Source organism: Coffea arabica, chromosome 11c (genome assembly GCF_036785885.1).
Source record: "Coffea arabica cultivar ET-39 chromosome 11c, Coffea Arabica ET-39 HiFi, whole genome shotgun sequence".
NCBI classification, from domain to species: Eukaryota; Viridiplantae; Streptophyta; class Magnoliopsida; order Gentianales; family Rubiaceae; genus Coffea; species Coffea arabica.
In genome coordinates this window covers 43,878,628-44,413,071 of record NC_092330.1, presented here as the reverse complement: position 1 = coordinate 44,413,071, position 534,444 = coordinate 43,878,628, and the positions used below count along the sequence as shown (strand labels likewise).

The following is a 534,444-nucleotide window of genomic DNA, read 5'->3' as shown; positions in this document are numbered from 1 at the left end:
GAAAAAGAAGCAGAGTTTTTGTTAATTGTTGAGCTCCAATATTTGACCTGTTAACCAAGATTAAAGACACAAACAGTAGTAGTTTATTCTATACGACATTTATGTACTTTTGTAGTTGAAGTTTTGACAAGATGCAGTAAATGTGGTAAAATGTATGTGTGGCATCATTCTAAAATATTTTGTATTCAAGGATACACAACATGCTTACAAGGACAGACAGACAAGTAACTTTGGTAAACTTATTTAACTCAATTGTCATTTCAAGACAGATAAACCTTCTTGGTCACTTCTGATTATGTTATCTAATTAGTAAAGAGTAAATTTTATATACAGTGGCACAGTGTATATGCTATTAACGTTGGATGAATGACAACTATGTAAAATTTGAATTTGAGCGACGGTGTATACACTATCAACGTTGGATATTTGAATTTCATACACTATCAACGTAAAATTTAAATTTTACGTAGTTATCATTCATATAACGTTGATAGTGTATACACTGTGTTACTATAAAAAAAAAAAATTCATTAGTAAATAAAGTTTGTTCAACGCGTGCTTTATTTATTTAAGCTGTTTAAATGCAACGATATTATAAACAAAAGTTAAAGACTAGAGGGTCGTTCCCAAAACCACCTCCAAGAAATGCTTCCAAGTAGTCGATCTCATTCTATTCTAATAGTATAACTTTTAGCTTTAATAAGTAAGAATCAGTCAACTATTAGTCATAAATAACCTACTAGAAAATTGAAGCAGACATGTCAAAGAATAGGTGTTCTCAATCTCAATCTTTCAACCATCTTGTAAATGCGCAACGACAGCATCACGCTACGAGTTTTAATTAGCTAACGGGTGCTCTAAGACGCTCGTTAGTTAATAAATGCACAGAAGCTTTTCTTTTTAATCTTTTCCATGGGCGGCGCTACTGATATACTAGCGCCACTCAAGCCCATCAAATTCTTCTTCCATTGCAAGGATTGGACCAGTAATCCCATCCAATCGCTCCCACTCTTCATCTTTATCTTTCCTTGTTTCAAGCGATCGATCTCTTGCATCCTTCTCTTTTTCCTTTGCATCTTTCATTCACTATTGTCAACGATAGCTTCGTCGTGCCCCTCTCATACGCCTGTACTAAGATTCCATTTTCCATTCATGTCCTGAATATTACCGTTGATGTGCTGAACGTCTGATTCTTCGTTGTGCACTACTATTTCAGGCAATACCCGCGAATTTTATCGCAGTACACTTGACTCGTAAGTCCCAGTTGGTTATTAATGGTCTCATCAAATAAAGCATTTTTCTTTTTTTAAAAAAAAGGGAGGGACAGATAAACTCTTCCAAAATGAAAGGCCTATAACGTAGCACCTGAAAGTTATGCAGCATGTAGCGTTCTTTCCTGGAAAATATTCAGAAGGGCAGAGGAAAAGCAAGAAAGAAAGAAAAGAGAGAAGCCCAGGCCGGCCAGCCAGCCAGCCAGCAGCAGCATGCTAGCTAGGGTTCAGACAGACATCTTCAGAGGGAGGGTTATATAGTATAGTATAAAAGCAAGCAAATGCAAATGAATGTCCGGTGGGTCAATGGATGTTCTGCATATGGAGAAGTGATTCATTGGGAAGGCTCGGTTATTCACGTTTGTGAAACTCGCCTAGGATTAGATAATGCTGAGGTGGCTTACCAAAAAAAATCCCCGAAGTTTGCCATGTCTGGATTATCATTTTTTTTTTAAAAAAAAATTTTAAACCTTTTTTATGAACTTATTTTATAGTTATTTTTTTTTATTTTATATATATCAAATTAAACTATTATCATATATTTTTATCAAAATTTCAAAAAATAGAAATTTAAATATTTTTTTATCTTATATACATCAAATTGTTACAACATATTATTTATAAAAATTCTAAAAGTTAACAATTCAAATGGGTTCTTAATTAACAAATCTCTTGATGCGTGTATCCCTTATTTCATTAGTTGTTAGTTTGCAATGCTTGAAAATTTAAAGATTCGCGAAATTATCTAAAAAATATAAGCAAAAATACTTAAAATATGAAAATGAAAAGATAATACAATGATAGATTAAAAAAAGTTACGGCATTGAAGCCTCATGTACAATTACGACATTGACCCACTCGAGACTGTCCCAAGCGAGGAAACAGCTTTCACTGACGACCTTAACAGTCGCATGCCAACAGCACAGCAAGGCACTTCCGGTCCCGATCGCGAAACCCATTTTAATTTAATTTAATTTAATTTACTTTGAATGCTCCTCCCTTCCCTCCCGTTGCTTCTCTAGCCTGCAGCTCCTCTTTCCCTGTCATCCTGTACCCTTTGTCCTTTTTACTTATCTGCTGATGTTCTGGGGCTTTGACACGTGGACCCCCGATGTCCGTCAAAAATTCAGCGCTTTTCTTTTGATCCGTCTCGTAATGGACCCGGATAAATTGAGCTTATTCAAATTAAGACCCCCCAAAAAAAAAAAAAAAACCAAAAAACTTTAGGCCGGTTTGGATTACTACTAGTTTTGAAGCTTTTTTATAAAAATAAATATACTGTAGCAATTTGATATATTCGAGATCAATAGGTGATTAAAAAATATATTTATAAAAAAACTTTTTGAAGAAAAATGACAATCCAAACAATGCCTTATGTTACTTCTTGTCCGGCTGGCATTTAGCATTCTTGATGATCATTTTATAATTTATATATAAATTATTAACATTTATGGTGTAATATGTATAATTATAAATTGTACATATTATTGGACTCCTTCTATCCTATTTTATATGTTATGATCAACTTTGTAAACAGTTTAAGAAAAATAAATTTTGACTAAGATGCATAAGCTAATAAAAAAAAATGTCTTTCTATTATTGTCCTTCGATTAAGCTTTAAAATTTTGTGAGTTGAGTTTGGAATTTAAAAAACGGCACAACTACCTAAAAACAAAAAATACTTTTGTAACGTGATTTATTAAGAGAATATGACTTAAACGCTTTTTGTTTGGGACTTGTATTAAGGATATAATAGAAATGTTGGATTCCATTTATTTCTATTTTAAATCATAACAAGTATTTTGGGACAAATTAAAATAGAAATCATAACATATAAAATGGTACGGACGAAGTGTATATATATATATATAATTATACTAATACGCGTGCCAAACTTGAATAGAGTATGAGTCTAGTGTGGCTCAAGATCTACCCGGTCCAATTAAGGTTTAGGATCGGTAAGTTTTTATCTGCCCAAATGGGCTAATTTCGGGTTGACTCGACACAATTGACCGTTCTATCTATAATGGAGCAAGTTCTACTAATTGCTGCATACAATGGGAGTTTCTAAAGACCTTTAGAGGCGATTGTTTAGGCCGTTAGTTAGAAGGTCCAATTTGTTTGGGACCACGAATTGATTTTTTTCCGTAGTCAATTTGGATTGAAAAATTTTCAAGATTTTTTAGAAAACATAATGATATATATATATATATATATATGAGATAGAAAAATAATTGAAAATATTTTTAAAAATTTTCTGTATAAACTAGCAATTCAAACAAGCTATTTTTTTATTTTTTAAAAAAGAAATACACGAGTTTCATCCAATAATATGTCCAATTCACGCCCCGTGTATCTATCTTTAAGGCACAACTCGTACTTTTTAGATTTTATTCGCGAATCGTTTGGACGGACCTATAATTACTTCTGCCCTTTGTCCACCGCTACTTTCGTATCCTCAAGAACAAGTTTTATTATTGTTTTCCTTTTTCTTTTTCATTGTATAGTTCAACTTTTTCCAACATGGTTGGTCTCATCAACGTCAAGGTTTTCAGAAAAGTAATCCGTGAATTCTCAAAACACTAGCGCTTGAAAACGTAGGCGACGACATTGCCTGCTCATTTCTGGCGCACAAGACAGATTTCCAAACTTGGAGGGGGTACAGTGTTATCATAGTGGGAATTCAGAAATTGGAATAGCTGCTAGCTACAGATAATGATGAGAATTTTGGGCTTTGCTTGTAGATTTGGAGTTAGAGATTGAGCAGCGAGCCTCAGCCGCACAGAACAAAATGAGGGTCACGAAGCATCATCATCATCATCATGGCCTCCCCTGTTAACACTTCTTTGCCATTTATCGACTAGACACTTTGACGGCGATATGCCCATTTGGTTGCTGCAGCCACTACTACCAAATGTATTCTTTTCCTACAAGAAAAAGATCACGCCCCCTTCTTCTTTCTGCATGCAGCTTCCTACGTTAATTTCCTGTCATTTTTCTCTCTTCCCCAAGCCCCCAACCAACTTCTCCTCCTTAAAACAAGGCTGCTGCTGAACTACAACTATTACTTGGAGAAAGTGAGGGCAGTGCCTATCACTATTGACTGAACATTGCAGGAATGTAAGAAAGCTTATTCATAATGACATGCAATGCAAGTAAACGCCTATCTAGACGCATCCACCTAATTTCCTGTTTCGAAACAGCAGGCTACGTTGGTACTCATAACTACTTCAGCTGGAACATCCTCCTCCTGTTCATTTTATTGAATGCAAAACTCTTCACTGATCGAGCGAGGAATTATGAAGAGAGTGGTGGCATCATATTATTATGATTTGACTTGATTATTGTCTAGAGATGTACTTCGCTGGTGGTTGCGGTTTTCTTACTATAAACCAACCCTTGGGAGGAGTTGGCATTAATTACTATATATATATATATATGACGATTATTCACTAATGATCTCATAGTTATACTACTAGTGTTGGATCTTGAATCCGGGAAGGAGAGCAGACTCTTTTAAGTGCTCGCTGCAGAGGTTGGTAAATGAGGTTAGCTCCATCAATGAAAGAAAAAACACTACTATAATTGTTCTGGTTGTTTGTTTTGGGGCCAGAGCCGCAAAACAAACAGAATAAAAAGATGATGTCCCTTATAAAAATAGAAGAAAGGCAACAAAAAAGGACCATAAATCGGGGGTTAAAGCACCAAAAAACCCGACAAATAAGTGGGATTACAAGTCAATTAAAAACAGTGGTGTAGTCCCACCCACTTTGTTACAGTCACCTGAAAAGTGTAAACCCCGACCCTTTTCTGTAAAGCCCATCATGGTCAACTTTTACAAGAACTGGATTCTTTTGTCTTTTCCCAAGTGGGGCGTTGAAAACTTCGAGGACGTTGTTTTTTTTTTTGTTTTAATCTTTTTAAAATCTAATAATAATAATAATAATTGATGCGTCTTTAGATTTTTTTACTACTGGTATATGTACTATGGGATTATGGGGAATTTGTCTTGTTATTGTACATATATTATATTATGCAATGCAGTGAGAAGCTTTTTGCTGGCTAGTGGGGTTTTGACCGGAACAGGGTAAAAACCGGCATGGGTCAAAGAGATTTTAGCAGAGGCAAAAGGGGGAGAGAGAGGAACAGAGTGTCCACCACCATTAAACTTGCGTTGTACTTGCACAAATAAAACTCTCGCCTTTTTCTGGCTGCCTAAATCCAAGGCGTGCGTGCCCGCCCTTTTTGAGTTGATCAAGACCACACGGTTGGCCACCGGTTCCCCGCCCTCAACGCTCTCTAATCCTTATCCGGACTCATCTACCCCTACTACTAAGTAATCTTTCATTAATTTGTGGTAATAACCATTTTACTAGTAGTTAAACTCGTAGTGTACACACCACGCTATGGCAGACATGCATATAAAATGTTAGTCATTGTAGTATTAAATATTTATCCTTTGTAACCTTCTCATGGCATGCGAGCTATTATTAATATGTTTTGAATTAATCTTATATACACTATCATTATTATACATCTGTTACATATGTTAAATTTTAAAATTCAAAATTTACTCGTGTCATCCATTCAATCATAACAGTATATACACTGATAGTGTATATAAAATTTACTCATATGTTTTTTTTTTTCCCAAAATAAGGTTGCCACCAACCATAGCAGTTACGTCAACTAAAATTTGTCCTTTTTTAACGCATTTACCTCGTTTGGACTCGTGTATATGTATATGTTACTGATAGTGTATATAAAATTAATCTTAAATATGTATTGTATGTTTGTTTATTAGAAGTACTAAAAATACAAATTTAATCCTAAATACTCATTGTTTTATTTGTTTGCTTGCTTATTGGAAGTGCTAAAAAGATAATAATCTTATTAAAGGCTTGCTTTGGGGCACTTAGGGATGGCAACGGAGCGGGGTTGGGGCGGGGGACGGCCCCCGCCCCGCCTTGTCCCGCTTCCCCCGCGGGGTTAATAAAATTTTATTATAATTAAATTTTAATAAATAATCAAGTACTAAAATATCAACACATCACCAAATTATTATTCATTGTAATTTTATAATTGAAACTCATAAAAACAATCAAACATAAATTATTTGAATACAATCCAATATGATGAAATAAATATAACTAAAATAGTCAAATTTTCACTTTTTGTACAAATGCAATCACTAATTCATCATTGTGTTTGTGTTTTTTTTTGAGAAAAAAGTGTTATTCTATTAAGTGTAATTAGAAATTTAGTATAAATGTATTAGTAAATTTAGTATAACTAATTAATAAATTCTATCAGTAGACATGTATAATTATTCATATAATTGATAATATCAATTATATTACATAAACTAATATACATTATATAATACATCTAACTAATAATATCATTATCATAAGTTTATAACTAATTAACTTACATATAATATATAGTCATTTATATATATATATATATATTTATTTTTGTTTTGCGGGTGGCGGGGCGGGGCCGTTTCTAAGCGGGGAGAAAAAATTCCCCCCCGCCCCCGCCCCAACCCCCGCCCCGTGAGTCCCCCGCGGGGCGGGTGCCCCATCCCTAGGGGCACTCATGCTTTGTATGGCTTCTTGTCTTGTTTCATCCTTTGATGTTATCCGCTGGATGGGTTCTTCCGGGGCTTTGTAACGTGCAGCAGACTGGGCCTTGGTTTTGGGTTTCTAAGGCGAAGAATCTTAATGTTCTCTAAATTAAACATCTAGGCTCGTAATGTTGTCTTCAGCCAACTCCTATTACTGAGCCCACTTTCATCCTGAAGGTTCAACTTTGAACAAGACAACAGATGCGGTCTTCATTTTTTAATAATTTTTTTGTGGGTTTCAACTGCAGGTCCTCTGTTCCTTTTTTTTTTTTTTTGGTATGGATATCTTAAACTCCGTGGAATGTAAAACTGAGTAATGTCGAGTACGGGAAAAAAAAATAAAAATGTCAACTAAAAGATAATGGCCCAAGAGATTAATCTCTTTTATTAGGGCCTTCTCAATTCAATTTTGAGGCCCAACTAGTAATTGCTACGCACAAGGCAGTAGCGAGCAGACGCCATGCGGTCGGCAGCCCATAAAATCCTGCTAGTTGGAGTGATAAATTGCAAAGACTTGATCATTGGAATCAAGAGCAGCAAACACCACCATTATTAGTACTACTTATTATTTATTCAAACCATCACAGGAGCAGGATTACATAAATCTATGCCTAGAGATGATCTAAGTCTTCAGAAGCGCGTAGTCTGTAACTAAAATTCAATGAATCTACTGAAATATATATATATATATATATATATGTATATATATAAGAGGATCAATCTAGAGGTCGTCCTTAGGTGGGGATGGTTTTGGATTGTGGGAGGACAATTTAAGTGGATAGGAGGCCTCCATTGCTATCCCACAAACTCCGCCTTCAGCAGCATCAACACCACGTTGCATCCTGATATAGCCCTGTTCTCCCCATCCTGTTCCCCATGAGTTCTTCACTATCCAGTATTTAGTACCGTCAAGAGCAGTTCCATAGCCGACGACCGCCACGCCATGATCAAGCTCATTGCCACACGAGTCTCCAGTGTATACACCCTGCAATTAATTGCAGATCCCATTGTTCATCAATAGGCTCTCAACTGCTACAAGCTGAAATGGCCTAGTCTGTTAGTTAGTAGCTTAGGCCAATGTTTTGACCGTTCCTGTTACTATTTTAGTGTTCATAGCAGCACCACTAACTAACAGCTTCTAAGGAAACCAAATAAGGGAAAGTATATGTTGTGCTGTTGCCTTGCATAAACGGTACCTCTGAATAAAATTGCATGTCAGAGCCAGACGCATCTATAGCTACTGATACAGGCTGGTTAGCAACAGCTTTCATCAAGGCATTCTCATCGTTTGCGGGTACCATTTCATGCCCATCAATAGTCACAGCAGGGGCATTCATCTGTCAAAGTTCATTCATCAAAAGGGCACAGCAAAGATGAGTGTATTAATTTAATAACATAGTATCAGAAGTTTATTCTTCATGACGCTAAAAGTATCACGAAAAATTCAACCTTTGATGAATCACAGCTGCCATCTCTTGCCTTGTAGGGATATAGCCTCTCAGTTGTTATTCCCCCACTTTTCTTAATAAACTCGTATGCATTTTCCATGAGTCCTCCGTTGCATCCTTCATTGTCCGTTTCACAGTCAACAAGTTCTTGCTCGGACAGAGAAACTAATTGGCCTGTTTTGATTTTGTTGATTCCCTCGACTCCAACCACAGTTGAAAATGCCCAACAGCTACCTGTGTAAGTGTGACGAATAAATCAACCACAAAAAAAAAAAAAAAAGAGTGTTCCAATCACATTCAAACATCATAAAACAAGATGATATTTTTCCAAGGCCTAATTGCACCTAGAAAAGAATACTTACCACATTTGCCTTGATTCTTGACGCCAGTCACGGCTCCTTGCTTTCTCCAATCAACGGAGGCTGGCAAACTTTCAGTCTTCCCATGCATAAATCCAGTATTAGCACGACTGCCGTGGAGCATCCGGTAATGTTTCACCTTAGAACTGTAGAATTCCCTGAACTCGTGGTTGGTCATATCAGCGAAACTGTTGAGTTTCAGCTTGTAAGGCTTGTCCTTCTGGTTCACCTTGTGAATGTGATGGACATTTGCCTTGAAAACATTAAAGCGCTTTCGTTTCTCAGAAAGGTCTCGAGAAACAGTATGATGGCTCCTCCATCTTTCGTACAAGTCCCACAAGCTTTCCTCAGAAGCCAAATCTCTTTCTGTGATCTCCATGCTCATAGCCGCCACTAAGATCACAGCCAATACAACAGCAAAAAGGAAAGCCTTCCCCATTTTCATAATCGAAGTATGTCTACCAAATGTTAGTGAGCGACTGAAGATTGAACTTCACGAAAGGCGAATCTATAAAAATCAGGATTTAAGATGTAAGAGACCGCTTGATTTTGGCTAGTGTGCAACTATGTTCGGTTTATATAGCCGCTTTCTAGGTTCTCTTTGCATAACACGAAAACTGTGTCATGGCCGAGACTTTCTTGACGTAATCTTTATCAGAAATTAAGGAGAAAGGCTGCTACTTTTCAAAGCTTATTCTGCTATTATTAGATGGGGGGTTTTGTACCCTTTACAGTGGGTGGTATACTTCGTTTATGTGTGCTAGTCGCGTTTCTAGCTAGTTTGTTAGCAGAAAGGGACGAAGAAGCTCATATCAGAGGAGGCTCTAGGACACGATTTCTTTGCGGGTATGGGATAAAGTGATCATAAGTCAGAACTCTTTCCCTCCTCTTTTTGTACTAAGTGTTGAAACTTTTAAACCGATTGCTCGAGTTGGATAGATTAGGTCCGCCCCCTTCCTTCGTTGCAGATGGTAATAACTTTTCGCCTTTCACACCTGTCCAACCATGTTGGATGTGGAAATGAATGATGGAAACTTTGCGTGTTCTTGACGTATAGTCAGTTAATATTTAGAGTATGTTAGCTAATATATAATACCTGAATCCGCATCTCCCTTCGTTTATCAAAATTGCCATGGATTTCTGCAGAATACCTCGGATTATCCCAGTTATCCGATATGGGCTGTAAGGGAAGTGCTGCGTCTTGAAGAAAACTCGAAACTAGATTATACAGCAAGATTTCTCGAGACAAACGGAAAGGAATTGATGCTTCATTTTTGCATATTTAGAACTTTCAAAAATGTTTATATTTTTTGAGCCTCCATCTGCAATTGAACCCTCTGTTACTGCTACGCGTCAGAATGGAAAGTGTATCAAGGGGACCATATTTAGCTTAATCCATCTCTTTTAACCATTTTTTTTTCCTTTTTCTGGTATGCTTGGCGTGAAATATGCTCAACTTCTATTTGGTAAAGGAAGGAACACCAGAACCCAGTAGCATCTGCTAACATGCTATTGAGAAGAACACCATCCTACAATTTCCAGTGAGAAGTCAAACTAGTATACCAGGGCCGGCTACAAACTTACAGCTACGAAAAGCATTTGCCATGACAAGTTCAATCATCAATGGAGACAGCTTCCCAAGTTGTAATATCTAACTGCTCTCTCTCTCTCTCTTGGGGGGGTTTGGTGCGGGGTGTAGGAATCTTACTCTCTTATTTGACCATGCTCAATAGATGAAATTGAAACTTCTAAAACTTAAACGACTCCATACAAAATAAAATCTTAATCCTTAATGCCACTCTAAAAGTTAAGGTAATCCGCTTCACTCTTTGCTACGCCGGAACTCCAAAAATTTACAGTTCTACAAACTTTGACATTGCTCTCAAGCTAGATGCACTTCATATGAACTTACTATGCTCGATTCTTAGAGTACTCCTATACTATGCTGACTTTTTCAAATGCAATGAACTTTTTTTTTCTTCATCTTCAATACAGCAGGTTCAGCAACATTTCCAAAATAATCACTCACAAAATCATTCATGGTGGTTAGTTCGACATGATTTATGTGAACAAAGTTGAATGTTGACAATGCATATGCAGCTACATGGTTTTCTCTACATTGATGGAGAAAAGTCATCAGCATGCACATCCGCCTGTTTTATAAGCTAACAAAAACATCCCAAGAAGGCACAGGAAGCATCTGACTCTGACCAAGCACAACAACAAGAATTGCAGAAAGACAACAACTCACTAGAAGCTACACTCAAACTTCTAACTATCTTGTTAGTCTCAAGGGCCTCATTAACACTGATCACAATGCAACGGTAGGCTGCTTATCTAATACACAAGTTTCTTTTTTCACTCTTTAGTCTCTTGAGGCAAACTTCTCAAGTTTACACTTGTAAACTAGAGCAGTTAGATATGATCATCATTAACAACTCTCATAACCTATTAGCATCAATGCAAAACCAAGTTCTTCGGTAACTCAAATGACATCACTTCCAAATCGCTGTACAAAGCTGAACACAAAGGAAAAAACCGATGCATGCAGTAAGAGATGAACCCGGCTATAGAGCTCAACAAGTGAATACCACTATGAACAACTTATTCAACATGGAAAATGCTAAAGCATCAAGGATTCAGAGTAACTGCAATCAAACTTCCAGAAAAACAAAAAAAACAACATACACAGCCAATTGTTGAGAGAGAAGCAAAGCAGACTTCATGGCTGATTCTAGTAAACAATTTAACAGAAAAGTCCTCAGTTTATGATCAATCTGCAAAAGGTAAACTGGATGATCTGAAGCTGAACCAGGAAAAGGAAAGGTACAGCAGGGAATCAATTTGGCATTTAATCTGATGCCTCCAAAATCAAACTACTGAGGACATCAGAGAAGAGTATCACCCCTTTCTCTGTTCTGTCGCAACAGCTCCTCTCTCATCTTCTTGATCTCAGCTTCCTTTGCCATCCTCTCTTGCTGCATGAAGCAGACAACTTTTCAGAAAGAGAAATTTCAAAGAATAGCAAACTACAAAGTGATGCTAAAACAACCAGAAAATGCATGTTAATGATCAGTTTCCAAAACTCAACATTCCTAGAACTTAAGGAACCAGCACCATAAAATTAACAAGCACAATTACTAGCAAGAATCCATCTGAATGGAGCTTTGAATCGTAATGTTCAGGGCCAAAACTTGTACCCAATTGAAAATTAACTCACAATAACACTAATAACCAACTTTTCCCCATAATTCCAATATTTATCGACGAAATCCCAATTCTGGAGGTGCACATTAGCTACAGCAAGCAATTTTTCCCCCAACATAAACCCAATTAGATAGATAACAACTTAAACACTAAGCCGCTAAAATCTCAAAAACTAGAGATAAAAAATATTCAAATGGTTCTCCAAAAACTTTGTGAATAATAGCAGATCGACTACGAAATGAGGATTCCGAGATCAATGTACTGAAAAAAGTAGAAATATTTAAGGATTTCAAACTCACGATTCTTTCTTTCTTCAGCTATGGATGGGAAAACCGGGAGGCAGTAATACCCCAAAAGGAAGCAAGAAAACCCAGAAATTTGCCGTTGAAAAGTGAAAAAAATTGGAGATTAGCAAGCAAAATTAGTAATACCTTTTCGTCTTGGTGGAGGGCAATCCAGACGTGGACTTTGTCCATAGTTTGCCAGAAGATGAAGGCCCCGAATGCCATCCCGAAGAACGACGCTACTCTTACCATCTTCTTCTTACCCGAGATAATTAAGACTTCCAATTTTAGACTCTGCTGAATTTCTTCTGGCAGGAAATAGGGGATTTTCTTGATTCTTCAGCCCTCCAAATAAAAATGGTTTCAGGGTCCGGGTGAGTTTCAGACCCATGTATACCATACCATATGCTGAGCCTGGGGTGGGAAACGACGTCGTTACAGATGCCATTAACTAACCGAAGCAAAATCACTAATTTACTCGGATCAAATATAAGGTTACAAAATTTGACCCAAAAAAATAAATAAAAAAGAAAAAAATGTCTCTTTTTTTTTTTTTTTTTTTCAGCAATTGGAAAAAAAGAAAAGAATATCTCCGTAGAACATATCCTGAAATTCTATTACTGCAAAAGAAGCATAATGATGCAATTATATATGCAAGGTATGATTTACAAGTTCTCTTTATTGACTTTTTTTTCGCCCTCCCATAATACACATTTTACATGTTTATATGAAACTTTTTCTCAGCGGAAGGATGAATAGTCGTCGATTAAGCTGTTGGTTTTTTCATGGAGTTTCATGCTTTTGTATAGGTAAAGGCATTTGAAATTTGACTAGAAAATAAAATGAGTTCATAAGCTAATAATAACATGGCAAGCCAACACTACTATTTTAAGGATTGTCAAATCCACAGGTAGATTTTCTTGATCAGTAATAGGAGAACCAGGAAATGGGGCAGGAACGGACCGTTCCTGAAGGTTCACGGTCACGATGTGGTCTCAAAAATTTGTGCGGCTCAAATTACAGCATGTAACTCGATTTTCACGCCATGTGTGGACTCACAAAAAAGTGTTGTAAAATTACGTCGTGTGTAAAGTAAGTTACATCGTGTGCAATGGAAGTTACGTGCAGTGAAAAATAAATACAACCCTGCAACCGTTTGTGCCCCTTGTGCATGAGAACCAAGTCTAAAGTCAGCCACTGTCAATCTATTAACTTCTTCAGAATTGGCTAGGCCAAAATGCTTCCAATCATACCAGGAAATAACTGATCTTAGCATTTTCCCTGTAATTATACACCATATTGTAATTCAAAAAAAAAAAAAAAAAAAAAGAAAAGAAAAGGATAGTCATTCAAGAGTCGCACGAAATAAAAGAAGGTCACATTTCAGAAATTATAGCCTCTTAGAAAGGAGGACAAAGAACTACGAGAATAGAATATCTTAAAGTATGATATGTTCCCAACATTCCCAACACTCAATAAAACAAAGAAAAGCTGAAAGCCGGACTTAATTGTTGGAGGCTTGGAGCTATTCAAACCAACATATTACAATGTTGCCAAGGATCCCCACAATGATTGCCGGCCATCTAATCTCATCTAGTGTTGCTTTAATACTAGTTGTATTTAACATGAGGATCGAAGCAAATGATGCTGACTCCATCAACGGGCTCTAATTTTGGTGTGCGACAAATGTATATCTAGAATCCAAGTCCTCATTAGCAGGTAAATACAGCATTCTGTCAGCCTTTCGCTGTGCATATGCTTCTAGTGAAATGGGAAGCAAAGGAGGAGGTGGTGGCGGTCTTTTCCGGTATGCTGATCGCCTGGACAGGTTACTTATGTTCTTTGGTGCACTTGGAAGCATAGGAGATGGGATAATGACTCCACTTGTCTTGTGGGTTCTTAGCGGGCTGATCAGTGAGTATGGAGGTGGTGATGTTTCCTTCTCCAATAAAGTCGTGGACAAGGTATCCATCTTTTCTAAATGTTGGTACATTTACATGGCTTATTGGGAAAAATCTCAGAATAACATGCATTTGTTCAATAATAATCCGAATCATTACTTCAACAACAACTTTTCTACTATTACATAAAGTCAAACTAGTAGCTGAGTGACTATGTGATGTACAGTTTTCGCTCAGGCTGCTCTACGTTGGTATTGGAGTTGGAATTGCAGCTTTTATTGGTATGTCATACAATTGCCTAAAGATCTCTTTCACATGTATGGGAGGGCAGGGTTTGGCTGCTTTGAGATTGCTGTTTCTCTTTTGAAATAAACTTCAAAAGCATAATGTCAAATTTCTCATCGCGGAGAAAATTAAAGAATATTAATAGCTTTCAACTCAATGATCTACGAGACATAAACCTTTACTGGTGAAGGGGTTTAGTGGAGTTTGTAACTTCAGTAGTCAGTACTGGTAGTTGTAATAGTTTTTTATTATCATTGACTTGCCCTTGGCTTCCATTTTACAGAAGGTTTTTGTTGGACAAGAACTGCAGAGAGACAGACATCTACAATTCGCACAGAGTTCTTGAAATCAGTCCTCAGGCAAGAAGTTGGTTTCTTTGACAACCAAGATGCTTCATCCACCACCTTTCAGGTTATCTCATCCATATCTACTGATGCCCTTTCAATACAAGATGTCATCGCTGAAAAGGTGCGTTTCAACTTTAAAGTACTTCTCAGTTCCAACATGTCACAGTTAGTTTTCTGATTAACTCCAGGCTTTCTGATTCATATGTTACTCACCTGATCAACAATACTAATGAAATCCTTTTTCCCCCTATTCTGCTGCAGATACCAAACTGCTTGGCTCGCTTTTCAGAGTTCATAGCTGGCTCCTTAATTGGCTTCCTTCTTTCATGGCGACTCACACTGGCTTCTATCCCATTTATTATTGGATTTGTCCTTCCATCTGTGGAATTTGGGAAGGTACTTATGGACCTCCAGATGAAAATCAAGGATGCTTATGCGATTGCAGGTAATATTGCAGAACAGGCAATGTCATCCATCCGAACTGTTTATTCCTATGTGGGGGAACACCATACACTTGATAGGTTCAGGCAAGCGCTTCAGGAAAGTACGAAGCTCGGAATCAAGCTAGGTATCATCAAGGGTTTGATGATAGGAAGCATCGGAACAATGTTTGCTTCATGGTCATTTCTTGCATGGGTAGGGAGTATTCTTGTTATCAACAAAGGAGAAAGCGGTCCGCGTGTTTTCATGGCAATTTGCTGTGTTACCCTCGCTGGCCTGTAAGTCCTATTCCCATACAATATTATTTCATTTCATCTATTGTGTAAAGAAACGAAAACTTGAGAAAGGCACGTACATAAGAATGCACATAAACATTTGCAAGGGCACTTTTTAAGGGAATTAGAAGTGTGAAATGCAAAACTAACTAACTATAGGGGTACTTATATTCTATGCTACGAGTTTTACGTATGTAATGGAGTCCACCTTGTGGTTCCAGCGGCTGTATGGGTGCTCTTCCTAATCTATCATTCATCTCAGAAGGAACTGCGGCAGCTGCACGAATTTTCAATATGATTGACCGTATTCCTGAGATAGACACTCAAAATGTTAGAGGCAAAGTTGTCGCTTATGTAAAAGGACATATTGAGTTTAAAGAGGTTGATTTTCGATATCCATCTAGGCCAAACACCCCTGTTCTTCGGGGATTAAGCTTCAAAGTAAAAGCAGGCAAAACTGTTGGCCTTGTAGGAGGCAGTGGTTCTGGAAAATCCACAATCATATCTTTGCTTGAAAGATTTTATGACCCAATCAAAGGAGATATTTTACTAGATGGATACAAAATAAAGAGACTTCAGCTAAATTGGTTGAGATCTCAGATAGGATTAGTGAATCAGGAGCCAATTCTGTTTGCAACATCAATTAAAGAAAACATCCTGTTTGGAAAGGAGGGAGCTGCAATGGAAATGGTGATAAATGCTTCTAAGGCAGCAAATGCTCATGACTTCATTTCCAAATTGCCAAATGGATATGAAACTCAAGTAAGCCATATTCTCGTACTTCTTATTAATGCCTCTTGTTAGTTTTTAGTTAAGAGCTCTAGTTGGGGATATTTTTTCAGGTTGGGCAGTCTGGGGTCCTGCTTTCTGGAGGGCAAAAGCAAAGAATCGCTATTGCAAGGGCTTTACTGAAAGATCCGAAAATCCTGTTGCTTGATGAAGCAACCAGTGCTTTAGATGCAGAGTCTGAAAGAATAGTTCAGGAGGCCCTTGACGAAGCTTCATTAGGAAGGACAACAATCATTATTGCTCATCGACTTGCCACAATTCGTAAAGCTGATAAGATAGTGGTTCTCCAATCAGGCAGAGTTGTTGAATCAGGTTCACATGCAGAACTAATGCAAAATGACCACGAAGAAGGTGGGGTTTACTTCAAAATGGTGCAAATGCAGCAGTCAATAAAATCAGATGAAAATATCAGCAGCCCTTATCGTGCAACAGAGAGATGGAACAATAGAAGAGCTACTTATGCCTTGACTCCCAAATCTCCTTACACTGCAAGATCAAGCAGGCAAAACAGCCCCGCCTCTCCTTTCAGTCCAGCATTACCAACGAGTCCGACGCCCTCAATTCAAATGTACTCCTACAATGCAAGTGATAATGAGGGTGGTGATTATCCTGCTTATCCTAGTCCTCTGCAGTGGCGATTGTTTAAACTGAATACTCCAGAGTGGAAAAGAGCTTTGCTTGGCTGCATAGGAGCTGCAGGATTTGGTGCAGTTCATCCCATTCATGCCTATTGCTTGGGGTCAATTGTTTCAGTGTACTTTCTGGACGACAGGTCAAGATTAAAGTCGGAGACCAGATTTTACTGCATCATATTTCTGATCCTTGGCATTGTCACTTTCTTCGCGAATTTACTTCAACATTATAATTTTGCAATTATGGGAGAACGCGTAATAAAAAGGGTGCGAGAGGAAATCCTCCGAGCTATGCTTACATTTGAAATTGGTTGGTTTGATCAAGATGAGAACACTAGTGCAGCAATTTGTGCACGGCTAGCCACTGAGGCCAACATGGTTAGATCCCTTGTTGGGGATCGGATAGCATTACTGGTTCAGGTTTTTGCAGGGGCTTCACTTGCCTTTGCCCTCGGATTGATCCTCACTTGGAGAGTTGCATTAGTGATGATAGCAATGCAGCCCTTAATTATTGCAAGCTTCTATTCAAGGAGTGTTTTGATGAAAAATATGTCTGAAAGTGGTCAGAAAGCACAAAATGAAGGAAGCCAACTTGCGAGTGAGGCTGTGGTCAACCACAAGACCATCACAGCCTTCTCTTCTCAAGATAGAATTCTGAGCCTATTTATAGCCACACTAAAAGGCCCCAGAAAAGAGAACATAAAACAATCGTGGGTTTCTGCTGTAGCCTTATTCATCTCCCAATTTTTATCTGTAGCTACCATGGCCATGACATATTGGTATGGAGGCAGGCTTATGAACCAAGGCCTGGTCACCTCAAAGCATCTATTTCAAGCATTCTTCATCTTAATGAGCACAGGTAAGAGTATTGCAGATGCCGGAAGCATGACTTCAGATATAGCAAGGGGTGGCAATGCAATCAGACGTGTCTTTGCAATTTTAGACAGAAAAAGTGAGATTGAGCCAGAAGATCCTCAAGGGGTCAAGGCCGGAGGAACACTGAATGGCAAAATAGAGCTAAAACATGTTTCCTTCTCCTACCCATCCAGACCTGAGCAAATGATTTTTCAAAACCTGTGCCTCAAAATTGAACCTGGAAAGACGGTAGCACTAGTTGGACAAAGTGGTTCAGGCAAATCCACGATCATTGGGCTAATAGAAAGATTCTACGATCCAATAAAAGGATCGGTGCTAATAGATGATCGTGATATCAAAACTTATCACTTACGAAGCCTGAGATCACACATTGCACTAGTGAGTCAGGAACCCACCTTATTTGCTGCAACCATCCGCGAAAACATTGTTTATGGCAAGGAGGATGCAACGGAAGCTGAGATCAGGAGAGCTGCAATGCTGGCTAATGCTGATGAATTTGTCAGGTACTAAAGAACTCACCCCCACTATTTATAAAGGTGGAAATTAGTTATTAAAACATCTTCAACAGCGATTCATTGAATGAAAGACGTTTTTCGCAATGCAGCTCTATGAAAGATGGGTACGAGACATACTGTGGAGAAAGAGGGGTTCAGGTGTCGGGAGGACAAAAGCAGAGGATAGCACTGGCTCGAGCAATTCTGAAAAATCCAGCAATCCTGCTCCTGGATGAGGCAAGCAGTGCACTGGACAGTGTGTCAGAGAGTTTAGTCCAAGAAGCATTGGAGAAAATGATGGTTGGTAGAACCTGTGTAATCGTAGCCCATCGGCTATCCACAATACAGAAGTCGGATTTCATAGCTGTGATAAAGAATGGAGAAGTGGTGGAGCAAGGATCACATTTTGATTTACTTGCTGTTGGACACCGGGGGGCTTATCATTCCCTGATCAAGTTACAACAGGGCCAATCTCCTTACAGGCAGTGATCCTGGGGAAGATCATGCACAAGACCTGCTACTGTCTCGGAATTTACATTAACATCGTCCAAGATTTTCTCTTGGATTTCAAGTTACTACTATATGTTTCAAAACAAAACATCTCAGACAGTACCAATAATAATGTTATGTACTACTAAAATAAATCTGATTACCCGGAGGCCATCTTGTGGTTATGAAATACTACTGCTGCTGCTGCTTACTTTTTTTTCACCGTTACCACTTGCAAACTTTCATGTTGGTCATTATCCAGCCATCAAGCTAGAGAGTGTAGGCCTTTTACACTGTTGATTGTTGTCAGTATTTATTTTAATCTGGGTTCTCAAACGAATTCTCAGAAAGCCAAAAAAGAACAGAAAACAAAAAAGATCATTTTTTCTTTTTAATTCAAGGCTAATACAGTATTAAACAACAGCCCTTTACCCACCCCACCAAAAAAAAAAAAAAAAAAAAAAAACTTGCACTGTCTCCACCAACAAAAGGAAAAAAAGAAAAGAAAAGAAAATGACTTCGACATTTTTGGGGATTTATCCAACAAATGTGTCAATTTGATGTCGTAGCTGTTGCAATCACGAGCAGTTAAAACTAGACAATAGCCTTTCTCTCCAGTTTTTCCTTAATTTCTTGCATTTTATTACTATGTGAAATGCAATCATAGTCAATAATGAACACACAAACAACAAGTTGCTTTTTTTTTAAAAAAAAAAAAAAAAAAGCAAATTAGAAGTCACCTGTCAACAAATATGAACTCCATAATCAATTTGTGTTAAGATCTGCTAAATATCTGGTGATGGTGAGATTATGCTTATTCTTGCCGTGGACGATTGATGTTTGCATATGCCACCTTTTGTTTTTACTTATTCACCAGGGCGTTGGCTTTAATTTGTGTGTGTGTTTTTTTTATTATATATATATATACATAAGACGGACTCTGCTTTGATCAGCTTTGATGTGCCCCATTTCACTTGAAAACAAAGGTTAAACTTTCGAACAGACGAAAAGTGGCACATAATTAATTAGTCCAATGACAAGAAGGTTAGTTCCATTTCACACACTAAGAACTAATTTAAAATGCTTTAAGTGGACAATTTAAAGCAAAGCAAAGCAGGCTTTGGATTTGGTCGTCCCAAGCCCCAAACCATATTGAGTTCCATCCATGCCGCATCTGACTTTTGGTCAAAATTTGCTCCCAAGAAAAAACAAGCAAAGCAAAGAAAAGAAAAAACTTTGAAGGCTTTACTAAATCCAGATAAACCAAACGACAAGGAATCAAAAGCACTCTGCCCAATTTCCCAATCAAATGAATAGAGAATTAGAGCCAGACCCAAGACGACAATCCAAACACACTTTACTTTTTTTTTTTTTATATAGGCAAATAGCATGGTCCTATAGACCAAAATTTTTTTTTTTGGAAAATATTATAGACCAAATTGACATTAATTACGAAAGGAAAGAGATGCCTTTTGATACCAAATCATTTTGATGGATGAGCACAATTTTATGAATCTTGATTCTTTCTTGGTTGCCGCCAGTGGGCATTGTTTATTGTCAGGGGCCGATATTTACCAGAAGCCGCCTTGCAACTTATATTCCTCCGTCACCATTCATCCTCAAAAAAAAAAAAAAAAAAAAAAGAATAAAATCAAAACCGAGTTACAAAATTCTTCTCTACTAACATTTTGGTTTGGTCCGTGCTATGCACAGATTCACACATTGAAAGTAAACTAATAATAATATTATTATTATTTTATAAAAATAATTTATAGGAAAAGAAAATTTTAAAATGAATAAAAGACTTTCGTATTCGCATAAATTTCTATCAGAATATCTTATGTTAAAAATTCAAAATGGGTTGAAAGAAAGATCCTCAAAAATGTACAAAAGTAACTTAAAAAATACCCAAAGTTAAGGCATACTAAACAAATATATATATAATCACCATCTCTTTTCACCACTTTCCCCCAACCATGAAATGATACTCTTTCCAATCGCCTCCGGCAGCTCCACCTTCCTTATGGTAACTCCTTTCTTCTCGCGGGTCCTACGTTTCTTGTTCTTGATTGACTGAGATAGATTTCTCTCCCATCTAACCTATTCATCTCTTATTCTACTATTCTTTCCTTCGATTATTTTCCTACTCTTCCTACTATCCTTAATTAAAATTTCGCCTCAACCACAATTGCCCTTTCTTAACCCTATGGCCTCGCGTTTCGACTTTTTCGCTATTCACGATTCGTTTAAGTACAATTAAAGAATTTAAAAAAAAAAATCTCTATCTAGATAACATGTTTGAGAATAGATCCAGTTTATCGAATTGTTTAGTATTGTGCATAATAAATTTGGAGTAATCTTATAGTATATTAAAAATAAAAATGCCTTTGCATCTTATAAAGATTCAGTTAAATTAGTGATTGTATTTGTACGAAAAGTGAAAACTTAACTATTTTATTTGTATTTATTTCATCATGTTGGATTGTATTCAAATAACTTTTATTTGATTGTTTTTATGAGTTTCAATTATAAAATTACAATGAATAATAACTTGATGATGTGTTGATATTTTAGTATTTGATTATTTATTAAAATTTAACTATAATAAAATTTTATTAACCCCGCAAGAAAAGTTTTATAAACCCGCGGGGGAAGCGACCCCCGCCCCGTTGCCATCCCTACTCCTCCACCATCCTTCCTTTGTCCTTTGGACAAGATATATATGCATAAAGCACCTAAATTAACCCCACAGGAATACCAAAAAGCAATTGCGGCTTTTAGCATCCCCTATGGAACTTAAGTACTAGACACAGGCACACTCAACTAGGGATTTTAGCATCCCCTATGGAACTTAAGTACTAGACACAGGCACACTCAACTAGGGATGTACGCGAATCGAGTCGTAATCGAATAGCTCGCGAGTAGCTCAGTCAACGGCTTGGCTTGAACTCGGGTTGACCGAGTTCGAGCCGAGTCTCGAGCTACTCGATTGTCATTCGAGTCGAGTTTCGAGCCAATATTTTGAGGCTCGAGACTTGTCGAACTACTCGTCGAACCGGGGGCATTTAAATAATATATTTATAATTTAAATAATATATATGTATTATAATTATAAAATGACCATTATGGGTATAAGTTTTACGGAATTTACATTCGAGTCGAGTCAAAAAACTTGATTAGAGTCGATTTGATAAAGTTTGACTAAAGGTCGAGCCTTATCGAGTCGAATCTTGAGTTTTAAACGAGTTTCTCGAGTCAAGTTTCGAGTATCGATTTTTTGTACTCGATCAAGCTCGAGCCTAAGTATATATGAGTTGAGTCGAGCTCGAGTATAGCAATACTCGAGTTTAACTTGGATCGATTACATCCCTACGGTCAACAAATGACGTGGAACTCGGGAGGGGGAATACGGAAGACTCCAATCAAGTTTTTTACCTCGCCACTGGTACAATTATGGTAACCCTTTCCTTCTCGTGGGTCCTACGTTTCTTGTTCTTGACAGACTAATAATAGTAGTCTTCTCTCCCATATATCCCTGTAACCTATTCATCTCTTATTCTACTATTCTTTCCTTATTCTACTAGTCTTCCTACTATCCTTAATTAAAATTTCGCCTCGACCACAATTTGCCCTTTCTTAACCCTATGGTCTCATGTTTCAACTTTGTCACTATTCACGTTTCGTTTAAGTACAATTAAAGAATAAAAAAAAAAATCATGTTTGAGAATAGATTCAGTTTTATCGAATTGTGCATAATAAATTTGGAGTAATCTTATAGTATATTAAAAATAAAAATGCCTTTGCATCTTATAAAGATTCAGTTATCCTAATTTCTTTACCATTGTCAATAGGCAAAGTGCATAGGAAAGTTGTGGTGAATTCAAATTGTAAAACCAAAACATGCAATGCCAATCCGCTGAAAATGTTGAGGTCTACAAAATTTGGTGTGCTATACTGTGGAAGCTTTTGAAGTAATTAAAAATTTGAAATGAAATGTTTTTAAAAAATTTTGAAATCAAATGCTTTTGAATGGAATAAATAGATTTTGTGAATTTAAATAAATTAAAAATTTACAAAAAAGAATGGTGAATTTGGAGACCTTCATACTAAAAACTCTTCTCAAATTTACATAGAAATAGCAGATTCTCATTTTCTTTGTTACACACAAAAGTATTGAAATATTAACGTTTCACAATCACGAATCACCTCACTCCGTTTTCTTTTCCTCTCTAATCAAATTGATTGATTGGTGCCCTTCCCTTTTTCTTTGTCTATTTGACCATGCATCATAAAATTATAATACTTGCATTGGCTACCTAAACTCAAAATATGCATATATAGACGCCTGCATACACCAACTATTCCATTCAGGATCCAAAGAAAACACCCTCCTCTTCCCTTTCTCCCCTCCCCATCCACCCCCACTCCAAAAAAAAAAAAATCCACCACCACCTTCCTCCTTGTTCCTCCCGCACACTTGAAGTCTCTATTTGAACAAAAACCAAAAGAAAAAAAATTTTAAAAACAAACCTTTTCCTGTATTCTCTTGTAACATCTCTAGGCCTCTCTCTGCAATGAAGGTGAGATCATGGCTAAGGTCAACATGCTCCTCCTCAACCTGCATCTCCACCGCCAAAGACGCCATCGTCCCTCCACCGACGCCAAACCAACTTGTCATTTCTGATTCAAGCAGCTGCTCAGACGCTCAAGCAAGTAGTAGTGCATCATCCTTAACTTCTCAAGATTCCACCTATACTACTCGGAGTCATACCAGCCTCGAAAGCAACCTCTCCATCTCAACTCTCCCATCCGTCCCCTCTCTCCAAAAACTCTCCCCCGAAGCCTTAAACCTCTCCATCACAACCCTTTGCATCACCTCCCTTAAACCCCAACAACCCGCCCACGTCAACTTCCTCGCACTAAACAATAATCTCCTCTACGCCGTCTCAGGCGGCCAAGTCAACGTTTTCAACACCACTAACTTCACGCTTTTCGATTCCTTCCACGTCAATAATGATTCCTCCTCATCCGGCTCCATCAAATCCTTAGCCTTTTGTGACGGAAAGATTTTCACGGCTCACCAAGATTGCAGAATCCGAGTTTGGAAATTAACGTCATCCTCGGTTGGACAACATAAGCTCATCGCCACACTTCCCACGGTCGAGGATCGGTTGAGAAACTTCATATTACCCAAAAACTACGTCAAAGTTCGACGTCACAGGAAGAAACTATGGGTCGAACATTATGATGCAGTATCAAGTCTAGCCGCGGCAGAAAATTTGTTACACTCGGTCTCGTGGGATAAATATCTAAAGATTTGGCGGGCCAAGGATTTTCGATGCACAGAATCAATCAAAGCCCATGATGATGCGATTAACGCGGTAGCAGCATCACCAGGCGGTCTCATTTACACGGGCTCGGCTGATAAGCGGATCAGAGTCTGGGGAAGAGCATTCGGTGAGAAGAAACACGTTTTAGTGGCTACTCTTGAGAAGCATAAATCAGCCGTTAATGCATTGGCATTGAACTTTGATGGCTCGGTTTTGTTTTCCGGAGCCTGTGACCGGTCGATATTGGTGTGGGAGAGGGAGGAGAGTGCTAATCATATGGTGGTGACGGGAGCGTTGAGGGGCCATTCGAAGGCTATATTGTGTTTGATTAACGTGTGCGATTTGTTGTTGAGCGGGTCGGCTGATAGGACGGTGAGGATTTGGCATCGGGGCCATGATGGACGGTACTGTTGTTTGACGGTCTTGGACGGACATGCTAAGCCGGTGAGGTCGCTGGTGGCGGTGGCGGAGGAGGATTCTGGTGGTGCCGTTAAGGTGTTCAGTGGAAGTTTTGACGGTGAGATTAAGGTTTGGAAGGTTATGATTTCCTCGAGTAGTGTTAAGACTCCCATCCCCATGTCCTCCTTCCAACGTGGATCAAGTAGTCTATTCACTTAATTAATCAGAAACAAGGAACTTAAATAATGGAACATTAAGGCAAAACCAGCATTAATCTTCCAGCAATTTTATGACAGAAGATCATGACGCGCGGTGTCTATCCAGCAACTCCATCCGGGCGGATTATTATTATTCTTTTGCAGTGAAATTCCAACGTACGATCTGCAACAATTCTGACTCGACTTCAATGCTAACTCTCTTCTTCATCATGCAGTATCTAAAACCAACGTACGTACTGCTGATATCCATTAATGCATGCCATGAATGAACTTAAAAATTATTACTAGCTAGCTACTCACTCGCATTTTTTGTTTATCTAGCTACTAAGCAGTCAAGCAAAAATATTATTATCTCAATACTTCTCGCTCAGACCCACCCTATTGTATTGGTCATGGAAATTCACAAACAACAACAACAATCAATGTTGATAAAAACTTTCAAACTACACACACACACATTCATACTATATAATAATGATAAAACTTTCAAACAACAATAATGTTGAATTGGAAGGTGGAACAACTCGCCAGCCGGCCTCCTGCGGTTCGGTTGCATGAGACAGCTTGAAGCGATAAAAACTAGTTCCGAGTACTTAAATGAGAAAGATGACAAATTGTAGTAAAAAAACCTGGGATGGGATGGATGCATGGCCGATCAAAGTGCAGCTCCAACTAATCAACGGTATTAGATTAAGTAGTTAGCTAATGATTATGCTAAAATCAAGAACCAAATCTACGGTCATCATAACGCTTTGGTTTAGTATGATGTTAATTAGTTTCGCTCCGCTGAATTCCTCCGCGCATATAACGTGTTCGGACCGGGTTGGGGTACCGAGTCCGGATCGCAGGGGATTAGTTGGACCATGTAAAAATTGATCCGGACATTCCTGTGTCGACAAAATATATATATAAACTATTATTGCATTGCTCAGACAACAATTTTAGTAACGTGCGACGATTAAGGATTAGTAGAAGAAAATTTTCCCAAAAACCTTCACGATCGAGTGTTGGTAGTGTATCTCTAAAGGTAGTGCTAAAGGCGTTGAGACAAATAGTTCCCCAAAAATTCCCACGCCGCCTTCCCATTTAAGCAGCAATGAACCTGCCCAAAAAAACAACAAAATCTCTCGGGTGTGTTTGTGGTGTACAGCGATTTGCAAAGTGCCGTACAGATCACCAAAGAAAACTGCAGGTCCGAAATCCAAATGCTTTTTTTTTTTTTTGGGTGAAAAAGAAAATCCAAATGCTTGGATGAGAAACGACGAGAGCTTTGAACTTTTTGAGCCAATATGGCTATATCTTCATATTGAGAAGTACACACTTGATTTGATCCATATCCATCCATTTGGCATGTAAAGAAATGAAAAGCTGATTGCTTTATTGCACTTTGATAACATTTATAAGCCTCACAACTAACTTCGCCTGCTTCTTTTTTGCCAATCAAATGACTACTTGATTTTTGTCTGTGTTAACGTACTTACACATTGCAACGGAAGAAGGTCGGTATGGTATGGTACGGCGAGATCTCAGATTTGCTATACAACAAGCACTTCAGATAAAGCTCTTCTTCTTCTGACGGCAAAAAGAAAAGTAAACAAGATTTTTTTTCTTCTTTTGAATTATAAAAGAAGGAGAGGGTGTTCTGTTGTGTGGGTGGAGAGGAGAAGAAAAGTTATCCGTTTTGGATAATAATATGCAACTTGGCAAGTTGCAAAATGCGGGAAATCGAAGCAGAAATATTATATTATCATTAATAGTGATGGTGAATTACTCGAGCCTCGAGGTGGTTTGGAGCGTGAAGGGTGACGCAGAAGAATTTCTGAATATTTTTCAGAGGGAGTTGTTGGACGCTCGCAAGATGCGTCGAAAAATTCAAACATCCACCTGACCTCACTCTTGTTTTAAAATGGATCATCAAGAAAAATCGTTGATGCCCTGTCGCAAGTTGATGTAGAAAATTCTGCATGATTACCAGACCCTGAGTTTTGCAACAATTTCATACACTAATTTACGTGGCAATACTAAATTTGAGTGATGGGCAGGGCAGGGCAGTGCCCCAAACATATGATGGTAACATTATAGTAATATATAAAAAAAATAGTGCATCCAATGGATGTATTGTTGCTGACAAAAAAAAAAAAAAAAAAATTATTGATCATGCATGCCAAATCAAGATTCAAAAAAAAAAAAAAAGTTTCAGCCCCTTAAAAAAAAAAAAATTGCTTTGTTTTGCAGCTGCACGCTTCCAAGTTGCCAACTTGCTCTTGCACAACTTGCTGCCTAGAATTGTTTTCTTGACTGGGAACAAGAGGACAATCATAACAGCCACAAAAGTGCACAAGCCTTTTAAAAGTTTCTAATTGCTAAGACTATACTCTTGTGGGGGAGGGGGAGGGGGAGGGGGAGGGGAGAAGCACTTACTTCACTACTCGTCTGAGGCTCCTCATCCCAATTCTGAAAGCAGCCACCTGGATAAGGAAGCACGGTTAGGCCAGAAGATATTTATGAAGAAAAAGCATTCACCAGAAAGAGAGAGAGAGAGAGAGAGAGAGAAATATGAAAGAAAGAAGAGAATGCTATCTAGCTTTTTATGTTATACTCGTAATCCTTTTTTTGGTCCCAGGGTTCTTTTAAGTTGCTATGACTGTTCAGCTAATTGATCTAGAAACAGGACTAAAATGAGGAAAAAACCAGTAAGGGTGTTGTGTCATCCTGAACCGGGAGGGGTGGAGGTTCGAGTCAATCAGACGCGACATAATCAAATGGTACACCATTCATTCTTACCCATCTCAATAACGGCAGAATATTTGTTCTTGTCTGTTGAATAATCTTGCTCAACAAGAATCTGAATTAAAAAGGAACTCAGGCTAAGTACCTAACTCCGACGAATCTGAGCTGAAGTAAGTCCTCTACAATGCCCACTTTGCAATAATGCCTAGTATATAAAATACTGCAATAGGGTTGCATGCTATTTTGGTAAGACAACAAAGTATCACATAGTCGAAAAATATGAACCAACAAAAATTTATGCCACTGCCTAGCATCACATGTCAACAATGTGGCACCAATTCCAAAATAGTCCCCCAGTATTTCATTTACAGAAGCACATAGCAGTTTCCCTCCTTTCCGGCTAACAAATGCATATTCAACTGTCCGGTGTAACTGACAAGGTTCAGAATATTCATATACGAGTTTAATGTATCCTTCCCAAGTTCTTGAAATAGACAAAGGCTGCCCAGCGGAAAGAAAAAAAATCAAGTGATCTAAATATTTCTTCAACTCAACAGACAGAAAATACTGGTCAAAGTTCAATTAATAAACATGAACTTGTTTGCAAGTCCACAAAATTTTCACTTAAAGTGCATGTCCGCAATGTACAAGAGAAAATTGTAGTAAAAATCAAACATGGGATTCATGTAAGTATCCCTGTAAAAATTTCCTTTCCCTCAACGAAACTTCTAATCTTTTCTTTCAAATTGTCTTGCTCTCAGTTCTGTATATACATTTTTGCCACTATTTGTTTGAAGATTTTTTTTATTTTTTTAAAAAAGAAAGAAGTGAAAAGAAAGTCTTCCCCATGTGATATGTATAACATGCTTCTTCATTTGTGTGCTTCCTATTATCAAGTTCATTGTGTTGAACATTGTTTCTTTGTAATTGTAGTCAACTAGCATCATGAAATGGCACTTTATGATTACCGCCGTGGATGATGCACATGCAAAAAAAAAAAGCATATCCTCTACATGGTGTCAGAAATCACCTAAGACAATTAGATCAAAACTATAATCTACAACTAAATGCGGAGACAAGAAGAGAAACAAGTTAAACCTGATGGATTCCACTAATATGCAGGCAAACCCATTAGTTTTTGAGTGCTGCACGGTATGTTGTAACTTCATTTGTCATTGATTCCAGTCGACCAAGTAAATCCCCACACTTCCAAAAGAAAAGAATGACTAAAAGAGTTATACGCTTATAACTTCTGGATTGTTTTGACTTCAATCTATTCTCACAAAAATTATGAAACAGCTGAAAATTCTAATTAATCTGATTTATCTTACTTCTGCAATTAGAATTAAAATTCTTTCTGTACTCAATCATAGACATTTAAATAATGAAGTTCAATGTTCAAAAGAAGATAATCAAACACTGAGTGCAAAACTTACAAGTCAAATTTCATCAATCGTGTAACCCTCTTTTCAGTAAGTAGTCATGAGCTGTAACGATGCTCATAACTTTTTCATTTTTCCTCTTCTCTTAGCAAGAAATTCAATTTTATTTAGATTGAACTACTGACTTTCTTCACTCGTGGCAATTACAAGATTAAGATTACAGGATATTGGTTCTGAGCAGACAAGGTTTTAAAACTAGCTAAAGTACATCTGACCATGGTCTAGCAGATAAGACATGGAGTTAGTAGTGACAGTAGCAGTCAATGATACATAGTTGATAAGAACCTTCACATCTCTTTGGAATACATTAACTCCAAAGCCTCAAAGTATTACGACGCTGATGAGACTCCAAAGAGAAATTACTAAACACCACATATATTTAACCTGAATCTTGTCAATCTGATTTACAGTTTATCCATGAGAAAGCAACAATAGTTCGTAGATACCGTATCATAGACAGGTCATAGGTATAAAATTTGGTATCCGATGTTTTCAAATTCAATCGTTTTACCTTATTGCAAAAAAGGAAGTTAAGCATTTATGACCATAAGATTTCTAGATAAAGAATTTCAACAATTTTCCAAACACCAAACCTCAAACTAATGAGCTCATATTCGATTTCCTACTCATAAGGGAATTCTGAGTCATTTTAAACAACTATTTGCTGTAACCAATAATAGAATCTGATATTCCACCTTAATACCTCACGGGATAACAGACCTAAGTGGCCATTTAGTAGCTTAAGGGCTTAAATGCTCCAACTAGGCTGTGAAACAAATACGATCAAAATTAATGGTTAAGAGATACTAGTGTTGTTATCTGAAGTCTAGCAACAAAGCTAAAAGCAAGGAAGGAAAAATAATTCCAGACAAAATGCACAGCAGTAGGAGATGATAATTTGCCACCATTTCTGGAATTGATCTAAGTACAGCTTCACCTAGAAAGGTTCCTAATTCTGCTCTCGGTACTTATTCAAGTTCAACTATAGCAAAGCAAGCATATTTTTTCACGTTATCTGTTTAAATTAGTTCTATATTCTCTTTTAAGAGCTTACTACAAGCATAAATCATTCAGTTGTGCTTACTAGGGCAGATAAACACAACCCTAACACCGGTATTAAATGCTACCACCTAAAACGTATACATTTTTGCTAAAACTAATGAAGCCAGAGAACTTTCAAGAATTATAATCCACCGATATTATTAAGAGAAAATAAACCATATTCCAAGATCAAAATTCAGTAATACCTAGACTATAATGCCCTCAATTTTTTTTAAATAAAACGTAGAGAAATTGTATCATAAAAATGGGGAAACAAAAAGATTGAATCTTTATCGAGTGGACCTTGTTCATGAATGGCCTCGAAGGCGTTTGCGAAGTTTCCTCAACTTATGCTTGTTCATCTTCCTCTTTCTCTTCTTCTTGACACTGTCAGCCCACATGAGTCTTGACTCATCCAAGTCCAAATTTTTTGCTTCAAGTGATTGAGACTGATCTAACTTTAGCCCAGATGAGAAGATTGGATTCAAAAAATACCCAAATGAAAAACTGGGATAAATATGAAAGTCATTTTTGTGGGCAAATTTCTCCACGGTTGAACAATTTGAACTGGGATTTTGTACGAAAGAATGAGGGTCGAGTAAGGTTCGCTGGATAGTTGTTGGAAACAAAGGAGTTAACGGCTTTTGATGGTTGAGACATGTGATGATTCTTTGATCTGGTAGCTTCTGAAGCAGCTTCTTCACGACTCCGGCCATAATGAAAAATTGCGGTCTGCGGGACAAAAGAGGTTGATTTGTGAACTGATAAACTCGAGGGCTACCGAAAGGGAACTGAAAAAAAAGAATGTAGGCGGCAAAAATGATGAGTGCCCCCACGCAGGATCGAACTACGGACCTTCAGTTTACAAGACTGACGCTCTACCACTGAGCTATAGGGGCTTGTTTGCCCTTTGGACTAATTATGCCAAATATAGAACGATACATTTCGCTGAGTTTAACATGACATTGAGTATATTCCTTCTGTTACCCTTTAGTTTTGACTTATTAACCTCTTCCTTTGGTAGGATTCATAAGAAATTTGGAACTTCAATATATTGTATAAAATTACAATGGAGATTTTAATGTGCACCCTAATACGTACGAGCGAGGGGGAATTTTATGTAACATCATGTCAAATATATTGTGTAACAATATAATGGAGATTGTGCGTGTATTCATCTATTTCAATATTTCTATAGTAATCATATTATATGATATTTAGCAGGTATAAGACATGAAGTAGAACAAAATTTGGGGGGGGGGGAGAAGGGGTAAAGATGATTAGAAACTAAGAATTTTTGTGGCAACTTTATTTGAGATCTTTATTCACCATAAGGTTTGTATGGTGAATTATGAATGACATGCTAAACATACAATATGTAACTCAAAGGGAAATCTATAATTTATGAATTGAGAGTCTATGCTCAATTATTTTTGGTACAACAAATTGTATGAAAAATTAAAATTTTAAACTTGAGATTTGGATCTCTAAAATTCTAGAAAGAAAGCCAATGATATAGTGCTAGAAAATGAAACAAGAATAAATAAGCTACAATAGTGCATTTATAAGGAATGCGTACAATCATTTATTATTTTGCATGGAAATATAGCAATACATCATGCTTTCATATTAAAGGGAAACATGTCGTTCAAGCCATTAGTACTATTAGATGTACTAGCTAGTTTGCCTTTTAGATACCACCATACTCTAATTTATACTTACTTAGTGAGGAGGAGATTTTCTCTCATATGTATTCAAAAAATCAAAAAATCAATAGAGGAAAAGCAAAGATCTCAAAATACAGGGGAAGAAAGTGTAATTTAAGCATCTTATTATCCTCTCCGTGGCAAATATATGGGAGGCCCCGTCGTTTATAAATTGAAAGTTGAAACTTGAAACCCTCCACTACGCACAAGTGCCTAGCTGAACCCTTCCGCCGCTCGGCAGCCCCTGGGATTTATGATGGCCGCCAGATTCTTGCTCCGGCAAATCGGAAACTGCAGAACGACAACTTCCTTTTTATTTATTTATTTTTTTGTTTTTGTTAAAAAAAATTTCTGTAGAGTTTGTATGTTTGATTTTTATTCCCTGGATAATCACTTCTACATGCATCTCTCACCCTCAAAATCATTTTAGGGGTTTTGCTTCAGTGAGGCGTTGCGTTCGTTGGCTCACAACGGACGCGTCAACGGAAGCATAAATCAATACTCAAAAATGCAATCCGACCATTATATATACCTTGAAAGCCACTAGTTCTCACGTTGTTCAATTAAGTCGGATTGTCACATATTATTATTCTTATTATCAGTAGTAATTACTACTTGCGCATATGCTTGCTTGGTATGGTTTATTTCCTTGAATTTTTTTTTTCTTTTTTGGTAAATAAACGAAAGTTAAGTTGCTTCTCAATGGTGAACTCTCTCTGGAAAAGTTGCTTTCCAAAGTGAGGGAGTTCAAGTTTCCCGAAGCATAAATCAATTTCGTCAGTATTAAACAGCGCGGTGTAAATCTCTCTGTTGCATCGTGCTACCTGTCTCCTGCTACACTTTTTTGAGTAAGAAGAATCCAGGAAAATACCAAAGAACAATCTTCTTTTGATATGGTAAAAAAAGAAGAGGAAGTTAAAGATGAAGAATGAATTACTCCAAAAACGAATGAGTTCTAATGAAAACAGTTTAACTGTCTTCTTCTCAACCATACTTGCATGGATCATGCCCAGAAAAGACCAGCTTTGCCTCCCTCAGACGTCATTGATTGAACTTGGTAGTAGAATGCAGAGGGAAGCATCGAGTAATCATAAGGAGTTAAAAAGTTGCATATATTGGTAATCAATCATCACGTGGAAGCTTAATTTCTTCCCGGTAGTAAACAACTACTAGTACTAGTTCTGCATTCTGCAAAAGGTATAAATCAACAGGCATATGAAAATGCGGAGGCAGAAAAACAAACCCAAAAAAAATAATGAAAGGAAGATGAGACAATGAGAAGGTTAAGAGAAAAGTTTCGTTTATTCACGACTGGGAATATTTTACAGCACGCAGCACTATTAGTGCCATCGTAGGAGGCAGAAAAGCCATGGAAGCAAAAAGTACAGCAGCTTTATTCTTACGCGGAATAATAGCAAACTCTTTGAATATATGGTGGTAGTAGTAGTTTAGTTTGGACCTTGGAGAAGCAGAGCTGCTTGCTTGTTATTGTAATTATTATTCAATGTTGGTTCTCCAAAGCTAACGTGACCTGGGTTCAGCTCAAATGCTGAATTTAATCGATGCAGCAACGGTACATGATGAACCTCTCCATGGGACGGCCGCATTCAGCACAAACCACCCTCTCAGGAATATGCCCAGTAGGTCCGGGCAATATCAGGCGGTTGCAATGATGGGGGGTGTGGAGCTCACGAAGATGGTCATTCATCGCAATCACAAAGCCATCGGGGTAAACAACTTTGTCCTTCCACCGATCAAACTGGCTCATGCATTCATAAATTGTTTCGGCTTTTCCTTTAGCCATCTCATGCGAACCTCTGCAGAATACAGCCCATCCCTGGTCACTTCCGTCAAAGCTAAGCATGGTCACAATCTCTTGCATTATCGGATCATTCTCCACTGTCATGCCATGTTGATTCTTGGAGTGCCACATGCTCTCCAGCCTCACCCAGAAAAACCAGATCAGAGTCAGGTCAGTCAAAATGTGGCTTAGGTTCTCAGCCTGGATGATGGAATTGTTTCTCCTCACCCTTTCCTTGGGGTTGCTTTTCCCTACATAGAGCATCTCCAGTCGGATACCTGCAGCATTTGCAGCACCCCGCACAGTGTTTGTGAATTTCCTGATCCATTCGATGTCCTCTCCACCATACAAGCATATGTATCTGTTTTCATTTACCTGTGAAACATGAAACATGTTCAGTACTAGCTTATATACTTGGTATCAAGATGCACTATAAAACCACTCCGCATAATTTCAAGTTTGGCTTTTTTTACTATTTCTTGACCCAAATTAGCAAGCAATTGATTCCTGAGATGAGATAAGACGTCGATACCCAATGGAAAAGGTTTGGATCAATGGAGTCAGCCAACAATTCAATCCTCCAGGTTTCTTCCCTCCATAGTGCTTCTTCTTTTGCTTTAGTGAAAGGGAAAGCTAAACTACCCCAAATCCACATCATGTGCAAAGCATTGCGATTTGAGTCTTTTCCCTGTGGATCCAGGACAACAAGCTGAGGTTTCTTGTTAAAGCCCCAGTTCTCCTTGATGAATCTGATGACAGCAGGGTCAAGCATCATTGGGTGAGCCACTGAGTACCATGGCATTGAGTTTTGGACAAACTGAAACTGCTTATCAGTTGCATCATGCCACGGTAATAATCTGTCAATAACTGGAAGCCAAACAACCTCGTACTGACTCTCTGGCCTAGTTGGCTGTTGCCTTGATTCAGTATACATCTGATGGAGGACTGAGAGCTCTTCATGGGACATGTCAAGGTCTGAAATGAGTAGCAATACATGTTTCCTCCTCAATACATCCAGGCTAGCCTGCCATCATTCAAAAGATAAAAAGACGTCACGTACATGATAGTCAATATGCAAAAGGAGGCAAGCTAGGTTGTGGTGAAATCTGAGAACAAACTCTTCTCTTGTGAGTTCCATCAAAGAGGGGCAGCTGGTCCTCCTTGGCATATATCAAAGCCCTAAGAATCTTCATGTTGTCGACGTGGGTTGTCTCAAAGAGTCGAACAAGTGCTAGATATGCGTCGTTTTCTCTCCTCTCCTCTGCAACATGGGAAGACTTGTGTCATTAAATGGTGAAGTAGGATGCGTAATTCTGATTTACCTATTTTCTGAAGTAGTAAGTATATTACATAACTGTTCTGAACAAGTTCAATATGCAGGTAATTACCTATTCTCCGGTTTATAACATCCATTTGCCTTTCCAGGTGCTCTTTTATGCTGGCAAGCTTATGAGCCAAGCTATTCAATTCCCACGCCTCTGCAGCTGAGGCGACAAACCTGTTAAAAAGACAAAAATTATAATTCAGCAATCACAATAATAAGTTGTAAACCAACTATTCAATTCCCACGCCTCTGCAGCTGAGGCGACATACCTGTTAAAAATATAAAAATTATAATGCAGCAATCACAATAATAAGTTTGCAACTGTCGGTCTAAGTGCTTAGTCATACCCTCATTACAGTGATTAAAATTGCAAATAGCTAGGCAAGCGTAACCTTCTGGTGGAGTACTGCTAAAAACATTGTAAGAAATAGTGCAGATGGTATCTTCTTGTTGCACACGCTAGCATGTTTAGCTACTACGAGTGTAGGACATTTTCTATCATTAAACCAAGTAGTCAGAGAAACCAAGAATACGGCTTGACAAGAAGTGAAAATTGGAAACATACTCGTGTCCAAGGGCTATAAGGTTCAGCAGTATAAACGAACAAGCAACAATGCTACGAACGGTCCAGTAAACAGCTGTGGGGATATGGGCAGCAGCAGATATCATTTCAGGTGATTCAGGGTTAATATACTGTGTAGGGAGCTCCTTGAACTTAACAATGCAATGAGTCACATTCAGCATTGCGTTAATGAGGTTATTAACTGCCTCAAACTTTTGCTTCAACGCTTCAGCATGCTCCATTATTTCTGGAAGTTCCTTAAGAACTGCAACTGACTTGGCTAGTGGATTTGTGGTGTAAAGCTGAGCAACCAGCCAGAACTCACCATAACTCACAGCAAAAGCCGCAAAGGCTATTGCCACCTTGGCCTCCCAAGTATAGCTTGACAGTGTCTGGAAGAGTGCCATAGTTATTGAATGTGCATCTCCTCCCGAACTGCACTTGCAGATTAGCTGCCATATATCACGTTTACAACATTTAGTAACAATGTCAGTATAGCATAATATATTCTTTCGGGTGGAGATCTGTCTCTGCAATGTCCTCTTTTTCTGCTTGTGTGCGTCTTAGGTGCAACATCTTTTTTTTTTTTTTTTTTTTTTAAATTTCAAACATGGTTGAATTCACTGAAATTGTATATAGTGACAGTGCTTCATGAATGCCCTACGTCCACTGGAGCTTTGATAGGCATATATACGGAATGCATACCTCAGAATTTGTTTTGTTGATGGGATATGCCAAAAGTTCTAGCATGTCAGTGTAACCGCCGTGAATAGCCCTATCCTCCCACGTATCAGCAGGAGCTTGACTTTGTGCTCCCTAAAATGATCAAAAGAGATACAATTTTATGTTAGAATATGTGATACGACTAAATAATAAATTCATGGACGAGGACATATACTCCATTATGTACATATCCTGAAACGAGGGCGATAAATAAGAGACAATAACATACTTCGCCAAGAAATGTAGCACGGCGCATGATATCCTCAACGATGAAGACGAGAGTTTTTACATCAAATTCACGGCCATCTGGAGCATGTGCGGCTAGAATTTGCTTCATCATGGCATTATCATCTGAACTTGAGAACAGATGACGTTCCCTCATCAAATGGCCGCTCCTGCCGGCAGGTGGTTGATTCTTCAAAATACCAGGCACATTTGTGGGGGGTTGACCCCTAACAGCAGGCACTTCAGCAAGGTGAGCCTGCGCTTCGCCAAGGTGAGCCTGCCCTTCTCCAAGGTGAGCCTGCCCTTCACCAAAGTGGGGGCGTGATTCACCGAGGTAAGGGCGAGCTGTAGTCGATGGCTGACCCCTGGTACTGGGCGCTATTTCGTGGGTTGCTTGAGTCATTGGGTGGCCCCTAGTGGTGGGTACATTTTCAGTCATTGGGCGAGACACAGGCTGAATTGGCTGTATGGGCTGCAATTGCAGGCCCCTTGTAGTTGGCACCAATTCACTAGCCATTGCGGGAATAGGTTGAGGTCTTTGATGAGAGATGTGGTGGAGGAAGAATGGCTTAGCTTGGTTTGTTCTGCTTTCTCAAGGGGCCTTATATAGCTTCTTGTCATGGAATAAAGGCAGAATGAATCATGTTCCTTGCTTCGACTATGGTTTTAACCAATGAAGTTTGTGAAAGGTCGGAAATTCCCATCGCCTGATGAAGTAATAATCTAAGGATTTCGCCTTCAGTGTATTTTCACAACGTCTGTCGGTACTGTCAAATACTCAAATGTCGAGAGTTCTCGGACCGAGTTATGTACGATATTTCAAAGTGATCTGTACCTGAGCTGATCAGGCTTGCACAAGCAGCTAAATTGTAATGCTTTTATTAGGTTTGCATATCTCGTTAAATCTCTCTACATATGGTCTGAATCTGGTTGAATCATGTAAATGGTCTGAATAAGTTAGGGAACTCAATTATCATTTCCTACCTGATTAATGACAACATGTTAACCAAAAATTTCTTCTGTCGCTCTTGTTCCAAGCATGGTGGAGCCATGGTCGTCATGCACCATTCTTGGCGTGAGCAGAGGTGAATTAGTTGCAGCAGATGACTTGGCTACTTTAGCAATGGAGGGATACTTCTCTTTTTCTTTGCTTGATACTTGGGTCTATTATAGTACAAGAAGCCTAAAAGGAAAGAAGTCCAGGAAAGGCAGGAAAGCACATTTCCACGCACTGCAAGTCCACAATAGACGGTGTGACTTTAATTCTTTCTTTCACAGTAAAGCTTGCTCACTTTGATACAGGATCTTATATTTGTGTAAAAATTTGCATTGCGAGAATGGAGGACAAAAACACCTATCGCATTATGCACTGCAGCGTCATCAATAAGGAGGACCCTTTTGCTGGAGTAAGTTATGTAATTAACGTAATTGGTTGGTAAATGTAGATTCTATCATGCTAGCCAAATGCAGGTAAGTTGTAAATCTATCGCGTAAAGAAAAGTGTCAAAGGGGACTTTAAATCTCTCTGAAAATATTGGAATCTTGATTTTGGGGACCCAACAGACGAGGCCTTGCCCTTAAGGAATTCCAAGTAGCCAATCACAAGCATAAGTAACTGAATAAAGCAAAGTTTGAGAAGGAATAAGAAAAAGCTATGAATAATGGAATGTCTTGAGAATGCCAGCAGACAGAATCAAGTCCAACCTTTTCCAAGCTCTGTTCTGTCCTTTTGCCGGTTTGCTGCCTATTTCTTGTTTTTTTTTTTTGCTTTTCATTTTTATAGTGTTGAGCTTTCATCCTTGCATTTGATTGCCGCCTACTCATGGAATTTCATACCATAACGCAGTTGGAAGTAATCAATTGAGAAAAGTTTTGTCGAGAGAAAGGTGAAAGAGAAGGTAAATATTTACTCGGGAAGATATTAACATGAAAATCCCCTTGTGATTTGGTGATCATAACATGTCTGATTTCTACGTATAGAAGAACATTGCTGTTATCGAACTGGTCCAAGCTCAATACGATTTATTCGAAACTGTAAGTACTATTTCTTGTAAAAAAATGGAATTGCTGGTGTAGACAGTGAATGTGTTCTTTCCTGCCAATGGAGGCTCCGTTACAACCCAATGTCTTGCAGACGGTATTCTGAGCGCTTGGATTGTTTTTTTTTTTTTTTTTTTTCTCTCCTCTCTGTTAGAAAGAGACCACAAGTCTTGAAGACAATTATGATGATGTCTTCCTGTGTTGCTTAGAAGCACATTTCGATAAATGAACTTTTTTGTCTTTCGCGTCTTTTATAAATTCAAGTTAATATCTAATTTAAATTTTCGTCCACCTTTTATCTAAATACATTATTATGTGGTTCATACGGGATCATTTATTAGGGGTAAAAATTAGATACAACTTGTAGTTAAACAAATAACCCGATACATTTTCTTTTTTGCATCTAAAAAAAATAGAATCAGACTTGAATTATATTCATTTTTTCTTCTAAAAAAAAGTAAGATATAACCCGATTCACATTCATTTTTACCCCTAAACAAGTGGAATCTAAACTTTTTTATACCTAAAAAATGATCACATGTGAGTTGCTTAATGATTTTAGACTAAAAAATGGCTAGCAACTTAGGTTAGGATCAAATTTTGCTGACTTTGAATTTGTAAAGAACATAAAATTAACTTTTTAAGAGGGAAGGACGAAAACGAGATAAAATTGGAACTACTATGAATAAATTTGTACTCCTGTCTGTCTATTCACTTGAGTAAATTCCTTTTTCAGGTAATGCTATAGGAAGATTGGATGATTGTTAGCAGCCTGAAACATCCGACTACAATATGGTACAGGTAAGAAAATAGGTTTACTTCCTTCTTATTCTTCCATTTTTTTTTTTTTCCGTTTTATTGTTGTCTGTTATCGTGTATCTGTCTGCGCAGCAGAAGCAGTCTTCCCGAAAAATCTGAATGTGGTTTTACCAGAAAAGCAAGGATATAGACCATAATAAGGATAAGTTATTAGTAGTAATATTAGCATGGACAGTTCATTTTCTTTGGTTGCTACTTGCTTATCCACCTGACATGCTGATCATCCTATTATATATGGTTAAATGACTGGAAATTTTGCAACTTTCTATCCAGTTGCATCACATTTGTAGAGTACATACTTCTCCTTCAGGCGTTTACATACTGCACAGAACACAGGCCCCTTTAACAATCCCTCATTGAATGCAAGAATTTCAGCATGATCGCAAGGTCCTGTGGAAAGGGTAGGCTCAAGGGCACTTTTAATAGCACCCACTATTCCCATAGTCCCTAAATTTTCAGCCCAGACGGGGAAAAGATCAAAGAATTCTGTAACTTTCTGTCCTTGAAGCTTTATCAGGCCTGGCAAAGATCCTGTCCCAATGAGCACCCATCCATCATCACTGTCGTCAACTTCCAACAATCCCAATATCTCTTTCGACATATCATCATCATCATTGTTTTCTTGGCGACTAGTCAAACTTTTCATACTCTCCAATCGCAGCCAAAAGAAACGAATCTTTGTGAATGTGAGATATGTACACAAGTTTTCTTGTTCGATAATACGTAAAATGCTTTGTAATTTTTCAGTTGGACTCCTCCAGCCAACATAAATCACCTCCAGCTGAAGTTCTGTGTTACTAACTTCCTTGATTTTGGAACTGAAATTTCTGATCCAATCTGCGTTCCCACTTCCAAAAATGCAGAAATTTTTACCTTCCTCGATCTGCTATTAGAAAGAAATTGTGAGCTGAAGCATAAAGGTCCTTTTTTTTCTTGGGAACATAAATATCTTCAAAATTTTGAGCTACCTATGAGTAGGAATTCTTACCCATTTGGTCAATAAAGGATCAATACCATCAATCATGAGCTGTAGTGTCCACTTCTCCACTTCCCAGAGCTCTTTCTCTCTAGAAATTGAAAATGGAAATGCTTTGGCACCCCAGATCCATATCATGTCCATTGCATTTGAATTTGTGATCATGCCATTAGTATCCAATACAACCATCGTGGCCTCCTCTTTGAAGTTCCATTCTTGTATGATGAAGTTGACAACTGCTGAATTTAGTAACCCTGGCTGCTTTAATGACCAAAATGGCAAGGAACCTGATAGAAATTGAAAACTGATTTTATCTGCGTGACTCCAACCATGTGAAGATGAGAGTGGAACCCATAAAACAACATAGCTCCCTCCAATTTTCTCCTGGTGGGGATGATCGTATGTCTGATGCACCAGCAGGAAGATTTTCTCAATAGGGAGGAGCTCAGGCTTTGATATTAGAAGGATGACCACCTTATTTTTCAGTTCAGAGATGCTATGCTGTTGAACATGAGATCAGTAGTGAGGAGTCTCGCAGGTTTCAAGAATGCCATGGTTAGATAAACTTCTCAGAAGTCCAGAGATCAATATGCCAGCAGGAAGAGAAAATCAATCAAGTAAAATTTACTACAAATAATCTGATCAGCAATATTTATCCCCATGTGTGTATCCCCAGATAACGAATTGGCAAAAGAAAATACCTTTTCTTTTGATAAACAATCCATCAATGGGAAGTTATCCCCAGAAGCAATTAGCATCTTCAGCTTTTCTTGGTTATCGACATGAATCTGATTGAATAGATTTGGTAGTTTCTCATACAACCTTGAATCTGCAAATCGTGCGAGGAGACAACTTAATAAAAAGTGACTTTGCACAGTGAAAGCTTCAATTAAAGCTTGACAAAGAGACCAACCTATTTGCTGATGGCACATTTTGACCTGCTCTCTCAAGTCGCAGCACAATGCGCTCAATTTGCAGACTAAATTGCGCATAGTCCATGCTGCAATTGTTATAGAATTTGAATTCCTGAAGAAAGAATCCGCAACTTACTTGCATACTTGTAAGAGACTTAGAGATGCTGGCAATGGTTATACATGACGCAAGTAACATGCGAAGTGTATACTATTACCATATAATCATTAACATGGGGAAAAGAACAATAAAAAAGAGGTAATTGAAGGGAAAGAACATGCACTTGGTCCTGCTTTCTGGTTCTCAAGTCTGCAATGAGAGAAAAACATGCCAATGAACTCCTAAAAATCCAGTAGCTGCCCAAGTAGATTTTTGACTTCGCAGCAGATATGACCTTGTACTCCAAAAGTTCTTGTTGCAATGGCAGGCTTTCAAATTCAATGATAACTTCTGTCAACTCCATGACGGTCTTTACTAACAGGGTAAATGCCTTAAATTGCGCCCTGAACCCACTCAAGTCTGATGGCACTTGTCTAAGTAATGCAACTAGCGCTGCCAAGGGATTACGGGATTGAAGCTGCACTTGGAGCTGCAACACACCGTAATTTGTGAAGAATGCTGCAACAACTAGAACTACTTTTGCATCCCATCTAAATTTCCCTAACATGTCAAATAAGGACATTGTCTTTGTGTGTATATCCCCTCCCTCAAAGCATCTGCTCAGTACCTGTAAGTAGAGCTATTATATGTTAGGTAGACTAAAGGATAGCAAGACTGGAAGTTGAATCAAGAAACATATAGTTATGACCTCATGTGAGATTTTAAAGATGGTGTATCCCAGCGAATCATGTAATCCAATTGCATCAGCATCCCATACGGCCACATTTTCTGGATGACAATCCTGAATCAAGAACTTTCAAATTCTAGCAATGCAGTATCTCGTATATATGAATCAAGATATAATAATCTTTATCTGCTGATGTCGACGTAGCAAATACGGAATGTTATTCCATGAATTCTGATGGATCTCTTGGCAATTAATTTTTCAGACCATCATTAAGGTATCAAGATCAATTGACTCCCACTGCAAAGCATGACAGTTTGCTGGCAATTGGAGCGTATTTGAACTAGAACACTGAATTTCATTGTCAAAATTTACCAAAAACGAAATTTCCATGCCTCCAAATTAGTCAAAACTCCCAACACGTCTGATATGCTAGACTTCAAGAGAAGGCCAGGACGATAAAATCATTGTTACGGGGATTCGCTTCATCTTTTTTAACTCCGAGATTTTCGAATTACAGTCCATGATTAAGAAATTCTAACATACGACATCAAATTCTAGAGGGCCACTGAAACAGGCACAATATATGTGAAGAAAGGACAAGATTTATGGGGGAATGTATACATACAGCTTCTGATACAGGACTAGCACGATGGATAATATTCTTCACAGCATGAAGCAATTGCTGAGCATCCAGCTGACGACCATCAGGGTCATGGGTCATAAGGATCTTTCTTATTAGAAAATCTTCTTCGGTAGACACTGGTAAATGTATATAGCGCCTTTCAAACCCGGTTAAGCTCATGGCAAAAGTGAAGGGGGAGCCTGATCAGGTGCCTTTCTGAATTGAGAAACAAAAGAAAATTGGCATCTGAAGACGATGTATCCGAAATGCTGATGATCCCTGAAACGACTGCTCTTTTATACTTGTGAGCAGACAAGAAAAGTAAGACAAACAGCATTACTTGCTCCTTCTGGTATACTAATGTGCTTTAGTGCAAGTGTGTGAGCAAAGTTCTTATTGAGAGTTGAGAAGTTGAAATATCGAAACTTTTCCAACAGAGGTGAGAAATACTTAAAATAGCCTTAGGTTGCGTACTGATAGCCATAGGGTAATTTTTTATGCACCATTGCTGAGACATCCCTTTAGGTACCTTTTCTCCGTATCAATAAAGAAAAGATTGTTTACCACTTCACTACAATTTTGCACTAATAACTCGGTGATCAAGAAAAGTGCATCAATTTAATGCTTTTCAAGGTCAGTGTAAAGCACTGAAACACTAAAGCTAGCAAATCTTCACTAATAAAGCTTTAAATATTCCTTCTCATTCTTCTGGCCCTTCGCACCTTCTACTTTTCGACTTATTGGGAAAAAAAGTAAGGAAAAGCAAAAGACAAGCTGAGTATGCAGAGTCCACCACCTTCTAAGCGTTAGCGTCGAAGAAGATAAAACACCAAAGTTAACAGAGTATTGACAGAAACGGCTTATAAACTACCGGTGAAGAGACGGGTGGGTAAAGCTAAACTCGATTGGCAAGAAATTCAAGATTCACATACCATATGAAAAGCACGGAAATGTCCCTGTTGATGACTATGCTTAATATGGCCAAGTTCCTTAAAAGTACTGCAAAGCTTCTGGAGGAGAAAAAGAATCAAAGAACGTTTTTTTTTTTTTTTTTTATCATGGTTAACGCTCCAACTACTTGTATCAGTATGTAATTAAAATTTGAAAGAGCAGCGAAAATCTGGTTCACTGACATGAAAAGCGCAATGGGATTTACTTTCAGAAGTAAAGATGCGAGTTTTGGCCAAAAAATTGCGTTCAAATATTTTCTTTTCCCCTTCGAAAAATTAGTGCCCTGTAACAAATAACCCAAAAAAAAAAAGAAAAGAAAAGCGAAAAAAGAAATAGAGAAGAAAACTTTGATTTAGCAAAGAAACTAGTTATAAAATGAAAATCAGAACCATTGCATCGGTTCACTGGTTCATACATCATTTCAGCAAGCTGAGCATAGCAGAAACATAGTTTGTAATTTGACAATGTATTAAAGAATCACTTATTAAGAGTTAATCTCCGAGTCACAAGCCATGGGGAATATGACCTGCATGTGTGATTAGTGATTACCTCAAATTGAATTGGTCCAATATTTTCCATTTTCAGTTGAAAAAACCACTCTGCAAGTATTCAAACTCATCTCCCAATGAATTCCAAAGCTCCGTCCCTTCGCTTCAATCTTGAACGCAATAATTTCGTGTATAACTGTGCATTGGCGCACAAAACACTACTCTAATATTCGATGCAGGTCCCCTGCTTGAGATGTGCAGACTTAATGAAAATAGAATCTCAAAGAAACTCCATTTCCCTTCTGGGGATTAACAATAATGATTCCTAAAGTGCAACTAATAAGCATCCCAGTTTGATTTGGCTGTGACAAAGCTCACCCTATTTAACTGAAGTGTAGGATTCTTAGGATCACAGAAAGATGATTACTACTATATGGATATGTTCGTGGGAGGCTTTCTTCTTTAATGGAATAGTTACGTGCATATTTTTGGTTTTCTGACATGGCCATGACACTTGTTGGGCTATTTCTCATTACTTCACTGCCTGAGAGACTCACCAACAAGGGTCCCATGCTATGGCCGGTAATGGGGATAGTACCATCTCTTATTCTCCGTACCAGTGACGTCTATGACTGGATTACAGAAGCCTTGATCAAATCTGGTTGCACATTTCACTTCAGAGGAATGTGGAGAGGACCGTTAGGTATCATAACAGCTGATCCTTCTAAGATCGAATACATGCTGAAATCAAAAGAACTTCCCAGAAGGAAGCTACTACAGAGAAAGACTTCTGACTTGCTTGGTGAAGGAATTTTCAATGCTGATGATGGATATGTGGAAGCAACAAAGGAGAGCAGCAATTTCAGAGCTGCATTCTGGTCACTTCGTTGCATACTCGAGGCAGACTGTGGAAGACTTGGTGCCATGGTTCAAAGTCGCGGTCGCGGTCGCGGCCTGGAACGTTCCACATCGGTCTCGGCATATCGGTCACGGTCTCGGTGAGACGCAAATATTAAAGCATTTAATTTTCTAAAAACTGTTAATAATATAAAAAAAAAAGTATGCTAAACAAAAATAATAAAAAAAAATAAAAGAAAATTTGTAAAACGTACTATTTTTATACATATTACACACAATAAGTACTTTTAATTATTTAAAACAATGGCATCACAAATAAAATCAAAATAACATAGACCACAGTTTTAAAACTAATAATTGCAAAAGTAATATCAATCATTATACAAACTAAAGATTTATTTATAGCATAAAGTTGGAATATTTTGATCAATCTCTTGCCAAAAATAAAAAGAAATCATATTAGATAAAGGTAAATATGTAAAAAGATATACTAGTACTTTATATTTTCGTACCTGTTAATACCAAGTAGAATGACGATGTGGTTCAAAATCATCCTGATTGGTCGATGAATGGTAAAACAGATGTGGAAGTGGCATAGGACCTTGAGTAGGTAGTGTAAACGAGTTATCTGGTGTATTTACTGGATGTGAGGATTGACTAGATGTTCCATAATCATTGGACGGAAGAACTTCTGGATTGGAGATGATTTGTTGATGGTAGTATCCAAACCCTCGATAGTTAACACTATCGCTGGTACCATATGATGCAGTAGAATCATGACCATAAAATTCAATGTTATTGGAATCAAAAGAAGAACCATCATGAGACTTATCTATTTCTTTTTCATAGTATCCACTACCATGAATGCTAGTAGACCTTTCAACCTGTCCAGGTCTGTCAAATGGCCGATATCCACTGTAATAGTCAGGAGTGATTCCATATGATTGGTCATAGCCATATCCCAATTGACTAGTACTACGGCTTTGATTAGATTCATGCTCATAAGTTGAGTATATACCCAAATTTTGCATCTGATCATTGACTCCTCTATATCTTTGTGACCCTGAATGGTGAGAGAAAGTATCCTCACTTGAAAATTGAGTTAAATCATTGAGGAATTGACGTTGTGCTTCTATACCAGGACGATAGCCATGATCAGTATCTTGAGTGGCATAATAATTATCTTGTCCTTGAGCCCATGACATACCTCCTGCTTGTTGGCTATCTCGATTGTAACCACTATGCCTGGAAGAATTGTTCCCTCCATCTCCATTGTCACCATTGTCATCATCATCATTACTGTTGTCACTTTTATTTGAAGATGACGAAACAGTCTGCTTACTGGTTTGTTTAGTCTTACTTTTTTGTTTCCTACTTGAGGATGCAGCAAGACCTTTCTTATTTCTTTTGGTAATATATTGGGACAATGTATCACCAAAACCATCGTTGTCATGTTCTTGATATTCACTACTTTCTGATTCAGTTTGATGAATGCCCTTATCCAACCAATCCAGATTATCTTCAGGCAATGTGGGTTGTTCATTTTCTCTTATCCAATCATCCAATATATCATCTTGGTGAAAAATGTGATTCAAGTCAATTGGGTTGTAGAAATCATCAGTATCTCTTTGATGCATCAAATTTTTCACCTTCAATCGCATATTGTAATGCACAAAAACTAATTTATGCAATTTTTTAACTGCCAAACGGTTGCGTAGTTTTGTATGAATTAATGACCATGTACTCCAATTTCGCTCACAACCAGAGGATGTGCAAGTTTGACTCAATATTTTCACTGCAATATTCCTTAAATTTGGCGCATCTTCACCGTAGTTAAGCCACCATTCAGCTAAACAAACAAAGTAATAATAACATTCATTTATTATTATTATTATTTTAATATTATAAAAATATTAACTTCATTTATATGATTTGGATGTTTATGTAAGTATGAATTAAGTTGAAACCTGGTAAAGATTTTGGTAATGCTCTTGCTGCAATAGCACTTCCAAAGCTTCCCTTTTTGTCTGCAAAAATTTTGATCTACAAAAATAATGTATACACAAGTGTTAAAATTTTAAAATTTGTTGATTAATATAAATAAATAAAATAATCAAAAGAATACCTCATTTATTGAATCAACTTGTGAATCTAAATTTGGCTCCAACTTTGCAATGACGTTCTTTAACCCTCTTCGAACTTCATCCAGATTAAACTCACAAGTTCCAGAATATTGAAGGATCGGGTTCAAAAAATATGCTAAATACAATAAAATAACAAAAATTAGAAAATAAATAAATAAATATTACATATTTAAATTGGATGTAATATTTTAAATTACCTGCCGCATGTAAATCCCGATGAAGTTGATTGTACCATCTATTATCAATCACTTCCCAAATTGTTTTCCAAGATTTCACCGACTTTTGAATAGCCATTTTTGCTCTATCCATTGCCTCATAAATAATTGGCAATGTTGGCTTATTATCTTGATCAATAGTTTTTAAAACTTTGACCAGAGGCTCCATTATTGCACACACATTTCTAACTTTTTTCCAAAACTTCTCTGACAATATCAACTCAACTACTTTAATAGCTTCTGCTTTTCTCTTGGTAGTGTTATTAAACTCTGCCCATTCATCTGAGGTGCACATTCTTTTCAGTTCTGTACAATGCCGAAGAAGACTTTCCATAGAAATGAATTCAGTTGCAAATCTAATGATACCTGGACGTAGCAGTTCCCTTCTTTTTGTATATGTCTTCATCAGATTCACTACTTTGTCACTGTTATATATGAAACTTGTTATCTTCTTTCCCTGAGCAATAGTTTCTTTTACATTATCCATTTTGCCAATATCCTCCAACATCAAATCTATACAATGCGCAGCGCAAGGTGATCAGAAAAGATTTTTTCTTTTTTTCATCAACAGTTGTCCAGCAGCTTTCATACTAGATTCACTATCTGTCACAACTTGCACAACATTTTTTTCCCCCACAACCTCTACTACCTCATCCATTAACTTGAAAATATATTCAGCAGTTTTCTTAATATTGGTACAATCAACTGAACTATGGTATATCATGTGCCTATCACAGTATACCATAAAATTTATTATTGGATGTTTTGTACGAGTGCTCCACCCATCACACATAAGTGTACAACCAAAAGTTGAAAATTTATCATAAATATCTCCAAGATATTTCTCAAGCTCTTCAAATTCTTCATCTAAATATTCATTTCCAATTTGATAAGCTGAAGGGCCTTTAATACCAGAACCAGCTTTGGCAATTTCATCAATCATCGATTGATAATAAAGATTGTCAGCTGCATGAAATGGTATAGCATTGAAATGAAAAAACTTTGAAACTGCCTTACCAACTCTTTTTATATTTTCCTTCGCAAACATTGATTTGACTGATTTTTGTTTCGAAGGAAACATATGTGAGTCAATTCCTCTGCTTGTCATTTCATCTGCTTGTCTGACACTGAAATTACGTGACAATCCTCTTTTATTTTCAGAAGTCGTTGGGTTTGAAGTGCCAACATCCATATTCCCTAAAATTCACAATATTTAACAAATAAAAAATGAATGACTAAATTGCAAATTTATGTAATTATATTTAATAAAATAGTATCAAATTTGTTATAATATTTTAGTTTACAAATCATACCTGACATAAACATAGAAGGTCGATGATAGAGCCGTTATTTGGCACGTTTTGCATTGTCATCTTGTCCTAATTTTGGCCATTCATGGTGCTAAGAAAGGGGATTTCACTCATATTTGACATTTGTGTGAATTGTAGGTGGTTAGCATTAAAATGATATCGCGGGGAAAAATTTCCAGAAGACTTTTCATTTCAGAGCGTGACCACGCCTTGGAAGGTGGACGAAACCGAAAGACGGACCGTGGTCCATGTGGACCAGGCGCATGGGATCAAAACTCAAAGGGGAGAATGGCTTTTGCAGGTTGATTTGCACCAGACGTTTCTTGGCTTTTGGACTCCTTGGAATTGCGGCGGCTATAAGGAGAAAAAGGACAAAGCAAGAAAAATCATCAACTTTTAGGCTTAGCTTGAATTTTTCCTTTTCTACCCCTTGTCAGCCGCCACTTTCTCTTGGGGGCTTTTATTTTTCTTTCTCATTCGGCAACAGGGACGACAGAAAGGAAGTAGCTAGAGTTTTCTTTTGCTTTCTGCGGCTCTGGTGCCAGACGCTTTCTCCGGTTCTTTTTCTTTTTACTTTTGTTCGCCTGCGGCTAGCGGCCAGGCATTGAATATTCTCGCGGATTGCATCTGGGCTCCGTAGAACGGAGACCCTTTTTTTACTTTTTGCCTTTGACTCTTCAAAATTCTGTGAGATTACTCTTGTGCTTTTCCAATTCTTCGGCAATTAATTGAATGAATTCAATTAAATCACGTGGGATTGACACGATGAGGAGCGGCTAATTTTCTCCTCTACCCAAAGGTTGACGCGAAGGCGCGGTCCATAATATCTGTGAGATCTAATCGAATCTTCATTATTTCGCCCAATTTATTGTTATTCGTGCATTTCCTGAATTAATTGTTCATGGGTATTTGATTAATTGAATATCAACGGCCGGGTATTTGATTTAATTTAATAGCCTACTGCCACGTTAATTAAATAGAATCCGTAATTGTTCATTTAATTGACACCCCGTGGCAACCACCATAATTTGCTTTATGATGGGAAAACGCATGATCTAATTTAAATAAACTCTCTTAGCGTGTTTATTGGTTAGGGTTGGGTTCTTCTAGCTTTAATGCAATTGGGTAATTAAATTCCTATGGTCGTACCTAGGGTTGTTATCTGGTTAGGGAAGCAGTTAATGGTCGTACCTTGACTGTCGAAAAGGTAAGGAAGAACTGGTTGTCAGAGCTTATTGATAACTATAACCAACCTAGTGATGAATGGGTGAAATATCTTTGTATCGATGAACATTTACTTGGACCGTGCCTGAGCAGTTGATCCTTTGGGTAGAACTTTTGTTAATTGCTATTTTTAGTGAATTGTGCTTTGTGAGTTAGTTTTGAATTTAGTTCGCTTTGTTTTTATTTTACTTTTATTTTATTTATTTCTCTCCCATTGAAAATCCCCCAATTTTGTTCTGCTGATTTGGAAAGAAATAATTTCCTACCTGCTCCCTGTGGAATCGACCCTACTTGCCATTGTACGCAAAATTAGTATTTTTATAAACAAACCCGGTATATCGGATCAAGCAAACTCTTCGGGAACAGGGTGAATCAAGTAACCCATTGCACACCTAGGGTCCCTGCTCCAGTACTTGGATTTGTTCTATAATTATTTAATTGAGGTGGTAACTAGGACTTTTTAGTAATTATTATTGCACAGGTTCGGCACCTGTCAATTTTTGGCGCCGTTGCCGGGGAGTTGGTGTTTGGATTATTTGTTTCTTTTCAAATTCAGTTCTTATTTTATTTTTATTTTTATTTTATTTTTATTTTTCTTGGTACTTTTGCTAGTTTATGCCCCGTTCTTCTCGCACAGGTGAATTGATATACGACGCGGAGGTTGAGAAGGCAGCGCGTAAGCGGAGGCAAGAGACCAAGAGACGAAAACAAGGGCACTTATTTGCTGCAAACGAGTCAGCGGAAGACGAAGTAAGCATGGCCAACAACCAAACCTTGAGGGAGCTGGCTGCTCCGGAGCTGACTCACCAGCCCTTATGCATCACATTCCCCACTTTGGCTGAGAACACTGCTTTCGAATTGAAGTCGGGATTGATTCACCTCCTACCTTCTTTCCATGGCCTCTCTGGCGAAGAACCCCACAAGCACGTCAAGGAATTCGAGGTAGTTTGCTCTAGCATGAAACCTCCCGGGGTCACAGAGGAGCAGATAAGACTTAGAGCCTTCCCGTTTTCTCTCAAAGATGCAGCTAAAGATTGGCTGTACTACCTACCAGCAGGTAGTATTACCACATGGGCTCAGTTAAAAAAGAAATTTTTGGAGAAATTCTTCCCTGCATCCCGGGCTGCGAGTTTGAGGAAGGAGATTTGCGGCATTAAACAATATCCCGGTGAATCCCTGTATGAATACTAGGAAAGGTTTAACAAGTTGTGCACTAGATGCCCGCAGCATCAAATTAGTGAGCAACTGTTAATCCAATACTTCTATGAAGGGCTCCAACCAACTGATAGGAGTATCATTGACGCTGCCAGTGGGGGAGCGCTTGCAAACAAGACACCGAGGGAAGCGTGGGAGCTCATCGAAGCCATGGCAGAAAACTCCCAGCAATTTGGCTTCCGTGAGAGTAACCCTCCTCGAAAAGTCAACGAGGTAGAGACTTCATCCATACAGCAGCAACTGTCAGAATTGACATCAGTTGTTAGGCAATTGGCCATGAGAGACACGCCGCGAGCAAAAGTATGTGGAATCTGCACTAGCATGGACCATTGCACAGACTCGTGCCCCATTTTGCAAGAGGACGGGGCAGAACAGGTAAACATGGCCGGAGGCGTGCCCGCGCCCCGCAGGCAGCACGACCCATACTCCAATACGTACAATCCGGGCTGGAGGGACCATCCCAATCTTAGTTATGGGAACAGGCAGCAAAATTCATTTCCAAATCGTCCACCAGGATTCAGCCAGCCATGGCAACCAAAATCTCAACCCTCGTCCTCCAATTCAGGGAGCTCCCTGGAGGATCTAGTCAAAAACCTGGCCACGACTACTACTAACCTGGCCACGACTACTACCCAACTTCAACAGGAGATCAGATCCTTGGCCGCGAATACCGCGCAGCTCCAGCAGGACACCAAAGCGGACAAGAAGGACCAAGACGGTCGAATAAGTCAACTGGCAACTGCCATCAACCGCTTGGAGTCCCACGTTTATGGGAAACTACCATCGCAACCCGAGGTGAATCCCAGGAATGTAAGTGCCATGACGCTGAGGAGTGGCAAGGAACTGGAAGGGCCTAAAGTGGAAAGTTCAAAAAGCAAAAATGAAGAGGAGATAGAGAAGGAAATTGAAGAGGAATGGCGTATTCGCAAGAATCCTAAGGTAACCTTCACTTCTCCGCCCACTATTAAATCTAACTTACCTCCTTTTCCTTGTAGACTGGAGAAGACAAAGAAGGTAGAGAAGGAAAAAGAGCTTTTGGAGGTGTTCAAAAAAGTGGAGATCAACATCCCCTTGTTGGAGGCAATTAAACAGGTACCGAAGTACGCGAAATTTCTCAAGGATCTATGTACCCATAAGAGGAAACTGAGAGGGGACGAGAGAGTAGCGGTGGGAGAGAATGTGTCAGCAATGCTCCAAAGGAAGCTTCCCCCCAAGTGTGGAGATCCAGGTATGTTCACGATCCCCTGTAAGATAGGGAATACACCGATTAGGAAAGCAATGTTAGATTTAGGGGCGTCAATCAATGTGATGCCCAAGACTATTTTTGCTTCTCTAAATCTTGGGCCACTTAAAGAAACAGCCATCATAATCCAACTAGCTGACCGCACAAATGCATATCCAGAGGGGCTAGTTGAGGATGTCTTGGTTCAGGTAAATGAATTGGTTTTTCCTGCAGATTTTTATATCTTGGACATGGGAGATGAGAAATCATTAAGCCCATCACCTATCTTGTTAGGTAGACCATTTCTTAGCACTGCCAGGACTAAGATAGATGTGAATGAGGGTACTTTGTCAATGGAATTTGATGGTGAAACTGTGAATTTCAATATTTTTGAGGCGATGAAGTACCCAAAAGAATCTAACTCGGTCTTTGCTTTGAGTGTTATTGAGCCTTTTGTGCAGAAAATTTTCGAATTAGATGGCGAAGACGCTTTGGAAGTGGCTCTGGCCAAGCACTTGGAGTTGGGTGTAACTCATGATGTGGACCTAAGGGGAGATTTGCTCCATGCTGTGGAAGCCTTACACTCACTTCCACCCGTATCCCCAAGGTATGAGCTTACTTCTCTTTTTGTGCCAGAGACTCAAACGAAACTGCTTCCTTCAGTTGTGCAGGCACCAGATTTAGAATTAAAACCTCTGCCAAAGCATCTTAAGTACGCATTCCTAGGAGACCGGGAGACACTGCCGGTGATCATCTCTGCGCACCTGTCTCCAAGTCAAGAAGACAAACTAGTGCGAGTCCTGAGGGAGCATAAGGAGGCAATTGGGTGGAGTATAGCAGATATCAAGGGAATAAGTCCATCCTTATGTATGCACCGAATTCGACTCGAGGAAGATGCGAAACCGGTAAGACAGGCTCAAAGGAGGTTGAACCCCCTGATGATGGAAGTTGTGAAAAAGGAGATACTAAAGCTTCTAGAGATGGGGATCATTTTTGCTATCTCGGACAGCCCATGGGTGAGTCCTGTCCAGGTAGTCCCGAAAAACGTGGGATTGACACGATGAGGAGCGGCTAATTTTCTCCTCTACCCAAAGGTTAACGCGAAGGCGCGGTCCATAATATCTGTGAGATCTAATCGAATCTTCATTATTTCGCCCAATTTATTGTTATTCGTGCATTTCCTGAATTAATTGTTCATGGGTATTTGATTAATTGAATATCAACGGCCGGGTATTTGATTTAATTTAATAGCCTACTGCCACGTTAATTAAATAGAATCCGTAATTGTTCATTTAATTGACACCCCGTGACAACCACCATAATTTGCTTTATGATGGGGAAACGCATGATCTAATTTAAATAAACCCTCTTAGCGTGTTTATTGGTTAGGGTTGGGTTCTTCTAGCTTTAATGCAATTGGGTAATTAAATTCCTATGGTCGTACCTAGGGTTGTTATCTGGTTAGGGAAGCAGTTAATGGTCGTACCTTGACTGTCGAAAAGGTAAGGAAGAACTGGTTGTCAGAGCTTATTGATAACTATAACCAACCTAGTGATGAATGGGTGAAATATCTTTGTATCGATGAACATTTACTTGGACCGTGCCTGAGCAGTTGATCCTTTGGGTAGAACTTTTGTTAATTGCTATTTTTAGTGAATTGTGCTTTGTGAGTTAGTTTTGAATTTAGTTCGCTTTGTTTTTATTTTACTTTTATTTTATTTATTTCTCTCCCATTGAAAATCCCCCAATTTTGTTCTGCTGATTTGGAAAGAAATAATTTCCTACCTGCTCCCTGTGGAATCGACCCTACTTGCCATTGTACGCAAAATTAGTATTTTTATAAACAAACCCGGTATATCGGATCAAGCAAACTCTTCGGGAACAGGGTGAATCAAGTAACCCATTGCACACCTAGGGTCCCTGCTCCAGTACTTGGATTTGTTCTATAATTATTTAATTGAGGTGGTAACTAGGACTTTTTAGTAATTATTATTGCACAGGTTCGGCACCTGTCAATTTTTGGCGCCGTTGCCGGGGAACCAAAAAAAAAAAAAAAAAAAACGGGAGTGACCGTTGAGGAGAACCAGGAGGGTGATATGGTCCCGGTCAGGAAAGCAACTGGCTGGCGCCAGTGCATCGACTACAGGAAGCTAAATGCCGTGACTAAAAAGGACCATTTCCCCCTCCCCTTTATTGATCAGATGGTAGAACGATTGGCAGGTCGTGTTTACTATTGTTTCTTGGATGGTTTTTCAGCTTACTTTCAGATCGCGATTGCACCAGAAGACCAGGAGAAGACCACCTTCACATGCCCATTTGGCACGTTTGCCTACCGCCGGATGCCTTTCGGACTCTGCAATGCTCCAGCGATCTTTCAAATGTGCATGGTAAGTATTTTCTCCGAGTATGTAGAGAAAATAATTGAGGTATTCATGGATGATTTCAGTGTGTACGGGGACAGTTTTGATGAATGCTTGGAAAATCTGGCTTTAATTCTGAAAAGATGTATAGAGACGAATTTGGTACTTAATTGGGAAAAGTGTCACTTTATGGTAGATCATGGCATTGTCTTAGGACACGTTGTGTCGGCTAAGGGCATAGAGGTAGATAAAGCTAAGATAGACCTTATTTCTGCTCTACCTTACCCCATATGTGTACGGGAAGTGCGTTCGTTTTTGGGCCATGCAGGTTTTTACAGGAGATTTATCAAAGACTTTTCGAAGATCGGAGCACCCCTGTTCAAACTACTGCAGAAAGACGTGCCGTTTGATTTCACAAGTGAATGTAAGGTGGCGTTAGATAAATTGAAGGAGTCACTGACATCGCCGCCTGTCATTCAACCGCCAGATTGGAGCCTGCCGTTTGAAATCATGTGCGACGCGAGTGACTATGCCGTGGAGGCCGTGTTGGGACAAAGAATTGGAAGAGCGCCACACGTTATCTACTACGCATCGAGAGCCTTAAGTGGAGCCCAACTTAATTACTCCACTACGGAGAAGGAATTACTAGCTGTTGTTTTTGCACTGGAGAAATTTAGGTCATATTTATTGGGTGCAAAAGTAATTGTTTTTTCTGACCATGCAGCCTTGAGGTACCTGTTGGCGAAAAAGGACGCCAAACCGCGGCTCATTAGATGGATCCTGCTCCTGCAGGAGTTCGACTTAGAAATTAAGGATAAGAGTGGAGCCGAGAATTTGGTGGCTGACCATTTGAGCCGGTTGCTCATGAATCAAGAAGATCTACCGTTGAGGGAGTCATTCCCTGAGGAGCAACTTCTGGCCATTGATTCGTCGGCACTATGGTATGCCGATATTGTAAATTTCTTGGTAGCAAGTCAATTACCTACAGGTTGGTCAAAAGCTAGAAAGGATAAGCTAAAGAGTGATGCCAAACATTACCTTTGGGATGACCCATACCTATGGAGGCAATGTTCAGACCAGGTGATAAGAAGGTGTGTAAGTGCAGGTGAGTTTCACTCTATTTTAGCTTTCTGTCATTCATTTGCATGTGGTGGGCATTTTGGTCCAAAGCGGACGGCTCGTAAAGTGTTTGAAAGTGGTTTTTATTGGCCTACTCTGTTTAAGGATGCTTATCTGTTTTGCAAATCTTGTGATAAGTGTCAAAGGGTGGGGAATATTTCTCGAAGAGACCAAATGAGTCAAACCCCCATATTATTTGTTGAGATTTTTGATGTTTGGGGTATAGATTTCATGGGTCCATTCCCCTCGTCCTTTGGTTTCTTGTACATTATACTTGCTGTTGACTATGTTTCCAAATGGGTGGAGGCAAAAGCCACCCGGACTAATGATTCTAGAGTGGTTGCAGATTTTATAAGATCTAACATTTTCGTCCGTTTTGGAATGCCAAGAGCTATAGTGAGTGACAGGGGCACCCATTTCTGTAATAAGACGATCACTGCTTTGTTTCGTAAGTATGGTGTGCTCCACAAAATTTCCACTCCCTACCATCCCCAAACGAATGGTCAAGCCGAAGTATCAAACAGGGAAGTTAAGTCGATCCTGGAGAAGATGGTGAGGCCTGATCGAAAGGATTGGAGTGTGAAATTGGAAGATGCTCTCTGGGCCTACCGCACTGCGTATAAGACGCCGATTGGGATGTCCCCATACAGGTTAGTTTTTGGTAAGCCTTGCCACCTCCCGGTGGAATATGAACACAAAGCATTTTGGGCACTTAAGCGGTGTAACATGGATCTCATGGAGGCTGGAGGACACAGAAAGCTCCAATTACAAGAGTTGGAGGAGCTAAGGAATGAAGCCTATGAGAATTCCGCAATTTATAAGGAGAAAAGCAAAGTTTTCCATGATCAACAAGTTTCGAGAAAGTCGTTTGTCGTAGGGCAAAAAGTCTTACTTTATCATTCAAGACTTAAGCTTTTTCCTGGTAAGTTGCGCTCCCGTTGGATTGGTCCATTTATTGTTACTAATATTTCCCATTATGGTGCAGTGGAAATACAAAGTCTTAAGACGGAGAAGAGATTCGTAGTCAATGGTCACCGTCTAAAACCTTATTACGAAGGGTTCAATAATGAGCAAATGGAGGTTTTATTCCTTAATGATCCAAGAGGAGAGATTTAAACAATTGAAGGCCATGTCTAGCCAAAGACGTTAAACAAAGGCGCTGCTTGGGAGGCAACCCAAGGATTACAATATTATTAGTGATTATTTTTACTTATTCTGAAATTTTTCAGTTTTATCTTAGTGTTTTGACTGTTTTTGTGGTGTTGGACAGAGGAGTAGAGGGTACAGGGCGTGCCCACGCCTTGATGGAATTTCGTTTGGAAATCATCTGGATGCTCTGGTCAGAGGACCATGTCCTCCAGGGCGTGCCCACGCCTTCCAACCACTTCGATAGCAAAAAAAAAAAAAAAAAAAAAAAAAGGGGGGGCCTTTGACCAGGACCCGACCTTTTCACCTTTTCACTTGTCTTTGCTTTTTCTGGTCTTGTCCCTGTCCGTGACTTGAGCATTTGTCGTCCAATTTCTCAAAAATCTTGATTTCACTTGTGAAGCTCAGCGCCGCCGCCGCCGACGCCGCTCCAGAATTACCGTCGGCCATAGCCGCCGCCACCGTTACAGTCCTCTGCGCGCCGCCGCCCAAGCGGCCCAGCAGCACCGGACCACAGCGCGCGCAGACTTCCAGCCGCGCGCCCCAGCGAAGACCGGATCTGTGCGCGACGACCAGCCCGCACGTGCCAGCCCCTGCCTTTCCTGCTGTGCGACCACCAGCTCTGCAGCAGGCCACCTAGCGCCCAGCAACCAGCCCAGCAGCGCACGAACCTCCTCCCACACGCTAGCCCGTGCGCCTGCTCCTCCTGGCAGCCTGCGCACGACCCATTAACAGATCGGCAACAGCGCGCACCAGCCCGCGCGCCAGACCAGCGCGTCAGCCCCTGCGCACAGCAGCCGGCGCGCAGCAGTCCAGTAGCGCGCGACGCCATCACGCGCGCCCACGCCAGCAGCCGCAGCCTCCTTCCTCTGCCCAAGCGCGCAGCAACCCAGCACCAGCCAGCGCGCGCGCGCCTGCAGCGCGCGGCCCCCCTCGAAGCCGTGCGACACCAGCTCTCCTTCTCCGCCAATTTCTCCTTCAGCCGGGACAAAGGAAAAAGTGGTACCCCTATTCTTCTTGTTGAACTGGTGACTTCGATTGGGAGTTTTAATTGCCAATTTTTGCCTCCTTTTGGGTTGCTATATTTGTTGGTATTGTCGGGGGACCAGTGGTTTGATTATCTGAAGGGAGAGACCTTATATCTGCTTCCCTGTGAATATATATTTGAGATATCTGTGGGCTCTAGTGAATTTATTATTTGGAACACGTGGTTGGTAGCCCTCTGATTGTTGCCTTTGATTAACCAATATTTTGATTTGAAGGGTGTTTGTTCGGTTTTCTTTATTGTTGTCGGCTAATTGGCGACAGTGGGGGAGATTGGTTGGTGTGTGTTGTCTGGTCGTTGTTTGGTGGGGTAATTGTGTCCTTTTGTTGCTAAGCTGCTGGAATATTCGATAATTCTTGTGGTTTGTGGTCCCCGATCTGCTTTTGATGGTTCTTTGGCTATTTCTGAGCTGATATACTTTGTTGGTGGTCCCTGAATGCCTCCTAAAAAGGCAACTACGGCTGGGCCATCTGGGCCCCAACCGCGGAAGAGACGAGCCCCGGTCCAACCCCCCATTCGGTCCCGTTTGGGCCTGAATAAGAGTACCATGTCCCCTGGGGAATGGGGGGAACCGATCACTAATCTTACAAGGGCCCAACAGGACCGGTTTAACACTTTGGTGAATCGACCTGTTGCCCCTTGTAAGTGCTTCCATGCCCCAACCCTGGACCATCTGCGAATTGCTCGAGAGGTTGAACAGTTGTTCTCGGCAATAGGCTGGGGGCAGTATCTCACCATTAACTACCCCACGTTTGAGGAGCTTTGTTGTGAATTCTACTGCTCTTTTGAGTTTATCAGGAATCAGCACCTCACTTTGGATGAGCCGGAGATTATTCGGTTTAGATTAAAAGGCAAACATTATGGTTTTTCAATCAATGATTTTAATCTGACTCTCGGGTTTGTCAGTGAGGAAACCATTGCCTCCGGAGAGTATATTAATAGTGCTATTGACTACACCAGACCGTTCAGAACTGAATATATTGATATTTGGAGGGAGTGGTCTACGGATCGGCTAGTTTATAATCCGAGTCAGTCCAAAGCCTCTGAACTGAAAGATCCGGTCTTAAAGGTCATCCACAGGTTTTTGGCTTACAATTTCTCGGGGCGGAAGGATTCCTCCGGCACCCTTACCAAAGCAGAATTCTACTTCCTTTGGTGCATGCGCAACAATGTTAAAGTTAATTTTGGGTGTTGGATAGCCACTCAAATGGAGTCAGTCAACCATAAGAACAATAAACCGATTATCCTAGGCTCGCTCATTACCCACTTGGCCATCCGATTGGGAGTGCTAGACCTCGACAGGGAGCACAACTTCGCCCTAGCTCGAGAGATTGAACCACTGGATTTGCGCAGTTTAGAGCGAATGGGGGTTATTCGCAAGGTGGGCGATGTCTACCAGTTTACGCTCCCTGGTGAGGACGGGCCGCAGCCTCGGAGACCTCCCACTACACCCACCACTGACTTGCCACCCCATCCAGATCCGGCGGGTCCGTCGTCCTCTCACCCCCCTCCTGCTAGAGACCCCCGCTACCCAGACATCCAGGAGGGTGTCCATGAGCTCAACACCCAGCTATCACAGATAGATGGCCGTCTTATGGCGCTCCAGATCTTCGCCCGCATTCAGGCAGAAAATCAGACGGCCTTCTACGCTCACATTGGATTCACGCCGCCTCATCCCCCTCCTCCTTAGTGTCTCGCTTTCTCTCCCCGGTGGTCAGGGAAGTTTCTTTTCTTTTCCCCTAATACTTCATTTGTCTTTTCTACATTGAGGACAATGTAGGTTTTAGGTGTGGGGGGGAGTGGCTTCCATTAGTTCTTTTTCATTAGTTACTCGAAAAAAGAAAAAAAAAATGAAAAATCTAAAAAAATCATTATAGTTAGTCGGCTTTTTGGTTATTTCTATGCTTGTTAGTGTTGGGGCATGTTGCTGTGATGAATGACATAATCAAAGTGAGTGGGTATGTGGTCGAATATGCTAGCTGTGCATTTTGCTTCCCTTGGCAATGTCATTGAATGTTGAGTATGCTGGAATTCACCCCTTTTTGAAACTTTTGGGAGCTTTTAAGCCTTGCTTGAGCATATTATTCTTATTTGCTCTATTTTGTTTGATTGAGTGGGTATCACACATGGTATTGGCATTCTAGAACTTGCTAGTTTATACATGTCAAGGCCACATTTTTGTTGAATTGGATGCATTTGAAATGATAAGGGCATTTAGGATTTAACCCTCTTCAGCTATCTAAAAAAAAAAAAAAAAATCAAGCCCTCATCTTATCTCCCAATAATGAACCAATTTGAGCTTTTGTCCTTCGTTTCTGGTTGATATCCGTGTTTGTTGACCCAAGACCTCTTTAAACTTTCTTGTTTACCCCTGTGTTGTCAAGGGATGCCTGAATTCCATCATTTGTGCAAAGCAACCAAAATTGGGGATGCGAGTCCTGATAGATTAGGAGCTATTTGATGCTATCCTTGTGTAAAGGATGGGAAATTGGAAAAAGGCCATTGACCAGAGAACTTTGGCTTACAAGGCGTGCCCACGCCTTACAGGACTCTCCCTTGTAAAAAAAAAAAAAAAAAAAAAAAAAAAAAAAACTGAATAGACCTCGTGACCAGAGGACTATGGGCTACAAGGCGTGCCCACGCCTTGTGAGCAGTTTAAAAAAAAAAAAAAAAAAATTTGGGGCACTTGTATAAGGTGTACAGCAAATGGAAACTGCCTTGTTAGTGAAACCCCTCTGGTAAAGCACTATGGTTATTGGGGAGTTTCGGACATTCTCTTGACACTTTACCCCCTATCTATACCTTCTTAACCCGCCTTTCACCTGAGCCCCATTACAACCCTATTAAAGTCCCTTTGATTTATGTGTTCGATTCACTCTTAAGTGGTGGAGATGTGATAAATGTGCAAGCCTATGGTAATGGCATTCCGTGATGTTGAATTGAGCGTTCCTAGTATTCATATATATTCTTCGAATTACAACATGTCCGGTGTGTTCTACCTTTTGTGATATTGTCAGGGACCCTAGATGCTTGTGTTAGTATAGACAACTGCATAACCTCTGCTCTCTTGGTTGTATTTCTGAGCTCCGAAATGCTTGAGGGCAAGCATTGTTTAGGTGTGGGGGGATTTGATAGAGCCGTTATTTGGCACGTTTTGCATTGTCATCTTGTCCTAATTTTGGCCATTCATGGTGCTAAAAAAGGGGATTTCACTCATATTTGACATTTGTGTGAATTGTAGGTGGTTAGCATTAAAATGATATCGCGGGGAAAAATTTCCAGAAGACTTTTCATTTCAGAGCGTGACCACGCCTTGGAAGGTGGACGAAACCGAAAGACGGACCGTGGTCCATGTGGACCAGGCGCATGGGATCAAAACTCAAAGGGGAGAATGGCTTTTGCAGGTTGATTTGCACCAGACGTTTCTTGGCTTTTGGACTCCTTGGAATTGCGGCGGCTATAAGGAGAAAAAGGACAAAGCAAGAAAAATCATCAACTTTTAGGCTTAGCTTGAATTTTTCCTTTTCTACCCCTTGTCAGCCGCCACTTTCTCTTGGGGGCTTTTATTTTTCTTTCTCATTCGGCAACAGGGACGACAGAAAGGAAGTAGCTAGAGTTTTCTTTTGCTTTCTGCGGCTCTGGTGCCAGACGCTTTCTCCGGTTCTTTTTCTTTTTACTTTTGTTCGCCTGCGGCTAGCGGCCAGGCATTGAATATTCTCGCGGATTGCATCTGGGCTCCGTAGAACGGAGACCCTTTTTTTACTTTTTGCCTTTGACTCTTCAAAATTCTGTGAGATTACTCTTGTGCTTTTCCAATTCTTCGGCAATTAATTGAATGAATTCAATTAAATCACGTGGGATTGACACGATGAGGAGCGGCTAATTTTCTCCTCTACCCAAAGGTTGACGCGAAGGCGCGGTCCATAATATCTGTGAGATCTAATCGAATCTTCATTATTTCGCCCAATTTATTGTTATTCGTGCATTTCCTGAATTAATTGTTCATGGGTATTTGATTAATTGAATATCAACGGCCGGGTATTTGATTTAATTTAATAGCCTACTGCCACGTTAATTAAATAGAATCCGTAATTGTTCATTTAATTGACACCCCGTGGCAACCACCATAATTTGCTTTATGATGGGGAAACGCATGATCTAATTTAAATAAACCCTCTTAGCGTGTTTATTGGTTAGGGTTGGGTTCTTCTAGCTTTAATGCAATTGGGTAATTAAATTCCTATGGTCGTACCTAGGGTTGTTATCTGGTTAGGGAAGCAGTTAATGGTCGAACCTTGACTGTCGAAAAGGTAAGGAAGAACTGGTTGTCAGAGCTTATTGATAACTATAACCAACCTAGTGATGAATGGGTGAAATATCTTTGTATCGATGAACATTTACTTGGACCGTGCCTGAGCAGTTGATCCTTTGGGTAGAACTTTTGTTAATTGCTATTTTTAGTGAATTGTGCTTTGTGAGTTAGTTTTGAATTTAGTTCGCTTTGTTTTTATTTTACTTTTATTTTATTTATTTCTCTCCCATTGAAAATCCCCCAATTTTGTTCTGCTGATTTGGAAAGAAATAATTTCCTACCTGCTCCCTGTGGAATCGACCCTACTTGCCATTGTACGCAAAATTAGTATTTTTATAAACAAACCCGGTATATCGGATCAAGCAAACTCTTCGGGAACAGGGTGAATCAAGTAACCCATTGCACACCTAGGGTCCCTGCTCCAGTACTTGGATTTGTTCTATAATTATTTAATTGAGGTGGTAACTAGGACTTTTTAGTAATTATTATTGCACAGGTTCGGCACCTGTCAGTCGACTCCCAGATACCGAATGCCTTCGTTGTTCGTCTAAAAATTGCAAGTATTGGCTCTCTCTAATTGCTTGCTTCATTTGTTTTTTTTCCAACGCCATCCGACTTTCTTCATCAATTTCAAAAAAGACTTCGTCCTCCTCGTCGCCAACCATGTTGAAATTACCATGCATACTTTCTTGTTGGAAAGAGTTCAATATTTCTTCTTTTTTCTGTTTTATTGTAGCTCTTTGAATCTTACCAATCTTTAGATGCATTTTCATTAAATCTCTAACTTCACTTGAGGCCCTTGGACAAGGCTCAACTTGTCCTATGACATGAGCGACATGTTCTTTCAACCTTGTAATGCCACCATGCATTATTTTTTCACAATAATTGCATCTCACAATTTTTCTATTCCCTCCCACGGGTTTACCATGTTCCCAACCAATATCCTTGCTCGTCATTGTAACTATTACACATATCAATATAAATGGTTAATACATCACAAAATAATTAAAGATATATGAAAAAAAAACAACAAGCAGTTTCTAACATTTTGTAATTATAATAATTTATTTCTATTATATTAGTAAGTTAAACATCTAATCTATAATGTAAACCTGCAACAATGATCATTTTGTCATTTATTATAAGAACTTCGGCATTTTGTTTGTTGATGGGTGATTAACTTAAACATATAATTTAGCTCTCCATCTTCCTATAATTTTTAGTTCATGATCATGATCACCAGGATGATTATGTATTATAATAAGTTGGAAGATAATACTAAATGTCTCTCTCTATTAGCACAAAAATATACACGTACAGTGGAAGCAATTCTCATATCTCTCCAATTTCTTTGTTAACCATCGTCATATATATATATAACTAGACATGATTTTTCACTCACTTTGCTACCTAGTCGTCCAAGAATTACAAAAGTTTTTGTTTTATACATAAGGATTACTAAATTTATAGAGGAAAAATTATTCTTGGAAAAAAGAATAATTTAGTAAGCATCGCAATGAATTAGTAAGCAAAGTACAAATCCAACCTCCAAGATTGCTAACCATTAAAAAGCCGGTAAAAAGACAAGAAATTTACTCACGCTTTGGAGTCACTTGTGAATGCAGATTGCTAATTTCCACCTGGGGATACCTATCAGCAGGAGGGAATAGCAGGACTCAAACTAGCTCAAACTCCAATTAGCTGATGCGTCCACACAGCTATTGCTCACCAAAAATGACCAATCTCACAAATTATTAGGACAAAATTGAGTGCCCTGAACCCAACATGATGCTTGGAGGGAGGATGCTGAAAAAGCAATAGGAACAGTAGTGCATGGAGCAATGGAATTTTAGAATGAGCTAAGAAGCATGCTCATTTGCTCCCCCTCGTGAGATTTTACATGGACACCAGCATGCTACGTTCTGCGTAAAGCCTCAAAATGCTTAACAATGTGGAAAGATTAGGCAAGTTCATGGGTCAAACTAAAGGATAAAATCCACAATCAATCTTGGAAAAAACAAACAAGATAGATTGGTAAAAAAAAATGAAGAATCTATACTGCAAAGGTCACTGGATGATTGAGCAGCCCAGCTCTAAATTTAACTTAATAGTCCTAACAAATGAAGGAATAAAGTAACAACTCGGCAGCAGTAAACTGTAATCAACAATGAAAATTATCCAATCTGAATGTTAACTTAATAGTCCTAATAAATGAAGGAAAAAAGCAACAACTTAGTGGCATTAAATTGTAATCAACAATGAAATGCATCCTATCTGAACGTGAAATTACATTAACAACCCCAAAATTCTACTAGCACTCATACAGATACACTTAATGGAGCATTCCAAAATGGATACTCTATCCTAAACCAATCTGTATATTCATATCAAAACTTTTCCGACTGTCTGGGAAAGCTACAGTTTGCCCTTATAATGGATCAGTTTCTTTTAATAACTCTAATGTCTTACAGCACCTTACAAGTAGAATATCTGAAGGTACAATAAGAAAATCAATTACCTGCTGAAGCTTGACAAGGCAAGGGAGAACAAGGCAAAAAGGACATGAATCACAACCATCTGGGTTATCTCTGTGAAGGTATGGCCAAATGACTCCATTGGGCACTATCTTTTTGCAACATTCTACTTTGTTTCAGAGGGCTGAATTCCAAAGCTCGGCAAGAAGACAGAGTTAAGTTACCATGAAGAAGAATTGAAGGAAACGGAAAGGATTACTACGTTCTGCAACACTACTAGTCCAATAATTTAGTAAAGTGAACGTGGACCCTTCAAAGTAAAGTGAAGGTACTACCTTCACTTTAACGTGGAAAAGAAAACGCATCTTTTCACGTGATAGTACTGTGTCCCTTTTGCTTTTTTTCTATAGATTTTTTGTTAAATTCACCTTGATTCGGGATGACTCGGGGTGACTCGACGGTGACAACCCGTCGCGGTGACGTCTCGGCCGATTTCTCGGCGAGACGAATATCTCGGTCTCGAATCGTCGCGGTATCGTCTCGGCCTAGGCCGAGACGGTTACGACTCGGCCGAGACGTCTCGGTCTCGGCCGAGTCTTCGAACCATGCTTGGTGCACCAGCAGCTGTTGAAAAATAATGGAAAAGGTAAAAGGTGGCAATCTCTAAAGAATCCGTTAAGCAACACCAGTGTAATCATCGTAGAAACTAAAGGAGTATGCCTGCCTAACGCATTGAATTAAAATGCTAACCAAATTGAGTGAGTGCACGTTTTGAAAATTTTCCAAGAATCCTGCAGGAATGTTTCGGTGGATATTTAGTTCCCAGAATCCCATTCAAGGCACTGTTTGTTCTATGGAAATAGCAGGGAAAGAAATGGAAAGAAAATGAAGAGACAAGACGGTTTTTGATGTTTGGATTGATCTTTGAGGATAGGGAGAAAAAGGGAGGGATGAATTCCAATATTGTTTGTCAATCTACTAAAGTGAGCAGAAAACGTGGGAAAGGAAACCCAAACTAATAAAAATTTTGAAGTGTTTTTTTATGCTCCTGCATTGGCATTTTTATTTATGAACTTGTGGTCGAGTTCTTTTGAAGTTGAGGAATTTGATGCAAGACATCCACTCACGATTTGGAGAGTTAAAAGATACCTGTCTCGAAGTCAAGGGATCATGGGAGAGGGAAGACGGAAAAAAGAACCGAACCACGTAGCTCTATTTTTTCATAGATGTAGTGTGTTTGTATTTGAATAGGAGATTATTTGTGATAATATTTTAATAAACCCTATAGCAGTATATGTTTAAGGTAAAAAAATGATTGAAAAGATAAAAAAAAAGTGATGGTAAAACATGTCGTAATCAAAAAAAAATTTGCAAACAAAGCTCTATCCTTGGGATGTTTGGGATACTATCTCATCTGAGCTTATATTTAGGAATTGGGATAGTCTCTCATTTTTTTTATTTGCAAATTGGGATACTCTCTCATTTTTGTCCCCTCCTCCTCCTCATGAAAGTGTATTTTTTTTTTTTTTTAAATATAAGTGAGAGGCCTTTAATCAAATCAAAGCTTTCATTTGTGCTTTTTTCTTCTGTGCCACCCAAGACAAAACTTTTCTATACAATTCCCCTCTGAACTATTTTACCTTTCTCTAGGCCCCAACAATTAACATAATTATGAAAAGGCCCGTCAGAGTCTTTTCCTTTTCTTATTCCCCAAGCTTTCCCAAAGAAAAAAAATACTTATTAACTCCTTCCAAACACACTGGTCTGTTGCTCTCTCTCTCTCTCTCTCTAAAATCATACGTTTAGAGATCTCCATAGATCTTTCTGTCATAGCCGGAATTTTCAGTTTCAATTCTGGTAAGTATAGAACTGAGTTACGTTACATAAGTACATGTGTGTAGGATGATATCAAAGTACATATTACCATAATATAAACCCTAAATTGACGTTTTATGATAGTAAATCAGCTTGGTTCACGGGATTAAACTTCGGGTCTGGTAAACTTCCTCTATTTTTATACTTGAATTAGGTTAATTTGAAGCTTAGCAGTCAAAGATGTCGAAGGCAGCAATTGAGGGCCCTCCAAAAGGCGGGTTCAGCTTCGATTTGTGCAGAAGGAATGAGATGCTGCTGCAAAAGGGTCTAAATGCCCCTTCTTTTCTCAAGACTGGAACAACAATTGTGGGCTTAGTTTTTCAGGTATCTGTGCAATTTTTTTTTAATGAATTCATCTTTCTATGTTCTTTATAGTTTTTTTTTTTGGGCTAATTAGATTTTCGTGGGTTTCATATGAACACCTATCACCGAACACTTGTAATTTTTTAGTTTTGGCTATAGGATGAGTGTTATTGTTTGATTGTGGATGATTGAAGAAAGCTCCTTGTTTTTATATGTGATTATGTATCTACTTACAAATGAATGCCTGGATGTACTCGGTTTTTGAATTAGTAACGAAATAATAAAGCATTGTCTGTTATAAGTTGTTTTAATGCTAAAAAATGTTGATACTGGAGTATAGTGTTAATCGATTCCAACTTCTTGGCAGATTAAGGCAACTGTATGTTGGCTTAGAGGAGTTTCGAAATAGGAAGATAGCTAAGAGAACTGCCTTTTGTGATTATAGTCATTAGATTTTCTGTCTGGTCACTGCCTTCCAATTTGATGAATCGCCTAGTTGATGTTTTAAGTGGGTTCTGCCTGAAAACTGTTTCTATAGCTATATGTAATATAATGTTAGTCAGTGGATTGATGGATATGTTGTGCATGTGTGCCATAATGACTAATTTTCCCCTCCCACCCCTGCTTCCAAACCTTTTAAAAAAAAAATATTTCTTGCTTGGTGTTGTTCTATACTTAAGTGGTGTTTAATACGGTGAACCAGACTTCTTAAGTGTCAAAAGACTGATTTTTGGTACCTTTGGTAGATGAGCCAGTTCAAAAACTTGCTGTTCTTCTTTCTACCTTCTATTTGGAATCTAGAATCTTGTATCATTGAGAAACAGTTAGATACAGATAACTTAGGCAAAAGGCATTGGTCGATGTGCTATGCTTATTTGCACTAATATTTTGGGACTATTTTGCGACATCTTACTTGGTCATGAAATCTCATTGTTTGGTGTGAGAAACCGGAGAACCTATGGGAGAAAAATGTTTCATGATGAGATGTAGAGATAAGTGCAGTTTGAGCCTTTTAAATGTTGATAGCTTTGTGCTCGTAGTTGGTTTAGTTGTAGTCTTTCATGACTATTGATAGATGCTTCCTGTTCCATTTAAAATTGCTGGATTACGCAAGAAATGCTTTACTTTCTGGTACTTTTAACTGTTATTTTGTTTCTTCAGGATGGTGTTATTCTTGGGGCAGATACTAGAGCAACAGAGGGACCCATTGTTGCTGATAAGAACTGTGAGAAAATCCATTATATTGCCCCTAATATTTATTGTTGTGGAGCTGGTACTGCTGCTGATACAGAGGCAGTGACAGGTAATTTAAGATCATTCTTCTGCAAAAAGTGGACAAAGCAGTCATTATGGTATTGATGAGGTAGAAATAGGCTTGTCTTCAATTCTGTGGCAGCCAACTTTTAGGATGTTAGAGAATCTGTTGTGGCTAACTTATATTGTAAGATCATCTGGTCTCCACCCTTCCCCCAACCCTCCCCCACCCTTCCCCCCCCCCCCTTTTCTTTTTTTCTCTTTTTGGGATAGGCTGGCATTATCTTTTCATGACTTAATGTCAGTGTTTACTTCTGCTTATCTGTGTTGCTATAAAATTCTGAAAATCTATTTATTTCTGATATTTACATTTCTGCTTTTGTTGTCTAGACATGGTGAGTTCACAGCTAACACTACACCGCCATCATACTGGTCGCGAGTCCAGGGTTGTCACTGCTCTTACACTTTTGAAGTCTCATCTTTTTAGGTGAGTTTCATTTTATAGTAGCTGCTATAAGCATGATTTGTAATTTCTCTTTCTAAGCAGATTTAATTTTTCTTGTGATAATGCAGCTACCAAGGTTATGTGTCAGCGGCATTAGTCCTTGGCGGGGTAGATTTTACAGGCCCACACCTCCACACGGTGTGTTAATTTGGCTTGTTAAATTCAATTCAAATTCCGCCGCTATATTTGAATGTAACAGTTATTATATTTATATTGTGCCACAGATTTATCCACATGGATCAACGGACACACTTCCCTTTGCAACCATGGGTTCTGGTTCCCTTGCTGCCATGGCTGTCTTCGAGTCTAAATACCGTGAAGGTCTAACTGTAAGTTTGTATGCTGTTTTGTTTGAGCATTGAATTTGTTAATTGCTTGGAGACTAGAAATTGGTTAATATTGGTGTATTATAGAGAGATGAAGGGGTTCAACTAGTTGCAGAAGCCATCAGCTCTGGCATTTTCAACGACTTGGGGAGTGGTAGCAATGTTGATATCTGTGTTTTGACAAAGGTGCATATTTAATCTTTTTGTCATTTATCAAACCAATAATAAGAAATGAATTGTAAGCTATTGAATGGCTTGATAACTCTGGTGTCTGGTGGAAACTTTGCAGGGCCACAAGGAGTACCTGAGAAACCATCTTCAGCCTAATCCTCGGACCTATATCAGTGAGAAGGGTTACTCCTTCTCGAAGAAGACTGGTAAGTAGTTGCATAGAATTTTCTTATTTGGAGATGGCTAGAACCACAAGTATGTTTTATTCTGAATGCTTTTGCTTCATTTTGGAGTGTCCCCTTGTTTATTCGTGTATTCATTCCGCTTGCAGAAGTTCTGCTGACAAAGATCACGCCATTAAGGGACTCCATACACATTATTGAAGGAGGAGATGAAATGGAGGAGTAGGCCTTTTCGGATTTGTCTGATAACTGAATTTTAAGCTTGAATTGGAATTTCTTTAAAAGGATTTGCTGCATTTTCTTCTTAATAGAAAAGTCGACTGCTATTCATATTGCGTATTAACATGAAATTTTTTGGGACTAAAGTACTACTCTTCTAATGCCTTCTTACATAATGTTCTCTCACCCTCCCTCCCCCCCCCCCTCCCCCCCCCCCCCTCCTCCTCCAACACCCAGACCACAAAAAAATATTTTATCATTCCTGAGAGCTGGACGGGCTCCATATCTTAGTAGTACTCCTAACCTTCCAGGCGACCTTTTTACATAGCTATGTTCTCCTACTGCACAGTGCTTAACTTGCTTCTTGTCAACTGCCATTTTAGCCCTCGCACCTGTAGTGTCACTATGCGCCTGTTACTCTTTGCTATTTAAGCCTAACTAAGTCGGCAATCTACGTCCGCTGTAGCCATCTACCCTAAACCAAACTGTGGACAGTCGTCCATCAAATCTTGGTGACCATTTTGGGCCCTCATCGCAAACCAAGTCGTCATTGTTCAACTTCAACAAAACCATCTCACAGTCCAGCGCCTGGACTGAACCCCCCCCCCCCCCCCCCCCCCCCCCCCGAAATTCTCGACTCTCAGCCACTTGTAGAAAGTATAAGTGTGAGATTTTGAATTTAAAATTTTTTATTTATTCAAAAAAAATAATAAACAATGGGAGGTGGTTTTTTTTGGCTGATACTGTGGAAAAATTATTTTTCCACAAAAACTATTAAGGTAAAAAAAAAAAAAAAAGAATCAGTTTTCAAAAGACTTGAATGCTAAAAATAGTTCGGCATATGATGCTACTTGTTTAGGAGCCTCACAAAAACAGCAATCTGCCAATCCTAGCTCTTTCCCCAACTAATAGCATTCACTCTCTACCGCCATCTCGCTTTAATTATTTTTTTTTTTTTATCTAGCTTCCGGCGATTCATCAGATGACCTATTACACAATTTGCCTTTCTTGTGATCAATGATGGGAAAATTCAGAACAGAAAATTAGAAATCCAATCAAGCGGAAATTGGCGTGCTTTGTACATGGAAGCATGTATATTTGCATTGCGTTATACTGTTCATGTAAGTTTGTTCACAATTTTGTGTAAATTTGCAATGGCATAAGCAGAGGCTCAAAAGGCCCTTTTTTGTCGTCCACATTACCAACTTCTCAGGCTTTCAGCCAGTGTCTTTGCAAGATTAAAGAGGATTGAGTCATCCATCCGGGAAAAGGATTTTGTGGAGCTGGTTCCATGCCTGCTACTGTCAACCAGTTTGAACCACTGGCTCCCAGGGTCGCAGGAACTGTCTCCACTCAAACACTTGCAGTTGTTCGTGACAACAACGTTGTTGGAGTCTACGTCCAAGCAAACTTCACTTCCATCGCAAAGCTTGGAAGATAAGTGCATCTTGGAGTCTGAGATGGCTTCCCATTTTGAACTTTTATCAGTGCAAATTATACCAAGTTTTGCTGGCTGCCCCAGCGCATCTGCCTGCAGGCAATAGTACGTTCCTTTTATAGTTAGTGTTTTCTGAGGGCTATAGCCCCATGCCTCCGCCTCAGAGCAGGGTCCTAGCTCCAATGGTTTTAACAACAGTGATTTTCTTTGCACACAAAGCCCCGTCGCCGGATGGAATATTATTTTGTGTGGACGGCTTTCCGAGACACCCGGTCCTGCATTGCATAGAAAGTCCTCTCTCATTTTCCAGATCATTCGTTTCGAGATACGAAGAAAGATAGGAATACATACCTCGGAAAGGGGATTGAAGGGCAGAAATCCTTTGAATAAAGCTTGAATTCCTGGTCTCGCACCAATTCCAATTGTAAATCCCATAGCTCTCGTCCTTTCCAGCCACCCATTCTCGCAAGTAATAGCTTCCAACGAGTGTCCAAAGTGCCCAGTCCAAGTCCAGTTCAGCGGCCCAGCCCAAGAAGCAATTCAGGAACCTGTTATCATTCACATTAGTTCCCCTCAGATCCACGCCAAATTCGCTGACGAACAGCGGGTACCCTTGATCCAACAAGAAACCCGATTTCCTCATCATGTCGTTCACCAATCGTCCACAAACTTCGTTCGGGTTGCCCGTTTCCCAAGCCTTTCCGTCTGAGAAACCATACCAGTGCACCTCGTACACCAGCTTGCCGGAGAACGTTAAGTTGACCGGCTTTTGGAGGAGGAAAGAGAAATCTTTATCGTAGTTCAGACCAGAGAGAATTATCAGAACATCTGGGTTTGCTGCGTGCACTGCCTCTGCTCCTTTCTGCATGTACCTGTTCCATTTCACGAACATTTGTTTGTGGATCATGAGACCTTTCATATGAGATCAACCTTAATTAATTAATTCCATGAAATTAAATTTTTATTTTTATTTTTATTTTTAAAAAAAATGAGTAGTATAAGAGATGGATCGATTATTGTTGCTGTTGTAATTTTATTGTTCCGCTAGCTACAAGAAATATTATGTTAATTCAATTGCAATGGCTTTTGAGTTGGAATTGTAACTGTTAATTAGTGGGAAAAGCACATCGTATGAGCATGCATGCAAATAACGAAAAACATTAAGTTATTTTTACTAAAACTTGATTAATTCGTGCGAGTTATTAGAAGTTTTGTTATTTTTGTTGCAAAAACACAAAAGAAGGAGCTATGATTTTGTTCCTTCTAGTCGTTAACTGATTAATTTCTAGTGCCTAATTATTAGTATTGAGCATGATGTTATGTTACGTTTTGTACCTGTACCAATCGTCTACATTTTGTTTGGGTCCTCGGAGTTCATTTCTCAAGCTGATGCCAACCACGTTGTTGATTCCACAGAACATGGCGGCAACCTCAGTCAGGCCTTTGATCCACAGGTCAGGGTTGAAGTACCGATCGCCAAAGAAGCCATTGCCGTCGAAGTTGCTACAGCACCAGCCTGGTTTGCTTATATGATTATCCAGGATGATCATCACATTGTTGCTTGCAAGACTAGCCACCACTGCCTGTAATTACGCAAATTTCATCATCATCTCATAAGAAACAGGATTTTGATTTTATTCTTTCCTCTGCAAATCAAAGACGTGGGTCGTTTTTTATAATTAAGTCGCAGATATATATATATATATATATATATATGTATATATGATAGTTGGTACATGTTGTGGCATCATGTGTAAAGTAAAGTTCGATTATTAATTATCATTATACGATACCATGCCACTAAGAAAAAAGCCGACAACAGATGATAACTCCTGTTTCATTGTCATCCAAGTCACTCTCAACTGTTGTTTTTGAAGTCAATACAACGGTACGTATGCGTGTGTGCGCTTATCAGAAAGGAAAAGTCTTGCAGATAAGGTTTTGGATGGTGCAAATAAATTGTAGCTAACAATTTGACTTGAATGCTGTTGTGTCACTATAACATATTCATTACCTACGCTACAAATTGGATGAGATCATCGTATATACTTAGATACATCTGAAATTAATTTAGGTCGCTTAATTAGCATCTGAAATTAATCTAGCAATTTTTGTTCATACCAGCTTTATATTATCTTGTACTCCTACTATTTAGCATACACACGTCACTGCGGATTTGTGTGGCAAATATTTCTTTCCAACTTTTCTAACCGACACTAGTGCCTTCAGTCTCCATAAGCTAATAGGACCTGTAATATTGATATCTTCATCTCCCAAATTCTTTTGTTTGAATTGTGAATCATTAGAGATATTTTTACCGTAGCACTTTTTATGATGTGATGTATGTGAGATAAAAAGGTGTGTTAAAAATTATAATGATGATGTAAGCAAATATATTTTGACAAATAAACAGCAATCCAAACAAACCAGTATACAACTCATGCAGAATTACAAACTTCATTAGTAAAACCTGCACCCTTAACTCCGGCCTTCGTTTTTGATAGTTGGACATATGAAGTCCTCACTCCTCAGTCAAACTAAGAATTTTTAAATCATTTATATACCTGATAAGCATTGATGAGGCTAAGATCAATTATGGAGGGGTTGTTGGCTTGAAATCCAGCAATGGACTCGGTCAGTCCAAGCTTCTGAAAAGACTGCCTGACGGAGAGGGAAGCCAAGGTATCATTGGTGAACAGGAAAAGTGGCCAAGTTAGCCTGACACAGTTGAATCCCATATCTACAATACTCCTGGAAATTACATCCACCGGCTGCTTGCTCAGGCCTTCAGCCACAACAACTTCAAGGTGTGTTACCCAGTTCACACAAGCCAGTTTGACTCGTTGCCCTGATCCGTTAACAATCCACCGGGAATTGGTGTAAAGCGGTTGCCCCATCACCGCTTTCTGCGAAAAGATACCCAGACTGGGGAAGAAAAGAAAAACTAAAAAGGTGAAAGAAAGAGCATGTTGCCAAAAACTGAACCCTTTCATGGTTTTCATCCTTTTCAGGACTTGGTTGGTTTATTATGGCAAAGCATACATGAAAAGGAATAGAATGAGATCTGTGCTTTATATGCTATGGTCCAGAAACAACAAGGGCAAGTTACAAAGATGGTTTGGTCAAGAAGCGATGTGGAGATTGAATACTTATTAGATTTGTTTCTATATATGATGATTGCGATTTATGTTTCTTCTTTGTTCACGTTTCTGTTTCGTGGAAGTAAAATCTGTGAGAACAGCAGTTTAACGTGGAGTTTAGAATAAGGCAAACTTGGCGTTGGCTCTTCTATCTCCAAAGGTCAAAGACTCCAGCCTTTTAAGTCTCAATTAGCTAGATTACAAAAAGGAATAGAGAATAAAAAAGGACAAATAATATTCCTATATATATATATATATATATATATATATATATATATGATTTTAATCATTTAATGTTGTGAGCAAGCACGAATTAATACTTTTAGGGTGCGTTTGATTCGCAGAAAGTGGATTACGGATTGTTTGGATAGCCATTTTCCATCGAAAAATGGTCTTATTTTTCGTGAACACATTTCTCTATCACCTTTTTACCTCACATGCATCAAATCGTTACAATAATTTTTCAACGAAAAATCCATGAAAAATGCAATCCAAACACACTATTACTTATTTTCAAATTATTCATCGTCAAGTAAATCTGGCCTGTTAAAAGTGTTTGGAAAACTACAACTGCATAGTTTTGAAACTTTTTCTCTACCATGTGCTAAAAGTTTAAAGATCGATCATTTAATAAAGGAGTCCGAGATACATTCTTGTCACTTCAAAGAGCAGTGTGAACAATAAACTTGTGCATTATATAAGACACAGTAAAAAAACTTTTGTAATTGATTTAATTAATTTTTTTAATCACACCATCATGAGTAGTATCTTGATTTGAAATGGCTGTTAGATCTTTTGGGGTTTAAGTTAAGTGAATTTTGGATGTAATTTTATTAAGAATTCATTTAACAAGTGCCAGCTCGTTAAAATGTAATCTATATGTTATTTTTTTTTTTTAAAGTAAAATTAATTAAAAAATATAAATATAATAGAGAATAATAATTGTTCATATATACATTTGCATGATTATATGTTATTTAGGTGTGGCAACGGATGACCTCGACATCCTCTAAAAAAAACCCTATAATTAAATGCTTACCTCTACATGTAAAAGATTTAGTGTAAGAAGGATCTATACCGAAATGCTTATGGTCGCTTGTCAAGATAAAATAGAATTTGTCTGGACGTTAAAGTACTTTTTCCCGACCAAGTAGTAAAAACTAGAAATCATTATGCCGGGAAATAAGCCTTCATGCAGCGTTCTTATCCATTTAATGCTAATTATGGCAGGCCAGAACTTCAATAAATTCCTCGCACTGTTTTGTGTCTAGGAATTGGTGTTGGAATTGGCAGAGTCTTTAAGCATTAAGAAATGGAGAGGCGTCGAAGGTCACGCATGGCTAGCCGCCATAGCCGGTAAAGGTGAGGTCCAGAAAATTAATAAACACAAAATAATTTGTTAATGCTTTCGGGACAAGTTTTTAGATTTGGAATTTTTACAAGCCAATCCTTTTTTTTTTTTTTATATGTTTACAACGATACATCTGTGTAACCTACTCTATTCTAATCTAGTCGAGAAAGAAGGAGGAGTCTAAGGAGGTTGTGATAGGAGACTAGTAGATATACATATCTAACTAGATCAGAAAATGTTCCTACAGTCTAATGAGGGATTTAAGCCCCTCCCTGATAATGGGCAAGTGGTTTCTTTCCAGCCACTCCATGCAAGTGCTCTTGCTTTCATGGTTTCTTTAAAGACGGAAAAACTACTCTTTAACAGCCCTGAATCATCTCCTACGATAAAATAGTACTAGTAATTATTATATACAGGACCATTTCCTTTTCTAATTGAATATCTCAAAGAAGCTAATTATACAAAGGGCAATTATATATAGGAGAGTTCCACATCGAGTGTTGGAGGGGTTTGGGATTAGTATTTAAGTCTCCTCAGGAACCTCAAAAGTTACCGACTTTTGTGATTTCCTGTAGATTAAGGGTTGAGTTATAACTTACAAAAGTCTTTGGACTTGGCAAAAAAATTATATATAGGAGAGTTGAACGGTAAACAAATCAACATTAATGTCTTTGAGGAAGGTTGGTTTTTACACTTTGGAATCAACTCTTGCTTAATTTGGAATCTACCTACCTGATATTGTAGGAATAGTGTATGTACCATGATATTAAATTAATTGCAACAATGTTTTGGAATCCTTATATCATATAAGATTGAGTTTTTGTCGAAGAGGAGGGAGTTGAATTTCAACCGCATGGGTAGGGCCATTTTGGGAATTTAAAAAATGTGTTGCTTTTTTTCAAGTTTTTGATACAACTAATTGCAGCATATGTTTGGGTGTTTTTAGATTAAAACCCCCATGTTTGTACATTTAAAGTTTGTATTTATAGACACATTTGGATATTTGTGAAATATGGGCTTATTTGGCAATCATTTATGCATTTGCCCCAATTCATATAAGCATGTGTTTTTGTGCAATTATTGAAATGGGATTATTATGTAATTAAAATAGAGCCACGTTGTATCAACCCTTGCTTTCCTTGTCTGAATCTCAACCTTTAAAATAGCTTCTCTATCAACAATAAAACACTATTTACATCCTAATTAAACGGCCAATAATGTGGGTATACTATTAAGTTATTGTCTGAGCATTAGTTATGGCTCTTTCAATTCTTCCTCCTTCACATCTTTGGTTTTCTCCTTTTGGCTTCCGGGACTGCGTTATTTTTTCAGCTTTTACACTCAGCATTTCATAATAATTTTTAGCAAAAGCTATATTTCCTTAATTTTACTTAATATGCACTGTTATCTTATTTTTATCTTCATTTATTTGCTAACCATATGCACCTAAAAATTCCTCTTTAACCACATGTGTCAAATACCCGCGCATTTCCCCTAGTTTAGGTATATAATAATGAGGTAACATCTTTAAAAATAACTTGCATTATATGTTTCTTGAGAAGTAAGAGCTAAATTCATTAACAGATGAAAGGTAATTTCATAAATGTATTTAAAAAAAATGAGTGGTGAAAAGTTTTTAAAAGTGGTGGAATTAAAAAATATTTACGGTTAATAGGGTATCGCTATTAAGCTGTTGATTTTACTCTCCCCTGAAAATTATATATAATTCTTACTCCAAACAAAAAATATCAAATTTTCAGGATAATAAAAAATTATAAGAGGTTCGAAGGCTTGTATTGTAATAAATTTTAGAAAACCTTATATATATTGATGGTGTACACCATCACGGCCGGAGGTACGACATGTATATAAAATTTAAATTTTATATTTAAATTTAAATTATATGTCATGCATTTAACAGTGAAACTTTATTTACTATTACTATATAAAAGATTAATTTGAAAAAAAGACAGAAAAGATTGGGGTCTTGGGCATCGGGCGCCAAAAGGCGCGACACCTAGAGGCTAGAACCAGAGAATCCTGTACGCCCATTCAATGACACGCCTTCAAAACCCCAACCTAAAAGCGGTAGGAGGAATTTATTACGTAGTTGTACATAAAATCCACGTCTCCAGCCATAATCAGACCAGTCAGCTGCAAGTGCTTCTCCGTTTCGCTGCAAAAGAGAGGGCTGCTGTCAAATTCACATCAAAATACGTTCCCAATTCCCCGCCCCCTGAGTTCATCAGCTCCGTGCCGCTGCCCTTGCCGTCGCCCGGCAATCCGTTCTTTCCAATTGGATGCAGGTCAGCATATCTTGAGTTTCCCCGTTCCCAAAATTCTTTTTTTGTCCCGAATTTTGAGCTAGGGTTTGCCATTTCCTTTTTGCAATTGAACTGAAAAGACAAAGAAAAACTAAATCTTTGCGTAGATACGAAATCCAAGCATCTAGTAGAAGTTATCCACCTCTGAGAATTAGGAGGCAGCATTTCGTAACGGTGCACTTCTCTTCCCAGCTTTGGCCTCGACTGAGACAATGTAAGGGGTTTTTTTTTTTTGGTTTGGTGTTCAACTCAATATTAATTTTTTTTTAAAATCTTTTTCTTTTTCCTAGAGTTTTGGGGAAACGAATCAGATTGCACTGATCTTTTATGGTTCTGTTTGGAACAGGAAAGACTTTACTTTAGAAGTCCGGTATCGGAAAAATGCAGATGGAATTGCAGCGGATCCACAGCCTGATTGGAGTTTTGATGCTATTCTTTTCGACCTCAACTCACTCGAAAAGAGGCTCAAAGTCTCTTTGCAAATTTCTTCTCCTCCTAGCAAGACTGATGCTCCGTACGCTTTTCGCCTTACTTACCTTATAAGCTGCATGACCATTACAATTTAGCATGTCTGTGTGTGTTGTGATTGTATACAGAGATATTTACATTTAGAGTCTTTGTGTGCTTAAAATCATTAGCACCTTGTTATTTCGTCCAGAGTTTTAAAGTGGAAGGCTAAGAATGAAAGTCCAGGGCCATTTGTGATGCAAGTGCTGGATGATGAATTCGGTGTTGAAACGGATAATGTTGAGGAGGGTCATCATAACCATCGAGCCATGGTTGCAGGCAGGAGATTTGGTTGTGATGAACTCTCTATAAGGTGCGCTTATGTATTATGATTATTTTCTCTGAATATTATGTGGTAAAATTTTCTGACCAAAAAAAAGTGTAAAGAGGGAGTTTGGTTGGGCCAAGTTACCTAATGTTAAGTGACGAAACTAGTTCCATTTGTCTAAGGCGACGAAATAGAACAGGTCCTATTGTTTTGTATACTTAGTTTTGACTCTCAACCTTCACCAATCACTTCCTATTCTTCAACTCAATCTTCAGTCTAGTAATCAGCTGGTCAACCACTACTTTACCATAACATACTTGGTCTTCCATAGAGCAGTATTCAGGTCTTTACCATCTTCCTGTCTCCTTGAACTTTTATCACCACTTGAAGGTTCAATATAATTTTCCTTACCATTGCTCAATTTGATTGTCTTGAGTTCTCAAATTGTTATGTTTATAGGGGATCATCAAATGCCTCCACAAATGACAGTCAAAATTCTGCTCTGCAATGTACTCTTTAGTACTAGAAATGTAGATACTAACACAGAAAGTGCATGAACTTAAACAACCAGATAAAAACAACTTTTGATATGCAACTTCCAAAATTATGTGAGAAGTTGTTGTTTTTACACTGTTGTGTTGATATAAATTTCTTATGCTAGTTTGTACGTTGCACAGTAACATGTGGCTGACAATTGTTGAGGCTCCTCACCCTCCTTATAGGCGTGTTGTTACTGCAGTGACGGTGAAGATTCTGAGGATGAATCCGTTTTTGGAATGCAAGGAAATTTGATGCCTCATGTTGGTTTTGCTGAAGGCACACTTTCTGAGCTAACTAATGAACACCAACTTGGAGTAATGGTATATTATTTTGCAAGTTAACAACTTTTTTGTTGTTTAGTTATTTGACTGTGTAGGAAGCATGAACATCACACATTACCAGCTGTTCTTTAATTTTTAAAGGAATGTGAAAGTTGATTTGGAACAAATGCTGCTATGATACTAGTGTTGATAATTTCAATTTCCCCTTTTACCCATGGTAGCACAATTTTCTCTTCTCATTTGATTGCTTTTTCTACTTGTTACATGAGATACTTTTGATGCTCTGTGAATCATGTGGTGTTATAATATTCTCTTTGAATGTTTAATGTAGAGCAATTTTGGTTTCTGGCATTGTCATTGAAGCTTGAACTCTTGTCAAACTTTTTAAAAGGGGAAAGTATCACCTTTTCTCAAGTAACTGTTTAGCACAATCCACTTTTAGGCTTCAAATGTACTATGTCGTTGCCTCATATCCTTCCTCGACTCTTCAAATAGAAGTGTCTACTATCTGAGTTAAGTTCTTCCCATCTTTTTATTAGCCGTTATAATGAGTCATATAACATTGTTGTTCTGATTAACAGGAAGTAGTTAGAAACCAAATAACAGAATTGGAAACTTGCCTCATTGATGAAAATGAGAAGTTTGCCTCTACAGTTGCTCGTGTGGAGAATTACACAAAAACAAGGCAGGAATTGGACAGAAAATTCGATATGCAGTACCAACGCAGAATGTAAGTTATTTGATTGTAGCTTCCAGGGAGTTATTAAAAGTGGTTTAATTTGCAGCATATAAAAGTTTAATGATGATGCTTAGTTAATTTTATTTCAGAAACTTTCTAAAACGTTCATGTGATTTGCTTGTATTCTGAATTTCTGATCATGGTGATTACATGATTTGTGAGAGAAGTCATATGATTTATTTGCTACTTTCTTGGTTTTTGCCAATGCCCATTATATTGTTAAAGAATGTTAATTGAAAATCATGTTTTGGTATAGAGAGACGGTCTCTTGACATTTGAATTTTGTGCTGTAGCGCAGAAGCATTGGATAATCACCTGACAGCTGTACAGAGGGATCATGAACACAAGTCTCAAATAGAAGAAAGGAGAATAAGAGATGATGCAGTTCGTGAAGAAGCCCAAAGAAGGGAAAGAGCTCTTCATGAAGAAAAAGTGCGGCAGGAAAAGATTAAAGCTGAAGCTGAGGTTTGCCTTAACGTTTGTCTTAATGATTGAATTTAATCGCATTTTACTTGCTGATACTATGTTATGCTTGCAATTGGTTGCTGCTTGAAAAAGAAATTTAGCTTGATGTCTTCCTCCAGTTCCCAGCATTTACCTATTTTTGAATCTGAAGTTTGAGTATTAAACTTTTATTCAGTGAATGGTAATTTTCTTCGTACTGATGGTTTTGGTTTCTCTAAATAAGTTGGGAAGAGGGTTGCAAGAGAAGGTGTGTGGCATTGGAATGGTTTTTATGGCTTGTAAAGAATAAGTAGAGCTGATTATTAAAGTAGGAAGGCGGAGTAGCTGTTTGTTTGCTTTCTACATTTGGCACTCTATTTTTGGGTTTCCCTTTTGCCCATTTTGCCTCCACTATTCCTTATTGTTTACCCTTTAGTCTTGCACATATTGCCAATTTGTTCGGAGGTATTAAACTTTCTCTATGTAAATCCTTCATTAGGACTTCATAAAAAGTATCTGATAAATCTTAGCTTGTATAACTGGTAAATTGTCACTTACCAGATGCAGGCTAGACTAGAAGCTGAGAGAGTTGAAGCAGCAAAAACAGCAGCGTTGGAAGCTGAAAAAAGAGCAGCAGAAGAAGCAGCACAGAAGAAGAAATCTGCCGATACAAAAAGTTCTGCAGCTGGGGTTTCTATCAATGCTACTGAAGCTAATGGATCCCAGGGTTCTGTACTTCATGTCACAAAAAGTGCACAGCCACAAGGTATTTGTGCTCTCTTGTAGATACCCTTCTAAAGTTTTGTTGCACTGCACACTGCCTAGGGTAGGCAATGGATTCTTTGGTTCCTTTGCCTTTTCCTTTTGCCACTTTCTTTTTTTTCTCTAAGAAACTGATACTCTAGGCTAAGAACTTAAAGTTTGAATTTTTCTTATTAATTGTCAGCTCAAAATCAAAGTCAATGTTAGCTCTGTACACATTATGTCTTTGACTTCTGTTTTCTGGGGCTTTAATGTATGCACAGAGTAAGCTGGTTTGTTGCTTTAGGATATGTCCATTTTTTGATGTTCACTGAGTCTTGGTTCCACTTTTGTACTGTTCAGTCACTTGTATTTTCCGACTTGGTCACAAAAGCGTCTAGAATAATTACTTACTGCTAGTTTTACACATTCAGTATCAGAACTATTAGGATATTTTCTTTCTTCTACTTGTATTGCAAGTAGAATGAATGTTGATTTGAGTTTTACCTTGCTGGTATGGTTCCAGGCACCGTAATCAGAAGTGCAGAAAATGCTTTAAAATTGGAAGAAAGGAGATTGCAGATTTATAATGAAGTAGCTGCTGAAATGCAAATGAATCCTAAGATGGTAGGAACAGAAAGACCTAATGCAGTTTTAACTCTTATTTAGATGTATTTCTATGATACATGTTTCTTCCTTCATAAATTGTGAGTAGAAATGAAGCCTGGCCACATCTCTCTTTTAGCCACACCAACCTCAGGGAGAATGCCAATCAGGATTTCAACCATTTGCTTTTTTTAATTATTCATTTCTGTGGATTTGTCGGAAACAAAATTTAATCATTGTTAAGAAAGAGCTGTTTAATTTGTATTTTGCTGCTGGAATATGTTGCAAATGGTCTAAGCCATGAAGTGTGTCGCATGGTATCATTTCATATACTGGATTGCTTGTTTTGTGGCACTAACAAGCTGTCTCTCTGTGTTTTCAGGACTATCGTAAACATGAGCAGAAAATAGCAAGAACTATCCGCCAGATCTCAGGGTCAGAAGAGAATGTGAGGTCAGATGTCTATTACTTTGGTCCAATTAACAGTTTTGGCTACATAAAATCTTGAAGCATTGCATTCTTCCTGTTTCCTGCAGTCCTAGATTCTCAAAGGGTAGCTTTTGTCACAGATTTTTGAATGTTTCCTCTTGAATCCTGATTGGTATAATCTGGATTTATGCATGAAAGAGTAGTTTGATGCATCTTTTATTTCCTTTTATTGTTTCTTATTGCAGTGCTAAAGCCTCGGAGTTGTTTTATCTTATTAAGGATCCTTCTTGTCCCCAATCCATCAGCATCACAGCGTTTGCGAAGAAGGTGATCTCTTTAGTTCCAGAAGATGAACAATTTCTGTAGTTTTTTGCTGCAATCATATTCTTCTGAGATGTGATGTTTTATCTACGTGCACATCCTCCAAAGTTAAGCTTGGAATTAAGGAAAATGAGATTAGTTTCTATTTTCATGTCTTTGATTTTGCAGTTTGTCTCTGTGTGTGAAAATCCTACTGGAAGCTTTCATAGATCTGTTTATGCATATGCTCGTGTCATTGTTCTCGTCACATCAAAGGTAATGTACTTTGTTCTTCCTTATTGTTGCATGGCTACTTCAAGTGATTTGAGATCTTTTGTCATCAGAAGTGTCCCTAGCAACAATGGAGAGTAGACTCTTCCTTACTAATGCATTGGACAATCATTATTTTCCTGAGAAAGTAATTATCATGAAGCATCTTAGCTCAATTCTTTGTGTTTGATTATGTTCTATTTTAATTGATATAACTATCTCGGTAGTGGAGGAAAAAAGTCACTAACATAGTCTTGACTCTCTCTCTCTCTCTCTCTCTCTCTCTCTCTCTGTTGGAATCGAGGCTAGTAGAATATGTATGTATTCTGGCTAAGTATTGCTGCCACACACATGAGGTGGCTCATCCATGTTGAACTGTCTCAAATTTTATTAGCTAGTATATCTGAAATTGCTAGACTTTTTTCTTTTTATTATAAGATTTGACCTCCATTATGTGTTAGAAAATAATAGAGATGAACCAGAATAAGTATACAAGAATTTCTTACAATTTTCAGTGTTTGTTCAATTTTGAGCACAGGTGCCACGTGCCATGGATGTACTGATTTCTATGTTGAACCAAGCTTGCATTTATACTGTACCCAAACACATCATTTACTCAAAGGTATATACGTATATTACTATATTTTCATTATCTGTGGTGGTTCTGTAGAAACCCTAATTATGTCCAAGTTCCCCACTTTCTCTGTGAAAATTGTGCCTTTAGAGCGAATGATTGCAATCTCTCTCTCTCTGTCTCTTTCTCTTCGCTACTTGATTTTCCTGGTGTAAAATAGCCTGTCTTTTCTACTTAATTTTCCTGGTGCAAAATAGCCAGCAAGTTTGAAGATCGGGAAGGTTCTGATTTATTAAATTGTTAATTTTGTTGGTTCTTTTCTGTTTTTTTAATTCGTTTCTTGGTTAGTACATTGTTCTCAGAGCATGACTTTTCCTGTTGCAGCTGCTAGCTGCTGTTGGCCAACAGATTTTAAACTATTTCTTTGTTTACAGTCAGCATTTCAGACTAAAGAAGCATACTACAAAGCCATTGGTTACAGAGAAGAAGATGGGGATATTGAAAGTACAGATAGATATGTTTCACGCTTGAGTTTGTGTGTGAAACTTTATGCAGCTATAGTCCAGGTTTGTCTATCTTGTACTCACTATATTACGATTCCATTAGTGCATATTGACAGTACTGATTAAATTGCATATTTTGCAGACTGAACTTGAGGGTATCCAAAACTTGCATGGCCTTGCAGAAGGTTGGGCATGGCTTGCCAGGTTCCTCAATGGTCTCCCACCGAATCTTTATACAGTTGTTGCTCTCGAGTCATTTCTTCAAGTAAGTTAATTCAAAAACTTTCCTAACACATCTGTTGTTAAGTTCGCCTAAAATTTTCTGGGTCCTAAGAAATTTTCCATGACCAGATGGCTGGATTTGCAATGTACAGGAGATATGGAGTACAGTTCAAGAAGATACTACGTCTTATGGCTCGTAACTTCTTAAGTGCATTAGGAGAGCAGGAAAACACAAAGTTGAACATGGCAATTATTAACATTCGTAACTACCTGGAGTCTAACCAGTTTCTCCAAAAGCCAACAGGATGGGAGCTGGAGAGCCATATCGAATCCCATAATATGGCTCCTTAGCAAGATTTGATTTATTCATTCATTTGCCCTGTATCTCAAACAAAATGCACGGGCCAAAGTCGCACCTGACTAAAAGCTACACAAGCTTAGGCAGGATAAGGGAGGCACACAGAACCATTTTACAATCAGAAATCAATGATAGTGTAGTTATAATGCGGTCTTTTGCATCATTTGTTGTCTCAGCGCTTTGCTTTTCTTAATCTTTTAGTACCAGTGCCGAAATATGTTGCCGAAAACAAGCGTTAGGAGCCGGCCACAAGCTGTGGACAGACATCGAAGACATTTATTGGAATTCCAAGTGCATCACAAAAACATTTCTTAGACCACATCTGGATACCCACTCAGGAGTATTATCAAGATTTGTTGGACTCATCTCCCTCGCCCTCTACACTTCGAACAGCTGTATAATCAGACAAAATTAAATCCCATCCTCCCAAAAAAAAAATTACATGATCTAAAAGCATGACCTTAGAGAATCAAGCCGGATTACATGATGCACTGAGCCACGGTATGGTCTTCGAGCAGCGCCACCATCCAATCGTTCGTTTCTACCAAGATTAATCAATAATATTCTTAACCAACTAGTGTCTGGTGCGTCAGCAAGGAGAGGAATCAACCCAGAGACGAACAGAAAGTTCCACGGAAATCTTGATTAAATTAGCATTTCACTTGGGATATCTTTATTGGCCTTTGCCAATCAGGCGCTCTTGCTCCAATAAAAAGTGGCCTGATCATATCAATCAGAGAAGCCCCGTCTTCCAGGTTCCTGGAAAATGAAAATCTTGTGATTACCGTCAAAGCACACTGAGGAATGATACTACAGAAACAACTCCACTAACAGAGATCAATAAGCGAAAAAGTTTATTTGTCCATGCAGAAAGACCATGAAATCTGTGAGCAGCATGTGCTGAACACAGCACGATGGAATGAAGAACGTCGGATCCCCGCATACAGCTAAGAATAGAGCTTTATTTTGATTGTTATTGGCATCTGGCATATTGGGCATGACTGAAGATCTATTCCACAGTTATAGCAAGCCTGTCCGATGATGTTCTTTTTGTTAGATTAAAGATAGTTAAAAAAGAAAGGATTCATTGAGTAACAAATTGTCACATTATATCTCGTATACCTGATGCCCACATTCAAATGCCAGGCCCTTAGTACTGCCTAGACAATTGGTGCAGACCTGTCAAGAATAATAGGATTAGAAGAGATGAAAGTTTGAACTAGGGGGCGGTTGGCAGGGAAATGAATTACAAGGTGCGGGTTATGGTCTGGCTTGTCAGGATTTATTCCGCCAACATTTGAGGCTCCAGAAGGTTTCAACTAGTTCATAATCATACATTTTATCGTATCAAACTAGGTTCCGATTAGTTTAGACTGATTCATGTAGATAATAATCTTTCATGTAATACATGTCCAGTTTGCTTGCAACATGCCCAGAACAAGTTACTAGAAACCAGAGAATTCAGTGTGGAGATTGGGGATTGTCTTAATGACTCTTGCACAGCAATGGTTTGAAGACACTTGCGCGGTACAACAAAATTAATCTGCGACTGTGATAGTTACTCGAATTGAACACAGTTTTGTTCACGAATAAAACATTACAGCAGTTATTCAGGATCACTGGAAAACTCCTGCAACGAATATATCTTTGTTTACCTTGTTATCCAGAAGAGAGCTTGATGATGGAGCCTTCTGAGCAGCAATCTCAGGGAAAGGATAAGGATAAGATTGAGCACTACGCTGGAAACTGTTCGGACGACATGATTTCAAGCTGCTGCCATAAATAGGAGGAGGAAGAGGTCTCCTGCCTGGAGCCTTCTTTGTTTCGCATCTGATGATGTTACTGGATCAGAGACCGTATATAAAAACCAATATATGATAGTCTGCAAGCGAAAGTTTTCAAATTTGTACCCCAACATGCCGAGTTCAATCGTAGCTTTGTACTGAGAAGGTATTTCCATCAAGGCAGCAAGAGCAAATTCTGCTTGTTTTCTCGATGGATCCACGTCCTTTGACATAATCTCCGTAAAATTGACAAACTGGACAGAGAAAAGTTTAGAACACACAAGTTTATGGCTTCCTAGTGATACATTTAGGATCAGGCAAGTCACATGAGAAGTCAATGCTGTCATTAGTTTCAGTAACTGAATGGCCAAGTTACTGCTGACCTGAAAATTATCAAATGCTCTTGCAGGGATGTTATCATCAAACTCCCTCATCATGTCCCAAGGACCATCTCCAACCCCAACTAGAACTATTGATAATGGATAGTCACTGCAATTGCAGATGCATTAGAAGATGAATGTTGGTAAACTACGCTATAGCTTTTCTCGAGCTCAGTATGCCACTCTACCTTGCTCTGACAATGGCATCAACTGTCTTCTGCTCCTGTTGACTAAGTTGGCCACGGGGAGTCTCAGTACTTCTTGTCACCTAGAGAGTAGGTGTAAGTAACGAAAGATGTCATTATTGGTTAACATTTCCATTCAGAAAAAGCCTGAGGCACAAAAAATTGTCGCAAAGCCATAGGTGAAATTCAGAGAACATTATTCCCCCCCCCCCCCCTCCCCAACAACCATGAAGATGACGGGAAGTAACCATGAAGATAGAAGCTGAGATGCCCCATTCCCATCCAACTACGATAACTGAGAAATAAGGGGATTAAGCAAAAGTGGAAGTGTGAAGCAAATGAATTTCACAGTTAAGAAACGGTAGAGTAAAACATTACTTGTCCATCAGCAATTATTAGCAAAACATGATATTGGCCAACACTGTCCTCTACGATTCTCATAGCCATTTCAATGATAGGTGCAAAAGATGTTGGTCCTGCAACAATGAAGGAAGAAACTTCGAGTGTAAAATAGATGGAAGTCTGAGGTACACCTAACAGTTGACCCAAAGCGAAAACGCACCTGAAAGTCTTAGACGGGGAACTAATTCCCTGTATCTTCTAAGCACTTCTTCAAATCCATTACAAGATCTAGCATCTGGATAGAAACTAAATACATCTTGATCATGTGTTGAGGCTGCATGCAGAAATAAACACCTTTACGCAAGGTATATACAGATCAAAACCTGAACATCTTGTATGTAGATAAACTCATATTGCGTACCATCTCCAAATCCGAAACACGGAATCAAGTTGTCCTCATCAAAGGCAGATAAGGTTTTCCCAATGATGGAAATTGCCTGCTCATAGGGATTCTGAACATTTCCCATATGATGTAAGCTTTTGTGCTTGAATGACCTTGCACCTAGTTTTAGCTGAAACCATTAGCTTACTGGATGAAGCCATTAAATAGCAAAGCGCAGAAGGGAATATCAATACCTGTCCACTCATTGCTCTTTGTGACATCAATACCAACTATAAGGTTAGATGACTCTAATCCTGCCTCGGACAGTGCAGCTGTTACCTAAGGTAGAGATTCACTAACAGCAGTTGATGACGTTTGGACATAATTTGGAGAGCAAAACAGAACACAAATCTTCAAATGGCCTTACCTGGTCTAAGGTTTCATAGTTATCGGCTATCCTCGAATATCTGCTATCTGACTTCTGATATGGCTGAGGAGTCCGGGCACCATAGTTGAAGGAAGCAGGTGCATGGTGAGGCTGAGGGGTGTAATACGGAGGCTGTTGAGGGTATGGTGATCTCTGGTAACCAGCATAGCTAGAAGAAGATGAGCTGAAGGACGAAATGTTTCTCCTACTCGAACTTGCACTTCCCATCAGTCGCACTACAAAGCCTTCAAAAAGAAACTTTAAAATCTCCTGCAACAGCAATCTAAAGCCCACAAAAACCTTCAAAAACACGAACCAAGATTGATTCGAGAACTCACAATGAAAACAAAACTTCTGGCTAGAGGAGACCTTGGAGCAAGGTTGATATCTAGAGACGGAGAGTTGACCAAGTATGGAAAAGCAGGAACAGGAAATTACAGACCAAATGCATCATTTGGCGGGTCGAAGTCATAATTATGGGATTTGGAGCACTCAGAAAAGGAAAGCAAACAAAAGCATTTACCTTTATGATATTTCTTCATTTGAGAAACCTCCTAGAAAATGTGTAATAGTACATAACCTAATTGAGGAGAAAATGATAGGTGGGTTCGGAGAAATAGAGCACGGACGAGAAAAATTGCATTCGGAGAATGAGTCATCAAGAACAGTCAACTTTATGCTTGTGCCGATAGCATGACTTTGAGTCTTGGGACCAAACGCATGGCTTATACAACGGAAGAGCAAGTAACACTACTGCTAGCTTCATCACTTTGCTGAAGCTTCTTAGAAGAAGCAAGAGCTAGTCTTTAATCCTGAGTCGCCTCTAGAGCGAATTAACTAAAGTTAAACTGTAAGAAACACTTGTCATCCTCCCACGGGAGCAGGGTAGAGTGAAAACCAACTAGAACCAGCCAAATCTAATGGCGTCAAAAGCACCACCTAATTGTGTTATGGAGAACTGCTAAGGCAATTATACCACGTCTGTCTGTCTGTCCATCTTCCTTGATTCGTTGGCTTGAGAAGTCAGATGAACATTTCTCGTTTTTCTATCTTTTTCCCAGTTTTGCATGAAGGGACTATTAATTAGTCAACAATAATGCTTCACTTGTTGATTTATTCTGTCTAATTCAGCACAGCTCAGTTGTTGTAATGATTTTTAATGTAAGTTCTTATAATTTTAATGTAATTCTAAATTAGTTATAGTATAAGTTAATAAAATTCAGTTCACATCGAAGTTATAGTAACATTTTAAAAGTTGAATTGGAAATTCCCTGATCCATTTATTATTGTGCAAGTTCTTGGGAAACTTGATTGAATGAGAGGTTATAACTTATAATAAGAAGGATCCTGGGAACAAATATACTGTAAATTCGATATCATCAAATAGGTCAGGTCCCACTCACTGGCACTTGGGCGCATTTTTGACATAGCCGTGCACCCGCCAAGCCAACAGCGGGAAGCTTCCTTCTCCGCTCCGTCATCTGCTGGTCAGTCTCCGTCACCGTGACTCTGACTCACCAGAAAAGAAAGAAAACCAATAACTCCAAAAACTTCTCTTTAATTCCCAATCCAGCCGTCCAAACCCCCCACGCGTCACCATCACAATAATCAATAAGCCAAAAGCCAAAATGCATCGAGTAAAGAATAAACCCGATTAACCGAACCCAGACTGGTAGTTGGTCTCGGTTTAGCTGTCTCTGGATCCTCTGCATCTCCAGCTCGGCTCTCAAGTTTCACTCGCATTTTCAGAACCTGAAAATCGTCGTTCTTTAATATCTGATTTAAGTTATCGATTCCCCGTTTGTTTTTTTGGACAATTATTGACGTTAGCAAGACTTCGGAAGCCGCCGGTTGTAGCGAAGTGATTTGTCAGTGGAAAATTAGGTTTTTTTTTTCTTTTTTGCTTTTTTTTTGGGGTTCAGTAATTAATGGCGGGGGCCGGTGATGAAGAGCAGGATGCTGTATTAAGCGACGTGGAGGAGGACGATCCGGTGTCGATTGATGTAAAATCGACGGCGCCGGAGGAGATTTCCGTCGAGAAATTTAAAGAGCTCCTGGTGGAGCTTGATCGGGAGAGGCAAGCGCGGGAGGCGGCGGAGAATTCAAAATCGGAATTGCAGGTATCGTTCAATCGGCTTAAAGTTCTGGCTCACGAAGCTATACGAAAGCGTGATGAGAGCTCAAAACAGCGGGACGAAGCGTTGCGGGAGAAAGAGGAAGCGTTGAAGACAGTTGGGGAAGTGACGTCGGAATTGGTGGAAGCCAATAAGGGTAAAGATGAGGTTTTTAAGCAATTGGAGGACGTCTCGAAAGCAAAAGATTCGTCGAGGTCGGAGATTGAGACTGCTGCATCAATGTTGGTGAGTGGGATTGAGAAAATATCAGGAAAGGTGAGCAATTTCAAGAATTTCACAGCTGGTGGATTGCCCAAGTCGCACAAGTACTCTGGATTGCCCGCAGTGGCTTACGGAGTAATTAAGAGGACTAATGAGATTGTTGAAGAGCTTTTGAGACAGATTGAATTGACTACAAAGTCGCGGAATGAGACTCGAGAGCAGATGGAGCAGAGGAATTACGAGATCGCTATTGAGGTTTCGCAGCTTGAGGCCACCATAAGTCGGTTGAGAGAGGAGGTTTTGAGGAAGAGCTCGGAAGTTGAGAGTTTGGAGAGATCAGTGGTTGAGAAGGATGACAAATTGGTTGAAATGCAAAGGGAATGGGCCGAGAAGCATAGTGTGATGGAGAGGGAAGAGTTGGGATTGAGGAACTTGGTGACTGAGTACGATGACAAGTTGAGAAGCATGGAATCGAAAATGGGGTTGCAGAGGTCGTTACTGATCGAACAGTTGAATTATGTTACCAAAATACATGAAGAGATATCAAATGTTGTGAAAATAGTGGATGCGAACAAGTACTCTGAGTTATCGGAATCTTTGTTTCTTGCAAAAGAAACGGATTTGGAGGAGAACATTAAGGCATCTTTGGCAGGAATGGAGTCTATATATGAACTTAGTAGATTTGTTGTGGAAAGAACGAGAGATTTGATACAGGAGAAGAATGGGGAGGTCAAAAGTCGAGATGAAATGGTTTCTCAGTTGGTGAGGGAGAAAGAACAGATCGGATCATTGTTGAGAAGTACTTTGTCGAGGAGAACGTCTGTGGATTTGTCTTCAAGGACAAATGAAATGTTCAAAGTTGCAGAAAATGGGCTAAAAGCAGCTGGCATAGATTACAAGTTCAGCAATCACCTTGGGGAGGGCAAAGTTCCAGCTCCTAGTGATGGAGTTATTCCTGTGGATGCAGAGGAAGATGAAGTGTATGCCTTGGTAAGTACGTTCTTTTTGGTTGCCTTGATTATTCTGGAATGAATTTTTGAATTTTCATTTCTTCTTTACTGACTATTCTTATATGTCATCAATGAAGGCTGGTGCTTTGGAGAATATCATTAAACAGTCTCAGGTTGAGATCATTGAGCTAAAGCATTCTATGGATGATCTAAGGTACCTTCTGTTAGCCCTACTGCCCTTATCTACAATTGGCATTGCCTTGTTGATAAATGAGATAGACAATAAAAGTCACCTTGACTTTTATGCATCTTCAGAAGTTCCTTAAGATTGAAATTACATGACACAGAATGCTGTTATTAAATTTTCCCATTCCAGTTAAGAAATAGCCAAACTAGCTTACTCATAGACATGGTAACAAGTTTTTGGTTTGTTTTCTAATAATCACATATCAGAGAAGATTTCGTTAGTGAATGATGAGGATATTGTGGTCTTTATGGAAAGAAACCTTGATCAAGGCTTTTCCAGCATCTATAGTAAATTGTATGTCTTGTAGAGTTAATTTATTTTGAGCCCCCCCCCCTCCCCCCTCCTTCCTCTTCCGGTGCATGTAGATTCTTTGAAATTCAGGATACTGCCAGCAAATTTCTGTGCTAACAATCAGTCATTCTCTTTCTCTCTCTCTCTCTGTGACATATTTCTTTGCTGAATTAAGGGCAGAGTCAAATTTATTGAAGGAGCAAGTGGAATCTCAAACAAAAGAGCTCAATCATTGGAAGCAGCGTGTGGATGAGCTTGAAGAGAAGGAGCGAGTTGCAAACTCTAATGTTAGTATATCTGCTGTTCTTTTCAATATGCTATTTTACCATTATGTAGTTTCATATTCCAGAGATTGACTGGCATTTGGCCCTTATTTTTGTTGTAGTCTTTTTCATTGGTACATCTGAAATAACTCTAAATTGATATTCTTAATTGAATCTAGGTTGAAGGCCTTATGCTTGACATTTCTGCTGCTGAAGAAGAAATCACAAGGTGGAAGGTGGCTGCACAACAAGAAGCAGATGCAGGTAAAGCTGTTGAACAAGAGTACACGTCACAGGTAATTTTTGTTCTGATTCTAACTTTGGACCTTTACACTGTATGCCTTTACCACATCTTTTCACTTGGGATCTTCATACTTTACTGAGCATGCAGTGTAATTTGAGCGCAGGGTTGCTAAAGATTTCCACTTATATGATAACTACCTTCACCCCAGGAGTAGTATTACATGATTTATATGTGTTGCCTGCAGTTTCTTCTTCTATTTCAATCTTACTTGTAGTAGTGCTTATGCATGAAGAATAAATGATGGTGAATTCTGAATTTCTTTGTTCCCCTTTTTTTGATGGAAGAGGTGTACAACAATAACATTTATAGTTATTTGCTCTGAGGAGTTGGGTGTTTTTTGTTTTTAATGCTTTCAGGTAATGAGTAAAATGTTTGCACAGTTCAGTGACCAAACTGTGCCATTTTAGATAATTTAGTGATCATTTTTGCCATTTACTGGTGATAGAATAGTAGGACATTTGGCCAAGCATGATGGAAATGAATGCCAACCTAAAAGAAGGAACACTTGTGCTTGAGAGAAGCTCAGTAGTGATAATAATATTTATTGTACCATTTTGATATGTATAAAAGCAAGGCTGAATTGATGATGCAGCACGAAGACTTGGTAGGCACAACAGCTTTGTAGAAAAGCTCAGATGTGGAATTTCACTCGAATTTAAAATAGCGACTTGGAATAGACTGAGAAAATATGCTTTAACAAGATGAAAATCTGATTAGCAATTCTACGAATCACTCCTAGGAATCTTTAGGCGTCACATCTAAAGTAGGATGTATCACACAATCCTAAGAAAGACATTGAGCCGGGAGGAAAATTTTATTAATGATAAAATCTGACTTCCCTTTGTGGAGAAGTCATTATTTCTAGGTACTAGAACAAAGCCAACTCCAATCCTAATTAGGACTCCTACCTAGAATAAATTTCTAGTAGAAAGCTAAGTTTTCTTATTCCCCCATGACAACTAAAATACTAATTACCAAAAATAATTACTAAACAGAAAATTACCATAAACATAAAAATCCTGCAGCTAACCAAATTACTAAAATACCCCTGCTGGTGAAAATCAAGAAACAAACTCGATAGGATTCAAATCAACTCCCAAGTTGGTTCCTTGTCATCAAAAGCATGCCAAATCTATGCATGGGCATTCGATACATCTTTCCCACACCTCCTATAAACCTTAGTAGATTTTTGCCACTTATCTCTATGAATTGATCTAAGTACGACGAATTAATTGTAGTTGTTTAAGATACAGAAATATGATTTGCCCTCTCTGGTTTGTCAAGAGATCTTTTTAGTTGTTCTATCTTTTTTCTTGATTCAAGAAAAATGAATCTCTATGTTGTACTTTGATCATTGGGTGGAATGCTTGGTAGAGATACATATTACTGTTGTTCATCTTTGTTAGTTTGGATGCTTAAAATAAAATTCCCTGTACTTTTAGCACCCCTTTCCCTTGCGTCTCCGTAGTCTGCATGTCCATTTTCCCCCGGCCAAAACAATTAGACCATCACATGAATGAGAAAGTAAAAGTTTACTGCAAGAGAGGGACTTCTGTTCTTCTATCATGTAACCTGTCAGGCTCCCATTCTGGGAGACTGATGCGTTTTCTTCCAGAAATATCTCGTTTGAATGAATGTGAGGACGTGACGGTATAGTCTCTTTCCCAAACAAAAACAGAAAAAAAAAAAGGCTAGTATAGTCCAGCAATACTACTGTATGGCTCAAAGTTGAAAATGATCCATTGTCGTGATTGGGTCCTATAGATTGCTAGTTTTCTCCTTTATAAAATATGGGACTACAATTATTGGGTACTTTTTGCACATTTGTTGAAAATTATTAACAAAGTTTAGAATTGCAAATTTAAAAATGAGGTTTTGGGATATTCATGCAAGTTTGAGAATACTTGGTCCATGACTGCTCTACGTCCCTTTTTTTTGGGCACAATGGAAAGCTCTGTTCTCTGCATCATAAAAGTTGTTCATATAAGTTGTGATATATGCTTCTAGGAAAGACCATGTCAACAATAATACTTTGCTGACATTGTTCTGAATATCGTTGCAGTTGTTAGCCATACGCCAGGAACTTGAAGAGGCCAAGCAAGCTGTCATTGAGGCCGAGAAAAAGCTGAAGTTCAAAGAAGAAACGGCAGCTGCTGCCATGGCTGCTAGGGACGCGGCTGAGAAATCTTTGAAATTGGCTGATATAAGGGCAACTAGGTTGAGGGATAGAGTGGAAGAACTGACTCGTCAGCTTGAAGAGCTGGATACTAGGGAAACATCGAGATCAGGCCTATCCAGGCCTAGATATATGTGCTGGCCATGGGAATGGCTTGGGTTAGATTTTGTAGGCTTCCACCGAGCTGAAATACAGCAGGAAAATACCAACGAAATGGAGCTTTCTGAACCTTTACTCTAGTAATTCCTTTTCTTTTATTAATTTCTACTTTACGATTCTCTCTCATACAGTATTTTGTTTTCTCCCCAGATGTATGCATTGTAATCTTCCAAGATCTGAGCTGTTAGACAACAGCGGTGTATAGTAGATTCATTCTTTAGGACCTTGGTCAGGTGAAGGATGAAGCCATCTTGTTAACCTGCACACACTAGACACGAACTCTTAAACATCAAGCGAACTTTTTGTTCAGGAGACAGGAATCTCCATCATTTACAATTGTTTTGAGCATCAGTTTGTCCCCATGATGTTTATCCTCGCTAATTCTTCAAGATGGCTCACATTTTGCCTTGATTGTATGAACTTGTATCTCTGATCTATGGCTAGTGTTGACATGTCATCATAAAGTGAAGATGCATCATTAGGTCTGGTCTAAAACTTACACCTTTAGAGCAGAATGAATAACATAATTCAGGGAATCGCTCTTAAGAGAGTTTGTTTAGGTTCAAGGTTCGAATTGTCAATTGGTGGTGGAACGGGTGCAAGAAGGATCTTTAATTGAGGGTGGGTGAAAAGGATGTAAGAAGATTAATATATATATATATATATATATATATATATATATATATATATATATTCACGTAGTTACCTAGTTACTAATAGTGTTTCAAGCTTTAGGTTCAAGTAGAAAATTCTGTTCACACAATTTTTCCTTTACCAATATCCATAGAATTTCGATTTGGGAAAATTATTGTAAAATCATCGTCTATGCTTTGAAATTTGAAGCAATCCTCAAAACCTTTGCATAAAATTTTGTTGATTACATCTTCTCAAACGGTCAATTAACATTACAACTCTTTATCACCTTAATAATCTTATAGTTTAGTTCCTGTTTGCAGAAGTTCTAATCTAGTGAAACGAACGGACATAACTAAAATTGTAAAACAAATTGATCAGATTAAAATTTCAATCCGGTGAAATTCTATCATTGGTGCTCTTGTCCTTAGGACATGGGTTCACAAATCACAAGCGAGGAGATTAACATTTGGAGCATTCCCAGACAAAGAAAATTGAAAGAACAAGATGGCATCAATAGGGAGGATGAATAATTTCAGTGGTCATGTAGAATATCCAAAACAAAAGGGTCGCCAGAACAAATTAAGCAAATACAGAGATGGATAAAATTAACTCAACCACAGTTGACAAACCCAACCAACATTTAACCAAACATTAACCATGGCTTAATGGACGGCTTGGATTGATCCTCCAGTCAATCCTACGTCCGAATAAATCTCAACGGTCTGGAGCTCCAGGAACTCTGATACACCTCAATCACATCAGGGAGCCTTTGGCCCTTAATCTAGGGTTAGGGTTTCAAACCCCCATTCTCTGATTCTATGCTCGAGCTAAAATTGATCTATGGAAATGCAGTTCATGTCGGATTATCCACATTCTCATATGGATCGGAGACCAAATAAGCGTCCCAGATTAGCTTGGGACCCATCTCATACCCCGAAGGTGAAATTCTTCCCCCACTTCCTTTTATTGATTTATTTTTTAGTTTAATTTTCTGAGCCATTTTAGCAGGGGTGTCAATAAATTTGGCAACTTTTTTACTCAATTATGGTTTTTCTAGAATTTGTAGCTTGATTAACTAACTAATATCAAGAAATGAAAAATCGAGAATATGACAAAAAGAAGGAAGTACAAGTTTTGCATATCGGATGTTTCATTTGTAGATTGACTGGGAATGCAACTTTGATATCATAAACATGTTTTCATTGATTTTTTATGGAAGCCTTATAATTTTGCAGTTGACTATCTTTGTGCTCTTTTGTGTGTGTGTGTGTGTGTGTATGGTGATTACTTTGGTCCCTCTTTTGCGTCACTCTGAAATTCAACGATATATATTGTTGATCTCTTTCTTGAGATGATATATATCAGGTCTAGTTGAGATAAAAATCTTGGCTTTTGAATTTTAAGAAGGCTAAGTTGGACTTAATGAAGATCAGAATTCTTTTTTAAGCGAGCATTAGCAGGAAACCTGTTAAAAATTCTTTCTTGTCTGAAAAAAAATGTTTATTTAACTTTTTTCTTTTTATTATGTTGTTTCAGTGTTGTTATTTAGGCCCCGTTTGGGGTTGCGGTGCTTTTGGTAAAAAAAAAGTACTTTTAAGTGCTAAAAGTACTTTTAAAGTGTTTGGTAAATATCATCCTATAAAATTAAGAGTAGAGCTTTTAGCGTTAAAAGCACTTTTAGCAAAAGCTTAAATTTGGTGCTTTTAGAGTAGATTTTGTGATTTAAAAAATAAAACATCAAATTTAATCATCTTATCCTATATTATGAACCAAATAAGAGATAAACACTTTTAAAAATTTTCAAATTACACATTATCGAATACAATAAGTACTTATTGAATTATATCTCCAAACAATATATTTAAAAGCACTTAAGGAGTTGATAAGTACTTTTATTAAAAGCTCTACTAGAAAAGTACTTTTCAATAAGCCACCGCAACCCCAAACGAGCCCTTAATAAGATTGGCTCATGAGCTCTGAAAACTTTATGATTGATAATTACTTTGGTAATTTCTTGTCCATGTTGCTTTTGAGGGAGATCAAAAGTAATTTGATTTGAAATGTAATCAGTAGCTGAGGGAGAAGCTTTTATTTGATATTTACTTGGCAAAATATGAATGAATGGCTGTGTGTAGGCCCAATCAGGAATATATTATGGGCAAGAGGTTGGCAATGTGTCAAGCTTTGGGCATTCAAGGGTACCTCAAGACCATGGTAATCTATATGTAAAGGGAGTGGCTCAAAGAGGATCTCCCCCGTGGCGAGATGATGATAAAGATGGACATTACATGTTTGAGCTTGGAGAGAATTTAACTACTCGCTGTAATTACAGTTTATTTTCTTGTTCAAATTTAGGCATCTGTACATCTATGTGATGATTCTGTTTCTGCATGCTTCTCGATACATTTTTCTTCTGTCAACTTTCTAAGTATTTTTGAAGAGAGGAAAATGAAGAGGGAAGAAAGAACTAACTAAAAGACGATTAAGCTCCCCCCCCCCCCCCCCCCAAACAAAAAAAAAAGGTTGGTAAGAATGATCAATACAGGAAAATTGAAACGTAATGGAGACATTATACAACTTCAAAATATAATTTTAAAATCTGCATTGCGATTGGTAACTTTTGGAATTTTATTAGGTAGAAGAGAAAATTGAGGAACCCTTATTTCATTTGGTTTACTTGGTGCTCCTTGCTATAGTACCGGAGTGTGATGACCAAATAAATGATGTCTTGCTTTGTGATTGGGATAGTGCTGTCCAATCAAATGATCCTTTGGTCAACCCCGTCCTCACCTTAGGGCTTCTCCTAGAAGAGTGCATCTAAAAACTATTGTATTGTTATGTTAACAGAGTTCTCTTTGAAAATATGCTTTTGATGTTGTTAATGTCTGTTTTGTTGTCTGGTTGAAATTGTTAGTTTCCTTACCCTGTTTTTGTGCTTGCAGATAAGATTCTAAGAAAGATAGGAGAAGGTAAGTCTTGACACTTCTATAGAAGATCCTTTTAAACACCTATAACTAGGGCTGCAAACGAGTCGAGCCGAGTCGAGTTTTGGCCTTATCGAGTTGAGCCTTGACTTAATTTCATCGAGCTCGAGCTCGACGAGCTGGTAATTTTCAACCTTGAGCTCGAGCCGAGCTCGAGCTCGAAAAAAATTAAAAATAATTATTTTATTTTTTAAAAAATAAATAAAATAATATTTTTTTTTAATAAATAATAAAATATTAAGGATATTTATGTAATTTTACTATTAAAAATAAAAATACAAAAAATAAATATATATATACTCGAGCTCGCGAGCTAACGAGCTTAATGTTTTGAGCAGCTCAAGCTCGATATTGATCGAGCTCGAGTCGAGCTAGCGGCTCGATTCGTTTGCACCCCTACCTATAACTATTATGGTCTATTCGCATAATTTCTCCTCTTATGGAGAGTATGCTCCTTTAATGTGACAGGTACATTTGGTCAAGTGCTAGAATGTTGGGATAGGGAAGCCAGGGAGATGGTTGCAATTAAAATCGTTCGAAGCATCAAGAAATATCGTGAAGCAGCGATGATAGAAATTGATGTGCTCCAGTTGCTTGGGCGGTATGACAGGAGTGGCGGCCGGTAAGCTCACCTCTACACTGTTTTCCACAGTATGTTTAATTGACTTTTTCTTCACGCAATTGTGAATTTCTGGGTGGTTAAGTGAGTTTATTCCTTGCAGTTGTGTCCAATTACGGAACTGGTTTGACTATCGTAACCATGTTTGTTTAGTAAGTATACCAATATGATTTTCTAACTTTATAAATCTTCTGGGGGGTTTTGGCTTGTGAATGTATTTAAATGGTCTCCACAGGTGTTTGAGAAGCTTGGGCCAAGCTTATTCGATTTTCTACGCAAAAACCATTACCGCTCTTTCCCGGTTGACCTAGTCCGTGAGATTGGCAGACAACTATTGGAATGTGTAGCATGTGTGTCTCAAAACTGTCACTTACTCTCTAGTAGGATATATGAAGCTGTTTGCTTTGGTAGCCTACGTGTTTGTAGCTTCCATCTCATTCTCTTTTCCATTCTGATTTTCTGGTGTTATATCTGAACTTGTTATTTTCATGCTGCATGTTTTTGCTTTGCTGAGTTTTGTAATGTCACGAGCTTTGTTTTTATGAGATTGTGATGCTATGAGTGTTTATGTTGATTTTTGCTGCAGTTATGCATGATATGCGTCTCATTCATACTGACTTGAAGCCGGAGAACATTCTCTTTGTCTCTCCTGAATACATCAAAGTACCTGACTACAAGGTACATTAAGCTTCTAAATTCCAACAATAGTTGTAGTTCCTTGCTTTCTTAATGGTCTCTGTGCGTTTTGCATCTCTGGGTATTGTATATTCCATCTTCAGTATATTCTGTTTCTTTTTTTCCCTTTTGCTTTCCCCTTCAATCTGCTGTTAAAAGTTCTATTGGCGGTCAGTATTTGCAGGTTGCACCATGGTCATCAAGAGATGGGTCGGTCTATAAGAGGTTGCCGAAGTCAAGTGCTATTAAGGTCATTGACTTTGGTAGCACTGCATATGAGCGCCAGGATCATAACTATATTGTCTCTACTAGACACTATCGTGCACCTGAGGTTATTCTTGGTATGGTGATGTCCTTTTGCTCCAGTGATGATGGACCTACATATTTTGAAAGTGACTCAGTGGTGATTTTTCTGTTTGTTTCAGGTCTAGGTTGGAGTTATCCTTGTGACATTTGGAGTGCTGGTTGTATCTTGGTGGAGTTATGCTCGGTATTTTGACTGACTGAGTAGTTAATTTACCAGTTGGTTAAATAGCTGCATACTGTTGCTCAAGAGAGTTTATGCAGGAAATGCTCTATATTTATCATACAAGTCTCTGTTCATTCGGCAGGGTGAAGCTTTGTTTCAAACACACGAGAATTTGGAGCACCTGGCCATGATGGAGAGAGTACTTGGGCCTTTACCACAAAACATGTTGAAAAGAGTGGAGTGAGTGGCCTGTTTGTGTTTGATGCTGAAGTTCATATCTTTGTTATGGTTGGCTCTCCTTAGGCTAAAATTTTACTTGATTGATGTAGCCGACATGCTGAGAAATTTGTACGAAGAGGTAGACTTGACTGGCCTGAAGGTGCAACCTCCAGGGAAAGTATCAAGGCTGTCATGAAGCTGCCACGCCTTCAGGTGGGTTGTCATGTTTTGTCTTTCTTATATTTTTCATTTTCATTTTATGGTCTTTGAGGATCCTACTTTTTGTTCTTCTCGCTTCTACTTATAGTTTATTAGCATTGCAGAATTTAGTGATGCAGCATGTGGATCATTCAGCTGGGGATCTCATTGACCTCCTGCAAGGGCTCCTCAAGTATGAGCCTTCACAAAGGATGACGGCTCATGAAGCTCTGAGGCATCCCTTCTTTACTAGAGATCAATTCCGAAGATCTTAAAAGTGGAAGAGACCATTCAAATTGTGAGCAATTTGTACTTGGAATATGGATTCGATTTGCGACTGAATCCGTGATATAGTAAATAATCCGTTGCAATATATTGAGATCTTTGCTCGTACTATGATATTCATATTGGATATTCTTCATCTTGTAAAATGTTCTTGGTCAATTTTTTGTCAGTACACAAAAGAGAAACCTTCAGAGAATTGAAGTGGTAATTATGGAGATTTTAATGGTTTTGGGTTTCGCAAAATAAGAGGCAAAAATAATACAATCAGATTGCCGTTTCTGATCTACTTTGATAACCAGATCTACCATAGCTGTGCTCGTGTACGATGTGTTCTACTTGGTGAATTATTCGCTGTTATAATTAAGAAGTAAGGAGGAGGAAATAACCCTCGCGTCGTTGTATGCTAGTGTCTAGTAGTGCGTCAACTATTAGCAGACGAAACAGACTAGGAAGAGTACGAGCTGAATGGAAAGAAGAAACCTTGCATGGAATATCAAACTCGCAGACGCATTCAGTATTTGCTCCTGTTGGAATGCCTGATCTCAATTACTTTTTTGGGTTATTGCAGGCAGCTGGAAAAGACGATAATCTTCCAGGAAGGAAGCCCCTTCTGACATGCTTTTCCGGTAGATATCAACTTGTTTCAAATCTTATTCAAACAAAGGACTAGATGACAAATTAAATCCAAGTCGTCTTAAAGACAGAATATGACATCCATGTCAACCAAGAAAATGACAAACTGCAGATCAGCCGTTTCTAAAACTAGACTCTCCCACAAAATAGATTCTTCAGCTCACCAATTTTCACCTCTTTGTCAAGTTTCCTTCTAACGCTTTGTTGTGCATTTTTTGCTTATCAATACACCCGAGGGAGGACCAGTTAGCGTTATAATGCAATGGGTGTACAGCCAATAAGAATACCTCAACGCTCCACCCAAGTTCGACCTTGCTCTGAACAGACCCTTCACGTCAAACTTCACTCCTCCACTGTTCATTTGCCTCGCCAGACCTTGGCTTGGGGCAATGGGAAGCCTAACTTGACTAGTAACCATGTGAATATCTTCAAATATGGATTGACCCCTATGTGCCGTAAAGGGCTCAACATATCTCGTAGCTATTAAGTTTGATTCATAATAAAGATCCATTATCACATAACTGAAGTCCACATTCACTTTCTTGTTTGGATTGGTGAAGTTTGCTAGTATGGTAAGATCAGCTTCGAGAAGATACCCCGTGTCAAGATAGGCTGCATTCAGAGTTGCCGTTGAGATGTCGAATTTTGGAAGCCTTGGGCGATAGACTAGATAGATGATCAGTACTGCTAGACCTGCCACTATGACTATGATCCAAAACAGAGTACAAAATGCAGCAATTATCCAGGCTACAGGTCTAGCCTTACGTGTAGTATTCACTGGAAGAGGAGATGGCCGCTGTTGGCCCTGCCCTTGTTGCGACCTTGGGTCCTGCTCTGGGTCATCACCATGTTGGCCGAAATGATGTCCTCCCTGATGAAGCTGCGGTAGGGGCATTTCGCCTCCGTGTTTACGATGAGTCGTGGTTTTGGGTGGAATAACTGGTTGCGGCAGGTGATGTCTGGATGGACGTGGCTGGAGGGGTGGTTGGAAATGAGGGTGATGGGTATCATGTGGCCGTGGTGAAGGCTGAGTAAAATGGCCATCAGGATGTCTAGGGCCTTGTGGCGGCAGCCTTGGCCTCTGTTCTTGGAGCTGTGGATATGGTGGTTGTGGAAGAAAATGGGGGTTGGTCTCATGCTGAGGATACATGGGTGGTTGTGGAGGTTAAAGCTGGGACGTCCAAGATGATGAAGAGAAATGCTTTGTTCTGGATTGATCCCACGTGAAGAGATAGCTTCAAGGAAGAGTTAAGAGTTCGTCGAATTGGATGGAATCATGAAAAGGCAAAGAATCAGAGATTAGTTAAGCATGGAAGGCAAGTAAAATCTTATTCTTATTGATGCCTTCTTCCTTTTAAATTTGGAGTATTCCATCTCTTGCTATGCTGATACAGTCGTAGAATTTTAGCCTGGAAGCAGTGTGGAGAATACAGAATCGGCAAGCATGTCAAGCAAGTCGGATTCCACTCAGGAGAGTAAAATGTTTAAAAAAAAGGAATTCTCATCTTTGCTGCAATCATTAACTAGTCAAACGTTAATGATGAACTTTTCATCCAAATTTGATGAAATGACTTTAATGCTCGTACATAATGGTTACAGAATGATGCTACTCGTTTAGTCGAAAAACGTATTATCAGAAAAAAAAACACGGAGTCATATGATACCCCCAAAAAAAAAAAAAAAAAGAAAGAAGAAAGGGCAAAACACCAAAGTGTCACGAGGAGCATAGTATAATTTTGTTTGTGAACAAAATCACGAGAAGTCATATAATCATTGCGGAATCATTTGTTTGGATTGCATATTTATGAAAAATAACAAACTATAACACTTCCGACAAACATAGCCCGCACGTGTCCGTCTCGCGACCAGCGAGACATGCACTACTATCAAAAGAGAATTCTGTGAAAAACCGGGACTGACAGTAGAAATGGAGTAAGCTAAAGGAAGGCCAGAGAGAATTTTGTGGGCTACGAGACCAGTAAAACGGAATAACGTCAAGTTACCGAATGCGACCTTTTCTGGACAGGCTTCACAAGCTAGATAAGAGTAGTAATACTTCAAGAAACTTGCTACGTAGTTGACATGAGATATTACTCTAGAAAAGTTCAAAATAATCAAAGGAGGGCCACCCCCAACGTCCGCAAATGCAAGTCATGGAAGTTGGTAAGATTAATATATAATGGTTTTGATTCGCGTGTTGCTTGCTCCATCATATTATCTGTATCGCTTCTCTTAACAATAATATCATCAGTCCTTACAAATTGAGAGAATAAATTGACAAATATCATGCAAGCTTGAATGCTGCAACATTACGGGATGAATTTTTGGTATAGCAAACTATTTCTAATGTTCCTTTCGTGCCGAGTTTTACTTTTTTACTTGTGAGGAACTTCCTCTCCAATCTGCGGTGCAGGGGGAAGTTTAAAATGAACCTACTGCTCAAGTGAGAAGAGCATCAGGCGTTGGATCTTTAGCCTGAAAGGATACTTGGCTGGAGTAATGTGGAATATCAGAGTATATGTATGAGACCCTAGCATACAATATACACTTGGTTTTTTGATATGTCTAATATATACACTTGGTTTCGACACGTAATTAGCCACTCTTTGCTTCCCTCTTATAATTTCCTCTCATTTCAATAATTGCAATGCACGTGAAGCTGGTTCTCACTTCCCACATCCACTACTCATTGGAAGCTCTGAAATCAGAGACCCCAGCATATCGAACGATGTCAAGTCGTCAAAGAGCAGAGGACTTTTCTCTTCTCTACTAGACTATTTGATTTTTACTGAGGAATGGTGAGATTGGAAGCTTGTTGTAACAGAATGAAAATATTCGTAAGAAAGAGGAGCTTAGTCAAATTCAATATCACTAAGGAGAGCCCGGTGGAAGACAGCCATCTACTTCTTGTCTCATGGACCTGAAAACGCAATTAAAGCTTCGATTAAAGAAAAATCATACGAGGAATCATCAACTACCCTTTACAACTTCCAACGCCCCAAATAACCATGAACCAAAAGGTCCAACACTTCAAAGGTTTCTAATTCTGTTCCAACTACCAGCTTTAACACGAGAGATTGCTATGTAAGACATGATAAAGATCCATACATGCAAGTCACTAATCTTAGGACTGGTATACATCTTTTTTCTTTTGGGCAGAAGCATACATGCTTTAAAATGTCGTGCTTCCCCACTTCTCAAGAGTCTTGCATCTTGTCCTCCTCCTTTTCTTTCCAAATGTTCATATCCATCAGTGCCCTGAGCTCTTTCAAAGAATCTCTAATAAACATTAAGGGTCATTGACACACTCGGACTTAAAAAGATCTTGACCCATATTGGCATTATATGTGGCAGTACTTTGTTAGGAAATAGATCAGAAATCAAACATCCAAGATGATCAAATCCCGCCCTTTAATGCTATCTTGTAGCCATTTGCACCGTTAGAGTCTACTTAATCTTTTTGCACCTTCCGCTATCATTTCATGCCAAGGGCATATAAGTCGTACATGCCTCCTTTTCAAACGCTTTGTAGTCCAAACCTATTCAAGAATCGAGATTATGTCCAACAAATCACCTGCATAAAATTGATACCTTTTATGATCAGTACAACCTTGAAAGGTTCCCTGTAAAGAAGAGGAGCTATGTCAGCAATTCACTTTCTGATTCAAGCTCGCTCCTGAGCATAATTTGCAACCTGGAAAATGTTGCCTTTTCCATTTCTCTTGTAGCCATTAGCTCCGTTAGAGTCTACATAAATATATCTGCACCTGCAAGAGAAAGACTGGTTGAGAAAGTTGCACATTGATGATGAAGGGATTATATCTGCACATAGGATGCTAAGGATTTCAACCTCTTCTCATGCATAAGGTCTGTCCAGGATCCTACTTTACTGGAACTAATACGAAATACTGAATTTTGGCGTAATACCAAGACACGTTCAGGAAACAATGCAACTGGAAACCATAGCCAGCCGCCTGAAGTGGTAACCTTTACCATCCAGGCATTCGTTTACCAAAGTAAGAAGTTGGGGCACCTGAGGTTCCACCTCTATGTGCATCATTAAATCTTGCAGTACGCAGTCTTTGGTGCTTTAATTTGAGAAAGCATGTCTAAAAGGGGAAAAATAAAAACTGGATCAGTGAATTGTGAAACATGCAACAAAACCATTATTTTCCTAGGCTATTGTTTGCAGAAAGGAAAAAGAAACAATAGAATGGCACTCTTTTTAATGGCGGAACAGCTATAAATCTTTATGTATTCCTAATTGCAGAACTAAATTAAGTGACTAAGGAAGACAACATTGCTGAAAATGCAACCAAGTCCTAACCGTTCAGCTCTTTCCGCAGTGTGCAAGGAAGATCATTTGGCTTCGCAGACTGACATACAATGGTGCTCCCTTAACAGCTCTCACAGGATCTTATAACAACTCAACCTGAAACATTGACACAAGAAAATCAACTCTCAGTGCACAAAAATATTGATCCTCATGAAAATCATCTCACATATGATGTATCTAAGAGGAAAAACTAAAGCTCTGCTGAGCTATGCGCTAAGATAAAAACCTTTTCTCTTGGTCCACTTTTACAAGTGTAATTGTTATCTGAAATTACCTTTTTCATTTAAAATTAAATGACATTAAAAATTTTGTCAAATTTAAGATTCCTAGATTTCACAAGCAACACATATATGCAGAAACAAGCAAAAGAATAAGTCATCAAAAACAAACTCGGTACAAACCATGTCTGATATTCATATAGGACGCGTCCTTCGAATGCATGGCATTGATAAGGGTATTGGACAATTTGTGGTCAAGAGTAAAACCCTTCTCCATCATGCAATCCCATACTGCAGAAGCCAATGAAATCTTTTTTTCCTGTAGGAGACCTCCAATGATCAATCCGAAAGTCACCCCATTTGGATGCAAACCTCTAGTTTTCATGTCCTCGTATAAATGCATGGCTTCATCAACTCTAGAAGCTCTGCAGAAACCTCTGATGAGAGCATTGTAACAAACCACATCAGGGGCAAGACCCTGTGCAATCATATCCCGGAAAATACTCTGAGCCCTTTCTACACTATCACTTTGGCACAGATGATTAATTATTACAGTATACAACACTCGATCTGGTATGATGCCCATCTCAGTCATCTGGTCAAGAAGCTTTTTAGCTATGCTAGAATTACCTTCTCTCAGAGAAGCTTCTATAAGAATTGTAAAAGTTATAACATCAGGTATTACTCCCTTTTGCCCCATCTCGTCTAGTAGCGCGTAAGCCCTCCTACTGCGGCCAACCTTGCACAATGATCTAATGATAGTGTTAAAAGTCACAACGTCAACCATGCCTCTGGCCTCCATCTTATTCAACATCAACTTGTAAGCCTTATCAACTCTATTGGCCTTGCAGAGTCCCTTAAGAAGCTGATTATAGCTATAACTATCAGGCTCCATTCCGCCCTTCTCCATATTTTCAATTAATTTCTCCGCTTCCGCCAACATAACCTCATCACAACAGAAATTCAGAAGCACATTGTAAGTAACTGTATCTGGCTCACAACCATTTCTCTTCATAAACCTTTTTATTGCTTGTGCTTTATCAATCCTACCAGCTCTACAAAACCCATGAATAAGTGCATTGTAAATCTCTGTCGAAAACTTAACTTTGTCTTTCATTTGTCCTAATGTAAGCTCATATGCCAAATCAACCTTCCCATTTTGGCACAATCCTAAAACAAGTGCTCTACAAGCCTTATTATCCAAACTAAGGCCTTTCTTAATCATAATATGCCACAATTCAACTGCATCGTCAAACCTCCCAACCCCACATGACCCATTAATTGCTATAGTATAGCTTACCCGATCAGGCTCCCTCCCCTTCTCTCCCATTGCTTTCAAAACCTTTAAAGCAAAATCCACTAAACTCTCACTACATAAAAGATTCAAATATATATTACACGCCCAAATATCCGGTACGACACCGAGCCTATCCATGTCAACTAAAAGCCTATCAATCAGCTCAAAGTTCTTAACTTTACACAAACCAGAAATGAACCTCGAATATGTAAATGAATTCAAGGAGAAACCTTTCGGCTGCATTTCAGTATAATAATGTTCAGCTAAGTTAAAACGTGAATGGGCAATCAAGACGCCGATAAACCTATTGTAGTCAATGCTGAAAACTCTGCAATCTGATTGAGTCATTTCGTCGAACGCCTTGATCGCCTGATCAACTAAGCCAGTTTTAACGTAGTATGCTACGTGAGCCCGGTAGATGAGCCGATTTCGACCCAGAGCTCTGTACATATTACAAGTTCCCTTCTCAAAAATGAATGCATAGCATCGATTTTTGGGCTGTTTACCTCAATGGGACTTCAAAAAAAAATACTCTTTTATATTGAATTTTAGACTTGAATAGGGAGCCCCAGTACCATAAAACAAGCTTATGAATATATCTATTATACAAATGGTAAAATGTAATGCAAATATAAATATAGGTTGTCTATGTATAGGTATGGAGAAAGATGAAACCTGGGCGCTGCAATGGAGAAGACGGCGATGGAGAGAGAGCAGACGAATGAGACTTGGGGCGCTGGCCCAAAACCAAGTCCGCACTCAAAAGATAGGGGGCTAGAGGGTGATGGACCTAGAAGTCAGTGGACGGGTTTCTACAACGGGCTACTGAAAATGTAGATTGGGCCCATTGTCTTCTGTTCAGGATAGGGTGGATGCTTCTTCAAAATCCGGGTGAGCAGCAATAAGGCGTTTGGGTATTCGGGAATTGGAATCATTACCGGATTACATACACCGCAGTGTGTACATACACCGCATTGTTTTTCAGATTTGTCTCGAATTTATCAACGTTAAAACAAAATTAAGCTGAAGTCAGTTAATCATTGAAACTAAGTTTAAATAAAGTAAATCAACCTTGTTCGCAAATTCTTTTGGACATGTCTTATTAACTATAATTACGGTAACTATGCATTTTCTTTACTTCAGACACTTGCTCTTTCAGGTTTGCAGCTGTATTTTATGTTTGTCATTTCCTGATAAAAGCCGGACGGCAACTTTCTTCAAACAAGACATCTTCTTGATAATCTGCCAATTCCAAATCAAGACCTGCTATGAATTTCACATTTTCGAACTCTTCATTGAAATTTGCTCATGATGGTCATCTGCATCCAACTCTTCTTTTATATATATATATATATATATATAATATATATATATAAAACGTGGCATCTAAACGCAACCTAGTTGATAAAATGTTTCGCATCCGTCCTCAAACTTTCTACATCTGAACACAGTCCTACCCATCCATCATAAAGGTGATGCTTCAGCTTTTGGCTTACATGCTTCAACCCATTGCATGGCACAGTCCTACCCATCCTACGAGTGACTTTTCTTTTGTTTTAGAGTTACTCTGCAATCCAATATCTTGCCTTATGGATTGATTAATTTCAAAAAAAAAAAGAAAAAAAAGAATCTATCATTGCATGGCATGGTTTGTGTACATCATCAACTTGATAATCGGTCCCATTCGAAACTCATATCTCCTCCTCATCTAGAAATCTCTCAAACTATTAAATGATTGCGACTAAGATATCTGCAAGAATGAAGGAACCTATACTCAAATTCTTCTTTTTGTCTTGTATGGATCAATATATTCTCCCAAATCAATGTATAAATACTGCTTCGAAAACAAGTGACCGCATTTCCTCATTAATTAATGATCCAAGGGACACAATATTTTGACATCGGCCAGTATATTTCTCGTCATGCCTAGGTACGTACGTTTTACCTTCTGCATCTTTCCTGTCACGCAAGTAGCCTTGCGGAGCTTCAGTTTTGATTCCAAACAACATGCTATACTAATTGATTCCCAATTTTTCATGAAAGAATGTGGTTTGTACATTATTAGCGCATCTAGCCTGTGTGGTGTATGTGACAGAAGGAAAAGAAACTATTTAGTGGGTTTGTCATGATGTTGCTCGTAGGGTGAGAGGAAGGGTCAAAAAGAGACGTATTGGTCCGACTACCCTGCAACATATCCTCAACATCCATGGATGCAATAGTAGGCAAGGACTTGATCAGCATATGTAAATTCTGTGAATATCAACTCCTGGATTACCAATTTCACTGGTCCAATCACTGATCAGGCTAATATATCCACTGCGTACAGTCAGCTCAAACAAATGGTTAAAGAAGCTACATGTATATATTCTCGTTTCCGACTTCCCAAGTATTATAGCATGAATGGGCTGCGGTGCAAATTGAGACGGCAGAAAAATTGGCTTTCCTTCGGCTCCGCCCACCTTCCTTGACTTGAATACTCTGACTGGGAAATTCATGTTGTGGACCGCGGACTGAGATTGCGATATGTCCGCCCCCACTTGAATCAGTCTTGCGTGTGTATGTGTCCGTAGTGTATCTATAACACATGTTGATGTATATGTAATTTTGGATGCATACTTATGTTAACGTATAAAGGCGTTCGTAATTTACGAAAGATAGAAACAATACGATGTACATCCGAAGATGCAAATTTACAAGAGATAATTGCAGTTTTGATCCGAAATATTTGGAAAGCCGAGCGTTTCAAATCCTTAAAATTTGCAGAAAAGAAAATGTAATCCTAAATGTTTCGATTTCTAAACACATTTAGTCCTATCGATTGATCTTTTGCCAATTGCTACCCGAATCTAATCAAGTGCTATTACGTGCCGGTAATTAATTTTTTTTAAAAATTAAAAAAATGAAAACTATTATTAGCCATAATTTGTAGTAAATGAGGACTAATGACTCACATGTCGATCGTTTGAGCAATTAGTATTTAATCTAGAAATATAAAAATTTGATTGATAAAAAAAATTAGGTTAAATACTATTTATTCATGTGATTAGCATGTGAGTAATTAGCCATATTTTATTACAGATTATGGCTAGGAGTGTTTTATCAATTTTTAAAAATTTTTTTTAAAAAAAAAATTAGTTTCTGGCATATAACCTGATTTCGATAGTCATTGGAAAAAATCAATTGCTAGGACTAAATGTACAATTTGATACTACATTTATTTTCATCTATATTTGAGAGTTAAAAGCGCTCGTGCCCCAGACATTTGAAACAAAAAGTGCAATTCTCTCGATTTATAGTCCTAAGATGGAGGTGTAACTTCGACAATTGAAGGTGTAAATTAGCAAGAGCGTCACATGTGAGCAGCAATAGTGCATGGTTGTAACTAATGTGTTTACTTTTTTTTTTTTTTTTTTTCGACACAGGGTGTTCGGGTCAATCCTTACGGGCCCGATTAATTCCCTGCGGTCCGGGCCCGACGCCCCAACCCGACTCAAGCACGTTAAGTGCGCGGAAGAATCCAGCGGAGCAGAGACTCGATCTCGGGACCTATTGGTCACCAGTGAAAAATACTACCGCTGGACCATTCACGCTAGGAGTAACTAATGTGTTTACCATGCAGCATCAAATACTACATCCCTTTTCATCCCTACTCTGCAAATTCAGCTTGGTCTCAAGCTGCAGTAGTTCCAGTTTCCCGGCTATTCAATCAAGTGGTGGAGGTGGTGGTCAAAATACAACCGCAGTCTACTAGTAGCAATGGGAATGGGCTAGTAGCAGAACTTTGAAGTTTGAACAATGCCAGCAGTTTAGTTGACCACACTAACTCCATTGCCAGGGGATGATGCTCAAACTATACAACTAGAAAATTGGAAGGTTATTGGAAATTAAGCTCGAGTGATGTACTTTGAATAGAAAGATTACACAATTCAGAGGACCATAATCCTTAATCTACTAGGCAAGGCACGCTCGGTATGTTCTAGATTACGAGAAATTTGGGATTTTGGTCGGCGAGTTTAGTTTGACTGTTGACTGCAAAGTTACAACGTTGCATGCTTTTTCCTTCGGCTGGGCTGCAATGTAGGTTTTATTTTAATTGTGTATAAGGAGAGCACAATTGAAAATCTGCAAATTTGGAAGCTATATATCTAAACCAATTTAAAAGAGTGTTCCATACGAATTTCAATCTTACAAGTACTTCATAATTAAAGTCTGTTTGGATCAAATTTTTTTTTTTGGGAAATTTTGTAGAAAAAATAGTACGTGTAAATATGTGTACATGTGGAGTAAAAAAAGAACGAAAAATCCGTCAAAAAATATTTCAAAAATTTCCCCTACGAGCTCACGATCCAATACGAGTGACTGCGTTCGAGTATTGCTCTTGCTCTTTCTAATTAAAAGACCATTTATTCGTGACCTTAAATCATTTTCTAAATAAGAGAACAAAGAATCTCGACGCATTTTAAAGTCAAACATCACAAACTCAATCCAAATCAATGGGTAAAATATAAAAAATCTCCCTATGGTTTGCTAAAATGTTCAATTTTAACTTTCTCTAATTTGAAAGCTGACACTATAGCTCAATGTGATTCCGACTAAGTTGAAAATTAAATGGAAGCATCCAACCTAACGATTGTATGTGAAATGTCAATATTATCCCTACTGTACGTTAAATGCTTTTCATTCAATTTTTAATTTTATTGAAATCACAGGGAATTATAATATAATTCGGTAATAGTGTAATTCGGTAAATCATAGGGAGTTCATTTATATATGGATAATATTGGATATTTCACATACAACTGTTAGATTTGATACTTTCCGTCCAATTTTCAATTTAGTTGAAATCACAAAAAAATATAATGTAAGTTTTCAAATCAAAGGGAATTAAATAGAACATTTGGTAAACTACGGGGATTTTTTTTTTTAAACCAGCGCGAATAAGAAGTTTAAGGCTAAAAGCTAAATAGAGCGCTAGAATCATGATACAACTAGAGGTGCAATCAACTCAAGCCGCTTGTGAGTAGCTTGCGAGCGGCTTGGTCAAAAATTTGGCTCGAGCTCGAGCTCGAGTTTGAGCTACTCGTTTCATTCAACGAGTCGAGTTCGAGTTCCAAAAATAAATACTCGAGTGCTCGACGAGCTTAATCGAGTTTTCATATTATATTTATATTATATATTTTGAGAATATATTTATAAGTTTAGTTCAAAACTCGAGCTCGAATAGATCGGACTTGATATTTACTCGAACTCAAACGAGTCGAGCTCAAGTCCAAATTTATATACTCGTTCGAGTTCGAGCTCGAGTAATACTGATTGTGATCGAGTTTGAACTCGAGTATGGTGCTATTCGAGTTCGACTCGACTCGATAGCATGCCTAGATACAACCACTTTTATGCTGATTTTGCAATTGCAGTAAATTAAAAGAAAGTTTCTTTCGGCTTATTGAAAGCCACTTTTGAATCAAATACAAATCCTTGAAGTTAGAATTGTTTGGGTTGTATTTTTTAAAGAGTTTTTAGGATATAAACATTTTTGAAAATGTGATGTATTTGAGGGATTAAAGGGTAATTAGAAAAAATATATATATAAATAAATTAAAGAAGGACGGCAATCCAATCAAAGCCAAATCTCCCAAATTTCTTGTCGATCCCTCGAATCCATCAGACATGGGAGAGTTGCTAAAATCAATAATCTACGTCAAAAATTCTCACACGGAATTCAAATATTTGACTTTATTCCTTTTATTAATTGGACAAGATTATCCTATAGGCTATAGCATACCAAGATCCTTCGTTCTTTGACCGTCAAAATCTATTTATTTTTTTTTTCGAGATGACAACAATTGTATAAACTAATTTATTTTATACTAAGGGAGAGGGGGCAGATCTAAGGAGGTTCAAGGATAACTCGGAGGGAACTGAATCACCACCGGATCAAATGAGTACACAACACATCCGTCTGAATTTTTTTTGAAACAAATCATTTAAATATGGCATTTCGGTGGGAGGCAATCACACCAAGCTAGCTGGTGGTTGTCAAAATCTATTTGGTTTCCTCGAATTCAATGTGCTCAGTTGCTAAATCCAGTGTCCAGCTCGCAAAATTAATTGCAACATGACACAAGTTTTGTGTAAGTAGTACAAGCAACCCCCAAATAAGGAGATTTATCTCTCGTTTGGATTCTTACTTTTCAAGAAATTTTTTAAAATATATTTTCTTGACACATTTTATATTTGTCATTTTATTTTGCTGTCTGTCTAATTTTTAAAAATATAAATTAATTTGAAAAGTAAATAAATATAAGGAAGGGTATGCAAAATTAAATAGTAAAAAGTATATAAATGTAAGAAATAATAATAATTATTAGTATGTGTATATATACGATAAATTAGGTAAATAGTAAGCTTGTGTTGGATTACAATTTTCCAAAGAATATTATAATGTTTTCCGTAAACATATTTTCTAATCACTTTTTTACTTCATATATATCAAATCGCTACAGCAAATTTTTTACAAAAAATCCAAAAAAATAAAATCCAAACAAAAATATGTTATTGAGTACTCTAAAAGCACCCGATAGATATAATTCTTTATTTTATATACGTCACAGTGCTACTATATATTTTTATACAACCCCCCCCCCCCCAAACTCCAATTTTAATAAACAATTTATGGCTGATGCTCTATACCTAAAATTGTCACTCTTTCATTCAACGCTCCCTTCGTTTGGACCAAAAACATAAGACGTAAGAAAATAAAAAATAAAAAGGGAAAATTATGTTCAAAAGGGTGGAATTTGAATGCAAGCAATCAAACTACATCCCTACCATAGAAATTTTGTCCTTTAATACAAGCCCCATTTGGCAAGTGATTTTTTTTTAGTATTTGTCTAAAATTTTACTGTAGTTTATTGTGCAAGTTATAGAAATTTTTTTTTTGAAATGTGTAAATTTTTTGATATTTTGAAGTATATAGTTTAAAAATTTTAAGAAATTTTTTGAAATTATTGTATTTAAAGTTGTTAAAAAATTTATAGTAGATAAATTTGACCAAAAAGTTGCCTACCAAACAAGGCCACAATTTTCATTTTATTGCATCCACTGTCAAGTCTATGGTTCCACGTGATTAGGGCTGCAAACGAATCGAACCGCTCGCGAGCGGCTCGAGTCAAGCTCGAGTCGAGCTCGATGTTAATTGAACTCGAGTCGAGCTCGAGCTCGAGCTCAGAATATTAAGCTCGTTAGCTCGCGAGCCGGCTTGCGAGTTTGGGTATATATATATATATTTTTTTATTTTTATATTTATTTAATAATAAAATTACGTATATTATATATATTTTTTTATTTTTTATTTTCATAGTAAAATTACGTATATGTCCTTAATATTTTATTATTTATTAAGAAAAAAATATTATTTTATTTATTTATTTTTAAATAAAATATTTATTTTTTATTTTTTTTTGAGCTCGAGCTCAGCTTGACTTGATTCGAGTCGAGCTCGAGCTCGAAATTTGTCGGCTCGTCGAGCTCGAGTTCGAGCTTGGTAAAATTTAGTCGAGACTCGGTTCGATTAGCTCAAAGCTCGACTCGGCTCGGCTCGGCTCGTTTGCAGCCCTACACGTGATATAATGGAAGAGAATACTATAAAATTACTTAAACTGCTAAATGATGAATATGCCAATATCATATGTAATCAACCGAATCAAGTTACTTACGCTTTTTACGTATACAATCCCAATTCCCGTATTCTGTAAAACAAGGAAACAAGTATTATGTTATCAAAGTTATACTAATCGCGTAAAGGCGAAGAAAGCAAGACAAATCAAAATATCTCAGTACATTGGTAAATATGAGGACCAAATTTCAAGTAGATTAATCAAGTAATTAATGAATTTCCATAACATACAAAATTCCACCCAAAAAAAAAAAAGACTAAACAAAATACAAAATAATTAATGAACAAGTCTCCATCCGATGATGACATGGCAGTTTGACCAATTCTGTTCCAGTCAATTAACTGCCACCCTGTCCCTTTCAATTGTGTTTTTTGTTGGCTTACATGCCACTACTCCTCCTCCCTCTTCATGCTCTTCTTTCTCTCTCTTTTTGAATACAATTACACAACTTGCCAAAACTCTACTCTTGTTTCTTGATTTCTTCTTCTTCCTTTAATCTGTAATTATCGTCACTCAATAATTCCAAGTTTAAGTTTAGGTACTTTTCTGGGCTTCTACAAAGATCAAATGTCTGCTGCAATTACTCTGAGACCAACCCACTCTCTCAAGTAAGTCATATTCATGTAGTACTACTATGATTTTGGTTGTTTCTTTTTTTTTTCTTTCTTTAAATTGAATTTGAGTGGAATTCTTTATGCACCCCCCTTCTCTTTCTCTTTTATTTTTATTTTTGCGGGCTGTTTACCGTGGATTGATAGTTAATATGGTGGCTTTCTTTAGGCGTTTTACTCGGTCATCTTTGTGATTAATTTCTTCTTTTCTCTCTCTTTCTAATATGTAGAAAGTGACTTGGTCAAGGGTTTTAGGTGAGGGAAGAACGGAAACTTTGAATGGTGGTTAAATGTTTGAATTCCCAATTATGTCATAGACCCTTGACTTTGAAGATTCCTCATGTGGTTGTTTTTTTCTTTCTTTTTGGGTTGTTTGAAAAATTCAAGTTAAAAATTTGATCTTTTTGCGTCAAGACTCAATTTTTATATGTTCCCTTCTAAATTTTTGAATTTATTTTATTGAATTTCGGAATTTTAAGCAGAGTTTGTTGTGTTTGAATAGTCAAAGACTCATAGTTGGTGTTTTGTAATGGGATTTCCAGGAACAATCCCCCAATCTTTCTGATTGGAGTTGTAGAAGTGTAGTTTGTTGCTTTCAAATGTTAGGGGAAGGGGGAAAAGATTGGTCATCGGTTGGGAACCGGAAAACTTTTTCGCGGTCAGTATCCTGGACTGGCCGGTCACCCTCACATTCTAGTTCCAAATCACAATGGAACAGCAAGGCTCGAGCTTGTTTGCCTCCCCTTCAGCCTCTCTCTATTTCTAGACCGAACGTTGAGGAGTGGCCAAAGCCTGGTTCAGATGATCTTGGCATATGGAATAGTCCTCCTACTCCTGGTGTTAGACCTGGATCAATCACTCCCCGCGAAAACTCATATTCGGGGCAGCCTCCAAAAGAATTTGAGTTCAAGAAAGACAAGCTTGCATATTTCAACAAGGAGTGTTCAAGGATTGTAGATTATGTATATCTAGGAAGCGACACGGTGGCAAAGGATCGTGAAGTTCTCCGTCAGAATGGGATTACTCATGTGCTGAATTGTGTTGGATTTCTTTGCCCAGAGTATTTCAAAAATGATCTGGTATACAAGACATTATGGCTACAGGACAGCCCATCTGAGGATATAACAAGTATCCTTTATGATGTATTTGATTACTTTGAAGATGTTCGAGAACAAGGTGGCCGAGTCTTTGTCCATTGTTGCCAGGGGGTTTCCCGATCTACCTCTTTGGTCATTGCTTATCTTATGTGGAAAGAGGGGCACAGTTTTGAAGAAGCATTCCAGCATGTTAAGGCTGCGCGAGGAGTTACAAACCCCAATATGGGATTTGCTTGCCAACTTTTGCAATGCCAAAAAAGGGTACATGCTATGCCTGCAAGCCCAAGTTCATTGCTAAGGATGTACCGGATGGCGCCTCACTCACCATATGATCCCCTTCATCTGGTAGCCAAATTGTTAAGTGAGCCAGGAGCAAAAGGGCTTGATTCTCGTGGAGCATTCATTGTTCATGTCCCTTTAGCTTTATATGTATGGATTGGAAAGCACTGTGTGTTGGTGATGTCTGATGCAGCCAGGGCAGCTGCCGATCAGGTTATCCATTATGAAAGAGCAAGGGGTCCAATTTTAATTATCAAAGAAGATGAGGAGCCATCTGAATTCTGGGATGCTCTTGGGAAGGAGAGAGAAGCTGAAACTGTGGAAGCCTTGTCCGACGGGAACTCCATTTTTGTGGCTCCAATTCGTCCACATATTACTGGGCGCGCTGTTCAAGAATATAATTTAGATTTTGAAATTTTTCACAAAGCACTTGCTGGTGGAGTGGTGCCTGCTTTTCCTTTGTCAGGGAATGGATCTGAGACCCATCTTCCTGCTCGTGTAAACGGCTGGAGCAGATTGAGAAAGAAATTTGCCAGTGGATTTATGAAAGAACTTATCACATCATCCAAATTAAATGGTGACCGCGCCCAAACAAACCAAGGATGTGGTGATGTTGAGACTTTGGAAGAAGTTGAACACGTCCTCTCACCTACAGATCCTTCGTCTCCTTCAAGTTATCAATGTGATTCACCAGATTCTTTTGCTTCTTATGCAACAAACAGCCCAAGTTGGATAAAGGATTCTTGTACAGAAGTGAATTACGCAACTCCTCTAACTGATCCTTCACTATCTCGAACCCCTTCCTTCAGTTCCTTGGATTCTTTTCCTAGTCCTCATGTTAGTCGACCAAAGTCCGATACTACATCACCCTTGCTCTCACCTTCAACTTCTGACTACTCCAGTTCTTTTACCTTCTCACCCTCATCTTCTAACTGGTCTGATCTGTCCTATCTGTCTACTCAGCCATCACCTTCAGTATCGGAATCCAAAGATTTAAATTCTGGTAAAAATGCACACTTGGAGGAAGGTGCACCTCTACTCTGTGAAGGAACTTCTCCACCAGAAGATAATTCTTCTTCTGCTCATGCTTGGCAGATGGCGAACACTTGTTCTCCATGTAGAGGGAGGTCCCTTTCTTTAGCAGAGCGAAGAGGCAACAATCCTCCTCCTCGGATGATGTTACCTTCCGTCGATGAAACATCCCAAGTTCCAGTCAACTTGATGAGATCGTGGTCATTTGCTCTTCCTGACCTTGAAGATGAAATGATGAATGATGTCGATTTTAACAAACACTCTCAAGAAAGTTCTTTGGAAATGAATACTGAAGAGTTAGTATTGGACAGTGATACTTTCATGACAGACAATGAAATTTCTGATGCAGTCAAAGATGAACATTTTGTGACTTGTCGTCTTCCACCTGATGCTGTACAAGATACTGCTACTGAAGTAACTAACTTAGTTCTTTATCAGTGGCCTTCTATGCATGAAGTGGAAATGCATTATGGCATCCTTGATTCGAGATCTGTGTATATCATGTTTGTTCAAGACACGAATTTGGGCACCCAAGATGATTATGTTTTGTACGTGTGGGTAGGGCGTGAAGCATCACAGAAGGGAGGGAAAACTAGGAAGAATAGCACATTTGAGGATGGATGCATCAAGTGGGAGACAATTGGGCGTGATTTTCTTATTCAGAAGGGTTTAGCTACAAGCTCTGTTGTTCAGGTATCCATTCCACCTTTGTGCTTCAACTGACATGTCTGTGAGAATCATTTTTAATCTTTTCCAAATATACTGACTTAACTATGAAGTGCAGTAGCTTGTATAAATAGGGTTGTATTGCTAAAGTACACAGTGATTGTTAAATTGACATATCTGTGAAAAATTCAATGACCTTCTATATGGTATTCATTCTTTCTAGAAAAGATTCCCATTAGGGTAACTTTGTGTTTGGCTTTTCATGAGTGGATATAGATGAGAATGCAAACGAGAAGTTCCACCATATTACCAGCCCAGTTTCCTGTGGAAGCAACTATTACTTATTAGTTTATCAAGTCTAGTAATTTAGCGTGTATTCTGATAATCCAAAAGTTGTATCCTGATGTAACCTTTGGGAAAAATTACAGAAATCATAGGATGCTAAAAGAAGTATATTCTTTTTATATGGTTGCTTCTTAAATGATAGAAAATTAATTGCTTTAATTTGGTGAGCATAGCTGGATCAACTGATTTTGAATCTATATTCATTTTATCGTCCTTTCTACATTCAGAGGCAGAAAATTGGCAATTTTAGTTGGTGGAGACCATTGCTTTTTAATCTATCATTTTTTTTTTGGGTTTGCAAGGAGGGTGCAAATTGTTATCTACCTGGAACTTGATTTGATTTTTAGTTGGAAATTGTAGTGCTTTCATGGAATTTGGAGGACTCTTTACACTTGTTTTCAAGTTTAGTTGGAAATTTGGATTTAATTTGCCAGTCGTAGCTTAGTCATTGACAATCATCTGTTCAGCTTCTTTGTTCTATCTTGTTGTTACTATCTTGAATGGATGAACTAATTGAAGTTCTACTGATTGCAGATAGTCAAAGAAGGTGAGGAACCAGAGCTGCTTTTGAAGCATTTTCCCTGTTTCTCATTCCAGAACACATTGGATGATGGAATTAAGTAGGAGAAAGGAGCCAACAGTCTTTCTAAGTCTAGTTCCTGAATTTCAGCATCCGCCATATTGCCAGGGACCTGCAACTTAATACAGGTCTCGTAAGTTAATTGGGATCCCAGGCAGTAGAGTTCTCTTTCCGCTTGTGCGATGTAAGGTGCGGAACATTCCTGGGATCATGTACAGGGGACCAGTTGCGATAAAAACCAGAAGTATGTAAGTTTCTTTGGAATAAGTAAAAAACTAGAGTCATTTTCTTTAGCAGCTTCGTCCAGCTATAATTGGTTACATCCAACCTCAAAAGGTGTTGGTCTTTGGCATGAATATGAAGATGATCTTTGCTGACTTGCACAAGTTTCGCCGGCTTTGAATTTGATGCTGGGGAAACTCTGCTTGCGGAGATTTAGGTCATGCAGCAAGGCAAAATCAAGTGATTCTCTTTCCTTCTTATACAAGCTATACTCCTGTAATTTTTGTATAAAACATAATGAAAAGAATCTTATAGAAACACTCTGCAGGTTTGGATGTTATCCATGCTGTCTGTCATTTCGAAGAATTGTCACTTTAATTTCATTTCAGGGGATCATTTACTATATACTGAAACATGTATGGGGAACTATCATGGGAAATGTATACAACACTAATCTTACTACGTTTTGGTTTCAGTAACAAGTTGGAGTATCATGATGTATCAATCATCAGACAATGCAGCTAAGGGCCAACATTCCTCCCGCAAAAAAAAAAAAAAAAAGGGCCAACACATGATTTTGAAAATGATTTCCAACACTCTCGTAGCACATTCGCACAATCCTCGTAAGTTGGTCCATCACGTTTATTCATTGTAACGAAATTAAAAGCGGAGCTGGAGGTCAAGGAGTATTAAAGCGCTTATTACCGAAGCGTGCAATTGCTTTTATTTTCACGGCAAGATAAGCAAGCTCTTTGGCTTCATGTTTGGGTACTAACACCGCAATGACAATCAGAACTGGAACTTCCTACCATCATTTTTGCTGAGGTGTTACAATGGTATAATTGGCTGTTCTGACCCCAAAAAGACGGGATCATTGGCAACGATTACAGGTGATCTTACCTAAATGGGAATACAGGGCAATATATTTCCACCCATCCAACAATTCTGCCAGCTCCCGGGCGTAAAGAGCATCCTCAGAATTTAAATACGACTTTTTCCAGAATGCAAATGACCTCAAAAGTGATGTTAATTAGCACCAGGTACACATTATCAAGGAAAGCAGTGATCCAATAAGCAAGGTTCGCATAGATGAAGAAAGCGGGGAATTTCTAATGCGATATTCACAGTAGGCTTCAGCTTGGTAAGCACAACCGAATATATGCAGGTTCAGAAGTTACAAAGGCTAAATGTCACAAGCCAGACTTAACAAAAATAGTTGGGGAAAAGCAACGCCATAGCAAAATTTATCCCCAACTTGCCTTCTCTTCATCTCATAACTTGTTTTTAGATCTCAACAGAGCCATTGTTGGGCCGAGGGCACTACCTTTTAAGGCTCTATAGGACCACGAGCTTTTCCCTGAACTGGCCTTATCCCAAGAGTTTCCTTGGGAGAGTTCTTCCTTCTTGGCATTCAAAGCCTCACTCAATTGCTCCCATATGTTTCCTCCATTTTCTATTATATAACGAGTAAGAAATTCAAAACCCAAAATGGTATAGAAAAAATCACATACTCAAGCAGCAGTCAGTTTCAGGAACCAGTAAGGTCTTGTAAGTACCTGAGCCTGAGGCACTTTTTTGTTTCCCACAATTTGCTTCTCCACTCCCTGCATATAGTCAACAAAAGATAAACTTATTACTTACTTTCAAATCCCAAACATCCTGATCTTAGCTAAAAGTATCTAGAAGGAGAAAGGAAAACTATCCAAAATGTGAAAAAACCATTAGCTTCAACCATTTGCTTGCACCAGAATACCAATACCTTTTGTTTCTAACTTTTCTATGTAGCTCCGACAAATATCGTTAACCAATAATTTCTAGAGCAACAAAAATGACCTAAAGTAACCTCCCTGAATTTGCCACATTTCTTCCGCAATTTTGCAGCATTAGGCTTCCATGTTTTACCAAGCGAAGTTGAGAGTTTAAAAAAAATCTTGAACTGACATTGAAACTGTGCATTTTCTACAACTTCTTGATGACACATTTTTTAAACTAGCAGCTGTAATTTTCCCAACACAAATGATTATCAATAATTTTTCTGACATAACCAACCATGCATACCGGGGGCAGGGGCATCTATTTGTGTCTCATTATTGGCAGGTGGATCAGAAACTGTAGCATTCTCAGTAGCTGCAGGACCTCCATTTGCCTCACCAGTTACTGCTTCAGTTGAACCTTCATGGCCATCTTTGACAACACGAACATCAATAAGAGTTGCAAAACCTATCTGCAGGTTTATGCATACAGTTATTAGTATAATAAAAGCAACAGGAGCTTTAAACTGTGGTCCTTCCTGATCCACAAAAAGTTGTCATAATTAACATTTCGCACGGGAGAAAGATAACATAGGCAACTAGTAAAATGACAGGTGGTGAACAGCTTTAAAGTACCTCCAAAGATCCATCTTCTTTGTAAAGGGAGTCATCTGGCTGCTTATCAGGTTCTTCATCCGCATTCTTTGTAGTAACTGGATACCCAGGGACTGGCATCAGAATGAGTTTATCAGATTTTGAACTACACCATGAGACATACCCAACCTGCAGCATAAGTTCAAGCCAAAAACCTGTAATCATGGTGGTATATTAAGAATCAAGAGTTTTTCAAAGTGGTGTTAGAATTCCATCATACTCGAAAGGGAGAAATTTCAGGAGTCCAGGTTGACGACAACTCAAGTAAGCGATACGCGATCACATCACCTACCTGAAAAAACAATAAGACACCTTAGAAAGTAACCAGGAGGTAATTAGTGCTCTAAAATTATATGCATATGACATCTCAGGTCGGAGGTCAAACTTGTTCACAATTTCAGCATGGACTTTTACTTCGTCAACACAATCCCCCACCCATCCCCCTCCCTCCAGGCCCGAAAGACTCCCCCCACCCCAAAACTAAAGGAAAGGAGGAGGAGGAGGGGAAACAATAAAATTTATTTTGAAAAAGAGGATGATTGTGTTTGGATAGGAGATTATTTGGAATAATTTTTTGGAAAAAAACTGTAGCACTTTTTTGTGATGTCATGTATGTGAGATAAAAAGGGGGTTGGAAAACGTGTTTTTGAATGCAACAAAAAAATCTTTTGCAAATAACAAGCTTTCCAAATAATCTGTTCAAGATAAAACACAAACAGCATGTCAAAATTCTTAATCACTTTTCTGGCATAAACTTTTACTTGAAAATGCCAGGTACCACAGAAAGTGCCAAAGAAACTACATAACCAGAGAATTTCAACAAATAAAAGTCTCATTCCAAAGCCATAAATATGCACAATATGACACTGAAATATACACCAACCTTTGGCATATAGGAAAGGAGAGGAAGCTTTTCAAAATCAATTGGTCCATTCAAATGTACATCTTTCGGGGCACTTAATGTCACAGGACGGTCTCTGTTGGCATTATTATAATCATTTCTCCTGGAAAATGAATTTTTCTCAGTTCCCCACTTTTGGCCCTTTCTTTTGCTGGTGATTCCATTCCACTGGAAAGATTCCTGAGATGCAAGAAATTTCACTCTAGTATCTCATATATATATATATATATATATATAGACACATACACACATATATATAAAATTTGAATGACAAAGATGATTTTGAGATGTTTCCATCCTTCAAAAGCACAAAATGAATGAAAGCATACAACTCATGTCAGAATAAACAAGAGTTTTGCAGTAACCTATATCAGATGAAAAAGAAAAGGACTGACCAAATACTGGGTAAAACTTTACTTACGGCCATCAACTCTCATAATCGACATGAGAAAAATTTCGGTCTATAGTTTTAACACTTAGCATACACTTTGAGATATCAAAATCACCATGACACAGTTGTACAGTTGTAGCATAAAACCCTCAGCAGAAAAATTGAAGAAAATAGTAACAGAGTTTGTTATAAATAGCAAGAATTAAACCAAAAGGACAAGAAAAGGCTGTATGACAAATAACATACCTCTGAGACTTGATTTTGTGCCTCAGCTTGATCTGCATTCAAAACCAAATTTACAGATATTAGGACTCTAAATTAATAGCGTCAGTAATCTACACTCTCCAACAAGTCACCAATTTATATTACTTCACTCTATCAGAAAGTTGAAAAAGGTGTAATATGAGGTTGTAATAAGCTTATATTTAGTAGACATTGAAAATCAAAATGTCATTTCATTGACAGTAGAGAACAACTGCACAACTTAATAGTTCATCTAGTAACAGTACCATCTTCAGGAAATCGATTGCTTTGGGCTGGAAGCTGTGAACAAAAGCTGTTCAAATTTCTCTTAACAAAATCGTTCAAAAAGGGTGGCCTTTTAGCAAAAAAGAAATGAGCACGTCATTGGAACAAAGGAAGTGGCTGTATTAAGCAAACAGTTTCGTATGCTGGTAGACCATTTACCACTGGTGGGAATTTGCTCCCAAACTTGTTTACCACTGGTGGGAATTTGACACAATTTTAATAAATCGATTGCTTCAAGTTGGAAGCTGGTGGACAAAAGAAATATTCTCATAACAAAATCATTCAGATAGGGTGGCCTTTTTTGGGGGAAAAAATGAGCACGTTCTAGGAGCAACGGAAGTGGTTGTACCAAGCAAACGATTTCCCACCAGTGGTAAGTGTGTTCTTTGGAAAGAGGATATATTGATAGATGCATGATACAAAGTCAGAACAAAATCAAGGTAAGGACGCATCAATTATCTTGTGCTCTTGATGTCGAAAGATTGGACTTCTATCAGAGAAAAAGCATGCAACTTCAACTTCATAGCTATCTAATGCATGCAACTAAATTGAACAGATAGATTTTATGCAACTAAATGTCAAGCAACTCCAGCAAACACAAGAGTGGGCATGCTGCAAATGCTAAAACAGGCTATTATATTCCTTGTTAACGTCCTCTAGTAAGCCATAGATTTTACAATAAAAAAGCAAACTTAAGAATGGTATTCCCACGTGAAGACATACATTGCAACTTATTTGCATGGTTTCGCCATACAGCCAAAAGAAAGAGAATAAAAGTAACATCAATTCAAAGAAATATAAAAACAGAAGCATGCGTCCAACCATTCTCTAGAGGCTCAAAGCGGATGTGCCCAGGCCTAATTACAATCGGAACAACTTCATCATCCAAGCTTTTCTTCTGATTTGATTGCTCAGATGCACTGCCATTTTGAGTTGCCTCTCCATGTTTTCTCTTATCAGTATTTGTATCTTTTCCAGACCACTGCTTCCAGTATAGCTACATATCAGAAATTGCATCAGAAAAAGAATTCATGTTTTGAGCAACAAAGAGGATATGAATCTTTAATCACTCACCAGTCCCTTTGGTTGGCCATCATCTTCTTTTACATCAGGTTTGGCTGGTCTCTGTTTCCAGTTGTTGTACTTCTTCACTTCAGCTCTAACTGGTTTCTTTTTCCAATTTTGCTGCAAAATTCAGCAAGTGGTTCTTTACAACCAATTCTGGAAGTCAGAGAGGCACAATAATGTACATGTCTGACCACTCACAATTTCCTTAGGTTGAGAAATGGTATCTTTCTTCTGAATTTTGGCCATTTCACGTATCCACCGCCTCTTAGCTTTTTTGCGCCTTGCACTTCTGCTAGGGAGCTGCAAAACAAATTTTATGAAATCTAAGGCAATATTGAAGACAAAGCAAGCAAAAGCTCTGCAAGCAGCGTAAAGTTTAGAGCAGTATAATGCTGTGTCCTTGCAGCACTTTACTTCAATCATCTCAGATAATAATTCAGATGTCTCACTTCCAGTACAGGTTGTAGATGTTTACTGTCTTTTCTACCTTTTTTTTACTTTCTTTTTTTTTTTTTTACCTCTGTTTAAAAGTCCATTTCTACAGATTAAATCATCAGAGAAATCAGTGATAGCCATAATTCATTCAGTCACAATTCTAAAAAGCTGTCCACCACAGGCATCCTTCAGTTTGAATTTTGAAGTACAAATACTGGCAGGAGACAATGCATGTAATTCAGGCAGACAACAATACATCAAGTGTTCAAATTTCAGTAACAAGCAATGATTGCAAACCTTCTTTGTTCCCCCAGATACTTTTTCAGTCTCCTCTCCATTTTTTTGAGTCGGGTCACTGCTGCAAAATCAGATTAAATTATTGTCAGCAAGATACCATCTAGATGTTTGAGTACTTCAAGAAATGTAGTATATAATACGGATGTATCACTGAAAGAGTTAGAAAGGAGGACAGAGAACAATATGCCTCTCCCTAGGAGGCCATAACGAGAACGAGACTTCTCCAAGTCTAAGTTGCCTACTAGAAGAAAAGGTTCTATCTTCCTGCTAAAATAGGCTTGTGCAGCGAAGTACTGCCTCAAAATATTGATTATGATAAGAACTCCAAAATTTAACATACACACAGCTCTCAGGAAAGGCTAGATAAATATGACCAAGATGTTTATGAGTGTCCCCCCAAAAAAAAAATACAACTCAGTCAATTCAGCTTAGCTCATTTGAGATACCACTGCAAAAACATAAAAAACAATGGTCTTAAAGAAATTGATTAATGAAACTAATATGGAATCAAAACATCAAAAACAATGGTCTTATGTCATATATACCTCTTCATATTTGGTGAAGCCACAATACTTCCATCACCTTGTTCAGCATTATCACTTTCATTTTTCTTCTTGATCTCAGGTACCTTTTTCTGTTTGTGAGTACTCTCCTTTGCTGCATGGACACCATCTTGCTGACAATTTTCAATTTGCTCTGCTGGACCAGCATTGTCAACCCTACACTGACGCTCTGCACGTAGTTTCTTCTTTCTGGAATTTATGTAGGATAAGAAAGAAAAGGGTTGGTGACCATTTTAGTTAGAGATTGAAGCGACCATTTCAGTTAGAGATTGAAGCTTGACTCCAAGCATAAGTTATCCAAATACAGCATAAAGAAGCAACAACGTACTTTGACCCCTGCAGTTTTTCCGGAGCTTTCCTTTTCTTCGAAGTTGCATTTTCTTGCGATGGATTATGTAAAGAATTTTCCAACTGCTCTTCCCTGACCTCATCCTCAGCCTCTTCAGTTACATCTCTAGCATCCTCTTTATCATCCCCCTCCGCACGTTCGGATTCATCTTCAGGCTCATCACTCTGATAACCTCCAGTTTCCTTCTCGAATTCCTCATTTGCTAAAAGCAGTGCTCCAGTATTTACAGGTTGCTGCTCCACAGCTTCCATTTCCGCAACTAAATTGATTGGATTGGTTCCCCGAATAGCCAAGGTGAGTCCTTTCTTCATTACACTATTAACAACAGATCAAATACAGAAAACATCTGTCATCCTTTCATCTACTAACTTGTTAACTTATTTATGGGTAACATAAATTCAACCTTGAAATTAATAAGGATTAAGAGTAAGAGTGAATGCTTAGCCCTAACCTGATTACATCTTTATCCTTCAAAATGGTAGTCGATTCAAAACCTGGTAACACGTAGCCACCCATCTACAAGCAAGGAAAACAAATACAGCATCAATCCAGCAACGAATACACAGTAGGCACAATTACAACTAAACAAAGTACCACAAATTCGAGAGAAGGTTATGATCTTTATTATTGCCAAACTTTAAAAAATCTATCAACTTAAAAAGAACAATTCATACCCTAAATCCAGTGAAGTTGGGTTCATCAGGTCTCTTACACTCCATAAAAAAAAAATTCAAAAACAGAGTCGGAAACAGAAAACCAATTTAACTGCTTTGCTGAATCGTCAGAAAAAGGAGACAAACCCTTTGATCGCGTTGACAATTCCAAACCACTAGGCCACATACACGTTAGCAAAGATTCCATTTTTTCTTTAACAAAGGGATATATTTACACACTAACATTGCAGTTTTTATTGCAAAGATAGGGCAAGAATTAGATACATACGTAGAGGAGGAGGCCATGAGGGCAAGAGGGTTGAAGTTGAAAAGCGTGAAGAATGTAAGCAGCGAGGTCAGCGATGGTTTTGTGGTGGTGGGGTTTAAGGAGAAGCCAGCACCGTTGAAGCCCCTCTGATTTTTGGGACTGGCTCAAAATGCCCTCTTTATCTGTGAACTCCAATCGGAGCCTTGTGGTTTCCATCGTCCCATGCAACTGCTGATCTCCTTCTAATGTGGGCTGTACAGGCGAATTTTTGTAACGAAAAGAGCTCTCCTCCTCCTCCTCCGTCCTTCACTTCTCCGCTGCTGGGCCTTTGTCAGCAGCATACAAAAGCTTAAACCCCTGCTAGAGACTGAAGAAGTGATTTTAGTAGAAACCCCTTCGACTCCTGCTTTAACCATGGTAAAACGCGCCAGTTAGTGAAGTACTTTAGTTTTTTTTTTTAAAAAAAAAAGAGTGAAGTACTATGGTTAAAAGACAAATTTTTCTTTTTCTTTTCCTTTTTAATAAAACATCCTCAGTTTATTAAAATCTCAACTGGGAAAATCGTTTAAAACATCTCTCACATTTTATAAAATGACTTTTTACGTCCCTCACTTTTAAAAGTGTACTTTTATATCCCTTATAAATTCACATTGATTAAATTTGATTCCTATCTAAATTTCTGACTAGTTTTTTATCGTAATCTACCATGTGCCTTGTTTGAAATCATTTTTTAAAGGCAAAATTATCAAATCAAAGTTTACGTAATCCGATCCATAGTTCCTCACATTTCACAAAATGAATTATTTCATCCCTCGCATTTCACAAAATAAATTTTTTCATCCCTCATATTTTATAAAATAAATTTTTTTATCCCTCATTGATCATGTGTACGCATAACTTTTTTTAAAAAATTAATATATATATATCTATTTGATTTCACCTGAATAATACGAATAACATGTAATATATCTCTATTTGATTTTACTTAAACGTACTGTTCAAGTGAAACTAAAATAGATATATACATGGTTTAAAAAATTTGTTAGTTTTTTACTGATGTTCATTCCTTTTACTCGAAAATTAAAAACAAATAAGATATTTAATTCTAAACATTATCAAGCATTTATATCGAATTAAATTTGGACATAAAAAATAATCAAAGGAAAGGTATGATTGAATAAAGTAAGTGATTGACACTTTTAAATTTTAAAATAATCAAAGATAAGAAATTCAACTATTGGTTTTAAAGGTAGCGAGTAAAAATTTTATATTTAAATTACAATTTATTAGCATGACTATAAAATTCGAATTAACATTGATTAATTAGATGGTCTTATCATACAACTTAATAAAATGACTCATTACCAAAATAGAAAATGTTACAAATATTAAATAAATTTACATGGTGAAATCAAATATATATATATGGTTTTAAAATAAAATTATTAGATTTAAACCCATGTATATATCTATTGAATAGCATGTGCACATCTATAATTAGTCTGTTTAAGTGAAATAAAATATAGATATATTACATCATTATATTATATAAGAATGAATTTAGGGCAAAAATTTCAACCGCGAGGGTGGGGTTATTTTGGGAATATGAGAGTATTTGAAATACAATTGAAGTATTGAATATAAATCATTATAGCTAATTTGATTTTTTTTTATAATTACTTAAATGTTCTGTCAGACATTTAAAGTTATGGGTAAGTTTAACATGTGGCAATATTCGATATCCGATTAAACATTGGGTACAATTGAATTCAACTTGTGTTTTAGTAAAATTACATAAAAATCATTTTAATCATTTAATTGGATTAACATTCAAATCTCTTAATTTCTTAAAGTCTTTCTCATCAGTTATTTGCAAACTTATGATATATAGATGTTAAGAAGATACAATTAATACTGATTAGTAGAGAAGTTTGGTTTCTTGGCCGTTACCACAGTAACCCCATCCATTCAAATTCATTTCATTTACTTATAACTTTGTTCCACTACAATCATATAGTCTATTGAATTCAGATATTGCTATATCAGTTACTGCTATTTTTCCATTTTGCAACATCTTTTTCAATAGGTATGTTTTCTTTAACTAATCTACTTTTTTTGTTGTAAAAAATCTATAATCTTGCAAGTTGTATGTGCAATACTTTTTTTAGTGTTTTAATTCAATTGTCCATGTTAGATGGGCTTGATAGGGAAGATATCACATTTGTTAATTGTTATTTTTTGTTTAGAATAAGTTTATCATCATAAAATTTTTCATTTATAGATTGCATCTATTTCTTTTGTTGTTTTAACTATTAGTTACGGTAATTTTCAAATTGTTTGTTACTTTATTGATGATTCCATTTAGGCAAATTTTGACTCCATTTGTTTTGTCAATATGTTTAATTATCTACTTAAAATTATTTGGCTGTAAATTCAAAGTATGTACTTCATTACTTTTAATTGTTTTCTTGAATTGAGTGGATTAAGATGTTTTAGTACTTTTTTAAGCTAATTATTCATCTAGATTAGCATGTTAGTTATTGTATATCTTTGCAACTAGATCAAAAACTGGTGTTTTGTGATTGTTACTTCTACTGAAAAGGAGATGCTTTGTTATATGTCTTAAATATCATACAATAAATCATAATTGATTGATTGGTCAATGTGAATGTTTCATGATGATATGCGCTTAGAATTAATATAAATCAAAGAATTTGGCTTGCAAGAACCGAAATTCCACTAGCAATGATTTCTTCAAGTATGCTAATTGTTCAAATCTCACTTTTATGACAAGATAATGAGATGGATTGCCCTCATATCAAAATCAAATTTAAACTAAATAACAAATTTTAATATCCCTAAAATGCATGAGCAGATATAAGTAGATATTTTATTCTATTAGATTAGACGCAAAGTGGTTAATTGTATTTTATAATTATATTTCAGTGCATGTTATATTTTTTACTCAATATGTAATTTATGATTTTTCTATTTAATATCACATAATAAAATTGTCATACTTCAATTATTATACTACAAAATATTAAATAATAATTATTAACTATCTTTAATTATAGGTACTAAACTCCCGCGTATGGCGCGGGCTTTTTCCCCTAGTACTATTCATATTATTCAGATGAAATTAAATAGATATATACATGAATTTTAAAAAAAATTATTTGTATATATGGTCAATGAGAGATGAAAAATTCATTTTGTAAAATGTGAGGGATGAAAAATTTATTTTATGAATATGAGGGACGAAACAATTCATTTATGAAATGTAAGGGATTATAGATGGATTATATAAATTTTGATTTGATAATTTTACCCCTAAAAAATAATCACATGTAAGGCACGTGATGAATTCTGATAAAAAATTAGTCAGAAATCTAGGTAGGGATCAAATTTGATCAATATGAATTTGTAAGAGATGTAAAATTACACTTTTAAAAATGAATGACGTAAAAAGTTATTTTACAAAATATGACGATCGTTTTGAACGATTTTTTCTTATATTAAACATTGATACAATTTTTCTTTTCTGATTTCTCTACTTCGGGCTTCGGCTTTTGCACTTCAAAAATGGGGCCTTGGGTAAAATTTGGCCTGTGGCCAAGTCTGCAGCATCACCATTTAATAGTTGTGCTTCCCTAGAAATTTTGATGGGCTTTGTACGATTTATTATATCTATGAATATAATAATGGGCTTTGATACGCACTGCACGAACAGTCTATAGTCTGTGCAGCATGAGATTTACCACAATTCAATCAAATGGGAGGATTGGCAAACACTACCGATGACATCTTTCTTTAACCATTGACATCAAATTTTGTTTTTACATGTTTTTCGTTTTTTCTAGTACAGTAGCTCAAAGAAGGAGACACTTTGCTAAATGGGGAAAAAAAAAAAGGAGAGAGAGAGGAGATGCTTAGCATTTTCGTGGCGTTTCTAGTGACATTTTTATGCCACTTCATATGAGATTTGAGAATTTGGGATTACTTAAAAAGTAGTAGCTACGGAGCATTTAGTAATCAATCAAACCAACTCCAATAATATCAATCCCACCAAACAATTTTGACATTTTCGGCTAAACCATCATATCACCAATAAAAAAGGTCATCCTTAAAAAGTTTCCATAAACTACACATACTTATTAGTATGTTGAATGCCATTTTTAGAAAGCAAAGGTCTCTCAAAGCATTTTGCCCATTTGGAAAGAAAAAAGAGTTAAACTAAAGCCCTATTTGATAATAACTCAATTTAGTACTTAAAATTTAATAAATTCAAATTCTAACATGTTTAGACGTGCTTGTAGTAAAACAAAATAGAGCATATTAACTGACTAAGTGAGTTCGAACTGTGTAAGTAAAACTTATTTCAAAAAATATGTACAAATTATTTTCACTTATCACTCAAATGAATGTTTGGATCTCGGTGTTTACTATTCAATAATTTAACGAATCAAAATTTCATATTTCAGTTTCATCAAACATACCCTAAATTAATTTTCGTTAATATTTGCTAAAATTCCCTTATGACGATGGTATCTCTCTCTCTCTCTCGGACTACAATTGCAAGCTTTTAAAGTTACAATGGCTTCCTTTCATCTTTCCTTCCCTAACATGTTAGTGTTATTACCAGTTAAATAATAATTAAAAAAAAAGAAGAAGAGAGGGAGCTGAAACTACTAAATAAGAAGTTGGTTAACAAAAAATGCGTGTAATTTTAAGAACTGTACAGCGGAAGCATTTACAAATATAACAAACTTAAAGGGCGATTAGTGCTATTAACCATTAATAAAGAGGATTATTAAAGAAAAAATGTAACAAAAGAAAAGAGAGGCTCAAATGCAGTGCGTTGTGTGTGGGCGATTAAACTTAAAAACCCGATCTGAAGTCACTTCCCCCAGTCTTCTGCACCAGACGTCTACAGTCAGCGCAGTCTAGTCACAGAAGATGATGCGTCAAAGAGGAAACCAGCGATTTTAGCTAATTTTATTTTTATTTTCAATAGACGCGAAGAAAGTTAAAAAGGGAAAATATATATATATATATATATAATAATAATAATAATAAAAGGGCGGCAGCGGCGAAGCTGGCTTACAGTCCGAAGCTAGTAATGGCGGAGCTCCGGCACTCAAGTTCGATGGGAAGCCGAGCGGCGTCAGCGTCACCAAGGAAACGGGACGATGTCGCTGTGGCTTCCTCCCCACTGTCTCCCGATAATATTCCCACCTCCTCTTCCTCCGACGACAATCGTAGTCGTCATACTCGAGATCGCGGCGGCCTCCGCTCTTTCTTCTCCGCCGGGCACTTGCACTCTCTCTTCCCCTTCTCCTTCACCGACGACGCTAGGCTCCATACTCACAATTCCAAGATCTCGGTTTTCGTGCTTTGTTTGATTTTCCTCGCCGCAATTATTTCAGTTTCTTCAATTGTCAATCGATTGGTGAGCACTTGCTGTTTAGCTAAACCTTTGGCAGAATTTCTGGCTTCTCTTTTGATTATACATAAAAGTGCTTAAGTTTCTGAGTTAGTTGTACGAAGTTTCGATTTTTAATGTTGTTTCTGTTGGAAATTTTGAGACTTCTGATAAGTAAAATAGTTACATTGGTGATTTTTTGTTATGGATTAGCTGGGGGTGGTTTTTTTCTCGGGCCTTTATTGTTTGAGGAGTCGTTTATGTTTATTGATCATCATGTTATCCGGGGTAGAGTGGAGTGAGAAGGGGGGGGGGGGTGGAGGGGATGGAGTATTATTGGAGCTCAATACCTAGAGTCTTATAGGCTTAACTTTTGATGCTCATATTGTTCTCTTGGGTGTGGAGGTACTTACATGAAAAAGACACCTTATGGGTTGCAGTGATAACTTGGAAATTCCCTTCCTTGCGTAGAAACTGGCTAGGAAAATGAATTATCTATTTTAGAATATTTTGTGATTGTATCGTTTCTGTCCATTATACAATGAACCCTAATCTTGTCAATCTACATCGAAGATCATGGAGAAGAATTACATCAGAGCTGTCTGTGCTTATTCTTGTATAGAGGAGATCCTATTATGGTAGTTTGTTTGGTGAATTTAGCCTCAGAAATTAGGCTTTGAGTTTGACTATAAGGGTATATGACAATTGCTGCGGCTTTTGTTGAGAATGCTAATAGAAAAGTGCAGTTATATTTGGGCTGTGCAAAAATAATAGCTTAATTAGGTCACATGCCTATCATATACAATCTCTGATAAAAAAAAAGGGCTGTCTTGATATCCGATGCTTGACATTTGGGTTAAAGTGGTGTGAAGCCTCACAGAAGATGCCAGTTTGGCTAGTATAATCTTATTTAACAAGTAGAATATACTATGTATAAAGTGTGTTTGTTGCATTTCTTGTGCCTGCCTTTTTACTCAAATGGTAGAGTTTGAATAATCTACAGTAGGTAAAATGTTATTAACTAAATAAAGGTAAAAATATTATGACAACAAGGTTTCGTGCCCTATGGGATGTTTTCTTGTGCTTATTGGACAAACATGATGATATGCATCTGTTTGTCACGGTTTATCCTAAATTGTGCATTCTTTCTTTGACTTTAATGAACTCTTATATTCTCCTTTATTTTAAGTAAAGCATTGCTTTGACTTAATTTCTCACTCTAAAACTCTTTACTATTTTTTTTTTCTGCTTCAATGCATGCATAGTATACAGCACTTCTTGACGAGTAGGAAGTTGTTTCTTCTTCTTTTTTCCTTTTCTTTTTGCTTTTTACAAAATTTAGTTTCTTTTTCTGCGGCACTTTTGGCATTCTATGTGAGACCCTGTAATAGAGGACTATTGATGAGTTGCTCATAAAATTTATTTAACATTCTTCTCTTTGAAGAAAATTCTTAAGCTTATTTGGGATTCCCCTCTTTAATATTGTTTTCATGAATTGTAGAATGCTCCATATCTGTGCAAGAAAGATGGCATAGTACTCCACTGTCCACGGGTAAGTGCTTAAAGAAATGCTTCTGTACTTTTTCATGTTTCATTTTTTCTTAAATGGCCAATATAATGATATTGGTTGTATGATTCATCTCATTTCAATTAGGTAAAGGAGCATCCTTCACTATGGGAGAATCCATATTCAGCTACCACTTCATGGAAGCCATGTGCTGAGCGACGTGTGGGCATAATTTCTGGTACTCCAAAACTGTCACTGATTTGCATTATATTGCCCATTTATGTGATGCTGAGCGTGAATGCTTACTTTTTTATAATTTGGCTGCTGTGATCTTTTTTATTTTGAAGTTTATTAAGCTATAAACTGTATGAAGCAAAATTAAAATCCTATCTTGAAGCCACTCATATATGAACCAATTACCTCACATAAAGTTTACAGTACTCAAAAAACTACTAATTTCATTCTGTTATGTAAACTACGTGGTGGTGAACACCAATAATGATAATATGCAGTAAGTGTCATACAAAAGATATTGGAATGTATATTGTCAAAAGGCTAAATTCTATACTTGACATTTGCTGTTAATTGTTATCTGAACTCTGGTATGCCCAAATATTTGTGGCCTGTCAACTAATAAGAAATGATTTTATACTAGACTGAAGTTGGTAACAAGACTAATGATGTAATAATGTTGTGTTTAAATTAGTTAAGACGATTGGTACAATAACTTTTCCATATGGTTAGGACCAGCACTATACATGAAACAGAAGTGTAAAATTCCTTTTTTTTTACTTTAAAAATTTTTCTGGAATGGGCAAATTTTCATTTACCGATGAAGTTGTTCCATAAACTTATATGGTATTATTTTTTATAGATAGAGCCAAAAATTTTGATTTCTGCAACTTGGCTTCTATTTCCTACTAATTTCCATGTGCTTTGGGCCTTTGGCCTTCTCTTCATAGTGCATGGTTCCATCAACTATCGAATAATTGGAAACAGGAAAGTGTTTGCTTCATGTAGTCTGCATATGAAGAAATGAAACTATTAACTTGTATAGTGAAGTTTTTGGGGAGAAATTTCGAAAGAAAATAATTTGAGTAGAAAAGACAATGTCATCACTTCTTTTCTCTGAAATTCTGTAATCTCTTGCTTGCTTCTTTTTTTTTTTTTTTTTTTTTTTTTCAATTCTTCCTATTTTTAATTTTTTTTTAAAAAATTTGCAACATAACTCGGATGAATGAGAAAGGGATTTTGTGTTCACTAATTTTACTAGTCTTATCTTCTTCATTTTTAACTTGATGGCGAAGTTTTTCTTCCATTGTATCTGACTACCAATACTTTTGACTCTTTGTAGATCTTCCCGCTGAGAATGAAACAACTGGATATATATTTATACATGCTGAGGGTGGTTTGAACCAGCAAAGAATTGCTGTAAGATTCTCTTTGTGCTATCAAATAATATATATGATTTATGAATTGTTTCTTTCTTACTTTTCTAATTGGTCAACGAGGATGGTCATGTCTGATTTCATCTTTCTTGTATCCAGTCATGCACATTTTATCCAAGCGTTTTCATAAACTTCTTTCCAGTTCTACTTGACCGTGTGGCAGGACAATTGTTAGCATTTGCGTGTCTGATCCATTACCTGTTTCCTAACTTACACTTCTCAATTTCTCCCCTTGCTTTTCATCCTCTTTTTGTCGGTGAAGTTCCATTCAAAGTATTGAACCTTCTTTGAAGCTGCTATTTTCCAGGTTCCCCCCCAAAGGATACACATTGTTTATAGGCTCCTATCTATAAGTGCCACTGCTCAGGCATTCACTCAATACATAAACTCAATCTTACTTTTTTTTTTGGGGTCAGATTTGCAATGCTGTGGCTGTTGCGAAGATAATGAACGCCACTCTTATTTTGCCAGTGTTGAAACAAGATCAGATATGGAAGGACCAGACGTGAGTGAAGCTTTCATGAAAATGCTATACACTGTGTACTGTATGTTACAGAAAATGAGGCTGCTATTCAGCCAAGGGAATGGTGACATGCACTGCTTCCACATCTTCTGTATCACCTATTTTGCTGTTATCGTTAACATTCAAGTTCTCTGCTTCACCACCTTGAGCGGGACCTGAGCTTATTTCAGTTACCCAGTAAAGCATGCTTCATTGTTAAACATTTTAACTGTTGTTGGTTCTGCAAATTTTAGACCTAATTTTGTGCTAAAAACTTGAACTCTGAATTACATGGAGTATACACCATCTGATATGTGCAAGGGTTTTGTTTGTTTCATTGATATGCACGCATGCAACTCGAAAGTACATGCTTTTTTATACAACACATCCTTGTCGTCTTTGTATCAGTTGGCAGATCTCTCTCTTTCTCTCTCTCTCTCTCTGTAGTACCTTCTCACTGCAATAGCTAATTTATTTCTTAATGTCAGTTGAGCTTGATCATTTCTATTAAAAGTACTGAAAACCTCTAGGTACTTATTCAGTCATTTATCCTCTGCAGAAAATTTGAAGACATATTTGATGTCGACCATTTTATTGACTACTTAAGGGATGACGTACGAATTGTTCGTGACATTCCTGGATGGTTTACTGACAAATCAGAGCTGTTCACCAGCATAAGGTCTACTATTCTATGTTTTCTCTTTTTTAGTACTCTTATTACAAACCACAGTTTTGACTTGTGAATCTCTGGTTAAAGGTTTTAGCAACTCATCATGACCTTCTTTTCAACATATAGACATGCTAATTTTTTACCAATTTGGTGAAACTGTCATTAGTCACTAAAAATTAAATGTACTCCTTTTCCCCAGTGTTCATAAGATTGTGCAAACTTTTTTGGGTCAGAACTCAGACATGGGAAGGTCTCTCCTACTTATAGCCATCTTAAAATTTTAAAATACCTGCTTAGTTTGGTCTATGGTGGAAATTTTAATTGGATTGATGTGTACTACATGGTTTATTTGTTTCTGCTCATGTACTATAATTGATAGACGGACAGTGAAGAACATCCCCAAGTATGCTCCAGCGCAATTCTATATTGACAATGTTCTACCCCGGATTAAGGAGAAGAAGATAATGTCCTTAAAGCCTTTCGTTGATCGACTTGGGTGAGGAATGAATGTCAATTATTGGTATTTCTTTAATCGGTTTGATTAAATTGGCAGGTTTAAATATATCATAAATACTAACTATTTAGTTTTCCATTCAGATATGATAATGTTCCCCCAGAAATAAACAGACTAAGGTGCAGGGTAAATTATCATGCGCTCAAATTTCTGCCTAAGATTGAGCAAATGGCTGATCAACTTGTATCAAGGATGAAAAATCGCACCGCCAGTTCAAATCCTTTCATGTACATAATTTGGACGATGTAGTTTTATCTCCTCTTTTTTCCTTTCCATTGTGAGGCTTGAATTTTTTTTTTTTCCCAAACAGGGCTCTTCATCTGAGGTTTGAGAAAGGGATGGTAGGCCTTTCATTCTGTGATTTTGTGGGAACAAGGGCAGAGAAAGCTCTCATGGCTTTGTACAGACTGAAAGAATGGCCTCGACGTTTTAAGGTTCAGTTCATCATAATTGCCATACAACAAAGAGACAAAATTTAACAACATAAATTTGATAAATCTGTTTGTTTTCTGGCAGGACGGCTCTCATCTATGGGCTCTAGCTCTTCAGAAGCGGAAGGAAGGTCGGTGCCCCCTTGAGCCTGGTGAAGTGGCAGTCATGCTTCGAGCAATGGGTTATCCGAAAGAAACCCAGATATATGTTGCTTCAGGGCAGGTTTATGGTGGACAAAACCGCATGGCTCCCCTTAGGAATATGTTCCCAAATCTCGTAAGGCCACTTGCTCAGTTTTGATTCACTTATTGTTCCTGGGAACGTTGTTTTTGTTGTTGTTCTTTTCTTGTGTCATGTCTCTAACTTAAGCATTCTATCCACAAATGAATGATGAAACAAGATATGTTTTAACCTTTTGATAAAAAAAAAGAAGAAGAAGGAAATCATTTGACCTCATGTGTGTATGCTGAATACATGAATTCAGTATGATTGTTCTTCTGCATACAACAAAAAATTCGTATGCTTTGACTTGTGTTTGGTGCTAATAGGTTTAACACTCGTAGTAATAGATTTTGACACTTGTTTTGGTCTAATGACCAAAATCAACTTTTTCGGTACTCGGTGATATATTGTCCTTGAGAACCCTTTCAGGTGATTGTTGTTGAATTAGTCTTTTGATGCATGGTGTTTCATGATTTTGGTAATTATGGGCAGGAAGATAATTTAGTCTGAGTAGCCAGAAGGGAACTTTCTAGTAATTTAAGATCCTATATTCAAATATCTATATGAAGGTCAACCTTTTGGAAGGGCTTTTAGTGAGAAGTACTTAGTAGCTTTTTCCGCTGTATTATGTTTATAGAAGATAAGAGAGTTGAAAGAAAGAGTAAATAGAAATATTGGATGTTAATTGAGTAGGGCTTAGCTAATTTTATGGGCTTTGCTGTCATCTGAAGTCTTGAGCGTGGTTTTTCTATTACCTTCGATTGGCACAAGACGAGCAGTGTTCTTTGTGGGGTTGTGAATTATGTTTACTCACCCACGTATCCTAGTTCACTTGTCATTTTTGTTTTCTTATAGTAATTGTTAAAGGATCTATAACAGGTAACAAAGGAGGAATTGGCAACCAAAGCGGAGTTGGATGGCTTCAGGAAGCATGTCACTAGTCTGGCCGCCCTTGATTTCTTGGTCTGCTTGAAGTCTGATGTGTTTGTCATGACCCATGGAGGAAACTTTGCTAAATTGATAATTGGATATCGTCGTTACATGGGTCACCGTCTGAAATCCATTAAACCAGACAAGGGACTGATGTCCAAATCATTAGGCGACCCATACATGGGCTGGGCGACCTTTGTGGAAGACGTGGTGGTTACCCATCAGACTCGGACAGGATTACCTGAACAAACCTTTCCTAATTATGACATCTGGGAGAACCCTCTAACACCTTGTATGTGTAAAGCCTGATTGTGATAACTTGTATAGTGAAGGTAAACACTAGGAATTTCATTGGAAGAGTCTCTTTGGTAAAGTTGCAGTCATGCCCTTGGAAAGTTGTCCAAGCCGTTCTGCACTCAAGAGACCTGGAGAATCTGAACTTGCATGGTGGGAACAATCTTGGGGATTCTGAGGTCTGCTTGGAGATGGAGATGGAAAGTTTGTGAAGTGCAGGCTCGCAAGTGGCTGGCATGGAGCAGGCTCGCAACTATTTGCATGGCCTGGTGCTCTTCCTTGAGGAGAATACAACAGTTTTGCATCTTAATATTGGACCTCTTCATTGAATTGAGCAACGATGTGATGTATATTAGTTTTTTAATTATTCTGGTACATGAAATCTCATATTTCAAAAATAAATAAATAAATAAATAAATAGAGAAGGTATACTTGGCATCATAGTTATTAAACTCGGCTCGGAGAGGAGACCGGCGAAGGAGGTGGGTCAACGGGTCACTGGTTCAACCGGTGGGTGAATGGTTGAACCAGTGGGTCACTACATATATTTAAATATTATATTTTATAAATTTGATATAGGATATATGAGATAAATTGTAATAAATAATGTCATAACAAATATTCATTTAATTTAATTTGCTATAGAATATTTAATTCATATAAGAATCAGCAAAACATAAATTTAATTAGTAATCCACCAAACTTCAAGTGTAGATGTTTACTGTAATTATCTAGATTATTTACAAATTTTAAATACAAAAAAATATTTTAAAAATAATATTTGTCTTTAAAATAAATTATGTAATATGTTATTTTTGAAATCTATTTTATAATTTATAGAATATAAGGGTCATAAGTTTTATTAAAAGATTCCAAATACATTTGTTTTGGAGAGAGTTTAAAAAAAAATAAAGATGAAATTAACAAAACATTCATATAGCATAAGAATGGTCATTAATGAACAAATGACAAAGTGGTCTGGTGGTGAGCTACGCACAAACAAAGTTGAAGGTCGGAAGTTCGAATCCAAGCAAAGGCTTGGACAAACATTTTTTCCCTCAAACTCGGTCTGCCCACAAAACTGGCCGGGTTTTCGGTTTAATCCGGTTGAACCGCCGGTCCGTTGAAAAGTCAACGGTTTCTATGGCCGGTTCGTCGGATTGACCGATCGAACCGCTGGACCGGACCGGGTTTAATAACTATGCTTGGCATTCAATAACTCGAAAGCACCTGCTCTCAATAACTCGAAAGCACCTGCTCTATTTCTATTCTATTTTTTTTTTTTTTTGAAAGTCGATAATAATCTGCCCCATTTCTATTCAACACTACTGTTTTTAAGTGACTTTTGCTGGTTTTCAGTCGGGTCAAAGTTCCACCATGCAAACTTTTGTAGATCTTCTAATCTATTTTTACGATGCCGATCCGAGTCTAGATCGTCACTACCCGCAAGTCCACTGTACGCGATTGATTTCTGTATGGACAACGAGAAACTTATGCAAAGTCCGACGCGGGTAAGTTTCTACATCCGATATTTCTACAAGCAAAAAAACCCCACCAGACGCCTAAATTTGCAAGCAACTCGACGGGTCCAGTGTCATTATTCTCTGTCGTTATTTATTTGTCCTTGCTGACCAATGTTCATTCTAAAGAGATGTTCTAACTCCTGCTTTGCTTATTAACGAGACAAGTGGAACTGAAACACACCAAAACTATGCCCTCTGTGTGTGTGTGTGTGTGTGTGTGTGTTTTTTTTTTTATATAAAAAAGAAAGAAAAAAAAAACTGTAGCGAGTGAAATGGTAGATGGAGTTAATTACGATAAATCTCATGATTCCTAGAGTAAAAAAGCTATCAATATGTGATTCCTCTCATCATATTGACTCCTCTCAACGCTGTCAATATGGCCAAGCGGATGGAAATCAGCATATGTATATGTAATTTCTGGACTTGTATCCTCTGTGTGGAGTAAACGATAGCCAAAGAATCCGTCTTTGAGAAAGATAAGAGAGTTGTGTGTGTCATTGAGATTATATATTACAAGGCTGAAGATTAAGCATTAAACAGAAGAAGGCTTCTAGTTCTATCAAAACCAATAATACGTGGCTGCGGATTATTATTAATAGGTCATATCCTTAATAGTAGTAGTGGTATAGCTTGAAACCAAACATCCCTAATAGTAGTAGTGGTATAGTATAGCTTGAAACTAAAAAAATGTTTTGCAAGGTATAGGCTATAGGGGTACAATACAACAAGAAGGTTGTACACTCCCGAACAGCTGGTGACTCAGTAGCTATAAATTTCCGGGACCAAAGCCTAAGTGGACGACAGTGATTCACGGGATATCTCAATTTCAAGACCCTGTGACGCACACGTGTCACTATCCAGCTACAAATTACGTGTCATTAAGCCGTTAATCCGTCTCATATATCAGCATGATGATCGATTCATCATAATCCATCACTGCTGAAGCAGAGTTGGTGGAACTAACTTGTTATCTGACTGCGAGTTTTACTAACAGTAAAAGCTTTGCATCCTATCAAGTTCCATTCATCTTTACACACATATATAGATAAGATATAAGAAAACACTACTGAATTCACATTTATTCACCAGAGGAGTCAAGATGCAGATTTTAGCTCTGATTGTTGTGCTTTTCGCCTTCTGTGATTCCCTTCAAAGGTACTTCTGATCCTCCTTCAAATCAGCTGCAGCTCGTCTAATCTCATCTCGTGGGAGTAGAAAATTTTCTTCAAGCAATTACATTCCCCAAGGCCGGCCTTTTTCTGTTCCTTCTTCTGTGGTGAATTCTTGCATTGAAATACTGACACTAAACTCCACAATTCTCCTACTTGTTTGTATGGTGTGTCATTCATGTTAACTTGTCTTGTGCGTAGGGGTTAGGACTTAGGGTGCGGTGCGTGGTTTTGAGCTAAACTAATGACTTTTGTCAGAGACTGGATGTATTTATGCATAAGTAAGCGAAACAACCCACGGATACTCAAGAATTCAGATACTCTTAGTAACTGGTTGATTTTCCTCTACAGTAGCCGCATATATGTGATCAATAGGTCGTTCTAGAACGATGATGACCAACACATGCTCGATGCTCATTCGTATATGTGACTTGGTTCTTTGCAAACAGTGGTTACTAGCTCATACTATTAATGATCATGGTCAGGGGAATGTCGAAGAGACCATCTCTGAGTGAATCGGAAGTGCGAGCTGGCTGCCCCCCGAGAGGCTGGAATTCCTACGACTCCTTTTGTTGGACCATCTCCGAGGAAGAATTTCTGCAAAATGCGGAGCTTGTTGCTCAGCGATTGCATTCTCATGGATATGAGGTCCCAAGAACATAGTTTACTGACAATTTTACGTAGTATATGATGAATTGCTTGAAGATATCGGAGCTAATCGGTTTCTCTTTCTGTGATGAGCTAATCTCATCTTTTGGATTTTGTTTCTCTTTGCAGTATGTTGTGGTGGATTATCTTTGGTATAGAAGGAAAGTGAAAGGTGCTTCTGTTGATTCTCTTGGATTTGATGTAATTGATGAGTGGGGAAGGATGATTCCTGACCCAGAAAGATGGCCTTCCTCCAAAGAAGGGAAAGGGTTCACACAGATAGCCAACAGAGTTCATGACCTGGGATTGAAGGTCGGGATCCATGTCATGAGAGGCATAAGTACACAGGCATTCAACGCCAACACCCCTATTTTGGATATTAATACGGTAGCCTCCTTACTCTTTAGCCATAAGGTTATCCTTTTGTTATGCTACTACATTTGGAATGTGCTGCATTTATAAAACTCGTAATAAAATACTTTCCTTTAATGTGGGGGGAATATAAATGCCAAGATTAGTTTGCAGACAACTGATTATATTCTCCTTATCCTGTATTTTAGGGCAAGGCTTACGAAGAGTCAGGCCGAAAGTGGTATGCAAAAGATATAGGTATTAAAGCGTTGAGTTGTCAATGGATGCGCAATGGTTTCATGAGCGTAGATACAAAGTTGGGAGCTGGAAGAGCATTTCTCAGGTCACTGTACCATCAGTATGCAGCATGGGGTGTTGATTTTGGTAATCTGAATATGTCAAGGCTAATAGCATCACTTTCTCTAGCACAAAGTTTTGATGAATATCAACACTGACGTCTTTAGAATAGCAAAAAAGAATTTATTTTAACTTCTGAGCTTTTTCTAGTAAATGCTTCATAAGATCTTGACATTTTGAAGATAGTAAGCTGACTAACTTTTGAGGTTTTTATGTATGATGAGGTTTTTTGATTAATTTTGAGTTGTTGAAAGCAAAAACTTGAAGTCTGTATAGAAAAATCCACAACTCTTGTTACATTTAGGAAGGAATTGCGGAAGTCTCGCAGATTTTTATTAAAAATTCCATATAATATTTGCTGTTACTAAATGTGATTTTCTCCTCTTTACTTGCAGTGAAACATGATTGTGTGTTTGGTGATGATTTAAGCATCGATGAGATAAGTTTTGTTTCAAAGGTACAAAATGCTGCATCATTCTTTCTCCTCCTCCTCCTCTCTCATGCTTGAGCTTGGTGTTATATCACCTTTCCCCTGAATACAGCATTTAACTTCTACTGATAATCACATGCAATTGAAAGCATTCCTTGTAACGTCCTTACAAAAATGAGTCAATGCGTACAGGTTTTGAGTGAAATTAATCGCCCCATCCTATATTCGTTATCTCCCGGAACTAGTGTAACACCAAGCATGGCAAGGGATGTCAGCAGCCTAGTCAACATGTATAGGATAACTGGGGATGACTGGGATACATGGGGAGATGTTGCATCCCATTTTGATGTTTCACGGTAGAATATTTACTTTCTGTTGTCATGGTCATTTCTTTTTTAACATCTGTAACGTTTCAAATTATTGAGTTAAATTCTCCATTTGCTGCTTCTTTCTCTAATCTGGCTTGTACATGTTTGTTCTTTCCTTGTGTTTGTAACAGGGATTTTGCAGCTGCTAATATGATAGGAGCCAATGGTCTGAAGGGAAAGTCATGGCTGGATTTGGACATGCTACCTTTGGGTTGGCTAACTGTTGCAGGTAAAGCATCTAAGAAATTTTCTGAGGACTGATTGAAAGAACTCTTGCTGTTATAAAGATGCAATTTTATTTTAAATATATGCTTGTCCTGTCACTATGATTGAATTTAAGACAATTTTGCCAAGCTCATGGATAGCAGACAGGCTGTCCAGAAACTTATCACCACAGTCATTTAGTTCACTTGACTATACATTCTAATAGTGCCATCTCTTCCCCCATGACCATAGTAGTGAGATGAATTAGAATAATCTAGTCTTGCTGTAACAGAACCATGAAACGAATCATTGCACTGGATGATCTCCTGAATCCATCACATTGGCCAGTTATGTTGTGCAAGCTTCAAGATCCATGTTTAGCTTCTTGGTGATAGAGGAGTCACCTAATAATTTTTGCAAGGCTTTCAAGCCAAGGATGTTGCATTGGTCATGCATCTCATGTTTTGATACAGAAAATGCTGATGTCATATAATTTCCTTTTCAGGACTAAATATTATGGAAATTGTTCAATTACTTGTGTAAAGGATCTAGAAAGAAAGAAATTCACAGTAATTTCGTATGCCCTTCTTAATAGGTACAAATGATGGTCCACACAGGAAATGCAATCTAAATCTTGATGAGCAAAGAACTCAGGTATGTCTGCTCCTGAAGAGGTTGAAGTGTATATAATACTAAAGCTTCAGTGGGAACTTTATCATCATTGCTTTATTCTGGCAGATGACACTATGGTCCATGGTGAAATCTCCTCTCATGTTTGGAGGAGACATGAGAAATCTAGATGAAACCACATTCAGCCTCATCACAAACCCTACTTTAATGGAGATTAACTCTTTTAGCTCAAATAATATGGAGGCAAGTTTATAAAGCCATCTTTTTAAGGGAATCGTAGGTAGAAGTACTGGGTAGTATACTAATGTTTTGAGTGCAGTTTCCACATATAACAGGTGCAAAATACTTTAAATTAGGACGATATAATCTCACCAGCCAGCCAGAAAATTATGGAGTTAGGCATGCCTCAGAGGACCTCTTTATGGGCCTAAGTAGCTGCAAGGACAATCATGCTAAAGGTTGGTCGGTTAAAGCAAATGGTGATGATCTTGAGAAAGTTTGCTGGAAAGAGAACTCAAAAAGCGAACATCAGGCATCTTTCTGCCTATACAAGGAAAAATTGCTTTTGGAATTGTAATGATGTTCTCCCTTATCTTATTCTCTTGGCTGTGACTGACAAACTTTTACTCAGTATCGTTTTTGACATAATGATGTTTGACTCTACAAAGATGGTAATGCAGAGATGAAGAAACAGAAGACAAAAGAAGTCATGGTAAATTCCGTTTATTAGCAATAGAAGGAACAGATTTCTGCCTTGGTGCATCTGCAAGTCGAAAACTTAGCTCAAAGGAGTTCAGCAGAGGCTCATTTTCGTCTTGCCGGTTGGATGCCAATCAGGTGTGTTTAGTTTCAAAACTTGAAGTCCTGGGATTATGAAATCATCATAAACATAATATGTTATGAATTTGTGGTCTACTGAAAACATAGTTAATTTGGAGATCAAAATTAAACTTAATTTTGTGTTTTCCTTTTGAACTTTTCTGTTTTTGGGGGTTCAAAATGATATTCAAGGCCGTTGTTCTTACTAGATGTGGGAATTGAAGCACAACGGAACCCTGGCAAATGGTTACTCGGGTCTCTGTGCGTCAATGAAAAGAAACCAAGGTGATAGAAAATATCTGAATATTTTTCTCCCTGTTGAGATAGTATTGGTGGTCATAACTAACTAATTGATTTTTCATGCAGCTAATGCAGGAACAGGGGGGACTCGTTCTTGGCTTGCAACTGGAAGGAGAGGTTTGATATCCCAAACTAGAAACCAATTTGACCACGGATGAGCTTAAATTTCTCAAAAATTCTAAAAGTAATCTAAATGGCCACTTCTTTATGATCGACTTAAGTGCTCTCTTATGCATTCTTGCTGACCATGTCTTAACTTTTCTTTTTATTTTGGGGGTTTTGGTTTTTTTTTGGCCCTTTGTTTTTGTTGGGGGGGGGGGGTTGTTGGACAAGGGGTTGGCCCAAAAACAGCAGGAAAATACCATCTTAATCTGTAAGACTAATGCCATGAAGTCAGATTACTGATGCATTGTTAGGTATCGGCAGTATAAAAAACTAGGCTTAGCTGCTCTGCAACTTTCATCCACATGATTAGCATTTGTGTCAATCGCCCTTGCAACAGTCACTCAAGCGAGTTACTCTGAGTATTTGATTTCCGAACTAATTATCTGTCTCTCTTGTCATGCAGGAGAAATATATCTTGCGTTTTTTAATTTAAATTCAGATAAGACAGTAATCTCGACAACGATATCTGACATAGCCAAGGCACTTCCTGGTGGAAATCTTATTCATACTTCATGCACTTGCACGGAGCTGTGGACAGGGAGAAATTTTGGAGTTGTGACAAGCTCAATATCTATGGTTGTACAGCCGCATGGCAGTTCACTTTTTACCTTGAACTGCACCTAATGCTGAACACCTACTTCACTTACTGCTGTGCTGTCAGGGAAGCCCTTGATCTGACGGCGTATCATTGAACCTTTCTTCAATCTGGTCATGTCCTTTCTCACCTTCATATCTTGCTTCGCCCGCGGACCGTATACTGCAGTCTCTTTGCACTTTGAGATTCCCGATTAATATGACGGAAATCGGCTAACTTTTATCTGAGATGAGATTTCAGTTATCTCCGCTAATTACCTCATGTTACCAAGGAATTGGTGGATGTCTTTCTTTGCCTAGGACAAGTAATATGCTTTGGATCATGTCAATGAAGCCGTGTATTTCTGGTCTCCGAACCGATTCCATTTGTCATTAATGTGGACCCAAAGAAGTGAATCATTCTCATGTTTCCTGGTCGCGAACAAAATCAATTCAAAATGTACAAGGCAATTATTGATGTTCTCCTAACCAACGGCACTTTAGGCTATTGATCACCATTAAAGACCTTAAATCTTAGTGGGGTGGGATCTTGTCTTTCATTAATACTCCCTCCCTTTTTTTATAACTGACGTTTGAGATTTTGCACACCAATTAAGAAAAGTTTTTCATTGTTTAAATCTGTACACTACTTTTCTTTTGTACCCTCATTAATTGTCCAATTCATCCATATTTTCTCTCACTAGAGTACTAAATGGTGCTGTTTACTAGGTCAAAAGCAATGCAAACTAAATGGAGCAGTAATTAAGAATCCTGTATTGAAAAAGAGAGATAAAAGGGTAAAATTGTGAAAAAATAATTAATACTGTATGGGAATAATAAAACGACAGATAAAAGTACACTAGAGCAAATTTCTTAAACGTCAGTTATAAAAAAATGGAGGGAGTATGTTACTATACATTGATTTTTTCTAAATTCATATGAGTGCATCTGTCTGATTCGATAGTGGTTCAGTTTCGTCGATTTTTTAGGTTCGGTTAGATCTTTCCTAATCTAGGGTCCCGTTTGGCAAATGAGTTTTTTAAGTGTTTGTTTAAAATTTTACTGTAGTTTATTGTAGAAGTTTTTAAAAAAATTTTCGATATGTGTAAATTTTTGAATATTTTAAAGTTTAAAAACTTTGACAAATTTTTTGAAATTACTGTAATTAAAGTTTTTTAAAAACTTGTAACAGACAAATTTGATAAAAAAAACTCAGGTCCCAAACAGGGTTCTAGATTAGAATAGGAGTAGAAGTAAGTTAGACCAACTGTTGTCAGCCTCCCCTTAGTTTAAGTTGGAGTAATCTAGATTAGAGTAGAAATAGAAATAAGCTAAAACCAACTGTTGTGTTGTCCTGATGTTTTCGTTTAGGCTCATGGATGGTCCTGGGTTTCTTGTTCAGTTGTTCCCCAACTGTAGGAGGAATATCCATGCTATGAACCACTGGGAGGAATATACCATACTCATTATGCCATTTACACTTTTTTATTCGCTTTTTCCTTGGGATGCCAAAAAGGGTTTCTTGACTCTCTTCAACTAGTAACTACTGGGCAATGGCTCCCTGGCTATGAGGCGAGTGTTTAAATCTTATATTTACAGCAAAAAAAAATCTAAAAATTATATTATAATATTTTCTTAATTTAGTTAGATTTGTATATTTATTAGCTCGTACCACAGTCTCTTTAGGCGCTCCCTCCCCCTTTAAATTAAAATAGAATAAGTTATACAAATGTATTATTGCTGAAAAAAAAAAAAAAGAAAAAAAAAAGTCTCGTCAGGCAGTCCAATTTGGACACACCCACCATCGCAGACGAAGAGAAGCGAGTTCTCACGTTGCTACAACAATAATTTTTGGTTACTCGGTGGTTGGTTCCTCTGACGTAAGCACTCACATATTTTTCCTCTTGGCTTGGCTGCTGATTTAAGCACCACCTACACTGTATATATCCTAATGAAAAATTTGAGAGAACTTTTGTTGGATCGAGATCTGGTAAAATCCTTCAAAAAGAAGAAGATCTAGTAAAATCAATAATAATATTAACTTTATAGTGTACGGATTTTAGGTGCATGCATTGTTTTACATGGTGATGGCTAAAATAAAATGTTTTTTATTGATAAAATATGGTGATCCATGTCAAAAAGGGGAAAGAAACACCATGAAAAAACGACAAGGAAAAAGACATGGCCTGATTAATTAAATTATAAAAAAACGACAATTAGATCATATCGTGAAGACTCCATGAAAAAGATTTTTCCATTTGAAACCATTAAAATTTGGAGTAGAAACTGAGAGAAATTGTTAGAACTCGGGCCTCTGATCCGACCCTTTTAACCCCGAAGTCAGAAATCTGTGTAACAAATTTTTCTAACCATAGGAATTAATGGTATCTCCAGAGATCGAGCCGGGACACGAATGCTCCCAAGACTACTATTTGATGATTTTTTGCTCATGTTTCCCTCAAAGGTTGAGCATGAGAGTACGAGCCTACGGTTGTTTGGATGGTATTTTTTTAGATTTTTTATTAAAAAAAAATTATTATAATAATTTAATATATATAAATTTAAAAAATAATTAAAAAATATGTTCACAAAAAATATAATATATTTTTAAAAAAAAAAATTACAAAATTTGCAATCCAAACACACATCCGTCTCCATTGATCATCGTTGCTTGCACGGTTTCCTGAGCTGCATTTTACAATCTTTTCATCCAGTATTCCATTCCATTTCATTGTGTGACGGCACTGTTCTCTGCCCATAAATGGATCTACGTGTCAACGTGTAATTCAATAAAGAGAACCAGTTTAGGAAGATATTATTGATTTAACGGGGTTGACTTGTTCAAGAGTTTTTAAAAAAGTAAGCCTTGTTTGGATTACATTTTTTTTTTTTAGATTTTTTGTAATAAAAATTACTGTAACGATTTGATATACGTGAGATAAAAAGGTGATTAAAAAATATATTTACAAAAAATATAATAATTTTTGTTTGAAAAATTGCTGTCCAAACAAGGCCTTAATTTTTTAAATACTATTAAAATTTTTAAAAAGTATTGTAAAAAATAGTTTAAATTTTTTTAATGTTTAAAAAATATTTCAAAATATATTCTAAAATCTCTTCTGCTCTTAAATATTTCAAAATATTTTTTAAAATATATTATAAAAACTCTGCTACAATAAAAATTTTTAAAAAGACTTCAAAAACAGCTCATTCAAACAGATCCAATACAGCAACTATTCCCTCTAATCTAATGGATAACATTTGAAGAGTTGGATGTACTAAAATTTGCTTTGGCAGGGAAGATTTGAATGTGAAATCTTGCCACGATGGAGAAAGCCGGAATAGAGCATCGCTCTTTACACTTTTACCCATAGCTTTTATTCGCGGTCAGCCTGACTCCTGTCTGTAGAACTAACAAGGCAGAAATAGTTTCTATCCAAGACTAGGGCTTAAAATCAAGCATGCACATTTGTCAATGATTGACCAAGAACGGTGTAACCACTTCAATTTTATATCTCTGTCTGCAACTTCTTTCTCTTTTTTTTTCCCCTTCTTCTGCTTATCATTAACTGAAATTTTTCTGCAAGTTTCTTTTGTAAAGTCTTTCTCCATAGTGCATTGTTTATCGTTACAAAAAAAAAAAAAAAACTCTGGGTGCTAAAGGGATTTGGATTTATACAGCCGATATAAGAAATTCATATAGTCTTGTAAAAGATTAATTTGCAAGGGTTTATACTGGTTTAAAGAGATAAATCTTAGCACTGAGATTGTGTACATGAACCGCAATTTATCCATCACGAATTATACCCTTTACTCATTGGACCGTTCCTAAATACTTCACGCGAACTTTATCCTTTTAGGTAAATTTTTAGTCAAAAAGTAATTGAGAACAAAAAGTTATATCCAAAAATATATTTGTAATACAAGTAAGTAATTTTTTTGACCAATGATTCCTATCCAAAAATATCCATCTGCCAAAATCCAAGTCTTGATTTACTTCCTTTCAAAAATAGACCTTTCTTTTGGCGCCTTCTGTTGTTTATTGGAATTGTTTGCAGCCACTACTAATAAATCAATTTTTCCTGTATTTCAGTCCCAACCTCCTCCTTATAAAGGGCCTCGGATCAGAAGCTGCGACCTTCTCAGTTTTCTCCCTCAGACTTACAGAATCGGGTCCGCATTTCAAGGATCTCCACTCTGCTCCTTCCTCTCTCGCATAAACTTGATCACCAACTAAGTCCCACCTTCATCGTTTTACAGTCACTAACCTTAGCCTTGACCTTCACAACTTTAGTTAATTTCTTCTTTTCTCTTTGTCCCAAAAATGCAGTCTCTAACCCAAAATTTATCATTTTTATCACCTTTGTTTTCACAAGTTAGTGAAAGCCCTGAGCCCAAAAAAATTCAATTGAAATCAAGTTTCTTCAAAAACCCGATCTTTTTCACATCCCACAAAAGCGTTCACAGTCCTGATAAACCAATTTCAACAGGAGTGTTCCCCAAAAATTCCATCTTTTTCACATCCCCGAAGTGTTATCACAACCCTGATAAGCCAATATCAAGAAATCCAAGAAACTCCTCAGTTTCTTGCATAACAGCTCATGAAATTCCATTGCAACCTTTAACGGTGCCCGAAAAGGTTCATTGTTTGGCTTGTGAATTCAAGTCTTTGCCTGAGCCAATTGACAGGGTCAAAAGACTGCTACATTATGCCACTCTCCTCCCTCCATTTGATGAGTCCGGTCGGGTTGAAGAAAACCGGGTCAAAGGCTGTACAACCATGGTCTGGTTGCAGGTAGAAATGGATGGTAACAGATTAATGAGATATAAAGTTGATAGTGACTCAGAAATCACAAAGGGATTCTGTTCTTGTTTGATTTGGTTGTTTGATGGTGCGATACCTGAGGAGGTGTTGAGTGTAAAAACTGATGATTTGGCTGAGATGAATGTCGGGATGCCCAGTAAAGGTCATTCCAGGGTTAATACTTGGCATAACATATTGATTAGTATTCAGAAGAAGACTAAAAATTTTGTTGAGGTAAAGGATAAAGACCGGTCTTTGACAGAGTTTCCTCCCTTGGTTGGTAGTACTGATGGCTTCAGCGTCTATGGAAATTACAAGGAAGCTCAGGTTTGCGTCAGACTTCCACTGTCCTCTTCTTTAATCTGTTTCTTTCTTGGCCTATTTACTTGTATTATGAAGTGCTCCTCCCATTTTACTAGTTAAGCAAATTAAACTTTGCTCTGTAAGGAGAAAAGTCAATTCATATTTTGAGCATGATTCAACATTTTAATTTGCTTGCTAAATCGGCAGCGGTATATTAATATTATTGCTGTTTGTTAGGATATTTAAGCTAACATTAGATAGAACACTAGGACGGTGTTTTTTGTTTGTTTGTTTTTGTTTTTGGGGTTGGGGAAGATTTTTGGAGGGGGAAGGGGGGGGGGGATGCACTTAATTATGTACTTACTTGTGCACTTTTGAATTTCGTAGTATATGCAAGAATCCCGTCAAGCGGGCAACGAAGTTGAGGGTCCAACTTGAGCTTGTTTCGGTCATGAGTGGTAATGGTCAATTTACTATTCCACAGTATAAGAAATGAGAGAGTCCTAGATGAAAAGAAAGACTCTCTGCATCTTCTCCCACTCTTCTCAAATCTCAAGTCGATGCCAGGCTTTTGGCCGTGTCCATTTCAAGGTTTGCAAGGGAAACTAGAAAGCCTTTCTTTTCATATAACTTTCTTTTCTTTCCTAAGGTTTTGTTCCTCTTTCTTCTCTAGGAAATATTTCTGCTGATCATGTGATGCTTTTCTTCAGAGCCTTCAAGAAAACTAAGCCGGTTGCATTTCCTACTTCGAATAAGTCTTTTGAGGTTCAAGATTTATCAGCAAACTGAAGCAGAGGAAAGTCATATATATACTTTGTGGAGAATCTAGAAGTAGAAGCGCACTATCTAGAAGTAGAAGCGCAGCAGAGTTACGTACATGCTGCTGCTGATCCTATGCCGTGACCTCAGGTTTGCGGCTAACTCATCGCCTTTAAGCGGTTATTTAGCTAGACCGGAGGAAGTTGAATTCAAGAAAATATTTTTTTTATTATGCTTTGCTAAAAGTGGATATCCTCATATGTACAAGTACCCTATAACAGTGCCCTTTTCTGGTCAGTAATATTTTGCTAAGCAATTTTGAGCTGCAATGTGATCCAACTATGGGCGTTTTCAATTGGATGATGGTTGTTGCAGCTAACAGCGACTTGAAATGCACTGGGGGGCAAAAGCTTCGTGGCCAGATTGCTCAGCCAACACTGCATTTTTTTGAGCATTTCTTGGGGCTATTGCGGTATCTCTTTTTTTTTTTTTTTTTTTTTATTGCTGACGGAGTGGGTGTTCGGGTCAATTCTTACGGGGTCCGATTAATCCTACTCCGGCTCGGAAGGAGAGGCCCCATCCTCTCTAATACGATAATCACAGGACTCGGACTCTTGCGGACACTGGATACTTGCTCCTAAGAAGGCTTATTGAGACCTGCTTGCTGCGGTATCAATGCGCAGATCTTTATTAATAATCTTCTTTCGAGAAACGAAATTTGACTAATTAAACCTAATCTCAGAAGTCAACCCAAAAGCCGGCAACTCTTGGATTGCTCCCAGGGACTTAACTACCCAAATCCCAACCCCCCTCCTAAAGCCGATGTGGGATAGAAACCCCGACAGGGGCCAAGCCCATTGGGATTAATAATCAGTCTAGGAATTTGAGCAAAAAACAGAGACCTTCTCGCCTTTCATTGGCAGCGAGTATTTGCCTCCCTTTCTACTCGTCTAGCCCAAAAAACTCGCTCCTATTGTGGCCAAAACAATGGGCCTGAGTTCTTGTTTTCCATCTTTGGAGCCCTGAAAGACCTCGAGCCGCTGTAACAGTAGAGTGGAGTATCGGTTGTGGTGGTTTCTTCTACCATAAATCTTTAGATAGATGCAGAATGGGCAATTTAGTCATATAATAATAATGATAAGGGAGGAGTTCGTTCCCGTGCATGATCGACTGGTGAAACTGAATTAGGGCCGAGAATAGCTGCTACCGTTTCGGAAGTTAGGAGCCGTCAATGATCGATCAGTCAAAAAAAAATATATATATAGAGCTTACAAGCATTATTGTGTTAAAAATTATTTTTGAAGGATTATTGTCAGTGGATTGATAATTCATTCTACTACTACTAGCAAGACACCGTGATTCACAGTTTTCTTTTCTGCCCAAAAAAAAAAAAAAAGGAGCAAAATTTGACAGCCGTTGGAAGTGTGGACAAGGATGGCGACCTGCACTTGTTTGACGTCTCTTACAAAAAGAAAACGTAAAATACGAAAACTGGAAAAGAGAAGAAGAAGAAAAATATTTGAAACCTCCAAAAATTGGGCATTTCCTTCCTTTGTGTTGTGAGTTGTGACGACAAAAAACAAGCGGAAAAGGAACATATACCACTGTCGTTTCTTTGAACCATCCTGCAATTGGAAGATGTTTGCCATTTCAGGTCCACAAATCACGCAGGCAAGTGCATTGTACAAAGGAACATATACATACATATATATATATATCACTTATACTTATATTTTGAAAGGCTAGGAGTAGTATTTTGAAAGGCTACCCACCTACCACACATGTTCAAACCGCATTCAGACCAACCACAAAATCAAATTTTGCTGCTACTGCTACTATAATACTTAATCTCCCGTCTAATTAATTAATTAATAGAGAGTCATTGACTTAAGAGATAGGCTGTGTACCCAGACTCAATCAACTTGAGATTTGGGGCAGGGACGGTCATCAGTATGACCGTCCCTGCACGGTTCATGGTCCAGATTGGACCATGAAAAAATGTGCGGCTCAGATAACAAGTGATAACTCGATTTTCGCGTCAAGTGTGGGGCCCACCACTATGTGTTGTGAAAATACAATCTGTGGAAAAAAAGTTACACGGTGAACAAAAGAAGTTACGTGCTGTTGATGAAGAGGGAATTTGCCAGGGACGGTTGCACCTGCCCCGAGTCCATCAACTTGACATATTCTGACATATTGTGCGGTTGGCGGTTACTTAATCATTGTACGCAATTGCCTTCTCTAGTTAGCAAGTCAGCAAATAAATAAGTAATTCTAGTTCTTTTTCGCCACAAATGTTGGAGTAGAAATGGAGAAAGGGATTAGAGTTAGACCTACCCTTCTAGTTTTTGTCTTGTTTTTCTTCCCTCTTGATAGTAGTAGTAGCGTCTTTAAGTGAAAAATAGCACGCTTGAAATTAAGAAAAATTTGGTGTTTATAGTTAGAATAACCCGTTGTACCCACCAAACATTCACAAATCAAAATGCTCAAAACAGAGAGGATACCCTTTCCCTACATACTACTACTACTACTATTAGCGCAAGCAATTCAACAAATTGATGTTAGTTGCCAAGATTCGATAACATCCAAGTTTCTCTTGTTTTTTGTTTGTTTGGGGGTGGAGTTGGGGTTGGTGGTTTTACAAACACAAGAAGCCAACCCCTAATGAATGAACCGCAAGTAGTAATACTCTAACAATTATTAACTTCTTAAAAGTCATTTTTATTTAATCTTTTTTTTTGACAACGATAATAATTGTATAACCTATTTTATTCTAATTTACAGGAAGGGAGAGCAAAAAAGGCGGCAACGTCGTATGTTAGGAACTAGTAGGTATGCAGATCTGTCGACAGAGACCAAGAAAGTGCTATGATACCATTCTTAAATTTTTTTTCACTGCAGTTGAAGTTTTAAACCTCCGCCTGCTACGGTCTAAAGAGGGACTTCTTCCCAGCTCAGTGGCTCAGTGGTTTATTCGTATTTAGTTAGTACTTAGTACCGAGCAGCGGCGATGGATCCACATCCGTCTCTCAAACAGAAAACAGTGCCACGAGAGACGTTACTTAGGACGGAGTGTCAAGTACTCCATTCCCCACAAAAATGCAATTACGCTACATAACATACACCAAAAATAAAGTGAAAGTGACCCTCCCATCGGAACCACTCCCACATCTCCACGTCATCCTCTTCAGGTGGGTCACAACACACCACCAGCTCAACTGGCCCCCCGCTTGAGTGACCATTCAGCCCCAAACAAAAAGAAAAAATCCCCCCTGATTCCTTCCATCTTGCTGCCAATTTTCCACTTCTCCCCCTCCGCTGGCTCATTACAATTTACAAGCGAAAACCGCATTACAACTCCCTGAACCCGCCCCCCTTCCACGACAGATTCGAAACTCTTTCTAGTACCCCCGTTTTCATGTTGTTGGAGCTCCGGCTCCTTTCCTCGGAGCCCCTGCGCTTTTTCCCTAAAAAAAAAAAAATTAAATAAATAAAATATTACTACACCATTAGAGCAACAAATTTATAAAAAAGGAAACTTATTTTTGCCCTTTTTCCTCGTTTTAGATCTTGTGACAATCCGCCTTCGAAAATGTCGAATTCGCCATGGGGAAATATCGGCGCCTGGGCCGCCGATTCCGAACGAGAAGAGGAAGAACTGCGGGAGCTAGCCGCCAAAGCTGCGGCTGAAGCGGCCTCCGCGGACGCTTCAGCCACCGGTGGCGGAGACTCTCAGAGCTTCCCGTCCCTGAGAGATGCCGTCAGCAGCGCCTCCAAGCAGACGAAGAAGAAGACCAAGATGAGCTTGCAAGAGTTCACGATGCAGAATGTTTATGGCTCCACCTCCAGTCAGCGCGGGCTAACCCACGAGGAAATGCTCCGCCTACCCACTGGCCCCAAAGAACGGTCCGCCGGGGATGAAATGCAATATGGTGGCGGACGTCTGGGAGGAGGATTTTCTAATTATGGGGTCCGGAGCGGTGGGCCTCCACCGGGTCGCATGCGAGACCGGGATTCGGATGGGGAGGGCTCCTGGGGTGGAGGGGGGCCTCGAAGATCTTATGGGGGTTTTGAGGATGATCGCCGGAGGGGCCCGCCTCAAGGTGGTAGAGGTCCAGATTTTGATCAACCTTCTAGGGCTGATGAAGTTGACAATTGGGGTGCAATGAAGAAGCCTTTACCCTCATTCAATTCGGGTCCTGCTGGTCCGGGTCGCCCCAGCCGGTATGCTTCTCTGGGCGGTGGCAGTGGTGGGCTTTCTAGGGCTGATGAGGTCGACAATTGGGGTGCCTCCAAAAAACCCATTCCACCACCAGCTGCTAGATCTTCTAGTTTCGGGTCAGGCTTCCGCGGGGATTTTAAGCCGGAGCCCGAGAAATGGACTCGTGATGGGAGTCAGGAAAGACAAAGATTGGTTCTTGACCCTCCCCGAGGTGAAGAGGGTGAAACGGTGGTGAAGGTGAATAAGCCTAACCCCTTTGGCGCAGCTAGGCCCCGAGAAGAAGTGCTGGCAGAGAAGGGATTGGATTGGAAGAAATTGGATTCTGAAATTGAGGCGAAGAAGGCCGTTAATAGTAGGCCGGCAAGCTCTCAGTCCAGTAGGCCAGGGAGCTCCCAGTCAGCTAGGTCAGAAGGCCAGCCATTGCAGGTGACAGGAGGGGATGCAGCAGCCAAGCCAAGGCCTAAGGTGAACCCTTTTGGAGATGCTAAGCCTAGGGAGGTTTTGCTAGAGGAGAAGGGGCTTGATTGGAGGAAGATTGATTTAGACTTGGAGCATCGTCGTGTGGATAGGTTAGCATTTGCTTGATTTCTTTTGGAGCACTTCATCATGACATGTATCAACACTAACCTGCATTAGCAATATCGACCTTACCACAAGTAGGTTTTCTTGGTGCTGTTAATTCTGTGATGTGGTTCATAGTTTTACATTCAAAGCTCACGTGGTAGAAGCTATCCTTTCTGCTTATTTGGGTGTTCTAAGATGGACATTGTGATCTTAGGCCTCTTTGCATTTGTTTTCGAAGGTTTTTGCAATTTGGTAAATGCCTGGATTCTGAAATTGAAAACAAAACACAGAATAGTTTATTCAATTATAGAACAACATTGTCAAAAGAAGTAACTTTGGAACTTGCTTATTTGGAATTTTCCTATGTTCATAAATCATGCTTGCCATTCAGCTTTAGTGTTGCCTGTGGTATATTTATTGAGCCACTGGGTCGATTTGATTACTCTTATATGCGCCCTGAACACAGTGAATGCATTTGCTTTCTTTCATAAGCATATCCTGCCATGCATGAAACAAAATGCCATCGTTATTTTCTTTTAGCATGGGTTTATTATTCTGTAATTACGATTAATTCTTCCTTTGACACGTTATTCAACCAAATTATGAGGACGGAGTAGTCGAAATAGTTAACATGCTATGTATGGCTTAATGGTGGTCTGGTAAATTGATGGTCTTCTTCCCACTGATAGGAACTAAACAGTAATGTTACTCTAGATTACATTTAAATTATAACACCAACAAGAATGCATGAGATGAGATAAAAATTCTGTTATCGCGTTCTGATTGGCCTGTTCTGGAAGCATCATTAGTACTCTTTAATGAATATTGCAGAACAGCAATGCTTGTCAAAACATGATTTATTCAAAATTTGCATCTTATGACGGTAAGATACTATTCTAATTGAATTTCATTGGCTTGGTTGATTAATGCTCAAACCAAAATATGGCCCAGTTTGAACAGACTAAATTGCTGGCTCTTTGTTTATCTGGAACTGCATAGAGTAGACAGTTTTAGCACTGTGGGCTGCATGAGGTGAGAATTAACCAGGTAGGTGTAACTTTTGCCAACTCTATATACATAGTTGAGATGTTAGAGGGGTAATAATTGGTATAGTAAATAATGGGAGTGAAACCATGATGTATGAAAGTTGGACCTGGATCTAGTACTGAGAGACTGAAATTGAAGCAACTCAGAGCAATGGTAGGCCAGTGAATTGTATTTATAAGATCACGTGTTATCCTCAACTGTATATTTGAACTCTATTCACCATGCAAATGACGCTGAATGGAGCCAAAGAAAAAGACGATACACAAACACTGGAGATATAGTTTGACAACTATTCGAGAACAATCAACTACCAGTTTGTTAGTTTGCCTGGACCTATGTTAACTTTAACCTTTCTGTATCTCTTCATTGATGAGTGCAGTGGACAATAAACATCCGGAAGTCTAAACTATGGGGAATGCCATTTTCCTGATTCTTTTGGGGAATATATGGTGATGAGAGGGAGTGGCTTTTTTCTTTTTCTTTTTTTTTTTAAAACAGAATTTTAGGTATGAGGATGCATGAGACAGCAGAAATGAAATTGAAGGAAAATAGAATACTTATAATCTAAAATTTTGGAGAAAAACTATCTAGTAAGATAAAGAGAACAATGAAGTGACATGGACTTATTCTTCTCAGAGAAAATCAAGTGTATTCTTTGCGTCTTTGTATATGTAGGTATAAATATGGTACTAATTTTACTGCATTGATAAAATCCACGAGGTAGATGATGTTTTCATTGTTTTCGAGTTTTTACTAGCTCTGACCCACATTGCTTTCTGAAAAGAATACCTACAGACATTTAGGACACTTTGTTTAAAAATCAAGATATTCCTAGGTTCTGAGTTGATAATTCAAATGGATGTACTTAATCTAAAGATGAGTTGAAGAACAAGCCAATCCCTGGATAGATAATTTTTAATGTTGACATTCGTTGGGTAGTTTAACATGTTATGATCTAGGTTGAATCTTTTATGGAGTTTTTGAGATTGTATCATATTTCTTGTGATTTGAATATGGCGATGATGAATTTGTAAAGAATGGAACCGAGACAGTGCAGTTTAATTCAGGATACATAAATCAATGCTTACTGGTGAGCCACTGTTCGGGGGAGATGAATGTCCCGATTATGACAATATATGCATCTAGCTGTTTCCTTGCGTATTCTATTTAGAGCACCTGTTTCCTTCTTTAGGGGTTATATAGTTCCTCACAAGTGTGTGTTTAATGGATAAGATTAAGCTCAGTTGTCATTTGTTTCCTTATCTTTTTATTAGTTTTGCCCCATTCTTGAAGCAAGTTTGAAATTCTCTTTCATCAGGGTTGCACTTTTTCTGTAAATCTGTAGTGGCTCAAAAGTATTTGTGATTTATTTTTGCTTTACATATGTTAGTCTTTGAGATTCTAATGCACTTTTAGAACACTAACGCACTTTTATTTTTCTCATCTGCTAAGGTTGGTTGATGCATATTTTGTCTACTTCAAAGTTTCAGATAGTGAGCTCTCATCATAATTTAATCAAAAAACTATTACAAGATTAGACTAATTCCCAAAGACATGAAAATTGGGTGTTAGAAGTAAATCTCATTAGTTGCTGAACTTGGAGATAATATTTCAGGCTTGAGACCGAGGAGGAAAAGAATCTGAAAGAAGAAATAGAACATCTGAAAAAGGAATCACTGCAAAAGCCTGGTGATGATCAATCTTTACATGATCAAATACTTCAAAAGGAAAAGGACTTGGAACTGCTGATTCGTGAATTGGATGACAAAGTTCGTTTTGGCCCGAAACCCACTGAAAGGCCAGGTTCTGGAGCAGGTAGGCTTACTGGGCATCCTGAGAGGCCCCATTCTCAGCCTGCAGCATATGAAGAGCCAAGAGGTGGTGAGTTCATGGACAGGCCTCGTTCACGTGGCACTGGAGATGCATGGGCAAGGTCTATGGATGATAGAAGAGCTTATCATGGTGGTAGGAGCAGAGGATTTTTGGGTAATAGAGATACAGACAGGTACTATTTGTTCTGTACCCTTATCATCTTCTTTTATGATCTTGATCTTTGGGGTGACGATACATTTCCTGGTTGAAATTTTAAGATTCATTGTTGCCACATGAAGTGCAAAAGGAGTAAGCTTGCCATGCATGCATTGTATGTTCTGACTCTAGGGGTTGTTGAGTTGCGAGTAATTTCTTAGTTTAGGTTAGATTGAAATCTATGTACTCTAAATTCTTTTGTCCTGCTTAGAATCTGGATCAATCTCAATTTGTGAAGGTTGAAGAATAATTTGCTTGCCTAGGTTTTTCAGTTACCATTTTTCAATCAAGCATTGGCCGGTATCTCTTGCTACATGTACCCAAATAAGTGATTCAAGTATCATTAACATTTTTTGCATTTGCATCTGGTGCTAAAACCGGGAATTCTGAATATTCAATCAGCGCAGAAGATGTTTGAGCATAAGCTTAATATGCTTATTAAATTGGTTGTTGCTTAAGTGAGATTGTTGAGAATTGTCAGTAATTGATGTCATCATGTGTCTTGCAGGTCAACATCAAAGGAGAGATGGTGAATGTCGCGCTAATTTTCTCTAGCCTCCTACTTCTATAATTGACTAATTCGGACAGAATAATCTTTAGCATGGTTGAATTATTCTTCTCTTAATTTTGTTGTGAATGGAGCTAGAAAATATTGAGCATTGACACTGGGCGTCTCGCGTTGATCAATTGTTGACCATGTAAAAATTGCAATTTTCCGCCCGCTTCTCCGTGCCATTTCGAGGGAGGAAACTTATTTTGCTTATTTCTTTTCTAAGACTGTTGTAATGCAAGCAGCCTACTTGGTGCAGTCTTTGTTTAGTTTTGCTCTTGTTTTGATGTTGAAGGTTTCTCTTTTCTTGTTTTTTTTTTTTCTCCTTTCCCTCTCAAGTAGGCTGTTGGTGGGGGTAGTGGTTTGTTTAGGACTGAACATTTGTTCTCAGCTCTTGTACATTCCACTTCGTAATTGAAATATGATGGGCTGCAATTTTGCTTTCTTGGGTTTGTATATTCTTAGATGATTCTGATTAATGTTAGACAAGGGCAGTAATTGGCGGGACGGTGCTGCGATCTTTTGAAGATGGATCTCCAACGCCACGCCCTCCCGGCTATGTAAATGTGCTGAAAAGCAGCATGAGGTGAACGTCTTAGGCTCGGTCTTCCATTGTATTGTATGCAAAAAAGTAGAACAGATACAGACTTGCGCGGTAAAATTTTGAATGAATGAATAAAAGGAGGACGCACAGAGCAACAGACCTGGGACTCGGACTCTGCAGGGTGGTTAAAATTTGGATGAATAAAAAGACGAGAGCTGTGCGCCAGATAAATACCAAATGTGCGGGGCCGAGTTCGGGATACGAGAGAAATTGGAGGAAGCGAAAGCAGAGGTAGGTAATCCTGTGTTGTTTTTGGGTTAATCGGAAATGAACGCTGGTCAGAAAAGTGCTTCTTCGTCCTTTCACTTTCAGTCCCTTGCGCCGAGAAAGGACGGATTCAGAAGTCGAAGCAATGAACAACAAAATACAACTCATCACCACGGATCAAGTCAAAGCATGAAAGATGAAAGTGCTGCACAAGATTTGATTTAATGTTGTTTTCTTTTTGATAAGTGCGATAAGACCTCTCTCCTATTTACAATTCAGGATTTCATTTTACTACCCAACTCAGTCCTGCTGCCCTATTTAACATGGCAAGACATCATCATCACCATCATCATTATTATTAGATAAAAGCCCCGTACAAAAACAGAAATAGAACTTGAATCTCAACCTCAATGCTTGTATAACCTCCGATCAGAATTTGGTACCTCGTACTCCTGCCCGTAGCAGATTAGTACTATGGCCGTTTGAAAAGAATAAAACTTAAAAAAGGGCCCGGCGAACGTATTGCTTTGTAGCTTGGAGTAATTTGCGACCAGAATTTGATGCTTGTAGGTTGAACATATATGGAGTGGGTGAGAGTGGGATTGAGTAGGTTGGGGTTACCATGGAGGCTGCACAGGAAGAGCGCGGCACTGGTGGGCGTTGGATTCATTGTAGTTGCTGCACTCACATTTTTTTCAAGAGAGACTAGATTGGATCTTAAACAGTCAAAAGATTGCCATTTCCCAGCAATTTTTAATTTTGGAGATTCAAATTCAGATACGGGCGCTGTATCAGCTGCATTTGGCCGAGTTCCTTTCCCTAATGGAATCACCTTCTTTGGTAGACCTTCTGGCAGGTACTGCGATGGCCGGCTCATCGTTGACTTTTTGGGTAACTTCCAAACTATTTCCTGTCTATTGATATTCAGGTATTCTACTTCCATCTCGCTGTACATAAATGGTGTTCCATCAATATCTAATAATTGTCGCATTCAGCTCATGTCCTTCACAAGTATACCTGCAAATCTCATTCCGTATTATGGACTGTTTTTGCTCAGTTTCTCGGCCAAAAATCTGTTTCCCCGAGTTTATTGATGCTAATTTCTGTTCTGAAGCACTGAATAACTACACCAGAGAAAACATGGGTAAAGTTGTTCCTAAAGCTTTCCAAACTTTTGAACGCTTGATTCTAAATGCGCCAGAAGGAAATAGAAGTATCCTACATCTTAGGCGCATTTCCTGCTAAGATAATGTATCTACAGCCTACTAATTGGGCTAATGCCTGGGACTCTCGGGCTTTAGTTCTCAGCTTTTTGGCTTCCAAGTTCCAAATTAACATTTCTCTTGATCAGAGTCTAGGAAGATCAATCAGTCATCTGTTTGGAAATTCTGTTCTTGGTACCAATTCGATGACTTGATTAAGATGACTTGGACGTCTTTACAGACTCCCTTCAGATGTTCACCGTGTTAATTGTATCAGTTGTGAATTGTGATCCTAGAAGGAGCAGGTGGAATGCTTCTTATAGTGTGAACATAACTAGCTGGCCAATCTCTGCCTTCTCTGTTGAATTATGTTTTCTTGTTTAGTTTGCTTTGACTGTGCTGGACCCCTAATATCTGCAGCTGAGGAGCTGGAAATGCCATATCTGAGTGCATATCTAGATTCCATTGGAGCAAATTTCCGACATGGAGCAAATTATGCTGCAAGTGGGACAACCATTCATCTTACTGATGCCCAGTTATATGGGGCAGGCTTCAATCCTCTTTCACTCAGCGTACAGCTTTCACAGTTTGAACAATTTACAGCCCGCACCAGGGAGTTATATAACCAATGTGAGCAACCATCAGTAACCGTACAATTTGTGTTTGCTGCAAATTTACTGTCTAAAACCGTGGGTAGGGTTAAGGGGGAGGGTGGCACGGTAGAGGATAATGAAGGAAGAAAAGCTTATATGTTCAATCTCGTATAGAAAGTGATTTGACTCCTTGTGGCTCATATACTGCTAAATCTCTTTTAGCCAAGACCGCAAGCATTATAAACACTCTGCCTGATCCGGAGGATTTCTCAAGAGCCATTTACACGGTCGACATTGGACAAAATGACTTGCACTTTGCCTTAACAACAATGAAAGACAAACAAGTGCAGGCATTTATTTCCGGAATAATTGATCAGTTTTCGTGGAGTATAGAGGTAATAGTTCTCCTAAAAACTGAAAATTCTTCGGATGCAGCTATCACATGTTGAAAATTAGACTCTGCAATATAACACGTTTGATTCTGTTTCTAAAACATATTTTGGCATCTTGTTCATTTACGGAATTTCACAAGTTACGCCTACTGTGAGGAAGGCATTCTTGTATGTTTGTTCCGCTGCTTAGTTGTTTGATTTAAACGTTTGGAAACAATAAGCTCTCTATGAATCTGTCAGCAGATTTATATTTCAGTTGCTTCTTAATGTAAGTTTGTGTCGTACCGCTCCATTAGTTTAGCAGTTGCTCTAAAATAAATGTATGAGCGTGAACTTGTATTTACTGGTGCATAGCTTCGTCCAGATCACTCATATTTCTTCTATGCAATGTTTGTTGTCAGATAGAGATCAGTCACCACGCCTGACATTTCTTTTCAATGTAACCTGTCATTCTTTTTCATCATCCACCTTTATTTTGCTACCAGAATCTTTACAGGAATGGAGCAAGGGCATTTTGGATCCATAATACAGGTCCAATCGGATGTTTGCCATTCTTTGTTATCCCACATCCACCAAAACCTGGCAACACGGACCAAAATGGTTGCATAATATCTTACAATCAGGTGGCTCAACAGTTTAACAATGAGCTTAGGGCTAGGGTATCCAGACTGCGAGACCAACTTCAAGATGCAAGTATCATATATGTTGACATCTACTCAGCTAAATATTCATTAATCAGCAACGCGAAGAAGTATGGTAAGTCTTGTTAATTTTGCCATCTATCTCTTGATGTCTTTCAATGTTTTTCAAACAAGAGATTTACCAAAACTTTGTTAGCCAGCATGGATGAAAAGCACTCTCAGCTATAATTAATCATGTTTCCTAGCTATATAAACATTTTCATCTCTTCTTTGCTTGTACAATTCTGAAATCCTGTATCAAATACAGGTTTTCCTCTTCCTCTACAGAGTTGCTGTGGGAAGATTGGAATTGTTGACTGTGGGTACAAAGAGATGGTGAATGGAACTGAAGTTCATGGGGATTCTTGCAATGAACCCTCGACATATATTAGCTGGGATGGCATACATTATACAGAAGCGGCAAATAAATGGGTCGCCAGCAAAATTCTGGATGGCTCATTTTCTGAACCTAAAGTTTCTATAGCTGAAGCATGTCAGAGACTTTCTCCACCACCATAGTAGATTATTTCAGCTCTCCCTTGTAAGCGCTTAATTATATATAAAGGAGCGGAAGCTGTTTGTGGACAAAAGTGCTGGCTATTGGTTATAAACGCGAATGGTTTCGATCATTTTTCCGTCTCACCATACTTGCTATTTTAGAAGAAACATTTCTCAGAGATTGCTTAATCCTTTGGAAGAATGAAGATCCTCATATCAAACTAACACAAAAAGACCGAAAAAAAAATGAAAAAGATGCTAACACACTTTCAGAAATGGAACGTTATGCTTGAGAAAAGGGCGGATAAGGCTTACAGTTTTCAATTTTAATTGCTGGACTGAAAACAAAAACAAGGAAAAAGCAGAAAACCACAGCCGTATAGATTGTTGAACGCGACTCCACTGGGGATCGAACCCAGAATCTCTGGTTCCGTAGACCAGCGCCTTATCCATTGGGCCATGGAGTCCATGTTGACAACAATGATAATATTTGAACACTGATGAAAACTAGATACCAAACATTGAACTAGACCAAAAGGTGTTCTAACACCTTCTTTCAAATTTTTTCACTATTACGAGATTCGGACCTCCAAGTTACAGTTTAAAGAGGGATTTAATCCCTTTTTGATGACTATTGAGATTTGGCTTAGTGATTATCAATTTTGCGTATGTTATGTTACAACAAAAATATTGGTTCCATTTGGATTAACTGTTTTTTGAAAAATTTTACTGTAGCAGAGTTTTTAGAATATATTTTGAAATATTTAAGAGCAGTAGAGTTTTTAGAATATATTTTGGAATATTTTTTAAACATTAAAAAAATTAAGACTACTTTTCAGAGTACATTTTTAAAATTTTTATATAATATTTAAAAAACAAATTTTTAAAAAACTTAAGGATCCAAACAGAGTTAATTTATCATTTGAAATAAATTTTTTTTTGAAATAATCTTATAGCCAAATATACTCCGAATATTGACAAGGGTAAGAGGAAAGCATATGTAATTTCACAGAGATTTACCGTTAAAATACGTATAGTTGCACAAATGCGAGAAGGTATTGTGTACATCACACACGGAAACGATTCATCCAAGTAATTAGAAACATTTAAACGTTTTCATCCAAGGTATAGTTGTATCGATTCATCGAAACATTTAAACGTCGCCTCCAAATACGTCGATTTAATCTTCTCATCCTAACACGTACTTTTCATTAGCGAGCTTGCTGCTTAGTTCAGGTTGTTGGTCAAATTGAACTAAAGCAGTAACATATCATTCAATTTTTGGGCACGAAACTCCGATATTCCCTTTGTCCGCAAGCTGCTTTCCTCGGAGCGACGTAATTTAAGTTAATCCAATTGCTTCTATTACCTTTTCTTTTCTTTTCTTTTTTTATGAAAAGGCATTCAACTTTTACATATACAATTTGGAACCTCTTGTAGTAATTAGGTAATGTAGGACAGGGTAAAAGTTACTATTTGAATAGCCACAGTTTTGGGTAAGAAAATCTTGTGGTTGAAACACCTGTCTCTTTCATTCATTCATGACATATAAGAATGTAGTATATATAAAAAGGCCATAAACGCCGCCGACTTTCCTAAAGGTGTCTATCTGCCTTTGAACGTCCTTCAACAAAGCCTCTCCCGCTTCTCCGGCCTTTACCACTGCTTTTCACTGGAAATATTCCGAGATCTTCACCGGAAAATCTCCTATGACGCCTGATAGCCAGAGAAAAATTTTTCTTGCCGCATTGTTGTTACTTTTAGTGAATCTACTTTCAGTGTCTGCGAGAAGCAAGACGCCTTGTGAATTTCCGGCTATATTTAACTTCGGCGACTCGAATTCCGACACCGGCGGATTATCTGCAGCATTTGGGCAGGCGGGGCCACCCCACGGGGAGTCCTTCTTCCATGGCCCCGCTGGACGATACTGTGATGGCCGTCTAATTATTGATTTTATAGGTAACAATAATACATTGCTCCTTCTTAATTACTACTTTCCCAGTATATAATATCGTCACGTGTGATGTCGAGCTGCTTTGTTACTTGTTAATTACTCCTTCCGTCGTCTCATTTTGACAGTCCCGTATTCCTTTTTTATCTGTCTCAAATTGTAATTCACTTTTTCAATTGAAAAATATAATTATATTTTAATTTTTTTAAAATACTCTTATTCAATGTAAGTAGTTGTAACTATAAACTTATTCCATTTAACGAGAGTTGATTATTTTTTTACCATCAATTCAAGTTCTCATAAAATTGTATCATATTTAATGTGAGGCTATTTTAGGAAAATAACAATCTAAATTTACTTTTTCAACAAAATTAATTATTATTTTTTAAATTATGTGAAAAAAGAAACAGGACTATCAAAAGTGGGACGGAGGGAATAGTTCCTATCCTATAAAGTTGTTGAGCTTGAAGATATGTATATATGAGAAATGTTGTTATATTATACTCCATAGAAGGCGTTCAACAAATTAATTAAACAAATCGAAATGTTTCGCGGTTAAGTACCTTCCAGGCAATTAAAGACAGCCATGCATCATGGAGTATAACAAATGCGAAGAATTTTCTCAATTAATTACACCTACTTGGTTTAAAAGATTTATAGTACTGGAACGGAGTAATTCATCTGCACAGGTGAGATTATTGTTAGTGAATTGAAGGTTGTCGAACACTAACTAGCCTTAATTAAGACCATCTACCTTCCATGCTCCTATATTAATTGAAATACATTCTGATGCACTTTTACTACAGGTATCATTTTCTTACATCAGACTCAGAGTTTCATAAGAAATTTACTACTCTTAATTTAATTTCCAGATTTTCCCAACACTAGTAGAAAATCTTGTACTAGTTAGTATCGTTTTTCTGCTGCTTTTTTTCCTTTTGAATTTTGGTCTTACCCTTTAATGATTGTGTGGTGAAGAAGAATTGGGTGCTGGTGGCTAGTGATGGAAGAAGGGAGGGTGAAATTTCTTGTATTCTTTCTTGGGGATTACATTATCTGAAACGAAATCCACCGACGCTGACTTTGTTCATATGCCTGTTTGTTTAAAAAATCTGTCAAACTGGGCATCATCATCATCAGCCTATCACCCCCCACCAGTTTGGGTCCACAACTGTAACAGATTAGGATAGATCATTTTCTTCCTTTATTTTAGACTTTTCCTATTATTGTCTTTTTCTAAATTGGAGGATTGCTATCATTTTAGTTGCTGAAGCAGGCATGTTAGTTAACGTAGCAAGTTCCATCAAATTCAATGCGTAAAATTACACTCAACTCACTACTGAACTGATGACTTTGAATTTTCAGCTGAGAGCTTGGGATTGCCTTATCTCAGCGCTTTCCTTGATGCATTGGGTTCAAACTTCACTCATGGGGCCAATTTTGCAACTGCTGGATCCACAATTAGACCCCAGAATACAACTCTACAGCAGAGTGGTTTCAGCCCCATCTCCTTGAACGTACAGTTTTATCAATTCAATGACTTTCATCGCAGGTCTCAGATTATTCGTAGCCAAGGTAAACGCTAAAATACAATGCGTTGCACTTCACCGCTACTTTTGTCTGTCTGTTTATTACATACACCATACACCATATTTTTGCAGGGGGTGTTTTTGGGGGATTGATGCCGAAGGCAGAAGATTTCTCGCGAGCCTTGTATACATTTGACATTGGCCAAAACGATTTAACTTCGGGATACTTCCTCAACATGACGACTGATGAAGTGAGAGCATATGTTCCAGAACTACTAGATCAGTTCAAAACCATAATCAAGGTGAATTCACGTGTGATTTCTTGATAAGCCCTCCAAAATCAACATGAATGCTTGAACTGCGAAATATATGATTTTGCTGCTGTTTTATGCAGGGAATATATGATCAAGGAGGCAGATCCTTCTGGATTCACAATACTGGTCCGGTTGGTTGTCTACCATACGTCATGGACCGTCTCCTAATCACCGCCGCACAAGTTGACAAAACAGGATGTGCAACTCCTTTCAACGATGTGGCTCAATATTTCAACTGGAAATTAAAGGAAGCTGTTTTCCAGCTAAGGAAGGAGCTCCCAAAAGCTGCATTGACATATGTTGACATCTACACCTTGAAATATGATCTCATCAGCCACGCCAAGAAGCATGGTACGTACGTGTATTACACTACCAGCCCACAACCGAAATACTTGTGAGATTGATACACTGACTTTTTCAGGGCAAGAAATGTTTGCATGATTTTATTCAATTGTTGCAGGTTTTGAGCACCCTTTAAGAGCCTGTTGCGGACATGGAGGAAAATACAACTTCAATGCGCATTTCGGTTGCGGAAGCAAAATTAAGGTAAAGGGCAAAGAGATTATGATAGCAAGATCATGTAAAGATCCATCGGTGATGATCAATTGGGACGGGGTGCACTATACTCAGGCCGCTAATAAGTGGGTTTTCGATAGAATTGTGGATGGTTCGTACTCGGACCCTGTCATTCCTTTGACAATGGCTTGTCACAGGCGTTAGAGACTCCAAAATTCTCGGGCTGCTGAGAAATGGACAAAAAGAGAAGCAGATAATTCTTGCTTACAAACGCTCCAACCCTCCATTTTTTTTTTTTTTTTTGCGTTTTTGTGCTATCAATTTATGAATGATATAAGCACTCAAATGGTAATATATCAACTTCAACACCTCCAGGTATTAATGAAATTTTGCACATAAGTGGATAAATTTGAATTTGTAGCATAAGCAAGCCAAATTTGAAAGCAATCAAACTTAAACATCATATCATATTAAAAAGAGGAAGCATTTATATGAAGTACGATCTCAACTTTCAGACCACATTCTGAAAGAAATATAACAAATGCACCCAATCTCAACTCTGCTTGTCCCAATTCCACATGAGGAGTAATTGAGGATGACGTTGTGTTTATGCATGCAGAGTGAGAGCAGACGTGATCATTCTGGCTACACAAATTACTGCTGGTCCCTTTGGTTGCACACCAGCTGCCTGCCTTGTCCACTTTCCCCAATCACCGCCGCACAAATTGGTGAACACTACAAATGGCTTAAATTTAGACTGAAGTGGGATGTGCAATTCCTCTTGTCGACGTATATCGAAACATGCAACTGCAGATGGCTTAAATTTTCGACTGAAAACAAATAAATTTCTGGGCTATATATTGCAGGTTTTGAACAACCTTTAACATCTTGCTGTGGATAGTGAGGAAACTACAAGTTCAATTTCAATACTATGTGTGGGTCAGAAATAACGCGGGACAGCGTAGAAACTGTTGTTGGATCCATGAGTTAGGACTGAAGCTGCTAACAACAAGTGGAAACATCATCCATAATTTCTGTTTTCAAGCCTCAAATCCACCATGAGGTTCATTAAAATAAATACTAAGTAAGTTCTTGTGATATCAATCACAAAAACAAGAATTGAGAAAATTGTGCAAAAGGGATTTCAAATACGAGCATATTTTGATCACTAAACTCTTTTATTTTTATTTTACTCAAAATGGTCACTCAATTAATAATAAAAATATGATTCTTTTGACCAAAAAACAAAAAAAAAAAAAAAAAAAATTTACAAGCTTAGATTCGTTAAGTGACAATAAATGTACATTTTCATTAGTCACGTGACGACAAACCTACGCTTTTATTAATTGAATGACCATTTTAGTAAAAGAAATGGTAGACGCACGAAAATCATAAATTTTAAATACAGACATTGATTTGTTTGCCTCTTCCCGTTCAACCTTCTTTTGGTATTAGTGTAAAATATCGTGTCATCAAGCGTAGTACTTTCGACAGCATTGCTCTTCTGTATACGTCCGTGTAGCTTTTGCTGGTGCTCATGGATTCTCACAACCTGAGGTTTTCATCCTGTGATCTTCTTATCCTTCTACTACTGGTGACATTACTGCTTGGTCCAGTTTGCTCATCAGCTCCAACTTTAACCGAGTGCAACTTTCCGGCCATATTCAACTTTGGGGACTCAAACTCCGACACCGGTGCCCTCTCAGCAGCCTTCGGCCAAGCTCCTCCCCCCAATGGAGAAACGTATTTTCACTCTCCGGCCGGTCGGTTTTCTGATGGCCGCCTCGTCGTTGACTTCATAGGTAACACTCCAAACATAAGTCCAAAGCTGTACTACAAATTTTTAATTTGATCTCTTATTCAGAGATTCACCATTTGAATTGCCATCTACAATTCTACTACATAGCATGCATTTGTCTGCTTCTGTGCGGTATATGATCATCAGCTGATACCTACATGTATTCTTTTGTTTGTTTACTTGCTTGTGTCACATGATTGACTGAACAGGGAGAGTTAAGGTGCATATAATAATAAATAATGTAATAGTTTAACAACCTTGCATATTTGTTATGATATTCAATCCTGTAAAATATTGATAGTTATAATCATTTACAGTCAAATCCCAACTCCACACTTGAGTTTTTTTTTAATTTAATTTCTTTGAGACCTTGAGTTAATCAGTCTTTTTTCGTTCGTGATCGCATACCACATTGAAGTTAACGACGATGCATTTTTGAGATGTTTTGTCACTTCAGTTGTGGTTACAAGCTGCTGTATTTTGGTTGTCAGCTGAGAGCTTGGGATTGCGTTACCTTAGCGCCTATCTTGATTCGGTTGGTTCCAACTTCAGCCACGGAGCTAATTTTGCAACAGCTGGATCTACAATCAGACCACAAAACACTACCATTTTCCAGAGTGGATATAGCCCCATTTCACTGGGCGTGCAATTCACTCAGTATTCAGATTTTCACACAAGGTCTCAAATAGTACGCAAACAAGGTAGGTAAATTCTTGCATTTGCTCAGATGATAAGCCTAATTAGCATACGACATTTGATAAGCTCATTTTCTTGCATATATAGGTGGGGTATTTGAGCTCTTGCTGCCAGAGGAGAACGATTTTCCTCGTGCGCTGTACACCTTTGATATCGGCCAGAATGATCTTACTGCTGGTTACAAACTTAACATGTCTACTGAACAAGTGAAGGCATATGTTCCCGATGTGTTGGGCCAGTTGTCCAAGGTTATCGAAGTAAGGAACATAATCCACAAATTTGCTACTATTACTAGCTAGTGATTGCAGTTTAACTCGAATTATCATCTCTGAAAGTTTTATTACCGTGCTCGACACACGACAGAATGTGTATGATCAAGGTGGAAGATCATTTTGGATTCACAACACCGGACCGGTAGGTTGTTTACCTTATGTTATGGACCGTTTTCCAGTCACAGCAGCTCAGATTGATAAGTTTGGATGTGCTAGTCCATACAATGAGGTCGCTCAATACTTCAATCTTCGGTTAAAGGAAGCTATTGTTCAACTCAGAAAGGCCCTTCCATTAGCTGCAATTACTTATGTCGACATTTACTCAGTGAAGTATTCCCTCATCAGTCAAGCAAGGAAGCTAGGTAACTTGTTAATTTCAGTAACAATAATCAATGTGGGGAGTCAGTTGTTTGAAGTTGCTGTTTAAATTGCAGCATCAACAAGTTATGCACTCCATTTCTTATTTGTAATGGAATTAATTCCTGTTATTTTGCTACTTGATATCAGCGGTGTTCCTCTTTTTTGGTTTTCTTTTGATGCGAATGTATACTTTCGAATGGAATATTGGCAGGATTTCAGAATCCATTTCTTGCTTGCTGTGGTCATGGCGGGAAATTTAACTACAACAGATTCATTAAATGTGGAAGTAAGAAAATTGTCAATGGCACAGAGATTGTAATAGCAAAATCTTGCAAAGATCCATCGCTTAGGATTAATTGGGATGGCGTTCACTTTACTGAGGCAGCGAACAAGTGGATCTTTGATCAGATTGCCAATGGTTCCTTTTCAGACCCTACCGTTTCATTGAGTTTGGCATGCCACAGGATGGAACCATAAATCTTTGGATTCTGTCACGTTCTTTCTCTTGTTCCTAATTGTTGGGTCTTTGAAAAGAACAATGCGTTGCTCAATCTTGTCAGTTCTGGATTTCAACAAAAATTGATTGATCACGATATCAATTTGCTTGGAAATTTGGAGCTTTGCTGCAAGTGCATTTCTCTCTCTTGTTTCTTTGGTCTAATTCTTCTACAAAGGCTACCCAAATATGTAGCAGGACCTTAAATAGTGAGGCCCTGAGCAGTGATTCCAGCTTGAAAACGAATGGCGGCTAAACTTATTCGCGAGTAAACTTGTCTAATTCCTCAATCTTTGCGAAAATGTGGCTTGCCAGCAATTTGGATCGACTAGAATTACATGGTTTACGAACCATACCAATGTCCAAATCTGCTAATTCGGTTACTATGCATGATTCTATGTAAACCTCAATGCTTAGCTTAATGAAACAGTGTTCATAAATTAGTTATGGATGTCAATGGCAATGGGCTCAGCATCAGCATAAGCACCCACCAGCACCAGACAAAGATGAGAACCATGGTTCATACTGGGAAAAAAATGTAGGCGCTGTCTTATTTCAGCTATAACCTGCATGATTGGTCAGACTCTAAAGCTGAACATGTACAATGTTGACATACTTATTCAAACATTAAGGACAGCCAAAATTACTTTAGTTTCTAAAACTATTTAAATCGATTACCATCACAGTAATGTCATCCAAACTACCCCTCTTTACAGCTAAGTTAACAAGTTCCTTGCATGCTGCCACCAGTCTACTACAAGCAGGCTTGGTTCCAGAGATACTATTTTCATGACTTGGATGTGTACTTTTCATATTCGCTTGGCTTGATAGTGAAATTCGCTGAGCCTTGGATCGAGGGCTATCATTTTCACTACTGAAGCTAGCTTCACTTGTATTCCAGTTTTCTACTGTTCTCTTGGAGCCGGGGAACTGACCAGTCCTTTTTGACTTGAGAGACACTCTGCGCAACTTTGGAGAAGGACTCAAGTTTATCCTGCCATACTCATCAGTACTCTCCTTTGAAATAGCTTTCTCTTCGCGCGAACATGATCGTGCGACAATTTCTGCAGCTTCCTGATTGCCAACCTACTCGAGATAATTCATTTAGGTAACAATGTAAGTGATGTCTAGTGCACACAGCAACTGAGGCTCCATCGATCCAAAGACTATCCAAATTAAATGTGAACAATAATAGGAAGAATGTTCATGATCTATAATACAACCCTTCCACCCACTATTAGAAAGAGGAACCAAAAAAAAATAAAAAGTAAGGAGATATTTTTACGGGCAAATGCAGCAAACTACCTAGGCATGTGAGCAATCCACTACTTACTGCCTTTATAATTGCACTCACTGTTTAGAATCCTAAATGGAAAGGATGCATCTAGTGGACGTGAGCATCAGTAGCTCTTTCCCTGACATTCTCATCTCCTAACACTGGATTTTCCAAACAAGATTTTATAACTAAATATACTTAATTACCTCCTCCCAAAGTCCATCAGATGCTAAAACAAGATATTCCATATCCTTGGTTAAAGATATGATCTTTGTGTCTGGTTCAGCTGGTACCCAATCCTTCAAATGTGCATCTCCAATGCTTCTAGAAACAGCAAGTATCCCATGAACTCTCCAAGCTCCTCGATGATGTTGTACAAAACCCCCCTGCATGGCAAGTTAAAAGAAGTTTAGCTCATCACTAAGCCCTTCATCTGCTTAATGTTAACAAAAGCCCAAGAATGCTTTCATAAGTACCTTATCTTCTATTCTTCTACGTTCATCCTCCAGTCCTGCCTTATGGTCTTTTGTGAGGGCTTCAGCTGCTCCTCCTCTACATAATACTGCTCTACAATCTCCCAAATTTGAAATGACAATATCCTTGTCTTCAATCAAGGCAGTAACGCAACAGACACCACTACCTAAGCCCTGTAATAGTCTAGCTGAAAAAATGAGAACCTTGTTCTGGGAAACTGAAACATCCTGTTGATGTTTACTTTAAAAAATATGCAAATCTCAGTTCTAGGCCATTTCATTATAGTTTCATTTTGAATAAACTAGTAAAGCAGAATCACCTGTGCTACCAACAATGTATAGAGGCAAGTCAGTCATTCATGAACCTTCAAGTAGTTGGTTAGTTTGCAAGAAGTTGACATCATTCCTCCATTATTAATAGATATACTTTGCATGTGGATGTAAAACAAAATGCATGTGTATATTTTGTATAGGGCCATGCAAACAACCACATTTAGATACTCATTTGACAAATGACTGCAGATCCATGCTTTACTGTTTGGCTCATCAAGTCATACTTTACACCTTAACTTGTAAAAAAAGATGTAATAAGCTCTTCAATTACAAGATTAAATTAATTGTTTACAGTTATGCTACCAATATACTACCATAAAACTCCTTGAAAATAGAAAACGTTCAGCTTCCTTTTCGCTCTCAAGCATTATTTCCTTTCCTCCTTCCCCGGTAGGATGCTTATGTTATGCCACTCATAAAGTTACATCGATGCTCAGGCAACAATCTACGGACAAAATGAGCAGAATTAAAGAGAAGTAAGGAAAAGTAAGGCTTCTTTAATCTTTCTAACTGAATTGCTGCAACTTCATCCAACATCATAAAAAAGGGACATTCTCTTATTGATCTGAGTCTTGATCATCTGTATAAATAGAAAAGCACTACGTAGTTTTAACCCATTTTGAACATAATCTGACTGCTTAATCAAATTCACCGTTAAAGTTTCAGGCCTTTCTATCTCTAGACAAAATAATCAGATGATTCTTTTAAGGTAGCCCTCCCAGATTCTGCCATATCTGATTTCTAACTGGTACTGATCTATGTAACCAAAATCCTATGTCAATGAGCAAGTTAGTCTTGAACGAGGTTAAATGCCCAAACGTGCAGTGGATGCTTCATGCTTGTAATCTGTAAGAGCATCCAGATTCACTTTGGTCACTAATTTCCACTCTTAGTCAAGGCAGCTATCATGGACCATAAAGGCAGCTATCATGGACCATAAAGGTTGGTAGTCAAAAGAAGAAAATTAGACTATGAGAAACCTAGAACCGTGGGGAGGTTACACCAGTATTTTAGTATTACCTTAAACGGAAAGTTTCAAATCCAGATATGTGAACTTGAAAGGGGTACCAACTTCCAAAGAATCAGTATAAGCTTTGAAAAAGTTAAAGCTTAAAAACTCGCCGACTTTTTCCTCAACGAACAAACAACATATAAACTAAAAATGATAAAAGACCAACTTGCCAAGTTTTTACATTACCTGCTTCAAGAAATCCTCATCAGTTTTCAAATAACCTGCTTTAATATATTCTTCCTTTGGTGCATTTCCGGAAGAATTCTTCAACATTTCATATATATTTGAGTGCAAATGCTCTGCTACAAACTCTGCAGCCTTACTACCTCCATGTCCATCATATACCCCAAAAAATCCCTACATTACTCCAAGAAATTCAAGAACTTACAAGTTACGATTTATCCCAAAGAATTAAATAAATAAAAAGTCCATTTTTTTTACAGACATAACCAAAACAAGAAATGAGAAGCAACAGTCAAACCACCCTTCAAGGCTAGACACCTTTTTGTTAAATGAGCAAGTAACAATCTTGTGGGCATCTTCCATGAACTTTTTCTTGCCTTTGAGAGAATAAACACCAACACCATAACCACTAGAGCACACGGCATTTTCTTGGGGGGCACATTCTCTAAGACTAGGCTCTTTACCGACAACAATTTCGCGCAAGACGTTTGGGATCTCAATCTTGGGGGGCCTCTTTCTTTTCAGTGAACAGGAAGAACCCAAAATTGGGATTGTGTTCTTGTCAGTCCCTTCCCGATTTTCAGAAGAATCAGAACAAGACTGCATCTTTGTACTTGCAATGTCAATTATGGTACCCGTAGATCTCGAAACGCTTGTTGGGGCAGCTGGGCGATTAGCCATAGTGAGAAAAAAAAAATGGCTGCAAGAAACGGGAAAATGCTTCACATTTATGAAGGGAGGAAGGATAACGATAAAAGGAGAGTTCTGAGTTCTAACGGCTAGAAATTTGGGTGTGCACTGTTACGTATGTGTGTTAAATTGTGGGAAATGGGGAAGTTTAAGGCAGAGAGGGAGACTGACTGAAAGTGAAAGAGAGGTGGTCAAACTTCAAAGTGTACAAAATGCAGGGCAGTTAAGGTTTTGAGGAAGTCAAAACAAAAGGGATTGTTTTGATCTTTTTGTCTCCGAGCCGTTGGGAGTACAAGTTTGAACACGTACTTCCTGCCTTCGGCTTAGATCCGACAATTTTTTTTGGTCCTATAGATCCCAAAATTTGGCCTGCTCGTTGATGATGCCTATTTTCTTGCAAGTAGGAAAGGCGCAGAAATATTTTCAGAATGAAATTTCCATACGGCCAAAAAGGGGAAAAATAAAATAATAATGGCTTGAAGATGTTGAGTTGGCCACAGGTTCGCGGGTTCTCCGAATGGACTTCCTTTACCAGATTGATTAGATCCTTTTATTTTATGTTGGCAAAATTTGTCAAAACCACGTAGAAAGAATTGTTTGATCCTTCTTTGACAAAGCTCAATAATTGTGCTGCTTTTAAAAGAGAGAGGACGTACAAGTCCATGAAAAATTAAATGAATACTATTTTTTTTGGGCAAAAATATCATAGCAATGATCTTGAATACAAGGAAGGGCCAAAAAAAAAAAATGTGGGACAACTATAGAACCATTAATTGTTCAACCAAAGACCTTAAATTTGCAAAATTCATTGGAATTATTAAAGCCCGTGTGGGAGTGAGTGCGCGGTACTTTTGTTTTAAAAAACAATAATGACACTCCATAAAAGTGTTTAGAAACGTTTAATGTACGTCAAATCATAAATTTAGGGATAGAAATTTTGGCCTCGAAAGCACTTTTACCAAAATATCAAATAATTTAACTGATACTCTTTGGTAGCTTTTGTATTTTAAAAAATAAAAAATAAAAAAGTTAGTCATTTTGGCTTGTATTAATAAAAAGATAAATACACTTAAAAAATTTAAAAATTACACGTTATTTATTTAACACAATAAACATTCACATGCATGAGTTGTATGTACTACTTAGTACTTGCTTTATGTGTTAGGTTGGGTGAGGTGAAGTATTCTTTAATGCTCAGTAAGTCACGGCAAGTGAACGGATACGTAAATGTGAAGCAACCAACGGCGGGCCAAGGCTAACGAGAGCCGCAGCCTAAGAAATGGTGGACCCTGGTATTTTAGCCTCTAATAACCACTCGGATTTCAACACGTCGCACCAACGCCGTTTCCATCATCATCGCTCATCAGCCAGCCGCAGCTGAGTAGTGAGTAGTATTGGGTGGAGCGGTGGAGCTGGACTGGACTGGACTGCAGTGGCTGGCTGCTGGGATTCAGTCCCGACCATCAAAACAAATGACTGAAATTGATTCCTTCCCTCACTAGTTACTACTTACTACTGGTAGGAATAGCTAATCAAGAGGGACAACTTCTGCGGCGATGATGCTTTCGGCAATTCCATATCCGCCGCTGCCGCAAACCACCACCGCGCTATTCAATCCTCCTAACCTTCCCTGCCAAACCACTTCTAATCTCCTCTCTATTCCCGCTGCACCAAACAATAATCCTTCCTCCCTCTGCCGAGCCACCGCCGCCCAACGACCTCCTTCTCTTCCAGTCGGCTCCTCCTCTGCGCCGCCCTTGCGTCCCGTCACCACCACTGCCACCACCTACTCCCCCGCCGATGACGATAATGACGACTCTAACAGTGTCGGAGTAGGAGAAGAGGCCAATCAGGATATGGTGGCTTCCGCAAATGCTGTTGCGGCTATTATTAAGAAAGTCTCCACGTCACCCGTGGAGTTCGTCCAAAGGATAGAGAAAGCCGGTGGCAGCAGCCACGGAGGAGGATTGGTGCTTCCCAGCGTTGACTTTCAAAGACTTTGTCTTGAACAACTGGCCCTCTTTCGCCGCATTGTTCATTCCGACGCTCTCCTCTCTGTAATCTCCCTTACCAATTTCACTTCTACTTTCTTTTTGTTCCTTCTTTTTTCTTTTTATTTTTATTTTTGAGCTTATGGTTTGTCACTTTAGCTTTAACTTAATTCGATCAGGTTTACTAGTACTTTCTTTGTCCTCATTATTAAAATGTGCTTCATTATTAGTAGTTGATATGCCAAAATTTCGATGATCAAGTATCTGTTTATTTCGCAGTTAGGGGTTGCTCAGAGTAGATTGGGTTAATTAAAGCCTGTGTTGCTCAATTTATCTATTCGACTAGAGCTCACAAATTTGCCAGGAAACAGATAATGTTCGGTTCGTAAACAGCTTCCATATGAATTGCTCACTTTTAGCTTGTTACTAACTGAATTTGATATAAAAAAAATTTGAGCTTTTGATTCTTGTTTCTTTTAAGATGCGCTTATTTCATTTGAGTATAAACATAATGAATCAAGCGATCATCTTATTAGAAATTTGGTGAATGTCGTTTGAGCTCGCATGCTTCAATGTTGAGCATATTCTGATGCTGGTTTTGTTATTTGCAGATCTATGTAAGACCAGCTGGTAGCTATGTTATGGATAGACTGGAATTGCGTCGCATTACTTTTCATCCTCTGGTTAATGCTACGGCTGATATTGTGATTTTAGTGGGTGATTTTAGGATTCCAGCAGGTCTGAGAGTCGCAGAAGCTGCCCTTTCGAGCCGAACGGTATGATTATTAGTTGATTGACACTGAGATTTTGCTCATTTCATTCATGGGCTTCTGATGGATACTGTTTTTCATTCTAGGCAGAATTTTTCCCTGAGCTTAGATCTGTGGTTTTCCCAATGGTGAAGCATCCATTTGTTGTGGGGTTTTTGGTTGCTGAGTTTCCGCAAATGATATTGGGAGGAGAACCAACGCCATCCACAGGTGAATCTTGCTACTTACCCAATAGCGAGGACTCAAAACTGTTGGAATTACAAACATATGACAAGGGCCAGTCAAACGAGATTTTATACTTCACTACTGAACAAAGATTGAATGCTGAGAATATTTCTCGTTCTATTACAATGGCCTATGTCATGGATCAGGTTATTTTCAGAATATTAGAGTTTTATATTTGTTTATTTACTAATATGAAATTCTTTTTTGTTGGATATTTATCTCTACATCTCTGCATTTCTGTTGAATAGTTAATTCATCATAAAAACTAGGCCAAAAAAACTTCACTGTTCTCATTCCTCACTGACTCGTAGTGTCATATCTAGAATTGCACATTTGGCTTCTCCATAAACAAGGTCAAAACATACTTGCTTTGTTCAGGCATTGTGTAGATGGGCATGATTAGTATCACAATTACCCAATTATTTTAAAAAATTTAAATAGGAGTTTCTGGTGTATTTAAGCTTTTTGATTAGCACCAAATGGGATTTGATCCTTGTTAGATGGCAATATCTAATAACCTGAAAGTTGGACTTCACTGACAAGAGATGCATCCATACTGCAAAAATAGGATGTGATAATTGAATCTGAAGACCCTTGTTGTTTCCTTTGTATTTTACCTCTTGTAACGAATTTTTTCAATCTTGCTGTTCAGAAAGCAATATTGCTCCAGCACTCATCTTGGCAAAATAACGTGAGAATGAGTAGCTTGGTTGAACAAGTAAGACATTGTCCTGGTGTTAATTTTCTTGTTTGTCGTATGAAATTTAAAACTTCTATTGGTTCATGATGATCTCCTATACTCAGATCCGGGGATCACTATCTAGCATTCAGACCTTGAGTAAAATGCTATCTGTTCACATGAGGAGAAGTGAGGTACGTTTTCATCATCTTCGTGGAATTTACACATTGACCATCACATAGTTGTTTTTATACGTCTTTTTAGCTTTCTAACATAGCACTAACATGAGACTGCAGATCTCCTTTGATATTGTTCAAGACATTTTAGTCCAAGGTGATCATATTAAAGATGTCCTTCAACAACTTCAGGATGCTGTTTACCTGACTAAGGTGGGTCATCTATCCTTCATCAAGCATGCATTCAGTTTTCCAGCTTAATATGGGAAAAGCCTATCTTACAATGGTTTCTTGTCCTGTTGTGAATTTCAACCAAGTAATCAAGCATGGGGTTTGGTTCGTGAATTGAGCTATTAGTATAGCTTATTTCTCCCTATCCTTCCCAGCCTGGATGGAGTTAGGCCTTGCATTTTAACTTGTTTGCAGGATCTGTCTGTGAAATGCATTTTATCCTAAAATATTGTGGCCTTTAATTTATGTCAGCAATGTGTTTATATGTACATGAGCTCATACTCTCTTTTTGAATCTTCCTGAAACTTCATATGAAAGGTAAAAAGGAAAAATCTTTGCATTTTCTTCTTGAGAAGACTCCCCGACCTGAAGTTTGATGCAGTGATTGCTTTATTTTCAAGGTTAAATTCCTGATTCTATTGAAGCTGTCATGCTAAATTTGCTAATAGTTTTAGAATAATTTCTGATAGTCATATGGATTTTCCAACTGTTAGCTTTTTGTTCTTCAGGCTAACATAATTCATAATAATGGAGGGTTGAAGAAGATGCACGCTCCAACTTATGGTGCCTCTAACTCAATCAATGAAACACTAGAATCTTATGAGGCATTATCTCTCAATTCAACATCCAAGGATTCAGAAATTCCCATGCCACCCCTTGCACTCGCACCTTTAAAGCAGAAAGCAGTCAGGTATCCTTTTTCAGTGCAGAAAACTCTTTATCAATTTATATCGTTACCTGGTTTCTAGTTTCTAATAATGCATAATGGCAATGCTGGTAGATGTTGAAAGATGGACCAGAAATAGGATTTTGTTTCACAAAATCATTCCCGCTCTTTCTGGACTTGTATGGAACATTAAGTACTTTAATAACCTCAACTTTGAATTGGGCCAAACAAACTAAAATTTTGAATTGTTTTTGTCTTGGTTTTGGTCCCTTAAATTTGTAAAGTTGGGTACCTTTATGTTTGGTGCTGATTGTCACTGATTTGTCCTTTTGATTTTTATTATAGACAGCCCGTCATTCTCTTGGAGTCTTTACTGTATTGAACTAGTTTTTACATAGTCCAATCAGATTTTGGTTGTTCATCAATGTTATATATCTGAAATTTTATAATTAATCCTTTTCAAGTTATTTTAAGTAGTGCACTGACTATTTGCTTGCATCAGACGGCCATGCAATGTTTCTGATGTTCTGAATGATTTGGTTGCGGGTGTGGAACATCTGGCTCATATGCAGCAACGATATTTAAAGGTATCTGAACTATCTAGGCCTTTGCAAGTTGCTGTTGAAGAGCCTGCTTTACGGCAGGCCTTGAGCAACTTAATTGAAGGTTCTTTGTTGCGAACACAAGTTGGTGGGAAGGTTGAAATCGTGTGCACAGGAGCTCCAGCAGGTGGTGCTCTTATCATAATTGATGATGATGGCCCTGACATGCACTATATGGTACTGCTTTGCATCTTTCCTAAATTACCAAAGTTGCTTGACTTTTGCCACTTTTGGTGTTTGCCTTCTTTATACCTTGTAGCATTTATGCCAAAAAAAAAAAACTGAAATTTATTACGAAGAAGCTAAAAATGGCGAGTGTGATCAATATTGATCTTACCCTCGACACGTGATATTTTTTTTACTATTCTTGGTCCATTTGCTTGCAGACCCAGATGCATTCCCTCACACCGTTTGGGATGGATCTGTTTTCTGACGACAAGGTTGAGGATAATATGACGTGGAATTTCATTGCTGGTCTGACTGTTGCTCGGGAGATTTTAGAAACTTATGGATGTGTTGTCCGTGTAATCTCACCAAGAACCTCTGACGCGAGTATTGGAGCAGGGGGAACCCGTGTAGAGCTATGGCTTCCATATGTAACTTCACCTGATGCAGATGCAGTTGATCGGGTGATATGAGGGGTTAAAGACCTCTTGTTATCTTCTTTCATCAAGTAAATCAATGATTGCATAAAGTTCGACGAGAGTGCATTGGTGTGTTTGCGGCCTAGTAATGTGAGTACATATTACCCCCTTCACCAGATAGACATATCCAGTACTTCTTCATTGTGCAGCTGAGAAACTGTTGTAAATAAAGATATAGCATGCATTAGAAGATGCATTCTGTATTCTTACGAATTGGTGGCTAAGGTTGCAAATTGAGAAGATGAATCTTTGAATTGGATAGTGCGTGTGAAAGTCTTAATCATGACATTTGGTGACTATGTCGACATTCTCCATGCCAAAAAAGCCCATATTTTATCTTTCAGTGGCAAGGTAAGAAAAAGGGGATATTTTTTCTGCTTATTCTCTATTATGTGCCTTTAGTGCACAAGATAAATTAAACGCACCATAAATGGAGGCTGGGTTCACTTTTTAAAGTTACTATTCTCTATTATTACCACCCTCTTAATTTTTTTCAACAGCCTGAATCAGACTTTTGTTGTTTTATAAACCTAATCCCAGAATTAACCTCAAAAGCCGGCAACTCTTGAGGCAATCCCAGGGACTTATATCCCAACCCAAACCCAACCCCAACCCCGATGTGGGACTTATTACCACCCTCTTAATTGCGCGTACTTTTTAACACCATTTCATTTATTCTGCACCCTAAAGGCAACTGCTTGCTTGCAGCCTAAATTCCAGATGACTTAGAAATACAAATTCAGGACGGCTCCACTGCCTACATGTCAGGTGACTTAGTGCATCATTTGCCAGTTTCTTGGCTTCATTTCCAGAGGTTGCCTTAAGTACCATCCATCTTCATGGTCATCTCCCTTTTCCCTAGTATAGGACCAATTGTAATTGTTATTTTTTTTTTAATAAAAAAAAAAAAGTAAGTTGAGGACTCGCAGCAGAAGCTTCCCACAGTAAATGTAGAGCATTCGTTGCTGTTACTGCTGGGTGATGACTATCCATGAGTCGATATGGGCACTCTGGAGTCTGCAGTCTGCACTAAGGAATTAGAATCTCTTAGGGTCCGTTTGGTTGGACAGAAAATATTTTCCCTAGGGAAAATATTTTCCATCGAAGTCATTTTCCTGAAAAATCACTTCCTTCTCCATAATTTTCCGGTGTTTGGTTATTTAGTGAAAATATTTTCCAAATTCCTTTTTTCATAATTTTCCGGTGTTTGGTTTGTCAGTAAAAATATTTTTTGACTTCCTTTTTTAATGTTTGTTGGTATGTTGCAAATATTTTTCTATTCTCAAAACATTCATCTTGTTTTTTAGCTTCTATCCATTATAATCATATTATCATTTTATAAAATATTTATTCAAATTACACCATGAATTCTTAAATAAAATTATTAATGACACTAATGAATTAGTTTTTGATCTTCCTTTAAAAAAAAAATCATTAAGGGGGTGAAGTGGATTCAATACAATTCATTGTGTAAGAAAATGGACGATTTTGATTGGACATGGGAAAAGGATGCTTGCTTGTCCTATTCATACCACTAGAAAGTAACCATCGAGACCCAAATTGTAGCTGTCTAGCATCAATTAACATGCCCCTACCATTTGGCTCAACATTAAACTGTTTTGCTATTGACACTGATAAGCAGACACTTTGTTAACTCGTCTGAGCATCAAGCAACCATACTAGCAGTCAAGATGCTACGGTATTGAGTTCACAACACAGAAAGGCAAGGATCATAGCGTACAATACTGCAGCAAGTATCAATCAGTTTTATATGTAGATCACAACATGAAGACCTATAAGAAGGATATAGAATGGGTAGAAAAGCTCTGTTCTGTTCACTATGTTATGAGGTAGCCAAATTAACCGGGATTGCGTAAGAGAATTGGGACGTTATAAACCAGCAAAGAGGAAGAAAGGGCCAAAAACTATGTATTAGAAAGGAGCCTTTCTGCAGTTTCAAGCACAATAAAATACCATAAACAACCAGAAGGCGTTAGCTAATATGGACAAGAATTAACAAGGCAGCAATAGTTCCAACCACCAAACATATATTTACAACAATCATGTATACAGGATTTGTTTTTGCAAATATAAGCAAGGTTGTGCTTTGAATTCCCTAAGCAAAGGTCACAAATCTGTGGAGCCTTTTCTGGAAAGGGCAAGACTTGCTTGGGCAAGCTGATTGAAGCATGAGAACTACCAAGATGTAGGTGCACTGACACCCTCCTGAAGATGATGTTTGCCACTTGGGGTGGGGTGGAAGCCAGCCCGTGTTGCCAGCAGTGTGGCCTTCCAAAGATTGAGCTTCACCTGGTATGACATTAGTCCGTCCCTTCCTTACCTTTGACCTGCTAATCTTTTTGCCAACAAAAAGGCCCAGCTTCATAGCAGTAAATAGACCCAAAGCAATCAGAAGTGGCCGGACTGCCCAGTGAAAATCCTCAGGGTGCTGATACTTTTTCATCACTCCAGGAGAAGTGCTAAAAGAAACACACTGAACTTCAGATGGATCAGCTAAAAAGCTGCTATTTTCATTACCAAATGTCAACCTACCAGGAAACCTTCAGCCTTCAATCGGACCCAATCTCCAGCAGCAAATCCATAACTTACACGTTCTAGTGGGCATCTGCCGACGAGTCTTCAATCGATGGTCTTCAATCGTTGAGAATGGGCGTCTGCCGTAGTGGAAGAATGCCTTTAGGCCGTGCTTTCAAGAAAGGAAAATAACTTCAGAATAACAGGTAAGGAAGTTATTTTCCTTCCCTCGGCGTAAGTTATTTTCCATCAGAAATCATTTTCCCAAATTAAATTGTATCCAAACAGTGAAAAATTAGGAAAACATTTTCTGGAAAATATTTTCCAGTCCAACCAAACAGACCCTTAGTGCAAGGAAAAGCCCATGTGTCTTGTAAGGTTGTGTTCAGACGAAGGAAAAAGGGAAGAGGAAAGTAAATTACACCTTTTTTCGCACAAGTGCATTTGGCCCCATAACAGTCTGAAATCTGTTGTTTAGTGAAACGCATAGCACACTTCTTCATCTTGCAATAGTCAAGAAAATGAAAAAAAAAAAAATCCTTTTCTCTTGTACGAACGAATTTTCTTTTTCAAAGAATAAGTATATTGTTTGAGTACATAATTCAGATAAGTATTTATTGTATGTGTAATTTGAAAACTTTTAAATATGTTTATCTCTTTATTTAGTTCATAAAATAGGATAAATTAATTAAATTTAATATTTTATTTTTTAAAATCCAAAAGCTATTTTAAAGGGATACTATCAAAAACCTCCCCTAAGGTTTCTCTTAATATCACTTGACACCCCCATGGTTTTAAAAATATCATTTACCTCTCTTACTTTTGTTATTCGTGTAACAAATTTTTTAAAAACCCTAAACTATCCTTTCACTTGCTAAATAAAAAAATTTCTAAACCACTTTGTTCACTTCAAGAAAATCATCACCTCAGAAACAATCACTTGTAGTGCTACCGCATCACAATGCTATGTCCCATAAAAATATAAATTTAAAAAATAAAAAAGATATTTGAAAAGAAATACGCTTGCATCAATTTAATTCTATATGGTCAAAATCGATTTCTTATGAATTTATATTTTTTTCCAACATCTTCTCAATCCTTGCTCAAATCATTAAACTACATCAATCATTATAAAAATCAACTCAAAATAAGCAAATAAATCATATCCCACTTTACCATAATTATAAAAAGTAAAAGATAAACAAAAATTGATTTATTATAATTTACAAATAAAATACTTCATAGTTATCTAAAAAATATGAGTAAGAGAGAATGATGGAGAGGAGGGAAAAAGAAGAAAATGACTTTCGTTTTTTTTTTTTTTAAATTTTTTTTTTTGAGCTCCGTTTATTTGATATGTTGTGAATAATGTGTCAAGTAAGGGTTGCTATAATCTTTTTACGATTGATATGAGAGGTAAGTGATATTTCTAAAATCTCAAGGGTGCCAAGTGATATTAATAGAAATCTCAAGGGAGGTTTCTGATATTATCCCCTATGTTAAAAGTACCAAATTTGAACTAAAAATGCCTCAAAATCACTTTTAGCATCCAAAAATATTTTGTTTTAATCAAAAAACATCTCAACCCCAAATATAGTCCAAATGTGTTTAGTAATTGAAACATCTTGAATTACGTTTACTTTCCTCCAAACCTTAAGAATTAGAAGAGTTCACGCCCCCAAACATCTGGGACCAAAATTACAATTCCCATTTGTGCGGTTGGGTCTACCAAACTTCTACTTTGGCGACCGCGCATAGATCACCGGCGGCTGCAACGGCCAACCCCTAACCGCGTCAGCGGTCAATATTCTCATTATAAACTAATTGAAAAGTCAAATACTTTAGAACTCAGCGTGAAGACTCGTGACATTAACATTTGACCCGTAAATACAGCTCTATTATTAGGCCATCAGACACTACTGAATGCTGTCGAGACTATTTTGGATAATTCAATGAAACCATAAGATGGGAATTTAGTCTCAATTAAGCATTAATGGCAAAGGCAATGGGACTGGAGGGGTTCGAAGTCTTCTTCTACGTTTAATGCTAGGTTAATATATATTAATTGGTACGAACAAATTGGTTTATTTTTATGCTGAAAAAGCGTTACAGCTCCTTTTATAGCACAACATTAATTCATCATCACTTTGTTGAAGTTCTTGTCAACAAACAAAATGATTTGATTTGTCTTTTAAAATACAATACAGAGGAATTTTACTTTACCAAAAAGCTTCAATTCCGTCCCAGATTCCTTATTTTGAATTTGTAACGCAAATAAAATATATATTTTTTCCAAATACATATATCCAAATTAATTCCGATTCATAATCAAGATTAACATGGAAGAAATTCGAGTGTCCTAGCTAAAATAGGAAGCATAATCAAATGCAGAGTACCTGAGATATTAGATATTAGTAGTAGATTGCCGGGTAGCTGAGCCAATGGATGCTGAGCCACTGGATGCTGGGCAGGGCATAAGAATCCAATCTTAAAAACGTCAAAACTTTAAGCTCGTCCAATAGGAAACAACTACATGGTTCATTTGCACCTGATTTGCCGGCCTTTCTGGATTGCCCTCCCTTATTCTTGTTTTCCTTTTTTTTTTTTTTTTTTTTCTTTTAAAAAATAAATAAAAACAAGTTCTGGTACTTTACTTTGTTTGAATTCTGTTGTTTTCATTGCGGTATATTTGTCTTTAACTTCTCCGGAGATAACAAGCTACAAAGTGAAAACCAAACTGTAATGCCTTCCCTTTTTCCGCTGTTTATGAGTATTATTATATCTTTGTGCTTGTTTACGTATTTTTTAAGTTTTCCAAGCTCCCCAACAGGCGTCAAGCTAAAAATGGTTGTTATTGAGGAAAATTCATTAAACCCAAAATCCAGTGGGACTAGTAAACAAATTCATAAAAACAATTACGACTACATATTAGTATGGAATACGATACCCAACATTAATTCTTTTAACTCTCTTCCTTTTCCCTCTCTATTTCTGTTCCACGCGACCTCCATAAAAGCTGACCAATTTGTTTCTTCCTCAACTCGAATTTTTGTTTCTTCTTCAGTTTCAAATTCTTCATTCCTCATCCTTCCTAACACAATTTGTGCTGGTCAGGAGAGCCCACGTTTCTTCCCTCAAAACTTTCAGTTGGCCGGTAAGTATTTTCTCGTGATCCCCTGCTTGATTTTCTTCATCTTTATATGATCTTTTTCTGGGTTTTTCTTGCTAGTTTTGGCTACCCTTTTAACCCATTCTTCCTTTTAGCATGCATACTTAAAGTGCCTGAGCATGTTTAATTGTCACAAAAATTATGTTGATGCGTTAAAAATGTGATCTTTGATGTCAAAAACGGTATGCTTTTGGTGCTCTAGTACGAAAGTATGAATGCAAGTTGATTAATTTGCGTGCACGTCGATGAAAGCAAAGAGGAATACGAAGTAAAATTGTAAGAATTCTTGGGCTAGTCGTTTGGTTTGAGCTGACTTTATGTGCAGGCAAAGAGAATTCTGGCTCCATTTGCAACAGTCGTTTTATTGACTTCAAACTGGAGGCTCGGAGGCGGGGGGGAGAGAATACTTTTGGGGAGATATTGAATATAAAGTTGGGTCAGTGAAGCTAATGATGGTGGCTTGTTCTTGTAGGTATCGAGTTGTTGAATTGAGTTACATTGCGCCTAAAACCTGTAGTCTTTGTGTATGACTGTAATATTGACGTGATAGTCAATGTTAGCACATGTTCTAATTGGTTGCGTGATTAGTTACTTGTAGAGGGTATTGAGTGTAGAAACTCCGAGGGGTTCAGCACTGATATTAATGGTTGCTGTGAACTTTTGGATTTAAGCTTTTCTGGTTTTGTTAGTAAAATTCAAATAGCTTCAGAATTGATAGAGTATTTTCTAGGTTTACTGGTACAAAAAATGAAAGGGCACTATTACATGTGATTATGTGGGAGAGTTGCCTAGAAATTTAATTATACTGGAGATAGTGAACTTAATCTGCAATGATACGTGGATTATGCAACCAGATACTTTTTCTTTTCAATTTATTTTTTTCTTTTGCACCATTTGCAGGTTTTACCTTTCTTTCCTTCCTCCTACTCTCAAACTCCATAATCTACTGTAACCTGCTTCTGATGATTTCAGGTTTTGCTTAATCACCCTAAGTATACTTCACTTCCTGCTGCAGAGTGACTGCTGAAATCTTTTTAGGGAATTAGGGCAGCTAACTAAGTTTTCCATGTGACTATGAATTCAGAATCTCTATATATAAAGGGAAACTTTGGACGCAGGTTTTTATTTTGCTGAGTTACTTTGTAGTTGCACTAAACTAAGGCCTTTTCCACTGGCGTGGAACGGAACCAAGCCAGGTAATTTACAGTTTGTTGCTTCTTGCAGTGTGCTTCCCAAGAAACCAAATGAAACTATGAAGATTTTTGTTGCTGTATTCATTGGATCCCTTTTTGGATTCTTAGTTGGATTCTCTTTCCCATCACTTTCATTAACCAAGGTGCAGACTGTTTCTACCTTAATCTATTATTTTCAGTTCCCTTTCTCTCCCCACTCCCCTCATCTTCAGCTCTTTTGGGGCTTTTCTCGTTAGGTGTTTTCTGTTTAGTTTTGAATCCATGTTCATTCAGCAATTGTACTTGATAAATGTTCATTGTTGCTATTGGCAGCTAAATATCACATCCAGTCTTATTTGTGATTTTTCCAAAGTTGGGCACAAATTTAGTAGTAACTCCAGCCGAAATATCCGAGATGCTCTGCCTTCGCTGATTGGGAGCAGAAATAACTCCCTTCAAAGCCCAAACATGACCGATCTATTAAAGGTACTACTTGTCTTCCTAATCTTAGCATGATTAACAAGCCTAACAAAATGAAGTTCAAGCTCAAATATCACATTGGCTGTATACAAATTCTGAAGCCTGCGATCGTAATTTTAATGATGTTGCTTGATAACACCCTTTGCTAGATAAGTATGTAAAGCTTATGCATCTGAATATGTACTTGGAGAGCCTAATCTACCTACTTCATTGATCTCCATCTATGTAACGTGTGAAGGCAGATTTTTGAACGTGATTCTTTTATATTGCCGTATGACATTCATGCTTTAACTACCTCCTGTCTTCTGATTTAGATTTGGGTCCCCTCAAATCCAAGAGGTGCAGAAAGATTACCACCGCGCATTATTGCAAATGAGTCAGACTTCTTTCCTCGCAGGTTATGGGGCAAACCAAGCGAAGTAAGTTTTCAAATGTAAATACTGTTTAGGCGTAGAAATGTCTGGAATCTTAGAATATCTGAAATTCTGTGATATTAATCTGACATCTAAGCACATTTGTACTCATAGGACCTGACTCACAAACCAAAATATCTGGTCACCTTCACTGTTGGCCTAAACCAGAAGAACAACATTAATGCAGCTGTGAAAAAGGTGTGTAAACATTTCTCTTTAATCACTACCCTCTGCCTCTGTGGCTCTCTCTCTCTCTCTAATTGTGTTCTTTCTGACAGTTCTCAGAGAACTTTACCATCCTTTTGTTCCATTATGATGGCAAGACAAGTGAATGGGATGAGTTTGAGTGGTCTAAGCGGGCCATTCATGTCAGTGTTCATAAACAGACAAAATGGTAAGAAATGGTCGACGAATGAAGCACTTGCAAATTCTTTTTATATACTTCTATATGGTTTCTCTATATTAGGCTAACATCCTAAACGTCAATCTCAAACAAGGTGGTATGCAAAAAGATTTTTGCATCCAAGCATTGTTGCACCATATGATTACATATTTATATGGGATGAGGACCTCGGAGTTGAACATTTTGATGCTGAACAGTGAGTATCTGGTTCCACAATTCTTAGTCAAAGTGGTAGTAAAAGTTTACATGCTTGCCCACTTACACATGAGCTCTTTCCCAGATACATAAAACTTGTTAAGAAGCATGGTTTGGAAATTTCCCAGCCTGGTTTGGGCCCTAGTAATAAAGGCTTAACATGGCAGATGACAAAGAGAAGAGGTGATGAAGAAGTGCACAAGTAAGAGCGGAACAGCCACATATATCTTTCTGTCCGGTCCTTGTTTAGGATAATGCTGATGTTTTTTAATCATCTAAAGGATATACATTCATCAATTTTTCTAATCTATAAGCCTTGTCCTTGATCCAGAGAAACAACTGAGAAACCAGGCTGGTGCAGTGATCCCCATCGCCCTCCCTGTGCAGCGTATGTATTTTATTCCTTTGTACTCATAATCACTCTCTTCTCACCTTGGTTTGAAGCTCACCTTAGTTTGAAGTTTATGCAACTGGATAATAGGACATATTTATCCTCTTCTGTCTACAGATTTGTGGAGATCATGGCTCCCGTTTTTTCTCGGGGTGCATGGCGCTGTGTGTGGCATATGATTCAGGTATTTTAATTATCATGATGGAGCATGCAGTCCAGATTCTGTAGTTGTTTTTTGAAACGTCCTTTTACTATACCGCTTAGCACTGCTGACCGCATAACTTATCGTCTTGATGTTGGTATATTGCAGAATGACCTGGTCCATGGTTGGGGCCTTGACTTTGCCCTCCAAAGATGTGTTGAGGTTTGTGCCGGATCTTTTACTTATTCTGATTGTGGACCATTCTGGAGCTAACTTCTTCAAAAAGTTGAAAATAATTTCTTTTCCTTTTTTAGCCTGCCCATGAGAAAATTGGTGTTGTGGACGCTCAGTGGATCGTTCATCAGTCTATTCCTTCACTTGGGAGCCAGGTTGTGCAATAAGCTTCTTTGGCAGTCCTTTACATAAAGATGCGACTGCATCAACGTGTGTCCTGGACTAACTGTTTTCCTTTTAAATCCCTTTTGCCAGGGTCAATCAGAGAATGGCAAAGCTCCGTGGCAAGGGGTACGAGAGAGGTGTAGAAAAGAATGGGCAATGTTTCAAAATAGGATGTCAAATGCAGAGAAAGCTTACTACCTGGGAAAGGGAATTGATCCTTCCAATTTCACATCTCATTAGAGGATGGCACAATTAACTTGTACAAAGAATACCATCCAATTTTTTAAGAGGAAAAGTTCTATATATATTTTTTATACGTATCTAGTTGTAGTTATAATTCTTTATAATGAAATTTTGTAGGGATCCACTCAAATATGCTCTTTCTCTTTCTCTCTCTCTGTCTTTCTTTCTTCTTTTTTTTTTTTCTGTAGAAATGTACATGTCATCAAACGGGAAAATTCAAGTATAAAAGACAGTTGTTATACGTGAATTCTACAAATTATGCAAATGCATGGACCACTGTAAGAGGAAACATACAACATGACATGGTGAAACATGATACGTGTAAAGCATAAATAGGGCATTCCTCAGCCGGATGGAAACTGATCCTTAGTCAAGATCTTAATATCAAAATATATCTAGCATCTTGTATTTTGGTCACTTGCTAAAATAGAGGCTTTTGAAATTCATGCCGTATATCATACTCTCCAGTATTGACCTTGCCAAGATGTAACTTCTCTCTCTTTTTTCATCGTTCCTTTTACGTTATTTGGGTGTCAAATACTCAAAGTCCTGTCATTGGCTCTATCATGTGAGATTCCACAGAGAAAGAATGCCAAATCTCATACGTACATTAGTCGGTAAACTGAAGAACTTGTACAGTCAAGACAACGCATTCGTGGTCTGGTCTATTGATGATCTTAACCCTTCAATTTCATGTTTTGAAGCAATCTGGAGAGCTAATTGCCTCCAACTATCATAAACCTGAGAAAAGAAACAAGAAACGGAAATAAGTTTCCTGAACACGCGTGTTAACTCAACAGCAAATAAACTACTCGTAAATGCTTATGACTGATAGAATGGGAGTTTGAATCCCCGTTCTCTCTAGTTCGCCTAGTTTAAGAAGAGTTTCGGTTAGGAGCATGGGATTCAGGAATGAGTACCGAAATAAGTGACACCCGTATAGTTGGGGGAGTGGAGTAGAATTGATCCAACATATTTCACAAAGGGAAAAAAATGAAGAACGAAGCTCATTCCAATTCCAGAGCCAAACATGCAGAGGAAGGGGAGGATTTATTATGATTACCTTGGCAAATGGCGATAGGATTCCCGAATGGACCAAACGGCCTGTGTAACCTTTTGCTCCTTATCCTGAATTATCTCAGCTTTTAGTCTAGCGTTCAAGTTTTTCTTAGTCTTTCCCATTTGTTGCTTGACGATTTTTTTTTCCCCATACAGATTCTACAGTGTTGGTTCTGGACAAGCCGCGTTTTATTCTTGAAACTGTGACTGCGATCCCGGGCTCACATCACTCATACTTTTGATCTCTCTGGGATTTCCTTGTGACTTTTAAGTATCCTTCGTTTTAACTCTCCGTTTTTCTATGCATAATTTTCATGTTTATACTCGTTGATATTCCATGACACTCGTATGAATGCGTTAAATTTATGATTTTTTGTCGTTGTTGAGCTTGCTTTTTCTGCCAATGGATGGAAGGATGAACGAAAGTTTATTTTATCTGCTTAAACATTCAGAGCAACAGAGGAAATAGCTAGTAGTATTATTAGGCTAGAATTTTTTTTCCTTTTACTGGTTTGAACTGCGTTCAGGTGGAGATAAAGGCATTCCGCTCTGATCTAAGTCCTGCTTTACCTTTAAACTAAGCAAGACAGAATGTTTCTTATAAGTTTTCTCCCTTATGAAACTTTAAAATTCAAGGGTCAGAACCTGAGCGGTATGTCATATGGACGGTTTGAATGTGGAGTAGAGTCAAACGAAGCTTGCTAGCTACCGGGTGGCTTGTCTTTGTAGGTATCAAGTTGTGAATAGAAACTAATTGTGCTTAAAAAAGTAGTCTTTGTTTGGATCGATGAATTCTTGCCGTGATTGTCAAAGATAGCACATGATCTGATTGCTTGCTTCATTAGTAACTGATGAGTTGCTTGTGGAGGGTGTTAAAGAGTGTGGAAACTCGTGGGTTCAGCCTTTACTGGTTTTTATTAGTAATCGTTTCTACTTAGCTTCAGCATATACTAGCACTTTTCTGGGCTTATTGGTATAAATGAACAAGACAATTCAGTAAGTGATCTTTATAGAAAAGCTTGAGCTCTTTTTCATATTTTTGGCTTTGAGATGTTGAGATTGTTTTCTTTTTGACATCTCAGTTTCAGTTCTGACGAGATTTCTGGAGATATTGAGTTGTGTTGGAGATAGATTCTGTTTTCTTTTGAAGCGACTGTGGAGATCTCAGCATTCTTTCCTCCTTTCAAGTCCTCTAATTCTGTTATCTACTATAACTTGCTTCTGATAGGTTCTGGTGCTTATTTGCCACAAGCAGAGACTGCCGCTACAAGCTGTTTTTGGCAATTATCCCAGCCAATTCAATTTTTGATGTGTAAGATGGGAAATTCTGGACGGAGGTCTGTATTTTATGCAGTTACTCATTAGTTGGACCGAGTTACTTGCCAAAACTTGAGACTAAACCAGGCCTTTTCTTCAATAACTATTTGACTATTTCTTTACATTCCAGTTTGATTGTCAGAAGGCCAAACGAAACCATGATAATTCTAGTTGCTGTATTTGTTGGATCGGTTTTTGGGTTCTTAATTGGAGTCTCACTCCCAAAACTTTCATTTACCAAGGTTCAGAGTATTTCTACCTTTATCTTCCCCTCCCCCTTCTATAGTATCCTAGCCTGCATTTCTAGTAACAGCTTGCTTGCTTTGGTTGATTTCTTGATAGCTATGACCTGGTGCAATTTAGCAATTAAGATTGACAAATGGTTATTGTTGCAATTGGCAGCTAAATATCACATCCAGCCTTATTTGCGAATTTTCAGATGTTGGGAGCAAAATGAGAAGTAATTCTAGCCAAATCTGTGGAGATGCTTTGTCTCCCCTCATTGAGAGTGAAAACAATTCACATAGAAGTCAAAACATGAGTGATCTACAAAAGGTAAGCACTACTAATCTTCTAATTCTCAGCATGATTATATAGCCATAAAAGTTTGGCATTAGATGCCTAGCAATTCCCACAGTAATTTTTTTTTTCTTGCTCCATTGCATAGTAGTTACCTTGAGGATTTGGCTAACGAAAAATCTTTTGCTCCTCTTCCATTCTCAAATTGTTAATGACTCCCTGCATGTTTGTGGAACAAATTGGGAGTGACACTGTGGTAGCCTATATTTTGTACCATAGCGCACTAAAAACGCATTTTCATTGCCTGCTCCAGCCTCCAACTACTTGATACACAATCTTCAAGTCCTCAGTTCAGCTTCAAAATAATAACCGATGATTTAAAAGACTTCAAAATTCCTATGTCATTTGTTGTTGCCCTTGCTGGAAATTCATTGATAGCTCCTGCATTTGAATATGTGATTGGACAATTCATACTGTCTACTTGACATGGGCGAGCGATTTTTGCAAATGGACATATTAAGACTACAACTGAACACTTTAGTTTAGTTTTTGACGACTCCTTCCCCCGATTATCTGGTTCAGATGTGGGTCCCCTCAAATCCAAAAGGTGCAGAAACATTACCTCCAGGCATTCTCGCCATTGAGTCAGACTTCTTTCCTCGTAGGTTATCCGGCAAACCTAGTGAAGTAAGTGCTTTAATGCAAATCCACAGTACCCCATTCACTTTCCAACTCCTCTAACGACTTAGTCAGAAGACTTCGTGCTTTATTATGCGGTCTTTTCCCTTTAGCACATGAAAATGATAAACACGTAAACATGCATGAACGTTTTCTGCTAAGAAATCTTTCAATTCATCATTTCGCCATGTTTATGGTTAAAGAAAAGCATCTTAAAGAGTTTAACAGTAGTAGAAAGACAAAAACACTAGAGTCATTTACCACATTTAATCTGCGAATGAATTTGTGATCATAGGACCTAACCCACATACCGAAATATCTGGTGACCTTCACTGTCGGCTATGATCAGAAGAATAATATTGATGCAGCTGTGAAAAAGGTGTGTACATCTTTCTGCTTCCCCAGCCTCCATATGCCCCCTGTCTCAGAAATGTTTTCCTTTCTAATCGTGTCTTTCCCTACAGTTTTCAGATAACTTTACTGTACTTCTGTTCCATTATGATGGCAAAACAAGTGAATGGGATGAGTTTGAGTGGTCTAAGCGGGCTATTCATGTCAGTGTTCCTAAACAGACAAAATGGTAGAAAATGATTGACATATTAGCAGCTTCTAGCAAATAATTTTTCATGTACCTCTGTTTGGTTTTCTATAATTGGCTTATCTCTCAAACTTCAACTTCGTACAAGGTGGTATGCCAAAAGATTTTTGCACCCCAGTATTGTTGCACCCTATGAATACATATTTATATGGGATGAGGACCTTGGAGTTGAACATTTCAATGCCGAAGAGTAAGTATGTAATTTGTTGCGCGAAATCCCAGTCAGTGGATAGTAGTCCCGATAATTGATATGATGAGCTGTTTCCAGATATATAAAACTTGTTAAGAAGCATGGATTGGAAATTTCCCAGCCCGCTTTGGATCCTACCGGAGTTTTAACTTGGCAGCTGACCAAGAGAAGAGAGGATCGCGAAGTGCACAAGTAACAATTGGATTTTTTTTCGTTTATCTCCCTGTTGTCCAGTCCAATTCGTAATGCTGAAAATGCCAATGTTTTTTTATTATGTGAATGTTATATTACTATTGTCATGATCTCCCTTCTAATTGTTCTTGTCCTTTGATCAGAGAAACAACAGAGAGACCGGGATGGTGCTCTGATCCCCATCTCCCTCCGTGTGCAGCGTATGAATCAGTGCTTCTGTTTTTCTTATGGATTGCACTTCCCTTTTTTACCTGACGTTAGAATTATGTGCTTAGCGAAGATGACATTTTTGCAGATTTGTGGAAATCATGGCTCCCGTCTTTACTCGAGACGCATGGCGCTGCGTGTGGCATATGATTCAGGTATACGATCATTTTGGAGCTTCAAGTCCTTGGGTTTCTGTAATACTTTCTCCTGGATATTGGAGCAGACAAAGTCCTTAGCATCTCTGCTTTTGCTGACTGCATATTATACCATCTTTCCGCGGTGCGGGAATTTCAGAATGACCTGGTCCATGGTTGGGGCATTGATTTTGGGGTCCAAAAATGTGTCGAGGTTAGTGGTGCTCTTCACTTTTCAGTTACAACTTTGTTGACACTCCTGCTTGTTATTTTACTATGGAGCTACATTGCCTTCGCTACAATGAAAGTACATTGTTACGCTTTTTTGCAGCCTGCTCATGAGAAAATTGGAATTGTTGATGCTCAGTGGATTGTTCACCAATCCGTTCCTTCACTAGGGAACCAGGTATGTGTATATATATGTATATATATTGTTTGCAATCACCTCTATTTGATTCGACTTGTTCACCATGTAAACATGGAATAAATTTATCTTTCTCCCGGCTGTGTTTTTTTAGGGTGAGTCTGAGAATGGCCAAGCTGCTTGGAGAGGGGTAAGACTCCAAAGGCAAAACTTAAAAAAAGAAATTGCATTCTAGGATTTGTTTATAGTGTTGTTTTCAACTCCCAAGTCCAGTGAATGAATGCTAATACATGGCTGTTTTTGATGGTACAAGGTACGAGAGAGGTGTCAAAGAGAATGGTCCATGTTCTCGAGAAGGATGGAGAATGCGGAGAAAGCATACTACAAGGACAAAGGAATTGATCCTTCCAATGTCACAAAGTCGTGCCGAGGCTGCAGGGGTCGGCACTAAAGCAACAAGTCAAACAACTCTATTCATTAATACTCAACTTCTTCTTGTATTGCTATGCCTTATTCGCCAGCTGTTATTGATGCTACTATACCATTCGCTGGGTACTGAAATCAAGAACTTTCTGCAATTAATTTTAAGGTCCTGGCACTGAAAGTGCCATATGTAAGCATATTATTAGAAGAGAAAAAGGGTCCAGGATACGTGGTGGTCTCCTCTGACTTCCACTTCCTGAGTTCCTGATTCCAACTGCAAGCAAAAGAGCACCGAGTCTCGATCGGTACATAGATATAACTTGTCCGAAGGTGGGATTCTTGAATGCCATCGACTACTACTTAATTAATGTTGTACGGTGCTGAGCAAATTGCTTGCTTTCTTTGCCTTCAACAATCTCCGTTGAATTTCGTTTTCCGTTTCAACTAGTTATTTGAAATCATAATAATTTAAGGAAATAGAAAAGGGGAACATCTATGGGGGTGTTGTAACTTCCCTTGTCCGGCTCAAGGCACGATATCATTGCTACTGATTAACACAGTTGTGTCCATGCTGTTATTCGAGAATATGGTTAGATCTCTACTAGAAGTAGTAGCTGGTGCTACTTTAGGTTCAGAGGAAGATTCATCTCATGAAAGGTTTGAGGGTTCAAGAAGAGCAGGAAGAGTTTCCATTACCCGCTATGGATCTCTATGCAGAAACAGGTGCAAAAATGTTGCCAGAACCGACAACAGTGCTGGCTTCATCAGTGGTGGAAACATGTAGACTTTGATGGAGTGCTGTGTTTGCTAATGAGGTGGTGAGAAAGTTGTCCTGCAAGCATTTCTTCCACAAGGGTTGTTTGACAATCAGCATGCTTCTTGTCCTCTGTGTCGCTCAATATTATAAGTGGCTGGGGTATGAGAATTTAGCAACAAGAATATATGACAGGATACAATCAATTGCTTTTTGGCCCACAATTTCGTTATCTTCATACTTTTTTTGAGTTCGTCCTCTTTTCTTTCTTCAAGATTTTTGGGAGATTCATCAAGATCTGTTGCCTACTCGTGGCTTGTAGTTTTTCTTTCCTGTCATATCCATTGCTCTAACAGAAGAGAATTTCTTCCAGAAGCCAATCTATGGTTGCCCATACGCGACTGACTTGTTCTTTTGCATCACAATTGTGAAATGCTCTGTATTATTTAACGCAAGTTTTATTATCTGCTCAACTGAAAAATGGCAGTTTCATTTAACGGGAAAATAGACAATGAAAACCAATAAAAATCGATACTAGACGTTTATTATGATAGCTCACAATCACAGTAGCGCAACCAAAGCACAAATGGAATTTACGCTACTGAACAGTAATTCTATCAGGATGTGGCAAACTTGAAAGAGTAATGTTTACCACGCACTATTAACTAGACAGATCAGTAAAGAGGAAAGCAGGACATTCATCGATTTCTTTATTTAGCTTCTTCTTCTCCCAGTGAGCTGCTGAGGAAGGCAAGTAATTATACTGGTAATAATGATTTCAGTAACTGATGGAATTCGAGGACACCCATTTCAGGAATTTAAGCTTTTGGTGCTCCGCTTCAATGAATTCCTCGGCTTCCTCATTTACGCCTTCATCGTAAACTTTGTTGTTGCCATCTCTGGCGTACCCTCTGCCATAGGGACCATAAGCAGACCAGGCATCTTTTTCACCGCGGGATCCATTACCAGAGCTGGTGCGCTCCGACTCAGGGGCTCTCCAGGAATCCATGGTTCTCAACTTTTCACTTTCGGACCTGACTGCCTCAATTCCATGGGAGGTCATCTGAACACTAGAATACGGAGGAGCATCTGGAAGCTTATGAACCTGGGTGGCAACAGTGGGATTGGGATCGCGTTGATCGCGACCCTTGGCAGACCATGGACAGCTTGTTCCCTTCATTTGTTAGCGCTTCTTGATGTTTGGGCACTTCAATAACCAAGAATTAGAGCTTTCAGTAGATGCATAATAAGGGTTGCCGATGCATTGATTTTATACAGCATGCCTTGTCGTAAAAGTGCTGGAAATTAAGATAAGGTAGAATCTGATGCCCTTTTGGTTTGCCACGCTTTTGGTTAGGCATATTTCACGATCTAGTTACAGGTAAATATGCAAGAAGATTAACGAAGCTGCTCAGGGAGAAAGGGGTGCGTCATACGTGCCTCTGGTGAATCTTCTAAAGCATAAGTTGAAACTTTTGACGCTCGGGGGCTTCGAATTCTGGAAGTGGATACAAGCCTGCCACATGCAACTTGAAATATCAAGACAAAAAAAGGAATATAACATCGATCGCGTGATGATAACCCAAAGGAAGCACCGGTCGTTTAAAGTGCGCGCTATCGAAGTTTGACACAAACTCCTGCTGGATCAGTGGATCCTCCGCATTAAGATCTGGCCACGATTTTTAAAGAGGGAATATAACAAATCTGCCAATAAGTGAAGTTTAAATTTGAGGGATAAAATCAAAGAAACCAGAATATGAAGGACCAAATTATTCTCGGTAAAACACGAGGGGCAACATTGAGACCACGATCAAACGTAAGGGCAGAAATCTGAAATTCGCTATAAACTGATTTTTTTTCCTTTTTAACGGCTTGGCACAAAACTTTTAAAATTAACATCAACGAAAAATAGAAATTATGAACCCATTTTCCCACTTTCTCATAATCATAATTCCAAGCAATTTAATGTATCCATCACAATTTATTCCGTGTTTCCAATTCCATACAAACACGATTCTAGATTACCCAAGCAGCACGTTTCCAATTCCACCCTTACTTTCTTTCATTGTTGAACATGTTCATGTAATTTTAGCTCCTTCACTCCGTGGCTATTCTTGGGATGCAGCATCATCCCATAAAAATAAAAGGGCAAAATACACTTTACCCCTCCGTGATTTTAGCGCTTTTTCATATAATTTTCCTATGATTTTAAAAGTTATACATAACTCTCTCATGTTTTGGATTAAATGTTAAAATGATGGAATTTGCATTCTACAATGGAATCAACTAAAATGTCAAAAGTATCCCTATATAAAGTTAAAAATTATTTATTAAACACTGGGGATTATGTATCCATATATTTTGAAATTATTAGGAGGTTATATGATAAAACACTAAATCATAATGGGATTATATGGTAAAACATAAAATCATATGGGGTTAGAATGTCATACATATTATATTTATATATTTTGATCACTTCAACTATTTTAATTTTTAAATAAGAGTAATTTTGACATTTTCATGGATTCCGTTACAAATGATCATTGTCGTCACTTTGACACTTTAATCCAAACTACGAGCGAGGTTATATGTAGGTTTTGAAACTATACGAGATTTTGTGAAAATTCGCTAGAGATTTTGTGAAAATTCGCTAAATCACAGGGGATAAAAGTGTATTTTGCCCTAAAAAAACCCCAGCCCCCAACAAAAAAAGAAAAAGGTATTTTCCCCCTTCTTTTGCTTGTCATTGACATTCTCTTTTCCTTCGAATTTGGCGAAAGCTTGAATTTTGAGTCGTAAATGTCGACTGACATATATGATATCCCTTTTACTTAGGCTGAATTTAGTAGTTTTATTTGTATGTCAATACATATTGAGCAAATGGATACATTTTGTAGTAGATAGATAGATGATCCGAGGTGTTATTTCAAAGGCTCCTTCAGATTGAACAAAGCCCGCATAATATGCATATCCAGGGATGATACAGTTAAGGACGATTCCCCTAATTTAGTATTCCAGAGACTTGGCAATCCACTGAGCAGCATTGGAGGGCCAGTTTTGTTGGTTCAGGTGCTGACAAGATGTTGGGTGACGAACACGACCCTCAGCGTAGTAGCTGGAGCTCACTGTTTCGTAAGTGTTGCTAGGTCCATTTGGATACCCTGCAGGATAACCATGACTGTCATGATGATCGTAGCCGTGGAGTTTGCCATGCAAGCCATCAGTCATGTGATGCTTGCCCATTGAGTGCTTATCATAGCCATGGCTGTTGTAGTCATTGTACTTGTGGTGATTCCCATACCCATCACCATTAATGCTGTGCTGCTGCCCATAGCCCTGATAGCCAACCTCATGGTGATGAGGCGTGGCGATATTGGGATAAGGCTTCACCTGCTGCATGCTTGAACCACTGTTGTAATAGGCATTCTCGGAGCAGTAATCCTGTTGCTGTGCATAGCCATGCTTCGCGTAATAATCGTCCTGGTGCTGATAACCGTTCTTGTAGTACTCATCCCCATATGTGTTTGCATAACCGACTTGGGGATATGGTTGAGATTGGAGCACCATTTTTTCCCTTGACGAATTTTGAGTGCCTGTGGCGTGTGCTGCTGCTATTTATGGGTTAAAATCCCAGATTCTAATTAGATAAGAAAGGCATCCAATTCTATTTGGCAAGTGTACGTGTGTTGCTGTCCAGCACCCTTGACAGTGATTTCGCAATATAATACGATCGTGCGCGTTTAAAGATGTTCGACGTCTTTATTCCCAACTTCTGCGGACGAATTGAATTTGCTTTTGTCCCGTCCCTGTGAAAATTTGCCTTTAATTTTTTTAAAATTATTTGCTTAACCTTTAGTCATTTCAGAAAGAAAAAAAAAAGAAGAAAAGAATATAATCTCGGAAAATTTTATTAAATCTGGCATATAGTTTCACAATCCTTATTGTCCAAGTTGCAAAGGAATTTAACTATTGCGGCTGGTCTAGTGGTTAGGTATTTTTTCCGCTGTCAAGGTTCAAATCCTGCCGATAGGGAAGGAAACAAAGAGATTTTTGAACGGGCTGTTTTAATTTTTTTCTATGATCCTGCCGCACTTGGGCTCCTTTTCACGGTCTCCCTGAAGATGAAGCTGTGAGTGATACTGATGTTACTTTCTGGTATTGTATAATCCACACCACAATGAGCTACGTAAGTAAAGTATTCTATAATCGTTGACATCACAGAAATCTTTCAGATGTAGAGCACAATATTGCCTGGATTGCGGGTACGTAAAAGAAGAAAAGTTTGGCTAATGTATGTTTACCTCTCATTTTGAGGCACTAATTGGATGATAGAATACACAACCCCTAAAAACCTTGTCAAGTTTGCCTTGGCTCGACTTACCTTGCCCTTTTGTGTATTTGTATTTCTGTACATTTCATTGCTTCTTCGCCTTTCATTCTCCGTATTCAGTTTCTAATTTCAGACAATTAACGTCCAAATATGAAGATCAAACTGATATTCAAGCCTAATACACCATAGTGCTTACGCTGGATTAAGTAGTTTTATTTGTGTGTTAAAGTTAATACATATGCGGCAAACTGATACACATTGCAGTAGGTGCTAGGTAGATAGATGATACCCCCGGCATTATTTAAAAAGGTTGCTTCAGATAGAGCAAAGCCTTTATATATAAGATGAACATCCAGGGATAATTGTGGAAATCCACTGAGCACCCTTAGAAGAAGCTCAGTATTGTCGGTTCATCTGCTAATATAATTAATACGGTGGGCAACGAACCTGAGCGTAGAAGCTGTAGCTCATTGTTTCATAAGCATTAGGTCCATTTGGATAGTTCGGATAGCTCTGGGGATTCCCGTTCCGCCCATTGTTATGCTGACCGTAGTAGCCCTGGTAGAAAACCTCCTGATGTTTGGAAGGTTGAGGAAGCGTGGCCATGTTGGGATCAGGCTGCATCCGCTGCATGCTTGAAACCCCGTTACAATAGCCATTATTTCCTTTACCCCTCTTGAGAACTTTCGATTGTGTGGTGCTGGTTGGAGGGTTTTACATATATATATATATATATATATATATATATATATATATATATATATATGTGCTATTTATAGGCTAATCCACGATTGTCTGTCGCTAGGTAGGAACGAACGCATCTAATTCTATTTCTGCAAATGTATGTGGTGCTGTTTAGCACCTCTAGACAGTGATTTCTCAATGCAAATATACAATGTGGGCTTTTAGAGAGAATCGACATCTTTACTCCCAAGTTGTATGGACGAATTGAGTCTGCTTGTCCTGTCCTGTGGAAATTCGTCTTACTTTGCATTAGTACCATACTCATCGCGAGTTACACATTCTGGAAAGAAGAAGAAGACTACTGTCTCTGAACAACTCATAAATCTGGCACATATATTTTCACCGTTCTTCTTATTGTCCAAGCTGCGAAAGAATTTCGATTGTAGATGAAACGCAGAATTTTGGTCAACGGTACAGGAGAAGCTATGCTGGACTATGCACAAGCTCTCAAATTAGCACTCAGTAAAGCACTGGAGCAGCAGCATTGGCAACGAGTGCAGCTGGAAATCTCTTCACAGAAGCTACTAGATCTGTTGACTACCAAAGAAAACTAAGGATGTTAGACTTTTTGCTCAACTAGAAGATATCCACAGTTTAAGGCTGTTATTTTTGAAATGCTCATTTATTTTGTCCTCAAATGATAGTAGTGGTGGGGGTAGGGGCTGAATTCGTAATTCCATGCGCCTCTGTTCACCCCAAGCCAAGAAAAGAAACAAAAAGGAAAGCACCTTTGTAGCTCCATTAGAGGCAAAGACAGCAGTATCCGCCTCCCTAAAGAAAGGAAAAGGGAAGGATCATTCAGACATCGAGCAACGTAGCAGGGGTTGGTTGCCCGTGATTTTATACTAAGTAGTGTATAATTTACTTTTGAGGATTTGGTGGCAACATGATGTTTCAAATCAATATAGGATACTGCAGCGGTTTACGGCCACTTGTCTCAGAATAGGCACCATGTAACTGGAATTTTGGTAGCCGCATGGAATTTCATAGGAAACACTAATTGACAAAAAAAAAAAACAGATGGATTATTCTCTACCTCTCTGGAATCGTACATTGTGGACTTAGACTACTTCCACCACCACCCCCACAATTTACTATGTACTTAAGAGTTCAAATCTATGGAGTCTAATAAATGAGTAGACTTCTGATAGACTGAGTCTGCATATCTAAATTCATGGCCCCTATGACCTCGAGTCTGTGAATTTGTTTAGCACAAATAGATAGGATAACCAGTTGCCCCTGAAGTAAGCAGAGTGCAAACGAGAGCTTTAGGTGATTATTAAAATGGCAAGTCAACTTGGTAACATGGCTCAAAGCCGCGGGTCACGGTCGTGGCCCGAACCGTCCCACATCTGTTGCGGTTCTCGGTAAGACGCAAATTTTTGAAACATTTAATATTCTAAAATTGTAAAAAAAAATATGATAAACAAAAATTATAAAAAATGAGTAAAAATAATAAAAATTCGAGGTGACTCGAGATAACTCGAGCGACTCAGCCGAGCTCTATCAGTCTCGAAGACGTCTCGACCAAATTTTTGATGATTCATTATCTCATAATCATCTTGTCCCGGTGTCAGAACGGAAGGCCCGTCACAGTGATGACTCGGCCGGGTCTTTGAACCATGCTTGATAAAGAGAAATAGTTACAGCTTGATGTTGATTTTTAGTAGAGAATCCATACTTTATTTGAAATTTTCGCCATAACAAATAAGTCAGTTGCATTACAAAACAGGTAATACCAGCTCAAGCCATTATTATGCCAAGCCCAGAAACCCTTTCCGGGGGGGAAATCATACTCTGCAGATGTATGTGTATGCACTCGTATAATTATAATTTCCGAGCCTAGCATATAAGACTCAAGTATCATAATGGTGGAGATGCACGTTTCTGACAGCCAATGATTCTGTTGAGAGATGCCAAGACATGCCAGCCAACCTTTTAACACATAAACAACATAGTAGTATAATGCAGGGCATCAGATGCTTTAATTCTGGACTCTTCCACAGAAATTTAAACCATTCCTCGCTATAATATAGAAGACACAAGCATCACAGTCCTGGCTTTTGATTAACTCGCTGTAATGATCTTTTTCATATCCTTGTATCATAGGACTAGGAAACAGTACTTGGAACCACGATTAATCACCAATCCTAACTTCAACCTCCAAATGGTCGATATGCAGTAGTTGAAGAATGACATACTTTCGAGGCTTTACCTAGTAGCACAAACAGGATAGCTCAACCATGTACAAATTTCTCAAACCCAATCGCGTCCCTAAGATGACCTTTTAGCAGTAAAATAACGAACATCAGACCAAACAACCCACTTTATACCAATTGCAAGAGCAGTGAGCAGGTCCTACAAGAGATGAAAGAAATTCTGACTGCATATATTGCTATCATTAAGAATCTGATAGTAGAAATTAGAAAGCTAAAAACGCATATAGTAGAAAAATATATGAATAAATTAGTCTGCAATCAAAATTTCCTAACATCAGGGAAAGCCCAGAAACCATACATCGTTTGGGCACATATTATGGGGTTATACCATATCAGTACAAAAGTGATACATGAGCCTCACGCTAAAAGGCCGCTCTCCATCACACCACATTCCCAACATTGTAAAACAGATGAGTCCATTCTCCATGAAAACTGATTTCAAAAAAAGTTATATACAAAGTTTCTCCTAGGAATCCAAGCATTCATCGACTCTCTCAAACATTTCTAAAGAATGATGCAAATTGCTCGGCATGGTAGCATGATCCCAACAGTGACACACTCCCAATCATGAATTGTCAAATAAAACTATCCATGAGGTGCCACCTAACTGCATCCAAAAACCCTTAACAGGAATGACATTCAAGTCATCCATTCAAATCAGCCACTTTCCCTCATGCAATTCCCAGGCAAAAGAAATCTGTACTTGTCAGCACTCTCCAAAAGATAAGCCGGCAAATGGACAGCTGAGTAAGAATGGGGTATAGGTCCCATCTTCCCTATAATTTCCTTGAATGTGTACTCTTCAGGAAGCATGTCAAATAGATCAGCCCCTTTGCAGATAACTCTCTGCACTCTTTTAGGGTTAAGAAAATGCGAGAATCTCACCCTGTCAAAGTGGCTATAAGCCTTCATCTTGAATATGAACTCGCTTATATGGCGGAAGCAAAAGCTACAGTGCCAACCAGCATCAGCCAGGATTACTTCAGCTTGGCGATAATGCGCATACCTTGTCTTTCCAGATTGGTATCTATGGATTGAAGCTCTCCAGCTATTGTTATCCACAAAAAACTCAAATGAGTACAGATAATTTTTCAGTCGAAGGTGAAGGACTTGAGGTATGTCATCGCACCATCTCAAAAGATTGATGGTGTGTCTGCTTGGTATCTCATCCACATCTGACATTATTAACAAGTCATCATCCTGAATACCAGCCTTTTTGAGAAGATAATCTAATGCCAGTCGCTGATATGCCTCTTCAATAAATGGATTTTCTCCTTTTCTAAATCTCCCTGGAATTTGCCCATAAGTCAATCGTGATTCAACAAACTTAAACTGCTCACGATTACTATTAAAGACCAAAGGCTTTGGTAATCCCGTGAACGTTGAATTCGACTCAAGCAGGACAAATTCTGTTACATAAGGGTAAAGTTCCTTCCATCGAACAGTTAGGAGATCAATCTCATTACTGAACAGAACTGCATCAAAGACACGCCTTGGGTACTCTCGGATTCCCCAACCATGAAGTCTACATAGATTCTCCATCGATACATTTTCGTGGTAATAATGAGGGATTTCATGGAAAGGTTGAGGAGGTTTTTCCCACAATGGCCGTAGAAAGTATGTGATCTTCTGACCGTGTACATATATAAAAAAGACGCATGTCGGGATTAAAATTAATAGAAAGATATAGGTCTTCAAATCCAGCCCACGCAAGATACATTTTAGTCTTGTCATGCTCAAAGCCCGACCAGAGTCCTGCAAGAAACCAATAGGCGATATTTTAGATTCTGACAAAATAAAACCTTCAGAAATATATCCAAGTTCCTGAAGCAGAAAATGAATCATATCACATGAAATCATCAACATATAAAAAGAGCCTCAATGGCTGAGGATGACCTAACAATTACTCGAGAACAAACAGCAAAACGAGTTTCCTGCAGAACTTGATGCTCCGTAATCAAAAACAAAAAATAAAAAAAAAGTACAAAATGCAGAAAATGAGCATGGAAATTTCAAAATCCAATTTTTAGAATAAAGCTGGATAGCCTCCCCATGGCAAAGGTTGTGGAGAGTGAAGGAGGCTCCATAAATAAAATAAAATAAAAAACATGATATTATCTTTGGGTCTGTATAAGAAGATGCCAATTTCAATTAACCAAAAAACCCCCCAAACTTTCATTTAGCAGATCATTCATTTAACAAAATAAGGAAGCATACAGTCATTTAATCAACAGTTCCAGGAAGTCCCCCGCTTCCGATAGACCTAAGAAATGACGAAAGGAAGGGGCCTTTGCTAGCCAAAAGGATTCAAAGAGTGAACAAAGAATTGAATCTCAGATTTTAACTCCTACAGTGGAGGATACAAAATAAACATGAAATAAAACAGTTACCTTAAAGGGGATTGTTAGAAAGAAAATTTATGCTTTTTTCTAAGAGACACAAAAAAAAAATTGAATTTTTAGTATCCCCTTCCAATTTTCTCACAGCCAAAGAAAAAAGGATAAGTCATTAAAGGGAAAAAAACCCAGACGCAAAAATTCATGAACAGCCCAGAAGCAGAACCAACAATGCCAACAAAAAAAAGGACCCAAAAAACAGCAAACAAACCGAAGAAGTAGCCATGGATCGGAACATCAATCAGTCCATAAAACGAAAAGGGTTAACAGAAAAAAATTGTAAAAAAAATAAATAAAATAAAATAAAAATAAAGACTTTACCTCGTCACTGGCACCACCGCAGTTATCATCGCTCTTCTTGGAACAATAATGAGATCCCCCTTCCGCCACCTTACAAACTTTTTCCCAAAATTTGGATAAACTCCACATATTTCTCCACTTCCCTCTCCTTCAATATAAATACGATATAGTATCTACTACTATATTTGGCAAAATTAATATCTATCACAGAAAATTTGGCTCTTGGGGTTCACAGATCAAGCCCCCAAAAATCCCACAACACCAATGAGATCTCCCCACCCCAAGTAAATAGATATTTAGTTTGGCTTCAGCGCCCACACCCCCCTAAATTTTCTCAGACCCCCTAAATATTTTCTTTTTCGGAAAATACAAGGTGGTATTCTTTGTAATATCCTATAGACGATACCAATCAAATAAAAGAATTTTTGAAGCAAAAGAAAATCAAACACGAAATGGGATTGGAAAAGGAAATTGGAACCAAGGGACCAAACCGGAAAGAAGTATGAATTGTAGTTAGAGATGGGTTGGCCGTGCCTTGCTGTTTAATGGGTGGTGGCAGTTGTAAAGATTTCAAGGAAGCCGTTTCTCTTGTCTTCTACCCCATTGCTCTGCATTTATATTTTCGAATGAGGAGAGCATTTTGTTTTTGCTGTTGACCAAACTGTCCACGGATTGATTGCTGCTTGATCAATTTTCTATGGGTTTCTTGGTCATTTTACCTGCGAGAATTCCTGGACTGGGTACTCGGGGAATTTTTCTCATCTCTCATACGCGTCCATTGACTGGCTCAAGAGACTGTGTCGCGTGTATCGTGTACTTGTTCGCTAAGAATTAGTAGTACCAAATGAGGATTAGTAGTAAACGAGCAAGCTTTATATTTTCGTTTGAGACGGTACACTACTCGGTTTAATACGTAGATTAATCTTATATATATTAATATTATTATTAGATATATAATACATATACAAAATTTTAATTTCACATATCATCCATTTTACTGTAATCGTGTATACGCTGACTGCCAGTGTTAAAAAATTTATGTATTTAAATGGACTAATCCACGATCAGAATCTCAGTAGAATTGGGCACGATGGCTGATAAAAAAGAATTCTTTTTTTAGCCAAAAAAACAAATTTTTTCTTGTGCATTGCTACAATTGTTTTTTTTTTCTCTAACGAAGAGTAAGAGGGAGATTTTTTTTTTTTTTTAAAAAAAAGGAAGCATATTGTACTCGAAGGGGGCCTACTACACTGATATGCCATGGGATATTCTCGTAATCCAAAATTTGAAGTTTAGAATTTAAAAGTTTTATATGTTGCACTGAAAAACTTTCAAGTGAGAGATATATGAAGGCTTATTTTGTTTTTTTAAAATAATAATTTTAACCTTCTAGGTGAAGCGGCTTTTCAGAATGGTTGAGTGTCCACAATTCAGAGGAGGAGATGAATTTGAAACGTATTCATTTCTTGGTTTCATTGCATCCGTCAATATCAGGTCTAATTTAGGAATACCGCTTCTAATTTTTTTCCCTTATTTGTGATTAAGGATTTTTGGTTGTAACGGCTCGCTAGTGCAAAAGTTTATGACACCTGGCGTTGTACGTGCCTTTTATTCAATGCAGATGCTTTGGCTGGACCGGACCACCCATGACTCCATTTCGGAATTTTTATAGCCATAGGCCCATAGCCCGCCCACAGGAGAGTGCATTGACTTTTTCTTTTTTGGAAAAATAAAAGGAGTCTTCATCTGATATTACAGGCCAGAGTGATTTACAGACGATGTGGACTGATGCAGGAGGGGCATCATTACGAAGCCTTATATGGTTAGATTTTTATTATTTTTTTTCTAGCAAGATGCACGACCAATTTTATCTACTCATTTTTGGTCAGATGTAATAGTTCAAGTGTAAGTATTTCGGAAAGAAAAAATCGTTTAAAACGTTGTTCATATTTTTAGGAGAAAAAATAAATATAGTACGAGCTAGATCTTATTATTTTAGGGATAACAATGAATATGAATCGGACTATTTATTTAATTACAAATGTGATCTAATTTTTTTTATCTCTAAAGAATTTTACGTAATGGATTCAGAGATAAAAAAAAGTGATAAAAAATTTATATTTGAACCAATTTTTACCAACTTAAATTTATACGGGGTGTAATGTTAACATTTTAAAAGCGAATAACGAAAAAATTTACAATATTTGATGAAATATAAAAATGTCATGCACGATTTTCCCTTTTGAAAATGTAAAGATGGACCGGGACAGTTTATAAATGTAAAGTAATAATTGTTGCGGGTATGTTAAATGCGACTTAGGTATTTTAGCAAGTTTCCATTGGACGGTCATTAAAAAAAAATAAAATTCTTTGATTTTTTTGTTCGATACGATAGAATTCCTATAGTCTAAATCAGCATATTCTAGGGGGGAAGTGGAAGGAGACTCGATATGAGTAAAAATTTCATTGAAGTTGGTAAAAAAAGACCGTCACATATTATAACAAATTTTGTAGGAGGCGAGGTTTGATCGTACTCCCGAACGTGATTTTCATTGTTCGCTTCCAACCTTAATTACACTACTTATAGCTAGGGAAGGCAGACTTACAGCTAGGGAAGGTAGACTTACAGCTAGGGAAGGCATATTGGTCTGGTCTTATAACGTTAATATATGTTTTCAAGTGTATGGTATTCCCCTTCCAAAAAAAAAAAAAAAGAAGAGGATATGGTATTCCATTCTGTAGGGTCCCAACAAATTGAGTTGGATGTTAGATTTAAAATGAGCCCGGACTGGAGTCAGCGCCCTCAATCAAAGGGGCAGCACATGGTCACAATTCACCAGGGCTCTCAAAGCTCTTCAGTCTGTTCAAAAACATTTAGAATTATTTATTATCAATTAACTTAAGTTGTATTGGTATATCCTTGTAAGATACGGCTGAATTAACGAGTAAACGCATTAAATAGTCATTAACTGGTCTGACAAAATATATGATTGAGATCAAATTTGTCTTAGACAGGATAATCAGTAGGAGTATTATCTCTTCTTTTTTTTTTTTTTTATTTTAGAGAGAGAGAGAGAGCACTCCTCGACTTGCAAGTGGAATGAGGACCACTTGCAAGCTAAATTACGCAGCTCTATTACTCTTTACCGAGTCCATTTTATTACGTAAAAAGTGCAAATTGATAGGGTCATTGACTTCAGTAAAAAACAAACCATATTCTATGGTGAGGGTGTGCACGGGAGGTTGGGTCATCATCCCACATCGAAAGATCGTGAGGTTTTTATTTTGAATTTAAGGTTCATGAGGTGCCCGTCTTATCACCAATTGACTGAATCGAATTGCTCTGTGAGTCCCTCTTAGATTATCTGTTATTGGATCAGTTTATCCGTTAACTCTCGTGCTTGTTCTAATTGTGTATGTGAGTATGTTTCTTACTAAAAAAAGATAGGGTCATTGACTCATTTCTCTTACCCATTCATATTACCTTTTCAAGCGGTCATCAATGTTATGGAGTATTGATTCCGCTGCACAACTGCGAGGGTTCCAAGTTTGATTAAGTACTTATTTCACAATGATTTGTTAAAAAGGGTTTTTCTAATGAGTGCACATTAGGCTCTCGCTTAATACACTTAATATTCACTTAACATATCATATATGTATATATATATATATACTAATAATTATTATCATCCCTTTCATTTATATACTTTCTCTATTTAACTTTATCTATCCTCCATTGCATTTGTTTACTTTTTCTCATTAATCTTATATTTAAAAAAAAAATATGACACAGCAAATATATATTAACGAGTGACTTATAAGCACCAGTTAGACACAAACACTACTAAAAAAAAAAAAAAAGTAGTAAAAAGCAAAATAAATAAACAAAAATATATGCATTAAATGCATGAGTCTGTTGGTTTTGATTAGACATTACCGTTTGCGTGTTAGTGTGCTGCCAAAATTTCATGCAAAAAGGCAGAAAGGACTCAGCAACAATTTGTTTGTAGTAGATTTTTCTGGATAAACATGCACCAACTAATGAAGAGCCACAAGTTGAATGCTGTTTAATGCAGTGGAACCATAAACTTGAGTGTGCATTCACCGCCTCAAATTCGCTAGTATCAATTTTTGGTACATTTTGGTGGAAGTACAGCGTTACTCCCTAACCAATGCAAGCACTCCAATGCATTTCTGGAATGCCATATTTTAGCATCAATTTTCCAAGACTTATCTAATCCAACTTCACTTGTAAAATTTGAAACAATTTTTTTAATATTCAAAGCTAAAAAGATTTCACATAAAAGTTTACTATTTGAACCAGTCCAGCCAAACTGACCTAGAATTTAAATCCCAAAGTTCGTCTCAATAAAACAATGACCATTTGAGGCATTTGGTAAGTGAGTTTTGATACAAATACTAATTGGTTTCAATTTCACACATAAAATAATGTTCATTTAAGGTTAATCGGGATCGCGTAAATGAGTTTTGTAAATCCTTTTTATGAATTTAATGATTAACTATTAAAGACTAGACTTTCATTTACTCATTATTTTCTTATTAATTTGACTAACAGTTGTACATTGTACACTCGTTAAGAGCAAATTCAAGTGTTAGTTTTTTTTTTTTTTTTTTTTGGAAAAAGTGTAATTCATTGAGGGCATTATCTAATTGTAATGATGTTTACTAAGACAGTAAGGTATGTACGAATTAAGTGTGTTAATACTCAGCTAGAAAAATTCACATATTACTAAAACTTATTGTGTAAAGTTGCCAAACGCCATATAGATTTTTTTTTTCTCAGATCCTTTACTACTTTTACATTTATTATACTCTATAGTGATAGAACTTGTGGAATTAGAGCCAATCGGGTCCCCTGTTTAAGCACTGCCCTTGACTGTAGCTTTCGCGGTTGAGATGAAATCTGCGGTCCTCCACCCCTCCTTTCTTTTCCAGTGCTGACTTTCTTGACTTGCACTGAAACGCGGCAGCCCATGACTTGCTAAATGTGTGGTCGGCTCAAATCCAAAATGATATCCGGAATCGGAATTCCAAACAGCTACTATATATCATTCGTAAATCAAAGTGATTAGCATCTATTGTAACGCTGTCCCTACTTGCTTAGACTATTATCCTCTAGTAATAATAATATGACTTTGCCCCAGGACATATGGCGCAGCGATTGAGGGGTCGGTCTTGAGTTGCCGGTTCCTCATTAATCGGAGTTCGATTCATACCCGTTGTGCCGCACATCTTGGCTCGTCCGAAAAAGTTGTATGGAGCTGTCGGCTTCCCTCCGATTTGGTGTATCAGCTCGGGTCCAAAGGACTCGGATCGGAACATGTTCCAGGTTACTAAAAAAATAATAATAATAATATGACTTCTTGCTACAATAGAAAAAGGGTTTAAGTACAAGTTTAGATTACAAGCCAACTTCCCAATTTTAACATCCGTAAACTTCTGAGAAGATCAATAGGATTCATAGCCAAGTCTATGATCTACGCTATTTTTAATTTTCTCTATTCCTAATCGTAAAGCGGCTTGGTTGCATCTCCATTCAATTTACATTTTCAAACATTGACAAATTAACACAGTGCTCTAAACAAGAAGACTATTAGCTTACACTAAGATTTTATAACAAGAGATTTTATAATAAGACTCTACACTAAGTTTTCATCTTTCTATTGCCACATTAATGAGATGCACCTCTCAACTACACATTAATATATTTCCCTATCATAAATGATTATTCACAGAAATTTTACCCCTCAAAAAATTAAAAAAAAAAATTTTAAAAAAAAGAAGAAAAAAAACCTAAATGGGCTCAATAATTTTGGAAATCATACTTCATGTGGGAACCTAGACGATCATTGTTCAATGGGATAATGATTGCCTTCACAAACGGAAGGCACCCTCCCATCATATCTTGATCAATAAGACCTTTCACTAATCATTTGTATTTACGCGGAGCAGTCATCCTGCGATTTCATTCGAGGAAGTGCAAGACTCGTATAAAAATTTGCATACTCTTTCAATTGAACCTGTCAAAGGATTTATTGATGTTATATATATATATATATATTGAATGCTGCGCGTAGACAGACTATAGCCCATAATGTTCGGACAGAGAATGAAAGAACCATTCAGCACGTGCAAAAGAGTGTTGAATATTGAAGCTTCCTACACATTACGATTAAACACAAGGAAACCTCTGCGTGCATTATTGCACAGCTCTCTAAAGAGTTTTCAACTACTATCAGTTGTTCTTCCTCCATGAAAAGGCGAAAGAAAAATGGCGATTTATCCCTCCCAACAACGTCAATACTTTGCTCTTTCCGTCTCATTTCCTGGTGGTTCCTCTCTAGTTTCTGAGAAAGAGAGAGAGTGATTGCAGTTTTCTTGTTCTAGCCCGGCATGTAGCTAGCTATCAGGCTCACGACACGAGTACATAATTTAGCATTTAGCGCGAGGACTTTATAATCAACGATGCAAACAAATCTACTACGTAGTATTATACTGGTAGCAAGCAAATGGAAATCCCTTTCAAAGAATAATAATTTGAAAAAAAAAAAACCGCAATTTTGGCATACGTTAAAATACGACAGCTGGGTACCACTGAGCCAAAAGCACGAGGGGTGAGGACTAAAATTCCAAACGCATCACCATCAACGGTCCTCAGAAACGCATCAGAAGAACTAGGAATTACTTACGCATCATATGCTGGAAGAAAACTATGCAAAATGACGAAGACTTGGAAAGCATTTCATGACTAATCATTCATGTCAACGCAGTATTTTCTTTAATTATTTTTATTCTTTTAGGGTTCAAATCTTCTGGTCCAATGGGATTTTTTTTTATTATTAATCTTTTATTTACGAAATCGGCTCGTTATCATTCAATGTTTAATTGCCAACCTGCTCCAGTTCCAATCTGTTCCATATTCTTGTCCAGGTTATCAACATACAGAGGAGACGGGCGCATCTCGAACAACGTTTACTCATTTACAAAGCTAATATTGCAGCCAACTAAAACAAGACAAACGTATTCAAGCACAAACCAAATACTGGACTAGGGCTATAATCAGAGCCTTTCGCATTTATTGTTATTCCTTAAAATCAAAGCCAACGGTCAGTTGAGCTTTTAATCATTACCCTTTTAATTTTGTAGTTTTTCTTAAACCACATGTACGTACGTACTTCAATCACAAAGGAGATCATTACGATTTGATTTCTCAGTTGTATGTGTGTCACTAAAATACGCTGCTCCACACAGACATGCATGCTGCACAATAAATGAAGCATTTTCTAGCCAGCTTCATTTTTCTACTGAACTTTTTAGGTTTTTTTTTTTTTTGTCTTAGTGGCCTAAAATGTAATTGAAGAAAGCTGGTCCAAAAGAAATTTATTCCTCAATTTTCTGGTAAAATTGTTGATGTGATTTGAGAGGGGCAGGCGGGGCCGGCGGGAACACAATGGACCATCACAGTGCAAGTGTTTGAAGGAACGAAATTTAGAGAGAGAGTTTTGGGAAGATTTTCTTTATTTCTCTGATGCAGACTAATGATGGTACCGATGCCTATTTATAGGCTTTACACAAGAAGGTCATTGATTATCCTCTCACCTATCAACCACTAACAGATATCTATCAACCACTAATAGATAACAATCATTCCTATCATATCTCTAATTGATATACATTCAAACATTAAGAATATTCACGAATCTTATCTGATACCAATTACAATTCAATCCAACACTCCCCCTCAAGTTGGTGCATAGATGTCATGCATGCCCAACTTGCCGAGTGAGTTGTAAAAGTCCTTAGTCAGCACGGCTTTTGTGAGTATATCAGCTAGTTGATCTTCAGATCTCACAAACGGAAGCCGTATTATTTTTTCTTCAAGATTCTGCTTGATAAAGTGCCGATCGACCTCAACATGCTTAGTACGATCATGTTGAACTGGGTTATGGCTGATATCGATAGCAGCTTTGTTGTCACAAAATAAGTTCATCTCAAATCTAGGAGAAAAACCGATATCGGCCATCAACCGTTTGAGCCACAGAAGCTCACACATACCTTTAGCCATGCCTCTAAATTCAGCTTCTGCACTCGATAATGCTACCACCTTTTGTCTCTTGCTTCTCCAAGTAACTAGATTACCACCGACGAATGTAAAGTAACCTGAGGTTGACTTTCGATTGGTAGCATCTCCTGCCCAATCGGCATCAGTGTAACCATCAATATTAAGATGACCATTTTTGGAAAATAAGAGACCCTTCCCAGGAGAACCCTTTAAGTACCGAAGAATTCTCATCACAGCTTCCATGTGCCGATTACTGGGTGAATGCAAAAATCGGCTGACCACACTAACAGAATAGGCAATATCGGGCCGAGTATGTGACAAGTAGATCAGCTTACCGACCAATCTTTGATATCTCTCTTTGTCAGTTGGTTTCTGATATGGATATTCTCCTAACTTGTGGTTTAGCATAATTGGCGTGTCAGCAGGTTTGCAATCCAGGAGCCCAACCTCTGCCAACAGATCAAGTACATACTTCCTCTGGGATAGGACGATGCCTTGTGCCGATCTCGCCACTTCAATTCCCAGGAAATACTTGAGATTCCCCAAACTCTTCATTTCAAATTCAGCCGCCAGCTGATTTTGTAGTTTGGAGATTTCCTCTTCATCATTGCCTGTGATAATCATATCATCGACATAAATTATTAAGGCAGTTACCTTTCCATGCCGATGTTTTAGGAAAAGAGTATGGTCAGCATTACTCTGCTGAAAACCATACTTCTTCATAGCTAGCGTAAAACGGCCGAACCAAGCACGTGGTGACTGTTTGAGTCCATACAATGCTTCTGTAATCGGCACACAGTAGTTGTTTTCGATACTGTAGAACACCCCGGTGGGATATCCATGTAGACTTCCTCCTCCAGATTCCCATGCAGGAAAGCGTTCTTCACATCAAACTGATGCAATGGCCAATCCAAATTTGCCGCAAGAGATATCAGTACTCTAACCGTATCCAATTTAGCCACTGGTGAAAAAGTTTCCTGGTAATCGATGCCATAGGTCTGAGTGTATCCTTTAGCCACGAGACGAGCTTTATATCTATCGATTGATCCATCAGCCTTATACTTGATTGTGAAAACCCATTTGCATCCCACCGTCCTCTTCCCATCTGGTAATGGGACCAAAGTCCACGTGTCATTTTTTTTGCAATGCCAACATCTCATCCTTAATTGCTTGAGTCCAGTTTGGATCTTTGAAAGCAGCATGCACATCTTTTGGAATGTCAGTTGACGACACATTATTCACAAAGGCTTCAAGAGGTTCAGATAGCCTGTGAGTGGACATATAATTGGCAATGGAATACTTTGATCGCTTTGCATGACTTTCTGGAGAGTACCGAGTCGGTGGCTTACCCCGATTGGATCTGTCAGGTAATACATATCTTGCAGTAGTATCTAACATAACATTAGAATCAGCAGGAGTACTTACCTCAGGAACATTCTCAGGAGACATGCAGTTAGGTACTGAAGAGGGAGGGATTATATCAACAATTTCATCAGTAGCATCAGCATTTCCATCGGCAGCTCCTCCATCGACGGCTCCATGGACAAAATCAATAGGACAGCTAGCAACCATACTTTCATTAGCAGCTTTATCGGTTCCATCGACAGGGGGCTCCGTGGGCTCGGCAATGGGAGAAACAGTAGCTTCACCGACAGAATCAGTGGGACAGCACGGCCACGCTAATCCTGGCCAATTCTTTTCTTCTGTATCCCTTGTCTCCCCCTGAAGGGAAGAATTGGATGCCGAGGAGAAAAATGTGTCCGACTCCAAGAATGTAACATCCATGGTTTCATACATCTTGCTAGTGGTTGGATCATAGCACCGATAGCCCTTCTTGTGCACTGCATACCCCACGAAGACACAACGAACAGCACAGGGATCAAGCTTACTTCGTTGATTCTTGTGCCGATGAACAAATGCTACACAACCAAACGCCCGTGCCGGAAGCATTAGAACCGATGGTAGAGTGAAATGTTGAGACAGTGCTTGCAGCGGTGTCTGGAAGTTGATAACTTTTGAAGGCAGTCTATTCAATAAATAGACTGCTGTTGTGACTGCATCATTCCAATATCGGCGAGGAACATGGGCACCAATCAGTAATGCTCTTGCTATTTCAAGGATATGTCGATTCTTTCTTTCAGCTACTCCATTTTGCTGTGGAGTTTGGGTGCATGATGTTTCATGTATAAGACCATTGATATTAAAGAACTCTTGTAGTGGCCGATTAACATACTCACCACCATTATCAGATCGAAGAATCTTGACTGTTGCTGAAAACTGTGTATGAATCATGGAACAAAATGACTTGAAAATATCAAGAACTTCATTCTTATGTTTTAACAAATACAACCAAGTCATTCGAGTACAGTCATCTACGAAAGTTACAAACCAACGGACTCCAGTAGATGAAGTGATCGGGGATGGTCCCCAAACATCAGAATGTACTAAAGCAAAAGGTGTATTCGACTTATTCAAACTGACAGGATATGAGGCCCTATGACTTTTGGCTAATACACAGGTCTCACATTTTAAATCGGCAGTTTTGATACTCGAAAAAAGTGCTGGAAAAAGGTGCTTCATATACCCAAAAGAAGGATGTCCTAGTCGCTGATGCCACAGTCGAATCTCTCGTTCTTTGGTGTTATCGGTACTCCTTGTCTGATTGGCTCTACCGATACTGAAATCATCAATGTAATATAGATCCCCCCTCCTAGTACCATGACCGATTATCTCCTTTGTGAGAATTTCCTGAAGAAGACAGAAGGTTGGATACATCAGTACCATACAGTTAAGATCAGTAGTTATTTGACTTACTGATAGTAACTTATTTGACAGTGAGGGAATCAATAAAGTATTCGGTAGAGATAAAGACGGAGATAAAGTAACAGTTCCAGCTCCTGTAACTGGATACTGCACACCATTAGCATTGGAAATTTTCGACCGTCGTGGTTGAGTTACGGATGAGAAGTCAGTTGGATCATAGGTCATATGATCAGTGGCTCCTGAATCGACAATCCAATTACTATCGCGTCGATGTGAGGAGTTCATACCTTGATGCTGATTGGTAGAAGACGTAGAGTGCACCTGGGCAATATTGATATCAGCAACTGCAACGGCCACCTTTCCATTCTGACCAGCAACATTCAGTCGATCAGCTGGCCAATTTCGCCCTTTGCGCTCTTTCCACCAGGTTGGATATCCGTGCAACTTGAAGCACGTATCTTGTGTGTGCCCTTTCTTATTGCAGTGGGCACAATTAACTTCCTCAGTTGGCATCTCGGCTCGGGGTACTAAAATCGGCTCATTCTTCCTTCCCTTGGAAGCCATGACAGAGCCGATTGAGTGGTCTCCCCCTGTTATCATCACCGATTGTCTGCTGTCTTCTCGTCGGACATAGGCATATGCCTCTTCTACTGTTGGAAATGGTTTCATCCGCAGAACATCACTGCGAATCTGGTCCAGTCGGTCATCTAACCCATCGAGGAAAGTGTAGACTCTCTCTTCCTGTATGAGAGAATTATACCTGCTGATATCGGCAGCACATTCCATCGGGTTCGGCCGACGAAAATCGATCTCCCTCCACAAACCTTGCAAATCGTTGTAGTACTTTTCGATCAGCCCACCAGCTTGTCTCAGTCTAGTCACCTTCCGCCTCAGATCATACAGTTGGGATGTATCGATTCCATCAAAGTATGTGGTAGCAATAGCATCCCATACCGCTTTTGCTGTGGGAAAACGAACGAAGGTACCGATCAAGGATGGAGCCATATTATTTATCAACCACCCTTTCACGATAGAGTCTTCAGTTCGCCACCGTCGATACGCTGGATCTGTTGGTGACGGCTGAGGGAGTTCACCATTAATATACCCCAATTTGTCCTTCCCTGAGATATACATCTCGACAATTTGGGACCATAAGGCATAGTTGGTATCATCCAACTTGATGCCGATCTGAGCCGAAGACGAATCCATGCTCGGTGTAGACTTCTGGCAGCTATTCAGGACTTCCATCATCCGAGTGGCAAAATCCTCTAGAACTACGTCAGCTTGTCCTTTCCCACCGTCCGTGAGCGTAGACGATTCGGCCATGGCTGGTTGTTGAAGAAATTATCAGAGTAACACTTTGGAGCAGAGATCCTAGAATCCCTGCTCTGATACCATGTTTGAAGGAACGAAATTTAGAGAGAGAGTTTTGGGAAGATTTTCTTTATTTCTCTGATGCAGACTAATGATGGTACCGATGCCTATTTATAGGCTTTACACAAGAAGGTCATTGATTATCCTCTCACCTATCAACCACTAACAGATATCTATCAACCACTAATAGATAACAATCATTCCTATCATATCTCTAATTGATATACATTCAAACATTAAGAATATTCACGAATCTTATCTGATACCAATTACAATTCAATCCAACAGCAAGTGCTTGGCTTGGCTTGGCTCTGCAAAAACATACCACGTGTGCGTTACTTTCTTCCACTGAGCTTTTCTTGCTTGATTCCGTCTTGGTACTCTGTGGTCTACGGCGGAGGAAACGAAGACTTGAATGCGCCATTGAAGGATTTCCAACCGGGCTGCTTCAATCCTCAGTTGTTTTCTGACAGAAACGTTCTGCTCATCATGTAGGTCAAAGCGAGAAGGGAGAAAAGAAAGCAAGAAAGAGTCGTCCCTCCCGCTTTTAAAATTCAATTAAAGGATGTTTGCGCGATCCAGACCTTTTCGGTCTTTTCGGTTAAAAAAAAAAATAGAACATGTAGATATACGAGACTCTGTAAATCTTCATCAGTTTAAAAAGTTTGCCCAAGTACAAATCTTTAGCAGTTGAAAAATCGATACGTTTGGAATGAAAATTACTTCCGGTGGCATGCATGCAGCACTTTTAGTGATATAATGCGTGTGCAAGATAAAGTAATTATAAAAAATTAAAACATAATTGAAAGGACGGATTAAAAAATGTGTTTATGATACAAGCGAAATATTATGTGAAAAAATTTAACAATCCAAAGGATTTGACACGAACACGGACTAAATTGGGGGTGACACCCAAAAATACAAAATTATGGTACGTGAATGATACAAAATGTTGCTGCCACCCAGAGCACCTTATCCAGACGCTTGTGTGTGTTTCCAGTTTCACAAATAAAAAGACCAGCTTTTTCCTCAGTAGCGCAGCAGCTTCGTGTAAAAGAGTTAGAAGGCCAAACAAATACGAGTTGCTGCTTGATTCTTGGCATTGGGCTTATTGACCCAAGTCACCGTAGACTTCGGGTCAATTTTTGATCCATGAGATTTTTATTTCCGAAGGCACCCCACACGGGACGGTTCGTCGACTGCGTTTGACCCAGTTCAGCACGCTACAAAACAAATACATCGCACGATGACAAGCTTCCACTTCCAAGTTTCAAGTGCCCAAATTTCTTTTGTAACCGACAACGAAAGAAGCTGTGAATGAGCAACGGATGAACTCGTCCAAAGCCAATAATTTACCTTATTTCACATTAGGAAGAAGATCATTAGATTAGCTCAGCCTTGTTAATCAAACATCATGAATATTAAGATGAGATGAAACAAGGTCGGAAATATTGAGAGGGGGATGGCAAATCGGACAGAACAAGTCTTTTTGCAAGAAGATTTAAGGGCCTCAATTTATGGGCCTCAAATTGGGTTGATTTTGAACATTGGCTCTCGTTCGAGTCTACAAAACTTGGTGAGAACTGATACTGAACCGGAATTTGCGCAGAAAGTGTGTGCCTTAAGATTGGTGGAGCTTGCAGTGTTTAAATCAGCCCCCATTATCATTATGTGCGCAACTTGGTACATGCAAATCTTGGCCCAGTGTTCAATATACCAATAATTGATTTTCATGTACCAAACCAGTACTAGTTAATCTTGTTTATAAAAATTCATATAATTTTCCCATGAAGACGAACATAAGATCTTAGGTGAAACAGGCCTGTTACTTACTGATGACTAGCCAATCCGTCTCATATTGGTGGGCTAGCAGCAAAAAAGGTTGGGTTGGGTCTGCGGGTGAATATTGGGCAAGTGCTGGACACAACCCAACAACAACTCTTGCTTCCCTCCACCACGCCTTTTATTTCCACACAAAGTCACGCCTTTGTCGAAGAACAACTTAATTTAAACAGTCCAACCTCGAGCGAAATTCAGGTAGTAATTAGCATCATTGGGAGGCTTCAATTAAACGAAAAATGAATGAGATTAGATTAGAAGAACAATTGCACGTGTGGATGGCACTAACACTGTGGAGTGTAGAATGACGCTGGGAGTGTTCCCTTACCAACTAGCCATTTGACACTTTCCTAAATTCAGTGATTCAGATGCAGACCAAACCAATGAAGTTGAGAAACAGCCCTCACGTGTCCCCTGTCTTCGAATACGTGGCCAAGAACTGAGGAGAGCCAATGCAGCTTTAGTGTTTCTTCCTCAACAGGACCGTCCAACCGGGCAATCCTCGATCAGTCCTTTCATTTCTCTCCCAAATCTTGTCCAAAACCAACAATTGATGAGTTGACGATTTAAGGCCATAGCCATATGTGCAAATGCGTGATGGGGCTGACAGACGCATTTGCTGTGTGTCTGTTCCCTACTTTTTTGGGGCACACAATCTTCTGTTAACTGTCAGATGGAGCCCAAAACTCTGATCCGTCTGTCTTTGGATTTGCTCTGTAACTTGTGTATTCCTTGCAGCAACCCTCCTTCCACGTATATAGTAAAGATTTTGTGTTAGCAAGGTTTTGTCTTCCTGATTAAGATATGACATGAGCACTCTCCAACAGCATCATACTAGAAGCAGCCGCTACTTTCTGTGATAGGAAAGGAGTAGTACTACTTTGTTTATTACGACAAAGTTTGATTCTCACAATCTCATAAAATTGTCCTGTGAGCTAGGAAACCTTTTACTGCGGATGATACGCCAGGCCAAGTTTTGTAATATGAACATAATTAAAACGAAATTTGATTTTCTTATATAGGCACATGCAAGATTCTATATGCCGAGTAGTTATCCCTTTTTAGTGTGTTTTTTTTTTTTTTTTAAGAAAAAAATAAAAAAAAGAAGGGAAGCAGTAGTGTGTGTCAATCTTCTCATATGCTCTAGTATTAGTTGTTTAATGGCACGATGATTAGACACTAATATGCTTTGTTAGTTGTTTACTGGCTTTGAATGGCAGGAACTTTTGCTCAATCAAATGATAACTCCTCTGTGTCTGAGGAATAGTTTAGTAACTCCACCGGCTCCCAAGAAAGACGCATTTAAGGATGGATTGAACAAAAAATGGGAAGTGGATTGGCTTCTTTTCTTTCTTTTTTTTTTGCCAAAAAATCTTTTGCTTTCAAGGAGACAGAGATCTAAAAGGGAAACCATACATATTGCAAAGGTGGAGGGAGGTCTAGGGTCACTAGTTTGTTGCTTTAGATTTACAGAAATACACTCTTTTAATTCTAGATGAGAAATCTAACGGGAAAAGACCGGGGCTGTATATAGCAAAATTGAATGCCAGAGTTATTCGTGTAATGTAGCATTATTGAAGATGAGGGTTTGACAAACATTTTTTTTTTTGTCCAAGACCAATGTCCTATCATCGTTATAAGTTGGAAATAAGGTTCATGAATTCAATTCCATGGCTACCTAAACACTTGGAATTATTTACAGCTTGTCATACTTTTCAACAAATTAATATTCATCTCTCTTTTTTTTTTTTTTTTTCTGGTCAAGAAAATAGGTTGTTAAAATTAATTAAAGTTCACAGTTGTGGAATTTTCAACTGCAATTATTTGTGGGTCTGCAGGTTGACGGTTGAGACCACTTGCTTAAAGGCTCACTACCCCACTCGTAGGACATAATTGCTCATATGATTCATTCTGGGACTTAATTATAAAACGTTTTTATTTGGACTTTCAGCTTCATCAATATGAAAACACACCAAATAGTAGTAACAAATTTTTTTACCAGTCCCACCAAATAACGAGAAAAGTAGCTTTTTTTTTTTTTTTTAAATCTTGGAGGTGGCCAGTCTTTAATTAATTTACACATTTTAATGTTTCAAATTTGGCCAATATTGCTGTACGTATTATATATATATATATATGCAGAGAGGAGTCAGAATATATTCTGAGACGAAATTAAGGTCATGCATGTATCTCTTATATATAGTCGTGCATGGCGACTCGCGCATAAGGATGTAGAAGAAGAGAGGATCAGTAAACTATGCCGCCAGTTTTCTACTTTATGAAAGATCCATGGGACATAATCGCTATCAGTTGAGATCAGTAATTATCTGTTCTGGAAAACTTGCATGCATTATATAATTATTATTTGGGACCAACTCCTACCTTGCTTTTGACTCAGAATATATACACGCACACATGCGTATATGAACTCAACAAGATAGGTCAGAAATCAAGAATGTAATGATTAAGAACCGACTTTCAACCACAAAGCACAATGCCACTTAGGTAACACGTATATTTGAGTTCTCTTTTCAAAGGTCAAGTTTAAACTTATCTTGCTCTCAATATATACCAAGTGCATAGAACTTTTCTTTTGCTTTAAAATTTCTATCTTCCGACTTTAATAAAGATGACATGATCTTCACAATAATCGAAAAAAAAGGGTCAAAATCACCTTTTCTTAATGTTTTTTTTTTCTTCTTTTTATTTTCTTGTTATAACTATTCGCTTCACTTGACTATCTGAAGTAACAAGAAATCATACGTATATTGAGATGGACATAAAAGGGGCTCCAAATTTCTGAATTGTCCGCAGAAAAGAACATACAACGGAGATCAAATGAACGTGAGTCAGCACAATACTGGCGAACTAAAAATAAGATTACCGACGTCGAATTGTAGACCATGGCGGTGGAATCATGACTCTGGGTAGAAAAGAACAGTGAGTTGGGAATAATTTTATGAAGACAGAGAAAGATGGTGCAAAAGGCCGGCCGGTGTGATAATATTGGTTGGACTGCCGCTAATGATACTCATAGACACGTCCTTGGGTGAGCCAACTAATCTAATCAGGGTAAAAATCACTGCCCCCTTGAGGTTTCCAAAAAAGGCTATAGGAAAGCCCTCTCTGGTTTTAGAAAATCGTCATCAAGACTCTTCTGTAACTTTGCCCTTAATCCCCAACTTTTGGTTTTAAGGTCAAACTAGTGAAGTTAAGAACAAAATATAATAAACCTAGAACTAATTACAGTGGAATTTCTTTAATTTATATTTGTAATTAATTATTCCTTCAACACATTTGCTTTAGTCGACTTTAGCATTGTTTTATTTTCTTCTCTTTCCTTTACATATTTAACAATTTTTTTTTGTTGTACAAATTTATTTTTGTGATTGAGGACTTTGTAATTGCTGCAAACTAAAAGCACCCATTTAGTTTGAGATATTTATTTCATACAATAAAAGATACTACAACTTAAGCAGTGGTTTTAACTTCCAAAACTTGATGAAGTTCTTCTTTGCTAATATGCTTAATCTATTTGAAAGTACTTATGTTTTTTTATTTTAGTTTTTTATTTTAGTTCTTCTGTTTGCTATGGAGGAAAGTGTTTTAGTATGTCATTCCACTAGCATCAATGAAGTATTCTGTACTGTGTTTTTAAGGGCTTTTGTATTATGGTGGATCCAACCTTGTTTTGTTTTGCAAGTGTATGGCAATTTTAGTTGATGTTTGTTTTAATTGTTAGATTCTTTTTTTCTAATAATGCTCATTCACATTTACATTTGTTACACTCCTTGCATTTGGACTCGTTCCCAAATGAACTATGCTCATGCAAAAATGAAAACTAAAGGCATGAAATAGCAGATTTACCAATCAACCAACACATAAATTATGAACTAAACAACAATTGATTCTATCTTAACTTGATAGGTAACATGGAATTCATAATAATAATCATAATAATGTGAGAAAGAGGGAGAAACTCTTATGCCAACATACCCATGGGAAGGGGCGTTGCTTCCTGTGTTTCCTTGCAATGTTTAAGTTACAAGCCAAAAACTAGAGAAAATACATTATTTTTAAGCTAAAAAAATTATTCTCTAGAGGTGCTAACTACTAATCCTCAACCCTTCCTTGTTAGCTTTTCTTAACAAATTAACTTCCCCAACTCCCCCCCCCCCCCCTTCTCTCCTTTTTTTCCCCTCGTACGTTCAATTACAATGACCTTCCATGTCCCCAAAATTTTCACTCGCATGACGATGGAGGAGATCTTTAGCTTCTATCACCGCGGACTACTGAACACTCATGTACCCTATATAATGATTACCCGCTTGAAGGGTTGTTGAGACAATTCCAAGAAAATTACAGGTAAATCCACTGCGCATAATTATGAACCTTATGAAAGTGTAATCTAGTGCTGTTCAAAATATTTGGCACCTTAAGTGGCTGAAATAAACTGATAAAGCTGAATTTGTGAGGTAGAAGAAATTATTTCAGAACCATGGTGCCTGCCCAGGCGTTGCATGCGAATGTCTGACATCTGTTATTAGAAGCTGGGTACGTAACTTGAGATGAAGATTTTAGCATCTATCGTCATCATCTTGCCAACTACAACTACCATGAACTTATGTGAATTTCAAGCTTTTAAAGCATTTGATTGACTTCCTTTACCTGTACGTAATTGAAGACTTACGACCCCACAATCATTTCCCCCCGGTCTCCTCCTACCACAGTCAAATCACCAAATGTGTAGGTACTAGGACCTAGTAGAAAACTGAAGAAAGAGGGGGAAAAAAAAAAAACTTTCTTTTTTCTTTTTGAGTTTGTTTTCTTGTAGAAAATGCAGTAATTTTAATAGTTCTGAATGCGTCAATTTAGAGTTGAACAGTGCTAATGGTGATCGAGAATTCACTCGATGACTGGTAAAAACGAGAAAAATGCCGAAAATGAAAGAAAGAAAAAAAGAAGCTGTATTTACTTTATGTCGTAAAATTGTTGTCTCACATTTTTCATGCTTGCATTAGATGATCTCAATTTCTATGAACATGGATCCGACAGTGAAAAAGTTGTTCAAACATATTCGGGATCCAAGAAAATCTGTACTAGACATGTCGTGTTTGAAGGACTACACATGTAGATCTTTAAACCCTTGTTTTCTTTGTTCCCTATGATGACAATTCTAAAGACTATCAAAGAATCAGCAGCGTGAAATTTGAATTGCAATTTTTTATGCCCTCCCCGTGCGAAACCGTATATGTAGTGGTTTAATCCACAGATGGTGGCGAGATGAATGGAAACTCACGTATGAAAACTAGGAGGACAAAACATAGTAGTGGTTTTTTTATATGATTACGAATAGCCCATAAATTAGTGGTGTGATTAAGACATGAGTGGCTAGTTTAACTTTACAATATTATAACTAATCACAAATAGTGGGATGAAAACTAAAATATATAATTTAAACAATCTCGTATGTATGTATATAAAAAAAAAATTAACTATTCGGATAAATAAATTCTCCATACTTGTTAACTATTCGGATGCTGCTGGCAAGTGAAAATTGTAAATCAACTTCATCACAAGTGAGAGAGCCTCCCAAGCGGAAACAAATCCTCTGCAGTATTAATTCCGCGAGCGAAGGAATCAAAGATTTTTCAGACTTTGTCAACGACGACCAGGTGCATGGTTAGTGGAGTCGGATAACGACTGAACTAACTCAATGCCTCGCGCCACACATAGTCGATTCAGTGTGTTCGCACAATCATTGCTCAAGCAACTTATCTGCTGCAGCAGCAGCAGCAGCTTCTTGAGTTCTTAGTTGAATAGGAGCTGAATGATGTTGAACTTAATTAGTAATTTAGAATACAGTGGACGAGAGAGCTGAAGGTCTTAGTGCATAATAGTGATATATAGTTTATCAAACTTTGAACTCTCTGGTGGAGGAGGATGCGCAAGATGATTAGTTAGGCTTGTAACAGGTATCCAGCACCCCCAGTCTCGTGTATGATACAGTTTATATGTTGATCTATTTAAGTTTTGGATCGAGTTTTTAACCTATAATCTCTTAAATGTCTTAGTTGTGCTAGATGATTATTTAGGTGTCACATAACAAGATAACTAATCAGTCTAATCTATGCATTAAGTGGGATTGACGAAGTTTGTGGTGGAATTAGGATACGTGACAGTGGCAGTTAAAAGGAGGAGAGGACACAAGGACCCCGCAGGGCCAAAAGCAGCCAAAGTAAAAAGAAATCTTGCTACCCAAAGTGGGGTTTATAATTACACGAACGGCCCATTTGATGAAAAAGATGAGAAGGACAATTGCATGGTCAAATTGCCAGTTCATTTGGGAAAATGGGAAGATCCCCATCCATCCCCATTCCCCTTAGCTTGTTTATGAACGGTGAATGTTACAATTCAGAAGGCTCTGATGAAGAAAGAATTGGCACAGAACAAAAAGATACTCGATCCTGCAGCGGCAGCGGCAGCAATATCAAACATCTAAATCAGATCGTGGGGTGCCATTGTTGCATGTGTGCATGCGCTAATGCGTACAAAGTCTACAGATCTCTAAAAGTCAATACAACCAAACAGAGAATAACAAAACTTGGAAATGGGACGGAGAGTGATTATTCATAGGGCAAAACTATGCATTTATTATAATTTTTTTTTTTGCGATCCCAGCCCAAACAAGACAGTTGTTTGTCAAGTAAGTATTGAAACAAATCTTTGGAGCACCGACTGGCATTAATATCTTTGCCCTGACCTTCACTAGCTGTCATCGCTGGGCCGTATTCATCGATTTCCAGGTTCCGTGGCCTTTTGTTTTGACTCTCGAATGTAATTCAGACGCTCTCCTGCAAAGAAATTTATTATGCTAGTATTTATTTTCCGAGTTCCCATCAAAATTGCAGACATCGGAATCAATCATGAACCAAGGATCATGCTAGACTAGACCTCATCAACCGTGCCGTAAAGATGGCACTAGGAAACTGCTTGGCATTTTTTTTTCCCAACCTCGTAATTCACAAAAGAAAGAAAAAGAATATGGATTGAGAAGGCAAAAGGGATTCTAAAAAAGTCTTCTATCATGAATATTTGATAACAAAATGAGTACATGGTATTATCGTATGGGCTAAAGTGGATAAAATTTTAGGAGCATTAAAAGAAGGCTTTGTAGGTGTAATGCATGGCCGATATGATTAAATAGGAGGGTTGATGTTTACTTCCCTTCAGCAAAAATTGACATCAGAAATTTAAAAAATAAAAATAAAAAAAGTTCAAGAAGCCTATTTTGGAGGGTCGTATAAACTTTTAGCTGAAAGCTGTAAAAGATACGCCATAAATTTCATCATTCATGCAGATTCAAGTGTCACTTCAACGTCTTCACCGCATAAATTTAACTGTTCCTTTTACTTTAATTCTATTCGGGTTCTCCATCGATTGCAATTGCATAGTTTTTTTTTTTTTTTTTTTTGTTAACAGGATGTTCGTGTTCGGGTTAATTCTTATGAATCCCACTAATCTCCTGTTATCTGAGCCTAGCGCCCCAATCCGATCAAGACATGATAAGTGTCTAGGCGTTTTCATAACACAATTTCAAATTTAGAACCTGAATATTTCAAGAAAACATTGATATCATGTGGCTAAACCCACGGAGGCGATTGCAATTGCATAGTAGCTCTAACAAAAGTATTTTTCTACCGGTACTTTTTTTGTTTGTTTGTTTGTTCGTAGTGAGATAGCTAAATGAAAATTGACCTGTAAAAAAACTTTTTGCTGTTTCACATCGTACGATTATCAAATCATCATCATGAAAACTAAGACAGAAGAAGAAGGTCCCACCAAGAAAAAATAGTGGAGGAGAACGAGGTCCCACCTGTCGACTGGTAACCCCGTTGGGTGGCACCGTTAGCACAGCTGAGGACCCCACCCCCCCACCCCCAACACCGTAGACCGTGACCGTCGAGGATGGTGGCCTTTCACACATAGTGATAGTGGACTGGACGGCAGCAGAGCAATTATACAAATTCCAAACAGACCACAACCTTTCACCCACACCATTTCCGCTCCAAGTTTGACCTTGAATTTAGAGCAAAATATCCGAATTGCCAGTGCAAGGGGTTCGGTGGGAGCATTGATCGAGCCAAGACAAGACGCTGTTCGGGTGTGGAGTCTGGTGGACACTGATCGAGCCAAGACACTGTTGGTTCTTAATCCAAGGTGGACAATGATTGAACCAACACATACGTTTTTTGGGGTCAGTTTACCTTTGTATGCCCAACCAAACTTGGCAAGTGGGCAGAAACTTTAGGTCCACGGCCCGAAGAGAAATAGTAGTGGCTCTTGACTCAATAATTCCTCCGAACCTTTTTTTTTTTTTTTTTTTGTTTGGGTAGATCAATTTTGTTGTCAGAATTTCAATCCTTAGTATCAATTCATAAGATGTTTAAGGTAGTTGATAGTATTACAAAATTAGTAAGTTGTGTATGTATATTTCAAACTGCTAGTATAAACTATGGATCCGTGTAGTGCAAATCTCGCGTACCATTATCAATTCATCCATCCATCTGTACTCGTGACAGAAACTACGTGGAACATTTCATAGATTTGATCAATTTGAAAAAATCACTAAATTTAACGTATTTATAAAAGTAATTTTATTATCTATGTTGTTTGAATGTTCCAAAGGAATGGCACCAAAATTTCCACAAGTGGAATGGACATTGTCCACTTGTTGTACCTTTGCACAATGACACTAACTTGTAAGTATCATTTGAGGTATGCTCTAAGGTTATGATGACTAACTGTTCTCTAATTATTCCAATCATTTAACTTCAATCATAGACTTTGATTTGGTTGCCAAGGGACTGGTCATGAAAATGGATATGACCAGGTTAGCTGCTCGCTCACTTTGGAGATGTAGCTAGACTAGAGTAGGAAAAGATCGCAAGTGCCTAGCTCTAAAGACACTTGATAGAAAACAACGCTTCGTTTGGATTAACTATTTTTTTTTCGCCTGGGGGATGATTTTAAAAAATTTTGCTGTAGTAGAGTTTTTAAGAAAATATTTTGAGATATTTAAGAGTAGAAAATTTTCTAAAATATATTTTTTAAATTTTTTAAACTAATCTTTAGATTACTTTTTAGAGTACTTTTTAAAATTTTTTATTAATTTAAAAAACTAATTTTTGAAAAAACGCTCCAAAAACAGAGGATCCAAACATAACATTTAAAGTAAGGCGGAAATTTGAGAGTTTTGTCCTCTGGATGTTTTATAGCGTCTCCCTCTTTAGTTTTACTAGGTACAACCAATTTGGATGAAAATAATTTATTTTGAGTTAATATGAGATAGCTCTCAGAGGCTTGGTCTGGTGGTTGAGATTGCTGAAGATGGAGCCTCAGGTCCCTGATTCGAACCTTGCTGCCAGCAAGTTGCTGAGGGTGGTGAATAGTCTGCGGGGTCCACTCCCTGCGAGACACACCTAAAAAAAAAAAAAAAAAAAAAAGAGTTAATATGAGATGAGATTACTCATTACTAAATGCACTAAACAATTCGCTAATGTTGTGCTAAACTGTCTTCTAGCTGTCGATCTAGATATCAATAATATTTTTTTATTGTTCCTCGAGTTATTTAGCAAATAAAAAAAAAAAACTCCCGAGTCAAGCAAAGCTACTCTACTGACCCAAGAAATACAAAAAAAAAATGTGAACTTTTGACATGGATGAAATGCTTTACGGCTCTGCCAGTACAAAGATTGGGCAAAAATTAAGTCCAAAATCTCATACATTGCATGAAAGCTTTTAAAGTTGGATGCAAAAATGATATCGTCAGGGACACATATGACCAGAACGCCATATCGTTGGTTTTTCATGGATGAAGTGGACCCTTGCTTTTATAAAATACACATCAGTGCAGCTCTTTCTGATATATACTTAGTTTTATCGGAAAAAGTTGTAATGGAAACGGAAAAAAAAAAACCATTAATGGCTTTACCAGTCAGTGATCTTCCAGGAATCCAATGCACAATCCAATTGACTAGAACTCTCAACCGCCAAAGCAGTGCATTCTGCATAGCTTTATGCCTGAAAATTCTTCTCTCATTTTTTGTCCGATACCATCACAAATGATACTTAAAAAAACCAATCCATGGCCGAGCCAACACACTTGTAGGTTTTTTCCCATCTTTCACACAGGTGTATAGGGGCAAATTTAATGGAGATGGCCCTCCAGCTATAAATGCATGAAAAGTACCATCTTGTGCTATTTCAATGAAAAAGAAGGGCAATTGTGATGAGCCCATGTATTATATATCATGAACCTGAGGCCAATATGATAGGGCAATGCCTAAAGGTACCCTTGATAGAGATTCAGATATCCCATTCCTCATCCAGCATCTCTTGTCCCCAACCCCTCTTGCTGCTGCTTTTTCGGTATTCTCTCCACAAACTTTTAACCATGCGTATACGCCATCCTTCATGGCACAACGAATTTTACTTTTTCTTGAAACACACTTGTGCTGGGAAAGAAATTACATATTAAGGGCGCCAGAACCGGGGTACGATGTTTGATCGAGTACTATATATATACAGGAGTATTAGTATTAGCGTTTGACTAAAATAATCAGAGGGGGTGGAAGAATAATCAATTCTTGAAATAAAAATGGCTCTAGCAATGATGAGAAATAGGACACTGGTGGGCGCACCATAGGCACGTGGGAGTTGCCTTTCTCTCATTGCTTGCACGCTGGCATGGAGGCTAGCAAGCTAAGCTGAAGCTGCCTATAACCAAACCACCTTTCTCCCTAGAGGGTCTGGCAATAACAAAAAACAGTTTGGCTTCGCAAATTTCCAGGGGGAATGATTGCCAATTTTTCCCGTCAACCAAACAACCTTAACATATTTCAGGTCGTGATCATTTTATATTTGTGTCTTTTCTAAATTGAGTAACGTGAAATTGATATTTATTACTTCAGTGGTCTAAATTTTTTTCCCCCTTTTTTCCCCCTTTTTTTGGGGGTTTTTTTTTTTTCAGTACTGAGTTGTGGGAACTAGCTAGGTAGTTAATTACAATCAAATTCATGATCTTTGACGGGATATTGGTGTACGCTTTGTTTCTGTCTGTTTGCATGTCGATATCAAAAGGGGTGGAGAATGTGACTGAAATGACTTGGATTTTACCTCATTTGATTTCCTTGGTTCATGTCATTTTTTTTTTTATCGTTATTTATATAGCTTTTGCTTGTTATACCAGTCACATAATAACCAGTTGAGCTAAAAAAAAAAAAAATGGAAGTAGTGTATCAATTCTTGGGCTGAATTTTCCTCTTTCTTCAAGAATATTCTCCACTTTCGGTTTTCATCCCGTTAAAGATTGGTTTGTATTGATTTTACTTTCTTGTCGAAACATTAGGTGTTGGAACAATAGAGTTACTGAATACTGAACTCAGTATTGTGTTTAGTGGTCATCTGGGCTTCCGACAAATTGTATTGCTTGCAGCTGGAGGAAGAACTTTCCAAAGTGACTGGTGTCCTTAAAGTGAGGCTCTTAGCAAGCATGAAATTGGTTTTGTCTAATACTGCCACCTTGCATATCTTGTGAATTGGTAATCCTACAAGGAGGAGAAACGAGTTCAAAGATGAAGTTTATGAAACTAGGATCCCGGCCTGATACTTTCTATACTACCGAGGCTGTAAGGTAAAGTTTTCTTCGTCACAGTTTCAATCAATTTGTAGCCCCTTGGTATCTTGAATATATCTGCTGAATTCAGCTATAATAGTTGATTCTTGATACCCTTGTTTCAAGTGACAAAGTAAGAATCTTTTCTGTTTGTTGATGCAGGTCAGTCTCCTCAGAGGTCTCCAGCGATCTCATAGTTCAGGTCAAAGGAAGCAGATATATGCTTCATAAGGTAAATTCCTTGGTAATTTACTCGTCTCCGTAGACTAATTCTGTGAAATGAAACGAAATGGGAAATCAAGAAGAAAAGTTGTGAATTTTGTGAAGTTGACAACTTGTCTTGGCTGTCCTGCAGTTTCCCCTGCTATCCAAGTGTTTGCGCCTGCAGAGGCTGTGTGCTGAAAATCTCGAGTCACAGCACCAAATAGTCCAGCTACCTGATTTTCCAGGAGGTGTCGAGGCATTTGAGCTGTGTGCAAAGTTCTGTTATGGTATCACCATCACTCTCAGTGCCTACAACATTGTCTCCGCTCGATGCGCTGCAGAGTACCTTCAAATGACGGAGGATGTGGAGAAGGGGAACTTAATTTACAAACTTGAAGTTTTCTTTAATTCTTGCATACTTCAAGGGTGGAAGGATTCAGTTGTAACATTACAGAGCACCAAGGCGTATCCTTTGTGGTCCGAGGACCTCGGCATGACAAGCAGATGTATTGAAGCCATTGCTTCAAAAATTCTGGCCAACCCCTCAAAGGTGTGCTTGTCACACAGTTATTCAAGGAGAGGGAGGGATGATATCTCTTGCAATGGATCAGAAAGCCAGAGGCAGAAACCTGCAACCAAAGGCTGGTGGGCTGAAGATATAGCTGAACTGGGGATAGACCTCTACTGGAGAACAATGATAGCCATAAAATCTGGTGGGAAGGTGCCCTCCAATCTTGTAGGTGATGCGTTGAGGATTTACGCAGCTAGATGGCTACCAAACATATCAAAGTACATAAGCGTTGACAATGAAGTGGAGTCTGAACCTGAGATGGATTCAATTAAGGAAGTTACATCTAAACACAGGCTGCTTCTTGAATCAATTGTTAGCCTATTACCAGCTGAAAAAGGTTCTGTTTCTTGCGGCTTTTTATCAAAATTACTGAAGGCTGCTAACATACTTAAAGCCTCTTCAGCTTCCAAGAATGAATTGGCGAGAAGAATTGGAATTCAATTGGATGAGGCCGCGGTTTCTGATCTGCTAATACCATCACTGTCATACACAAGTAACATGTTATATGATGTTGATGTGGCCATGACCATATTAGAGCAGTTCATGTTACAAGGACAAAGTCCCCCAACAAGTCCTCCAAGAGCCAAGCGGGATTTCGAACGAAGGAGGTCTCGTTCGGCAGAGAATATAGATTTTGAGTTTCAGGAGAGCAGGAGGTCATCCTCTGCATCACATAGTTCAAAACTCAAAGTAGCAAAGCTCGTGGATGGATATCTACAGGAGATAGCTCGAGATGTCAACGTACCCCTCTCAAAATTTACAGCAGTTGCTTCAGCACTTCCAGAGTTTGCCAGGGTCGATCATGATGATCTTTACAAAGCCATCGACATTTATCTCAAGGTAATTATTTCCATAGAAAACAGAAAGACTGATTAAAAATCAGACCGTAGTTGATTCTTTTTCTTGTTTCCTTATTTTTTACTTTTGTTTTAACCTTTTTCCTTCCTGTTCTAAAATTACACAAGGGGTTAGATGTTTAAGAAAGGTTGGAGCAGAAGAATACAAAGACAGATTAGTTGATAGAAATCAGGATGTTTGTCAATGTCATTCAGTGGATAACCAACTACCTTGACCTTTAAATGCTGTCCATTTCTTGTTTGGTTAGTTAATTCAACTTTATTCACATCAATTTGGTATAATCTGGCAGTAAGTCCTCGTACGTTGATTTTACTGCCTACGGCCACGTTCAATGGTCTGAGAACTTTCGGTGGGAGGGACTCAAAAGAATTTTAGATAATGTTCTGTCATCACAGGAATCAGGATTATTGGTGTTAATTTGATCCTCACGAATCTGATGGGACTTTCTGATATTCACTGCTTGACTCGGAGTGCTACATGCCCACTATTTCTCTCTATGTTATTTTCTTTGCTTCTGTTTCACTCGAATTAAACCTTTATCCTTGATAGATTCCTCTACCAATTGAATCATGAATTCCCAAATGGGAGAATGGTGTTGACATAATTCCTTCTACTAAACTGTGCAGGGACATCCAGAACTCAACAAAAGTGACAGAAAGCGTCTGTGTCGAATTTTAGACTGCAGAAAGCTATCCGTTGAAGCCTGTATGCACGCTGCCCAAAATGAAATGCTTCCCCTTAGGGTAGTGGTGCAAGTTCTTTTCTTTGAACAAGCTCGAGCTGCCATGGCTGGTGGCCAAGTCACTGATCTGCCAAGCAACATCAAGGCTCTTTTAGCTACACACAATGACCACTCATCAAGGCCTGCAGCATCCTTCAGCAACAATGGTATGACACCGGCAGATGATCAATGGAGTGTCTCTGGAGCAAAATCACCCAAATCAAAGCTTTCGACTCTAAAAATGAAGCTGGCTGAGGATGATGATTTGGATGAAAATTACCAGGATGGGATTGGGAAATCCTCAAGAGTTAAGGCATTATGCATGCTTCCTAATCGACCTAAAAGGATGTTGAGCAAGTTGTGGCCTAGCAACAGAAGTACTAGTGAGAAAAACTGAAAGAAATTTTGTTTTCTTTCTAGTTAAAAGGGATGGTTATTTGATGGTTAACATATACTCTACCTTAATTTTTTTTTTCCCCCCTTTGTCTAGTTCTTGCTTAAGCTTTGTAATTGTTAGGGAAGATAATCCAATGTGCATTATTGGTGTACCTTATGCTAATAAAAGCAAATGTTGTAGAGGCTCAAAGGGCCAAAAAGAGTCTCTGAGGAACCTCTATTAGTGCAAAATGGAGTTGGAGGCTTGTGAGGCTGGAGTCGGGACAAAGGTATTGTGCATATTTGTTCCATCCAAGAGCATCCATCTTTATCATATATTGTAACTTAGTGAATTCCCCTGTCGAGAAGAGGAAATTTAATGAACTGTTTATAGCGTACCTAAAACTTCTCTCTGTTCCGGAGTGGAGTTATTCACCTTCAGGCGGTTGCTTTTCAGAAATTTTCTTGTACAAATTCAGGCGAATGTGGAACGGCATTTGAAAGTATATTTGTTTTTTGAGGAATCCATATCTGCAACTTGAAGAATTCATCAATGCAGCTGGTCCTCCTCACTGTTTGTGGCAATGATGCACCTTCTTAACAACAACAAGTGTCAAGGCGAAATAAATTGCTATCACTCGTATGCTAATCAAGATGAAAAATATACAAAGAGAATTTGCTCTAAACTAATGTTGTTGTTTCTCACAAGGAGAAAACTGTAACGCAGGAAATCAAGACTTGAACTCCTGGCAATGTCATATCCTCCCAGAAGAGAACGCAACAACCCCCCAAAAGAAACAACAAAAAACATAACTTGGTAATAGTGCATGAAGAACATAGCAGTGTACGGTTTATTGTGCACAAAAGAAGCTCTCTAGATATCATGCATAATTATTCAGTGCTTCTACCTCCCAAATTTGGATTTGGTACAATTATTTTGTCTTCCGACAGTTGTATCGGGATTTAGAGTCGAGATATTGTCTCTGCCAATTGATTGAACTTTCGAGGCGGGTGTCCCATTAACATCACTTAAAAAATACTAGTATTGATGGTCCAGCATCCTTTGTGTTGGTTTTTGTCATTTATTCAGGAATGTACAAGGACAGCTGAGCTTCATGTTTGAGCACAAAAGTTTACTTCTTTTTGCTTAACATAGAATATACTATGTACTAAATTGATCAGACGTTTTTTTTTTTTTTTTTTTTTTTGTAGTATAACAAGCAGGAAAATCATTAGGCAGATCAATATTGGTTCTTCAATAATTTAGGTAGTAATGACCATGTTGGGGCTAATGATTCCTACGTGCTTAAAGCTAAACGACCAGCTAAAGTTGATACATGCGATGTCATCATCGAAGAAGACCCCAAATTGAATTGATTTTAATTTTGCATATCTGGTTATTGCAACTAGTGTTTGGACTTGGAACATATGTATGTCCATCAAAGCCTGCCTGTTTATTTCGATCTACTTTTCATCACCGATCCGGATGCATCCACTCAGGGCCCAACTCCAACTGGACTAGTGGTGTGATGAGTAAATTATTGTTCATCTGCAGCAAAAGATATTAAAAAGTACGTACAACACGAGTGTAATATTTTTGGTGACGTAGAAAACTATAAAAACATGCATTCTCTTTTTTTTTTAAAGGAAAAAAAATTAGTAAGAGAATGGTGGGATTTAAGGAGTTAGGAGGGGGAAGTCTCAATCTTAGCCACTATAAAACATGTATTATTAGTTATATTTTTTAACCTTTTTTTGGGGTTTTAAAGATGCTAAGTACAAATAATTATTCAAGAGTTAGTCTAGACCACCTCATCTACTACGAATTTAAACCATGAAAGGGATAAAATAACATTTCAATCAATACTAAGGCGAGTTTTCCCTTTTCCTCTTTTGTATTCATTTCAAAAAGGGAAGAAAAAAAAAAAAGAAATCCCAAATGCCTCTTCAAGGATATTAATCAGTTTTTTTTTTTGAAATTGGTACTCAAGCTTGGTATATCTTAATATGCAGTAGCTACAAAGTACTTGGCAGGCACAACTAATAAAACATCATGAAATGAGACAAAGTACATACAACAAATAGATGCATTCTTTCATTTTTACGTCTAAATGAGACCAAAATAAAACCTTAATCCTATAGCTAGCAAATTTTTACAGTCAAGCGAGCCTCCTGCACTACACCACCGTCATGCGATCAGTACTTAATTTGTTCAGTTGGGCTTAGATTGTGAATCCTGGAGGGGGGTTGAATCAATGCTTTTGGTTCTCTGGAGGCTTTGTTGGGGAACTCGATGAAGCCTACAACGAAAGGAACCTGCATGGGTGGTTGGAGAGCAAAGGCAATTGTTCTTCGTCATGCTTCCCTGCCTAGCAAGCCCGCCACCTCCAGTGGCTACCCCTGGTGCCACCACCGGAAAAGCCATTTCACTTTCTCCTGGAATTTCCAACTTCAAATTCTTTTTATGTATCACTTCTCCCTCCATTTTTCTCTTCTTTTTTTCTTTAACTTAAAGCAAAGCAAAAACAAAAACAAAAAAAAAAAGCATGTTGAATTATATGTTGTCAGTGTTGCACATAACAAAAATAATTGACAGAAATTACAAACTTACTTGAGTTCTGGAGTTGATAGCCAGCAGCTCTAGCAAGTTAGTAACAAAGTGCATGGCTGGATAGTCTGGCTATGCTTTAAATAAAGGAAAAGCAAGGCAAAAGAAGTGGATAATGAATTTGTCTATGGTAAAGACAAGACAGGTGGGGGTGGTACTGCACCTGTGTTAGCAGTAATTAAAATGATGGAGATGGCCATGCAGCCATCTCTGCTTTTACATATGATGTCTCTTTCTTTCTCACGGGTATGGTAATATTGTCCATTAACGTCCCAACTGCATTCATCACTTTATATAATGCTTCAACCACTCTATTGGATTTAACTTTAATAGAAACCTATGATTAGCCAGCTACCTTTTTTTTTTGACCCATTTTTTTCCTTGTTCATGATCAAGAATAGGAATTCATCTAGAAATGTATCAAGAAATGCAATAGTTTCGTTTTCCTTTGATGACAGAGGGAACTCAATATGTGTGGCCAAACTCAGCAAGAATCTCCAGTAATAGTTCAGAACTGTACATGCTACTATTTTACCAAACATATTGAGCACGTACAGAGTAAGAGTAGCATCAAAGGGGAAGGGTGTGATAAGGAGTCGTGGCAGACATTCTCGTGGCTGTCAATTTTAGGCTATTTGGTCCATTGATCCATCACTTCCCTCGCGTTAATGCAAGCCGCTGTGGCTTGTGGGTCACAACTCACCAAGTCTCAACCATCACTTAATGTATATATTGAAGGATCTCATACCAGATCCTCCAAATTTTGATTGATATATACCTTCCATCAGGATATTTTTTGATTGCTAAATCTGTGCTTTGCTGATCCAGCCGGGCTATTTGGAAAAACACAAGCATTAGAAACAGCTCCAAGCTGAATCATCAAAATATCTTGTCTGGAAGAAGCCCTTGGTAGTTGGAATTTGTGCTATTTCATGAGGAATTTCACTAATCTATTTTCTTACGTAAAGTTTTCACTCTCCATGACCTCAACAATTTGGGGCTCAGGTTTTCAAATTATATTATGTATACAAGTCTGCCTAACGGATATTCATTCAGCACTCGTTAAAACATATTTCCAGTGTCATATTTTTAAAAAATGTAAAATTAACTAGAAAAAGTAAACAAATACAGGAGAGTCTAGATAAGATTAAATAGGAAAAATATATAAATATACGAGAGTGTAATAATTGTTAGTATGTGTACATATATGATAGGTTAGATAAATTTTAGATGCCTTAATGAGTTTCCAATGGACATCCTTTGGAAAAACTTTATGTACATTATCCCTAAGTTAATCTTATATACACTTGACAGTGTAAGTTAATCTTCTTATAGTATGTTTAGATGCATGATATATATTTAAAATTTGAATTTTAAATTAAAATTAAAATTAGTTGTTGTGTACCCTTAGGTAATAATGTATACATAAAAAATTAATCCTATTATCCAACTTGCGTTTCAACTATCTCTAACTTTTTTCCTCTGTTTTCTTTTTCCTCTATTTCTGGACCCCAATATGCATACATAATTATGGTTTAGTTTCAATACTATCTAATTTTTTTTCTATATTTTCTTTTTCTTTTAGTTTCAGACACCAATATGCATACGTAATTACGGTTTAGTTTCAATACTACGTAAACTAAACACAAATAACACGATACACCACTTTTTAAAAAAAAAATATTTTTTTTTTAGGCCTCCCTTAGCACATTTTACCTACCACCACCACGACCGCTTACAACATACCATAACCTCCCACTGCCACCACTACTTCTCTTCCTCCTTTGATCACGACTATCATGACTAGATCTAGTCTAGTCGCGGTCCAGATTGCACAGCCCTTCTCTCCTTCCTTCCCTTTTTTTTTGGTCACAACCACCACCCCTACAACTAGAGGAAGGGGAAGAGAAGAGAGGACGGGAAGGGGAAAGGAGAGGAAAACGGAGGAAAATGAAAAAAAAAAAAGAAATAGGAGGAAGAGGGAGAAAGAGAAAGAGGGAAAAACAAGGAGGAAGAAGAAGGGAGTGGCAGTGGAAGACGGTGATGGGTGGTGTTAGGTAGTTGAGATAAAAAAATTTAAAGATAAAAAAAAAAAGAGATAAAAATTTTTAAAAACATCCTGCTAAAATTTTAAATTTTAAAAATATCGCAAAATACATTTATTATGAAAATTTTTGGTATACAAAACTATAGTTAAAGACACTTCTAAAAATACCTAATCAATACGGATCCTAAAAGGTGGGAGATGATGGATTGTGGATGCGTTAGCCCAAAAAAGTGGGCCTTCAACTTAATTAAGTACGAGTTCACATAGAGGAACAAATCCATGAAACTTAACAAGAATTCACGTTTATGGCTTGACGCGAGGCAGTTAGCAAACGCTAAAAGCATATCTGGGCCTAGATGGCCCAAAATAATGGCACGGTCCAATAAAAGGCTCCTTTCATGAAGTATACTCGTCCAAAAGGACGCTTCTAAGATCTCTGTCATCTTCGCTCGGGAGCATATTGGTTGGTGGCATACACTTTGAAATTATGTTGCAAACTATCTCATTTACATTTTTAATTATATACGCATAAATGCAATTTTTTTTTTTAAAGAGAGAGAGAGAGAGAGAGAGAATAGTTTTCATGTGCCTCTAACTGAAAATTTCGATGTGCTAATTTTAATAAATGAATGACTTCTAATTTCCTTTGAAAACTGAATTACGTTTTTCGCAATAAGTTCATCCAACTGGGAAATTACAAGAGATATCTGTTTAAAATATAAGTTTGTTTGGATTGCGGTTTATTTGTCAAAATATATTTGCTTACGTCATCATTACAATTTTCAACACAACTTTTTATCTTCCCAATTACCTTTTTATCTCACATACATCACATCACAAAAAGTGCTACAGTAAAAATATCTCTAATAATTCACGATCCAAACAAATCCATAGATTGATAAATAGTCACCTACTAACACACACACTAGATAGATCTCACATTAAACAACGAGAAGGTGTAATGAGTATTAAGTATAGCACATGCTAATCTACACGGGAAAGAAATCTAGCACATGCTAATCTACACGGGAAAGAAATTAGAGGTTTTAATAAAGAAATAAATGCATAACTGAAGGGCCAATGTATCTCTGCCATTTGGATCTGAATTATCAAACTCCCTTCCTAGCTACAGCGTCTCAAACTTCAGATCAAATCTTTTGACATTGAAGCCCGGGAAACAGTTAAAAAGTACAAAAAGCTGCTTTGTTAGCACCTGGAAAACGTGGGCATATATCATGTTATTGAATTGTCTCCTGTAGAAAGAAAAGGATCGGAGCTTCTTTTTTTTTTTTTCAAATTCTCTCATCACTTAAATTTATCTATCTAGAAGTTGCTCGTGCTTTATAATATTTTCAGGATAGCATAGATTGAAAATTGTAAAAAAAAAATACTAATTGTTTAAAAAAAATTTAACGATCCTGTTCCAATTATTTACACTTCTTTTGTTCTTTCTACTTTTTATAGAGGTTCGGAAAAAGCTGGAACAAAATGGAATCAGAAGGAACTGAAGTTTTCTAACCAAAAACAAAATAGTCGGTTAATTTTCATAATTGGTCCAGTCATGATCAGACAATTGTACTACTTGTCTATAAAGGGTTTTCAGAGACTCTTCTGACCATTACCCAATGGTTGTGTTCTGGTGACTAGTAGAGTCTTTTCAATTCAAGTGCTCGCTACCTTCCAGCAAGTTCCCCGACCAATACTGCAGTAGTCGCTCATAGTAGAGTTGCATACGAATCGAGCCGTTTACAAGCAGTTTGAGTCAAAGTTTAACTCGAATTCGATTAACAAAAAGCTAGATTCGAATTTGAACTGATCAAGTTGGTGGTTGTCAAACTATCAAAAATAAAATTTATATTAGACCTACTATCAAAACTGAATGAATATAGTGGTGAGTAGGGTCGTCTCCTCAGGGAACCGGTAGATTTATCACACACAGGTAATTGGAGAATTTTTTGAAGAGAGAGATAGATTAAACAAATTAATGTTATAAAATTACTAAATAAACAATTGCAACAAATGCAATAACTCAAAAATGAAATAAACAATTAATTGACACACCCTAGTTAAGGAGATAATCTCAGCACCGGTTCACACAATTAATCATAGATACCATGGATAATTTAAACGTTCGCAAATAAATTGGTTATAGCAATTTAGCAACCGCCAAACTCCCAATCTCTTCTTAATTTTATGGTAGTTCAGAGACGCTCTTAAATTTCTCTCTTGTAGAGACGCTCGAAGGATTTAATTTAATCACAGCTTTAGGAATTAGAGAGACTCAATTCTAATTAACAAACACACATGTGGGTTCATTTAAACTAGATTAATTATTCTCACGACCCAGATTAGACTGCTTGCGAGGCAATGAAATTATGCCGTTCACCACTAATTTAAAACAATCAAATGATACACACCCTTGTCTTAATTGACCGTATACTATTCAGACAATTGAACAACTGGTCACATTGATCCAATAAATCCAAACAATAATAGACTATTAAATCAAAGAATAATTAAATACCCACAAACGCAAAATTTAGAATAATAAAAACGATCTCACAATTGTTCGTGCACCGAGCATTGATTACTCCTCAACTAGATAGAAGAACTTAGCCTGATCTCATGCTATTCATGCGATTCACATTTTCCATGGAGTTTCGTTAATTGCAGAGAAAAAGTAAAAAGATTCGGCCGCCAGCTTACAACTTGCGTTAAAAAGGAAAAAAAGAAAAACAAAGAGAAAACTCCAAGACAGATGATAAGATCCCTAGTCTATTGCTATCCTCCTATTTGTAGTGTTGCCGCCGTCCTTTTTGCTAGCCGAAAATAAGAGGTTGTTTCTCAAACGAATTGCTTCCTTAATTCCCTCATTAGATTGTTGCCAAAAGTCATCTTTGACTTGAATCAATTCCACGCACGTTCAAAATTTGTTTCCAAAGAAAGGTTGTAATTCCAGGGATAAGACCCGCAGTCCGTCTTTTTCGCGCAGCTCTACCTTGTCTGGCGTGGGCACGCCAGAGAATGCCTAGTCTTTTGGAATTTGCCTCTTCTTTTCACTTTTTAACACCCACTCGCCTACAAATAACACACATACCAAATTTGGGCAGAAATCCAGTGTCTTACATAATAAGTGACCAAAATAAAGACCAAATATCAACAAATAAACATTCAATTATCGCCCTATCACAAGTCGAATTCAAACTCAAAGATATTCAGTTCAGTAGTTTGCGAATTGACTCGATTTTATATATGTATATTTTTAGTTTTTATTTTAATAGTAAAATTACATATATATTCATAATATTTGACTATTTATTAAGAAAAATATTAATTTATTCATTTTTTAAAAAGTAAAATAATCTCGAGCTCAATTTGGTTCGAATTTGAAGTGGAGCTTGAGATTCATAGTAAAAGTACGTCGAGCTTGAGTTCGAGGTCAAATTTGCTAAATTTAAATCGAGACTCGATTCGATTAGATCATCAAAGTTTGACTTGACTCGACTAACTATTAATCTTCATGAAGATTCCATAAATGCATAACAATCCGATCTTGGAGTAGTATTAATAGAATTGAGCAACAAGTCCATAGTTGCGTCTACCGTTGCATCAGGCTGTATTTAATTTAATCACAATGGTCCAAACTCCTACTCAGTTACATAATTAACCTGTAGTCGGTAGGATTCGGAACTGGCGTGGATCCAGTTAATTGAACCCCGAGCATTAAATCTCATGCAAGTGGAGTGTCTAAAAAAAAAATATCTCATGCAAGTGGGTAATTAAATTTTGGAAATGGCATTCAGCCGCGTATATAGTGGCTTCATTGATTACGGACAGCGCATTATCCTAACCCCCAAACCCACACATGATACTTATTTTTGGAGTTTTGATACTCGGAAAAGCTAAATTATACTTTCCGATTCAAGTTCAACACTTAAAAATTGTCCTTGTTCCTACGCATGGTTAAGAAACCTTTGCATAAAATTTCATAGCATGACAAAACGTCACAAATGACAAAATATATTACTCCTTCGATCTCACTTTAATAATCTTATTTTCTTTTTTCACCTGTTCCAGACAATAATAAACATTCTAATTAAATAATACAATTAATTTTTAACTTCTCTAAAATTTCATAGAAGTTACGGCATGACAAAACGCAACAAATGACCAAATATATTACTACTTTGGGAGTATCCGTAATTTGCTGGTGTGGGTAAGAAAAATTGCCTCGAACTATAATTCAAACGATTTCATAAGAGACAATTAAACACCCGGCATCTTTTTTCCCTTGCGTGGGAAAAAACAGAGAGTCATTTAGTCTATGCTTAAAGTCCAACCAACATGATGACATTGCAATCGGTGAATCCGCATGCCATCCTTTTGTTTTCTTGAAACGAGAACAAGTGATGGTAAGGATGACGCTTTCTGGCTTTCTCCACCAGAACTAGATTGATGAGTGGACGCTAGTTAGCAACCTCGAAATTGGGATCGTCATCATAAAGCATTCAATTATCCGTTCGTAATGCCTCCCTTATGGAAATTAGCAGTACAATTGCTCTTGGGTTAATACTGTAATTAATGTAATAGGCCAGCCATGAATTACAATGAACATTTGGCAATCCGCGGATGTACACCTACGCGCTGCAAAATTCCATTAACCTGTAGTTATAAACTCCCTTCGTTCCATTTAATAGTCCTGATTTTTTTTTTTCACACAATTTAAAAAAAATAATTAATTTTATTAAAACAATCAATTTAAATAATTATTTTTTTAAAATACTCTCACATTAATTAAAATATAATTTTATGAAAACTTGAATTGATTATAAAAAAAATTTAACTCTCATTAAATAAAATAAATTTATAATAATAATAATTTATATTAAATAAAAATATTTTAAAAAAATTAAAATACAGTTACATTCTTCAATTGAAATGTAGACAGACGAAAAAAAATAGAACTATCAAAGTGGGACTAAGAGAGTACTATATATATATATTTTTGTTCTACTACTTTGTCTTCATTTTATTATCATTTTAAATTCTTTCCATTCTAGTTGATTATTCGGCTTTTGTTCACCATCCAGATGGCTACAAGGCCAGTCCTTCATGAACCAGACCAATACAGGTTCTCTAAATTATGAAAGATAAACAAATACATAGCATCAGCAAGCTTTTTTCAAGTGATGAGATTGGCCATCTTTTTCGTAGTTTTTGCAAAGGAATATTTGAAGAGGAAAAAAAAAAAAGGAAGCGTCAACAAACAAGTTTGAAACCTTTTCTTATATATAATACCAAACCCTAAAACGCTCATAAGGATCATATAATCAACTGGAGTAGAATTCAGTACTGACTACTGAGTACCTAGCGTGCTTAAGAAAGAAGCATATCCCGTCTGCGAAATTCCAATTCCCTACAAAATCTAACATAGAATTAAAAGGGCAACTGCTTTTTGGTACAACAGCTAGTAGTCATAGTACTAGAAAAGATGGGAAAATTAAATAATAGCCCAAGAAGGCTGGACAAATACTTTCAATAACTGCACCAAACTCGAAGGTCAACTCTTCGAAGGGTCCTAACATTGCCAAACTTCTGTAGTACTTCGAATGCCATTACAAAAAGCTTCTCATTTTGGCTTGAAGCATCAAGGTGACAAGTATGGACATGAATCAAATTCTGACAAAAAGACCTCTGGTAGAGCAAGAAAAAGGCAAGAGAATTCGCTTGAGAATTTTTGCAACAAAGCTAGTATTGTCCATAGTTTATGTCAGGATCAGAAGGGATAGAGAAATGGGCCAAATGAAAGTCAATTGATAATTCGGAAACATTTCCTTAGACCTTTCCAACTCCTGCTTACGACTTTCTGAAAACGAGTAATCTAATGAAATATTACTAAGTTACCAACTTCAGAAGTTAAATTCAAGCATTCTGCATCTTGGCAGCAGCAAAGGCACCAAGGAGGTCCGGGTACTGATGAAATCCTTCTCCCAATCCCAACATGCATTCTTGTGACCCTTGAACATTCTCAGCCGGATGATAAATCTCACTGTAAAATGGAATAGGCTGTGGCGGGACAACAGCACTGAAATTGTCCAACAGCTGTGGAAGTGGAACGTGGCAATCCAAATAAGCAGCATCTCCTATCCTCTTCTTCAACCCGCCACCTTCCAATGAAAGATTCATGGAAACATCAGTAGTAACTGCAGAAGAAGACGAAGCAGCAAAAGAATCCACCAAAGCCAACTCGGGTTCAGACTTTACTATCTTTTTCTCTTTCGGTAAAAACCCTTGGATGATTTCTTGCAGCAGTCCTGAATCTGACGGCTCTGAGGGGAAAAAATCCATGCACTCAACTTGGTTATTACTTGTGCTGGAAGTTGGAACTCCTGAACAAACTGTTTGTTGGTATTCGTCAAACTTTTGTTGCAGGCTAATAGTAGTAGAAAGGGAATCAATGGTTTTTGGAGCAGTAAGGTTGTTATTACAAGATTGATTGCCCATGAGGGAGTTGGAGAAGTTGAGGTTGGCAAAGGGTCCTTGCTCATACAAAGGCAAAGTGCTTGAAGAAGTAAGTATTGATGAGTTTGTAGATGAAGAGTTGAAAAGGTCACGAAAGAACAGCATGTTAACAGAATTACTAGTGGTATTTCTTTGATTTGCTGATCCAGAGAAGTGATCAGCAAGATGTGGGCTGGAGCGAGAAGATTGAAAGGCTGGTTGGGATGATGATTTTGAGTAGTGAAAAGGAGGGATGAGAGTATCATGTGAAGGAGAAGTAGGGTAGACAAAGTTGGTTCTAGCTTTGACACCGCGCATCGCTCGGGCTGCACAGTCATAAGCACAAGCAGCTTCCTCTGCCGTGTCAAATGTACCAAGCCAACGCCTTTCTTTGGACTGAGGATCTCTTATTTCAGCCGCATAGCGGCCCCACGGACGGCGGCGGACTCCGCGGTATCTCATGGTGCCACTATTACTAGCACCGTCTTTCTGAGACCTCTTGGCTGTTGAGGTGGTGCATCTCTTGGAAATGGCGGAGGTGTTAAGGAGAGGGTCAGATTCGGGTGCTTGGGTGAGACAACCGAGTCTCCTCATTGCTTCTTCCATTTTGATTCGATTGGTACGGGAAGAAAAAAGGTAACAATGAAAAAAACAACACACCAGAATGTATGAGGATTCAGAAACCTAGAAAGCTTATGAAAATCAAGTACCAAAACCAATAGGTGGTGATAACTGTGGTGGGATGACGAACAGATTATAAGTTATAACTATGTATTGGCTCTTTACTGTGATTGTACTAGGAGGGAAGTGCTACGCAGAATGTGCTGCCCGAAATCCTGGTTGAGGATATATTTATAGTCGTAGCTGCAGTTATTTAATATCCTGTGCTTTGGTAGGGTATTATTTAAAATAATTAGTGTAATATTTTTTTTATGATGTGATATATATATGAAATAAAAGAAATAATTAAAAATATATTTATAATATAAATAAAATATTATTTGATAAAATTTAGCTATCCGATCCTACTTCTTGTTTGAGCTATCCAACAAATTGAGCTATTATTAATCATGATAACAACTTGGTCCTTTTTTTTTTTGTCATCCTACTTTTTGTTTACTAATGAAACATTTTCATTTGGCAGCTGGGCCGGGGGACTATTAGCTTAGGATTTAATTAAGAGATTGTAGCAACTGTTTCTTTTTTATTTGTAAAAGACGGGTCGTGTATTCTTATTTACTCTTTTGTTATGAAAATATTCAAAAAGAAAAAATTTAGGTGTATTTGAATAGGAGATTATTTGAAAAATTTATTTAGAATTACATTATAATTTTTTTATGATGTGATGTATGCAAAATAAAGAAGGTGAAATAAAAATTATGTTTATGATATAAATAAAATAATATTTAAAAAATAGAGTATCAAAAAACACTCAAGATTTTTGATAATTAGTTCAATAGCTTAAAGAATTACTAAGTCAAGCTTGAATGCGCGCCAATCACTTGGCTAATTAGTTTCTTGAGAGTTGACGTGTTCCTAGATGTCCACTGTTGTGCAATCTCTCATATGAAGGGGTTAAAGCAACACTTATCTATAACAAATCCACACCCAATGCATTTATTAGATAAAAATAGCCTTAAAATTATAAATTTATTTGATGCTTTTTATAGCTTTAAGAAACAGATGCTTACACAGCAAAAGAGAGGAAAAACTAATGTTTGCATTGTTATAGAGAATATCTTCAAATATTTTACTAGTCTGTAAGAATATTAATTTAAAATTTAATTTAACAATAAAAAAAATTCAATTACTAATAATGATGTAAGCAACAGTATCTACGTATTTCAATTTCATAAAATCAAATGTAATTTTTCAAGGTAGAAAATGCTTTCTTATTGACTTCATACTAATACTCACCTTTTGGTTATTTGTGAGTGTCAAAAACAAGTTTAACAAAATGAACAAGAAAAGATAAAATATATTACTATAAAAGTTTTGATTTAAATGTTTAAAAGCTAAGGGTATCAATGTTTAACAAATGCATTAAGCGTGGATTTCGTATGAAGGGTGTGTGGATTTAACACCCCCCCCCCCCATTTTATATAATAAAAAAGAACTTTCGTGAGTTATATATCATCTGGCAATTAATAATAGTACTTGAAGGAAAATAAGAATGTTATAGAACTTGTGAATTTAAAATTTACAAACCACTTTTAATCCCTGAAATTCCGGAATCTATGATTATACTCATTGAAATTCTCGAGTTTATAACGATACTATCCTTTTATCCATATGTTTTAAGTATTTTTAACGCTAAATTTTAAACACTTTCGCGAATATACAATGTCACAAATGATACAACTAATGATTGAGTGAATTTTATATATAGTGTATTATTTGAAATATTATTTGGAATAATTACTGTAGCACTTTTTGTGATGTGATGTATGTGAGATAAAAAGGTGGTTGGGAATATAAAAAGGTATGTTGGAAAATGTATTTATGATGCAAGCGAAATATTATTTGGGATAATTGGGGTATCCAAACACACTAAATGTATGTGATACTATTCGAATCAAAGTTCGAATTGGGATGTTTATGATCCTCCTTGATGCATATTTGAAAACTTTCAATTAGTCATTTTTTTGCTGGTTACTATCTTATGCATGCTTTTCGTGCTGTAGTCGGTTTACATATTCAGTAGAAAAACACCAAATTTTAACTAGGTAATAATCAAATTATGCATTAAAAGTATGTAATGTATGCATTGAACTTGTGTAGTAATGCAGAATGCTAAATTTCCAACACGCGATCTAACTATACAAACTAAATGATAGAAAAGCATAAATTGTGCTTCAACAGATGAAATAGGCGTAGCGAACTGTCGATCATATTTTGCTTTTTCCATCTCTTTTTCTGCTTTTCTTCCATTAAATAGTAGTTAATAAACTGCAATCAAATGTATAAGGGTTGTGCCATAGCACTCCCTTGGTCTAATTGAGTATGTATACCCACGAGCCCCCTATCACAGCCTCCTTAGGCTCCGTCTCCTCCTAGATTATGATGGAGTAGATTATACAAATGTATCGTTGCTGACAAAAAATAATAATAATAAACTGCAATCAAATGGTAAGTTCCGCTAGAAGCATGCACTATTTGAAATAAATTAATTAAGCTGTAACTAGATTTGAAATTTGCAAGTGTTTGGAATGCTATGCCAGAAATAGATAGACCATTTTTTTTTGGGTCAAAATAGATAGACCATTTAAGTAGTTCATTTATACATAAAATTTATAGCCCATTCTTGTCCTCTTTTGGATCAAGACATCCATGGTTGTAAGTTATATCATTTCCGTGGTTTTTTACTACTTGATTTTAGTGAACATTAGGTTTTTCTTTTTTAATTTTAGTGAATATTATTGACTTCTAATGACATAACTCTACCTTAAGTATGTCTCTAATCATGATTCACCCGAAAATGGATCAAATAATGCTTATAACCAAGATAACTCTTGGATTTTGAAACAGAAATAACTGGTAACAAGTTTTATTTTTAAGCTACCCTTTGTGTCTATTTTAAAAAAGGGATAATATCAGAAACCTCCTTTGAGGTTTTTCTTAATATCACCTGGCACCTTTAAGATTTTTAAAATATCAATTACCTCGTTTACTTTTGTTATTTGTGCAACAAATTTTTTAAAAAACTACCCTTCAACTTGCTAAATAAAAATACTCCTAAATCACTTTATTTATTTCAATAAAACTATTATCTAGAAATCAATTTCTAGTAATACTACCACATCATAATGTTATAATCCATAAAAATATATATATTTGAAAAATAAAAAAGATATTTGCAAGGAAACACACTTGACTAATTTAATTGTATGTCCTCAAAATTGATTTTTTATGAACTTTATATTTTTTCCAACTTCTTCTCAATCCGTGTTCAAACATTTTATTTATACAGGTTATTATAAAAATCAATCCAAAATAAGCAAATAAATCATACCCCACTCTATCACAATCATAAAAATCAAAATATAAAATAAAATTCAATTTATTATATTTAGAAATAAAAAATTGCATAGTCATCTAAAAAATGAGTAAGAGAGAATGTTGAAAAAAAGGGAAAGAGAAGAAAGTTACTTTTAATTATTTTTTGTTTGAGCTCCACTTATTTGATATGTAAATTATGTGTCAAGTGAGGGTTAACATAATCTTTTGGCATTTATTAGGAGAGGTAGGTGATCTTTTTAAAACTTTAGGGGTGGCAACTAATATTAGGAGAAATCTCAGGGGAGGTTTTTGATATTATCCCTTAAAAAAATCGAAGAAGGCCATAAAAAGGGTGGTCGCATGCTGAGTTCAAATTCGCAATTGAAAGTTGTTAACGAGAAAAGCTCTCACATGTCACCGCTTGAACTGTACTGCTGTACCATACAATTACGCATTGGGCATCAGATATACTTGCTACCATAAATTTAATTGCCTAATGAATGAAATCACTAATATCTACTCCAATTTCGTAAGGTCTACAAATAATTGGACTTAATTAAAATGGTCCCTGTTTTCACCAAAAGAATACATGGAGCACGGTTACAAGATTTAGATACAGGATAGCTAGGTGTTTGGATCGAAGATTATTTCACTTTATTTACACCTTATTTACATATAAAATTTTTTAAACACTTTTTTATCTCACATACATCATATCAAAAAAAGTGCTACAATAAAAATATGTCAAATAATTTAAAATCTAAGTATTAGACATTTACTATTACTAATGTTTGGTTAACGTGTGTTTCGGAGTCACTCGTCAGGAGATGATTCGAGTGTTATATAATTTTTCAAAAGTTAAGCTAATTTACAAGTGTTTAAATGCAAAAGATGTAACAAATTTAAATGTGTACATTTGCATGATAGTAGAGATATTTTTCTAGGTATATAGACGAGGGCATAAGGGGACCGGTTTAAAAATTTGATAGTATTTAATTGCCAAGTAATGGGCTGATCTCTCGGTAGTAGATGCAATTAAAACGGTGATGGCAAAGCCGCTAATTGCTGGGATACACCCTGCCGCGTCCTGATTATGTAGCAAATAATTGTCTAAATAATTAATCTTTACCACATGGCAACAATAAATTCTACAATAAGTTAGGCGATGAACTAAACCAACTTCGAGATTGGAGTCAGCTGTTGCGCTTCTCAAATCACAGGTTTAGTAACGGTGCAAAAAGGAAAGGGAAATAGCTTTGCAAAATTCACAAATAGGTTATGTGTGCAGATTGGTGGGGTGGACTGTGGAGTGACCTGATGGTGAGAAACAAAAAAAAAAAAAAGGTGATTGAAAATAATAGGAGTAGTACTTCGACAAGCTTTGGAAAGAGGGATGGGGGAAAAAAGGTAAATTGACGGTTGGAAAAGGTGGAGACGCCAAATCAGATAGAAATAAAGGAGGAGGAAGGGGGCCAGTAGTAGATTTTAACGACAACAGGAGATCGTCTCAGCCTTCTTCTGTCAGGGTGTCAGAGGATGTAGCCTCCCTTTTCCTTTCCTAAGATAAAAAACACAGGAAGTTTGGGCGGGAGAAGGAGAAACTATCTGCACAGTTCAATCCCTGAGCAAAATGGTTCACTCACCGTTTTGCTCGGTCGCAGTAATAAGGAATTACCGTAGCGATTTAATGTACGTGAGAAAAAAATAATAAAAAAATATAAGTTTTTGATAAAAAAACAATAATTCAAACAAGTTATAAGAAACGGTAAAGAAGAATGATCCAATTAAACCAAAGAAGTCATACTTAGGCAGTGCTTACAATTTTTGATCATCTTAGCCAATAATATGGTGAATAAGAGTAACCAATGACCTAAAATTTATCTGCAAGTGACTATTTCAAAGCCACGAAACGCCAAATAAGGTTCAAGAATGTAATCTCGAGAAAAAGAACTTTAAAGGATGATTCCTTCGTTATAGCCATGATCTTTCCACTGTCAAGTAAGTTTCTTTTAAAATTCAATATTAATTGACCCATGGCATAATTTTGCTAAGTGATACTTGCACTCGTATTTAAGTTTCTCGCAAATTAATTCGCTCGATACATGATACGTCATCAAAAAAAATATGAGAGGTTAATATAAGAATGCGAATATTATTGTGATTTATAACAGAAAATTTTTTACATTTTTTATAAACATATTTTTAAATTAACTTTTTATCTTATATATATATATATATATAAAATTATTACGATACATTTCTTTTTTAAAAAAAAAAAGCTTTTTAAAACATGAATTCAAACGAAACCTTACTTGTCATAACTTTTGCTTCTTGAGCTTGGCTAAGTACAGTAGTATGTTGTGTTCTTGCCTGTACAACGGAACCTGGGAGAGAAAGGGAAGTTCCACGGATGAACTATTTGGTCATGTTAAGACTTCTAAATCCTAATCAGAAAATCTTTGGATTTGACGACTGCGGGTATGGCTGTCGGCCTTAGATTTTTTTTTTTTTTTTTTTTTTTAATAATTTTTTGAAGACACTAACCCACTCTCCGTTAGCCAATGGATGTCTCTCTCTCACTCTCTCTCGTCCTCTCTCATCCACATTATTATTATTATCAGTTTTATCTTTCACAACACAAGCTTGTGAGCCTGGCACATTAGATTATGAATGAAAGTCTGTAAACTAATTTTAAAAAATCTAATGATATAGATTGTACCACACCGTCTCATCAATCAATTAACGTGATACAAGTTGAATCATTAAATTTTTGAAAATCAGATCAATCCAAATTTTGGACATGAATGAATCAACAAAAGTGGCTCTTCCAGCGTGTTTGGACAGGAGATTATTTAAAATAATTACGATAACATTTTATATGATATGATGTATATATGAGATAAAAATTAACATATTAAAGATTATGTTTACGATACAAACAAATAATTTTTCGAGACAGCTGTCTCTGTGCCCTCTCTGGATACCATCTTTTCATCAGTAATGTTAAAGGAGGAATTTATGATGCTGAATGCTACCTCTACTACGATAGCTTAGTAGAATGCACACACAGTCTCACACACACACCCCCTCCCCTGCACGTAGGGTAGTCATAGATGCAACAGCCAAGCATGTCATTTTGGAGAAAGAACTTCACGGCAACAGGGTTGAGAAGACGTGCAAGGCCAAGAGGAAAAAAGCACATGACCGACTAATTGGACAGAAATGGCGAGGGCTAAGGACCAAAGTGGCCTTGGGTATTTGCCAATCTTTTCAAATTGAGAGCTAAATTTATTATTCTAGGTTGCTCACGATATACATGTAGTTGATAGATTAGTAGGACCTTATGCTACGGAACTTACTCGTAGCATTTAGGTTTTAACTCTATATGCTTTTCTTGAAAATTGTTTGTTTGGACAGTAGATTATTTACAAAAAATTATTTATTTGTGTCGTCAATATATTTTTTAATTATTTTTTTATCTTACATACATTACATAAAAAAATATTCTAATATTTTTTTTAAAAAATTATTGCAAATAATCAACTATCCCAACACATGTTTGGATGGTTTTTTAGTTATAAAAAAGTTGATTACATCATAATTATATTTTTAAATTATCTTTTTATTTTTCAAATAATATTTTTGTCTTATATACATCATATATACAAAAAAATGCTGTAGTATTTTTTTTTAAAAAAAATTTATTCCAAGTAATCTTCTATCTAAACACACAAAGTATTATTTTGGTAAATATATAAGGAGTCCTTGGATAGGAGATTAATCGGGATAATTTTTTAAAAAATATTATAGCACTCTTTTTTAATGTGGTGTATATAAGATAAAAAATAATTAAAAAGATAAATAGGTGATTGAAAACTGTGTTTATGAAACAATGAAATAAATTTTTACAAACAATAAGCTATCCAAATAGACCCTTATTGTAGAAAAAGTTGCCATCCCTTTAGTTGCCTTTGAGAATTTTTAAAATTTGAACAAGTCATTATAAACATTTTGTTAAGAGAATTTTAACAATTTAATTGTTAGTATTTGTTTGTTGGACAACTCATGTGATTTTGGTTTTGAAAAGTAATTACATTCACATTTCATGTAAATTTAGGCGTTTGGATTGCCATTTTTCTCTAATTTTTTTTTAATATTTTTCAAAAATACATTTTTTCAATTATCTTTTTACTTCACATGCACTAGATCGTTACAGCATATTTATCTACAGCAATTTTAGAAAATAGTAATCCAAACGGGCTTTTAATTACGAATTTGTTGTCAAACATGCTTGATAAGTAACGTGGCAAATTGGTGGAAAGAATAAAAGGACATGCCTACTTGAATTCACAGTTAATTTTTGAGAATTTAAGAGGTGTACCAAACCTTTTCCGGTTAGATAGCAGATAGGGGAATATTGAAGGTCAGAGTAATTAAAAGTAGCACTTTCTTGCCGGAAAGGACACCAATGCCCGTCAACATTGGACCATATTTGTGGTGAACAGAATTGCAGATGCATTGAAGAAGTATACATATGAGACACAACAAAGAATAAAGAGAGTTCATTACTAAGTCAAAAGGTCACACAGTAATAAAGCATATCTTGCCTCCTGAAATTTCCTGCTGCAAAAATGAATCTGCCCATAAACGAAAATAGCAACAAAGTTTGTGAGTCACAAACACTTGAACATGACGAAAGATCAAAACATAGAAAAAGAAAGGATCATTTCAACATGGCATACGTATTGAACTGTTATTGCATGGGATACGCGTTAAATACCGTGTATTGCGGATTCTAAGAGATGAGTATTGAGTATTGAGCATTGAGAATAGGGATAGCCACTGCAAATCTGCAAGTCATGGTGGTGGTGTCAGGCTCTCCTGATCATACTGTCCCCTAAAATTAACTGTATCTATACAGACACTCTAAATTCCGGTGAAACTCAGCCTAAAAAAAGGCTGCACACTATGGCCTCGGCTCACACACACACACACACATATCTGCAGGCAGGAGAACCAAAGAAAAATGGCCAATTAAAAACCCCAGGCTGGCTGCTAAAAAACCCTAAACTTAATGCATGGCACGCCAAGCCTATTTGAGTTACTACTACTAGTGTTCGCTACTTACTATCATGCATGCTTATAACTGATTATTGTACCATCTCCGCAGTTTTGTCACCTCCTTTAGCCATCACAGTAATAAAAGATCGCTGCACCGTTCGTTGTAATCCGGATATTCCTTCTCGAGATTCAAATGGAGGTAAATAACAAAAACAACCAAAGGAGACCATCCAGGGTTTTATTCTTCCTTATTTGTACACCTCCATGGCTCCATCAAACATGCATGCACATATTTTCTGTTTTTCTATAATTTCTTTGTACCAAAAATTTCTTAACTTACTCACAGCGAAAGACTTTTCATCTTCCATCTTTTTTGACATTTGAAATCCCAAAGTTAAAAGAAACTAATAGTACTCCATATAAATGAAGTAGTCCGTACAAATTCCAATGAATTGGAGGAAACTGACAAGGAAACGCCATCAAATCAGATCTGAAAACAGAAAGTTATATTGTATTTAGTTGTAAGTTTATCATTTACGGAGTACAATGGGCCTCCAATTTTCCTCAATAGCAGTTGAAATCCTCACCTACACGTGCAAAATAAGTATACAAAGGATTTATGTGTTGGCTTGTCCACAGGGAATTAAATCATAGTATAGCAGTAGTAGTTTTATCACCTTTGCACGAAACAAATGGGACGCATCATCACAGTATGATTGGGTTTCCCAAGAAAACGCCAGCATGTAAACAATCGGCCAGGCTAAGAAAAAATGGGTTTAACCTATAAGATCATGTTATAATCACAATCCCAAAAGAAAACCCTTGCAAAAGATTTCTTTACATCTTCGGTGCTCTCGTCTCATCTAGGGTTTCTCAAGTAAGATTTTGTTGATACCATTGTCGGGGGTTGGCTCGTATAAAGTCGGGACACGTTGCTTTCATAAGGATCCGTAGACAGGAGGATGTTAGTCCTGAACAATCCACCACAAATCATGCGCCACGTGGGCTTGTGATGATCAAATTTTGAGGCTCTTAAAACTTCGAACCCACTTTTTTAGCTCATAGTAGCTGCAGCCTTAGGACAACGAATACCTACAAGATTGCGGCTGCATGCCCGTGCGATGGTTGACTTCAGCGGCACATTTTAGACTGCGTAAATTCGTTCAACTATGAAGAAGAAGAATAAACAAAAAAAAAAAAACTCCGCCAAAGTCGGTCAATCGGCCAATGACAGAGCGCTGCATGAAGCATGGCGTGCAAAACAACCTGCTTCTTTGCTATTGCTTTACCACGCATCTAAACTGCTCGATTTGGGGACTTCACTGTACATATCCTTATTTGGGATGTGAGGCTTTGTTCTGACTGCTGTGCCCAGCTTGGCCTTGTTGGTGTAATAAGAGACTACCATGATGTTGATCGATGAAGAAGAACTACATTAACAAACAAAGATAAAAGATGATGATATTTGCGATGTGTATATCCCTTTTTTCTGTTGACTTTTATACAAGTGCTTGGTTTAGATTTCGAAATCGGAATCATATATCCACACTTCTTTAATTTTGGGTGGGGATCCCATCATACTTCTTTAATTTGGGGTGGAATAGGTTTCAATCTATTAAAAAGCTAATTAATTGAGATCCAAACTAAGTATACGCGAGAAATGAAATTAGGCAAGACCTAACAATTGTCGTTTCATTGTCACAGTAATCTACCAAATAATCAATACGAGTGTATTATCAACCTTGATACTACTCATTTCTGTCTCTCATACCCATTTACCAGGCGCCAGTTAAAACACATGTGATGGAAGAACAAGTGCTCACGTGCGTTAAGCAATTCAGCTATATCTTTTGCATGCCCTTGCTCCTCAAAAAGTATCTCTTTTATAGAATAGACACATTCAGAAGAAAAGAAAAAAGGAAAGATTTGTTGGAGAGACTTTTACTAGAAGGTTTTGGTTTAACTTTAGGACGCCGACGTACTTGTAGCTAGAATGGTTTACTCCATGTATCTTTAACTGGTACTAGATTGAGTGGCTAGCTTTTACACTCGAAGAAAGGAAAAGAAAAACTGAAAAAAAAAATTGCATGCCCTCACTCGTATAAATTTACTTCTTCTGCCTGGAATGCTATGCGTGCTATAATTAGTTAAGGTCTACGTATGCAGGTAAACTTAATATGGGCAGAGCACTTAATTCTATCGTACAAATAAATTCGGATGGTGATAAAAAGAAGAAGAAGAAGAAGAAGAGAAAAGACTGAAAAGGCAACAAACAACATGATCAGATGCGGCCTCCCGAATCAGTTGATATGCAGGTCCAGTAATAGACTGGTTTTCAGATCGCAGAAGGGTCCTCGGAAAAGCGAAAATGAAAAGAAGGATGTAGCAAAGGGTCACGTCCATGCACAGTTATTTCTGCTCCTCAGGTTTACATTGCCGTTGGATTATCCTGATACCATTCCAGATTAACATTGGGAAGATCGCCGGTCATCGCCAACCCCATTCCCTTTCATAACTCACAGTTTTTTGTATGAGTGTTTCGATAAATGGACTCTGCGAAGACACTTCAAAAGCCGGCAACTTTTGAAGTGCTCCGCAGCACTTAACTACTAAACCCCCCAAACCCCTTTCTCTTCAATTCGCTAGTTCCCTTTCTCTTCAAGTAGCTAGCAATAATTTCTTTCGTTTCTTTTCTTCCTACGTCCGGAGAACGATATCGATCCCTTTCCCATTCTGATATGACCGACACAATGATCACACTATGTCATTTCGCGGTCTGAATTCACAACCTTTTTTCTGCACACACACACACACCAACCCCCCACCCCCGTCCCACCCAAAAAAAAAAAAAAAAAAAAAAGAACGACACCCTTTTTTCTAATAATTTAATTTGGCTTGATTTAACACAAGGGTATATAATAACATGACACTTGACACAATATTATTGGTGACATTGGATTGACATAGAAAACATGTCACCGAGAATCTCAAGTGATTTTTTTTCATGTTTTATTCGGCTTTGTGCACTTGTTGGCTCCCAAGAAAGTATTTTGCAAGATAGCCAAGGATACTGGAGATATGAGCATGCATCTTGGGCTTTTCTACTAGCTCTTCTCTGTGGGCTTTCTACTTATGAGCCCAAAATAATTTGTGGTTTCTCGGTAGGGCAAATTAGGCCGTAAAACACTTAGTATCGCATTGACTGGTTGGGGCTTTGGACTTGTATTCGCAACGTTGGCCCAATCCTCAAGACCATAGCTGCTTAAGCGGAAGACAATCCAAAAGGAGATTTTTTTCCTTCTAATTTAGTTAGGGATTAATCTTATACACACTGATTATCAGTGTATGCACTGTCACTATTACATATATAAATTCAAAATTGACTCATGTTTCATCCATTCAACCGTGAGAGTATATATACTAATAGTGTATATAAAATTTACTCATTAGTTAAATGTAAGTTATTTTCTATGTACGGTAGGAGTTGTTGCACAATCCATTGGCTTCCAAGAACTCGGGAATTACTAGACACCATTTTGTAGTTCTTGAGATGTTTTAGAGTGTGATTGTTTATTAGTAACCCTTTGTTGGCTAGTTTATTCATTATGATTGGGTTTCTGGGGACACGTCCATTACAGGAGCAGTTTTCATCTTCTTCAGGCATTGATAAATTTCTTGCCTACCCAAGAAATAAATAAATAAATAAACTCTTAAGTTTCTCCATCTCCCGGCAGGACACAAATATGAAAACCCTAATTAATTTGGAATCATTATTAATTTAGATAATATCTTCATCGTAAATGTATTGCTCCTCGGGATCACCCCTTCTAATACAATAAAGACTGAAGAGCGTCAACAAAGCATTAAGCTGGTGAATCGAAGCACAGAACACCGTACATACATAGGCATGATGAATTCAGACTCGGAAGGCAATCGCTCACCATTCAGTCTTGGCGCCAGAAAAAGCAAACCATAGGGACTTCATTATACTGTTGAACCAGAAAGAGACGGACCGTAGAGGTTATAATTGCTGATCCAAATATGGATCCTTCGAAGCATTTGTTCCCCCAAGGTAGCCCGAAACGCTCTCAGAAAGATCATGCAACATGGAGGTGCCCCAGGCCAACCAACCAGTCTGAGCTTGCTTATCTGCTTCAAGTTGTCGTCTTTGCTCTTCAGCAGCAAGCATATCAAGCTGTCGCTTCTCCATGAACTCCTTCACAGATTCAACCCCTTTGTTTGCAACATCTATAGGAGGGATTACTAGTGGGTTCTGATCCAGATTGAGCTTGGTTAAGTTTCGGAGTTCAAAAAGGGAACTGGGCAGGAATTTGATTTGGTTGTTGCTGAGGTCAAGCTCTCTGAGGTTGCTCAAGTTACAAATTGTTTCAGGAAGGCCCGTCAAATCTTTGAAATTACTGCTTACGTTCAGAACCTCGAGATTTTGTAACTTCCCAATTGCCGATGGCAGGCCATGAAGCTGATTAAAATGAGCATCCAGGTACCTCAAGGAGTGGATTTCACAAACAGATTTAGGAAGCGCTCGGATTCTATTCAGGTGAACAGAGAGTTTTTGCAGATTCACCAGGCCATAGCCAAAATTCGTTGGAAGAAAACTTAAGTTGTTAAAACTTGCATCTAACTCCACCAAAGACCTGTCAATGAACATAATAATGATCACCATCATATGATACAAAGTAGTGTGACTGTGAACTGAGCTGCAGCCGCAGGAGGACTGGGTAAAAACTTATAGTACGTACCTACAGCCAGCAATGCTTTCAGGCAGGGAATTAAGCTTGTTTGCGGACACATCCAGAACTTTCAGATTTGTCAACAAACCAATTGAATCAGGCAACGTTAGCAGGTGGTTGGCAGATAAATAGAGCTCCTCCAACCTCACCAAACCAGCAATTGAATCGGGAATGATCTGTTTTTATGTTGACTGATTCACGTTAGAAACGAATTTTTGGAACACTAAACAGGAGAGAATTCCCACAATTGCGGTACCACAAAACTTTCTAGGAGTAGTAACAAAGAATTTACGTGTAAAACATCAGGAAGCAAGAGTAAAAGATAACCTTTCCTGATTTATATGGGTATCGTTCCAAAAGCAAGTCTAACTGATTTACTTGAAACTAGAGTCGTCAAATTCCTCATGTTTTATAGAGATCAACAAAGAAAGAAAAACAAAAAAATCCAATTTCACAGATTTTCGAGGACTCCTCTTGGATTTTTGTAGAGGCCAACAAAGAAAGAAAGAAACAAAGTAGCCAATTGCGGGTGGTGGTGCAATCCATACAAAAGTTCTCTTGAATGAACAATACATAACAAACAACCGACCTCCAGTTGATTATGAGAGAGACGGAGAACGATCAAGCGGCGAAGTTTGCCGAAAGCTTCAGGTAGCAATTTAAGTTGACGCCCCGAAAGATCCACTCGGTCCACCGCTTCCAGCTTTTGGGACGACAGCATCTCAGCAACTTCCTCATCAATTCCATCATCCTCCTCAAGAGAAGCCTCGATCTTCACTGCTTTTTTCATCTTCCAGATTGAATATGACTATCGTGCTTACAATTCTTGGATGAAAAAAATTCCATCAATCCATCGAATTCAAAATCATGTAAGCCTATGCATCCATCACCACCACTTACAGTAGATGATGCACGCCTGGTCTTTAGTAGTTAAAAAAGAGTGAGAAATCAGAAGACTACGCACCACGGTGAAAGGGTCTTGAGAAATGGTAAACACGTCAACGGCGCGGTGGCTGATCGGCGGATTCTTTACTTGTACCTACCACGCATTGAGAACGATTTTCATGGCAGTTGACCGGACAGCGCTTTGTTCCTATGCTCTCGCTCCCGTTTCATGTCATCATCAATCTTGTACACCGCCTTAAGAAAATAAAAACTTGACCAAAACACTTATGTTACTAAATAATAATAATATTTATTCATTCTTATCCTCAATTAAATTTCAACATTTTATTAATTAAGTTTGAAATTTTAGTTTGCATCAAGATATATTAGAAGATGACTTACATACTTCTCCTTGAAAATTGTATTAAAACAGTTACAATTTATTCACTTTTCCTCTTCAAAACTCTTTTTTTTTCCCCTTGATAACCCAATTCAATACTCAAACGCACCCTTGGTTTCGTTTCAATTGCCTGATCAAGGCAAGCAAACGTGCGAATTTGCATTATTGGCATTAATGAATGATCGGGTAACCAATTTACGGCAGTTCATACCTGTAATTTTATGTGGTGGGTAGAGACAAGCTTATAATTTCACCAATAATCTTTTTTTTTTTTTTTAAAGAATAAAACACAAAGAAAGAAAAGATTCACAGTAGTCAATTCTGATCCCTGAAAAATTTTAGAAAACGAGCGCGCACACTTTTTTTTTTTTTTTTGTTGCTCTTTAGAACTTCATATGCGTCAATTACATCTCAAGCTTTGGTACCGAGTTGAACAAGGAATTGATGAACTAGTTTATGAGCTGGTACAAGAGGTCGAATAAGACCAAATATCCTCCATCTGAAACAAGATCAAAACTTACCAGAACATGTTCCAAACAGCCTAGCCTACAGCTTAACTCATTGATGTGAAAAACAAAGCAAAATTGATCGCTCTTCCAGTTCATGCGTCTGTATACGAGCAGAGAAAACATACATTTCTATTGAACCGTTGTTTGCCTCTCGCTTGTATCTTCATGTTCAACCTAGTAGAAAAGGAAAAAATGGCAAGTAGGAATTATGTAAACGGCAATCACCCATAAACGGTTGAATGTGATGCTTTAGATGTCTAACCTCAATAAGAACTTTTGCTTTCTTCTTTTGCTTGGCTCCAGATTCATCTTTCTCAAGCTTCCTTTCAGAAATGCCATATTCTTTTCTCCTCCTCTGGTGGTCAGTAGCTGTAACGTGTTCTTCATCATCATCGCTGATTCCAACTACATCATCAATAAGCAATTTTAGAATCTTATGTTCCCATTTCATATGCACTTTCAACTGGCTTGAGGGGTACTATCAATTACAACCATTATCTTTTCCTTATCTCCAACAGATAGACACAACCACAAACAATGAATACATGAAATCAGAGGTGCCTTCTGTAAAACGGTTACATATGTACAAGCAGACACTTCTAAAGGGAAAATGTACAGAAGGGAACAAATGAAGAGGATAACAACTAACAGAAACCTAAATGAGAATAGCATGATCAAATATTCAGTGTTACCAGTGTCATCATCTGCACCTATTGCCAGGTCACCTAAGTCTTCCATATCTTCTTCCTCTTCAAGTTCTTCGTACCCTTCAACATACTCTATCTCACCTTCCTGCTAATAAAATCAGTTGTACAGAAGTTTGTCAGTATGCATTCTACATAAAACAAACCCCAAGAAAAATGAAAAAGCAGAAACAAAGGGCCAAAAATGCAAGAAAATGTCAAGTTCAGAAGTTTTATGTTGTTTAGACCTCATCTTCATCTTCACTAGCAGCCTGCTGCCTTTCCATGTCAAGAACTTTATTGTACTCTTTGACAGGATAATTATATATGTCACCATACACCCCGCGCTTGAGGCGTTCAAGCAATTCCTTTTCAATACTCTGCATAATTGCTGAAAACATGAGTAAATGGGAAAAACATTTCATACATGCCACTACGTAAACTCATGAAAAATTAGCGAATTAGAAAGTTAGACATGACAGCTAGTCATACAAAACCTTATCCAAAACTGCGGCCTTTTCAGCCTTTTCTTCTCTCCGAGCCTCTCTTTTCTTCTCCTTTCTGGGTGTGGTCATTATCTTCTCCCTGAAGAAATCAAGTAAAGGGGAAAAGTTATACCCTAAGAAGAGCATATTAAACCACAAAAATTTTGTAATGTAATTATATTGCTGTGAAAGGAGATAAGAATATAGAGGCAATGGTTATATTTATAATAAGGCCATACAAAAGAGAAAAATCAAGGCAGAAAGGAAGCTTCCAAACAAAGAAAATCATCACCCCCACAACTGACAATTTTTTTTTTCCCCTCCATAGTCTTGATGCATACAATAGGATTTCTATTGAATCATGACACAAGCAATTTCAGTTGGACCTGTATAGAAATGTTCATTCTCTTTTCACATGAGAAGTAGAAACATACGCATTCAAGGCTTAATTGTTTAGCAAAATCCAGTCTTCACATGAAAAATGTCAAGGGGTTGTTTACTTTGCCAACTTGAACAAGTTATTCTGGCAGTCAAACCAAATATGCACTTAAAGATAAGCTTGCTCACCAATTAAAACCATGAACAAAACAAACATTAGGTGTACTCAGAGCAATCCGGTATCAAGTATTTACAACTTCAATTGACAGATTTGAAAAGAGAGCAACACAGACAGTAAAAGAAGCATGAACCTTGTTTTTAATGCAAGCTTCCTCATGCGAATTCGCATCTGGGTCATCTTAGTTAATCGTTGTTTTGTTTTATGAACAAGGAATTTTGGCCAATACATCTGTCAAGGAGAGAGAGAAAGAAATTCAGCAAGGAATATAGTGCCTAGCACAATAGCATACATTGATCAGTCAAATGCAAAAAACACATAAACACAATACAAGATTTTAGTTACCAAATGTTTGTCGATGACTTCAAGTGCTTTCTCATAATTTCTAGGCAATTTAACTCTTTCCCACAGTTTATTTGGCATATGGGCCCTTTCTATAGTTTTCATGTATAGATAGAACACTCCTGTAGAAAATGAAGACCACAACATTGTCTGGTTAAACAATAAACCAATAACGTCAAGGTGTGAGCAACTGTACAAGCAAAACTGCATTAATTTACTTAATATGCAAGATTTCAATGTCAAACCTTCTAGGCAATAACACTATAAATCATTAAACAGAAACATCCATAATAAACCAGTGCAGAGAAAATATTTTAGAACGACTCCTTTACAGAAGATGTTAAATAAACTGAGGACGCATATTTAACAAGACACGGCCTTTTCCTTAAGAGCAAATGATGGCCTACAACACCTCCTTGAAAAACCTATTTTTCCTAGGGGAAAATAAGGCAATAATACAACACCTGGAGTACGTTGCTCCACAGAACAAGAAAGCTACCTCCACAGGCTTGTTTAATTTTCTTTAGCAAGTTATTAATAAACTTTGGAGCTTGACTTGATCATTACCCATTCCAGCTTGAATGGACTTTTATCAAACTGAGCTCAACTAGAGCTCAGACAGATTGATCTAGCTATAGCTATATTTGAGTTTTTTATGTTTATTGCTCTCAACTTGGAAGCTATTGAAACTAAATCTTGCTCGAGCTTAATTTGATTAGTTGAATGCCTAAACCCAACCAAGCTCTTATTAAGCCAAGAACGATTTCAGCATCAAATAATCTAATTTGTCTTTTAGCCCTAAACCATGTGCAACCCTGGTGCCCATTCTCCACCATTTTGTTAAACGAGCAGCCAGTCAAAACTCATAAAAAAATGCATTAAGTCACAACATAATTAGTTATTTTCCAATTCATTTCTTCGAGTTCCATACTACATTTTGTAAGAGGCAAAATATAATTGACTACAAAAAGTAATACAGTAAAAAAAACCCAGTCTAGAAAACAAAAAGAGGTGAAATTTTTCACGGATGGAAAGAACAAATAGTACCTTCATGATCACGGATGGTGGCGTAGCGACTATTAGCAAGAGGGCAAGAGCTCCGATTACACACTCCAGTGACGTTATACGGGTTTCGACAAAAATTCCCCGTTTCAATTCTAAAATTAAACACCCAAAACCCAAACCCATAAAATTAAAGCTAAAAAAAAAAACAAAAAATACTAACAAATCCATCAAGTCACAAATTGAGGAGCAGAAAGAACAACAAAAAGGAGCTTACTTGGCCATAAAACTGCAGTGATTGTGTCTGATAACTTGCCATATTACCTCGTCGTGCTGCATTTTGATCTGGGTTGATGATGATTGATTAGCTTATTCGGGTCTTCTTTTCTTTTTGGGATTGAAGGGGGGGAAAGAGGAAATTACGGGGTTTAGGGTTTATGGAAAGGCAACTTTGAAGACGGTGATTTGGTTTGTTGTCATTTTGGGTCGGTTTAAACTACTCGACCGGGTTTTGGTTCCCTCCATATTTCCCTAAATTGTACTTCTCTCCTCTAAATTTTGTCATAACTGCATGAGTGGCCCCTTAATTTGTTCTAAATTTATTAATCTCCCCAAAAGTTTTTATTTATTTATTTTTCCTTTAAATTGTTTATAAGGGTGGAGCGGGAAACAAATGTCCTCATCCATATAATTATGTTCACTTCTCTATTATTTACTGCCTTTTGATACTTCTAGCTCTTTAATTTCAAAAACATCCTAATGTGAAAATTTTTGCGATTAAAATACGATTTTTTTAAACAAACTCTATAAAAGATTACGTAGCCCAATTCAATACCTGAATGGTTGTTAACGTGATTACAGAATTTAAGAGGCATAACTCAATTTTTGGAAGAAACCAAGGTGTACTCTCCTTTCTTCTGTTTTATTCCTTTTTGCTTCTTATGTAGTTGTAGTCCACAAAATTTATATAAATGGTTATGTTTCCACAGATGCATAACAATTTATTTGTAAGCGTTACCTCTGGACAGCTCAGTTTTGTCATCCATAGTATGAGCTCACGAGACGTAACTCAATTTTATTGGTTTAACCCAATACTAGAGGTTGCTTATCGAGAAACAGTAGGACTAGGAACTGGTTGTGCCTGGACGAAAACAACTGCTTCTCAACTCAACTCAACTCCCTGGAAAAACACGTCCCATGTCCAGAGAAAGTTTACCACCAGAAACAACGTACGGCTGCACCAATTAATTAAGGAGAACGGGGCATTCCAATTTCCTCTCCAGTGTCGTTACTATCCATATATCCCTAGCTGGTGCTGGACAGAAGTAGACTGAGCATTATTCCATAACATATTGCTTGTCTTCATCGTCGCCATCTACTGCTACAAACGCTTGCAGTTCATTGTCTTGACGGGACCTCATCAACAACGCATGAATATATTGCAACTAATTATTACGGCTAGCTGCAAGAGGTTCTTTGCTGGTCCATGATCATGCCAATACTTTGATGTGAAAGCTTAATTTTTAAGAATTAAGAAGTAAATCACTGTTTCTGCTCTGCCCTTTTAGCATTAATCCAGACAGAAATAGCATACCGGACCAATACGAGATAAAGGCTACATTATGTGGTGGCATTTCCTGATACGATACACAAAAAAGACAGGGAAGAGGGAATGTATTGGGAATACTATACCCATGTATTGCCGAAGTTAATTTATCTTATCTTCCAAGAGATAATAATGACAACCAGCTATCGTCCATTGGTTGTGTTATCAGATACCGGGCATGCACTGCAACACTATTGTTGTGCTATTGTAAAGTTGAATTATTTCCTTTCTCATGATCTAATCAAAATTATTACACCGCCCCATGACTGAAGATTACGTTTTCATCCATCCTAATCCAACTTGACCCCACCACATCATCGGATAAGATGGAGATTTTCTCCCCATAATAATAAGTAATCGTAATCATCATCGTGGGCTGTGCATGCTCTCCTCCCTTGTTTGTGGTGGCTGCTAATATGAGAAGGTAAGGACCAAGCCGCATGGCCAAGATCTTAACCCACCAAATACGTAACAAGTCTTAATTTCCAGTCGAAGTGCGTATTGGATTAGGCATCCTTCTCTTGTAAGTTGTAAGTAGCGGTATTCGTCTTTGGTTAATTTAATTACGTGTGGCATTTAATTTCCCTATAGGGAGGGGAGCTGTGCTCGGATTCCACGTTTCTTTTCCATTAACTTTCATCTAATGGAGCAAGAACCATTACTCGGCATTACCACAATTTGGCGTTAAATGAAAATATATAGTAGGATAAAAAAAGAAGGATCAAGTTCCAAGTCAGAACACTGAAATCAAGCCAAATATCGTTAGGTCGTGGGATCGCGATTGTTTTGTGTCTGCTAATGTAATTTAGTTTACTGTAGAAGAAGATAACCTTCTCATTTTTCTTTACGCATCTACTGGTTCAGACAGGGATAGATGACAATTTCACTGGAAAACGTCCTTTCTTTCTTTCTGTCTATGCTGTGCGTTCAATTCAACTCTCTCTTCCTCACGAGTCTCACAACAATTTCCCTTACCCATTCCAACCCTGGAAGTTATCTTTCCCAACTGCAGATAAACTTTCCATTGTTCTTTCTCCATGTTCACTCTCTTGGACACTGCATTCAAGAACCCTATAATACTAATAAATATATAATGACGCAGCTGCAATGGCTCCACAGACCACACCACACTGTCACCCAACACTTTGATCGTGATCCCATCCATAGTCAAGAGGAGAAGAAGAGGCTTAATTCTGAGTGGAAGGTGCGCCCCGGGCCTCGCCTGGCATACGTCTTTTCCTCCAAGCGATGAAAAGATCAGAACATTGGTGGGGTAGGACAACCTTAAACCACTTTTTATTTTATCTTCAAAAATTGATTCCCTTTCAAAATGAAAAAAGAAAAAAAAAATTTTTTTTTTTTTGATGCCCTTCCCATCTTCGTGTCCTTTTGATTACTTCGCTCATATCTCATCTGCCCTCAATTGATGAATGGCAGCATTTCTTTTGCACCCGAAATATTGGCAGCATTCATCTTCCTCCACATCTCTTTGATAGGAAGAAATATAAAAAAAGAAAAAGGGTCCCTTTCCTTTCTATCTTTTTCCCTTCGATTTCCATTTTGTTAAAATAATTTTTTCAATATATATAGTCTCAGCAATAATTGGTCCATTTCTTGCTCCAGCTGTCACTTGGCCCATCAGCCATCAGTTCATAATATGTCGTCTTCATTTTCATTTTTTTCTCAGGCAGATGTCTTCTCTGTCTTGACGTTAATTGTTAGAGTAGAATTATTCCACTCTGCTTTCCAGTGTTGGCCCCGTCCAATGAATTCCACTTTCAGCCTCTTCTTCATTCATTGTAACTTTTATTTTGTTATTATCTTTTTTTCAGTTGGTCCGTTTTTCTAGTAGTTTGTGGAGACAATATGCAATCGGCTTCTTCCAAGTCCTCCAGGCTCCACCTGACCTGGTCTAGAAAATGAAATGGATACCCCAAGTCCATTTAACTCCGTATCACTTCCTTCCCTGTCAGAATTAATACAACAAATAGCATTAAAATAGTGCAAGGGGAGAAAAAAAAAAAAACAAAGCATAAAAATCACGATATTTTGTATGGTGGATATAATAAACAAATTAAAAAAAAAATACCATACCCCATTAAGTAAGTACACTCTGAGTCACGTCCAAGTTGGCGGCACTCTTTCATCCAATGGGAATTCTTCTCAAAACACACAAACTTGTTACGTGCAAAACTTTTGGGATCAGCCAAACTTCATTAGGCAATATGAACAGGTCTGCACTTTATGAGCTCAACAAATTCGGCCAAATAAAATTTTGCAGAATCAAAAGTAATGTTGGATTGTTTTCTACCTTTAGCCAATCGTGACTGTATATCAGGTAATGCGGGAGAATGCGGGATCGTTTTTTGTGCAGTGCACTAAAACATTGAAAATCACTTTTGACACCTTTTGAAACCACAGAGTCGGAATGTTTTGAAAGTTCAATAGATATTTGACGCTGAAAAACAATTAAGGTGAAGAAACTGTGAGAAAAATCGCAAGAGAAAACCGAGTTGTGGATCTTCCGCTGGTAAAGACGGAGCAAACTAACTTTCTTGCAGATTGACCTTGAGGACATTGGAGTTCTCCACTGGACATCAGTCTTCATATCTTGCCGCACCTGCAAGGGCAAAATGCAAATATCAGAATTAGCAACAAAAATTGCAGTGCCAACAACAAACATGATTCAGAAAATTTTACCATTAAAAAAAAAAAAAGAGCAACACGTTAGTAAAAACTCAAATGTGATGAAAATGAAATAAGATGGCATACTCCAATCCATAGTGAAACGAGGACCATAAAAACAGGATAATAAACGTCCGCCGAAAATATAGTTACGTGTTACAAAATGCATAGGAACTTCTATCAGATGATGAAAAGATGAAAGTAATATAAACAACAACATTGGATCGACGGCTGTTTGTAATCATATCGTTTGGACTAGTGGAAAAAGCAGCATAGCAGAATGGCCTGATTAATTGCAAAACACTCACCGTCACAATTGGATTTTTGACGATGCGGTCCCATTACAAAATTGGACGACGAGGTCGTAAAATTTCTATTAATTGGCTTCTTAAGGATTAACAAAAAAGACAATCCCTTCTGTAAGATGATTTACAGTAGCTTCTTACATTAAATATATCTGCCTCTGCTTGGCCAAGCTTTTTTGCCCACTTCTTTCTTGAATATAGCAATATATCAACCTATATTATCAGGTTCATCTTTCCTGGTGTTTATCTTCCGCTGGCAGGGGAAGACATAGTCCAGGTGGATCGATCGGATATTTATAGGACCCTGCTATTGCCAGTGGTTGCCATGTTGAATGAGATATACATGGCTGCTAGCTTTTCCAGGGCCACAGTAGACATACTGATGATGAGGAAGCCCCTTTGCAGCAGCTTTCTCATAAGTCATCAGGGGATGGGGGTATGCAACGGCTGGCCTGGACATGATCTGATGGACGCACCTATCAGTTGCAGCTGTTTTGATTGGACGCCTAAAGCTGATCAGGCCAGGGGAAGCAGCTGGTGCTGGGGAATAAACTGGAGAAGTAGCCTCATTGCTACTAGTAGAAAAGGAGGCAATGGAATGGGAGGGAGACGATTTCTTGGTGGTAGGTTTATAAGGGGTTGAAAGGAAAGCTCTGATCTTGAGGGCATTATTAGTGGTTGGTGAGGCTGAGACGGCAGCTAGATCATATTCCTCGATGAGATTGGCAAGATCCTCATCCGAGGTGATCGAAACAAGTGCATCCATATCTTCTGTTGGCAATTGACATCTTAGACTAACTGATGCTCCACACATCTCCCCCAGCTTCATCACTAGCTCTGCCACCACAAAAACAATCCATATAACATTAAAATTCACCATTTCGGTATTTACAAATCCCAATCTCATGCTATTGAATACACACACACACACTTTTTTCTCCGATACATGTACATGTATGCTGGAGCTATAGGAGATTTCTGCTGATTGCTATAGAGAAAAAGAACTAACCAGAAAAGGAAATGGAACGTTCAACAGCAAGGACACGGGTTTCACCACCATTATAACGGAGCTTGCCGTCAGGATAACGGGGGAGGATCTTGCCGCCATAGCTGCAAAGAAATTTGATGGTGGTTGGAGAGGATTTAAGGGTTACGTTATATTTGTATGTGTTAAGCATTGAAGGGCCGACCATGCTGCTTGGAGGCTTGGGAAAAAAAGTTGCTAATGGGTCCAGTTTTGAGATACTATGCTACTTGTAGTACTAAAACTATCACAAGATGGAAGGGAGAAAAGAGACTAGAGGAGGAGAAGAGAGCTGTGGAGTTGCCTCTTCAAGCCTATCTATGGTACCCTTTAAGCCTAATTTATAGAGTTTCGGGAAGGCTCAAGGTTTTGGAGGCTGACTGGGATCAAGGCTAGAAACTTTGAACGATTTCCATTTCCCCCCACCACCCCGGCCCCATCGGGGCCACACACCCCCGAGTCCAAAGCTTCGGCTATACATATTCCCATTACAACCCTGAGGATAGGGCTGAAAATAAGTTTCAACGAGCGGGACAGACTTATGTTCAGGATTGGCTTCAAAATTAAAAGGAATGTTTGAACTTGAATTGTGTTTAAATTTTTTTTTGAAAGAAACTGATCGAACTTGACTTGAAATTTCATGCGTATGTTCACAGAAAACTTGATTTGGCTTATCAAAGTATCGAATTCAAGCACATACAATCAAAGTTTGGTTTGGCTTGAAATTTCATATTGTATTTTATAGAATTTTTTACCCTAATTTGTTGTTTTTTTCTTTAATTTTTGCTCTCTGATATTCCAAAAATCTATGACTATGAATTAGGCATGTGATTAAAATCAATTATACCTATTCAAGAGACAAGAGTATTATATGCTTACTATTTTATAAGATAAGCAATATATAGAAAGAAAAGAAGTGGAGTTAAAGAAGGAAACTAATAGGTATATTTTTATGAAATTTACTTATCTTATATGTTTCAAAACGTATCGAACTGAACAAAATGAAGATCGTGATTGGTTCGTTAATATTTTCGAATTTGAAATCATGTTTGGGTTTGAATTGATACCTAAATAAACAAGTTTGAACAACCTAATTCAATTTAAATCAAGTATCAAATTATTTGGTTTGATTTACAGCATAGCCTGTGGGCCTAGCTAGGTCAAATTCGAAGCTTTTGGCACCTTGTTAGTATTATTTTGGTTGGAATACCTTCTAGTGAAAGACCAAAATCTTCTACTACATTTGAACCATTACATGTAAACCTAGCTGAGTTGGGTTCTTGAATTTGAATTTGTGCTGTTGAACAATTTCGTTTTACTGTTATCCTTTTGACCCAATTTTGGAATTTGTGTGAGAACCCGTATTTTTTGCATTTTCTAGGTTTTATTATTTTTCATGGCTTGTTTTCTGCATTTTCGTGCTTAGGAAAATTTCTAGATAATTTTAAGGAGCAGATATAATTTTAAGATGATTTTTCTAGTATCGAATAGGTTTTGAGAAATTAAGAACGTATACCGGACGTGGGACCCACTAGGGCGAAAAGTTCAGAAAAATTCGGCCAACTAGATTAAGTTTTGGATACTAGAATTAATTTATCGGGTGTTAAGGGATAAGTAGAGGATGCTAAATGGATTGGTATAAGAGAGACAAAAGTTAGGCAAGTCATTAAATGAAGGTGACAAGTGTCACCACATGATTTAACCTTGACTTTTGACTACTATTCCTTACTTTACCATTTTAGTCAAAAATTGCTCAAAATTCATCAAATTTTCCAAGTTCATAGCCGGCCCTCTCTCTCAAGGAAGGAAGAAAGAAAACTCTTCAAGTTTTTGGATTAACTCTTGCTCAAATCCATCCAACCAACCATTGAAACTTGAAATTTCTCCATAAAACCTTTTCAAGTAGTGTTAGTGAGTTGATTTGTGGGGTTATTTGGAAAGCTAAGAGGACCTATTGCTCTCTCTCTCTTGTTTCTAAGGTGAGTTGTGAAGAACCACTTTCCTTCCTCTAATGATACTTAATTTGTGATTAGTGGTAGTATAAGGTGCAATATTATGGATTACATCTTGATTTGTGGTTGAATTAGTGAAGTTTTCTATTTATTGGTGATTTTTCTGTTTTAATATGAACATGATTGTGTGGCTATCTATGATGATTGGAAATGGTATGTAATGACTCTAGGAGATGGAAAAAGTGATTAATTGCAACTAATTTCTGTTTGGAAGAAAAGTTGACAAGTTAGGGTTTTTTGTGAAGAACATTCTGCCCGGTTTTGTAGGTCCTAGTTAGAGGCCGAATCGGCCTTAGCTTAAAACATAAAAGTTGTAGGGAATGACATTTTAGAGGTGGCTGCAAAATTTCAGGTCAATCAGAGTAGTGTAGAATGAGAAAAGTCAAAATTACCCTTGCTGTCCTGGTTTTATTCGAATGTAAGAACTGCGCCTGTAATTGGTTGTTTTGGCTAGAATTGCTTTGGATTTGGTTATTGAGGTCTTCTGATGAAATGTAGCCCTGTTTCTAAGCTTTCGAGTGGCTTTGAAATTTCTGGATTTGGACTTGTGTAGGCTGAGTTATGATATTTACACCAGAATGCGTTTTGTGAATCTATTTTTATGGTTTTGATGTAGTATCTTGCATTTTTGACCTGGTTTCACTCAAAACTGGGTTGAGTGACCTTCTGCAATGTTGTAGCCCTGTCTTTTAGCTTCGAAACGGTGTATCGTACACCTTTATCCGGTAATCATAGTGCCTTTGGTGCCATTACCGCAAAAAAAGGTCAAAAACTGTTTTTTTCAGGGCCAAACCTAATTGCATTTTCGAATTTTCTGGTTTCCTCTAATGTGTGTGTATGCTTATAAAACCCTGTTGGGGTCATATTTGGCATTGGATTATGACTCGTTATCGAGTCTCATTGTACTTGTTTGCATGTTTTAGGGCGTGACGGTGATTCACGACATTCTTGTGACGGAAGTGCATGAAACCGCATTTGCAAGCTTGGTGAGTGTACTACTCACTTGTGTGTTAATATATGGCTTTGATACTTGAACTTGGTGCTTTGAATGTTAATTGCTTGAAGTGGAAGTGTACTTTATCATTCTCACTTATTGTTTATCATGTTATTGGAATGTTATATGAAATGCTACATGAAATGAAAGTACATGGCTTGGTGTCGTTTGGACGAGCATCCAACGACTATAATTGTTATCCTTGAGCTCAACCCCATGGGTCGTTGATTGCCGGCGAGGGCTTGGTAGTGCCAATTAATGTGCCTTGGGGAAGTGTTATATGGAATCTTGTAGTATGAGAGATTCTCGATTCCGGTTTACTCGAGTAATACCAAAGTGCAAGTGTTTGGAGTTCGGGCCCGGTAGGGGAATGTTAGGTGGAAGGAATGGAAGTAAAGTAGAGTCTACGGTTGGTTATTTTTGAACATTGACGGAGAGTCAATGACGTCCAATCAAGAAATGCAAACGAGGGAAAAGGGCTCTTGAGAGCCACCCGTATCCTTTTTTTACCACCATTAATGTGTGCCTTTGTTCACTTTTGGTGTATTGAAATGAAAAACTTTATGTTTACATGAAATTGGTTGCTTAAGTGATAGTATCTCAGTGGGGAATTAGCTCACACCGTTCATTTTGTTTTTCTTACAGGAATATGACTCTTTTTGGAATGAATCTTGATAGATGGTTGCTGAATGAACTAGATAAATATCTCTTTTGTATTGTATATGAAGTGGGACCCTAAATGTATCTTTAGGGCCGTTTTCACTTTAATTTGGCAAACCAAACATGTAGTAACTTTTGGATTACTTTTGTATGCCTTTGTGGCTTGTAATTGCAAAATGTCAAGTGTAGATGTGTTTTTAATGTTTGGTTGGGTTCTGACGGGTTGGTTACTATTCATGGCCGACTCCGGATTTCATTTTTTTATTTTGGATTATTTTGCCATTTTGACTTATTTACGCGCGTTATAAGTTCTAGAACGCAATAGATCGCTCGAAACTGCACCGTTAGTTCTGGCGAGAGCTGGGCAGGCAGTCCGCTAACCCCTTTGGTTCGCCTTTGGGGAAGGTGGGGCTGTCACAATTTGGCTCTTGTTATTATTCATGACATTTTAATCTTTCTGTGGTTCACTTTATTGTCATAAGAAAAGGATATTCTTTTTGATCCGGACAAGTAACTTGAACACGATACCCAATTTTTTCATAAACTCCAAAGAAAGACTTCAAACCTTACAAAAAAGAATAGGAAAAATGAAGAATTTAAAAATCAAATCAGGAAACTTATAGTCATATGGCCAATGTTCCTACTTGTTAAGTGGGATTCTAGAGACAATGACTCGTGTGTTTGAGTTGTAAGTGTTAGTGAATTATCTACTAATAAAGATTTGTGGGCATTAGAGTTGCAAACGAATCGAGTCGCTTGCGAGCGCGAACGGCTCGAGTCGAATTCGAGTTCAGAATATTAAACTTGTTAGCTCGTGAGCCTTGAGTATATATATATATATATATATATATATATATATATATATATATATATATATATATATATATATATATATATATATATTATTTTTATTTAATAATAAAATTACGTATATTATATATATATTTTTTATTTTTTATTTTCATAGTAAAATTACCTATATATTCTTAATATTTTATTATTTATTAAGAAAAAAATATTATTTTATTTATTTTTTTAAAAATAAAATAATTATTTTTTATTTTTTCGAGCTCGAGCTCGGTTCGACTTGATTCGAGTCGAGCTCGAGCTTGAAAATTGCCAGCTCGTCGAGTTCGAGTTCGAGTTCAAGCTTAGTAAAATTTAGTCGAAACTCGGTTCGATTAGCTCAAAATTCGACTCGATTCGGCTTGTTTGCAGCTCTAGGGGGCATTAATGAAGTCAACGTTTTTTTTTATGAAAAACATTAATGAAGTCATTGTTCTTTTTCGTGTAGCAAGTACTTGTTCATTTTGGTGCGTTCAGTGGCTGTTGTTTCATGTTCTTCTAGTGATTTTAACCAGAGAGTTGGATACACTTACCTTTCTGAATTTGTTCCCAAGATTGAAAATCTTCCTAGGTGTATAGAATTGCATGATGCTTAGCGTTAAATTTTGATTTCTAGTCCAGGAATAAGGAAGCCGTATTGCAAATGTTGAAACTACCAGAATTTATACTGCGGCCGCCACTAGCGGCCTGGTCTACAAAGCATACTTACAAAAACAAAACTTGGCCGGGATCTATCTTGACTCAGTGAGGTGATCCGTACAACGGAATTTTGATTTAATTGCGGATTGGACGGTTCAACAGCAAATTGTACATCAATTATGTTATACAATATAATAATATATTTTAAATTATAAAAATAATTTAAAAAATTTAAGTTGGCGGTTTAACCGATGATTTTTTTATTCACTTGTTGAACCGTTGAATTATTAATTAGTCAACGAATTTATTATTTGTGCGATCTAATTAGTGATCCAACTCGATTCTATAGCTAGTTTGTCGGTTTGATCGGTTCAACCGTCGAACCGAGCTGGACCGAATCTTATAACTATGCTCCAAAAGGAAGCCTCTAAGGCAATGTTTGGTTATTAAGTGAAAATATTTTTCAAATTTCTTTTTTCATAATTTTTCGGTGTTTGATTTGTCAATAAAAATATTTTCTGATATATTTATTAATATGTTGTAAATATTTTTCTACTCTCAAAACATTCATTTTATTACAGGTTAATTTTAATTTTTATCAATTATAATCATATTCTCATTTTTATAAAATATTTATTCATATTACACCACGAACTCTTAAATGGAATTATGAATGATACTAATGAATTGGCTTTTTACCTTCCTTCTAAAAAAAAATAATCATTAAGGGCCGAGAGTCTCTTTATGTAAGCGAAGAGCAAACATCAGTTTCTGAAGACCAAGATTTGGATCCTTACCAGCTTCTTGGATGATAAGATCCACTCCCAAGCATATTAGCATCTTCTTAACAGTCTCCTTTCTGTTGTCCTCATCATCGTCAGCCTACTTTGACAGACACACCCAAATCCTGGGGAGGAAATGATCCCTCACCTTCTTATTGTTGAAGATTAGCTGACACAAGGTCGTTTTCCCGACCCGGTCATTCCAACTATTCCATTTTTACCCTCTTTCCTGAGAAGTAGCCTCTCCAAGAATCTCTCTTTGTCCTCGAATCCATGGACTTTGCTTGGATCCACCGTTCGCGAGCTCCACCGATATGTATCCAAATTCTCTATTAAACTTGCGTCTGCAGCATCCTGTCCAGTTGTAGCAGCAGTAGACCCTGCTCCTCTTTCACTGCCTTCCCCACCTTCTAATTTCTTACTAATCTCCTTGAGTCTCTTGTCAAGTTTATAAGCGAAAGCTAGTGCATCAGGACTGTATATACTCTGGCCTTTGACCCTCACCTAATTGGAAGAGTTGCTTACCTCTGAAAGTGGGTCTTCGCCGGAGCTGGAGATGCCACCGGCGAAGAAGGGATTGGTTTGCCAATGAGCTGTTGCCGGAGATGGTCTTTTATCGCTGCCGAAGAAGGGACTGGTCTTTTGTCGATGGTTCACCGCTAGAGCTTGTGAAAAGAAGACTGATTTTACGGAAGGAAAATAACTTCACAACGATGGATGAAGTTATTTTCCTCACTTGGTGTAACTTATTTTCTGTCAGAAATTATTTTTCCAAATTAATTGACAGCCAAACAACAGAAAATGTGAAAAATGTTTTCTGAAAAATATTTTCCATTCAAACAAACAGACCCTAAATCAGAACTTTTGACGGTCCAAGACCGGGAGGAGCTAGCTGCCCCTGCCGGACAAAGGACAGTCCCAAGTTTAGGTATAAATTTTTTTAAGAATTGTGCTTCTACCCTAATAAATTGTAAATGTGACTTTACTAACAAAAATAAAATGTTCCTTTTAGGTTTTAGGGATATGAAAATTTTTGCTTTTATTCCGAATAATTTGATGAAAGCCAATATTATGTGCCCGGAAGTTAGTAAAATGCGTAAATACTTAAAAGGAACATTTTACTTTATCATTGTAATGATAATTCAGTATTTACGCTAATGATAGCTAACTAGCAATATATGTAACCTATCATTATCATTGTAATCAAAGACTTTTAAGTATAAGTCCGATGCTTTAAAAATTTATTCTGGTGGTGATTTTTAGTGCACAAAAATTCATACTTGTCCAGCATTAATGAGCTATTCGCATTCTCGTACTTCAGTTATTGGTAAATAATTATATCTCTATTTGTTATTACGACAGTGTTAGTTATAATTGTCCATTTCGATTCTCATAATTAGAGAACTCATGCTCCGCCACTGGGCAGAAGGACATCTCCACCAGATATTGCAGTTATAGTACTTGTTTTTTGGGTCCCTCTAAGGTAGCCGACCTGATGGTGTAGTCCCTAGTTAGAGCATTCACCAGAGTTCGACCCTTGTAACAAAAATGAGAAATAACCTAACAATCCAAATAATGGTTGGGGCCTGAAGTGGGATCAGGTCCTTTATTTGGACAAAAAAAAAAAACTTGTTTTTTTGGGGCCATAGTAGTCATTGAATTACTATTTAATTTATATGTGCATCAATCTCTGTTTTCTTGATGTTGTAACCCTTCAGACGGGGAAGACTGTCCAAGACTTCATGGCCAGTCTTGTTTGCAAGGAAGGACGGAGATGCTTGGGACCTGCGATGGCCTGACAGCTCTGGATAGCAGATTGTTGTCTCGGTAGTTGGTATGATTTCTTTCCAAGAATCTCTTGTAATAAGAATGGGCCAGGTGTAAGATCAATTGAATATGTCTTAACAATTTTTATTTTTTGTTCCAGACATACATAAAAGGAAAAAAGTTTGTTCCACATTAGTATTGTTTATAGATTACGTTGGAATTGGATCAATATTAACATATCATGATTTCCCTACTAATTCACAAACATTAGCGTAAATACTGAATTACTACAGTTGCAATATTAAATTAGAGAGTATTACATACTTGCATGGATGTGTACTTTCTCATGTTTTGCACTACTAAGACAGAGCTTGTTCTCTTTGCTTAAAATTTTGATTACGAAAAACGATTATAGGACAGACAGCAAAGCTACTTTATAATTAGATTATGCATTTTACCTTTTTAGCTGTTTGAAAAACAATTATGATCTAATTTAGAAGGACACAAGAACATTAAAAAATATTTATTAAATGAATTTATTATAATCGATTAAGCTAATCAATTGAGAGCCAATCCATGGCCAACTTGTAAAGTTGTTACTATCTGAGTAGGCAAAATTTCTGTCCATTATGGCAACCTTTTTATTTATTTATTTACTTACTTAATTATGAACATAACAAGATGAGAGTGATAGTTTATACTACTTTATACAAAGAGATCGATATGCAAAACGATGAATGTGAGTGCCATTCTCAATTTTTTGCCCATTTTCTATCTTGGTCGAGACTTGGATTTCCTGGTAAACTGCGCTCTTCCTAGAAATTGATGAATTTCATTTTCTTACTGTCAATTGTCAAAGCCCCAAAATATTCCCAACTCCTTGTCTTCCTTTTCCGTTCTCTCGGTTGTCATCCAAAATTCCAAGAGCTTGTGCTGTCCCGCTCTTGCATCACCATGGGCCACCTTTAATGGCTCCCACTTCATTTCCGGGACCTAATTAGCCCTTCTTTTTCTCTTTTTTTCTTTGTATTTCTTAGTTATTTCTACTTGAACAAACATTTCGAAAAGGAAGTGACCATATCCGCTCTCTCTTTTTATCCTTTTAAATAGAGTGAATCAATGACGCTTTTGCCTTTTTCACTTCATGCTAGCTAGTGGATCAATCTGATTCACTCGAATGGAATTTAGGTTAAGATCTAAACCAAAAAAAGAAGAAGAATCATTGGACATAAAAGAGTAAGAACACAGTGAATGAAGGAACCAAAAGGACCGTCTGATATACATATATTCAGGTCTCATCTCTCTCTTCCCGAAGGCTGAGTCCCCGTATCTGTCAATTCTTTTCTATTATTTAAAATGGTTAATTTTTCTGCTTTGCATTTTCGAACCAAAGTTTTACCAATTAAAAATAATTGATATTTTCTGAAAAAAGAAAATCATGTCTCCAGGGGTTTCTCTGTTTATCCAAAAAAATTGGGTTTCAACCGTGTATAAGAGAAGACAAACGGATGAATGAGGAGTATGGCTTGCTGATTTGTTCCTATAAAAAGATTTCGCGTAGTACGTAGGACAATTTGTTCGTTCTACATAAATAAACTTCTGATTCGATCATTAGAAGTTAGTTGAACGCTGGAATGAATGTCAATAAAACGGACATCAGTGCCTTAATTTACACACGGCGGCGAGGGTACTTACGTGAGAGCTGCATGTAGATTGAGATGTCAGCTCATTCAAGTGTTTCTTGGGATAATTCTTGATTAAATGGACCGCACCGCAATCTTCTTTTTCAAATAACTTGCATTTTCACTCACGGACATTTTTTTTCTTTGAAATGTAGATGTATGCTTTCGATCAATACAAAAAAATCGTAATTGATCATTTTCAACCCAAGACATCCAGCCTTATAACACTACATTCATCCAGCCTTATAACACGGACTTGATATTTCACAGTAGTCGAGATGTTGTAATATATATGTTGTTACAATTTGAAGAGCGCAGTCGACTTGCTGGTAGGGTCGGACGGTTTGGCCTTCCATGGGAAGGGCCTTACGTGTTGTTGATGTGATTTTTCACGAAGATGATATGCGTCCGTGTCAAGAGCTGGAGGACCTTTGCCAAGTTGCCATCTTCCTTGAGGTTGCGGGCCTTGACTATGGTACCAGACACAGATTGGGAGCTGACGTTCACCTCCAACACCGATGAAACGAAGAGCCTGAGTTAGGGGCGGAACTAACATGGCCATGCTCGCATAATCTGGAACCTGAAACCATAATTGGCTTTTGGCTTCATGATCTACATATGGCACCACACCATTGTGCATTCTGCAAAACCGCCTTGATTATGGCAAAATGGTTTCTGCCATTACTGAGACAGATTCACAATCATTCCTATATATCCAAGATTATAAAAAAGGGAGACATAATTAAATAACACACGAAGCCTACCAAATAGCAAATCGAGCACTGTAATGCTTACATCTACTAGATAGACCTTATCAGAACGACCAGAAAAAAAGTTGTAACGCGCGCAGTAGTCCTTACCAAGAAATCAGTAAATTAAGAACAAGTGTACATTAGGAATGCTGTCATTGAGGACTTGATGCAAGCCGGACAAGATGAGAAGAGTGTGAACAATGATAATGGTGCACGAAACTAGAAAGACCGAATATCATTATTATCTCTTCTTTTACTTTTTGTTGACGAATATAGCAAAAAAAAAAGTAAACTCGAGTGACAGATAAATTACATCTTTATTCTTCTATAAGGATTTCTATATATCCCTGACACAACTGAATTTTTAGGAATGAGCGATTATAATTTACACAGACTATCTTTAGAAATTAAAACAGCATCTCAATAGTTGTCTCTTGATTTTACTGTTAGTCGAGTCCATCAAAACCGTCCTAAGTTCTTTCTACGAGTCAATTAAAAAGCCTTGTACGTTGTTGATGAAGTAAGTAGATATTTTAGGTTATAGTTGCTTTCTTGATAGCACTATAGCAGGAGTAACTTGAGGGGTGGACCCGATTAGATACCTATGCATGTCACACCTCAGAAGACTCAAAGCAAAAACGGGAGCACTGGAATTGATATGAATGTATGTCTGTAGCAGAAGCCGACGCCTTAATGTATTCGTTGAATCTGCACTGCAGAAGCAGCCTTTTACAATATTTTGTGGTAGCCAACGCTGAACACTGAGCACTCCTTCATTCACATAAATAAATAATTTCCATTAATTCCGCCCGTCTGAGAATTATAGTGTTGCGTAAATTTTTATTTGGGCTCATTCCATAATACCATATAGAGAAGCCGGGGCATTTTACGTGGACTTCTGCATCTCTCGCAGTTTTTTTTATTGATCACTGGTCGAACAGAGTATTCTCTGCGATTTTGGTGGTTGTGCATGCATGTATCTGTAATTAATCTTAACGTATAGTAGTATTTTGCGTATAAATTAAAATCCAAGTTCAACTGCAGGGAAGCTATGACCATGCATCTATGATCTTTCAATGTATGATGAGCCTCTTTGTCTCGTATTTGGCTATTTCCTACCACCTATTAGTAATTAGTAGTTCTCAATGAGAATTGGTCGGTGCCCGCATAATTAATTAGATCATCTATCTTCTGTCTTCGACGGTGCAAGTCTGAAAAATATGACAAACAACAACAAAATTTTCACTAGGAAATCGAGAGTTTGACTTGACGAATATGACATCTGGATTGATGATGATGATGATAAGATTTCACTACACTTTGGGACTCGGTTCCCATTTTATTTGCTGTATAGATAGATGTTGGTTGCTTGGTCTAATTGTACTACTTCGGTGTTTTACGGATTGGGGCATCAAATTTTGACATGATCGAAACCAAAGTACGTAAATTTGGCATCGACTTAGATGTCCCAACAATTTTTTTTTTTTTTTGGGAACGAGGAGAGAAGAGAATAGAATGATGCAAGCATGTCCTTGTCAAATATACCAAACTAATTAGAAGATGATGCTGTTCCTTAGGATCCCAATCCTATCAAGAACAAACCATGTACTTTCTGGTTTCTACTATAATAATTGTCACGATATTATAAGTAATCCAGGATTAAACTGCAGCCTCAGACATGAACAGCGTGACAATTGAGATAAGGTCATTGTTGGGCTCCTGCGCAAGGAAGGCTGCGTTACAATTTGTACATCTGTATTCAACTCTCGGACTTTTGTCGTTATTGATTATAAATATAAAAAAAAAAAAAAAAAAACCTTCGACACTATGTTTTGAAACTCGGACTGGACAATGACTCGGTCTAAGTCAGGGGTTAGGGGGTCGAACCGAATCGGATGATGTCATAAATATGTTTAATTTTAAAAATTAATATGCTATGTAAAATTTCTAAAAATGTAATAATCTTGAGAAAGGTATGTTCATGTATATTTGGTGGTTCCAAGAAATTTTACAAGAAAATACAAATAAAGTAATACAGTCAAGTAGCAATCTATATAATTTAATGCATATTCAACAAGTTTAGAACTAAATTAAAGGGCTTATTTGAAAAATAATACTAGAATTCAGGGCAGAAGCTATAAATTATAAAGATTTTTAGGCATGTTTACAGTTTTTTATCACTCTAGGGGTCAAACCATAAAATTGACAAAACTTTGAAACCCCAAAGCTAAATTCCCTAGATCTTTCCATTCTTTTTTCTCTCAAAATCTCATTGGCCATCATCGTCCTCTCCATCCCGTCCTTGTCCTTTCTTCTCCAGAGTCCAAACGCATTCCTCCTCCTGTTTCTTTTTTTTTTTTCTTTTTTTTTTTTTTTCCTTTTGTCCCTTTTTCACTTCTATATCTTTGCATTTCTTTTCCATTTACCACATGAAATCATCAGCACTATTTTTTTGTTGGGCGAAAATCATCAACTCACATTAAGTTTCTTCTGTCAAATGCTGAAGCAGGGTCTGCCATAGGAAAACATGGCTCAACTATAAATGATTTCTAGACACAGTCTGAAAAATCGTCAACTTCTCTTCTTTTTTTTTCTCAAATCTTTTAATTTTAACTTTAGATCTTTCAATATTTGTGTTAGAATAGCCATATGTAACTATACCACTGCTGTTGCCGTCGAATCTGCACTCAAGGATCGATATCCATGTTGAAAATTTTGGGAGAAACATAGCAGAAATTGGATGTTAGAAAAAAAATCTGGTAAAAATAGCAGAAATTGAATGCTCAAAAAGAATCGGGTTTTCCGGTTGTTCCAAGTTTCCGGTCAAACCCGAATTTTGACCGATTTTGATCGAGTCTTTGTCACCGAGTTTTTGAACCAACTCGGACCGGACATATCTCTGATCCCGATTCAATCAGGTCGAGTTTAAAAACATGACGTTGCACAGACATGAGAAAGATGACTAAGGTTCCGTTTGATAACATTGAATCTGAATTCTGAACTCTGAATTCTAAATATTGAAATAATTAATTTGCTGAATTTTAAGCACTGAAAAGAGATATATGAATGTCTGAATCTTAATACTGAATCTATTTATACTGTTTGATAAATATTCATAACTTAATGCTTAAGAAGCTAAATTGTACAATTTTGCCCTTCTATCTTTTAATCCAAAAAGGAAATAGAACCTATAATTTAATTAATTTAAAATTGTTAGGTATGAAAATGACAATGATTATGAAAAGCAATGCATACATTGACAATATTTCTTTGTGTGGGAAAAGGGTATGGTTTCATCATTTTGAAAATAGGAAAACGAGCTTTTAATATTCCAAAAGCACGTTCAATTACATTTCTCAATCTTGCATGTGCTTGATTAAAGCGTTATTCTTTTGATCTTGGACGAGAAGCATTTCGAAAATCAGACAACCAATATCTAATATTTCGATATGATGTCATAAAGTCACGTGTGTGTGGATAAATTGCATCACATAAATAATATTTATCTGCACAAAAAGGTATATATATCAAAATATAAATGTTTGTGGATGAAAATTATTGCAAAAAAATACTATTGTTAAAAAAAAATTTTGAATAGAGAATATCAGGTTGTTTTGTTTAATTAGATAAGGATTTTAAATAGGAAATATTAGGTTGTTTAATTAGATAAGAATTTTGAATGTAATTAATAAACAGGTATATATTTGGTAGATAAGATAAAGTAGTTGAAGTAAATCTCTTGATTCTTATCAAATTAAGCATTCAGCTACGATTCTTGTGCTGAAAAAAATACATACAAATTCAGTACCACTTAATAAGTTCAGCAGGTGAATTTTTATTTATCAAACACCCACAACATCTGAATGTCTGAATGAATTCAGTTTCAACACTTTTTATGTTATCAAACAGGCACTAAGACCAGCAATATAATGACTCAAAATCACAAGATAATATAGCGGTCTAACACTACTTTTGAATGGATTTTTTCTTTAAATTCTAACACCATTTTTTTTACCGTCACGCAGGATTCTTTTTTTTTTTTTTTTTTTAATGTCAAACATTAGAGGCCAATTCTTGTGGAGCCGGGCTTGGCCCAATTCTTATCAGCACGGTTAGACCTCATTCACTTGGATTGCTTTAATTGCGGCATTTTACTAAAATGATCTGTTAAACAACAAGAATTAGGTTCCAATCACCAATACTGGATTTCTGCGCAAATCTATGACAAGAGCAGCTTTGGGCTTTTGGAAATCAAGGCTTTATGGTTTTGTGAGAAGAGTTTTTATATCTTAATCCTGTCAAGTGCTTAATCAATAATAGCCTCTACAATGTGAGTATATCATATTTGCAGCAGGCCTCTGGGGTCGATGGATATTGCTGCTTGCATAAAGGCTCGGGGGACATCAAGTCTCGTAGCGTATAGTAGTATAAGATTCAGAAATGTGTGGACCATTATGGAAGCTGGCTTGGGATTTGGGGATAGGATGTTGTGAAGGCTGTTCCCGAAATGGGCCGAGAAGGATGTTCTGACGAGCTGCAGCCTCAAACAATTCTTGTGATCTAGGGGAACAAACCACAATCTCAACATTATGAGCCTGGTCCAACTCCAAGAACATGATAGTGGTACTGTATATAGTGGGGTTCAACCTTGGGTTCAAAGCGGGCAGATAAAATCATGCCTGAGTTGTTCTTTCTTGAAGTGTCTGGCCTGTCTTAATGCAGTTATGACTTTGGGCTTATCAGCTTGATTTATCCCAAAGTATAAATATCATAGTATGCAATTTCTGATGCACAGACAAGCTCACAAGCATTGTAAAGTTCTAGAACTAAGCATTAGAAGTACGGCTGCAACAATTGTTTTCTTTGATTTTCTGGACCATAAATGAGTAGAAGACAAGAAACTTCACTGATCGCTTGTTACAGCCTCGGTCATTTTAGAGTCCAAGGTAAATTTCATCTTTGTCTCGGGGGACAAGGTCCAATTAAGGACTCGAGCCTTGCTGATCGCGTGTGGACGGCCTCATTGTGTGATGCCATAATCTTTTTTTTTTTTTTTTTTGATCAATACAAAGAGTATTTCTTTCAAACTAATTTTCTCGCATTTGTACACCCGCTCCCAAGATACACAAGACCGGTAGAAGAAATCGAACTCTGACTACACAGTGCCGAGATCTAATGAGGCATCTTCAGCACCAGCCGAGCCGACCCGAGGGTGTAACGCCATAATCTAACTAGTCATCATGAAAGTTGAGCAAATAAATAAAAGAAAAAGGAAAAAAGAGTAGAAAAGTGGAACAAGAAGAAGAAGAAAAGGACAGAATGGATTCTTTGGGCAAAATTGCCTGTCCCTCCATCCCTCTGCTTGTTAAAGATCCATTGGTAGTGGATATGGTACCTTGTTACGTCTAATTTTGAAGTTAAAACTAGTGGACGTGTACGTGCCGTGGCCAAGAAAAAAATCAGCCGCCACTCGTTCCACTAGACCCCAAACCAAGCTGCCAATCCTTCTACACCAAAGAAAGAATATGTAAAGACTGACTAAACGCCCATGACCGTGCCTCCTCCTCCAGTCCTCTTCCACCTACTCTTTTCTCGTCTCTTCCTCCTCTACTTTCCATGGCCAAGATTCTACCAGAATAATCCTCCCCTTTTCACTTCAAACGCACTCTTTCCCCACTTGCTCAATCCTTTCTGTTTTTCTGTCAAGTCATGACTTCCTCTTACTGTTTATCTTCTGCTAGAAACAGGGCCACTACACCAGCTGAAGCCTTCTTAGTTCACAATTCTCATCTTTACCTTCCCACGCACAGGCACCGTCTCTTCTCCAGTGAACCTAAAAGAGACCCTCTTATTCTCAAGCCTCGGCAACGGCTGCTTAAATCTTCTTTTTCATTTTTAGGGAGGAAAAATTGTAGCTCTGTACACCCTTTTGCGGCCTTATCGTCTTTTGCTGAAGCTGAAGATCACAAAGGTGGAGATATAGAATCTGAAAGGCAACATGAAGTTGATGCAAACACGGATGTTGAATTGCCAGGCATGGCGCAGGCCTTCCATATGTCCTCAACTACAGCTGCTGCTGTTACCATATGCATAGCAGTTGCTGCTCTTACTTTTCCCTTTTTCATGAAGTCACTGACTCAGACTGCTGGATTGAAGGCTAAGGTTTTGACATATGCTACATTACTCTCCGGTTTTTACATGGCCTGGAACATTGGAGCCAATGATGTTGCTAATGCCATGGGGACTTCAGTTGGTTCAGGAGCTTTATCCCTCATGCAAGCTGTACTGATTGCTGCAGTTCTGGAATTCTCGGGTGCATTGCTGATGGGAACACATGTAACCAGTACAATGCAGAAGGGAATTCTGGTTGCCAATGTTTTCGATGGAAAGGCTACTTTGCTTTTCGCAGGGCTGCTATCTTCTTTGGCGGCTGCTGGTACTTGGTTGCAGGTGCAATACATTATCCTTGATTTCTTGATCTGTATGGTTGACATTCAAGATGTTTCCAAATTCTCTAGCACACAATTGTATTCTCCGTATATATGTCGGACAAAATTTATGCAACTTAAAAAAGGGAATGGACGTTCAAAATTGCTTCTTTTGTTCAAAATTGTATAGTAACGTTGGAAGCACGTTCTGACTCGACTACTGAAAACATTAAATTCATTGAAAAACTAGCTAAACCTAAAAGCATTTTAGTAAGATTCTCTGTCCTATTTCCAGTCGGAGTTATCAAGAACAGTAACAATATGCTAATGTTCCAATTTATCTATACAATGATGGCGACCATTTAATCTACTCTTTTCCTTTACAACTCCTAGAGTGCAGGATGTCTAAGGTGATGCAGGAGCACAAACTTAATTTTGAATAGGGGTGTGAATCGAAATCGAAATGGGTAATTCGGAACTTTGAAATCGGAATTTTTCAGAATTTTGGTATTAGAATTTTCGACCGATTTCGATTTCGAATTCACCAATTTCGAATTCGAATTCGTTCCGAATTTAATTCGAAATTCGGTAAATGCCGATTTCACAGAATTCATGAATATAAAAATTATTATTATTATATAAATATTATATTACATATATATAAAAAATATTATATATATATATATGTGTGTGTGTGAAAACGAAATAGGAATTCCGATTTCACCGAATTCATGAATATAAAAATTATTATTATTATATAAATGTTATATTATATTATATATATATGAAAAACATATTTAAAATCGAAATAGAAATTCCGAATTCTGATTTGAAAAATCTCGTTACCGAATTCGACCAATTCGAAATCGAAATTCCGATTTTCATTCCGAATTACCGAATTCGAATTTCCGAATTCAATTCGAATTCAGTCGATAAATCGAAATTTTTCGATTTTGCACACCCTAATTTTTGAAGTCACTGCAATTTTACAGTGGCAAAGCCCCAGATACGAGTGAAGAGCTTTAGTTGAATTCCTGCACATAGGCTCTGTTACAGCTTGTTTGAACTCTAAATTCCGTGGAACTTGATGATCAAATTATAGAAATCTTTCTATCAACGACAGAATATCCAAGATAGACAGTTTTGAAAACAAAATTTGAAGGTATTGATATTTGATACCCTTAAGTCTGCAATGATGATATATAACAAAAACATCCTTCAATATCATCTTAATGCTCTACTTAAAACTGGATGCTGTGTACTCCAACATGCTACTACTTTTATATGATTATCAATAACATGATTGGACTCTTCCGTTAGTCAACTAGACAATGTTGTTGATGAAATAGCACAATGTCTCTCAACTTATTCAGGTTTAATCACTCAGCACGTATCAATTTACACTGTTATTTGTTTTATCTCTTCCAACCTCTTAAAAAATCTTGGTTGTGTGCACAGGTTGCATCTTACTATGGTTGGCCTGTTTCAACCACTCATTGCATTGTAGGGTCGATGGTTGGGTTTGGTCTCGTATATGGGGGAACCGGTGCTGTCTTTTGGAGTTCATTGGCAAGAGTAACGTCGTCGTGGGTGATCTCACCTTTAATGGGAGCCATGGTGTCATTTGTTGTCTATAAATGCATCCGCAGGGTATGTTCTTAATAGCTCGAGACTTGAAAAATTATGTTTGCCCAATCTGATTCAGCAGCTGTCATAAGAAACAAGAAGAAACCTGATATTGATTATTCATTCTGAAAGATAAAGTAGGCAACAGAATACTACACAGATTCTACTCCAAAGTCACATATTCATCCCCACTGACCTCCTTTAATATTTTAGTTTGTTTACAGTGCTCCGAACCCAGGACAAGCTGCAGCTGCAGCTGCACCGATTGCTGTATTTGTCGGTGTGACTGGAATCTCTTTTGCAGCCTTCCCTCTTAGTAAGCAATTCCCTTTAGCTGTCCTCCAGGCTTTAGCTTGTGGTACTGCTGGAGCGTTTATCGTATACAGAATTATTCAAAAGCAACTTGGTCACCTGTTGGTCAAGTCTAATTCGGGAGAGGGAGAGCCAAAGGAAGAGATAATCCACACCAAAAATGTTGGATTTCTTTCTGACTTTGCTGGTCCAAAGGGTACCCAGCTACAACTGGTGTATGGAGTCTTTGGCTACATGCAAGTGCTGTCTGCCTGTTTCATGTCATTTGCTCACGGTGGAAATGATGTCTCCAATGCAATAGGTCCCTTGGCTGCAGCATTATCCATTCTTCAAGGGGGTGTAAGTGGAGCAGAAATTGTTATTCCTAATCACATTCTAGCATGGGGTGGCTTTGGGATTGTTGCAGGGCTCACGATGTGGGGTTATAGAGTCATTGCAACAATTGGGAAGAAGATTACAGAATTAACACCAACACGAGGATTTGCAGCAGAGTTTGCAGCTGCATCCGTGGTTTTGTTTGCATCTAAACTAGGTTTACCAATCTCAGCCACCCACACTCTAGTGGGAGCAGTCATGGGGGTGGGGTTTGCTCGGGGACTTAACAGTGTGAGGGCAGAAACAGTGAGGGAGATTGTGACTTCTTGGGCTGTGACAATTCCTGCTGGAGCAATCTTTGCAGTAATCTACACGTGGATCTTGACTAAATTGTTTGCATGCATACTTTGAGTGTGCATTACGAGCGTAATGCAAGCTTCAAGAATGGGATAAACAATTGATCTTTTAAAGTGATTGTAGAACAAGTAGATTTTTTTGGAACTTCGCCTGACTTGTTCGAGTGGAGCAATATTTAAGCCCCAGGCGAGGATATATATATATGCGAGACTTTCTTGTCCAAATTTGAAACCTCTTCCTGTCCTCATCCCTCAAATTTCATGGTAAAACTCTTATGCAGTATACATCACAAGCCTCGTGTTGTACTCACGCCCATCTATTGTAATCTCATTTCTCGTGTAATAAGTCAAGCTATGATAATGGAAGATTTATCCAGCAAACAGGTGCTATTAGCTGCTTGTCGTCAAAAACTACCAGTACATGCACTCCAAGGGTGCAGAAATGGCCAACAAGAGGAACAGAAACAAAAAGGAGAGGGGCTTCGAAAGTTTGTTCATCTACTCAGACAAAAGATCACACAATCCTACATTGGATGCAAAACATGGAAGAGAAGTGGACATTTCCTTAATAACAAAACAAAATCACTTTTAGGAGGCATCACAGAGTATCATGCCGTCCAGATATGTTTGATAAGAATTACTGCTGCCCGGTGAAAGAAAAGTGCACATAAATACATCTGCGGTAACTCGTAACATTGGAAGGTATAAATGCATTCATGTAACTGCAGTCGAGACCAGTAATCAGCAGTACTGACATTTCAAAGTTAATGCAAAAACGAAAAGACCAGGTTCCCTTTTACTGACCAAAGATGTTCACAACATGTTTTTTGCCTCAGCCTCATTCAGTACAATCATGCAAATTTGGTGAATGGAGAGCATAGAAAGAGATACACCTTGTATTACAAAGATACTTTTAATCTAGAACAAGACCAAGGAAGGCAAGGCAGAGTACAAAAGGATTTCGAGGATCTCTTTCCAAGGAAACATGATAAGCATCTGAGCGCACGCAAAGTCCAGATACAGTTTCTCTAGTACGTGACCACCAGAATCAGAAGCAAGACAAATTCATGGAGAAATTTCCTCTATAGACGTGAGGCTGGGTTCCCACTCTAGTTCCTTCCATGGTTTTGGCTTCTGGATTGGTGGTACGAATGAATTCTTCTCTTTGAAGGTTCTTCTTAGCAAACAACTGGACCGCCTATCATTGGAAACATAAAAGTCCTTCGCAGAACAAACAGATTCTTCTGAACACTCGGCTCCTACATCTGCAACATCCTTTATCAACAAGAGTGGCTGCTCAAGTCCCTTGAGTTTTTTGGCATTCCCTTTCTGCAAGTGTCTACGTTTCAATTTGCGAACAGTAGTACAGGGTACCATGTAGTACTTCTGCCCAGGCAACAAAAAATCGTCTGCAGAGAGAACAGATTCATGTGGCCGCTTGAAGATATCTGGTCTGGCAACGCACATCCCAGGATGCTCCTCCATTAACTGAGATGCAGGAATTGGATGTTGATACCGCTCTTCCCGGCCACCTGCATGAACTATCCTGACAGTGGTATCCTTAAATTGTATGCTTAATTCAAGTGAAATATTGGCAACTCTTAGTTCCTTATTGCTTTTGGATTCTTTCTCTTTGTACCTGATTAATCCAAACTTAAGAGCCCACCTCTTCAGCATTGATGGCAACCAGAAGTCCCCACCTTGAAATAGCTAGCATTATGGTCCGATGGCTATGAGAATTTGATTATCAGGAGTTTCAATGTAATTAAATTTTTTCAATGCCGGCTTTGTGTCATGGCTGTCTATTGCATTTTTATCATTTTCCCAAATTACATCAGCGGCAAATCCAAGAGCTTTAAGGAAGTATATACGGACAATCAAATTCCTCCTTGTATTCTCCTCCACGTGAATATCAAAGCTTCAAATGAAGATAAACCAAGTATCCACACTCGTTTAAAAATAGCTTGTCAACCTCGTGGTCCTATGCCAATTTTGTAGACACATTCTTGTACCAATATCATACTCCCAAAGTCCTGATAACACCTGGCGTTCTAACTTTTTCCTTCTCCCACTAATCCAATTATTATGGATAACAAAACACCCCCTCTTCATACAGGTTTCACTGACATTTCTTTCCTCCCACAGATTTTGGTATGCACCATTTGGAAAAAGATCTCTATCCAAGAAATGAACAGTCATATTTGTTTCCGGTTCTAAGCATCTGTCATCACCTAGACGATGGAAACCACCTTCACCACATAAGGTGTCATAGAAGCTAGGTTGCTCTGAGAGATTAGAAGTTGATGCATGTTGCACGACTTTCTGCAATGCTGCAATTGTTGTATCATCTGACTGAACGTAATAGAAACCAGAGTTGAGGCGTCGTGGTAAGTTAATTGGTCCTGCAAGCATGAGCATGAAATCATAACTTAAAAACATAAATAAGATTTTCCCAGACTGTCACGTTGGAGGTCAATGCCTTATTTCATATCAAAATACAGAAAAATGAGAGACTCGCATAATAAGGAAGTTTTACATTCCATCACTTGTATTTTATGAGTAAGATAGCAAATCTATTATGAGGGGCTATTAGGACAAATCTGAAGCTTAGGGAGTTTTCATAGCGCAGGAGTAGAGCTTTTGAAGTTATTACCTGTTATGTTATACTCATCGGACTGTGCGACCAGAGTTGCACGACCAAAGGAACTAAGCAAAGGCAAGGGGTTTTTGAACCAATACACATCAACATCACTCAATAGTACATTATAACCCAGCTTTAATATCTGCAAGACCATCCTTGACTTGACTTTGGTTACTTTCTGAAAGCATTCTGTTCCAAAATGGCAGTCGTCAAAACTGACATTTGCTGGAATATCTGCATACTCAAGAACTGGTATGCCCTAGAAGCATGCAATAAATTCCTTCAGGTTAATCAGAACATGGAGAAATGCAGGAACTAAACAGATGGATAACAACAACAGTTTGAGATGATATGCATACACACCAAACTTTGATGATGGTCATTTCAAATTCCTCCTAAACTTAAAAATAGAACCAGACATTCAATCACACAAATAATAGAGAAGCATGTCACCTGCAGAACCGCAAACTCATAAATTTCATGGTCAATAGCACAGACCAAAAAGTTTGATATCTGGAGGTGGCGTAGTCTGCAGACCCAGCTCATTAGCATGTCCTTATAACTATATCCAGCAACCGCTAGCACAATTGTTTTATTCTGGTCTGCACGCATTGAAAGAAGTTGTTCTAAGGAGAATGGAAGAGAAATTATGTCAGAACTCTGCAGCTGGTCCTTCTGAGAACAGTTTTCAACCCCTTGACGTGACTTCATTACATTAAGACAATTCAGAATTTTCTTTTCTGTTAATGGTCCAGAAATACCTTGATTTCGTAAACTAAATGATACCGGGTCTCCCAGAGAAAAAGCAACATCTTGTTCTGCGTTTATCAAAAGATAGTTCCCACCACATTTAGAAATTCTAAACAAGTTTGAATAATTAGCTTCGTGAAAAGAAAATGACCCATAAAGCTTCCCCACGTGAATGTTTCCCATGAACTCCCAATTCCTCTTTTCAATATCTGAATGGTTGGAAGCTTCCATTAATTCATAGTACACGTGGTTTATATCATTCACATAGGTATTTGAAAAGGTCCAAGTGGCATCAATAATCAACCTATAATCCGACGACAAGGCTTCAGTTAATAACCAGTGATGGTGAATCCCCTTTCTGTACAAAAAAGGAGGCAAGACTCCATTATGCAGCGGAAGATTGCAATTGTTCCATGCCATTAGCATTCTTCTTTCACACAATTCCCTCTGCAATTTCTGAGCCAAAAACCCCTGCAAGGAAGAGTACAAATTTACTGTGAATTCTCTTATGGTCCATGAAGTCTGAATCTGTGACAGCTTGCTTCATACCGTTTGGCTTGTTAGTTTCTTCCTGTCATCGGCTACTGACTTCTTCCAGTCCGCACCCCAGCGAACTGGAGAGTAGGACAAGTTTTGTGATGAAGCAATAAGTAACCAATCGTGATCAAGTTTGTGAGCAAATCTCAAAGTGGAAATGAAATCAGGAAAGAGAATTAGTTCTGGATCAATCAGCACAGAAACATCTGAGTTCGATGCCTGTGCTTTGGCCACCATTGAATGAAAAAACGGCGTCCCAAGGAACCTACAAAAATGAGAATTTTCATCAGCTGCACAGTGTCGCCGTCAGTAATTATCTGTAGCAAACTAACCAGAAACTTGTCGGATCCCACTCTTTTGGTCAGAACACATGCAATCCTGTTCGCGCAAGGCTTCTACCAACAACAATTCTATAAATGAAGATTCATTAGAAAGTGTAGGGATTGTACTAGGTAGAGTGGCATCATAAGAGCTTATTAGTGTTGTCTATTGTATAACAAGCGAAACTACTAATGCCTAGAAAATGTCGACACTTGGATGTATTATAATTTATACGAAAAGACAATAGCAAAAATCACTGGACAGTTTAAATCATCGAGTCTACAACGTCGGACTTTATAGATTTAGACAATTAATCAAGTACATAGCTTTCGAGACTTACGTGAAATCGATATTGGGCTCAACTGATACCCTGGAACCAAAGGCTGTTGCAAAAGAGACAGCAGAAGGATCTTGGCTAAAGAGCACAACGTCAATATCAGGTGATAGACCTAGCCATGATCTGATAGCGAGACCCTGTCTTTCTCCAAATGAACCCTCAAAAGGTCTTGGTGCAGCAAATATGGTGATCGAGGGACCAGAAGAATCACTAAATCCATTGCCAAAAAGCTTTGGCTTCCTGAACTGATCCTTAACAGAAAAAGACAACATCTGAGTAGCATAAAAGCTAACACCTATCAAGAAAATCCCAAGCAGCCAAACCAACCATATCCCAAGAGCCAGTCTCTGCCAATCAAAATCAGTCCACTTTAAGCCAGAAAAGACAATTGAATCAAAACTAACAAAATATATGAGCAAAGTGATGCTCAATAGGATGCAACAGTATGAAACCAGACCTTAAAAAAGGGAAAGAAAAGGGGGCTGTAGAGCTGCATTGCTGCTGTTTTTGTTTTGGTTTCTGAATTGCAGAACATACTGGATCAAGGCCCGATGGGTTTGACTTAACTTGGAGGCAGATTTTAAGAGAAAGAAGGCAACTTTAACGGATGCAAGAAGTTGAGGAATGTGAAATGGCACTGCCTCCACTCCCGGGGATTAGCAAGAAGGCCGCCGAGCCAAGTGGGCTTGTGCAAGGCATGTGATGTAATATCACCATTTTCACGCTTCACAAATCACAATGAAGTTTTTTTCAACAATAGTTTTGTGCAGCTGGAACTGCCTTTTTACGTCGGAAAAGGAGCGGGGTTTAGGACTTAAAAAATGGTGGAGGAGAACCTAAAGCTAGAAAGGTCAGCTGTCTTTTCATATAAAAGTCAAATGCTGCCTTGCCCAACCCAACACATCTGCTGGTCCCAAATTCCTGAACTCTGTTTCGGAGTTTATTTTCATTAATTATTTCAGAAATCTATTGGTTCCTTTGCTATTGCGTCTTTAGAAGCATTTATACAACAAAATAATAGTGTTATAACTATTCTTAAATAAAATTATCAAGTGGTAGGACAAAATGTGGTAAAAAAATATAAACAGCTTAATTAAAGATGCATTCAGAATAATTTTTTGATTATTTTTTAATTTCACGTATATCACATTATAAAAGATATTACAGTAATTATTTCAAATAATATTTTAAATAATACTGCATTCAAACATACCCGTACTTTTTCAAATTCCAATTACTCTCTCAATCTTTAGATCTCTGAGATGCTAAATTCAATTTATCGTATTACTCTCTTTTCCTTTCAACAGGTCTAACAACTATACTTCTTAGTCCTGCTTGTATCCATGGCGATGTTTGGTTTATAAGCTTCTATCACCGCGAAGTCATATTCTAGTAAATTACACTTAAAATTTGGAGGGGAATGGATTGGGTGATTTAAGAGAAGAAAGTGTACGTGAGAGATGTCGAATTCGAGTTCTTTCACCTATACTAAAAATATATATATACACACACATACTTACGGTGTATTTGTTTGGATTGAAAATATTTTCTGGAAATCATTTTCAACAATTTCCGGTGTTTGGTTGCTTTAGAGTTGGTGAAAATACTTTCCATAGCAAAAAATTTTCCTAAGGTCAGTGTAAAATAACTTCCCTAAACGAGCTAATAAAGTTGGTTTTCGGATGATTGTGATTGAAACTCTCAACAAAAGAACATTACTTTCAAAGAAGATGAAAGATTCAAAAGCTCGTCAGGAAATTTACTAGTGAACTTACTTATGATTCTATTTTCGGCAACTTTTTCCGAGCAATTTTAAATACAATTTTCTCTGTCCAGACAACTTTAAGATCTTTTTCTTTCTTCATTCGAATCGTTTTTGTTTCTCCTTTTCTTCTGGAACTCCAATATCTTTGTGTCAAATTGCCTTGACCTTTATATGAAAATTGGATTTGGAGTTTATGGATCATATTCTAGCGATCGGTGAGATCACATTTTCCTCACCTCCCAATCAAGGAATTCTCCTAAGTCGACTATGGATCTGCTACTCGATCTCAGGTGGTAAGAAGATGGATTTCCACGGGTTAAGGGTTTGTCAGCTTGAGGTGGCTATGTAGTAGTTGGCAAAGAACAGTGGTGGTGGTAATTAGTCATAACCGTTTTGAGGGTAGGAACAAAGCTGCAAAATTGCAACCAAACACCAGAAAATTATGAAAACGCAAATCTTTTCCTAGAAAATAATTTCAAGTGAAAATATTTTCATCATGAAAATGCTTTACATCGAAACAAACGGAGCCTTAAAATCGTTCTCTGACATTCATTAATCACATAAGCATCACCTCTTGTTCCCACATTTTGGCACGGCCTTTTGTTTCTAGTTCTTCCCTTGCCTTTCTAAGCAGATATTGATTTCATTGATCCCCGCTCGTCTACATCGTAGGCAAACGATTCGTGAGCTATAGAAAATTTCCACCAGCTGGTACAGGCAAGCAGCAGTTCCATCTTTAATCATTTTAACTTGTTCCTTTTCTGGCTGAAAGTTGTTCGGTCTTTACCAACCCTTTGGTGTTTACAAAGAATCTACTTCTTTGATGAATACTACAATGCCAGAATTCGTTGACTTGAGTTTATCCAATTGTAGGACAAAAGGGAAAAGAAATCATCCCATGGTTTGCGTCGAAACTAGGAGCTGGCATAATTACATTGAAGATGATCCAAATGCAGCGCTACATATTGCCTCTGTAACTACTACTTACAAGCAAAACCGGAAAGACCTTGGGATGATATAACAAACCAGTCTCCAATATTTGCATTAACAAGAACGAAAATATCTGGTTACAAGGATCTTTAGGCACAAACTTTCTGATTCGGGAATCTTGCATCTCCATCCAATCTTGGGTATCATCTTTTCCGACGACTAGGCGACCTTGACCTTGATCTTGACCTTCTCCCCCTAAAATTGCAAAAGATCAATTCATATGCTACAAAAATTCACGACTTCAAGATAGATGTTCTTTCACCTTAGTTGCAGATGGATGGTTATATTCAAATAATTGAAACTTTAATTAGATATGTCCAACAACATACCTGGAACTCTCAAGAGAAGAGTAAGGAGAATGCCTGCGCTGAGAGTGCTTGCTATGAGGAGACCGCGAAACTTGTCTATAAATGAAACATTGCATACTAATAGAGTTAAAATATAACTTTTGAACACGATTTCTCGGCCTTTAACACATTATGCTTTAAATGATAGGCCTGTTCGCAAACTTATTGTGGTCCTGAAAAATAATTGTTTCAATATTTGCCAAAAAGCACTCAAGGTCAAGGAGTTAAGCTACAAGCTTTATTAAAGCAAAACCATCATCTGGACGAGTTTCACTCACAGTGCCTCCTAAACAAATAATCATAGCCAATATGATACCTCATTCTTCTGATGATAGCAAGCTTTAGAGAATTGAATGTCAAATGTCAAACAAATAGTATCACAAAGATTTTAAGAGAGAAATTAGTTTCTTCTCAACCATATTTATCAAGAATCACAGGCAAAAGCCTCAGCAAGTTCCAAAGCACGTTCCGAAAAGAGAAGCTACATAAAATAGTCATTCTTGACTTATTGCAATAATCAACATTTGCAAAATGCACAAGCAAATGGGTAAATTTAAAAAAGGAAAACAAGACGCCTCTTTCACATGCTCTACAGAAAGCCAACAGGCCAAGAAACCTATTTCTGGTGTGACATAAAGATCACTGAATCCCGAAGACACAGTCTATGCGACATCACTGATCCTTTCCAACCCTTAACCTGTAGAGGTTAAAGAAATATTGCAAACCAGAACACAATTACCAAACAGCTCCTGGCTTGCACAAAGTAGACGAGAAATAACAGCAAATCACTAACAATGCTGTTTATGTAATCAGCATCTGAACTGTAAATTGCGTGCTCTCAATATTACCAGTTGCTTAGTTTTTTTTTTTTTTTTTTTTGTGGTGAGGGGTGAGGGGAGAGAAGAAATCAAATTATTTCAGGCAGGATTTGAAAATTTATCTACATCCAGCATTAGTAAGTTAGTACATTAAGAGTATTTCCATCTTGAGTCATATTCCCATGTGATTCATATATCTGATTATACGCTCTTGTATCTATGTCAAGTTATCCAGCAGTCAGCCTGAAGCAAAATCTGTTCTATGCAGATTAATACCTGATTGTTATCAATTACAGTTGTCAAAGAATAGAAGATGGGTAATACAATGAACTAATCAATCAATTATTAATAGACAAAATCAGATGAGGAAAAGAATCAGCAACAGAAAAAACAAACTAAATATACCCATAAATAGTAATAATACACCTCACATAAGGTGACAGAAACTTCAGAAGTTTGCGGAAAGCCATAGGCAATTCATACAGAAAAACACAAGAAACAAGAAAGCCCATATTGCTCATACAATAACTTATGCTTTTAATTCTTCTTAAAACTTGGACAATATTTGGAAACAAATAAGAGAACCTACAAGCATAAGAGCATGAAGCATAATATTCTTAAAGCCAACTGTCAGAAAAAGGCACTACAAGTAAGTTATATTAACAAGGGCCTTTAAATACAGCACTTCACGTATCATATACAGCTTCACAATTTTGCATGTTAAAGTCAATTCAACCCTTTTCTTTGGAGTATTAATCCTAAACAGCACTCATGGTCTTGCATGAAAAAAAAGAGAGACCACAACAGTAAGAATAACAAGAGTGTTCCCAGATTATTGGGAGACTAAGATAAATACCTTTTCCTCGACCTGACAGGAGATGGCGATTTACGTCTCCTTGAGTGCATCTTTCTGCAGGCCAAAAGAAAATATAAGCAATTCTTTTGTCCTTCAGATGATAAGTTGAATGAAAAATAAAAATGATCAACAACTATTGAACTGAAATACGAACTTTTTAGAATTATCTGATGATACATCACTTGAATCATAAGCATGGCCAACAACCAATCCACCTCTGTTGTCTCGATCCCTACCAGTGATGGAAGGCGAATGGTGTCTCTTATGTCTGCTAGATTCATTTGAGTTTCTACGACTAGATTTTTCTCTTCTATCATCCTCAGTTCTTTCCCTTTTCCTATCATTTTCTTCTTTACCACTTGATCTTCTGTCTGCATGCCTCTCCTTCTTACCCTCCTTGTCATAATCAGGAGAGGCCCTTTTTCTTGAATCAGTATCCTTTGCTTTTTCTGAAGGTTTAACAACTCTTTCTTTTAAACCATTTTGATCATCCCTCCTTTCCTTTTTCAAGTGCCTCTGATCACGCCTACTATTTGTTCCCTCTTTCTCATATGCACTCTCCTTGTCAATTTCTAACTCTCTGACAATTTTCCCAACCGCATTTCTTTCTTGTTCACATCTATCATTTTTATCTAACTTGTCTCTAGTTTCTTCACCCGAAGAATCACCCATCAGTGACCTTTTGGAGCTGTCATTTTCAACGATGTTTTCACTTTGACCAGCTACCTTTGCAGCTAGTGTGTTCATAATCTTAGAAGCAATGACACCATCCAGCACTTCACGCTCAGCCACTGAATCGGATAGTTTCGCTGCCTCTGCATCCTTTAATCCAAAAAATGCAGCATTATGATTTACTGTGGTAGCATTTTGACTATTACTACTGAGATCAGAATCTGAATTGCCACGCTCTTTATTTTCTTCCTGTGAACCACCATTATGAAGCGCATCTGTGCCTTTCGATAACTTGCTTGATGTTGACTGATGCTTCACACTATCTTCCTTTATACTTTGTTTACCAAAACTCTCAGTTTCATTGTCCTCATCATCTGAGGCATAACTAGCAAGACCGAGCAAATCCCCACCAGAGACAGAACTAGACTTTTCACCAGCATCATAATAATTAGTATCCTTAGTTTTCAATGGTTGGAGAACATTCGACGGGGCTCTGGAAGTTGCAATGATTGGTCTAGAAGTCTGTGCTTTATCATCCTGATTGGAAACACCATCCTCAACTAAAAAAAATAGAAATAATAATCTGAGTAAGCATGGACAGAAATCCAATTAATACTTTGGATACAATCAAGGTAAAAATGCAATAGGAAAGGAAAAAGATACAGGAAACTCAAAAAAAGGATTTGTGTGTGTGTGTGTCTGTGCATAATTTATGCACAAAAACCACCTTCAACCGTGGGATCATCTTCATTAAGAACTTTCGTAGCAATTTCATCAAAAAGTTCATCAGTAACCTATCAAGATAACACACAGTCAAAACCTGAGTGAATAAGAACAAAAACTTATCAGTTATTCCAAGTGCAACCTTTAAAAGAACTTCAGTCAAAACGCGTTTTATCTCCTGATTTATTGCGGCAGTTCTTGCTGCTTCCACATCGTCCTAAACAACAATAGGCACCATATCAGTACAACAATGACCCACGAAGAATAAAGAAACTATGACATGAAACAGAAAATTGTTATTTTACAAAGGGGCTAAGGAAGGAGGGGAAAGAAGTCATCAGCCCAGAAGCATGCCTGAAAATACTTAAATTATAGGGGAAGTTGTAGGTACTTATCCATAGCTACTCTATCAAGCTATTGAACAAACTAAATATTTTCTACAAGAAAGATGCAAACTAAAGCTAAATTATCAAAACAGTAAACCATCAACATGCTCTTCAGAGATCGGAAAGAGCCAGTTAAAGCAAGGCACACTTTGAAATCTTAAATCACTTCAAGATTTTAAAAACAAAAACAAAAAATAAAAATACTTCAAAATGAATGTTTTCTTCGATCGATTGATAGAAATATTCCAGACCCTTTCCTAAATGTGTCATCAAATTTTTCCAAAGTTCAAAGTTGACTTGTTTGATGTTTTATTCAGAAAGATTCAAAAGGTAATCTTTTCCACAGCCCAGAGTAACAAGAATTGAAGGAGGAAAAACGTTCAACAGTGAGAATATTCCCCTTTTTCATGACTAGCTGTATATATTAAAAATGATACATTAAAAAAAATCAGATAACCTCGTCATCATCCTCATCCTCAGTTGACCTAGGAGAGTCTATGCTTTTGCTATCCCCCTGATCACCCTTTCCATAAGATTTATCCACAGCTTCATCTTCAATTGATTCAATATCCTCTTTTGGAAGCTCTACAGCCGAACTCACAATTGCAGGTTTCTTCTTTATTATTTCCTCTCGAAGCCAGTTGGGCACTGAAGCCTGAAAATATCAAAAAATGCAAGTCTATATGCAATGATCTGACTGTAAAAACCATATTTAGATGCTTATACAGGTAAGTACCTTTTTAGGGCGCTCAGAAACAATGGAAGGCCCAAAAGCATCAGCAGAAAAAGTTGTCCCAGGATGCATATCAGGCCCTGCTCCAATTCCAAAGGGAGCAGTAACAGATGACACTGTTGGCTGGAAGCTTGGTCCGAGCATCCTTCCAAATATTGGTGCAGAATGCCCAGAAGCTGGAGGAGGTACTGGCACCGAAGGGTCAACCTACCAATATAAAAACGCCATTAAGAGAGCTGAATATTATTGCAAGATAAACATAATAAGCAGGATAAGAACAACCACCTGAGGTCCTGATGGGAGTACTGCAGGAACTGAAGGATAAACCACTGCTGGCTCGGTTGGAGGGACAAAATTATAGTCTAGAGCATTGGTTGCAACAGTGTCTATGACTCTTGTGGGGTCCCCTGATTAGAAAAGATAACAATCAGCAAGCACGCAAAACATCAGGCATTTCCACCTTGGACAACCTAGAGAACTTGGGATGCCTGAAAAAAAAACCTTACACAAACTTGGAGAATCAAAGAGCTAAATACTTCCGTCTTTAATTTCCTTGAACCGTGCATATACTAGTCTACCTTATGTCTTAAGCAGTTATACCATTGGCTACCAAGAAACTGCAAATTGAGAGTTCAATTTTCAATTTTCTTCACTTGTTTTTCGCTCCTTCAATCGCTTATCATTCACACCACTTTTCTTTACCATTTTCAATCCGTTGCACCATCAAAGAACAATATGATCAAAAGTTATATGCTTCAATGAACCATGGAAGTCTAGGAGAAAATGTATCCCGTATAATTAAAGAAGATTGATGTCCATGTAAGTCATAAACTAAAAACTCAAATAAAGAAATGAAGATTGTCAGAAGCATTATGCATGTATGCTACTAGTAAAGCCAACACACATAGAAGCAATTCTCAAATTAGAAGCTTCATGTGCAAAAGCAGTGTGTTAATTGTTCTTTTACCTGCAATAGAAGAATAACTAGAAGGTACCTCCTGCTGATGGACCGATGGACTTATAGAAGAATCTCGTCCAGGAAACACAGCAGCCGAATCTCCAGTTCCATCTTGAAAAGCATATGGTAACTGCTGAGGCTGCTGGTTGTCTGATGCAGCTTTAGCAGCTGCCCATGCCCGGGCCTTGGCAGCCCAAACTTCTTCATTTGTATGAGCTACAATTTGAGAAATACAATGTATCACATCATATCATTATGACAGGTAAACTGCAGGCCAAAACAGCCAAGCATTTCATTTATTACTTTTATTTGAAAGGGAAGAGGAATTATGACATCTTTGTTGAATTCAGATTAATACGGCAATTAAGAGCCACAGGATCCAAAAATCACCCTTAAATCTAGTACAATTCAAGCTTCATTAAAAATTTTAAACTGGCAATGTACATCAGAACCAACAACTTTTCTACAGTAGCTAAATAAAAAGTGAAGGAGCCTCGCCTAGCATGTCCAACACCAACATGGCAAGTATAAAATAAATAGACCATGCAGACAAACATGTTTTCATCTTTTTCAGTCAATTGTTAACAGACAAGTTAAACGGGATAATGTGACAAAAGACCAGAGGCAAGAAGCCAATCAATATGAAAATAAATAACAGATGTTTGCTTACCTTGATACTCCCAACTTTGATGATGACCCCAATTAGCAGTCCCCCACTCCTACAAGCACATAGAACATTGTAATAGATGTATAATCTATAACACCTGTAATATAATTCACCAAAACTACATAATAGTAGATGGATTATATAATCCAGTAACTAAAAATGAATAGCAACAATCCACAACTACAGCAAGCCAAGCTCTCTGTCCACCTAATGGTCTTTTGCTTACAAAAGTAAAGCTCTAAAAAGAAAAGGCACCATTGCATTTTCCTTGCATGCAAATGTATCAGAACAAACTGTACTTTCCCTCAATGGATATTAAATTCATTTTACTGGCTACAGAACAGTATAGACCGAAATCCCTCAAATTCTAGAAGAAATTTCAAATTCCATTTAAGAACCACTCAATATGAGGAACAGAAAAATGCTAGCATTGAAAACTATCAAGTACTTGATTTTACGATAAAAAAGGAATTCAATTTTAAAGAGGCAACCACATGGAGTACAGTTGAACAAGAAAGGTGCATAATATCATTTCCTTTATGATTCTAAATTTTAAAATTACAACAACAACAATAACAATAACTTTTAACTTCAACAACAACAACAACAACAATACTAATAATAACAATAATGATGATGATGACGATGATAGTGGTGGTGGTGATGATGCTATGACTAGATTCACATGTTTTCCCTCATTTGGGAAAAGAAAGGAAACCAATGCCCTTTCTTATACTGTTATACACATCTTAAGCCAATCCCTAGTTTATATGGAGAATTTGAATGCAGGAAAACCTTGGCAAAATAGGAACTCATATTAGCTGATTTCCATCTTTTACTTATTTGTGAACCATGTTCAAATTCTTCCAAATCATCCTCATTTTCTTTTTCTCACAGAAACTTTTCTAATCACATTGTTATCCTTTATCACTTAATGCTGCCACTTCCTCCGAACCACCACGAAGGTATATTTGCTCATATAAGTTCCTCCTTCACCCATTCTAAGCTCCTGTATAACAACTAAATGGAAAAATCAATCAACTAAGTGGAATAATCTCATTTTCCCCCCTTTTTACACCAACTGCCTGATAAACGTAATGAATCTAGCCTGCTTCCAACTTCTGAACTTGTTAATCACAGAAATGGAGAGAGTGTAGCGCATGAATTTGGTCATAAGCCAAAAGACATTACTAGTGCTCCATTTCCTGTGTTCAGATTAAAAATAACCGAGATGATTATTTATCACACTTTAATCCCCTTATATATTTACTCATCCTCCGTACAATGAATCAACAAAAGAAAAATACAGCTACGGCTAAAACAACACACACCCCACCTGTCAAAGATTGGGGAAAAAGAAAAGAAATGTAAAGCTATACATTATGGATTGAAGGAATACCTGATTGACCTGGGAATACGACTGGGGAATCTGAGGCGGTGGAACATGCGGCCGAGGCGGAAGAGAAGCATGCGGATGAGGAACCGGAGGAGGGTATTGGTTGACTGGAAGCGGATGTGGCGTAGGATAAGGAGGAGGGGGAGCCAAATGCTCGGAATGTGGTGGTGGCGGCGGTGGTGGCCACTGCTGATGCGGCGGCGGGACATGAGAAGGAGGAGGAGGAAGTGGTGGTTGTGGCGGAGGAGTAGAGTGCTGGTACTGAAATTGAGTCGAGTACCAAGGGTTAGGTGGAGGAACCGGCAATCTCTGCGCTTGGTGGTGGGGTTGGTGATGGTGGTAGGGATCTGCTGCCATCGACGGCGGCGGTTGCGGAGGTCTCATATACCCATGAGGCTGCTGAAAATCCATTCCTAATATTTCGATTTCTGTTCTTTTAGGGTTTAGGGCTTTTAAGGCTTCGATTAATCGTAAAAGAGATGATAAAGAAGAAAATTAACAATATATTACTATAAAAAATACGATTTCAATTCAAGGGATTTGGCGAAGAGAGAAGAAGAAGAAGACGAAGCACTTTCCCCCATGTAGCATAGAGGACATTTTGCTTCTTTTTTTAAACCTACGCAGCAGCTGAATTTAGCAGTAATTATTAGTAATTAGTAGCATCACGAATGTAGTAGTATGAAATGAAGATTTTTTGGGGCATTTATATAAATTAAATTACTTAGTTGGATTTGGAAGAAATTATAAACCGCCCCCCAATTTGAAGAAAATTGTCGGAAATCTCTCTTTTAACACTTGTCCACATTCTAAACCGCTCCTCCTCGTCGTTTGAGGTTTCAGTTTACGGCTTTGGATATTTACATGATTTGACTCTTCAAATGTAATCAAAGCCAAAGGGTGATGAAACCCTCCAGATTTGTAAAATTCTGTATTATGTCTGGAGGTGTCAAAATGGGTGACTTGGGCGGATTTGGGTTGGGTAAAATGGGTAATGGGTATAAGTGAGTCAACTCATTTATACCCATTTAATTAGATGGGTAAGTCAAAAAATGAATTGGGTAACTCCATTATCCATTTATAACTCATTTATTTTAACTTTTTGCAAACTCATTTAAATTCATTTTTGCAAACTAAATTATCAATTTATACCACTCTTTGAACCCATCATTAGTTTTAAATATTTACTTATAATGTTCAATAAACTTAATTACCAATTTTTTTCATTTATACTCTATGTCACAAAATTACCTATTATTTAATAATTGAATAATACGAATATAAAAATTTGAATTAAGTAATATAAAAATTAATATAAAAACTTAATCCAAAAATTTTGAACCCCTAACATTTTTTTCATATATAAATTTAAAATTTTATTTTATAAAGATAAGAAAATAGGCTAAAATTTATCATAAATTGGTAATGCTAAAAAATGAGCAAGTTAACAAACTAAGAAAAAATAAAATAATAAGATAAAACCAACAAATAATAATAATAATAATAATAATGTTAACATCATGACAAAATGAAAATTTTGAAAAAAAAAAAGATAGGGGAAAAGAAGAGACTTGGGGGGAAGAGAATTTTAAATGGGTTAATTGGGTTACCCAATAATACCCATTTAATAAATGGGTATTATTGGGTAACCCATTTATACCCATATACAAAAATTTAAGATATCCATACCCATCTATTCATGGACGGGTATGGGTAAATCTAGTTAAATGGATTGATTTGCCACCTCTAATTATGTCCTAATAATTTTCCGTTAGTTACTAAAAAAATAATTTGGCTTTCCAAATCACTACTGACCCAAATTTTTGTTGAAAATAAGAAGTATGAGTGAGGGTTTCTTTTTTTTTTTTTTTTTGTAGTAAATAACCATGGGTTATTAATAACTGGAATCAACCTAATTGTAATTTGTTACAGCCTCAAATCATTAGCGATTTGATTGTTGTACAAAAAATCAAAGCCACAATGCCGAATTCCAAATAATTTGGACAAGAGAATTAAGGGTATGTTCAACCAGTTACCAGTAACCTACCCAAGTCACTAACAACTCTTCTGATTCAGGGTAAAAGAAAAACCCAAACAAATTAGAAATTTTACCGGTGAATAAGGCCTTGTTCCTGAATACATGAAGATAAAAAGAAAGACGAACAAACCGTCAGCATTCTTCCACTTCGCAGAATATCTTGTATCAACTGAATGTAGTAAATGAATTGATTAGGACCATAAAACATACAACAGAATGCTTATGCATGTTCCAACATATGCCTTAAGTTCCCTCTAAAAGAAAAAGAGCCCTTGAGTTATAACAGATCATAGAGTTCAAGTACAAGAACTGTGGACAAGAAGTATGGTTTAGGGTGGCAGAAACTTCAAAAGCTGCCTAGGTATTGGGCTCTACCGCTTGGTCTGCAGCAGATCACAGCAGATTGTTGTTGAACTACTCATGATTTGAGGAATGAGAAAAAGCTCGCAGTAGAATGTAGCAGCAGCAACTCCATGAGCTGCATTACTCCTTTGAAAATGGCCTAAGCGGACTGAAGTGCAACCTAGTCTTCTTTGGAAAGAAGAAAAGGACAATTATGAACAGCAGCAAACTAATCGCTTAACCTTGCCATTTTCTGTGTGGAGAAATCTCCTGAACTGACACTGGTAATCGATGGTTCCCAAAAGTGATGTAACCTCTGCTATAGCAAATAAGAAAATGGAAATGGGAAAGAATGCACTGCAACTGCCAAACATCAACCAACACTAAGATGGTACCACAGCATCGGCCTGTCTTCTTGTTAATCGTGAATACAAACCATCTTTCAGTAGTAGCTCTGAGTGGCTACCTACCTGGAAATTAATTTTAAAAAAATTCTTAGCATACTCAAAAGCGAAAAGAAAGTAACTACTCCCAGTCACATAAATGTGATTAGTCCTATTTGATTACTTAATACTCAGACTCTTATTTAATTGCAAGCTGCATGTTGCTAATCTTTTACACAAAATTTAAGCCTCGGGAGCAAAATGGAACTTCCAGACTTGAATATAAAGATATCAACACTTGTACTAGTGACAGTGCTTATACAGTGACAGAGGTTAACAAGCATGTAACATAAGCCTGCGCAAGCTGGAATCTAATAGATTGTTTGAGTTTCAGTAGCATCCATGCATCGGGAAATAGGAGGACACAAGCCTAGCACCTAGCAGCAATAATTTTCTGTTTTAACAATGTCAGAGAAACTAGAAACCTGAAAAGAGTGAAGTGGTGCAAGGAAGGAAAGAAAGAAGGCAAAGAAGACAAAAGCATAAGCCCCCTAGTGGATCCCATAAGCAGAGAAAAAGAAACATACATACCTGAACAATTTTACCACCTTCCATGACAACTATTTTGTCAGCAACCCGTATTGTAGAAAGCCTGTGAAAAGTGCACTATCAATACTTCAAATATTCAATTTTCTAGCCCTCTTTCGTCCTCTTTACAGCAAGAGGCAATGATGTAGAAGTCCAAATAGGTTAAACATTGTTTCATACATTTACCTATGTGCAATCACTATGACAGTTCTCTTTGTCTTTAGGTCACTTCTGACTGCACGAAGGACACCCTAAGTACAACAGAAGACACTTTAAGCATGTGTTTCAAGGTTTGATGAGCTACTTCTACCAAAACGTCCTCAATAGATACCTTAATGTTGTGCTCACTCTCAGCATCCAGTGCACTGGTGGCTTCATCTAGGATCAATATGTCTGGGTCCCTAAGAACTGCCCTTGCTATAGCAATTCTCTGCTTTTGCCCTCCACTGAGCAATTCATCATCCACAAGAGTTTGATAGCCATTAGGCAAAGATGAAATAAATTCATGGGCAGAAGCTTGCTTGGCGGCCCTTTCTACATCCTTTTGATTTACCACCCTGGGACATCCATATCTTATATTTGAACTGATATCAGTACGGAGAAGCCGAGGTTCCTGGTGAAAACAGTTCTAATTAGAGAACGTTAACACATTTCACATGAAATTAAACCAAAGAAGTTGAGAAGGTAAACCTGTCCCACATAACCGATTCTTTCCCTTAACCACTTGGTGTTCAAATCTTTAATTGGGTGCCCATCAATCATTATCTAGATTTAAAATCCCAATTACACAAGTCAGAAATGGAACAAGTCAGATTGAGGCAGAATGCCCCAGAAAAGTTAAGCCTTTTTTCTAATATGCATGGCATAAGTGTATACAGTCTGTGTGTATAGAGAACAAAAAATGACAAACTTCATGTTCTCAAACTTGCTGTACTTGAATCAGTTTTTTAATTTGCAAGATGTAATAACTAGCTCAGCAATAACTACACTATAAAGAGACTACTTTTCCAAATAAAAAGTTCCATGTTGTTGACAGAATTACTGGTTTCCTCCGTCAGTTTGAATGATGTAACAGTAAAAGCTCACCTGGCCACCTGTTGGTTCATAAAGGCGGAGCAACAGATTCACTAGAGTGCTCTTACCACTTCCGCTTAAACCAACCTACACAAAGTTAAATAAGGTGATACTAACTTCTCAAGAATTCTGTTTGAAGGAATAGAAGAAAAAACACAATGGAAGCAGAAAGAAGAACTTTAACCAGGCACATTGAAGTTTATCTATTGTGCAATGTGAAACTGCTTATCTCATAATAGGCCTGAATCATGCTATTTATATGTCTGATTGACACCTTATGGAAAACTAGACCTCAGGAATCTTCAATCATGATATTGATCCAAGTTTATATGGTATTGTTGAACAACAAATAAAACCTTTGGGAACATGTCTTGGGAAAAGTTATTGAAGAAGGTGGAGAAACAGTATTTTCAATGTTGCAAGTGTAAAATGCCTTCAGAAGGACTTTGATATTATTATATTCTTCTTTCACAAGTATCGCCACTCTATCTAATTAAATTCAAGTATCCATCCAAAGGAACTAGATTTTCCTTCTCTTTGTTTTAACCACTTTCTTTGATTCTTTCGCTTGAGTTGCCACCAACCTTCTCTAATAATAAAGTTCTCTAAGTATGACCTCTGAGTTTCCTGTCAATGGACGTTAGAAGGGAGTTATTCCTAGTATTTACCAAATAAGAAGTGTGGCCACACTGGTCATTCTTTCATTAAACTTGATTACACCTCAATATACACTTCTAGTTTTCAAAATATGAATGATTTAGCGTATGCATTTCCTTATTATCCCAGAAATCGATTGATACTCAGAATATAAATCATAATGAGCAAAAAGGAACACTTACAATTGCAACTACTTCATTAGGATGCACTTGGAAGTTTATATGTTGCAATACTGGAACCTGTTAAGTTGTGCAATAACCAATGCATTCAATTGTAGCCATTCAAAATTTGCAGAAACCAGCATCATCTAGATATAGATAACAGCATAGAAGGGAAAAAAGTTTTGAAAGTATGAAGATAAACCCTACCAAAGCCCTTGAAGGGTAGGAAAAGGTGACATTCAGGAATTCAATATGCCCTACCAGTCTTTGCAATTTTGATCCTGCTACACAATAATACGCATAAGCATTGGAAATATTACTTCCAGTCTTTACTAGGAATAAATAGCACTAAAACAAAAGGAGTTGTTTGAAAATGCTATTGATGGCATATTTCCTTGATTGTAAAATATTCAGTCTAATATTCAGTCTATCTGCCATTAACTTCAGACAGCCCCCCATGAAGTTCTGTACTATTTAAAAGAGACAATTAAACAAAGACAACAACTCTCAATCTTAAACTCAAAGCTTACCAGTTGATATGAACTGATTACTTGGTGGAAGATCCATCAGTTGGAAAACCTTTTCACTGGCTCCTATAGACTGCATCAATGATGACAAGCTGTCTCCGACCGACCATGTTGAATAAATCAGCCATTCACTGTATAATATGAACTTTGTAAGTTGCTCCGCTGTTATACGACCAGTCAGTATAAACATTCCTCCGATCAGCACAGCAATAACCTATAAATTAAATGCCGAGAGTAAAGTCAAACCCATGATATGGAGAACAACAAAATTATGGTTTCTCACATTAAACTCACAGGTTATTAACATTTTTAGCACTGGTTTTAACCTGAAAGACATCCAACTTTTCCTTTCTCTCCACAGCCTTCAAACACTTTTCATTCCAGTTAAATAAAGAATATTTGGAAGTGTCCAGATAGAATTTACAGGTAAGAAGCAGCAGACTGAAGTGGTTAAAATGAACTTTTTAATCAACTGCACTGTTGCTAATGGAAGAACCACCAGTTTGACCCCATCCTTGGCAAGTTTGAGTGACTTCCCATTTCCTTTCCCCATACCCCAAGAAAAGAAAGAAAATCAAGTACGACAGGTATCTTTCCCCCTCCCCCCAGCCCCTCACAAAAAAAAAAAGAAAAAGAAAAACAGATGCTTCCCTGTCAACTGGAAACTTATTCTGGAGTGCATGATGGATAATGAAGCTCACAAACCCAGAAGACAGAAAATTGAATGAAACTTAGCCTTTTGAATCATGACGCATAAGACTGACCCAACATACAAACCTTGATGCTATATACTAGCTTAAGTTAGTTGAAGTTCTGCATGAAAATTTTTCCTCTTCAGAATGTATAGAAACTACAGATGAAGCAGAAAAGTTTTTTTTCTTCCTAATATGAACTGGAAGGAACTTACCTGTGTTGAATGGTAGAGGGTGTTGAAGCTGAAGTTCCAAAGTCCATATGCAGCACTCTGTCTCAAACTTATATCCGCTAATTTCTCCAGCCAGTTATTGTACCTTTAGATTAAAGCAGCAAGCAATGACATACATATCTCAACCTCAGAGCATATATACAAATGTATATGCAATGTGAACAGTGACACTGTACTGCATTGATCCTCAATAAACGACATTGCATCATATGTCTTGCATACCTTCCAAGTTCTTGTTGTTCAGTACCATACACTCTTACAGTCCTCATTAAAGACAGAGTCTCTTGAGCAACCTAAGCGTATAAACAAACAACTTCAACAGGATAGCACTTTTCCACTTATCTGGACAATTAAAATTGAGTTTGCCGATATTACTTCATTGGCTGAAGCACCATAGTCTTGGATCAATTTAGCTGCTTTCTTTTGGTACCTAGAGAATATGCCATGTAAATATAGATATTAAAACATAGCAATTTAAAATGATAAAGAAATAAGAAATTTTCAATCTGTCTGGTTCTTAAACTACTTTTAAATGCACTTAAATAAGCTCAGAGCATGTCCAGTATTGAATAATTCAACCAATGGTTCTGGTAAAATACTCCAATGTTGAGGTGGCTACTTAATCAGAGGAAATCCACCTTTCAGCTGTTTTTCAGTTGCGTAAACCCATTTCCTTCCAAAAACTTGCCTCAAGCAGCAAATCTTACTTGCACATATTCTCTTATAGAAGTGTAATTCCACAGATAGCTTACTTAAATTTATAGTCATGAGATATCAATAGACCACTTCTTATTAACGTTTCAAAATAGGCATAATGCATTTTCACTTTTCCTAAGAATATAGCCTCAAATCATTGCCTGTTCATGTAAGGCACAAGGGTTTACAGGATCTTACTGGCCGTATAACAGCATTATGGTTGACAGCATAGCGCATATAGCGAATGTACACAATCCAAGTGGCCATGATAAGATCAGTAAGTATATTAATGCACCTGTCCCCTGAATGAACAGATAGTTATAAATTTTTCTACTTGTAAGTGAATAGTTATAGATTTTTCTACTTGTAAGTGAACTCCAGACTCACATCTGTGATGACTAACCTGAAGCAAATTGCGAGATACAAGATTAAGGTCATAGCCAATTACGCGTGAGACTTGCTGACAATCTGACCCAAGCCTACTTGTTAGGTCACCAACTGTCTCATAGTCGAAGAAAGAAATATCCTACAAAGCAATCAACTACATATTAAGAATAGTGCTTTAGATAAAGAAAATCATTTTGCATGCTAGGGAGAGAATTATGCCATATATCAATTCAAACAAACCTGAAGAAGAAGAGTAGAATATAATCTTTCCCTCATTCGTTTGACCTGCACAAGCCAAAAAAGTCAATTCAGTGCAACAATCAAATTCTCATGAACCATCTCATCTACTCATTCACCAAAATGGATCATTGAATGCTGTCTCAATCTAATCGAACAAAATGCCTTTTCAGTTGAATAAGATAGCTGCATTATCTAGCCTAGCAAAACTTAACTCGTCACACCTTTGAATAATAGCTAAAAGGCTTATTCTGCAGTTTACGAAACACTTACATTATACTTCAAGTTACTACTACATAAATACACTTTATTTCATCCAAGAGGTTGGTGAAGATGTGGACTGTTGAGCGTTCTAACTTGCACAGTAGACAAAAACTTAATTATGAGAAAGTAAACTCACCAGAATCATATTTGCAATGCCAAAACAGCATCCTCTTATACCACTGTGAGTTTCAATAAGAGAAACAATATCAAACTGTGGGGGGGCAAACATCGCTCATCTAGATCATAAAACAGTCGATATGCAAAGTAGCAAACGTTGAACAAAAAGTAGTGAAGTTTAACAAAGTAAAATGCGCATTGGCTTGTACCCCCTTTGTGGGTCAAGACCTTAAGAAGTTGAAGACAACTAGGAATAAAAAAAGGCATTTATAATTGAGTCTGCTAATGACTCAACTAGCTGTTGTTTAAAAGAAGGGAGGGTTGATCATACGAGATATTAACCTGCAAATTCCTGATGTAATGCATAGCAGAATCAAAAGCTTCACATTCCAGGAAAACACCGATACATTGTTACTTTGGGCAGAAAAGATTGATGCTGTCAGATAATGAGGAATCGAGATCTGCGAAAGCTGAGCCAAAGAAACACATAGAAGTCAGATAGGCAGTCCCTGATCAACAGAACAATATAAAGCTAAACAAACACCCACTTCATTGAAGGAATTCAATCTAACCTTTTCTCGTATGTATGATGAGGAACAATCAACTTAAGACAGGTTTACTTTAAGTGCACTTACACCACCTAATCAATATTTTTAAATTATGTGAAAACCACCTTTAGATTCATTAGCGTTATTATATTCATTTCGTGAATTGAATTATACAAAGACACTACTTCAGTACTGGTTAATCGTAATCATGATAAAATACAGAATCTTAGATCACTACATTATGACACATTTTCAATCCACATATGTATGGTAAGTCAATAAGTCCAAATTTTAGTTGGCAAAAGACAGTGGTAATTCGAGGCAATTCAACCGAATATTTCACAAAATGTTAAGGGCGTATAAGTGGGCTTAGACTGCTAGACATTGTTAAGTTATTTATACATCTGCCTTTAGAGTACAACAGCATTTTGATACTCCTCTAGTGTACTACCAAGAAGTAGTGCATAATTTCTAGAGCAAATTCATCCAGGGTTATTCATCTTAATCTTGTGTGATTTTTTATCAAATTTATAGCAATATTGACCCCTGTTGGTCGTTTGCTTATATATGGAAGTCTATTTCTCGGGAATCGACTTCAACTTAAATACCTGAAAAAGTTGCGCGTTATCCCTGATACTAACACTACATTTCGCTACATGTATTTATGGACTTAAAAGAAGTTACTAGTAAAATATAAAGGAGGGAGAAACTCACGGCAGTCAGCATCAAGGAAGAAAAGGCAGTAAAAATGACCCACCGATCTTCACTTATCAAATCCCACATCCGCCGAAGCGCTCGCACAACTGTCACCGGTTTTGCCGTCAGGACAACTTCAACATGGTCCGAGGAAGAGAGCCTCCACCAGCTACCACCTGGCAAAATATCCTTAATAAACTCAATCACTGTTCTGGGATTCTGACTAAGTTTCTCGCTGCCCTCTGTTGTTGGAAAATCAACATCCTCGGGATTGCTAATAGTACTGTTGACAGAGTATCCATTGACTGAAGCTGATGACTTTGGAGGAGAAATGGAAATGAATCTTCCATTGGATTTGGAGGGAGTCAACTGGAGATTGGTTCTGGCGTTAGGAAGAGGATCGTGATTGGTGTTCCTTATTAACAAGACTTGCGTTTTTCGTTGAGATGAGGATATGATGAAACTTGAAGATGTCTGGGGATGGCAGAAGACAACTGGAAGAGCCATTGTTGTCTCGTCTCCTCAGTCCTCGAGACTACCACATATTTCAGGAGAACTGGTTTGCTTTTGTTTGGTTTTAAGTTTTAGCGGTTGGCTTGGCCCGATTGGCTTCTTGGCGCTGCTTTTCAATACGGGTCGGGAATGCTGATCCGGTAATAGTCCAGCTGCCCACGGCTCTGTTGCTTGGAGTGTTAAATAAGTTGAATGTCGCTTGACAAAGGAAATTTGGGTATATACCGATTCTTAATTTATGTGGCAGATAGATAGATAGATAGATTCAAGGATCTCTTAAATCCCTTTTATTACCAAAAAAAAAAAAAAAAAGGATCTCTTAAATAATTATATGTTCATTCATTCACGAGAATGTAGAAAAAAGGTTATACTAAGTGATACATGATGTTACGATAAAATTCATGTGATACTTGAATGAATATATGGAATGATATATATATATATATATATAATACATATAACGGATGCACTATAAATACTTGTTAATGCACTTATATTTCACTCAACTTACTATATATATACATAATAACAACTATTACTTTCTTTTATATTTATACACTTTTTCTAATTAGTTATCTTGTATTTATATATTTTTTTAATTAATTTTATATTTTTAAAAATTTAACACCTGAAATATATTTTAACAAGACTCATAGAGCACCCTGTTAAATATATATGTGTGTGTATATATATATATATATATATATATATATAGGTATTTGCTTCTTTTACCACACGAATGCTCAATACAAATGTGGTTTAGAAAGTCATACTATACAATTTACAACTTATCTATTAGTATAATATTTTCTCCCCTTCTAAACTTTGTAAGTGTAATGGAGGGACGGTTAAAGTAGGATGACCATTTCTTTTTCTTTTTGGGCCTAAGCAACAAAAACGTACTATTTACAAATGGCAATGATGTACAGCAAACTGGGAATTGTTTCAAATCGTACATTGTTTGGTTTATAGTTTTGTGAAAAAATATATTTACAATTTTTATAAATATATTTTTTAACTATTTTTTTAATTTTCAACATAACGATATTTGTAAAACATTAGAAGTAGCAATTCAAACAAACAACACCCGTGCTGCTGAATTGACTCGGCTGAATTACAAACATTTACAAAAGTAGGAACATTCATCGCCTTTAGTACAAAGTTGCAACTGAGCAGCCAGCCGCCAGCCCGCCACAAGCTTTTATCAGCATCTGGGACTGGATGCCGTGAAGGTTTTTAATTTGAACTTCTTCTTTCATTTCACACCGTTTGATTGCTTTTTTTTTTTTTTTTGGTCCAAAAAAAAAAAGCCACGCCATTTGAACTTAGCTTTTGATTGCCGTGGAGATTGCTTTCATCCTCAAGGGCCACGTCTACACTTTTTTCGGGACAAGCCTACAACCATATAAAATGGTCATCACGTAAAATGGTATTTGTGCTTAAGGATCAATCTATTCACGTGTTTGGATAGAGTATTATTTGAAATAATTACTGTAATATTTTTTATAATATAATGTATGTGAGATAAAAAATAGTTGAAAATAGAAAAAGGTATATTGAAAAATGTGTTTATGATACAAGCGAAATATTATTTGAAATAAATTTCTAATCCAAACACACTATTTTATAAGTGAAATTCAGTGTTGGATGGTGAAATAAGTATTATTAACCCTTAGATTAAACATTATTAAATATTTAAATTTTAAACTATTTATCTCTAGTAATAAATACAAGTTGAGGAAATGATACTCAAACGAAATCATAGAATTTTTCTAATCCATATACTGATGGTGTATATATTAGCACATTACACTGTTTGATCTTAATTTGAACTCATATTTTATATTTGCATGTGTGATATACATTTAACGGTACTAACGTGTATATTGTTAATGTATACAAGATTAATCCAGACTTTCAATAAAAACTATAAAAAGAAAAAAAAAATCAAGTTAACCAATTGGACTAGACTAAAAAGTTTGTTTAAAATTATTTTCTTCAATTACTTATACTAAGCTTGCAAAATATTAATTAAACTTTTTTTTTAACTTCAATCTGATTAACATAAAAAAAATACACTAAATTATATCTGTTAAGATTTGGTTTGGATAGAAAGAAAGTTGTGCTGTAAAATGTAGTATAGAAAAGTGAAGTAAAGGAAAATCAATATATTCTCCAATATACGTGCGGTTATCATGAAACAAATTGAGAGAAAATAGAAAGGTATGATCATCATCAAACAAATTGAGATTTAACCAAAAAAAAAAAAATCAAACAAATTGAGAGAAAAGAGAAAGTCAGCGATACTTAAAGTGATAGTTATCAAAAAAATTTTATGCAACTAATAGTTTTTTGTCAAAATCCCACAAATCTTGTAGGACTTGAAATGCAATAAAGTAAGAGAAATTTTCTATTTTCTTGCTAAATGAACACAATTTTCCTTGCGAACAAACATTACGTGAAAGATGGAGTGGATTAAACTAATCAAAATGTATGTATTGTAAAACCAAGCTAAACGAATTCATTCTATATGGATCGAATGATGGCTCGTGCATAAATTAGTTGTTTCGAGAATATTTTTTAAAAATTTTACTACATTGGTGTATATGAAAATTTTTTAGTGTAGATATTTTTGGTTTTTTTTTTTTGTTGTTTTGTGGGTACTTTTAAAATTTAAAATTTTTAGATACCTTTTACAAATTATGCAGCAACACCCACCATGATCACCGACTACCCTCGTCGTCTCAGCTCCTCTCTCCTACGGATAAGGGGCAGGGAAGGTCATCAGAAACACCGTCCCTGAATAGCTCATGCCCAGGATTTGGTCACAAAAAATTATAAGGTGCAGATCACTTCTTATATCTTGATTTTCACAACGTGTTGTGGAACTCATAAAATTTTATTCTAAAATTACACGTTGTACAAACAAAATTATACCGTGTGCAAATAAAATTATGCGGTGTGCAAAATGCACAAAATCGCCTGCAACCGTTCCTGCCCGTGATTTTTCTCCTACTCTCTCTTTTTCGTCTTTTGTCTTCCCTCTTTCTCCTTTCTCCTCCTTCCTCATTTCCTTCTTTTCTTCCTTTCATTCCTCCTTTTTTCGCCCTCTCGTAGCCTTCCTCTCTAGTGTAACCAGTTAGAAGATCGCAACCAAATCTAATCACACTCTAAACAGGAAAGGGAGGACGTAGAGGAAAGAAAGAAGGGCAAGAAGTTGACAAAAGAAGAGCAAGGGGTCTTGGCGGTGGTAAGTGATTATGGTGGGTAAAAAAGAAAATATTTTTTAATACATTTTTATAAGTTATATTTGATACTGTATGTATTTTTTGAATTATTTTTAAAATTATTTTTAGAATGTTTACAAGTGAGCTTGTTTGGATATGAAGAATTTTAAAAAAAAATTTCAAATTTTATTTTACTTACATCATATACATGATTTTTGACCATTTTTTTACTCACATGTATCATATTATAAAAAAAATGTTGTAATAATTATTTCAAATAACCTGTGTATACTCGAAGTACAAAAATAGTTTTTGAAAGCAATCCCAACCAATACAGAGTAATTATTCATTAGCTAGCTTCTTTGTGGCCTTTAAAGTCATTTTGACATCCTCTTGCACAAAATATCTCTTTCTTCTCGTTCATCTTCTTCCTCGACTGACCGAAACTGTTTTCTACCTTGTATCATCATCTTCCCATTGCAAATAAATAAATAAATAAATAAATAAAATACTAGTGTAACACGACGCCGTTCCAAGCATGGCTGCAGTGCTCGGCAACTTAGCTCTAATACTGGACCCAGCTCGCGTAACATCTCCACGCTACTATACGTTACCCGACCGAAAATCCCACCGCCCGCAGGTCCCAATTCTCTCCGACGTCGTCTTGAACCTGTTCAAGAAAGAATCTTTTGCCCCAGAATTCGATGGGGAAATCCGAAAAGAGAAATCTTTTGCTAAAAAAGAAAAGTTAAAGTCTAAGTCAAAGGTGAATGCAGTGGACTACGAGAACTCCAGCGACGACGAAAATGGGAATGGGTTCGCGGATGAGGATGGGTTTAATTGGGAGGAAGAGATGAGGAGGAGAGTGAAGGAAATTGAGGAGATGAGGGAGCTAGAAAAGAAGGCTGAAGAAGTGCAGAATAGAGTGGACGAGGAGTTTAAGGAAGTTGGTGGGGAGAATAAGGAAGAGACTGAGGAAGAGAAACGGATGAGAGTAAAAAAAGAGCTCGAAAAGGTGATTAAATTGTTTTCCTATTTTTTTCGGGTTTTTCATTTACTCAAAAGTTATGGATTTTTGGGCTGATTTCAGATGATGTGGATGTTACCTTCTGTTTGGAGTTGTTTGATTTGTTTTGTTAATTTGAATTCGTTTTGAGCTATGACTACTACTAAGAGAGATTAGTATATGGATATGGATCAAGTTTTATAATCCTTCATAAAAAAGAAAGTTGTATTAAGGCAGGTTAGTTATTTTAAGATTTATATGTTAGCTGCCAACTGGAGAATGAGTCAGATCTATACAGGCTATACTTATTAAATTGTGTCTCGGTAAATTCATTTTGATGAGTTTGTTGCTACTGTGTGTAATGGTACTACTACATCATTCAAAATTTCGTCTTTCTTATTCTATTCTTTAAGTTGTTGTAGATTATCCATTGTGTAGAGTGTCATTATGCTAAACTATTGGACTTGGTGGCAAGGAACAGTTGTCTTATTATTGGGAAAAAGAGGAAGTACCTTGGCTGGTAGGAAATGGTTACTGCCTGAACTAGTGCAGATTCTCTGGCGTTCAAGCTTCCATATAAAACATGGAGAAATTTGGTTATAACTGCGGTTACTAAATATGCATTATGAAGAATGTGCCAGATGGTGGTTATCTAGGGAAATTTGACAACGGGTTATGGGATAATGAAAATGGTCATCTCACACTATATTTTGTAGCATAAGAATTAATGATTTGTCCAAGGTATTGAAATTTTGTTGTTCTATCATAGTTCTCATCTGATGGTAAAGCTTAATTCTAGTTGTTTTTCTGTGAGAGTAGGTAGCAAAGGAGCAAGCTGAACGGAGAAAAATGGCTCAATTGATGTTTGACTTGGGTCAGAAAGCTTATGGGAGGGGAATGTATGGACGTGCCATTGAGTTTCTTGAAGCTGCCCTCACCATCATTCCCAGGCCAACTTTGTTTGGTGGTGAGGTTAGTCCTCAACTTTTTAGAGAAGGATCTGTTGTGGTCTTATTGGATTTTTTTTAATATATATGTGTATATATATATATATATATATATATATATTTATCATGATCTTTAATTTTCTATAACATGCTTTTTGTTTCATCAGATACAAATATGGCTTGCAATGGCCTATGAAGCTAACAATCGACATGCAGATTGCATAGCACTTTACCAGCAGCTGGAGAAAAAACATCCCAGTGTCAGCATTCGGCGGCAAGCTGCAGAACTGCGTTACATATTGCAAGCACCTAAGCTCAAGATAACCCAGGAAGAGATGGTTACCATACCACTGATAGGTTCTACCTACGATAGGTAAGTTCCATGTATTTCTGTGTGTTTGTCTCAGCAGAAATTGCTGGCTTGTGCTTCAGGATATAAATTCTTCATGTATTAATGCATTAACGGCTTGGTAACATAGAAAATACATCTACTAAGTGCTGAGGAACTAGCAGTGGCACATAATGGACGCTTTTATGTATTTCCAGGTTTAAAGTCAATTTTAGCAACAACAGTTTATAGAGTTCCAAGTGTTGAAGTCCGTGAAGACGCATGTTGAATACTTGAAGATATAATGATGGTCACTAGTCCCTGCTTTTTGATGTTTCAGTCTTCATTATCTCTAATTAGCTAGACTAGCATATTGATGGAAAAGAAAGAAGGGTTATGACGGTGCCTAGGCAAGATAACAAACCAGATAACAGAGAGAATAATAGACGAGCTGCTACTGATGGTCTTTGTAGTTTTAACTATTAAATCATGAGTCGCTGTTAGGTTCAAGGTTTGAATCCTAGGCCTGACAACTAGGGTTAGGAAGGGTGTGGGAAGGGATGGGGAAAAAAATCAAATCAAATTATGAGCAAAAGTATTGCTTGAATAAAGTTTGGGTGGCTTTTCACACTAGTAATATTAAAGGATATTAGTGGAAGAAACGCTCTTCTCCTTAGCTTATTGAGCTTGTGAATCAATGTTTCCGTATTTCCTTTCCTCTTCATTCTTATAATTGGATTGGGGATTGGCATCTTGTTCTCATGAATGGTTAATTCCCCTGGAATGATACGTTACTCATGCAGTTGAATTTGACAGCTATGCGGCAACATGGACTGACAAATACAAGGACAAAGATCAAAAGAGAAGTTTCTCTACTACTAATCAGCTTCCATCAGGTAGAGACTACTTAGCAGACTTCTTGGCATGGAAACCCCCGGTTGGCTTGGAGAAGAACCAAACCTTTTGGATAGCTTTGACATTGTGGGTAGGGCTGGTTGGAGCTGCTCTTTTACTGCAAAAGTAAAAATGCTTCCATTCTTTTATATCATTGGATTTTGAAATCAATTGGCAGATTATAGCCAAAGTAACAGGTGGAACTCATAAAAGGATGTCAGCTGAAGCCTGAAAAATGTATATGTAAATACCTTCCTTTCTCTGGATTCTTTAGTGGAATATAGTATATTCTTGAACATTTTTATCTGCATTTAAGTATAAAACATTTCCCTGTACATTTATACCCAACGGTCTTTTGTTCTTACTTTTTTATCTATCTCCCTCATACAATTTATTGAACTCTGATTAATCAAATATATCTTTTTATTCCTGAATTAAATTTATCATTATTTTTTTGACTTATAGCTTACACATTCCGTTGGCTCCTTCAATAATAATTTTTTTTAAAAAAAATAAATCCACGAATTATGATGTTCAGCTGAGTGGAGCTCAATTGGTAACCAAAGCCCAATATGCCATTTCACAAATCACAACCCTACTAACACGCAAAAGGGCTGAAATGAAGAAACAAAAAGAGACTAAAGATGGTACCGATCATAAGTAAAGAAGAAGAATCCTGGGGTCTGGAAAAATTTTCTGCGCCGAAATATTTGTTTGTTGAACTGTAAAATTATGACAAATCTACAAACGTGACACTGAAACGAGAAGAATAAACCGTGAATGCACGAAAATGAGGGAGGAAAAACGGGCCCAATTTGCAAATTGATCTCCCTCAGCGGCCTCGTCCGCCGCACAAAACCCTGATGGGCCTAATCCAACTCCACACAACACTAAGCTTCCCATTCTACCCTTCTTAGCAGAACTAAACTCCCCAAACTCCAAGGTAAAAACAGTAAACTAACACTAAGCTGCCCACTCTACCCTTCTTTGCAGAACCAAATTCCCCAAACTTCAAGGCGAAAACAGTAAACTGACGACCCTTCATCTCCTTAATACATAGAGTAAAAAATCTGAATAGTCCTCAAACTATAGAGTTAGTTAACTTTTGATTCTTCAACTATTAAGTGCATATTTTTACCTTTCAAAGGATATATTCTCCATATTTATTACTAGAGATACTTTCAGAGATTAGGATAATATCACTTGGCACCTTTTAAGTTTTAAAGACCACCAATCACTATCATAGCATATGAATTGACAATATGAATTGACAAAATTATCTTTGCTAGTTTAACAACTTTTAGGCAGAAAATTATGGAACAGAAAATTTATAGGTAAATAATGTAAATCTTATATTATAATCAATTTGGTAAAAAATTCAATATAAGATAACAAAAAAAGGTGGAATTGGGACAAAAATATATCTCTCTTATAAAATGATTATTATAAGAATATTTGAATGATCCAAGGTTTTGATTGTTACAAAAAAAAAAAAATTTTAGGAGATGTTAGTAATATTTTTGAAATTTTAGAAATGTCAAGTGATATTAATAAGAATATCAGAGGAAGTTTTTAAAATTATCTCTAATCAAAAGGGTGAGAAATATACCTTTTACAAGTTTGAGGGACAGAAATTATACACTTAATAATTGGAGGGCTAAACATCTATAAACTTAATAAGTTGAGGGCCGTCCAGATTTTTTGCCCTACTACATATACCAACAAACCCTAGCGCCCTCCCCTGTTCTCCCCAGCCGCTCCAAAAACCCTCTTTCTCTTCCCCACCTTCCCGAGTCCGCCACCATGACGACCCGTTTCAAGAAGAACAGAAAGAAGAGGGGCCACGTCAGCGCCGGCCACGGAAGGATCGGCAAGCACCGCAAGCATCCCGGAGGAAGAGGTAACGCCGGAGGCATGCACCACCACAGGATACTATTCGACAAGTACCATCCGGGTTACTTCGGGAAAGTTGGTATGAGGTACTTCCACAAGCTCCGTAACAAATTCCATTGCCCCATTGTCAACATCGATAAGCTCTGGTCTTTGGTTCCTCAAGAAGCTAAGGACAAAGCTACCAAGGACAACGTCCCTTTGATTGATGTCACCCAGTTCGGATACTTTAAGGTTTTGGGTAAGGGAGTTTTGCCTGAAAATCAACCTGTTGTTGTCAAGGCCAAGCTGGTTTCCAAGACTGCTGAGAAGAAGATTAAGGAAGCTGGTGGGGCTGTTGTTCTCACTGCTTAGGTTGTTTTGCTTTTTGGATTTACCAAGTCTGAGGCTTTATTAGTAGTATTATAATTTGGCACTTTTTTGGATTTACACCTTAAATTTTGTTGCTATGAAATGAATGTTTTTGGACCCTTTTTATGGATGTTTTTAATGTTATTCAGCAGATTAATTTCAGCACTATGGATGGATTTTTATGGTATATGCTAGCATTTACTTGGGATGTTAGGCGTTAAAATTTGCTCTACTTAGAGATCAAATTTAATCTATCATATATCCCTCGATTGTGCTTTCTGGTTCGCTATACTTGTTATGATCTTACAGAGGTTTTATGACTTGCTATCTGGTTCGAATTATTTGTCTCGAGTCTGTAAATTTCGAGCCTGCTTATTGTAATTGGATGCGGTTTTAATCTAAAGCTTATAGATGCTATTAGTTTTGGGATTATGTGGTGTGTCTGGGTGGATTTATGGATCCCACTTAGTTCCTATCAATAAAACAATTTAGTGTTGAAATGATAGCGTTTGCCTGGTTGGCTAGACTTTAGTAGTTATGTTTTCAAATCTAATTTTTGAATGAATCTGGGAAATGAAAGTATGTTTCTTTTCTAATAGTCTAGGGGTGGAAGAAATCTGCATGTCTCCTTAGTTCCACTTTTCCAGGGTTGGGGAACTGAAACTGTAGTATAGCAATTCAAAATGGAGAATGTTGAGAACCTACTACCATTTCGGCCTTGAATTCTTGGATAGTGATTGGCCTCGTATGAAATTTGGGTACATGTGTTTATTTCTGTCCGTTTCATGATATGATAGCTGAGAACAGGGTTGCTCTTAATAAAAGGACCATAATTTCTTGTAGTGTCAAGTCTGGCAGATAACCAATCGTAGTTTTTCTTGGCTACTGCTAATCTCAAGCATCAGGAATTTGATACTTGCATTTTGATTTTGCCAGAAATGATTGTCTGTTATCTTCACATAGATTGATATCTCGTCTACTGAAGCGCGAATTTGCTCTTGGAAGGTTGAGCTTTTTAATGTGGATTACTGCAGGTATTCAGCTAAAATTGAAAGCAGAAATTACGAATATAATGAGGTGTCACCAAATTAGGATGCTTATATGATGTATGCTATCTCAAGATGACAAACCATGAAAAGAAAATCCTACCAGTGAATGGGTCCAACAGTTTCCTTCCTTTTTTGTGCCGTAGGACCCAAACCCATCAATAAATTTTTGGCTATTTTCAATGTCATTGCCAAACCAAACATCGAACAAAGAAACTCAGGATGGTTCATCGTACAGGTCGGGAAGCCATTCATTTTACTTCATCAATTTGAGCCTCCGTTTCCCCTCCCCAGAGTTTTAGTCTCTCTTCAGCAGCATATGCCTGCATAATGTTAAGCGCCTCGAGCACAGTAGAGTTCCCTTTTATATGTTTATGAGAAATCAGCGGCACTTTGAGATTCATGAGAAGTTGCCAATAATGAAAATCTAGTCGCAGTTATCCTCGCTACATCTCCCAATCAGTTTAAGGTTAAAAAAAACATAGATCTTGAGAGTAGTTATGACTGCAGCATTACTAGTACCTCTTTGTTCCAGTTCGTCCTGATAGTCATCCAGAGCAGTGACCCCGCCTGAAGGCTTAATCCAAACAACATTCCGTACCAAATCCCCTGAAGAGGAAGAAGTAGATTAAATTAGAAGCGTTAAGATTTCAAATGTAGCACTTTCTTGCATTAAATGGTGAACAAACAAGAAAAATTGAAAAGGTACCTTGACGCCCATGTCAAACTTGAACCCCATTACAAGGCTCAGGGGAACGCCCAACAAGAAGTAGCAACCGGCATTGATTAGTGCGACCGTATTTTGCCATCCTGCCCCAATTGCCACCCCTGTAATGGCACATCATCAGATCATTAGGACCTTATGCATTTATTTATATCAACCAAGGCATATGACACGGAGAAATGAACAGACAGATACATAGATAAGAGGAATTGATGAAACTACCAGAGAGGGCATATTGCAGACGTAAAAATAACGCTGGCTCCTAATAAAGGCACCAGCTCCTGAACTAGCTGTTGAACTTCTGCACTATCTGTGAATAATGCTGGGTGAAGAAGCACGGAACTTCCCCTAGCAGAGCTGACCTGACCAGCTCGGGTCGCTGATGGCAGAGCTGACTCCAAGCCTGCAAAACAGAAAGGAAGAGCTAACAGAGGGGGCCCGAGGGTGGTCCCCGAGGGCGCTCCGACGGTCAAGTTAGTTTTCCGGTGAGTAGAGTTCACGGGAGGTCGTAACAACCGGGAGTAATTTGCCTATAGTGAGCGTACCTTGGGCAATGGGTGTGTAGCACTATTTATACCTGGGTCAGAGTCCGACCTCCGTACGTTCCGAGACCTTCCTGATATAATCTCAATCCCGCGCCGAGCGGGATTCCGACCTCTGCGGGACGGTCTCCTGATCCCCCTGGAGCCCTAGCGGGGGTGCGGCCCAGGGCGGTCGCCAGGAGCCTGGGGCCGGAACCCAGCTCGACTATACCTGGGCTGCCACGTGTCTAGGTCCAGTACGGGGCCTCTGCACTAGCCCCCTATATTAGGTAAGGCTTCCAGGCAGACCTAATCTATACTCTGTCACGTGGGAGACCAGCGTCGCGCACTGCTCTGCCCCGGTCACCTCTGGTACAGTACTGTCACTGAGAAAACCGCGCCGATCTCCTGGGTCGAGCGTCAAACTCCCAAGTTTCGACAAACTTGATCAATGCGTGCCGACCTCATGGGACCGAGCATCAAATTAACACTGACATGGTTTAAGCCCCCGACTTTTAAAGATTTGAGCCCTGCCGACCTCCTGGGTCAAACAAACTCATTCAAGTTAAGGCACAACGTGCCGACCTCTTAGGGCCGAACATCGCACTTTCCGATTTCAAAATTTCAAGCCGTGTCGGTCTCTTGTTGCCGAGCATCATACTTTGAATGCAGTCACGCCGACCTCCCGGGTCGAGCGTCGAACTCTGATTTTAGAGGATATGCCAACCTTTTGGGGTCGAGCATCACATTTCCAAGGCAGTTATGCCGACCTCCTGGGTCGAGCGTTGAACTCCATGAATTTAGCAGACGTGCCGACCTCTTGGGGTCGAGCATCACATTTTCCAGGCAGTCATGCCGACCTCCTGGGTCGAGCATTACATTCTCAGGGCAATCGTGCCGACCTCCTGGGCCGAGCCAGCGTGCTCCCTGGTTTTGACAAGCTGCCTCAAAGTAAGTCACGGCGTGCCGACCTCTTGGGGTCGAGCATCACACCTTCAAGACGGTCATGCCGATCTCTTGGGTTGAGCGTCAAGCCCCCCGTCTTTAACAGGCGTGCCGACCTCTTGGGGTCGAGCATCGCACTCTCAAATTTCGCAATTTCAAGCCGTTTGCGGACCTCATGGGGGGTTTTTCCGTCCTCTCCGCTCTCCGAGCCCCCCGCGCCCCGGGCCGCCTCGGTCTCCGCTCGCCAGGATCCCTCGCCGGCTCTCGGGCCGGTGCTCTCAATGGTTCGCTTGGATCGTGTTCTTGCCATCAACACAACAATAATTACCTTGCGTTTCCCACAGACGGCGCCAACTGAAGAAGCACGGAACTTCCCCTAGCAGAGCTGACCTGACCAGCTCGGGTCGCTGATGGCAGAGCTGACTCCAAGCCTGCAAAACAGAAAGGAAGAGCTAACAGAGGGGGCCCGAGGGTGGTCCCCGAGGGCGCTCCGACGGTCAAGTTAGTTTTCCGGTGAGTAGAGTTCACGGGAGGTCGTAACAACCGGGAGTAATTTGCCTATAGTGAGCGTACCTTGGGCAATGGGTGTGTAGCACTATTTATACTTGGGTCAGAGTCCGACCTCCGTACGTTCCGAGACCTTCCTGATATAATCTCAATCCCGCGCCGAGCGGGATTCCGACCTCTGCGGGACGGTCTCCTGATCCCCCTGGAGCCCTAGCGGGGGTGCGGCCCAGGGCGGTCGCCAGGAGCCTGGGGCCGGAACCCAGCTCGGCTATACCTGGGCTGCCACGTGTCTAGGCCCAGTACGGGGCCTCTGCACTGGGAAATCCTTCCGGTTGAGGAGCAGAATGAGTGCGAAAATAAGGCCAAAGAGAAAGGCAGTCAGTCCACCAACAATCACTGCAAATTTTGCAGCTCTAGGCCGCCCACACCCCAATTTCTTTGATACCGTGACACTGCATAAAAGTAAACATGATTGATGCATGTTTGAATTAGTTGCATGTACTGCTACTGATTCCTCTTCCTGTTTTGAAGTGCTGAACCAACCTTATAGCTACATTGAACCCCAGGCCCACCATGCCGCTCCAGCCTATAATGTTCATGCTGCAAAAAAGAAACCACGCGAAAGTGTAATTGATGTTCATCAACAAGCTCGAAATTTAGTTCCATAATACCTAAATCAAGAAAGGCAAAAAAAAAAAAAAAAAAAAGAAAAGAAAGGTTTAGGCCATACTTGGATTGCTTGTTTCCGTCGGAAAATATTGTCATTTTTCGTGATCACATTTCCCTATCACCTTTTTCCCTCACATATATCAAATCGCTACAGTAATTTTTCCATGAAAAATGACGGAAAATACAATCCAAACACAACCTTAGCTTTCTCGATTTAAAATATATAGTGAAAAGCATAAGGATTCATAAAACTAATATATGGTACAAGTTTTAATAGCAGCGGAATTGAAGTTGGCTTTTTTTTATTTTATATCATTAACCTGGTGAAGGCATTGATTGGCTATCGACGTCGTTATTTATGTACTGGAATGTTTTACTTCTAGGTTAATATGGCACAGACCATTAAAGCTTTAAAGCCTAAACCACTAAGCTCAGGTTGTCTAGTTTCTATTTTCTTAACTAAAATTTTTATTAACTGCAGAAGTACATACTTGTATGCATGTTTAAGTTACTGACTTGATGATTAATATAATTGATTTCAAAACACGTTAATTAGTAATTGTCAACCTTTCACCCGGCCTGATTCTAACTCACCATATGGACAAAGCATCAACTGAAATTTCCGCATTCGGTAAATAGCCAGCAGCAAGTGTTAGGGCCATAATACACCATACCTCCAAGCTGCAAAATTTGTAACATTCAAAAGCGAATCACTCTAGATTACATATCGTTTTACATGATTAAATTTCAAGCAGCGGGACGGCTTTAAAGTTTAATTGAACTTGATCTTTACACATCTTTCAATTTACTAGTAACTGCAGAATAAAAAACAATCTGCGTCTAAAGGAAATTAAGAAATAAAAAAGCCACGAGAACTTAATTACCTAAGCATTACAGCTGATGAACTGACAACTTGACAAATCCTGAGAGATTTCTTAGGGCTTTCCAGGAGAATCCAGACCAAGATCGACCACAGTTCCCAGACATGACATACAAGAACTGGCCTATCGTTATGAACCACCATGATGCATTAAGCATCAAGGCCGCACCGAGAAGTCCCAACCGCAGCTTCATCATAACAAGCCAGCCCAGAAAGGCATGCAGACAAACAGCAATCGCAGATATCACAGCCATTTCCATGACTTTGCTTTGTGCTTGCAGAAACTTTGCTAGGGGAATTGTTATTGCATATGCAAACTGTTGTGGGATCATCCATAAGGCAAATTTTCCTGCTTCCTTAGCTATTGATGCATTCTGGCCGAATAATTTCAGAATTGGGGTGGCAAATATAAAGAGAGGAAGTATCCAAAGTGCCAACGTATTGAGGATAACCCAAGATCTTTGCATGTAAATGCCTAGCATGTTATGTCTGTTAGCTCCATATGCTTGTCCGCAAAGTGTCTCTAGTGCACTTCCCATTCCCATCTGAATGGGAAAATCTACATTAAGATGTGAAGAAGAAGAAGAAGAAGAAAAGACAAGGAAACTGCTCAAGTAGGGCAAAAAAAAAAAAAAAATCAAGAGAAGGAGAATGCATTTTAGGGGTTCACAGTGATGTGATTCAGTACATATTCTAATGAAGTACTTAATTCAGGAAAGATAGCGAAGTAGAGGAAAAAATCAAGAGCAGGACATGGAGAATAGAATATAGTAACATCAACCATGGACCAACTAAAAATGGTTTTAACTCCGAAGTCTGTATGTATACCAATATGCCATAACCAAATGCAGCAATGACACAGTTTTCCACAGAAATGGCAGCTAGTTGAATGGTCCCCAGCTGGCCAGCAAAGATTTGAGTGAGAGCCCCGATTCCATACTGGCAAACCGAAGTGAAGATGGATGGACCAGCCAAGTACCAGAGCTTCCTGGCTTCGATGAAGAACTCTTTAGAGAAGTCACCGATACGATACCATTGATGGGACCAATCTCACCTTCATATTTGGAAAGGGATGAATTCGAAGAAGACTCACTAGGGGGTGTCAGGCAATTTTGTGGATTGAGTTGGCCATTGCCATCGTACATGTGGGATAGAAGAGGCTTCTCACCATCCTCCATAATGTCTAGCTGGGCACTACAAATAGAGATGAACTGATGAAGTCTTGAAAGGTTTATGTATATATGTATAGCGCCCTGATAAAATTTGTGAAGTCTGGCCATTTGCGTTGCTTTCTTTTTAATATTTACTATTTTTGAGATTGGAAAGGATCCCAGTTCCATTTTGAGATTGGAGTGATTTTCAATTTGACTCAAAAGAGCATACACTTCGTCCTATTCAAGAAACTTGCTCCGTAAGTATGTCTTCTTCTCTGGGAATATTGCCAACCTGACCATCTCAAACAGTCATGCCGCCTTCTCCCCCCACTTTTCGTTTCTCCTGAAGACTTGGAACAAAAATTGGGTATCGCCGAGAAGCATCGTATTATTTATGCAGTTCCTTGTTCATGTTTATTTCTGGCTGTAGTTTACAAGCTTTCACGGAACAATCCCGTGTTGATTTGTTTGGCAATTTCGTTAATGAGGCATTAAGAAATTTATCAAGTATGGCGCGTTTAATAAGTTAAAACTACGAACTTACAAAATTTTTCGGGGATGAGTATTTAGTTAGAATCTACTTAAAAAGTTGATTAATTAGGAGGGGTAGAACTATTTTTGCTAGCACAGGTATACAGGGAAATGAATCTGCATATCGCTTAAAGTCCGATACTACGTACGTGGCAATGTGAACAGACTAAATTTTTCTCAGTCACCATTTATCTTCGTGTCTTGTCTTAAAATTCCGCATGCTCCCATGGTAAATTGACAGTAGTATTTGTTATTCGAAGAAAGTACAGATTAATGTATGCTGATGACCCGTCAGAAAACTAAAGAATTAGGCTAATGGATTAAACGTCAGGAGTGGAAGTATTTGAAGATTCGGGTACTCAACATTAGTGAAACTTAACACAAACTTGGAATAGATTCTGTAAGAGTTTCCCTCGCTTTCCGTTTCGTATATTCTTTGTTAGTGGATACTTACTGGACAGCCATCTTAATTAAATGCTATTAGGATAACGTCATTTATTGTTGCTTCTTTTTACTTAAATCAAGAAGCATTTAGGATAAGTCAGACAACCCAAATGGACCTCAAATCAGAGTAAATGTTTATAAAATGCATTTCCCCAGCCACCACACTATCTATTGCTCATATCCGCTCTTAACCACTGGCATTTCCATCAAGTCTCTGGGGATCTGTTTCTCCTCCCCACCGTTTTATTCTGTCTCCGGCAATTGAAGCCTGCATGTCACAAAGTTGATGGGATGCTGAAAATTAAAAGCTTGATACAAGAACTTTCTGAACTATATTGGTTTGGTGTTATTTTTGCCCGTTCTGTGCAAACGACTTGCATGCGCAAATAAAAAAGTATTCATAGGATGTTCGGGGCAGTTTTGCTCACCTCCTTGTCCCAATTAGTTTTATAGATCATCCAGAGCAGGACGAGGCTTTGAACTGTAATTCCAGATAGCATCCCAATCCAAATGCCCTGAATGAAAGTCATTACACAATATGAAACTTTTTCACAAGTGCGTATACAGCTTGCACCTTGTGATGCTACCCATTAAATAAAGCGTAGTCAACTAATTGGACAAGGCCATGGGAGAAGGGAGATCGAGCTAGCCATATACCTGGACACCCATGTTTAATACATATCCCAGGACTAGACCAACAGGAATGCCGAAGACGTAGTAGCAAATTATGTTCACATAAGCCACATAGGCTTGCCACCCAGCTCCAATCGCCACTCCTGCAATAGTACAACGTTAATCAACAGACCCCTTAAAACTTTTGGAAGGCACGTAGGAGTCCAATGGTGTACCCGAAAGAGTAGGTTGAACACTGTTAATAATGACGCAGGCAACTAGCAGAGGTGTTAGGTCATATACAGATCGCTGAACTTCCTCGCTGTTGGAGAATAAAGCAGGGTATTGCTTTCGGCTAATAACCAGAACCAGAGCAAGCAAGATTCCGGCTGCAAGCGAGGTTAATGTGACCACTACCACTGAAAATTTCGCAGTTCTTGGATGCCCTGCTCCCAGTTCATTGGACACCCTCACACTAAAACCATTCCAAAAAAAAAAAAAAAAAAAAGATGAGCTTTATTTTTAGCGAAAATAAGGTAAATGATTGACGCCTTGTTCTAGAAACAATCGGTAGTAGGATTTAAGTTTTTCCTTTTCTTGCTAACCTTATGGCTGCATTGAATCCAATAGCCACCATGATAGTCCAACCGAGTACATTCATGCTGCGACAACAATAATAAAACTGAGCAATTCATGAAACTGGCCACATGGGCTATGCCTGTCAAGTTTCAGAGCTACTCACCATATGGAGAGGGCATCCACAGCAATCTCAGCGTTTTTCAAGTATCCGGCAAATAGAACTAATGACGTAAAGTACCAGAATTCCAAGCTGCAAGGTTACGGGCGGTGGACACTGATTAAATTGAGATTAAACTACATGAATAATTAATAATACTGTCAATTTGAGGATGCGTACGTTATTCTCGACGGCATTAATTCATCATTGATCTGACCAAAACGGAACATTCTAAGTCTTTGGAATATGATCAAAACTCTAATTGTTTTAAGCTATATTTAGAAGATGTCAGTATATCTTTTGGGTCCAATAATTTGAATCTCCTGCCGCTCTATAGCCACATAATTACATCGCCATTCCATATCAATTTTACTTGTGTGAACATTGGAGTACAGTTATAACCGTATTCAATTAAAATTCACTCAATAACTTCCTAGTAAATTCAGATACGAAAAGAGACACAGATCTCACAAGCTGAATTCTGTCCGATTTGAAATGATTGATGTGATTGAATTTGTCAATTAATTCAGTATAAAATTTATAATTACACTGAAATTATACAAAATTAACACAAATGATAGTAACAATTACATGATTCAATTTGAATTGAACTGAGCAAAACTTAACTTGTGAGTCCAAATTCTAGAAAAAGTTAAACTCATGATCAAAGCACGGGATTTTTTCGAGGTGTGGAACATCTTGTCACCAACCAGAGAAGCCTTATATAATGTGTGGGCAAATATTTTGGTGGACCATTATAGCAGGAAGTGTGCATTTCTGCTATATACTAATCTAAATGAACATCATGAGTTGTCCCGTAATAATCATCTGGACTATTATAGGTCTCTTTCTCTTTTTTTTTTTTTTTTTTTTTTTTGGGTCAATATGGATTACTACAGGTCTGGCGAACAGAAATATGTGGAATGCAATGGTGGATGATAGACAATTCTTCAATGTTTAACAACGGGACCATACGGCTACTGACTCAGGAACGGACAAAGGATATTTCAGCATTACACAGCTATTTGTGCAATAAAATGGTGGACGATGATTTATAAGCCCAAGACATCGTGGATCTGAATTGACTGAACGAGTGAGAATTGACACCGCAGCTAACTAACATGATAAATAAATGGGTAATTTCAGAAACCTCCCTCGAAGTTTCTAACAATTTCACCTAGTGTTTTTGAGATTTTCAATATTACACTCGCCTCCCTCAATCCTATAAAATGACCATAATAACCTTAACATATTAATTTTTCCAGGCAAGCAAATAACCCACTCCTAATCTTATGCATATGAATGCATCACACAATTAGACATTTAATGAAAACAAAGGCAAGATTCATGTATGAAACCAATTATGTCCTAAACACAATTTTAACACATTACAAATTAATTTTAGTTTTAATTGGAGATTTTGAAGATGAATGGAAAAATATATAAGGTGAAGGTTTAACAAGGATGGAGCTAGTGTTTGTACCCCAACATTTGAGGGATAAGATGTTATACTAATGTAGTTGGTGAAATTTTTTGAGTTTAATAATGCTGATTTTTTTCTCTTTTTTTTTTTAACTTAGATTGAGGTTTTAGAATATAAGGGCCGATGGTGCGGTAATCATGGTGATAATGGTACTAATTTGAAATATGAGAATATGAAAGGTTCAATATAATAGGGATGATGGTTGAAAGTAAATTTGAGATTTTATGCGTACGTGTTCTATATTTTTTTTAAAGAATTTTATAAAAAAGTAAAATAAACTTCACAATTTTATAAGAGCATTTTGGATTATTCATTTAAAATTTTGAACATTGAATGGTTATTGTTACCAAAATAATAAACTCAAGGGAGATACATGTAATTTTTAAAACTTCATGAAAATTAGATGAATTTGTCAAACACCTAAAGGAAGGTTAACTATCCCTAACTAAATAAGCACCACAAACAATTCAACCAATACCCATTCAGACTGGAAAAGTCAGATTGATCGACAAATTCACTTGTGGAACCGTGTTACCAAACACGAGTTTAGAAGAGTCAAATTCGCTTGGGGAACCGTCTCACAAAAGACGCGCGGTCAACTCCGTATCGCGCTAGTTACTTATTAAAATACGGTTTTGAAGAACAAAATCCGGCTCCGATGAAAGTAAACAAAACAGATTTTGTATGAATAATGATTTTGCACTGCATATAGTTCTTTTAAGAATCAAAATCAACAAGAAAATGAATTTTGAAGGACCAAAAACTCGAGGGTTTTTTTTTTTTGGGGGTTTAAGAGTAGACGTAGTAAGATTTGCATGGATGAGTTAGAGGAGCTGTTGAAAACTTGGAATTAGTTTGCAAGTACTCACCACAGCATTATTGCAGATGCAAGAGATAACTTGACAAAACCCCATAGATTTTGAAAGGCTTTCCACGAAAATCCAGACCAAGCTTCACCACAGGTGCCGCTGAAAATGTACACAAGCTGCGCAACCACTATGAACCACCACGAGGCATTCAGCATCGCCGCCCCACCCACCAGACCCCACCCCAATTTCAGCATAAACAACCAGCTGAACAAGGCGTGGCCGACTATAGCCACCGCGGCTATGATGGCCATCACTATGATCTTGCTCTGAGCTTGCAAGAACTTCTGGATTGGAAAGTTGAATGCGTAGGCAAATATTTGTGGAATCATCCAAACAGCAAATGTCCCGGCCCACTTCGATATATCTGGTGTTTGTCCTATGAGTCTCAAGATTTGCGCCGCAAAAATCTGAACCAACATTAGAACTAAAGCGGCGGCATTTAGGATCACCCATGATCTCTGCATGTATACTCCGAGCATGTTTAGCTGCCCAGCTCCAAAAGCTTGACCGCAAAGGGTCTCCAGTGCACTTCCCATTCCCAACTGTACATGTTTATAACTCAAAAGTCATTTAACTAAGATCCAAGTTAAACCATCATAAATCCTAGTGCAAAATAGTTTGCAGTTTACATTGACGTTACAATATTCTTGTCATATGCTGCATAGCTTTTGTTTGCCATTTTATAATGATCATTTGAGATTTGACTATTACTATCGGCAATTTTTGTAGCCTATACGCTGTTTCCAAGAAATTGGGAAGACTCGATCTGGGAATATCACGACGACATAACCAACCTAAAATAGTTCAGAAAAATACAAAAATCATGACAAAGGGAGGGATATAACAAGACCAATAATAGTAATACCATCATGCCGAAAGCAAATCCAGCTACAACAGAATTTTCCACTGAAACAGCTGCAAGCTCGATGGTTCCGACTTGGCCGGCAAAGACTTGAGTCAGGGCGCCAATCGAATATTGGCAGATGGAAGTGAAGATGGCTGGACCAGCAAGGTACCACAGTTTCTTGGACTCAGCGGCGAACTCTCTGAAGAAATCTCTAGCTCCGTTGATGGGCTGGATATCATCTTCATCAGCATCAAATGACAAATTGTTAGACTTGTGGAAGGCTGCTTGCAAGGAGTCGTCGTCGTTTGGATGACAGTAACGGCCTGTGTTGGTGAGAAGTGGCACCTTTGCCTCCTCCATAGCTCGATCGATCGGGAGAGAAAGAAAGAGATATGGAGGGGTTTGGTGGGCGAATAGCGAATGAGTTAAAAAGATATGATTTGTGGGAAAGATTGTGTAGGCGGGGAGCGTGGCTCTCTCTATAGATGGAGTTTAGTAGGAACAATTATTGCAAGCCCGTTTCACGCATTTCTCAACCAATCTTTTTTCAATCCTAAACTAAGGAAAAAAAAATTTTTTTTTTTGGAGGTAAAACGAGATCTCACTTGTAACTCATAGTTCTAGTATATGATATGGGGTTTGTATTTGTTACATTATGATACATCATCTCACTCTACTTTATTTACATATTATCATCTGTGACGCCATAGTCATAAGTGTAATGCCCTATGTTCGGATTAGTCTAATAACTTTGGGAGTAAACTATCAAACAAAAGCACTTAAATCCAGTAAACTAAATTGGTGGAACCACGATATGATGGAATATGCTGTACATGTTCTGTAGTTTACAAGTGAGCCCATGAACTAAATTTACTTAAATAGTACCATACTATACTATTTCGTGTAGAAACGTGTATATATATATATATATATATATATATATATAACTTTGACATGAACCACGATTTGGCTTAATCAGCAAATCGGGGAACTACAAATATAGGTCTGTGAGATTTTACACAGAGATTAGTACTGGAAAGTATCGTTTAGAGATGTAGCATTTCATTGCATGTAAATTTGGCTTTGAACTTAATTATATCAAAACCAGTTAAGCTGAGATGAAGCGTTCCGGATTGTTTGAAAAAAATTATCATAACGAGTTACTAATTAGTTTCAATGCTGGAAAATGTCAGTATGCAACAACAACTACTGCTTTATTCAATTATTGACATCACAGCGTATCGTATGCGAAATTGCATCCAAAAAAAAAACAACCAGGCATAGTGATTCTTTTCCCTCCTATCGAATTTGGGTTACATTAAACAAGTTTTTTGCAGAGGAAGTTACCTACCTTACCGTGTCCGTAGTCGCACCGACAACAATAAAAGCCCCTTGGAGTTCGGGCTACCAAGACTAAATAGTTCAAATTAATTGGGGAGTCTGCTTTAACCTTTTTTTTTTTTGGTGAACAAGTTCTACTTTAACAGATCAGGGCTTCACAAGTTGAAAATTTTTCAGGTCAAATTAATTTATGTAAAACTTATGATCATAATTTTTAGTGTAAATTTATACAATTTTGGTGCAAATTTATATTTATCAACTCATACAATTAATTTGATTATTACACCAAAAGTTGTATGTTTTATATCAAGCAACAACTGTTTGAACTTGTGAGACTTCTAATCCCTATCTTAACATAATCCTAGACAAAATAACAAGTCTCAAATTTCTTAAGAGTTACGATTTTAAACACTATATTGTTTGATATAACTTCGGCTTTCATTGCAGAATCTCTCGAATGCTACACCGACTGATAGCAAAATTTGTACTCCTCTATTCCTGGGATATGGTTACTAGTTAATTGAAAAAAAAAAAAAAAGATTCTATAATAGCAGTATTCAATTTTCTAAACATTAATAAATAGAAACCATTGGTAACATGAATCTGTAGAATCATCATTCATGTGCTTGTTTCACTATTTTTGTCTACATGGCAGATGTTCGAATGTGTTTGGATAGGAGATTATTGGGAATAATTTTTAAAAAAAAATACTGTAACATTTTTTTGATGTGATGTATGTGAAATAAAAAGGTGATTAACAAATATATTGATGATGATACAAGTAAATCAACGTGTGTAAATAAGGTGTAAACCAAACACACTCAATATCTTGAATAGCCTGCAGTGGTTCTGATGGGAGGAAAATACAATCCTGAAAGGGAGCACAAGAATAGACATATTTTTACATTTTTAGAGGCTCAAAACTTCAACACTTACTGCTCAGTTAGGGCTGCAGACGAGTTGAGTCGAATTGAATTTTGACCTAATCGAGTCGAGTCTTGACTTAGTTTTATTAAGATCGAACTCGACGAGTTAACAATTTAAAACTCGAACTTGAACTCAACTCGATTTGAGCCGAGCTCGAGCTCGAAAAAATAAAATAATATTTTTCTTAATAAATAACAAAATATTAAGGATATAAATATATACATGTAATTTTACTATTAAAATAATAATATATATATAAATATACTCGAGCTTGCAAGTCAAAACTTAATATTTTGGATCGAGCTCAACTCAAATTGCACGCGAGCAGCTCGGTTCATTCGCTGCCTCTGGTGACATTAAAGCTCAGTACCATGGAGCAGTGAGATCTGGCCAAATACAGCAGAGAGGATTGAATGCGATATCTCAGTTTTCCATGCTGCAGAGTGGGATGAAAAGTGAGCGAAGAGCACCAACCAACGAGTACGGAGCAACCTCGGCAGTGGGCACTAGCAATCCATCCCCTTTGAGTTTCGGGGACTTGCGGGGACACAGTATTGCTCACTAAAATTTAACTAGCCAATCAGATCCTCGGATTGGGATTTCGCTTTTCTCCTGTTTACAGAAAAGAGTCGTGTAACGTTTGTTTATTGTTTATCAAGCAACGCTTGTTTATTGTTTGTTAAGCACCCGATAAAATATACTTGGGTAAAAAGCAAAAAAATCACTTGTGATTAAGCAACCATATAAAAAAGTTCTCGTGATTTCAAAACATATAATCCAATACCCTATGATTTGACTAAACTGAAAAGTTAACGAAAATTATCAAAACTATCGTGTTTGAAGCACACGTGCTTGTTTTGCAACTAGTGTTACTTGAAAACAATTATTTATAATTAATTTTTATTTAATATACCTATATTACCACTTACGAAAAAGTCCTCTGCGATTAACTCAACCTACAGATAAACCTTCTATATTTTTGAAACATATATGTTGGATTTAATCTGAACCTTTCAAAAAATATATTGTAAAGAGAGTAAATCTTCTTGAAGGAAATCAACCACCAGTCTTACGTACATTATTTTTGGGGTATGGTAAAAGTTTTAAATTTAGATTTTTGCTATTATAATATTATCTTAGAGGGTTTTTTTAAGAAGTTGAAGTAGGGTTTTTTTAAGAAGTTGAAGTAAGAATTTGAAAACTTTTTCTTTGCACAAAGTGAAGGAAAATTTTGCAAAATATTTGCTTATATCTTTCTCAAGCTCTCGAGCAGACGGCAAAACCAAACCTTACAATATCAATACAAGATTTGTGAGTGTTCACAAAAAATAAAAGTAAAAATTATCGCGATAAAAAAACCATCAAAGGGGATGTTGCATTTTACGTGTACAATGGATGATTGTGGGTTTTTGTGTGATCATGGTGTTATCCCATAAACAGATATTAACCAAATCAGAACAATTGTTTTATATATAAAAGGGATGAATATTATATTTTTTTGAAATTACAGGGGACTTTCTTATAAGTTCACTTAATCATATGGAGCTTTTCTGCATTTTATCCTTATATATATTATGATGTTTTTGTCATTTCGTCTACCCATGTTAATTTGACGATTTCCATCACGTTATCAATTTAGTTCAAACTACGAACTATCGAATTGTATGTTTTAAAACCACGAAAGCTTTCCCGTATATTGTTTGTCATTTCTTATTGCTGTGTTGCTTGATCAGTCTTTTATCGCTTACGAAATGGATTTTTTTTCATCTGAATTTCTGCTTCTCTAGAAGAAATAAAGCTGCCCGACTTCGACTTTTTGGGGAGAAACAAAGTTCAACCTTTGGTTTTAGTCCTCGCAACACCAAAGGAGACTCCGAGTGTCTCTAGGATTGATTGGGAAACACCAGAAACCCAACCATTACGACTATGGCCTTGCGGTTGGTTGGAAAGGAAGCAGGCCAAACACTGGGAAATAGTATCCAGACGTCCTATTTGATTTATTTTTATTTTTCTGGAGGGTAATCCTATTTGATATTCACAACACCCTCCCTAGTTAATTGATTTAAGAGGAAAACTATAGTTGACAGCTATAAATGGGGCTTTCTTAAAAGCCCAAGTTTATCTGGAAAGTTTAGAGAGACTCGGCTTAGGGCAAAATTTTATAACCATCAAGGAGAAACTTCATCGGGTTGAGCAGCAACTGCTCATCAGATTACATCACTCTTGGCCGCTTGTGGAAGCCAAGTTGGGAAGGACCCTTCCAAAAAATTTCATCACACACGCGTCCGTGGCAAACCTCGATGACCGGATATTAGATGAATCCAATTTTCATGTCTCTACATCATTTGCTTTGGCGTCTGGCTCCCCTCCCCACTGTTGTATTCTTTTTGCAGCGACAGAAGCCTGTATTTGCGTACCAAGAACGTCAGAATACAATAATGAGGAGGACTAATTCCCTTTTCGACTCCATGTAATGGCCCTGAATTGTGAAAATGTCAAGTATACACCTTTTTTTTATATAAAATAATTTCAAATTGGGACATAAAAGGTAGTTGAAAGAAAAGAAACAATGCATTTTTTCATTGTAGAACTTGAAAAACAAAAGAACAGCTTGAGAGACTGTTGGCGTACCTCTTTATTCCAGTTTGTTCTGTAGACAATCCAGAATAAGACTACGGTTTGTACAGCCGTTCCTGATACCATTCCGTACCAGATTCCCTGACATTATTGTATTTAACAGCCCATTAGCTCCAAAATGAAGTTACAGTCATATAATTCATTCTAGTACCTTAATCCGGTGTAACTACTTACTTTGACTCCCATGTTGATCTTATAACCCAGCAATAGACCTAAAGGAATGCCAAACAGATAGTAGCATGCAATATTTACATAAGCAACTAGAGCTTGCCATCCCGCTCCAATAGCCACTCCTGCAGCATAGCCATTGGTGAATTGTCAGTCTTGTTTTTTTGCTTTCAGCATTGTTGAGGGTTGAGATAATCTTCCAATCAAAGGGGAGAAGATAAAAGATTCACCTGAAAGAGCTGGCTGAATGGTGTTAAGAACGATACAGAAGGCAAGCAATGGTGTAAGCTCGTAGACAAGGCTTTTAACTTCATCGCTGTTTGAAAACAAGGATGGATACTGTTGCCGGAAGATAAGGAGAATGGCCGAAAGGACGACACCTAACAGGAAAGACGATACGACCACTACTACAACAGAAAATTTTGCTGTTCTTGGATGAGCTGCCCCGAGCTCATTTGAAACTCTTACGCTGCAGTGACATAATTGACAATCATTTGCGGAAAATTCTCTCATTTTAGTATTATTATTCTTTCTGGATCATTAAAATAACGTTTAATGGTAAGAAGCGTCTGCTAACGAACCTGATAGCTGCATTGCACCCCACGGCAACCATAACTGTCCAACCCAATAAGTTTGTGCTGCAAATTTCAACAGTTTTAGGACAACATGAGTAGCTACAACATCTCCCTCTCTTCCATTAATCAAGGAAGGAAAAAATAGAAACTGTGACACAAACAATAATGCTAGTGAAATACAGTAATTTAGAAAAGATAAGACAGCAATTTAGACTTGTTTAGACTTGTAGTTGATGAGCCAAGTCCTAAATGAGATGTACTGGACTAGAAGTCCAAGAAAGAGACCCCTGTAGTGTTACTTCCGTGGAAAAACATCCGACAAATCAATTAAGATGGCCCCAAACCACCTTGCCATCTAATTAAAGGATGATCTCGATGGTCTTATTTAGTTGTCCGATGGAGTTTAGTGGCACCTTTATGTCCTTCAACGTTATCAAATTTGTTGATGTGATAAAAGTTAAGATAACCTTTAATGCAGCTGGTATAATGTTCCATCATGCACCCTCAAACAGTGAGCACGAAGAACATTTGCAAATGGTGCAGTCAATCCTTGTGCTTTTTCACGTATTTGACCCTTTCCAGCTTGAAGCCAACATCCTGAATTAAGAGTCCTTTAATTTTGCAGTGATATTAACATCTTTTATTTTCTTTCGAAAAATCATATTCCAAGCCACCGAATCTTTATAAACTTGCCACTAAATGCATCATCGCTAGAAAGTTCTATTTAATATATTTATCACTAACCAGAAATTCATTTCGAATTAAAACAAGAATACTTATCCCTTTATATATATGTATATATATATATATATATATACACACAAATAAGCTGCACTATTCATCTTGAATGGCCATGTCTTAGCTAGATTGACCTCAAGCCAATCTCCTTAAATCCTAACCAACCTTTTGTGGGAGATAAAACTTATCAATGGTCGGCCACATGAAGGAGGTAGATTTACTTTCTGTTGGAGAGAACTAAGGCCAGCTTGCAGTGTTATGCTAGCTGGGACAATATAATACGAACCAAATGCATTAGTTGCATGCTCATATTGGCAGTTGGTAGGAGGAAGAAATAAAACCAAATGCATTAATTGCATGCTCATATTGGCAGTTGGTAGGAGGAAGAAATAAAACGAGACTTAAGTCACTTAACAAATCATCCTGATTTCAGACTATCGATCTTGACCTTCAGATTTTATTTCCTATTAACTTTCTAAAGGGCAAATTACATTTTACCCCCATTGATTTAGTTTTTTTTTTTTTTTTTTTTACATAACACCCCTATGATTTCAAAAGTTATACATAATTCTTTCATGATTTGGATTAAAGTATCAAAATAACGAAAATGATCATTCACAACGGAATCATCTAAAATGTCAAAAACACCCTTATATAAAGTTGAAAATTATTTATTAATCAAGAGTGGTTATGTGTATATTTTGAAAAGGATTATATGATAAAACATAAAATCATACGAGATTAGTGTGTCATGTATTTATAAGAGTAATTTCGATATTTTTAAAAGTTCCGTTACAAATGACCATTTTCGTTATTTTGACATTTTAATCCAAACTATAAACGGATTATATATAGTTTTTGAAATCATATGAGGGTTACGTAAAAAAAATACTAAATCATAGGGAGATGAAGTGTAATTTGCCCCTTTCAAAATGATGTCATAGTTCTTAGCAATTCTATGTATTATGCAGTGAGACATGCTCCAAATCCCTTGTCGTGGCAAAATGAAATACGTAATCAAGAATTTGGTATTTGACAACGTAGACAGCCAAGTAACCAAGAACATCAAAAGACAGTCGTGTGATTCCATCATAGTCACATGGTGAGTTGGTCATGGTCAAGAAAATAATGCAAATTTGACACGGTAACAAATCCTGTCTTTAACCGTAATTGGGACTAGATGGGGCGCCGGCTGTATGACACAAATCTGACTAAATTAGGGGGGTTGAAAGCAAATACGTCTGTATATTTCTTTATTTGTCAGTCTAATCTAATCAAATCCCTTCGAACTCGACCCTCGTTTGACTTTAAGAAGCAAATGTCAAGGTAAAGTTGTACTCTCAAATTGTCAAAAAGAATTTCATACTTTTCTGTTAGAGCAGAAACTCTTACCATATGGAGAGAGCATCAACAGAAACTTCAGCGTTCTTCAAATATCCCGCAAAAAGAATTAATGCCATGAAATACCATGTCTCTAAGCTGCATATGCGGAAAGAGCGATAGAATGAAGGCCAACACGTAAAAGAACATTCGTGGTAAGAGATCTAATAGATAGGGATAGGAGGAAATGTTAACAACATTTAACAAACAGAATAAAGAGACTAAAAACATTTGTTTTATACAGGCAAGGATTAAATAAATGGCAGGAAAAAAGAAATCGACAACTGAATTATGATTTCTTTCAAAATTCCTTCCTTTATATCTTCAACAACTATATGTATTGTATTCTCTCCTAATCCTTTTTCTATCATTGTGTCATCAATTATGCCGAAATTCAACCCATCGTGGAATTTTTTAGAGTATAACGTTCTTCCAAGAAAGACAATTGGTTTGATGCTTTTATTGAATTTTCAGAAATTTCATGCCTTTTGCTATGAACTAGAGACTCTGCGGAAGAAGCTAACTATAATCATATCTCACCCCTGCTTAATCCCACACAGAGAATAGAACACAATAATGTAAGAAATAGAAGATGGTGCCTTAATTATGACATAGCACAATAAGAATGCAATAACATCTTCTCTTCGGAGGAAGAACATACAATTGCGCAAATGAAATCATTCTGAACAACTCTCACCAACCCAACTAGTGTAAATAATTAATGGAGAGCATTCAATCTGTAACCGTTGAGTTACTTAAAAAGGAAAGTAAAAAGATGATCGCATCGGAGATGGTCGTTGGCATCCACTATTACATTTGTCGTAGTTTATAGTCCATTATTTTCTGCGGCAATGATTGTGCAATGCCATATGTTAATATTTCACTTTTCTATGGTCTCCCGAACCATATTGTTCCCTTGTCATGATTCACGACTTAGATTGGCTTCCAAACACAATCGGACTGCAAAAAAGAAAAAAGGGCCAAGGACGTACTTGATAAAATGTTGGTACCTAAAAACAAATAGTTTATTTGAATAAGACCCCAACTGTCCGTACCCAAAATCCTTTTTTTTTTTTTTTTTTTGGGAGTTTTCTAGGATGCCCAAAAGGAAATTTTACCTTTTCATGCCCAGTGCATCTTATTATTGTCCACATCATTTCATATCTCTCCCAGATTAAAGAAGCTACAACTAGTAATCGTAATCCTACTATCTATGATTTTCGGTAATGATAATAATAATAATAATAATGATTGTTCTTTCCATGATTTTTTTTTTTTTAAGTTTAATTAGTCCATAAAATATGAGTTATGGTATTTGAAATTGCTCACCATAGCATGATTGCCGATGCAAGAGACAGCCTAACAAAACCCCACAGATTTTGGAAAGCCTTCCAAGAAAATCCTGACCAAGCTCGCCCGCAAGTCCCGCTGAAGATATAAAGCAGCTGCGCCACCACAATGAACCACCAAGACAAGTTCAAAACCACGGCGGCGCCCACCAGGCCCCACCCAAACTTCAGCATAAGCAGCCAGCTAAAAACACTGTGCAACACCAACCCAATTGCCGAAATCCAAGCCATCACCATGATCTTACTCTGGGACTGCAGGAACTTGGCAATTGGAAAATTCGCTGCGTACGCAAACAGCTGAGGAATCATCCAAACCGCTAGAGTCCCAGCTGCCCTTGATATATCTTCGGTTTGGCCAATCAATCTCAGAAATGCCTCAGCAAAAATGTACAGAAGCATTAAGATTAAGGCGGTGGTATTGAGGATAACCCATGATCTCTGCATATACACTCCCAGCATCTCAATCTGTCCTGCTCCGTACGCTTGTCCGCATAGCGTCTCCAGCGCACTTCCCATTCCGAGCTGTCACAAAGAGAGAAAAAAAAAATTCTTTGTTTAACATGCAAAGATTTCTTTGTTGATATGTAAAACATGCAAATCTTGCTTAGCCATGTCAATTGATTGAGTACGAGGTATTCATGTCGAATCTAAATGATACATGCACTTCTTTCGATACGATCCACTTTTTACACGTTAATTTTGGGACTTCTCTTGACCACACGTTAGACAAACTCTGAACAGAATCAGTAGTGTTAGCATAAGTTACCATGATACCAAAAGAGAGGCCGGCGATGACGGAGTTCTCGATGGAGACGGCAGCGAGCTCTAGAGTGCCGAGGTGTCCGGCTAAGGTTTGCGTGATGGCACCTAAAGAGTACTGGCAGATGGAGGTGAAAATAGCCGGGCCGGCGAGGTACCAGAGCTTCTTGGACTCGATGGTGAATTCTCGGAAGAAATCACGGACTCCGTTGATGGGAGGGATGTCGTCAGCATCGGCGACGAAGGACGAAGCGAAGGAAATGTTAGAGCGTCCTAAGAGGTATTCTTGGGACTCATCATCTGATTTGTCAGCTTCCCTTGGGGAAGATAAAAGGAGGGGTTCTTTAGAATTGTTGTCTTGCATGGTGAGATTGGGGTGGCGATCAAGTTTTTTTTTTTTTTTTTGTCCGGCGCAGGGGGGGGTTGAAGGCAGTGTGCGGTGGAGGTTGTACTTTTGGGGAGGTGTGCCGCCTGTGTCTTCTTTTCGTGGTGGCGTGGAAGTTATAAGCAAAGCAGTAGTAGTAATCAGAGTCTGAAGCCCAAGTGGCGTATGCTAATAAATAAATTGGGTAAGACTAAGAGGGGGTGGAGGTGGGATTTGCATGGATTTCGTGCATTAATTTATTTATTTTTTTTAAAAAAAAAAAAAGAAGAAAGACAAGACCACCTTAGGTTTGGTTTGGACTTTGGACTGTCAGGTCATGTGGCATGTGGTGGATATTCATTTTTCGCCAGCCAACAAAAAGAGCACGATTGGAAATTGCTTTGTAACAGGCGTAAATATCTATAAAGTTTTGATCCTTTGGAATTGCTCCAACTCATTTTCTGGAATTGACGTTTACGATAACGGCGTCTACCCAAATGAGATGGAGACATTATTAATTTATTATTATTGCTAGATAATGGCAGTAGTGTTAGGCTGTGGGATGAATTTTCTTCCCAATCGCTCATGGTCTGAAAAGTTCAGCCATAATTTAATTGCGACTGTGATATGCGCCGATTCCCTCTGTACTGGACTCGGGCACGGACGGTTGCACCTGCAATCGTTTCGGACAGTTTTGATCATTATTAACTGCGCGTAATTTTCTTTGTACATCGTGCAACTTTTTTTGCACATCGCGTAACTTCAGAGCAAATTTTTATAGGACCCACGTATGATGCGAAAATCGAGTTATACCTTGTTATCTTAGCCGCACAAATTTTTGAGGAGAAATCTGGGCCATTAACCCATTTCCCTCTGTACTCACCTCTGCCGCCAAATGATTCTATAATGTAGCTACTCACGCTGGCGGTCAACAATTTCCTCCAGAGAAAAATGCTGGACCTACCGATGCCAGAGTGTTGCTGGGATTTTCAAATTCTAATAGTTTTTCCAAGTGAAATTAAAAAAAAAAGAGAAAAATATAATATTATAATAATACATAAATAAAAATAATTTAAAAAATATTCCATTCATATAATATATCAAATTTTTTTAATAAAAATTTTTTATATATACTATTACAGAAAAATTTTTCAAAAAAAATTCGAAAAGGGCTAAGTCATCATACGGAGCATGATGGGGGATAAAAAATGCGGGGCTGACACATATTGGCAGACAAAATGACTAGGCAAATTATTGGACCGTACAGGCCATTGAAAGTTAACTGGGTACCGGACAACGAAGGTCAAAATGAGCGTCCGCATATTGCACGGCTGACGGTGACCAGGTGTAGTATTGAGTATCGACTCTTCGGGATTTTGGCTGAATATTACACTTTGGCTCTTCAAAAATTTAAATATCCTTTGGCATCCCATTGTAACATTTAAGGTTTTTATTGAATATTACACTACCCCCCCCCCCTCCCAAAATTTTTACAAAAAAAGTGTAAGAGCATTCCCTTAAAATCTTATTAATTCTACAGTGATTAATAAATTGTTAAATGTATCTCGTGTTCCTCTAATTTTTTTAATTCTATAATAATTACCAAATAGCTCAATGTAATTTACGATACCCCACTATTAAGGTTGGATGAAACTTAGAAAGTCTCCTAAATTAAAACATAGCAGTAATACATGAACATCCATATACACTAATACTTTAGAGCATAGCAAGATATTAATAAAGTGTAGACATACCGAGATTTGAAGCCATTACATGACCACTAGTTGTGCATCAGTAAAACATTTTCACTAACTTGTTTCCATTTCCAATTATTTTTACAACTTGTAATAAATTATATTTTCTCTTTAATTTATTATAAAAAAATATTGGAAAGAGAGATCTAGTAAAATATAGACATATTGGCTCTTCAAAATGAAAAATAAGTACTTGTAATTACATGACAAGTTCCATTTGGCAAAAAACCTCTTGTTTCCAAGAACGTAGCCAATGGAGATAGGGGAGGGTAGCCACCCCCAAAACTTAAAAAAAAAAAAAAAAACAACTGTTGAGTTATCTATTTATAACAACTTAATAAAATTTCAACTATTTTACCCCGCAACTTTTATTATTAGTTAATTAAAACACTCATTTTCTTTATACCAAATTAATATAACAACTTGTACCTTCCTCACTAAGATAATAGCCATCAAATCCCATCAAATCCTAATCCTGCTTAGGAAGCCATCATCAAAGGACATTAGAGTTGATGCAAACCTGAAGGACATCATCAATCTTAGCTCAATGTCTAGGAAATGCTTATTTGATAAATTGGATGTTGAACGTAGTAGCCTGACTAAAAGCTTGAGCAAACTTGCTCAAAGCATAACTTTTGATAAGGAATCCTTAGATTCTTAGCGTGTTAGTACACTTTTGTGTGTCTCAAATTGAGCCTTTGCTCAACATGTAATTACATCTTGATTATGAATAAAAATTTCTATTTCAGGGGAAAAAAAGAACTAGATAATAGCCGAATTTAATTATGAACCTTTAGTTTTCTAACTTTAATTAAATGATTTGGTTATTGAGTGCTCAATTGGCCACTCATTAAGCGGGGTTTCATCATGTCTTTTTTTTTTTTTTTGGAAAAAAGTGTCTAAATGTAGAGAACACATTGATTATAACTGTATGTATTAAGAAGGTAAGTTAAGCATAATACAGATGTGTCACTAATCAAAAAATAAGGAGATTACAGAAAAAAAAAGTATAATCAACATAAAAAGTCAAACTGTCATTGTCACACTCACAATTTAAATTGCTATTGTATTAGTGATCCGTGTTTTCAACAAAGGCTATCAACACTTCATTACTCCCAAAGCTATTGTATTTTTCCTTTAGAAATTCGTCTATTGTATTTTTAATCTGCAAGTATTAACATTTAAATAATTATTTTCATTCTAATTAATTATTTCTCTCAACATCTAACTTGGACATTTTATATTTATGATTTGTTGATATGTTAGCTTACTTCCAAATTGAATCAAACTTAATTTGTTGGAGTTCTAAGATAAACTTTCACAAAAAAGTGAATTTGCTTATAATTTTTATTAAAGATTTGTCCAAACCATTAGAGTTCTAGTCGTGGTATTTTAAATTAGAATTTAAGGTTTATGCTGCAAAGTACGAGTTTGAAATTTTTTTCTGTTGAATTAATAGTTCCTTTTATATATGCTTTGTTTAGTTTGTTACACAAAGGATGAATGACATAATATGCTAAAATAAACACAATTACTACTACTATTTTTTTTAAAAAAAAAAAAAGAGGAAATACTAAACTTATCTTTTTCTTTTAAATAAAGCAGTTCATAATATGTAAGAGTGAACATTAATCGAACCGAAAAAAAATTCAAGTTTTTTAAATCTGCACATTAACTTTCTTTAACTTTTTTTTTTTTTAGAATATATAATCATTTTCAAGAAATTTCAGGTTTTGCACTCTACTATTTTCCCTGCTAAAGTCTTGTATCGCCAGGGTGGACCGTCAACTCCACCCATCCATCCGGTTACAAAAGTTTAGCCGCCGGTTCCAACTCTCCCTTCATTTAATGCACTCGATCTCAGGGTTGTTTCTTCTCCCCATCAAGAGCAAAATAGTCCGTTTCTTCTCTCCTACCAAAATAAAATAAATACAATAGCCCAGAGGTCACCAGTCATCATTGCGAGCAAAAGGAGAGAGGGTGGATTAACTGATTTCACACCTGTTCCTTCCTTCCTAAAGGCCAAGGGAGGCTGTCGCTGTACCGTCCCAAGCAGTAGGCAGTTTCATTTTCGTCCCACGCACGCCTTCAGAAAAAGAGTTTCACGTGATATAAAATCGAATTTTAATTAGTTCAATCGGATTGATCACCCATTTTGATTAGTATAGTATATATAAAATCGAATTTCTTTTTCTTTTTCTTTTTTTTTTTTTTTAAAAAAAAAGATCTCCTTCTATCTTGTCATGATCCTTAAATCTCAATCATATTCCTTTTAACCAACCATGGAGTGTTTTCAGGCTAAAATTATACTACAAGAGAGAAGAAGGAATAGTCCCAAATTAAAAGGAAGAAGGCATCAACAAGAATAAAAGATTTTACTTGCCTTGCATGCTTAACTAATCTCTGATTCTTTGCCTTTTCGTGATTCCACCCACTTCCACGACCTCTTCCGGTCTTCCTTGAACAAAGCATTTCTCTTCATCACCCTGGGCGTCCCAGCTTTAATCTTCTCCACAACCGCCCATGTATTCTCAGCATGAGACCAACCCGCATTTTCTTCCACAACCACCACATCCACAGCATGATACCCATCAGCCTCGTTTCCCCCCCCAGCCACGTCCATCCAGACATGACCGGCCGCAACCAGCTATTCCACCCAAAACCAGGCCTCATGGTAAACGCCGAGGCGAAATGCCCCCACCGCACGAGCCAGAGCAGCAACAAGGGCAGGGCCAACAGCGGCCATCTCCTCTTCCAGTTCCAGTGAGTGCTACAGGCAAGACTAGACCTGTAGCCTGGATAATTGCTGCATTTTGTACTCTGTTTTGGATCATAGTCATAGTGGCAGGTCTAGCAGTGCTGATCATCTATCTAGTCTATCGCCCGAGGCTTCCAAAATTCGACATCTCAACGGCAACTCTGAATGCAGCCTATCTTGACATGGGGTATCTTCTCAATGCTGATCTTACCATACTAGCAAACTTCACCAATCCAAACAAGAAAGTGAGCGTGGACTTCAGTTATGCGATAATGGATCTTTATTATGAATCAAACTTACTAGCTACGAGATATGTTGAGCCCTTTACGGCACATAGGGCTCAATCCATATTTGAAGATATTCACATGGTCACAAGTCAAGTTAGGCTTCCCATTGCCCAAAGTCAAGATCTGACGAGGCAAATGAGCAGTGGAAGAGTGAGTTTTGTCGTGAAGGGTCTGTTCAGAGCAAGGTCTAATTTGGGTCGAGTGCTGAGGTATTCTTATTGGCTGTACACCCATTGCACTATAACACTAACCGGTCCTCCCTCGGGCGTATTGATAAGCAAAAAGTGCACAACAAAGCGGTAGAAGGAAACTTGACAAAGAGGTGAAAGCTGAAGAGTCTATTTCGTGGGAGAGCCTAGTTTTAGAAACGGCTGATCTGCTGTTTGTCATTTTTCACTTTTCGCATTTTCTTGGTCATGTTCTGTGTTTCTTAGACTTTGAGACAACTTGGATGTATATTATTGTCATCTAATCCTTTGTTTGAGTAAGATTCGATACGAGTTGACATGTTGTACTGGAAAAGCATGTCAGGGGGGGCTTCTTTTCCAACTGCAGTGTCTGCAATAACTCTAGGTAATTAGATCAGGCATTCCAACAGGAGCAAATGCTACTGAAAGATGCCCAACACATCCGATAGTTTGATTTTCTATGTAAGATTTTCTTCTTTCCATTCAGCTCGTACTCTTCCTAATCTGTTTCGTCTGCCAACAGTTGCCAAACTGATGAAGAGGGTTATTTCCTCACCGAAGTAGAACACATTGCACATCTATCGTAGATCTACTTCTCAAAGCAGACCAGAAACTGCAATCTGATTGTATTACTTTTGCCTCTTTATTTTGCGAAACTCAAAACCATTATTAAAATCTGCATAATTATGTTTACCACTTCAAATTCTCCGGAGGTTTCTCCTTTGCGTACTGACAAAAAATCGACCAAGTACAAATTGCTTACAATTTGAATGATCTCTCTCCACTTTAAGATCTTCGGCATTGATGTCTAGTAAAGAAGGGATGCCCTAGAGCTTCATGAGCCGTCATCCCTTGCGAAGGCTCATTCTTGAGGAGCCCTTGCAGGAGATCCCCAGCCGAATGATCACTAAATTGTGCAATGCTAATGAACTGCAAGTAGAAGCGAGAAGACCAAAAAGCAGGATCCTCGAAGACGCGCTACCATAAAATGAAAAAGAAAAATACAAGAGAGACAAAACTTGACGACCTGATACAAATATTGAGGCAAATAATAAGAGAAGCAAAGGACAAATGTTTATTTCTTTGTAAAACTCACACAACTTATAACAGGAAATTACTCTATTTATAGAGTTTAAACCAACTCCACTAACTATCCCACTAACTCCACTAACTATCCCAATAACTCCACTCACTCCACTACTAACTCCACTAGGTACTCCACTAATCCCACTAGTTATTCCACTAACTCCACTAATTAGGTAACATAAACAAATATGATTAATTAACAACGGTAAATACTTCTAACAATTCCTCCCTTAAACTGAAAGTTTATCAAACATTCAGTTTAATATGATTTATTAACTGCACAGACTCCAAGCAGCTTCCTTAATTTCTGAAACGTGGATAACTTCAATGGCTTGGTCATTATATCAGCAATCTGATCTTCACTTTTGCAATAGAGAAAATCAATTATTTCATCCCTTGTGAGCTCCCTTAGAAAATGAAACCTCACATCTATGTGTTTGGTTCTTCCATGTAGAACTGGATTTTTAGAGAGCTTGATGGCAGAACTGTTGTCACAATAAATTGTAGTAGCTCCTTCTTGCTGAACATGCAACTCTTCAAGAATATTCTTTAACCAAATTGCTTGACAGGCACAGGTGGTTGCAGCTACATACTCTGCTTCAGTTATTGATAACGTAACAATTGGTTGCTTTTTTGAACACCATGAAATAGTTGCTGAACCCATCATGAACACATACCCAGACGTACTCTTTCTATCATCAGAATCGCCTGCATAGTCACTGTCAGTAAAACCAAACAAATCTGATTTTTCACCATTCTTGTAAAATAATCCATACTCAATGGTTCCCTGCAAGTATCGAAGAATCCTCTTGGCAGCTAGAAGATGTGTCTCCCTTAGACTTTTCATGTATCTACTAATAAGACTTACAGCATGCATAATATCAGGCCTAGTTGCTGTCAAATACATCAAACTTCCCACAATTTGCTTGTAAAGGGTGCTATCAACCCTCTTTCCTCCTGGTTCTTTGATGAGTTTTAAACCCACTTCAACTGGCGTACTAACAGAATTACAATTTGACATTTGAAATCTGTTCAGAATTTCTTGTACATATTTTCTTTGAGAGACAAAAATTCCATCAGCAGATTGCACCACTTCAATACCCAAAAAATAATGCATCTTTCCAAGATCAGACATATCAAATTCAGCCATCATAGATTTCTTGAATTTCTCAAACATGGCACTATCATTCCCAGTAAAAATAAGATCATCAACATATAAGCAAACAATCAGCAATTTACCTCCATCTTCAATCTTTATGAAAAGTGTATGCTCATATGGACATTTCTTAAATCCCTCCTTAGAAAAATAAGCATCTATACGACTATACCAAGCACGCGGGGCTTGTTTTAATCCGTATAATGCTTTCTTGAGTTTGTATACCTTATATTCACTTCCAACCTTCACATAACCAGGAGGTTGATCAATAAATACCTGTTCCTGTAAATCACCATGTAAAAATGCTGATTTCACATCCAATTGGAAGATAGGCCATGAATTTTGAGCTGCCAATGCTATCACCATCCTAATCGTGTCATGCCTTGCGACTGGAGCAAAAACTTCTCCATAATCCACCCCAAACTCTTGCTTATAGCCTTTAGCTACCAGACGTGCCTTGTACTTGTCAACTTCTCCATTCTCCTTTAATTTCGTCTTGTACACCCACTTGGCACCTATAGATTTTTGTCCTTCTGGAAGATTGGTTAACTCCAAAGTGTTATTTCGTTCAATAGCTGCAATTTCTTCATCCATTGCCTTCTGCCACTTCAAATCTTTGACAGCTTCTTCAAAAACTGTAGGATCACAATCGGAAAATAGTGCAAAATATGTAAGTGGGTCTTCAGATTAATCAATTCCATTTACCTCATAATCAATCATCCATGCAGGTCTTTTTCTAATACGTTGAGGCCGTCCTTCATCTTCTGCTATTGTTTGGGAATTTGATACATTATCTGGACCATTTGATGGAATTTGTTCTGTCAACTGCTGCCTGTTTTCTTCATCAACTCCATCAAAATCAGCGGGTATTTGTTGTTTAATAATATTGCTGCTCCATGGCCAAAAATTTTCCTCATCAAAAATTACATCCCGACTAATGACAATTTTCTTGGTGATAGGATTATAAAGCTTATAAGCTTTTGACTGATCACTAACACCAAGAAAATGCATTTCTCCCCTTTGTTGTCTAGTTTTGTCCTCTTTTGCTCTGGAACATGAGCATAGGCAATGCATCCAAAAATTTTGAAGTGATCCACTGTTGGTTTCCGTCCGCTCCATGCTTCCTCAGGCGTCATATTTTTAACAGCAAGTGTGGGACTTCATTTCAATATATGAATGCTCCAGTTGACAGCTTCGGGCCAAAAATTTTTTGGAACACCACTTTTTGTCAAAATGCTCCTCACCATGTTCAATATTGTACGATTCTTCCTCTCTGAAACACCATTCTGCTGCGGCGTATAAGCGGTTGTAAGCTGCTTCTGAATTCCATGCTCCTCACAAAAATTTATAAATTCTTGTGAATTATACTCTCCACCACGATCACTGCGAAAAAATTTTATGGGTTTGCCTGTCTCCTTTTCGACAAGAGTCATGAAATTTTTGAATGTTGAAAATGCTTCAGCTTTTTCCTGCAAAAAATAGACCCAAGTTTTTCGACTATAATCGTCAGTAAACGTCATAAAATAACGTTTTCCACCATTAGATGACGGATTTATGGGTCCGCATAGATCAGAGTGAACCAGCTCCAAGACATTTTTTGCTCTCCATGATTTTCCTTTTGGAAAGCTATCTCGATGTTGTTTGCCAATAACACATTCTTCACAAACTTCTGAAGGAGTTGTGATTTGAGGTAAACCAGCTACCATATTTTTCTGTTGCAAAGTTTTCAGTCCACCAAAATTCAAATGTCCATAACGAAAATGCCATAACCATCCCACATCTTTCGATTTTGTCGAGAAACATGAATGAGTCAAGTTCTGCAAATCGAGTGGGAACATACGATTTGCCGTCATCTTAACTTGAGCAATTAAGCCCAACTTTGCATCTCGAATCTGACATACACCACCTTTGATTGAAATCTCGTACCATTTTTTGAGCAACTGACCCACGCTAAGCAAATTTGTCTTTAAGTCTGGAGCAAAAAGAACATCAGTAATAGTGTGGGTAGAAGAATTTTCTTTAGTTTGGATAATTACCCTTCATTTTCCCATAACAGAAATTGTAGAGTTATCACCAAACTTGACAGTGCTACGGAATGACTCGTCCAATTCAGAGAATGCCTTCTTATTTCCACACATGTGATTGCTGCAACCGGTGTCTAAATACCATGTGTTTTGTTGAGTTTCTTCACTCATGTGGCACACCATCAAAAGAGACACTTCTTCTTCTTTTTCTGCAAAATTAGTCCTTTCTCCATTTTGTCTATTCAAATTAGTTCGACATTCGGACTGATAATGGCCATACCTATGACATTTGTAGCATTCAACATTGGACTTGTCTGCTGACTTTGGCCTTTGATTTGTTAATGGATAGCCTCCTCGTCCTCTTCTTCTTCCTTGAAATTGATTTTCTTGGTGCTGGTATTGTTGTTGTTGGTTGCCACGATCATTATTTCCTCTACCTCTGCCTCTGCCTTTGCCTCTGCATCTGCCTCCTCTCCATGTTGAGTGAATTTCTGCTGAAGCCACTAGTGCTTGCTCCTCTTTCTCTTGCTGGTTAATTTTTTGCTCATGAACCAACAAAGAACTCTGCAACTTATCAATTGAAATTGCATCAATATCTTTCGATTCCTCTATACAGCATACAACAAAATTAAATTTTGTTGTCATTGATCGAAGAATCTTCTCGACAATGGTGACGTCCTTCAAGTTTTCTCCATGGATCCTCATCTTGTTAGCGATTGCCATCGTTCTTGCGAAATAATCAGTGACTGATTCGCTTGACTTCATGCGTAAAGTCTCAAATTCGGTCCGAAGAGCTTGAAGCTGCACCCGCTTCGCCTTTGCATTTCCTTGATACTTTTTCTTCATGGAGTCCCAAATTTGTTTGGAGGTATCTTTGCTAAGAATTGTCTCCAAAATGGCTCGATCAATAGCTTGAAAAAGATAATTTTTGGCTTTAAGATCTTTCAGTTTCAATGCTTCCAACTCCATTTTCTGCACCTCTGACAATATTTCTCCGGCTGTTGGCTCTGCTACTCCAGATTCGACAACCTGCCAATACTCCTTGGATCTCAAGAAGTTCTCCATTAGCATACTCCAATGATCATAGTGACCATCAAAGCGAGGAATTGCTGGCTGCACAAAATTGTCGGTGGCCATCGTAATTTACAATTCTCACAACTCACTTTTGTTTTCACTCACTAGCCTAGCTCTGGTACCACTGATACAAATATTGAGGCAAATAATAAGAGAAGCAAAGGACAAATGTTTATTTCTTTGTAAAACTCACACAACTTATAACAAGAAATTACTCTATTTATAGAGTTTAAACCAACTCCACTAACTATCCCACTAACTCCACTCACTCCACTACTAACTCCACTAACTCCGCTAGGTACTCCACTAATCCCACTAGTTATTCCACTAACTTCACTAATTAGGTAGCATAAACAAATATGATTAATTAACAACGCTAAATACTTCTAACAGACCCACCAGAAGCAGAAGGCGTGGCAGCTTCATCACAGCTTTGATACTTTCCCTGGGGGTTGCACCTTTCGGCCAGTTACTAAGTACCACAATCATTCATTGGAGTAGGATTACGATTCTTTTTTTTTTTTTTTTTTCAAAAAGCAAAGATAATAAACATTTTCTTAAAAAATAATCATGAGAAGAGTCAAAGTCTGCCTCTTCGTACAAATTTCTCAGCATGTCGGCTGCATCAATCAAGTAAAAATTTAACCGAGGAGAGCCAACCATAATTCTACAAAAAGATAAATAATGAACTTCAGCCTCAAACACAAACAGGCCACTCACTCCAATCCAATCTTTTCTACATGTTTTGTGGCAAAGGCCATCCACGCTTTCCCTCGTGGCCAGGTGAAATTTAGCGGGGAAATTGTCTCGTTTGACATGCGTGTGACAATAAAATTAACCATCTTAAATAGTTGACCACCAATTGCAGTGATCATTTACTTATCAAAAAAAAAAAAAATACAGTTATCATTTAATTTCCACTTGTAAACCAAAATTTCTACTCTGTATTGGGTGAAAAAACGTGCAATTAGTGTAAGAGGTTGTACATATGTTTTCAGGCCCGTGCATGACATGCAATTGAACTTAAAACAATCGTGGACGTCTCCCACCGACATTCAACAATAATTTACCGTCGAAACTAACCCAAAGAAATTCCAATCCGACTTGGATCACTTCTCGTCACACTGCCGCTGGTGTACCAACGCCGCCATTTCCTTCTGTATCTCTTCCATAAATGTCTTCGTACACTGATACACTCTCAAGAACCAACCCACAAATATATCTCGCCATTGTTAAAACGTGCTCCTCCTTGATTCTCTAGATTCTTGATCAACATATCTACGATAGAAAACAAAGAAAGTTAGGGGCAGAACCAAACACAAAAGACAGCAAGAAACAAAAGAAATTATTTGCTGTATGTCAAAGACGTATATTGACAGTAGTAATTGTAACTATTATCACTGCTGCATCAACTACGAGTACTCAGGGAGGCACAGTGAGGTAGCAAATCCATTGCAATGGCCTCAACTTCGGAAAAAGCGACGCCCCTTTTCCCTGAAGCTTCTATCTCCGCCTCTGCCACGGCTGCCAGCCGTGAGGTCTGGACCCCGGCTGATCACTCTGAAATCCCACAACCAAAGCAACCTTCCCCTTCTTCTGTGAAAGCCATTGTTGAGTCCTCTGCCCCAGCTTCTGCTTCCAAAGGTAGAGATTATGATTGCTGTTACTGTGTCAGTGATGATGTAAATTTGTGAACGTGTCGGCCATGATTTTGTAGAAAGGAAAAATGAGGCAAAAAAGACTGGTTCTTTTTTCTTAGCTACAGTAGAATATGTTGACATTACCTTTTCTATCTTGGTGGCTTTGGTATCTGTTACTTTCTTTGTTTTGTTTCGTTTTATTCTAAATTTCTGTTCTTTTTCTTTTGCATCTGACAGGTTAAACTCGAATTTATAGCTGGATTTTTTATTTCCCCCATTCTTTTATGAGTTTTAATTTAATTTATTTATGTTCTTTATTTTGAGGTGTAACTGTGAGATTTCAAACACAAGATAAGTTAGATCAAGTTCGGTATTATAGCTTTTATAGGCTCTAGGGATAGCGTACTAAGCTAAGTTGGATTCATTAAGTTGGGATTCTTTGTGTTCATCAAATAATTCTCCCTTAATGTATATTCTGTTGAAGTTTGAGGTGAAATCAAGATCTGTGATGCACATTGTTGGTTGACCGTAATTCCTTTTGGATGCTGCAGGTACAGGTCTACCACTACCAAGCATGTCGAGGGCTCAAACCTGCCATCCATTGGATCCTTTAACTGCTGCTGAGATCTCTGTGGCTGTGGCAACTGTGAGGGCTGCTGGAGCAACCCCTGAGGTCATTAATAAAATTATGACGGTACTTTTGCCCTTCCTTAATTCTTTATTTGTCCTCTTTGACTTTTGTACTTAGCTTTGAGGTTCTGTTCATAATCAGGTGAGAGATAGCATGCGATTCATTGAGGTGGGCTTGGTGGAACCGCCTAAAAATGTGGTTGCTTTAGCTGATGCATATTTTTTCCCACCTTTCCAACCGTAACTGCTGCCCAGAACAAAAGGTGGACCTGCAATTCCTAGTAAACTTCCTCCCAGGCAAGCTAGACTTGTTGTTTACAATAAAAAATCAAATGCGACAAGCATCTGGATTGTGGAACTATCAGAAGTTCATGCTGTGACTCGAGGGGGTCATCACAGGGGCAAAGTCATTTCCTCAACAATTGTTCCCAATGTACAGCCTCCAATGGTATGCAGTACATTTTGGTTTCTAGAACAAAATTGAGGTATCTAATTCCCCTTTAGCAAATTCACATCACACGAAAAAAATACATTTATGTCATCTAAGAGTTCTTTATACGGGATGCTGTTGAATATGCTGAATGTGAAGCTGTTGTGAAGGAGTTTCCTGCTTTTCGAGAAGCAATGAAGAAGAGGGGTATTGAGGATATGGACCTCGTGATGGTTGATCCCTGGTTAGTCATTTGATACCTCTTGTTTTCTCTATTTATCCAACTGCTAGGCCTCTCTTGATCTGCAGGTTTTTCATTTCCTTGATCATCTAACTGTCAAACACACTTTTATGCAGGTGTGTTGGTTACTATGGCGAGGCTGATGCACCTAATCGCAGACTTGCTAAACCACTCATCTTCTGTAGAACTGAAAGTGACTGCCCGATGGAAAATGGTTATGCCCGTGCAGTTGAAGGAATCCATGTATTGGTTGACATGCAAAATATGGCTGTACTAGAATTTGAAGATCATAGAGTGGTTCCCCTTCCACCACCTGATCCATTGAGGAACTATACGGCTGGTGAAACACGGGGTGGTGTTGATCGGAGCGATGTAAAACCTATACACATCATTCAACCTGAGGGTCCGAGTTTTCGTGTTGATGGTCATTTTGTTCAATGGCAAAAGGTACTTTGTGGTTGCAAAATTTTGCTGCCAATAGCTGAAGTCAAATAATGAATTATACATGCAAACTAATTATCTACCGGTTGTGCCTTCTGCTTGGCAGTGGAATTTTCGGATTGGTTTCACCCCTAGGGAGGGTTTGGTTATTTACTCTGTTGCATATGTTGATGGTAGCTGAGGACGTAGGCCTGTGGCCCACAGATTAAGTTTTGTTGAGATGGTAGTTCCTTATGGAGATCCAAATGATCCACACTATAGAAAAAATGCTTTTGATGCTGGGGAAGATGGACTTGGTAAAAATGCTCATTCTTTGAAGAAGGTCAGTAGGGCACCTTGTGATGAGTTTTTGTTCTTTTTCTAACCAGCATCCTCTGTTGTTGAGTCAATTTCAAATTTCAGTAACTGCAAATGGTGTATACAACTCACTGTGAAGCAAATATTGCAGGGTTGTGATTGTTTGGGATATATAAAGTACTTTGATGCACACTTCACGAACTTTACCGGAGGTGTTGAAACAATTGAAAACTGTGTTTGCTTGCATGAAGAGGATCATGGAATTTTATGGAAGCATCAAGATTGGAGGACAGGTTTAGCTGAAGTGAGGAGGTCGCGTAGATTGACAGTATCGTTTATATGTACTGTTGCAAACTATGAGCACGGATTCTTCTGGCACTTCAATCAGGCTAGTGACAAACTCCCTTCTTCTGAACATTGAGGGCAGTATTATAGCTTCATTTTCAAAGTTTGTTTCTTTGTCATATTCTGTATTTTATCAGAAGCGTATAGCACCAGCAAAACATTTGATGAGGTTTTGTTTCAACGTTATATATAGGTCCTCAGAGTACTTCATGTGCTGTTAGTCTAACACATTCATACTATTTTAACTTATTTTAAATCACATGCTACCTCTCCTCTTGAAAAATCTACACATTTTTATCTTACCATCTCTTGCTGCAGGATGGGAAAATCGAAGCTGAGGTAAAGCTCACAGGTATTCTCAGCCTAGGTGCTCTGCAACCTGGAGAAGTTCGAAAGTATGGAACAACCATTGCGCCAGGATTATATGCACCAGTGCATCAACACTTTTTTGTGGCACGCATGGACATGGCTGTTGATTGCAAGCCTGGAGGAACTCATAATCAGGTTTGGTTTTTGAGGCTTTCAGATCCTTGCTTATATCCTCAAAAGTTTTTCTATATTTGATGAAAGACAAACTTTTCTGGATAAGTACCTTTGCAAGTTGCCTGTTGACTTATCTAACTACTTCATCTTTCAAATTTCTGGGGGATACTATAGACATTGTAGTGGAGTTTTAAAGTTTACATTGAGTTCCACTAAGTTACAATATCATCATACCCATGGCTGTGAAGAATATCGGAGCTAGCATTTACCTTAAGCCTTAAGGCTCTCGCCCAGAGTTTTTCTGATTAGACAGTAAAAATTGCCCTTCTTAGTGGAGTTTTCAAGTTCTTTTATATTAAAGTTGGACAACCCTCGTTTGATTTGTCATATCAACTGCACTAGTTAAATGCTACTAATAGTTGTCCTATATAAAAAAGAGTCAACTTGATTTTACTGGTGGCCTTAGACTCTGCTTTGGCACTTCATCCTGGAGAGAAGCTTTTGGATTCTTTTTAGTCTTTTAAATTATGAGATCTTTATTAATGGGTGTTGTGATAGGGTTATAGATTCGCATATCTGGCATAGAAACAAGATTTACAGTACAATGCTGGTGATGCTTTCTATTGTTGAGTGCATATATTTTTGAGTGCAGGATTCATGTTATACACATTTAAATGTCTTCACAAATGATTTCTTCAACTTAAACAGCAATCTTCTTTCAGTATGTTGTACCTATGAAAAATCAGTAGAGTGTGGACGAGCTAACGGGACGCACTTCTCAATTTTATAGGTTGTTGAGGTAAATGTCATAGTTGAAGAACCAGGAGACGATAATGTTCACAGCAATGCATTTTATGCTGAAGAGAAACTGCTCAAAACTGAACTGGAAGCAATGCGTGATTGCAATCCTTCAACTGCTAGGCATTGGATTGTAATGTTTCCTACTTTTTCTATGTATTATATAACATGATGCCATAATCAATTTGGAGATTTATGTGGAAAATACAGCTTGTGCTAATAATCATTGGACTCTAAAAAGTGGTTAATCTTGGCTCATATTTTGGTGGGGGAAGGCAAATTGGAGTCAAATCTTTGAGATTAACTCATTGCTTTGAGATTTTGTTACTTTATTGGAGATTAATGTGTTCATCAGTCTCCGCTCATTGGAAGCTTGCTGTCCTCTGTTTGTTGTCGATGGAGGTAGATAGTAGGTGTCTGCTATTTTTTTTTGTTAAAAGGAGATAATGTTACAAAAATAAATAAATAAAGGTAATTAATTGCTTGTGATAACGTAAACGGTGGCTCTTATGATGAACTCGCTAGCTAATAACACACATAATTCACAAATCCGTATATGAATGTGTTACAGTGCAATGTGAAACTGCTTTATGTGCCATATGTTGTTTACTTATTAGGCTACTTACATGAGATGTCGTTGTTGTTTGTTGTCCTTAAAAGTTCAGGTCAGGAATACAAGGGCGGTCAACCGTACTGGGCAACTAACAGGCTACAAACTAGTGCCTGGTTCAAATTGCCAGCGACTGGCTCGTCCTGAGGCAAAGTTTCTAAGAAGAGCAGCATTCTTAAAGCACAACCTTTGGGTCACCCCTTACTCACATGATGAGAAGTTTCCAGGAGGAGAGTTTCCCAATCAAAATCCCCGTGTTGGAGAAGGGCTGGCTACGTGGGTGAAGGAGAATCGACCACTGGAGGAGACCGACATTGTTCTTTGGTTAGTAGTAGATAGATGAGGCATTCAGTTTCCTTGAGGTTCCTATGACAAACTGCTTTTCTCCTGGTTATTCTTCTCCGTTGTGGCTCAATTTCTCGACTTTTTGCTAGAGATTGGCCAGTAAAATGGAAAAGGAGTTTCCAGAATTAACATGAATTTCCATCCTCATAATTCTAATGAAATATATATGGTGTGGCCATCTATTTTAACTCTCCTACCAAACATTTGCAGGTACGTTTTTGGAGTTACACATGTCCCTCGCCTGGAAGACTGGCCGGTCATGCCAGTGGAGCACATCGGCTTTCCGCTCATGGTATCAAAACTCTGATCACTCTCAATGGTAGCAGTAAAATGTTGCTTTCATTCCTTTGTTGCTTGTACAAAGTCTCAAGCGTTGAAGAACTTCCAGTTTGCGCGTTAATATTCTAAAGCCACTCATGTTTAGTATGGTTGAACTTGTGTACCAAAAGAACGATCCAATACAGGAATCCTGACCAACTGTTTAGTATAGTTTGCAGGATCTAGAACCTGAACAACTTCAAGAGATTCCCAACTCATAGTTTGTCTCCTTGTTCTGTTTGTCTTGCAGCCTCATGGGTTTTTCAATTGCTCACCAGCCATAGATGTTCCTCTTAGCTCATGTGACTCAGATGTGAAGGAGAATGGGATGATAACAAAGCCATGCCATAATGGACTTGTTGCCAAGCTTTGAGAGTGGTTATGCCTTTTGGATTCTCCTCCTCGATTTTTAAGAAAATAAGTAGTTTGCTCAATCTTTCTTCAGCACTAGTGTTAAGGGCGGGCTCACCCAATGTGTGTGTAATTTGGATAAAATTAAAATAAATTAATATTATATGATTTTGTTTCACATAAATACAATTTATTTGTGTAAATGAATTAAAAACTTTGATTTATAAGGCTATAGTAGTTTGGCAGTTACAATATTTAAGGCGGAAATAAGTGGTTATGTTGGTAAAATATGATTAGGTAATTTAGGTAAAAATTAGTTTCTATAAGGATATAATCAGAAATTCAAAAGATGATTAAAAAAAAAAAATTTACACCTACTGCTACCCTGACACTAAATCATTTAAACCTCCGCTAGCAAAAGTTGGGGTTAACCTAATTTAATTTGGCCACCAAATTTTGATGCTACCTCCTGCTCCAGGGTTATGCTAATTTCATCTGCTCCAGGCCGTTGATGCTCTATCTTATTCCTTTTTCTTTTTTCTTTTTCTTAAACAAAACTGTTTTGTTCATTAGTTTAAGAAGCTTCTAGGTTAAGCAAAATTTGATCAGACCCACGAACTGGTATTCAAATTAATTAATTGAATGTACAATAGATATATATTCCAGAACTTTCCCAACGACTCAAGAAACGAGAAATCCACTAAATCTTGAATAATTGTAAGATACTTCACGGTCTCCGCCTCCCACTTTCGCCCCTTTTGTTTGAGTTCGTATGCATAATTTGTCTTTGTGTAAAATGTAGCCACCATCCTTAGCTTCCCCTCTCAACTTGCAAAATGATGAATTAGAAGTTGATGCTAAAACTGCTCTAAATTTGTTTAAATCTGCTGATACCTCGGCTCTTGAGTGTGCTTCAATTATCTCTAATTGTAGATTACTGAATCTCTATTCTATCGAAAGTCACACTTAGACATGTTTATCGAGAAACTAATCAATGTGTTAATAGATTAGCGAAACTGAGTGCTCAACAAGATACAAATTTTGTGTGCTATGAAAGTGTTTTTCTTGATTTGAGAAATCTAGTAGATGCAGCTACTAAGAGAATTTGCTTTTCTTGTTTTGTACATATAAAAGCTTTTTCAATATATAATCCCTTTTATTACCAAAAAAAAAAAAAAAAATGTAGCCATCCAGGTAACTTGGATAGGTATAAATGTCATGTGGGATAAAAAAAAAAAAAAAGAAAAGATCGACATAGTCTAAAAGACAAGAAACAAATTTTGATCTTAACAATTTTGAAATTTTATGCTAAATAAGTAGTACCCAAGAAGATCTTCCCAATTGAAGCCATGATTTAAAAAAAAAAAAAAATTAAGGATCCCATGTGGTCAATTAACATACTACCTCGTACACGTACATGCTCACCACGTCACGTAATTAAAATAACGGTCGCATTAAATTGCAAGCTAATAAAACTGCGGTCAATTGCAAAACCGTCTCCCCAAACTGTAACTAATTTGCACTAATTTATCAATTATAGCGGTTCGCTGCCTTGTGCAACTATTATTACTTTTTTTCTTTTTAAAGCAGGCGTGGCGGGAATTTAAGAAGCGGGGAGGAGGAAAGGATGTATTAAATCTTAGACCTCTAATTTCAAGAATTTTAACCTTAATCACAACACCAATGGCTCCTCTATTTATGCAATTAGTTCATGACACATTACCTAAATCAATTCAAAATTGGCTTGGAAGGAACTACGTGGCAATCTTAACCTCTAACAAACTAACCAAATTTCAAAAAAAAAAAAGTTATTTCTTCTCTCCCAAAAAAGGAACTACGTAAAATCTATTCTGGTGATAGCAAAATTGATTTTACACAATTAGTTTTGAATTCGTAAATGCACCTTTTTAGCAGGGGTTAAATAGGCATAAGAGCAGAGCTGAACGTATAATGTCATGGTACGCATCAATCAAATTGAGTCCTATAATATATCCACCAAGTAACCAATCATAACGTAGCAAATTGCTAGAATGGGTTACCTTAGGTTGTGTTTGGATGGGTAACCACACGTATTGTGTTTGGATTGCATTTTCCATCATTTTTCATAGAAAAATTAAGGTGTGTTTGGATTGCATTTTTCGTCATTTTTCATAGAAAAATTGTAGCGATTTGATATATGTGAGTAAAAAAAGGTGATAGGGAAATGTGATCACGGAAAATAATAATGGATTTGTTTGGATAGGATATTATTTAAAATATTATTTGAAATAATTACTGTAACACTTTTTTGTGATGTGATGTATGTGAGATAAAAAGGTGGTTGGAAATATAAGAAGGTGGGTTGAAAAATGTGTTTATGATGCAAGCGAAATATTATTTGAGATAAGTTTTGTATCCAAACACTTCCAATATTTTCCGACGAAAACAAGCAATCCAAACAAGACAACACAGTATGATAATACGTGGGGGCATTTTATAATCAACCAGTAAACCAAATGAACAACCAAAGCTTGCAATCCTGACCCCCTACCTAACTCCCTAAGAAATGAATAATTAAAAAACACACACACACACACACACACACACACACACACACACAAACCAAAATCCAAAGCCCCCAACCGCGACGGCTGCACCATTCTCCAAACAACAATTTCCCAGAAAATCACACCAACGTTCCGTTCCGCCAGAAGCAGAAGGAAAGCACATGGAAGAATGACGGAAAGAAAACGTAAACTTGTCATCCCCTCCCAGCCAATCACAAAACGCCCAACAACATTAATTGACCTCATCCCATAATGACAAAACTACTCCTGAGTCCTGCCTTGCTTTCTTTTCTGCTTGTTTTATGTTTTATCGGTCCATTCCTTCCCACTGCTGAAACCTCAGTCTAACCGTCTAATTCTACCCTACAACTCTTTTAGCAACGTTTGACTCACATATGACTCGTCAACCCAGCCCATGACCTTTCACCGCCACCACCACTACCCCCCGCCGCCGCCCAACAGCAACAACAACCAACTTACTCCGCCTTCTCTATCACAAAATCATCAGCCCCACCAATTTATTCATCTCCCCATGGCGAGTAAAATCGTAAAACCACCGCCGCCGCCACCGCTACCAGCACCAGTAAAAACCCTTGATGATGAAAAGGAGCAGAGTATCCAGGAGTTATTGTCCTACATAATATTCTTAAAGGAGCGGATTAACCGGGCTGTCATGGAAGCCAATTCTTTCAAATCCGAGTGTTATTCCCTATGCAGTTTGGTCGGGGATATTCTTGGAAAGCTCCCCAACGACAAGCTCCGCAACGATGCCTCAACTGGTCCAGGTAAACTTTACGAACGGCCCATCAGAAGAGTCATGGAGGAGGTCGCAAAGCAATTCGAGAAAACGCTAACCCTCGTGCGGAAATGCAACCGCGGGGGTGTCTTCCGGCGGCTCGTTAGCATTGTCTCGGCCACTGATTTCAAGAAACTCCAATCTATGCTTGAGAGTTCCATGGCTGACATTACATGGCTGCTTAACATCTTTGACGGCGGAGGGGGTATTATTCTTTCTCTCCCTCCAATTGCTAGTAATGATCCCATAATTTCCTGGGTTTGGGCTGCAATTGCTTCTTTGTATATGGGACAAATTAATGATAAAATTGAAGCCGCCAACCAACTAGCTTCACTAGCTAAAGACAACGGTAGGAACAAGAAATATATAGTTGAAGAAGGTGGGATTGCTCCGTTGCTGAAATTGTTGAAGGAGAATTCTTCTGTTGAAGCTCAAATCGCTGCGGCCATGGCCCTTATACATTTGGCTAACGACGACGACAGGGTTTGCGTGATTATCAAGGAGCTGGGCGTCCCAGTTATAGTCCAGGTTTTAGGGGATTCGCCTATGAGGGTTCAAATTAAGCTGGCTAATTTAGTTGCTAGAATGGCAGGATGTTCTCCGCTCGCCCAGGAGGATTTTGCCAGGGAGAATGTGATTAAGCCACTCGTGACTTTATTGTTGATGGATGTTTATATGGAGGAGGCAAGTTTGAATGTCGGGAAACAGAGTTTTCACGCAATTGTGGAGATTAACAAGGAAAGAGAGAAGAATCAGTTGCACAGGCCAGCCTTGGGATCATCTTTGTCTATGCAATCCTCTAATGGGAGCAGTAGGGGTGGACATCATAAGAAGGACAGGGAGAACGAAACTCCGGAAGTGAAGCTTAGGTTGAAGACTAGTTGTGTTGAGGCATTGTGGATGCTTTCTAAGGGTAGTGTGTTGAATAGTAGGAAAATAACGGAGACTAAAGGGTTGCTTTGTCTGGCTAAGCTTGTTGAGAAGGAACAAGGTGAATTGCTGTATAATTCCTTGATGACGATTATGGAGATTACGGCTGCTGCTGAATCAGATGCTGATCTCAGGAGGACAGCTTTTAAGACCAACTCTTTGGCTGCAAAAGCTGTTGTGGATCAGCTATTGAGGGTTATTAAAGAGTGTGATAATTCAACTTTGCAAATATCAGCGCTAAGGGCAATTGGTTCCTTGGCCAGAACTTTTCCTTCGAGGGAGACGAGGGTTATTGGTCTGGTGGTCCAGCAGCTTGGTCATTGGAACCTAGATGTAGCAACAGAAGCTGCAATTGCTCTTGGTAAGTTTACTTGTCGTGAAAATTTCCTTCGTGCAGAGCATACAGCAACGATTCTTGAGTTCAATGGCACCCAGCCCTTAACGAGGCTGGTGCAGGGCAACGAACGGTCCCTGTTGCATGGTTATATTCTCCTTTGCTACATCGGATTGCATGCTAGGAACAGTGAGGATTTGGAAAAAGGAAACGTGTTGCAAACACTTGCACTAGCAGAGCGTCAAGCAGCAGTTGGCCAGCATCCTGAGTTGAAAGAATTGATCGCTGAAACTGTGACACACTTAAATTTGTACCTCCAGTGCTGTGTGATTCAAAGGCCTTAAAATTCTTTCTTCTGTAACTAAAAGATATTGAGTAGCATTGTATAGCCGTGGATGAGTGGTGGTTTTAATTTTTCAGGCATATTAAATTTTGCATTAGTTTGTGTTCCTATTGCCCTAGTGTGCATGATTTGATAAGAGAGGGGGGGAATAATTAGCGAAGAAAGGCTATCGTGCCATCTCACTCATCAACTGGATGACCATTTTACATGATACTACAGCATTTCTCCCTAATGAATTTCTTTTGAGTTTCTTGGTTACCTATTATGCAAGTAGCTTGAACATGGAAAATCTTGACGCTAGCATTGGAATCAAATTACTCTTTTGGAGAATGACAGCTGCAACCTTATAATTGCGTTTTTGGCAGCCTTGAAGAGAATATCACGAGTGTCAATTTGACATATCACTAACTACGAGTGTTGGCGGCATATCAGAAGTTTGGCTGAAGGTTTTGTTGCCTGAACCATGCAGGTTCGCATAATTCTTATGTGCTTTTAAAAGCATAGGAATCATACTGACGAGGTTTCAAAATGCATATGCTAATGAATGAAGGTCATTGTCCCTTCCTTCGGGGATATCCGATACAGAGAAGCAAGGTCATTCGAAAGTAAAGAGCTGTCATAAAACGGGAACATGGAAGTTTTGTATTGAAAAGAAAAGGTGTGTTTAAATTTAAAAAAAAAAAATGTTTTCAGTTTTTTGCGCTATTGACAAGAATATAGTAGAAAGAATGTCTTGTCTTCTCGGTGCAAGGAACTCAGTTCCGTTGATTTTATTATTGTTATTTTTTAATCTATTATCATCATCTAAACTTACACCTAGTTCTATTCTAAGTTATATTAACAGGATGATCCAACAGGGTCACGGAAAATCGACAAAGACTGAACGACCATCGGACCATACGGGTTCATTAAGCACTTGTATGGATTTTAGAGAAACCACCTTAACGTGCATTAAGCCACACTAAGGTTATGTTGATTTTACTTGCTGACAGGAAATCACATGATGCTTGCTTTTATCTCTAAACATCAATGCCATTTGGTTTGGATGCGGGAATAGTTATATTCTGAGGCCAAGATAAACAAATCTTTTATGCCGCTTGATCATTTTAAGACAGCAGAAATATTGGATGTGGTGAAGAAGGGTCCGCTAAAGGTTGTTGGCGTGTCACCACTTTACTCTAGCAAGCCCATATTGTTTCAATATCATTTATCTTCTTAGCCTGCGAGCGTTCTTTGCCACTGGCACATTTAAAAAGGGGAAATAAAGAAAGAATACATCCTGCTAGATGAAGATTCTTCATTTCTAAAATAATCAACATTTAAGGATTAAAACGCAAAAAGAATCTAAAGAAACTTCTAACCCATTGTTTAATACCCGTTTGTACATTTACACAGGCCAGAGAATCCTGTTTGATGATAGCTATTACCATTCAGATTGAAAGAGTAGCTGCAGATCTACGAGGACTCCACAATACATATTATTATCCCGGGATCAGGTAACAGTCTCCCAAATTCTCTTCTTTACATCTCATTTAAGTTTTGCAGACAAGACAAGACACTACAAAATTTATCTACTAAGCTATATTACAGCAGTTTATTAACAAAGGCGGCACTAAAGAGTTCAGCGAGATGAAGGCAAGGCACGCCAATTATCAGCGAGATGCATGACTCGGTCACGGGAAGGGGTAGACATGTCCTGAAGTATAACGTTTTTCACGGAAGTTGCAGCTGTCTCACCAGCTCGCATCGCAAGCTCCAGGTACACCACAGCCTTCATCATGTCTCCTTCCTGCCCAAGTAGTAACATCCAATTACATCATCAATTTCTTCACTATATATATATATATATATATATTTTTTTTTTTTTTTTTTTTTTTTTTGGACATTTGCACTAATATTGTGATGATAATATTAGGAAAATATTCTCTGATCTATTACTCTTTTATCTCTGAAGATAATCCTATAACAAAGTATTTTAAGAAGTATGTATGGCACATACTGAGAATAGCAGCAGCCCATACTCAAGTTGAGCTTTGCTATGACCTCGATCAGCTGCCCGCTTCATCCACTTTCTTGCTGATCTACGACATTGCACCAAACCTTCACCAAACGAATAGCACAAGGATGTGTTATACATAGCACGCACATAGCCACCTTGAGCAGCTTGCTGATACCACCGTGCCTGTCAAACGAGGAATTCATCAGAAGAAAGGAATTTCTCACAGCAACCTCATCATTAAACTAGCATAAATTCATTCCAGAATTTTTAATCACATAAATCATCTCCAGCTACACGACCAAAAGAGAGCTACTTTCATGAACCTAAAAGAAATATAATTTTTGTTTATCTACAAGTAGGACAAAAGAAAAATTAAAGCATTTATAAATGAATCAGCTTCTTCTTCCCATAACAAAGCAAATAGATGCTCAGAAGTTAAACGAAGGAGGAGTTGCCCAATATACCTAGTTAACATCGTCTTGGAAAGGAGAACAACAGAAATTTGAAATACAATGCCCAATCAGAAAACAGTATGACCATGAAAACAGAGCAAAAATTGAAATACAATGTAGAAAGCTCAGTTAAAACAATAATCATACCGCTTCCTGTAGATTCTGATCCAACCCTCGACCTTGATGTAGACAAAGTGCAAGTTGGTATTGAGCACGAACATGGCCAGCAAACGAGGCTTTGTACAGCCATTCCACCGCCTCCTTGTAGGATGGTGGATCAGCTGCATGAACGATTATGGTCATAATGGTTATTATCACATGCCAGTGTTGAATCTATCAAAGAACCACAAGAACTATTAGTTATGCGAGCAGCATGCATCCAAAGATGGATAGGCAAATATAACAGTAGAGAGACACCAAGCAAGCAACCACTCAGCCTTTTGCTGGATGCGATTCTGATATAGTGATACTAGGATATAATATCTCCTGATGAAATCCCTGGAACTAGGAATAATCAGATGTCTCTTATCGTTGTTCTACTTTCGATGCAACCTTTTTCTTGCCTATCATCTTTGCTTGCTCAATAAAGGCCCAGGGAAAAGGGAACAGGGAAGGCAGCAGTTTTTCTAAGTATTATGACACAGATACATACCAAAATAGGGTAGGACATCAAAGCTAGCAAGGCAATATCTGTAATTGCTTTAATGTTTTGCAACTAGTAAATCACCAGCAACATTTTACATCAATAAACTAGTGTATTTCTCAATCCAACCCATGATATTCTCAGCCTAACTTCGACAGTAACTATAATAAGGAACCATCTACTGCATTACTTTCAAAGACTTCACTGAGGCAGAAAAAGAATCCGAGAGCAGAAGTAGTCAGAGATAAGCTGTGAAAAGACAACTTCCTTAAACAATCAAGGACACCAGTAGTTCAATTACATCATCAAGATTGAAGATTTATATCAATTAATCAAACCTTTGGATATAAAGCACACTAACAAGCAACAAGTTAACTCATAACACCTCCTTACCACACAAATTCAACGACCAACCCACGACAACACCTTAAAAAGATGAATTAGAACCTCAATCTCGCATTTTATTTGCATGAGCAAAAAATATTTAAATTCAACCATAGCACTGTAGCACTACCTTGCAAGTAGGAAATACCCAAATTGCACTGGCCATTCGGGTCACCAAGCTCAGCAGCCTTCGTATATAAAGCAATCCCCTTTTCTTTCTTCCCCATCTCCCAATAAATCAAGCCGGCATCCACCATGGAGGGCGTGGACCCACGCGCCGCTCCTTCTAGAAAATATTCTAAGGCCTTATCGACGTTCGACCTCAACCCACCTCGCCCATGCTTATACCGCTTACCCCACCTCAGAAACATCATAGCTTGCCTCAAGGGCTGGAGGGCGTCCCTCCAAGCGTGGCAAACCAGCGACGCAGCCCGTAAATTGGGCAGCGAGAAAGACGCGGCGATTTTCTGCACTAATTCAAAAGGGAGCAAAGAGTAATCGTATTGCTGATGTTTAAGGTTGTTGGAGACATGGGTTTTCGACGAGGAAGAGGTAGATTTCCTCGTGGACCCCGAGGTATTGGATTTGGAGGAAGAGTGGTGGTGGTGGTGGCGGCGGCGGTGATCGGATTCTTTTCTGGTAAAGGGCAGGCCGGTAAAGTGGGGAGTGTCCGATTTGGAAGGCCATGTTTTCTGCTGCTTCATTGGTGGTGGTGGACGGCGGAAGGGGATGTAGCTGCCGGCTACGTAAAGTCCGAGGTGGTCTGTCAGGTGGACTTGAAAAATGAAAGGAGGGAGTGGCGAAAATGGTTAATTTTATAGGGTTAATATCAGAAACCTCCCTTGAGGTTTCTTCTAATCACATCTAGCACCCCCATGTTTTTAAAATCACACTTAGCACCCCTGAAATGACAACTTTGGTATTTTGTCAGCCCCTCTATTTGAAAATGGTAGTAAAAAATGAATTGTAGGAGAGAGACTTTATTTTTGTTCCACTTTTACCCAAAGCCCAAAATGATTAGTGAATTTTAGAAGATAAAAATAGAAATAAATAGGCATATGATATTAATTTAGAAGCTGAGGGTGTAAAAGTGTAATAAAAAGAATGTTATAACTAATTATCAGAGATTTTGGTGATATAGAGATGCATAACTAATTATGGACCTGGGGGCCGGAACGGTTGCACTCCTGAAGCTTGTGTGCATTTTGCACACGGTGTAACATCATTTGTACACGTTGTAACACTAGAACAACAGCGAGTAATTATACTACCTTTAACAGCAGTAACCGTCTCACACGGTGTAACATCATTTGTACACGTTGTAACACTAGAACAATAGCGAATAATTATACTACCTTTAACAGCAGTAACCGTCCCACACGGTGTAACATCATTTGTACACGTTGTAACACTTGAACAATAGCGAGTAATTATACTACCTTTAACAGCAGTAACCGTCCCTGCCCCTTATCCACTAATTACATAGTCCATGATACTACATTGGATCAGTCTAGTAACATGATACGTAAGCCTTATATTGCAATCCAATTCTGAACAAAACACACCATCTACAACTAGTTGTTTAGATGGTGAGGATTGCAATGCATAAAACTATACATAAGTAGTTCTAAGATTAGTCAAACAGCACCATAAGTGGCAGGAAATATAAATCAGATGCATATTGCACCACTTATCAAAAAATTGTCCACAAAAGCTAGCATTGCTTCAGTATTGCTGGGGGCTAAGAAGACTAGTACCTAAACTACTTCAGATACCAAAAGCAAGGATTGCGGGGAACCTTTAGCACTCTCAAAACATCATAGAGAAACTGCTGGTAATAGTGTTAGAGGCCACTATTGCAGCAGTATTAATGCTAACAGAAGTTTTGGCTTGAGATCCACCATTTAGAGTAGCTTGAGCATTTGGTACAAAGGGAATTATACCTTACTTGTTTACAGCAGCATTGGTTTTCCAGCATTTCCCCGCTTAAAAATTTGCCTGGTGTTGGTGGTTTTTGGGTAATTTCTCACCTTTTGATTAAGACAACCTGTCACATCCTACTGTCAGGGGTGCTAAGTGTGATTTCAAAAATATGGGGGGTACTAGATGTGATTAGAAGAAACCTCAGGAGAGGTTTCTAATATTAACCCTAATTTTATAACTAAACTTTTTTCTTGACAGCGTCGATTTAATCCCTAAGTTTTATTTTTGATTAATTTGATACTTAATAACTTGTACTTATTTTGCTGTTCCAGCCAGTCAAAGAATTCTGTGATGCACCTCTGTCTAAAATCAATATATGACTTCTAATTGACTACTATAATAAAGGAATCATGGGACGTCACTTATGTCACTTATGAAACTGTAACAAAAATTGAAAATCTCATAAAAAATCATCAAATAAAACTTTTAAATTGTATAAAAATTATCAAATAAAACTTTTTTAATGTTTAATTATGTATTCTTTTGTACGATTTACTTGATTTATTACAATTCTGCAAGCGATTTTTTCAAAATACTCCTATTTACTTGATCAATTAGGAGTTAGATTAATTTTAAGCGGTGGCGCTGCCATGGAAGTCCTAAATTAGAATAACAAAATAAATTCACGTATTAAATTGGTTAAAAGTAAAATTTAGTGACTAAATCTACACTAATAAATATATTTAGGGATAAAATTGGTCATTATCTTAGAGCGAGTGGACTCGATGAATAAATGCAGGTCGGTGATGAAGTCGTCACACAGTTTTTTTTTTTTTTTAAGGTGGTGTTGTTCACTATGAAACATTCTTTGTGGAAAAAAAGGAAAAAGAAAATATGAGAGAGGAAAAGGAAAAACAACGGAAGATTAAACAAATTTTAAAACAGTTTATAACTATTTTTGTCCCATTATTTTTGTCCCAGATAGGAGAAGACCAGGACAATCTGACTCTCGAAGTCAAGTAATCAATCATGGAATTTCTAGTTCTACTTTTAAACCTTTTTTTTTTCTCCTTGTAAGATTTAGAATTTTCCGATATTTACAGTACGAAATTGCAAATAACATTACCGTATTAAAATTAGGCTATATTTTTATAGAAAGCAATTCCAATCATTCGAAGAACCAATACCAAGGTTTTTTTGTCCTTTTGGCTTGAAAGTTATAAGTGGAGGTTGCAAAATTAAGGCGATGATTTCTAAAAATCTAATGAAAACTGAGAAGGAAATATTGAAGAAAAAAAGAGGGCTTGTAACGGGGCTAATTACTTAGAATATATGTAAAAAAAAATCGCACAAATATATCTCTGACACACATCATATCGTACTGAGTCAACACGACAGCAGAACGAATTATCAGAAACTCTGCAAAAATGTCAGTGGTCAGCGGTCCACAATTTTTTTTTAAATTAGCCTGTCCCTAGCCGTATTGACTGGGCATGGTTGGGGATAGGCGATTAAAAAAAAAAAAAAAAAAAAAAGGTCCAGGGGCCTTTGTCAGCATTTCCCCTCCCTCGGCTTTCATCTTTCTGGTGGATTGTTGTATGTTGTAACTAGTAAACTGTCAATCCCAGAAACCATCCTTTCTTAAATATTGAAAGATACACAGATCAGAAGCAACACTTTAGGCTAAAGAAGTTCAGTTGCAGTTGTTGCGATGGAAGATGATTGTGCTTCAGAATCCATAAGGGTTGTTCTTTTTTTTTTTTAAATTCTTTGTAATTTGTGAGAATGAAATCATCGGCTTAGCATAGAGGGGCAACCGCCCTTGAGAAATTCCCATCTCTCTGTAAAGCCTCATTCTCTTCTTCACTCTGAGCTCAAGCTGGATTGACTCTGCTTCTTGCTTTCCCAGTCCTTTATATAGCCCACCATTTTCTATAACTTCTTTTTTTCCCCCTACCATTTTTTTCTATGGGTGAAAGGGTCATTTCACAGTACTTTTCTTGTTGCTCCTGAGTTGTCCAAGGTTCCACATTAATGTCGAAAATTACATGTACACTTTGAATTTTTTAAAAAAGATTAAAACCAAATAAATTTATTAATGTAGTTGGATTTTTTTTCTTCTAAAATCTTAGAATGAGTATAAAGAAAAGAACAAAGAAATGCATACATACATATTTAAACAGCTCATACAAGAGCAGAGGAACGAGATTAGTATCAAGAAGCAGATGCAACATGGCATTTTTGCAAACTAATCACAGAAAAATGTGCTTTGACATTTGCAATGACAACTAGTTGCTAGGCATTTTTAAAATTTTAAAAAAAAACTAAATACCCTATCGTGTTAAAAAAATTAAAATTATTGGATACAAAAGACATATATGAAGAAATCCCGCTTGTTAGAATCACACTTTCCCGATTTTTTTTTTTTTTTTTAACAATATATGAAGAAATTAGCCATGAAATGGTTGGGTTTATGGCATCCAAGACGTGTAGTTTTCTTTTGTACATTCACTTTTATTATTGATAAAAAATCATGGGATGTATTTGACCCGTGGCCCTTTTTTTTGACGGCCTGTCCCTAGCCGTGCCCTGGGACAGGCTAATTAAAAAAAATTATTTTTGACAATTCGTTCTGGTGCCGTTAGAATGAGAAATCATGTGTGTCAGAGATACATTTATACGATATATATATTTTTTTACATATATTCTAAGCAACTAGCTTTGTAATAGTCGGGTTCAATTATTACACGACCTTTATCCTCCACTCTTAAAGCTTGAACGACAATAAAAATATCAGAGAGACAGAGATTGAAGATGTGACTCGAGTCTGTAACCATCAAACTGAAATAAGCAAAACTCCTTTAGTCATTAGACGGGTTTCATTTTCTGCAGTTCACGGGCGCTTGGAATCTTCTGTTTTTAAATTAATCTCTATCTCTTTTGTCCATTCTTTACACAATTGTCACATGTTTCTAACTTTTTGATAATCTAAAATCAAACAAATCGATAATAATCGATTGACAAGTTTACTCGAAATCAATTAAAACAGATAACTCAAATTAAAGTACTTGTTAGGGTTTAAGAAAAAGATGATTTGGGGTAAAAAAGAAGGGACAGAGGGGATAAGAACTAATTTGGGGACAGAAGATTCGAAGCCATTCACGGCCACCTTTTTCGAGTTAAAAACCACACTACAATCATACGGGCCTTAATTGAAAACTCTCTTGACATGGACAAGTCTCTTCCATCGAAGAAAAAATGATGCATGATTCGTAATTTTTGCCCTTAAGTTAGGAGACATATATATAAGTCAATATAATTTTTTTTCAACTGATGGGTAAATCGACACGGGTTCATCAACAAGCTATTGTATTAGTTATAATTCATGGATTAGAGGCATCACGAGTTGAAGTTTTTCAGTTTATGTTTATTGGTGTTAAAGACCGTTCATGAGATTTTGACGTAAAGTTACATTTGTCGTCGACTCGTACAACTAATTTAATGATACGTGGAAACTGTTAACAGTTTATGCCGACAATAGGTTTTACACCAACTGGTTTGAACTGAAAAATTTTTCAAACTCATAACTTGTAAGACTCCGATCCATAATTCACCATGCTAAAGCGCAACAGAAATTGAAACGATACCACGAAGAGACGTCAGTGTGGCAATCTACAAACAGGCATTTTACTAATGGAACACACACAGTATCATAAAGCAGGTCCCAGATTGCTCAAACTCGAGGTTTCCGATGATGTATCCGCAGATCCAAGCCCATTAAACTTTAGATCCACAGCAGATGCTTTCCCGTTTGCGGGATCTGGTTCATGGATTCATAGGGCGTGTTCAAATTCTGGACCTCACGTATATATGTTGTCCTTTCTTTTGGACCATTAAGGAAACACTTAGTCCTTTTCTTCTTTTTCCTCGCCCCCTAAAATTGAGAAAACAATGAGGTTAATTATGCAAGAAAAGAAATTAACGAACGATCCTATTTTACCACTCCAATTACAGCCAGATTTTTCCAGTATTGGAAGCGTATATAGATGTTATGGGCCTCATGACTAAAGTTTGGCCATTTTAGCAGCAGAAGATGATTGAGAATGAGATAGAGATAGCAGAAAAGTGGATGAGATTTTCTTTTGGCCCATTATAACCCTGAATATTTCCCTACCTATCACCCGAAGTGACTTTTGCTTGCAGTACAGCACGTCCAAATTAGTAAAATCCAAAGCATGAATTTTTACGCCGTAGAGCACAGAGCTCATTCATGATCAATGGTGCATCTTTGAGCACCGTATAGGTCCGGTTGATTTGATTTGATTTGATTTGATATCCTACCCTTTGTCTGTCTGTCTTGGCTTTGTTAAACGACAAACGTTCACAAGGAGGGATCCAAGTTTAGTGTAATGCGAACAAACAATCACTAGTAATAACTATTTCTCATATTTCCAATTTCCACGCAATTTCAGCCTCAAGATTGTGATCCGACGGCATATTATTATTGTATATCAAATATAATAGTCGATCAAATTTCATTCTCTCACCACTTTTGCGACGCTTTGTGGGATGACGATAAAATTTAGTACACAAAAAAAAAAAAAAAAAAAAAAGTCCTAAACATTGCTGCAGAACGGCACACCCAAGACCAAGAGGATTGAAGACTCGCTCCCCTCATGTGCTTGTCTCCAATAATTGTGTCAAAATGAAGAATTTATTAGTATCTTATCTCTGGGGTGTGGACTAACGTAACTTGACTCGCCACATGCCAAGTCCAATTTGCACTCTGTCTTAGACGTGTTGAAATTCCATTGCTTCTTCAAAGGCTCCGATCCCTAGAAAGAATGCTTTATTATATTAGTCCTCTCGCCTTGAAAAGGCTGAGTGTAGATTAGGTGAACTTCCCCCTGTCACCAAGTTAAAAAAAATTTTAACTTGCTAATGCAATATCCCATCTCATCATGGAAAAGGGTTGTACGGTACATTTGTAGAGAAACATTCCCTGAACTAAGGCTAAGTTTGGGAGTTTAAGATAGGAAAGAGAAGAAGGGAAAACTTAAGTTACGAGAGAGAGAAGAGAAAAGAAGATAAGAGATTATTATTATGTTGTTTGGGAGTTTTGAGAATTAGTGGAATGATTTTGAATATAAAAGTCATTAAATATTTGTTCAAAATATTTTTAAGGATAAAATAGATATTTTAAAAAACTTTCATAAGCGTCCTCCAACTTTCTCTCCAATTTGGGAGGAAAAATTTTGCCTACTGTTCATCCTCTTAAATCTTTCCATTTTCCTTCTTTTTTTTCCTACTAAAAACTAACAAATGAAGGAAAAGTTACCTTTCTCTTCTTTCCTTTTCTTTTCTGTCGAAATCCTCCACTCCCAAACGAAGCCTAAGTAAAGGAACGTTCATTATGCAGACCATGTCAATATACACCCCATTGGTCTAGTCAGTTTGTATATTTGCTAGATTCTTTCACGGCTTCTTTAAACTCGCCTTTCTGTAAAATATGATGAGTTAGATTATACAAAATTTCTTTAGACTCTCCTTCTTTCCGTAGAACAAGATAGATTAGATTATACAAATGTTATCGTTGCCTGAAAAAAAATGTGGAGTAGATCATATCACTATCTGGGTTCCATGCACCCCTGTTCACTGGGGCAAGATTTTTTGAGCTATTATATAAACAAGGAAAATAAGAAAGGTTATAGACGCTATAAGTTATAATTTTCCTGAATTGTAGAAAATTTTGCAAATATTTAAAATTCCAATCGATACAAAATAAAAAGTTGTGAGAGTTTTGAGTATTTTTATGACTTTCAGAGTCACAAGCCTATGTTGCTGGAGTTCTATAAACAATCCTAGGAGACCTCATCAGTCATGAACGGATAAGCCATGAACTCCAAAATCCAAGCCATGGAAAAGTATACGAGTTGGCACTTTCCTTTTTATCTTACAGCGAGTTTAAATTCTTATAATCTCCTTACTCTCTATATTTCTCTCTCTCTCTCTTGATGCTTCTAGCATATAGTACCAAATATAGTGGCACATAGGATTCTAATCCATGCACTGCCCCATCAGTCTCGTCTGTCTTTAGCCTCACTGATGATCACCAAAGCACTACAGAGAACCTTCTCACTATTAATCATTTGGGCGTATAAAGTGGGTGGCGAGTCATTTTGTTGTGGGACACAAATGAGGACTTAAAGTAAAGCGGATGATGAATAATGGATTGATGACACGGGCTATAAACGGCAAGTACTGAGGTTGATATGGCTTTCAAGCTTATATATGAGGGATTTGTCATGGTCAATCAGCTTTTAAATCAACTATATATCCGTGCAGCATCTCTCATGCCATGAGGGACTTCAAAAAAGATTGAAAAAGGATTCCACGCCTTTTCCCCAGCTAGTTTGGCAAACCCTTTTTTTTTTTTTTTTGCTATTTAGTCAATAATAATACTTTTGAGATTTATAAGTTTCGAACAACTTCCCCAAGGTTTCCCAGAACCTGCATGTAAATTGTAAAGTACTTGTACACAAAGCTAGAAACAATTCGGAAAGAGCTCAAATCTCCTACCAATAAGTTCCATGTCAAGATGCAATGTTACGAGGGATCTATGGTTAAGGGAATCGATTTGTTTCTCAATAATTTTTTTTTTGTTCCCAAGCACTCGCATGTACTATTTGAGTACTTTCGAACAAGAGTTTGATTTCCTGGTCTCTGTTCCTCCCTTCCCTTCTGGGCTTCTGGCTTCTTCCTTCTTCCTTCTTCCTTCCTATCCCCCACTACAAAAATCTTTTTGAATCGAAAAGCCGTAGAATATGCATTTAGCTATAGAATGTTGTGGGCTTGTGTTGACTTTCACTTGTGTAATACTGGTAGTTAATACGCATGCTCCAAGCTAGCAAGCTACAATGACTTTAGCATAAATTATATACTTAAGCTCAAAATGGAATCAAAGAAGCTAAGTCAAATTTCATGACTTCGTCTTGTTATACATATTGAGCGGAGCCATGTACATGTAGAAATCAGATTGCAGACTCTTCGGCTTCTCAAGCTTGTGAGATGAGAACTACACGAAGGCAAACAAAAAGAAATCCAATTGGGAAAGAAAAAAAATGGGTTACTGCACTAAACAAGAACACCTGGATTATTAGATTAGGCATTTCGGCTTTTTAAGCCTTCTCAGCTCGCCTGATGAAAATGGTTTCTAAGTCTGGTGGATTAAAGAACTCCCTGACTCCATTGTTGAAGTTACATGATCTTGCTGTAGCTTTTCTCTTCTTGGGGGCTGGCGGACAAGCTAATCTAGCTGGAATTCTTGATTCTTGAGCTGTTGGGGTGGTGCAACACTCTTCTTCTTGATCATCACCACCATATTCTTTCTTCGTGAAAATCGGCTTCAGTGGACTCCTTAGAGCAATCCCAGCAATTATCCACTTGTTGGCTTCCGCATCTATAGCATACTCGTCCATTTCAGTGAATCCCATTGACAATATAACCAACTCCGGAGTCTTGATACTATCTATATATAAATAGGGTGGCAACTAATGGCAAGCGAATAAAAGAAAGGGGAAGAGCTGGAAAAGGATTATTATTGAACGGGGAAAAAAAAACAGGGAATAGATTCTAAAGGAACTTAGCAAGGAAAATCTTCAAGGAAAAGGGCAGATGGAAAGTTTTGGAAAGGGTGGAAAAATTTCATCACTTAGGAAAGCTTTATATAAAGTAAAGGGGCAGACAAGAGTGAAAGGAGTTAAAAGAAGGCAAAAAAAAAAAAATAATAATAATAATGAAGGAGAAGAGTGAAGCTGAATGTTGTTGTTTGATGTCATGCCCGAAAGATAAGAAGGGAAAGAACCCGAGGAAATCGTGACCTCAGCGTAGGGAGGGAGACCTATGGCTATGGATTGATTGAAGGTTTTATTTGTGGAGAAGGAGGAGGTCTGGAAGAAGTGCTTGGGCCCGTGAAAATTTCCTCACCCTCACCGTGGGCAGCTACAGTGAAGAAAGAGATTTAGAGATAGAGAAAATTTGACTTTAGATTCCTGACGCATATTATTGTTTCTTTCCAGCCGTCAAAGGTCTACTTTCCAGTTTTTCTCCTCATCTTCTAATAATGCTACTGTGGTTGGATTGGATTATTTATGGGAATCTGTTTCCCTACCCTTTGGCCCACCCTCAGTGGTTTTTTAGCTTCCACTTCTACTTTCCCCCACTTGCTGCATGTTTTGATTCGCTTTGTGTTAGGGATCTTTGGCTTGAGATGTATATTTGTTTTCTGATGATGATAACTTTGGTGGCATCCATATGAATAGTGTTAATTTTCATCTGCCGTCTCAAATTGATATTTTACATTCACTTGGTTTTCTAAATCTCAAGATAGATAGCTATAGTCGATTATTATTTTGTCAAAATGACCATATCCGATGCCTAATGTACGTCGGAAACAATCACTCGTACTGGCAATTTACTACAAGAAACGGGATCCGAGAGAGGCTTGAACTGAGCCTAGTTGGGAACTGTGACAAACTTCTTCAGTCATTCACGCCGTATTTAATTTCTTGGCTTTTGCCTGTACTCGAACGTGAGGTTATCAGACGAGGACGGGGATGCACGGGGGCTGGCTTTATCATGCCATTGGAGTTATAGACATCAACTTTGGAGTTCTCTTTTTTTCCAAAGTAGGAAAGGAAATATACGTTAGACGATCAGGTGCTCCACATGAACTTCGTTCATTTTCTCAATGGAGTTTGTGCAGCAGGATGCCATTGTAATTTGTCAGGCCCCTGAGACAAATTTTCTGGAGACGTGTGATGCATAACCTAAAAGTCCCCCAGGTAACAGGGATATCTTAGAGCTGGAAATAGCTAATCAATTTCTTTTGCAAAAGAGAGACAGAGGATATAGATTCAGTCAGTATTCAAATAAATTTCCTACAGCAATTGAGAAGATTTGTGAGCTTGTTGCAGCCGAGGACAGCATACATACAAATATCTCTTTCACCTTCATTTACATTCTTGAATAGCCTTTGTGGTCTTCATATTGCTCCATAAATTCATCATTGAACTTTTTGAAACTGGCCATAATGGCAGGCATATCTTCCTCAGCTGGCAAGATTGTTGTCCTCAGGTGGAATACCCTATTGAAGGCAATTGTCCATCAGCCATCATCGCATTGAAGTTATAAACATAATAAACGAAACCTTTTTCAACCATTACCTCTGTCACCCTCCTACCGCCCCCCCCCCCCAAAAAAAAGGCTTTTTAATCTTTTGAACCCACTCCCTCGTCCAAATGGCCAATAATGCAGCTGAGCTATGGAGATAGGCTTCGAAGTTCTATACATTCGTAGGTCATTAGCTGAGAATAGAGGAGATATGCACTTACCCTTCCTTTTGACCGAACCCTGAACCTGGGACGGTGGAGATGCCAGTGGCTTCTAAAAGCTTAAGACAGTAGAAGACATCAGGAACTTTTCCAGCCTTCTTAGCGGCCTCAATTGCCTTTGGAGGTAAGCGGATCTGAGGGAAGGAATACATGGCACCTGCAACCAAATTCTCATGAAGTTCCACTTCTATATCACTAAACTTGCAAGGAAAGGAAATGTCACAGCTGATAAGCTACCTTCAGTGAAGTTACAAACAACATTTCTGCAGCTGTTAAATCCATCAGTCATTATATGTGCCCGCTTTCTCAGTGACTCGAGTACAGCTTTGCTGTATTTAAACCAGAAAACGATCATTCACTTCTTCCAAGTATCATTGTCAGAGATAATGGTATTGTTGTCAGATATACATGCATAATAACACAAACATGATCCCTAGTCCAGACGGTAGAGTCGGTCTAAAGCTAACTGAGTTCTTAAAAAGGGTCAAACACTTCATCATAGATTTTGATGGTGCCTGTTGCTTCCATGGATTTTTCTGCTAACTTCTTATAGTTTCCAGTCAAAGCAAAAGAATTACACATCTTTAACCACTAACAGGATAAATTGTGAGGATGAAGTTCAGTCTTCTTAAATTGCATTAAGACGGCAGAAGTCACATATTGACCCTGTTTCCCACCATTTAGAATTGAAAGGATAGGAGTTATTGTACTCTTAATATCAGCAATTTACCTCTCTCTAACATATCTCTCATAGGAGATATCTCCAGGCTTTGGGGGATTGACCATCAGGCCCATCTGTAATATAAGAATCAAAGTTTCAGGTCTTGGTAAAATGACTGAACATCAAAGCTGGACTAGACAGTTATATACACATAAATAATCTATCAAAAAAATGACGAGGGGAAGATGTAGGATTCCATTACAAGCATGACAATTTAGCATCCAACTTTCAAAAGGCACCACTTGATATAGAAAGGGGTGGCATTGTATTACGTTCATTTGGTACCCTTTGAGAGCTCAGTGCCATGTGTCATACCTGACAATTACAGTATTTTTTGGTTCGTAACAGGTTTCAACATAGGTTGACTAAGTAGTAGAATAACTTACAAAAATCTGACCAGGGACATTTGGACTCAGTGCTATCGAAGCAACCTTGTAGATCTCCTCAACAGACTGCAACATTAGATGAGGACAATGAACAGTACATACTTTGGTTCGTTTTGATAAAAACTGTAGTTATTATGTCCATACAAGAGAAATGACTACTATGCTGCAGATCTAATGGCATTAAAATGTTTTATGACACTGTCAACCAGGAAGAACATCAAACTTTTAGTATACTGCAGAGGTTTTGACTACATGAAAGGTCTAGCATCAACATAATTCTCAAAATCTGAGACTTTCTCAACAGCTTTTAAACACTAAAGCTTAGCATTCGCATGTATTGACCAGAAGATCTCTTTACTAAAAGCGAGCTCCAATAGGCTGGTAAAGTTTGCCAAAATTCCTGCCCCTATTAAATTAAATTTCTGCAAACCTTGGGAGGAATGTTTGTCATCTCGAAGTATCCACCACGCTGTCCACATTCACCCCAATATCCTTTTGAGACTGTGTGAAAAGACACGAGCTGGAGCTCTTTATTTATGGGTGGGCCCATATCCATCAAAACCTTTGAGTTGGAACAAGTAACAAACATCACTATCTGCAAGGACGAATAGTCATGAAACAACATGATCAAGATCCATACCTTCCTGGCACTTATAAAGGGTCGTTCATCCTGGTAAATATTCTGCTGGTAAACTTCATCACCAAGCAATACTAAACTTTCTTGGTAACAAAATTTTATTACATCTTTTAGATTAGCTTCACTGAGACATTGTCCAGTTGGGTTTCCAGGGTTTATAATCACCATTGCTCGTACCTAATCACAAACCAACATATAGTCATGAAAGAAGGAGCAATAAAGAACACATGGTAAGATAACAAATGAACCAGCTCATTTGTTAAAAACAAAAGTGGAAAATCAAGTTAATTGTGAGAAGCATTCTATAAAGTTCCAAAATACATCTCTGAGACTGCAATTCATTAAACCTAAACCTGTCAAAACTGAGTTTCTAGTCTCAAGCATCGGTTCAAAATGAGCTAACGGAGCATTTAGTTGATCAAGATTTTGCCAACAGTGTCATTTCCCCTTTATGTACAAGATTACCCAGTAATAAATGTTTAATCCAGTTCCTGGAATACCAAATTCACATATACAGGGATATATGCATTACTGAAACACAAGAAAGGCACGCTTACAGTTATTCCTTTATAGCGAGCCTGTGCAACCGACTGACGTAGGTTATTAACATCAAGACCCCAGTTTGCAGTCTCTTCAAGGTAATAGGGAACAAGAGTGCCACCCAACAAAGATATTGTGGCTGAGTAAAGTGGATACTGTGGAACAGGAACCAATACCTGGCATAACAAGAAATAACTAGTATAATGGTCATAATAGCAGAAGGCAAAAACCTGAAGTTAAAGGTAGGATAGATAGAAAGTAAGGTGAGAAAAGAGAAGCGGCAGACAAAGAAGTAGACACTAGAAAAAAAAAGGATATGATATAGCAAGGAAATTAATTACCCCATCACCTTCACCACGAATAATTGCATTCAGGATCTGCATAACTCCTTTGCTGGCACCATCAGTGAGAAATATAAGCTCTGGGTCACTGTCATGAGTATGTGAAGTAATGAAAGTCAGTTCAAGAACAAGGGATGATCTTGTTGATGTCTTCTAAAACAATGGACTCAAGGAGAGTTAAGCCTGTTCACCTTGGATAACCATCTCGTCTCTCAATGAACTCAGCCACCTCTTTCCTTACTCCAGGAATCCCACGTGAGTCACTGTAAGCACCTAATTCAACAAGAAAAAAGCATGTATAATTCAGTATGTCAATTGCATGTGCCACTTGTTGTTCTCCATGAAATCAAGAAAATTCAATAAACTTGAGGCCCAAAACAAAAGTCTAATTACAACTAGTTTGATGAAGCTCAGGCAGAAGTACTCAGGAGCTCAATGCACAATATTTGTATATATCACAAGATTAACACAACTACGAGAGCTTAAGCAAAGCCCAGTATTATGGAAAAGAAATAAATAAATCATCCTAAGTTGAAATTTCACAGGAACCTAAAGTGAGGACACTAGTGCTGCAGGATAAAAGTACTCAAAAAGACAAGAAAGATGTAGAATCACCCCTGAAATTAATCACTTATTTGACAAATATACAAAAACATTTATATTCAAATTCACCATCATGCAATACCAATTCTTTGATTTAAAATAGTTGGTAAATGAGCTATAGGTTATTTGAACACATCAATTTCTCCTCTTTTCCCTGCCCACATCTGCATGTCCCTTCCCTTCCTAGGTCCAAGTAGCAGGGAAGGTAATCTGATCTCAGAATACTGTAGTTAATTAAGTTTCAAAATCCTAAAAGAATTAGAGAGAATAGCAAGCAATATTCAGTAGAAGAACAGAAAGACAGGCATTGTAAAAGAGCTTACCCAGACCCCCTGATGTCATTGAGAGCAAATGTTTAGCCCTAGCAATAGCATCAGCAGGGAATACTAACCCAACATTAGGGTCATCCAGCAAAAACGGAGCTTGGCAGAGTGCAATAACCTGCAGTAATATGTTCTTTTCTTAGTAACAAGAAACTCTAGTCTTTTACTGGCATTGAAAAAGTTTAGGTATTAAGAGCACATATATGGATCTGAGCATACCTGGCGAGGAAACGTTAAGGGCTTCTGGCCAAGGGCATGAGGATTGCCAACATTTGTAAAGATTATCTGAGGAGCAATGAACAGCAAGATAACAGTCAACAACAAGCACCAACAGGCAAAAAAACTGTTGGAAGGCAGAACCAAACACTTTTCAACTGAAAAGTTGCAGTTCATTGTATTCAACAATACATAGGTTTTGTTTTGCAACGTTTAACGGAAACCAGTCCATGAATAAGCTCTTTTTTGTAGACAACATCCTTGCTAAGTACTCTAAATGTTCCAGAGGGATGTTAGCTAGGAGACCATGTACTGCCTAGAATATGCTAGAATTCATTTAGCACATTAGCAGGCTAAAGTTTTATGGCATTATGCTAAAGGAAAACATGCTATGAGAATCCTTGAGAAGCTCACTACCATATGAGCCACCAAATAAAATGCAAACATCCACACAGGTGATTAATTCTGAGGGAACAGCACCGACAAGTCCTACAAGTTTGCCAACTGTGGCAATTGGACAAGCAGCTAAAGGCACACAAAGACACATCATATACCATTCACACAAAAAAGATACCTTTTTCCCTTCCTTCTGAAGCTCAGAAGCCCGAAGATACAGCTCACCTCTTACAGCATACTGACACTCCTTGACATTTTTGTTTAAATTTTCATAGTCCAAAGGCTTGGATGACATGATGCGAATTTTATCTTCCTACTTGATCTGCATGGCACCCAAAGGTTAATCAGGCAGGTATGTTAACAATCATTCTTATCAAAACAGGAAACTGTTATCACAAATGAAGCTGCATTTTATCAGACAAAGAATTTAAAAAATTGATCATTCACAGCGCAATGAGCCAACATCGCGTTAAACTTCAGATACATAGTAAAATTTGGAAAGGACTTATTTTGATCTAATAACATACCAAACTATCTATGGAATTTCTGGAAAATTTTGCAAAAGGACAGTCTCGGTATCCTACAGGAAAAACAACAATTATAGACCAAGAATTAATGGCAATACCATGCATCAGTTTAAAATCCAATTCATGATGCGCCCGCTGAAACTTTGATTGCAAGTAAAAGTTGGACTGCCAATAAAATATCAAACACATTGGGTGAATCTCTCTGCCCTCACAGATGCAGAATAAAACACCAAGTTCTAATTTTTACTAAAGCGGGACCAAAGGAGAAAGTGAATCGGTAAACTGCATTCTAACTCTATACGTGAAGCAAGAGGCAAAGACTTCTGCTGTACATTCCCTATATTGGCCCTGTGATTTCTGTTTGAAATGAAGTATAGATTCTTGAAGTTCAATATGATGATGCATATTAAACAAAAAGTTCCAAAAAGAGAGTGCCTACTCCTTAAATCAATGAAAACCGACAAACCCAACAAGAACCGATGAAAGATTGAAACAAAGAAAAATCAGTTGACATGAATTCGTTTCATTTCAACCTCACTGATTCACAGCCAAACAGATAAATATAAAATGACCATTTAAAAATTCTATACGACATCAAAGTCCTTGCAGAATTTATTAATCAATCAGAAGTTTTACAATTGAACCAGCAGTTTACCTGAGTGACTTTAGTCAGTTGAGGAAGCTCCGAAAGTGGGCTCCTATTTCAGTTGAAGCCAAGTGTTCTCCTGAGCCCTGATACTCCAATTGAACTAGGAAGTTGGAACTCGTGCCTTATGTGCTTGTGTTCCTTTTTTTTTTTTGTTCCTTCGGTGGATATTAAATGATATTCTCTCATCTTATGTGGCAATATGTCAAGACAATGGTTCTGAGGCAACACCACAGCCACTGAATAGTGCATGTGGATTATTGGGCTTCAAATATTTGCCATTATTTGAGATTGGGGATAAAGCACATAGAAAGAAGTGTGGTGTAGCTTCAAACTGATTTCTTGGTCATTCGACACTCTCAATTTCATTCCACGCATGTGTAATTGAATTGAATTGAATCGTTGTTGCTCCGTATTTTGATGTAGCATCTCTGTCATAGACTTAGGAATGGGGGGTCTTATAAATTTTGGTGTTTAATAGACTTTTGTGGCACTCGTACATGAGCATAAGCATACACTTTCAACGAAGTAACTTCAAGCCATTGCCATCTAAAATTCGTGTTCAAATTGGGTTGTTGTTTGACGAAGTGTTGAGACCAAAGTTTAGAATAGAAAGTGGGCCTTTTTCTGTTGGACTCATTTGACTGTTCTATATCGAACCCTTGAATTTGTTTGATCTACTTCGGCTAGAGACAGAACAAGTAATTTATCAGGCACCTTTTTCAACCCAAGATCCTGACTTTCTTTATGTAATCAGGAAGCCCAAACGTGAAGATGCTTATTTTGGATTGCAGATCCCAAATTTTGGTTATAAATGATTTATTATATCGCTTGAAGCATCTGACTAATCTGGAGAATTTGCATGGAGTACCATCCCTAGGGATGGCAACGGGGGCGGTTGCCTGCGGAATTTGCATGGAGTACCATCCCTAGGGATGGCAACGGGGGCGGGTGCCCGCAGGCAACCGCCGGGGGGGGGGGGGGAATTTTTTCCCCTCGTTTAGAAACGGGGCGGGGGGCGGGGGAGTATATCCCCGCCCTGCCACCCGCAAAAAAAAAATTATATATATAATTATATATAATATGTAATTTAATTAGTTATAAACTTATGATAATGATTTTATTAGTTAGATGTACTATATAATGTATATTAGTGTATGTAATATAATTAATATTATCAATTATACGAATAATTAGACATGTCTACTAATAGAATTTATTAATTAGTTATACTAAATTTACTAATACATTTATACTAAATTTCTAATTATACTTAATAAAATAACACTTTTTCTAAAAAAAAAACATAAACACAATAATGAATTAGTGATTATATTTATATCAAAAGTGAAAACTTAACTATTTTAATTGTATTTATTTCATCATGTTGGATTGTATTCAAGTAATTTTTGTTTAATTGTTTTTATGAGTTTCAATTGTAAAATTAAAATGAATAATAACTTGATGATGTGTTGATATTTTAATACTTGATTATTTATTAAAATTTAACTATAATAAAATTTTATTAACCTAACGGGTAAAATTTTATTAACCCCGCGAGGGCAGGACGGGGCGGGGGGAATGGGAGGCGGGGGACGGGACGGGGGCGGGGGATGGGGGAGGGGTCCCCTGCCCCAACCCCGCTTCGTTGCCATCCCTAACCATCCTAGGAGACGTTGACGAGGCAAGAAATGAAGAAATTCATTCGGGAGAGTTTTGGATGCTAAAATCAAAACTTTCCAGAATCTCTCAGACCTCCTTGGATACAGATTGGATCATAGCCTTCTCTGCATTTATGGATTCTTCAAGTTCCATTTTTGCTTCGAACTAAAGTAACTTAGCCAAGCATACACAACCCCTTTCTTGTTTCGTAAAAATACAGACCCCTGCATCCCCTCCCCTCCCCTTTTTTTTTTATCAGACGCAAGGGTGTCCTAATCTTGTGGACTAGACTAATCCCTGCGACGGACAAAGTTTTGCCCAAGAATGCCAACACATTACTAACGAGGGTTGAACTGAGAACCTGCCGCTAAAGAGCGGACGACGGAACCAGACGAGCTGCTCGTTGTGGGCCATCCCCCCTCTTGTTTGCCAGAAAAAGCTCCATCTCCTTAACTTTGTACTACTATTATTAATTCATTACTTTCATATATTAATTAGTATACCAACTCTCTTTTTTTTTTTTCAAAGGGTAGCATACCAACTTCTTTACCGTAAATTGTAATTATTAGCTTTATGCCCATTGAAGTTCAGTTGGAAAAGATAAAATGTTAACATGTAGCAACAATTTTAGTTCGAATATCCTCTTACACTTTCTTTGTCAGCCACAAACTACTCAAATTGAGATTAGCACTCAATTCAAATATATCCATGTATATATGCATTATGCATATTACTCCTATCCAAATTTCAGTTATTGTTTGGATTTTTTTTTTTTTTGCGAGAAAAATTGCTATAGTACTGTTTGGAATGTGATACACAAGGGACAAAAAAGATGGTTGGCAAATTACTTTTGTTTTTACTTTTTAGAAGCTTTTATTATTATTGTCATTATTATTATTATTATTATTAAATTATGCTTCAAGTCTTAACTGCACATTTCATCGTTTTATGTTTTGAGGGAAAAAGTAAACATTATTAGTCAACCGGATACGTCATCTTCCATTTTTCGTCAGAGCAGAGAATCATCAGCTCCTCCGAAATTCCGAATCGCGCGCAGTGCAGGACACCCAATTGGCAATTACCAACCCTCAGGAGGCCAACTCTCCCACAGCAAACCGCCTTTCTCAAATGTCCGCTTCCACCGCCCCGCCACCGCCAAAATTCTCTGGAGCTTCGGCTACCCCAACCAAATTCCCAAGTTCCAAACCCACTCTCTTGCTTCCGTCCAAAAACTGTAAATCACTCACCCGATGCGAGCTCAAAAGCTTGGACAATAATAAGTGGACCGTGGATTGCGTCTCCGGCACCGGGAGCGACCCCATTCACATTATTCTAAAGCCTCCGGCTACAACTCCTTTAGGAATGACTTCTTTAGATTCAGCTGTTAAGACTTCGAAGAGAGTATGCTTGTTTTATTGCGCGGAAATGAAGGCTCTTGCTGAGCGAATTGCCGCCGAATCTGACGCCATTGAGCTTCGTGGCATCACCTGGAGGTGATCTTTTATCATTTCCGTACTATTGTCTTGTAGAAGTATTAATATTATGGCTCAGAAAGCGTCATTAATTTTAGTTTTAACTTGTTTTGATATTATTGTTTTGGTAATAGGTATATTTGTTGTCACGTTTGAGTCTTTATAGCTCTGTTGAAACAATTGATGTGATTAATTAGAGATTTTTCTTTTCAATTTTCTTTGTTGGATTTCTCTGCTGATGATTAACTTGTTGTATTCTTAATTGCAACCTAAGATGTTGCTATATGTGCGTTACATACGTTGTCCAAATCTGAATAACTCAGGACGTTTGAAGATGGATTCCCCAACTTATTCATATCGAATGCTCACGGCATTCGTGGACAGCACGTTGCTTTCCTTGCTTCTTTTAGTTCTCCTGGAGTAATTTTTGAGCAACTGTCTGTCATCTATGCACTTCCAAAGCTCTTTGTCTCCTCATTCACGCTTGTGCTTCCTTTTTTCCCAACTGGCACCTCAGAGCGTATGGAGGAGGAAGGGGATGTTGCTACGGCTTTCACGCTTGCTAGGATTTTATCAAACATTCCTATCTCAAAAGGAGGACCCACGAGTTTAGTAATCTTTGATATACATGCCTTGCAGGTGGATTCCCAAATTCTACTTGTTTAAACTTTGCATGAAAGTTAACCGTTGGATTTCTGTGTTAAGAAGGTTCTGTATCCTTTTCTAAGATGATTTTTGTCTGATCATTTGACGTCAGGAAAGATTTTACTTCGGGGACAATATTTTGCCTTGCTTTGAAAGTGCAATACCGTTGCTCTTAAAGAGGCTTCAGCAGCTTCCTGACTCTGACAATGTTAGGCTATTTTCCTTTCTCTCTATCTGTCATTTCTCTTGGCTTTCTATTGTAGAAAGGCAATGGCTTTGAGAAGCATTTAGTGGAAATCAATCAGCAGGAAGACTTGCTCTTAGTTTTTTTCCCCTTTTCTTTTCTTTTTGACTGTTGAACTGCTTCTTTGTCACTGACCTTTTAGCTTTCACTATTGCAGTCATGACAAAGTAGAAATTGCAACTTCTTTTGTAAAATCTGTGGTAGCATGCGTCTGAGGATAATGTTATGTACTTGGGTAGTTTTTGTATCTAATCATTGCTTGTTTACATGCTTTTCTCCATCTAGATATCCATAGCCTTTCCTGATGATGGTGCATGGAAACGATTTCACAAGCAGCTACAGCATTTCCCTACGGTATTGATCCTAACAACCATGCCGATGGATGATAATTGCTGGTCCATTTTCCTAGCCTTTAGCTTAATTTGAATTCCTTTTTCCTTAGCTGCATAACAAGAATCATCATCTTTTCTGTATGGTGAACCATTGTTGTCTAATCTCCTAGTTCTTTACTTCACAAGGCGGTGCGTGTGTGGTAGACTTGCTATACATTGGCATGAAATGTTGCACGTTGTTTGTCAGATTATTTGTGCTAAAGTCAGGGAAGGTGACCAGAGAATTGTGCGGCTTAAGGAGGGAGAACCTAATGGACGTCATGTTGTGATAGTAGATGATCTTGTGCAATCTGGTGGCACTTTGATAGAGTGCCAGGTAAGAAAGTAGATAATGCTTTTAAATATAATCAGATTGAATTTTTGCCTTTAAAAATTTTGACTAAACAAGAAAATGATTTCGTTTGTGTCTTATTGTTCCATATTTCATAAACTTTTGTTGTTTTCCTGTACATGGAGTTTGTTTAAGATTGTAGGAAGTTCATCATGAGCCTTTTTTTTAAAAAAAAAAATTGTGCTACCTCTTCTGATGTATTATGTCAAGAAATCGTGGAAACTATTCAGCATTGTATTAACTTCAGAATTTCAGAAATTGATTGAACTCTGCTTCTGTGCTTGTGAGCGCCATTTCAGGTTAAACTATCTAGAAAGCCCAAGCACAACTCTTGGCAGATAAAATTATGTTCCTACTCAACTTGTAGAATTTTCTTTTTTTTTTTCACACTGACTTGGTTGTTCTGAGTTTTTCTCCATGGTATTTTGATATGCATATGTAACCTTTGATTCCTGTATGTTTTAACAGAAAGTGTTGGCCAAACATGGAGCCTCCAAAATAAGTGCTTATGTGACACATGGGATTTTCCCAAACAGGTCATGGGAACGTTTTGATCACGATAAGGGAGGTCTGTATAATTGCAGTTCTATTTTTCTTAATTATTCATTCTTGGCATGTTATGCGTACTTGTGCAGAAAAAAAAGTATTTCTCGTGTATGGTTTATTTAGCAAGGCTTCATTTTATCCAAGGCCTCTGTCACTAAGTAGATGCTACTGTGAAAACCACTCTCCCGCGGTTTAGTCCCTTTGGCTAGCTTTCGATCAGTAAAGATGAACATTAAAAGCTTTCCTGTTTAGTATGGGATTGCTATAGGTTTCCATGTTAATACAGATTCTTAACATTATATATCACATATAAATGTGGCTTAACCAATTGCTTTGTCATTTTCAAATCATCATTTGAGCTGATTGCCAACTTTCTTTGGTTGGAAAATGTTAGGGAACCCTGAGAATGGTTTAAGTTACTTTTGGATCACAGACTCGTGTCCGCAGACAGTCAAAGAGGTCAAGAACAGAGCCCCGTTTGAGGTTCTTAGCCTTGCTGCCGTGATTGCTACTGCTCTTCAGATTTAGCTGTGGCTTTGAAGCATTTTGAAGTTGGGAGTTTGTTCCTCTTGAAAGCTATCACTTCCATGGTCAAATGACAAGAGAAACTGATCGTGTATTTTAGGTTCCAGAAATTATAATGGTGCCTTTGTTTTAGTTAATTGTGAGGGCACTAAGAGTACTTATTAGCTGAAAGGCTTAGAAGATGCTCAGTGAGAAGTCATTTGGAAGGGCAAGATGTACAGCATGCAACAGAAGGTTTTCAGCGAATACTAGCATCAACCATCCCTTTTGTTTTCCGGTGCTTAAAAGTGTTCGAGTTCCTGTTGCCGGAGTTGTAAGGGTCTTGCGGGGGCATATTTTTCGTTGAGCAGAATGAATCTCCAGCTTAAATCCTTAGTTTATACTGTTTCTGCTAGCTGGTTTCTTTCCATCTGTTTGTTCAGTTCCTTCCGAATTGCAGTATTTGTTTAGATGAATTGAAACACACTAGAAACTTGAGAAGGAGTTTTCCTTTTTGCGTCAAGTTCTTTTATTGTTGAAATCCCAAAGGCTGAAATCTAGGAAATGAGTATCATTGAAAGCCTAAATATATTTTTATTGCAGTTACCGACTATTTTCAATCCTAATCACTTTCCTCCGCATGAAAATTTTTGAGCATTCCAAAATTGGGTGTGTACAAGAAGCTACTTCCAAGAAGAGACGGGGTGCTCTCTGGAATGGTCACTAGCAATTGCTCGGTCAACACGCAAGTTTGGATGGTCATTATTTGGTTCAAAATTATTTGTTTGTATCATAAATATAATTTTGAACATATTTTTTTTATCTTCTCAATCATCTTTTTATCTTATATACATCACATCATAAAAAATGCTATACTAATTATTTCAAAGAATATTTCAAATAATCTCTTATATTCATGTTTGTATTAAAAGTTGTGGTAACACTCTGTTTGGATTGTAAATTATTTGAGATTTTTTACTGTAACACTTTTTGTGATGTGATGTATGTGAGATAAAAAGGTAATTGAAAAGATCAAAAGGTGTATTGGAAATTATATTGATGATGTAAACAAATAAATTTTGACAAATAATCCTCTGTCCAAACAAATACAATTGTGTTTGTGTTCAAAGTTACTACTTATTTGCAAGTCACTGTTCCTATAGTTTACATTTATTTATGGGATAATTTCAGAAACCTCCCTTGAGATTTCATTAAATATCACTTACCTCTCTTGAGGTTTTCAAAATCTCACTTAGCATCCATTGAATTGATATTTTGGTAACATAGTCAGCGCTCCTAACGAAAAGTAATATTAAAAAATTCATGTTTGAGGAGAGAGAGTATTTTAGTGCGCTTAATACCCTTAGGCTATAAAAAAAAAGAACAAAAAATGGACCTTTTACAAACCAAGAAAAAAAGTACTAAATTAGAACTATCTTAAAAGTGAGGGGATGAAAGTTGATAAGAATTTATGTTACAACCAATAGTTACTTCTATGGCAGAGAGAGACAGTAAAAATAAATACTATTCTCTAAACCATTTCTACAAATAAAATCTTTCATAGAATGGAAAGCAATTAGCAAGTAAAACTTATACATTTGAGCAATAGAGAATTTACTCAAAATAGACCGACTTTTTTATGGGTACGAAAGATGAAAATTTTATTATAAAAAGAAAAAGTCAAAATTTGAAAAAATTGCTGAGTCCGGAGTTTTAATTACTTCTTTTCTCTTGCGTTCTACATGAATAGAAACAAATAAATAAATAAATAGATAAATATAGCTATGAAACACATAGAAGAGAAAAAAAAAGAACCTACGGCTATTCTTCTCCAAATGCACTGAATATTTCACTGAATATGTTACAAATTCTTTGGATTGATAGGATGTGTACCGAAATTTGGGCCGCACTGTAAACTATCCAAGTGTTTGCATTTAAAGGGAGTCCCTAACACCAAACTACCACAGAGAAGGCATAATAAAACGCATCTGAAATTTCAAAAAATGGCGGGATCACCGGTTCCAATTGATAGTTCCTCGAACGATAAAGCGATGGCGATGAATCCAATCCTAGAGCAATGGCAGGTTCAATACGCGCGCTTCGTACATTTTCCTCCTATTTCGTCCGTCTCCTCGGCGGCGGCTCATCATCAACATCTACTCGTACCTCGCTCCAATACCTCGAGGAAAATCCGAAAAGGCGGGGTTTGGTTTTCCACATCTTCCTCTTCCTCCGCAGCCACCGCTGTTGGAACTGCCTGTCTCAAGCTCATCGGTAGTTCCGATGATGCTATCCTCAATCTCTCTGTCCATGGCAAAGTCCTCGTAAGTCATCCTCACGATCATCTCCTTTTTCTGCTTTCGAATAATAAATATGTGATTGCGCTAAGAATACAGCGGAAATATCTGAATCGGTAGAAATTAGTACTCTGTATTCTTTAAGCTGGAAATTCAAGTTTATGTTGAATTTAGTATTTTTATACCTACGCATTTTAAGCTGAAAATTTAAATCTCTGTTGAATTTATTTGTGTGTGTCTTGGCTGAGAGTTAAAATTTTATGGATTTAATTTGCGTTCTCATGAGCAGGAAATTCAAATTTTGGTTGAACTTAGCAGTATGTTTGTGCGTGTCTTTGTTTAGCTGACAATTGAAATTTCTACTGGATTAGTACTATATTTCTGTTTGTTTTAGCTGAGAATTCAAATTCCTGTTTGAGTGTGTGTGCATATTCATTTGCTGGAAATTTAAACTTCTGTTGAATTTAGTACCGTACTATTAAAACTGTTTTTGTGAATTGTGTAATATAGTCACATATTACGCAATTAATTGTTTCGACACGCAAGCATCTGGCAATTTATCCTCAATTACAAGATATAGATGTAAATATGAGGTATGAAAAGAGCAAATAATGTCAGAGTCAGAAAATTTGAGTCCTCTTTAGTTACATGAAGAGAAAAATGCCATCCTGTCTTCACTCTGATCTCTCTCCCCCACCCCTCGTTGATTTTGCTTTGAGTGTTAGCCTATCTGAGAGGGAATTTTAGAATGAGCATAATCAGTTGGACCTGCACAAGTTTTAATTGCTCAAATTATCTTAGAAGCTTTCCCGCTTATTCTGAATTTATCATTTATTGAGTTTATTTTTGCTAAAATCTTAAGCATTTTTTTCTTTTTTTCTTTTTTCCCTCACTGTTTATTTCATATTAGGAGAATATTGTGGTTCAAAGGTTTTTATCTTGCTCTATTTTTATTACAGGAAGAGCATCGAGTTTTGCAGCTGCATTTTACATGGCCTCAGGTGTCATGTGTATCTGGATTTCCTGCAAGAGGAAGCCGAGCTATTTTTGTGAGCTACAAAGATTGTTTAGGACAGGCAAGTTCCTCAATCTTGGGAGATTGTAACTACATCAGTTTTTTCACCGAATAACTTTATAACAAAGCCTAAAAGTTTAGAACAAAAATGGGGACTAAGATATTTTCTCCAGTCACCTCGAGTAACTTGGAAAAACTTAGAGACAAATAGCTGGGGAAACTTACGAGGGAGTAATGTAACATTTTTTTTTCTTTTGAAAAAAAATATAAAAGAAGGTAATGTGAATTAACTGAAACATTATACTGAACAAGGAATGCAGTTTGCATTTATTGCAGAAGTCTATGGTGGATGCTCATGCTTATAGTGCTTCACTATAGCCCTTTAAATTTGACAAAGATAATGAGTAATTCCCAAAAGTATACTACGTCCCAGATTTTGGCTGAAAAACTGATCATATCATGAGTTGTACTCATGATGTAACTTATGTTGGTTTTACTCCAAACTGTTAATATGGTAGCATATTGGTCATTACTCGAAATTGCTGTAGGTTTTCCTTGGGTCTATGGTACTTTCTGATAAGCGTCCTGACAATCAATATAAAACCTGGGAGTTACCTCCTTTTTTTTTTTTTGGTCCTGCAGGTCCAGAAATTCACCTTACGGTTTTTAACAATTTATGAAGCAGAAGCGTTCATTGATGCTCTGAAGGTACACCAATAACTACCAATGATTACATGGCCTGATTATATAAGTTACTACACTCTTGGGGGTATCTGCAGAATTTTTTGTATCAAAAGCTGAGTTGACTCGTGTCAAAATCTGAATTGACTCGTATCAAGAGTGTATCTGTAGAACTTTTTGCATCAAAACCTGAATTGACTCGTGTCACTTTTGCTTTTCTAATAACTGAGATTATGGTTAATGTTGAATCCAGGAGACCTTGTATAATGCTCCAGATAAGCTTCAAGGTTTGAAATACAATTCTGAGCTATCATCGCAATCTGAGTTTGTCCCTCCGATTGGACTTCCATATAGGTAGGCATGGCTTTCTGTTCCTAATTAGACACATATAGAACTAAAGGAAAATATTGAACTAAAATTTCTGACAGCCAGTAACTAGCTTTGGGTACTTTCAGGGCTGAGGAAGATTGGAGGCATACAACTTTTGCTGACACAAGTATCACTTCGAGGGTAACTGAGGAAGATTGTAGGCTTACAACTTCTGTTGACACTAGTACCAGTTTCAGGACTGAGGAAGATACGTGTAATATAACTACTGCTGAAGCTATGAACCATCAGGGGCTAGCAAGCTTGAACTGCATAGTCGATAAACATTCAAATGACCAAGAAGCCATACATAATCCTGAAGTTGAAGATTTTCCTGTTGATTTTCCTCCCAGTTTCACTTCATTCCTAAGGAACTGTTGCCCTGCAGCTGAAAAAAGTAATTGTCCACTATAAACCATATTACGTAATCTATTGCTTCTCATCGACTTACGAACCAATTACCAATTGACATTTCAGATGCAGTGCTAGCAACATTACCTGAGGAAAATGACCTTAAGGCCCAAATTGCGGTACATTCTTGTTCTTTTTCTCATATGACCAATTGATTCAACGTCAAGGGTTGTGATATAGTGTTAATTATTAAGAGATTCAAACACTGGCTTAACATATATCCTTTAAATATGCAATTGCTGCAGAGATATCTGGAAGATTCTTCCTTTCAAGGTACACTTATTTGTCAGATATTGCTCATCCTTTTTCCTGAGATGTGATGGTTTATGTTTATGCATCGGTAGGTGCATATTGCAATTTCAGTTACATGCTGGAGCAATCCTGGCTTGTTGTTTTTGATCTGTCTTCTGTGTCATTCTAACATTTATATGTTGAATGAGTGTGGCCTCATCTAGATGATCATAGCTAAATACTAATACTGCCAATTGCCAAAAATCTTTGAAGCAGCAAATTGAATATCTTGAGAAGCAACCAGCTTCTCTTTTTTTGTCTAGACATGTTGCATCTAGATTACTAATATCTTAGTTGATTCTATGTTGTCAGCAGATATTTTAGTTAAGGTGGAGAAAGTCATCAATGAGATCGGAGATGGTGTAATGCTGTAAGCGCCCAGCAAATTGGCAGGCTTGAACTGCAACATTTGCCATTAAAATATGTCATTCTTTCCTTTAGCAGTAATGCCTAGCAAACCTCGTTCAAGACATCACCCTGCAAGTTTGTTCTTTTCATTGTCTCTATGTAGTAGCAAACGATTCCATAAAAAGAGAAGAAAGAAATGATTTGTCAATCGAGTTGGCTGAACAGGAAAATCTTGCATGTCATGACATATTATTCTCAAAAAGATGGAGGCGAAGAAGTCATGGACTGCGTCATTATGCGTTTTGATATGATGCAATTTTAGATTAATTTCTGGAACAAACCTTGTTAAGGTGTTCAGGCCACATCACATGCTTGAGCAACGTCGGCGTATGTTGAGAATCCTGAGACGGTGGGTTGGGAAGGTTGCACAGGACCGTTCCGGTTCAGGATCATTCCTCGCTTCACTAACCAGGTGACGTGCTTTAAATTAGTCAAATTCTGCCGTTTAAGCCAGAAAAAAAAAATGAAAACAAAAATAAAGTTAAAAAAAAAAATTTGGCGCAAAATAATAATGAAGCGAAGTCTTGGGGCAACATAATGAAGAGAAGCGATTGTGCAACACGTACGTACGCCAATTATTTGGGAAAATTTTTTTTCTATTGTTTTAAACATGTTTTTTCAAATATTTAATTGTTAATCTCATCACATTACATTAGAAAACTTATGTAGCAAAATGAATCTTTTTCTAAAAAATGCAATCCAAATTGACTTTGTCATCATTTACGTGCCTTTCGTTCTTTTTTTTTTTTTTTTTTTCCACCCCCCCTCCAACTTTCCTCCTTCCCTGTTTTTATGAATAAATGTTCCCGTCTCTTCTATTGGAAGGCGATGCCAGAGCTTTTTAATTTTCTTTTTCTTTGCTTAGTCCTTCCAAAAAATATGTGGGGGAGTAGGAACCGTGGGGTGTTTGTGTGAGCCGAATTATAACTTTTTGAATGACCTTGTCAAATGCTTCTAGGACATCCGCTCCCACACTAATTCATAAACTTGAAAAAAAAAAAAAAAGATGGAAAAAGACGGAGTGATTGACAAATATCATACTCTCTATCTTTTGCCTAACGTCTTTCTACGATTCACTACCATTGTAGCTGAGAATCAGATAAATCAAAATCAAGAAACTCGATACTTGCACGCAAAATCATAGAATAATATCTTGCGATACTTGTTTATACAGGAGAAGGCTTTTTAAAGCGCAGTTCCCATATGACCAGGTACAAGTATTTGTTGTGTACAGAAAGTCAACTTTGAAGTCAATGGCGCCAACTGACCTGCAAAAATCTGCTAATCACATCTTAATCGAATATTAAAAGAGGATATCTGTTTCCTCTCATCAATCATCATCGCAAAGATCCAATACAATCACAACGTTTAGCTTATTTCTATAGATTCTGCCACAGTTATTAGTAATGGGGCTAGGATCTTGAATAGTTGCTCTTTTTCTGCCAAAAAAACCAAAAGAAATACTAGTTACTCTTTGTCCTTTTAGTATGTGGTTTTCTTGGCCGGCACAGCTATAACAAGTATACAAAACACCTTCTTTGTTTTTCATTAAGTATCCAATTAAGGACGATTATTTTTATTCACGAGGAATAAGGCTGTGCTTAGTGGGTGCTCTCAAAGTGATTAGTCGAATCTTCTTCTTTTGAAGAAGGCATGCCTCAAAAAAAAAACTTCGAAGACAGCTATAACAAGCATCTGGTTCCGAGTTAGGCAGCAAATTAATTGTATCGCCGGATACATTTGAATTTCCAATTACGCAAGGGAGATAGATAGATCCTGGGATGATCTATTGCTTGCTGTTCTTTCTTTGTGATTGTAATACTTGCTTGGACTTTCACATGAACATACATAATAAGCTCATACCTACCCAAGAAGGAACATACATAAGTCATAAGCTAATAAGCAGTTCATTGTAAAGATCGGCAAAGGTTTCATTGCTAGCAAAAGCTTGAAGCAATTGTCGTTTATTGGTAGAGAGAGACTTCGTTAGCTACAATAAGATATTTACAGGCTGCAATATCCCAATCGTTTTTTTTTATTGGAACTTGTAGGTGATGTGTTGATTTTCATTTCAAAGATGAACCAAAACATATTCAATCCGTGTGTAATAGCTTCAAGCAGATAATGACAAATGGAAGTAGTTAACATCGAAGTTTCTACGTAGCGATTCTGTCATAATAATTCCTTCCTTTCACAAGACAAACCTCAGCCAAGGCTGCTTATGGCTTCTGGCACCAGGAAATGTGGTTACCTTGTTTTTCTCCTCCCTCTCTGCGTGCTGTTTATGGGAACTTCTGCATACCCAACTCAGATTAGTCGTATATATCCTTTTGCCTGCTCTAACAGCATCAAGACGTGCAATTCTTACCTTTACCAGCACAATGGCTTTAAAAAAGAGCAGATCGCTTCTTATTACTCGGTGAATACGTCACAAATCAGGCCGATCACTGACAACAACAGAAATGACTACCTTGTAACTGTACCCTGTTCTTGCAAAGATGTTAATGGCACTGATGGGTACTTCTATGATACTGACTATACTTTGCAAAGAAACGACACCTTTGCAAATGTCTCTAATCAGATTTATAGTGGGCAGGCTTGGAAAGTTGGCGGAGAAGAAAACTACCCTGCAGGACTGAATGCCACCATGCATCTCTTGTGTGGATGTGTAGAAAGTGACTCTCAGATTGTGGTAACTTATACAGTCCAACCTCATGATACCTTATCAAGTATTGCAGATTTACTTGCTTCAGATGTCGATGGCATACAGAGCTTGAATACATATCTGGCAGCAAATCCATCATATCTTGATATCGGTTGGTTGTTGTACGTGCCCATGGAGAAAAGTGGGGTTTCTCCCAAAAAGAAAGGTGAGTAAATCTTTGTTAATACCAGCTATTCTGATTGCGGTAACAATTTGATTGCTCTGCAATAAAACCCACGTTATAGTAACTAAAGGATCGAGAAACCTGTCTTAGATCATGTGGCAGACAAATCATTTTTATTAAGGCCTCGAAAATAAGTCAAATTAGACCCAAAAAAAAAAAAGAGCATATCAGAATCTCGTCTGAACATCATAAATCATGTGTAATATTAGATCGCAGTGCTGCAAAGGCTCTTTAGCTTTTCTAAACAAACATGCTAACTGCAAATTTCACTTGCTGAATGAGTTCGTGAGTACTAATCCTGTCTCACATATATTTCTTGGGGTAATTTGCCGTTAGTCAGACAATCTTTTAGGATTGGAATACCTTCATGCATCAGGCACGTAATCTGGATAATTGCACATTTTTTGGTAGAATAGCATTGTCCTAACTTCAGCATATCAAAAGAAAAATTCTCCTTTCTTACAAGCCGGCCAGCACTGAATACTGAGGAAAAACACAACCTTTAGAAAACAAACAATTACATGGATAAGAGAATATAACTAGAGGTTATTCTCAATTTTCAAATCACACTTGTCATGTTATTGTAGTTATGATGACGACTCCTTGATATGTTCTTTCCTGGGAATGTTATGCAGATTCCCAAAAGAAGCGCGAGTGGAAAATAGCGGTTAGCATACTGGCCGTTGTGACAATGCTCTCAGTATGCACGTTGCTTGTAATCCTTCTGAGGAGGAAGAGACCCCAGAGAAACAGTCGGGAGGATCCTAAAATGTTCTCTAAATCTATAACTAGCAATAAATCTTATTCGTTACATAAGCATTTCCAGAGCAAAGGAAACTCGGAAGGTGATGAGAGACTAAACTTGACAGCACTAAGACTTCTATATCTGTTTGTTGTTTCAAATTGTACTATGAGGGGACTAACTCAATTAAAGGTTCGTAAATATACAGATATCACAGCTATTGAATCCGAGAAGCCAGTTGTATACACTCTAGAGGAGATTGCAGAGGCTACTGGAAACTTTGATGAATCCAGAAAAATTGGGGAGGGTGGATACGGGAGTGTATATCTTGGGATAATGGGAAAGCAGGTGAGTTTGCTGTAGCCTCAGCATTCTGTTTACCTCCTTTATGCAATTAGTTCGACTACTTTCGGATGTTTGAAAAGTAAGACCAGTTTACTCCACTGACAATTCAGGAAGTTGCAGTAAAGAAGATGAGATCAAGTAAGTCCAAAGAATTCCTGGCAGAGCTCAAAGTTCTATGCAAGATACACCATATAAATGCGGTAAGAATCATCTCCAAGTTAGTTTTATTATTGGTATATGAAGGAGGTTCCAGTATTTACGGTTCCAAGTCCTAAATAAAGGTGGAGCTGTTGGGGTATGCCAGCGGAGATGACCACCTCTACTTAGTTTATGAATACATCCCAAACGGTTCTCTCAGTGAACATCTTCATGATCCATTATTGAAAGGTAATCCGGCAAAAGGAGCTTATTATTCGTTATTGCATTCCGAATCTTATTAAGCTCTAAAATCTTCTGGATTTCAAATGATGATACCTGTTGACATATATTAGGAATGCAGATCATAAAATCGGAGTCATTGGCTATAAATAGATGCTCCGTCTGAGGCCAGATTTTTCTGCAAAGTGAAAGAAAGAAATGCTTAATACATGCACAGAGATTACCATTATCAGAGATTTATATAGGATAAAAGCAAAGTTCCCATCAGCTCCAAGGAATTAAAAATAATTATTTAAAGACATCTGAATAAGACAATCATCTGAAACTGGAATTCTCCTAAAATTAGGATGTGCATAAAACTATAATAACAGGTGGGCATTATTACTAAAGTAAATTTTCATCCTGCAGGGATAGTAAATTTTTAACATATATATCAACAAGGCTCATAGCTATAACTTTCTCCCCAATTCCAGCAGGATTATCGGGAAGGACAATCTAGAAATCTTAAAAAATCAAGAAGCATACATTTTGCATTCTGATGGTCTTCAAATCAAAATCTTCCTTATCTAAAGCAATGTTTTTCAGGTCATCAGCCTCTCTCTTGGACTGCAAGAACACAGATTGCACTTGATGCTGCAAGGGGTATTGAATATATCCATGATCATACCAAAGCCAGATATGTGCACCGTGATATAAAGACCAGCAACATTCTACTTGATGAAACGCTCAGAGCAAAGGTATATAATAACAATTCACACCTGTGCAGAAAACCTGTGTAGCGTGGATTTTGTTTCTCACATCTGCACCCGTATAATTAGTCCCATCCAAATATAGTGCAGGAATATCTTAAGGTTCTAAGCTGATGTTCTATCCTAATATTTGCTCTTGTAGGTTGCTGATTTTGGATTGGTGAAGCTTGTTGGCAGAACTAATGAAGATGAGTTGATGGCAACCCGCCTGGTTGGAACTCCAGGATACCTTCCCCCAGAGTAAGCACTGATGATAAACATGAGTCAAATTGTCTCTACAGTGTAAATACTCCCTCAATTCTCACTAAATGCTTCTGTCTACAATGGTTCGCACTAAATGCTTCTGTCTCGTGTCTACCCAAATCACACCACACCAACATGTACAAGATAGATGTTTTTGGGTGATTTGACTCGTACACTCCTTGTTTCACAGGTCAGTGAAAGAGCTACAGGTGACGACTAAAACAGATGTTTTTGCATTTGGAGTTGTTCTGGCAGAGCTAATAACTGGTAAACGTGCACTTTTCCGTGATAATATGGAGCCTCAGAAGATGAAGTCTCTCATAACCATTGTAAGTCAACTATTCCGCAGAATAATGCAAACTATGGTATGATTTTGAGGTCCAAGATGGAAAACTAAAACCAGAAACGTTGGCAACTAAGGCAGAGAGGCATTGAGAGGAGAAATGTGCCATCATGCACATGAGGATGCATTTCTTTCCCTCTTCCTCCTCTATACGAAATATCGTGGAATACGTGGCCACAATCGACATGCATCTACTTTATCATATTAGTAGTTAGTACCGCACGGATTCTTTAATTAAGATTTTGTGTTGCGTTGCTGCTTTCTCAGCTTAACAGCGCTTTTGAAGATGAAGATCCAGAGAGTGCCCTGGAATCCATAGTTGATGGTAATCTAAGAGGCAGCTACCCTATGGAAGATGTATACAAGGTAGGTCTAATAAAATTGTAAACTTCTTGTAGCAATCTGTAAGTTGCGGTGTTCCTGATGGAATGCAGCTACAGACTTCACACTTACACTTGAAGGCAAAAAAAAAATCGTACAAATAACCAACACCTCAATCTTCCTATCGATCCAGGTTGAAAGCTTATCAATGTTGAAGTATTAATACATTAATTGCAGATGGCAGAAATTTCGCAATGGTGTCTAAGTGGAGATGCTATTAACAGGCCGGAGATGCGAGAGGTGGTAGTGGCACTCTCACAGATTAGAGCTTCATCAGTCGAATGGGAAGCATCACTTGGGGGAAACAGTCAGGTTTTCAGTGGAGTGTTCAACGGGCGATGAAGAGCTCAATTTGAAAACAAATAAAAAAAGGAGGAGGAACGAGGTAAAACAAAAAAGGCACTTTCTGTCGGTCCGAACAGATAAACTTTTCAGATCAGGTTGTGATCATACACAATTCTGCTCTACATATATATATATATATAGGTTTTTATTTTCCCCGAGCGTGAAATGTTTCATTTCCATTGGATTGGATTAACGTAATGTTTTGAGGTAACATAACAACTCTTTGTCTAGGAAATGTAGTACCTGTGCACATACAAAGAGATGTTATACAGAGTATTATTAACTCTATATCCAGTCCATTCTGATGAACAAGGTTTGCTAGTGCTAAGGTTTATAAACAAAGGGTTTATTTACAGAGCAAGTAAAGCCAAAATGCTACAAACATTATGGAACAAATGCTGTGAAGGCACTTTGCCTGGGACTGCTGTCATTAGCGCTTCCTTCCTTTGTTCTCCAAGTAACTGAAAGATGAAAAGAAAGAAACAGAACCTGAATTCGATCTTTCTCAGATCTTGCAATTTCCTGAATCTTGTAAAGAACTCTCTCCTGACTGAAAATTTTATTATGTATAGCCAAAAATAAATAAATAAATAAATTCAAAAGGATAAGGTTGAATACTGTAGGGGGAGTAATCCTCTCTGAACACGTGTCAGGGGCAAGGAGCTCTGCTCGGACTCCATCCCTAAACCGAATTGACGATCTGAATTTGGAATAGCTAACAAAGGCTTTGTTTGAATTGCTGTTTTTTGTCAAAAAATTACGTCGTTTTCCGTAATCACGTTTCCCTATTATCTTTTTCTCTCGCATACATCAAATCGCTACAGTAATTTTTTCATGAAAAATACAATCCAAACACATTCTAAGTTTTCGAGATAAAACAGGAACTTGGGTCTCTAGCAAGACTCGCACTCTTGAGTGGAATAACTATTGGAAGTAAAGGGATAACTTCGGACACCTCCATGGCTTATCAGCAGAGTAATGTGAAACGACTACACATGTTGTAAAGATATGTCACTTGCAAAAGATGTGCGTTTAAATTGTGTTACAAATGTGAGGACGGTAACATGTAAGAACAGTGATTTATGATCTCAGAAGAATGCTCTGGACATGGTGATGATTGAAGTCCGAATAATCTAAACTTTTCGTCGCAAAAAAAAGACTTTTCGTCACAAAAAAAAAAAAAAAAAAAAAAGACAAAGTACTAAGAAGCAATGAAAATGGTGGAAATCAGGCGTGTAGCTCCCAGCACTTGTCGCTGTTAGAAATTAGAGCGATGTGCTACTGTGGGATGAACAGTCTAATCACCTGACGCTAAACATGGCATTAAACCTGACGTTGTCGTTTCGTTTAGCTTTTGCCTTTTGGCCGTTGCAACTTGCAAGGGGCCGCAACCGTGCAAATTACTAGCAGTAGAAAAATATTTACTCGAAACCACCCCTCGACTACTCTAGAATTACAAAAGTCGCCCCACCACTACCATTTTCTCCCAGATCTCAATCAAACCTCTCTCTCTCTCTCTTTCTGCCCATCCCCCGCCCCGATCTGATCTCCAATCGATTTATATGGCCATATACATTTCCAGAGTAGAATAGATACATACGTAATATATATACGCCAAAGAAGAGAAGAATTTAACGAAATTAAATAAAATGGCGGGGGCAGCGTCGGCGCTGTTCCTACTAGACATTAAAGGCCGGGTTCTTGTGTGGCGGGACTACCGTGGCGACGTCTCCGCCGCCCAAGCTGAACGCTGCTTCACCAAGCTCATCGAAAAAGAGGTACTATATTGTTTTTTTTTCCTTTTCTCTAATTTTCCTTCTTCTTCTTTTCACTTTCGGTGAACATATTTTGCTAATCAAATTGGGATAAGAATTTGATTCGGATTGATCATTCATTTAGTTAGTTGACTATTAATCTTAAAATAAAGCGGCAGGATCAGTTAGCTACTTTATTGAGCCTTCATTTGTGATGATCATGCGGGTCTCTTCCTGTTGTTATTGTTATTCATGAATAATTCAACGGAGGAGAGGATTTTTGTTTTTGTGGTTTATTGGTCAAAAGGGTTGAATTTTTTTTTTTTTTTTTTGTTGCCTAAGCAGTGAGGATTTTAGATTAGGATTGTGATAGAATGAGAGGTTGGAGAAAATCCACCTGTTCGGTTGTTTAAATTCAGCTAGAGTATAAGTACTTTGTTGGATTCTATGTTGCTGAGTTAAAGGTTGCTATTTTGTATGCTGCGGTATTAACATGACTAACTGAGCTGAACACTAAAATGTTGGTTTTGGCTTTGCTTGATCATTAGCTGAGTTGAGCTCAGACAAGCTCTTTATGAGCCAGCTCAAGTGGCTTGACTCATTTAAATGTCAGTTTCAGGTTTTATCCTTGTTGATATGAACTCAAGCATGGCTCAAAAGGTTAACAAGCACTAAATCTTGTTTGATCAGTTGACAAATCAATCTTATTTGAGTTTGGCCTTGATTTATCTATACGTGCAGTTTGACTATTATGCTTATTGTGCCAAGTTCAAGTCAAATCCAAAAGTTAGTAAAACTTCAAACTTGTTTGGGCTGAGGTTGATTGATCTGCTTTTGTCACATATTTTTGTTTCATTTTGTTTATGAGTAGGCTATGCTGGCCCTATATTAGGTACTGACGATAAGTTTGGTGCTTTAATCTGCTATAGGGTGACCCACAGTCTCAAGATCCTGTTGTTTATGATGATGGTGTGACCTATATGTATATACAGCACAACAATGTGTATCTGATGACCGCTTCACGGCAGAATTGTAATGCTGCCAGCCTTCTTCTGTTTCTACATCGTGTAGTTGATGTAAGAGCCAGTGGTAATTAAAGATCTATGCTTTCATCATATGAGTTTGAGATAGCATTAGTGGTTTTATAGGTTTATGCTAATAAAGTACTTTGAACGCAGGTATTTAAGCATTATTTTGAGGAGTTAGAAGAGGAATCACTTAGAGATAATTTTGTTGTGGTGGTAAGAGGTTCTTTTCACTTGACTTTTGGATTTGGCGGCTTTAATGTGAATATCACCATAGCATATTTTTTGTTTGCTATGCATTGATATTTTTTGCCATTTACAGTATGAGTTACTTGATGAAATAATGGACTTTGGTTATCCTCAATATACTGAAGCAAAGATTCTCAGTGAGTTTATAAAGACCGATGCCTACAGAATGGAAGTTACTCAGAGACCTCCCATGGCAGTAACAAACGCAGTTTCTTGGCGCAGCGAAGGGATAAGATATAAGAAGAATGAGGTCAGTATTTTCATTTGGTTGATTCATTTCTTCTCACATTTTCTTCTTTGGAGATCCTAGTGATGTATTTTGTTGGTTCAGGTATTTTTAGATGTTGTGGAAAGTGTTAATATACTAGTTAACAGCAACGGACAAATAGTTAGGTCAGATGTTGTTGGGGCATTAAAGATGCGCACTTATTTGAGGTATGTTCTCTACTGCAATTATGCAGTGTTAACATTTCAGAATAAAATTAATGAGATTTTGTTGTGATTGCAAATTGATTTTAAAATATGTTGGTTTCAAAAGGTGTTTTTGTGGGGATTGCTTATTGAGGCAAATGTTTGAACCTGTTTTTCTTTGCCCCTGGTTCCAGGCAGGGGATTTAGCTTGAGCTTTTAAGAAAATCTCATTAGTACCTCTTCTCACTCCTTCTTGAAACTGTGACTTGTTTGCGATTCATATTTTGTGCTCTGAACTTCTCTCTTTAACCAAATTTACACAAACTTGTATTCTAGTACATTTACCAATTGTTTAGGTGCTTGTGAATAGGACTTTTCCTTAAGTTGCTTGGTACATTTTGGCTTGTGGTTAAATTATGGTGCAGAATACTTAGTCTTGAGTAAAGTTTTTCTTTTTCCTCTTTTTCAATATTAATTATGACCATCTTCTACTGATTAATCTCAGCAATGGCCATTTGTCTTTTCCACACATTTATTAATGAGATTGTAATCCTTTCTTTCAATCTTGGTTGACGGCCAGTGAAGTTTCTTTTTTCCCTCTATCCGTGGTTTCGATATGCTTATGGGAATTGATCTGTTGCATAGACTTAGTTGACTGAGTAGGCTGGGCCTGTTTTAGGTCTACATGCATATGCTCTTCTCATAACTAGTAATGATGATGGCTTCAACTTCTCAGCCAAGTTCCTTTGCTCTTTTCCATACTTGTGGCCTTGTAATTCTTTCTTTAGTTTCCTCACATCAGGTTTCCTGTATTTTCTGTGTGCAAGGCTACAAATTGAGTCGTTTTTAAGTGATTAATATACATCTATTTGGATAGAAAAATTGCCTCCCTGTGAAGTTCTTGGTTTTCAGATTGCTACTTTCAGCTGATCATAATATCATAGTTATGAAGTGTTAATGTTTCTGTCTGGTAGTGGTATGCCAGAGTGCAAGCTTGGACTGAATGATAGAGTATTGCTGGAGGCGCAAGGAAGAGCTACCAAGGGAAAAGCTATTGATCTAGACGACATAAAGTTCCATCAGTATGCAATCCATTTTTCTGATTTTCCGACCTATGTGTAATAAGTTTCGTGAGTAGAATAGTTTTGGTTTATGTATTTATGGATCTACCAAACTATGTCTTTTAATCTGTTTATGCAACCTTTTTATATAGGTGTGTGCGTTTGGCCCGATTTGAAAATGACCGGACCATATCCTTTATACCGCCTGATGGGTCGTTTGATCTCATGACATACAGACTCAGCACTCAGGTTTGGTTTACTGTTGATATTAAGTGTATATGTATTTAGTTATGCTTCTACTGTTCTGTGCATTTTGCATGGGAAGTGATAATGCCACAGTCTAATTCTTACTTCCACTGCCATTTGTACAGAATTACCAAAATACTCTCACTAGTCAAATGTTATTATGTCACCAAGTCTAATGGACCCTACTGAATTCCTTGTCACCTCCACCGATCTCCTCTTAGTTCCAAATTCCCAAGAAGCCAAGTAAGAAGGGAAACAGAAACTAAAAAGAAACAGAAACAAGAGATTACGAAAGGATTTAAATATAACATTTTAATACAGCATAAATTAGCTTCACTCACCGCCACCCCCACCCCAAAAAAAAAAAAGAAAAATTCATGTAAATTACTGTAAAAATTAATTCCCCAAATGAAATTAAAAAAAATCAAGAACTAAAAAAAGAGTTACAAAATGGTTTAAATTCTACTGTTAATACTGTAGAAATTAGCTTCCCCCAAAGGAAACACGTGCACAAAAATTAGATTTGTTCGCATGTTTTTGCAGCAGGGACAATTAATCCCCAAATCTGTTTGTGATTTACTCAGTGAAATAAAACCTCCTCACTGATAAGAACACTCCATTCAGAAGTTTTATTAGGTGTGTGTGAGAGTGTGTTTATCCATATATACTATTGTATCGGTTTAAAAATTGAAGTCAATTTGAAGAGAAAATTTGAAGTCTATGACAAAAGGTAAACAAAATTAGAAGAGGGGAGACTTACTGTCAAAAATCTTCACGTTCGTCAAAACAAATAACCTTCTTGTTTGTTGTTATATATGTTGAATAAATATCAGTAAATATTCCAGAGCCAAAGAGAACAGAAAAACTTGTGCATAAAGATTTTAAACAGTAACAAGTCAGAGATGGCAATGGTAAGGAGTGTGGTGGAGCCATGAAAATTTAATGATATAATCACTTTGATTAGAGAAGGGTATTGTTGGCATTCTACGAAAAATGGCTGTGGAAATAAAATATGGGCCGGGGCATTATCGCTTGCCATTTTGCATATGAGTCAGAGCCTAGAGCAATAATTCTTGCTTTCAGGTCAAGCCTCTCATATGGGTAGAAGCTCAAGTTGAGCGACATTCTAGAAGCCGTATGGAAATGACAGTAAAAGCTCGAAGCCAATTTAAGGAGCGTAGGTATATTATGATTTTCCTTTTTTCTTGTGTACATCTGATTTAATTTTTTGTCTAGGAGAGAATTATCCATTGAAAAAAAAGTACAGTGTTTGGCATGGAGTCTCTCTCTTTCTCTCTTCTGAAGAAAGGATATGTTCATTATTGTCTGTAAAATACCAGTGAGTTCACTCATGAGATTATGTGAATTTCCAGCACTGCTACCAATGTTGAGATTGAGTTGCCTGTGCCATCTGATGCTACTAATCCAAATATTCGGACATCAATGGGATCGTCAACTTATGCACCTGAAAATGATGCATTGGTCTGGAAAATAAAATCTTTTCCAGGTGGTAAGGTAAGAGTTAATCCAAATTAATTTGGATATCATGTCTCTATAGACTATAAGTAAGCGTTGGGCTTGTGTGACATGCTACTACTGAGTGCAGATAATGTGCCAGCTAGAAGCTTTTTCAACTATCACGATCTCATACCGTCTAATTCCTCTTTGCCTATTTTGTTTTTCTTCACGTCTCAGGAATACATGTTGAGAGCGGAGTTTACTCTCCCTAGCATAACAGCTGAAGAGCCATTGCCTGAGAGAAAAGCTCCAATTCGTGTCAAATTTGAGATTCCCTATTTTACCGTCTCAGGAATACAGGTGAGCCTCGTTTGAGACTCCCCAAGTGTGCTTGCAAGTGTATTCACATGCGAGTGAAGTAAATTCAGTTGATTTCTTATGTAAATTTTGCTGAAATTTGCATGGACGTACGAAATACTCCTATGCATTAGTTAGTTTTGTTGGAGACTGGCTTACAGCAGATAAGAGATGCATTTAAAATTATACATCCCATGCAACTTGGATGGGGCTTTCCAAGTCTCGGTGTTTTGATCTTACCCTATAGCTGTTTGGCATGCAGTTTGATCATACTCTGTAGCTGTCTTGCATGCGGACTTTGTTGTTTTGACAAGCATCAACTTTCTTGGGTTTAATTGATCGAGCCATCATAATATAAAACCATTGTTTCTGTAGGTTCGTTATTTGAAGATTATTGAAAAAAGTGGCTACCAGGCTCTTCCATGGGTAAGATACATTACAATGGCTGGTGAATATGAACTAAGACTGATATGAAGCTGCTTCACATGATGGCACAATGACTGAGGCGCCTGACCGGAGATTTTTGTCCCTGTTCGATGATTGAAGTGTATCTTCCGGGACCATAGCGCATCTGTCTTGGGCTTTTCTTCGATTATACTTGCTTCTTGTTTAGTCCCGGCCTCCATTGATTGATCTAACTGCTGTCATTTAGTTCTTATAAATATGGAGGTCTATTGTTGTGGTTTAATTATTCCTTAAATTCAGAGTATAATACAGGTATCATGTTGATCTTTCTAAGCTTTTTTCCTATTGATGGTGTTTTCTCAACAACAAAAAAAAAAAACCATGATTTTGTTCCAAATTAGTGATTGTTGGCAAATCTTGTTCCCTGGATTGTGGTTTAGGAGGAGGATGTCCGCAATCCACACAGACAATATGGGCGAATAGATAGACATGCACGATCAATGCTGGATTCTCTAGCTGATGGGTTAGGGTATAAACAAATGTACATGTTCTTGCTGCCTAGCGGTGTAAATGTCTACGGTGCTTGACAAAAATATTTACTGAAAGCTGATATGTTAGGGTTCACTTTCCTAACAACTAAAAAATGCATCTGGGTTAAGGATGTTCTTCAAACATGTAAAAGTTGGTTGAATATGAATATCTTGTTAGAACTCCCTAAATGCTTTAAAACAAGTCATGTATCTTATGCTGTAGCTTCCCATTGAATTATCCGCGGAAAAAAAAAACTAATACTCGTACCTTATGAAGTGATGCACGTATAATCCTCGCCTTTCTGTTCACCAGTTATTGAATGTTCGAACAAAAGTGACCTGCAAAGCTGTTTTCTATTTCAGGAAAAGTTAGCCCCCATTCTTTCAGGTCTCAACTCTCGCGGCATAAGAGCAGTGCTGAAAAGATATTTGGACTGGCCTTCTGTTCTGTACTACCTTTTTTTTTCTTCTTATTTTTGGCACTAACAGTCTCTCTTCTACCATTAGTGGTGATTCTTTCTACCAAACCAAGAAGAATTTTGCGGTAAATCAGTTCGAATTGAAAATTTTTTTTTTTTTGACAAACGAATTAAAAATTTGTTTATTAGAACATTTTGGTACATTAATATGAAAATCTTTGTTCTATGCCGAATTAGTTTCTTAAGCTCGTCATTTTTCCTTATTCTAACTTAGAAAAATTTTAGAACATATAGTTAAGAAACTTCTGCTAGAAATGCCAATGATTTCATTACATCGACGCCTCAAAATAGCTCTTCATGGTTATTTACCAGCAATAAGTAATCGCACTGTCACATCGACACCTCAAACTCCTAAGTACTTTCACAAGCTTGAGAGTCAATTTTACCATAAGCTTTGCCACTAATTTAGTACTCCAAGCTTTGTCAATTTTAGTACTCCAAGTTTCAGCCACCTACCTAAGTTTCAGCTACTGTAGGAGTTTTTTTTTCTTGATACGGCCTTGGAGGCGTAACCTATCTAGCTACCTTCCACTTTTGTTAAAAGAAAAAAAGAAGTTGGTTCAAACAAACTAGAATAGGAAGTATAACATTAGCTCTCAAATCTTTTTAAGACATTCATTAGTATGTTGTATCCAATTTCACCCACAACCATGCATTAGCATATCACAGGACATGCATGGCGGCTATGTAGCTACATACAATATACTACAGGAGATGTATGATCCATCCAATCTATTTCATATTTTCTAGATGGATCCTAATCTTTGTTTCTTATACGCAGTGTAGGTAATATCCTTTTTTTTTTCTTTTCTTTTCTTTTGTGCCATGTATATAATTTCTGTATCTCCCAATTCCTGCATGTGACATTCAATTCCCACTAGTAATTCCATGGATAGAAGATAGCCTCTCCAGAAAGAGATTGAACTCCTGATCCCTACTTAGCATACTGATCCTCACATACTTTGGATCACTTCCAAAGCGCTTTCCACCTCTTGCCAGAATTTTGTGTCCTCTTAGAATTTTCTCTATGTCCTCCATATCAGACTTGCAACTCATCCATGCAAAAGCTGCCCCAAAATTTGGGTAAGAGTGTTAAAAAAACATGAAGCTATTTGTAAACCAAATGCTTGGAAGAACAGAAAGATAAAGTGTTTTAAGTCCAAAATCAAAGCTTTAATTACCAGGACGAGCTTCAGTGAACTCTTTGGTAAAGAGGCAGTATTCGGAGGGGTACTCGGTTAGACTAAATAGTTCATTCACTTTCACAATCTCCCTCAACTTCTCCCATCTTGCAGCCATGAGATGCTGAGCGTATTCAAAGAAGTTTTCCAGGCCAGGAGATTTATCCAGTAAGCAGCTATCTGAAATGACTCCCAGAATCTTAGCAGCTCTAAGTTGGGATTCTTTAGAAACCCCAATTGTGCTGATCACCATTAAATCCACCATCTTTCTTGCCACGTCCTTGTCCCTAACAAGAGCCCATCTTCTCATGCAAATCATAGCAATAGAAAAATATTATAACTCAAGCACAAGAATATTATATTTAGTTGTCTTTACTAGGAATTAATTAGGATATTAGATAACAGAAGCCCTACCCAATTCTTGAACCAGCATGCCCGGTGCATTTGGAAACGGTAAACAGCATGATATCATAGTCAACTTGAGAGGTAATGGGAGTGTAGTGAGGCCAGTAATAAGCAAGATCGTGGATGATCTTTCCTTGAGGCCGGTTCACGACCGGTTCTCTCGTCATCCCACAAGGGTTGTTTGGGGAGGTTACCATCTCTATGTACGGTTCATCTTTGTTAAAACTGTAAGCATCACCTCCCCATTTGTAGAGCCCTGACCGCAACAAATCTGCCACTTCTTGGTATGCCTGCAAATAAACAAGCAACATAATTAATTATAAATGCATAGGACTTGGGAGACATTAAATCAATTGAGACAGAAAGTGATCGATTAGGCGGCTGCATTAGTACATTAAATAGTAGCATTACACATGATTGAAACTTAAACAAAATCAATCCTTCTAGCAGCCTTCACATGCCCATGATTAGCGAATTTACATTGTCTAGATCACTTTGTATGCTTAGCACAAGGTTTATATCTTACACAAACAATAGTACAACTTATGTTCAACCGACTTTTGGCCGATTAAATAAACTTGTGCTACAAATAAACTAACATTTTCTAAAAAGTCAAATCAATTACTAATTTATAATTTAAAAAGAGGGATTGATGACTGATTTGGAAGCCGACAAAGCTAACCGAGTAGTAAGGAGCGGCTGAAACCACACTTGTGGGCTGAGGTTGATCAGAGGGGGATACAGCATAGAGGGCAGCCTGAATAAGCTGACTCGATCCGTTGCCCACTATGATGAAATGATCATCCACCTTTGCATTGCCCACCACATGATGCAACCTCCTGATTTCCTCCTCCAGTTTTGGCTCCAAAAACCAGCACAAGTTCTTGGCATTGGCAAAATAACTCAAGGACTGATCTCCCGTAAATGTAATTGTGCTCCTTTCACCTACCTTACTCCAGTAGGTCTCATATGCAGTAGGATCACCGCTGTGTAACGTACCAAAGATTAAAAAAAAAAAAAAAAAACCATCCTTATCAATTTGGAGAACAAAAACTAAAAATAAAAGATATGCATGCAAGTAGTCTGTTGTTTGATTAAAAAAGTTTCAAAAAAGAAAATGGTCCAATACACAGGGTAATCATGAATTTAAAGTAAATCAGCGGGTTGGCATAATAATTATATGCGTTACGTATGGGAAAGTTTCATGCATGAAGGCTAAAAAATTATGCAAAATTGTAACGTGCCTCAAAAACGAAAACAATAAGAAAGGATTTTTCATGGGTTTCAATAAATGGCCAGTTAAAGACTTTAGACAGCAAAAGGTGGATATTAAACCCGGCTTGGAATTGCAAAAAACATGAAGAAATCTTAAGCTATTAGGCTGCCAAAAGACATTTTTGGTTAAAGGAAAAAGGATAAAATAATTACTTACTGATCAAGATTTACAGGTGCTAGTGAGGAAGGATTTGGTTTTGTCCCGCTTCCTCCAATTTCAGAGGCAACAGCAGCTGAGTCCTGTTCAGTGGCGTTGGCTTGATCCTGGGTTTTGCCGCACATTTTTCTCTTCTCTCTTCTCTCCTTCTGAAACTGAAACTAGCTACCTTTCAGGGTGGTTTTATGCTGAAGAGTTCGTGGATAAAGAACACTGGGAAGTTTTTTTTTTTTTTTTTCCGACCCCATGTCCAATGTTTCTTTGGAATATATAGAGCAGGAGACAAGAAAGATTCCTACATAAAATATACCTTCGGTGAGTTTAAATTTCATGCTCTAATAATACGATAATCTGAATGAAGACAAATTCAATGAATTTCTCCTTATCCTTCCATTTCTTTCCTTTGTTTCTTTAACACATTGGCGAAATCTATAAATTTACACGATTGATTTGGGTCAGGAAAGTGAATGACTCAGGTGACCAGAGTTAGAGATAAAAGGAGATCTTTTTAAGTGGTACTTATCCCGCGTACCATCTCTTGAAATCCGAATGAGTGCACCTTCTCTAAAAATGGAAGAAAGTATCAAATAAATCGGATACAGACGAACATTTGACTATGTAAATAAAGGAAAGAAAATCTTGTTACAGTGAATGGATGAGTGTTAAAAAATTTGGAAAACTTTAGGTATGTTTAGTGAGTTGTTTCAATTTTGATAAGAAACTTATTGAAGGATGGCTTTCTATTCTCGTAATAATAATCTATAGAATTTTCTAATGCACGCTCAATGGGCACTCAATAAAATATCTACATTACATCTAAATTATTTTGTAGAAACATATTCATATTCATATTCATGCATGAGAAACCTCTTAATGGGTGCTCCCGTTAGCCAAACTGATAATCTATTTTAGAGTTATTTTATGTTAAATTCTTGAGATTTCAACGGTTGGGTTGTATTTAGCTGTGGCAGATTAATCTGCAAAAAAGCTAATTAATAACGATCAAGAAAAAACTATTGTTGGAGGGGAAAAAAATAAAAAAGTTAACCCTTGGGTAAATTCTCTAAATTTTAGTTAGCTTTTTTTTTGTCTATTGAAAATTTTAAGATCTAACTACAAAAACAAATGATTTTTCAAGATTAGAATTTGAAATCATGTGAAAAAACTGAAACGAGAACATCCCATTGATTTTAACCATTTCTTTAGGAATTAAAAAAAAATATTTGTTAAGCAATAATTTAGGAAAATATTAAAAACACTCCTGTCAAGCTTTTTTTTATTACTATTATTATGTAACAGGATAAAAAGATCTTCACTCTTCATTTTGATTATAATTTCATAAAATAAGAGAGTGCCATTAACATGTCCCTAACTTTTGATATCCACTATTATGTCATTTTTCCTGAACTATCAATTCTTGTCATTTCAAAAATCCTATCATTTTTGAAATATCCTGTGGAAAGAGCACGCAAACTAGTAGTAAATGAAAATGTAATATGACAAAGAAAGTTTTAGTTGAAATGTATAAGAGATCTACACATCTTTGAATGCAGCACGCTGTTTGGCATAAATGTGGGAACTTAACTTGCATCTTCCATCTCATATGCGGAGATACCGGAAAAGTTACCAGGCTTTTGAAGATGAAAACAGCAAAAATGCTACTAAATTGTATCACATTTCCCGTTTCTGGAAGAAAAACAGTGGGAAAAAGAGCGTACGTTTAAGTCCTTCGTTCCGCTCTGCACAGTCAACTTAATTATAAAGAATTCTTTTACAAGTCTGATCCACATCTACCGACCAAAACGGCTGATCCACATCAGAAGGAACTGCAAATATTAGATCGAGACCATTTTAATCTTTAGCGACGAAGGAAGAGGGTAGTATTTAGGAAGCAAGATTCATGCTAAAAGAAAACATGGTTCATGTCTTGGGGAGGACACCTTCATCGATCTTCTGTTATGGCTAGATGTCGGCACTGTCGCTTTTTTTTTTTTCTAACGATGCTGCGTTGCGGACTTGCAGCCGGCGGAGGAAGACCTCTGGATTTTGCATGTTATGGTGTGTCAATGCTGCCCCTTCGACTCTAGATTTGACTAATGATCAAAAACCATTGAAAGGTCAACCTACTTCTCTAGGAATCTTCTTGTTTCTTGGCCGGCAGCTTCATCACTCCTGTTTCTGTATCACACGTCACTTCAAATTGAATTTCAAGTCTCAATCTTTTCCTTGTTTTGTTCTGCAAGAGTTTATTATAGTAAGCGGTTATGGTTTAGAGGAGGACCAGATTCGCGTCAGTGATTAGTAGTGTTCAATGCCATCTTTTGTTGTTGTCGTCTTGCTCCTTCGTTTTCCCAGAACACGAGAGCTGGTTCGCGAGTATGACTAGCATGTGCCACAGATGATAACCATGTGCGGCCCCTGATAATGCATGTGTGGATTTATCGTCAAACAAGAAAGACTCGATAAAAAAAATTCATAACGCCTTCCTGAAGGCCTTCCTCTCTCAACAGGCGGATTGGATTCCAATTCACAGCTCTCTCTTCCTGCTTAACATTACAAGCATTTCCTGATCTTCACTTTCGTTTGTTCCAAAAGCTGGACATTTTGGACCTTTCGGCTCTCGAGTGCGTAAGAAGTTAACCGTCGTGATTTTCACTTTCCAGTGTTGCAATGCATCAACATTCACAGAGTCAAGAAAGGTTAAAAACTGCATTTAAGCACGTCATGAACTGTTACTGTCATTTGCATGACTGATACAAAGTCATTTACAGAGAAACTAGGAAGTAAAGATGGACGGTAATCAGGACTACCACTTTCTGACAAGGCAGGAATTATATCTGTTAGCATTTACAACCATTTTCCATAAAAATGACAAAAAAAGAGAAGGAAGGAATCTACTGCCAAAGAGTATTCTAGTTGATACTCTTAATTCTAAATCTATATGAGCCTAGGCATATCTATGACAGCCAAAGCAACGCGTATGAACTGTTACTGTACATGGTCCGGCAAGATGGGAGTTTTCCTAAATGCATGCTTTCTGCAGCGTTCGAAGATGCTGTCATATATCAAATCAAATTCAACTCCAGCCCTTTCCCGGTTGATGATAAAAAGAATGTGATCGCCTTCCACGATCTTATAATACCTGCACCACACATGGGAACATTTACATGACTATCACAGAACTCCACCAGTTGGATGCCTTCGTAATTAAAGAATGCAGTGCTACATGCAAAATGCTGTGGTCATGTGGAGTATCATCAACCAACCAAGATTTCATCCTGGATTCTAACTTCAGGTTATAGCTACCTAGGCTATTGCTTGACTGTGTTCACAATACAAGTTTACTAGTCTGGTACAGAACCCATCAGCTGGCATAGACCCAAACGCCTGACTAATTCAAATTCCCAGTCTAGCCCAATTCAAATTTTAGTCATTTGTGTATGCACAATTCATTTGTTTTTAAAGATTCAGATATATGCTCCAACACAATTGTTCATTAGGCAATATTACAAAGCAGGACTTATTCTTAAATCATCTCAGGGGATAACCCACCTGATTGGATTCAAACCTCGTAAGCTCCTCATAAATACAGGAACCTTTTTAGAGATATGATACAACACTACATAGATGAGATGCACTGCTCAGAGAGGTGAACTTATAAAACACTTCCAATTGGCCTAAAAGAATAAGTATATGCATGGCTTTGATTTCATAAGGAACTATTCAGGCATTGCAGGGTAAATGACGTCAAAAACAGACCCCATAGTGACCTGGACACCCATAGACCTAATGCTTCTTTTTGACAGAATCTTGAGGTATGCTGATATTTCACTTCATTTGCCATAAAAGTTTCGGTGATGAACGTCAGATCATGGATTGCAATATCATGCAAATTTTTTAAACATGCAAATATTTCCACATATGGACTCTTTATCATTAAAAGGTAAAAAAAATAATAAAAAGTTCATACAGGGTAATCAAATAATCAAAGTTGTATACACGAGAAATATGTGTTGGCAAAAAAATTTAATTTATCCACTTTGTATGAATAATAACAAGGACTTGAATTCTTTAATATCAGGTCTTTCTAGAAATCTAGCACTGAAGCAAAATCTGGCACCAAGGACAGAAAAGAATGATGATAGTTTAAATAAATGAGTTATCAGATTAATAAATCTTCATTCATAACCAAAATTTTCAAGCCAATAAACACCAAGACACTCAATGCAGAGAGAGAGAGAGAGAGAGCAGCTAAAAGTAAATGTTCATATCTCCTAATAAGATTTATTATAAGTTATCCACCTATATAAGGGTGCATATTTTTTCCTAAACATTGAGCTTTATATGAAAGAGATTAATGACAAATTTGAAGCATCTAAAAAATCCCAAGAAGAGCGTGTGCTGTGAGTTGTGACTAAAACCAAGTATGTAGACTCGAGAACACGCGTCCAAAAAATTCAGCAAGTAACAACTGATACTCAATAATAGTTCTATATGTCAGCTGGATATAAATTCACAAACTGCACTACGCATACAGAGAGACAGAGGGGGGGGGGGGGGGGGAGGGAGTACTAATTATAGTTCCATACCCTAAATAAAGGGTATAATCTGTGATGATTAAAGAAGAAAGATAACTACCTTGAACGGATCCCAAAAAATCCTTAATCTGATCTCTATAAATGTTTATCGCGTGCACGTGTGTGTAAAAGATAAGAGTGAAATGCATAGTTGAGTATCATAATTTGAAGATATTAATGAACATTCAACATTATACTTCCCCACACAAACAGTAATAAATTTGCTAATGGAGCATGGAGACTGTTCACAAACCAAATGCCTGGCTGCAAGGGTTGGCAATCAGAATCCTTTATAACATGGCAGCTTGGGTGTTCAACTGGAAAACGAGGGTGTGTCATGGATATAATGTTGAGTGCTCCATCATTGTCCCACCAATCTTCATCCCTGCAAGTGAATTAAATGCAACACATAACACAAGATTAAAATTTCTTCCAACAAGGAAACCTTGGGCATATTCAGAAACAGAGCCTCGCCCGCAGGGGGGGGTGGTGTGGGGAGAGTAAAATTATAAACTAGCACACACCTGTAGCCTTTATAAGGGGGAGAGACATCTGGAGGAAGCCGCCATTGGCTCATCTGCAGGACTCTGATGAAAAATAAAGGATGTATGCCAAATATTCCAGAAGGAACTGTAATGCCCATGAATTTGCGTGTACGTTTGGTAGCATAGCTGAAGTAGTATGTATTGGGATATGTTCGTAAATGGCTGTTCAATCTTATAGCCCCTTGAAGTGTTAGATCTGGAAGTATCCAATCTTCTGATGCAAATGGACCAGCATTTCCTATGAGACAGTCAATAAGACCCCTAACGCCAATCTTCTTCCGAGACATGTTGAAGTGATCAAAACCAAAATTGTAGTAGGCTTTTAGCCAAGAAATATCAAGCCAATCATAAATAATTACACCTATGCGGCACAGCTGAAGCAAAGAGATAGGTTTTAAAGACCTGCCATCTTCTGGTCTGCAGTCAGATTGAAGTTGAATGACATGTCAGGATAACCATTATCAAATGCGGAATTTCGTTAACAAACAAGAAAGGTTGAGCTGGCTGTTCGTAAAAAGAGATTCAGGTGAAGCAAAAAAATATAAGAACTGATGATACACTATTGTGTAAGAGATTTTAATGCACAGATACATTAGCTCAAATCCAACACCAGATAGTCCAGTATCATGACTTCCAGAATCAGCTGATCAGTAGTATTACGATGATTGAAGTACCACAGAAATAGTTTCTGAAATTTCATTCATATCATTGAGCTAACAAATAAAGGTGAAATTTGACAAAATCTTTAGTTTTCAGAAGACTCACTGCATTCCATCAATGTAAGTCCTTGTTGTCCCGTTGAATGCTCCAGATAACGCAGTTATGCTCAAAACCCAGTTTTCTGAAGTGTTTTCATGTCCCTTGAATGCCTGAAACACATAAAGAATATTTCCTCTTTACTAAAAAGGCTATTCATACATCCTCGATAATCAATTACTAACAGGAGTAAACAAACTTACCTTTGCTGCCAGCATTTGCTGCAAAACACGAACAACCTGAGCTCCAGCGGAATGCCCCACAAAGTGAATAGGGTGATCCTCATCCCATGCAGGACAGTGCCCTGATCATAAAATTCCAGCGATCAATAGGAAACGTCGAAAACCCTCCCCAATAATAAATCATAACAGCAATAAAATAAAGACAATTGAGCAAGAAAGTGATAAAGTTTCAACCTTTCTCATACACCCTTCCAAATTGGGAGTGGCCACAAGCCTTGCTGTGTTCTTCCCCATAATCAACCTGCCCCCCTTTCAAGTAATAGAACAATTCGCGAGCCCTAAAGCCGAAATTCCCATCATAATTTTGCAAGACCAATGCCGAAAAGTAACAAAACCAATACTTTGGAGCAACAAGCTATGAATAAAATCTACCTGTCATAAATGCTTGTCAATGAGCCTAAATCAGGCACAAGAACCCTCTCATCTTTCTTCTCTGCCCCACCAAAATAAGATAGCCCTCCCAGTCTCTGGAAACAATAGAGGAAACAGACGAAAACTGACCAAAAATCTAGGCAATTAAACAAACCCAAGAAAATTTAAAAAAAAAATAAAAGAAAATGAAAAATGGTTGGAGCTTGTAAAACATACCCCTTTGCCAAAGCCAAAAATTCCATGAACCAAGACAATGGGAGGAAGGCCATCAGCATTGGGGGTTTCATTTGATCCCTCTTTTTTCGGAGCAGGATCAAGATTAGGCTTGAAAAGCAAATCACTCAGAGCCTGTGAGGCATCCCCAGCAACAGCTGTGCTAAATATGTAAAACCCATACCCCATATGCATCAAAGAACTCACAAATAGCTCTGCCAATTGCAGAGCAGATGTCCAGCACCTAATCATCTTCTTCTTTTAGTTTTTTCCCTCAAGAAATATGTGTCACTATTACTTACAATTTTGTTCTATCTATGAATGAACATACAAATATTTGAAGAATTAAAAACCCTACCGAACCAGAGAGCCTTCTCCAAGAAAAGGAGAAGAAGGAGAAGGCTCAAATGTACGAGAAGCTTCAAACTCTGGACAAAAGTTCTTTTCTTGGTTAGTTTGAAAGAAGGGTTGAAAATTTTGGCACTCTTTTTTCAGTTAGGTTAGTTTGTTCAATTGGCCTTGCAGAATTTATCCTGCTGCTGCCAATTTCGAACGTGGTATATTTTCCACAATTTTCTCATTCAGTCAGGCAACAGAAATGAAATGAAATGACCCCCTAATGTTAATTGACCAACCCATGTTAATAAGTAGTACTAAAACTTTGGTACGCTTGTACCAGTGAATAATACTTTTCTTGATTTTTTTTTTCTTGCGTCTTAGAGAGGCTGCCATTAAAGAGTTTGGGTCGAAGTTTGTGCCACGTGGCATGAGACATAACTCTTTCGCAGACATCTATGTGGTCTTGTACAGACTTGGGGATCCTACAAAATGGGACAATATCCGGTTTGGATGGTCCAAGCAATGACCTCTTTGTTTGCGATGAATATTTGGCGAAGGGACCGAGAAGATTTAGCCTAAGCAATGGATAAGTACATGACGATTAAAGTTAGAAACTGGTTGCAGAATCCAAAATAAGCTTTGCATGGTTGGGAGGATCAAAATAGGCTTAAATTAAGGGATCCCAAATTGAGGGACAGTCGGATTAGTCAAGTGATTCTAGGCGTTTCTTTCCACCGTGTTTTTGTGCTGGATTAAATCTGGAGCTGGAAGTTTCTGCTTCTTTATGCCATGTATCATATGCTAAATTCCCAACGGTCCCACTCCATCGCGTTCTCCTCCTCCTAATTTCTAAGAACGCGGCTGCCTCACCGTCCGCTCAACTTTTTCACTAAAGCTAGGACTTGTTTGGCAAGCAAATTTTTTTATCAAATTTGTTTGCTACAAGTTTTTTAATAATTTTAACTGCAGTAATCTTAAAGAACTTTTTAAAATTTGTAAACTATATATTTTAAAATGTTTAAAAATTTACGCACTTCAAAAATTTTTTCTACAACTTCTACAGTAAAATTTTAGACAAATACCTAAAAAACCTACTTGCCAAATGGGCCTCTAGATTAGGAGCTTGCAAAAGAAAACTACTTGTTTAGCACTGAAAAATTAATTTAAAAAATTTGTTGGAAGTAATACGAGGGAAGAAGAGGCATATGGATCCAAACTATAGGTCTAGCAAAGTATCTAAGATAAAGAGCAACCTTCAATGTAAAAAAATGCAGAAAAATTTCTCGTTTGGATTGCTATTTTTAAGAGTTTTTGTAGAAAAATATACTGTAACAATTTGTTATATATGAGATAAATAGGTGATAAGGAAATGTGTTCAGGAAAAATATAAAAAATTTTCTACGAATAACCATAATCCAAATAAGGATAATTTGTTTGATAGTTTAGATTAGAAATGGAATGCATTTGCTAAATGTTCTACTAGTTGTTTTGTTGTTCAGTATGTTAGTGGCGTATACTTCTAATTTGTTTTGTTCAATAATGTATATATACTAGCTTTTCTTTTAATGCAAAACTCTTAGACAATAAAAACTATTTTCTTCCTTATTTATTTTTTTTCCTTTTTTCGTGAGATGTCATCAATGTTGTAGTGAAGGATAAAAAGTTGATTTTTGTAAATTCGACATTACAATATCGTGTGCATGTATTGGAGAATCTCGTCAAGCAAGCAAAGCAGCAAAAGTGAAGTTGATACAAAAACCTGATTATCATTATATTAGCCTTTCCAAGATTTTCGCTAATTCTTTACATGAAAGTTTGCTTCCTCCATTTGCCTAGTTGAGTCTCCAAATTAAAATAAGAAATACAATGCCATTTTTGTGCAAAAATGATATGACAATAAACCTAGAAATTTCACCAAGTGCTTGCAATCACACAAGAATGGTTATTATTGTGGATTTCATCATAATGTCTAAATTAAACCTTCCAAAAAGATGTCTTTGTAGTTTTAAGGAGGGAAATCCACTAGACTATACGTAAGATTAAGAAATACAGTAAATGAAGTTAAACATATTTCATAAAACCTTCCCTTAAAAAAACTTTATAAATTTTCTTACCAACTTTTGTTGAGTTTTTTTTAAAAAAAATATAACACATAATATCTTAACATACATAATGATCGTAACCCATGATGGTGGTCTAGTTATTAGTCGGCTTCAATGTCCTTTAGCTGGAGGAAATACATATTTGTTGCCTCAGAGCATGGTCCTCCTCTATCCAAAAACAGAAATGAAATTGAAAAAAAAAAAAAAAACCTTTAGTTCTTCTCTACTTAAAAAAATATATATAAAAAAAGAGCATTTATGCTCTTTACTCTTTAGTCTGATAAAGAAAAAACTGAAAAGCTTGGGAATCCCTTTGGATTGAATAATTTTGAAAATATTTCTCAACCATTTTTTTATCTTAGATATAAATTTATTCAAAACATTTAACACCATAATAAGTTATTTGTAAGAAAAAAAAAAATCTCTAACACACAGTTCAGACAGAGGCTAGCTAGTCCCTAATCTGTCCAGTATCTCTCCGGCCCTCCGCTCCACCTGCCCCTGCGGACTAGAAGGTTGGAGCATTGAGTACACATGTGTCAGGAATTCAAGTAGAATTCCTGAGACTGAGATGTCGTAGGCGCAGGGAAGAGAGGAAGGAATTTAGGAAGAATAAGAAATGAGGAAGAAGAGTAAAGTGAGAAGAAATTGGGGGAGAAATAAGAATCAATTTGTTATTCTGCTAATAATGCTCATCTCGTGTACTGAGCTCCTTATAAGGAGATTAGCTAGCTAACCGTCTACTAACTAACTGAGCTGCTGACATCATTAGTTCTAACCACCTGAGTAACCAACCTAACAGAAACAGATATAGGTATTTAATTTTCACTAATTACACTTAAGTCCTTCCATTCCTGACAATTCCCTCTCCTTATGATCAGCCTTGTCCTCAAGGCTGGAAAAGTGGAAACTGATGGCTAATGACAGAGGCATCCTCCCACGAAGCTTCATCACTATCCATATTAGTCCATTTGATCAGATATTGTATCACAGGTTGATCATTTCTGAGAATAACCCTTCTTTTAAGGATTGCTTCAGGTTCCAATATGCACTGATCTTGCATGTCAAACTCTGGCATGGTGGGAGTGGTATGCTGATCTGGCCCAATCTTTTTCTTAAGTAGGGACACATGAAATATTGGATGTATCCTGGCTCCTTCCGGTAACTTGAGTCTGTAGGAAACCTGCCCCACCTTTTCCAGAATTTCAAAGGGGCCATAATACTTGGCTGCTAGTTTGAGACTTTTCCTGATAGCTAAGGACTGTTGTCTGTAGGGTTGCAGCTTAAGGAACACATAGTCTCCAACTGCTAAAGTCCTTTCAGTTCTGTGCTGGTTGGCAAAATAAGTCATCCTTTGCTGTGCCTTGTCCAGTTGTTCCCGGATAGACTGAGAGATTCTAATTCTTTCCTGTACCAAATCCTTTGCTCCTGGTATGATAGTGTCCTGGTAAGGCCCCAGTGGTACGTGTGTTGGCTTGTAACCATAGAGGGCTTCAAAAGGTGTGGCTTGTAACCCTGAATGGAACGTAGTGTTGTACCATAGCTCTGCCAATGACAACCATTTATGCCAGTGAGTGGGATGTTCACTAGTCATACACCTCAAAAAATTCTCCAGGCATTGATTAAGCCTCTCAGATTGCCCGTCTGTCTGGGGGTGGTAGGAAGAGCTCAGATGTAATTCCACCCCCAATAGCCTAAAGAGTTCTTGCCAAAACTTGCTAGTGAAGACTTTATCTCTATCACTTACAATGGACACTGGTAATCCATGCAACTTGTATAAGGCAGATGTATGGTACCAAGGCATCAAGGTAGAATTTCCAGATTTGTCATGGCAGCAATTTGCCAACATGCTCAGCGAGAGATTTGCAGAAAAAGGCACGCGCGATGTGGTGGAGGATTTCAATAAGTTGCAACAATCCGGAACTGTGGAGGATTACCAAGAAAAGTTTGAAGAATTGAAATCACTAATGCTGGTAAAGAATCCTCACCTTTCTGAATCATACTTTGTTTCAAGTTTTATTAGTGGATTGCGAGAGGAAATTAAAACCATGGTAAAAATGTTGAAACCAAACAAAGTGTCGGATGCGATGGAATTAGCTCGATTGCAGGAGGAAGCTTGGAAACTGCAGCAAAAGTCTGCTAAGCTAATAACAAAATCACCTGTTGATCCCAAGTTTGGCCTGTTTAAGAACACTGCGGCTGTTTCCAATGCCTATAAGGTTCCACCATCTAGTATGCTAAAAAATGAAAATAATGAAGCCACGCCAACTAGGAGGATATCTCCACAGGAGATTCAGTTTCGGAGGAACAATGGACTGTGTTTTAAATGTGGGGAGCGTTATGGTGCCGGACATCAGTGTAGGAATAGACAGCTGAATATGATGGTAGTCGAGGAAGAAGACGAAGGGGAATTCCTAGATGCGGTAGGGGAGCAAGATGAAAAAACGGGCAACCCAGGGGAATTGATGGATGTATCCTTACATACACTCTCGGAAGCGTTGAAGAGGAAGACAATCACTCTCCGAGGAGAAATCAAAGGCTTTCCTGTGTACATTTTAGTAGACACAGGTAGTTCAGAAACCTATATTAGCCAACATCTGGTCAGAACTCTAGAATTACCATATGAAGTCACTAATCCTTTCACGGTGGTCATTGGAGATGGTTCGAGTGTGACAGGGTGCACCAAGTGTCCAAAAGTGCTATGGTCCACCAACAGTCACAAATTCTGTTTTGACATGAGGATTATGGAGCTAGGAGGGTGGGACATGATCTTAGGAGTGGATTGGATGACCCATTATAGCCCCATCACCTTTGATTTCCACAAACTACATATAGCTATTCACAGTGAAGCAGAAGAAGTGATCCTGCAGGGATGTGTAGTGGAGGCTGAACTTAATCTATTGAGGAATAAGGACCTACGAGACTACATCAACTACAAGCACAGTTGTTACAACCTAACATCTGAGCTCCAGCAAGGGAGCCCAGATACCGACACACCAGCAGAGGTAAAGGAACTATTGGATAAGTACAGAGAGGTCTTTGCTGCTCCTACAGGGTTACCACCTGAGAGGAATCTGGATCATTCCATACCTCTTAAGGCTGATGCTCATGCCTTCAAAATCAAGCCCTATAGGTATCCACACTCACAAAAGGCTGAGATAGAGAGACAAGTCATGGAAATGCTAGACAGTGGGATCATTAAACACAGCAATAGTCCCTATGCCTCACCTGTGCTGCTTGTTAAAAAAAAGGATGGAACCTGGCGTTTTTGTGTTGATTACAGGCACCTGAACAAACTAACTATTAAGGACAAATACCCTATCCCTAACATTGAGGAGCTGATAGCTGAGTTGGGAGGATCTAAGTACCACTCCAAGATAGACCTGCGAGCTGGTTATCATCAGGTGCGAGTCAAAGTCCAGGACGTGCACAAGACTGCCTTTCAGACCCATGAAGGACATTATGAATTTCTGGTGATGCCCTTCGGGTTAACCAACGCACCAGCCACCTTTCAGGCTTTGATGAATCAGGTTTTTCAGCCTTACCTACGCAAGTTTGTATTAATATTTTTTGACGACATATTGGTTTATAGCAAGGACTGGGACCAGCATGTACAGCATTTGGAGGTGGTGTTAAAAGTACTGAAGGCAAACCAGCTCTATGCGAAGCTATCTAAATGTTCTTTTGCCCAGCAAAGGATTGAATACTTGGGGCACATAATCTCATCAGAAGGAGTGAGTATGGAAGATGAGAAGATAAAGGATGTACTAAATTGGCCTACACCCAACTCAGTTAAGGCCTTGAGAGGATTTCTAGGCCTTACTGGTTACTACAGGCGATTCATCAAGCAGTATGGCATCATATGCAGACCGTTGACAAACTTACTCAAGAAAGATAGCTTCTGCTGGAATGAGCAAGCAGACGCTGCCTTTCGAGAACTGAAGCAAATCATGTGCTCTTCCCCAGTCCTAAGGCTACCAGACTTTGAGAAACCATTTGTAATCGAAACAGATGCTAGCAATGGAGGTATCGGGGCAGTTCTACAGCAGGATTCTCACCCAATAGCTTATCTCAGTAGAGCACTCTCACCTAGAAATTTGGGTTTATCCGTCTATGAGAAAGAATTAATGGCTCTAGTGTTAGCTGTGACCAAGTGGCGACACTATTTGGTTGGACATCACTTCATTGTTAAGACTGATCACCAGTCACTGAAGTACTTATTGGAACAACGACTGACCACTCCCTTGCAACACAAGTGGTTGACTAAATTGCTGGGTATGGACTATGAGATACAATACAAGAAAGGAAGTGATAACAATGCTGCAGATGCTCTATCCAGGAAGGTCTGCTATGCCCAGGAAAATCAACAAGAACACTCTATACTGGCACTCTCTGCAGTTAGACCCAAGTGGATGAAGGATCTATGTAGTAGCTATGCAGGGGATGACAAATGGCAATCTGTTATAGCTCAGTGCTTGCTGGACTCACAAGCTGAGAGTGACTATCAGGTTATAGATGGGATAATTAAGTATAAAGGGAAGCTGGTTGTGGGATCAGCCAACCATATCAGGAACTCCTTGCTCAAGGCAGTACATGACACTGCTTTGGGAGGGCACTCTGGTCAGAGAGGGACTTATCAGAAGCTAAAGAGCTCATTTTATTGGGAAGGGATGAAGCAAGATGTGGCCAAGTTTGTCAGCTCTTGTGAGGTATGCCAGAGATGCAAACATGAGAATGTGCCGTATCCAGGCCTGTTGCAGGCCTTGTCTATTCCTGATAAAGCATGGTCTCATCTTACTATAGACTTCATCGAGAAGTTGCCTATTTCTCAGGGGTTTGACACTGTCCTTGTGGTTATCGACCGGTTCACTAAATATGCTCATTTCTTGGCACTCAGGCATCCTTTCTCAGCCACACAGGTTGCACAGCTTTTTCTAGACAATATATACAAGTTGCATGGATTACCAGTGTCCATTGTAAGTGATAGAGATAAAGTCTTCACTAGCAAGTTTTGGCAAGAACTCTTTAGGCTAATGGGGGTGGAATTACATCTGAGCTCTTCCTACCACCCCCAGACAGACGGGCAATCTGAGAGGCTTAATCAATGCCTGGAGAATTTGGTAAGTTATGAAGTACTTCTGACACTTGCGAAGCCAGATGCGTGGATTCTCTCCGGCGAACAAAGGCAATTCGATCCTTGGTGGATTGGGTAAAAATACCTTGGGAGGTTTGACTCTTGAGCATTGACTGGTGCCAAACTCCGGTTGGAGCTTCGTGTGTGGTGGCGGCGTGGGTAGAATGGGGGTTTTCTCTAGTTGAGTTGCTTCCTCCCTTTCTCCATTCCTTTCTCTGGCCATGATCTGAACCAAGGCATTGAGTTTCTGGTCCATGCCGCCGATCATTGTTCTCATTTCCTTGTTGGAGTTCTCCATTTCCCCTCGCAGCTGCTGTTGAACTTCCTGCTGGTTTTGCTGAAGAGAGAGGATTGATTGCAGAGCTTCCTGCAATCGAACTTCTTGTTTCCGTAGTTGATCTTCCATATTCTTGAAGCGGGTGCCTTCTGCCATTGTGATGAGCTGCAATAATCCGAGGATTCGCAGCTCTGATACCACTTGTCAGGAATTCAAGTAGAATTCCTGAGACTGAGATGTCGTAGGCGCAGGGAAGAGAGGAAGGAATTTAGGAAGAATAAGAAATGAGGAAGAAGAGTAAAGTGAGAAGAAATTGGGGGAGAAATAAGAATCAATTTGTTATTCTGCTAATAATGATCATCTCGTGTACTGAGCTCCTTATAAGGAGATTAGCTAGCTAACCGTCTACTAACTAACTGAGCTGCTGACATCATTAGTTCTAACCACCTGAGTAACCAACCTAACAGAAACAGATATAGGTATTTAATTTTCACTAATTACACTTAAGTCCTTCCATTCCTGACAACATGCTGTGAATAGTTGTGGGCTTAGACTTTCTGGTGCTTGGGACCCGATGGTGCAGCGCACATGCAGCGGCTCCCCATTTTAAAATCCGACAAATTCTGGTTGGTTGATTGAGCTCGTAACCATTTCCGATTCCCTCCTATTTAAAAACAGGGACCTATCATTTCCTTCTACCAACAACTCGACCATGTGATTCTCGTTGTTGGTCCTAAACCATTTTTAATTACTTTGTATAATCAATCACCAATTGGATTAGAATCTTTGACCTTTTTTTGGGAAAGACTCGATGAACAACTACATGTAAATGGAAAATCGACACAGGACACATGGGCTAATTGCTTAGAATATGGACGAAAAAAAAATTATTCGGACATTCATTCCATGGCTCTGACGGAACCATGGTACGAATCTATGGTTGCCGGCACCCAAAATTTCAGTCAAACCTTCTAACGCCGCTGACAGTCGGGCAGCGGAAAAAACTTCTTTTTTTTTTTTTTAATAAAATTGTCGGCTGCCGGGCTGATAAGGCCGGGTAGCCGACAACTTCTACACAAAGCTGGCTGCTGGGCTGAGAGTGCCCGATAGCCAGTCCACCTTTTGAAAAAAAAAAAGTCCCAACGTTGAATTTGAGGTTTCTGAAACCAGAGAATTTGGACCCAAAAAAAAAGGCTGTTTTTGCTTTAGCATCTCGTTTAGCATTCCGGTGCGGAGACTTCACTTTTCTGTGCATAATGCAAGGAAGCCAACTCTACCATGTGGAGACGCACAAAGAAGTATATTCGAGCACAGGAGAAAGCGGATTATTCATGGATCAAAAATGTTATATATTTTAAAATCATAATATAAGTCCTCTTAAAAATTTGTTCATCATCTAATGTCCAATACTTATATTTGACAAATTAAAAAAGTTAATTAAATATTCTATTATAATATAAGTAACTATATATCGTTGAGTCGATTGAATAATATTTTCTTTTTTTTTTGACATTTCAACTAGTTGTCTATTAAGTTTCAATTGAAATAAAGATTTTATAATTATTTAAATTATTCAATAAAATTATCAATTTACAATGAACATAAATATAAATACATTAAATTGTATTATTGAAATATTTGATTTAATATGAAGGAAAGACAAGAAGAAATTGTAAGGAATTTTTGAAAAATTCATGTGAGTTTTTTATATTGGTAATCATCTTTATTTGTTATTATAATCATAATACCTGATCATAACCGATTGAAACTCATATCCTAATACTTTTTACAACTAAAGTTACTATGTACTCAAATTAAAATTTTCTTTTTTCACTAAATTTTCTTTTATATATGATGTATGTGTTATCATTTGTTGATAATTAATATAATGAAAAGATGCTCTTTAGGCTATTATGTCTTGACAATGTGGATTACTTTTAAGGATTTTAATGAGAATTAGACCACATTTTTTTATGGATTTAATGTAATTCACATTTTATTTCATTTGAAATATAATTATTTAAAACATAAGAGACGAAAAAATACGAAGTCAAACTTTTGACTAATTGTAATTTGATTTGACCGTTATATGTTATATTTTTGTATTAGTTGTCCTAAATTTGGCTAAAATAAAAAATTTGCGCTCATAATTATTTTTGTCAAAATATCACAGATTAGTTTAACTCATAGACCAAACGTCAGGGGATCAAAATTGCACATGTTCCTTTATTTTAATCATATTTGATATCCCAACCCTTTCTTTTATATATACACCTCAATTATTGCAAATATGAAACGAGATGCTAAAGCAAGCCTAAATTCAAGCAGCCTTTTTTTTTTGGTCCAAATTCTCTGGCTTCGGAAACCTCAAATTCAACGTTGGGATTCTTTTTTTCAAAAAGTGCCCGGCAACCAGCTTTGTGCAGAAGTTGTCGGCTACTGGGCCTTGTCAGCCCGGTAGCCGACAACTTTATTAAAAAAAAAAAAAATTTCCACTGCCCGACTGTCAGCGGTGTCAGAAGGTTTGACTGGAACCATGGGTCTGTCAGAGCTATGGATGTCCGATTAATCTTTTTTTCGTCCGTATTCTAAGCAATTAGCCGGACACATGCGACTCTTATGGAAGATTATTTTGTCGATGCTCTTTTAAACAACATTGAAGTACTTTTGGTGAAGCATGTATGTAAGATTAAAAGTAAATACTCATTTCATTCCATTTTGATAATTTCAAATTTTTTTCCTCATATAGTTTAAGAAAAATTAATTAATTTTGTTGAAAAAGTAAATATAATCTAATATTTTCTTAAAATACCCATATATTAATATTAGAAATATCACTAATTAGTAATTACTATGCCTTTACGTTCATTATAACAATAATAATATTGGTATATTGCACCATTCAAAACATATATCAAAATAATTATTAGCGAAAAAGTTAACAATATTAAATAAGATAGGCTATTTTTACTGGCAACGAAGTGTATCAAATAAGAGTATTTTAGATAAACTAAAAGTTAATTATATTTTTCAATTAGAAGGTGGACTGTAGTTTGGAACGAGTGAAGAAGAAAAACAAACGCATCAATATGGGATAGAGTGAGTAAAAAATAAATAAATAATTTATTGAAAAATTGTTTATAATGGAAGTAAAATAATTTTACAAATAATAGACAATAACTTGACAGCAGATGGTCGGCGGTAGGTGAGCAGTTTAATGAGGGCCAAAAGCACGAATAAGGAGCTCACCCAAATTTGCGTGCACGGCGATTTCATTTCATAACTCATTAAACACGCACGGAATCGAAAAGGTTGATGTAATTAAAGACTACTGATTTATTGTACGTTTTACATTCCATAACCAACCTAAAAAGAGAAGTTTTCAACCTTTGACTTTTGAGTAATTTCACAGTACCATTTCCATTTGACTAGTATTCATGTGTTATCTCACTCATAGTTATTAAACCCAACCGGGAAGGAACCGGCGAAGGGGGTGGGTCAACGGGTTACTGGTTCGACCGGTGGGTGAGTGGTTGAACCGGTGGGTCACTAAATATATTTAAATATTATATTTCATAATTTTTTATATAAGATATATGATATAAATTGTAATAAATAATGCCATAGTAAAAGCTCATTTAATTTAATTTGCTATAAAATAATTAATTCATATAAGAATTAATTAAATATAAAGTTATTTAGTAATACACCAAACTTCAAGTGTAAAATTTTATCTATATTTAATGTAATAATGTAGCTTATTTATGAATTTTAAGTGTAAAAAATTATTAAATTAATATTTATCTTTGAAATGAATTATGTAATGTGTTATTTTTGAAATTCATTTTATAAATTATGGAGTTTGGAGGGTACTAATTTTTATTAAAAGATTTCAAATAAATTTATTTTAGAGAAAAGAAAGATAGAATTGAAAGAACATATATATATTATAATAAAGACCTTTTATTAACAAATTTCGGAGTAGCCTAGTGGTAAGCATGCATTATTGATTGGTGGAAGTCCAAGGTTCGAGCTTTGACAAAAGCAATAAAATTTTTTCATCAAAAACGGGCCGGGAACGGTCCGTGGACAAACCCGGCGGGGTTTCCGGGTTAGTCCGGTCCGATCGCCGGGCCGTTGACTAGTCAACAGTTCTGTAGTCCAAACGATCTAATTTAAGACTCGGCCCGGCCCAATGACCGGTTCATCGATTTGACTGCCGGGCCGGCCCGGATTTAATAACTATGATCTCACTGCGTTTGTTTCCTTTTCCTCCCTCTCTTTTTTTTTTTTTTTTGGTTGTATATATATATATTTTAAATACATTTTGGTACTCTTCATAAAACTGTTGTTTTGTACTAACATTTTGTAATTGTAATCTATAGTAGCATTTTGACGATGATTTTTGATGGATGTACTCGATAAAACTGAGCATCCATTGTGTGCTAGATGCTGAGTTCACAGATTAGTATTTCACCATCAGAATGCAAAGTACAACACGATGATCATGTCTCCAAGTGGTTTTCTCTAGGCATAAAGTCAATAATCTTGCATTTGCATATTAAATGACAAAATTTGAAAAGTTGTGGTGGTGTTTACAACTGGTACACTGAATAAATCCGAAGTTTCTTCAGAAGATTGATAAAATTAATCCCCAGCTGCTAACTTTTTTTTTTGTCTTTGTGGGATAAGGACGTCTGGTTGGAAGATTTACATTTACTTGGGAGTTTGTGCAGCCACTAAATGTTGTTGGCAGATTGATTTGCATAAATCATATCCTCTTTTTTTTTTTTTTTTTTTATAAAGAAAAAACTTAAAAGTCACAGATTACACGTACGTATAACGTATGTACTGGTGTGGTCATGGTCATGCATGCTCCTTCCCAGTCAAATCCATAGTCGCATTCGCACATATGCATATGTTTTAGTGTGGTGTTCCTAATATATTTGCGAGTACAGAAGAAGATTCGAGAACATATACGGTCTAATATTAAAAATTAGGTTAAGCACTTAATAATTGATAGTAGTACTACCTAATATAATTAATTAGAGTAAATCTTTCCTGCACTGACAATGTATACATTATCACCGTTGGATGAATGACAATTATGCAATGACAGTGTATACACTATCATCGTTGTATTCATAACATGTGTGTAAAAATTGAATTCACTATCATCGTTGGATTCATAACATGTGTGTGAAAATTGAATTCTAAATTTAAATTTTGCATAATTGGAAAAATCCAATGGTGATAGTGTATATACTATCAGTGTTGAAAAAATTAATTCATATAATTAATTAAGATTAAGATTAGATTCCATAAGTAGGAAACGGGATGGCATTATAATACTCTATTGCTATTGCAGCCAAACTGACTTCCTGGGGTTCGTCTTATATGAACCTCACTTCCTGTTATTAGTAGACATACATACTACTTTAAACACGCTTCAAAGCATGTTTAATCTGACTTAAAATATGCGGAAAGAATGATAGGGATCAAACACGGGGTTCTCACGCGTCACGTTGATTACCCTCTTCACCTAATCAATGTTATGAAATCAATTAATTAAAGGGGAAATGGCAATCAAAGTCTTAATATATGCCTCCAAGTCCCAAAACTTATGGCTGGGCCTTTACAGTCAGATAGACGTGTTAGGCCTTCACAGTACGACTATTAAGTCTTGTCACTATAAGCCCAATCAAGATTCACCATTTATGTGCCTTTGACAAAGAGATAGGTTTGAGCCGAAGCTGGGCTAAGTTTTAGATCAGTTAAACAATTTGTTCTTTGCAAGAACAGTTGAAGCCCAATCAAGATTTACCATTTATGTGCCCGTACTAATCTTAATAGATTAGTACCGTGTCAGTTGAGATAGTCAAGACTCAATTTTGTTTGGACCTTGAATCCTCATTAGGGGTTGTGCGTAGAGAAGAAGACACGTTTTTAACAAAAAAATTTCGGACATTTCAGAATAAACGTGCATCAAGGTTTTGCTAACCCACAATATGTACATTTAAAAGGGGAAAACTCACATTTTTCATGCATATATGGCCTCATTCTCGATTGTTTAAATCTGATCATAAAAACTAATTATAGAATATTCAGATACGTACATTAAAGAAACTTGATTTGCAGTTGAACTTTTTACAAGTCAATTCGCGACCATCATGCACTATAATTCAGTGGTCGAGCATTTTAACCCTGTTATGACTTTCCACTCCATTTGTGATCATTTAAACCAAATCCCAAGTACATAATGTACTTTAAGAGTAAAGAATTAGGTTACATATAATTCTCCCTTTTCCCCTTGTAATTAGATTGTTATAACAGATGCAACAAAACAAGAGAACAATCAAGAACACTAGAACAACTTTGGGGGAATCAAATTTTATTAGGGCTTGGAATGAATCAGAAGTATTAACAGAATGAATATAAGGTATATATATATATATATATATAGAACCAAACAATCAAACGGACTGGACCCAAAAATAGGTCCAAAACCAAGATTCAAAATAAAAACAGACACAATAACTAATATATACCGTAAGTTCAGCGAAACGCAACATAGTTAAATCGCCATAGTTCAAAGACTTGATTCAAGACATCCCAACATAGATGTTAGAATCTCTCTCGAACCAAAAACAGAATTATGTGACATATAATTAATTCCCTTTAATATGTTGTGAAAGAAAAAAAAAATGAATAATTTCCGGTAATAGCAGGTACTTCGCTCGTCAGCCATGCATGCAAAATTGTATTATGCATTTGTATTAGTATAATGTTTTTTACACAACGGAATCTCTCACCAATGGGTAGCTCTTATTATCCATATTTATTGTCTATAGCCGGTTTTGTATTATAGATATAAAGATGAAGCAGAGTTCAGACTTTTTGGCGCATGAGCAGTCGCCCTCGAAATCAAAACCATATAACGAAGCATTGGAGGGGTCAGCCTATCATAGTATTCTCTTGTGCCAGATTACGATCAATCATCAAGCCTACGCATAATCACTGCTGCGACATGAGTGCATAACCCCCCGGAAGGCCCAAGATATGTATAATAATGTTCATCATCATCGTCATCAACCTCTCCTCCTCCAATATGGAAGCATCAAAAGGTCCACAATTTCAATCCATGATTGCAGCCAGCAAGTGCATCGATACCAGCAGCAAGTTTCTGATTTCAGAGGCCCACGATCGTAATTTCGTTGCCTTGCATAATTTAATGTACTAAAAACTGGCTGTGCGCAGGTAGCAAGTATTATTCTACAAGCCAGCAATTGTTGATAACGGTTGGTAGATCCATTTAAGAGGCAGCAGAGAAGAGTTGCTTGGATCTATCATGGACCGCCATATTAATTAGCAAGACTTAAAGCATTAATTTTCATGGAGTTTCTCTCGACTACATTGTCTGCTTAATTTAAGACATATAGACGTGAATTGAAAAGGTATTATGGAGAGTATTAATTTGTACTCTAATTCTACTATATCTTTCATGCATTGAGTGTAACCTACCATAATCCAGTACAGCATATTCCAATTAATCAACTCATCTGCAAATCACATTCACTCGCTTGGAAATCAAGCTAAGAGGTGCTGGCTGTTCATCAGCGTATTCAAATTAAATGTTAATGTTGGGATTGGGGACGTCAAACATCTCAATCGACCATGATAGTTGGCAGCATTCATCTTCTTTTTCTTATCTCCTCCCCCCCCAGGGGCGCGGTGTCTCTCTTCTCCTCCTCCTCTCTTCAACGTTTCTAGCTTGTTAAATATGCATATCAGACATTTTGTGGATTAGAAGTCTGAACCGTCCCCAACTGATCAGTGAGAAAATCTGATGAAACTTTTCAGACACGCCGGCCGGAAGGATAAACACAAACGAAAAATTAAAAGTAAATTATATCCACTATTTACTATCGTAACAATTTACACAACCCCCCCCCCCTCCCCCCCGACAAACTAGTAGTAGTATAATTTATGGATGGATCACTTGTTAGATTGAAAATAATTGGAAAGAATCACCCAACCTCTATTACGATCTCCTGATGATAACCCATGTTGTAAAAAGAAAAACTGGAAAAGAAAAGATGTGTACTAATTTTAGCTTTCAAGGGCATCTTGAATTTCTTCCGGGTCCTCCATAGTAAAAGTAATTCCCCCAAACGCGATTAATTCCACCTTGAATATCATAGCAATTAGGATGATCCGCTAATACTCGAAGGTTTGATAATGGGATTAAGCTATTATCCCAATCCACCACTTGCAAATTTCGGAAATAAGATGCTTTACCAAAACCTTCCCCAGCAAAATGTCCACTGCCCATTTGGGTGGTTGTATGGAAACCCGACCTGCTGTTCACCACTTCTCCTCCAAATTGTACCATGCTCGCTGAATTCCTAAGGTGCGTAAATAAAAAAGATGGCCAGTAACCCACTAATATCCCACTTCCGAACTCCAGCCACCAATTCCCATGCTTCGGATCCTGCAAAATTAACATAATAAATTGCTAGTATCATAATGCTCTAGAGCTTCATTCTATTCTGTTAATTTAAGGTTGACAGCTAGTGATGAGGTTAATTTGCTCATGAACTATATGCCAATACCTATATACTAGTATATATTATTCTGCCATTACTAATACTACTGCTTTAGTTCTTAATTGCTAGACAACTGTTTTTGGTCCCTCCGCCTCCTCCTAAAAAAGAAGCAAAAAATCTTATGTGGTGGACAAAAATGGTAGTGTTTGCTTGCAAAGGAAGGCCAACAGAATCTGAGAAAGTAGGAAAAAAAAAAGGAGCGCATAAGAAGCATAATTGTCAATCTAGTAGTGTAGTAGTAGAAGCAAAGCTATTCAGCAGTCATTCTCTGTGGTGAACTGTAACATTCACGGCACGCGTACAAACAATGACCAAACAAAAGTGCACATGTTAGCTACTTGACCTACATCCTGCGGGATAACGCCTCCAACTTCCAAAATACCTAGGATGTATAAAGCTTCTTGTCCTGGCACTAATACCACCAAGTCCTTCTTTTACTTTTCTTTTTTGGCTAAACGTGATGGTGATGATCATGGTGATGTTGTCGGAGATGGCTTTTTTTTTTTTTTTTTGTTTTTGTTTTGAGGGGGGGGGGGGGGGTGTGTTGGTTGAAAAATGAGAAGATGACTAAGTTTAGTTTGTCCCCCGTATTTTATAAGAGAAGGTGGAGATATGGTGGTAATATACATACAGATGACAGACAACGTTCTCTCTCTCTCTCTCTCTCTCTCTTTTTAAAAATATATATATACATACATATCTGGGATTTGGCTCTATTGAAGTAATGCAGTTGAAGTGTATTTATAAAAAAATTGAAAAAGATTACAGACAAAGTTTTTTTTTTTTAAAAAAAAAAAAATTAGTTTTCAATGCAATATTTAGTGATCATGTATAGTCTAACCCTTCCATGTGAATACCATATTCAAGAGACTTAAAGGGAAAGGCAAAAATGATCTCGAGGAGATATTTTAATGATTCTACTAGGCCCACTTGAACCTTGATTCTTAGACTTCTTTAGTACAGTAGTAGTTTTACAGTCAATGCGTGTTTTTTTTTCCGGAAAAAAAAAAAAAACTTTCTTTGTTCTCTCTCTCGAAGGTCAAACATAGTATGCATAATTACTTAGTTAGAACTTAGAAGTGAATAATGCACAAATTTCTTGTTTTCCAAGAGAAAAAGACAAACAAAAATCTCTTTGAATCACAACTTTTGGATTATATATGATTTTGACAAGTGACAATACAAAGTGCATGTGAAAAATAGAACAAAAATGCTTGAAGGTAAATTTAGTAGTAGTAATAGTTAGTTACCTTCCAAATTAATAAACTGATATCAAATTGACCACCATTATATGAAGACGTGGGAGAAATTGCAGCTCCGATTGCTATTCGATTATTGGTCTGGACAAAGCCTGAGCATAGCAAATTATAACAACCTGTGGCTTGATATGCGTCGCTCTGTACAACATTCATTGAATTAGCTTGATAAATTTGGTCAAATTAATTACGATTAATCATAAGCTCCTTAAAGAAGATGAATGAATGGCATTAATTAATTCTACTGCCACTTGGACACTTACTGTCCAATATGTAAAAAATCTTGGATAGTTGTCCCCATACAGCTCTGGGCTAACCTGCGGGAATTAAATGAATTTAGGATCTATATATGGCTCCGTACACCCAACCAAAAAAAAAAAAAAAAAAAAATCAATGAATTGGAAAGGTGGTTGAATATGTAATAAGTGCTTTCGTTATCAATTTTGAGCAACCAACCATTCACACTACCTTCTATCTTTGTATGCTTTCCAATCAAAAGAAGTAGACTGACTTCCTATTTCAATTTGAAAAATGAATTATGGTAAATATTTGTCTCTGTGAAAATAAACCATGCAGATTATTTCCTATGTTTAAAAACCATGGCACGTAATTGATCCCTTGTGATCATTATTAAATGTCATGCTAGGTATTTGCAAGATATTTCTAGGCAATTAGCAAGATACATGCACTCTTGCTTACTAAATAGCAATTAATTTAAGTAATTTGAAGTTAGTAATCAGCAAAAAATCTGCCTTACACAAGTAGTTTGTACTTGACCAATCCATTTCAATCAGGTTTTAAGTTAAAAACTAACGTTAAATTCTTTAGAACTGAGATAGATAAACAGAAAAGAAAAAAAAAAAAAAAAACATGCCTGCCAACCAGCTTCTATAGTGTTAAGATCATCATTGAAGGAGCCGGCAATAACCCACATCTGCGATAAGCTGAATTCATATTGACTAGCAACTCGAGGCGCCCACACATTTATGCTTGCCTTTGCTCCATAATATTGATCTCCAGTTACATATCCCACAGCATGCTGTTGAAAAAACACACACACACACACACATATAAAAATTAAGACACTATGGAATTTCAAATTTACCCTTTTGTACGTATAATTTCTCCAACAGCCAAGTTACTGGTCCTAAGTTCCCAGCTATGTGCTCATATTTCATCGAAGCAATGTGCCAGCTATTTGCTGGAAATAATTTTTACTCATAATAAATACAGACTTACGAGTCAACTAATAAGCGAGTGATTCAGAGATTCATGCATTTAATTGGGGAACCGCGTATTCTTTCCTTCCAAATCAGTGAAAGAATGAAAGGTGAAAGAGCCATGAAAGTCAGTAAAATGCTGAAAAAGAAGTCTGACACGAATTTGTTGCAAGAAGTAAAGAGCCACCAGCGGTAAAGCTTCCACATTTACTCGCAATTTTTTACCATAACTTGTCTTTTTCAGTTTTGTTTCCCCGAATGGATGGACCTTAATTTAATTCCTCATTTCAAAATTCTGTTAGACTTGAGCACTGACCTCATGGCCATTGCTAGTGGTGTCTCTTCGAATAGGCCTTCGTAATTTTCTTGCAAATCTTCCGATCGAATTAGCTCTCAAGATATCCTGTTCACTTGTTCTTCGGATTGGAACTGTACCTTCAGGGCATGATTCACCAGACATGCTCCACAGTTGGAATTCTTCTGGTAAAATGCCAGTTGTATCATGTCCTTTTGGCCTTTCAGGTGGATCCTACAAATTTATGAACTTCTTGTTAACGTTGAAATTAATGTTAAACATGTCCACCACCACAAGAGGGCAAGAAAAAAAAAAAAAGGCGTAATACTAACTCTTTCATCATAATAATTCAACTAAATAGATGATCTCGTACCAATGGTTTCTTCCCTTTCAATTTAGCATGATCAAAAGCTGGTTGATGATGGGACAATACACAATCTATTGTATCACCATCCGGACTCTGCTCACCCAGACAATCAAGAAAGAAGATGAGAGAAATGAGAAAAAGAAGGCAAATTAACGAAGCAATTTTATTTAATGGAAATAGGTATTGGCACTTACCTGAATTGTCTTGACAGCAGGCTTGTTGACTTTCGTGAGATGGGCTCTAACCGTTTTTAGCTTCTGTGACTCCTCCCCCGGCCGGAAAGTTTGATTGGCTTGATGGCTGGAGTTTCGGGATTCAAGAGAATGAGCAGGACAAACAGAGGAGGTGAAGAACAGAATGCAAACAAGGATATAAATGATTGGGGGAATGATCATATTGCAGCTGCAGCCACAAGGAGAAGAATAATCCATTTTCGATGAGGGGTTTCTTGTATGTCTTGTTGCTTCTGACTCTTCTTGTACAAGTGAAACCGTCTGTGCTTTTGTACATTGAAATTGTCTTATTCTTCTCCGGTGCTGTTGATCAAGATTGCGCCAATTATTATCCTTCAGCTTAGTATTTGCCAATTGCAGCACAGCTCCAAGCAAATCCATCCAACACAAACTGACTATTCTAAGCAAGCTATATTCACACTTCCACCATTGCCACCATTTCCTAAGCTTCTATTCCTCGGTTCTGATATATGGTCTGACAATTTGCAACTCCAAGGCAAGAGCTAGTAGTAAAGAAAACAAAGAAATGGATGGAATGGGAGGTTGTGTTGGTGTATGTGCGTTTTTCTACAGTTATACCCATGTGGCTGTGTGGAAATAAATACTGGGGTTTTGAATTGTGATCAAGACATGCATTATTCTTTTTTTTTTTCTTCTTCTTTTTGAAAACTCGGAAAGGGAAGAGAAGGGATCAAGGGAATTGAGTGGAGAGAGAGAATGAATAGGGGGGAGAGAGAGAGAGAGAGGGGCGTGTGGGGGTTGTGTTTCCAGTCTCCGATACAAAGACTGAAACTTTAGCTTTTCTGTGTCAATTTTTATAGAGCATAAACACAATGGATGGATGGATTCTACAGATTTCTGTTATTCTTTACTTTGGCTTTGTAGACAGATGGGAATTACACTTGGATTCTGGGGTTCCAAAGTTCTTTGCTTTGGGTGTTTCTCTTTCCCACTTCCCTAGATGTTCCTTGTGTCAGCTCCCATCTCTCTCAGCTACCATCTTATTTTACTATTTCACATACATTCCATATTACTATTTCTTTTTTTTTTTTTTGTAATAAAAGGGACTATATATTAAACAAACTTAAGGTCTAGGTACAAAATGCGGGAAATAAATTCCCTTAAGATCTGCATCTACTAGACCTCTCAAAGCATAAGGGATACTTTCATAGCATACAAAATTCCCGTCTTGTTGAGCACCCAATTTCGCCAATTTGTCAACACACTGATTTACTTCTCGGTAAACATGTCTAAGTGTGACTTTCTCCGTATTACTATTTCTTTACTGCTAAGCTACATTCTCTTTTCCATTTCTAGCTTCCAGTAGTTAAATTAGTAGTATACTCCTATTCAGCTATTCTTTTGCATGTAGTTAAATTAAACCTAGAAACCACTGGCCAATGGCTCAGTGGCCACCAGGAAGGGACTTAAGTCCCTCCTTGGGCTGTTGGTGAGGGTTCAAACTTCATCAGCAGCGAAAAAAATCTAAGGGTTGTGTCATAACACTCCCTTGGTCTAGTGGTCTAGTTGGGTCTGTATACCCACTAGCCCCTACAACAGTCTCTTTAGGCTCCCCCTCCCCCTAGATTAAGATAGAATAGGTTATACAAATGTATCGTTGCTGACAAAAAAAAAAGTTAAATTAAACTTAGCAAATCAAGTCCTGCTAAGCAGGTTCAACTCGAATTAATAATCAGTTTCTGACGAGCCAAACTCAAACTCCAATTATATTGAATCTAGGCAGCATTACATATATATAATTCCAGACAAATACAATATTAACAGTTTGAAGCTTTTTGATGGCAAGCAAATAGTAAGAGTACTTTCTTGCATATACCTTTTCAAAGCTGTCGTTTTCTGTGATTAAAGCTTAATTCTTAATGCAATTTGGGTACGCCCTGCTGGCACGCGCATCTGCTTAATTAGACTGCATGCTCAGTGCAAAGCACCCATGCATGTGCATGCGTTTCTGGATTTTGCTTATGTTTTGGGGCTGGGGGACTGAGGCCTTGGTAAACCAAACATCAAGAAAAAATTAAAAAAGAAGAAGAAGAAGAAGAAGGTAATCATCAAGACTAGTAATGGATTCCAATTCATGGGTAATTAATTGAGAAGAAAAGGAGAAAAAAGTTTCTAGGGCTTTGTCCTATAATCCTATGTAAAAAAAATATATATTTGTATGGTTGTCAAGTGTCAGAAAAACATTTTCTTCTAAAGAAGAAGTGTGAAGATAACTGACACTTATCTACTTATCTTTTTTTTTTTTTTATTCCATACAAATCCATAAATTGTGTTATTAATTAGCCAGAATTTTCTTTGCAACAGCTTAATGGGATTGATTTATAAGTACTAGAATAGGTTCGAAAATATGGTGCATGTGAGAAAAGTGACTTTAATCTGGAACATGAGTTGATGAAAATGAAAAGAACTGCCCTTTCTCTTTCCTTCTTAAATCCCTTAATCAGAGTATTACGTCCCAGCATGGAAAGGGAGAGCATAGCTGATTTGCTCAGGCCTGGAGTGATGAGACAATAGCCATGAAACTTACGACAAGAACTTTAAAGAATGGTGTAAAGGGCGGTGTTTTTTCAATTTATGTCATAGAAAAAGGCGTTCCCTTTTTTCTGGTTTAGAATAATTGTTCAGCGATCTCATTAGATTAATCTGTGAAGAACATTTCTGGAGATGATCTTTGTTTAATGCTTGTTTTTGTCCATCTAAAGCCGTTAATTACACACACACACACACACACACATTGTCGGTCGTGAATTGAACTGATCATCCCCCAGGCTAGAAGTGCTCTCTGGTCGAAAGCCAAGAAGATGGCCTATCAGTATTAGCATCTCATCATCTCTGAAAACTGCGTGCGTTTGGCCTACTACAGCAAGTCGCAATCGCAATCTCGTTTAGCAGCTAGAATTTCACAAATGGTGACGAAAAACCTGTTGGTCTTTTTGCCATGCCCATCTATCCATTCCATGGACTATTTTATTTCATGAGCTTCTCCATCTCATCCTCGATCGAAAATCAACTTTTCTCTCGAGTTTTGGCGTTTTGCTCAAGTTCAGTGCTGCTTTTACGAGTATGCCTAATCACACCTTTTAGCACCCTTCGTATATGCTTGCCACCAACTCGATCAGTTGCCATCCCCCCAATGCACCATCCCGGCCCTTTGGGTACTCAAAAGATTCTAACTCCCTTTTTCTTCAAAAAGAAACCATGAAATTAATTCCTGTTAATTAGGTGCGTTGCCTTATCGTTTATAGGAAGTCTGTAGCAAATTAAGGTGTATTTTCAAATAATCGTTTTTTTTATATAATGTGTATCATCTTGTCAGGGTTAAAAAACAGTAAAACAAGTAGTAGCCAGCTGTAATCCTAATCCGTGAAGATTTATGCATGCACAAGCTGCTTAATACTACTACTGAATTAGTATAATTTTCGGTGGAAGCCAGTAGTCAAAGTTAAAGATTTACAGCTTCCATGTTGATCTATCACACGCACGGCATTGCCTTGAAAAACACTTTTCGTGAAAGCAACGGGAGTAAGTAAATAAACTTCGTCCTAAGCCCGAAGGTATGTAAACTAATTAAAAAGGCTGCAAAAAAAGCCATATATGGGTACTCTCTGAAGAGGGGACAGCTAATAAATTTTGAAAAAGAAAAAGGGCCCAGAATTTAATTATAAGGGCACATGTCGAATTCAAAAATATTATTAAAGCGGGCGGGGGACAAAAAAAATAAAGAAAAAGCTCCAAAAAAGATTGAGCGACGACTCTTAACATGCGTGGGGGTGGGGGGTTGGATCATGGATGGGTGTGCATTTTGGGCAATGCAGTAGTGTTTGAGACCAAATAAAATTGTTTACTTTGGGCAAGCAAGCAATCTTTAGTTGGCGATGGACCTAACTTTCAGTTTTTGCTTTTCTACACCGTTTCTTGTGGTACTTTGGGCAAAATTTTGAGTACAAGATATTCAAAATTAAAATGCATAAAACTTTTATAAAAAAAAAAAAAAAAAAAAAAGGGGAGGGGGGGATGGTAATTCACGGAAAAGAAAAGCAACTATTATTAACGGAAAAGAAAAGCAGCCACTCGAAGTATGTATGAAAGGCATTCCACGTTTAAACCTCTAATAATAATAACAAAGGTCCCGAGCAGCAAAGCCAGCCCACCTTCAAGGCTCTTGCCCCCCCACCTTCAAAGCTTTGCAGCATAGGCTTGAGCAGAAATTGGCTGGGGCCTGCCTATAATTTCCTGGATGGTTGTTTGACCAAATCTCTTACGAGTCATAGCCAAGAAAACAGACCAGGACCTGAAATTCCTAGCCAATAGGAGCCCACAAGTGCCAAAAGAGAGCTTTATGAGCCCTGAAATTCTCTACCTCCCTGTGACAATAATGAAAATGGTGACAAAAGAGAGAATAATAATATATATTTAATACTAACTGGTTTGAATTCCAAGGGCCGGGTCGGCCTGTTGTCATGATTACACAGATGTATTTCCTTGACTTAAAAATCTTAAGTATTCTTATACCTACTGCTACTAGACTAGAAGAGGCGCAAAAACGCTTCAAGAAAGTAGCACGTATTCTGAACTGATTTGTATAATTGCACGTAAGCAACTTGTCCAGTAGATGAATTTAGCGCCAAGGAAGGAATAATGGAATATGGGCTAACCAGCACGCAACACACTTTTTGCTCCAGTTCTTGGAAGGCGCTTCGAGTACATGTTGCTGGAGCGTTTCAGCAGGTTCTTGTTAAAACCAGTGGTTATCGTCGTCTTACCTTACCTAGCTAGGTGTGTGGTGTGCTGACGATACGAGTCTTGAATTTATTTAGCGTTTGATGTTAAAAGTGCGGAAATTCTTGCAGTTTTTGTGTTTGGCCAATGCAAGAAGCTTCTTGCAGTGAAAAGATATTTCCTACCGATCGAATTGATTTCCAGTAAGGATAACATCAAATCACCTTGACTTTGGGAAAACATCGGACATTAAAGGGATGGATGGCATCTTATCTTAGTACATATCCGTCATGGCACACGAAAAGCGGTAAAATCAAATGGAATCATGATAGATAAAGAGCGGTACAATTTGGGAGATGGTTTGTTTGGAACGTAGGGACGGGAACTTTCGGAAGCATCTTTCCAAGTTATCCACAGACATACATGGTGGTTAAGTCAATCCAGCTCTTTTACTTTTTCACTGCTTCCATTTTCTTACACACATTTTGGATACTTATTAGTTACTCCAGAGCAATTAACAGCTTGTTGGAGAGCTAATTGGAAATGATTAAAACCACGCATTCCTATCGTTAAAAAAAAAAATCATTAAGAATCTCTTGTAACCCCATTCAAATTAATTATCATATATACATGCATCGAGCGGGACACAACTGTGAGAATTAATAAGTGTTTTTCTTCTATTACTAACGCATTTTGTAGCTTTCTAGCTATTGGTTAATCGGCACATTACCCTGCATGCATGTGTGCATCATATTACAACCTTTAAAGGGACAATTAAAAAGGTAAAGATGAGAGACGATTAAAGGTTTTGGCTAAGGAAAGGCAATGTTAAGCAATGATGGTGTCGAAGCAGCAAGGTCAGCTTTCTTAACCAATTCAATGGAAGTTGAAACAAATAGCCAACAAAAAAAAAAAAAAAAAAGGTTGGCAATTCGCAATTTCGCAAAGAGAGGGACAGGGGCATTGAGAGATGTCGCTGACCACATCCATCAGAGTAGTCCAGTCCAAAGTGGAGATTTCCCTAAACCAACCATGATTTGAGAAGGAAGGGTGGGCTGGTGGGAACCCTTGGAAAGAAATGAAATGTTGCTAACCTTTCTCTAATCTATCCATCCATCCTTCCACTTCTTTTTTAGGTGTGTGACTGTGTGTAGCATGCTCGCAGCATCATGAATCATCCCTTCTCATGGGCCAACTCCCCATTGCATCATCATGATGCACTTGATGATGTTCCTCGTGCCGACTACATATTCCTGAACAAATTCTTTTCTTATTGCTTCACATTGTAACATCCCATTATTACGATCCAACTGTTCTTGATTGATTGCATGCACCTCCTCTAAGACTCTGTTTTAAATCCATCATCGCTGTATATATATATTAACACAATTCGGCCGTCTTGTACACGGGTAGGGCTAACGAATGACACTAATCTTTTCACCCGAAAAAAAAAGAGGTTTGGTTGTTTTTACTTTTCCGCAATATCGTGAGGTCTGCATCCCAAAGTACAATATGCATCAGGGGTGGCAGGACCGGCCTGTTGTTTTTCTGGTCATGATATGAACTATTAAGGCATCTAATTAGGCACCTCCTCGTTCTCGCCAAACCCGGAGTTTAATATATTAAAGGTTTACTGTCTGGAAGATATATTTGAAAAATTTTGGGAGTGATTGTTGCCAGCTTCTTATTAAGGGCGGTGAATATTGATGGTGTGTGTAGCATTCTACGAAGACTATGGTATGGAAAGGGTTTATTGAAATTAATCAGCTTAGGACTAAAGCGAAACATATTCAGCCACCGAAAGGTCCTTCTTATAAGGCATTAGCATAAGAGTCATTGACAATACATATTGATTGACTATGACAAAGAATCAAAGATAAAAAAAAAAAAAAAAGGTAAAAGGATCGAGACTTCCATAGATTTGGTCGGCAAGTTCTCCTAGTTCTCAATAACGTGTAAAGTCGGAAAATTTGACAAAATTTTAGGGTCCGTTTGGTTGGTCTGTTGAAAATATTTTCTTACTTTCATTTTCTGGTGTTTGTATAACTTTTGAAATATTTTCACTTTTACCTCTATCTTTATTTTCTACGCATTATAACCACATACTTCTTTTCATGCAAAATAAATTTTTTTATCTCGTTGTTTAATTTTAAAAAAATCTTAGAGAAATGTATACATGAATAAAAATTTTCTCCTTAAGCAATAAACAAATTGCTGGCCATTCATTGTCAAATATCAATCACACGTAATGCTTATTGTGACATATATCTTGCACTCTCATTGTTGAAAGCTTTTCTAGAAAAGAATGTCTCTATTATACATAATTAATTACTAGAATAGGGTCAGCAGGGTGAGGCCTTTTTTTTATTTTATTTTGAACACGCTATAAGTTTTGAAAGTTTGACGGACACCTTTATCAAGCGGGACGCGTGTGTTCCAGAAAACAACTTTTACATAGGATGAGTGAAAATCTTTTACACAATAAAATATTTTCAGTAACTTGTGTACAACCAAACACAATCAATCAGAAAAATATTTTTTTTCGCCTGAAACAAACGGATCCTCAGCACAAAATTTACGAGGGCCAAAGTTTTGGTGAGGTGGTGATTTTGGATTTGGGCGTGGAATAGAGGGATGCCTCATCGAATTAGATCTGGCCCATTAACTAGGGTTTAACCCATCTATTCTCAGTCCAAAGGATTGGGCTACATTTTATGAACTACTAGTTTTTACTCACAGTAATTATTGTCCCTAAAACCCAACTCAAATGACAAGGGTATTAACTTAAACCACCGGCCTTTGAGCTAGTGGCCACTACCAATGCATTAAGGCTTGTTAGGGTAGGAGCCAAGCGTTTAAACCTTACTTTCCATCAACTTATCACAATTAAATGTGGCCTTGCTTGAAAAATCCAGACGGGTGCGTAGTGCACTCGTCTGATCCGGTGGTGATTCAGTCCACTCCGGATTACCCCAAGATCTCTTCAGTTCAGGCTCTCCTTCCCATAATATAGGAAGCTATCGTATCGAAAAAAAAAAAGGGTATTAACTTGCTCTGAATTCTCTGGTTAAAATCTTCTTTTAACAAAGAACAAAAATCATCATGAATAATCTTGTCATGCAAAGCCTATTACGTACGACTTATTATATTTAATTATCAAAGCTATGAAAAAATGGTTTAGAATCCTGATTGTATCTTTGACAAAGGTAAACTGTCTCGTAGAATTCCTTTTTTTTTTTTGGGATTTTTTTCATTGTTCTACTATTTCCTTTTCGTGGAAGAGAATATGTTCTACTATATTCCCTTTTCTTTTGGGTTTTTTTTGAATAAATATTGTAGTGGTTTAGATACGAGAATTTTTACGTTATCTATTGCAAAAATTAAATCGGCTATGCTGAATGAGTCCAGGCCAACTTGCTATATCAAACTATATCTTTATCTGTAGAAGTGGAGAGAAAATTGCAGGTGGGGTGCAAAGTATAATTAAGTTGCTTTGGTATAAGTAAGTTGCTTCCACGAACCTCCATAGTGCTCTGCATAAGAATTTTATGTTTGTTGTGGATTCTGTGGACGAGATTGTGACCGTAATGCACCGAGGCCATGGTCGTGCTGGTTGTGAACTTATTCTTTAATTAATGCGAAGGAGGGAAGGCCAATATCAGCACGTAAGAGGGGCAAAATAAATGAACAGCCTGATTTGTAAATTAAAGAAATACACTATCAAATAAATATCAAAACCTTAGATTTGTCGAGGCAAAGGAATATTATTGAATCTATTTAAAGCGGCCAAAAAAGCTCAAACGCGACATGCAAATCAGTTTTACAAACTAGGAAACAGATTTTAACAACAAAATGGAGGAGTTGGAGGAGAAAACATGGATGCTGATGATTTTAAAATTCCTCATCATCTTACTCACAATGATCAACTACGTCAGCAGCATTGAGTCTCCAGAATACCGTGTGATTCTGCAGTACTTGGAATCTGATGTTGAGATCAGGTTATACGAAGAATCCTTCTGGGTGTCGGCTGCCGTTAGAAATGCTACTTCATTCGAAAAATCCACAAAAGATGGTTTTCACAGGTCACCATCCTCTCTCCAGTCTTCGCATCTTGAATTTAAGTGTAGCGGCCACTGGCCACGCTTTTTTCTTTCGTTTCTTTCTATGCCAAGTATCTCCATCCGCTTCACCAGCATAGTGCATCTATAGACACTGCCATTTGAATATTTCTTGAGTCTATGTCTGTTCCTTGCACTTACAAAACGATAACGGGGCATGTAATTCGGTCATGTGACCCTCTTAGTAGTAGGTTGAGCCTATCCTTTTTTCCGAAAAAAATTGGTTAGTTATCTACCCAGATTTAAAGACAAAATCCATGGCGATCTTGGTTCTCTTGAAGAAATAAAACCGTGAGAACCCATGACCATGGTCTAAAGCAGAATGATCCCCATGACGAAAAATACTCATGCGGACCATCTCAGACAATCCAATTACAGCTTTGACCCCCTATTTGTCGATATAGCTCGTTAACTTTTACGGTTGCAACCTTGATCGCAGGGTGTATCAATATATTCGCGGTGCCAACCTCAACTCTTCTCAAATGGTGATTACTGCTCCTATCCTAACCACTATCGTGCCGGGAACGCATGGCCCTGACTGTTATGTCAAGTTTTACCTTCCAGCAAAATATGCGGCTGCACCGCCACTGCCCAAAACTGAACTTGATTTGCAGTTTGAAAGATGGACTAGCCAATGCTTAGCAGTAAAAAGCTTTTCTGGGTTCGCTCAAGATGAAAGCATCAGAAACGAAACTAGGGCTTTCGTGGTCACATTAAACAAAATCTTCGATGGAAGGACGAAAATCTTGGAAGATACAGCTATCTTCTCGATTGCCCAATATAATGCCTCCTCTCATCTTTCTGGACGTTTAAATGAAGTGTGGCTGAATGCATCAGCTTTTGCTGTTGAAGGATGCCCCTCTTTCTGAAGTACTCTATTTGCTATTCCTCTTGTATGGGAAATAAATTTCTGTTATATATTAATCATATTGAACTTTTACACTGTAATATCCATTACAGCTCTTGATGGGACTTCTTATTATTACAACAACAATAGAATTGGATATCAATCAAATGTCCCAGAAAAATGGGTTTCGTGTTATAAATTTGCATGGCAACGTTCAGCTTCCGTACCCTCAAGTCCCATTAGTTACTGCTCCACCTTCTTGTTCGCTTTGCCCACAAGACCCCTAAGACCACCACCCCTTCTGGATGAGTATTGAGGGTTGTGGTCGTTGAATTGTTTTATACGGCCATATCTAGTGCAAACAAGTAAATATTCCTCTGTATATTGATGCATAAGACAAACAAACCAAGACATTAGCTCACATCTGGGGCCTGGTCTGGACAACATATATTTTTCCATCCTTTACCACACCTTCAATGTCTTGAGAAGATCCATACAACTCTTCAATCGCATTTCCTGCACGTGCTATGTTAGAGAGGATTGATTGGCGGAAGTTGCTATCAGTGATTAATGGGTCTGAGGAGTAATCAAGCACAATTTTCTCCTCTTCATCCATTGGAACACTGCAGCAAGCAGAACATAAATTCGTGTTGATCAGTATGAGGAACTAGTTTCTTTCTGCAACGTCTATAATTCAGAATCTCAGATGATGCTAGTAGTTAGAGGGCTTGGAAGTGAAAGGAAACATTTTTGAATAACAGTGCAACTGGAGAAGCTCATTTGGTTAGGAAATCACTTTACCTGTCATAGAGACCAGCACCAGCATATCCTTCAAGATCTTCACCATTGGAATCTGATCGGAAGATTATAGATCGCCTTATGAAAAGTCCTATGGGTTTGCTGGGGTAACCCAATACCTGAAAATTCTCAATCCATGAATGATGTCGATAGACATGACAGTCGATTGTAGCAACCACCTTTTACAAAACAAAAGATGAAAACCAAGGAATCTATGATGAAATAAATTTAGAGGTGTCAAAATAGATGACTCGAGCAAATTTGAGTAGGTCATATTGGATGATGGATATAATTAGGTCAACTCATTTATACCCATTTAATAAATAGGTCAAAATAAATCAACTCATTTATACCCATTTAAGAAATGGGTATGATACCCATTTATAACTCACTTGAAATTCTATTTTTAAATGGGTAAGCCAAGTTGATCCACTACCTACCAAGTAAATAGATTTCATTGGGTACCCATTCATACTCATTCAAAGATCATTACATACCCAAGTCCACTATTAGTGGGCAGGTTTGGGTGGGTCAATATAATTGAGTTGAGGTTGACACCTCTAAATAAATTCAACAGATAAATTACTTGCTCCTAACTGGTTCCTTTTGTGTCAGGTGGCTAATCAACAATGACAGTTCAAAAGGTAAGTAAAATCCACAGCTGTGACAGGTAAGAAACTTGCAACAAGAATGGGTAACGTATAATCAGATGATCACAGAAGACACTGATACACAAAATGACAGCTCAATTTGTCTAAGCTGCATATTCTAGAAATCACATTTTGTATTACTTTGAGTTTTGTGTGTACATGTTCAGGGTAAATTTTGTTCGCTGTCAGTATAAACATGGTTAAAATTTGAACTAAAACACAAGCATAAGATGTGCAAAAATTTTAGATATCAAGATTGAAGTATTCTGCCACCCACCTCAGGAGAATTGAGACTATTCTTCTTGCAGATAAAACTCAGCGCGCGGCCTGGATAAGCTCCTACAAGCGTCTCTCCGAGACCCTTGACCACCTGTTCCAAAAATGTTAAAACATTCATTACTTATTTTAACAGTACTTCTGAAAAGGCATGCCGATTAACAGTCTGCTGAATAAACTAGGTTCACATCCACTACAGTAGAATATCTTAAGGGTATCGTCACTAAAAACTTTGTTCTAACTGGTAATGTACTAAAACATTGTCCGCGACTCCATAAATAGGAGAATTTTTTCCTTCTAACTGAAGGCAGAAGGTAATGGGACATAAAATTCCCTTGGTTTTGACATACAACAACACTATTGACTACAAGTTAGGTTTACCTCAGCATATATTTCTGATGAGTCTCCTGAAGATGGATTAGTAGTATGGATAACAAATGCATAATCTGCATTTATTATCTCTTGAACAAGGACTGCCATGCTGAGATAATCATGGTCAAGTCTGACCTTTCTTGTGCTGAAGTATGCTCTCTCATTCCACTTTGAAGCCCAGACCTGGCAAATGAGAAACCACAATGTTCAAGCCCCAAATGCTCTTAATACACCAGAAACACTTAAACCAGTAACAAATATTCACAGATCACCTTGATATTACCACAAGAATCCAAGCTATAAAATCTAGAAAGAAGAATTACTCTTTTCCACTATCTACACAAGACAACATGAAGCTAATTCTAGTTTTGAATCTTCTATTCCTATATGGAACTCAAAGAATTCTTCGCCTCAAAGAGACAAAAACAAAGTAATGAAGATAAGCTTGCAGCGAAAGACATATAGCTCCACCTTTTTTATAGCCATCCAAGCTTGTTCCCATCGTTGCTGGCCTTCATCGCCAGGCCAAGGAAGGCCAGAACTCTGCATCTTGTCTTTAAGTTCCTTTACCTATGTAAATCTCACGAAAGGTGTTAGCTGAGGTTGAAATCCAATAGTGATACTATACTTAAGACTCGTGATGTGCTGAAAGGTAAACGATGTGTTCCTCAGGTCAGGTTTATAGAGAAGACAAAACCATGACAACTCCCAAAATCATGGCCCAAACAAGATTCAAGGATTATCAACTCTAGAGCACCTATATATAATGAATTGAGAGAGCAAACATCCTTGAGGATCCAGTATGAAAGGTGGAAGAGCTGAAACCAACCATATAAACTGAACAAAAATCTTAGAAGGCGTGTGTCATCGAGGATATTTCTTTCTTGAAGAAAATTTCAAGGGAAAGATCAAGAAGCATAAGCATCTCAATCTCAATTTTCGGAAGGTCAAATAATTGGACAATAAAGACAAGAAAATAATATAGCATACCAGCTGCGATGGTGCCGCAAGGTCCAAAACTGTCCTGCGAATGTCACCAAGGACTTGGAAGTCTCCTCTGTGTAATTTCCTCTTCAGATCCTTGACTTTTGCTGCCACTTCCTGTCAAGTACCATTCACAATTAGAATGAAAATTAAATGCCACAAAAATAATAAAAACTACAAATAGTAATAAGAGCAAGAGAGGTGCCTTGATCTCCTCCAGATAACAAAGATCCAATCTAAGCTTATAAAGTAACAAGAAAATGAAAATGAATATTTAAGTGTCAAAAGTTACTTGAAAGGTTATTTATTTAGTTTCATTTCAGTGTAAGTATTATAATAAGCTAAAATTACCCTACAACTTTACAACATTACAGCTCATCGATGTCAACATTACAGCTAAAATTACTGTACAACTTTACAACATTGCAACATTACTTGAAAGGTTATTTATTTAGTTTCTTTTCTGTGTAAGTATTATAACCAGCTAAAATTACCCTACAACTTTATTATTCATCAGCTGCATGTGAACAATTTAATAGATTATTTAATAAGCGCCTGGTTTCTAGATTATAAATGTCAACCTTACACCAAACTCAAGAATAAGCAGCTAATTTACTAACAAAGAAGCAAGTAGGTTTGCCTCTTCTATCGATTCATTATCGTTCACATTTTAAGAAAGAAATCCATTGTCTAACTAGCTACAAGTGTAAAGCAATATAGAGTCAGTTTAAAAAAAAAAAAAAAACTGCACCAGGCCAGCCATACCCTATTATTAAGAGAAGGCACACGACTTTCATTGGATAACAATACAAATGCATGAGACTCTGAATATGAATATACCTTGTTCAAATAATCTGAAAGAACTTTCTCAAAAACTCCAAATGGAAGGGCAACCGAGGTAGGGATCCCAATCCAAGATGGTACTTTTCCTTCGAGGTATGCAATATTCCGTGACTTAGCTCCAACCTGACAAAGAGGAAAGAGTATAAGTTATACACTTAAGAAGTACATGTTGGAATCTTGAGAGTATCATGTGAAAGGAAAATAAAAGAAAATCTGATGTATGAAGCCTCACCATTTCACTAGTGAATTCCTTGGATGATAATGCATATTTACCGCCAAACTGCTTTCTAACTAAAGTAATAGATGGTAACGGGCCAGCATCATTCAAGTTACTTGAACTTTTCAGCTCACTTTCTGTTACCTCACTGAAAATTTATGTCATAAACAAAAGTTAGTTTAATTTCCACAGAGGATGCATTTCCAGTGAACTCCACAAGAGAGGAGCTCTGCATTGACAACCACCAAATGACATTTAATCATGTGTCCTACAACAAATGTACCCAGAGAAGTATGTGATTGGTGAGCACACCTATAAATTATATCAGCGGAAGTAGGTTTCAAGCGCAAGAACTTCCCCTCCTTGGCCTGGAGATCAGCCAATATACTGGAATCAAAGCATGTAGCAAAGCATACCTATCAACACGAAGACACATTTCCAAGGGCACATTAGCGTTCAACTGTTCTCCAAAAACAATTAAACTCAGGCTAATCGAGGGCACTACCTTGCTGTTTCTTGCTCGAACAGAAACATGAGAGAGAACATCTGGCATGTCTGGTGTCAACACAGCAACAGTACCATCAGGAATTTCTTCCTCTCCTTTTACAGATTTTGCCACCAAAATTGTTTTTCTTTCATATGATTTATTCTGGACAGAGAGTAATTTATCCACAACAACAACATTTCCAACAGCTTCAACTGGACTTATAACCTGCCAACTGTGTCAAGCCATGAAAGTCGTATTACTTAACATACTCATTGAGAGATTGCAACAATAAGGTAATATACGTAAGTCCTTTCAAAGCAGCTCTCAAGTTTTGATTTGAGTTCCAAAATCAGGCTCAAGCTCATGAGAGATGAAACAAATTCATGGTAAACCTTTATGCACTGAAATTGATGAATACACGAATAATATTTGATGCATTAACATAATTGCACATTGAACTCTATAAGGGTGATGCATATCCAATCAACCTTCCCAAATGAGCAGTTTTTCGAAGAATAGGATCAAGCCGATTAAGGAGTGCAGATAATGAAGCAGCAGATCCTGCACGGATCATTTCTTCAGTAAATATATTTACCTGCATAAAGTAATGATAAAAGAAGAATAAGACACCAGGTGCTAGGTTCTTTAAAGTGTTTAGCAATAATCATATCTCCAGGTTCAATTCAGTTAACATACAGCCCATTGGTCCACTCCAAGCTGTGACCCAAGATACTCTGCAGTTGGCTGCAATAACTGATGGTACCACTCTGCCTTGCTTGCAAGTGCAAGTCGCGTCCTGTCAAGAACTGACTTTGCAAATAAGGCGCAGCTTTGATCTCCACCTTTTGACATGTCTAGTGCTTTATCCCATCCCTTGACAAATGTCAAGCACATTCAAGAAGTATTAATTAGTATATAAATAGTAAAAAATAAAAAAGTCAAAGCACACTCATGCAAGAGCTTATGCATGCCCGTGTTGCTATTTCCTGTTATCCTTGAACTTGAGCGACTTGTGACTAACTACTGATCATTAAAAGTTCAAGCAAACAGCTGAAAAGTGATTGTTGGATCTATCTTAACAACAAAGAACACTGGGCCACGATCGAGAATGCTTGTCACCTCACATGCCATGGAAAGAAGCAGATAACTCACCACATGTGAGGAAGCAAACAACTCACCTTAACTATGTCATGATAATGAAGGTGCACAACCAGACCCCCTTTGTCAAGTTTCCTTAGTGCTTCCAAAACATGCTTGTATAATTTTCAGAGATGAAAAAAGAATTTTTTATAACCTAATAACCAGAGGTTGTACAAAAATTTCCTTATGAGTTCTGATAAGCCTAAAAGTTCTGCCATTGAACATCATTAGAGATAAGGCCTGAAATTTTCAATTAATCAACCAGAAAAATAACAAGTTTTACATTCTCTAGAATTTTATAGGAATTCACTCAGACATGAAACCTAAAATACTACCAGACTTGTCAAGTGTTCTGGATCTAATGAACTTAAGATTCAGGAAAATCAAGGTTCTATCTATAATACACATTAAAAGAATGGAAACAAGAATTACAGACATTGATGCAATGTTACCTTTAAGCAATAAACAAGATCTTCATTATCATCAATTGAAAGCACGAGGTTTTCAAGGACAAGAGAGATGAAATGCATAACTTTCTGCAAAACAAGACAACAGGGTGATAAATAAAGAATTAAGCTGTATAAAGCTCTAGTACCAAAGTGGAAGAACAGAGAATCCAGATACAATTCTAGGCCCAAAATAGAACACTGATGAATCTAAGACACCCAAAAGAAGGTAAAAGGAATTCAAGGGAAAATAGTACCTCTGGACTGGCATTATTCAATTCCTCATAGCCCCTTTCTACAGCTGTTCTAACAGAAGAATCAAGAGCAAGATCCAGAAATATGAGGTCCTTAAGGCGGTCATTTGGCTTGAAAAGTAATGGCTTAAGCTCCTGACGAGCCTCAAGCAAACCCTGAAGACCATATTTTTTTAAAAAGTGTCTTAAAGGGCATAAAAAACATTATCAATCATAAAATATAGAATTTCTCAAGAAGAATTTACCTACCTCAAGTAGAGCTTCCACATTTTTATCTTCAATATGCTCTAAAACAAATTGTAGCAGTTCCTGCAAAAAGGATTCACCATTGGATAATAGAAATCTATGTAAAACATTAATCTGAAAAGGAAAAATCAAGGCCATGCTCAAATAAAATATATCTTTGACACTACCTGAAATCCTGATGGCAACCCTGAAACAGGGTTTATCTGCACTCCAACCATGAAGCCTTCTCCCTGATGACAATCAGTGGCTCTTTTAGGAAGAATGGCAAGAAACGCCATATTCAAGTAACACAACATATTAATCTGATTACCTCCGCTCTATAACCCATGCAATTTGCAATTGCAGACTCAACATCAGCACCAGAATGCACTGCCTGCGCAAAGTAAAAGTGAATAGCAGTTGTTATCAAATATGATACTACTACTATAGGGAAGTAAATTAGGTGACTGTCACATCATCTTTCCATATGCAGTTATGCAACCTCAAACGCATTAAGGAGACGACAGGAATAAAAGATCAATTTCCCACAACACTGCCAGAAAGGAAAGGTAACAGAGTTTCTGACTACATCATTACTTCAGATTCCATTTCACAAGTCAATACAGGAATTCCATACTCAGCATTACAGTTGTTCTAAAGGTGGTTGGGCTTCAGCGAATGAAACCACAAACATAAGGAATTTATTTCAGTCTCAACTATTAGGAGAGCTGTGGAAACATCTCAAACTTTTCAATTAGTGGTAGTCCAAAATTTTAATTGCTTATCATTACTCTTAGCAGAACACTGAAACAAACTTCAGAGAAACCTTACACATACAAGACGGAAAGAGTTATAACATTATCATGTGTTTGAAGTACCAACCTTCAGTGTTCTCATGTATTTCCCAAGATCACGTAGAAGGCCATCCTTCTGATCTCTCCTAAAATTTGGTTCAGAATGGATTGCACGATCATAACTCAAGAGGCGTTCTTTTGTTATACCATTTTCCTTGAGGGTTTTCCAGTAAACACTGATGTCCATGTCATTTTTGATATAGTCAATCAATGCCTACAAGAGGGTAAGTAAACAAATGATATATCACATCGTTAGTGAAATAAAGTGCGTAAAGGTAGAATCCAACCACGGAAAATACCTGACAGATCACAACATCATCTGGGCTTGTATTATTATGCAGTTTCTGATGCCACTCCTCCATCATTCCACCCTTACAATCATTTTTCCTCTGAAATTTTAAAGAATGCTTGCCCAAGTGAGTCACACGAAAGAGAGGCAAGAATGTGCAGAAAGAGAGAATAAAGCAAGGCTTCCAATGTCCACCTGAATAACAAGGATCTCATCCCTTATGCGCTGGCCCACATCTCCTTCACCTCCACGACCAACAGTTGACATAATCATTCGCAAAATTTCACGATATTGTGGTTGATCTATATAAACATTCTGGAGTAGTTCTGTGAGCCTGTCCTGAGCCTTGCTTATCTCACTATATAGAATGGAGATTAAGATAGTCAACATAAAGAGATAAGGACTTCACATACAGCAATATCAGAGCACAACGAAGCTGAATTTAGTTTGAGAAAAGAGGAAATTATGCTTTACAGAGACTTTTAGTAAAAGCAACAGCAGAACTTGTAAAAGTCCAAACTTATCAGTCAGTTTTCATGAATAAATTATCAAAAAACTCAAACTTTCCCAAGAGCTTATTGCATTACCGGGGCTTTACGTTGTAGTTCTTATTCCAAATCAACTGTCTAGTGGCCATAAATCTCATCCACACAAGAATCCCAGCAAAGCCCAATTCACCAGCACTCCTAGCTTCTTCTGTCAAGTCTGCTGCAATATTGAATCTGAAAGAGAGGAAAGTACACTCATAAACTGCGATTCAAAATAAATGAATAATAGAACCAGAAAATAGATTAAAATGGGTTTCTTATGACACAATGAAACATCCATCTAAATTAAAAGGCAGAGAGCACATGCAGACCGAGCAAATTTTCATCATACTGTCTGGTTTTTCTAAGACACATCAAGATCCATTCATAGAGCAAGAACTCATAATTTCAGTCCAACGTAATCTAGAATATAAGAAAAGCTACTAGTATAATAACTTAGAAAAACTCTTCCTGCATCAACAACAAAAAATGAGCAAAAAAAAGGAGAGATTTTAGAAAACAGTTATCGGCGAAGGTTAACAGTTATCGGCGAAGGTTCTATCCAACAACAATACCAAAATTGGAACCAGCAGTTTCAGGTCAACTACTCCTCATCCAATTGAAGGCAGATGATGGATCTTTACTAAGCTCCTTGGATGTCATTTGCTCAGTAAAACCCACGAAAAAACTTGATGTTCATGTTCCCACAGAATTATAGAATTGCATACAAAACCTTCAGGAAAAAAAAAGGAAAGTAGGTGGAGGCTAAAAATCTACTGTATTTAGGATATTGCTTTAAGAACTTCGTCCTGACAATCTAGGAAACCTCAACAGATGTTATGCTATAGCAGAGGCACACATAATTTGTCAAATTAAAGTCCTTACCGGTGCATAAAAGATTTCTGAGCCTCACTTTCCATCTCTGCTATCTTGTCCAGCAAAGCCTTTGCTGTGCCCCTGCCATCTCCAGCAGCCTAGTTTGGAAAATAAGTCTAATCAGTTGTCACCACATCTAGAAAGTCATAGAATTTTGAAAGCAACAACTGTAAGAAGAGGTACATAAAATACAATTGGGATTTTTGGTTGCTTCATCTGTGTGTGTGTGTGAAAGAAAGGGAGAGAGAGAGACCTGCTCAATCTGCTTAGTTTTAGCACCAAATTCAACATAAAAGTCAAATCCTTTGTTTTTTATCCATTTCCCATCAGCCAAAAGAACAAATGGCATTCCCAGATAATTGTCATCTTCAAATTCTATTTCAAGGGATTGAACCTGAGAATTGAAGCTAAAGTATGAGATTGCTATCTACAAATTTTTCATATGCTAGTTCTCTCCTGAATTATTTAGAATATAAAATTTCAAGATCACAAAAAAGCATACGAAGTTCCCAGCAGTGCACCTTGTAAGTTAAGTTGTCAGAAGAAGTTTTTGAAAATTGTGTTTCAATGGCTTTATCCAAAGAAACTGAACCAGGGGGCGATGCACTTGAAGGGGGTGCCTGCATAATTTTTCCACTAGCTTTGTAAATACTTAACTGAAGGTAAGATAAACGGTGCAACGGGAGACATTATTTCCCATTATACTTTTTTCTACAGAATATATCCAGCACATCCTAAATAAAATAGTTTTGAATATCTTACAATCCACTCTCCAGGTCTCCGGGATAAAGCCCAGTGAAGAATAAGTGGCTCTTTAACATCTGAGGCCAGATAAATTTTCATCTTACTAGAGGACCTTGCACTGAATACCTTCAAATAAAGCAAGGAAATAAAATTTTACCATTATAGCATAAGAGTTTACTCACTGGGGCAACACCATACACAAAATTAAATTCTCACCAGAAGTTTCCCATCAGACAGATTGTATAATTTCTTGTCCATGATGGAACCATCAACCTCTTCTTCCTTTGCCTTAGCAAATAGCTCAATTGCAGATAGCGCTTGTGGTTCTGAATAGGTCCTCTCTTCTCTAGATCGAGAAGGGTACTTATTTACAAGTTGTGTGGTGTCCCTCTTCTTTCTCCGAATTCTTTCAGCAGTAAAATAACTCTTTTTCTCCAGTTGTTTAGCAACCTTGGTTTGTATTTCTCCTTTTACAATCTTCTCTCGTATCTCACTAACTGAAGTACCCTTCTGTAGTTCAAGTTGAAGCTCTTTTCTTGCTTCTTTGAATTCTTTCTATTACCACAAATACTCAGATCATAAGTTATATTGACACCAGTGTTCCACAGGACACCAAATGAATATTTCACGAATGCAATGCAATCTTAGTTCATATGCTTGTATAAGCACAAGATGAGAATATCCAGATAATGCATCTGTGTGTATGGGAGTGTGTAATAAGCAAAGTTAAGGAATTACAAGCTGTTGTTCTGGAGAATAGTTTGGCTTCCCAGCTCTTTCCCATCGTATATAAGCTTGTATTTGCACAAGATCATCAGGGATATTGCTCCTTTCAGGAACAGGTGGATCCTTGCTTTCATTTGCATCATTTCTTTTAGTTAACCTTACTCGAAGGTCCTGGATGGAAGTACCCCTTGCTATTTCCTCCTGTAACTCAGTTCGAGCTGCTTCATACTCCTCCTGAGAAAGAGAAATAGAACCAACTACAAGTGACTTATAAGCGCATATCTTCCTGTTTCAAAACTAAAAGACATCATTCTTATATTGGTTAATACCACTACAGAAACAATTTCCTAAAGAAAACAACTACATTTCCCAAAACAACTAAATCTCATCATCATACATTTCTGCTCTTTCTCAGCATTTAAGAACAGAGAAATTATTTAATGTTTAAACAAGTAAGAGATTATAAAGCCAAGCAAGTAAAAACTACCATTGAACCAGAAGAGGTAAAAAGTGCATCTTGATCGACTCAACAAATACAGTATCGTTTTGTATTTGGCAGAACCAAAAAAAAAAAAAAAAACCACAGTGCTCTATAGTATGAACACAAAAAATAGAAGTTCCAACAACAATTCAACACCATCAATGTCACAGAACATGACACTTCCATGCTAAAATATTGTATAGAAAGGGCTCCTAACCTTCTCTTGCTCAGGAGTATACATCTGTTTCCCTTTTCTTTCCCACCTCAGATATGCCTGAATCTGCACAAGATCTTCAGGCACTGATACATTTGAAACCTGTGGCCCTCCAGAAGGCACTCCAATTGAAAAGTTGTCACCATTATTCTTAAACCTAACGAGAGAGGAGAGAATTAGGAAAAGGTAGTAGAGATACTAACTTTCATTGTAAGCCAAGGACGCTATAAATTAGCATGAAATGTTGCATTACCATTTGTTCTGGCCTTCATCAAAAATAAGAAACTCTATGGCCTGAATTGTGGGATCAGCAATCTCAATTCTAAGAGAAGCAATATCACCAGACTGAGAGAAGTGTAACCATAAATGAGTTATTTGAGCAACCGGGCATAAGAAATTAAATAAATGTTCCAGTTAGTTTATGCCACTGGTTGAATTGTACAGCTACTTGGAACTTACTTTAACAAAAGGAGTTCTAAGTGCTCTATTCTTGTATACTTTAGTTCCATCTGGACGACAATCAGGAAGCACCCATTTGCTGGTGATTTAGACCAACACAGAGAAGTATTAAAAGGATATGCAACGGTTACTAAAGTCTCACATATGTAGAATAATTCTCATACTTACCCTTTCCTATCTTGTACTGCACCCCAATGCAGAATTAGGTCATCACCACCATGTGTTACTTTAATGTCAACCGCAGGTCTGGCCCCTGAATGAGGGGCCGTGACATCAACCTGCACAATGGGAAACAGAAAACATACTTAACCAAGATGTTTTCCTTATCCAATATATTCAAAAGAAACGGTGAAGAAATCACTTTAGGAAGACTCAACAGAACTGCAGTATCAAGTATTTAAGATCGGATATAATATCCACCAACTACACCATCCCACCTGCAGTTCAATATTTCCATCAAGGTTGAACTTTTCCGCAATCTGTCAGAAAACAAGAAAAGGTAACAGTTAACAAGTATCTGAAAAACCTTCTCAGTGCACCTCCTTTATGCACCTCAACTTAAAGAAATTCTCAGTGCAGCTTATCACATAAAGGCTAATTAACTGAATTATCTGAACCTCACTAGTCCAACACCTTTAGATCCCTGTACCGGACAAGAACGGAAAAAAATGCAACTATAAACAATATGCACACATCTCCATATTAGTGTTCTTATGGAGAAGGACAATGTACTCTTATTCTGCTAGCTAGCCTTGTATGTAAAATGACAAAGCCCCTCAAGACTATGGCTTCCAGACAGTAAAGTACACTCAACTACCTAGTTTTAAACATTACGAGAAGACTACAATCCTTTCTCTCATAAACATAAAGGTAAAGCGAACAGTCCAGTGTAAAAAAGTCCTAAGAAAAGAATACCACGTGAGTTCAACGGAAAAATAGAAAATCACCTGCGAAGAAGGATCGGTGGCTAAAACAGCTCGAGGGAAGCTAGAAAGACCGCGTTCTTTTCCCATTGATAATTTCTTTTCCTTTACAGTCAATTTGCTGCCGTGAAACTCGGTTGATATAGGCGATTTTCGTGCCGCAGAAGTTGCTTGAGGTGAAAATAAAGTATTTTTACCAGTGGAAGTCGAATTGATTCTGCTCCGAGGCTCTAAAACAGTCCAAGGAAGAAAACTTTGGCGCAGCACCTTATTCCCTATCGAATTGCTCATATCTCTACACCTAAATCAACGCAAATAATCTAAAAAAAAAAAACCCAGCTACCAAGTCCTATAACATCCTCAATTTCCCTAAGTTGAAGGTGAAATCTACATAGCATTAAAGCAACTTTATCAAATTTCGAAGCATAAAAGCATTGAAAAAGATTCATCAATGAAGCAAATCTTAGGTACAGACTCACTAAAAATGAGCAACGAAGTGAAAAGATTCCTACAAGATTACTGAATTGGGAAGCAAACGCGTGAATTTCTACAAACTTAATCCAATTGCCAAATATTTAACCTCGATTCCACGCAAAAGTATTTTGCCAATGTCCTTAACTTCACTGAGCATATAAAAAAGGAATCAAAATTCAAGCTTAAAATCCACCGCAATTCGTCAAATGACGGCAGGAGCACGAATACATGTTGAGAATTGAGCAGCTTTACCTTGAATTTGAGCAACGTGACGGAGGACAGATGCGAGGTTGAAGACGGTGTGGTGACAAAGAATGGAGAGTGTGTGTGTACTGTGTGCGACAGTGGACCACTGGACTGTTGATGACCAGAGAGCTTTTCGCGGAGATTGGAAATTGGAAAACGGAAACAGAGAGAGTCAGAGACGACGTAAGAGGGAAGGATGGGAGATTTTAATGTCCCGTAATTTCACCTTGCACCCTGAGGTTTCGTTTAATTTCAAGTTATCCATCATATTTATCCACTAATCAAATTTGGCCCCTTTGACAATATCTTTTCCTTTTATTCATTTTTTCAAGGAACAAGAAGGAAAAAAATCGGTATTACAATCATGCTGTACTTCAAAAACAACAAACAAATATCTCCATCAAATTAGTCATTAATAAAAAGCTTAACACATAACTTTGACTTTATATATATTTTATTAAAGGTTACGCTATTCTTTTAAATTAGAAAAATTAGTCATGAATTAAATATCTACAAAGTATAAATTAAAGAGGAGAACTTGATGTTAACTTTTTGTGTTCAAGATTCGATTCACCGAAGAAGACTGAGTGCACATTGATAAGTAGGAAAAAAGCACAGACTTAAAGTGCACATTGATAATTTATCGATTTCTTGATAATTTTCTTATTTAATAGAGTGTGTAAAGATCTATAATCATATTGAAAGTAAACTCAAATTTTTTAAATTAATCAATAAAGAAAATATTTTTTTGTTATTAGCTTATGTATAATTTGTCCACTATATTACTATCTTCCATTTTCTTTGTTTAACTTTAATATGGTAGTAATATCACCATGTATGTACTCGTGTTTGTACAAGTGTGATTGGCATTTACTCGTGGGGGTTAGCTTAAGAATAACCAAACCTTAGGGAAAGAGATAGAATATCAGGATGTGGGTGGACACGTGTGCGGATGTTATGAGGACACCTGAAATATAAAAGCGTGGGACTGCTGGCTTTGATCACGTGCGGTGTAGCTTAGATACTGAGAGGAGGAAACGTATGGGCGGCGGCGGGGAGTCCATGAGTACGGGCTATGATGATGATTGTTTATATTTTGTTTTCTTTTCTTGATATTTATTGGTTGAAAGAAAAAGACAAATTTGCTTTGCTTGGGGTATTTAGACGAATTTTAGAGGTTGTTTGATTTTCATGGTGATATTTCAGGAAAAGGTGTAACAGACCTAGGGAACATGTGGTCTGAATTTTACTGTTAAATTGGAAATAAATCCCCAACATTATTATTTTTCTATTCATATCCGATTAGTGATTACTGCCTAATTTGCCCATTCTAATTAATTGCGGAGCTACTTTCTCATTTATATTTTTTTCGTGAATATATTTTTAAATTATTTTTTATCTGACATATATTAAATTGTTATAATACATTTTTTTTTTTTTTACAGAAGCTCCTAGAAATAGCAATCCAAACAACACAGCCTCTCAAGTAAAATCTGTTGGATTCGCAAAATAACCCATAAAAGGTAAACATCTTGGGTCAATTCCAAGTTAAAAAACAGAGGGTTAAAGAGAATAAAGTCCGTAAATAATAGATCTTTATTTGGGTTTATTCCTGTGATCAAGATGAGAAGTGGTTTCTTCTTCTCATTTTACATATCTCAATGGAATTTTCGTGATATTTTTCTCTTTTTCTTTTCCCAGGAGATACTCGTACTTTTCCTAAGATATTTCTACTGAATACTCTGTGTAGTTTTATTAAAGATCTCGAAGATGCTATAGGCCCACTTGAATATACACATACATTGGTGATTTTTCTGTTGCGTTTTCTTGTAACTTACTGTACAATTTATTGAACGAGCTTCACCTAAAAACCGGAAATTTGACATCAATGCACAAGATTTATGGATACACATTTTGACATCAATGTACAAGATTTATAGATACACATTTCTCGATGTAAATATATACTCCCTCCGTCCCATTTTGTTAGTCTTGATTTTTTTTTCACACAGATTAAGAAAGTGTAATTAATTTGGTTGGAAACATAAATTTAGATTAATAATTTCCTAAAATACCCTTATGCTAATCAATGTAGTCAATGTATTCAATGTATTGGAAAAACTCAATGTATTCAATGTAGTGGGTGAGTATTTAATAACAATGTATTAATAACAAGATATTTAATAAGGGTATTTTAGACAATTTGAAAGATTACTACATTTCTTAATGGGAAAGTGGACTACAATTTGGGACGGACGAAAAAGGAAAACAAGACTAACAAAGTGGGACGGAGGGAGTAAGATACTGACTGCTAGTACCTTTACCAAATTCATTAACGATCGGCCGGTGCGGTGATATGCATTGTACTACTAATTCTTTAGCAAACAACTGCCCAGCAAATGAAGCAATCCTTGATTCACTTTTTCTTTTCTTTTACTTTCCCAGTTTCCCTCTTCGTTTCAACCCCCGGGAAGGAAAAAAAAAACAAAAAACAAAAGAAAAGAGAGAAAATTTTCGCTTTTTGCCATCCATGCTTCAAGTTGAAGCTCGTGAGCGGATGCTCATCTTTTCTTGGTTAGGTATGGGCTATCGTCTAACGCGGTGCCGCAAAATGTCACAGCAGTCACGCGCAAACACAAAAAAAAAAAAAAAAAAAAAAAAAGTTTCGGCTGACAAGAAAGACGTTTACATTCACAACAAAATTTGATTTGACATGCCTGCGGCCAGAAAGCCGTTAATTAATGTTACTAGATGCTTTTTTTTTTTTTTGGAAGGAATACTAGATGCTTCAATGGAGAAACCAACCGTAAACAAAGTACAGACAAGAAGCAGTAGATTACACCCCATGGTTTGGTTCTTCTGCTTTATTAATTAATGCATAAATGATGTCATCACGAGGAAAAAGAAATCAAATTTTTGTAAAAGGAACTAATATTTTTCAAGTATACAAAGGTTGAGTGGACAAAGCTTCAATTTGGCGAAGATGGAGTTATATTGGCGTCACATCAGGAAAAGATGAAGGCTGCTATAAACTAAGGAAATGTTACTGTCAATGATGGAGCTAAGGGGGGACAGATGGGGCCATGGCCCCGTAAGTTTTGAAAATTTTAATTTATAATATGTAAATATGTATGTAAAGTAAAATTGGCCCCCCTCTAATTTTTTATAATTTTAGTTTATATTATGAGAGTTGATATATATATATATATATATATATATATATATATGAATTAGTCATCTTTGAATTAATTTTTTCTTCAAAAAAAAGTTATTTATTTTTTATTTTACTAATTATTTAACTTTCAAAAATTAAACATATAATTTGATGTTCCATAGTAAATTGACCCAATGTGATGTATTAGAATAAAAAGACCCAATTCATAATTGTTAAAAGCAAGAACTAGTACGTCTAAAAATAGAACTTCAACATTTTGAACTCGACATTTCAAATCATCCTGAATTGCAAAAATTATCTGGTATTCATGAGTTATGTCAAGACTTGGTTAAGACAAGAAAATCAGTGATATATTCTCTTATTGACAGATTGATTAGACTTATTTTTACTCTTCTTGTATCAATTGCAACTACAAAGCAGGTATTTTCAATTATGAAAATAATCAAAACAAAGCTCCGAAACAAGATGGAAGATAATTTTTTGAATAATTGTCTAACTGTGTATATAGAAAAGAAAGTTGCTAAAAAATTTAGCAGTGATTCAAGTATAGATGAATTTAATTCTATGAAAGAGTTTAGAGCTCAATTTACTTCTAAGAAAAGATGTTGAAATTTCAAATTATGTTAACATAACTTTTATGTTTTTTCAATTAAAAATAGTTACATTGATATTACATGGTTATATATATATATATATATATATATATATATATATTACATGATATATTGGAGAGCATCTTCTCATAATGTGCAAATTGGATGGTTTGTGATGTTATAAAATATTTAATCAAAAGTTATCTTTTTTGTTAATTTTTGTTATGACTATACCGCATATTTATGAATAGACATACCTTTATAATTAAATTTAATATTTGATATTTTTAGATGTCATATATTTAAATAAAAGAAAATTATTTTGTACATAATATATTAAGATAATTTTATTAGGAAAAAATTTTGGCCCCCCCAAAACAAAAATCCTGGCTCCGTCACTGGTTACTGTGAATAGCATGAGTGCGGTTTGATTATTCTGCATCAGCTAGCGTCGCGACGCTCTGCATTACAAACTTCTTCTTCTAATAACTCAGTACCAAAACTTGATCTCGATCATATATATATATATATGTTAGAAATATTTTTTCAAGAGGGCACTGCCAGTGAGAGTGAGGTGGGTTCGGTTAATCTCCCCATTCATCTGTTACCTGACAAGCTGCATGCATATTACATATATAGTAGCGTTCTAACTGATAAATTCACACCGCCAGGGAGACGAGAATCACTCCTCTCAATAAAAGTTCACTTTTCATTAATATGGGATTAGTTTTGCAACGCAATTTATGATTATTGATATTCATGTGACCTGCCGAACCGAAATTCAACTTACTCTTAACATGAAATATACAAGCGCCCTAGTAGCAATGAATAACCAAATCAAAACCACACTTTAGCCGTAACAATCTTCTTATTACTAGACGGATCCGGTTCTAGTTCTAATCAATTAATCAGCGCTATGTTTTTTTAGTTTTGGTGGATGAAACAGCCAAAGAAAGGCTTGCATACTTCTCCAAAATACCCTGGAATCTCTTAAGATCACCTCCATCAATTCCAAATTCCTCAAGTCCATCAGTGCAATCTGACAAGCTGGACAATGCAGCTGAGAGCTGGGAATTGATAGCTCCTGTTTTATCTCCAGTCCTGATGTTTTCCAAGGCTCCGTTGAACTCATCGAGGATATTGCCGTAAGATTCGCTGCATGTTTGTACGATTGAATCTCTGGAGATTGGACGGAGTGAGGGGGGCAGCTTTGGGCCGAGACCATCGATCAATGGCTTGACTGGCTTCACTTGTTCAATGGCTGCAAGGATCACTCTTGAAAGTGCTTCGTTCCAGGTCCTTGCTCCATTCACCAGCGAGTTACAAAGATCCTTCTCTACTCCATGATTTGTTTCAGCGCAAAAAGGGCTGCCTATGATGGCTCTTGCCTCTCCATTGCCGGCCAGAACGAGCATTGTTGTGACCAGGAACACCTGTGAGAAAGAAATGTGAGAAAGAAACGCCATTCCTAGGGAATTTTTCTCCTTCTTTATTTTATTTTATTTTATTTTATTTTTTGGCTGTTCCTGAGTCCTTCCTCACAGGCCCTGCTTTTACTAGTGAATGGAAGGAGATAAAAGCAAGTAACGCTTCTGCTCTTTATTGTGGGAAAACACCGTAAAAATAGCCATTCCATCTGGCTTCTACACTGCCTAGGGACCATAATTTTTCTCTATTATTGGCTTTCCATAATTTACTAAATAAGTTTGTGATTCCTCGTTGTTCATTTGTCGAGAACATTTGTGGCTGGTTATTATTGCCAACCCACTTTTATTGCCATAATAATTGATCAGCCAGAAGTATGTCGTTGATCATTTATCAATCGCCAGTTGTTTCCTAAAGGAGCTTAAGTTAGAATGTAAGTAAGTACGACGGAGAAAAAGTCATTTGTGCGGGAGTTTAAGTTACTTGGTACTAGGTAGAATACCAGTTGGTTATAATAAGTTGGGTTATTGTCATTTTACCCCCTTAAACTATATCACTACTATCAATTTACCCCTAACGTTATCTTTTAGTCACTTCACCCCCATAAGTAATTCAACTTAACATGTTAAGAAATTTTGGACAAAAATACCATTTTATTCTATATAGCATTACTATACTGTTATTATTACTTTATTTCTTTAAATTATAGTGATATAATCGATTTAATTCTTAACATTATTTTTTTGGCATTTTACTTCATCGCTAATCTAACTACTATGGTAAAAAAAAATTTAAATATATTTGCCCTTATATATATAATTAAAAATAAAAAGTTCAGAATGATCATTCTTCTTTTTTTTTTAACTTTAAGAGATAAAAAATATAAAAATAAAAGAATTTTCTCAAATTTCTTTTTTCATACTTATTAATACTATGAAAAGAAAAAGAGATAGGAAAGAAGGAGACAGAAAATTAGATTTTGCAAAGAAAAAAAATCTAACATTATCGTATTAATTTAAGATTATTGGGATTAGAATTGAAATCTGGTGGTAAACATTAAAGTGAAATAATTTTAAAATAATAAAAGTATTTAATTCTTTTTTATTTGTATTTTCTAAAAAAAGAATTGAGTTTTCTCTCTCTATCTCTCTTTCCCCCTCTCCCTTCCCCTTCTAATCTTTCTATTTTTTAATATTAATAAGATTGTCAAGAAGAAAAAAATTAATATTTTGACTTTTTTCTTGATACTAAAGAGGAGAAGAGTCACTCTAAATTGTTATTATTTTTATTGTACATGGTACTTTCTTCTAAAATTTTTTAACTTACTAATTGGTTTAATGGTGGGATAAATTATCTAAAAAATAACTCTATGGTGTAAATTGATGTTGAGACTATAGTTTATGGGGGTAAAATGATAATAACTTTAAGGGCTAAACTTATCTTTTTATTTTAATTAACAAACTCCGTTAAATTTGACCGTTAGTCTTGAGGGTAAAGTGACTAAAAGATAACGTTAAAAGAGAAATTAATAGTAACACCGAACGTTAAGGGGATAAAGTAATAATAACCCTAATAAGTTATTTGTGCGGAAGTTTCCTAAAGGTGATTAAGTTAGAATGTAACAATACCCAGACCCAGCCTTTGGTTAAGATTTATCAACAAATTATGATTTGTAAATTACCAGTTGATTTTATTTATTCTTATTCATGCTCTTTTCCTTGTGGGAATGGCTCTCTAGACCTTACGCGTTTTCAGAAATGAGATACCGGATTCATGATCTACTATCATGCATCTTGTCAGTCTCAAAATGTGCGAGTTAGTGGTGAACGTGTTTGGATTGAGTGTTATTTGAAATAATTACTATAACACTTGTTATGATATGATATATGTGAGATAAAAAAGTAATTGGAAATATAAAAAGGTAGATTGGAAAATGTGTTTATGATACAAACGAAATATTATTTGGAATAATTACTATAGTACTAGTGTTTGTAGCAGTGTTTTCAAAATCGGACCGGACTAGCCGGTTCGATCGGTCCGACCACAAATTGGCCTTGGCTTTGGTCCGGTTCATGCTTTGGTTGATTATACTTAAAAACTGGATTGAACCGTTGAACCAGCGATTTTTTTTGTTTTTGTCTATTAAATTGAAATTTTTTTTTTTAAAAAGAGTAGTTGTTCGTAACCCCAAAAACTAATTATTAAATGCCACATTCACTCACTTCCTTCTCATTTTTGCCTCTTAACAAGTTTGTATTTTTATTTTTCTATTTTCTTGACTTTCTCCAAACTCAAAACTTCTTTTTTTTTTAAGTTGCAATATCTAAATATCAAAAACTTGAATTAAAATTTAAACTCACCATGTCTAATTCTTATAGATGTGAAGTTTGTATAATTTCAAAATATTATGGTATTTTTTAGTTGGATTTAATATTATTTTTTTGGTCAATTCAATTAAAATAGAGATGAAATTTATTTATTTCAACTTATAATTTAAAAAATTTATTTGTGAAAATCCAATTTCTTTGAAAATATTAAATTTTTCATCATATAAAATCTTAAATTAGTCTAATACATGTCTTATTTTGTGCATATATATTTATATAAATTATTTTTAAAACAATCATTGAACCAGGGCTGAACCGATCCGATCGGTTGAATCTCGACCCGAAAACCTCATCGATTCAATTAACGATCCGAATTTTAAAACATTGGTTTGTAGTTACAAGCGTCTAAAATTGAGTATACATTATTAACTTTTCTTTTACCATTATTTCATTCATGATGGGACTTTTGTGATCACTCCTATGAGCGTCTATCAAAGCTATAAATCATCAACCTTTCATTGACTAGTTTAAAAATTAATTATTTCAAGATAACTGTAAGGCATTATAAACAGGAAATGATTGCTTTTCATTGTTTGACTCAGAATCCACGACATATGCGATATGGATGTCAACGTGATACAAACCAGGTTATTATCTTCATTATTCAACCCCGTAAAAAAATTTTAAAAAAATGACTATTCTAGTTCAGAAAGCCATACATCTCTTCCTCTATATGACACAAGATATGTAACATTTAGAGAAAAACAAGAAAGAAAGAACGAAGGATAGGGATCAAACGGGTTGCCTTTAGGATCACTAGCTAGCTTGATACATAAAGCCAAGGATTTTAAAAAATTTTTGTCACCTTTCTCATACTCTTCCTTAATTTGCTGTCTAATTTGGTTGCTCGCTGACGCGTACTAGAATGGTAATCAAACTAGAAGGTACAAAAGTTCCTGACAATCAATACGCCCTTATTATCAGGCTGAATGTTAAGTAATTAGACGTATGAAGAGAAAAGGACCTTCTCTTGAACAGACATCAGCCCTTAATCAATAAGAAAAAAAGAAAACAAAACCAAACAACGTCCGTATCTACGTTTTACATCAATAATAAAAAGAGAATTCCATGTGCTTGATTTATGCGCTTAAAAAGCGTGATTGCAGGGACCACGGCTTCTCCTTTTCCAAATGGAACAGCAGTCGATCAAGATTGAAACGCCACAGCCAGGGAGTTGTCCATGACTTTTTCGAACTTTGAATAAATCCTGACTAAAGATGGGACGGCCACACCTTGCTCTTTCAATGCGTCCAAGCAATCGCTGTCGAAAGCTGCGCTCAGACGAGTACCGACTCCGCCCATATCTCCTTGTCGGAGCAAATCAAGGCTGAGATTCAGGTCTTCGATGGTATTCTCGAAACTCTCTTTGCATGTATCCACGATTTGGCTTTTCATGGTCGGGTCGAGATCGGAAGCTGCTTGTACAACCACAGGGGTCAGGGCTCGAATTTTGTTTGCAACATGAATTGCTACCCTGATGGCGCTGGCAGATGCATCTTGCAGATTTGTTGCACCGTGCACCATTCTAGTGCAGAGAATCTTGTAAGTTGCAGTTTTGCAAAATTGGTTGACGGGAAAAAGTGCGTCGGCGTTTTGGCTGGCGAGAAGCAGGGTGACAATGGCTAGCGAGAGCAACGAGAAAGAGTTGTAATTCGCCATCTTTAATTGGTTGATATATATATGTATATATATATATATATATATGATTTATTATTGTTTTGTTTCTAATTTTTCTCTTTCTCTTGCTCGAACAATCTGATCTCTTTGGCTCTAGAACTAGGCCCCTGCAGCACAGAGTGACCTGAAGACGAAGGGATCATTTTCCAGGAAATATTGCGGAATAAATAATAAATGTCATCCAGTGTTGGCTCCCGTGACCTGTGGTTGTCCATTAGTATAGCCAGCAAAGCTTTTATTGTTAGTATCTCAAGGCTACAATCGTGTTTTATCGCTAATATTTCCCGTTTCCAAAGGATAAAAGTCTAACCAACAGAGAACCTTTGTTGGAGCCTTTGAGGTGGACTGGCATTCGAAATAGTACTTGTTAGTGTAAGGCGCTATCGTTACAAGTTACAACTAACAAACATATGTGATGGACGAGGAAATTCATCACCTGTAAAAATTTATAATACGTCAAATTATCCACTCCCTCTGTCTTTCTAATTTTTTTTTTCACACGGTTCAAGAAAAAGTAGTTAATTTTATTAAAAAAATAAATTTAGATTGCTATTTTTCTAAAATTTCCTTATATTAAATAAAGTTGGCTTTTCATATATTAATATATGTTTTGGAAAACCTAAATGCATTAAATGGGATGGCTTATATTCAATACTAACAATCTATATTAAATAAGGTAGTTTATAGTAATAACAACTTACATTGAATAATGGTATTTTAGAAACATTAAAAGACATCTAAATTCTTTAATTGAAAAATAGATTACAATTTAAGACACATAAAAAAGAAAAATAAAATTATTAAAATGGGACAGAAGAAATACTACTTAATAACTGCAACAGGACAGAACCAATGAAAGAGGCGCACCGTTTCGACCAAAAAAAAAAAATTAAAGAGGCGCAGTTTCCGAATAAACGTGGCCCAAGAAGATCCGCAATCTTTCGTCAAGTCTGAAAGTGGAAGATAAATATAGAGTGTTATCATCAGGACTAGGAGAGTGGGCTATACAGTACAGATGCTTCCTTCCCATTCACGCCTTTGTAACATGGCGGGAGAGTTAATGAAGGAGTAATTAGTCCGGATTATTGCGTAAAAGTGGCACGCGATTCTGAGTTGAGTTACAGACACTCGTTAGCGGTGACTCAACCTTCCTATTATTTGCCAGCTGAGCCTCGATGAATATGAGTACTACTTCTGTTAACCTTTTTATGAATACGACTACTATCGTTAGTCCTCTCAAAATAATAATAATAACAAGAACAATAATTTGTTAGTCTAATCTCGTTCTTCTCTCGGACACATGGTTTGTAGTAATTGATGAAAAGTGTTGTTCTACTATATTTTTTCCATAATTTATGAGAAAAAGATCACACACTACCTCCATGTGTTATTCTTGTCTGTCAATAGCACATTTTTATTTTCATTTTTTTAAATATTTGGCACAAGGTAGCCGCTTAGTTAGCAAATAAGTAATTTGGAACAGTTTATTGCGCTTAAAATTAAATTAAATGTCTCAAAAGATAAATCTTAGAACTTTTTAATGAACTAAATAAAAGGGGAGTATGGCAAAAGTTTTTTTTTTCCCCTCTTTTTTCCAACATATGATAGTTTCTAAGTACGTTATGCAATGGATACTTTTGTGTTGCTAAAAAATAACTTAGACACCCTGCACCAAATCACCAGCAACCATTTAATCTGTTGATCACCACCAAAACTTTAAAGTTTTGATTGTGGGAGAGAGGCATTGTTGGGAATATTGTGACAAGAATTGGTTTTAAATCGTGATAGAATATCACTTTTTTTTAGACTTTATTTGTCTGGTATAACGTACAATAACCTTGGACAAATATCCTTTAGGATAAGATGAAGCTTGTTTGTCTTAAATTCTTGCACAAAGTATGACAAACTCTTTTAAATTAAGGAGTGCTTTTGAGAGAATACACAGTAGTAGGAAAGTGATTTTCTGCACTAAATCACTCTCTACTTGCCCTCTTTATATAGGAAAGATTGTTTAAGAAACAAAAAAAACTCATTAAATACTTGTATGAATAAATTCAAAGTATTGTGTACAAATTCATGCACTTTAATTCATGCATCTCATGATCCTAAGATCAAAACATGAATATATCATTTCATTCAAGGATTCTCACGTATATGAATATATTCATGAATGAATGTATATTTTAGAAACATTCACAATACTATACATGTATAAAAAACATGAATGAATATACATTAATTACATGTATGTACATCATACAAATTTTGAAAATTTTCCAACAAGCAAAACTTCCAAAATTTCAAATCTTGCCTCCCACCAGAAAAGGAAACCCAGCCATCTACACAATAATTTCAACCATTAATTCAAAGGTAAAAAATTTTTAAAAAAAATCACACGTCTTTGTTAATCAGTTACTTGATAGAATTCTTTGGTCAGTGGCAGTGGTGGAGCCCGCATTTTCATTCAGTTGGGAGGCATAAATCAAAGGATTTTTTTTCTTTTAATTTATCATCAATAGAAGCAAAGAGTAATAATAACTAGCAAAGAATTTTACATGCATATTTAGTAAGAGTAAATCTTAAATATACTGAGTACCCTGTTAAGCCCTGCAACTCATTAAATTACGAATTGCTTGCCGATACTAAAAACTCACTAGTGAAGTAAAACTTCTAAATAAAAAAATATATATACATATTGGGCTGATACTGTAATAATCAGTAAGTCGTGAATTGTGTATGCCATTTAGTTTTCAATAAGAATTGTTCTCAAATTACTTACAGATACGGATGTAAGTTAACTTTCTGCAAATTATTCGGTGTAAAAACAAAAAACTTCTAGTACTAAAATGACCATTTTCCTTTAATCTTTTAGTAAAACAAAATGAAATCTTTCAGTGTAAAAAATAATAATAATAATAATAAAAGAATGTGATGCCTTAAACTGCAATTTCTAGTTTGTCCAGTAGGGGGAGCGTGGCCCACTGCCACTGGCCGATGCTTAGGTTGGGGAATTGTCGAGAGATGGGAAAGGAAACAGTTGTCATCAACTCATCACTTAAAAACATAAAAAAAGCAAATTGGAATATTCAATGTGAAGAATGGGAATCTCTTGCCCAGTCAACAACGGGATATTCAATTGGGATCCTGCAACATGAACCATGAATAATTATGCAGTGGCATTAAGCTCTGCAAAGTCAATGAAAGCAGCGTCCCTTTCCTTCCTTCCTTCCTACCTGCCAATCGTATCATCCATCCTTGGCATTGGGATCGACCAAGCAGAAGTTCATACGGCAATGCATTGAATTCAACTAAAAAATTTGTCAGTCTTTCAAGTACTAATAGATTGGATCTATACGTCGCCTCCGCCTTACCCAATTTCCAAAACTGGAAAGAATGGGGCAATGAGTGAGACTCGGCGATCGCCCCATACGCCTTGAAGCTTTCTTCTGCACCCAAAAGCCCACTTCAATTCTCCAAGTCCCATTTGGATGCCTCCTGTTTACAGTATTCAAACACGACTTCTGTGTCACAAAGTCAGATAGAAATGGTACAGCTTGCGACTTTTCCATCCAATTTCACTGCCTAATGCTGCGAGGAGCTTCACTTTTTGCTGTATTTGGGGATTAATCAGACAATTAAATATTAATGTAAGAATTTGGAATAAAAATTTCAGATTTTGTTTTGCTTGCATCATACACACAATTTCCAATCATTTTTTTATTTCACATACATTACATCACAAAAAATGCTACAGTAACTGCATCAAATAAATCATCCAAATAAATTCTTATCCAAACAAACTCAATATTGTTCCTTTGTTCAATAACAAAAATGTGAACGGGGAATTGAGTTCTGACCGCTTAGCGGAAGAAGCCAATTAATCACCAAAAAGAAAAAATGAACGATTTGATACATTTTTTTTTTATTAATTTTTACCCTGTGAATTGAATTGCTACTTGAATCATTTGATGTGCCACAACAAGTCCGTTGAATTCTATTCTTATAACATAAGATAGGCTCTTTTATATATATATATATATATATATATATATATATATTTAAAAAATATATATATTACAGTACTAAACTACAAAGCTCCCCATACAACAGATACAAATTAAACTAAAAAAATGATCCACCTCACCTCTTGGTGGCTGGTGCTTGGAAGTTGGCTCACGTTTTTGGAATATCCTCGCGACGTCATTAGTTCTCGTTCTGTACATAAACCAACAAGACAGGGCTCCTCGGGGCTTTCCATTTCCTTTGCAGCAATACTAACAGGCCCTCGAAAACAACGTATTAATACTGTCTGCTCTGTTACCCAAGATCTCTCCTAGTTCGCAACTCTTCCTTAAAAGCGCGATAGTTATTCTCAATTACCAATCTTGAATTCACAAAAATGGAGGTGGAGCAAAAACCAAATGATCTTTCTACCCAGAAATTTCCTCTTCCAGTGGATTCTGAGCATAAGGCGACTGTATTTCGAGTACACTCGTTTGCGCCACCTCACATGCGAGCATTTCACATCTCCTGGATTTCCTTCTTTTCTTGTTTCGTCTCCACTTTCGCTGCCCCACCCCTCTTACCTATCATCCGTGACAACCTTAATCTAACCTCCACAGACATTGGAAATGCTGGAATTGCTGCTGTTTCTGGCGCAGTATTCGCTCGAGTCGCCATGGGAACAGCTTGTGACTTAGTCGGACCTCGTCTCGCCTCATCATCTCTCATCCTCCTCACTGCACCCGCAGTTTTCTGTAGTTCCATCTCCAATTCCCCGGTTTCTTTCCTCCTTGTCCGGTTTTTTACCGGGTTTTCTCTGGCCACTTTTGTTTCAACTCAATTCTGGATGAGCTCCATGTTCACTGCTAGAGTCGTGGGAACTGCTAACGGCCTAGCAGGAGGATGGGGGAATCTTGGAGGTGGCGCGACCCAACTGATCATGCCCCTCGTGTTTTCAGTCATCAGAGATATTGGTGCAACAAAGTTTACAGCTTGGAGAATTGCATTCTTTATTCCAGCCCTTTTCCAAACATTATCAGCATATGCTATTTTCTTTCTAGGCCAAGACATGCCCGATGGGAATTACTCAAAATTGCATAAATCAGGGGAAAGGCATAAAGATAATTTCCCACAGGTTCTCTATCATGCGGTCACGAATTACAGAGGGTGGATTCTGGCATTGACTTATGGCTACTGTTTCGGAGTTGAATTAACTGTTGATAACATAATCGCACAGTATTTCTATGACAGATTCAATGTGAATCTCCGCACTGCGGGAATGATTGCTGCCAGTTTTGGACTAGCCAATATATTTTCCAGGCCTGGTGGGGGAATCTTGTCGGATGCAGTTGCCAAGAGGTTTGGAATGAGGGGTAGGCTATGGACCCTGTGGATGGTGCAGACAATCGGAGGTCTGCTTTGTGTGTTGCTGGGGAAGGTGGGATCTCTAGGCGCATCCGTAGCAGTGATGCTTGTGTTCTCTATTTTCTGTCAAGCAGCGTGTGGTCTTACTTTTGGAGTGGTTCCATTTGTCTCAAGAAGGTATGATGCTTTCTCCACTCAATTCAGATTCCCAGAATCCAAAGAATCTGTTCCTTTATTCTTTTTTAAGCCATTTAGCACGCTTATCTGAGTTGTTGAAGTCACAATATGCAGCACAGTCATAAAGATTAATTGATAAAAATTATGGCAGGTAATCAAACTTTTCCCATAGTCAAACTAAAAGCATGGTTTTCAATTACTAATAACAACTACGCTGACCAACGATCTCTTGAGTCTGAAAAAGGGCAAGTAAAAAGAAAGAAATTTCCCCTGTTCGCTTCACTTTTCTTATGACAATTCAAATCAGCACTTCGGCTCCATTTGAATTAGCTATTTTTTGGGGTGTTCTTAAAATATTTTACTGTAGTAATGTAAGTGAAAAACTTTTACCGTAGATGAGTTTATTTTTTAGGTTATTTTTGATGTTTTTGAGATTAGATTTTGTGTTTTTGGTATTTTTGATGTTGTTGAAGTTTTATGCATTACTGTAACATTTGAAATATTATTTGAAACATTACTGTTATTTGAAATATTATTTGGATAGAGTATTATTTGGAATAATTACTATAGCACTTTTTGTGGTGTGATATATGTGAGATAAAAAGTAGTTAGGAATATAACGAGGTGAATTGAAAAATATATTTTATGATGCAAGTGAAATATTATTTGGAATAATTTGATAATCCAAACATACCGATCTCAAAAACTTGTTTTTCAAAATGACCACTTCACAGATGACAATTCAAATCACCAGTTGTTAAGAGTATACTTATTTATTTAATGTGTTTATTATTTGCTGCTGATAAGCATACAAGCAAAACAAGAATAGTAGTTTCTAATTTTTCTCTTTTTTTTTTGAGGAAAAGATAAACAATGTCATAGATTAGATGGAAAGTATCTATCACAAGCAGGGGCGGATTTAAGGTGGGGGCACGCCCCTACTGCCCCCTTAAATTCCTATAATACTTATATAATTTTGACATAATTTTAAGTGTGCTTTTAGAGTTTTTTTAGAAAAAATGTGAAAGAATGGGTCACAAAATTTAGTTTAGTTACTTATATTGAGAAAAGTATACTTCGTGAAGTTCAAAATGAGAAAGTTATAAACTGTTATCAAAATATGAAAACTCGTCGTGAGCAATTGTAAATAGTTTAGTTTGTTTTTGAAATAAAATTATTATTACATTAATAATTTTTAGTTTTTTTAAATATTTTTCATGGAATATACGTATCATTTGTACTTGTTGGTGAATTTTATTTTTTTTTGCTTAAAAAACTACAAAAAAAAAAGTAGATAAAAAATTTTAATATTATTTTTGCCCCCACTAAGATTTTTTTCTGTCTCCGCCACTGATCACAAGGCCAATTTTTCTACTTTTTGAACTTTAAGATCCTTTTAAGAACAAATTGGGAGAAAAAAAAAACGGAGAGGGAACAAAATGTTTCCATCCCCAACTTCTGGGAGACAATCTCAATGGGCATAGATGATATGCGCATGGATATGTTATCTTCACCACATAGAAAATCCTTTTACACTGGTTTACACATGGTGGTTACTGCTACTCGAGTGGATAATTTGAGTCTTTGAAATGGAGCATCAAGTTGCCTGAGATAATTAAGTTTGACAAGACAAACTCTGATAAGTAATGCTAGCATAGTTAGTTTTCAAGTGTTCTTCTTGACGCGTTGGAAACATGGATTTGATCTTGGCTTGCCCATTTTGGAGAAGGAAATACTCTTTTTTGATTATGAGATTGAGTTTTAACCCCGAAAAGAAATTATTAATTGTAATTACTGCAACAAGCTATCGTATTCCAACGCAATTTGTTGCCATCTTATTGTACCAGGTCGCTAGGAATAATATCTGGGATGACTGGAGGAGGTGGAAATGTGGGGGCTGTTTTAACACAAGTGATTCTCTTCAGGGGATCAAGATTCTCCACGGAAACAGGGATAACTCTGATGGGAATCATGATTCTATGCTGCAGCCTCCCAATTTGGTTGATCTACTTCCCGCAGTGGGGAGGAATGTTGCATGGCCCGTCGTCTAAAGGAACAACAGAAGAAGAATACTACATGTCTGAATGGAGTTCAACAGAGAGAAACAAAGGTTTCCACCAAGCAAGCATGAAATTTGCTGATAATAGCAGAAGTGAAAGAGGTAGAAGGGTTGAATCTGCCCCCGCCCCTGTTGATCAGGGGACTCCAAGCCCAGGTGTGTAAACAAATAAAATAACCCTCTTTTCTTTTATTAAACTTCCAAGAAAACGAAGCGAGGGCGGAGAATGCTCCAGTCCCGGTTCAACGAGTGTGGACGGAGGAGCATTCGATTGCTCCTCCTGCCTTCCACAATCCTCCACCCGTCCAGAAATAAAGAAATGCTACCTTGAACCTCATGAGATGCAAGCCCCTCTCTAAGATATTTTCACTTTTTCGCTATATGTGCTTGTGGATTTTCAGCATTTCTTGGTCACTTCTGATTTGCGAATTTGTCAATAATCTTCGGACAAAACATCTGCCTAGATAAATACTTAACAATTGGCAAATCAGGCCATTCCTGTTGAAAATGTGGCTACATGGGCCCTATGGGAAAATGGGGCTGGTGGATGGTTGAAACTTGAAAGTAGGGCGAGCTCCACTTTTCGAAGGCCCAAAGTCTTTCTTAATGGCTAGAGAGCAGTAGAAACTACCAACTTGTTACCAGGGGGCCCAAAGAATGACATCACTTTGTAGCTTGTGGAGTAACACGTGGGTATCTTCTAAAGTTGCCAACAACTCGCTTAGATCGTATAATTTAGGATTATAGCCTAATAAAAAATTACATTATTTACTTAACTGAGTTAATAATAGTTTAGTAATTTGTGGCAACTTTAGGAAGTTATCAGCTATTCGTCCTTTGTTTTTGTTTTTGTTTTTTTTTTTTTTTTGGTAAGTGGGAGGACTCGAACCCGAGACCTCTTGCTTACACTCCCTCCCCCCGTACAACCCAACCCAACCCTCCCCCTATTCGTCCTTTGTGATTAAACCAACTTGTCATATAAAATTTCAATAGATATGAGATACTAAATTGGTAACTTGCACTGGCAAAATTATGCTATTATTATATATTCCGTTGTCGTGATATTATTATTAGTGTAATCAGCTTTTAATTAAGTAAAAAAAAAGAAAAGAAAAAAAGGTACTGCTATTTTAATTACTCCGCTTTTACCCTGTGAGGAATGGACGCAAGCAGCTTTAGCTTTATATATATGTATAAACTATCTATCAGTCTCTCCCGGCAACTTTTGAGGTTACCTGGCCTTCAATCGTGCGCGTGCATGCAATAAAGGGTACAAGATTATGGGACGGTGGAAACAGTAGTACCTTTTGAGGTTCGCCACCACCATTACATTACCAGCCCACCACCACCACCACCACCTCCCAAAAACTTTTATATACGCTTTCTGCCAGCTAACTCAAAGAAAGCCGCAGCCACATTTGATGGTGGTGACATCGATTCTACTTGGAAAAGTGTTTTTACTTTCATATATATATTCTATGTTACTCTTATTATGTCTGTTTGCGGGCGCTTCTAAGTTTGAAGCTCTACGAGCTTTTCCCGCAAGGCATCCTGACTGATTAAGGAAAGGATTCTTGGTCCCTCTACTATGGATGAACTTTAAACATATTGCTATGACAAAATTGTCCTATATTCAATGCATTGCACCAGAAGCCATCAGAAACTTTCGCGGCCAACACACTACCAGGCAAATCTTCTGCCTTCCATAATCTTCTGCCATTCCTTTTCAAGTCAAAAGAAACGCTAAATTAACTTCAAACACGCAAGTTTCTAGGCAAATCACACCCTGCGCAAGGGAACCACCCCAAGACAAGATTATTTGGCCTAATCTCGGATGGAAGCATTGAAATATTTGCATCACGAATAGTTAAAGGAAGTTGAAATTTTCAGGACAGGCCAGGGTGGAGTAATTTTGTCTATTTCTGTTACACTAAATCTAAACCCTCCATAGCTCAACTACATTAATTTGATTGCATTCACAGATATATCAAGGAGCAAATGAAATAAAGATCATCCAACTATTAACGGGTACGTAAAAATGCTATTCATGAACATCAATCTGTACCATCACCTTCCTGCAATCCAAAACACTGCGGAGGGGAAGCATTGACAGAGCAAAGCACTCGAACGGCCTAAGACAAAGACTCTGAATTATACAAAATACAAATGACTAGCAAGATTTCCCGTGGGATCTTGATATTTTTTGCAAGACGCTACCTCCCTTTAACAGGCAATAATCAATGCTTGTTGGAACAAGGGGTGCTTGTGACTTCCCGTAAGAGTTCCAGCACAAGGCATCCCGCAATCCACGAAACTCAAGCGATGGCTGTAAATTAATGGCACTTAAATCAACATTGCTGCACGGAACCGAACTGCTGCAGGCCAAATGAAGGGGCTGAGCTGAATAAGTTCCTGTTATTTTATCAAATTTGACCCCAGATACTGCCACTGCTCCTGTTTTATTCTTGCAAATATGCTTGTCGCAGTAGTACTGATCGATCATTATCGGGACCTTAACATCAGATACTTGTATGTTGGAAAATGACACATTTTTCACTGCTCCAAGACCACCCTGATATTGGAACATAAATGTAAAAATAAATACATATATCAATATAAAGCGAAACTTCAAAATATGAACAATTTTCAGTTCATGGACATTGGACACTATTCTACTGTTGCTGACAGTTTGGTAATTTACACTATGGGACTGCGAATAAATATGTTAGCTTTGTGAAGATGGCCCTTTTAGCACCGGGTTCCTATCTAGAAATAAATAGGAATCTCGCGAAATCCATCATAACGAAGGTTAGAATGGAAAGTATCGGTGATTATTTGACCAATCTTACCTGCCACGTCTTGATCCGTGCACCATATAGAGTGTTATTCATGAAAATGCTATCCACAATAATGTTGGAGACACAAGCCACGGTTCCACCCTTACCTAGCCCTCCTAAGCTGTTATTTTCAGCGCACAGTACTATTTAGTACTCAATTAAAACTAAACTCCAAAATACTACAGTATAGTACCCCAAAAAAAAAAGAAAGAAAAAAAAATTACCTTATACCATGTCCAGGACCGCAATTGATATGATGCACAAAAACATTGCTGCAACCAGTTTGGATTGAAACACAATCGTCCCCTATTCAAATCCAATTATCCATTAGAAAAATAGTTTTATTTGCCTTATACAATCGCCATAAACAAATACTTGGGCTTTAAGAACAGTCCCGATGGGGTGAATTAATGTTAATAAATAGTATCTGGCCTAAGGAAATCAAACTCCTTTGGCCTATTGTATTATCCAAGAACGACTATTAAATCATAGCACATTAGTAATAGAACAGTACCACATCCGATGTAGGAGTGGTGAATTTCTACATCTTGGGAATTTTGCAGGTGAATGCCGTCAGTGTTTAAGCTGGTTTCTGGTGCAGAGATTGTAATATTGTTGACCTCCACTCCTCTGGAGTTGTCAAACTTTAAATGGCAGTTCGGACTATTTATAATCTTGATGTCACGAACCGTAACGTTGTAGCTTGAGTAGAATCTCAAAGCCTTCATCAACAGGTAGAAAGCCAAAAAAAAAAAAAACATTCCATTAAAAACACGAGTGTGAGGAAATTTTTCTAAAAGAAAAAGAATGTTCCCTATATATTTTATTGTAGTAAGTCTTACGTACCGTGGGTTTCATGTCTGGAAAGGTTTTAGGGCGCTTGTCCTGGAAATGAATATCATCAAAGTTGTGAGAAGCAAAATGAAGTCAAGAGAGAGAGAGAATAATGCTATCGCAAATTAATTACGTAATTAGCAATTCTATGGAATTGGTACAAACCTTCATCGAATCAAATGGAGAGGAAGGAGTCCACCAGTTAGAACCTTGACCATCAACAATCCCAGAACCTTGAATAGTGAAATTCTGAAGCCATTTGAAATTTATCCATTGAAACAAACTTGATTTTGGCCCTGACCATACTTTCGAAGGAGCCAATACCAGGCCATCTATCTGTTCTCGATTCCAGTAATTGAATATTAGTCGACCAGTATCCCTACTAATTAATTGTGGAGTATATATTTTGCATTGTGAAATGACTTTCTAGCAAAAGAAAGAATTATACATTCCAATAATTAAATGACTTTCATGCAGTTCATGAAATGCAGAAATCTATTCAATTCATTAGTGAACTAAGATTGGGGTACCTGAAGAGTGAGGTGTGGCTGGCATGGTCCTTGAAGTGTTGTGGGCTTTATAAGAAACTTGAATTCCGACGGAAACTCCATAGTAGCTCCGGGGACCTTGCATGCAGCCTCCCATGCGGCTGCAACCGCCTAAAAAGTTTACAAATTCAATGAGGAGTTAGACGGAAAACACGACTAATCTCCGATCAAACTCCCCATCATTATTTTACCGGGACAGCGGAGAGGATGGAATTAATGCCGATCAGTAGTAGTTTGAGCTCCTCCGCTTTTTTCAAAAATAGACAGTTTTTCTTGTAAAGCTGGGGGTGAAAAAAGCATGGAGGAGTAATATTTTCGTTAACTCTTTTTTTTTTTAAATTAAAAAGTTTTCTATAATTGAGCTTTTTTCCGTAAATATGTAGAACAAAACAGATTGAGGGCTCGACGAGTAATATATTTACCTTGGAATCATCACAAATTCCATCGCCCTTGGCACCAAATGATAGGACATCAAAAATGGTGGACTCGGTTATTGGCGGTGAAGCAGGAGCATGAGCGGGAATGCGTGACCTTCTAGTTCTAGGTGGAGTACTAACATTTCCTTTATGGTTTGTGTGTTTCTTGTGCTGAGCACGATGCATTTTCTGGCCGTGACTTTTCCTTGCTTCGACGGACAATGCTGAAAATGCAAAGAGGAGAATAAGCGAAAAAAGACGGAAGAAATAAGCTGAAGAGTTTCTGTTCCTCTTCATGTCCCTGGCCATTTTACTCTCGATCGCTGATTGAATAAAAGCTGAGAGTTTCCTGGAGAATCTTTTCAGTTGATGGAAGTTTATATAGTTGCATTTTGCAGAAATGCCCTGACAACTATTTCAAATTACAGTGCAACACGCAATTACTTCAAGGTCATCATGTTCAAGCTCAAAAAGCATTCGATTGAACAAAGAATGTCGCGCAATGATTGTTGAAAAGTATTACTATTACATACAAGATTAAGTATGAATTTTCTAATGGATTAGCATCTAATATATAGAACTAAATCTTTAAAGAGGTGACAAAAAAAAAAATTTTAGGACCCAACTAAGACCTTAGTAATATACAAATGGATATAAAAAAAAAAATGAATAGTTTTATAATGCAAGAGCTTCCCAAAGAATTGAGTCACTCTCCCCCGTTCTCTACCCCTGCAGTGTACAGAAAAACAAAAGGAGCAAGCAGCCCATACTTCGTTGGTGGTTGCTTGCCTTCTTCCCTTTTTCTCAACACATGAAAAAGCAAAAAAGTATAAAGAGCTAAAAAGTTCAAGAACCTATCTATGATATGACATGCGGGGAGTGACGGTGAGGATGAAAGTGGAATCTCGCATATACCGTCCCCAAATAACGTAATTAACTAACAAAGGTTGTCTGGTACGGGTGCTTTTTGAGCGGAATATTAATATTGTCTCCTCCTATCTTATTGATAATAAAGCATCCATCTCATTAGAACACAATAAATGAGATTCTTCCGTATGTGTAACAGTAATCATTGGTGGGTTTGGTACAACAATAATAATATTAGTAGATTATTAATTATACTAATAATTATATATGTGTACTAATACAAATTATTAATTGGTTATACTAAATTTCTAATACATTTATACTAAATCCCTAATTACACTTAATACAATAACATTTTTTTCTTAAAAAAAGCACAAGCACAATAATGAATTAGTGATTGTAGTTGTGCCAAAAGTGAAAATTTGACTACTTTAGTTATATTTATTTCATCATGTTGGATTGTATTCAATTAATTTTTGTTTAATTGTTTTTATAAGTTTCAATTGTAAAAATTACAATGAATAATAATTCGATAATGTGTTGATATCTTAGTACTTGATTATTTGCTAAAATTTAATTATAATAAAATTATATAACAAATTTTTATTAGCCCTGCGTGAGCACTTGCGGGGGAAACGGAGCGGGCGGAGCGGGGGGAGCTGGGAGATGGGGCGGGGGCGAGGGAAGTTTGTAGGCAGCGGAGCGGGAGATGGGAGAGGAATCCCCCAACCCAACCCCGCCCCGTTACCATCCCTGTTCTTCGATGTACGAGCTTCAGCATGTGGGAAATTGTCGATGAAAAGTTGAAAGAGGAGAATCTAATTTGTCCAATGGGAAGCCCATAAGTGGCTGCAGCACTCAGGCTCTGTGATCTGTCTAGGTTGCAACACCAAAAAATCAACATCTACAAAATTTGTTCTCTCTCTCTTTCATGTAACAACTATACATCATACAAAATTTGCACCAACGGATATTGGCACAAGCGGAAGGAGTTTGCATTCCTTAACCATGAGCTCTCGAATTTGAAATTCATGGGAATGAAAAGAACAATGTTAGTAGAACTTCCCCGCAAAAGATCCGATCCGACTCGAATAGGATTAGTCGCAGACCGTAAAATAAATGCGAATACCTCTGAGTTATACCAAATATATATATATATATATATATATGTACAGAATTTGCACAATGCGAGGAGCACGCTTTGGAAAATTCTCCACGCAATTGATCTCAACGACTCTTTTTTTTTTTTTGCCCTCTCAAAAAAAAAGGAAAAGAAAAGAAAGACAAAGATAAAGAGAGAGACGATTAATTTTTCATCGTGATTGAAGAACGCGGGTACTGATTTGTGGCCGCCCACTACAACAAGGCGGCTGGACACATTACGGGCCCTCTTCTCAAATACTGGGTTGAATATGGGACCCGTTTCGGTTTCCATCAGACGACAACATTGAAACCTATGAAAGGGTGATCATATAGCTCAGGACCAGAAAAACCGAATCCACGAAAAGGGCCCATGTTATTGTGAGTCTCCTCCTCCACAGTCCAGACCTGTGGTCGACCGTAGTCGCGTGACATACAAGTATGCTGCAACCAGTTGACGTTCAGCGTTATTGACCGACCGACCCCACACGCCATTCTGGTTGGTTTCTGCAATCCTTTTCAGTTTTGTTTACTGAGCAAGCTTTCTTTTCTCGGGTGTCGTCTTCAAAGATGCCCAAAATTGGACGCTCGGTTTTAGAACTTTGACAACTCACTTTCAAAAGCATATTATTGACATTCGTTTCGTACAGAAGATCACCTTCAATCAGAGATATTTTTGTTTGGATTGTGAATTATTAGAGATATTTTTACTGTAGTACTTTTTGTGATGTGATGTATGTGAGATAAAAAGGTAATTGAGAAGATAAAAAGGTGTGTTGAAAATTGTAATGCTGATGCAAGCAAATATATTTTGGCAAATAAACAGCAATCCAAACAAACCCTCGCTTTCAGACGAACAAAAAAATTGACAAAAAAGGGGCTCTGTCCTTGTAGTAATTTTGACAAAATGCTTCTACAGCGTCATCGGGCCAACGGACAATCCGCTGCCCACCTTTCCTCCAAAGAGTTCCATCCTCCCCACGGACTAAAAACCCATCCCAGGTTGCTCCGTTCGGAAGTCTGATATGAGTAAAGGTGGCAATATGGATAAATGGTTCATAATTGATTTTGATTTAATGGATGGTGGATGAAATTTATCCAATCCATTTAGATCCATTTATTAAATGGATCTAAATGGATTAAATACAAACCAATTATCCATTTATAATCCATTTAAATATTTTTGTTACTTTTTTTTTTGCATTACCATTTCTTGTAATATGAAGATACTTTTTTATGTACTTGTAAATTTTATGTGTACTTGAATGAGAAAGAGGACAAATTTTAGGTACTCTGATTGTTATATGGTTATACATCCACTTCCCTATACTTGGCATGCAATAGACTGCTTTAGATGGAATTTGGTATCAGGTCCATTCCTGTTTACCATGGCTGACGTATTACACACATTCTGCCATGGCAGCAAGTTGAGCATGGTCGTGTGGAATGCAAGTGATGGCATCACAAACCAATCGTTTACACTCGCTAAAGGCTGCGGGCTTCATTGCCCAATGCAGACTAGTTCTAAGGAATTGCAAAGCAGTTGTATCCTCTTTAAATTCAAAAATAACATTCTTTTCGGTTCCTGTGGACAAGTCCAAATTTGAAATTTTGAATGGACCAGCATGGAATACTAGATTTTATGCAAGACAAATATTGGATTCAACGTTCTCAAGGGAATTTCATCAAGCACTTCATAAACATAATAAGCATAGTGCTAGTAACAACGCCTTCGTGAATAGCTAAACAAATTAGTCTTGTTTAAATAGATTAATGATCACTGATTCATGTAAATTATTCTTATGATGTTGGACCTGTGCTTTTTTACCTGCTGATTTGAGGTACAACTTTTTTGTATGACGTCGTCAGTGAGAAGTTGCGTGAAGAATGCCACTGAGATTGAGCTTGAACGTCTGGCAAATGAAGTTCTACTAGTCTTAAATTGTCAGATGAGCTTTCACCTAAGTTTTTCTTGATAAAACTGAGGTTAATGGCCGTAGAACAGAAGTATATTTGGAATTTCTTTTGCGTCAGTTTTTTGGAGAGTTGCAAGAAGGGACACAACATCAGGACTCTGAAACTAGCGGACTCTTGTGTTTTAGTCATTTCCTTTCCTTTCTTTTTATTTGGTTTTTAAATAAATGGATATATATGGTTTCTGTGGATAATCCATGTAAATCCATTTAATTTAATGGTTTTACTTTGATCAACCATTTAAAACCAACACTATAAATGGATAATCCAAATCCATTTAATTATGAATTATATGGATGGATAACTGGATTTCAATCCAAATTGCCACCTCTAGATATGAGTTTTTACTATGTACAGACTCAAAAAGTATTCAAAGGATTAAAAAAATTTATAAGTTGTTTGGATTGAGCTTGAAATGCTTTTTCAAGTTAAGTTGTTTGGATTGGTGTAACGCTTGCTTTTATGATACCATAACATACGAGATAATTAGCTATGTGTTTGTTTGTAAGTTATTTGAGATATTTTTAGTGTAGCACTTTTTGTGATGTGATATATGTGAGATAAAAAGTTAATTAGAAAGATAAAAAGGTGTATTGAAAATTGTAATGGTGATGTAAGCAAATATTTTTGGCCAAATAACTCACAATCCAAACACACTCAAAATATGTTGATTGAGAAAATAATATTTAAAATATGTATTTATGATGTAATATTAGTTTTTTTTTTAAAAAAAATTGCCTACACTTCTGAATCGATATCAATAAAATAATAGAACAAATAAATAAAAGAAAATGCAGTTCCATAAACTGCTGGAAAATGAGGTATTCGTAAAATAATCAAAACATGTTGCCATCTTTATAATTTAAATATCAAAATATTTTCTCTTTTAAAAAGAGATCGATAGTAGTTCTCTATTTACTTATTTAACGATTCAAACTCGTAATCTAACCATATTATTATTAGGGAAAATCGTCCAAAACGTCCCTCACATTTTGTAAAATAACTTTTTTCGTCCCTCACTTTTAAAAGTATAATTTTATGTCCCTTACATATTCATATCGGTCAAATTTAGTCCATAACTAGGTTTCCGATCATTTTTTGGCCGGAATCCATCATGTGCAAGGCACGTGATCATTTTTTAAGGGTGAATTTGTCAAATTATATTTTACATAATTTGATCTATAGTCCTCCACATTTTATAAAATAAATTTTTTCGTCCCTCACATTTTATAAAATAATTTTTTTCATCCCTCACATTTCACAAAATGAATTTATCTATCCCTCACATTTCAAAAAATGAAATTTTCATTTCTCACTAATTATGTGTGTGAATACATTTTTTTTAAACACATGTATATGTCTATTTGATTTTGCTTAATAATAATAGCATAAACACATGTGTGTAATTGGGTCCAACTTGTGGGCTATCTTCTTTTTTTGTATGATTATGACTAATATTTACCAATAGAACCTTAATTTGCATATTTATATTGTATTTTGACCGAAAATAGTTTTATTGGCCAACTTGACAATGAATGCAAGATATTTTACTAGCTAATACCAGATAAAATCAAATGATCACGTATAATATATGGTATTCATATTGTTAAGTGAAATCAAATAGACACATACATATATTTATGCTATTCGTATTATTAAGTAAAATCAAATAGACATATACATGTGTTTAAATAAAAATGTATTCACACACATATTTTTTTTTTAGGGTTTCCCTTACACACATAATTAGTAAGGGATGGAAATATTCATTTTTTGAAATGTGAGGGATGGAGAAATTCATTTTGTGTAATGTGAGGGACGAAAAAATTTGTTTTATAAAATGTGGAGGACGAAAAAATTTGTTTTATAAAATGTGGAGAACTATAGATTAGATTATGTAAAATATAATTTGACAAATTTACCTTTAAAAAATGATCGGAAACCTAGTTAGGGACTAAATTTGACCAATGTGAATATGTAAGGGACATAAAATTACACTTTTAAAAGTGAGGGACGAAAAAAATCATTTTATAAAATGTGAGAAACGTTTTGGACGATTTTTCCTTATTATTATAGGTCAAGTATGTTGTCACTAGATTGTCACTGAATGCCCATTGCTACTCAATGCCCATTACATTAACGGATTGTCTGCTCGAGTCTTCGTCACCTCATGGGCTGTCTGCGGCTGTGGGACTTTATACGATTACGTCTGAGAATTTGTCTCGAAGCCGGCCTTGTCGACGTGGTCCCTACATTTGCTCCAATTGGCCTCCAATTTTGTAATGAACGAACACTGCAAATATTTCAAAGTAATCCCTCAGATTTTAATCTCCTTTTAGTTAGAAAGCCTCAATAGAAAGATCTTTTTTCCCTTTCTTGAAAAAGATAAATTTCCTGCTCTGTTCATGTTTTCCGAAGTACGTTTGGTCATTTTATTTGAGGGAAAGAATATCGTTTTAGCCTGAAAATTTCATTTGGCCGGGCCGTATCATATTTATGAATTTGGGACAAAAGGTGGCAAATATGTGGGAGGACATTGAATTATATTAAACATTAGGGACTCAAAAGGAATTTTGAAAACCCTTCTGATGGTACCATCGGAGGCTTACGGCATTGACCATCTTCCGAAAATATCCGCACCACATTAGTAATATATTACCAATCCAGATGAGAAATTTAAGGTCAGCTTCTCTCCAACTTCAACTTGCTTCTTTCTCAATCTCCACGTGAACTCCTAGCGTTGAGTTTCTTGACAAATGGTCTTGTCTTAAAACTTAACTGTGTCCCAATCTTTCTCATCCCTGAAGTGAACACCCCTATCAGGAATATTTTCTTTTTAACTTCTTCTGAAGCCACGGATGGCTTCTCCATTGTTATTAATTATGCTAGTAATAATATTCTCCTCCAACATAATCAGGTCTTTGTCTGATCCAAGAGCAACAGAGGCAGCTCTGGTATGCACCAACAAGACATCATCACAATCTGATCGCCAAGTTTATGTGGCAAGTTTTCTAGCGGCCATGGATGCAATCTCACCCCTGGTTGCAAGACAAGGCTATGGAGGTGTAGTCAATGGGACTGGTAATAATACAGTTTATGCTTTTGGTGAGTGCATGAAAGATTTGTCCCAGACTGATTGTAATCTTTGTTTTGCACAGTGCAAGACACAGATTCTTAGGTGCCTCCCTTTCCAGAGGCTGACTCGTGGAGGCAGGCTTTTCTATGATGGATGTTATTTGAGGTATGATGATTATATGTTCTTCAATGAGAGTTTGGATGCAGAGGATAAGACTGTTTGCGGGGTGAATGATTTTGGTGGGAATCAGAGTTTGTTTAAAGCTAATGTTGCACAACTGGTGAGGAATATGAGTGTGGAGGCGCCTAAAACTGATGGTTTCTTTAAAGGATTTGTGAATAGAGGGAACTTGACAGTTTATGGATTGGCTCAGTGTTGGGAGTTTGTTAATGGAACTTCTTGCGAAAAATGTTTGAAAGATTCTGTCTCTAGGATTGGTTCTTGTCCTCCTAAGGATGAAGGGAGAGTGTTAAATGCTGGTTGTTATCTCAGGTACTCAACGAAGAAGTTCTATGACAATTCCTCAACCACTGCTCCTTCCGGAAATGGAGGTGATTTTTCTCTTAATTTAATTTCTTATTTTGCCAGAAGTTACATTGAATATCTGCAAACATGTCACTTAATTGATTCGATGAGATGAGCTCTCCCCTTCACCATCTCACAGCACCTCTCTGCATTGGGTAAATGATTTCCTGCACAAGTCAGATGGAGAAGAGTTTCATGTATACCTTATGGAGCGTACACTTTGTGTCTTTATCAGAGGATGTTTGTTTGTGAAATTGACCATAGTCGTGCTCAGTTTTCTTTAGGTAATTCATATTGTGGACCATGAATTTGGAGTACTAATACAGGTTGATTTTGATAGGAGGATCTCGCCGAGTGGCTATTATTCTTGCTGCAACATTTTCTGCTGTTGCTTTTTTGCTAATATTAGCATTCATCTCATTCTTTGCAAAGAAGAGAGTTATGAAACAGAAAAGAGGTACTGAAGTCCTGAAATTTACTTATCTTTTATTTTTGATGTTAACTGAAGCCTGAGATTTAACATAAACTGCTCTCATGTTGTAGAAAAGAAGCAACTAGGTGCTCTTTTGCAGACGGTTAACAAGTCCAGGCTCAACATTTCTTATGAAACACTCGAGAGGGCAACAGACTACTTTAACAATGCCAATAAATTGGGTCAAGGTGGATCTGGTTCTGTTTACAAAGTAATTTTCTTTTCATAGCATCTCTCCTAATAATGCCTCTATCCTTCAATGATAAACTAAGCAAATTTTGGCATGATTAACAATTTTAACAGAAATACCGGGGGGTTTTTTTTTTTTTGCCCCCCCAAAGGTAGAGCAATAAATAATGCCCCCCCCCCCCCCCTTATGAAGCAAAATGTTTTTATATCCTTATCTGATGTGTTTTTGTGTTCCCTACAGGGTGTTCTGCCAAATGGTCAGGCTGTTGCCGTAAAGAGATTGTTCTTCAATACAACTCAATGGGTAGATCATTTCTTTAACGAGGTCAATCTGATAAGCGGCATTCAGCACAAGAATTTAGTGCAGCTGCTCGGTTGTAGCATCACAGGGCCGGAGAGCCTCCTTGTGTACGAGTATGTGCCAAATGGGAGTCTTCATGATCATATATTTGGTTGGTAACTTACGCTAAACTCCACTGATAATTGTCTTTGTAGCCCTCATTTTGTATTGACTGATTGCATCTGTTTGCTTTAGTTAAGAAGAATGTTCAGCCACTGAGCTGGGAGGATAGGTACAAAATTATACTAGGTACAGCCGAGGGCCTGGCATTTCTTCATGAAGAATCAAAGTTGAGGATTATACACAGAGACATAAAATTGAGCAACATTCTTGTAGACGAGTCATTCACACCAAAAATAGCTGATTTTGGTCTTGCTAGATTATTCCCGGAAGACAAGACTCATATCAGTACTGCCATTGCTGGTACACTGTAAGTAAAGCGCCTTCTTTTTGTTGATTTTGATTCTCTTGCCTTTTGCTTTGGCTTGCTGAGCCGCTTACAAACCCAAATTGCTCGCTGTCATGGATGAATGACCTTTTTATTCAACTCCTCACTTGCAGTGGCTACATGGCTCCGGAGTATGTAGTTCGTGGAAAGTTGACCGAGAAAGCAGATGTTTATAGTTTTGGAGTTCTTGTCATAGAAGTAATTTGTGGAAAAAGAAACAATAATGCTGTCTCTCAGAATTCATTTTCTGTCCTGCAAAAGGTAGTCTTGGGACATACAAGTTTTCCATAACAACTAACTGCAAGCATGAATACCGATGAGTCTGACATATATATATTTTTTACAGGCATGGAAGCTGTACGGAACAGGAAAACTAGGCGAAGCAGTGGAAGCATCACTGCAGGGTAATTTCATAATAGAGGAGGCATCCAGACTGCTACAAATAGGCCTGCTTTGTGTACAGGCATCTGCAGAACTCCGACCGTCCATGTCTGTTGTTGTGAAAATGCTGAACAATCAGCATGAGATTGCTCAGCCAACTCAGCCACCATTTCTCAACTGTAGCAGTTCAGATATCAGCCCCTTAAATCGCTCTGGCACTCCCTACTTTCAGTCTGATTCATATACACAATCATCTGGGAATGACATGACAGATAGTTTCATTGAGGCCAGATGAAGAAAGATGGAACCAGAATTTTTTTTTTGAGTCGCGACTAAACTTCATCGTAAATGCAGCATCCTCTATTCATCGACCGGAAATCTCATTCGACGGATCAGCCTGGTTCTCTAAATATCCACCTGAGCAAAGATTATGGCTGATCAAGTAGGATCATTTGACTGATACACTTTCCATTTATTTGGATTGTAACTTCTTGGAATTTTTTTTTTTTTTTTTTTTTGTCTTTTAGAGTATTCTATAGCCATGTGATATATATGTAACAAAGAAACATAACACGATGCGATTGAAACATGTACACAGAAATGTTCCAAAAATTACAAGAATTCATTCTTCAAACGGGTCTTAATATTTTTGAATGGGATCCCTGCCCTTCCCCAGCAGTCTGCTACTTCTAATTGCAATGTACCACGATTGAACATATTATCTTCGGTACACCACATTAATGGCTCAATTTAAACAATCAACCCCTCGTATGAATTATAGGTCTCTGCAATAAATAAATTATCAAAATAACAATAATAATAATTTTTCTCTGGGGGTGGAGGCGGGAGTCAAGTTCAATGCTTTGAAACGGTGGCATCCTCGTAAAGCTGCGCTAATGACAATTTCTCTTTTTTTTTTTTTTTGGTTCACATAAAATAACACCCAAAGATTAAAAAAAAAAAAAAAATGCAAAGAATGAAGGTTCGTGGGAGTCCGCGCCATGAATGATACATGCGCCATCATCATGAGCACCGCGTTTCTTCTATCGTTTCCGAAAAAAAATTACTAAAAAAAAAAGGAGGAGTACCGCGTTTGTTATAGTAACAACCTTTCCTGTTGCTTCTGTTTTCTGGCTTTAGCCGTTTACCACCGGGAATTGGTTGACTTAGACATCAGGTGGACGAATAAACGAATGAATAAATGCTGTAGGACGAAAAGTCTTTGTATATTAGACTTATTAGTAGTAACTGGTACAGGACCACAGGTCCATGCGGTCCCGGTTAAACTGCCCGGTGGACAAAGTCAATAATTAATGAATTCTTATCAAAAATAAATAAATAAATAATTAATGAATTTAACTCCCGTCGCGGCCGGTCCCCCCATGTCATGTGTACTTGATGATATCATCATTATTGGACTACTTGTCCGAAGGCGATTCAAAAGAGTGGATGCGGCGTCACAAGTTCCGTTTCGATCAAATGACAAATTATTTGTCCCTGGGATAAAAGGACGGGTAACAGGATAATGACTTAATTAATTAAGGGTTAATTACATTTACCTCCCCTGAGGTTTGATCAAATAACGAATCGATCTCTGAAATTTGATCAAATAACCAAAAGGTCCCTCAAATTGAAAGATTATAACAGATACACCCCTCCCGTTAGTATGTTGCCGTTGACTGTTAAAATTATGGGTTAATTACATTTACCTCCCCTGAGATTTGACCAAATAACGAATCGATTCCTGAGATTTGACCAAATAACAGATTTCTCTCCCATACTAACTTCTGTCACTTATATGTAACGGAAATAGCCAAAAGTTTGAATAACCCTTATTGATTTTCATCAATTTTTTGACCTATCGATTTTTATGTTTTCAAAAAAAAAAAATTTTGGTTAACAGATAAAATTTTGAATCCAACAAATTATTAATTTATTTAACAAATAAAATCAAAGTAAATTCTGGTAGACCTTGTAATGCAAAATTTACCATACATGTATTTTGTAATTTGGTGAAATAATGTGACAAATTTTGGGTTACATGGGGTAATACCCATTATCCCATAAAATACCAGTGCTTTACGACTTTTTCCAATTATATGAACAAAGTACCCATTTTTTTAAAAAATAATTTATTTAAAAGATAAAGTAAAATTAAAATTTCCAACGAATAAGAGGGTTGAAAACGTAGTACGCATTTTTTCTTTCTATAATGTACCAGCTCCTTATACTTTTCCTATATTATATAAACGAAGTACCAGCTTTTTATTGGCGTTTTACTCTATATTTATTAGTAACCCATTGTAAAATCAAACCAGCAGAAAGCTTTGCTACACAATGTAATTAACCCTTAAAAATTTGATGGAAATCAATAAGGGTTATTCAAACTTTTGGCTATTTCCGTTACATATAAGTGACAGAAGTTAGTATGGGGGAGGAATCTGTTATTTGATCAAATTTTAGGAATCGATTTGTTATTTGGTCAAATTTCAGGGAAGGTAAATGTAATTAACCCTAACGGTCAACGGCAACAAACTAACAGGAGGGGTGTATCTGTTATACATCTTTCAATTTGAGGGACCTTTTTATTATTTGGTCAAATCTCAGGGATCGATTCGTTATTTGATCAAAGTTCAGGGGAGGTAAATGTAATTAACCCATTAATTAATGCTACAGGCAGAACTCTAAAATTTAGTCGCTTTTCAACAATCTAAGCACAAGACAGAACAACTGTACCATTTTGGATTCATACGGCGTTGAATCAAAGTCCCGCAGCTGCTCGTGCCTAAAGTGTGTGTGTGTGTGTGTGTCCAGGGAATCCTGTCAATTACTCCACAAAGTCCAGAATTGGGAAGACTTTGAAAAATCGATCCGACTGCCAGACTTTAGTGCTGTACAGGGCTGCTGGTTTACTTGCGTCGTAGTCCGGTATTTTGACCTTAATGAATGAAGAAAATCTTAAGTGTGTTTCTTTAATCAAAAGAGAATAAGAAAGAAAAAAGAAACGTTAATTTGATTTTTACTAAAATTGCAGATTTTTTAAAAAGGCTATGAACATCATCAACACATAATCGAAGCTAGACCATCCTAAAACTTTTAGGATCTTTTTTTTTTTTGGCCTAACTTTTAGGGTTTTTAGCAGTATTACCACTCTGCTGCAACTCCTGGGCTAATGCTGGAAAGAGTTGCATGTGGTCAGGTTTACACTCTCTTGAATATCCCTCCTATTAGTCAATTTTCCAGTTTACTTCACCGACTTCCGCTTAACAATTCCATGTTGATTCTAATAAAGAAAAGGAAGCGGCTGCCAGCTTTAAATCGAGGATTCTCTACTACATTTTATTTCAACATAATAAAGCCCGGAGTCAAGGTAGAAAGTCTTTCCCAAAAAAAAAAAAAAACGACGTAAATAGAACCTTCAATTGTTAAACTTTGATATATATATATATATATATATATATATAAAGATAGAGTAGATTGAAATGTTCATCCAACTAAACCTTAAGCTAATTTGAGGAAAAAGCACATTAGCTATTTGTCCCTCTTAACCGTTTCTCATGAGTTAGGCAATATTTGTACCAATTATAGCACCGGTCTCCTTATAATTTTCATTTTTCGGTGTTGGTGGGAGACAAATGTAGCCGGACTTAAATTTGAAGCATTTGAGTGTTCTTTCATCTATGGAAATTCGAGTGGAAGGTATTATCACGAGTTGATTTTGCGATCTTGCCTTTGCTTCCCTTTTCGTAAGGTGACTGCCACCGCTTTTCGTCCCGCTTGACCCACCTTTCTCGTCGCTAATCAAGCCTTTTACTCAATAACTCTTTCCGTTTAAATACAGACAACTATCCAATAGAGGTGGCAATTTTTCGACGCGACCTGAAAATACGACACGAATCTAATACGAAATTAATGGGTTTGGGTTGAGATTTCGAGAATTCGGATCAGAATCGAGTTGAACCCGATGAATCCGAAAAGAAAACAGGTCGATTTCGGATCAACCCGTGGTGACCCGATATGATCCGTTTACGAATTAAAAATAATTTAATAAACATAAAAATAATTTTATCTAACTGAACTAAGTTATTCTTTTTTTTCAAAGGCATTAATTACTTAATTCTAAATGAATTTATTTAATTTGTGTGAAGTTGAAATTATTATATTTGGACAAATATTATTTTTTACTTTTATACTGTTTTAATTTATTTTATATTTTGTTTGGGATAAAACACTTTTACGGTGTTTAATTTATTTTAGATTTGGTTTGAAATTATTTATTTAAATTTTTATTACTTGATTATGTAATTAGTTTTGTGAGAAATTGATTTTATTAGAAATTACAGTGATAAATTAATAAATTAAAATCAAGTTTCAGATCATTTCAAATCGACCCCCGCCAACCCGAAATTTTCGGATTCGGGTCAGCATACCTGACCCGTCGTGGGTTGACGGGTCGGGTTCGAATCAACAGATTTGCCAACCTGATTTGAACTCGATTGCCACCCCTACTATCCAACCACGATTTCGTGATATACATTCACCTTACTAACTAATAAATGCCTAGCGTCGTTCTCGTTGCGGCTGCAAACAAATCGATCCACTCGCGATTGGCCTATCACGAGAGGCTTGAGTACGAGTTCGAATCGATTTCGAACTTATGAAATCGAATTCGAATTCAAAAATACTAAATTCGTTAACTCGTGGACTGCTCGCGAACTCGATTATATATATATATATATATATTTTTTTTTAATAGTAAAATTACATATATTTTTTTAATATTTTATTATTTATTAAGAAAAATTATTATTTTATTTATTTTTTAAAAATAAATTTTATTTTTTTAAGTTCGAACTTGACATTTTAAATTCGTTGAATTCGAACTCGAGTTCGAGTTTCGTAAAATTAATTTGACACTCGATTCCATTGGATCAAAATTCAATTCGTTTCGTTTGCACCCTAGTTCTCGTGATGCTTTTTTTGAATAGTGCTTAACTTCCCATAAGGAGCTCTGCTATAAAGATTTTCGCACAATAATTAAGATGTGATCAAAGGGTACTACCCCGTAACTACTCCTTCGCGGAGGAGCCACTGAAGAGAGGGTACAATTGTTGGGAGGAGGGGAATGTGATCAATAGAATCAGGCTACTTCTTGGATAAATACAAAACATATGACACATCTAATCTTCACTAAAAAAGTTTGGGAAAATTTTTTAGCTTTCAAAAAATATATTTTTCAATTACATTTTTATCTCACATATATCAATTCGTTACAGTATATTTTTCTACAAAAACTCTTAAAATAGCAATCCAAATGGACATAAATGCTGTTTTCAATTATATTATAATTTCAATTATATTTACTATTAAGATCGACCTGCAAGTAAAGTTGTAATGAGATCAGCTTTTACTAGTTCGAGGCCTTCACGCCTCGGGTAGTTTGAAGAACTTAGATAGTGGTTAACATTTCATAATACACGTTCCATTAATCGACAGCTCTGTTTGGATTTTTCATTTTTTGAACAACAAGTATTTCATGCATAATGCTATAGTATTATATAAACAAAAATAATTCCAAAAACTCCATATCAATACAATATATAAAAAATAACTTTAAATATATAAAAAATTTTAAAAGTAAAATATACACATTCTTTTCTTTCATCTATCACCTATGCCACCCACCACAGCCACCATCCCCTCCTTCCTTCTCTTTCCTCTCTCTCCCCCTTCCTCCTCTCTTCCTTCCTCCTTTTCCCACCACACCCCACCCCCTCCCAAGTACTATATAAGTACTAACAGATCTACTTATATTGTCATTTGCTATATCTAAACAAAATAAACATTTTTTTAAACAAAAAACATAAATTATTAATGTCATCTATTAGAGTTACTAGCCTAATGTCTTTGATTTTCCTGGACATCAACGATGATAGAAGCTGCTTTTAAATCCTCCTCCACCGCCCCCCCCCCCCCCCAAAAAAAAACCCATCTCCTTCTCTCTCTCTTCATTTTTTAACACTAAATGGGAAAAAGAGGACAGAGTCTAGAAGGTAATACATATTGCATAGTTGTATTTGGCGTAACCAGTCCAGCAGTCGAACTTGAAAAAGACCCCACATTATCAAAAAATAATAATAAAAAAAAGAGCCCACCAACAACCAATATAATGTTATTGGTTGTTGATTTAATTCTTACTGACTCATGGGAAGTTTCAGTTAAAATAAGGGATGATTGCAGAAACCTCCCTTGAGATTTCTGACATTTGCACTGATCTCCTCTCTAGGTTTAGAAATTGCATTCACCTCCCCTGAACAGTAACAATTTGTTGCAGAAACCTCCTTGACAGCTTTTATAGAAGTGAGATAAAAATTTTCTTCCAATTTTGCCCTTACTTGCTTGACAATTATTATTTGCTTGACAATTGCTTAACTAATTATCTAATTAGTTAATAGTTAAACTAATTAACTATTAACTAATTATCTAATTAACTAACTAACTAAAGCTGTTGTCTGTCCGAAACTAACAAACTATTTGCATGTTAAACTAATTAATTGCTTAACTAATTAACTAACTAACTAATTAACAAACTATTTGCATGTTAAACTATATGCAGTATGCATTACCTATTTAAAGTATCGGCTCTTTATAGGTATTTTACTTTCAAACATTTAATTTATGATAAAAACGTCAATGTTTGTATGTAAAATTCAAAAAGTATTACAGTAATATTCTTACAAAAAGGGTTGGACATAAGGTCATAAATTAAATATTTGAAAGTACTAATATTGATATTAGTGTAACACTTTTTGAATTTCACTTACAAATATTGATGTTTTTATCAAAAATTAAATGTTTGAAAGTAAAATACCCATAAAGAGCCGATACTTTAAATAGATAATGCGTACTGCATATAGTTTAACATGCAAATAGTTTGTTAATTAGTTAGTTAGTTAATTAGTTAATTAGTCTAACATGCAAATAGTTTATTAGTTTCGGATAGACAACAGTTTTAGTTAATTAGTTAATTAGATAAACAAAAATTAGTTAATTAGTTACTTAATTAATTAGATAATTATTTAGTTAATTAGTTAAGCAGTTAATTAGTTAATTAGTTTAACATGCAAATAGTTTGTTAGTTTCGGACAGACAACAGCTTTAGTTAATTAGATAAATAGAAATTAGTTAATTAGTTAATTAATTAATTAGATAATTAGTTTATTAGTTAATAGTTAATTAGTTTAACTATGCAGAAATAGTTTGATTAGTTAATAACTATTAACAATTAGATAATTAGTTAATTAGTTAATAGTTAATTAGATAATTAGTTATTAATTAATTAGATTATTAGTTATTTAGTTAATTAGTTAAACTATGTAGAAATAGTTAATTTAGTGTAATTTTTATTAACAAATGTTTTGTTGGGTTTGACGAAAGTACTATCACATTCATTTGGTAAAATTAAATCATGTCAGGGGTACTTTAGTAAATTGATCCACTTTTGCCTATTAAATTGCCTCCAACTTTTGATAGGGGAGGTCAGTGCTATTTCAGATTTAATAGGGGAGGTCAATGCCATTACTATAAAAGTCAGGGGAGGTTTCTGCAATTATCCCTTAAAATAAAGAAAGAACCCGCGTCTTCTTTCAAAGTCACTGTTTCGACCCTCGAGTCCTCCATTATCCATTCTCTGAAGTCTGATCGATAGTCATTCTCTCTCTATTAGAAAATCTATTCACCGGAAAATTCCAAAAGCAATCCCAGAGATTCTTCGCTTTGACTTGTGCGATCTTTACACCAAACTTCAGCGCTCTCTGCTACACATATACCCACCTCCCCATTTTCTCTTTTTCTGTCTATCCAGAATTTGCTGCCTTCACCAGAACTCCAATTCCCTGCAAGCCCATGTAGAGAAACACAGGTTAGACTATGATAATGAATTAATCCATTTTTTCCCATCAATTCTTGCTGGAATTTGCATGATATTGTTTGAATTTTTTAAAAATCTTTTTAGCTTATCTTGGATTCCATGTAGTAAATCATTTCAGAGAGCTTATGAACTTGACCGAATATTCCGTCGAAAAGCTCAGGATTCAGTTCCTGCTCCTGATATTCTGTGATCGGTCTGTGTTCTTATGCAACTGTGTAGATATATGTAATTCATATTTCTAAAATATTTTGCACAAAAATATTTACTGCTGATAGACTAATGGATTCTGGCTGCTCTTTTCCATAAGGAATATTCAATAACGCAATCTTTATACCAGAAATTTTTATGAATTGAAGACTTCTTAGTTCTTTCATGGTTTTCTGGATGACAGGTTCAGAAAACTGGGCCCTTTTTCTTTCCCCTAAATTTTTGCCATTAGCCTGTTAGACTGGTTTCCATGGTTGACTATGATTAATGCTGAAGAGGTCCGCAGACCATGTTGGGGACACTTTCTCAGTGCATTAATTTGTACAACTAGTGCATTGATCTGTAAATAGCGTGTGATGTTTTATATAGCTCCTGTTTATCAAAACAGATTCAAGTGCTAGAAGAACAGATTCTTGTATTTATTTGTCAGTTCTTAATCCACATGGGGGTTCTTTAATATTTACCTAATTGGCAACTTGGCTAATATGTAGATAAACTTAGCAGCATAGTGCATCTTATCATGTTATTCAACTTTGATTCCCATGTTCTCGAGTAGAAAATCCTAAAGACGAAAAGGTTGATAATACAAAGAAAAGACGTTGCCTGTAAAATATCATCATCTTTGAAAAGTTGAAGTAACCTTTGCCGTGTAGAAGTAGAACGCGGCAGCTGGTTAGAATTTGGATTTTTGCGAACTCAAAGCTCAGATTTTGGCTAGTTTCCTACATTAAGCCTCATGTCACATGCGTGCATTGGCTACTGCCTACTTGGCTGCTGCTGGCAAATGAATCAGAGATGATGTGGGGCCGCACCTTTCTTTTCTTTTGAAATTAATTATGGGTTGGTTTTGGTGCTGAGGTGTAGCCCTCTTGCTATTAAGTGCCGACCACAAACAACCTCTGGATTTCAAGATTGATCAATTTTTAGCTGGTCCCATTATACTACTATTATTTTCGTGTAAGAAGCCATTTTCAAGGGTTCTTATCACTGATTTGTTGTCTTGGTCCCGCATGACAACTTTTACTACTAGCAGAAGTCATGGGCGATTTTGCATTAATTGCGGTTTCCAAGGGTTGGGTTTTTTTTTTTTTTTTTTTTTTTTAAATTTAACTACATTTAGATGGGAAACCTGTGTCTGGTGACATTAGGCCTGAGAGTAAATGTGAATGCTTAAGATATTGCTAGATTAGAGTGAACCAAAGACTAATTCCGTGAAAACGGAGAGAGAAAAAAAAAAGCAACATGATTTTGACTTTGTTAAACAGCTCAAGGGCTTATGATGGATTGTATCGAGTTAAATGCTCTCTGTGGCTTTCACACCTTTTCTCACTTGTTCTAGAGCGTAGTTGACCTATTGTTTGTTGTCTTCTTGGAATTTTCTCTGGGCCTATGAGTTACCTGCCGAAAAATGAGAGAGAGAATTGTGAATGGCAGCTTAGGATATCACTGATTATAGCGTCACGAGTTTGTGGGAATGTTTTTGACCGTGCAGTAAGCTATGCAAGAGGAGTTTTAACACTGCATAATTAATGAAAGTTCCATCCTGCTTGTTAGGATGTTCCTCCATTGATTGCTTCTGCTGCCCTTTTTAACTCGAGTGTCCACAATGGACGAACATCTTGATTTCAGTTCAATTTTCTTATGAAGTACCTGAACAGTTCTTTTCCGTAAACAGATTCATTAGCAAAACCATATCAACCAGCGAATATGATGAGAGAATTCCAGAGACCCACAATTGCATCTCTTCTGTTAATACTTGTGGCGATCATGGTATTACCTGATGCATCAGTTGGGGCCCCAAGAGCGCAGACTGTCGAATTTATGTGCGGTCACCAGCTTGAGCACAACACCACACTTTTTGTCCCAAATTTTGTTGCTACAATGGAAAACATTAGCGACCAAATGCGTAGCAAAGGTTTTGGAGTATCTATTACAGGCAAAGGACCTGATACTAATTATGGGCTAGCCCAGTGCTATGGTGATCTTTCTCTTCTTGACTGCGTATTGTGCTATGCTGAAGCTCGTACTGTCCTTCCTCAGTGCTTTCCTTTCAATGGGGGCAGGATTTTTCTGGATGGCTGCTTCATGAGAGCAGAGAACTACAGCTTCTTTCAGGAGTTCAAAGGACCACAGGACCATGCTGTTTGTGGGAATAGAACAAGAAAGAGCTCAACATTCCAGGAAGCGGCTAGACGGGCTGTGTTACAAGCAGCTACGGGTGCACCAAACAGTAATGGTTATGCACGTGCTGCATTGCAGGTGTCTGGGACATCAAATGAGTCAGCTTATGTTTTGGCTGACTGTTGGAAGACACTGAATGCTAACTCTTGCAGAGCATGTCTTGAAAATGCTAGTAAATCCATATTGGGTTGCTTGCCTTGGTCTGAGGGCAGGGCACTCAACACAGGATGCTTCATGAGGTACTCGGACATTAATTTTCTCAATCCAATACCAGGAAGTGGAAGATCAAGAGGTAAAATGAGCTCTTTTAGGGTCTTATAATTCTGTTCCCTTATCTTGTTATCCATTTTTCATTTCTGTTTTCCCTCCTTTTTTTGGGAGAGAGGGGGTGGGGGGGGGGGGTTTAGCATGGATGCATATGCCGTTTAGAATCAAAAGCGGGTGATGTTCCTACTCATGGTGATCTTGATTTCTTAATGACAATATTTGCAGGGACAGTTGTAGTCATTGTTGTTGCTGCAGTGAGTTCTGCAATTGTTTTGGCCGTGGGAGCAATCATTGGAGCCTATTTCTGGAAGAACAAAAGAATACAGAAGAAGCGAAAAGGTAGGTCAACTTCATATGTCATCATATGGCATGCGCCAGTTTTGAAAGCCACTGGTTATTGCTTCCAATTAATGAAATAGGAGAACCAAATTTACATGTAATTTTTCGCTACTAAACATTTTACATTGACTGTAGAGCAGTTGGTCATGTGATAATGTTTAGAATAGCAACAGAAGTGATGTAACTCGATACAAAATATGCACTCACTCTGACTGTAAGTTGATTGTGCTTGAAATCTCTTGCAACTCTTTTAAGGCTCAAATGATGCGGAGAAATTGGTGAAAACTCTTCATGATAGCAGCTTGAACTTCAAATACTCCACTCTTGAGAAAGCCACTGGTTCATTTGATGAAGCCAATAAGCTGGGGCAAGGTGGATTTGGAACCGTCTACAAGGTAAATGACTAAAGCACAATTCTCTCTTCAACCACAAATGCATACAACATCTAATCAAACACCATTTGTATTATTTCGGGTTTATGCCTAAGTTTCATCATTTGTACAGGGAGTTTTACCAGATGGAAGAGAGATTGCTGTTAAGAGGCTTTTCTTCAATAACAAACACAGAGCAGCAGATTTCTACAATGAAGTTAACATTATTAGTAGCGTTGAGCACAAGAATTTGGTCAGGTTGTTGGGATGCAGCTGTTCAGGACCTGAAAGCCTTCTTGTATATGAATTCCTTCCAAATAAGAGTCTTGACCGCTTTATTTTTGGTAAGTATAGATTATATATCAAGGGATTAGACAGTAAATTTAACTTCAAGAGCTTCTTAAGACAAGACATTGTTGATCGTAACAGAGCATTTGGTCCATATTACATTAATGTTGTTCTGGAGTTAAATGACAAACTACATTATTTAACTGATGTCACAGATGCAAATAAAGGTAAAGCACTTAACTGGGAGAAGAGATTTGAGATAATTATAGGGACGGCAGAGGGATTAGTCTACCTGCACGAAAACACAAAGTGTCGAATTATTCATAGAGATATAAAAGCAAGTAATATTCTGCTGGATTCAAGGCTTCGTTCCAAAATCGCTGATTTTGGTTTGGCAAGGTCTTTCCAAGAAGATAAGAGCCACATAAGTACTGCCATTGCAGGGACATTGTAAGTATCGAAAACAGAAGTTACTACATGACAGATTATGGCTTAAGAGTTTTAAATGATCTTACCATTTGCCCATAACCAAGTCAGTAGCCATCATTTGCTGAGATATGATTTTTACAATTTCACAGGGGATATATGGCCCCAGAATACCTAGCTCATGGCCAGCTGACAGACAAGGCAGATGTTTACAGCTTTGGTGTACTCTTATTGGAGATTGTCTCTGGAAGGCAGAATAATAGGAGTAAAACTACAGAGTACTCTGACAGCTTGGTCACCATTGTAAGTCCAAACCACTGTTTGTTTTACCTAATTCTGTTTTCTGCCTGTTATCTTCCTTCTCCTTGTATGTCTCCTAACGTAAATGTTTTCACCTTGTTTTTCTTACTCCAATGTTTTGAATGAGACAGGCCTGGAAGCATTTCCTGCAAGGGAAGGTGGAGGAGTTGTTTGACCCTAACCTAATGTTGCAAAATTATCTCAACATGAATGTTAGAGCTGAGGTACTGAGAGTGGTTCATATAGGACTTCTCTGTACCCAGGAAATCCCATCATTGCGACCATCCATGTCCACTGCATTGCGGATACTGGCTAAGAAGGATGAACAGCTCCCTACACCCACGAACCCACCTTTTATAGATGAGAGTACTATGGAACTCAATGACACATTTGAGAACCCACATCACCCCTTCAGACATGGTGATTCTGCTTCGAATGCCAGCTTGTCCCACAGTTCGTTCTACCCCAGGTGACATCCGAAAAGCGTTTGAAACCCGTGGACTCGTCGAATAAGCTATATAGCATCATCATTGCATCCATCTCTGGGCCACTGAAGTTGCTGTCACTGGAGACGAATATACACTATTTCCTCCGTTCAAGTTTTCAATGCAATTGGAGGTGAGCTTCTGTTATGAAGTGCAAGTAAATGCCTACATACCCAGATTTGAACAAATAAAAAAAAAAGAAGGAAGAATAAGACAAGCATATTGAGTGATTTCATTATAGAGGGGGCACATATGGAGTCGCGCTAGGAGATACCATCATGAATTTTGGTTTTGATTCTTTACTTTAGAAATCTTATCCTTTTTGTACATACTAGAGTTTTAATAAATCAAGCATACGCCTTTTCTTGTAAAATTTGTGTTTGTGTTTGTGACTGTCGCAAACTTCCTGAGTGTGTATTGTCTAGCTTGCTAGCAAAATTGTCATTACATTTTCGTTCGATCTTCCTTCGTTCACTATCATTTTTTTTTTCGAGGGCAACATTTTACAAATGATCTTATACTAGGGGGGATGGGATGGATCCCAACTAAGCTATTGAGAACTCGAAAGGAATTAAACCACCTCCGAAAATGGTTCAAAGAAATCCTGAACAAAAAATGCAGGCAAGAGGTTTCAAACCCTTGCCTACACACAAGGCGGGACAATAGTCCCTCTCCGGTGGCCAACTGAGACTATCATTTGTTTGTATCCCTTTATAATTTCATAGGCATGAAGGCCAGGTCCAACACAGAATATTTGAACGTAGCAGCAGCTAGTATTTATCATTGTCCGGCTTTTAATTTCACATACATTATATCTGTCTTTTTATCATTGTCAAGGACACCCGCAAAATCCGTAAAATTACAAGCAAATGCTACAAATACAGTAGCCACTTGCGATTTACCATTCAAAATAAACATATCAGAGCTAGACGTGGAAAATTTTCCAAAATTCCGAGCCACTGCATCAACTAAAAAAAATGCAAAAATCAAGAGCCATATACCTCTCACTGATGAGAGGAATTAGGGAATGTATCCATATCGTACAGCTACCAAGTTCCCCATGAGTCCTCCACCAGTTTCAAAATGTTTTGCACTACAAAAGCCTGCATTCAACGCAAGCCTCTCTAACTCCTTTCCTGCATAATAATTATACAGACATCACGAGATACTAAAGCGAAAAATTTTAGCTAGCAATCATCTAACTTCATTGTAAGGCTAAAGTTTCTGACAAAAAACAAGAAAAAGTACAACTACTTCCACAAGAATTAAGTTGAAATCAATATTGTTATCCTAGACTTTATTAAAAAGATCTAAAGCAGTATATGCAGATGACAAACCTGTTAAAAACTCATTTATTGACCTTTTCAAGTATCTGTACTCATTTGCAAGGCCATAAATATCAGCTGCTGGAACAACAACATAATCAATCATCCATTCCTAAGGATATAGAAACCGAAAAGTACAATCAGTGGCAATGAGTATGGATACATCTACGAAACTGCAACTTCACTTCCATGAACGACACGGCATCAATTCTCAAGATGAAAAACTGAGTCAGATCTCAAGAACACACTGCAAATCTTCAAATAAAATACTCAGCAGAACCATCCATGATGTTTGAAGAATGATGTTAGTGACTTACTAATTTAAGTAAAGTACGATTTCATGCATTACGATTCAGGATTAATTTTTACTAGGTTGTAAGATGAGACGTCAGCATTTACAGCATACAAATTCTTGATCATTCTAAGAATCAACTCTGTAAGTTTAGAGGGAGAAGGATGAATGAAAAGGGTACAATCCATCCCGGTTTTATTTTACATTGAGTACTTGCATGCAAGACGTACCTGAAAGGAGGTGCTGAAGGGATTAGTGCTCTTGTTGAAGTCAAGAGCAGATACTTTGGACCCTGGTTTTAGAACTCGACATACCTCCTCTAATACTTTAAGCCTATCTACCACATTTCCTAGTCCATAGCCAATAGTAACAGCATCAAAGGAAGATTCAGGAAATGGTAAATCAATTGCGTTGCCCTCGATCCACCTACGATATGCTACAAAACATATTATTTGTTCGCAACACCAAAAATTCACTGAATGGAAAAGAATCCAGCATATGCTTGTAGAATCTGAACATAAACTCAAATTTCGTGACGACGTTACTCAGCCAGTCTTTTGTAGTTTGCTAAGTAGTTGAAGAGGAAAACTTCAAAGAACTTTTTGTATAGAAGCCTTCCTTCTGTAAGTTTACGATTTAAATATGGGAAGTACAATTACCAATGCTCACTTGATATTTTCGTAACAAGTCTTTGATTGTGAATGCTGTCGGGAAGATGCAATCAATAACTGCTGCTTTGAGAAATCAAGACCAACCACCTGCAAGCTCAAGAAATATGAAGGATGATGTGTTATGGAATATAACACGCCAAAAGGGAAACAGAACTGATAAAGATGGACAAATTTGAGTTAGGAGAATAATGAAACCTATGATGCCGTGGACAGTGTCGAACCAAGACAGATAAATAGCAACGTGTATTTGAGAGATAAATCAATCATAAAGGGAAGGGCCACAGTGTTAGAAATATAGTAAAACATTTCCATCTAATAATGCATCTTTGTTTGGGGGAAAATAACAGACAACTCAGAAAGGATGCAAATGGAAGCCTCTTACGCAAGAAAATTTTGGTTTAAGGGAGACCAAAAAAGAAAAAAAGGGCATGAACAAGTTCACCTCATGTGGTTTTTTCCCACTAGGATTAAGCATATGAACCTTAGCGACTTCAAAAATTTAGCTCCAAAAGAAATAGATGCCAAACCTTGCCAGTAGGTCCAACTTTCTCGGATAGAAGAAAAGCTAAATCTCCAGTTCCACAACATACATCCAACACATTATCTCCCTTTTTTGCTCTGCATCGAAAACACCAACCAAAAAAATTCAATTTTTAACAATTATACAGATAGCTAGCGCACAAAAGAGCTACAACTAAAATTCAAGAAATTGGGGCCATACCCACTCCAAGAAATAGCCATTCTTTTCCATATCCGGTGCTGACCAACAGTCAACAAGTCATTCAGCTACAAAATATACATGCACAAAAATCAAAACAAAGGAACCCATTTGACCACAAATATGCAGAAATGTAACGAGTAATTTTACCGTGGAGGAGGTAGTTTGGGGGGCTTACGTTGTCATAGACAGGAGCAATGCGATCAAAAAGCACCTGGCGCTCGTTAGAGCATCGGACCAGACGGGTTTTGGACCGGAAAACTGGTCGGGAGTGCTGCCCTGGTAGCGCGGGAAGAGTCCGGTGGAGCGATGCTGCTGACATTATCGCATTATCCATGTGCTCTTGCTACACTGCCTGTTTCTCTTCATCCGGGTGTCCGGTAAAGAAGGCCCTGTTACTGGGCCACAAAGGGCCAACTTCAGTACCATGTTCTTTCCTGTTGAGCACTATCCTTTGTGTTCCGCGCCGCAACTAGTGGCCCAAATCTGTAGAACCAATGTTCTCAATCCACAACGCCTGATCGCAAGAGTCCGCGGCCCAGATCCCACTCTGAATTTCCACCCCTTTTAACCCGCGCTTCTCATTTTGATATACACCTTTATGTATTTTATTAAGACTAATTTTTTCTATACTGATAGTGTTAACGTTAAATAAATGATAATTATATAAAATATAAATTTTAAAATTAGATTTTTACACAAATATTATTAATTTAACAATGATAATATTTACACTATTAATGTATATCAAATTTACTTATTTTATTAAGCATAAAATTAGGAAAGTAGAGCGCATACATTAAATCATGAACTAACGACAGTTGGAACTTGGAAGGATAGTTATTAAAATATATTAGGCGAATAATGTTATATACACTATCAGTATAAAGATTTTTGTTTAACCTATCAATTATAAATTTATGACACATGAACAAAAAATAAATTTAAAATTTAAACGATAAATATTGTGGCATTCATTTACATTTGCTCGTGTAAAAACATCTCTATACTGATAGTGCATAAAAATCAATCCCAATATGATATGCACCCATATACACAAATTTTTTCTGAAACGAATTAAAAGTCATTTGAAGACTGAAAAAAGGGGGTTACTTAAAGAGCGTACGTTATATGATATTTTTTTTCCAAACTTAATATTTACAAAAGTGTATTAATACAAACTTTCACTACCTACACAAACCTATATTTATGAACGTGCCTTAAAACAAACTCTCAGTTAAATTACAAGGATCATCTGTTCAATGAATACTAACTCAAAATGAAGAAAAAAAAACTAGATTCTCATTTTAGTTCTTTTGGAAACAGTGAGAGTGTGAGAGTTTAATGAGGAGAGAAATGAGAGAGTTTTATTTGGAAAAGAACTAGAGTGTCCTTTCATCAATTAGTTCATCCACATGAATATACATGAACAAAGCATTTCCCAGAAAATAAGCATAAATGTGAAAATGTATTACAAAAGAAAAACCCTAGTCATCAGCAAAAAATTGTCCAGACAGACTATCCATAACAGCTAACTGCATATTCTCGGAGGGTTTCCAATGCCGCTTCCTCTGGTTAATGAACCAATTGTTAATCTGCTTCTGATCAAGTCCGGTTGATTCAGCCAGCGAAATTTTATCAGCTTCCTAGACGCTCAAGATGGTGAAAAATAATAATAATAATAATACTCCAGCCCAGTCAAAAATAAAATAAAATAAAGAAATCGAAAACAGGATACAGTAATTTAACAAGCTAGTCCAAAAGAGACGGGCAATACTCACAGTTGGGTACGGCCATTTGTAGTGAACATTCCACCATTCAAGCAAGATCTGCCTGGCCTCCTTGGGAAGCTTTCCTTTCTTTTTCTTCTTTGAGAATTCCAATTTTAAGCTGCTTATGTGATTTCCATATTTACGCAATAGCGTTTCCTTGAGTTCTCGGTCTTCAGCTTTTGTTTGGGAATCTTGCACATCTGTCTCCACACCACTTAGTTCATCGTCTGATGATACTGCACCATCATCTGCCCGCATACCGTCATTTGCAAGTACATAAAATGCAACCGTGAGATCCAAATTGCTCAACTCCAATTCAAACTAATCAAACATATATACACACAGTTTTGGTTGGCCATTTTGCTATCATGACATCGGTTTGATGATGATATAAAGTGATTTCAATGTAGTTAAAGAATCAATCCTCGGACCATCAGTTATGCTTCTAATTATAAAACCATACGTTTCTCCTGTCGCGCTGCTTACCACATCAAATAACTTTGACCACCCTAAAGGAAGGAAGAATTTAGAGTTGTTTTATCGGTGGCCTGAAAATTTCTTGACTATTGTTTTAGATCGAAAGCAATAATGATCATGGTACTGCTCCAGTCACACTTGAATGAAGCCCAAGAGCTGCATCTTCATTGGTTTTTCCTCCTCTCTTTCCTTTTTCTTTTCTGGCTTCAGTTGTGGAGTCGTATCCAAGTCAGTTTTTGCAGAGCTTGACAAGACATTACGACCATCAAAGCATGGATAATTATTCGAGCATCTCAGTGAATCTATAGCCAAGCCCTCCACGGAAAGGAACCATCACGCATTGTATGGGGGCACTGTGACCTTATTATTATTCCTAGCAAATTCAACAAGACCCATCACTCGTCCAAAACAAATTGTTGTATTTCTTTCCCACTCAATCACTACTGGCTCCTTCCCTTTGTCTCACTCTAGTCGAAGATTGTTTACTTAGATATTAGATTATTCTTCAAATTTTGTTTACTCCCAACATCAGCATTTTTTTTTTTAACCACCTTTTTATCTCAAATATATCACATTATAATATTTTTTTTTTCAAAATATTATCCCAAATAATCTACTATCTAAACACTCTCCATATACCATTACTTAAAAGAAACCTATAATAGATTAAAAGCTTAACCATGCAGTTGTCTCTTCTCATTCTTATTTTTTTTCCCATTCTTGCATACGAAAAGTAGAAAAGTTTGCTTGGGTTCATGTAAAATGTCTATGACGTTCTCCTCAAGAGCCGTACTATTTAACATTTATTAGTAGTTGATTAAATGGGAAATGACCCCAGAATGAGCAATTAATCTCAGACCAAGAAGAAGTAACCGGAAAGAACACAATGAACAACCATGCATTAACCTCAGAAAATTTAGGCAATGCCATAAAAAAAGAAAAAGGGAAGTTTTAGCAAATACGCCATGCATTAAAAAATTAATAAGCTAATAACTCCCCATGCTTGAACTTTTCAAGATGATCAAACTTCATATATGTAGCACAAATTCTCAATCTAGACAACACTAGTAGTATCAATACTTAGTTTAAATACAATCCTCCACACCTTGATTAAAGGGTTTTGAGCAGTTGTAGAGTCACAAAACCCTAATATTCAATTAAAAAACTTCAATTAAAAAAATGCTTATTTTGGGTAATAGCATCCCACTCGAGCAATACAAAGGAAATTCACTTTCCACACAAAGTAATAACACAACATTTTTTAGAAAGAAAATTGATTATTTTCTTTAAGAAAGAAAAATAATAACAACTCAAAAAGCAGAATGAAGGAAGTGTAAAAAAAAATTTTGAGAAATTAATAAAAATATCTTCGAATCCCCAGAGAAAAAATATTCGTTGAGGGATCCACAAGCAAGGCAGGCCTAGAAGCAAATTAATTGAGATCATCAAAGTTCCACAATATCTAAAAGAGAGCAGCTGTTAATGAAGAAGGCACGGAGACCCATGAGTAGGACTGACTGGACAATTGTCCCTGCGGCCCTCCCCTAGATTTGACCCCCACTACCCAACCCTGCATGCATATATCGCCAGCCACAGGTAGCCACAGGTAGAAAAAGAGAGAGAAAGAAAGAAGAGAAGGAAGGAAGCACCACCTCCACTCCGTAGTCCGCAGTCCACATCCCCCTCCCTCTCCCTCTCACTCTCAGTGCGCACTGCCAAGTGCGTGTGTGCGTGTTTTTTATGCGTCTTAGAAGGCTTCGAAAGCTGGTTCGCAGCGCGAACTACGGGAGTCCATGTGAACCTCGACCACCCGCCCTATCCGGGGCTTTCCATTAAAGCCTTTCCTTACCCCACAAAGGTGAAGGGCCACAGCCCCACAGACCTCATATCATCATCATCCATGATCCAAGCCCCACAGACCTCATATCATTTTATCATTCACTCGAGCGAAGCACCACCGATCCACCAGCTGCAATTTAACCTTGTTCTTATTACCTGAACGATGATAGGCACCAACAACCAGCCGTCCGCGGTGCCCTAAATGCCAATGACCGTATAATTGGGACGCATGACCAGCCTCGTCGTAGATATTTTAAACGAAGCGAGAGTCATTTTTTGGTTGAAGAAGAGAAGAGCTTAACCTTGGTCTTATTAACACATCTCACACCTGTAACCGCAAGTCTACGCAAGGAACCAGAACAAGCGTTCGTATACAGAGAAAAGGTTTCCTGCAGGTGCAGGTAGATTCCAAAGTGACCCTTAAAAAATAAATGAGAAACTTGGTCAAGAGCTTTCTTACGCAGCAATTATCCCCTCAGAATATCTTTTTTTTTTTTTTAATATTTAAAGACACGACACACAAAATTATATGAGAAATATCCCAAGTACTCATTCCAAAGAAAAATCTAGGAAAAGGTAAACAGAAGAAGAATACAGCTACGGGCTTGCCAATGCATTAGCGACCAAATTTCTCATTAATTCCTGGTTCCCACTCCAAAGGTTTTTTTTTTTTTGGGTGGTGCATTTAACCTAGTACAACCAACTGCACTGACAACAACTTCCTTCCTATATCCATGTTAATTATCAAACCATAAAACGCAAAAAAAAAAAAAAAAAAAAAAGAAAGAATAATAAGAGACACGAGAGAGGGGAAAAAAGAAGAATTTTGGACATCATTAACTGGGCAGAAAGTGATAAAGGACGCCTTGAAATAGCATCAGGGACGGTAGGCATATCTGAAATTTAAACAATCTAAGCACGTGAGGATGTGCCAACATATATAACACAACGCTGACGCCTCCTTAGTCCTTAGCATCTCAATATTAGCAGGTAAAAATACTAAGTAACATTTAACAACTGGAGCATCAGCCAAGGAAACAAAGAGCACAGACCAGGCCAGCCACAAATGATTCAGCATCACCGAAAAGTTATTTTGTACTTCCAAAAACTAAAAAGAATACTTGTTAGCATCCATCAATAAACCCATACCTTAAACTGCAGCTTTTCTACTTGGACATCACTACTTTAATCATCAGAATTCACGTCAATGGTGGTTCCAAAGGCATAACAAATACATGCCATGACATCCACTTGCTTTTGCCTAAAGATGGAAAAGAAAAAAGCCCTAGCTCTAGCTTTACACCTGATACCTAGGTTTTTGTATTAGTCGAGGGTGAGATTTTTACCAGATTAATTACTTCAACACAGGTTGAGCCTACACGACATGTCTGCTGATTAATTGGTCCAATTAGCAAACACTTCTGCCAAAAGAGAGCTCAGGAACCACCGCAATGAATGTGCGACGATTGCGCTAACAAATACTTAGACGCGAGAGAGGCAGAGGCAGAAAATCTCTTCATACAAAGGCCCATACAAGCTATGCTGTCAGGCAAGCTTGGGAAACTGAATGCACGCACAACTGCTAATGCGACCACTACTACCTTGAAATGCGAATGAGGATCAAATGGGCTGTGTGTCTCACAGACCATATAACCTTTCTCCAAACAATTATTGCGAATTCAAAGAACTTGGTCTCAAACAATACTTGGCTTAACAACACACCTATTTGACTTTATTTGACAGTTCCCACGTTTGATTCTTATCTTCAATACATGCTCAGCCAAAACATTTCTATTATTGGAACTTGACACTCTGCAAAGTAACCTGACATCATTACAGACCACAAGTATCAATAGTCCTACTTGGGGAAATAACGGAAGAAAGGTTGTGCATAAGGATCCATCTCTGGGTAACTAATAATATTTTTTAGGAAAGCATTACAGCACTCCCAAGTCACCATGGGATTCATCAATTTCTAAAAAGAAGCAGCAACTATAGTCCAGTTCCAAATATATATATGCATACACTTTTTCATAGAAAAAAATATATTTTAGAAATTTCGCATGACTTCATGGATTGAAGAGAAAGAGAAAGAACGTTCAGATGCTCACTCAATTCCCACCACAAGAAAATCTTTCCATTCTGGGAAAGAAACAGTAGTTAAGACAACTCATTAAGACACTTTCACTTGGTTGGGAGGGCATGCAGGAGAAAAAGCTTATTCAATCTTAACTTGAAAATAGTAACATGTAAAGAGTAATCATATGATTCAATTAGATACTCGGACCAAGGGACTGATGATCATAAATATTCCTCAACTAATGAACGAACCACATGATGTTTAGGAAGGAAAAACTGAAAAACAATAAAAGTAGAGATAGGAGATTGAGTAGGCTGTAGTATTGGAACAAGTAAGCTAATTATTTCCACAGTCAAGTTAATTGTGACTGATTCTTTGTTTTTTGTTTTTTTTTTTTGTTTGCTGGGGCAGGGGGTGGGGGCGGGCTCTTCTCACTGATTCAATTCGGTTTAGGCCAAATTATGCGGTTCAATGTCAAATCTCATGGCGAAGATTACGTATGTATATCTTATGTAATTTCTATGCCACGACGAGAAGCTGGCATTATGTGAAGTTATTGGCTTAGATTAAGAAGTAATCACATAGAGGTGATGAGAATTCCAAAGTAGTGTTTAGCAACCCACTTTCACTTTACATCACTTAACATGCATGAAGAGGAGGTTGCTGAAACAAAAAGGTAAATATTTGTATTCCTACGAGCAATTTGGGATTCCAAAATTGGAAGGAAACCACTCAAACCTTAATGGAAATGTAAACTAGCTGAAGTATATTTATTTCACAGAACACTTCTTCCTAACTACAAAAGTTAGTCCATTACATAAAAATACAATTGCTCTATACATTATACCTAAATAAATGATATAACTTTATCATTTTTAAATTTATTTTTAATCATCAAAGATTTTCACAGAAATTATTTATTGCTTTTCTGAAAGAGCAGGAGGAGTGGGGTTTGGTTGGACGACCATTGGAAAAATTATTCTCTATCATGTCATCCGAAATTCCGAAGGGTCAAAATCAAAATCTCCTCTTAACAAGCTTGTTTCCATGCTTGAACCATCTCTAACACAAAAAAAGCATGGATGAAAAAGAAATCTAATGAACCAAAACACCATTTGCTATTAAGGTTCTGACAATTCAACAAACAAAAGACCAGATAATCAAGATAGCTTAACAAGCCATCCACAAAAATAAATATATCACTCATAAAATAGAAGGCCAAGAAATGCACAAAAGATCCAAAATTTCGTACTTGGCAAAAACCAACAAAACAAAACAAAGAGGAGAAACAGTTCTTAATCAATTATGGAGGGTTAATTCATTCTTTCAAAGCTATTCCTGGTCCTGGCAATTGCTCCAGATCCCAATTCTGATCATATGTTCTCACTATTTTGCATCAACCAGAATACATGTACTAGATTTGTTAATGAAGGCAAGAAGCAAGAAGACTAAGATATAAGTCTTTCTAACCAGAATTGCTAAACTGACGAAATTCAGGAATTCAAAGAATTCCAGAAAAACTGAATGCTACTCACATCATCTTTGCTCAAGGTTTGCTACAAGATACAAAAGTAAACAGGCTGGGATATACGAACAATCATGAGAAGAAGAAAGACAGAGGGGAGAGTGTGAAAAGGGAGAAACTGAGATCAGAATATATACATACCTTTACAAAGGTTGCCAAGCTGCATTTCAATCTTGTTCAGGAAGGTAGTAGCTTCATTGAAAGGTCTCGAAAGATCAGATTTGTATTTCACCAGTATGTCATAGTAGGTTTCCTACATAAATAAACCACAGTACCAAAGTCAAGGATTCAAGCCACGTCTACACAAATATCCACAGTGAAAGTCAGACAAATAAACAGCAGTATAAGTAGTCGAATATGAAGTCAAACTTAAATTGAGAGTACAAGAATGGGAGAAGAAGAAGATGATCCAGGTGCCCGAGTGTCTAGAGTATATAAACCATAAAGGCGATAAAGAGACAAACAGACCGACCATGAACTCGTCGAGCTCAGGATCGGCTCCCAAGCACGTGGAAATAGCGTTCCCTTTACAAAAGCCCCCGTTTTCTTGCCTGATCTCATCCAAGAAACCCGCTATTTCCGGCGGAGCTCCCACCTACAAAAGTCCGTCCAACACACAAATAATCATATCACACGTAGTTCAGCATTAGTCAATCCTGAAGCAGCCATAGTAATTAAAAAACGAAAAACAAACCCCAGAACATAAGACGACCATCATTCTAGTATGCTTCAAGAATCACAAGGAACAAATGGATTCACAATCAAGAACTGACAAGTCTGTAGATGTTATACATCTTTTCATTGAGGTAACCAAGTAGTTTTCCTATTCTTCCTTGGCCAAAAAGCCCAATAAAGTAACACCATCAAATAAAGTTCAGCGATTTAGGTCAAGCCTCCCAAAGAAATGACCCGTCCCTCATTTTTAGTACTAGAACATAGTACTTGTTTGATACTACATAATCATAGTTAAATATCTTAGGAAGCTCGGAACATTAAATGGAGAGCAAAGTCAAAATGAAAACTACTAGCACTTAAGAAGTGCAGCACTGAAGAAGAAAAACCTTCTGGCAATCGATATAAGCATCAAGAAGTTTTGGATAAGAAGGATGGGAAGCAATTTTGGCCTTGATTACGCTGCAAGCATCCTCAGCAGCATGAATATCATCTTCACCACCAAAACCGCATCTGCTGCTGCCTCTTTGGATATCTTCAGGAGTGATCGAAGCAGCTTCCGAAATACTCGCCGAACACTGAAACCGACTCGCAGCTGCTGCTGCTGCAGCTACATGATCATCTGATCCATATATATGACTCCGGTGATGATCGTTCAATGGAGATATAAAGCTTTGGTAACTATAATCGGCAGCCATCATCAAGTTCTCGGGTGAGATCAAGGCCTTGTCTGCATAGTCATGACCGCTAGAGTGGAGGTCGTACATCTCATCCATAACTACCAAGTTGGAGTGTAATATAAAGAGTCTTTTGAAATTATTTTTTTTAGAAAAATCAACAATTGCAGTTAAAACCCAGCTCAAGAATAACAAGTCAAGTATAATCTTGTACAGTTACACTACAAGTGAGCTAGAGAGACAGATTTCTCTCTTAGTGTATAACCTCTTAAAATGAACAAAAAAAAGGGGGGGAAAACTCAATTCATGTGTTAGTACATGTATTAGCAGTATTAGAAGCAGTATTAACTTGGTCTCAAGAGATTACAATTGAGGGAGTTTGATTGGATGAAGTGATGGAGTTCGGAATAATGGGATTGGAAGTAGCAGACATAGGTGGATGGAGTGGGAATGTTGCTGCTGTTGGTGCGTGCGTGTGTGTGTGCGTGTAAATGTTTTTGGCGAACAAACCAGAAGCGGAAGGAGATGCCGAAGCTGAGCTTCAAGTTGTGAATGGTGACGTTCAATTCGGGCGAGGCCCCCCTTTGTCTTCTACTATTCTTTTCCTCTTTTCTATTTTTTTCCCGCATGCTAGAGTGTAGGATGAAATACGTAAAATACTTTTCGTTTTGTCTAGGCAAAAAAAACGTATTTCTAATTATTTTTTATCTTAAAAACACATTTATAAATAAATGGTTGTTATATGTGTATCTTTGTCAGCATAAGTCCCCAAGAATGATAATTAAGATAATTTCAATCCACAAATAATCACAAGTATCAAGTATTAAGAAAAAATTCTTCATGTCCCAAGAATAGTAAATTCATATTCTTTCTTCTTCTTGTTTTGTGTGTGTGTGTGTTTTTTTTTTTTGGTTTTTGTTTGTTTCGATTATCATAGCAAACGTTGAGTGGTTAACTTAATGGAATAAAATGATCAGTAAAATATTATTTAGGTATTATTTGTATAAAAATTATTGACTTACATAATAAACACATTTTTTAACATACTATTTTATCTTTTTAATTATCTTTTTATCTCATATGTAACATATTACCAAAAATGGTACATTAATTATTTTAAATACTCCTAAAAAATCTCTTTTTTAAAGAAGGGATGAAGTGCTTTAAGTTTTCTCAGAGTGTAAATAATTAAAAAAAAAGGAACAGATAAAAAAGTTTTGGACGCAAGGAGTCAGTCCACACGAAGTCAACAACGAATGCCTCTTATGGCAAAGCAATGACGCGCATTTTGTAAAAGGATAGTTCTATATCTAGAAAATGAATTTCTTGAAACGGCGAAGCTTTAGTGCATATGCATTAAGCTCCATGCCGGGCTTCTTTCTTTGAAAAATTCGTGTAGGTGAAATTAGCAAAAGTAAAAAAAAAAAAAAAAAACCGTTTCCATTCAATCTTCTTGTGGTTTAAACAACGGAAACTGAAGCTTCCTACGCATGTCGATAAGAAAATAAATACTAGTACTATTATACAAGAAACTTAGAGCCTATTTGGATGGTAATTTTTGATAATTCGTTAAAAAATATTTTGTAATAATATAATATATGTAAGATAAAAATGCGTCAAGAAAATATTTTGAAAAGTTTTTTCCCCCAAAATCTAGCAATTACAACAAACTTCAAGGAGCGCTACTGTTGTTTATCATGATATTCCCCTTAAACTGGAATCTTATTTCACATTTTCATGATGAACAACATGCGATATTTCCTTATTTTTGTTTTATACACAAAATTTGTTTCTCAACTACTTTTATTTTTTCCCTCGCATGCATCACATTAATTAAAAAAGTACTATAATAAATAGGACCAAAAAATTTTTCCCAACAACCATCAATAAAAACAAAATCTGTTTTCTTTTCCTTCACAACATCTAGGCATAAAAACGGGCCAATGGTGTGATAGAGAAATCAAGTCTTACTCAGATAAAATTGTGCATGTCCAAGATGAACAAGTAATAACTCTCAGTGGTGACATTTAAATCACACAGACTATTGCCAAAAAGAATGAATATAATTAACAGCTAAATATAAACTTTTCTTAAAAAAATATATATATCATTATCCTGTATGCCTGTAAGAGATTCCCCCCAATCTCTCAAAAGAATATATATATATATATATATATATATATTCAGAGGCAGCTGATCTGCATACGGAGACCAAAATGAAGGGGAACTAGGTCCATCGCATATTTGCCGGTATGCAACACAGGCTGAAGAACAAGTTGTGGAGGTGATGCGAGTTAACTGGCATAATTTAATTTGGTTTGATTATATGATTTTGAAAAGTAAAAGATGGGACAGAAACAAACAAAGGATTGATTCCTCGTGACTTTAGGAGACATGGCTAGAGAACAACGTATTATTTTAGCATTGGCAAAAGTGGACCATTAATAAAATGAGTCGTCCAACCTTTTCCCCCACTAATCATTTAATCCAAATTATCCATGGACCAATAGTTTTTCAGGAAAGGCGCGAAAGAGAGTCTAAAATGGGAAAAAAGATTTCCTATGATTTTTTTTTAATTGTTCTAAAGTTTTCCCATGATTAGCTTGCATAATTACATTCGACCGGTTGGTGGTAAGCTGTTCAACTTGCTTTCCTCTATTTCCCATCACTCAGTAGCATTTTGAGAGAATGCTTGTTTTAATGCATCTCGACTAAAGGAATGGCAACCACCGGCCCAAAGGCTGCCATTAAGGATTGACGCGGTTTGAACTCTTACCTCCCACCAAATGTCACATTTAACGTGGTCTGGATTCAAGAAATTCAGACATATATATAGTGCACCCGTCTGATTCGATCGTGATTCACTCCATTTGAATTATTCTTGGATCTCTTTTAAGTCTACTCACTTCTCCTAGTATATGATAGATTATGTTATAAAACAGTTGTCGCCTCCAAAAAAATTCAAGTGAATGTACAGTGCATCCGTTTGATTCGGTGGTAATTCAATCCCTCCGAATTATCCCTGGACCTCCTTAGGTTCACTCCTTCCCCTCTAATATATGATAAATTAGATTATATAACAGGTGTTGTCTAAAAGAAAAAAAGACTAAAAGGAATGGCACTTGATGTTGATGGTATCTTAGAAAGAGTTATGTAACGCGGCTAAAATAAAAGATAACGACTGCTATCTCATTCCATTACGATATGAAACCTCGGTGTTCTAAAGGGGCAGACTTCAAAAGTATGGACTAAGACATTTGTAGGAGACAGGGTAGAGTTACGTACATATGATAGGTGGGCAATTGCGAATCCTCAAAATTTTAAATCTTTTATGCCTTATAACTATTCTCAATTATATTTTAGCCTGATTATAGTTTAATAGTTTGCACCCCCTCAAACTATAAGAATTGTACATTCCAACCCCTCAAACAAAATAGCACGGGGTATCTACTAAATTTTGAATTAATTAAAACCCCATGTATAACAACAAACAAGTGAAGCAAAATCCAAAATAAAAAAATAAATATGAAAGAAGATAATACATGTATAAAAAGTCAAATAATACCATATTAGACTGAGAGTAATATGGAAAGGATAGTCAATTATATTGAACGTGTTTAAGAGAGATAATAGCTAACTATGGGGAAAGAAGAACAAAAAAATAAAATAAAATTACACTTAGAATTTTTCTGGATTACAAAATATTTCTTAGAATGCGCTGTTCTTTACTAAATTTGGAGTATCTTGTACTATTATCATTTTTTATTTGGTTGATTTATCAACTCACTCTTGGGTGATTTGTAACCGTGTAACTTATTTGGGTATTATATGCATTGCAATTTAATACTTCACTAATTATGCATATACTTTTATAAAACACTAAGATTAGTTAATCAACTAACAAATAAAATGAGTGAAAATGCAAATTCTAATTTTGCTTTTCAACGACAAGCATAAACGAGAATTTCACTAGACTATATATTAGGTAGTTTGATAAATTTATTGGCCATATCAGAAATCTTAAAACTAGTTATTTTATACTAACTATAAATTAATACTACAATACATTGCATATTATATAAGAAATTAGACGTTTTCATATTTTGTAGTTGCCGATGCCGCTAAAATAGCTGTTTTAAACCCTTGGCCAACTCCAGCTATCACCAATATAGTTGGTTTTCAATCAAACCCTTATATTGTTCAATAATTGACGGTTGCTCATCTAACTTTAGGTTTTGTTGACTCTACCATTGTTTGTAGAGAACGGAGATCCTCTAATTAAGAAACTAAAAACTTGATCTAATATTGATAATACACTACATGGTATATACTCTGAAAAGCATTGTAGCAATGGCAATGAACTAATCTTCTTTTTTTTTTTCTTTTTTTTTTTTACCGGAAACGTTAAGATCAATGAACTAATCACCTAACGCAATTTTACACGGTTGGATCGATACTTGTTAACACTAGACTGAAGAGGGCTTCTAAGGCTTCCACCTCTGAGTATTCTTCTACAAACTACGAAAGTTATATATAGTAACTGAATTGTACTAATATGTATGATAACGCATAATTTTTTTTTCTTTTTACAAAATTATAGGTATTGATAACTGTTAAACCGAAACACAGAAAGATTAGCCCCGACCAAAAGAAGAAGATGAAAGCGGTCTCACCAACTGTGGTGCTGTCTTTAAAGCAACAAAGGCTATAGGTTTCTTGCCCGCTCCTCCCTGGAGAAGGATTGAATATTTTCATACAGAGAGTTATAGTTTTTAATACCATTTTAAGGTGGCCGACATTATTCATTGAGTTATTGACCCTTTTTTATTTTTTTATTTTTTTTGGTGGGATGAGTCATCTGGAAATCCATTATCTTGTAGTCCGGCGGAGCTTTGATTTACTAGTAATTATAACCGAGACCTTTTGCGAATCTGCATGTTGTTCCGTGCTGTATATTTTATTTTTTATATTTCGTTCGTCCCACTTATTTAATCATGTTTAAAAAATTTAATTTTTTAATAATAATGATTTGATTGTAATGTTTATCCTTCTCTTTTTAATTTTACTTTCATAAATTCAAATCTTAAATTTAAATAGTAACGTACATATGATTACAAAGAAGAATTATATTGAAAAGAGAGATTAAAAGATTCTTTGACTTTTCTAATATGACAATTATTTTAAAATATTTCAAAATAATGGTTATAAATAATTGATTGACATCTGTTTAGTATCCATTTGGATCGAGATATTTTTCAAATTCATTGCTACAATAACACGCTCAAAAAAATCCTAAAAACACTCCAAACACAATCCTCTCTCTCTACATACGTATGTTTATGTGTATATGTATACATAAAACAAATCTTACCATCGTTTTCTCCTTCCATCCACTATCACCACCATTCTTCCCCTTCTCTCTCCTCCACTTCTACCACCACCCCTCCCCCTCTTCCTCTTTTCTCCCCCTCCCCTCCTCTCAAGGAGGAGTGGGATTAGCGGTGGAAGAGGAAGGAGGGATAGGGTTGGCGTATGGTTGATGGTAGTGAAAGATTCAACAAATCTGTAAAAACATTTCAATGAATTTTAAATTTCAAAAGCACCTCAAAGTAAAAAATTTTAAATATTATAGTATAATTTACATGTTGAAAAACACTTAATCCATAGAAATTCATTATTATTATTATTATCGATAGAAATCATGAGAGAAAAGAATCCTTCCCCATTATTATTATTTATTATTTGACAAAAACCCGACCAAATTGCCAGACCAGTCATGCTTGGATTTCTTTATTCCCTTTCTGCTTTCCATTTCCTTGACGTTGCAGTTTCCATCACAGCACTGTTTGGTAAAATGAAGGACCACTAAGTATTTTCAGTATTATGAAGAGCCAAGACCGTTGCAATTAACCGCCGTCGGTTTGGGGCGGTAGCGCGGGGTGTAAACTAAACAGGTATAATTGTTTTAAAAGTTTTTTTTTTGGGTTAATATCATAAAATTTTTTAATTATTTTTATTGCATTCTAAAAAGTATTACGTATTATTGCAAAAATATGTTTCAAATAGGCATCAAGTCAAACATTCTAAGTAGTAAATTCTTAATCAGCGTTAAGTTAAATTTGTTAAAGAAGATTGCGCGTCTATTCTATTGGGTTTATTTGTAATTGTTGTTTTGCTTTTTCTTGGACTGGGAAAGTCAAAGTGGAATTACCAATTCTGAAACAAAGAGAGAGAGAGAGACCTGTCTACAATCTAGCGAGTAGGACACCGTACGCCGTTGGGAAGGGAGATAAAAAAGAGGGCTGAAGCAAAGTATTGGAGGGAGGGAGGGAGGATGGGCATAATAAGCAAAGCAAGTAGGACCATTTGATTGACACCTTGATTGATTGATTTGATATGTTTTTTACAGTTAAAAGCTGAGAATATGGGACCCCCTTCCCCTATCCTGCCACCACCTAAAAGCTTTAACCATTTCAGTTTTCATTCCACACCGTTGGATGTCTTCCTTCGACAAAATCGGGCCCTTCAAGTACACAACAAGAAAGTGTCCTGACCCCGGCGACATTCAGTTTCACCGTTTCACAGTGGACCTTACTTTCGGTTCGGGCCTCTCACTTCCTGCTTCCTACTGCTACTTTGAGTGCTGTGATTCTCTAATTTGAAATTTTTGGGCCACTCATTTGATCGTCAAATGTATGTTAGGAGTGGTATTCATGCATGTGTTCTTAGGGTTCTCCTGCTGTTGCCTGGAGGGAGAGGCGGCCTGCAGGCCCGGCCTATCTCAGCAGTCCAGTAAGGTTGAGATCGAGCTAGGCTTTGTTGTTAGTCTGATTTCAGACCGTTCACAAATATGAACCAACACAAATGTGAACTTTAAAAAAAATATATATATATATATTTCAAGAGGATTAACTTGCTTAAGGAATGGAGAGAGTGGGTTTGAATAGCAATTTTTTTTAAATAATATTTTATTTGTATCGTAAATATATTTTTTAATTCATTTTTTTTATAATTTTAGTTATTTTTTTATTGTATATATATCACATCTAACTAAAAAAAAAAAAAGTGTTATAATAATTATTTTAAATAATAGTCCGTCTAAAATATGAGTAATATTAATACTGACGATCTTTCACACGTGTTCATGACTAAAATATGAACGTGTTCATGACTAAAATATTCCTATGAAAGAACACTGCTAAATGGAAAGCATGTCATGATGTTAGCGTGGAGGGCGAGTATTATTAGTCATGCACGCTAAAACGAGAAACCAAAAAGATTAATGACAGCGTAGTAAAAAATAAAGCCCTTTTCTTTTATCTCTTCTTTTAGTGTATTCCTACGGCATGCGGCACCTCCCGAAAACTATACTATTTCAGCTTATCGGAGAAGTCAGAAAGAGAAAGCTCAATACAAACGATAAAACTCATTCTGAACTACTGCCACCAAGTGGAAGCAAAATTTACGCAAATTTATCGTGCTGTAAGTACCTGAATCGCCTCTTCAACAGCAGCCTCTTCAACTGTCCTGGCGAGAGGTTGGGAGGTTAAAGGTTCATAACACGTAAATTAGTTCAGATTGTGATGCCTATCGACCAATATTTTATGTAGAGCTCAAAAAATGTCTCAGCGTCGTACCTGAAAGGAAAGTTTTTGAGAATCAGGTTGGTGCACTTAATAGTAGTAGGAGTGTTTCTGGTCCTTTTATAGATACTATACTAACACGCGGAGGAAAGGCCCTTTTTGTCGGGGATGAAAGAAATGATGCCACGTCTAAACCTACAGCTCTATTTACTTTAATTAATATGGAATCCCCGGTTGCATTTGCCCTTTCGTGCCGCGATGCATCACCGCTCTTTCTCCGGTCTGATTAATACTTGCACGTTTTTAGCACTTGTAATTTTACACATCATTTGTGCTAGTGATGACCGCACACCATCCTTTTATGTGTAAACCCGAGATTACAGAAAAGAAATAAATTTTCAATATTATAGGCACCAGATTATTTTCTGGCTAGTCATTCATACGTGGAGAACAAAACCATCAACTCTCGTCATATATATATATATATATATATATATATATATATATAGTACTCCCTCCGTCCCATTTTAATAGTCTTGTTTTCCTTTTTCGTCTGTCCTAAATTGTAGTCCACTTCTTCACTAAGAAATGTAGTAATCTTTCAAATTATCTAAAATACCCTTATTAAATATCTTGTTATTAATACATTGTTATTGAATACTAACCCACTACATTGAATACATTGAGTTTTTCCCATACTAACCCATTAGCTGTAACTGATATTAATTGGCACTCTTCGTGATTAGCATAAGGGTATTTTAGAAAATTATTGATCTAAATTTATGTTTCCAATCAAATTAATTACACTTTCTTAATCTGTGTGAAAAAAAAACCAAGACTAATAAAACGGGACGGGGGAGTAATAAGTAAGTGATCAAGACAGCAGTAGTGCATTTTTTTATTTTTGATTAGTCAAACCACAAGGATATGTCCGCGGTCACCGCCTTAATTAATTTAATGATAAATCACTGCAAAAGTAGCAGCAATTGCGATCCTAAATACAAGTCAAACCCTAACGTGGCAACCGGTAATGCCTTAAAAAGAAAAGGAAAGATAAAGATGTTGACCATTATCTTCAACCACATCACAACAATAATAATGATACTAACTATCTTGGGTGGAGGGTTGAAGAAGATAGAAAGCTTTAGAAGAGACACTTCGACGAAGGAGGGTTAACCAATTTATTTAAGTACTACTAATTGGCTTATCATCCGAAAGAGCTAACACAGACACCACCACGACTATCTTCTCTTTTTAAGAAAGCCACGACTTTCTGCTGAAAAGTTTTGGTCTCTGCCAAGTGCGTGAAATGAGAGCATCTTATCATCATCATCAGGATCAAAAACAAATATATATATATATATATATATATATATATATATATATATATATATATATATATATATATATATATGTATATGACAACCCGACCAGACAAGAGCTAATAATACAAATGTTGTTGTTGTTCTTCTAGGGATGATTTTACTAGTGGTACTTCTTCTTCTATATTCTTATATATACTATAATAATAATATCATATCATATCGCCCTACTTTAGACTGATTACGCCACGTAACTGATGATACACATAATCTTCCTCTATTCTATAAACACTTACTGTCTCTAAACTCCAAATTTCCTTCTTCAAAAAATAATTGATTGTGTTTGGATTGCATTTTTCATGAAAAAATTACTGTAGCGATTTGATGCATGTGAAAGAAAAAGGTAATAGAAAAATGTGATCACGGAAAACGACGTAATTTTTTGACGGAAAACAGCAATCCAAACAAGGCCATTAATAACATTCTTTCAAAAAAAAAAAACATAATAATAATAACACCCAAGGGAGGTCAAACCCACTCTGGAGTCTGGAGTGATTCCACTTCTAATTTAACCTGAGATACTCCCATCACATGTAAAGCCATCGATCTCACTCACATTAATATTATTCCTTCTTTTTTGCATAAACTTGATGCAAAAATTTGTAGACGTTTCTACGGTCAGAAATAACTTGATGCAAAAAAAGAACGAATAGTGTGAGGGGGAAGAAAAATAGAGAAATAATTCTGCAAATGCTTTTTATTCTTTTTTTT

At 37.4% G+C, this 534,444-nt stretch overlaps 63 protein-coding genes, 6 long non-coding RNA genes, 4 other non-coding genes and 3 pseudogenes across 133 annotated transcripts; 35 read left to right on the top strand and 41 right to left on the bottom strand.

Moving 5' to 3' along the window:
• Positions 1–7,421: 7,421 nt before the first annotated feature.
• LOC113715369 (vignain-like) lies at positions 7,422–9,271 on the bottom strand. Its single transcript, XM_027239552.2, has 4 exons — positions 8,711–9,271; positions 8,350–8,582; positions 8,097–8,237; positions 7,422–7,885 (listed from the first exon to the last, which is right to left on the bottom strand). Exons 1-4 carry the CDS (start codon positions 9,150–9,152, stop codon positions 7,622–7,624), a joined length of 1,080 nt encoding a protein of 359 aa, XP_027095353.1. The 5' UTR covers positions 9,153–9,271; the 3' UTR covers positions 7,422–7,621.
• A 2,008-nt stretch (positions 9,272–11,279) lies between these two features.
• LOC113715370 (uncharacterized) lies at positions 11,280–12,574 on the bottom strand. Its single transcript, XR_003453952.2, has 2 exons — positions 12,346–12,574; positions 11,280–11,685 (listed from the first exon to the last, which is right to left on the bottom strand). It is a non-coding gene; the product is annotated as an uncharacterized lncRNA (long non-coding RNA).
• A 1,257-nt stretch (positions 12,575–13,831) lies between these two features.
• On the top strand, positions 13,832–18,949 carry LOC113716286 (putative multidrug resistance protein). Its single transcript, XM_027240569.2, has 7 exons — positions 13,832–14,162; positions 14,326–14,380; positions 14,668–14,852; positions 14,993–15,450; positions 15,669–16,209; positions 16,290–18,247; positions 18,349–18,949. Exons 1-7 carry the CDS (start codon positions 13,968–13,970, stop codon positions 18,725–18,727), a joined length of 3,771 nt encoding a protein of 1,256 aa, XP_027096370.2. The 5' UTR covers positions 13,832–13,967; the 3' UTR covers positions 18,728–18,949.
• A 4,160-nt stretch (positions 18,950–23,109) lies between these two features.
• LOC113717306 (protein JINGUBANG-like) lies at positions 23,110–24,846 on the top strand. Its single transcript, XM_027242099.2, has one exon. The coding sequence runs from the start codon at positions 23,302–23,304 to the stop codon at positions 24,673–24,675; it is 1,374 nt and encodes a 457-aa protein (XP_027097900.1). The 5' UTR covers positions 23,110–23,301; the 3' UTR covers positions 24,676–24,846.
• A 2,032-nt stretch (positions 24,847–26,878) lies between these two features.
• Positions 26,879–28,613, bottom strand: LOC113715784 (uncharacterized). The gene is made up of 3 exons (XR_003454081.2): positions 28,503–28,613; positions 27,459–27,519; positions 26,879–27,142 (listed from the first exon to the last, which is right to left on the bottom strand). It is a non-coding gene; the product is annotated as an uncharacterized lncRNA (long non-coding RNA).
• A 2,101-nt stretch (positions 28,614–30,714) lies between these two features.
• On the bottom strand, positions 30,715–30,786 carry TRNAT-UGU (transfer RNA threonine (anticodon UGU)). Its single transcript has one exon. It is a non-coding gene; the product is annotated as a tRNA-Thr (tRNA).
• A 1,498-nt stretch (positions 30,787–32,284) lies between these two features.
• LOC113717467 (small nucleolar RNA snoR137) lies at positions 32,285–32,435 on the top strand. The gene has a single exon (XR_003454394.1). It is a non-coding gene; the product is annotated as a small nucleolar RNA snoR137 (small nucleolar RNA).
• Positions 32,436–32,876: 441 nt separating this feature from the next.
• LOC113716858 (protein SIEVE ELEMENT OCCLUSION B-like) lies at positions 32,877–37,028 on the bottom strand. The gene is made up of 7 exons (XM_027241376.2): positions 36,233–37,028; positions 35,986–36,096; positions 35,284–35,732; positions 34,783–34,892; positions 34,513–34,655; positions 33,927–34,418; positions 32,877–33,769 (listed from the first exon to the last, which is right to left on the bottom strand). The coding sequence occupies exons 1-7, from the start codon at positions 36,743–36,745 to the stop codon at positions 33,149–33,151; spliced, it is 2,439 nt and encodes an 812-aa protein (XP_027097177.2). The 5' UTR covers positions 36,746–37,028; the 3' UTR covers positions 32,877–33,148.
• Positions 37,029–39,214: 2,186 nt separating this feature from the next.
• LOC113716879 (protein SIEVE ELEMENT OCCLUSION C) lies at positions 39,215–42,796 on the bottom strand. Its single transcript, XM_027241412.2, has 7 exons — positions 42,388–42,796; positions 41,784–41,876; positions 41,257–41,702; positions 40,977–41,089; positions 40,765–40,892; positions 40,076–40,564; positions 39,215–39,970 (listed from the first exon to the last, which is right to left on the bottom strand). The coding sequence occupies exons 1-7, from the start codon at positions 42,562–42,564 to the stop codon at positions 39,353–39,355; spliced, it is 2,064 nt and encodes a 687-aa protein (XP_027097213.2). The 5' UTR covers positions 42,565–42,796; the 3' UTR covers positions 39,215–39,352.
• A 7,416-nt stretch (positions 42,797–50,212) lies between these two features.
• LOC140016617 (uncharacterized) lies at positions 50,213–53,075 on the top strand (annotated as a pseudogene).
• LOC140020798 (small nucleolar RNA R71) lies at positions 50,703–50,809 on the bottom strand. The gene has a single exon (XR_011824768.1). It is a non-coding gene; the product is annotated as a small nucleolar RNA R71 (small nucleolar RNA).
• A 13,112-nt stretch (positions 53,076–66,187) lies between the features above and the next one.
• LOC113716882 (proteasome subunit beta type-7-B-like) lies at positions 66,188–69,448 on the top strand. The gene is made up of 9 exons (XM_072071020.1): positions 66,188–66,324; positions 66,497–66,666; positions 67,807–67,948; positions 68,290–68,386; positions 68,473–68,542; positions 68,629–68,733; positions 68,818–68,916; positions 69,020–69,107; positions 69,233–69,448. The coding sequence occupies exons 2-9, from the start codon at positions 66,523–66,525 to the stop codon at positions 69,307–69,309; spliced, it is 822 nt and encodes a 273-aa protein (XP_071927121.1). The 5' UTR covers positions 66,188–66,324; positions 66,497–66,522; the 3' UTR covers positions 69,310–69,448.
• A 929-nt stretch (positions 69,449–70,377) lies between these two features.
• LOC113716881 (glycosyl hydrolase 5 family protein) lies at positions 70,378–74,043 on the bottom strand. The gene is made up of 4 exons (XM_027241413.2): positions 73,305–74,043; positions 72,076–72,323; positions 71,092–71,612; positions 70,378–71,015 (listed from the first exon to the last, which is right to left on the bottom strand). The coding sequence occupies exons 1-4, from the start codon at positions 73,740–73,742 to the stop codon at positions 70,501–70,503; spliced, it is 1,722 nt and encodes a 573-aa protein (XP_027097214.1). The 5' UTR covers positions 73,743–74,043; the 3' UTR covers positions 70,378–70,500.
• Positions 74,044–77,350: 3,307 nt separating this feature from the next.
• LOC113716979 (mRNA export factor GLE1-like) lies at positions 77,351–84,500 on the top strand. 2 transcript variants are annotated; one of them, XM_027241563.2, is made up of 16 exons: positions 77,351–77,537; positions 77,663–77,769; positions 77,902–78,069; positions 78,214–78,375; positions 79,070–79,190; positions 79,733–79,881; positions 80,184–80,355; positions 80,896–81,100; positions 81,602–81,702; positions 82,064–82,134; positions 82,356–82,437; positions 82,600–82,686; positions 83,219–83,302; positions 83,689–83,820; positions 83,900–84,022; positions 84,132–84,405. In XM_027241563.2, coding segments are annotated over exons 2-16 (1,707 nt in total). In that variant the 5' UTR covers positions 77,351–77,537; positions 77,663–77,767; the 3' UTR covers positions 84,180–84,405. The 2 variants fall into 2 exon arrangements, with proteins under 2 accessions (XP_027097364.1, XP_027097363.1); XM_027241562.2 differs by having other exon boundaries at positions 77,352–77,537; positions 84,109–84,500.
• A 72-nt stretch (positions 84,501–84,572) lies between these two features.
• On the bottom strand, positions 84,573–88,817 carry LOC113717027 (E3 ubiquitin-protein ligase RGLG5-like). Of its 7 annotated transcripts, none has more exons than XR_011823075.1 (13): positions 88,176–88,815; positions 87,838–88,082; positions 87,665–87,749; positions 87,450–87,590; positions 87,249–87,362; positions 87,065–87,162; positions 86,690–86,769; positions 86,505–86,610; positions 86,248–86,375; positions 85,993–86,167; positions 85,460–85,516; positions 84,821–85,368; positions 84,573–84,730 (listed from the first exon to the last, which is right to left on the bottom strand). XR_011823075.1 is itself a non-coding variant. In XM_072070849.1 (13 exons), exons 3-13 carry the CDS (start codon positions 88,063–88,065, stop codon positions 85,285–85,287), a joined length of 1,296 nt encoding a protein of 431 aa, XP_071926950.1. In that variant the 5' UTR covers positions 88,066–88,073; positions 88,176–88,225; positions 88,361–88,817; the 3' UTR covers positions 84,573–85,284. The 7 variants fall into 7 exon arrangements, 5 of the variants coding, with proteins under 5 accessions (XP_071926950.1, XP_071926948.1, XP_071926949.1 ...); XR_011823074.1 differs by having other exon boundaries at positions 84,573–85,096; positions 85,214–85,368; positions 88,176–88,814; XM_072070849.1 differs by having other exon boundaries at positions 84,573–85,368; positions 87,838–88,073; positions 88,176–88,225; positions 88,361–88,817.
• Positions 88,818–89,219: 402 nt separating this feature from the next.
• LOC113716922 (uncharacterized protein At3g49055-like) lies at positions 89,220–94,979 on the top strand. The gene is made up of 5 exons (XM_072070845.1): positions 89,220–91,163; positions 91,261–91,337; positions 91,837–91,948; positions 92,104–92,220; positions 94,291–94,979. Exons 1-5 carry the CDS (start codon positions 89,766–89,768, stop codon positions 94,642–94,644), a joined length of 2,058 nt encoding a protein of 685 aa, XP_071926946.1. The 5' UTR covers positions 89,220–89,765; the 3' UTR covers positions 94,645–94,979.
• A 928-nt stretch (positions 94,980–95,907) lies between these two features.
• Positions 95,908–100,865, top strand: LOC113717139 (serine/threonine-protein kinase AFC2-like). 3 transcript variants are annotated; one of them, XM_072070811.1, is made up of 12 exons: positions 95,908–96,138; positions 97,335–97,521; positions 98,142–98,168; positions 98,652–98,805; positions 98,906–98,954; positions 99,038–99,152; positions 99,389–99,480; positions 99,662–99,818; positions 99,903–99,967; positions 100,089–100,186; positions 100,276–100,378; positions 100,489–100,865. In XM_072070811.1, exons 1-12 carry the CDS (start codon positions 96,040–96,042, stop codon positions 100,636–100,638), a joined length of 1,296 nt encoding a protein of 431 aa, XP_071926912.1. In that variant the 5' UTR covers positions 95,908–96,039; the 3' UTR covers positions 100,639–100,865. The 3 variants fall into 3 exon arrangements, with proteins under 3 accessions (XP_071926912.1, XP_027097603.2, XP_071926913.1); XM_027241802.2 differs by having other exon boundaries at positions 95,909–96,138; positions 99,653–99,818; XM_072070812.1 differs by lacking the exon at positions 97,335–97,521 and having other exon boundaries at positions 96,000–96,138; positions 99,653–99,818.
• Positions 100,866–101,345: 480 nt separating this feature from the next.
• On the bottom strand, positions 101,346–102,546 carry LOC113717141 (NDR1/HIN1-like protein 13). The gene has a single exon (XM_027241805.2). The coding sequence runs from the start codon at positions 102,429–102,431 to the stop codon at positions 101,475–101,477; it is 957 nt and encodes a 318-aa protein (XP_027097606.1). The 5' UTR covers positions 102,432–102,546; the 3' UTR covers positions 101,346–101,474.
• Positions 102,547–104,196: 1,650 nt separating this feature from the next.
• Positions 104,197–107,964, bottom strand: LOC113715710 (uncharacterized). 8 transcript variants are annotated; one of them, XM_072071092.1, is made up of 5 exons: positions 106,019–107,964; positions 105,609–105,713; positions 105,132–105,390; positions 104,938–105,048; positions 104,197–104,855 (listed from the first exon to the last, which is right to left on the bottom strand). In XM_072071092.1, exons 1-2 carry the CDS (start codon positions 107,580–107,582, stop codon positions 105,709–105,711), a joined length of 1,569 nt encoding a protein of 522 aa, XP_071927193.1. In that variant the 5' UTR covers positions 107,583–107,964; the 3' UTR covers positions 104,197–104,855; positions 104,938–105,048; positions 105,132–105,390; positions 105,609–105,708. The 8 variants fall into 8 exon arrangements, with proteins under 8 accessions (XP_071927193.1, XP_071927192.1, XP_071927195.1 ...); XM_072071091.1 differs by having other exon boundaries at positions 104,976–105,048; XM_072071094.1 differs by having other exon boundaries at positions 104,976–105,048; positions 105,315–105,390.
• A 7,255-nt stretch (positions 107,965–115,219) lies between these two features.
• Positions 115,220–119,980, top strand: LOC113716279 (protein-tyrosine-phosphatase MKP1-like). Its single transcript, XM_072070944.1, has 3 exons — positions 115,220–115,416; positions 115,962–118,520; positions 119,373–119,980. The coding sequence occupies exons 2-3, from the start codon at positions 116,019–116,021 to the stop codon at positions 119,460–119,462; spliced, it is 2,592 nt and encodes an 863-aa protein (XP_071927045.1). The 5' UTR covers positions 115,220–115,416; positions 115,962–116,018; the 3' UTR covers positions 119,463–119,980.
• Positions 119,981–120,703: 723 nt separating this feature from the next.
• Positions 120,704–127,856, bottom strand: LOC113716278 (coilin-like). Of its 2 annotated transcripts, none has more exons than XM_072070945.1 (15): positions 127,520–127,856; positions 127,029–127,093; positions 126,557–126,892; positions 126,211–126,417; positions 125,666–125,726; positions 125,132–125,233; positions 124,940–125,050; positions 124,688–124,862; positions 123,584–123,615; positions 122,929–123,126; positions 122,266–122,337; positions 122,028–122,174; positions 121,699–121,864; positions 121,197–121,244; positions 120,704–121,093 (listed from the first exon to the last, which is right to left on the bottom strand). In XM_072070945.1, the coding sequence occupies exons 1-15, from the start codon at positions 127,712–127,714 to the stop codon at positions 120,912–120,914; spliced, it is 2,097 nt and encodes a 698-aa protein (XP_071927046.1). In that variant the 5' UTR covers positions 127,715–127,856; the 3' UTR covers positions 120,704–120,911. The 2 variants fall into 2 exon arrangements, with proteins under 2 accessions (XP_071927046.1, XP_071927047.1); XM_072070946.1 differs by having other exon boundaries at positions 125,666–125,723.
• A 4,613-nt stretch (positions 127,857–132,469) lies between these two features.
• Positions 132,470–139,871, top strand: LOC113717315 (protein PECTIC ARABINOGALACTAN SYNTHESIS-RELATED-like). Its single transcript, XM_072070627.1, has 11 exons — positions 132,470–132,950; positions 134,425–134,475; positions 134,578–134,668; positions 135,785–135,861; positions 136,295–136,383; positions 136,940–137,059; positions 137,430–137,546; positions 137,648–137,791; positions 137,875–137,998; positions 138,081–138,272; positions 139,098–139,871. Exons 1-11 carry the CDS (start codon positions 132,621–132,623, stop codon positions 139,455–139,457), a joined length of 1,695 nt encoding a protein of 564 aa, XP_071926728.1. The 5' UTR covers positions 132,470–132,620; the 3' UTR covers positions 139,458–139,871.
• Positions 139,872–141,737: 1,866 nt separating this feature from the next.
• On the top strand, positions 141,738–147,405 carry LOC113716277 (alpha-galactosidase mel1-like). 5 transcript variants are annotated; one of them, XM_072070760.1, is made up of 15 exons: positions 141,754–142,120; positions 142,336–142,415; positions 142,620–142,782; positions 142,912–143,169; positions 143,343–143,517; positions 143,886–143,947; positions 144,113–144,276; positions 144,420–144,517; positions 145,088–145,146; positions 145,231–145,365; positions 145,442–145,695; positions 145,803–145,959; positions 146,151–146,226; positions 146,308–146,358; positions 146,810–147,405. In XM_072070760.1, the coding sequence occupies exons 2-15, from the start codon at positions 142,408–142,410 to the stop codon at positions 147,028–147,030; spliced, it is 1,881 nt and encodes a 626-aa protein (XP_071926861.1). In that variant the 5' UTR covers positions 141,754–142,120; positions 142,336–142,407; the 3' UTR covers positions 147,031–147,405. The 5 variants fall into 5 exon arrangements, 4 of the variants coding, with proteins under 4 accessions (XP_071926863.1, XP_071926861.1, XP_071926860.1 ...); XM_072070761.1 differs by lacking the exon at positions 141,754–142,120 and adding an exon at positions 142,136–142,241; XR_011823067.1 differs by lacking the exon at positions 142,336–142,415 and having other exon boundaries at positions 141,738–142,120; positions 146,134–146,226; positions 146,810–146,903.
• Positions 147,406–151,081: 3,676 nt separating this feature from the next.
• On the top strand, positions 151,082–153,299 carry LOC113716502 (sufE-like protein 2, chloroplastic). Of its 5 annotated transcripts, none has more exons than XR_011823265.1 (4): positions 151,082–152,110; positions 152,474–152,677; positions 152,760–152,995; positions 153,221–153,299. XR_011823265.1 is itself a non-coding variant. In XM_072071307.1 (2 exons), the coding sequence occupies exons 1-2, from the start codon at positions 151,304–151,306 to the stop codon at positions 152,522–152,524; spliced, it is 858 nt and encodes a 285-aa protein (XP_071927408.1). In that variant the 5' UTR covers positions 151,082–151,303; the 3' UTR covers positions 152,525–152,678. The 5 variants fall into 5 exon arrangements, 1 of the variants encoding a protein (XP_071927408.1); XR_011823264.1 differs by lacking the exon at positions 153,221–153,299 and adding an exon at positions 153,144–153,174; XR_011823263.1 differs by lacking the exon at positions 153,221–153,299 and having other exon boundaries at positions 152,797–153,174.
• Positions 153,300–156,081: 2,782 nt separating this feature from the next.
• On the top strand, positions 156,082–161,700 carry LOC113716708 (eukaryotic translation initiation factor 4B2-like). The gene is made up of 3 exons (XM_027241108.2): positions 156,082–157,636; positions 160,294–160,683; positions 161,215–161,700. Exons 1-3 carry the CDS (start codon positions 156,438–156,440, stop codon positions 161,237–161,239), a joined length of 1,614 nt encoding a protein of 537 aa, XP_027096909.2. The 5' UTR covers positions 156,082–156,437; the 3' UTR covers positions 161,240–161,700.
• A 136-nt stretch (positions 161,701–161,836) lies between these two features.
• Positions 161,837–165,563, top strand: LOC113716276 (GDSL esterase/lipase At3g26430-like). The gene is made up of 5 exons (XM_072070332.1): positions 161,837–162,958; positions 163,690–163,899; positions 164,085–164,257; positions 164,740–165,010; positions 165,203–165,563. The coding sequence occupies exons 1-5, from the start codon at positions 162,649–162,651 to the stop codon at positions 165,451–165,453; spliced, it is 1,215 nt and encodes a 404-aa protein (XP_071926433.1). The 5' UTR covers positions 161,837–162,648; the 3' UTR covers positions 165,454–165,563.
• Positions 165,564–165,826: 263 nt separating this feature from the next.
• Positions 165,827–165,899, bottom strand: TRNAR-ACG (transfer RNA arginine (anticodon ACG)). The gene has a single exon. It is a non-coding gene; the product is annotated as a tRNA-Arg (tRNA).
• Positions 165,900–167,020: 1,121 nt separating this feature from the next.
• LOC113715650 (GDSL esterase/lipase At3g26430-like) lies at positions 167,021–170,129 on the top strand. Its single transcript, XM_072070233.1, has 5 exons — positions 167,021–167,391; positions 168,749–168,958; positions 169,045–169,214; positions 169,307–169,577; positions 169,687–170,129. The coding sequence occupies exons 1-5, from the start codon at positions 167,142–167,144 to the stop codon at positions 169,944–169,946; spliced, it is 1,161 nt and encodes a 386-aa protein (XP_071926334.1). The 5' UTR covers positions 167,021–167,141; the 3' UTR covers positions 169,947–170,129.
• Positions 170,130–171,178: 1,049 nt separating this feature from the next.
• On the top strand, positions 171,179–173,721 carry LOC113715649 (GDSL esterase/lipase At3g26430). Its single transcript, XM_027239915.2, has 5 exons — positions 171,179–171,544; positions 172,032–172,241; positions 172,324–172,493; positions 172,600–172,870; positions 173,080–173,721. Exons 1-5 carry the CDS (start codon positions 171,280–171,282, stop codon positions 173,343–173,345), a joined length of 1,182 nt encoding a protein of 393 aa, XP_027095716.2. The 5' UTR covers positions 171,179–171,279; the 3' UTR covers positions 173,346–173,721.
• Positions 173,722–173,887: 166 nt separating this feature from the next.
• On the bottom strand, positions 173,888–177,536 carry LOC113716275 (probable protein phosphatase 2C 14). Its single transcript, XM_072069918.1, has 5 exons — positions 176,960–177,536; positions 176,645–176,815; positions 175,117–175,287; positions 174,847–175,026; positions 173,888–174,450 (listed from the first exon to the last, which is right to left on the bottom strand). Exons 1-5 carry the CDS (start codon positions 177,320–177,322, stop codon positions 174,013–174,015), a joined length of 1,323 nt encoding a protein of 440 aa, XP_071926019.1. The 5' UTR covers positions 177,323–177,536; the 3' UTR covers positions 173,888–174,012.
• Positions 177,537–178,566: 1,030 nt separating this feature from the next.
• Positions 178,567–183,575, top strand: LOC113717002 (chloroplast sensor kinase, chloroplastic-like). Its single transcript, XM_027241616.2, has 9 exons — positions 178,567–179,388; positions 179,934–180,098; positions 180,179–180,463; positions 180,970–181,035; positions 181,122–181,190; positions 181,293–181,385; positions 181,913–182,094; positions 182,573–182,849; positions 183,059–183,575. Exons 1-9 carry the CDS (start codon positions 178,888–178,890, stop codon positions 183,308–183,310), a joined length of 1,890 nt encoding a protein of 629 aa, XP_027097417.1. The 5' UTR covers positions 178,567–178,887; the 3' UTR covers positions 183,311–183,575.
• Positions 183,576–185,344: 1,769 nt separating this feature from the next.
• On the bottom strand, positions 185,345–186,351 carry LOC113716511 (uncharacterized). Its single transcript, XR_003454146.2, has 2 exons — positions 185,870–186,351; positions 185,345–185,796 (listed from the first exon to the last, which is right to left on the bottom strand). It is a non-coding gene; the product is annotated as an uncharacterized lncRNA (long non-coding RNA).
• A 2,326-nt stretch (positions 186,352–188,677) lies between these two features.
• On the top strand, positions 188,678–193,005 carry LOC113715502 (uncharacterized). Of its 9 annotated transcripts, none has more exons than XM_027239717.2 (15): positions 188,678–189,005; positions 189,346–189,488; positions 189,993–190,138; positions 190,245–190,356; positions 190,526–190,678; positions 190,987–191,091; positions 191,200–191,283; positions 191,364–191,479; positions 191,583–191,684; positions 191,769–191,885; positions 192,015–192,071; positions 192,192–192,258; positions 192,385–192,438; positions 192,531–192,605; positions 192,706–193,005. In XM_027239717.2, exons 3-15 carry the CDS (start codon positions 190,095–190,097, stop codon positions 192,853–192,855), a joined length of 1,236 nt encoding a protein of 411 aa, XP_027095518.1. In that variant the 5' UTR covers positions 188,678–189,005; positions 189,346–189,488; positions 189,993–190,094; the 3' UTR covers positions 192,856–193,005. The 9 variants fall into 9 exon arrangements, with proteins under 9 accessions (XP_027095518.1, XP_027095517.1, XP_071927499.1 ...); XM_027239716.2 differs by having other exon boundaries at positions 189,921–190,138; XM_072071398.1 differs by having other exon boundaries at positions 189,346–189,492.
• Positions 193,006–193,459: 454 nt separating this feature from the next.
• LOC113715503 (uncharacterized) lies at positions 193,460–198,907 on the top strand. 6 transcript variants are annotated; one of them, XM_072070755.1, is made up of 16 exons: positions 193,465–193,966; positions 194,074–194,188; positions 195,146–195,254; positions 195,365–195,476; positions 195,637–195,789; positions 196,336–196,440; positions 196,727–196,810; positions 196,896–197,011; positions 197,118–197,219; positions 197,298–197,411; positions 197,555–197,611; positions 197,707–197,773; positions 197,913–197,966; positions 198,084–198,158; positions 198,271–198,306; positions 198,430–198,907. In XM_072070755.1, the coding sequence occupies exons 3-16, from the start codon at positions 195,226–195,228 to the stop codon at positions 198,565–198,567; spliced, it is 1,242 nt and encodes a 413-aa protein (XP_071926856.1). In that variant the 5' UTR covers positions 193,465–193,966; positions 194,074–194,188; positions 195,146–195,225; the 3' UTR covers positions 198,568–198,907. The 6 variants fall into 6 exon arrangements, with proteins under 6 accessions (XP_071926857.1, XP_071926856.1, XP_071926853.1 ...); XM_072070752.1 differs by having other exon boundaries at positions 195,006–195,254; XM_072070753.1 differs by having other exon boundaries at positions 195,000–195,254.
• An 8,081-nt stretch (positions 198,908–206,988) lies between these two features.
• On the bottom strand, positions 206,989–209,913 carry LOC113715483 (uncharacterized). Its single transcript, XM_072070703.1, has 2 exons — positions 209,307–209,913; positions 206,989–208,344 (listed from the first exon to the last, which is right to left on the bottom strand). The coding sequence occupies exons 1-2, from the start codon at positions 209,412–209,414 to the stop codon at positions 207,247–207,249; spliced, it is 1,206 nt and encodes a 401-aa protein (XP_071926804.1). The 5' UTR covers positions 209,415–209,913; the 3' UTR covers positions 206,989–207,246.
• Positions 209,914–217,131: 7,218 nt separating this feature from the next.
• Positions 217,132–219,645, top strand: LOC140016632 (uncharacterized). Its single transcript, XR_011822846.1, has 2 exons — positions 217,132–218,735; positions 218,811–219,645. It is a non-coding gene; the product is annotated as an uncharacterized lncRNA (long non-coding RNA).
• Positions 219,646–219,810: 165 nt separating this feature from the next.
• LOC140016631 (uncharacterized) lies at positions 219,811–221,632 on the bottom strand. Its single transcript, XM_072070195.1, has 2 exons — positions 220,419–221,632; positions 219,811–220,116 (listed from the first exon to the last, which is right to left on the bottom strand). The coding sequence occupies exons 1-2, from the start codon at positions 221,455–221,457 to the stop codon at positions 220,079–220,081; spliced, it is 1,077 nt and encodes a 358-aa protein (XP_071926296.1). The 5' UTR covers positions 221,458–221,632; the 3' UTR covers positions 219,811–220,078.
• A 12,466-nt stretch (positions 221,633–234,098) lies between these two features.
• Positions 234,099–238,134, top strand: LOC113716869 (BTB/POZ domain-containing protein At1g67900-like). Its single transcript, XM_027241400.2, has 5 exons — positions 234,099–234,249; positions 234,755–235,039; positions 235,184–235,253; positions 235,377–236,636; positions 237,281–238,134. Exons 2-5 carry the CDS (start codon positions 234,981–234,983, stop codon positions 237,770–237,772), a joined length of 1,881 nt encoding a protein of 626 aa, XP_027097201.2. The 5' UTR covers positions 234,099–234,249; positions 234,755–234,980; the 3' UTR covers positions 237,773–238,134.
• Positions 238,135–239,777: 1,643 nt separating this feature from the next.
• On the bottom strand, positions 239,778–240,490 carry LOC113716870 (uncharacterized). The gene is made up of 2 exons (XR_011823134.1): positions 240,362–240,490; positions 239,778–240,258 (listed from the first exon to the last, which is right to left on the bottom strand). It is a non-coding gene; the product is annotated as an uncharacterized lncRNA (long non-coding RNA).
• A 7,837-nt stretch (positions 240,491–248,327) lies between these two features.
• LOC113716274 (ethylene-responsive transcription factor ESR1-like) lies at positions 248,328–249,512 on the bottom strand. The gene has a single exon (XM_027240561.2). The coding sequence runs from the start codon at positions 249,510–249,512 to the stop codon at positions 248,328–248,330; it is 1,185 nt and encodes a 394-aa protein (XP_027096362.1).
• Positions 249,513–261,710: 12,198 nt separating this feature from the next.
• Positions 261,711–263,973, bottom strand: LOC113717333 (plant intracellular Ras-group-related LRR protein 1-like). Of its 2 annotated transcripts, XM_072070731.1 has the most exons (4): positions 263,682–263,967; positions 263,307–263,542; positions 262,727–262,893; positions 261,711–262,621 (listed from the first exon to the last, which is right to left on the bottom strand). In XM_072070731.1, the coding sequence occupies exons 2-4, from the start codon at positions 263,505–263,507 to the stop codon at positions 261,988–261,990; spliced, it is 1,002 nt and encodes a 333-aa protein (XP_071926832.1). In that variant the 5' UTR covers positions 263,508–263,542; positions 263,682–263,967; the 3' UTR covers positions 261,711–261,987. The 2 variants fall into 2 exon arrangements, with proteins under 2 accessions (XP_071926832.1, XP_027097936.2); XM_027242135.2 differs by having other exon boundaries at positions 263,307–263,973.
• A 365-nt stretch (positions 263,974–264,338) lies between these two features.
• On the bottom strand, positions 264,339–268,239 carry LOC113717334 (uncharacterized). Of its 4 annotated transcripts, none has more exons than XM_072070735.1 (9): positions 267,857–268,239; positions 267,625–267,734; positions 266,581–266,699; positions 266,369–266,466; positions 265,692–265,779; positions 265,443–265,574; positions 265,222–265,306; positions 264,774–264,916; positions 264,339–264,685 (listed from the first exon to the last, which is right to left on the bottom strand). In XM_072070735.1, exons 1-9 carry the CDS (start codon positions 267,916–267,918, stop codon positions 264,641–264,643), a joined length of 882 nt encoding a protein of 293 aa, XP_071926836.1. In that variant the 5' UTR covers positions 267,919–268,239; the 3' UTR covers positions 264,339–264,640. The 4 variants fall into 4 exon arrangements, with proteins under 4 accessions (XP_071926836.1, XP_071926837.1, XP_071926834.1 ...); XM_072070736.1 differs by having other exon boundaries at positions 264,432–264,685; positions 265,222–265,303; positions 267,857–268,220; XM_072070733.1 differs by having other exon boundaries at positions 264,432–264,685; positions 265,204–265,306; positions 267,857–268,185.
• Positions 268,240–269,921: 1,682 nt separating this feature from the next.
• LOC113716937 (uncharacterized) lies at positions 269,922–273,526 on the bottom strand. 2 transcript variants are annotated; one of them, XR_011823062.1, is made up of 4 exons: positions 273,185–273,526; positions 272,317–273,012; positions 271,280–271,805; positions 269,922–271,151 (listed from the first exon to the last, which is right to left on the bottom strand). XR_011823062.1 is itself a non-coding variant. In XM_072070737.1 (2 exons), exons 1-2 carry the CDS (start codon positions 273,366–273,368, stop codon positions 272,483–272,485), a joined length of 714 nt encoding a protein of 237 aa, XP_071926838.1. In that variant the 5' UTR covers positions 273,369–273,526; the 3' UTR covers positions 272,144–272,482. The 2 variants fall into 2 exon arrangements, 1 of the variants encoding a protein (XP_071926838.1); XM_072070737.1 differs by lacking the exons at positions 269,922–271,151; positions 271,280–271,805 and having other exon boundaries at positions 272,144–273,012.
• Positions 273,527–288,826: 15,300 nt separating this feature from the next.
• Positions 288,827–292,751, top strand: LOC113716901 (inorganic phosphate transporter 2-1, chloroplastic-like). The gene is made up of 3 exons (XM_027241452.2): positions 288,827–289,783; positions 291,220–291,411; positions 291,601–292,751. Exons 1-3 carry the CDS (start codon positions 289,043–289,045, stop codon positions 292,423–292,425), a joined length of 1,758 nt encoding a protein of 585 aa, XP_027097253.2. The 5' UTR covers positions 288,827–289,042; the 3' UTR covers positions 292,426–292,751.
• Positions 292,752–293,134: 383 nt separating this feature from the next.
• LOC140004434 (beta-arabinofuranosyltransferase RAY1-like) lies at positions 293,135–297,770 on the bottom strand. 3 transcript variants are annotated; one of them, XM_072070514.1, is made up of 6 exons: positions 297,414–297,770; positions 296,960–297,303; positions 296,311–296,563; positions 295,465–296,232; positions 295,024–295,270; positions 293,135–294,772 (listed from the first exon to the last, which is right to left on the bottom strand). In XM_072070514.1, the coding sequence occupies exons 1-6, from the start codon at positions 297,489–297,491 to the stop codon at positions 294,324–294,326; spliced, it is 2,139 nt and encodes a 712-aa protein (XP_071926615.1). In that variant the 5' UTR covers positions 297,492–297,770; the 3' UTR covers positions 293,135–294,323. The 3 variants fall into 3 exon arrangements, with proteins under 3 accessions (XP_071926615.1, XP_071926616.1, XP_071926617.1); XM_072070515.1 differs by lacking the exon at positions 297,414–297,770 and having other exon boundaries at positions 296,311–296,708; positions 296,960–297,098; XM_072070516.1 differs by lacking the exons at positions 296,960–297,303; positions 297,414–297,770 and adding an exon at positions 296,631–296,940.
• Positions 297,771–299,623: 1,853 nt separating this feature from the next.
• On the bottom strand, positions 299,624–307,942 carry LOC113716273 (uncharacterized). Of its 3 annotated transcripts, none has more exons than XR_011822960.1 (12): positions 307,271–307,941; positions 305,875–305,923; positions 305,214–305,420; positions 304,532–304,653; positions 304,250–304,453; positions 303,971–304,168; positions 303,270–303,344; positions 303,132–303,198; positions 301,887–302,964; positions 301,733–301,786; positions 300,041–300,755; positions 299,624–299,906 (listed from the first exon to the last, which is right to left on the bottom strand). XR_011822960.1 is itself a non-coding variant. In XM_072070512.1 (12 exons), the coding sequence occupies exons 1-12, from the start codon at positions 307,676–307,678 to the stop codon at positions 299,855–299,857; spliced, it is 2,589 nt and encodes an 862-aa protein (XP_071926613.1). In that variant the 5' UTR covers positions 307,679–307,942; the 3' UTR covers positions 299,624–299,854. The 3 variants fall into 3 exon arrangements, 2 of the variants coding, with proteins under 2 accessions (XP_071926613.1, XP_071926614.1); XM_072070512.1 differs by having other exon boundaries at positions 300,041–300,115; positions 307,271–307,942; XM_072070513.1 differs by having other exon boundaries at positions 299,624–300,755.
• A 1,523-nt stretch (positions 307,943–309,465) lies between these two features.
• LOC140016736 (ABC transporter B family member 26, chloroplastic-like) lies at positions 309,466–317,538 on the bottom strand. 4 transcript variants are annotated; one of them, XR_011822940.1, is made up of 18 exons: positions 316,926–317,536; positions 316,006–316,133; positions 315,683–315,725; positions 315,286–315,330; positions 315,062–315,184; positions 314,857–314,960; positions 314,338–314,392; positions 314,185–314,255; positions 313,945–314,047; positions 313,041–313,251; positions 312,718–312,794; positions 312,532–312,588; positions 311,705–311,779; positions 311,309–311,383; positions 310,950–311,231; positions 310,799–310,869; positions 310,622–310,682; positions 309,466–310,117 (listed from the first exon to the last, which is right to left on the bottom strand). XR_011822940.1 is itself a non-coding variant. In XM_072070386.1 (18 exons), the coding sequence occupies exons 1-18, from the start codon at positions 317,412–317,414 to the stop codon at positions 310,031–310,033; spliced, it is 2,151 nt and encodes a 716-aa protein (XP_071926487.1). In that variant the 5' UTR covers positions 317,415–317,533; the 3' UTR covers positions 309,466–310,030. The 4 variants fall into 4 exon arrangements, 3 of the variants coding, with proteins under 3 accessions (XP_071926487.1, XP_071926488.1, XP_071926489.1); XM_072070386.1 differs by having other exon boundaries at positions 310,805–310,869; positions 316,926–317,533; XM_072070387.1 differs by having other exon boundaries at positions 310,805–310,869; positions 312,718–312,791; positions 316,926–317,532.
• Positions 317,539–320,982: 3,444 nt separating this feature from the next.
• Positions 320,983–324,170, top strand: LOC140004120 (uncharacterized). Of its 2 annotated transcripts, none has more exons than XM_072070872.1 (4): positions 320,983–321,662; positions 322,473–322,625; positions 322,768–322,973; positions 323,732–324,170. In XM_072070872.1, the coding sequence occupies exons 1-4, from the start codon at positions 321,186–321,188 to the stop codon at positions 323,733–323,735; spliced, it is 840 nt and encodes a 279-aa protein (XP_071926973.1). In that variant the 5' UTR covers positions 320,983–321,185; the 3' UTR covers positions 323,736–324,170. The 2 variants fall into 2 exon arrangements, with proteins under 2 accessions (XP_071926973.1, XP_071926972.1); XM_072070871.1 differs by having other exon boundaries at positions 321,042–321,662; positions 323,745–324,170.
• A 1,365-nt stretch (positions 324,171–325,535) lies between these two features.
• LOC113719653 (large ribosomal subunit protein uL15x) lies at positions 325,536–326,231 on the top strand. Its single transcript, XM_027244908.2, has one exon. The coding sequence runs from the start codon at positions 325,626–325,628 to the stop codon at positions 326,064–326,066; it is 441 nt and encodes a 146-aa protein (XP_027100709.1). The 5' UTR covers positions 325,536–325,625; the 3' UTR covers positions 326,067–326,231.
• A 1,129-nt stretch (positions 326,232–327,360) lies between these two features.
• On the bottom strand, positions 327,361–332,635 carry LOC140016616 (protein DETOXIFICATION 29-like; annotated as a pseudogene).
• Positions 332,636–333,506: 871 nt separating this feature from the next.
• On the bottom strand, positions 333,507–338,564 carry LOC140017001 (protein DETOXIFICATION 29-like). The gene is made up of 8 exons (XM_072071341.1): positions 338,050–338,564; positions 337,185–337,726; positions 334,839–334,925; positions 334,702–334,758; positions 334,333–334,571; positions 334,142–334,260; positions 333,913–333,999; positions 333,507–333,752 (listed from the first exon to the last, which is right to left on the bottom strand). The coding sequence occupies exons 1-8, from the start codon at positions 338,389–338,391 to the stop codon at positions 333,672–333,674; spliced, it is 1,554 nt and encodes a 517-aa protein (XP_071927442.1). The 5' UTR covers positions 338,392–338,564; the 3' UTR covers positions 333,507–333,671.
• A 3,881-nt stretch (positions 338,565–342,445) lies between these two features.
• LOC113718957 (protein DETOXIFICATION 29) lies at positions 342,446–348,457 on the bottom strand. Of its 2 annotated transcripts, none has more exons than XM_027243895.2 (8): positions 347,913–348,457; positions 347,127–347,668; positions 345,810–345,896; positions 343,686–343,742; positions 343,335–343,573; positions 343,111–343,229; positions 342,931–343,017; positions 342,446–342,702 (listed from the first exon to the last, which is right to left on the bottom strand). In XM_027243895.2, exons 1-8 carry the CDS (start codon positions 348,267–348,269, stop codon positions 342,628–342,630), a joined length of 1,563 nt encoding a protein of 520 aa, XP_027099696.2. In that variant the 5' UTR covers positions 348,270–348,457; the 3' UTR covers positions 342,446–342,627. The 2 variants fall into 2 exon arrangements, with proteins under 2 accessions (XP_027099696.2, XP_027099697.2); XM_027243896.2 differs by having other exon boundaries at positions 342,625–342,778; positions 347,913–348,416.
• A 3,861-nt stretch (positions 348,458–352,318) lies between these two features.
• Positions 352,319–353,722, top strand: LOC140016699 (NDR1/HIN1-like protein 26). Its single transcript, XM_072070286.1, has one exon. It carries the CDS (start codon positions 352,547–352,549, stop codon positions 353,369–353,371), a length of 825 nt encoding a protein of 274 aa, XP_071926387.1. The 5' UTR covers positions 352,319–352,546; the 3' UTR covers positions 353,372–353,722.
• Positions 353,723–359,692: 5,970 nt separating this feature from the next.
• LOC140016979 (diamine oxidase [copper-containing] 1, peroxisomal-like) lies at positions 359,693–365,728 on the top strand (annotated as a pseudogene).
• A 2,386-nt stretch (positions 365,729–368,114) lies between these two features.
• Positions 368,115–370,732, top strand: LOC140016809 (uncharacterized). The gene has a single exon (XM_072070717.1). It carries the CDS (start codon positions 368,487–368,489, stop codon positions 370,473–370,475), a length of 1,989 nt encoding a protein of 662 aa, XP_071926818.1. The 5' UTR covers positions 368,115–368,486; the 3' UTR covers positions 370,476–370,732.
• Positions 370,733–371,819: 1,087 nt separating this feature from the next.
• LOC140004117 (F-box protein At1g70590-like) lies at positions 371,820–374,751 on the bottom strand. 2 transcript variants are annotated; one of them, XM_072070934.1, is made up of 4 exons: positions 374,083–374,751; positions 373,073–373,206; positions 372,474–372,656; positions 371,820–372,263 (listed from the first exon to the last, which is right to left on the bottom strand). In XM_072070934.1, exons 1-4 carry the CDS (start codon positions 374,654–374,656, stop codon positions 372,096–372,098), a joined length of 1,059 nt encoding a protein of 352 aa, XP_071927035.1. In that variant the 5' UTR covers positions 374,657–374,751; the 3' UTR covers positions 371,820–372,095. The 2 variants fall into 2 exon arrangements, with proteins under 2 accessions (XP_071927035.1, XP_027100364.2); XM_027244563.2 differs by having other exon boundaries at positions 373,073–373,258; positions 374,083–374,725.
• An 8,302-nt stretch (positions 374,752–383,053) lies between these two features.
• LOC113717584 (cyclin-dependent protein kinase inhibitor SMR6) lies at positions 383,054–383,368 on the bottom strand. Its single transcript, XM_072070181.1, has one exon. It carries the CDS (start codon positions 383,366–383,368, stop codon positions 383,054–383,056), a length of 315 nt encoding a protein of 104 aa, XP_071926282.1.
• A 1,364-nt stretch (positions 383,369–384,732) lies between these two features.
• Positions 384,733–390,795, bottom strand: LOC113718982 (glutamate--glyoxylate aminotransferase 2). Of its 2 annotated transcripts, XM_027243935.2 has the most exons (15): positions 390,613–390,750; positions 389,958–390,010; positions 389,609–389,752; positions 389,038–389,103; positions 388,819–388,936; positions 388,084–388,165; positions 387,893–387,980; positions 387,569–387,727; positions 387,015–387,188; positions 386,805–386,936; positions 386,375–386,440; positions 385,998–386,062; positions 385,505–385,596; positions 385,268–385,424; positions 384,733–385,020 (listed from the first exon to the last, which is right to left on the bottom strand). In XM_027243935.2, exons 3-15 carry the CDS (start codon positions 389,723–389,725, stop codon positions 384,891–384,893), a joined length of 1,446 nt encoding a protein of 481 aa, XP_027099736.2. In that variant the 5' UTR covers positions 389,726–389,752; positions 389,958–390,010; positions 390,613–390,750; the 3' UTR covers positions 384,733–384,890. The 2 variants fall into 2 exon arrangements, with proteins under 2 accessions (XP_027099736.2, XP_027099735.2); XM_027243934.2 differs by lacking the exon at positions 389,958–390,010 and having other exon boundaries at positions 390,613–390,795.
• Positions 390,796–393,227: 2,432 nt separating this feature from the next.
• Positions 393,228–396,964, top strand: LOC113719271 (ribose-phosphate pyrophosphokinase 4). 2 transcript variants are annotated; one of them, XM_027244446.2, is made up of 7 exons: positions 393,231–393,758; positions 394,061–394,376; positions 394,495–394,590; positions 394,912–394,980; positions 395,206–395,334; positions 395,818–395,917; positions 396,290–396,964. In XM_027244446.2, the coding sequence occupies exons 1-7, from the start codon at positions 393,394–393,396 to the stop codon at positions 396,421–396,423; spliced, it is 1,209 nt and encodes a 402-aa protein (XP_027100247.2). In that variant the 5' UTR covers positions 393,231–393,393; the 3' UTR covers positions 396,424–396,964. The 2 variants fall into 2 exon arrangements, with proteins under 2 accessions (XP_071927313.1, XP_027100247.2); XM_072071212.1 differs by lacking the exons at positions 395,818–395,917; positions 396,290–396,964 and adding an exon at positions 395,649–395,797 and having other exon boundaries at positions 393,228–393,758.
• A 3,258-nt stretch (positions 396,965–400,222) lies between these two features.
• Positions 400,223–402,098, top strand: LOC140016615 (protein POOR HOMOLOGOUS SYNAPSIS 1-like). Its single transcript, XM_072070180.1, has 7 exons — positions 400,223–400,255; positions 400,354–400,419; positions 400,646–400,746; positions 400,848–401,155; positions 401,236–401,288; positions 401,415–401,442; positions 401,776–402,098. The coding sequence occupies exons 1-7, from the start codon at positions 400,223–400,225 to the stop codon at positions 401,832–401,834; spliced, it is 648 nt and encodes a 215-aa protein (XP_071926281.1). The 3' UTR covers positions 401,835–402,098.
• A 1,643-nt stretch (positions 402,099–403,741) lies between these two features.
• On the top strand, positions 403,742–408,570 carry LOC140016677 (lysM domain receptor-like kinase 3). The gene is made up of 10 exons (XM_072070257.1): positions 403,742–404,738; positions 405,392–405,601; positions 405,707–405,846; positions 405,954–406,043; positions 406,125–406,230; positions 406,807–406,958; positions 407,113–407,210; positions 407,404–407,542; positions 407,824–407,922; positions 408,115–408,570. Exons 1-10 carry the CDS (start codon positions 404,090–404,092, stop codon positions 408,277–408,279), a joined length of 1,848 nt encoding a protein of 615 aa, XP_071926358.1. The 5' UTR covers positions 403,742–404,089; the 3' UTR covers positions 408,280–408,570.
• A 1,105-nt stretch (positions 408,571–409,675) lies between these two features.
• Positions 409,676–415,581, top strand: LOC140016787 (AP-1 complex subunit mu-2). Its single transcript, XM_072070623.1, has 11 exons — positions 409,676–410,060; positions 410,966–411,112; positions 411,215–411,277; positions 411,384–411,560; positions 411,642–411,745; positions 412,696–412,803; positions 412,935–413,031; positions 414,112–414,209; positions 414,402–414,543; positions 414,724–414,846; positions 415,219–415,581. The coding sequence occupies exons 1-11, from the start codon at positions 409,932–409,934 to the stop codon at positions 415,315–415,317; spliced, it is 1,287 nt and encodes a 428-aa protein (XP_071926724.1). The 5' UTR covers positions 409,676–409,931; the 3' UTR covers positions 415,318–415,581.
• A 1,543-nt stretch (positions 415,582–417,124) lies between these two features.
• Positions 417,125–419,400, bottom strand: LOC113718642 (L-tryptophan--pyruvate aminotransferase 1). The gene is made up of 5 exons (XM_027243530.2): positions 419,276–419,400; positions 418,526–418,829; positions 417,853–418,133; positions 417,439–417,740; positions 417,125–417,324 (listed from the first exon to the last, which is right to left on the bottom strand). The coding sequence occupies exons 1-5, from the start codon at positions 419,398–419,400 to the stop codon at positions 417,125–417,127; spliced, it is 1,212 nt and encodes a 403-aa protein (XP_027099331.2).
• Positions 419,401–421,965: 2,565 nt separating this feature from the next.
• LOC113719337 (uncharacterized) lies at positions 421,966–426,808 on the bottom strand. Its single transcript, XM_027244547.2, has 8 exons — positions 425,984–426,808; positions 425,768–425,862; positions 425,570–425,673; positions 425,357–425,457; positions 425,163–425,266; positions 424,377–424,814; positions 424,106–424,237; positions 421,966–422,417 (listed from the first exon to the last, which is right to left on the bottom strand). The coding sequence occupies exons 1-8, from the start codon at positions 426,230–426,232 to the stop codon at positions 422,264–422,266; spliced, it is 1,377 nt and encodes a 458-aa protein (XP_027100348.2). The 5' UTR covers positions 426,233–426,808; the 3' UTR covers positions 421,966–422,263.
• A 14,385-nt stretch (positions 426,809–441,193) lies between these two features.
• Positions 441,194–446,754, bottom strand: LOC113719362 (protein neprosin). The gene is made up of 7 exons (XM_027244577.2): positions 445,771–446,754; positions 445,583–445,669; positions 445,231–445,443; positions 444,569–444,733; positions 443,958–444,011; positions 443,689–443,835; positions 441,194–442,323 (listed from the first exon to the last, which is right to left on the bottom strand). The coding sequence occupies exons 1-7, from the start codon at positions 446,188–446,190 to the stop codon at positions 441,949–441,951; spliced, it is 1,461 nt and encodes a 486-aa protein (XP_027100378.2). The 5' UTR covers positions 446,191–446,754; the 3' UTR covers positions 441,194–441,948.
• A 7,535-nt stretch (positions 446,755–454,289) lies between these two features.
• On the top strand, positions 454,290–455,619 carry LOC113719294 (uncharacterized). The gene is made up of 2 exons (XM_027244500.2): positions 454,290–454,631; positions 455,107–455,619. Exons 1-2 carry the CDS (start codon positions 454,402–454,404, stop codon positions 455,534–455,536), a joined length of 660 nt encoding a protein of 219 aa, XP_027100301.2. The 5' UTR covers positions 454,290–454,401; the 3' UTR covers positions 455,537–455,619.
• Positions 455,559–469,189, bottom strand: LOC113719293 (alpha-glucan water dikinase, chloroplastic). 2 transcript variants are annotated; one of them, XM_027244499.2, is made up of 34 exons: positions 469,026–469,189; positions 468,324–468,600; positions 467,814–467,855; positions 467,545–467,654; positions 467,377–467,455; positions 467,171–467,262; positions 466,921–467,074; positions 466,235–466,456; positions 465,713–466,051; positions 465,515–465,622; positions 465,274–465,372; positions 465,006–465,146; positions 464,762–464,850; positions 463,937–464,071; positions 463,545–463,707; positions 463,360–463,449; positions 463,089–463,274; positions 462,538–462,600; positions 462,395–462,457; positions 462,231–462,290; positions 461,985–462,137; positions 461,734–461,817; positions 460,838–461,014; positions 460,630–460,736; positions 460,160–460,373; positions 459,967–460,070; positions 459,670–459,802; positions 459,435–459,560; positions 458,601–458,711; positions 458,082–458,180; positions 457,620–457,793; positions 457,240–457,332; positions 456,316–456,431; positions 455,559–456,137 (listed from the first exon to the last, which is right to left on the bottom strand). In XM_027244499.2, exons 2-34 carry the CDS (start codon positions 468,588–468,590, stop codon positions 455,933–455,935), a joined length of 4,398 nt encoding a protein of 1,465 aa, XP_027100300.2. In that variant the 5' UTR covers positions 468,591–468,600; positions 469,026–469,189; the 3' UTR covers positions 455,559–455,932. The 2 variants fall into 2 exon arrangements, with proteins under 2 accessions (XP_027100300.2, XP_071927498.1); XM_072071397.1 differs by having other exon boundaries at positions 468,324–468,686; positions 469,026–469,165.
• A 4,512-nt stretch (positions 469,190–473,701) lies between these two features.
• Positions 473,702–474,253, bottom strand: LOC113718641 (uncharacterized). Its single transcript, XM_027243529.1, has one exon. The coding sequence runs from the start codon at positions 474,251–474,253 to the stop codon at positions 473,702–473,704; it is 552 nt and encodes a 183-aa protein (XP_027099330.1).
• Positions 474,254–477,745: 3,492 nt separating this feature from the next.
• LOC113718640 (uncharacterized) lies at positions 477,746–478,258 on the bottom strand. Its single transcript, XM_027243528.1, has one exon. The coding sequence runs from the start codon at positions 478,256–478,258 to the stop codon at positions 477,746–477,748; it is 513 nt and encodes a 170-aa protein (XP_027099329.1).
• Positions 478,259–482,520: 4,262 nt separating this feature from the next.
• LOC113718766 (high affinity nitrate transporter 2.5) lies at positions 482,521–486,216 on the top strand. The gene is made up of 2 exons (XM_027243685.2): positions 482,521–483,820; positions 485,668–486,216. Exons 1-2 carry the CDS (start codon positions 482,676–482,678, stop codon positions 486,041–486,043), a joined length of 1,521 nt encoding a protein of 506 aa, XP_027099486.2. The 5' UTR covers positions 482,521–482,675; the 3' UTR covers positions 486,044–486,216.
• A 1,652-nt stretch (positions 486,217–487,868) lies between these two features.
• Positions 487,869–490,946, bottom strand: LOC140017021 (polygalacturonase At1g48100-like). Its single transcript, XM_072071371.1, has 8 exons — positions 490,521–490,946; positions 490,081–490,209; positions 489,716–489,886; positions 489,563–489,601; positions 489,231–489,438; positions 488,941–489,022; positions 488,729–488,837; positions 487,869–488,451 (listed from the first exon to the last, which is right to left on the bottom strand). The coding sequence occupies exons 1-8, from the start codon at positions 490,821–490,823 to the stop codon at positions 488,050–488,052; spliced, it is 1,443 nt and encodes a 480-aa protein (XP_071927472.1). The 5' UTR covers positions 490,824–490,946; the 3' UTR covers positions 487,869–488,049.
• Positions 490,947–497,173: 6,227 nt separating this feature from the next.
• LOC113719591 (cysteine-rich receptor-like protein kinase 3) lies at positions 497,174–500,560 on the top strand. 3 transcript variants are annotated; one of them, XM_072071082.1, is made up of 8 exons: positions 497,174–497,736; positions 498,064–498,122; positions 498,437–498,553; positions 498,640–498,779; positions 498,999–499,209; positions 499,293–499,527; positions 499,659–499,806; positions 499,892–500,560. In XM_072071082.1, the coding sequence occupies exons 1-8, from the start codon at positions 497,354–497,356 to the stop codon at positions 500,219–500,221; spliced, it is 1,623 nt and encodes a 540-aa protein (XP_071927183.1). In that variant the 5' UTR covers positions 497,174–497,353; the 3' UTR covers positions 500,222–500,560. The 3 variants fall into 3 exon arrangements, with proteins under 3 accessions (XP_071927183.1, XP_027100620.1, XP_027100621.1); XM_027244820.2 differs by having other exon boundaries at positions 497,436–497,576; positions 497,654–498,122; XM_027244819.2 differs by having other exon boundaries at positions 497,175–498,122.
• A 7,021-nt stretch (positions 500,561–507,581) lies between these two features.
• On the top strand, positions 507,582–513,093 carry LOC113717631 (cysteine-rich receptor-like protein kinase 2). Its single transcript, XM_027242399.2, has 8 exons — positions 507,582–507,847; positions 509,739–510,536; positions 510,737–510,850; positions 511,106–511,245; positions 511,355–511,565; positions 511,725–511,959; positions 512,088–512,238; positions 512,367–513,093. The coding sequence occupies exons 2-8, from the start codon at positions 509,771–509,773 to the stop codon at positions 512,706–512,708; spliced, it is 1,959 nt and encodes a 652-aa protein (XP_027098200.2). The 5' UTR covers positions 507,582–507,847; positions 509,739–509,770; the 3' UTR covers positions 512,709–513,093.
• On the bottom strand, positions 511,724–516,094 carry LOC140004104 (2-phytyl-1,4-beta-naphthoquinone methyltransferase, chloroplastic-like). Of its 2 annotated transcripts, none has more exons than XM_072070333.1 (7): positions 515,905–516,094; positions 515,730–515,794; positions 515,536–515,626; positions 515,007–515,095; positions 514,568–514,763; positions 514,058–514,157; positions 511,724–513,856 (listed from the first exon to the last, which is right to left on the bottom strand). In XM_072070333.1, exons 1-7 carry the CDS (start codon positions 516,061–516,063, stop codon positions 513,741–513,743), a joined length of 816 nt encoding a protein of 271 aa, XP_071926434.1. In that variant the 5' UTR covers positions 516,064–516,094; the 3' UTR covers positions 511,724–513,740. The 2 variants fall into 2 exon arrangements, with proteins under 2 accessions (XP_071926434.1, XP_071926435.1); XM_072070334.1 differs by having other exon boundaries at positions 515,877–516,018.
• Positions 516,095–517,148: 1,054 nt separating this feature from the next.
• LOC140017000 (homeobox protein knotted-1-like 6) lies at positions 517,149–525,437 on the bottom strand. 2 transcript variants are annotated; one of them, XM_072071340.1, is made up of 5 exons: positions 524,481–525,437; positions 523,892–524,014; positions 523,561–523,672; positions 517,508–517,746; positions 517,149–517,327 (listed from the first exon to the last, which is right to left on the bottom strand). In XM_072071340.1, the coding sequence occupies exons 1-5, from the start codon at positions 524,865–524,867 to the stop codon at positions 517,214–517,216; spliced, it is 975 nt and encodes a 324-aa protein (XP_071927441.1). In that variant the 5' UTR covers positions 524,868–525,437; the 3' UTR covers positions 517,149–517,213. The 2 variants fall into 2 exon arrangements, with proteins under 2 accessions (XP_071927441.1, XP_071927440.1); XM_072071339.1 differs by having other exon boundaries at positions 517,149–517,372; positions 524,481–525,426.
• Positions 525,438–530,005: 4,568 nt separating this feature from the next.
• Positions 530,006–532,426, bottom strand: LOC140016411 (uncharacterized). The gene is made up of 2 exons (XR_011822809.1): positions 532,259–532,426; positions 530,006–530,331 (listed from the first exon to the last, which is right to left on the bottom strand). It is a non-coding gene; the product is annotated as an uncharacterized lncRNA (long non-coding RNA).
• Between the last annotated feature and the right edge of the window lie 2,018 nt (positions 532,427–534,444).

Coding starts and splice junctions, on each gene's coding strand:
- LOC113715369 (XM_027239552.2), bottom strand. CDS start 9,152: ATGAAAATGGGGAAGGCTTTCCTTTTTGCTGTTGTATTGGCTGTGATC. Junction 8,583..8,710: donor CAAGAATCAAGGCAAATGTG/GTAAGTATTCTT, acceptor ACACTTACACAG/GTAGCTGTTGGGCATTTTCA. Junction 8,238..8,349: donor GCAGCTGTGATTCATCAAAG/GTTGAATTTTTC, acceptor GAACTTTGACAG/ATGAATGCCCCTGCTGTGAC.
- LOC113716286 (XM_027240569.2), top strand. CDS start 13,968: ATGGGAAGCAAAGGAGGAGGTGGTGGCGGTCTTTTCCGGTATGCTGAT. Junction 14,853..14,992: donor AAGATGTCATCGCTGAAAAG/GTGCGTTTCAAC, acceptor ATTCTGCTGCAG/ATACCAAACTGCTTGGCTCG. Junction 16,210..16,289: donor CAAATGGATATGAAACTCAA/GTAAGCCATATT, acceptor ATATTTTTTCAG/GTTGGGCAGTCTGGGGTCCT.
- LOC113717306 (XM_027242099.2), top strand. CDS start 23,302: ATGAAGGTGAGATCATGGCTAAGGTCAACATGCTCCTCCTCAACCTGC.
- LOC113716858 (XM_027241376.2), bottom strand. CDS start 36,745: ATGGCTAGTGAATTGGTGCCAACTACAAGGGGCCTGCAATTGCAGCCC. Junction 34,656..34,782: donor TGTTATAAACCGGAGAATAG/GTAATTACCTGC, acceptor CCCATGTTGCAG/AGGAGAGGAGAGAAAACGAC. Junction 33,770..33,926: donor ATCCAAACCTTTTCCATTGG/GTATCGACGTCT, acceptor CATGTTTCACAG/GTAAATGAAAACAGATACAT.
- LOC113716879 (XM_027241412.2), bottom strand. CDS start 42,564: ATGAGCTTAACCGGGTTTGAAAGGCGCTATATACATTTACCAGTGTCT. Junction 41,703..41,783: donor TCTTTAAAATCTCACATGAG/GTCATAACTATA, acceptor CTCTACTTACAG/GTACTGAGCAGATGCTTTGA. Junction 41,090..41,256: donor ACCAGAAAGCAGGACCAAGT/GCATGTTCTTTC, acceptor TTCTTTCTTCAG/GAATTCAAATTCTATAACAA.
- LOC113716882 (XM_072071020.1), top strand. CDS start 66,523: ATGTCGAAGGCAGCAATTGAGGGCCCTCCAAAAGGCGGGTTCAGCTTC. Junction 68,387..68,472: donor TTGAAGTCTCATCTTTTTAG/GTGAGTTTCATT, acceptor GTGATAATGCAG/CTACCAAGGTTATGTGTCAG. Junction 68,734..68,817: donor AATACCGTGAAGGTCTAACT/GTAAGTTTGTAT, acceptor GGTGTATTATAG/AGAGATGAAGGGGTTCAACT.
- LOC113716881 (XM_027241413.2), bottom strand. CDS start 73,742: ATGAAAACCATGAAAGGGTTCAGTTTTTGGCAACATGCTCTTTCTTTC. Junction 72,324..73,304: donor GCCTCATCAATGCTTATCAG/GTATATAAATGA, acceptor GCGTAATTACAG/GCAGTGGTGGCTAGTCTTGC. Junction 71,613..72,075: donor AATGTAGACGATTGGTACAG/GTACAAAACGTA, acceptor GAAATGGAACAG/GTACATGCAGAAAGGAGCAG.
- LOC113716979 (XM_027241562.2), top strand. Junction 82,687..83,218: donor TTGTTCTCGTCACATCAAAG/GTAATGTACTTT, acceptor TTTTGAGCACAG/GTGCCACGTGCCATGGATGT. Junction 83,821..83,899: donor TTTATGCAGCTATAGTCCAG/GTTTGTCTATCT, acceptor CATATTTTGCAG/ACTGAACTTGAGGGTATCCA.
- LOC113717027 (XM_072070848.1), bottom strand. CDS start 88,065: ATGGGAAGTGCAAGTTCGAGTAGGAGAAACATTTCGTCCTTCAGCTCA. Junction 87,591..87,664: donor AAAGAGCAATGAGTGGACAG/GTATTGATATTC, acceptor AGCTAAAACTAG/GTGCAAGGTCATTCAAGCAC. Junction 85,369..85,459: donor CATTTGAATGTGGGCATCAG/GTATACGAGATA, acceptor ATCATCGGACAG/GCTTGCTATAACTGTGGAAT.
- LOC113716922 (XM_072070845.1), top strand. CDS start 89,766: ATGGCGGGGGCCGGTGATGAAGAGCAGGATGCTGTATTAAGCGACGTG. Junction 91,949..92,103: donor AGCGAGTTGCAAACTCTAAT/GTTAGTATATCT, acceptor AATTGAATCTAG/GTTGAAGGCCTTATGCTTGA. Junction 92,221..94,290: donor AACAAGAGTACACGTCACAG/GTAATTTTTGTT, acceptor ATATCGTTGCAG/TTGTTAGCCATACGCCAGGA.
- LOC113717139 (XM_027241802.2), top strand. CDS start 96,040: ATGGAAATGCAGTTCATGTCGGATTATCCACATTCTCATATGGATCGG. Junction 97,522..98,141: donor AGAGAATTTAACTACTCGCT/GTAATTACAGTT, acceptor TTGTGCTTGCAG/ATAAGATTCTAAGAAAGATA. Junction 100,379..100,488: donor TGAAGCTGCCACGCCTTCAG/GTGGGTTGTCAT, acceptor TTAGCATTGCAG/AATTTAGTGATGCAGCATGT.
- LOC113717141 (XM_027241805.2), bottom strand. CDS start 102,431: ATGTATCCTCAGCATGAGACCAACCCCCATTTTCTTCCACAACCACCA.
- LOC113715710 (XM_072071090.1), bottom strand. CDS start 107,582: ATGTACAGAGCTCTGGGTCGAAATCGGCTCATCTACCGGGCTCACGTA.
- LOC113716279 (XM_072070944.1), top strand. CDS start 116,019: ATGTTAGGGGAAGGGGGAAAAGATTGGTCATCGGTTGGGAACCGGAAA. Junction 118,521..119,372: donor CTACAAGCTCTGTTGTTCAG/GTATCCATTCCA, acceptor TACTGATTGCAG/ATAGTCAAAGAAGGTGAGGA.
- LOC113716278 (XM_072070945.1), bottom strand. CDS start 127,714: ATGGAAACCACAAGGCTCCGATTGGAGTTCACAGATAAAGAGGGCATT. Junction 126,893..127,028: donor AAGGATAAAGATGTAATCAG/GTTAGGGCTAAG, acceptor TGTTGTTAATAG/TGTAATGAAGAAAGGACTCA. Junction 122,175..122,265: donor CTGAAATTTCTCCCTTTCGA/GTATGATGGAAT, acceptor CTTATGCTGCAG/GTTGGGTATGTCTCATGGTG.
- LOC113717315 (XM_072070627.1), top strand. CDS start 132,621: ATGGCGGAGCTCCGGCACTCAAGTTCGATGGGAAGCCGAGCGGCGTCA. Junction 134,669..135,784: donor ACGTGTGGGCATAATTTCTG/GTACTCCAAAAC, acceptor GACTCTTTGTAG/ATCTTCCCGCTGAGAATGAA. Junction 138,273..139,097: donor GGAATATGTTCCCAAATCTC/GTAAGGCCACTT, acceptor GATCTATAACAG/GTAACAAAGGAGGAATTGGC.
- LOC113716277 (XM_072070759.1), top strand. CDS start 142,065: ATGCAGATTTTAGCTCTGATTGTTGTGCTTTTCGCCTTCTGTGATTCC. Junction 143,518..143,885: donor AGCATGGGGTGTTGATTTTG/GTAATCTGAATA, acceptor CTTTACTTGCAG/TGAAACATGATTGTGTGTTT. Junction 145,147..145,230: donor TTGATGAGCAAAGAACTCAG/GTATGTCTGCTC, acceptor TTATTCTGGCAG/ATGACACTATGGTCCATGGT.
- LOC113716502 (XM_072071307.1), top strand. CDS start 151,304: ATGCAGTCTCTAACCCAAAATTTATCATTTTTATCACCTTTGTTTTCA. Junction 152,111..152,473: donor GAAATTACAAGGAAGCTCAG/GTTTGCGTCAGA, acceptor TGAATTTCGTAG/TATATGCAAGAATCCCGTCA.
- LOC113716708 (XM_027241108.2), top strand. CDS start 156,438: ATGTCGAATTCGCCATGGGGAAATATCGGCGCCTGGGCCGCCGATTCC. Junction 157,637..160,293: donor GAGCATCGTCGTGTGGATAG/GTTAGCATTTGC, acceptor ATAATATTTCAG/GCTTGAGACCGAGGAGGAAA. Junction 160,684..161,214: donor GGTAATAGAGATACAGACAG/GTACTATTTGTT, acceptor TGTGTCTTGCAG/GTCAACATCAAAGGAGAGAT.
- LOC113716276 (XM_072070332.1), top strand. CDS start 162,649: ATGGAGTGGGTGAGAGTGGGATTGAGTAGGTTGGGGTTACCATGGAGG. Junction 163,900..164,084: donor CAGGGAGTTATATAACCAAT/GTGAGCAACCAT, acceptor AATCTCTTTTAG/CCAAGACCGCAAGCATTATA. Junction 164,258..164,739: donor AGTTTTCGTGGAGTATAGAG/GTAATAGTTCTC, acceptor TTTTGCTACCAG/AATCTTTACAGGAATGGAGC.
- LOC113715650 (XM_072070233.1), top strand. CDS start 167,142: ATGACGCCTGATAGCCAGAGAAAAATTTTTCTTGCCGCATTGTTGTTA. Junction 168,959..169,044: donor TCAGATTATTCGTAGCCAAG/GTAAACGCTAAA, acceptor ATATTTTTGCAG/GGGGTGTTTTTGGGGGATTG. Junction 169,578..169,686: donor CAGCCACGCCAAGAAGCATG/GTACGTACGTGT, acceptor CAATTGTTGCAG/GTTTTGAGCACCCTTTAAGA.
- LOC113715649 (XM_027239915.2), top strand. CDS start 171,280: ATGGATTCTCACAACCTGAGGTTTTCATCCTGTGATCTTCTTATCCTT. Junction 172,494..172,599: donor AGTTGTCCAAGGTTATCGAA/GTAAGGAACATA, acceptor GACACACGACAG/AATGTGTATGATCAAGGTGG. Junction 172,871..173,079: donor CAGTCAAGCAAGGAAGCTAG/GTAACTTGTTAA, acceptor GAATATTGGCAG/GATTTCAGAATCCATTTCTT.
- LOC113716275 (XM_072069918.1), bottom strand. CDS start 177,322: ATGGCTAATCGCCCAGCTGCCCCAACAAGCGTTTCGAGATCTACGGGT. Junction 176,816..176,959: donor CTTGCTCATTTAACAAAAAG/GTGTCTAGCCTT, acceptor GGAGTAATGTAG/GGATTTTTTGGGGTATATGA. Junction 174,451..174,846: donor CTGATGGACTTTGGGAGGAG/GTAATTAAGTAT, acceptor TATCTCGAGTAG/GTTGGCAATCAGGAAGCTGC.
- LOC113717002 (XM_027241616.2), top strand. CDS start 178,888: ATGATGCTTTCGGCAATTCCATATCCGCCGCTGCCGCAAACCACCACC. Junction 180,099..180,178: donor CTGCCCTTTCGAGCCGAACG/GTATGATTATTA, acceptor TTTTCATTCTAG/GCAGAATTTTTCCCTGAGCT. Junction 182,095..182,572: donor TTAAAGCAGAAAGCAGTCAG/GTATCCTTTTTC, acceptor TGCTTGCATCAG/ACGGCCATGCAATGTTTCTG.
- LOC113715502 (XM_027239718.2), top strand. CDS start 190,095: ATGAATTCAGAATCTCTATATATAAAGGGAAACTTTGGACGCAG. Junction 190,139..190,244: donor AAGGGAAACTTTGGACGCAG/GTTTTTATTTTG, acceptor TGCTTCTTGCAG/TGTGCTTCCCAAGAAACCAA. Junction 192,259..192,384: donor GTGTGTGGCATATGATTCAG/GTATTTTAATTA, acceptor GGTATATTGCAG/AATGACCTGGTCCATGGTTG.
- LOC113715503 (XM_072070755.1), top strand. CDS start 195,226: ATGTGTAAGATGGGAAATTCTGGACGGAG. Junction 198,159..198,270: donor TTCCTTCACTAGGGAACCAG/GTATGTGTATAT, acceptor GTGTTTTTTTAG/GGTGAGTCTGAGAATGGCCA. Junction 198,307..198,429: donor GCCAAGCTGCTTGGAGAGGG/GTAAGACTCCAA, acceptor TGATGGTACAAG/GTACGAGAGAGGTGTCAAAG.
- LOC113715483 (XM_072070703.1), bottom strand. CDS start 209,414: ATGTGGAGTTTATCCAAATTTTGGGAAAAAGTTTGTAAGGTGGCGGAA. Junction 208,345..209,306: donor GCGGTGGTGCCAGTGACGAG/GTAAAGTCTTTA, acceptor GGTTTCTTGCAG/GACTCTGGTCGGGCTTTGAG.
- LOC140016631 (XM_072070195.1), bottom strand. CDS start 221,457: ATGGCCGAATCGTCTACGCTCACGGACGGTGGGAAAGGACAAGCTGAC. Junction 220,117..220,418: donor TTCTACCAATCAGCATCAAG/GTATGAACTCCT, acceptor TGTCTTCTTCAG/GAAATTCTCACAAAGGAGAT.
- LOC113716869 (XM_027241400.2), top strand. CDS start 234,981: ATGAAGTTTATGAAACTAGGATCCCGGCCTGATACTTTCTATACTACC. Junction 235,040..235,183: donor TATACTACCGAGGCTGTAAG/GTAAAGTTTTCT, acceptor TTGTTGATGCAG/GTCAGTCTCCTCAGAGGTCT. Junction 235,254..235,376: donor GCAGATATATGCTTCATAAG/GTAAATTCCTTG, acceptor GCTGTCCTGCAG/TTTCCCCTGCTATCCAAGTG.
- LOC113716274 (XM_027240561.2), bottom strand. CDS start 249,512: ATGGAAGAAGCAATGAGGAGACTCGGTTGTCTCACCCAAGCACCCGAA.
- LOC113717333 (XM_027242135.2), bottom strand. CDS start 263,507: ATGAAAAAAGCAGTGAAGATCGAGGCTTCTCTTGAGGAGGATGATGGA. Junction 262,894..263,306: donor TCTCTCATAATCAACTGGAG/GTCGGTTGTTTG, acceptor ACATAAAAACAG/ATCATTCCCGATTCAATTGC. Junction 262,622..262,726: donor GAAAGCATTGCTGGCTGTAG/GTACGTACTATA, acceptor GTTCATTGACAG/GTCTTTGGTGGAGTTAGATG.
- LOC113717334 (XM_072070733.1), bottom strand. CDS start 267,918: ATGCAGCACGACGAGGTAATATGGCAAGTTATCAGACACAATCACTGC. Junction 265,575..265,691: donor AGGCCGCAGTTTTGGATAAG/GTTTTGTATGAC, acceptor GCAATTATGCAG/AGTATTGAAAAGGAATTGCT. Junction 264,686..264,773: donor AAGCAAAAGTTCTTATTGAG/GTTAGACATCTA, acceptor CTTTTCTACTAG/GTTGAACATGAAGATACAAG.
- LOC113716937 (XM_072070737.1), bottom strand. CDS start 273,368: ATGGTCGGCCCTTCAATGCTTAACACATACAAATATAACGTAACCCTT. Junction 273,013..273,184: donor ACGTTCCATTTCCTTTTCTG/GTTAGTTCTTTT, acceptor TTGTGGTGGCAG/AGCTAGTGATGAAGCTGGGG.
- LOC113716901 (XM_027241452.2), top strand. CDS start 289,043: ATGACTTCCTCTTACTGTTTATCTTCTGCTAGAAACAGGGCCACTACA. Junction 289,784..291,219: donor CTGCTGGTACTTGGTTGCAG/GTGCAATACATT, acceptor TTGTGTGCACAG/GTTGCATCTTACTATGGTTG. Junction 291,412..291,600: donor TCTATAAATGCATCCGCAGG/GTATGTTCTTAA, acceptor TTAATATTTTAG/TTTGTTTACAGTGCTCCGAA.
- LOC140004434 (XM_072070514.1), bottom strand. CDS start 297,491: ATGTTCTGCAATTCAGAAACCAAAACAAAAACAGCAGCAATGCAGCTC. Junction 297,304..297,413: donor TTTTCTTTCCCTTTTTTAAG/GTCTGGTTTCAT, acceptor TTTGATTGGCAG/AGACTGGCTCTTGGGATATG. Junction 295,271..295,464: donor ATGAGTTTGCGGTTCTGCAG/GTGACATGCTTC, acceptor GCATGCTTCTAG/GGCATACCAGTTCTTGAGTA.
- LOC113716273 (XM_072070512.1), bottom strand. CDS start 307,678: ATGGATTTTCAGCAGCCTCATGGGTATATGAGACCTCCGCAACCGCCG. Junction 303,345..303,970: donor AGGATGAGGATGATGACGAG/GTTATCTGATTT, acceptor ATTGTTGTTTAG/GACGATGTGGAAGCAGCAAG. Junction 299,907..300,040: donor TCTTCTCTTGAGAGTTCCAG/GTATGTTGTTGG, acceptor TTGCAATTTTAG/GGGGAGAAGGTCAAGATCAA.
- LOC140016736 (XM_072070386.1), bottom strand. CDS start 317,414: ATGGCTCTTCCAGTTGTCTTCTGCCATCCCCAGACATCTTCAAGTTTC. Junction 315,331..315,682: donor GCATTGCAAATATGATTCTG/GTGAGTTTACTT, acceptor TGGCTTGTGCAG/GTCAAACGAATGAGGGAAAG. Junction 310,683..310,804: donor GTCATAGTGATTGCACATAG/GTAAATGTATGA, acceptor CACTTTTCACAG/GCTTTCTACAATACGGGTTG.
- LOC140004120 (XM_072070871.1), top strand. CDS start 321,186: ATGGCTGCAGTGCTCGGCAACTTAGCTCTAATACTGGACCCAGCTCGC. Junction 321,663..322,472: donor TAAAAAAAGAGCTCGAAAAG/GTGATTAAATTG, acceptor CTGTGAGAGTAG/GTAGCAAAGGAGCAAGCTGA. Junction 322,974..323,744: donor ATAGGTTCTACCTACGATAG/GTAAGTTCCATG, acceptor TGAATTTGACAG/CTATGCGGCAACATGGACTG.
- LOC113719653 (XM_027244908.2), top strand. CDS start 325,626: ATGACGACCCGTTTCAAGAAGAACAGAAAGAAGAGGGGCCACGTCAGC.
- LOC140017001 (XM_072071341.1), bottom strand. CDS start 338,391: ATGGAGGAGGCAAAGGTGCCACTTCTCACCAACACAGGCCGTTACTGT. Junction 334,926..337,184: donor GCATCTGCAATAATGCTGTG/GTGAGTACTTGC, acceptor GTAACCTTGCAG/CTTGGAATTCTGGTACTTTA. Junction 334,261..334,332: donor TGTTCAACCTACTCTTTCGG/GTACACCATTGG, acceptor GTACTATTGCAG/GAGTGGCGATTGGAGCTGGG.
- LOC113718957 (XM_027243895.2), bottom strand. CDS start 348,269: ATGCAAGACAACAATTCTAAAGAACCCCTCCTTTTATCTTCCCCAAGG. Junction 343,574..343,685: donor GGGTGCAATGCAGCTATCAG/GTTCGTTAGCAG, acceptor ATGTCACTGCAG/CGTAAGAGTTTCAAATGAGC. Junction 343,230..343,334: donor CATTCAGCCAGCTCTTTCAG/GTGAATCTTTTA, acceptor GCTATGCTGCAG/GAGTGGCTATTGGAGCGGGA.
- LOC140016699 (XM_072070286.1), top strand. CDS start 352,547: ATGTATTCTCAGCATGAGACCAACCCGCATTTTCTTCCACAACCACCA.
- LOC140016809 (XM_072070717.1), top strand. CDS start 368,487: ATGACCTTTCACCGCCACCACCACTACCCCCCGCCGCCGCCCAACAGC.
- LOC140004117 (XM_072070934.1), bottom strand. CDS start 374,656: ATGAAGCAGCAGAAAACATGGCCTTCCAAATCGGACACTCCCCACTTT. Junction 373,207..374,082: donor GGGTATTTCCTACTTGCAAG/GTAGTGCTACAG, acceptor TCGTTCATGCAG/CTGATCCACCATCCTACAAG. Junction 372,657..373,072: donor ATCAGAATCTACAGGAAGCG/GTATGATTATTG, acceptor CTCGTTTGACAG/GCACGGTGGTATCAGCAAGC.
- LOC113717584 (XM_072070181.1), bottom strand. CDS start 383,368: ATGGGATTCACTGAAATGGACGAGTATGCTATAGATGCGGAAGCCAAC.
- LOC113718982 (XM_027243934.2), bottom strand. CDS start 389,725: ATGTCATCCAAGCCTTTGGACTATGAAAATTTAAACAAAAATGTCAAG. Junction 387,189..387,568: donor CTCGCTATAAAGGAATAACT/GTAAGCGTGCCT, acceptor GTTTGTGATTAG/GTACGAGCAATGGTGATTAT. Junction 386,441..386,804: donor TGACAAACATTCCTCCCAAG/GTTTGCAGAAAT, acceptor CTAATGTTGCAG/TCTGTTGAGGAGATCTACAA.
- LOC113719271 (XM_027244446.2), top strand. CDS start 393,394: ATGTCCGCTTCCACCGCCCCGCCACCGCCAAAATTCTCTGGAGCTTCG. Junction 394,377..394,494: donor TTGATATACATGCCTTGCAG/GTGGATTCCCAA, acceptor ATTTGACGTCAG/GAAAGATTTTACTTCGGGGA. Junction 395,335..395,817: donor GCACTTTGATAGAGTGCCAG/GTAAGAAAGTAG, acceptor ATGTTTTAACAG/AAAGTGTTGGCCAAACATGG.
- LOC140016615 (XM_072070180.1), top strand. CDS start 400,223: ATGGTAGCATATTGGTCATTACTCGAAATTGCT. Junction 400,420..400,645: donor CGTTCATTGATGCTCTGAAG/GTACACCAATAA, acceptor TGTTGAATCCAG/GAGACCTTGTATAATGCTCC. Junction 401,156..401,235: donor TTGCCCTGCAGCTGAAAAAA/GTAATTGTCCAC, acceptor TTGACATTTCAG/ATGCAGTGCTAGCAACATTA.
- LOC140016677 (XM_072070257.1), top strand. CDS start 404,090: ATGGCTTCTGGCACCAGGAAATGTGGTTACCTTGTTTTTCTCCTCCCT. Junction 406,044..406,124: donor AGATACACCATATAAATGCG/GTAAGAATCATC, acceptor TCCTAAATAAAG/GTGGAGCTGTTGGGGTATGC. Junction 407,543..407,823: donor TGAAGTCTCTCATAACCATT/GTAAGTCAACTA, acceptor CTGCTTTCTCAG/CTTAACAGCGCTTTTGAAGA.
- LOC140016787 (XM_072070623.1), top strand. CDS start 409,932: ATGGCGGGGGCAGCGTCGGCGCTGTTCCTACTAGACATTAAAGGCCGG. Junction 411,561..411,641: donor TAAGATATAAGAAGAATGAG/GTCAGTATTTTC, acceptor TTGTTGGTTCAG/GTATTTTTAGATGTTGTGGA. Junction 414,847..415,218: donor TTACCGTCTCAGGAATACAG/GTGAGCCTCGTT, acceptor TTGTTTCTGTAG/GTTCGTTATTTGAAGATTAT.
- LOC113718642 (XM_027243530.2), bottom strand. CDS start 419,400: ATGTGCGGCAAAACCCAGGATCAAGCCAACGCCACTGAACAGGACTCA. Junction 417,741..417,852: donor CATGCTGGTTCAAGAATTGG/GTAGGGCTTCTG, acceptor TTGCATGAGAAG/ATGGGCTCTTGTTAGGGACA. Junction 417,325..417,438: donor GTTCACTGAAGCTCGTCCTG/GTAATTAAAGCT, acceptor ATTTTGGGGCAG/CTTTTGCATGGATGAGTTGC.
- LOC113719337 (XM_027244547.2), bottom strand. CDS start 426,232: ATGATTAGGTGCTGGACATCTGCTCTGCAATTGGCAGAGCTATTTGTG. Junction 425,674..425,767: donor TTGACAAGCATTTATGACAG/GTAGATTTTATT, acceptor TTTCGGCTTTAG/GGCTCGCGAATTGTTCTATT. Junction 425,458..425,569: donor TGGAAGGGTGTATGAGAAAG/GTTGAAACTTTA, acceptor TTTTATGATCAG/GGCACTGTCCTGCATGGGAT.
- LOC113719362 (XM_027244577.2), bottom strand. CDS start 446,190: ATGGATTTGCTTGGAGCTGTGCTGCAATTGGCAAATACTAAGCTGAAG. Junction 445,444..445,582: donor TGAAAGGGAAGAAACCATTG/GTACGAGATCAT, acceptor ATAAATTTGTAG/GATCCACCTGAAAGGCCAAA. Junction 444,012..444,568: donor CTATAGAAGCTGGTTGGCAG/GCATGTTTTTTT, acceptor TAATTCCCGCAG/GTTAGCCCAGAGCTGTATGG.
- LOC113719294 (XM_027244500.2), top strand. CDS start 454,402: ATGGAGGAGTTGGAGGAGAAAACATGGATGCTGATGATTTTAAAATTC. Junction 454,632..455,106: donor ACAAAAGATGGTTTTCACAG/GTCACCATCCTC, acceptor CCTTGATCGCAG/GGTGTATCAATATATTCGCG.
- LOC113719293 (XM_027244499.2), bottom strand. CDS start 468,590: ATGAGCAATTCGATAGGGAATAAGGTGCTGCGCCAAAGTTTTCTTCCT. Junction 463,275..463,359: donor ATGATGTTGTGATCTGTCAG/GTATTTTCCGTG, acceptor ACCCTCTTGTAG/GCATTGATTGACTATATCAA. Junction 458,712..459,434: donor TTTCAGATTATTTGAACAAG/GTATATTCATAT, acceptor GGTACTTGACAG/GAAGTGGCAGCAAAAGTCAA.
- LOC113718641 (XM_027243529.1), bottom strand. CDS start 474,253: ATGGCGTTTCTTTCTCACATTTCTTTCTCACAGGTGTTCCTGGTCACA.
- LOC113718640 (XM_027243528.1), bottom strand. CDS start 478,258: ATGGCGAATTACAACTCTTTCTCGTTGCTCTCGCTAGCCATTGTCACC.
- LOC113718766 (XM_027243685.2), top strand. CDS start 482,676: ATGGAGGTGGAGCAAAAACCAAATGATCTTTCTACCCAGAAATTTCCT. Junction 483,821..485,667: donor GTTCCATTTGTCTCAAGAAG/GTATGATGCTTT, acceptor TTATTGTACCAG/GTCGCTAGGAATAATATCTG.
- LOC140017021 (XM_072071371.1), bottom strand. CDS start 490,823: ATGGCCAGGGACATGAAGAGGAACAGAAACTCTTCAGCTTATTTCTTC. Junction 490,210..490,520: donor GAATTTGTGATGATTCCAAG/GTAAATATATTA, acceptor TAAACTTTTTAG/GCGGTTGCAGCCGCATGGGA. Junction 488,452..488,728: donor CACGGATCAAGACGTGGCAG/GTAAGATTGGTC, acceptor TTCCAATATCAG/GGTGGTCTTGGAGCAGTGAA.
- LOC113719591 (XM_027244819.2), top strand. CDS start 497,354: ATGGCTTCTCCATTGTTATTAATTATGCTAGTAATAATATTCTCCTCC. Junction 498,123..498,436: donor TGCTCCTTCCGGAAATGGAG/GTGATTTTTCTC, acceptor TGATTTTGATAG/GAGGATCTCGCCGAGTGGCT. Junction 498,780..498,998: donor GATCTGGTTCTGTTTACAAA/GTAATTTTCTTT, acceptor TGTTCCCTACAG/GGTGTTCTGCCAAATGGTCA.
- LOC113717631 (XM_027242399.2), top strand. CDS start 509,771: ATGATGAGAGAATTCCAGAGACCCACAATTGCATCTCTTCTGTTAATA. Junction 510,537..510,736: donor AGGAAGTGGAAGATCAAGAG/GTAAAATGAGCT, acceptor CAATATTTGCAG/GGACAGTTGTAGTCATTGTT. Junction 512,239..512,366: donor CTGACAGCTTGGTCACCATT/GTAAGTCCAAAC, acceptor TGAATGAGACAG/GCCTGGAAGCATTTCCTGCA.
- LOC140004104 (XM_072070333.1), bottom strand. CDS start 516,063: ATGGATAATGCGATAATGTCAGCAGCATCGCTCCACCGGACTCTTCCC. Junction 515,096..515,535: donor AAGTTGGACCTACTGGCAAG/GTTTGGCATCTA, acceptor TTGAGCTTGCAG/GTGGTTGGTCTTGATTTCTC. Junction 513,857..514,057: donor AATAAATGAGTTTTTAACAG/GTTTGTCATCTG, acceptor ATTATTATGCAG/GAAAGGAGTTAGAGAGGCTT.
- LOC140017000 (XM_072071339.1), bottom strand. CDS start 524,867: ATGGATGAGATGTACGACCTCCACTCTAGCGGTCATGACTATGCAGAC. Junction 517,747..523,560: donor GCTTGGCAACCTTTGTAAAG/GTATGTATATAT, acceptor GTATGCGGGCAG/ATGATGGTGCAGTATCATCA. Junction 517,373..517,507: donor ACAAATGGCCGTACCCAACT/GTGAGTATTGCC, acceptor TTGAGCGTCTAG/GAAGCTGATAAAATTTCGCT.